Source organism: Antechinus flavipes, chromosome 1 (genome assembly GCF_016432865.1).
Source record: "Antechinus flavipes isolate AdamAnt ecotype Samford, QLD, Australia chromosome 1, AdamAnt_v2, whole genome shotgun sequence".
NCBI lineage: Eukaryota > Metazoa > Chordata > Mammalia > Dasyuromorphia > Dasyuridae > Antechinus > Antechinus flavipes.
In genome coordinates this window covers 176,337,745-176,914,460 of record NC_067398.1, presented here as the reverse complement: position 1 = coordinate 176,914,460, position 576,716 = coordinate 176,337,745, and the positions used below count along the sequence as shown (strand labels likewise).

Sequence of the window (576,716 nt, the reverse complement as noted above, 5' to 3'; positions counted from 1 at the left end):
AAGTCAGACACAGCTGGAATGAGTGAACAACAACATGTGAATGAAGAATAGAGCAATGCATGACCACCCACCCATCTCTTCAAATATTTTTAAAAATGCTTTTATAAAATCTGTCTCCTTCTGGCCCAGCTCTAAAGTCATTATCTAAGGCATTTTGTACAATTGGACATAGAAAATGACGTATTTTGAGAATGATGCCTTTGTAGTAGCCTCCAGGGAACTTTTATGAGGAAAAAAAGGAGGGATATATGTGAAGACTGGGATCACACCTGCCCTTGGTGCACCTCCCCTGCTGTGGGTTGCTCTTTGAACAGAATTGCTGCTTAGGCTTCAAACCACCACTGTGACCCAGAGAGGTGAGCGGAACAAGCAAGATTCTTTGGTTCAGAAAACATTATGTAGAAATAATATCATTTAATGATATAAAATTTGGAAGAGGTTATAACTTTTCTGGGGACAGGGGTAAATAGTTAATAGGCTTATATTTAAAATGGAATATTTAGACATGATCAAATATCTTATATTCCTCAATTCATTTGGATTAGCTTAGCAGAAAATAAATTTATTTTATATAAAATATCAGAATTTTTTCACAATTAGAAAACATGTTCTTTTTATCCCAACCATTTATAATTATTTCCCGTTGGTAGTTAGTTGTCTTTTTAGGATGAAATGACAGATTTTTCCAAGTGTCAGAAATAGAAAAAAAAAAGAGGGGGGAGTGGGGAGATATATCAGCTACATGAAATGTACTGAACCTTGTGAACATGAGTAACTGATATGAGAAAGGTCAAGTGGACTCAAGAGAGAAAAGCCAAGCCCCATTACAATGAACATAAACTGTATACCTAGCAGTTCACTTACCTGGTGGACAACAGCAAGAGGAGATCAATTAAAAGAAAACCACAAAGGGAAGAAAATAGTACAAAACAAAACCATCAGGTTTGAATTTTACAGATGTAAAATATTTAAAATGAATCTTCACATTCATATCTTCAGGAAATAATTTTCATAATATAATTTTCCATAATTCAGTAATATTCCCTCCCCTCCCAAAGTTGAGAAAACATCAAAATTTAAGAGAATATACCAAAATAGAACAAAAACTCTTACTTTAACTTTTCATCCTTTGCTATTGGAGGATTGTTCTCTGGATATAGCACGGGACCTCATTGTTTGGCTTGAAGGGAGGCAGAATAGCCATCTCAAGCATCTTGTTCTTCCACCCTTTTCCAAAGTAGATTGTAATTCCTATGAGGAGGAAAAGGAGGAAGAGCTAGTCTTTTCTTTTCAGAGAGAAAGAATTCTAGAATTATATCTATCTGCTCCCTTAAATATTATTAGTTTAGGAGATATGATTAGGTTCAAGCTAATTTCTGATTGCTATTTCATCATTGAAGATCGGGTGGCAAAGGAGACCCCAAACTCTGTTTCCAAGGCCTGATCCCTTTTCACAATGAACATCCACAGCACTTAGTCAAAAGAAATCCATTTACCCAATTTGATACTAATGCTTTGATAGAATAGGAGAAAGACTGAACCTAAGGTAATAGACACACCCACACTCACACCCATACACCCACACACACAATCTGTTATTTAATCTTTAATTTATGGAATAAGATAAGCATTTACATAACATAATTTAACAAAAAAAGATTATTACATTGCCAAGACAAAGCCAAGAATTAAATAAACAAAATTACAAAACATTTTCTACAGAAATAAGATCCAAACAATTAGAAGAATAGCAAGTGTTTATGAATAGGTTGAGCTAATATAATAAAAATGACAATTCTACCTAAATTAATCTACCTATTCAGTATCATGCCAATCAACCTGTCAAGAAATTAATTACAAGGCTATGCAAGGGTCAATGCTGAAAAATTATCCATGCATATATTTTGAAAATAAAAAGCTTTAAAAAGAAAAAAAAAAGAAATTACTTACAAAATTTATTTAGAAGAACAAAAGGTCAAAAATTTCAAGGTAATTAATGAAAAAAATGCAAATGAAGGTGGTTTAGCTATGCCAGATCCTTAAAACTACATTATAAAGCAGCAATCATTAAAACCATTTATTACTGGTTAAGCAATAGAATAGTTAATCAGTGGGATAGGTTAGGTTCACAAAACACAATAGTCGATGGCTATTGTAATTTATTGTTTGATAAACCCAAAGACTCTGTTTAAGAACTCACTATTTGATAAACATTGCTAGGAAAATTGAAAAATAGCATAGCAGAAATTAGGTGTTGACCAACACCTAACACTATACCAAGACAAGATCAAAATGGTTTATGATTTAGACATAAAGGGTGATACTATAAGCAAATTAGAAGAATAAGAGATAGTCTAACTCTCAGATCATGGCCCAAGAAGAACTAGAGAACATTGTGAAATGCCAAATGGATAATTTTGATTATATTAAATTTAAAAGATTTTTGAAAGGAAGCAGAAAACTAGGGGGGAGGGGGAACTTTTACATCCAAGGTTTCTGATAAAAGCCTCATTTCTAAAATATGTAGAGAATTGACTCAAATTCATAAGAATACAAACCATTCTCTAACTGATAAATGGTCAAAGGATATGAATAGATAATTTTCAGAAGAAATTAAAGCCAATTCTAGCAATACAGAAAAATGTTCTAAATCTCTCTTGGTTGCAAATTAAGACAACATTGAGGTACTGCTACACATCTTTCATATTGACTAATATGACAGGAAAAAATAATGATAAATGTTGGAGGGCATGTAGGAAAATTGGGATATTATTAATATATTGTTGATGTATTTGTGAACTGATCCAATCATTTTGGAGAGCAATTTGGAACTATGTCCAAAGGACTATCAAATCTGGCATAGCCTTTGACCCAGCAGTATCTCTACTGTGTCTGTATCCCAAAGAGGCCATCAAAAAAGAGGAAAGGATCTATATGGGTAAAAATGTTTGTGGCAGCCTTTTGCAATGGCAAGAAACTGGAAACTGAATCAATGTCCACCAATTGGAGAATGGCTGAATAAATTATGGTATATGAATGTTATGGAATGTTATGGAATATTATTGTTCTGTAAGAAACGACCAGCAGAGTGATTTAGAGAGGCTTGGAGAAACATATATGAACTGAAGCTAAAGTGAATAGAACCAAGAGAATATTGTACACAGCAAGAAGAAAATTATGTGATGATCAATTCTGATGGATGTGGCTCTTTTCAACAATGAGATGAGTGAGGCCAATTCCAGTAGACTGGGGGTGGAGAGAGCATCTGCATCAAGTAAGAGGACTATGGGGACTGAATGTGGATCACAACATAGTATTTTCACCTTTTTGTGGTTGTTGTTTTTTTGCTTTTTTTCCTCATTTTTTTCTCTTTCTGATCTGATTTTTCTTATGCATCATGACAAATGTGGAAATATGTTTAACAGAATTGTCCATGTTAAACCTATATTAGATAACTTGCTGTCTAGGAGAAGGAGATGGCAGGGTAAAGGAAGGAGGAAAAGTTGGAACACAAAGTTTTGCAATGGTGAATGCTGAAAACTATCTTTGCATGTATTTTGAAAATAAAAAGCTATTAAAAAAAAAAGACTCTTCCCACAAAAGATAATTGCACAAATCTATTAGGTACCACTTGCAATTCCTTTTAAATATATATGTATATTTTTTATATTATATATATATACATATATGTATATACTTATTATATATATGTATGTGTGTGTGTATCTATATATAATTTTTCCCTTTTCCCCTCCTCCAACCTGAGAGGGCTTTCATTAGACACAAATATACATAGATATGTTAAATCACATATGTATACATGCATGTGTATGTGTATCAGTTCTTTCTCTAGATGGAGATAGCATCTTCTTTCATATATCCTTTGTAGTTGCTTTGGGTATTTACAATATTCAAATTATGTATTCACTCAAAGTTGTTCTCAAAACAATATTGTTATTACTATATACAGTATTATTTTGTTTCTGCTCATTTCGCTCTCCATTATTTCTTGCATGTATATTTATGTTTTTTTCAAATATCATTTAACTCATCATTTCTTATAGCACAGTAGTATTCCATCACAATCATATACATATACATACACATACATACACACACATACAACACATATACAAACATATACACAATCATACACAAACATATATATATATATATACACACATCATAAGCATATACTTGCTTAATCATGCCTCAATTGACAACTAAATTATTAGTTAATTAATTGGATATGAAATTTTTAGAAACCAAAAAAAGACAAAGTAAAAATTCCCAATTAAACACTGAATTGGATTTAATATTTTACTGGTATTGGGAGTACACAATACATTAGCACATTACCTTCAATTTATAATCTAAGAAAGTTGCCTAGAGTACTGAGAGTTTGACTAGCCCAGGATCACGCAACCAGTATATATCAAATATTGGACTTAAACTTAAACCTTTCTAGTTCAAAGTTCAACTCTGTCTACTAAGGTTTACTTATTATCAACCCTCTTGTGATACCCTCCATGTGGCAGAGCTTCTGACCAGTAGATGACATTGCAGGATGTATATGAAGTACCCATAAGCTTTGCCTTCTGCCCCATAGCTAAACCTTCCTGTAGATATTTTCTTTAGTAGTTTTTGAGAACAGGAACTGCTTTGTTTTTATACTTGTGTTTCCAGTACTAAATATGTTGCATGACACATACTTAAGTGTTTAATAGCTGCTTTTATATTCATTGGTTCAAATAATATTAAAACAGCTCAGATATCATCTTACACTGTGGAAATTAACAAAAATGAAAAAAAAAAACTATGAGAATTATCAATAGTTTAGAGACATTTAGAAGCTAGGCACACTGTTACATTATCAGTATATACAATTGCTAGACTTTTCTGTAGAGCAATTTGTAAATAAAAAATATGAAATAAAAGTGACTAATCCCTCTATGTTGTATAACCCAGCCACATTCTAAGAAAATCTAATGTATAGCCATTTTATATAGACCAGATCAGCATTCTTTGTAACTATAAAGAACTGGAAGAAAAAGTGGGACCCAATAACTGGGAAATGATTTTTTTTAAAGATGTAAAATTTTAATGGAATATTATTATATACTAAGAGATGCAGTGTATGAGGAATTCAGAGAAACATGAGAAGATTTGAATTAAATAGTACAGAACAAAATAAGCAAAACCAAGAGAACAATATCTACTTGAACTACAGCATATATGAAATGAACACTAATGAGAGTTGAACTAATAATTGAAAAACTTATAAGGAACCCAGAAGATATGTACATTACTGGTTTATAATATTTCATCAGTTATTACATACAACCACTTCATTAAATTACTTTGCTTAATGGTTTCTATTTGCCATAAAGAAGAATTCAATCTGCATGAAAAAGAATTGAAATAGCTTGTGACAGGAGACAGAAGTCATCAATAAAACATGAGTATATAGACATATGTATTTTAATGATTATATATACATATATATATATAATATGGGTGTTTATATATTTTTGGAGAAAGAGAGAAAGAGGTAGAAAAAAGAGAGAGAGAGAGAAAGAGAGAGTAAGGGAAGGAAGAGGTGGAGGGGGGAGAGGGAGAAAGTTTGCTCAGCTAGGAGTTCTTAACCTGGAGTCCATGAACTTTAACGTGTATATATATATATATATATATATATATATACACACACACACATATATACATACATATATAATCTTTTTTCATTACAACTGTTTTCCTTTAGGAACGTATGCATTTTACTTTATACATTTAAAGAATTATTTTGAAAAAGGTTTATCATAGATTTCACCAAATTTTCAATGGGATCCTGCCACAAACAGAAATGGTTGACACCCTTATGTTAGAGAGACCAAAATTTAAGAAATTAAGTTTTTATTTTATTTTGGTTGTGCCCCTGATTTGCTATGAAATTTTGGATAAACATTTCATAAATTAAATTTTGTGGGGGTTTTGTGTTACTTATATTAATAAAGAACTTATCACATAATGATTAATTCTTTAAAATTATGATAAATAATTATTCAATCCAGCAAATATTCTGAATGTCATAGCACATAAGTGATTTTTGTTAAGAATAAGGAAAGTCAAATCAAATTTTGTTGATGGTTAAAATTTATTGTGAGATTTAAATGATGTTATTCACAGTATTAAAAGAATAATTTTTGTTATACAAAGCTGTTTAAGATAATCAGTCTCATAAAAGATTAATGACTTCTACTTTCTCACTCTGGATTTATTGTAAAGCTTCCTAATTCATTTACAAAGAGACAAGAAATTTTGAGATATTTACATTATTCAGTACATCCTGATATGGACATGGGATTGTCTCTGTTCCCAATCCCAAATGTGTCCAAATCAGCTGCACACTTACATTGCAAAATGCATGAAATGTAGAAAAGAGTAGCCAAATTTCACAGATTGAGTGAGAACTAAATGCTGAGTACATTTTCCAGCACATTTAAAATAAATTGAACCCCCCCAAAAAAAGCTGAAGCACCTTACATATACCACAAAACACCAAATTTAATTAACACTTCATACTCTATGGGGAATACTAAATATGTTTTTTTTTTTTTTTATTCTACATGCTGAGGAAATTATTGCATAATTTACCAGCAGTGAAGCCAAGAGTATGTAACAATAACAGAATATCTAGAACAAGCAGAATGAACAAATATATTTCCTATACACAGGTGGATAGTTGTATTGATGCCAAATAATATAGTATTTTCTATTTGGTATTTTAAACTTGCAGTTTGTTGTCAGGCTCCCTGCCAATAGGCTTTGCAGGTCATGCTAGCATTTCCATAGTATTTCCAAAGGTGAGTTAATTAAGGGTTGCAGTCTGGAATGTTATCAAGCTGTTGGTTAGAAATCTATCTACTTTCCATACAGGTGTGAAATATTGACAGCAAATTTTACAAGTGTGGTGACATTTTAAAATTGACTTTATTGAATATATTTTGGTGTGGCTCATACTTTAGAGGAAATCAAAACTATACCTTTGTTTAAGATGTTATTCGCCCACTGAAATGAATTGTGTGTTCTTTAAAAACATGGTATAATAAGAAATCAAGATTTTAATAGTGTTATTATAAATGTAGTTTCATAAGGCATATTTGAGATTTTTGAACAAGTCTTCCTTATATACAACATAGGAGGAGTTTAAAAGTATATGAGAAATCATTAGTCCAAAATAGGCATTTATATGATAACATCTTTTATTCCAGTATATTGAAACTGGTAGCTAGAGAGTTTGAGTAAATCCACATAAATAAAATATCACAGAATCTCAGAGTTGGAATGGTCCAATTATTTCATACCCTCTATAACACAATTGACAAATGGTCATTTGACCTCTATTAAAACTGCCAAGTGAGGAGCAATAGATGACTTCCCAAGGCAGAGCATTCAACATTAACACAGCTCCTAGTTTTTATTTGTTAAGTTTTTCCTTGACTTGGCTCTTTTTAACAGTGAGGTATTCAAGGCAATTCCAATAAACTTGTGATGCAAAATGCCATCCATATCCAGAGGGACAACTATAGAGACTGAATGTGGATTGAAACATATTTTCACCATTTTGTTGCTATTGTTTACTAAGGTTTTTTCTTGTGTTTTTCTTTCCTTTTGATCAAATTTTTTCTTGAGCAGCACTATGAATATGGAAATATGTTTAGAAGAACTGCATATTTTTAACCTATATATCAGATTGCTTGCTGTCTTGGGGAGCTGGGAGAGGGTAAGAGAGGAAGAAAAATTTGGAATATAATTTAGCAAAGGTGAATGTTTAAAGTTATCTTTGCATGTATTTGGAAAAATAAAGTACTATTTTAAAAATAAATAAATAAAGGTTTTTTTTTTCCTTGCATCAAATACAAATTCACCTTTTTGAAATTTCTACATATTTCTTCTATGTCAGCCTTCTGTGACTGAGCAAAACAAATATAATTCCTCATCTACTTGACAACCTTTCAAATACTTGAAAACAGCTATCATATTTCTGCTGTCTTCTTAAATTTATACCTACTTATTTTATTCAATAAATACTCAGAAAATGTGAACTCTAAGTCCTTAACCATCCTGTCTGCCCTCAGTTTCTCTTCAGTTCATTCATTCCCTTCTTAAAATGTAGTACCCAGAGCTGAATACAATATTCCACATATGTAGGTTCCTCTGAATGGTGTAAGATCTTTAAAAAAATTTTTTTTCTAGAATATGTAGCAAAATCCTTTAAATAAATTTTCTAGAATATGTAGCAATCCTTGGAAGGATGAGTATTTCATGTCATGAGGATAGTTCTGGTTTCATAATATGTTATCAATAAGATTTCAAATGGGTTCCAAATGTCTTTATATGTTATACCTAGGACTTTTTTTTTCTGTTTTGTAGAAGAAGCTGATTCTTACTAATTTATTGTTTGATCTTAGTCAGTCCACTTAATCATTCAATGTCAATCTGACTTAAAGTATTGGCCTCCATGAAATTAATGTGCCTTCTAACCTCAAAATCATTTTATTCTCCCGACTTCATGTTAATACTTTCAATTTCTCTCCCAAATGAGTATTTTACTGGAATATAACTGAGTTGAATGTCAATTCCCATGTTTTTTCCTCAAACCAGAGAACACTTCAGTTAGATTACCCACAGACAAAAATAATCTAAACTTTTTGTGCTCCTATAGGAAAATGCCAGGTGTAGTAGCACATGCCTGTAAATTCTGTTCCTAATAAGGTCAAGTCTGATGGGTCACATGAGTTCTATAGTTCTTTGAAGCAGAAGGGATAAAGCTGATTGAATGTATACAATAAGTCTGACACCCATGTGGAGAGCCTCTTCAGAGTGGAGGTAACCCAGGTTGCCTTAAGGAAGACCAAAATGACTCAGAAAGAATGCAGGGCAGAGCTTCAAACCAATCAAAACTTAAATCTTTAGGACTGGGCTTCTCAGCAGCCTCTGCTCTTCTAACACTGGGCAAGAACAGTCTCATAAAAAAAAGGATTTTTTTTTCTTAAAGGAGAAAGAAATTCTGGAAATTTGCCTGGGTTGCTTTGTGGAAGTAGGCAGATTTTGGCTTCATTTAAAGTACAAATTAACAGTAAAATGGCCCATGGAGAGATAAGATGAAGAAGGCTGACGAGAAACCAAAGTGCATATAATTTATCAATTGGATCATTTGGCTATACATAATTCAAATTATTATGAATTTAGCTATGGCGTGATTACGCTAACTACATATTTACAAATATATTTAAATATTTTCAAATATTTTTACATTTAAATCTAAAGTAATTAAACTAACTATAACACATAATATCTTTGATGGAAAATAGCAAAATTAACTGACTGGCCCAAATTTTGCTAAAATCTTAGTAATATTTTTGGAGGATTAAGATTCTGGTGAGGATCTTCATTATGCTTACCTGGACAGGTCATCACATGACAGAATACAACCCTTTATTTGTTTTATCCATATGGTAAACCTTTGTTTTTATGACTTCCTGGCATTGCTTTTATGAATCAAGAGCTGCCACTTCATTATGAAGAAGCATCAGAATAGTAATGTGGTATTTTGTTGAAGGAAATTATTCTTCTATAATAGTTTCTGTATCCCAGGAAATATTTACAACATTTCATCATCATAATCATATTATAAGATATATATGGAACATATATATTTATATGAGCATATAATAGTATGCTATATTATTCTAGAATTTGGAAAGCACTTTACATATGCCATTTCATTTGATTCTCACAAGAATCCTACAGAGTAGTATTATTTGTCCATTTTACAAATGAGAAAACAGACTCTCTACAAAAGATTTAGTGAATTATCCAGACTCATACAGCTCTATCTACTGCAGAATTTGAACTTAGGTCTCTTCTGACTCCAAATCTAGTGTTTTATTCACTATGTCACATAGTTATCTTATAAGTACTTGCTAAAAACAAAACAAAACAAAATCTTAGAACTATTCTTGCCCAAAATTTAAATTGTTTTTTTACAAGCAAAATTTGGTCTTGTATCTCAACTGTCCCATGAACCAAATTCAAGAGATTCAAGCTCTGTTACCTTCCTTTCAGTGTATTTTCTTGAATATATCAGTCTTTCATTCTCTTGGAATGTCTAAAATCCTTAGTGAAGTGAATCGCTATTGGAGGTGATGGAAATAATAATAATAAAAAGACAGTGGAGTTTCAAGATTTGTGTGGTTTTCCTCTATGGATCTGGATGGAGAATTCACTGATTTTTAAAATTAGCCCAGTCAAGTCCCATTATGAATCTAGTTGGACCAAACCTTTAGTCCAAACCATAGAGACACCTATTTTCATTTTTATTTTTCTTTGTGAACTGACAGGATTGGTAGTGGTTTGGCCTATCTATGGGATTTTGTTTAATGCTTTTGCTATAAGTTGTTGGTGTTCATTTAAAACAAATCTACAAATTAAGTCTAATTCTTGTCAGAATTTTGGAACAAGAGAAAACCATATTGCAGTGCTCCATGAGTAAGTACTATTTCTTTTTCATCATGTTTAAGCAAGATACAAATCTTCACTTGCCATTGAAATATTTCTGTAAACCATGCAACCTTTTGCACAAAAGATAATTATGAAATAGCTAACATTCATTTGACCACAACCAATAAATAATTTATGAACTGGGTGTTTGAAATTATGCAAATGTTCTAAATACTTTTTGTTGCCTGTACATCTGAGTAAGTATGATTCAGAAGAAAGTGTGCTATGGATTAATAGATTCAACATTTAAGTGATTTGCATTTCTACAGCATTCTTTTCTTTGCTAGCTCCTACTATCTTTAGTATCATAGCTCAGAAAACAAGTCTTGACAATACTGTCTCTAAATGTATTTGAATATCCTGGCATCCCTATTCATCAGTCTCTTTGATGCTTAAAATGTCTTTTGCTTTCTTTCCAGAACTCTTTATGAAGGCAGAGAGATATGCTTTTAGTAGAGTACCCACCAATCTCATAATACACACTAAATGGAGAAAAAAAGGACATCTTTAAATATTTTATAGATGTGAGATAGCCCACAGCACAGTTCATGCTTGTAGTAATTTCAAGAATAAGCATACTAGATATTGAGCACTTTAGGTGGTATACTAGCAATATTATTAACTAGTGTTGGATAAAAAAAGCATACATTGTTATTGATTTATATGAAATCCTTATGGACATATAGATATTGATGTGAAAATATTTCCTTTTTGCCAGTTAGAGGTAGATATTATACATATAAATTAGGAATGTTCCATATTTTGGATTACTATAATGTATAAAAGCAGATGATTTAGAATCCTCAATGTATTTCCAAAATCTTTTCTTTAGAAACCATGCAAGTCTAAATGTAAATTATGTTCATTTCTATCCTCTCAAAGAGGGAAAAAGGAAATGAAGATATTTTCTCTCAGTAAAGAGGTTCAGAAATCATGGGATCATGATTTCGTAGATGTAGAACTAGAAGGGACTTCAGAGGCCAAAGAGTCTGACTATTAGATTTTATAGGTGAAAGAACTAAAAAAAAAAAAAAAAAAAAAAAAAAGGTTGGAGTGATTTGCTCAGAGTTCACTGAAGTGAAGTCTGGGGTCAGATTTGAAACCAAATTTTCTTCAGTTCAAGTCTAATGCCCTATCCACTATATCATGCTGCCTCTCAATTAAATTTTCCATTTCATAGTAAAAATTAGTTCACTAGATAAATGTTAGGCTCTCCTATGTAGTAGTAATCATTGACTCCTGGGGGCAAACCCAGGATGGTAGAGAGAAACCAGGAAGCTACTTGAGTTTTCCCAATTTCCCTTGAAAACCACATGAAACCAATCTTCTGAAGAGTCCAAGAGAATGAAACTATTTTTCAGCTCAAAATAGATTAGAAGGACTTATTTTTCTTGAAATACTGGGGGGGCAGGAAGGAAAGAAGGGGTGTTCAAGCCAGCTTATATGGTGTCCAAGAAAGCCAGTAAGAGGGTCTTAATCATAGCAGAACAGCAACTGAGACCCAAAGTCCTGGTACAGCAGCATAGCAGATCAGTGGGATAGCTTCCAGTCCCAGTTAAAAAGGCAAATCACCAGCCCCAGGAAACCAAAGCTGTTGCCTGGAGAGAGTAGAGAGAGGTATCCCCTGTGGTAAGCAGGACACCAAATACAAGTGCCCCTGTCTCCAAAGTCCTTCTTCTAAGGAGAGAAGCTTAGGACAGTTCTCTCCTTACCTTAGGAACAGAGCTCAAACTTAAATGTCACAAAAGTGAAAGAAAGAAAGAAAGAAAGAAAGAGAGAGAGAGAGAAAATAATTTGAAGCATAGAAAGCTACTATGATGACAGGGAAGATTAAAATACCAACTCAGAGGAGAGGACAAAATGCCCACATGGGAAATTTCAAATGATATGAATTGGTCTCAAACCCAAAGAGGCTTCATGGAAGCACTCTTTTTTTTTTTTTTTTTTTTTTTTTTTTTAAGGCAAATAAGAGAGGTAGAAGAAAAATTCAAAAAAGACATGAGAGATATGCAAGAGAGAATTGATAGTTTGGAAAAGTAAGGACAAAAATTGAAGAAAATGATGCTTTTAAAAATACAATTGGCCAAATGCAAAAAAAAAAAAAAAAATCCACTGAATAAATCAATTCCTTAAATAACACAATTGACCAAATATTTTTTAAAAATCCACTGAAGAAAACACCCTGAAAAGTAATATTAATCAAATATAAGAAGAGATATAACCATTGACACCATACCATTCCTTTTCTCCCCATATGTCCCTTTTTTTTCTAGAAAGAACATTGGACAAAAAAAAAATGAAATTGTAAACCTTTTAAACACTGATATTACCCCATCTTCTCCCTAAATTCTTACCTACCTTTAGCTATTAAATGAGTATAGGCTCAAAAAAACTTAAGAGGTCTTCTCTTGGACCCTGAAAAATCTGAAGGAAAAAGTGAGACTGATGACCTTGTATAGCTCTGCTTCATTTGAATCCAATTCACTTGCAAATCAAGAAAACACCCACCTGATGTCATTGATCCTCTGAGACTGAAGAACAAAAAACATTCTTTAAGGAGTAGTAGCTTACCCCCAGGAAGATCTAACAGACTAATTTAAGTTGAGTAATGCTGCTATTTCCTCATCCATCTCTTCTTTCTCCTTCTCCATGCTCTGTCCAAAGGAATATAAATTTTGACCATTTATTTATACTTTGGAAGCTTTCTAGGACTTGGGGGCCTGATTTTTTTTTCCTTCCTGCTTATTATATCAGTGTTGTTATTGTTAAACTAAGATAATTAACTCTTATCTCATGTTAATTTCATTTATGATTTATTTGAAATATAGCTCTGAAAAAAACAATCTTTAATAAAAACTCAGTGGGATCCAAATAGAGCTATGTGATTATGCCTTTAAACCCAAATCACTATGGCTCTTACTGATTGGCCAATAATAGATCCCAACCCAAGTCTCACTTGCTCACATTGTTTGTGTTTTGATGATTCAGAGAGATTGTAAATACCAATTGTTTCTGTTATAGCCAAAAACTCTGAAGGTCAATCATTGTTGCTCTTTATATAAGGTCTTTTTATAGGTTTCCACAAATTTTCTGGCAGCAGCAAATAGCTCGTGGACATGACAATCTAACTAGAAGCAATTCCTTATTTCTCTCTCTCATTATGATATTTCATTTTTGTACCATTTTTATTACCAAAATTTTTATACCATTTTTATACCAAAAAGCCTTTTGAAAAAGACGAACCAGAAAAAATACTAATATTTCTTTTTGGGTTATGTCACAAGGATCATTAGACAAATAATCTTTTTTCCCTAATTTTTCTAATATCAGGTAAAACACATTTCTATTTTAGTGACAGTTATGAAAAAAGAAATAGATCAAAAGGGAAAATGTAAAAAAAGAATGAAATAAGTGAAAAATATGCTTTGATCTGTATCCCTAGTCCATCAGTTATGGATAACATTTTCTTTGATGAGTCCTTTGTACTCATATTGGATCTTCCCAGCATCACTGAAGAGCTGAGTTCATTATAGTTGGTCATTATAAAATGTTTCTAATACTGTGTACAGTGTTTTCCTGTTTGTGCTTATTTTACTTTGCATCAGTCTGTACAAGTCTTTCCAGATTTTTTTCTCAGATCTGTTTATTGATCATTTCTTATTGTACAGTAGTATTCCATTATATTCATATATCACAGCTTGTTCAGCATTCCCTAACTAATGAACATACCCTCAATTTCAAATACAGCCTCTGACAGGCTCCATGTGACTGGATAAGTGACAACCTCTCTGGGTCTCAGTTGGCTCATCAGTAAAATAAGAGTGGGGTGGAGGTGGTTAAACAAATAGCTTCTAACATCACTTTTAGCTCAAAATCTATATTTTGCTACCTGAAAAGAATTGCTATAAATATTTTTGCACATATAGGTTCTTTCCCCCTTTTTAATGATCTCTTTGAAATATAGATTTAATAGTGATATTGTTGGATCAAAGGATGTGCACAGTTTGGACATATTTTCAAATTGCTCCCCAGAATAGTTCTCCCCAGAATTTGTTCACAATTCCACCAAAAATGCATCAGTGTCCCAATTTTCCTATCTTCTCCCAAACAAATATCATCCCCCCCTTTTTTTTTGTCACATCAGCCAATCTAATAGGTGTGAGGTAGAACTTCATAAGTGTTTTATTTTGCATTTCTTTAATCAAAAGTGATATAGAGCACTTCTTCATTTGCTTATAGATAGCTTTGATTTCTTCATGTGAAAACTGTCTATTCATATCCTTAGACCATTTATCAGTTGAAGAATGGCCTATATTCTCATGAATTTGTTTCAGTTCTTTTTTTTCAGAAATGAGGCCTTTATCAAGTACACTTGCTATAAGGATTATTTCCTAGTTTTTTGCTTTCCTTCTACTCTTGATTACATTGGCTTTGTTTGTGCAAAAGCTTTTTTAATTTAATATAATCAAAATTACATATTTTACTTCAATTAATACTCTCTATCTCGGATTTGGTCATGTATCCATAACTCATTTAACTTCCTTTAAGAATTTGGATGATTCATATTTATCTTATATCAGATTGCTTTTTATATTGGGGAGAGAAAAAAGGGAGAGAGAAGGAGAAAAAAAATGTAACAAGATTTTGCAGAGGTGAATGTTGAAAAGCATCTTTGTATGTGTTTGGAAAAATAAACTACTATTAAAAAAGAATTTGGATGTTATATCACTTGCTTCATCCTAGTAAGTTTTAATATAGGTATCTAATTTACACTTAAGCAAAATCAGCCCCATGAATCCTTCTATCATTTGTTGGACACTTTATCCCCAAAACTATCCATTACAGATTGATTTTTTTTTCAGAAATGTTGATGATTTCATATCATACCTCTTAAAGGAATAACTTCTAGCTTCTTACAAGGAGATCCAAATTGTGTTTTTTAACTTGTTTCTTTTATTCTCAGATCTCACAAATCTAATATCACAGTATTCAAAAGGCCTTTGCCATTTAAACAGAATTTAGTCAAAGATTGGCTACTTCAGAATTTTAAATAAAGTTCAGTCAACAAAATTGACTTCCTCAAAGCTTTATATAAATCTGAAGATTAGAAGGGAAACAATAAACTGGGAAAACATTTTTACAGTCAAAGGTTCTGATAAAGGCCTCATTTCCAAAATATAGAGAGAATTGACTCTAATTTACAAGAAATCAAGCCATTCTCCAATTGATAAATGGTTAAAGGATATGAACAGACAATTCTCAAATGAAGAAATTAAAAATATTTATAGACATATGAAAATATGCTCCAAATCATTATTGATCAGAGAAATGCAAATTAAGACAATTCTGAGATACCACTACACACCTGTCAGATTGGCTAGAATGAGAGGGAAAGATAATGTGGGATGTTGGAGGGGATGTGGGAAAACAGGGACACTGATTACATTGTTGGTGGAATTCTGTATACATTCAGCCATTCTGGAGAGCAATTTGGAACTATGCTCAAAAAGTTATCAAACTGTGCATACCATTTGATTCAGCAGTGTTTCTACTGGGCTTATATCCCAAAGAGATACTAAAAAAGGGAAAGGGACCTGTATATGCCAAAATGTTTGTGACAGCTCTGTTTGTACTGGCTAGAAGCTGGAAAATGAATGGATGCCCATCAATCGGAGAATGGTTGAATAAATTGTGGTATATGAATATTATGGAATATTATTGTTCTGTAAGAAATGACCAGCAGGATGAACATAGAGAGGATTGGCAAGACTTACATGAACTGATGCTAAGTGAAATGAGCAGAACCAGGAGATCATTATACAGCTCAACAATGATATACTGTATACAGGATGTATTCTGATGGAAGTGGATTTCTTCGACAAAAAGATCTAACTCAGTTTCAATTGATCAAGGATAGACAGAAGCAGCTACACTCAAAGAAAGAACACTGGGAAATGAATATAAACTGCTTGCATTTTTGTTTTTCTTCCCTAGTTATTTATACCTTCTGAATCCAATTCTCCCTGTGTAACAAGAGAACTGTTCAGTTTTGCACACATATATTGTATCTAGGATATACTGTAACCTATTCAACATGTAAAGGACTGCTTGCCATCTGAGGGAGGGGGTGGAAGGAGGGAGGGAGGGGAAAAATCAGAACAGAAGTGAATGCAAGGGATAATGTTGTAAAAAATTACCTTGGCATGGGTTCTGTAAATAAAAAATTATTAAAAAAAAAAAAAAGAAAAAAAAAGCTTTATATAAGTCTGAAGCAAAGAACCAGTAATACCAAGGTACTTAAATGAAGGATCTCTCCAATTTCAAGACTTCTGAAACATGATAAAGAAGTTGGAGAGGGGAAGCAGCAATAGTCTTTACTTTTTCTCCTGGTCACTTGGTCATTGTTGCTAATAGTACTCAACTAATAACAATTTCTTGTTGTTGTTATTATTTTGAGTGTTTTGAGGCAATCTGAGTTAGTGATTTGCCCACAATTACAAACTAGCAAGGGTCAAGAGTCTAATGCTAGATTTTAACTCAGGTTCTCCTGATTTCAGATCCAGTGCTATATCTAATGGGCTACCTAGTTGCCCGTACTACAATTCTTAATCTTGAGAGCTTTTTTAATTTCAGAAGGAGACTAAATCTGAATTAAGTATTACAGTTTTCCAAAATTAAAGGTATAGAACATTGAATGGAAATAATGTGAAATGAGAATGGAACAAAAAATTATACTATAGTCTGGAGAGCCTTGAAGGCTAAACTAAGAATTTGTATTTTACTAAAAAGGAAATAGAAAACCACCTGTGGCTTTAAAAAAGGACTTACATGATGCATTAGAAAAAGCATTGTATTTGGATTAATAGATTCTTGGGGGTAATTAGCTCTGTAATTTATTGGCTGAGTTGTTTAATTTCCTTGAGATTCTGTTCCTTCATCTTCAAAATGAGACAGTTGAACTAAATGATCTCTAAGCTTCCCGTCAGACTTAAATCTATGATCCACTGATCCAGTGATCCCCATTAGACTAAGAATATTTAGGTCCCATGATGATAGTCAGACTTTTGTCTCCCTTATGTCAGTAAGAGAGGAAGTTGGCTGATGCCCACCTTACAGAATAGTAACATTTTAGTACTGGTCAACACACCACATGGGCAAGACAACAGAAGGCTGAAATGGGAAAAGCTGGTATAAATAGATTTGAATAGACGTTGTACAAGGATTTGGCAGGCCAAAAATAGTTATGTGTTGATGGGGTGGAGAAGCAGAACTGCCAATTCAAAGACCTAGTGGATGAGCTCTCTGACCTCTTTCCACCCTACAAGTTATTGTGTTCATCACTGGAATGGAAGTCTGTTGCTCTCATTAGGGAGGTTGCTGCTTTCACTAGCTTCTTCCTTCTGCATTTTAGTTGTATTTGGCATTAAACAGTGTGTTTGAAAAGGGTTTGGTCCCCACCAGTTTTAAACTGAGCCAGTCAGTGGAAAAAATGACAATGGCATTTGGCATGGAATTTAGGTGCTAAAATACCTTCTTTAAAATAAAGGAAATAACACCTATTAGGAAGTGACCCTGAACTAACAAATTTTACTGGCCTGGGAGAAGGCATTTTCCCCTTTCTGTATACTGTAAATGCTCTTGTGTCTTTTATAGCTTTTCACTGAAGAAATGGGTGCATTCAGGAATTTGAGATTCTGGTGCTATTTTTATTGCTCACCATTTTGTATAGAATCAGGGAGCACTGAGCTGTGACTTGGTGGGTTTCAATAAAAGTTTTTGTACACATTTAGCCAAAAAGAGAAAAAAAAGTAAAGGGGGAAGGGAAGGAAGCTCAAAACTCTTGGCAAGTTTCCATCAGCAGCGCAGGAGGTTGTTCATGTAAAAGTCAAAAATAAAGCTTGTGGGATAAATCTGAACATGGCATCCAACCCCAAGAGAAATGACATTTTTTTTATCCTGAAGAGGGAAGAGGGAATATGACAGAAGTGAACAAAACCTCCCTCACTAGTCTTCCTCTGAAGCTGATCCTGATATTGAATGTGTGCATGTTAAGCTGAGAATGCAGTGGGGCATATCCGCTATCCACAACTGTACAAAACCGCTTTAAAGGGAGCACATGGTGCCGATGAGCCCAGCTCTCAATGGAAAGCATACTTCTTGATTAAAAATGCATGTTTCTACTTCATGCCAAAACAAGAGAGTATTATTTTCAGACTGATCATAAACCCAAGTTAAATGTGTTCCTTATTTCAAAGGGTAAAAAAGCATCTTGAGTCCGTGAGGAAACGTTTAAATGCTGAATGCTGATTTAATGTAGCACTACTATGCACGTAATTTATTTTGAAGCCCAGTGATATATTAAAATTTTCAGCTTTTGTGACAGCCTGAGATTGCATTCTCTTCCTCCCACCACTTGACTAAAAAAGAGAATCCTGACAAGCCCTGGCCCTTACTATAGATAATATCCATCCTAGCTCACATTGCTACTAATACCACTGCCATTATTTCCACTTCCAGGGGTAATTCCTGGGGTGATAACTTTCAAACCCTTCCCTCAGGAGTTCAAAAAGAAATACTAAAATAAACAACTTCTTAGCTCAGCTCTTTTCTTGTTGATCAAAACTTAATGACATCTGTAGGAATCCTAGGCTGTCTTTCTCCTTCCCTCCCTTGATGTTTTCTCTCATTTCCAGACTTTCCTTTTTCCCTCTCTTCCTCCCTCCCTGTCTTCCTTCCTCCCTCCCTTCCTTCCTCCCTCCCTTCCTTCCTTCCTTCTTTCCTTCCTTTTTTCCTTCCTTCCTTCCTTCCTTCCTTCTTCCTTCCTTCCTTCCTTCCTTCCTTCCTTCCTTCCTTCCTTCCTTCCTTCCTTCCTTCCTTCCTTCCTTCTTTCCTTCCTTCCTTCCTTCCTGGAGTTATAGGCTCATATACAAAAGCTTGGCACTGAAATCCCAAGACTGATTTGACTTAACACTGAACTATTTCAGAGGAAGATTGTGTTTGTCCCATGGCATGAGCCACAACTTTTAAATTTTTTTAGAAAATAAAGGGAGAAAGGAAGTAGTTCACTTAGCTACATGAATTGGGCTCAGTAGGAATAATTTGACTTCTTCATTTCTTTAAGGAGGGTAGAGAGCAATTTGGCAAAAAAAAAAAAATGTGGCATTACAATTTATAATATGAGTGGTGATCTAGAATCTGTTGTTTTGTCTCCACAGAATAATATTCAAGATCACCAATAATTTTATTGCTCTCTGCCTTTTAAAATGTTCCTAGGTTATATATCCTCAAAAAATCAAATGAACCTATGATCTTATTGATTTAATTATCCAGTGATGTGGATAACATCAGTTTATCTTCTGTGTCTCTATCCTCCCATACTGCTCACCAAAAAAGTATTTATTCTATATCCTGGAGTTCTTTCTCATTTTCTCCTGGCATTGTGAGAATTTCATTGGATCACTCAGGATATCTACCTGCTAGTCTTTCATTTTATCAAATATTTTTGATCATTCATTTCTCAGATACCATCCAATATGCCTATTAAATCTTTCAAGTTCATTAATTATTGTGTGTAGCAGACTACTCATGTCAACCATAGGCTCAGTCTCTTTACTATCTTCTGAATGATGCTTATTTTTAATTCTTTGGAAAGTTGTCTCACAGTTGATAAAATATTGATGTTAAAAATGGAGAAACATAATCTAAAATGGTTTCCTTTGGTTTAATTCTGGCCCAATTTGTCATTCTTTTTTTTTTTCCCTGAGGCAATTGGAGTTAAGTGACTTGCCCAGAGTCACACAGCCAGGAAGTGTTATGTGTCTAAGGCCAGATTTGAACTCAGGTTCTCCTGACTTCAAGGTTGAAGTTTTATCCACTGCACCACCTAGATGCCCCTTGTCATTCATTTTAATGCTTGTTCTACATCTATATATTTATTTATCTACTGATCTATTTAAATTCTTAAGGAAAAACTCAGTTACATATATTTTCAATCTTATGCTACTTCATAATCTGGGCCATACATATTCTTCATCCATTTGATTTTTTCTACCTTCTTAAAGAAAATGTTTAGACTAGTTCCAATATATTTCCAGAAGGTACTACAATGTTCTTATGTTCTATACAACCAATATATCATCCAAAACCAGAATTTTGTAAAAACTTTTACTATCCATAGGGAATTCCTCTTCAGTCTAGCCTCTGTACTAGATTTCTTTTATATCAGAGGGGAAGACACCTCTGGTAAATACACAGAATATCTCCTTATTTAATGCTTCACCTGATGATAGTGATCAAAGGGTCATGGAAGAAGGGCATTATTTTGTTTAATATTTCTTGAAATATCCAATAATGTTGATTTATATTACTATTACAGTCTACTAGATAAGATGAAAGCATCTTCAAAATCAGGAAGACCTGGTTTGGGATGTATCACATCTGTGTTATATATTGCCTTGTTATCTTAAGTTATTTAATGTTCCAAGAAACTAGGATATAAAATGTTGAAAAGGTGCTGAGTTGCTGAATTGGTAGAAGTAGTTTTCTCACTGAGGAATTCCCTGAAAGAGTAAGTTCGCAAGTGGAGTGTAAATAGCAACTGTTTCTCTTCTGGCCAGAAACTGAGAGTCTTTCTCTCCTAGATTGCTTCTTTTGTGGAAGCAAACTAAGCCATCTTTTGCCTCAATTCTTACTTAGCCTTTAAGTTCTGAATGGATGTTGCATCAGTCAACCAGAACTTGGGAAAGACCTTAGCTTAAAAAGTCCCACTGCATCTGGAAATATCTCTAGTGTCCAGTACTGTCTTGCATCTTGCCCTAGAATCACCAGGACTGTATAGGAGAGAGTGAGGCTGATGACTTTGTACAACTCTACCTCACTTAAATCTAATTCTCTTGCAAGTCAAGACATCACCCTCCTGATGTCATTGGTCCTCTTTGATAATTGATGAACAGCAAACAAGTTGCCATGTGCAATCCTACCTACACTTTTCTCTTTCCTGAGAGGAAGAGGTATGGATGAGAGACATTTTTGGAGGACTGTTTTAAGGTATTGCTTTACTCTAGCAAAATAAAATTTAAAAACCAATAAATAATAAGCAAATTAGTGTCCTTTATTCTCTACAAATTTCACTAAAGTATGTGATGATAAAAATCATATAATGATAGATCTAAATCTGGAAAGAATCTCAATAATCATCCAGTTCAACCTTCTCATTTTATAGAGAAGAAAACTTAGATCCATTGAGGTCAAGTGATTTAAACAACATTACTGAAGTATGTATCAAAAAGAGAATATAAGCCAAAAGGCTCTGAATCCAAAGTGAAATGTTCCTTTTGCTTGTTGATGCCATACACTATGGATTATCACTTATTTAGAATTTTCAGTCAGTACTTCTTTCCTGCTAGTTAGTAGCTCTGATAGGTTTCAAATGATGGGTTTCTTTTCCCTGCCCTTGGTGCTGTCCGATAACTTTTCCCCCTTTCAGAATTCTTTTGTATATTGGCTTCCCACATTAAATTATAAGCTCCTTAAAGGCAAGAATTACCTTTTTCTTATTTGTATCTGCAACACTTAGCATAGTGCCTAGATCATAGCAGCTGCTTAATAAATGTTTATTGAAAATTGACTTGTGGGAATGCTTTCCTTTTTCCTATTAATATCTTTATTAAAGGTCCTCCAAATTTCTGTGTAGATGATCTTTACAAAATTTTTGACGTAATTGGAAAATAAGTAAATAGGTTGATTGTTAATTTCTTCTTGGACACATTTTTTTAAAGAGGGATATTAATAAACTCTGGGATTTTGGCATAATTTTGATATCTTCTAGAAAAATGATCCTTTAGTGCTCTCACAACTATATGTCCTCTAGTATAGCTATCTTCTGTGTACATTTAGGTTAGTTTGGATGCTTTTTTTCTTTTTTATTTTCTTCATGACATTTCTATCTCTAGGATAAGCACATCTAGAAATATGTCAGAGCTCAAGGTTGGTGGTGCTTCTATTTATGTCTTCCTTCTATTTTTTACTCTTAAATGCCCTCATTCCAAAGGTGGGGCCTGGAAAAGGGAATGATTTCTCCTATCTGGTTTTTTTTTCAATCTTGATCTCAAATCTCAGATAATACAAAGGTAGTAGTAAACTTTCACAAATTGGTCTATATTCTGAACAATGGTACTTTGGCTGCCATCCTGCTACAATTAGCAATAAGTCAAATAATTGCTGATAAAGCATATTTTTGGTTATTTTGGTTTCCTTTTGTGCCAGTTGATTTACATTAGTCAAAGTCTATATGTAATTATTATAACAAGTTCCAAAGTCTCTCTACTGATTTTGCATTATCAATAGCTTATTCAGATTAGGTCAGGGAGTTGTTTCATCCTTTGCCATGTCATATCTTTTTCTCATTATTATTCTATCCTCTAATAATTTTGAACTTTGAACAAGTCAGTGCTTAAACTGTTCACAGACAGTTGATTCAAGAATGACTTACACATCAATAATAAGGCTTTTCTTGTCCATTAAAATGGAATAAAATTAATCTATTTCATTGTTTGTGGTGTTATGTAGTATTTACCTTTTCTAGTGCCAATTGATTTTCTTCTTAAAGAAAATATTCATTGTATAAAGAAATGAGACTTTAATTCTAAAAGACTTTGGTCTTTAATGCCAAAATATACATCTTCCAAAAATAAAAACACAGTTTTTTTTGTTTGTTTATAGATACATCTGTGTCCTTTTGTGTATGTGGAGACAGAGACAAAGACACAAAGACAGAGACAAATAAATAAATGGATATACAGCTATATGACTTGTGTATGGATTATCTGTGACTAAAAACTCACTTGTTTTTAATTTCTCTTTAGTGATGAAGAAAAATCCTAGTTTTTCTGACTTTCAGAATCTTCTGAGATCCCTGAAGGAAGAGAAAGACTTTGGAAAGAAGCCTACCTTGACACATATACATATTAACACAAACATGTTCAGTGTGTGTGTGTCTTTGTATTAATTTTTATTTTCATCCCATAGTTATATTTGACTAGCCATCTCTAGAGCAAAAGTGATGTTATGCAATTTTCTACTAATCAAAAATCTGTATTAACTGGTATTTCAGCACTTAACCAGTCCAAAAATAAATGACTGAAGAAGAGATGGAGTTTTAGCAATTCCTCAAGTGACTTCTGAATCTTTTAAAAAATAGATTGGAATTATCTTCCATTTAGAATGTAAGTAGATTTTATTCTCTAATTAATATAAAAATTATAGATAATTACAACTTTTGAACTAAAAAGAACCTTGTATGTTATTTTTTCAAATCTCTCATTTTATAAATAAGGAAGCTAAAGCAGTGTTGACAAAGTCACTCCCCTATTCATTAAACTCCAAGATCTCCCCAATGCCTTTAGAATCAAATACAAAATCTGTTTGCAAATTAAACAGATTTGCAAAATGTTTAACAACCTTTCTTCCCTTAATAATCTTTTGTCATTTTACTCCACTCTGAATCCAGTGACATTAGTCCCTGTGCTCTGTTCTTTGGACAAAAGCCTCCATCTCCAAACTCTGAGTCCCACCCTGAACCATGCCTGAATTTTCCTCCCTCCTAAAATTATCCTTGTCCTATATTCTCTGACTTTCTCAAAGCCTCAGCTAAAAGCCCCATTCTGAAAAAAAAAAATCCTTTCTTAATTCCCTTTAAAATTAGTATCTTCGCTTTCAGCTCATCTCCAATTTGTCCTGTATATAACCTGTACATAATTACTTACATGTTGTCTTAACCATTAAACTGAGCTCCTGGACAGCAGGGCCAAAGTTTTTACCTTTCCGTGGCTCCCCAGTATTTAGCACAATACTTGGAACATAATAGGTAGTTTAAAATGCTTGATGACTTGTTGATTAGAGTTCCTTAGTGATAGGAAGAGAATTGCCTATGATCCCCAAACTAACACTTTGTAACTGAAAAGGCAAGTTTTGAATCTGGGTCATCTGAAACAGGCTACCAGATGGAGAGTAGTTACTAAATCTGTACCTTCAGATATATACCCTAATGCTAACTTGTATTTCTAGGATAAACAAATATTTGTAGTAGGAAAAAAATAACTGTTAATGTCCAGTTTAAAATTGTTTCATAAATCAAAGATTGAAAATGTATAAGTATGAGAGATAAACATCTTTATTAAGACTTCACATTTTACTTTTTAATTTATTGTTCCATATTAAAATGTTATAATCTCTCTCTCTCTCTCTCTCTCTCTCTCTCTCTCTCTCTCTCTCTCTCTCTTTCTCTCTCTCTCTCTCTCTCTCTCTCTCTCTCTCTCTCTCTCTTTCTCTCTCTCTCTCTCTTTCTCTCTCTCTCTCTCTTTTTGCTGAGGCAATTAGGGTTAAGTGACTTGCCCAGGATCATAATCTCCCCTTCTTAATAGAGCTGCCTACCTACATATATATATTTTTTTTTACCAATGCCTTGGGCTTGGAAAATTGTTAACTTCTTGGATTGGAATATTACTAGGACTGGCACTGTGCTTCCACCACTGCTGCTGGGGCATAATAGGCACTAGTGATTCTTTAGTTATTGTTATAACTGTAGAGGGTCTTTTAATAGGTTATTTGAGAGGGGGGAAGGAAAGAGGACAATTGACCCTAGGTGGTACTCCAATAGTGCTATTACCAGTTTTTTTGTTTTGTTTTGTTTTGTTTTGTTTTTGCAGATTAGCAGTAGCCAGCAAAAATTAGTATGTAGGAAATAAAATTACATTGACATTAACAGTGTCAAATCAGGGGTATTTTTAAATGAGTTTTAGTAGTGGAAATAGTAGGGATTTTAATTGAGTCGAAACTCTTTTTCAAACAGTTTAGATAAGGTGCTCCTTTTCTTATGATCAATGACAAAAATGAAGGGAGAGATAGGACAGAGGTTGCATCTAGCCTTTTTCTTTTTTGTGACTAAATCGATCCCTAAAGGCTCTATGGATTTATTGGGCAGTACCAGCTATCTGATAACATCGTGGCATGATTTTTTTTGGGGGGGATAAAAACTTAGGGTTTCATCTTTTGCAATAGAACACAATATGAAATTTACAAATGCTATAGTGGGAGGGGGGATGGAAGGGGAAGCAAGGTGAGGAGTGCTAGGAAGGAAAAAAAGAAAGGAAACTTTTCAGAAGCTGGATTGCCCCAGGTTCCTGCATAATAAAATGATCTCCTGAAAAGTTGACTAGCATATTTTGGCTGTGAGCACCAGAAAAATACCACAAACAAAATATTTGTATAGCTTATAAAACACTCAAACTGAATATTAAAAGCATCTGTTTTCAAGGAATATAATTATAAAGTACTTGAAGTGAATCAGGAGGCAGGATTCACAAAACATTAAACATGTCATAAACAAACCATTTGACTCTTCCAAACACCAAGGGTAAAAGATGGACTGTTGCATTACAAAGAAATATTTTCATTGATGGGTTTTGACATCATTAACCATGACAGGGAAGGTCAAGTCATTCTTGCTGTCACTCTGGGACAAATAAATTCTAGGCCACGCAAAGAAGCATTGTTTGATTTTTCCCCTTTAACATGGATTCATGCTCACTTTAAAATTTTACCTTTCTTTAATTCAACTCATGTGACCAGTAAGAAGATAAAAAAAAAAAAAAAAAAAAAACAATCCTCTTTGTGATATCCATTTGGAAGGATTTGTTGCCCACTTGGTTTTAGGGGTGGTCCTTTTTCTGAAGACTGATAAATTGTGATGTCAAAAGTAAAAATTTCTACTCCATGACATAAAAAAGCTTTTTTTTTTGTTTTCATTTTTGATTTATCAAACATAGCAAACTTTTCTGCATGCATTAGGAAGTCTGATGCAATTTCTAGCAGAATTGCTACCTTATTCCATGCAAATAGAGCAGGAGAAATTTACTTTCTAACATTAAATTGAAACTTCCTCCTCCAAATGTCAAACTAAAATTATGAGCAAAAATCTCTTCACAATTCCATCATGGGACTAAAGCTTGTTATTCTTTCCTCCTACAAGGCAGGCTCCTGAGACCCCTATGAATATATAGGGAGCTAGTGCTGGATTTGCCATATGAAAGGTATATGTTAGCTGAATTTTGTCCTAAATCATGAGAAAAGCCTGTTAATAAAAGAACTCCTAGAATCTGGAAATTGAGTCTATGGTTTTAGAACTATCCCAAATGATTTTACTTCTCTGAAAGATTATCTCTTAAAATGTTGCATTTGGGATGACAACATCTCACTGGAAGTCTCTTTAACACATGAACATATACAAACACTTTGTAGCATTAAAAATAAAATCTGAAGAGAGGTCATTGGGATACTCTTCAAGGCAATGGAATTCTGAAGTTCACCTAAAATAGACTTATCATAGTTCTTATAAGGAAAAGTTGCTGAGATTGGACTACACAAGGAACAGGATTTATGTTTTCTTTTAAACCTTTCTTGCTCCTATTTTGCTCATTTAGTGTGTTTTATTTGACTCCTGAGTGGAGTCTTCAACTTGGATCCCCCCCCATTGAAGACCAAATGCTAAGTCTGAAACCTTTAGCAGACCATACAAGGCAAGACCTGAGATTCATTGACTTGTCTGAACTCTTACTCCCTCCTTGAGCTTGTTTGGAGACTTCTATCTAACTGCCAAAGGGAATGGGGCCTTTAATTTAAAAAAAAAAAAAGGAGGGTGGTTTCTACAGGAGCCATTGATAAAAGGAAGAAACTGCACATATTAGAAGCTAGCTTAGCTGAAAAGCCATGGACCCAGATGTTATTTTAGAGACTGGCAAGATTATAAATTGCCAAATAATCAGGCATATGGTGTATGAAATATTAACACCATAAGAATAACACATATGGAAAATAATTTCAATATATATTGATAATATGATTGTAAAAGGCCAACATAAACATTTACTGTCTCATACTTTGTTTTGCTACTGGAGTGTGAATCAATGAAAACTCTGCCCCTAGAGAAGAGAAAAGGGAAAATAAATACACCATATATCATGTTATCTTTAGCTTTTCTTACTGAAGGAATACCTTGAGAGGCGGGAATATGTCATACTTCTGGGAAATGCATATGTTCATAGGGAATATTTTACTCTCACTATTACCCTGATATATATTAAGAAATGAGAGATTTTGTGATAGATTTTTTAAAAAATGAAAACTATGCTTTACCTAATACTTTGTTCCCTGAGTTCCATAAGTTGTACAGCTAAATGTAGATGCCAAGTCATAACTAGGAATTTTTGCACCTGGGGAAGAGTGTGAAAAACATTTTGGATGAGAGGACTTCATTATGCTTTAGTTAGTTCCTTGGAACAAAGTACCAATTGTTGTTGTTGTTGTTTTGTTTATTTGTTTGTTTCCTTCTCTCTTGAGAAAGAGAAGCTACACAACTTAAAATTTAATTTAGGTTTAGTAATCAGCAAACATCATGCTGTGTTGTGAATATGGCTTGTGACAAGAAGAAAAAGGAAGCTTCAATTCATAAAATACTCTGTTGTGGTGATAGTCCAGTCATTTCAATCATGTCCAGCTCTTCATGACTCCATGTGAAGTTTTTTTAGCAAAGATATTAGAGTGGTTTGCTCCTGCTCCAGGTCATTTTATGAATGAGGAAACAGAAAAATAGAGATCAAGTGACATTTCTAACATAACAGCCAAAAGTGAGACCAGATTTGAAGTAAGGTTTTATCTCCATTAATGGGACAGTTAAAGGGTACAGCAGGTAGAGTGTCAGTCCTGTAAATTCTTCTTTATGAGTTCAAATCTGGCCTTAGACACTTTCTAGCTGTGTGACCTTAGGCAAGTCACTTAACCCAGTTTGCCTCAGTTTTCCCATCTGCAAAATGAGCTGGAGAAGGAAATTACAAACCACTCCAGTATCTTAGTTAAGAAATCCCAAACAGGATCACAAAGTCAGACACAAATGAAAATTAATTAAACAGATTTCTTATAACCAAGCCCAGAGCTTTCTGCATCATACTCTCTCTTGTTCACCCTCATAATTTCCAAAGAGAACAATAGAACTGTTCCACAGTAAAAAAAAAAAAAAAAAAAAAAAATTCCCTATTTTATTTAAAAGGACAAAAACAGTAATATGAATGGAGAACTTTTTTTTCTTCAGGCATTGATGAATAAGGAAATATCTTTAGAATTGCACATTTAACCTATATCAGATTGCCTGCTCTTGAGAAGTAGGGAGGGGGAGGAGAGGGAGAAAAATTTGGAACGCAAGGTTTTGTGAAGGTGAATATCAAAATTTGAAAAAAATGAAATAAAAATAAAATGCCATTAAAATGTTTAAAATAGGGGCAACTAGATAGTGCAATGGGTAGAGCACCATTCCTAAAGTCATAAGAACCTGAGTACAAATCTGGTCTCAGACACTTAATACTTCTTGGCTGTGTCACTCTGGTCAAGTCACTTAACCCTAATTGCTTCAGAGAAGAAGAAGAAGAAGAAGAAGAAGAAGAAGAAGAAGAAGAAGAAGAAGAAGAAGAAGGAGGAGGAGGAGGAGGAGGAGGAGGAGGAGGAGGAGGAGGAGGAGGAGGAGGAGGAGGAGGAGGAGGAGGAGAAGAGAAAGATATTTGGACTAAATTGCTCCTTAAAATAAGTTAATAAAATAAATTTTTCATGCATGATAAAATACTGAACTTGAAATCAAGATGGCATGTATTTACATTCTACCTCAAACAATGAATCTGAGGAAATCATTTAGTTTCTCTTGGTCTCAGAACAACATATAATATGATAGATAGATAGATATATACACATACATATACACACATGTATAAAACATTCCATATTATATACTTATAGATGACAAATATATATATATATTTGTCATCTATAAGTATATAATATGGAATGTTTTATACATATTTTATGATATGGAGTACACATATAATATGTGATAGTAGATATGCATGTTTCTAGGCAAGCATATATGTATGGGGCTCTTCAGATAGTGGGATAGGCCCAAAATTGTACAACAGAATAGTGGTCTATATTGTATGTTGCAAATTATCAGGCTAGGCCTAATAGTGCATATCTATTGTTTCTGCTACTGGAAAAAGCCAAGGTTGGTAAATTGATTGAATCTAGAAATGCTGAGCCACCACAGGAAAGCTAAAACTGATCTGGTATCTGGTATCACCACCAAGATAGTAACTCCTGGGAGTAATTACTAGACCGCCTAAGAAGAAGCAAATTGGCCCAACTCAGAAACTGTGTGAGTCTGACTTTCTGTGTCAGAAATCTGCATTGAACCATGAGTGTAAATTGCACTCCCAGACCAAGAAAGATAGGAAGACCCAGTCTCAAAAACAAAATTAAAATAACATCCCAAAATACATTACCCAATGCTACTAAACTGCTACCTTACATAAATATTTAATTTAAATACTTTGATATGACAGAATACAGTCATGAATCATAAAATGCAATGACCCAGAGGTCAATAATAAAAAGTGTAGGTGATTCCTTAGAACAATGAAGAGATTCCTGGCAGGTTTAAGGAGACTGTATATTCTAACAACTATGATTTCTATGCAATAAATCATGTAGAAGATAGTTGAAGAATTATAAAATTGGAAAAATTGGGCTGGTCATGAAGTAAGAATAAAGGATGGACAATCTTAAGTACTACAGTGATATCCATAAAATGTTCAAAATCCTAGAAAAAGACTTTCAATGTGTTTGCAGTTCCTTTGTGGAGAATATATGGGAGGATACATTCAAGAATCACACAATATGATGCCATAATGAGATAAAATGTTCACCAACAGAGTGCCCACACAGATGAAATGATAAATTTAAGTATTAGATATGAGAAAATGAGATTCAAAGTGTTGAGACTTGCCCAGCTTTCACCAAATTAGTAAGCATTGTAACAAGAACTTGATGTACAACTTCTCATTTTTAAGTACGGTGTTCTTTCCCTTATACTATAGTCCAATTACATTGCTGACTTAGTTTCATTCTTGTATTTTTCTCTTATATCTTAATTATTTTTTCTAATGTTTGTTACAGATATTTTTTTCTGCCTTCTTCACATAGTCTTCATTGTTTCATAAAATACTAACAAGCTCTAGGAATACTTATCATATAATTGTATTTGCTCAATTTAAGACTTCAAAAGAACTATTATTTCATTAGCATAGCTAACTAACTCATCCACTAACATAGATGGCAACACCATGTGTTAGCAAATAAATTTGTAATTTTCTATAACCAAAATTATCATCCTCTGGTGGCCAACTTTCACTCATATTGAACTTCAAATGACAAGCACTCGATATATAGACAGGTCCATATCAGCTCATATTTGTAAGACATTCCAGAGTTTAACCTTTGCTGATAGTCTTTGAAAAGTAACAGTCCCTATCATATGATATTGAAGTATCAGGCTAGAACTTTGGAACTAAAAGCAAGATTTTTTTTTCTTTAGGATCTAATTTAATCTAATTCACTATACATTTATAAAGTATGTCCTCTGTGATCATCATTGTGCTAAGCACTGAAGACACTAAGAAAAATATGAGTTCCTGCCACCAAAGAACTTATATTGTATTATGAATAAAAGGTCAACTTTTTCAGATGCCTTCATTTTTTGTATAGCCACTTTCAATTTCAAGTAAATATGAATGTTTTAATATCAATCCATTGCCAATGAGATTAAGAAATTCAGATTCTGGCATTTAAAAGTAATTCCAAAGTGGTTCTATATGGGATTATCAATTGAATAAAATTTTTGATTCCAATCTTAATTAATCCTGCCTTGGCTTACTTACAATGAATTCATTTTAAATAAATATCAATACCATTGTGCTAGGTGATGTAGAGTACAACTTCTTAAACTATAGTGTGCATAACTGAATTTGAGGGTCACAAAATTATGATTTATTATCAATAAATGTTTGGTTTATATGCCTATTTTATATATTTACGTACATTACATTACATTAATTTTTTTTCAGATGGAGAGGATCAGGAATGGAAAAAGTTTAAAAAGACTTGTATTGAGGATATAGCACATGGTTCCTGGCTATTAAAAACTGATAACCTGATAGAAAATATCTCCCCTCCACCAAACACACACACACACACACACACACACACACACACACACACACAATGTAGAACAATGATGAAGTGAAAGTTCAATCTCCAAACCATGTACTTTAGCTAGATTGATTTGATCAATTTATCAGAAAGGATTTATTGTAGGTCTTATGTTAAGAACTTGGTATGCAAATTCAATGAATGAAAGAATTGCTAATTAAGGAATTGTAACATTTTAACAGTAAAAGCAGCAAGTCCAAATGTAAGAATACATAGAATAAATATAAAGAGAATAAATACAAATAAATACAAAATAGTTCAAAACATTAAATAAAAGGTAGTAGCTTCACAGAGAACATGGTGCTTCAGCTTTCACAGGAATGAAGAAAGAAATTATGAGACTACAGAGGGAGTGTATTCCAGCCCTGGGTGAGTGAAAATTCCTGTACTTAAGAGAAGTATTACCTGTGTAAGGAACAGAGATCAGATCAATATGGCTGGAGGGCAGAGTGCAAGAGGAATGATTACATGGGAGCTAGAAAGATTTATTAGAGCTAGGTTGCAAAAGGCTTTGAAAGTAAAACTTCCAAGTACTGGAAGAATTTAGAGAACATTTGGAGAATGATATCTGGGAAGATTTCATGTGGAAGGTGAGAATTTAGCGGAATCTTGGAATAGAGGAAAAAATCTGAACACATGTGAGAGAACTATCTTCAAAGAGCAGTGTAGAAATTGCCCTGACTAAAGCTAAGTATCTTTTACAGGTAGTAATAAGAGAAAATGCTGTTTATGTAGAATATAACCAGAAATTCCTTTCAGCTTTATAAGAGTGTTATAAGGATTATATTATAAGAATGTTATAAGGATCTAAGTAGTAAAAGGGGAAATGACCTTTCCCCTCCAATATATAACTACTACTACTAATGATGATAGAACCACTAGTGCTACTGCTGCTGCTGCTATTACTACTACTACTGTTGTTGCTATTGCTGCAGATAATGCTTTTGTTGCTGCTACTATTAATACTATTGTTGCTACTACTACTGCTGCTAGTGCAGATGTTACTACTACTACTGTTCCTACGACTACTGATGCTATTGCTCTTGCTGCTGCTGTTATTATTATTGCTGTTGCTATTGCTACTCCTGCTGATACTATTATTACTACTGTTGCTACTGCACATGCTACTATTACCGTTCCTACTATTGCTGCTGCTGATGATGATACTATTATTACTGATGTTGCTATTGCTGCTGATACTGTTGCTGCTGCTGCTGCTACTATTAATATTACTGTTACTACTGCTGCTGCTGCTACAGCAGATGTTTACTGTTCCTATTACTACTGATGCTATTGTTCTTGCTACTGCTACTATTACTACTGTTGTTGCTATTGCTACTGCTGCTGATACTATTATTACTGTTGTTGCTACTGCTGCTGATATTACTTCAACTATGATGACTATTACTACAATACTACTAGCATTGTTTTTTGTGGTATACAAAGCCCTTTTCATACATGATCTAATTTTAGCCTCACAATAACTTTATTAAATAGGTAATACAAGCATTATTAATTCTCTTTTAAAAGGAAGTAAATTGATCCTAATTGAGGTTAAGAAACCTACCCATAATCACACAGATACTAAGTAAGTGGAACTCTGGCTTCCCTGATTCCAAGTTGAATATTCTGCCCACTAGGCAATATTTCCTTTTTCATTTCTCTCTTTGTTGTTTAAAAAAATATTAATAGGTGTAGTGAGTGGTAAGAGGGAACATAAATGGTTGGCACAAGTGAGCAACATCACACTAACATTAGAACTACATAATATAAGCAGTGTAAGAGGAAGTGAAGAAACAAGTGATGGGAAAAGGAGCGGAGCACTGAATTATATGTTAAGGACTTGGTATGCACTCATATCTTGTTTGAGGAAAATCTGCTATCTATGAGTTCAGTTCTTTTTCAGTCTTGTCTGATTCTTTGTGACACCATTTGGGGTTTTCTTGGAAAACATACTTGAATGGTTTGCCATTTCTTTCTCCAGGTCGTTTTAAAGATAAGGAAACAGAGATAGAGTTAAGTGACTTGCCCAGACTCACACAACTAATTTAAGAGTCTGAGACCAGATTTGAACTTAGGAACAAGTTTTTCTAACTCCAAATCTAACACTTTATCCATAGCCCAGTACTTGTGATACTTTGCTCTATTGTTATCCTGGATTTTAACTAGGATAAAATCTCAATCCTCGAATTTTGCATAGCATTTTTAGTGATGAATTATAGGTCTCAGAAATTACCAGCATGGCACAATAGCCAATACTAATAGTAGCTAATATTTTATAGCACTTACTTTATGCCAGATTTGAACTCAGGTCCTCTCATCTAGAGACCCAGCATTCTAGTTCTTATGTCTCTATAATTGGAAGGGCTCTTAGCTAAGATCCAGGACATCTGGGTTCTCATTCCCTCCTCTACTGTCAGACTTGGCATGTCTCTTCATTATGTTTTCTATAACCTCTTCAATAAAATGAGGAAATTGGCCTAGATAATCTCTAATTATAAATCACATAATCTATATTTCTATGACAAACATGCTCAAACAAAGCAATTTGTTGTCCTTATGTACCTTCCTATAGACAATTAGAGTATTTACAGTATGATAAATGTCATAAATACAGGTTCACAGATCTACAGATGGAAAAGACTTCATCAATCAGCTAACCCCTTTATTTTATAGATGAAGAAATCTAGACTAAAGAGACAGAGGGGGCTGCATGAGATCACAGAGGTAGAAAGCATCCATTGAAAAAGTTGAAACTTATCCTCTGCCTCAACAGTCAGCAAAGTTTTGTGGAAAACCATATTGCCCCTGACACAGCTTAGCAAATCAACAATGTGTTGTGTAGAAGATACCTAGTTAAAAGTTACGCCATGTTGCCATGTGAATATACCAGCATATGTTTCTTATTAGCACTGAGGCCATCATTATTGGTTAAACAAAAAGGAAAAAAGTAGGGGAGAAGCAAGCTGATTTCGTTGAGATGCTTTATGTGGTTCTAGTTAAGTATAATCAAGGGGAGGGGGAGGGCAAGGAAAAAGTGCTGGAGTAGGATCAGAATGCTGTCCAATATTTAGACCCTGCACCTGCCAGATCAGGCCATAAACAGATGGGGTCTCTTTTGTTTTCTTTTTTGTTGTTGTTGTTGTTGCTGTTTAGCTTATATGTATTAATATATATGGTTAGTTAAATCACATACGGCAGATCAAGGGAGTTGTTATTAAGAGGAACTATTACTGTGTGTACAGCATCCTAGGCAGGGAGACAAAAAGATCCCCCTCATAATAATAACATTTAGTAAAATGCCCACCCACTCTCACCCTGTGTAACAAGTATTGCTTATAGAAAACCAAGATTTAGAGGCACTAATGTTCCCTCACAGGACCATATCTCTGGCAAAATTATGTGGTGCTAGGAGATTTTCAATGTTTTATTTTGTGACTTCCTAAGTCAGTTTGGCTTAGGAAAGTGGTTTTAAATGAATAAAATCATACAGATGGTAAGGAACAAAGGTGTGTTCTTCTCATTCAGGTTATTTTGAATGTCAGGAATAGGACAAAAGTCCTTGTCTAAAGACTATAATGTGCTCTTCAAATTATGAGTGAAAAAAGACTTTGGTTTCCTCTGGACACTGTGCCTAGCTCTTCAGGGTCATCACCCTGCCAATCAACCATACCCCTCCGCCCTTACCACACTTCTGAGGTTACCATGCTCTGTCTATAACACAGTGAATAGTATTCTCTTTAACTCGTCAGGCCCTCTAAGTGCATCATTCCACTAAGGGGAGGAAAATTTGCCAAGGATCGTTTTTAAAAGGCACATGCATTAATAAGAGACATCACTTCTCCCCCAGGATTCAAGAAAGAACACATCTCTTGTGTACTTTATGTATGAGGAAAATGCCCTTATAAAATAGACCAACCCCTTCTGAACTCAGCATCACACCACCAGGTAATGTTAAGATGTTCCTCCCACACATATCCACCTTGAGCCAAATATCAATTTTAGGGATGAATGAATAAAATAGCAAATTTATAAAAGAGCAGAATATCAGTCACATGCAGCCAGCCACATATTGTCAAATACCAAGCAAGCAGCATTTAGATTCCAAATGTTCAGACTGTCAGAAATGTGACCTATTTGATTTGAAACTCTTAGAACTAGTTTTTGTACACTATTCTATTTCTTTTCATTTTATTTGAGGAGGTAAATTAACCTAAAGACTCTAAATTCCTTCTTCCAACTTCTCAAGGAGAATATTGGGTCACTGTAATATAAAATCAAGAATATTTTAATGTTCATGGCTCCTTCTGTCCAATTCTGTAACCAAGAGATGTGATTTGAAAATCAGTGGGAGCTGGATGGAAAGAGTTTGGATGCTATAAGAATTATGATAGTAATAATAAATAATTGTGGTGTATAGCAAAGAGCCTCATCCTACCCCTCAATCTAGATAACAGCTATCAGTTCTTTTCCATGTCTGTGCCTGAAGACATATCAAGTTACTAGAGGATTTCCTGTTGTGTCAGGAGTTACACCATAAAATGTAACACTGTGCAACTGTCTACCTTATTAGCCTAGCCTATTCCTAACTATTTGGAAACTACTTGGGAATTTTGAAATTTGGCAATTATTAAATATGTGTTTTGTTGCTAAAGTATTCTCTGGTTGTTTTTTAGTCTTTGCTATTTTCATTACAATCATGAATCTTGAATCTTACATAGCCATATAACCTATGCTATATAGAGAACATAAACTATATCTCAATTTTCCACTGTCTTATATCTTGCCTATTGTCAATTCAATTCAAACAATAATTATTAGGTGTTGAGTATGCCTTAAGCAAGTTGGTATTTGACAATATGTGGCTGGCTGCATGTGACTGATATTCTGCTCTTTTATAAATTTGCTATTTTATTCATTCATCCCTAAAACTGATATTTGGCTCAAGATGGACATGTGTGGGAGGAACATCTTAACATTACCTGGTGGTGTGATGCTGAGTTCAGAAGGGGTTGGTCTATTTTATAAGGGCATTTTCCTCATGAAAACCCAATACTTACCCTCAAGGAGCTTAAATACAGTGTAAACTAATTAATACAATTCATAGTAGAGTATGATTGTAAAATTCGTTTCGACAATGATTTATTGGGTATCTGTTATGTCCTCTAATAATGGGAGATGCTTCAGAGAATATAAACTATAACAGGATGTGGGCTCTACTTCCCAAGGGACTGTGAGAGACTTACAGAAGTGGTATTGAAAAGCAATATGATGACATAAGGCACAATGGGATTAAGTACTAAGACAATGATATTGATAGTTACTTTTACAGTGATATAGAGACAGGGAAATTAGGCAAGGCTTTAGAGCAGAGGTAGGTAAGCTGAATTTTGTTCACTCCAGTATATAATATTGAAATAGGCAGAGAAAAAGAGAGGATGGTACAGTCCATTCAATCAGCAAAGATCCATTAAGTGCCTACAATGTGCCCTAATTTTATTCCAGCCATATATGATAGGCACGTGATAACTTTTAAATCACCTTCTACTGCTTTCCCTGTCTTCCCCTAGATCTGTGGAAAGGAGATTGCAGTATAAGTTGCATTTTCATATACTTCTCTTTTGTAGAGTTGAAATGCCCTGAAAGAACAACGTACTTTTTTGACCTTTGTTTAAATGTAACATCCTGTGAAACAATACTTACAACAAATAAAAAATTAAATTAAAAGAAAAACTAACAACTCTTTCTCCCTATTTTCACTCTCTTGTCTCTAAAAGTAATAATTTATAGTTTCATCTTTCCCTGCTGCTTCACCAGAATCTCAGCCTTAAACCAAGTCAAAAGATGCCAACATATTCCAAAGTGAGAGAATGTTTTGGATTCTGTTCCCCTCCTGTCTTCCACATCTTTAAAGGATTTCTAAAGTCTTTTCTCTCCCAAGCTGCCAGTTACACTGAATTGTTCTGAAATGTGAATGATTTCTGTGTAAATATGAGCTACCATCGACTGGAGTAACAATGAGAACTTCACACTTGTCATTTACTCAAAGCTGCCTTCTGAGCCCTGTCAGTCATGTGCTTCTACATGTGCATTTCTCCATGGCTGGAGCAGTGTGGGTTTATGGCAGCTTCTGTTTAGGAATTCATGTCGCTATTTGGCATTTATGCAGTTCAGCTGTTAGAGAGTCAGAGTAAGGGAAGAAAATGCATAGGAGCCAAGGTTTAAGGGGGATGGAGCAAAGAACCAGGGGCTTAAGGTTACAGATCACCACGCCAGCCATGTGGCAGCAGGAAACTACATAAACAGTCCCTCTGCTGAGGAAAGACACTCAGTGACATGAGAACAGATGTAGCTCATACACATCCTGCTGATCTGGGTGGCCAAGTGCTATCACAAAGGGCAAGTGTTGCCTGAAATATTAGCAGTTACGTTCACTTTTCAATGTTTTTCATTCCAGAGCACACCGCCACTGATTACGATGCTGGCCACTGGAGATATATATGCCTTAAGCAAATAGTGTAGGGCATGGCATCAGTCACAAAGATGAGAAAACAACACAATTTGATTTCAAGACAATACTGACTGTATCTCTCCTGGTTCATGGTGTGGGTAAGGAAGGTATCCATAAGTTTAGCCAATGTTTATCCGAGTAAGCCATGTTTCTTGGGACTGTGACATTTTTTGAGTGGGAAATTAATAAAAGCAGTCTTTCTCTGAAGTTTTCAGGCACTTTCAGCTTTCTATAGATTGCCAAACACTCTGAAAGCTAGAGTTGGGGAATTTCTGGTTCACGTTCCAAGCTCTATTTGGGATACACAGAGACATACTTATGCAAATTAAATTTCCTCCCAATTCCAAATGGCTCTGAGAAAAGGTGAAAGTGCGGCAGGTTCTCAGCATTTTCAAACTGAAAGATTCTGTTCGCACTTGCCACAGGAAGAAACTTGAGTTGGGGGCTATATTTGAGCCAACTGCTTGAGCTTCTATAACAATAGAAAGCGTTTTCCTCAGAACAGCCCTGGGAGATAGAGAGTGTTAGGATAATATGACAAATGAGGAAACTGGGTCTTCTAGACTTGGTAGAACTGGCAAGCATGCCCATGGCTTTCGACTCCAAGGCCAGCCAGAGATTTCTACTGTGCCAATTACCTCAACATGTATGCAGGTATCTCCTGAAGTGGAGACATTTCTACAGGGAAACCTCTGAGACTTAATTTTCTTCAAAAGATTTCTCCACATTCCGCAAAGTGTTCCAACTATAGTTAACAAAATAGCACAAAGGCTGCAAAGGAATACATTCTGGTACTTGCCATGAAATTTATCAAATAACAATTGCTTCTGTGTTCTTGTGATATAAAAGCCTTAAAAAATCAAGACATATCATTTTCCTATTACCTTCAGTAGAAAAAGCTTCTTTAAAATAATCAACAACTTAAGAATATAACCCAATAGGATAAATAAGATTTTCAAGGAAGAATTATGTATATTTATAGGAAATTTTCATTGAGTTTCCAATGTCTATTCATATCTATGTATGTATATATACACACATGTTTATATATAGTCAATATTTTGATGATTTAAATGATCAAACATACTACATACAAATGAGAAAACATATATAAAGTATTTTGCAAAACTTTAAAAGACATATAAATATTAATTGTTTTCATCATCATCATTATCATCACCATCATCATCACTATCATCATACCTGGAATGGTATATCAGTGAATCAATAATGTCCCATAGTAACAATGTTTTACACATAAGCTTTACAAATACTTTTTCAATTGAATTGCATAACAATGTTTTATATTTATGCAAATTAGCAATTGTCATGTTCTTCACATCTTTAATATTTTTTCCCAGATAAGCTGGGAAACATTCCAGCCAAAGGGACACACGGTAATTTCTCATGTAATTTTATTATTCAATTGCAGTAAATTTCATTCAAAGAGTCAATTCCATTGTCATATTTCTCTACCACATTTGAATATTTTCACATTTATATGTCTTTTTTTCATAAAGGCACAAGAAATTTCGTATAGCTAATAAGTCTTGATGTCAAGAATAAAATTGACTAATCAACAAGCATTTATTAAGCATGTATTAAACACTAAATTTTGGAGATATAAAAACACAAAGAATGAAATAGTCCCTGCCCTCAAGGTGTTTATATTTTCTTGGGAGAAATAACTAAATACACTGATCAGAGATTTAGGGCTGAAAATTCACAGATTTAGTAGACATTTTACAGATAGGGAAATTGTTATCTAGCATAATTCCCAGAACACAGTGTCTAATAAATGTCTGTTGATTGATTAAGGAGGAGACATTTGGTTTGTGCTTTGAAGGAAGTTCGGGATTCTATGAAGAAGAGGTGGTGAGGGAATATATTATAGGCATAGGGGGAGCGTGTACAAAAGCATGGAGATGGAAAGTGGAATGTCATGTATAAATAACAGTTAACAAGGCAATTTGGCTACAACTGACACAGAGTGCATTTAGGACAATGCAATATGTCTGAATAGGTCAGATGTATCCAGATTCTTCTTAGACGGAAGAAGATGTCATTGGAGCTTCTTAAACCATATCAACTGGCATACCACCTTGGCAGCTATTATAAGAGGATAGATTGGAGTGGGGGAAATCCAGAGGGATGAAGGTCAATTAAGAGGCTACTGTAATATTCCAGGTAAGAGGCAAGAAGAATAAAAATTAGCACCATTCATGTGAAGTAAGGGATTTAAGAATCAGATTATTGAGTCAGTTTGAATGGTGACCATAAGAGTAAAGAGAAGAGCAGGTTTGTGAGATATCTTTCAGAGCTGAAATCGACAGGACTTGGAAATTGATTAGATGTATGGAGTAAAAGAGATGGAAATGTCAATAGTGACTCCAAAGAAAACTTGGATCCTTCTCTAGTAGTACAATAGTTTTGTGATTAGGACAAATAATTTAATGTCCTAGTGACCCCAAGCAATTCATTGTGATTACAAATTAATATTGGAATTTTCACATTGAAAGTTGCCTATATGGAAATTACAGGTTACAAACATACACATGCATGCAAACATCCATATGCACATATCTTATTTCAGCATAGGTATTAGCATAACAATTTTATTTAGCTTTTTTTAACATTAAGAAATAAGGAACAAAGTAATTCCCTTTAGTAATTACAACTTAGGATAAAATTAAAATCCCCTACCTATTAAAATACCTCCTGTGTTATACATTGTTATTGATATTATTAAAATACTTCCTCTAAAAACCATTTTTTAAGAAATGTAAAAGTAGCAGGGGATTTCAAAACAACAACTGATATAAAGATCATTAAATAATGCTACAGAGAGGGGTATGATCTGGACATACAATTAAAGGATAGGATTTATAATATTAGGACAAACTAACTAATAGTAAATCCAACTAACTAACTTGCCGTGAACCCAATACTGTTATAATTAATGCCTATTCATTCTTTTAAAATGATAATAATGGGGCAATTAGGTGTGGCAATGGATAGAACACCAGCCCTGGAGATAAGAGGAGTGTCTCAGTTACCAGCTATGTGACCCTGGGCAAGTCATATAATCCAAATTGTGTTGAAAAAAAAAAAAGGAAAGGAAAGGAAAAAAAGAATAATAAGGTTTCATGATAGCTCATTTTCCAAATACTGATAAATTCTCAGATCCCTCTTCTCTCCTTCTGAACTCAGATAGGTCTCAGCCCCAGAAAAGATCATTGAAGAGAGCCTCCTCTCTACCATTCTTCTCCAAGGAATTTGAGAATTGTTGTTCTTGCTTAGTCATTTCCTACTCTTCAAGGATACTAGAGTGGCTTGCCATTTCCCTTTCCAAATCATTTTAGAGATGAGGAAACTGAGGCAAACAGGATTAAATGACTTGAATAATTATGCTCATTTTATTAACTATACCACCATCAACTAAATGTGTCACCACTACTATTATAATTGAAAAATGTTAAAACAATAATTTTATATTATATAGCTTTTCATCACCATCCTAAAGGTAATTGCTAAAGAAAACATTATTAAAATGATATAAGTAATGACTGCATATTGTTGTGTGTTTTTTGTTTCTAAAACAAACAAAAATAAAACCAACAAAATTTACTATATATAGATAGAAGTTTTAAAGTCAACAAATGTTTACTTGGAAAATATTTTCTTAGATAACATCAGATGATAAATGTTACAATTTGATTCTTCCTAAATTAATATCAAATTAAAATATTCTGGTGTACATTCTTATATTTATTCAGAACTTATAAATGCATTATATAAAAATTTACACACACACACACACACACACACACACACACACTATTGGTTCTGAATTCAGAGTGAAGTTTACTGTGTGAGAACAAGAATGTGGAGAAGACGAAACACTCTTATCTTCTTAAACCTTTCTCTGCAGTGCCAATCTGATGAGGAAAAAAAAAAAAAACAAGAAAACCTGAACCTTGCATAGAAAGCTGAATGGATGCTAAAGACAACAGAGAAGATTGATTAACCCCCATGCCGTTATCAAGTAAATGTCAATAACAAGAGGCTACTGGGATCCTGTCTTGTTTTCTTCTCAACTTCTAGCCTCACACCCCTGGAGCCTCAAGATCTCTATCCAGCATGGAGTCAAAGTGGCGAACAACTGTGTGGTCCTTGGATAAGGAACCGTGTCACAATTTGTCTCCTTCTCTTAATGCAGATTGTTGCTAATGGGCTGGAGCAGACAACAACAAAAAGAGCTGAGATGTGAATGACAGTCAGATCTGCCTAGAAAGTAAGCCCTGGGATAAAGGGGCAAAATTCCTTTGGTGCCAGAGATCTAAAATTGGAAGGAAGCTTAGTGGGCACCTAATTAAACCCCAACTATGATAAAGTTGGTTTTATAACTATCTAGTCAACAATCTAATTGATCACAGCAATCTAATCAAGATGAAGAAATGGTGGCCCATGGAGGTCACAGGGGTAAGAAGCATCAAAAGTAGAATTTGAATCCTTATCCTCTAATTTCAAAAAATTTTCTTTCTCTTATTGCATATGTATGACAAAAAATAATATAAATCCTTAAAATATTTCCTAAAGCTCAGAATTATATAGTTAAATGATTTGTGTTCATTTATTATTTGTTCTTTCCTAGCATGGCAATAGCCAAATCAATCTTTGAAGCATTATCAGATCACTTTTATATAATGAGAAAAATGATGCTGAAATATCAAGGTTCTTATGAATTCACCTTCTACTTACCTTTCTAAAAATATTTTTTATTACTTGCCTTCCCATATACTCTATTGCAGTCTAACTGTATCATTCACTACTTCTGGTACCTGTCTTGTCTCACAGCCTAGACAACCCCACTCCTGCCTCTTTGCATTTGCTCAATCATTAAATTGAATCTTCATTTTTCTCTTGATGAAATCCCTCCCTTTTTCAAGTTCTAATGTAAATACCTCCTCTTTAAAAGATTCCCCCAGTTAAAAAGATGCCTAGTTCCTTAGATTTCTTGGGGCACTTTATGTCTCTCCATTGCAATGACCACAATCTGGATTATATTATGACTGCATCCTCCTTATCAGGCTATAAATTTATAAACTCCTTAGGAACAGGGATTGTGTATTGTCTCCCCAAACCTTGGCACTATATCTTGAATAGACCTTCTGTTCATTAAGTAACAGATAAATTAAATGGTTGAAATATATTATTATATTTGCATGTCTGAATGAAATACAGAAGTAAGATACTGAATGTGATTGAACTGACTGAGGAAGATTTGTACAGGTCCCTCTCTTCTCAAATCAACATTTTAAAAATCATAATTCCATTAAAGACTTAAGGACCTCCTGTTATCCTGACACTAAAATACCACAGTTCTAAATTTCACCATTTGCTTTGGTGTGAATTAATTCTGCTAGTCCTTTATCCTTCTAATACCACAAGTAGAACATATTTCAGGGTAGCTGGGTAATGTAGTCATTAGAGTTCGGGGCCTGGAGTTATTAAAAAAAAAAAAAAAAACTAATTCCAAATTTGGCCTCAGTATGTCCCTGGACAAGTCACCTATTTGCCTCACTTTCTTCATCTATAAGATGAGCTGAAGAAGGAAATGACAAAACAGTCCAGTATCTTTGCCAAGAAAGTCCCAAACAGAGTCATGAAGAGTCAGGCAAGACTAAAATGACTGACCAACAAAGAGCATACTAGAAAAAGCTGTAAAAAAATTTCTCTATATCCTTGAACTCTTCAGCCTTGATTTACTAGGCATCTAACTATTTCCTAAGGATTCTAAACTCTTGCAATCCTCTCCACTGAAGACAATTCCTCCCCTAGAAGCAGCCAGGTAAGGCAGAGGATACACTAAACCTGGAGTCAGGAAGACTTCTGCCTTAGTTTCCTCAACTATAAAATAGAGATAATAATACCATTTCCCTTCCAAGGTTGTTAGGAAGGACAAATAAGATATTTGTAAAGCATTTAACACATTGCCAAATACAGTGTAGGCATTTATTTAATAGAGTTCTTTCTTCCCCTCATAGCTTTCAGATTATACTGTCATCATCTAATGATCTATCTTGTTCCTAAATCCATTCATGACTTGTTCCTGTAACTGTCATTTACACACATCAGTGTTCATCATCTGTCATCTTCAAAACTGGGAACTTGGAACCTTCACTCTTCCACACTATTCCCCTTCTTTCTCTTCCATTCTCTCAAGTTACTAACCATACATACCTTTCCCCTTTGTTATAATATGAATTCGTCTCCCTTATCCCATCCGTATTCTTTTAGTACATCTATCCAGATGGACCTCACATTATTCAGTTAGTTCATTAATTCATGATGAGTTTTTTAAATTTTATGCAATTTAGGGGGAAAGATATTTAAATTTTTGTCTGTTATATGATTGCAAAAAGATAAGTGAATTCTCTCATGCCTCAGTTTCTTCAAACTTAGATTTACCAGCTGCTTTAACTTTTAACTAACAACTACTTCTAGACTCATTTGCACACACTCCAAGATTCTGCCATTCCCAGAATGCCATTCCCAAATCTTCATGCCTAAAGAAACAACATTATTCAGTTTCCTTGCTTCTTCTCCAAGGCTACCAAATGTCACTGGGAAAAAAATCTAGTTGAATTAAAAAACTACCATTCTTGCTAAAGAACTTTAACTTCAATTTTGGCCTGAATATCCTTTTATTTTTTCCTTATGTACTACTTCATTCTATCCATTCTATTTCAGACTTTTTCATCATTCTTCTCCCTTCTGTTTCAAAATTCACTACTACTTCTCATCCTTAGCATAGAAACACTGGACTTACAATTTATCTGAGAATATAGAGGCTTTTTAGTTGTAACTCCTTGATTTTCCTTCTTCCCTATTTTAAAACATCTTCATCTCATTCAACACTTTCTTCTCCTATTCTCTGTTCATAAAAGACCACTTATAGGGGTTTATCTCTCTAATCCCATTCTTCTGGGACCTAACCCAACAGTCATGCCCTATATCACACATATCTTCCACCTCTCCTTTCCCAAAAACTCCTTTCTATCTATATAGAAAATGCTTTACTCTATTATTTCTAGTCTTTTTTAACCCCATCACCTAGTCCTTCCACTATCCAATCTTTTTCCTCCTCCCATTGTTAAAGTGTCTTTTATATAAAAGCTATTGACAACCCAAAGTCTCAATTTATTATCCACACTTCCCTTAATTCCCTGTAGTCTGGTTTCTATTACCACCATACTTTTCTGAAAGGTTACCTTATAACTAATCATTGAAATCGTTTTTTTTTTAGTTCTCATTTTCCAGTATTAGACACTGATGACCACCCCCTCTATGCAATAAACTCTCTTCCCTTGACTTTAGAGACACCACTTCTGATTCTCCTCCTATTTACCTAACAACTTTTTATCTCCTTTATTCATTCCTCTACTTGACACTCTTAATGTGAGTGTTCCTCACTCAAAGACTACTATTCACTCTCTCCTATTCTCTTTACACTCATCTTTAGCTGCCTTATTTGCTCTTATGACTAAAGCTGTTACCTTTAGGCAAATGATACACAATTTATATCATTAATCCTGACCTGACCTATGAGCTACACAGAGTGTAACTGCTTCTAGAATATCCTACCCTGGATGACCCATTGGCAAGCAAAATTCAAAAATGGCTAAAATCAAATTCATTTCCCCCCCCCCAAAATTTTTCTTCCTTGAGACTTAGTTATTTCTGTTTACTGAAAGCACCGTCATTCACTCCCTCTGCCATGTTTACAACTTTGGTTCTTTTCCTCATCTCTTCTCTTTGTCTAATCAGTGACTAAGTCCTTTTGGTATCACTTTAGCAATATCTTTCACATCCTGTGCTATTACAATCACTTCCTAAGAGGTTACCTTATCTCCACTATCCCCTGCTATCTATTCATATCTCTGCCAGAACACTTCTCTGTAAGCATTGATCTGGTCATGTTTCGGCTCTGCTCAAGAATATTCATGGGTTACCCTGTCTTACCACAGATAGTCACTTAGCCTTAGTCATCCTACTTCTCCCTGATCTGAAAAAGATATTCCATTCTCTCACCATTAAGCCTTTCCTCATATTGGTCTCTTGCTGGAGTTCCCTCCCTCCCATTCTTTACCCGATGATATCCTACACAACTTTTAAAGCTCATTTCAAATATTTCCTCCCATATGGTAACCTAATCAATAGGCCAGTATCTTGTCCATAGGAATATACACAGGAGTGTGCTAGCGTCAACTTGTTAAATCTCCAGAAGAGAGATTATTAAATGTTCAGTGTGAGCATTTATGCTTCAAAAACCAACAAACACTATAAATCAGGGACCTATTTATTGTTCTATTGATTGTCAAGACTTAAGAAGAGTTGGTGAAAATGTTAATAATACATACTAAACTTAAAAATGAGTCAAGTCTATACATCTGCCCCACCTCAAGAACTAGCTATTAAATGTTTATCGTTACACACCTGTCAGTCACACTTTGTTCTCTACCTCTTTAAATGATTTATCAGAGAATATTGTGTATTACAATGTGTCATGTTTATGTCTTACTCCTTTACTGAATTCTGTTATATTAGACTAAAGATTACATTATATAGTATTACACATGACATCACAAAGTTGTGTATATTTGTGTTTGTGGAAAGGAAATAGTCTAGACTTATGCTTTCATTGTTATGTGAATATTCCCTCTCCCATTAAAATTATCTATAACTATAGTCCTAGAGTTCCCTCTGGGGTCATTGACACAGTTAGCATGTGTCAGAAACAAGAATAGAATTCATGTCTTCTTTGACTTCAGAGCTAACCACCATGGAATCCTGTTTCAGGCCCCTCTCTCAGAATGGCAGGCATTTAATTCAACTGGTTTGAATTTGTAGTAAATTCTGAAATAAAGTACAATGAATCCAAGCCATTCAAAAGTGAAAAGAGGAAAATATTCCCCTCAAAAAAATGGCCTAAGTTAACAATGTGCAACCGGGTTTTCTTCTGGGTCTAACTCACTAAACACATCTTTCAAAGCAATTCATATGAAGCTCATCATTGCCTTTCTTTCTGAGGAAGAGTTTACAAAGCAATTGGTATCATGAAAAGCAACAGAAATGAACTGTCACAGAAGAAGCACTATAATTATTTGGGCCAGTTTCCTGAGTAGGAAGCTGTCTCCATGGTATAAATACCAAGCACGACTGCTCAATCCCATGTTTTGGGGAAAGCTCTTCCTGTCTTACTGGGATCCTATTGTTGGGTGGTGTCTCTAAGAGGTAACCCACAATGGTGGAACATGAAGGGAGTAGAGAAGGAAATAGTTTTACCAATTAGTCCAAAAAAAAAAGAAAAACACAAACAAATAAATAAAAAGTTTGAAGATCTCATACAAGCTGTTCCTGCTCAAGTGTATGCATTTAAACATTTATATTTCTATATATTTTACATATTCACAAATATATTTTATATATACATCTATATAATACCTTTATGTGCAGCAGTCAGTAAATGTTTATTTAATTTAATTGAATTGAAAGTAAATGACTGTCTATTCCTCCTCATGACACAGTAGCAGCATGCTACATGCTTTTCTAACTTTTTTTTTTCCACCTTTAAAGATCATTTTTAATTTTAAGGTCATTACAACCAGGATACGGAAAAATCAAGTTTCACTTTCCTTAAACATTATATCCCATCCTCTGTCCCAAATTTTGTCCATCTTTTTCCCCATGTTGGTTGGAAACATTAGAAATTCATTTGGGTTCTGAAAACCCTCCATTCAAAATGCAATTATTTCTCAGAGTGGTAGCTTTATGCCCTTCTCAGCTAATATCCCTATGAAGATTAGTTAAAAAGCTGAAAAAAGTTCATGTGGAAATGAAAAATAGTGCTTTCAGTGACTCCCAAATGCTTACGGATCAAAATTCTAACTTCTTTTTCCAGCATTCAAGGTTCTTGACAATCTGGAGTTGCCCTCCTTTGCCAGCATTATATGACAAGCTCCATTTCATCAAGTCCACACTTGAAACATAATTATTCATCTCCCCCCACATATTCCAATACCCTGATGAATTACTATTTCCCTGTCTTTGCTCCTGTTATTTTTTTATGCCTAGAATATCCATTCTCCCTTTTCTCTTCCTGTATTATACCTACCAATTAAAGTCCCACCAATTAAAGTCCAAATCAAATTCTGTCTCCTCTTCAGAGGCTTTTCTGATGATCTTTTTTGTTTCAAACCACACAATGGATTTTGTTCCTACTTCTGGAATATATTATATATTTGTACATTGTTGTGTATTAGTTATAATTTTTATCCTTCAAATAGATTATGAACTTCATAAGGGTTACTCAGCTTAACTTCATCTGTTCCAGTGTATCTCAATGCTACTCTGCATAAAATCTGTGTTTAATGAATATTTGTTGAATTGAATTGTATTGAATTAGATATAGAATAGGTGCAGCAACTATCAGGATAAGCAAGAAAAAGAGAAAAAAGGGTGATAATAAAAAACATGGCCTGTGTTTGAGTTTTGTTTAGGACCAGCTCTTGTCATTTTCCATGAGTCCTATAACACCTTACAGGTTTACTTCTGCTTTTAAGAATTTGAGAAAAGAAGAGTTACTCCCTAAGCAATCTTTGTAACAAACGTTAAAAGCCTATAGGGCAAGGTTATTATCAGAGCTAGCCTATGATTATTACTACCATAACTTCAAAAGTTATGTTGCCTTTTGGGCACTGTACTTTTCTTCCTTTGGGAAGCACAATATATTGGAAAGTGAGAATCCAGCTCTTCTTTTCTCTTTCCAACTTCTCAACAAAGAGGTTTGGAATCTTGAAAGTAGAATTTAGGCTCTTCCTGTTCCATCAGTGTCTATTAAATGTTGTAATGAGTTCCCCAGAGCTGACTTCTGCTCAAACGGAGCCACATGCAAAGACCGACAGAGAAATGACTAGCTCATTATGGACCACCCCAGATGAGACTTTACAAAGTTGAGAGGATACTAAAAAAGAGTAATGCAAGGAGGCTGGACATCTTGGAATCCAGTTACATAACTGAAAAGATTAAGGAATAAAAGAAATTGTACATATAAAATGATACCCTCAATCCTACTTTGAAAATTTCTACCCCATGTTATCCCAAATGTGGGTGGCCAGGACAATGTGGACAATGAAAAAAGAGGGATTAAGGTACAGGTAACAAGAGTACTCTAAAAGTCTCATTTCAATGGAACCAATTTCCTCATCCTGATAAAAGAAGTCTTGACTCTTAAATCAGGAACACATAACCTTTAAAGACTGACTGAGAAAGATGTTCTAATTGCAGTGCCTTCACTTTGTCACATCCAAATTGTTTGTAAGCCCCAAAATCCAAAGCATTGGGGGGGAGGGGGAGGAAGTTTCCCAGAATGTGTGGCAAGACATAATTAGAGTACATGCAAGTCTTTTTAAATTTCTTTTTTTTTTTTTAGCTCTATAGGTTAGAACAAAAATAGCTCTAAACAACAGCCTGTGGCATGCTAATTGCTTTGTACCTGATCCTCTCATTGAAGTCAGTGGGAGTTTGCCTGCTGAAGAACTGTCAGGAAGGGCCTTTGCAAAAACCAAAAAAATGTTTCCAATTATTCCTATTTGATGAAGAGTGAAAGTCCAGACAGTGTAAGTTTGCTACATCACTGATCTTATTTTTCAAAAAAGATTCTTGCTGATATTTTGAAATTAAAAAAAAAAAAACTCAATGGTACTATACTGTATTGTCTTTGTATGTGGATGAATATGTAGATATTCAGAGATTAAAAAGATAGAAATATTTGCATCCACAAAACACACGTGGTTATATATACATGTATGCATGTACATATATATACATGTACCCGTATACACAGCAATATGTCTATAGGTACATATGTGTATGTATCCATATGTGTATTAACATACGTATGTTTAATGTATATAAGTATGTTTGTATGTTGTGTTTGTACCAGAGTTTCAAATCAAGACAAAATCAGCAAATCTATGCTCTTAGTATCAAAATGAGTGCATTTTCTTGTTGTTGTTTTTTTAAACTTCTATATGTAGTACCTGAATACATAAAAATTCTTACTGATGTTTTATTATGCTCTAAGCATCATTCAAATTCCTTCTGGTTCTCTGTATTCCCAAGGGATGTGTACATCTAGACTTAAGGAACACATATACAGTAATGCAAGAATATCTACAGAGTTTTCACACATATGTTGTAAGCATGCAATATCCATGAACATAGCATTGATATACACAAAATTGGGGGTGTGAAAGAACTATGTGTGCCTTGCATTCAGTAGTGTGTTTAGGGTAGAATATGTTGAGAAGACTGCGTTACAAAATCAGATTCTATTTTTAGGCTATATTTTTCTAGACAGATGTTGAAAACCCATAAAGAGGTTTTTAAAAGTGTTATTACTGGTAAGTTATTGCACTGTTAATGTGGTCCGTACTGTAGCAATAGAAGCTCCAGGAAAGCATCTTTTCTTTCTCTCTCTTTCTCTCTTTAAACTTTATTTATAGCCTTGCAAAAGACTCGCATTCGCATAACCCGCCTTTGCAGACTTGCCAGAAGATTAATGATATCACAGTGTTCTTGAGAACAAAAATGTGTCTACCACTGTGTTGAATAATCTCTCCTTTCACACATTAAAAGTGAGATGAGGCCTACTTTAGAAAGCAAGGACAATGTGTCACAAAGAGTTAGTTGGCTAAAAGACATACCGGCATTGCTGTCCTGAATCACAAATTGTTTTCATGCATGTTATGCTGTGAATAAAAAAGCATTTATCACCATCAATTTGGAGGAACTTTCATAGAATTTCAAATTTAGACTTATTCCAGAAATTAGAATTAAAAAGTAAGAAATTTCATAGTTAATATTTTTAAGTTTTATTTTTCGATATAATTTACCTGAATGTATTCATGGTCATAACATTTCCATGATATCCTGGTTAGGATTCAGACTACTATGGGATTTTATTCCTTTCAACTAAACTTACCTATCTATAGCTCACATTTTCTTTTTAATATGATAATTTTTTCAATCAATTGAAGTCCATGAATCAAAGTTGATATTCCTCTAAAATGACTGGTTTAGTAGAAACACAGCATTAGGTGTTACAGTATTATAGGAGCAATTAATTTACTTGGAACAATGTTTATATGGAGATGACAAGATTGGTGCTCAGGGATGTAATGTTGTTTGGATTCAAGTGTTAATTCAGATAGATATTGGTCATTTGAGTAATATCTTGAGCAATCAGCAGAAAAGCATTACTGCAAAATTTGTCTGCATGATCATCATAGGTTCTTGTTGACTTGAAGGCTTAAGGGATGATGTCTAGGTAACAATTTTTCTGATCTTAAATTTATAATTATCACACTCAACATATTGTATTTTTTTAATATACCATGTTATTATTCACTAAGAATTTAAGGGAAATAGGAGCTCAATTATATGATAGATTGTTATAGTAAAAAGAATATTAGATCTGTAATCACATATGTTTTCTGTGCTCAAAATAGACTTTAAAGGTTCAAATGGATTCTTGCTCCTTTAAAAACTCTAGGTGTTTTTTTTTTAAAGAGAGAGATGAAAACTGGGGTAGATAGTAGGAGAGTCTTTAGTAGGAAACAGCTTATATGCTGTAAGTGAAAGCTTCAGTTGATTCACTATTGGTTAGGAAAAACACCAAACAGCACTTTTGGAAAAGTATGGATACCCCAAGTGAAAAACTAAATAATTCAGGGAACCAGCCATAGGTCTATGATTCTGCGAACATGAAACTCTATGAGCCTTAAACAGATTTGAAATTAAGAATTGTATCTTTCCCAGTGTTGTAACTAGTTATAAATATATGATAGTTAAATTAACAAGACAGAAAGCAGTTGGAGCTGTAAATGAAGGGACAGATGTCTGGAAGTCCATAACTATAGTTATTGTATTTTTGAGCTCCAAATCAGAGTAAATGGTCTGAACAAAATAATTCCTTTTACAAAGGCTCATTACAAATATTGCTTCCTTGAAATTGAAAAATAATAGAGATACATGCTAATTGTACCTAAAAGATATCAAGCTTTCTTCAAGTCTCAGTAATATGCTACTTCCTACAAAGCTTTCCCTGCCTAGGATTCAACAGGTCAATAATCAAAGCAATTATGGCTACTCTTGTGATCCTTCTATTTGCGTATTACTGTTCTTATTATTCTTTCATCAATGTGCCTTTTAAAGGAAGGAAGGAAGGAAGGAAGAAAGGAAGGAAGGAAGGAAGGAAGGAAGGAAGGAAGGAAGGAAGGAAGGAAGGAAGGAAGGAAGGAAGGAAGGAAGGAAATTTTCTATGAATCTACTCCAATGAATCATTCAGGACCTGTAGATAGGTACATAGAAGACAAATTTAAATAGATAGATAGTTAGATAGATAGATATATAGGAAGGAAGGATAAAATAGATGGATAAAAGCTAGATGATTTGTTGTGTTATGTAAATAAGCTATCCTTGTCCTCGAGGAACTTAGATTGTAATGGAGGGGCTAGTAAAAGGATAAATAATTGTTATACACATTGTATGTTTGGAGATATCCAGGAAGTATTGAATAAGTCTGGAATTTAGCAATATGAAGCCAAATTTCCTTTATCAAGATGTGGTTCTAAAGGTTTAGTCCAATTTCCCATGAAAAGATGGTAGAAGTGATGATGCAGTTGAAATATCATAGTTGAAGATGTCTGTAAAGTCTAAATGAGATAGTAGTAAATCCAGTTTCATTGTCATAAAATGATTGAATTATACTAGTATGTGTGTGGAAAAATTAAAAATGTCTTGGCATTGAGTAAGATTGAAATGTAATATTTTAGCCAGTTTAGCACCTACCAAATCATTAGTTCTATCATGTTAGGTTTTTTTTTTCACCATCAGATATTTTTGGAATATTGTGTAGACATATCCACAATCTGCACTGACTGCAAACCATTTTTGAATCTAATTAAGAAATCACATTAATGAGATCTTAAATATAAGTTTGCAATTCACATGATCTCCTTCTTCAGCATGTATGAGCTTTTAACATTTTATATGTATCAGAATAGCTATATTTAGAAAATATATTTTATAGGCCAGAATTAGAAACTTGGAGTGATATCTAGAATTAAAAGAAAGGGGGGGGAGAACTAAAATGAAATAGTTCAGATATGAATGTTGCCCCCTTCAGGTACAAGCTAAAACCTACTCTGTCACTAAGAAACTTCCTTCATCTTAGCCTTCTACCTCTCATTCTCCTTCGATTTTCTATATTCATGAATACATGTCCTCTCAGAAAATGCTACTTCCTTGTCTGTTCTTTCTAATCCTGAGTACAACTTTTCTTAGCTACTTAACACATGAGATAGAAGGGGAAAGAAGTATGTTCTATGCACCTCATTGCCACATAAGATTTGTCTTTTGTTACCATCACTCCTTTAAAACATATTTCACTTGTCTATATCACCCTATCCTGGATGCAGTTGTTCCTGGTTGAATATGTTCCTCTCTGTTACCTGTGGTTATATACAAAGACTCTCCTTTAGTTCCCATAATTTTTTTTCTTATTTTACCCTGCTTCTTCTTAAATGTTTGTCCTAATTCTTCTCTTTTTCACAGCCAAACTTGTAGAAAAAACTCCATCAAGTATCATCTCTGTTTCATATGATTCTAAGATCTCTATATAAAGTAATGATCTAGGTCCTGACTTCTACCTGTATTAACAACTACCTGCTGAAGATCTCCAACTGAATGTCCCATAGGTATCTCAAAGGCAATATATTCATAATAAGACTCATTTTCTCCCTAAGCCCAATCCTCCTTTTAGTGTCTTCATTCTGGTTGATGGCACTACCATTTTCCCAGTAACCTATATTCATAACATCTTTTTAAGCATTACCCTATGCTCATGGGTATATTAATATATACCTAATATATTAACAAATCAATTCTTGTCATCTATACCTTCAAAAAATGTCTCCCATTGTCAACTCTAGCTATGGCCCTCATCACCTCTTACTTAAATAGCTAAAACAGTCACTTAATTTGTCTCTCTGTTTTTAGATATCTTTCTTATCCTGCTATGCAAATAATCTTAAAGCAGAAGTCAAACCACATCATTTCAATACTCCTCAGCTTGAGATTTTGCCCTCATAGTCAAGTTTTAGCCTACTTTTCCAGACTGACTTCAAATTATCTTCTACTTCATTCACCCCACATTCCAAATAATGTGTCCACTTTTCTGTATGTTGAATTTGACTTTCTAATTTCTGCCTTCATGCTTTTGAAAGGGCTGTGTTTCATGTCTGTGATACACTTTCTTGTTCTCCCTCTCTTAGAATCTTCGGTTTGCTTTAAGGTTCAAGTATAGCACTACCTCTTCTGTGAAACCTTTTTTTTTTTTACTTCCCATACTTATTATTTTTTTTCCATTTCTCTTCTACTTATTCTAGAACTACTTAAATACATAAGTGTATATTCCCCATAGAACATAAACTTCTTGAAGGCATGGATTTTTAATCATTTTGCCTGTTTCCCTTATACCTCTGAACATTGCAGGTACCTAATCAGAACGAATACTATTTTATCCAAATACCATTGTTCATTTGGGTCCTTTGCTTTCTTGTTTTTCATAGAAAAGAACTTCACCCCTCAAAATGAAAACTAAAAGATGTTTTCATTGTCTTAAGCTTCCCAATTCACTTTAGCTATTACTTTCTACCTATTATATTTAAATTCTCCAAATAAAATATCATTAGCTTCCTTCTAAAGCTAATGAGTTGAATATGAACTATGGAGAGTAAAGAATGTAAAGGAAACTCATCACTAATTTGGAGGTCAGTTTCACAAACCTAAAACTGGGAAAGTCAATGAAAGTTCTATCATAGAAAACATAATAGAAGGACAAAATAGAAACTTAAGGATTTTGATTCTTTCATTTTGATATAGTAAGTGATCATGTCAAAATAAGGGTTCTTATCTTGGGAACACTCTCATACTAGTCTCTCTTGTCATAACCTCACCCTCTGAGGTAGTTTTTGTCTCCTTTCCCTTTGTGGTGTCATCCTTTATCTCTGTTACAGCTGTGTAAATAATTGGAATCACAATAAAATCAGGTCTAGAAAAAAGCTGAGGTTTCCCCACTATCTTTTCAGCAACCAAAGACGTTTAGGATATTTTTATTTTGAAAGTACCTTCAGTGTCTCATGATGCATGACCTCATTCTGATAGCTCTTAGGCAACTTCTGAATAACTTTATTTTGGGATGCTGCTAAATCTCCCTTTCTTTTGCCACCAGTCAGCACATGCAACCTGATTAGGTTTATGAGCATTCATAAGTGATTTGGGAGTATCTTCAGAGATTCAAAAAGGTAGTCTATAGTGATTTTTCTACCCATCATTAGAGATTGCAATCCAAACACACTCCTTTCTCTATAGGCTAAAGAAGGTAAAAGGTAAGTATATTGAGGAAGCACCTACCTAAACTGGCTTTGTGGCAGATTAAAAATTCCAAGTTATCCTATTGTCATGGTCTTATTTACTATAAAATTATTTCCCATGCCTTTTTTCCTTTATGATAAATAGGGGAATAACTCTCTGTCATCATCTTCATGTAAAGGACAGCTCATTTAAAATCTCTGATTTTATTTTATAAATGGGATAGGAAAGACTCTCTAAATAAAGAAAGAGTCAATTGTCATATTGGCTACTCATTCTTAATCCAGAAGTACAGAAGAAATGAATCAATAATGAACACATGCTTGTAATGATTTTGTGGGATTGTTTAAGAATCTTGGGAAAAGTCATTATTAACTTAAAACATGTATGTCTTTGAGTAGCCAAAAGACAAGTATAACACTACATTTGGAGTTCTTGATCTATGGTCTATAAACTTTTGAAGAAAAAATGATAAATATTTTTATATAATAATTTTATTTTATAATTCTGTATATTTTATGTTATCTATTTAAAAACATTATTCTGAGAAGGATTTTGTAAGTTTCATCAAACTGCAAAAAGTGTCCCATAAATAGTTGAGAATCTTTGCTCTGGGCACTATTTCAGTGTTCAAATACACCATTCTATAATGAAACAAATGTTCTCCTTTCCTTTTCTCCCAAAAGGTCATAAAATAATCACTAGTCCAGGCTCAAAAGGTTGAACTAAGTCACAGAATGTAGCATCAGTTAGTCAGTCAATGAGAATTTATTAAGCCCTTACTAGGTGAGAGCCCCTAGCTAATAGTTAAGTACTAGGGATACAAAGACAAAAACATGGTCCTTAATTCAAGAAACTCATTTATATTAATAAAATAATGGGGAAGAATTTTATGATTTCTACCTTTTGTATCTTCTTTTAGTAACTGAATATTTTACTAATTTTTTTCACTTCTGATAGGTACGTTGTCCCTCCTTTCTTGTTTGTCTTATGTGCTTCCTCTTAAATATGAAATACTTATTATAAATGTCACTCTTATTATGTGATTAAGTGATATATGTATGAAAATCTTTCAGTTTAAACAGTTAATACTGTATTCAAGAATAATGGCTCAGTGGAAGTCCTCATTATTTTGGAGTCCCAGACTTAGACCACACATATGATTCTTGTGGATTATACATAGACAAGAAGTCATTATTTAGCCAAGACAAAGCTGTCATGCTCTATAGTTTTTACTATGGAGTCAGAGATGACAGGTTCCTACTCATTTACCTCTTCCTTTTTTTGAATTGATTGAGAGAAAAATACCAAGCTCCATGCCAGAGTAAAGGTCATTCAAGGATTCCAAAGATCACAACCAACACGAATGGTATTACAAAATTTAAAAATTGATACTTATAAAGTCAGATCTTTGATATATAAGTGACTGTGTTTACCTTTCTGATTGTAATTATCTAGTCCTCACTCTAGTACTCACTGTCTGCCTCATATCATTGGAGACAAGTTTTTCTTTGTTTTATTTTGCTTCCACAATAATAATATTAATCTTATCTTTCTTCAGATCCCTAAATTGTCTGTTGTTCCTCCAGTCATCATTACTTTGAAGAATATATGTCAGTAATAATAAATACATCTAAAATTAACACTGCGTTACTCTTTAAAGAGAGGTAATAAATTTTTAATTACCCTGAGATATTTCATAATGGATTTTTTTTCATTTTTCTTAAGAAGGACTCCCCAAAATAGTTGGTGAGCATATTGACCAAGTGTCCAGTGTGATGCTTGAATGCTGATTTTTTTTTGTTGTTGTTTATAAGTATCCATTTTTGTTGATTCAACACCTATTTTTCCTATGGTTTTGATCTTATTCTCCTCCTAGATCCCACTCTACAGAATGATAAATGAACTGCTTTTAGTCCAATACTACACAGATTCTGTTCTTCATTAGCAGGCCTCCTCTAATTTTGGTGCAACATGAAAAATCTGGGTAGATGCATGTAGCAAGGTAGATATAGTCTCAGGTTCTAATATGATATTTTCATTTTCATTATCATCAGCATTAATATCTTTAGCTGACATAAATCAATGAGATTCTATGTCTTAAAACTAGAAGGGGAATATAATAGATAGGAATATATAGGTATATAAAATAAATACTTATTTTAGGGATGAAGCAGTTGAAGGTCCAGCCCAAGATCACATCTTATAAAACTCAGATTTTAAAACTGTGGTTCATGACCACATATGGAGTCTTGTAACTCAATGTAGGGATCATGATATTACAATTTATTATCAGTTAAATTTGAAAGTATACCATTTTATATGCCTATATACCCAGGATCACATAAAAATTTCTGATGCGAAAAGTGGTAATAAATGGGGAAAAGTTTGAGAAGTCCTGACATAAAGTCCTGGAGAGTCGTAGAATACAGTTCTTTGCCTCCCAGTATGGTATTCCATCCATTTACTGTGGAGCCAAATGTAAAGGGACCTAGAAATCTCCCCTGGAGCTTACTAACTAAAAAAAAAAAATCATAAAATATCAATCAGCTGCATTTATTAAGTGCTTACTGTGCTAATGCACTAAACATCGAATTTTCACAGAAAGACATGATAGTCTTCTCTCCAGAAGTTCACTATATATACACATACATACATACATACATACATAGATATGCATACATATATATGTATATATATATAATAAACTGAATCAATAGAATCAACATTAAGGGGAACCAGGAAAGTTTCTTTTAGGAATAAGAATTTTGCCTGAGATTTGAAGTAAGGCAAGGAAACTATGAGATGGAAATGAGGAGGGAGAGAATTTCAGGCTTCGGGGTAAGCAGTGGAATTGGCCAGTCTTGGGAGATGGAACATCTTAGTGTAAGAAACAATAGATTACAGATTATATGATAATGAGTAGGATAAAAGAAGACTGAAAAATGATAGGGCTAGATTAGGAAAGACTTTGGATGCCAAAAAGAAAATATAGATAGATCCAATGTGATTTACTGACTTCCTAAAAAGTTTCCAATAGTACCAGTGGTAAAAATATGGAGATCCTTCTTGATAGACTTAGAAGTTCTAACAGCCCACAAACATATTTTATGCATTTTCAAAATCTTTTCTTATTCATCGCCATGTTGACTGATATTATAACCATGAACTCCCTATCAGAACAGGCATCACAAAACTTGCAATACATTATAAAGCTTTGGATCTGTAATTCAGTCTTTTCTGAAATAATGGGTAAAGTATCTCTGCACTACATCAACTAACAAATCAATAAGCATGTATTAAGCATCTAGTTTATGTCTCAGAGCAGGTAGGTGGTACAAAGGATAGAATGCTGGAGCTAGAGTCAGGAAGACTCATCTTCCCAATTTTAAATCTGGTCTTATAATCAGATACTGTGTGACCTTTAAAAAGTCACTTGACCCTGTCTACCTCAGTTTCCTCATCTGTAAAATAAGATGGAGAAAGAAATAGCAAACCACTCCAGTATCTTTGCCAAGAAAACCCCACAAAGAGCTGGACATGAATGAAACAACTGAACAACAATAAAAGTATATCTCAGGCCTAATTTTATTTGCCAGTTTCTCACTCAGCAGTCCATCCATGAGTCTGTAGTTATGAGCATACAGGGTTAAACATTATGACAGAAGTCTCCAGAGACTGCTGGGGAATGAGACTTTGGCTGGTGAAGAAAGAGACTGGGGCAAGGAGAAATATAAGAAAACAAGGATCTGTGCCTAATTCATGACAGAGATGGCAACATGACTCATTCCTCTCCAGCTGTGCCTAGATGCTTTCCCAGGAGAAGAAGAAGCAGACTTGTTTGTAAATCAGCTCAGGTGATTCCAGCACTCATGGCAGAAGCAGTAGCCAAAGACATTTCCCTGTTCTGTGTTTACAGACAAAGGGCAACACTTTCTGTGATGCTTCACCAAGATAGGATCATAGATTTAGAACATAAAGGATTCTCAAGACTCCCCAGTCCAGCCCTACTATTTTTTTATGTAAGAAAACTGATATTGGTGAGGATTAAATTATTTTCCCAGAGTCACAGAGTTAATAAGTATCTATGGTAGGATTGGAGCACAAATATTCTTGACTCCAAAATTTAAAATCTATCCATGGCAACATCCAGCCACATCTAGTTGTCTGGCAAGATATAACACTTCTCAGGCATGAAGGAGCCTAAATTCCATTCATAACCCTATCCTAGAATGCTTTGTGATTCTAAAAAAGCAGTTCTTATGTGACCTAGGACAGAACCTAGAATTTTTCCACTTGTGACTCTTTTCTCTAGAGAAAATGTTATGCAACCCCAAGTACATAAAATTAGTATACAAATAAGTATATCTACATATAAAATAAATGTATAAATAAAAATTTTACTGATAATAATTCATAATTTCATAACTCCCACAGTTATATGACTTCACATTGGGTTGCAACCCATAGTTTAAGAAACTTTGACCTAGAAGACTTGACTATAGAGATCTTGTAGAGAAATGAATAATGTTAAATAGTGCCTGTTGCTTGATTTTTTTTTTTGTTGTTATTTATCCATTCATTTAGTTCAAACTAAATATCTGTAGTTTGACTCAATGTGTCCTTTGGCTTTGACTGAGAAGGAAAAAATACACATTATTGGGAGAGTCCTAAGCTTTAATTTTGAATCAACACTGGTCTCATGAATCAAGATGGACTTTTAAGAAGTCCTTGTTGTGAGATAGGGGTAGTGAGAATACCACCAAAGTATACACTGACTCTTCTGACTTCTGAATTTACAAGCCATGCTTGCTCTTTCTTTGAGTCATTCACTACTTTCTTTTTTATAAGTTTTCTTTAATTTTCAAAATGCATGCAAAGAGAATTTTCAACATTCACATTTGCAAAACCTTGTATTCCATTTTTCCCCCTCCCTTCCTTCCCCCCCTTTCCTAGACAGCAAGTAATCAAACAAATATAGGTTAAACATATGCAATTTTTCTAAACGCATTTGCACATTTATCATTCTGCACAAGAAAAATCAAAACAAAAAGGAAAAAAAATGAGAAATAAAGGGGGCAAGCAAACAACAACAAGGTAAAAGTACTATGTTGTGACCCACATCCAGTCCCCATAGTCCTCTCTCCATCACAATTCTATTGGAATTAGCCTGAATCACTTCATTGTTAAAAAGAGCTAAGCCCATCACAGTTGAGCATCACATAATCTTGTTGCTGCTGTGTATAATGTTTGCTTCACTTAGCATTAGTTCTTGTAAGTCTCTCCAGGCCTTTCTGGAATTATCCTACTAATCATTTCTTAATAATATTCCATTTCCGGGGCGGAGCCAAGATGGCAGAGCAGGCACACACGACTCTCTAAGCTCCTCTCATTCCCTTCATAACCAACTATTTAATCCAGCCTCAAAAATAACTCTTCACTGCTTAAATTCATGAAGATTAGAAGCACTACAATTTACCAGCTGATGTCAATTTGGAAGATCGTCAGGAAAGATTTGTCTAGTGTCCTGAGCAGACCAGGGGTGGGGGGTGATCTCTGTGGCTAGAGAAGTTATAGAGACAACTCTGCTGTAGGCTGACTGCTCTGCCTTGACTACAAAGCAGTAAACTGGCAGAGAAGTTAAAGCCTAGAACAGAGGGAACTCTAAAAAAATGCCAGAACCTAACAAAATCTGGCTGTAACCCCTCAAACCCGGAAGTGACTCAGGCAGAGTTTAACTCAGCCCTGCAGCCACATCCTGCAGTTTGGGGCTTTGGCGGGAGCAGTTACAAATCTGTACAGCAGGGAGGCACAGCCTGGGCAGCCTCTAATTGGCAGAGTGGGGGGGCTTATCCTGGGGCAATACAACCTCCCCAGCTGACTGTGCTTCCCCGGGCAGACACTTCCCATACCTGCAAATCCATTCACTGCTCTACTGATAACACCCACAGCCCCAGGGCAGGCTTTGGCTTAGGGTAGTGAAACTCTTACTGCTAAGTGCCACAGGGCAGTCCTTATCTCACACAGCTGGGGTTCTTTGCAGGGCACTTTCCCAGCTCGGCCCTGCAGGCCTGAGTTACTCCCAGGTGGGGAACTTTTTTCCAGAGCACTCCCGTACCTCACTACTTTTTGTAGCCGGCTGGCAGGAAGTCCATACACCTTTCACTGCTTTGCAGAGGAAGCTGGTAATCTCCTGGCTCTGAAGGCAGACCTTACAGGCTCTAACAAAATGAGTAAAAAAAATCAAAAGAACGATTGATAGTTTCTATACAGAAAGAGAACAGCTTTTCAACCCTGAGGAGACTAATAACAGTCTCCAGACAATTGTTGGTCCCCAATATAAAAGGCTCTCCTAGAAGAGGCTATTAAAAACCTTAAAAGAGAACTGGAAAAGAAATGGGGAAGGGAGGGAGAAGCTATGCAAGAGAGCAACAACTTCCTAAAATGTGAATTGGAAAAGATAAAAAACTCCCAAGAAATGCAGGGAAACAGAATTTGCAAATTGGAAAAGGAAAATAACTCACTAAAGGGAAAGATTGGTGAAATGGAAGGAAATTCCATAGAGAAAAACAATTCAATTGGACATATACAAAAAGAAGTTAAAAAAGCTAACTCACTAAAAATCAGAACTGAACAAATAGAAATGACTGATTCATGGAGACATCAAGAATCAGTTAAGCAAACCAAAAAAATGAAAGATTGGAAAAAATGTCAAATATTTACTTGGAAAAACAAAAGACCTGGAAAATAGATCTAGGAGAGATAATCTGAGGATCATTGGACTACCCGAAAATTATGATGAAAAAAAGAGCCTAGATACTATTTTACAGGAGATCATTAAAGAGAACTGCCCAGAAGTAATAGAACCGGAAGGGAAAATAGGTGTTGAAAGAATTCATCGAACACCTTTTGAAAAAAAAAAAAACTAAAATAAAGACTCCGAGGAATATTGTGACCAAACTTCAGAATTTTCAGACTAAAGAAAAAATTTTACAAGCAGCCAGGAAAAAACAGTTCAAATACCGAAATGCCACAATAAGGCTCATGCAAGATCTGGCTGCCTCAACATTAAAGGATCAAAGGGCCTGGAATCAGATATTCCAAAAGGCAAAAGAGCTTGGAATGCAGCCAAGAATAAACTACCCAGCTAAGCTGAGTATTTTTTTTTCCATGGACGAAGATGGTCATTTAATGAAATAGAGGAATTCCATCTGTTTCTAAAGAAAAAAACAGACTTAAACAAAAAATCTGATCTCCAACAACAGGAATCAAGAGAAATAGAAAAAGGTAAAAGGAACTCTTGAGCACTGTATTTCTGTTGTGGATATACATAAAAAACATATGTATAATTTGATTTTACTGATATAACATAAAAAAGGAAGTAGAAATGGAAAGGGGATAGTGTCAGAAAAAGGAAAGAGGGGAGATAAAAAGAGGGAAACTACATGCAACAATGAGGCAAAGGAAACCTATCATATATGAGGGAACTTAGAGAGGGGGAGGAACATTGTGTGAATCCTACTCTCATCAGAGTTGGCTCAAAGAGGAAACAATTGACATATTTGTTTTACAGAGATTCTTCTCTCACTTCATTAAAAAGTGGGAGAGGAAAAGGGAGAAGGAAAAAGAGTAATAAGGGAAGGGTACGAGAAAGGGGAAGGGATTCAAAGGGAGGAGGGAGGGATACTAAAGAGGGAGAGCTGCATGATGTTAGTGGGACCAATGTTTAATACTAGGGAAGAAGGGAAGGAGGGCAAGAAAAAAAAAGTATAATTTGGGGATATTAGGATGGCAGGAAATACAGAATTAGTAATTTTAACCGTAAATGTGAATGGGATGAACTCTCACATAAAGAGGATGTGGATAGCAGACTGGATCAAAAGTCAGAACCCTGCAATATGTTGTTTACAGGAAACACACTTAAAACAGGGAGATACATACAGAGTAAAGGTAAAAGGCTGCAGCAGAATCTATTATGGTTCAGGTAAAGTCAAAGCAGGTGTAGCCATCCTTATCTCAGATCAAGCAAAAGCAAAGATTGATCTAATTAAAAGAGATAAAAAAGGAAACTATATCTTGCTAAAGAGTACTATAGACAATGAAGCAATATCAGTATTAAACATATATGCACCAAGTGGTATAGCATCTAACTTCCTAAAGGAGAAGTTAAGAGAGTTGGGAGAAGAAATAGACAGCAAAACTATAATAGTGGGAGATCTCAATCTTGCACTCTCAGATTTAGATAAATCAAATCACAAAACAAATAAGAAAGAAATTAAAGAGGTAAATAGAATATTAGAAAAATGAGGTATGATAGATCTTTGGAGAAAACTGAATGATGACAGAAAGGAGTATACTTTCTTCTCAGCAGTTCATGGAACCTACACAAAAATTGACCATATATTAGGACATAAAGACCTCAAAATAAAATGCAGGAAGGCAGAAATAGTAAATGCTTTCTTTTCAGATCACAATGCAATAAAAACTACATTCTACAAAAAGTTAGGTATAAATAGACCAAAAAGTAATTGGAAACTAAATAATCTCATCTTAAAGAATGATTGGGTGAAACAGCAAATTATAGACACAATTAATAATTTCACTCAAGATAATGACAATGGTGAGACATCATATCAAAATTTATGGGATGCATCCAAAGCAGTAATAAGGAGAAATTTTATATCCTTAGAGGCTTATTTGAATAAAATAGAAAAAGAGAAGATCAATGAATTGGGCCTGCAACTTAAAAAGCTAGAAAAAGACCAAATTAAAAACCCCCAATAAATTACTAAACTTGAAATTCTAAAATTAAAAGGAGAAATTAATAATATAGAAAGTAAAAAAAAAAAAAACTATTGAACTAATAAATAAAACTAAGAGTTGGTTTTATGAAAAAACCAATAAAATTGATAAACCTTTAGTAAATCTGATTAGAAAAAGAAGAGAGGGAAATCAAATTGGCAGTCTTAAAAATGAAAAAGGAGAACTTTCCACTGATGAAGGGGAAATTAAAGAAATAATAAGGGATTACTTTGCCCAGCTTTATGCCAATAAATTTGATAACCTAAGCTAAATGAATGACTACCTCCAAAAATATAGGCTTCCCAGATTATCAGAGGAGGAAATAAATTGCTTAAATAGTCCCATTTCAGAAAAAGAAATAGAAAGCTATTAATCAACTCCCTAAAAAAAAATCCCCGGGACCAGATGGATTTACATATGAATTCTACCAAACATTCAAAGAACAATTAGCCCCAATGTTTTATAAATTATGTGAAAAAATAGGGAATGAAGGAGTCCTACCAAACTCCTTTTATGACACAAACATGGTACTGATACCTAAACCAGGTAGGTTGAAAACAGAGAAAGAAAATTATAGACCAATCTCCCTAATGAATATTGATGCTAAAATCTTAAATAAGATATTAGCAAAAAGACTACAGAAAATCATCCCCAGGATAATACACCATGATCAAGTAGGATTTATACCAAGAATGCAGGGCTGGTTCAATATTAGGAAAACGATCAATATAATTTGCTATATTAATAATCAAATTAACAAAAACCATATGATCATCCCAATAGATGCAGAAAAAACATTTGATAAAATCCAACATCCATTCCTATTAAAAACACTTGAGAGTATAGGAATAAATGGACTTTTCCTTAAAATAATCAGTAGCATCTATTTAAAACCAGCAGTAAGCATCATATGTAACGGGGACAAACTGCAACCATTTCCAATAAGATCAGGAGTGAAACAAGGTTGCCCACTGTCACCATTACTATTTAATATTGTATTAGAAATGCTAGCTTTGGCAATAAGAGTTGAGAAAGAGATTAAAGGAATAAGAATAGGCAATGAGGAAACCAAATTATCACTCTTTGTTGATGATATGATGGTATACTTAGAGAATCCCAGAGACTCTACTAAAAAGTTATTAGAAACAATCCACACCTTCATCAAAGTTTCAGGATACAAAATAAACCCACATAAGTCATCAGCATTCTTATATATCACTAACAAAACCCAACAGTTAGAGTTACAAAAAGAAATTCCATTTAAAGTAACTACTGATTGTATAAAATATTTAGGAATCTATCTGCTAAGGGAAAATCAGAAACTTTATGAGCAAAACTACAAAACACTTTCCACACAAATTAAGTCTGATCTAACCAACTGGAAAAATATTAAATGCTCTTGGATTGGGCGAGCAAATATAATAAAGATGACAATACTATCTAAATTAATCTATTTATTTAGCACTATACCAATCAGACTCCCAAAAAATTACTTTGATGAACTAGAAAAAATAACAACAAAGTTCATATGGAAAAACAAAAGGTCAAGAATTTCAAGGGAATTAATGAAAAAAAATCAAATGAAAGTGGCCTAGCTATACCAGATCTAAAATTATATTATAAAGCAGCAGTTACGAAAACCATCTGGTATTGGCTAAGAAATAGACTAGTTGATCACTGGAATAGGTTAGGTTCAAAGGACAAAACAGCCAATAACTTTAATAATATAGTGTTTGACAAACCCAAAGACACCAGTTTTTGGGATAAAAACACATTAATTGACAAATATTGCTGGGAAAATTGGAAATTAGTATGGCAGAAACTAGGCATTGACCCACACTTAACACCGGACTCCAAGATAAGGTCAAAATGGGTTCATGACCTAGGCATAACATATGAGATTATAAATAGATTAGAAAAGCATACGATCGTTTACCTCTCAGACCTGTGGAAGAGGGAAGAATTTATGACCAAAGAAGAACTAGAGATCACTATTGATCACAAAATAGAAAATTTTGATTATATCAAATTGAAATGTTTTTATACAAACAAAACAAATGCAGACAAGATTAGAAGGGAAACAATAAATTGGGAAAACATTTTTACAATCAAAGGTTCTGATAAAGGCCTCATTTCCAAAATATATAGAGAATTGATTCTTATTTATAAGAAATCAAACCATTCTTCAATTGATAAATGGCCAAAGGATATGAACAGACAATTCTCAAATGAAGAAATTAAAACTATTTATAGACATATGAAAATATGCTCCAAAGCATTATTAATCAGAGAAATGCAAATTAAGACAACTCTGAGATACCACTACACACCTGTCAGATTGGCTAGAATGACAGGGAAAGATAATGTAGAATGTTGGAGGGGATGTGAGAAAACAGTGACACTGATACATTGTTGGTGGAATTGTGAACACATCCAGCCATTCTGGAGAGCAATTTGGAACTATGCTCAAAAAGTTATCAAACTGTGCATAACACACAGTTTTTGATCCAGCAGTGTTTCTACTGGGCTTATACCCCAAAGAGATACTAAAGAAGGGAAACAAAATGTTTGTGGCAGCCCTGTTTGTAGTGGCTAGAAGCTGGAAAATGAATGGAGGCCCATCTATTGGAGAATGGTTGAGTAAATTGTGGTATATGAAGGTTATGGAATATTATTGTTCTGTAAGGAATGACCAGCAGGATGAATGCAGAGAGGACTGGCAAAACTTACATGAACTGATGCTAAGTGAAATGAGCAGAACCAGGAGATCATTATATACCTCAACAACGATACTGCTTGAGGATGTATTCTGATGGAAGTGGATCTCTTTGTTAAAGAGAGCTAATTTAGTTTCAATTGATCAAGGATGGTCAGAAGCAGGTACACCCAAAGAAAGAACACTGGGAAATGAATATAAACTGCTTTCATTTTTGTTTTTCTTCCCGGGTTATTTATACCTTCTGAATCCAATTCTCCCTGTGCAACAAGAAAAATGTTCGGTTCCACACACATATATTGTATCTAAGATATACTGTAACCTATTCAACATGTAAAGGACTGCTTGCCATCTGGGGAAGAGGGTGGAGGGAGGGAAGGGAAAATTGAAACAAAAGTGAGTGCAAGGAATAATATTGTAAAAAATTACCCTGGCATGGGTTCTATCAATAAAATGTTATTAAAAATAATAATAATAATAATATTCCATTTCCTTAATATAGCATAACTTATTCAGCCATTCCCTAACTGATGGACATCTACTCAATTTTCAGTTCTATACCACTACAAAAAGAGCTGCTACAAACATTTTTGCACATGCATTCACTAATTTCTTTACTATCGGCATTTACTAAAGAATCATATGGAGGGAAAGCACTGAATTTGGAATTTGACGTTTGAATCCCATCTCTTCCACTTTTTCTCTGTGTGACCTTGGCATATTTCTATTTTTTTAATTCAACTTTTATTTAATTAAAATCTATTTATTAGCAGCAACATTCTACTACATAAAGCATTATTTATGGAAAACTCACAATATACAAAACTTCAAAAAAAAAAAAAACTAAGCTCCAGTTTATTTTCATTGACATAAAAAGAAAAGTAGCACATAAAAGTATTCAAATTTTTGCTTTATTCTTTAGTAATGTAAATGTAGATATACAATTAAAAACAAAACATTTACTAAGAAAAGGTTAGTATTACCAACCACATGATCAGAAAAAGAAGTAGCAAGGGAAATGAAGCATAATAGAAACTATACATGAGAAAACAGTTTTAAGAAATAGAATCTTGACTCTGACTGATAAAATACTTCCTATTAACATATATGTACTCTTGGACTAACTGGTCCCATACTATTAAAAAAACTAATACTACATTTTTCATTTTTGGCCAGTGGTGTATGTAGTATTTATAGATATGTAGTCAGTATAAAATACAAAAGTGTTGCACAGTACAAAAAGACAAAATTTACTTTATAACTCTATTGGGGAATTTCAAGTACTTATAGCACTGATATGAATAATAGACATACTGAGCATAATTTTACTAAGGAAGTTTGGAAAGACAAAATCCATCCCAATCAGATGGCATCTTCCTTCTTCCCATAACTGGAAAGGTTTCATCATACATTTTTTATAAAATACAATCTTTAGTAAAAGTACCCAAGGGCCAAAAAATTATTTTCTCTTCAGAATCAAATGACCAAAAATCAAAACACCTATCTTCACATATGCTATGATTTTTAAGCTATAAAATAATACTGAGTAGTTGAAAAGTTACAAATTTTACAGACTAATGCTAATATCATATCTCGAAAAGTCTTACCCTTCCACAAAGTAGACCTTCAGGTCAACTTTTAAGCTTGAATATCAGACTGCATCACTTTCTCAATACTTAGTCATTTTAAGTCATCATAACTACAACATGCTGTCTACTCCAGATTAATATAATTGAATACAATGCTAATGTTTTTATTTTGTTTTTTCAAAGAATATATAATCCATTAAAATTGAGAATATATCTTAACTATTTTTGTTTAAACATATATTTTCTTTTACTTAAAACATTTCAAGTTAATATTTAAAAAATTTGTAATGTCTGGTGAATATTTCATAATTTAAAAGGATAAAAAAAAACACTGCTTTTCCAAAAATGACCTTTAATCAGGATTCCAAAGTGAGGAATCTCAAGAACTCTCCCATCTTAGCTTAAACTCCTCTTGATAGGAGGCCCCTATTTCCTTCTTCCCTGATTTCTGGGCTTTGTGGTAGATCCTGGTTTTTCCCAGCACCTCATAGAAACTGTATGATGTTCTCTTGAATCTCCCATTCAAAAGAAAACTTTATCTTCACACCCTCACCTTTATTTCTGCAATTATATCATTTTATGCTATAGGTAATGTCAAACAAATGTAATATATATAAATTTGTTTTAATTTTTTCCTGTTTTACTATCAAATAATTTTTCCATGATTTCCCATGGGAATAATAGGATGAAAATACTGAGAATTCTAAAGTAAAAGAACTGATTAGCCTAGTGATTGATTTGCACTTTTATCTCTAACACCAAATAAGGCTTCATGACAGTGTGAAAATGATGGCAGGCCCACAGTTTGCACCTCCTCAAAATGAGATGATGATTTCTGAAGAGCTTGTAGGCTGGGGAACCAACTATCAGAACTTCCTTAATATATGTGAACTTCCCTTATGAGACTCTTCTAAAGTAATAACATGGTATGAATTCATTAAGAATATGAATACTATGACAACTATCAGAAAAATCCTCCAATTCTTTATTTTCCTTATAGATTACAAATAGGGTGAGAATACCCCAGCGAGCTTGGCACTTATTCCTACTCTCTGAGGGATAGAAATCCCTCCTTTGCCCCAGGAGCTTTCTTGTCTATACACCTTCTTTTCATTAGCTTTTCTGCAGTCCAAAAGAGCTCACCAATATTAGGCAATTCAAATAACCTAGAGATACCTTAATTGAGGCACTAAGTTCCTGTTGAAGGTTACTTAATATAATAATTCATTGGAGTCTTCCTTTTAGTTTTATAAAACCAAGTTTAAGAAAGCTATGTTGTCTGCTTATGAGGAGTAATTTTCTCCTTCCTTAGGTCAGCTCTCTAAAATGAGTAAGATTTGAGAAAAATTTTAAATGGAAGTTGGTACATGGTAAGTAAAGAGGGGATGGGAAGATATTCTCCCCCAAGAAATAAATTGGAAACTGTAGAAAATGACAAAATCGCTAGCATGTAAAAGGAGTCTGAGTGAAGATTTACTTGTCAAAAATGATAGGGACTGAAGGAAAAAAAAATATGAGGGAGTAGGAGGGAAGTAAAGTAACTATTTGTAGTCCTGATATAAGGATCTAGAAACACTGATTAATATCACTAATAATAATTAAAATAATAACACTGAAAAATGCTGACTTTAATTGGGCACTTGCAACTAATTCAAGATGTGTCCAATACACCTGTAGATGTGAGACCCCAAAATGTTTGTGTATAAAAAAATGCAATAAGCATGTTGATAGGGTAGAAGACACAGGAGAATGTAATGACAAAAACAAATAATAATAACCACCACAAAAAAATAACAACCTGTGCTTGTCCATAAGGAACTTACATTTGATTCAGGGAAAGCAGTAAATATACTTTAAGTATACTCAAAATATTCATAGAAAGTAAGGAAATTCCCTCTACCAGCATAGGTCAGCACTTTCTAAGTCTTAAAGATTTGCCTAAGCCTCAAGAAGTGATGGAGTTTTCTGAGGAACACATGGCTAATATATGTACAAAAATGGATTTCAACTCAATGATTTTTTTTATTCCAAGGCCACCACAATATCATGCTACCTCTTGTACAAAACATATGTAGGGCAATACAAATTAACTTCATTGTTGTTAGAATAGTAACAACTAGGGACATTTTTAAAACTCCTCTTCTAGGAGATAGCTCCTGAGCTATGCTTTGAAGGAAGGGAAGGATTCTATGATATTAAATATAAGGATGAATTGTAGTACAAAAATAGGACACAGTCATTGAGAAGATGCAATATGAAGAGATATGGAATGTTCCATGTTAAGAAAAACAAGTAAACTAGTTTATCTGGATAGTAGAACATGTGAAGAGTAGTATTGTGGAATAAGGGTAGAAATGTAAATAAGATTAGGATGGACTTGAAATGGCATATAAAGAAGTTTGTGTTTTTGCTTGGGAGAAATGGAAAATTTCTTGAGCAAGTGAGTAACGTGGTCAGAACTATGTTTTAACAACATCACTTTGGCAGCAGTAGAGAATAAATTGGGGAGCAGAGAATATAGCAAAAGGGAGGCCCTGGTTGATTAAGGACTATTTTGTATTATTACATTTATTATATATTATATTAATAATAAATAATTGTATTAAATACACACACACATATATATATATAAAACACACTATTGTAATAATCCAAGGGAGAGGTGCTATTGTTCAATTGCTTCAGTTATGGATGACTCTTCATGAACCCATTTGGGGTTTTCTTGGCAGAAGTATTTCTGGGGTAGTTTGTCATTTCCTTCTCCAGCTCATTTTATAGATGAGGGAACTGAGGCAAACAAGGTTAGGTCAAACAGTTAGTAAGTATCTAAGGCTGAATTTTGAGTTCTTCCTGGCTCTAACTGGCCTAAGAAAATTAATGCCCAAACTAGGATAACTGTAGTATGAATGGATAGAAAAATGAATAGAAAAATCTAATACATATTAGATATGTTGTGGAAGTGGAATCAATACAAGTTGGCAACATTGGTTATGGGGGATGAAAAAGAGTGGAGGGTGCAAGATGATTATGAAGTTGCAAATCTGAATAACTAAAAGGGTAGTGGTTCCCTCACCACAAAAAGGGCAGCTGACAAAAAAAAAAGGTGTTGAGTATGTGTGTGTGTGTGTGTGTGTGTGTGCATGTGTGTGTGTGTGCATGTTTTAAGATAAAGATAATGATTCTCTATGGGATATATGGAAATTCAGATGCTCATCAATGGGAAATATCCAGAAGACACTGGAATTCAGGGGAGAGATAGGAGAATGTCTGAGAATCATCTGCATAGAGAATGCATCAATGGAAGTTGAGATCAAGAGAGCAGAGAAGAAGAAAGAAAGATTGGAAAAGGGGAGAAAAGGGAAGGGTAGAGAAAATGAGAAGAACAAAGCATTGAGATTTACTGATATAAAAGAGCCAGGACTTAGATAATAATCTAACAAAGGAGACTGAGGAGTAGCCAGGCAGTGAAGAGAAGGAGGAAAACTATGTTACAAGACAAAAGGAGGGAAAAGTCCTGGTTTTAAAAAGTTCAAAAGCTGTAGGAAAGTCAAAGATGAAAAAATATTATTGGATTTGGCAGCTAGGAAATTCTTAACTTGGAGAGAGCAATTCTGATTAAAGGGTGAGGTAAAAAGCCAATAGCAGAAGAGTGAGAAGTGGTGTGAGTGGTAAAGAGAAAAAATAGTGTATGTATTTTATATGAATCTATGAGAATTAATTTTATTAATTAAAATCATTCTAATCTAAAATTTTCTGCTCAGAGAAACATTCAGTCATGAGCAGAATGTCCCCATGGCTTTGAGAAACTGACATCTAACCCAAGCAATTCTGAAAATAGAATATACATATTACTAAACAATGCATTATAATTTAATACTTATCATGGGTAAAGGACCAAGGACAATACCAGATGTATGAAGAAAGTTCATTCCTTCAATGATCTTATACTTTAAGTGGTGAGTTAAGTTACATCCATGTGAAAAGATAATTAAAACATAAAATAGAAAATAAGTATCAGAAGAACTGGAATTTTGCCAAAAGAATGGGTATCTAACATAATGATTATTATTCCATGAAATTATTCAGATCCCAGGCAAAAAACACTTATGAGCTACTGAACAATGAAAACAGAAGTTACATACAGATGTGAATGAGTCTATTTCAGTTAATCCCTGAATTTCAAGTGTCAGTCAAAGAAGTATAACAATATCTGATTGACTCCATAGTCATACTCTGCTTGATTCCATAGCTACTCTTTTTTCTCTTTGAGTCACTTAAGTGATTCCCTTTGCTCTTCTCTCCAAAAGACCTCATCTCATACTTTATCAAGAAAATGGAGATCCCTCTGTAAATAGCTAATGTTTCTTTTTTGCACCTCAAAACCCTTTGACACTCTCCTATGTTCTCTCTTCCTTTGATCAAATCACAGAGAAAAAAGTAGACTTTTTTTCCTTAACAAGCTCAACTTCTGTTCCCTTTATGCTACCCCTCCTCTATTCTCTAGGAGTTATCTATTGGCTCCTTCCTCTTTAAATCTGCAATCTTTCTATATCCAGCATCTTTTTCCCAGAAGCAAAAATATCTTCACCTAAAAACAAAAAACAAACAAACAAACAAACAAAAAACCCTTCATTCAACCCTATTATATTGTCAAATTGTCTTGTTTCTTGCTTTTATTTTACAAGTCAGCTCCTTAAAGACAGGAACTTTTGAGTTCAAATACTGCTTCTGGAACTACCTATGCAACCATGGACTTCACTTGATTTCTCTCAAGATTAGCTTCCTCACCAGTAAAACGGGGATAAGAATAAATTATGGCATTGTGAAAATCAAATGAGAAAAAAAGTGATTTGTAAATATTTAAATGAAAAACTCATCTACATTACTTTGCTTTCATTTTCACACCTTTCTGGAAGCTGGCTAACCTCCCATCTCTTCCCCCCACATTTTTAGAAATATTAATAAAGTATTTAAAATTTATCCAAGTTTAAAATTTCATTGATGTCTTTTAGGAAATTGTGTCAAAGATTATAAATGAAAACTGAAATCCAGGAAAATGACTCAAGGATGTGAATTATATTTAGAACTGAAGTAAGAAACACTTCAATTCCTCTATACTTCAGTGGATTCAGAGAAATGATCAGACTAAAAAAAGGGGGAAAAGTCTTTATTTACATCAGTTAATCCAAGTGTCTTGAATTCAACTTTGACCAGCTCAAAAGGAAAATTCTTAAAAGGAAGTATCAACTGAGCAATACAAAGTACATTCACTATGATGTGAAATATTTAATATTTAGAAATCTTACTTAAATATTTCACCCCACAGTAAATTAAATGATAGTTAATAGTAATTCATATTATGTACTACCTCTAAAGTCAGCACTGAAAATGTTAAGACAAATGTTTAGCCTTAACAATAGAAATGTAAATGTACTTTGCAAATTTTAAAAATTTGCTTCTCTTCTCTGACTATTGCTGGGATGGTACCTAATATTCAGTGTTTAACCTTTTCATCACTAAGGAGAGTGATTAGAATAGCTCATAATTTTCATTACTCAGATACATTTGAAGAAGGTAAAAAGTAAGCTAGTTCTGGTACATGAATACCCAGAAATAGCAATTAGAGTAATAAGATAATAATCAAGTGAGATAATCTGCTTAGTACGTTTAGCCTACAAAAATATTCCATTAGCATTAAAAGCTGATTCTGAATCTAAGCCAATATTTGAACTCAGAACTTCCTGTCTCCAAGTCCAATACCTTATGAATCCAAAATTACCTCTCCAGAAGCAACTAGAATTGTTGCCAAAAGAGTTTTGAATAGAAATTAAGTAAAATAAATAATTTCTTTTTAAAAAAAAACATGGTTTCTTTAATGTGGAACAAAATATGACCACCCCATGTTTGTAAGTTTTCCCACACCTCTTTCCTCTCAAATTGTAAAAGATCAGTCTTTCTCCATTGCACTCTTATGAATGCTGTTCTTAGAAACACAAAACACTGTGAATACAGTCCTTTATTTTTTTAGGGATTTCCAAATTTTCACTTTCATCTGAAAAAAGAAAAGGAATGAAAATCTCCAAAGCAGGAATGGAATGACTATAATTGAGTAGGAAACTGACCTGACCACTTCTTTCCAAAATTTAATTTTTCCGTTACAACTCATTTCAACCTACTAACCATGAGGGAAGATTCAGATTGGTTTTTACTTTTCCTGAACTCATTCACCCATCTGCTAGCAAAGACTACTGGACAGATGGTGGTGAACTTGTGAGCTAGGAAGACTTCCCTTGCCAAGAGGATTAACAGCTCCAATGAACATTTCTGCCACAGCCCTTCATATCCAGAAGAACAATTCAGACTCTCTAGCTAATACTGGAGAAGAAAAGAAACTATAGTTACTGCTTTCCAATAATGTTATAATGTCCCATTAGCTCCTTGGCTGTTACACGTTTTACCACAGACTACTTCTCAAGGCTGCCTTTCCATATGTCCCCCTTTGATAAATTTTATCAGTGCTCAGAGGGACAGGATTACATAAGGCAAAAGGACAGTGGCTTTTTATCTTACTCCATTGCCCCTGCTTTTCCCCCTCTTCTCCTTCCCCTAACAAAAAGGTCAAACAAGCAAACAAAATGACAACAAACAAATATTTTGAGAATTTCTGTTTTATTTTTCCTCTCCCTAAATTGATTCCATGTCAGCAGTTTGTGTTCTCAAAAGAAGTTTAAGTGGAAATGAGACATAGCCACATAATAAAAATTAAGGATGGGAAGACACCAACAATTTGCTATTTTAAAAGTATATGTGACTACTCCTAAAAAGTATAGAAAATATGATGTATTTTTTTATTTGCCACCTTGCTTTTTCTAGCCTCACTTACTGATAAGTAAGTGTCTATATGTTGCCATTATTGACATTCCTAGAGTTAAAGATGTTAGTTCTTGCAGAAAAAACTCACTTATTTGCAAGTTTTGAAACAAACAGATGAAATATTTGATGGTGAAATTTCTATGCAAAGAGCTAGTGCCCATAAATATATTCAATTGTGTTGTAACATAAAATACATTTGTGATGTATATAACATTCAATCTACATCCATTTCTAAGCACCTACTATGCTCAAGTTATTAGGCATGCATATCCCTCCTCAATATAACAGCACAATGTAATTCTCTCCTGGATGATTCATATTACTGAATACCTTCTCTCTGTCTCAATAGAACCATAATACGATTTTCAGTTATTCCCATTATACTTTATTGAAATCATTTGGATTTGCTGCATTAGAAGTGAAATATGGAGCTAGTGACATCAGAGACAATTCCTAGCTTTGAAATTACTTAAATTTTCAACTTTCCTACATAAAAATCAGATATTTGTTCATGACAGCTCAGGCTTAAAACCTCCAATTCATTTTTTTTTTTTTTTTTTTTTTGCTGAGGCAATTGGGGTTAAGGGACTTGTCCAGGGTCACACAGCTAGGAAATTTTAAGTGTCTGAGTCCAATTCATTTTTGATTCTCCATTTTCTTTTACTCTTCTTGCATCAGTTAGTAGGGACCTACATTTATTCTTCAGCCATTCCTTCCTTTCTGTTCTCATTGCCAGAATTGAAATTTAGGCCCTCTTTATCTCTTACTTCTTTTTTCCTAACTGGTCTCCCTGCTCCAGTCTCTCTTCTTCCCATCTATTTTATACAAACCTGACAAACACAGCTTTCTAATGCATATAGAAATTACATCACTACCCTGCTCAAAAATGGTCATGATTCTCAATTAGCTATTGAATATTAAAGATTGACTAAAATATTATTATTTAGATTCAAATGATGATCTTGCCCCAGGCATAAAGCATCAATGGAGGCATTTTTTTTTACAGAGTGGAAGCCTAGGAACAAAGGAGTAGTAATGCATTATATTTGCCTCACAACTGATTATGGATGAAGACCATTTGAATGGAGTGGCCAGTCATCAGGCAGAACTCAGCTGAGGAGACATTACTCCAGCTTTGGGTTCAGGTGAAGAAGCAGGAACAACTAGTGACTCAGTAGGATAAGCTATGGCAAGCCAGGGAGCCAAGAAGCTAGTAAACTAGTATACAAGCACAGCAGCTGCTCAGCCATTTGCTGAGGTTCAGCTATTCCAAATTCTTCCTAGTGCCAGAGGGTAAAGGCAGCCAGGGAAGGCTGCATCAGAGATCTGCTGAGGCAATAATCTTAAAAAACAAATCAATAAAAACTTAACACTGGGAGATTATAATTACCAAGCTTGACCCCAAAAGAGGGAGGGGTATAGGAAGACCTCTCCCTACTTCTTTGTCAAGTTGGGGATTATGTGTATGAAAGACTGTATACAATATCAGAATTTCCCAAGATTTTAGCACAGTACCTGCATCATAGTAGGTGCTCAACTATTTATTGATTCATATGTTGGTTTGTTTTATTGTAATTTTGTTATACATTCTTTATTATAAGTGATAGTTTTCTGGAAAATTAAAGGAAAGAATATGAGTAAATAAAAATGACATAAAAACCACTATCAACAAAATTTATCTTTAAGGTTTTGTATTTTTTAAAGCACCAAGTAGAATTAAGAAGCCAAAACCAAACCCCAAAAGCCAAAGAAAATGATCAGACTTATTTTAAAGCTGTTAATGAAAGGGTCATTATTTATACACATACATGTATACACATACATACATGTATGTATGTATGCATTCCCATTTTACATAAGAGAAAACGAAAACTCTGGAAAATTACATGAGATAGAACTTGCGCCCAATTCTAAATTACTTTCATGTCTAGCATTCTTTCCATTACAATTCAAATCAATGCAATCCAACAAGTATTTATTAAACACCTACTATGTCAGATACTGCATTAAGCATTAAGGATTAAAAGAAAGTTGCCATGCAAGAGTTTAAACTGATATATTACAGCATTTAACCAACCCTTACCTTTCATTTCAAACAACCAAGTATATTTCTGTGTCCTGAGTGTTCTAGATGTTTACCCTAATTTTTCCCCATTAATTATGTTTAAATATGTGGTATGATTTTATTGCTTAGATAGAAAATATTACATCTGAGATCACAGACAAATTCCTAGAGTCATGAAGCCTTATCCAGTGGATCAGGCCAAAGACAGGAAGCCTGAAATTTTCAAGACAAATTCTGATGTGAAAATATGTGGCCCTGGGCAATTTAGTTAATCTGACTCAAGCTTTGTAATTTGTAAAATGGACTGTGACCTACTGAACAACTAATGAATGATGGGTCAAAGCTTGAAAATTTTAAGTGGATAAGTACAAAGTAGTAATGAAGCTATTAAAAACTGGGAAAATAAGACTTTCTATTATTTAAATTTAAAAGTTACCAAGCAAAGCAATACATATCATCTATTCACATTTAATTTATATACATATTATATGTGTATGTATATATATATTTATATGTATATAAGTATAAATAGATATGTATGTATAAGGGTGATTAAAGATTTTTTTTAATCATATGGAGCTTTCCTCACTCATTGCCTTCCTCCTTTTGTAGATAGAATCTTAGAAAGTGCCATTTGAGATCATCTCACATTTATTGAGTGTCCTCTGGCTTTCCCAAACCCCTCTGGGGCTACAAAAGAATGACTATGACTTAATTTGGAATCTTTAAAATCATAAGATTTGCCTAAAGGGATCACTCTGCTAATTAGCTTGCTCCCATCTATAGAAGAAATGGGCATGGATTCCCCTGAAGCTTCAATTTAGGAAATATTGAATATTTGCTTGCTGTCAGTGGTCACAGAGACCTACAAGAGAGCAACAGAAAAGGAAGAGGTTATTGAAATGAATACTGAAAGTACTTCACAAATTACAACTTTTCATTTAAATAAATCTTCCATTCTTCCTTTCTTCAATGCCTCTCAAATTCTTGTCAAGCATTTGTGCCCAGAATATATATATTTGACTGATGTCAACAAAGGTATTTGGGACAAATCTAGTTATGGTCATTTATAGGATTAAAGATATTGAGCTAGAAGGGACCTTAGAGGTTTAGAACGCTCATATTTTATATGTGAGAAAACTAAGACTCTGAGAATTTAAGTGGCATAATCGGGATTATACAACTGGTTAAGTATCTGAAGTGGGGTTGAAACCTAGATTTCCTTTTCTGAGTTCTAATTTTTGATTCTAGCACTCTATCTAAAATACCAGTTTATTCATCAAAATCTATAGACTTTTTTCCAGTTGGAGAAAATTGATAATTTTTTTTAATAGCCTCTATATTTGCACACTTTAAAACTTATAGAAATTTGTCAACAAAAAAGTTGTGATTTTTTCATATAAATTTTAATAAAATAATTTTGTCAGTTCAAATTGAGAGACCTTAAACATTAGTTGGCTTTATATGCTGCTTATTCTCAAAATGTGAAATGTTCTATTCTGTCTATTATTTTTTAAAATAGGCTTCAAATGGATCTTAACTAATATATGGGATTGCCACCCACTCCCTTGCCCCACCCACCTCCATATTTGTTGAATTAAATTGAATTCAACTGAACAGGAGAGAGAATAGACTTGGGAAAATGGGTCATATTTTCAATAAGCCCAAGCTGCTCTCTGACACAAAAAATCTTTCTTTTTAACACTAATATAATTCCCATGATGCTACATGATGTTAAATAATAAAGTACCATAATCTGGATAATCAAAATTGAATGATGAAAAGGGTAATGGATAAATGCATATCAGAAGGCTGCAGCTTGTTACCATTCAAGTAATAGCATAAAAGATAGTATCCAGAAAAAAAAATATCACCATAAAAGGACTTGTACTGATCATGAATATGATATGATACACAGAACAGAAAGAGTACTGGCTCTGGATGCAAAAGACCTGGATTCAAATTCCACCCTGACACTTATTAGCTCTGTGATCCTGGGGCATGAAAATTTACCTTTCTGGCCTTAAGTTTTCCTCGCTGGTAAAAAGTGAGGTGGGGGGGGGGGGTAGAATAGTTGACATCTGAGGTCCTTCATTGCTTTGGATGGGTGATCCTATGAGGATCCTATGACAGGGTAATGAAGTTAAAAGACAAAACCTGAACATTGTAACATTGTAAGACAAAATGTTCAAAGGTAAAAGAAAAGGTATCCAGCCCTTTAAAATATCTTTCATGGGAACACTGTGCAATGATATGGGATGAGATAAAGGATAGTAAAGCATCAATGATCCATGATCAGCATCTTTGGAAGGAGCATCTGCAGTGATAAGACTACAGATCTCTTAACATGAGTATTAAAAAAGTTTAACATATAAATTTTCTTGTATCTTTGTAGTTTTTTCAGACTAGAGATTGATAATTCCTAATTAATCTAGACTTTTGAGTAACCTGACTGATGAATGAAATATCTACAACAAATACATTATTCTGAATGTTCCTGAACAAATTATAAGTCCATTGTATTCATTTAAAAAAAATTCAATAAATATTTAACAGGAACAAATTATGTACGAGGCATTTTGCCGCATGTTGAAAGAGACAATGTTGAACAATGTATGGTTCCTGCTTTTGAGTTTATAATTTAATCTAAATGGGCCTGTCTCAATCTACTTAATTCAAGTCTCTTCCCTTTGTTGTTTACTTCCAGTTTATCCTGTACATATCATGTTAGCACATATTTGTCTATCTGTTGTTTCCCTTATTAGACTGTGAGCTCCTTGAGAGCAGAGACTGTTTTGTCTTTCTGTGTATCTCTAATCTCAACACGGGGCCTGACACATTATAGGCACTTAATAGAAGAAGATACTTTTTTTTTTAATTGACTAATGAACATCAGCAAAGTCAACACTGAATGCAAGTAGTCTACAATCTGATTATTCAATAAACATTTATTAACTACTATGTGCTAGTGTGCTAACTGATGTATCTCAAGAACCTCACAATATTATATGCACAACAGAAATGGCAACAATAACAATGAAAAACATGACTAGAAAAGCAGGTTGAGTAGGCTGTGTATCAACAATGATAGATAACAGATGGACAACCCAAGTTGATGATATTCCCAAAATATTAGAAGCAGACAAATGTTTTTTGTGTTTGTTGGCTCCCCCATGTACAATTTATGAAATTCCAAGGGGAAGAATCACTCTGGATAAGAAGATACTAAGGCTTGCAAGTTCTTTTACAATAATGATAACCACTGTTGTTGAGATTGAAGAATCACTGGTTTACTTATCAAGTATACCATCTCTGATGTTGATTTTAAATTGTTTTTGTCCATATAAACTATTAGTGGAGAATAGTAAAAGAGTGATGCAGAAAATTTATTTACTTTGGTCCTAGACTTCTTTATCCTGTCAAACATATAAAATAAAATTATTTTCTCTGTCTTGCCAAGTATTCCTGTATACAATTATCTTGGATTTTGGTTAGCAGTTCCTGAGTCATCTATTGGGTGAATAACCCTATCCTAAGGTAAGGAAAAGTAGAAGAAAAATTAATATACCCCCTGGCTTCAATGTCAAATATACATGTTTCAATTATCTGGTAACTGTGTTTATACAAGAAAAGCATTTCCAATAGTTCCATATAGCTTGACCCACCCACCTCTACTATTTTTTTTCTTCTTTAATGAGACATGTCAAAATAGACCTAAGATAAAGATAAAATTATGCCAATTATTAATGTGCTCACCTTGATAAATGTCTGTAAAACCTTTATTTTAGGAAAACGGTTTTATAAAAAAAAAACTTTAATTAAAAAACTTCAAAAGCTTAAGTCCAAAAATCATGAAATCAATAATAGCTGATATTTAAAAGGGACTTCAAATTCTGCAAAACATTCTCCAGTGTGTCTTCTTTTATCCTCACAACAATCTTATGGGATATGTAGTATAAGTATTAATATCTGCATTTTTAGGTAATGAAACATTCCCAGGAAATTTAACTGAAAACTATAGGTCTATAATTACTCAATTCTGAAGAATTAAAAGTGGGATTCAAACCAGGTCCAGCATGTTTTCTATAACAATAAAATGTCTTAATAATGCACTAGTGAAAATGAACTATGACAGAGTTATATATTTTAAAATAATGAGGTAACATATTTTAAGGAACAACTTATAAGATAAAACTGACTTTCATCAGAATATCTTTGGCATAATATAATCAAATGACTACATTTATGGAGTTTCAGTATTTCTTTAGGGCCAAAATAACACTAGCAAGGTCTTATGCTCCCTTCTTCTGCTTTCCCCACTGGATTAGTTTACATCTGCCTAGAGCAGGGACTAACTTCTTGACATAAGAAAACACAATTGTATATAATCAACAGAAAGCTGTTACCCTAAGGGAATGTGCAAGGGACAAAATCCTCTTGTCCTCTTGAACACTCTAACCTTTTCCCCCTCCAGACCATTGCCTATTTGATTACAACACCTCATCAATGATCATTTGACCCCATCTTGATACAGTGCTTGAATCCTTAGAGAATTGAGCTTGTTTTAGTGAGTTGATCTTTGTTTCTAAAAGAATTTTAAAGATCCTAAGAAAATAATCCTCAGAGGCTTAAGCAGCCATCAACTCTGTCATCAGGCATATATTTGTGGCAGACCTACATGGTGCATGTTGAAGTCTGTTTTGACAATTTCCAAACCTATTTAAGTTGATGTTTCATTGAATGCCCATTCTTACTGCCTGTATATCTCTATGAAGGGTGTTTTTCTGAAGCTTTCTGATCTCAGGATTACTTTACAATGGATTCGGGAATTTAGAAGTAACATTATCCCAGCTGTGCAGGATGAACCCTCCATCACTAGGCTTTTAGTGTAGGATAAATCTCAGATATATTATCAAGACAAGTGAGATAGATATACAGTACCATGATCACATGCTTCTGAGTATGAAACACTTATGAGTGGTTTATGAAGGCTATAAAGCAACTATCCTTGATTTCTGGAATATCACAATGCTACCTTGAATAAAATATGCAAGCCCCTGTGGCTCTTTGAAAAAGCAAAGAAAAACCATGCCTTTTATTGGAAATAGAATAACTGCAACAAATAATTAACAGATCCAAGTAGCATATTCAGCGATTATAGATTGGGGGTACTGTGAAAACTGGATAAAGAATCTGAGAGAGACAGAGAGAGACATAAAGAGAGAAACAGAGACAGGGAGAGACAGAGAGCTCGAGGGAGATTGAGAGAGAGAGTGTGTGTGTGTGTGTGTGTGTGTGTGTGTGTGCGTGTACATTCATGTGTATATGTGTGTGTCTTTTCCTTTCTGGCTTCTTTTCTTCCTTTGTTATTTGTTCCAAGCTTCTCTATGCCATTCAGTTCTTAAAAACTCCTGAATTTCTTCTGCAGCTCTTTAAGATAAGCAGATTGCTTCCAAATTATCTGTCAGTCATGACACATCCTGTATTTAAACTGATGAGAGATAGATGAGAAGTAATGCAGGTAAGACTCATGACATCTGGACAACATACTCTACATTCACTAGAAAGGAATCCTTGTCAAAGTCAGTCAAATAGGTTTGTCCTTATGGCCTTTGACCTGAAATATTTGCTTTTTTTTTCTATTTCAGAAGTACTTTTTTCACTGTGACAAGTTTGGCTGTTTGCTTTTTTGTTTTCATTTTGTTTTCAGATATTCAAATACTTAATAAAAGATTGCTATACAATGACTCTCTATTAAAATTCAATCTGGATTAGGGCTTTGCCTTTCTTTGTAACCCCTGTGCTTATCACAGTGCCAGGTCCATGGTAAGCACTTAAAAATAGTAATTAATTTGACTTAAGCAACAGTGAATAGTCAACATCAGAAACAATCTCCCTCTCTGGTCTACTCTAATTAATAGAAAAATACAAACATTTCAAGTTGACATAAACAGGTAGAAGAATCATTTTTATACTTTTTCTTCTTATCATTTAATGATAACAGCTAATATCTAGGAACAATATTCTGTTTCAATATTCTATGACTTTGTTCAAAAGATATGTGATTTCTTCAATGTAATTGATTCATCCTTATGCCTTAGAATATTACACAATCATAGCTACTTTTCATGAAAAAAAAAAAAAAAGCCAGCATATGGTGGCTAACTTTCCTGTGAAGAGCCACTCTCCATTTATTCATCCAGGGCCATCTCCAGTTGCCTTAATATATATCTTGCCACAGGACCCAGATAGCTCTAGAGGAAAAATGAGGCAGGTGTAGCTCTCCCTCACTTAAATACAACTCACTTGCATGTCATAGCATCACCTCCCTGAAGTCATACAACATTTCCATGAAATTATAGGGATTTTCTATATCCCTATATGTAGATGTGAATTTTTTTATTTTCTATTTTTATCTTAGTTTTTTTTTTCCATCACTCAGCATATTAATTACCCTCAAATATTTATAGGATTGGTCTTGCTTTATTCTTCACTGTTTCACATTCTCTTTATTCTCTTATCCCACCAAAGCTATCCTTACCCTGTGAAGTTTTGCATAAAATTCACCTTCTTTGTGAAGTCTTTCCAAACAATTATTCATTCCCTCCCTCCTACTTCCTTAGCCTCATATTTACACATGCATTTGCAAAACTAGGGGTGGAGGTAAAGTCACTCTGTGAATCCTGGATCCAGTAATATCTAAAGTGGGTGGGGGCCAAGCAAGGCTAGGACAGTGAAGAACAGTGCCAGGGAATTAATTGGGTGTCATAACCTCACACAGAGTATTTGTACATCTACAGCCTCTTTTCAGCCGTCTTGATGCATAAGCAGAAATCATCAGGCCACCACCTGTGGTCACGCTTGCAGCTGTGTAGTGACTGGGAGAGGGGCCCAGCTACACACACCTTAATCATGCACAGCTGTCCAGTCTAAGTAAGCCACAGCATGTGCTCTGAAAAAGAGGTGCAACTGGATTCACTGACTCCATCCTACTTCTAGGGCTTCTTTAGGGTTACCTAGCCCATGTAAAATGCAGTTAAACCTAGGAAAGCTAACTAGATCTACAATTCCCACTCCAGTAAGGACATAGTTCTGGGCTAGAAATGAAGAAAAACTAGATTCTGACCCCAAATCTTTGACTACCTATCAGAGTACCATTGGGGAAGTCATTTAATCTGTCATTTTAGTTTAAATCATTTTTAATCAAAAATCTTAATTTAAGTCATTTAATCTAAAAATATTAGTAAAGTGAAGAAAATTATTACATCTCTAAGATTCTTAAGCCACAAAGTGGGGTAGTAGATGTCATGAAAAGCATGTAATTTAAAGTCAAATCATATAAAGTAGATGTCATGGAGTCAGAAAGTCCTAAATTCAAATCTCACCTTAAAAACTTCCTAGTTCTGAGACCTTGGACAAATCATTTAGATTCTTTCTTGCCTCAATTTCCTCATCTACTTTATAGATGCTAATAATAGCACTAGTATAGTAATAGCAATAGCATAGTAATAAAATTACTATGAGGATCAAATGAGATAATATTTGTAAAGCATTTAGCACAGTACTTGGAAAATAGTCAACAATATATAAATGCTACTTATTGTTGCTGTGATTATTTACTTTGAAAATACTGAAGCTCCATATAATTACTAGCTATTGTTATCTCATGATTCTTCCTCAACTTTTACAAGGGAAAAAATGAAATTTCTCAGTCATACTAACCCTACCACTTGTACAAATGAGAGAATTCCTCAGCAAGGAAAGCTTCCTTTTCATAGTACTTTGTATTTTTCAAAGCACATTGAAATATATTGTTGATCTTCTCAAGAACCCTACAAGATGTAATGTGACATAATGCACAAGTAGCTGTGGAGCAAGTGCGCAACCAGAAATGTTTGGCTTCAATGTATTTACCACCTAAACACTGACTATGTGACCATGCGAGTTCCTTATCTAGGCAACTCACTAAGAATATAAATTGTAGAAAAGGTTCTGATCTGAAATTCTTCAGTCTTTCCCATCTGGGAATTTCCTCCTATTCCAATGAAACCATATATCCTTCCCTGGCCCCATTCCTAACAACCATACAAGACAGGATGAGTATTGTTGTATCCAGGAAACTGACAAGAGCTGACAATGTTTTAAGGTCATTTAATGAAACTAGGACTGGAGAACTACTGACCTTAAAAGGGACCTTAAATGAGGACAATGGAATTCAGAAAGAATTAGTAAAGTGCCTTAGGCTAACCAGAAAATAAGTAATAAAGTCAGGATTTCGAATTCAAATATTGTTACTACAAATCTAGGATTTTTTTTTTATTACAGCATATGTATTTATCTTGTAGTTTGTTTTGTTTTGAATATATCTCTAATGGTTAATCATTCGTGATACTTTGGGCTAATTAGGTAAACAACAGTTGCCCTTCCATTTGTTCACTTTGACAGAAAAGTTAACTCATTCCCCTTAAAATTCAAAGAGTCCAAATACATGCCATGCTTCCTATGATGCTTGTGATCTTGTTTCTAATCAGAATTTTCAAAATATTGTTTTAAGTGAAGATAAAGTAGTTATTATATCCTTAACTTTAATATTTCCAGGATTTGCAGTTCTATTAATATGGATACTCCCTCCATTGACATGAATTCTTAAAGATTGTCATGAAAAGTTGTAGTTACTTTTTTCTTTAATTGGAAAAGCAGCCACTCTGAACTTTACCAGAGTATTCTCGGGACAATTGACAAACTGCCCATCCTTAAGTTGGTTGCCACAGCCTTTCCAATTTGATAGAACCTGTCAGAATGTGATGGGTTCATACTCTACAAGCTTGACCTGTAAGAATCCAGGTGTCCTTAACTTTGACATGAAGAATCTGAGTAGAATTTTATGAGAGGAAATAGCAAGAATTATAATATAACCCAGGAAGCAACCTCCGGTGAATTTGCAGAGGACTTTTCTCATTGACAGAGAATGATTATTAACTGGTCCTCTTGGCCAATTTGAAAGCAGAGTTGTGGAAAGCCTGAAAAAAGGAGACCTTTGTCTTGTTTGAGCTTTAAGAGAAGACACATGAGTTTGGTTCCAGAGTTTCTTCAGAGAGAAATCACTATACAGAGAGAAAGACTTTGTGAAGGATTATGCTTCTACATACCTGGGATTTCCAACTTTTCTCCCTAGAAATTGAATAATTGGCTCTTTTTTTTATTAAAGCTTTTTTTCCACCAAAACATATGCATAGATAATTTGTCAACATTCACCCTTGTGTTCCAAATTTTTTCCCTCCCTTTCCCCCACCCCCTCCCTTAGATGGCAGTAATCCAATATATATTAAATATGTGCAATTCTTCTATACATATTTCCACAATTATCATCTGTACTAGAAAAATCAGATCAAAAAGGAAAAAAAAAAACAAAATGCAAACAAACAACAAAAAAGAAAAAATACTATGTTAGGATCTATACTTAGTTCCCACAGTCCTTTCTCTGGCCTCAGATGACTCTCTTCAATACAAGATCATTGGAGCTGGCTTGAATCAGCTGATTGTTGAAAAGACCCATGTCCATCAAAATTGATCATCTTGTTATTGCTATGTTCAATTATCTGTTTCTGCTCACTTCACTTAACATCAGTTCATATAAGTCTCTCCCAGCCTTCCTGAAATCATCCTGCCGATTGTTTCTCTTAGAACAATAATTGAATAATTGGCTCTTTAGGTAAACTGGGAACTTTTTCTATCTCTGTGTTTGTGGTTCTCAACTAACTCTCTCTCTCTCTCTCTCTCTCTCTCTCTCTCTCTCTCTCTCTCTCTCTCTCTCTGTGTGTGTGTGTGTGTGTCTTTTTCTCTCTTTCTCTCTCTCTCTCTCTCTCTCTCTCTTGCTTTTCATGTGCTATATTCTAATTTGCATAACTGGGTTTATTTACTCTTTGTGATGGTGTTTTATATAACTAACTCATGAAAGACGTCAAGTTTTCATATATAAGCTTGGTTCCTCTTTTAAGACATAGCAACAAGAAATAATAAATGCTTGAATGTATGCTAATGTGTCATATAAATAGAACCAGAATTTACAATTCTCATCTGATAACCCCTCACTTAAGAAACTAAGATACTAACTTCCTGGGTTAAACTTCTACTCTCTACCACTTAGGAATCAAAATCTCCCTTGGAAAAGAATGGGCAAGATTCCAGAATTATCTATTCATGCTTCTCTGTGAACCATTTTTAGAAAACCTATGTGGACACAAACATAACCTATATGAGTAACACATATGCATTTATACTCTTTTAATAGCAATAATTACAATATAATAATAATAATCTGCTTTACAATATGTTCAGAAAATTTGGGGGGATTGTTTGTTTTTTTCATCTGGGAGTACAGAGTGGGAGGCATTCATGGGCTAGAGGATGAATTCCAGGAATTTCAGGAAACTCGCAGTATATGGGCAGAAACTAGAAGTGCTGATCGCATTATAAGTATCATGCAACAGTTCCATCAACAAGTAGAAATGATGGTTAGAGAATCTAAAACATAGTCTAGGCTAAAGAATATGCCAGTTCTGAAGAGTCAGACCTCTTCCAGCACCAAGGAGTGACAAATTCTCTTCAATGACATGGTGACCTCCTTAAGATCAAGTATGAGCTCCAGGAAAGTCAAAAGGATCTGGGCACTCTAATGCTGACATATCACAGGTGCTCTCAGAACTCCTTACTTCTTGAATAGCTCTATTGATGTAGGAGAGATTATCAAATAATAATCCTCAGCACCTAGAACAGTGACCAACATGTCATGGCTGCTTACTTATATACTTGTTAATTAATAATGTCAAGCTTTCAAGTATATATATATATGTATGTGTGTGTATTCTCATGTTATCCTATAGCTGTTATGCTATTTACATTTATTTATTATGCAATTTATATTGATTTGCCTTAATAAATTTTAACCTAGGGGCAGCTATGTGGTACAGTAAATAGAGCAAGAGGACCTGAGTTCAAACCTCCTCTCAGACACTTAACACTTCCTGGCTGTGTGGCACTAGGCAAGTCACTTAACCCCGATTGCCTCAGGGGGGGAAATCCCCAAATAAAATAAAATAAATTTTAACCTTCAGTACTCCAATAGTTTAATGAATCTCTAGTTTCATTGGGGTGGGTTTTTTCCCACCAGTAGAGATTGTGACCAATCAACATCTTTATAAATGCTCCATAGAGGACTGAAATACTGGAAAACTTTCTCTAGACTTTTCTTTTAATATTGTGTGGATGTTGTTCTAGTATTAGGCCTATTCATTTCTTATCCCTCTCTCACTCAAACTCTTCATGATATCTTTTATACCTTGTTTTAGTACAAGTTATCATCACAAATAGTATATTCCAGTTTTGTTTCTTCTAAAATCATCGTGATGGATGATTCCCAAGTATATAGCACTACCAGGAAACTATTGGGACTCAAAATGATAGATTTTAGCAGCAAAGAGCAGTTTGGGATCATTGACAAGTGCTCTGTAATCACCCAAATGAGATTCAGCCTAATGTCTTCCTTCTAAAGTCAATTCCACCTCCAGTGCTTATGTAACATATACCTGTGAAAGGATTGCCTAAGTGTATATCATAATCTGGGGAATATTGTGTTCCTGATCTAATTCATCTTCCTGCTGAGGACATATAGGAAGACTTTTGAAGGGTGGATCTCATTTAAAAGACCTTACCACGATCCAAGACTCAGTGCAATCAGCAAAATGTCATCTGCAAACAAGAGCGTCTAAAGAATTTCTCCATTTACAGGAATCTGTTCTATTTGAACTTTGTACAGGATATTCTCTATAGATTGATGAACATCTTCCCTATTCATATGACTCCTTGTTTGATGTCTCAGCAGATGTTGATAATCAGCAGAGTTAAATTATTTCCATGATAGCATCTGTCATAAAATTTTATGTGGTGTTAATATGTGTTTGAGAAAAGGTAGTAAGGCTGAGTTTTGCTATATAAAATCAAATGTGATTTATTTGTTTGTAATCAACAATCAAAAAGACAGATTTCCCAACAGATAAGAAGTCAAAGAATATGAACTGTTTTTAAAAGAAGTATAAACTGTGATAAATGGATGTTGCAAAATTGCAAAGAATAAGCTTTGCCCCAAATTTAAAAAAAATTAACAGATACCTGCCCTCAGATTTCTTAAGAAGCAGGGGTTCCAGGGATTCCAAATTTGTTAGTTTTTTTCTATGCATTTGTCAGTTTTGATTATTTTTTCTCTTCTACTTTTTTTCTTTAAGAAAGGGGCAAATCATCAAAAGTGAAGGGGCAGAAATCAAAGTGATGTAAAACAGGATATATTTCAAAGTTTATTTTTTAAAATAACCTTATGGAATTATTCTCCAAATCACTCATAATAAGAGGAATACAAATCAAAACAATGCTGAGATTTTACCTCACACCTAGTAAATTTGTGAATATAGAAAAAAGAAGAATAATCAATATGGGAAAGAAGGAGACTAATGAAGTATTTGTAGGAGCTATCAATTAGTACAAGAAGTCAGGAAAACAATTTTGAATTATGCAAAATAAGTGGCTAAAATGTAGATGTCTTTTAATGGGGAAATGGCATGCTGTGGCACATGTTTGTAATGGAAGGTAATTGTGCCATAAGAAATAATGTAAATGAGAAATACACAGATACATGGAAAGATTTCTTTGAACAGTTGCAAAGCAGGGTAAGTAGAACCAATAAAACAATATACACAATAACTTCAATATCATAAATGAAAAGAATCACTCACAAAACAATAAAAAAAAAAGTTTTTAAATTGCAAAGAATAAATTTAGTCCAAAGAAAAGATTTGAAAATGTTTCTCCCCCCATCCCTTTGCAAAGATATATGGAGATGAGGTTCAATACAGCTGACGAAAACAGCACATATTGTCAAGGCTTTTTTGTAATAGTTTAATGCTTTTTTTTTTCCTTAAAAATTCTTATTGATATAGCATTTTTTCTGTACAAGTAGATGGAGGAACACATAAGATAGGAAAAGTGATACATTTAGATGAAATAAATAGAAAAGATAATAGAAATTATTTCAAAAAGCAAATAAGCAAGAAATCTTGTTCTTCAAACTTCTTAGATTACAGAAAATCATCTAGAAACCTTTTTCTTTCTCATATTTTTATAAAAAGTACACGACACATACATGGATCAGTCACCTAACAATTATATAGACTTAAGAAAGTAGGCATATATATTGGAAGTAATTGAAGTCTTCTCAAAAACCCTTATTTGGAAATAGTGTCATCAAGGATCTTTTCTATTTTTAAAAAAATCTTTTCTTTGAGAAATCTCAAAAGTTTACCTCTGAGTTCAATGACATAACTAGGACAGGGTAATCAGTGCTTTGCTCCATAGTGACAATGCTGGGAGTTCCTCATTGATCACCAGGAATGTGCTAGAGTCAGCTCTTACTAATTGGAGAAAGTTGATTATTAAATCAGCACATGTTACAAATCTAAGCTTGATTTATTTTTTTTTGTTGATTTATCAAATGGGAGTCCCACAGACCACAAGAGGCCTGCAATACTCCTGACTACAGCTCAAACCTGTATGTAATACAGAATTATATATAATATATAATAAATAATAAATATATAAATTTATATAATAAAATATAATTTAAAATTATTTAACAAAAAATTAAAATTACAAAAAACTGATAAAATACATTATATTTTAAAGCTAAATCATTATGAGGCTTGTAGAACTCTTCTTTTTAAATTAATAGCCCCTATTCCATTTTAGTTTGATATTGCTGGTTTAGATTTTAAAAACTAATGAAGAAAATATTAATAATGTAAATTTATCATGATAAATCTGTGATTAAGAGAAACTGAGGTATAAGGTCAAAGGAAAAAATTATTTATTGGCAAGGCTAGCAATGACCAGTAATAGAGTTCAGTGGCCCCTCAGTGACCAAAGAAACATCTTACAACCAGAACAGTCTCTTAATTTGGTAGTGTACATTCATTATTGACGCCAACTAAACTAAGACTATGATTAGTTCATAATTATGCTGACTTGAAAAAGAGGGATCCCCAGAATCCATAGTAACAAGGAAAACACAGAATTGAATACTCTTTGGATAGTCCCCAACCAAATACCCTCTTTCCCTTTTTACAAAAGAGACCCATAAATTCAAGTGCCCTCAGGAAAATCTATCAAGATCTCACAATCATAACTTCAGTGGTCTTGTTATTACCTTGATCACTTATCTGCTATGTTGTCAAGTAATCTGTTTCTTCCATCCCCTGCTCTGTCATGTTTTGCAAATGAGCTTATATTCTGAACTCATGTTGGCCTTGGCTGTTTTTGCAAGGATATAAACAGTTTGTTGTAGCAAGGTTAAGTTTGGTCTCTAACCTCCTTTTTTATGATAACCATTTTACATCAATTCATTCTAATTCAGTAAACCCAATCCATTCTAATCCAGTAAATCTAGTCCAGTTCCTACTATGCAAAAGGCATTGTACTATGCACTGAGAATGTAATAAAAAGATAGCCCCTGTGTTCAAGAAGCTTACAAGTCTGAGGGAAGACAACACACAAATGGACGTAGGAAAAAGGACATAGAGACACTAGAGGTATCTTGTTCCCCCACAATTGAAAGACACTAAAAAATGTGAAATGGATAGAATCCAGTTTTTCCCCTCTCTAAGGGAAGGCATTGGGAAAGTTTAGTATTCCATTTCTCAGGGAGGCTAAAGAAGGTGGAAGGAGGAGGTATCAAATAAAGGTTTGAATTAACTATAAAATGATGAGATTAGAGACAATTAATTTAACCTGGGAGGAGCTTCTTGTTCTGAGGAGTTAAAACCAGGCAAGAATCAAGAATGGAGTAGACATCTGCAAACATCTCTAAGAAAGGATGCTAAAATCAATATCTTTAATTTTATTCATTTCCTTTTTTTTAGGTAGACAGTTTATTTAAGTAAGTCAAATTAAGACTTTAATAATTATATATAACATCATCTTAATTTTATCCTTCCTTCTAATCTAGCATTGATTTTTTTGTTCAGACCTGTACTTAACCAGACAACACACATGCTGATAATTTTGAACTAATGCCGGTTTCAATTTCCATTAATATACAGCTAATTTCATTTTTTGTAATGTTATTTGCTCTTTGCTATCTATAGTGCTTTTCAACTTTCTTCTTGACAAAACTATTCATGAAGATTCTATAAGCCTTTGGCCTTTACTTTCTTAATTCTAAATCTAAAAATGAGGTTTGTCATGTATGTTGACTTTGGGGAAATTGTCAATTTCTCTACTTCATCTTCTGTGACAAATATTGGTGCAAGACTGCAAACTTCATTAAAGATGGTTTCTTTGTTTTTGCTCAATTTTAAAAACTTTAAGAATAAATGAACAAAAATCCATTTAAGTCTGTTTCCTTGTTGCCTTCTGCACATGGTAAAACCATGTCTACAAATATCTTTATTCCATTCACTAAGGGATATTATGACTATCCTTCCATTTATATTCAATTTCTTTTTTTTTTTCATTTTATTCATAGTTCCAATGACAGTCAAATGGTTCCAACTCATTGGTCATTGAACAAGGATAACAAATGCATTAACCAGCAACTCATTAAATATGTCTGTGCCCTTTTCTACCAGATTGGAAAATGCAGCATTAGAGACTATTTTGAATTTTGTATCTGTTTCATAGATAATAATGGCCAATACATTTTTTAAAAGTAAGGGTCCACTTAGCATTAAGCTAGAGAATGACTCTGACATTGAACTTGAGACCCTTTCAACTCTGTGGAAACTACCATATATCAGATTCTCCTGTCAGAGTCTTCAGGAGCTTAGGATCTTCTCTCTCCACATCATGATGTCAAAGCAAAGTAGGTATTTTTGCAAAGAGTAGGTTGGTATTATAATGTCCTCTTGCCTCTTTTTTCTTATTTCCTTTTGTGCATTGTCTTCCTCCATTAGATTGTAAACTCCTTGAGGGCAGGGACTATCTTTTTTTATTATATTCTTGGTATATGGCACAATTGGATTTTGTAGCCATAAACATGGTTTAGGCAACATAGCATCATACAAAACCATAGGATTGAAAATTGGAGAATAATTTTATTCTCCTTAAGATACTTAGAGACCAAAAGACCTTGGTTCCAAATCTCCTTCCAAAGCTTACTTTCTACCAGTATATCCTAGAACAAATCATTTAACTTTCTTGTACCTCAATTTCTTCATCTATCTAAATAAAGGTATCTATATAGTTCAGTACATAGAGCACTAGACTTGGAATCAGGAAAACTGAGTTTCAAATTCAGCCTCTGATAAGATGATAGTTGTGTGACTCTTGGCAAGGCATTTAACCACTATCTGCCCCAGCTTTCTCATTCTATACTGAGGATAATAATATCTACTATCTCTAAGAGTTATTGTGAGAATAAAATAATTTTACAAATTGCTTTGCAAACTTTAAAATGGTTATTGTTGTTATTACCATTCTTTAAATTGAAATTAAATGGTTTCTATTGTCTTTTCTACTGATTCTTTGATTCAATACTCATATTTGGAGGGCAGGGTTGATTGTGAAAGTTAATTGTTAATTCTGGATTAAAGGGAAAAGAGTCTGTTTTTCTGTTCAAAGAAAGGTCACTGGTAAAGGACAGAGGAAATGGGACATTTTTTAAAGTGGCATTTGTGCTGTCGAGAAATATGAGCCATGACTTCTTCAGGAGGTAGACATTTTTTCATCAGAAAGGAAATAATCAACTTTCATCAGCATTAATTTTAAAATATGGGACTTTAATGATTAATTGGGGATTTCAAACTGATTTGGAAGTAGTGCTCCTGAATAACATAGGGTTGTGTTTATTTTGGCTGAATTTTTCTGGCAATTGGTATAAGGTTGTCCATGCTGCTATCTGCCTATGTGACTCTACTTTTTTGATGACATTCTCCCAACCAAGGACCCCTTAGCATTTAGAACTCATTTATAGCATTTTCAACCATCAGCCTGAAATATCACATGGAATTCAATACTACCATTCTTTAGGAGGAGGAGAGGGTTCAGAATCCACTTCTGCTAAGTGCCTGAATCAAGACCAGTAAGCATTCTGTTTGGGGAGAAATTCAAATTATTTTTAAGGTTTTGTGTGCCTAGAGCTGACATCTTTTGAAGATAATCTTATGCCCACACAACTTCAAAAGAATTCAGATTATGGAACAGATAGATATTTTTGAAGCATACCCCTACACAAAATGCAGACAAGTGGCATTAGGAAGGCTTGCTTTTTAAGTGGGTTATTTCATTTCTCAAGAGAGGCCATGGTCAGGGGGGTTTGTTTGTACTGGTGGGCAGAACTGCTCCTTGGCCCGCATAAGCACAAAGACTCTATGCAGGGGCCCCTCTGCAAGACAGTCCAAGTCCACTGCCCAAGGGAACTGTGGTCAGAGGGACTGCTGCATGCCAGTAGCTACTTGAGGCTTAAGATTCTCTTGGCTAGCCTGTATTTGTGCTGGGATTCTCCTCCTGATTCTAGTTTTGAAACCATTAAAGTTTTTCAAGGGGCCATAAAAGTTCCTCTCACTCCCTGAGAGGAGGAAAGTGGGCATAGGAAATTAGGGGGCAATTCTATCTTGAAATGGTAACAGTTCTGCCAGGAGAGATACTACAGCTAGTTCCTATTTCTTGCAAAGAATCAAACTCCACAATCAGATTTGTACTTTAGAGAAACTGAATTATTATTGTGATAAAGAATTATTGTATTAAGTGTTATTAGCTAAATAGAATTAAGTTATCATTATAATAACAGCTACTAACAGTTATGTAGCATTTTGTAGTTTGCAGAATGTGTGTGTGTGTGTGTGTATGTGTGTGTCCTCCTTTGATCCTCATTATAGTCTAGGGAAGCAAGTACTATTATCATTTTATTATCACCATTTTATAGATGAAGAAACTAAGGTTGGGTCACATGTCTAGGGTCATATGGTTAGTAAATTTCCAGCAAAATTCAAGTCTTCCTGGATCCAAATCCAAAGGAATTGTTCACATGGGTTTATGTAAATATATATCTACATACACATCCATATAAAAGTATGTGTGTATACATATACACATATATATGTATATATACACATAGATAGATATACATATGTATGTGAAAAATTCATTTCTCCTCATCAGTTTGAAGTTTATTTTGTTTTTTTTTCAAGGCCAAATAGGAAGATCTGCCTTTTTTCTAATCCATTGATTTTACCATGAAAGCAAGAGAAGAACTATTAAATCACTTAAGTTCTCATATCTCCTCCTTAAAGCCTTTATTTAATGCTTTAAACCCAACTTTCCCATCCCTTTTCAGCAGAATGAGCTCTCTTAAAAATGTGTGACTTTGTTATTGGAAAGTCAAGTCCTTCCCCATTATGAAAATCTTCAGAGGATTTCCTCAGGAAGACTTTTGACATCCTGGCCACTTTTCTTCAAGACATTGAATCAGGATTATTATAGTTTACTGCCCCCAACCCTGACACCAGCCAAGTAAGAAAGAAAAAAAAAAACACTTCTGAAAGCTTGAAGCAAAAATAAACTAGATATGTTAAATAGACACAGTGTTTGGACTTGGATCCAGGAAGACTTGAGTGTGAATTCTGGCAGAAATTTGCCAAAAATGTGACCCTAGATATGTCACTTAAACCTTCTCAGAGACTCATATTAACAGGACTTGTCTCCCAAAGTTGCGATGAGGATCAAATGAGGTTAAATATATTTTGCAAGCTACAAAGTGCTATATAAATGCTAGTAGCTATTATTAAATTTATAACAGAAACTACTTAATATTGTAATTAATACCATTTAATTAAGAAAACTTAATACAACCATACTCTATTACAATAGGAATACAAAATAGACTTTCACTTGCACTTTTAAGATAAGAGATCTTAATCCTTTTGTGGGTTATACAACACTTTGGAAGTCTAGAGAAGGATGCTTTGAATTAATTCAAAGTAATGCTAAATCTCAGTAATTAGTGAAAATGAACATGTATTTTCCTTCCATCCAAGTTCATAGACGTCTTGGATTTTTGTGTACTCCAAGTTAAGAAACATTATTTTAGAGGGTCCATGCAGCCAGCCATTTTTGGGCACATAACACTTTGTTCATCAGCGGTGATTCCTTTTCACCTACCAGTGCCTCACTTGACAATGCTGATCCTCAAGACACTTTGACATTGCCTTCCTTCCTCATCTTTTCTCTTCACTAGGAGGTCCCAAATTCTGCATTTGTCAGAAAGGAAATTTGTCAGTATATTTCTTCTGGCTTTCTTTCCCTCCTCCCCTTCCTTTTCCACTCAGTCTTATTCTTCAGCACTATTTTATCTGGATATGGAGAGACACTCTGGTGTCAAGATCAATATCTGCAAAAGCTTTTAAGCCACAGTAGCTGTGATCTTCAGGGCTCAATATATTCAGACAGGACCTTCTCTGCATAAAGCTAAGTGGGAAAACTATTAGGTAGAATGTTTTTAGACCTAGTCCCCTCTGCTGAACTGTTTTGGGTAGCAAATCATTAAGCCACACACTGGAGACCAAGCATTTCCAATTATTATTTTTTAAATATACCCTTTAAGACCACTAGATAGAAATGTAATCAGTGCTTGTAAGAGTACTGCCTAATGAGTTGACTTTTGGCAGTCCCTTAATCTTAATTTTGTAAACATTGATTTTATTTTCCCTAGGTTTTGAATGGAGTTAAAATTAACATGTTGGGGTATTTTTTATTGTTGTTGTTTAGTTTAACCTTCACTTCAACTTCCTGCTACAGGGTGCTTTGTTCTAACAAATAACTCTACTCTTGCCAAGATCTGGTAAAAAATCAGTATAGTTCTGGGAATAACAGATCCACCTTTTGTCTTGTTCTATAGATTTTCCCCTTGCTTTCTAGGGAATGGAACTGCCATTGCTCTCCAAAGAAACTCACTCAATTAAGATTAAAAAGTACCAAATAGGTGGAAATCTTTTTATCTCTTATTCTCATTCTCTGCCTCCAGGACTCCTCTTTCTATACATATATGAGACTTGATCCAAATAATGTCATATTTACTGTCAGACAACAGCATGAGATGAAATAGACCCCAACCATGTCAATCTCAGTGAACCTTATCTTAGCTTCTACTGGAATCATATTAAATCTTAGATGCTACTAATCAGAGTATAATTGTATCCCTGGGTTCCCAGACTTTGCATCCATTTTCTCAGGCTTCTCTGGAAGCTACAGGCAGTTTAAATGATCAACTAAATTTGATTTCCATGTAAGAGATTTGGGGGGGGGGGATGGTACAAACATGATATTGTTGAAATGTCTCACAAAGTGGTTTCAGATTTCAGGTAGCTTAGCTCAGCACTCTATCATAACTGCTATTGCATGTTGGGTTTGGCTCAGCTTTAACAGGCTCACCCACTACATTTCAGGTGCCTTTATCTCTTTTTTTATTCATTAGACCTTCCTATGGTCTTATAGATTAATTAATTCTTCTGCCATCACTCCAACCCCTATCCTCTCAGACGTTCCTCATCACTGAAATGAATTGCCATCTTTAGCTCTGCTTCTTCTTGTCTCATGAAAAGTAAGATTCTGATTTCTGATTAACAGTAAGATCATCTTCACAAGAATGACTGACATCCTTGGTTCTGACTACGTAGATTCTTATTTTCTCACTATCTCCTCTACATGGACTATGACATAGGCTCTTTCTTATCTCTTAATAAACCTTTTTCATCTTAGGTTATTACAACTAGTCATAACTAATTTTTTATTTTGTACACACCATTCTTAATCATCCGTGCCATTATTCCTAGTATGTTTTTTGCTTCTTCATTTTTTTCTATTATACAGTTCTTTTATATTGGTATTTATTTCTGTTTGCTATCAACATCGTTGGTTAGATATCATAATATATAAGATCTCATAATAGAACAGAATATTATCTTACATTGATATAGAAATGTATAGAGATATTCTTTTTTATATCACCAGAGTTTCTCCCAATATCCTTTTCAACCCCACCCCATAGACCCATCTTATACAACAGTATTTTTATAAAAAGAAAGAAAAAAGAAGGAAAATCAGTAAAAAATAAATGTGTATAAAAAAGTTTGAAAAATATACTTATCCATGAATATCTGACCTCCATAAAGAGTTAGGATAAGGATAACTTCTATCTCTTCTTTGGGGTCAAGATTATTCTTTTTAATACTGCAACATTCACATTTTATGTAATATTTTATTTATTCCTCCATTACAAGTGAAACATTTTTAAAATATTTGTTTTTAAAACTTTGAGCTTTAGATTCTCTCCATTCCTCCATCCTCATCCCACCTCTCTGACTGAGAAAACACATGTGAAGTTATGCAAAACATTTCCATAAAAGTCATATTGAGAAGGAAAAAAAAAAAACATAGATTCCTCCTCCAAAAAAAAAAAAAACCTTCAAGAAAAATAGAGTAAAAAGAAGTATGCTTCAATTTTTATTCAGATACAGTTTTTCCTCTGGGTATAAAATAGCATTTTTAACATAAATCCTTCAGAGTAGTCTTGGATCATTGTCTAGATGAGAAGAGCAAAGTCATTCACAACAGATCATCCCACAGTGTTGGAATCCTTACAAAGTGCTAAGTCATTAGAATTGATAGAGACAATAATTATCTAATTTCGCATGGTTCAGTATGATTGATCTGATCCTACAAGATGTTATGGGCCAGAACTTGAAACAAGGTATTAAGTGGAATTGAGGAGACAATGGTTAAATCTAGTTTAGCATTGATTTAATCCTATAACAAATAATGGTTTCCCAGTGATATAATGATTGGTGTGTACTCAGTGTACAGCATATAAGCAAGAAGTTCTCAGGGCCAGAGAGTATTCTGGGAGATTGAGAGCCAGGAGTGAGTGGAGGAGACAGTTGTGAAGATTCAGAACCAAGATTCAGAGGGAGCTAGAGGCAACAAAGGACAAGCTGCAAGAACTCTTGGAACCAAAGAGGGAGATAGGCCTCTAAGAAAGCTAATCAGGCCCAAGGAAAGAGACAAGACTTGGAAGGAGAAAATAAATGTTTGGATTTTATCAGCTGGCTGCATTTGGGATGATTATTACATTGAACTGAAACTAAAGCTGCCTCCAGAAAACCTCCCCAAGAAATCTGCTCCCAGAGAGAACCATCATATATTATAGACAAAGAAGATGAACACTACACCACAGCCTTGCTATTACTTTGTACACAGTACATTTCACTTTGCATGAGATCATGGAAGACTTTCCATTTTTTTCTGAGAGCATCTTATTCATCATTTCTTATAGAAAAAAATAGTATTCCATCACAATGCATATCACACCTTATTCAGATATTCTCCAATTGATAGATATCAACTCAGTTTCCAATACTTTGCCTTGAGAAAAGGACTGCTTTTTTGTACATATGGGTTCTTTTTCTTTTTTGAAATCTCTTTTGGGATTCATGCCTAGTAGTGACAATTTTAGATCAAAAGGAATGCATGATTTTATAATACTTTGGACATAGTTCCAAGTTACTTTACAGAATAGTTGAATCAGATCACACAATTCAACCAAGAATGTATTAATGTCTCATTTTCCCCATATTTCCTACAACATTTGTCATTTTCCTTTCCAGATGTATTAGCCAATCTCTATTAGATTGGCTATAGAACATATGTATTACATGAGGTAGTACCTCAGAATTGTTTTAATTTGCATTTTTCCAATCAACAGAGAGTTAAGAAAAAAAAATTTATAAGGCTATAAACAGCTTGATTAGTTCATCAGGAAGCTGTTCATATCTTTTAATGATGTATCAGTTGGGAAATGGCTCTTATTTTTAATAAATTTTACTTAGTTCCTTATATATTTGAGAAATGAGGCCTTCATCAGAGAAACTTGCTTCAAAATTCTTTTCACAATTACAAATACTAGGATACAAAATAAACCCACATATGTCATCAGCATTCTTATATATCACTAACAAAACCCAATAGTTAGAGTTACAAAGAGAAATTCCATTTAAAGTAACTACTGATTGTATAAAATTTTTAGGAATCTATCTGCCAAGGGAAAATCAGAAGTTTTATGAGCACAATTACAAATACTATTTCCCTCTATTTATTCTATTCTCTCTCTCCTTTCACCCTGTTCCCCCTCAAAAGTGTGTGCTTATGCCCGCCCATTCCTATGCCCTCCTTTCTATTGCCCCTTCTCCTTCTCACATCCTCTTCCCCTTCTACTTTCCTGCAGAGTAAGATACATTTTTATAGCTATATTGAGTATGTTATTTTCTCTTTAAGACAATTCTGATAGGAGTAAGGTTCACTTCCTCATTCCTTTCCCCTTTTCCCTCTACTATAAAAGTTTTTCCTTGCCTCTTTTATGGCAGTTAATTTACACCATTCCACTTCTCCCTTTCTTTTTCTCCTAGTACATTCCTCTCTCATCCATTAATGGTATTTTTAAAAGATTTTATCCCTTCATATTCAACTGACATGTGTACTCTGTATCCTATCTGCCATGATAATGGGAAAGTTCTTATAAGTTACATGTATCATCCTCCCACAAAGAAATGTTTCTCCTGAGACTTGTATTTGAAAGTCAGATTTTTCATTGAGCTCTGGTCTTTTCATCATAAGTGTTTGAAAGTCCTCCATTTAATTAAATTTCCACTATTTCCCCTGAATGATTATACTCATTTGTGTTGGATAGATCATTCTTGATTGTAATCCTAGCTTCTTTGCTCCTCAGAATGTCATGTTCCAAGCCCTCCAATCTTTTAATATAGAAGTTGCTAAATCTTGTATTATCCTGACAGTGGGTCCACTATAATTGAATTGTTTCTGGATGTTTGCAATATTTTTTATCTTGATTTCGGAGTTCCAAAATTAGATTATATATTCCTGGGAGTTTTCATCTTATGATCTCTTTCAGGTGGGGATCTGTGAATTCTTCCAATGTCTACTTTATATTCTAGTTTTATAGTGTCAGGATAGTTTTCCTTAATAATTTCTTGAAAGATGATGTCTGGGCTCTTTTTTTAATCATGGCTTTCAGATAGACCAAAAAATGTTAGTTTTTTTCTCCTGGATCTATTTTCCGAGTCAGTTTTTTTTTTTTTTTTTTTTAAAGAGATCACAGTTTTCTTTTTTTTTTTTCATTCTTTTGGTTTTGTCTTGCTTCTTGATTTATCATAAAGTCATTACCTTATATTTGCTGAGTTTTAAGGAATTATTTTCCAAAGTGAGCTTTTCTACCTTATTTTCCATTTGGCTGATCTTGCTTTTAAAGATATTATTCCCTGTGCTGACTATGTATTTAAAATCAGGAATTCAGGTTAAGGGAAAAATCTTCAATCTTTATTCTCAGTAGAGGTGAAGAAGGATTGCGATAGCCATATGGGAAGCTGTGATAGGAAGCCAGCTAGCAGTCTCTCTTTTCACTTCTCTTTCCACTCCCTTGCCTCCACCTACCAAAATCGTCATTTCCTATACAACACATCAGGACTTGCACAAAGAGTAGGCGGGGGTCATTCTTTCTCCAAGCATATATATTAATAGAGTATGATCCAATTACTATTTATCCTCACGTGCTTGGGATCTCAGTGCATCAACTCAAGCCTCAGCCCATTAAAATTCTCCTCATTAGCTATTGCACCACTCTCATTCCTCTTTCCAATTTTTCCTCTAGTTTTCTTAGTTGAATTTCAAAATCCCTTTTTAGCTCTTCCATGGCTTGAAACCAATTCTTATTTTTCTTGGAGGCTTTGGATGTAGGAGCTTTGACTTCTTATCTTTTTCTCAATGTATTTTTGTTCTTCCTTGTCACCATAGTAACTTTCTGTGGTCATACTGCTATCCTGTTGTTTGCTCATTTTCCCCAGCCTATTACTTGACTTTTAATTCTTTGTTAAAGTAGATCTGTTTCTATGGTAGAAGGTTGTAATGTCCCCAAATTCAGGGATTTTGTATACCTGTTTTCAGAAATCCTTCTAGGGACCTGTGTTCTTCTAAGGTGGTATGATCCAAGAAGTGTGTTTGCTACACACCTGGGTTATGTTCTCATCAGTGAGTGACTGCAAGCACTATTTTCTGTCCTGAAACTGTGAGGAACTGAGGCTGTAAGTGTTAGTGTGCTAGTGCTCCTCCTTGCCTTGGGATCATGAGCCATGACTATATTCAATATTTGTGTATAGGAAAAACAACAGAGTCCTTTCTCAGTGCTATTAAAGAGACTTTCTTCTGGCCAGCTGTTCAATCCCCTATCTGTGGTCTTAGACCTCCAGAAGCTGACACCATTCCTGCTGCCACTGCTACTAATTCAGCAGCTTCCAAGGCCCATCCTGGTTTGCTGATTTCCCAAGGTCTTCTCACCCTAGTGAGACAAAACTTGCTGGCTGCCCTTCCAGGTCATTTTTGCTGTCTGTGTGCTGAGAGGCTTGGAAACAACTACCATTGCCACTGATTCAGAGGACCCAAGGTCGACTCCTTGTTTGCTGAGGACAGGACTGTTTTTGCTCTTCCATCCTGGTGCAACAGAATGCTTCCTGCTGACCTTCTAAATTATCTTTGGCTGGAAAATTCTTCTACTCTATGATTTTGTGGGCTCTGATCTTCTAAAATTTGTTTAGAGTCATTATTTAAATGTATTTAGAGGGGGCTAGGGGAAAGCTTAGGTGTGTTTCTGCCTTTATTCCACTGTTTTTGCTCTCTCTCTCTTGCCTTCTCATTTTGAAGATTTTTTTTTCTACATTGATATTTTCTTTTGGTTTCATTTTTCCTTTCCTTGCAATATTTATTTACTACATACTACAGAGGTTCCTAAAGTGGGGTCCATCAACCTGTTTTTAAAGTATTTTGATAACTGTATTTCGATATAATTGATTTCCTTTGCAATCCTATGTACTTAATTTTATGCATTTAAAAACTTAATTAGTAGAAGAGGTTCATTGCCTTCACAAAATGTTAAGAACCTATGAATTAGGTTCTAGAGGGGATACAAAAATATAGAAGGCATTCTATATTCAAGGATTTTAGAATTTAGAAAAACCTTATTATCTTGGGCAGTCTTTAAGCCAATCTGTTCATCAGTTTCATCTTCCATAAAATAAAAAGCTTGGACTAGATAAGCTCTGAGGCTTCTTCTAGCTCCAAATGTATGATCCTATAATCTATAGATTGTGAATATGTAATAAGAAACACGTTGCAGCTAGTGCTAATGGAGTTTAGAGGAATAAGATTGTTTCCAGATCAAAATATCAAATATCAAGTAATGTTTCTTGGAATTCAATAGCAAGAATCAATTAAACATTTACTATGTGTAAGGAACCACAATTCTTAGCACTAAAGATACAAAGATGAAAATTAAATAGTCCCTAATCTCAAGGAAGGAAAAAACATTTATGTATGTACCCAAATGATCACAAAAGATATTTACATAGCCATTTGTGATGGACTTTGAAATAAGAATAGAAATTAGACAGGTGGAGCTTAGGGGAAAGAACAGGAAATACTCTAGTCATAGGTTGGCAAGTGTAAGATATATTCAGAAATTAGCAAATAGCCTCTCTGGGCAGCAGCACAGTTGAAAAGACCTGGTGTTGCTGTGAAGCTGAAAGGGAAGGAAAGAGAATAGGCATTTATAGAACAGCTACTATGTGACAGGCACTGTGCTAGGCTTGTTTACGAATATATCTTATTTGATATCACATCAACTATATGAGGTAAGAACTATTATTATCTACATTTTGCAGTTGAAGAATCTGAGGCAAGGAGAGGTTAAATATTTTACCCAGGGACACACAGCTGATGCTGTATTTGAACTCCACTCTCCTTGATTCTAGGTCCAATGTTCTCCACTGCACCAGCACTGTCAGCAAAGGAAAAAGGCAAGTTCCTCATCTGAAGATGTGCTCTAATCTCTACTTGGAGGGAGCAGATATAAATTGAAGCAGTTATTTCTTAGTCAGGAAATCATCTTGGTTGATGATTTGATTGATGATTCAAGATAAGAGCCTATGAGTTATGTGTCAACATGAACTTGGAGTCTCCAAGAAGTCTCCAGGCATCTCTGAGTGACACCAGTGATCATGTATGGTTCCTATAAGTTCATTCTGCTTCCCTATACTAGTAACTATATATATAGTGTTTACCAGTATTAAGTGAGCAATGAGAAAAAAAGTGTAAGATCACATTCTCTTCAACAGAATGTATTTGAATCAACTGCTTTCTCTTTAAGAACAGGATTGTCTTGATGAGTTAGGGATGGAATGCTAGGGCTGGAACGGCTGGTTAGAAAAAAAATGACATCCTAATTCTCTGGGCAACATGACAACAGGGTGTGGACTTGATTGGTTGTTGATTCCAAATCTTCTTTGTCCCTTCCCTAAATATTGTGTTCCCCAGTGCTTCCAGAAGTCGTCTTAGGACCTCTTTTCTCTATATAGGTGAGGGATTCTTAACTTTCATGTTTCATTATCATGGACTTTCTTTGTTCAGGTGGTAAAGCCTGTGGACCACTTCTAAGATTAATGGTTTTAAATAATTGAAGGAAATACTAAATTTCAGCTAAAAGTTAATGAAGCAAATATAGATACTCTATTTTCCTATCCAAATTCAAAGGTCCCTTGAAATCTAGGACCCCAGGTGAGAAACTTTTGTTTTTTACTCAATGATTCCATCATCTCCTTGGATATGATACTCAAATATATGCCAGTAATTCCCAACTGTTTTATTTTCCTTCCTAATTTCACTCCACATTCTAGTCCTATATCACAAATTGCTTCTTGGACACCTAAAACAGCACTTCCCTAAAGAAAACTCAAATTCTAACTCCCTAATTTCTATAAAAAAAATTTATCCCTTATTAAGACTCCAATGACATATTGACTCACAGCTCATCTGGTTTGAAACATCAATCAAATCACCAAGCTCTGAGGTGATTTCCTAACTCAGAACTAACTGTTTCAGTTTATATCTGCCTCCTCCAAGTAGAGACTAGAGGATATCTTCTTTGGATGAGGAACTTGTTTTTTTTTTTTTTCCTTGTGTTGTCAGTTGCTGGTGCAGTGGAGAGCAATGGACCGAGAATCAAGGAGAGCTGAGTTCAAATACAGCATCAGCTATGTGTCCCTGGGCAAGATATTTAACCTCTCCTTGCCTCAGCTATTCAATTTCCAATTCCTTGCTACCACCAAAAAGAATTGCTAGACACAGTTTTTCACATGTAGATCCTTTTCCCTCTTTTATAAAATTTTTGGGATAGAAACCTAGTTAGTGCCACTGTTGGTATGTACAGTTTTATGACCCTTTGGGCATAGTTTAAATGTTTTCTCCAGAATGTCTGGATTAGTTCAGAACTCCATCAACAATGCATTAGTGTCCCCATTTTCCCATACCCTTGCAACATTTATCATTATCTTTTCCTGTCAATTTAGCCAGTCAAGCAGATATCAGGTAGTGTCACAAAGTGATTTTAAGTTTCATTTTTCTAATCAGTAATGACTTAGAGCATTTTTTGTTGATTACAGATGGTTTTAATTTCTTCATCTGAAAACTTCCTGTTCATATTTTTTGACAATTGTCAATTGAGAATTGATCAATTGAGGATTGACTTGCATTCTTATAATATTGACTCTGTTTCCTATATATTTTAGAAATTAGGCCTTTATCAGAAACACTGACTATAATAATTATTTTCCAACTTTCTGCTTCCCTTCTAATCTGTTTTGTTTGTGGAAATTTTTTTTTAATTTAATGTAACAAAAGTATCCATCTTGCATATAAAAATATTGTTTCTTTCTTATTTGGTCATAAATTCCTTCCTTCTCAAAATATCTAACAGGTAAACTAAAACTTCTAATTTCCTTATAGTTTCTCCCTTATGTATAAATCATGAAACCATTTTGATCTTATCGTGGTTTAGTGTAAATGTTAACTCAAGGTATTCACTACATTTACATATATCCTTGTTCCACTCTGCATTCATTATTTCCAGTCCCTCCTAATTCCTAGGCCCTCAGAGAAATATCCAGTCACTGTCTTTTGCAGTACTTAAACCAATTTTACCAAATTTATCTCTGTCTGAGGTCTTCAGAGATCTCTGGCCAGCATTTAATAGGAATGATGATTTAGATACATGGTAGAGTGCTTGAGATCAGTCATGTGCAAGCTCAAGGTCTTTTATTAACGTGTTCACATCCTGCCCCTAGCTGACCTCCTGCTGATTCCCAAATGAACACCAGGTCAAAGAGGACTTACTTCCTTGTGCCACAGTTTAAACAGAGGTCACAAGCACAGCCAATCAGAGAAGGAGATGCCTCCCATTAATGATGAGATCTCAATGTGGCCAGTTTTCATCCACAAGGCAGTCTCTGTTTACTCACAGAAATCACTTCCCGGAGTCTCAAGCTTAATTGCTTGTTTATTTCTTGTTTGCACCGTATGTGGCCCTACCCTTATAGTTTAGGGTGTGAGATGTTGATCTATGCCTAGTTTCTACCACACTATTTTTCAATTTTCCAAGCAGTTTTTGTTAAATACTGAGTTCTTATCCCAGAAGCTGGAATCATTGGGTTCAACAAATGCTAGATTACTATAGTCATTGACTATTGTGTTTTGTGTACCTAACATGTTCCACTGATCTACTACTCTATATTTTATTCAGTACCAAATGATTCTGAGGACTGCCACTTTTTTATATACGTTTAGATCTGGTAAAGCTAGGAAACTATCCTTTGCAATTTTTTTTTCATTTTTTTTCCCTTGATATTTTTGACCTTTTCTTTTTCAGATTAATTTTGATTTTTTTTTCTAGTTCTATAAAATAATTTCTTGGCAAGTTGATTGGTATGGCACTGAATAAGTAGAAAATTTTAAGCAAAATTGTCATTTTATTATAGTAGCTCAGCCTATCCATGAGTAATTAATATTTTTTCCAATTTTTTACCTCTGACTTAGATGTGGACCACTTCTAAAATTAATGGTCTTATATCACAAATTGCTTCTTGGACATCTAAAATAATTCATGTTCATGTTGTTACTGTATTTGTCTTGGCAGGTAGGCTCCCAGATACTTAATATTATTTATAGTTATTTTTTGTTTGTTTTAGCTTCTTATTTTCAAAATATATGCATAGTTTTCAGTATTCACCTTTGAAAAACCTTGTATTCCACATTTTTTCTCCCTCCCTTTTCCTACCCTCTTCCTTTGACAGCAAGTAATCTAATATATGTCAAATATGTGCAATACTTCTCTATATATTTCCACAATTATCATGCTGCACAAGAAAATCAGATCAAAAAGGGAAAAAATGAGAAAGAAAACAAAAAGCAAGCAAACAACCACAAAAAGGCAAACATACTATGCCGTGATCTATATTTAGTCCCTATAGTCCTCTTTCTGTATGCAAATGTTTCTCTCCATCACATTTATTGGAATTGGCCTGAATCACCTTATTGTTGAAAAGACCCATGTCCATCAGAATTGACTATCATATAATCTTGTTGCTTTTGTATACAATGTTTTCTCAGTTCTACTCACTTCACTTAGCATCAGTTCATGTAAGTCTCTCCAGGCCTCTCTGAAATCACCCTGCTGGTCATTTATTGAAGAAAAATAATATTCCATTACATTAATATACTATAATTTATTCAACTTTTCTCCAACTAATGGGCATCCATCTGAGGCTTGCCAGTTTCATGTTGTAATATAATCAGCATTATCCATTTTGCATTCCATCATGTATTCTAGTTCTTTTTCAGCCACAAATTCTTTCCTTCTCCACAAATAGATAGACTATCCTTTGTTCTTCTAATCTTTATGTCTAAATCATGAATCCATTTCGACCATATCTTGTCATGGGATATTAGGTGTTGGTCAATGCCTAGTTTCTGCCATTCTATTTTCTAATTTCCCCAGCAATTTTTTGTCAAATAGTGAGTTCTTATCCCAGAATGTGGGATCTTTGGGTTTATCGAACACTAGATTATTATAATCATTGACCATTGTATCTTAATACTCTAACTCATTCCACTGATCAACTACTCTGTTTCTTAGCCAGTATCAAATGGTTTTGATGACTGCTGCTTTATAATATAGTTTTAGATCTGGTAGAGCTAAGCCACCTTCATTTGCATTTTATTTCATTAAATCCCTTCTAATTCTTGACCTTTTGTTCTTTCAGATGAACTTTCTTATTATTTTTTTCTAGCTCTGAAAAGTAATTTCTTTGCAGTTTGATTAGCATGACATTGAATAAGTAGATTAATTTAGGTACAATTGTCATTTTTATTATATTAACTCAGCCTAAACATGAGTACTTGATATTCTTCCAATTGTTTAGATCTGACTTTATTTGTGTTTTGTAATTGTGATCATGTAGTTCCTAACTTTGTCTTGATAGGTAAATTCAATACATTTTCTATTATCTACAGTTATTTTAAATGGAATTTCTCTTTGTATCTCTTGTTGCTGCATTTCATTGGTAACAGAGAAATGCTGGTGATTTATATGGATTTATTTTGTATCCTGAAACTTTGCTGAATTTCTCAATTGTTTCCAGTAGTTTTTTAGTTGATTTTTGAGAGTTCTTTAAGTATACATCATATCTGCTGCAAAGAATAATAATTTTATTTCTTCATTACATGGTATAATTCCTTTAATTTTTTTTTCTATTTTGCTAAAGCTAACATTTCTAATATAATATTGAACAGTGATAGTGATAGTGATCGTGTACCCTTCTTTTACCTCTTATCTTATTGAGAATAGTTCTAGATTATCTCCATTATATATGATGCTTGCTGATGGTTTTAAATAGATGCTACTGATCATTTTAAGGAAAATTCCATTTATCCCTACACTCTAGTATTTTTAATAGGAATGGGTGTTAGATTCTGTCAAATACCTTTTCTGCATCTATTGAGATAATCATATGATTTCTGTTATTTTGTTTATTGGTATGGTTAATTATCCTAATAGTTTTTCTAATATCGAACCAACCCTATATTCTTAATATGCGTGTTTCTTTCTCTATTTTTCAAAAAAGTTTGTATAGTATTGGAATTAATTAAGTTTGGTAGAATTCACTTATAAATTCATTGGCCCTTGAGATTGTTCTTAGGGAGTTGATTAATAGCTAGTTCAAGTTCAATTTTTTAAAAAATGTGACTAAGTAACTTATTTCCTCCTCTTTAAACTGGACAGTCTATATTTTTATAAGTATTGATCCATTTCACTTATATAATTAGATTTACTGACATAAAGTTGGACAAAATAACTCCTAATTATTGCTCTAATCTCCTCTTCATTGGTGAAAAGTTCACTCTTTTCATTTTTGATACTAGCAATTTGATTTTATTTTTTCCTTTTTTAAATCAAATTAAAGGTTTATCAATTGTGTTGGGTTGTTTTTCATAAAACTAACTCAATTTTATTAATGCAATAGTTTTATTACTTTCAATTTTATTAATCTCCCCTTTTATTTTCAGAATTTCAAATTTTGTATTTAATTGGGGGTTCTTAACTTGTTCTTTTTCTAGCTTTTTTAGTTACATGCCAACTTCATGTCTTCTCTGTCTCTATTTTTCCTGTTATTGCTAAAGCTAACATTTAAAATAAATCATTGAATAATAGTAGTGATAATGGGCATCCTTGTTTCATCCCTGATCTTGTGGGGAATGCTTCTAGCTTATCCCTGCAGTATATAATGCTTACTGATAGCTTTAGATAGATACTACTTATCGTTTTAAGGAAAACTCCATTTATTCCTATGCTCTCTAGTATTTTTAATAGTATTGAGTCCTGTATTTTGTCAAAAGCTTTTTCTGCATCTATTGAGATAATCATATGATTTCTGTTAGTTTTGTTATTGATATAATCAGTATTGTTGATAGTTTTGAACCAACCCTGCCATGCTGGTATAAATCCCATTTAGTCATAGTGTATTTTCCTGGTGATAAATTGCTGTAATCTCTTTGCTAATGTTTTATCTAAATTTTTTGCATCAATATTACATAGGGAGATTGGTCTTAATCTTCTTTCTCTGTCCTGATTATTTTTGATTTGGATATCAGCACCATATTTGTGCCATAAAAGGAATTTGGTAGGAATCCATCTTTGCATATTGTTTTTCCAAATAGTTTGTACAGTATTGGAATTAATTGTTCTTTAAATGTTTGGTAGAATTCACTTGTAAATCCATCTAGCCCTGAAGATTTTTTTTTTCTTAGGGAGTCCATTCCTTTTCTAAAACTCATTTATTTAAGTATTTTATTTCCTCTTCTGTTAATCTAAGCAATTTATATTTTTATAAATATTCATCCATTTCAATTAGAATGTCAGATGTGTTGGCATAAGAGTTGTACAAAATAGTTCCTAATTATTGCTTTAATTTATTTTTCATTTGTGGTAAATTCACCCTTTTAATTTTTAATATTGGTAATTTGTTTTTCTTTTATTTTTTCTAATGAAATTAACCAAATGTTTACATATTTTTACATAAACACAATTCTAAGTTCTATTAATTATTTCAATATGTTTCTTCCAATTTTACTAATTTGTCCTTTAATTTACAGAATTCCTAATTTTGTATTTAATTGGGGGGGGGCATCTGTCCTTTTTCTAGTTTTTTTTTACTTTTATGCTCAATTTGTTGATCTCCTCTTTCTCTTTTTTATTCATATAAGCATTTTAAGATAAGAACTGTTTTGGCTGCATCTCATAAATTAAATATACTGTCTCATTATAATTCTCTTGAATGAAATTATTGATTGTTTTTATGATTTGTTGTTTGATCCACTCATTCTTCAGGATTAAAATGTTTAATTTTCAATGAGTTTTTAGTCTATTTTTCCATGGTCCTTTTATTACATGTAACTTTTATTACATCATTATCTGTCTTTTTGCCTTTGATTGTGAGGTTTTCATGTCCTAATATATGGTCAATTTTTATGTAGGTGCCATGTACCACTGAAAAGATATATTCCTTTCTATCACCATTCAATTTTCTCCAGAGATCTATCATATCTGTTTTCTAAGATTCTATTCATCTCCTTAAATTTCTTCTTGTTTACGTTATGGTTAGATTAACTCATTCTGAGGAAGGACATTAAGGTCCCCAATTAGTGTAGTTTTGCTACCTCTTTCTTCCTAAAATAGACTTAACTTCTTTCAAAATATGGATGTTGTATCCTTTGGTTCATGTATGTTAAGTATTGATATTACCTCATTACTTAGGTACTTTTTAGCCAAATGTATTTTTTCTTTGTTTTAATTAGATCTATTTTTGCCTTTGCATGGACTGAGATCAAGATTATTGCCCTCGCTTTTTATCAAACTTCAGCTGAAGCATATTATATTTGGCTTCAGCATTTTACCTTTATTTTGTGTGTGTCTCTCTGCTTCAGATGTGCTTCTTGTAAACAACATATTGTAGGGTTTTGATATTTTAATCGACTCTGTTATTTGCTTCCATTTTATGGAAGAGTTCATTTCATTCATATTCATAGTCATGTATTTCCCTCCATCCTATTTTCTCTCTTTTTCATACTTTGTTTCTCTTTCCACTCTATTCCTCCTTACCAGTGTTTTATTTCTGGCCATTCCCTCCCTCAATCTGCCCTCCCTTCTATCATTCCTCTCTCTTCCTCTTAACTTTTTTCTCCTACTATTTCTTCCCTTCCTTCAATCCAATTCCCCCCTTTTCTTTACCTTTTCCCTATAGTGTGTTTCTATACCCAGTTGAGTGTGTGTGTTATTCCCTCTTTGAGCCAAAGATAATGAGATTAAGCTTTAGATAATACCCACCTGCCTCTCTTCTTTCCCTCTACTATAATAGTCTTTTTATGCCTCTTTGTGTGATCTAATTTACCGCATTTTACCTCCTCTTTTTCTTCTTCTCCCAGTACAATTCTTTTCCCATGCCTTAATCACTTCAAAATTAACTTATATCCATACCCTCTTTCTATGTATATATCTTCTAACTATTCTAATAAAAATACAATTTTCAAAAATTACAAATAACATCTTTCCATGTAGGGATATAAACAGTTTGACCTTTAAATAATATGTTTTTTTTTTTTTTCTTTCCTGTTTACCTTTTTTTTGTTTCTGTTGAGACTTGTATTTGAAGATTAAATTGTTTACTTCTGCTCTTTTCATCAGAAATAATCAAAAGTTCTCTACTTCATTGAAGATCCACCTCTTCCCCTGAAAAATTCTGCTCAACTTTTCTGGGTAGTTGATTTTTTGTTGTAATTCAAACTTCTTTGCCCTCTGGAAAATGGTATTTCAACCTCCCAGTACTTTATTGTAGAAGCTGCTAAATTGTGGTTCCTAGTTAAATTGTTTCTTTCTGGCCACTTGTAGTATTTTCTTTTTGATCCTGAAGTTTTGGAATCTAGCTACAACATTTATTGGAGTTTTCTTTATGGGGTTTCCTTCAGTTTATGATTGATGAATTCTTTCGATGACAATTTTGTCCTCTGCTTCTAGTATATCAGGGCAATTTTCTTTGACTATTTTTTTGGAAAATACTAACTAAACTCTTTTTCTGATTATAATTCAGGTAGTCCATTGATTCTTAAATTACCTCTCCTGGATCTATTTTCCAGGTTGGTTGTATTTACAGTGATGTATTTTGCATTTTCTTCTATTTTTTTCATTCTTTTTTGTTTGACTGATTTTTGATGTCTCATAGAAACATTAGCTTACATATGCCATTTCTATTTTTAATATATGATTTCCATCAGTTAATTTTTGTACCTTCAATTCCATTTGGCTAATTCTACTTTTAAAGGTATTATTTTCTTCAATCCATTTTTGTCCTTTTCTCCCCAAACTATTGATTCTTGCTTTCTTTTCCAAATTTTTCTTCTATCTCTATTATTTGTCTTTTAAAATTCTTTATGAACTCTTCCAAGAAGCTATTTGGGTTTGAAACCAATTCATATCCCTCCTTAAAGTTTTTCCATTTAGGCACTTTGTCCTCTTCTGAATTGGTGTTTTGATCTTTCCTGTGACCATATTGTTTCTTTGCTAGGGATAATCCAATTTAGTCCTGCTATTGTTGCCTGGTTACCCAGGCTGGCAATTTGCTGTTAGTGTTGGGACTAGAGGCTCCATCATTGGTCTGCTATGCTACTTGTTCTAGTAAGCCAAGAAAAGGGGGTTTGGTTGCTGATTTCTGCTTTGGGTAAAACTCTCCAGCAGGTTTTCCCAAATATCATCTTCACTGGCTGCCCTGTCACCAAAGTGAGACTGATTTTTCCCAAAATCTTTACAAGCTAAATTGTTTCATTATCTCTTTTTGTAGATTCTGTCATTCCAGGATCTGTTCAAAAGCTTGATTTCATATTGTTTCCAAGGAAAATTATAGAGAGCTCCAGCAATTTCCTGGATTCACTCTGGCCACTTGACTCTGCCTCCATTCTTTACAATATATCCTTTATAACTATAAGTACTCAATTACATTTTAAATGAAATTTACATTTAAATTCCTTGTGATACTTTCAAAAAAACATCTCAGAGTGTATAATATTTAAAATTTTCAAAAATAACTATTTTTCTATCTTGGGATTAAACAAATAGAATTTTTGCCTCTATTTGTATCCCCAGTGTTGACTTGGAATAAAGCAAGCACTTAATAAATTCTTATTGAATACATGACTTATTCTTCAACATCCTTTTTAATGGTATATATTATTATAAGGTGTGATAAAAACAGAATGAATCACATTTACAAAACAATCTTCAATTGACCTACCACAAGCAGAGTATAGTAGAATTTAAGCATTGGATTTAAGCACATTACTAAAATTAAATCACTCACTAGCCAGTAGGGACAAAACCAAACCTTTGTTTTGACATGTACTGCTTCTATGATCATGAGCAAATTACCTAAATTCTCTGAACCCCAGGTTCATTATCTGTAAAATGGGAATACCTTTACACTCTTTATGTTAAAGAATTATTATATGGAACATACTTTTGTAACCCTTAAAACATTATAGAAATGTATTATTATGCATGATAATAAGCTAATATTAAAAATTCATTGATCAAAGCATCTTTAATATTTGCTATGCAGAGGGCCCTGAAATATTAGACCTTATAAAGAACAGAAATAACTGTAAAACCTGGCTCCAAATTTGTAATTGCTCACAATCTAGCTGAGAGACAAGATATACACGTGTGTGAAAAAACTTAATTAAGCATATTATAATGAATCAAGAGTTATATTATGTAGTGGATTCTAAGGAGTCAAAGATTTTGGTTTAAATCCCAGATCTACAATTTAACCCCCCTGAGACTCAGTTTCTTTACATGTGAATCAAGAAGGTTGAATTAGACAATATCTAAAATTGTTTCCTATTTTATATCTATGATATTATGACTGACAGAGAAGAGATAGGAAAATACAGTGGGAGATGACACTTCAATTCTTGTGGCTTCGTTATTGATTGATTTTGGGCAAGCCTTTTAATTTCTTTGGGCCTGTTTCTTCAGCTATAAAATGAGGAGGTTGAATGAAATGAATTCTAAGATCACATCCAACTTGAAAAGTATCCAGTTTCCCTTGTTAAAAGGAGTATATATCTTAAAAGAGCTGGACAAAGAGAGAGAGAGAGAGAGAGACAGAGACAGAGACAGAGACAGAGACAGAGACAGAGACAGAGACGGGGGTAGGGAGGCAGAAAAATGACAGACAGAGAGGGAAAGGTAAAAGGAGAGGGAGTGGAAAAGGGAGAGGGAGAGAAAGAGGGAGAAGCAGAAGGAGAGGGAGAGGGAGAGAGAATTTCCAGAATTAGTCAGGGAAGTATTTCCAGAAGAGATAAGGTTTGAGTAGAACTTTAAATGATGCTGACAAAGATTTGTATGAGATAGTAAAAGTGATGGCATTATAGAAATGCTAATGGCATGAAAGGAAACTTACAGGTGGAGAAATATAAGACTTGTTCAGTGGACAATGAGTAGACCAGTTTGACAAAAGCTGAACCAAAATCAATTTCTTCCCATTTCAAATATAGAGCAGCAGATAGAGAGGCAAAGGAAGCTGTGATTCAATTGTGATAGGCCTTAAGATCTAGTCTAAAAATCTCAGATTTTATCATGTAAGTGATAGAGAACCAATAAAGATTTTTGAACAGAGGAGTAGCAACACACACACACACACACACACACACACACACACACAAAGGTGCTTTTAGAAGACAAATCAGAGATTCACAAAGATTTGTCAGTATAGAGAGAGGAGATCAGGATATATATTTGTAAATTATTTATGAAGAGGTTATTGTTAAAGATTTGAAAATAAAAGTGATCAGCAAAGGAGATAGAATGTAGAAATAGAAGAGAGGTTCAGAGAAACACCTGGTGTAGAGTTAGGACAACAATTATAAACTAGCACAGGAATAGTCAGATAGGTAGTGGGAAAATTAAGAGGGAGACATTAATATCCAATATCAATTTATTGTGGATCTCATCATTCAACAAGCTTTGAATCTACCTATTTTCTAATCACTATTCCTTCATCAGGATCACAAAAGTATTTTGAAACACTTTATTAAATGTCATTCTTGAATCTGAGAATATTCTACCAACATCATTTCTTAAGATGTTATATACCCAGGTTATGTGAAAGAGAATTTATTAGAACTCTAAAAGAAAAAAAAATAAAGGTGTTTTGGCATTCTTTAAGAGTCTTTTAACTACCTTAAATTAACACATTAGAGGCATTTATTTATTTATTTGACTTCTCAGCATCACTGAAAAGCACCAGAGAGCATCATTATAATACAGAGATTTCAATAAGAGAAGAGATAGTTAAGAAAAAAGTTTTTTCCCTACTTTACTATCTTGTCTCCTAGACCAAATTTATTTGAATTCCACCTATTCTGCTTAGTTCTACTACAGCTGATCAAAGGCAACTCTATGACTTTTCTGTGTGCCAGCATGAGAGTACTACTCTTTGCATCGGTCCTATGGCTGACATAAATATCTGTCTTAGGGGTAGGCAATCCAAGCAGCTTCTTAGAGCAGGGGACACAAGAGCTTTGAATTGATGAATAGGCATACTGTTCCCCTGAATGCAAGATTAACTCCAAGTGTGTGTAAAAGTCAGGTGGTATCATGATATATAATAATTTTTTTTGGAATAAGAAAGAGCTATCCAAGCTCAAATACGTATTACCTGTTAGTTCCTAGGCAAGTTACTCAACCTCTCTTAGCCTTGGTTTCTTCTTTTGCAAAATAAAGATAACAATAGAGGTTACCTCACAAGATTGTTATGAGAATCAAATGAGTTAATATGTATAAAGTACTTTATAAACCTTATAACATTACAGAAAATTAGCTATTATTATTATATTTGATATAATTCAATTAAACAAATATTCATTAGGTACCTTCTATATACAAAGCCCTATGCTAGGCTCAAAAGATGATAGATAGATAGATAGATAGATAGATAGATAGATAGATAGATAGATAGATAGTCTCAATAGTCTCTCACAAACATTACCCTAAAGTACTTTATATTCTTGTAGGGAGATAAAACACATGAATCAAAATAATATAAATTATGAGCAAAAATATGGAAGAGAGATCAGAGAGGCATGAAATAAATAATTGTGAAGAAAGAGAGTACTTCTCTTTAGAGGGGAAAAGGAGCCTTCACATAAGAATTAAATGGGGCTTTGAAAAATTTCAATCAGCAGAGACAGGGGAAAAGGAAGTCCTCTCTAGGAAAAGATGCAATATTGGGGGGGTGGGGAAGGGGCAGGGGACGGGGAAGGTACAGACAAGAGAGAAGGCAAGACAAAACTAGAGGATGGCTGTTAGTCTTATTTGACTACCATGAAGAGTTTGTAAAGGAAAGTGCTGTAAAATTAAATTAGAAGTTTATATTTGAGTCATATTGTGGAAAGTCAAGGATGTCCAACTAAGAAACTTGTAATTATCTTATAAACAATCCTGTAAACCACTCAGTATTTTTAATGGCATGGTGACATGGCCAAAGCAGTGCATGAGGGAAAAGAAGAGAAGGAAAGGGAAATGAAGGGAGGGCAAAGGAAAGGAGGGGGAAAGAAGGGAAAGAGAATAGCATTTACATAATGCCTTTATGTGCCAAACACTATACTCTGTGCCTTCTAAATATTATCTCATGGTGGTTGTGCAGTTATTCAGTTGTGTCCAACACACTGTGACCCTATGCACCATAGCAAGCCAGGAGCTTTTTATCTTCCATGATCTCTCCAAGTCTTACCAAGTTGCTGTTCAATGAAGTTATCTATCCATCTCATCCTCTGCATAACCTTTCTTTCTTTTCAATCTTCCCCAACATCAGAAGTCTTTTTCAATGAATCCTGCCTTATCATTATTTGGCCAAAGTATTTAAGCTTTAATTTTGGCATCTAAACTTCCAGTGAATAGTATGGATTACTTTCTTTAAGAATTAATCAATTTGATCTTCTTGCTCTCTAGAGGTTTCTTAAAAGTCTTCTCTAATAACATAATTCGAAAGTGTTAATTCTGGGGTATTCAGCTTTCTTTATAATCCAACTCTTACACTACACATTGTTCCTGGAAAAACTATAGCTTTGATCATATGGATCTTTGTCAGCAAGATGATTTCTCTGCTTTTTAGTATGCTATCAAGATTTGCCATAGTTTTCCTTTCAAGGAAAAAGTGTCTTTTAACTTCACGGCTGCAATTACTGTCTGCACTGATCTTTGAACCCAAGAATGTAAAGTTTGACAATGCTTCCATTTCTTCTCCCTCCATTTGCCTGGAAGCATTGGGACTAGTTATCAAGCTCTTGTTTTTTTGTCAACCTTCAAGCCAGTTTTAACATTCTCCTCTTTCACCCTCATCAAGAAGCTTCTTAATTCCTCTTCACTTTCTGACATCAGAACTAATTGTAGAATGTAATTATAATTATCCTCATTTTACAGCTAAAGAAACTGAGGCAAACAGAGGTGAAGTGATTTGACTTAGGTCACACATTAAGAAACTTTCTGAAAAACTCACTTCAGGTCCAGCACTCAATCTACTATGCCACCAAGTGCATGAAGAAAACGACTTTGATAGAAATTAGCCTGGAGTCAGAAATACCAGAAACAAAAATGCTGTTAGATATTGAAATGAATTAACTCACAATGAGATACTGAGGGAAAAATAATTGTGCAGATAAATTATACTTCTAGGTATAGGCATTCCAAAGAGTATAAGAAGGAGGGGATGATGTAGATATTTCTTGCCTCACTTCTTACTTGCTTTAAGATGACCCCTGTCAATATCTTCTTTCTTGGGGCAGAGATGTGGTAAGAGCAAGAGATCCTTAACTAATGGCACATTTCAATAGTAGTTGTTTTCCTGCTACATATAGAAAATACAGTTAATCACCACATGGATAATTCCACATTCACCTATTGAGATTTCCAACTGTTTCACCCAATTTTATTTTTATTTCAAAAATTGTTATTTTAAAATCTAGTACTGAATAAATGCTTGCCCTCCTGCTAGAATAATCTGCCTCCACTTCAAAGTTCAGATAAAAATTAAAAATATTTGAATATCTAAATGTCATTTCAAATATAATGTATCCAGTCTTAATTTTTTTCACTTACTTCATAATGACTCTAAGATAGTTGACAGTGTTTTCCTATATTTTGTTGAATCTAAAAACTTAATCACCTAATAGACTGACATTTCTTTCTCCCAAAAGAGCAACATTTTCAACTTAACCCTGACCTGAATACAATCAAATCTGTAGAACTAAAAAGAAAAATGAAGCCTTCAGTGTTTTTGTTCTGACTTTTCCCCTGAACAAAATCCAAGTTTAGAATTATGTTGCCTATGATCACAAATGAATGCAATGAAGAAAGTGTGTGGCATCCTAGATGGAGTTTTGGGAACAACCCATATAAGGGAAAATGAAATATTTGATGCTGAATTCTTTGCTAATTTAAGACATTTTGAGTTCAGCTCTTAGTTTTTAAAAAAAATCCAGAGTAAAGTGCTCCTGGGATTTGTTGTATGAGCTGAGTTGAATATAGAGGCAAAAAACCCATGATTCCTCATTCTTTGAACCTCTGAATCCTCATTATTTTCATTTTAAATGGCCCCTCATTGGGCTTAGTCAACAAGCTTCTGGGGTCTCAACAGCAAAAAAGAGTTGATGTAACATAATGATAGAGAGCTGACCTTGAAGATAGAATAATGTGGGTTGAGGTTCCATTTCTGACATATTATGAGGATATGGCCCAAGACAAGTCACGTACTCTTTCTGTATGTTAAGTATATTTGTTTCCAGAGAACTCAACAAGCATCCCATCCAAATAGCAGCCCTGAATGAAACAAGTTTGGCAAATGAAGGTTAGCTTACTGAAGGTGGAGCTGCATATACCTTTTTTGGAATGGTCATAATGAAGTGGAGCACCATGAAGCTGGTGAACCTTTTGGAATCAAAATTAATCTAGAATACAAGTTTATGTGTCTTCCAAACCAAGAGAATGACAAACTTGTGACAATGTGATTGCTACTTGCAGGAAAACACCATGTAACTATCATTAATGTCTATGTTCCCACCATGATGAACCTTGATCAGAAAAAAACAGATCTTATGAAAATGTGGACATCCTTATCATTGACCAGACTACCAGACATGGTAGGGAGTCCAAGGGAAGAATGGAGTTGGAAACAGCAACAGCATTATTCACTTATTGTACTATAGACAATTCTTTTATTACTGTCACAAAGAAGGTAATAGTCTACATAAAAGTAAGTTTTCATGCCTCCAAATTTCCTAATCACAGAAATCACATGTCTAGTCTCTATCCCAATAATAAAACTGTAGTTCTCCAAACATGTGCTGCTAAACATATTTTAATATTACACTATGTATCCATATATTGCTTTGTACCTACCTTCATGTTAATTCATGAATATTTTGCATATTTTGGGGATGAAAGCTAAGACACCTGAGTTTTTGAATTATGATCAGACACTCTGTTTTATAAGTCTATAAAATGGAAAAAAACTACTATTAACAGAGTTGTGAAAATAAAATAAAATCGTGTACATGGAAATCTATAAAACATTATATTGATGAGATTATCATCCATAAGTATATGTTTATTCTCTAATTATATTAAAAAGAAAATTCTTTGAGTAGACTGACTCTTTGACATTACTCCTACACTCCCTACCATGAGATTCTGTTCACAGAAAGCACGCAATAAAATTTTATTAACTAACATGATCCTTTGATCTATGCTGCTTTAGGGCTTCTTTAGAATTTAAGGTTCATATTATTTGATCCCAGAGAATACCAAATATAAAGACATAACCTCATTTATTAGAGACATCAGTTCTACTAAAAATATCATATTTTCTCAGGATGTTCTGGAATAGATTAGGGTATAGACATTTACTAGGCACTGAATAAATATTTGCCCAGTTGATTTGACTTAAATAGATTCTACTTAAAATGAAATCCCATGTTAAAAAGTATAATCTGATCCCAAACGTCATTGGTATAGGACTTCCTCTTTATTGGTAGCAATGAATGCTTTGCCCTGCATTGGCAGGAGACCTCCAACTTTAACCATCCCTTTCAGAATTCTCAAGGGTTCCCTCTGAGAACTCATTTAAGACTTGTCAAAACCAATGTCCCTTCAAGATTCTTCAGAGCCTTCAAACATCAAGTAATAAGCATTAAAGATGGACCATCTTCACTTCAAGTTGCTAAAAGAACAGATTTTGGAAAGATATAAGAGGGACTGGCAATTTTTCCATGTCTCTACATTCTAATTTGTTATACTAGAGACTTTGAGGAGTTTCTCCTTGAGTAAGATCCAGATTTTTCTCACCTGGTTAATCTGAGTTACCTTACTTCCAGTGTGAGAGATCTTTTACTCTCTTTTGTTCTGGTTAATACTCTTATATTTATGTGTATCTTCATTTCTGTTTTGCTATGATTTGAACAAATGGGTTTCTTTGCTATTTTCTATGTGAATTTACTGTGGAACTAGTATTTGACAGGAAAAGAGTCAAGCCTTGGATATAGAATTTAGAGTCATTTCCCCCATCCCCCCCCAAAAAAATAACAAAACAATCAGAACTTAGATAGAATTTCACCATATCCCCTAGACCAACTATATTTAAAGGAACAGAAAGACATATGTCCATCCTGGTACCCTTTCTTCTTCTGCTTCTTGTCTTGGCAAGTATTAGTCTTCCTTGGAGAAAGGTAGAGGGATAAGAGGTTAGAGGATGTTTATTCTGTCTTAGTCACACATAGGGACAGTTTTCTTCCTTACAAAAGTATGAAATACTTTTTGTAAAACCTTCTTAATTTGTCTGTCCATGGACCACAGCTGGTGAGTTTCATTTTCCTATTCTATCTTATTTCTAGCAGACTCTTCAGGTTCATTCAGGTGAATAATAGAAAGAATGAAAACAATGTTTTAAAACACATAATCTATTACAGTTTAGCTGGAAAACATTTTGCCTAAAATGGAAATAATTTCTCATTTGGAGAATGAATCAAGGAGAGAATAATAATCCTTAGCTATAAAATATTCTCTATATGATTGGGTCTACCCAAAGACAAAACATTTAATTAATGTCTTAAATTTCATCAGAAATTCAGATAATATGGAAATTTTGTATCAAATATATTACATATTTAGATAATTGCCAGAAATTTTTTGTTGGATTAAAATGAATATGTAGATACAATATGAAGAAAGCCCCCAATATGTGTCTTTAAATTTACCAAATTAAATCATTACTTTGGAAAAGTGAACTCATCTCAGTTATCTCCCTTGATGTTGCTTCAAATCTAATTCTCCCTAGCTTATGTAGTCTAATAAAAAGCCAACAATCTTTTTGCCCAGACAAAACCAAGGACAGATTTAGCCACAAAAATATGTATATTTAAAACTTGCCCCTTACTTAGCATGTGTTAATATGATGGTACATACCAATGGAAGAAAATAAAATCATCACAAGTAATAACTACTAAACACAGTCACTGTGTATTTTCAAACATAAGCCATTTAGATGATTCAAACTTTTTAAAGTCATTCATGACCAAAATAAAACATTAAAAAGATATCTGTTTAAAGATACTATTTTTAATATGTACATTCATGTTTTCATCTGTATATAGGAAAAGACAAAAACACAAACACAAAAGGAAAATGGCATTTTTTCATTGCATTCATTTTTATGGGTTTGACAATTAAAATCAGATTTAAAAAAAACACAACAATCCCAACTCCTCCCCCCTCACACACACACACACACACACACACACACACACACACACATCTGTATGGGGCATTCATTTTCTAAAACTTAGCAGAATGTGGATTAAATTATTGGTTTTGAAACAACCCCTTAAAATGGTATTGCATGGGAATGGAAAAATCAGTAGATTCTAAATACAGCCATGTCACCAATGGTAAAACTAGAGTTTGAGCTGAAATGTTTGTATTGTATGAACTAGTTGAATATCCCACAATTAGTGAGAAACTTCTAAATACTATTATTCAATAAATATATTCAATAAATAAAATATTTTTAATTCAATAAATAAATAAATTATTCAAAAAATAATTCAATATATTCTAGAATTATTTCATTTTATTTGTGCCAGAGTGAAGGCTGCCTAGACTACCCTTATTGTCACAGTCTGGTCTGGTCTGGAACCTTCTACATGAAAGTGAATGTCAGCTCTATTTGGTCATGATTCTTTTGGCCCCAAGATTATCCTTTTCTGTGTCTCTGCCCAGAATGGAAAGAAAAATCTGGAGAGGAGATGGAGCCACCTGGGCTTTGTTAGCCAGCAGAAAAGTTGGCATGGGCTGAAAGGACCAAATGTTAAAAAATTTAAGGTTAGTTATAAATATGAGAGAGAGAGAGAGAGAGAGAGAGAGAGAGAGAGAGAAAGAAAGAGAGAGGGAGAGAGAGAGAGATACAGAGACAGAGACAGAGACAAAGACACCAAGATGCAGAGAGAGAAAGAGACAGAGAGACAGAGGCAGAGAAAGAGATAGAGAGACAGCAAAAAAGAGACAGCGAGAAAGAGAGAGAGAGAGAAGGAGATACAAAGAGAGACAAAGAAACAGAGACAGAGGCAGAGAGACACAGAGACACAGAGACACAGACAGAAGATTCATAGAGATGGGCCAAGAGAGAGAAAGAATCTTGTTGGGTATTTTGCCCATAAAAGAGAAAGATTTCAAAGAAACTTGACACATTAATATTACTTGATACCAATATGCAGTTTTATTTAATTTAACATTCAAAAGTGAAGGCTTGTGTCCAATATGATCCAGTAGTTTTTGGAAGGAAGATTTAGACAACTCAACTTGAATTGAACAGTTTCCTCTGTTACCCCAAAAAAGATGTTGCATTGTTTTTGAAACTATGTTGCCCACACAAACAAAACAAACAGAAACAAGATTAAAAAGGAAGTACAAAGCTGGGAAAAATATTCACAGCCAGTATTTCTGATAAAGGTCTCACTTCTAAAATATATAAAGAACTATGTCACATTTATAAGAATACAAGTCATTCCCCAATTGATGAATGGTGAAAAGATATAAACAGATAATTTTCAGATGGCAAAATGAAAATCATCTATAGTTATATGAAAAATGCTCTAAATCACTATTGATTAGAGAAATGCAAATAAAAACAACTCTAAGATATCACCTCACACCTCTTAGATTTCCTAAGATGACAGCAAAAGATAATGATAAATGTTGGAAGGAATGTGAAAAAAACTGGGCCACTAATACATTATTGGTAATGTTGTGAAATATTCTGGAGAGCACTCTGGAACTATGCCCAAAGAGCTATCAAACTATACATACCCTTTGACCCAGCAATGCCACTGACTTTACATCCCAAGGAAACCATAAAGAAGGGGAAAGGATCCATATGTACAAAAAATGTTTGTAGCAGCAGTTTTTGTTATAGCAAAGAATTGGAAAATCAGTAAATAAATGCTTATCAATTGGAGAATGACTGACTAAATTGTGGTACATGAAGATGATGGAATCTTATTGTTCTATAAAAAGTGATGAACAAGCTGATTTTCAAAAGGCCTGGAGATTTTCATGAATTGATGCTGAGCGAAACAAGCAGAACCAGAAATATATTGTTCATAATAACAGCAAGAACATGTGATGTTCAACTATGAAAGACTTGGTTTTTCTCTGTGGTTCAATGATCCAAAACATTTCCATAGACTTTGATAGAAAATGCCATCTGCATTCAGAAAAAGAACTATGGAGATTGAATGTAAATCAACACATGTTATGTTCACTTCTTTTTTCTGTATTTTTTCTTTCCTGTTTTTTTTTTTTCTTTTGCTCTAATTTTTCTTTCCCAACATGATTCCTAAAGCAGTGAGTATTAAAAATAAAGTGGAAGAAAAAAAAGAACTATGTTGTCCATAAGCACTAATAGTGTTATATAATTGTATATGTTATATATAATTGTATATATATAATTTACAAATATGTTATAATATATATTAGAGACCAGAAGTCAAAATGCAGGGTCATGTACAACAGAGTTAACAGCTGTTTACATAGTAGGCTGTATAACAGTGGAGGAAAGAGTCCAATCACCCTCAAATTTTTTACCATTTATCAAATAATCTATAAGAAAACTTTTATTTCTTGGCTTAAGTTATTGGTTCTTAACCTGGGGTCCACAATTTTATTTTTAATCATCTTATTTCAATATGATTGGCTTTCTTTACATTCCTATTTATTTTATTCTATGCATTTTAAACATTATTCTAAGAAAAGATCCATAGGTTTCACCAGATTACCAAAAAGATTCTTGACCAAATAAAAATAAAAAGATTAAGAATCCTTCTCTTAAAATAATGAGGCTTTGACTCTATGGAGTAACACATTAAGTTTTATCCAGTTTACTTATAGCACTTTGTGATTGGGTTTACAGATCTTTTGCTGAGAAGTTTAGATTGAAAAACTAATGGAGAAAGAAAGAACTGAAAGGAAGGGCTGGCAATGAGCTGGAAAAGAAGCACAGAAAGAAAAGGTGAAAACCAAGTCTGTCTAATTTATAATATTACTTAAGGTCACTGATGTTGCTAGATGTAGACTAAATGCTACATAAATATTAACCGTTAAAATCTGCTATTTTCCTCCTTGTCACTGAATTAACTGCAAATAAGTGTATCTGCAAACAGCATCTTTCTCTACAAAGCCCCTTCCATCTACATAGCAATTAGTTCTAACTTATAACTCACTCTCAATTTTAAATTCATAACTGAGAAGTAAGCAGAACCAAGAGAACATTGTACACAGTAACAAGATTATGTGATAATCTATTATAATAGACTTAGCTCTTTTCAACAATGAGATGATTCAAGACAATTCCAACAGTCTTGTGATGAAGAGAGCTATCCACATCCAGAGAGAGAAATATGAAGACTGCATACGGATCAAAGCATAGTATTTTCACCTTGGTTGTTTGCTGCTTGTCTTTTTTTTTTTTTTTCTTTCTCGTGTTTTTTTTTTTTTTTCCCTTTTGATTTTTTTTTTTTTTGCACAGCAGCACAAATATAGAAATATGTTTAGAAAAATTGCACATGTTTAACTTATATCAGATTGTCATTTTGGGAAGGGGAAAAGAGAGGAGAGAGAGAGAGAGAGAGGGAGAAAACTTGGAAATGCAAGGTTTTTCAAACATCAATGTTAAAAACTTTTGTTGCATGTACTTGGAAAAATAAAACACTATTAATAAAAATAAGTAAAATCACTAAATTATAAAAACAAATAAAATTGATAACTGAATGTGGAAACAAAGAAACCAGGCCTTTAGCAAAAGCATTTTTAATGGCTTTACAAGAACAGAAATTACAAATAACTCCCCATCCCTAAAACAATGGGGCACACTTTCTTCAAGAGTGTTGATATCTTTTCTTTCTTCAGAAGGCTTTCATCCCATGATTCCACTGAGATTGCTCTTCACTGGGCAAGTCTTTTTACATCTTCAGTCGCTGGCAGGGCTGAGAAGTTCTGATCTTGAGATTTCTTCAGTAGCAATATTATCATACTGTTTTCAGCTAGAGTACTTCAGAAGTTCTTTCATCTAGAATAACAATTTTTAATTTAAGGTTGTCAGATATTCTTTTCTTTTGCTCTATCAGAGCCTCAGTGCTAAGGTTATCTCTCACCTCTTATCTTTCACCTCTTATCAGGAGATGAGAAAAGTCTTGACTCTTTTCTTCCAGAAATTCTTCCTGCTCAACAGTTCTTCCCTTGCATGAACAAACTTGTATTACTAGTTACTCCATTACCTTATGTATTTGACTGATTATGGAATAATCTGTAAATTCAATTCATCACCTGGAGGCATGTTTATTACCTTGCTAATCTCTTCAAAAGCATTTAAGATACTCAAATCTTCCACCCTTCTGGAGTGTTGTTATGGGTTTGTCCTTTCCAGTCTAGCCCTACTCTATTTGGGATTTTCTTGGCAAAGATATTGAAGTGGTTTGCCATTTCTTTCTCTGGCTCATTTTACAAATGAGGAAACTGAGATAAATAAGATTAAGTGACTTGCTCAGGATCATAAAGCTAGTAAGTGTCTGAGACTAGATTTAAACTAGGGAAGATTAGTCCTCTTGACTACAGGCCCTGTGTAGTTTATCTCCTTTCTAGGATGAGGAATATCTATCTGGATCTGAAGGCTTTCCTCTCCTTTTCAATGTATCTTCTTTTAGTTTCTGAAAACTTTCATCTTTTAATAAAGTTTTCACTTTTAATGTTCTGTTTTATACTGATATTCATTGTCATTTTAAATCTTTCTTTATAAGTTTGTTTCCTTTTTTCCCCACCAAGGAATGACAAATTCATATTATAGTGAAAATTGTTTATCTGGCATTCTATCAATCAAGAATTTATATTAACTGGAATGTCCTTCATTAGTACAATGATTATTGATGTTCATACTGTGACCACTACAGTACTATAATTTTATGATGTTTCCTCTGAATCTTCAAAAAAGCATTATAATAATATTTTCAATGTTAAGTTTTCTTGTATTCCTGTTTTCCAGAAAATGTTCCAGATTTTGTAAAATTTAAAATTTCTACTCTATTTCATTCTTGAAATTGAATCATCTACTAAAGGAACAGCCAAGGTCACAGTGGTTATGTCTAAACTCTACCCCTACAACTCATGTTTTGACTGTATTGATTGGTCCTGTGAATCACACAATTTGATATCTGAGTCAATGAAGCAATTCAATTCAGTAAACAACTCAACTGATTCCCCAGACTTTCCCACTCTCTACCACCCCCACCCCCCCTCACTGAATTGGTCATTTGTTTTCTGAATTGACCAGCCAGAACAGTGGTTTGATCATTGTGTGGACAGCCTGAAGATCCAGTCCTTATTGACCAGCCAATATAAATCCTCTAATTGCAGCTCTGGTCAAACTCACACAAAGACACATTGTGTAAGTTGGCTCAGTCCCGATGACGATAGTCTGATCTTCTAAAATACTGAATAGAGCAAACGAAAAGTCGCTGTCTAGCTAAGCAAGATTCAACTTTCCTCCACTAAAGAAGTCATTTCTCCCTTTAATTAGTTCTCTAATAGCGATAAACTGAATGTCAGGCATTTAAAAGACTCAGAACCATTCTCCTCATTCAGGCAAAACTTGTCCTGCAGTTTCCACTGAGTACAGAAATGAGATTGGGTCCATGATGCACACTTTGCACTAAAACATTTTTTTGTTCTCCAAAACTTTTTAAGATTGTTTTGGCTTGTATACAATAGAAGTAGGGGATAGAAAAAGCCCAAAAGAACAATGAAAGAACAATTTTTAAGTGTTGTTTTGAAACATAACGAGTACTATCAGTTGGTGGTTCTTTCCATTTTGTGCATTACCATTTTCTGTCTACAATTTAAGAACATTTCACTGCATGTTACCATCAATCATCCTTAACCTAGAAGTGTGCTGTACATTAGTAACAGTTAATTGGCATATTTAAAGTAAATAACTACTTAGTTTTATTGTAAATCTTTTGCATACAAATCTAGGATGCCACATGGTTTGTTTGTTTCAATAACAAACATTCCTATCTGTAATATTGCACCTCTGACAAGAGTCAATTAGAGATGAGATGGTGTTAAAATAGCCCACACACTAGGGTATTGCCAAAATAACTGAAAAAGTATGATAGTTTTTCTTTGCCTACAAAATGACCACCAACTTAAAAAGAAATCAAGCCTTTCAGAAATATGTAAAAGAAAAAAAAAGTTAATGCTACAGTATCAAAAAGAAAACAGATATTCAATTTATTTCAATCCTAAGAAAATCTTTCTTCAGTACCTCGTAAGAGCAAAACACAGTGCTAGGCAAGGACAATTGAAATACAAACAGAAAATCACATAGGTTCTCAAGAAGCTTACTTTTTATTGAAAAGAAGGGTAAATATATTGTGTTTTTAAAAAAAAGTAAATGGAAAAAGAGAAACAAATAAATACAATATTAATTACATTTTTCTAATTTGTTATGTTATGAAGAAAAATCAATCTTCAAATGCACTGGATCACACACCTAACAAATATTTATATCTTCCAGGCATAATCCTATTTGCTGGGGATACAGACCTAAAATAAACAGTTCCTGGCATCAAGAAGCTTAATTCTATCTGAAGAAATAACATATGCACATTTAAAGTATATGCAAAACAAATATAAGATAATTTTTTTTTGGAGGGAGGTGCCAGTAGGAGGAGGGAAATAAGGAAAGATCCCATCTTTAAAATACTTTTTAAAAATGTGTAAAAATACATATTTTTAAAATACTTTGAAGGTCAGAAAGTTTGAGAAATTAATAGCATATGTTAGTTAAATCTGAGAATCAGACTTTATAGAAAATTAATTAGTCTATCCCAGTTTCCAATGCTAGTTATTTATTGCAGGTACTTTCCTAATTACAAGAGAAAACATTTCCTTTATGAATTTACCAGGATTCTTTTTTTTCCTAACCAGATCTGTGATTTCATTGGTACAGGAAACTATACTCCCTCTACAATCAATCTACAATTAACTATCAATAAAGTATTTATTAAAAGTCTACTATGTGGACTAGGCACTGTGCTAGGCCCCAGGAATATAAGCACAATCAAGCAATCAATCCCTACTCACAAAGAGTCAATCTTCTAATGGTTTAGACAAGTCTACATTTTTACAATCTAAAAACCATAAAAATAAAGCTAGCAAATACAGATAATCAAAGTAATTAAATATGCAAATCAACTTCTAATCTGTAACTTGAGTCTTAGAGAATTCCTTGAGCACTGAATAGTTAGTGATTAGTCCAGATGAACTCAATTATCAGGTGTTTTTGGAGAAGAAAGCCTTCCTAGCTCCAAAATTGACTATCTACTAGGCTATTCTGCTTTTCTGACTTATAAATATCCTGTAGAAATGGATAACCATTTTCTGTGATCTTAACATAGTGACCAGATCTGTCAGCACTATAAAGAACATTCAATGTATATATCTTTGCTTCTTGAAGTATCACATTATCTTACCTGGATATATTTACCATGTGGACTTGGTGGCTATAGCAGACAATATGATGTGAAACAGAGATGGAGTGGGGCTAAACATGTTTATCCCATCTTTGCTTTATGCAACAAGATTTCCTATAGGAACAATGTTATAAAAAGTTAATTTAATCCATAATGTAGATGAAATCACATTAATCAAATATTAAAACTTTTGGTATTATTAGCAATAAAAGTGTTATTTTAGCTTTATTGTAAACTTAAGAACCCTTCTATGAGTTGGACTGGGAACTAACTACATTTTGTAATGTTTTAATATAACAATATTTTCTGAATTCAGCTCACTTCACAGATCAACTTATGATATACAAACAGTTCTGGCTTTACTTAAAATTCATGTGTCACAAATTTTGATACTAGATAAAGATTTCTGGAAGAACCATCTCTGTTAACTTTACTGTAGATTACTGTTTTCTCTCTTTCTCTGCTCCTGTCCCTTAACTAGAGGCTACAAGCCTCCCCATCCTCTACCAAAAAAAAAAAAAAGAAAAAAGAAGAAAGAAAACCTCCAAGAGAAAGCAGAAAAATTAAGATGAAGAAAGAAAGCCATAGTCTCCACCAATGCTGGATCAGGAACTTAGGTTGAGATTTCTGAAACCAAAACAGGGAACTTATGCCCTACTAAGCCCACCTGCTAGTGTCTGACCAATGTGTCTGCCTTCCATCTGTGGGCTCAGCTACTGTCTGTCTATCTACGGTCCTGTGAGGTTGCTGGTCCTCTCCTATCTATGTTTGTGTTGGACCTTCACAGGTCATTGGTGTCCCCCCACATCCACATGTTCCTCCTCATGTTCTTTCTTCCTCTTGTTCTTTTTCCTCTTATTCTTGAACTATGTGCCAGCTCCCTCCCTCCATATAGGGATGCCTCCCTTCTGTCTCTTTCCCTCTGGTCCTCACTTTTGCTAGGCAAATTTGAATTATATAAAAATCATCCACTTACTCTAAATGATAACTATCTGTAATTGACTCTTGTAATATTAGATACTGCCTGTTTTATTAATTACTAAAACTAGATAGACAGTGTTGTTTTTATTTGTTGTTTCACAGGGTTATCTAATTTGGCATCTAGTCAGAGGAGCTGGCAGACAGGAATGATCCAGAAACAGGAAATTCATTCTCATTCTCAGAGAAATATGTTAATTAGTTGATAGTAAAGTTCCAGCCCCAAAGGTAAAGTTAAGCTCTCTTAGTACAATAAGGAAAAAATGAGGAATACAAATCAGTTGATTCCTATATTTTAATGTCTTCCCCTCCCCCCCCAGACTCTCTCAACCCTTTAATTATTGTCCACATATTTTAATGTCTCCTAGACATTTTCAAATTAATATCCTGACATTTTTTCACTCATCATGCAAAGATAAAACTTCTAATCTTCCCATCTAAATTATCTTATATTGTAAAGAACTTTTCTAAGAGATTTTTAGTAATAATGCTAACCTTCCTGTCTTTAGACCCCTTATCTTGGGCTGTCATTAAATCCCATTTTGCTACTGATTCATAACACATAAACATACTTCCTTCTTATCATGTCTTTATATGTACCACCTCATTTTTGTGTATTTTCCTTTTGAGTTATAATATCCTTATATATATTATATATATATAATATCCTTACCCTTACCCAAGTTACAGTTAATTCATGAATAGATTACTCCATGATCCACTTTACAAGAGTTAGTCCGTCAACCTTTCCTTACTTCACTGGCCTGTGGAACTAAGAGATGTATCAAGTACCCTTTTAAATCACTTGATGGCCTATACATGATCCAATTTTTAGGATAGTAAAATGCCTCAGCTTCTAAGAATTCAACAATTTCACTCCATTATGTGATTACAACTATTCACTTGCTCCTTGAAGCTACTACAGTCATATTTATTGAAGATTCAGAAAATAAAGTTCTTGTCACCAAAGTCTTTAACATTGTCAAATTGTTAAACAATAGAAACCAATATGCTATCAGTGGATATGAGATCTAAAAAGTACATTATCATCTGCTTTGCTACTTAACTCAAGGACTTTCCACATTATAGCTTTCTATATGGGTTATCTCCCCAGTCAGATTTTAGGATCCTTGAGAATAGGAACTATTTTACTTTTCTATTTATATTTTCATCATTTAGCACAGTTCTCTGCATAAAGTAAACACTTAATAAAGATTTTATTTAATCAGATATTTGTTACTGAAGTAGTCTTCTGACATCATTCTGTAGGTCAGTAAACATACTTGCCCTCCCACCCTGACAAACATCTTCTTATATTTAATCCTTTGATCAAATTTACATGAATGAATCACTAAGCATTATTAAGTGCCTACTATGTGCCAGATATTCTGAAATAAAATAAATTAAGCAATCCTACTTACAAAAAGCTTACAATTTAGTGCAGAAGACAATGTGCATGCAAAAAAATAATATGTTTATTAAATACAAAAAAAGAAAGACAAATGCACAAAGTATATACTTGCAAGGCAATTTGAGAAGGAACTCCCTGGCAATTGAGAAAATCAGAAAAGACTTCACATAAGAGACGATATTTAAATTGTTTCTTTAAAGTAAAGAAAGAGATGTTATTAGAAGATAAGGAAATACATTTCATCTATGATAGACTGCCTTTTCAAAGACATGGAAACAAGATGTAACGTATCCTTTGGAAAGAAAAATCAATAAATATTTATTAAGCACCTACTATGGCCAAAGCCAAGGTTTTCAATGCCAAATGGGATATTTTGTATTTGTTCCTAGAGATAATAGGAAGCCACTGAGTTTATTAAACAGAGTAGTGACAGGATCAGATCTTTGCTTTTGGAAAATCACTTTAGTGTATCATTAGCAAATTCAATAAAAATAAACTAAGGTACAGATTCTGAGCAAAATCAGCTTATTAATAGTGATGCATATAATTGTTAACAAAGTAGGTGTGAGACTGGCCACCTCAGTAGGGTCAGCGACCCCAGTGGAGGAGTGGGGGTAAGGTAAATCCTTTTTTAATGGCATGCAGGAAAGGAATGGGTCTGGATCATTGGTTGACATTATAATTGGCTATGCTAAGAAAAGCAGGTTAGCATTCAAATGTGACTTGCCACACCCCTCTAACAATTAAGGGATGCTAATTCTTTTACAAGACTCACCTGCTTTTTAGATTCTTTGTTAGGGCATAACTACCACCAGCCTCACTGTCTCCTTGGAGTAGACCAAATCTGCTCTCACTTCATAAAGACAGGCAAGGATGAAGACATATTTTGTGTAACAACACCAAATTAATCTAGTTGGGACTTACAGACAAAAAGTAGATGTGCCAGGGACCAATAGTGTGAATGATAACAACATTCCCTTTTAATAATCTGATAATTATATATATATATATATGTATATATATGTATATATATATGTATGTATGTATGTATATATATATATATAAAGAGGGAGAGAGAGAGAGACAATATGTGTATATATATATAATACCCTTTAAATTAACTCAGAGGAAAAACTATATTCCTGAACTTAATTTAGGGACAAAGAAATTTGGCTTGACCAATCCCACAAGATGGGACCATAATACAAAAAAAGGTCAATTATAGAATAGAATTAATTATTAAATGATACAGAATAATTATAATTTCCTCACATGACTGAATAGAGAATGGATTGGAATGGAAAGATACTTAAGGCTGGCAAACCCATCTGCAGGCTATTGCAAGAATCAAAGCCTGAGATGAGGAGGGACTACACTAAAGTAGTAAAAATGTCAGAGGAGAAAGAGGGGTGTACTTGATCAGAAGGAGAAGAGTTAGAGGAAAAGAGAATGAGTTCTATTTTTGACATTTTGAGTTTGAGATACCTACTGGCCATCCAGTTAAAGGGACCAGAAAGTTTGAAATGAGAGATTGGATGTCAACAGAGCCTGGGGCAGAAAAGGTTAGGTATGGGAATCATCAGCATAAAGACCGTAATTAGATCCATTGGAATTATTGAGATCACCAAGTGAAGCAATAAAGAGGAACAAGAGTAGCAGGCCCAGGACAGAAGGTTGAGGAACACCTACAGTGAGAAGGTACAAAATAGAAGAGTATCTAGCAAAGGAGACAGAGAAAATGAGGTCATATAGATAGAAGTAATACCAGGAGAAAGGGCTACTAAAACCCAAAAAAAGCATCAAGAAAGAGAGAGTGGAGGAGGCAAAGCCAAAATGTTGGAGTAAAGGCAGGAACTTACCCAACCTCTCCCCCAAACTGCTCCAAATTTCTTTAATGATTCTAAACAAAGTTTAGAGCATTGGAATATCCAAAAGTATAGAACAGAACATTTCCCAGCTGAAGGTAACTTAGAAGCTCAGTAGAAAAAGTCTGTTTCCCAGGATGGAAATCCAGCATTCAATCCCAGCACAGGCCATGCCAGTACAGCTCCACCCCATTCCCAGCCCCAGCCTGGCCCTGTCCCCAATCCCTGCCAGGACCCCAGTGTCAGGACACTAGGGAGGACTTGGAAGGTCACAGAAGAGAGTCTGTGACAACAGAGTGTGAGTCCAGGTGTAGTCCCAGTGCAATGCTTGTCCCTGGCCATGGCCCTAGCCCTGTCCTGGCCCAGAAAAGCAGCACTCTATTGCTTTAGCATGTAATGCCAAAGAAACTGAGCGAGACAGAGATTAGAGACCAATTCAGTAGTTTATTAAATAGAGAGAATACTGGGACCAATGGATCCATGTTTGATCCCAGGGCTGGACGAGACTATCATCAAAAAGAGTCCAGCCTCGAGTATTGGGTCAGCAAACTTTTTTATAGAATAACAAGAACAATGGCATAATGGAGGTACTTAGGTGGGAATAACCTAATGGTGGGGGAGGCCCCTAGGATAACACAATGGAGGGAGGTTAGTGATATTCTAATGACATCTAAAATGGATAAACCTTTATCCTGTCAAACATTAAGAAGGAATGTCTATAACCTAAAGACATAAAACCTTTATCTCATCAAACATTAAGAGGGAAAGGTTATAACCTGAGGCAGAATAACTAAATAGGACAATGGGGAAACTAGGTCAGGACATCAAATGGAACTTTGGCACAACAAGCACACTAGATCTTACAGCTCCAGTGAGGCAAGGATGCTCCTAACAACTCCAGGGCAGAAAAGAGTGTAATCAGATCCCTAGAAGGATCTTTGAAAACAGTTGCACAAAATCTCTGAAGCTTGGGACAATGCACCCTCCACCCTGGAAATGGAGCCCTATTTTAATAAAGAGTTAAAAGACTAGGAATAGGTTAGGGAAATGAGCAAATAACAGAAAAAGTTCCTGAACATTGAAAGTTATTCAGGTGAGAAGGAAGATCAAAACAAACTCAGAAGATAATAACAAACTCAAAGCTCCTACATCCAAAGCCTCCAAGAAAAATAAGAATTGGGCTCAGGCCATGGAAGATTTCAAAGGGGACTTTGAAAATCAAGTAAGAGAGATAGAAGAAGAATTAGGGAAATAATTGAGAGTGGTACAAAAGGAAATACCAAAAAGGCTAATGAGAAGAAGAATGCCTTAAAAGCTAAATTGGCCAATTGGGAAATGAACTACCAAAGCTCCCTGAGTCAAATAATTCCTTAAAAAATAGAATTGAGCAAATGAAAGCTAATAGCTGTATAAGAAATCAGAATGCAATAAAGCAAAATCCAAAAAATGAAAAAATAGAAAAAATTGAAATATCTCATTGGAAAAACAACTGACCTGAAAAATAAATACAGGAGAAGTAATTTTAAAATTGTGGGTCTATCTGAAAATCATGATAAAAAAGAGCCTGAACATTATTTTTCAAGAAATTATCAAGGAAAACTGTCCTGATATTCTAGAACCAAGGAGATAAAATAGAAATTGAAAGAACTGATCACCTCCTGAAAGGGATCCCAAAATGAAAACACCCAGCAATATTAAACCCAAATTTCAGAACTCCCCAGTCAAAGAGAAAATACTGCAAACATCTAGAAAAAAATAATTCAAATATAGTGGAGCCATAGTCAAGATAACACAAGATTTGGCAACTTCTACATTAAAAGACTAGGAGGCTTGGATTATGATATTCCAGAGAGCAATGGAGCTAAGATTATAACCAATAATGACTTACCCAGAAAAACAGTATAATCCTTCAGAGGAAAAAGTGGTCATTAAATTAATTTTCCACCATTCATGATGAAAGTACCAGAGCTGAATGTAAACTTTCATTTCCAAATACAGAACTCTGGAGATTCATAAAGAGGTAATCCAGGAAAGTGATATCATAAGGGACTTAATAAGTTTTATCTGTTTACATTCCTACATGGAAGGATGATACTTGTAACTCATTAGAACTTTCTCATAATTGTGGCAGTTAGAAAGCATATAGATAGAAGGCACGGGTATGAGTTGAATATAAAGAGCTAAATATTTTTTTTAATGATGAAATTAAGAGGTGAGAGAGGAATATACTGAGAGAAATGCGCAAGGAAAAGTAGAATGGTGCAAATTATCTGTCATTAAAAAAAAGAAGAAAAAGCTTTTACACTAGAGGGGAAGAGAGGGAAGAGAAGGAAAGTGAGTGAATCCTACTCTCACCAGAACTGGCTCAAAGAGGAAATAACATATAAACTTAAGATGGATATAGAATATAGAAATATATCCTACCCTGAAGGAAAATAGGAGAGGAATAGGTTATGGGAAGGGAGGAGAGTAATAAAAGAGAGAGCATATTGGGGAAGAAGTGTTTAGTACTAAAACTCTTTTGAGGAGGGGCATGGTAAAAGAAGAGAGAGAATAAATGGGAGGAAACAGCAATAGTAATTGTAAAAAGAACTTTGAAGCAAGTTTCTCTGATAAACCCTAATTTCTCAAACATAGAAAAAACTGAGTCAAATTTATAAAAAGTAAGAGCCATCCCCAATTGATAAATGATCAGAAGATATGACTTGTGCCCAAAGGGTTATAAGTTCATGCATATCCTTTGACCTAATAATACCACTACTAGCTATGAATACCAAGAGATTCAAAAATGTACCAAAAAATTCATAGAAGCGCTCTTCTCAAGGCATAAAAAAATTGGAAATTGAGGGGATGCCCATTAATTGGGGAATGGCTCAAACTGTACTGTGTATTTGTGATGGAATATTATTGTTCTCTGGGAAATGATGAGCAAAATGCTCTCGGGAAGGAAAAAAAAAAATTGGAAAGTCGTCCATGAATTCAACAAGCAAAGTGAAATGTACTGTGTACAAAGTAATAGCAATGTTCTGGGATGACTAGCTGTAAATGACTTTGCTATTATCAGTAGCACAATCATTCATGACTACTCTAAAGGGGTTAATGATGAAAAATCCTATCCATACTCAAAGAAGGAACTGATTGTATCTGATATATATATATATATACATATATATGCATGTATCTTTTTTTAAATTTCATTTTTCTTGAGGATTTTTATTTTCATTAGATGGAAGATCTATGTTTTCTTTTACAACTTGACTTTTAGGAAATGTTTTGCATAGCCTTACATGTAGTTTCCTATTTGTGTGTGGGGATAAGGGAGAGAAACTAGAACTCAAAAATTTTTAAAACAAATGTAATTTTTTTTTTGTTTTGAATGTAACTGGGGAAATATTAAATTTTTTTTTATCAACAGTATGAACAATATAGAAAAAGCTACTCAAATGGAAAAAATATTTTCTTAGCCCTATGTCTAAAGTTATTAAACATTCAGCCATACTAGTAATCTTATATTATAGAAAAATAAAGCATATTACCAATTGAATTTTTTACTAATAGACTAAATATTCTTGTGTTTTGTAGACACTCCCAAAGAGAGATCTCTGGTGGTATTTTATTAAATATTTATTTTTTTTCCCCTGAAGTATTATGCTCAGTTTTGCTGGGTAGATAATTCTTGTTTGTAACCCTAACTCCTCTGACTTCTGGAATATCACATTTCAAGCCCTCTGTTTCTTTAATGTGGAAATTGATAAATCTTGTAATACTGATTGTAGCTACATCACATCTAAATGCTTTTTTTCTGGATGCTTAAACTTTTTTCTCCTTGACCAGGGAGCTCTAAAATTTCGTGATAAAATTGCCAGTTTTCATTTTGGTATTTCTTTCATGACATGAATGGGGGATTCTTTCAATTTCTATTTTACCTCTAATTCTAAGAAATCGGTGTAGTTTTTCATAGAAATGTGATTTTTAGGCTCTTTTTTAAAATCGTGGCTTTCTGGTAGTTCAATAATTCTTTGGTTATCTCTCCTCAAAGTATTTCCCAAATCAATTGTTTTTCCAATGATATTTTTCACATTTTCTTCCATTTTTTATTCTTTTGATTTTATTGTTTCTTAATGTTTCTTAGAATTATTAACTTCTGCTTGCCCAAAGATAATTTTTAAGGAGTTATTTTCTTCAGTAAGCTTTTGTACCTCTTTTTCCATTTGACCGATTCTGTTTTAAGGTATTATTTCTTCAGTACTTTTTGTGCCTCTTTTGCCAAACTGTTGATTTTCTTTTCATATTTTTCTTGTATCACTCTCATTTTTTCTCAATTCTTCCTCTGTCTCTCTTATTCAATTTTTAAAGTCATTTGTTAGCTCTTACAAAAATTCTTGTTGGTTTACATTCAATTTACTTTAGTTTTCTATTGAAGCCTTGCTTGTAGCTATTCTGACATTGTTGTCTTTTGAGTTTGTGACTCTCCCTGTATCTTTTTATGGTCATCGTTGTTTTCTTCTCATTTTTCCAGAATATCTCTTAAGTTTTAAATTTATGTTAAAGTTGGGCTCTCTTCCTAAGGCAGAGAGAACACTGTCCCCAAGCTTTAGGCTTTTTTGTGCTACTATTTTAAGAGCTAGTTCTGATAGTCTATATAGTGGTATGATCTGAGAAGTGATGTAGTCAGCAGTTTCCTGGTCTCTACTCTGGTCTTTACCCAGGAAAGGTCCCCATTGCACTGAAGCATCAAGTGCTAAAGTTCCTTTGTTCCCTAGAACTGAAATGCCCAGCTGAATATAAGCAATGTGACAGGGTCCAGAAGTCAATGCTAGCAAATAGTCCCCTGTAGTCTATGTTGTGGTCACAGTCATTTCTAAGGCTTTGTATACTTTGGGCAAGTCCCCCGTCAGTGTGACAGATTTCTCCTACTGAACACCTAATTGTCCTGGGCTGGAAAAATGTCTCACTTTGACTTTTTGTTGCCTTTGCTACTCTAGAATTTGAGATATTTTAAATTGCATTTAGGGAAATGTTGAGAGAATTGAACTGGGATATGCTGTTTCAATTCCACCATTTGATTCTGGTGATACTATATCTCAACTCATACTCTGAACTCATGTACAAAACAGAACTTATTCTCTGCTCCCCCAAAAAACTTTCCCCTGTTCCAGACTTTTAAGGACCCACAATCATCCAGGCTTAAAACTTCAGATGATACTCTCTTCCTCATACTCCCTCACTCCGTATGCCTTATCAGTTTGTACCTCCACTATTTCTTTTACATCCTTCTCTTGTTCTCAATTCATACAGCTACCCCTCTACTTCAGACGCTCTCATTTTTCATTTGGACTACTAAAATAACCTCATAATTGATCTATTTGTTCATCCTACTCTGCCTCTTAGAATCCTTAGTTTTCTTTAAAGTTTGGCTCTAACACCACCTGCTACATGCTTCTCCTAATCTCCCTATCTGATAGTTCTGCCCAACCAGCTTACCTCTTATTTATTTTGCACTTATTGACTTTATGTATGTGTGTGTGCGTATCTGTGTATATATTTCTTTTCATATAAAATATAAGTTCTAGGAGGCTAAAAGCTGACTTTTTTTGTCTGTGTCCCCATTGTCCAGCATAAAATCTTACACATCCCTTAACCAATGGTTGTTGATTGATTGCTTGACTGATTGCTCTTGGGAGTTTCATTTGTATTAATCAGAGCACTTGTGATTGCCAACACTTTTTAGTAAAGATTCTGAAATAGCAATGCTCAGATCCATTGGCACAAATAATCCAACTTCATAAAGGCTTCCAGTACTTGAGGGAGGTGTGCTTTTTGTACTGTGGCTTCATTGACTTAGTGATATGAACAATTTGGATTTTTCTTCAAAACTCTGGCAGACTGTTTGGGCTGGAGCTAGGTGGAGAGGAGTGGCACCATCTGGTACAAGATCTTTATTCCTTGTTAGTGCTGCATATTCTGGTATTTTCCATAGTTCAGTCAGTAGCAAAGGTAAAAAAAAAAAAAAAACCAGCCCAATTTGGGAAGTTGTGAAAAGGCAAAATGGCTCTTGATGCTGTCTGATCCCATCATTGGTTTCATTAGTATAGGGATTCTTTTCAGCTCAAACAGTCGATGGCATATGGTTTCACTCTTCACAAAGATGGCTCTTGACTATAGATTTGTCAATCTCAACAGAACTTCTAGGCTTGCCAGACCTGATTTATTTCATAGGCACCAAATAACTCATGATATATCTCCTCTGATGAGTAAGCATCACAATCCTGGTTAACATTTATGATCTGGAACTAAAAGGGATAAAAGTCTCTCTCTCTCTCTCTCTCTCTCTCTCTCTCTCTCTCTCTCTCTCTCTCTACACACACACACACACACACACACACACACACACAAAATTCCCCACAATCCCTACCCAATCTTCATGCTTCTTTTTCCCCAGACAAGTATTTTCACTTCAACTTTAGTGACATGTGGCTTCAGGGAACACTAGAACACAAATCATGCCCAGACCAGTTCTGTATTTGTTTTTATGTTTAAACTAAACAAGACTTTTCCCCCTTTTCTTATAAATAAAATCTTATGCTGCTTCATAACTGCAGGTGTAACAATCTAATTGAGTGTTTAATGGAAAAAGTGATCATCCTTAACACATCAATGAAGATGGTGTAGCCCAAAGAAATGACCTAAGATCTGTGAGCCAAGAGAATTGAGTGATGATAGATCACAGTTACATTGTTAGGACACATGAAATATTAGATGTGAAAGTACTTATTTTTTTAAAGTATTTTCCAAATGCAGAGTTAAGTTTGATAAGAATTCAGCATTTTCTAAGCAAAATTAAGACAAAAGAAGGGATACATCCACAATTTCAACTTAAAAATATTCAGTCATTTTTGTAGATGATAGAGAAAAAGCATAGCTATATAATTCCTGTTTTGTCTCTATATTCTCTTTCAAGAAATATGCTCTTCAAACCATGAAGAGTAAGACAAATATAGTTAACAGGGAATTGAAGGCCCAAATAAGTATGTAGATAGAGAGTATTTAATTGGTTAAAATGAGTCCAAGTCCCTAGGTCCAGATGAGTAATATCCCAGGTGGCTCAAAACATTTGTAGATGTGATTTGCCACTGTCAATTACTCTGGACAATAATGAATCAACAGACATCATTATGCCATGGTACCCTGATGTGGCATTGCAGCTTCCCAACTAAACCTTGACCTCTTGCTCTGGGGCCATGGCTGTCGTAACTGGTTCACCACATTTATGCCAGTCAACCAATTAGGCTTCATATTTTTCTTTCATGCCACAGCATCTTTCCTTTTTTCTGTATCTTGTTCTGGTAATTGTCATCAAATCAATACTACCGTTGCTTAAGGAAAGGGTGCATTAATTGGGTGCTTTATGTTCCCCACTCACTATTATTGTGATTTTCCAGACAATAACATATTTCTTTGGTCATTACTCCCCTACATGTTTTGTTTCTTGCTATAAGAATGCAAACTCCTTTAAGGTAAGAACTATCTTTGCTTCATATTTGAATTATCGTTGTTTAATAGTACCTGACACAAAGTAAATACTAAGCATTTTTCATATCATTTGTTTGTGATGACCAGTAAAAGATATTCCATAAGACTGGGGACAAGAAAACATCTTGAATTTCAAAAATTTGCAAATATTAATTGTCAATTTACTACCCAGGGATCTTGCTTTTAATCACTAGTAAAACATTTTATTGTATTAAGTGATTATAAGCATTTGGAAAGGGATGCAGTGATCACTGGGAAATAGCATGGGTTTTCCAAGTACCCAGACCAGAAGGTTTTAATCCTTGAAGGGGTCCATGGAAAGATTTTAAGAAGTATGTGAACTTAAATGGGAAAAATATCTCTATTTAAAATAATTGACTTCCTTTGTGGTTCTATGCATTTTATTGTATACATTTAGAAACATTATTCTAAGAAAGGGTCTATAGGACTTCACTAGACCACAAATGGCACTGATATTTTACAAAATGTAAAAATCAAAAAGTTGATCTAAATAGAAGAAAAATTTAACTCACCTAATGGTGAGTTACTCTAGTGGTAAATTGAAAGACTAAGATTTGAAGCATATGATTTCAAATCTAGTATTCATTTCACTATACCACATTAATACTCATAAGAAAAGACTTCATATGATTATACTAAGTCCAACACAACCAATTTTAAAATATCTTGATTCCAAGTCACTCTTCATTCTATTCTACTTTCCACTTACCTGCTAAAGTGATTTTCTTAAAATGCAGATAAGACAATGTCACCTACCTCTTTCTCAACAAATTCCATTGGCTTCCTATTAACTCCATGATCAAATAAAATATCTTTTGTTTGACATTTAAGGCTCTTCACAATCTGGCTCCTTCTTGCTTTTCTGGATAGTCTTATATTTTCTTTACTCTTCTCCATGTACTCTATGATCCAATTATACTGGCTTACTTGTTCTTCTTCGCACACAATATTCCATCTCCCATTTCTGTGCCTCTGCATTGGCTGCTATGATTAAAATGTTTGCCCTACTTACTTCCACATCCTGGCTTTCTTCAAGATGCAGTCTTGTACAAGAAGCCTTTTCCAGTATTCTTTTTCCTCCTATCCCTGACTACTAGTGTTTTCCCTGTAAATTTAATTTACACTAAATCTATCTTGTATATACTGAGTTGTTTGCATATTTTCTCCCCCCATTAAAATGTGAAATTATCAACCATGCTTTTGTCTTTCTTTGTATCCCCAATACTTAGCAGTGTGCCTGGAACATAGCTAATGTTAACAAATGATCATTTACTGATTTATTACATCCATGTTTTAGAGAGTTTTAACTAACATATAACTACAATGAGAAGACAGAAAGAACTCAAATAGCATTAGACAGTACATGCACATTTACTCCATTTTTAAATTTCTGTTTTTATTCCATGTTTATTCCATTTTGCCAAATTGAGAGATGTGGAAGCCAAAGGCAAAATTTGTGAAGGAAACAAGCTTATGTAAAAAATATATGAAAAAGAAAAGACATTTCTAACAGAATATCAAAAAAGCAATTGAGGGGAAAATAAGCCTGGATGTGAACCATAGAACTAAGGCAAAAATCCTCAACAGTATTTGTAGCTAAAACTGGAACAAATTGATTTGAGTAAATAGCTTTGAAATTGACCAGATCTTTCTGTTGTTTCTATGATGATCTTTTATCATCAGTTATGATAGAGGAACTACTGAATTTAGACTCAACCACTGGTCTTTCAAAGACAGCAACCTCGCCTAGAAGAAAAACTGCACAGTAACAACCATTAAAAACAAAAGGATATGAATGGATTTAAAAAAAAAAAAAAGATGCTGGTCTGTACTACTGGGTCTACATCCCAAAGAGATCATAAAAGAGGAAAAAGTGTAAAAATGTTTGTAGCAGCTCCTTCTGTAGTGACAAGGAATTGAAAACTGAGTGTATGCTCATTAATTGAATAAGTTATGGCATATGAATGTAATGGAATATTATTGTTCTATAAGAAATGATAAGCAAGTTGATTTCCGAAAAGCCTGGAAAAACTTACATGAGCATTATAATGCTGAGTGAAACAAGCAGAACCAAGAGAACATTGTACACAGTAACAAGATTGTGTGATGATCAACTATAATGGAATTCATTCTTCTCAACACTACAGTAATTCAAGGTAGTTCCAATAGATTTGGGATGGAAAATGTCATGCAGAGAAATAACTATGGATTAAACTAATATGGAATAAAGTATAATATTTTCACTTTTTTGTTTGTTGTTTTCTTTCTCGTGGTTTTTTTTTTTTTTTTCCTTTTTGGTCTGATTTTCTTGTACAACATGACAAATATGGAAATATGTTTAAAAGAATTCCACATATTTAACCTATATCAGATAACTTCCTATCTTAGGGACAGGGAAAGATGAGAGGGAAGGAGAAAAATTTGGAACACAAAGACTTACAAAAATGAATGTAGAAAACTATCTTTATATTTATTGAAAAATAAAATGCTATTGAAAATTTTAAAAAATAGAATGCCATAATTTCAAAATATCTGGCTGCCCTTAGCAAGAAAAAAAAAGTTTTAATTTTTTTTTTAATAAAAAGGATGGTGATAGAGTTTTAAAAGACTGAAAGTTGTTGGGGTATCTTTTTTACATTTTTGTATTAAAATTCATTCGTATAAATGATTGGAAATATAATTTACTTTGTTGGATTACTATGCAATATTGTTTGTGTTCTGTGAGTTTTAAGAAAGAGGGAGTTTTATTATTATACAGAGAAACAAAGTAGACACAAAGCAGCTTGATAAAATGGAAAGAGTACTGGATCTCTTGTTGGGATCATAGGACGTGGTTCTGAATCTTGGTGGTATCATTTACTACCTGAGATACTTGGAGCAAATCACAAACCTCTCTAAACTACAGCTTAAATGAAAACATTAGAAAATTGGTCTCAATGGCCTCTAAATTCTGTTTCAGCTCTAAATCCATTGTCTATCTAATGATCTTTACTTTTATATTTTTTAAATTCATTATAAATGATCTTCAATATAAGAACAATATATCCCATTGTTGAATGGGGCCCAAAATTGAATGGAAGATTGGGCTAGTTCCCTTTTGATAAAATACTTAGCATTTTCATTCCCAAGCTGTGTGCTGCTCTAAAAACCTATCTTTTTAACACTGTATTTTCCAAATGATGTTATGTTGGCTGTGAATCATGGAATGCCATGATCTCAGAAAGAATCACAATTGTGACCCAAAGTGCAATGAGAAGATGTATGGTGGGTGGAAACAGGTTTCAGCATATTTCCAACAATAACTTGCACACAAGGAATGGCATAAAAGACATTGTCAAGGACACGCACAACCAGAAGAGGCGGTGGAGCAGTCATGTATCAGGAATGAAAGCTAACAGATGGACAAACCAAATGTTGTACTGATAAAAGGAGAAACCACACCAAGGCTATCATGATGCAGGAAGTACATATTGAAAATATAGCCTCTAGAGATAGACTTAGAACATTAAAAAAAAAAAAGCATAGAGATAAAATCAATTTTTCCCCTTTTGAAACTCTCTCTGTTAGATACTTATTCAATATAATTAATATTCCTTATAACAATCTAGTATCATGGGATATTTTTAAAGTAAGAATATTAGGTGCAGATTACCGGGTACTGACTAGGAGAAATAAGAAATAACAGGCAACAAAAACTGAAAAGATAATTAAACAAGAAATGTTTTATTGCTTTTCAGTTGACCACATTTTTTTCTAAAGGAATTAAAGTAGGTATGGGAATTTGGTAAAACAGATTAAGTCTAATTTGCTGTGAAGTTATAAATGGGAGTGTTATTGTCCAAGTATTCATTATTTTAGATCCCAAAGTTTGTGCGTGCGTGATGTATTGGTCTACATAGACTGTTGTATATTGATGTAGGGAGCTTTCAATGAGAAAAATTGTCTCTTACTATAACAGAATGGGTGACTTGATAGCATTTATCAGAAGTAATATTTGATCCCTTCCTGCCTCCAAAACTCTCTCTACTTACTTTTCCATACTGCTTACCTATCAGGTTATATAGTGAAATAAAAGTCATTAAAACATGAAAGGATTCACTAACAAATTAACTATTTAGAAAACTGGTTTCCACTCAAATAATCCTCTGCACCTAAAAATTAGGCTATATCACAGCCCATTCCTCCAGAACAAATCATTTGGGGGCAAGAATTAATCCTGCCTTCTGATTGGAGGACTGGAGGGTAGCATACTAGACTCCTCCCAATGCCTTCCTTTAGAGAGGGAAGCAACTGGACTTTCAGGCTCATTCCACTCTATCTCTATTGTTTTGCTCAACTCTAGGGAACAAGATGCCTGATGTGATTGGTCTATCACCCCATTTTCCTGCCTCCTTTTATGTGTTTTCTTCCTTAATTAGATTATAAACTCCTTGAGGAAAGAAACTATTTTTCTTTTTTTAATTAATTTTATCCCTAGCTCTTAGCACAATGCCTGGAACATGGTAGATGCTTCATAAATGTTTCTTGTACTGGATTTTAGTAGTAAAACATTAAAAGAGTCCCTTGAAATTGGTAAATTCTATTGGGTAGAAAAAGTATAGTCCATTTGACAATATTTCTGCCAGGATTGCTTCTACAGTCATTTATGGGTGTTTTTATTTGTTTGTTTGCTTAGCACCACCTTTATTATAGTTACTTGTTAGGCTCTCTGTGAATAGCTTCTGTAATTTTAATATCACACTATCACAGAACATAGAAGATGTATATCTCTAATTTTAGATATTAACAGAGATGATAACTATATATAATGTAGATTTGTAAGAAGTCTTATGTTTTGCAAAACACTTTGCAAGGCATATATATTACCTAATTTTATCTCTAAGGTCATTTGGTGTTATATATTATATCTTTTTAATGTTTAAATAGCCAGTCAATGTCTATCTCTGTCTCTTTCTGTTCTCTCTCTTTCTCTCTCTCTCTCTCTCTCTCTCTCTCTCTCTTTCTCTCTCTTTATCTCTCTCTCTCTCTCTCTTTTCTTTCTCTCTCTTTCTCTCTCTCTCTCTCTCTCTTTATCTCTCTCTCTCTCTTCTCTCTCTCTCTCTCTTTCTCTTTCTCTCTCTTTCATTCTCTCTCTCTCTCTCTTTCTCGCTCTCTCATTTTCTCTCTCTCTCTCTCTCTCTCTCTCTCTCTCTCATCATTCTGTCTCTCTCTCTCATCACTGTCTCTGTTTCTCTGTCTCTCTCTTTGTCTCTCTCTCTCTTTCTGTCTTTCTCTGTCTCTGTGGTTTCTCTCTGTGTCTCTCTTTCATCACTCTGTCTCTGTCTATCTGTTTCTGCCTGTCTCTCTCTTCCTGTCTCTTCCCTCTTTTATGTAGTGATTATATTCTGAATCACTCTACTTCCACACACTTGTCCATAATTATTAAAGAATTGTACTAGGAGGTTGATGCTAGAACACAGACCTAATCATAATTTATTTCCACCTGGAAATTCCAATGTTCTATCTACCTCTTTAAAACATAATTGGGATCAGAGTCCATCTACATATACATTAACTACTTGTTGTCATTAGGTGGTTGATGAGGGTAATATAGATGATTAAAAGTGAATGCGTAGAGGCTAACTTTATTATTTTTTAATTAAAATTTCATAAAATATACAACATATCTATAAGTTCTTTCTTGCTTTTTTAATTTTCTGGCATAAGAAAAATATTTTAGAGGTTAGCTGATAATTACTACTAGACACCTACAACTTAAATTATAGTTACTGATTAGATACAAAGAATTCTAGGGGCCTCTCTGTATTATCAGATACAACAACATAAACATATTGGGGGTGATGCTTTCTAAGCCTAAGGCACTTAAGGAGACAAAATATACCCTCTTCAGGCATTACTTCTGCTCATCATGCAAGAGAATGCATTTAAAGCCTCTTGTCAGAAATCATCAAATTGAGTCCCTGTAATACACTAAATATTACCCTATTTGCGTGAAGGAAGACATTGACTCCTTAACTTAAAATAGGTATAGCTGTACTGACCCAGTCATTCTGTGTGGGAAGTGTGACTTGGGTACAAGATAGGACATTCTAAATTCATCTATGTTAGAAAATATGGAAGGAGAGACAGAAGTAAAATTTGGGTCGAGAGTGCAATAGAAGAATCAAAACCCATATGTCGAAGATAGCTTTGAAATGAAACATTTTATTAAACTTTTAGCAACTATTAAAAGCTAGAAAAATAGTATAATTCATTCAATCCTAAATTCAACATTAAAAATACACAGAGTCACCAGCTGATTCTAGCCTTTGGCACATTATACGTGTATGACCCTGTTAAGTCACTTAACTTGTCTAGGCCTGAGTGTTCTCATCTATAAAATGAAAGAGTTGGAATTTGAGGTCCCTTCAGAGGTCCCTTCCACCTCTAAATCTATGGTAATATGACTTAGTGATTCTGGGAAAGTCACTTACTTTGCCTGTTAGTGCTTGGAAATGCTCACTGAAACTATAAATTGCAAAGAAGACCGCTTACTTGTATTAGTAAAGGAAGTTTTCTCATATAGAAATTCCATGTATTAGTGAAATCACAAGTGCAGTCCCTATTCCTATAAATATTGCTTGGTTGAATTGATCTTTTGTACCATGATAGTGACAGCTTCATTTTCTATAAATACTGAAAATATCTGAAGAATTCAGATTTCTTCATGAAAAACACAATTCAAATATGCTGTAGAAAGTTAAGCTGACTTTTTCTGATAGGCAATGATAACAAAAATAAACTAATAAGCTGTTAAACAATTGACAATATTTTGTAAATATTTGTTGATAATAGAAATATAAGTACATCTTAGAATCAGCCCTTATTTGTAAAGACAGCTATACATAAAGAAAAGTCTCATGTAAAAAAAAAAAAAATACACAGAGTCTAAGAAACAATCAGCAAGATGATTTCAGAAAGGCCTGAAGAGACTTACATGAACTGATGGTAAGTGAAGTGAGTAGGACCAAGAGCACGTTTGTACACAGCAACAAGATGATATGATGATCAATTATGATAGACATGGCTCTTTTTACTAGTGAGGTGATTCAGGGCAATTCTAATAACTTGTTTTGGAGAAAGCCATCTGAACGCAGAGAGAGGACTGTGGGGACTGAATGTGGATCATGATACAGTATTTTCATTTTTTTGTACTATTTGCTTGTATTTTGTTTTCTTTCTCATTTTTTTATCTTTTTGATCTGATTTTCAAGTGCAGCATGATGATTGTGAAAATATGTATAGAAGAATTGTATACATTTAACATATATTTGATAACTTGCCATCCAGGTTGGAGATAGAGGGAAAGAAGGGAGAAAAAAATTTGAAACACAAGCTTTTGTAAGGGTGAATGTTGAAAATCATCTACGCTTATGTTTTGAAAAAAAAATTATGAAAATATAAAAAAATAACAAAAAGAAAATACATCTTTATTTTCACTAAACTCTAAAAAAACAATACATGCTTATCAAAAGCAATGGACTTAAAGAAAATACATTAACATATACTTTGTGACTATATCCAGAGGACAATGATGTTCTGATATTCTAATGATGGGGTACAACTTCTAGGGGAAATATAGCACTGATCTTGAGGTCCCCTGACCTTTGAATACCATTGTTCTTACAATATGTCTATCAATGACAGTTATATATGTCTTCCCCTAGATGGTAGAGAAGATATAGCAGTAATTTTAAAGTCCTTTGATATTAGAGTGCTATTGTTTTAACAATCTATCAATCATTCTACAGTCTTTTGACCTTAGGACAGTCCTACAAACATTGCTGACTGTGAAATAGATAATCTGCTGGTCAGTGATAACCAAGTTCCTGAGACAATAATGAATAGACCACATCTCAGACCTACCTTACCATAAAATTAACAAATAAGTAACATGAAGCTTTAGTCTCTCTAACTTTGTTCTATAAATTTATCATCTTTCTCCTGGTTCTTTGCTAAACTTTTTTGGAACTTAGCCCACTTCAATTGGTGTTACAATTACAATAAATTTTGTCCCTTGGTTTGAAGATGGATTCAAGCCTACAAGACACCAATCTGTGACCCCAGACTTTGGGGTCTCCTTTTGAATCTCAACAATAAGACCTTTCCATATGATTTGTGGCTGAAATGAAATTTCTTATGTGTGTTTTCTGTCCTGTTACTTAAAATGTAAGCTTCTTGAGAGCAAGAACTATCTTGGTTTTTCTACTTGTATCCATATCACGAAGCTTTGCACACAATAAACAAATGCTTTTTCATTCCCTAGAATGTAATTTCTTAGAAGTATATCACTTAGAAGTATATAACTGGAGGCAATCGACTCCTAAGTATTTTCTCTGAGTATAATATCTTTCCTCTGCAATCCATTCTTCCCACAGGTCTGATTACATCTTCCTTCAAGCTTTCTTGGTGCTCCCCTTTACTCTAGGGGAAAAAAATGCAAACTCTTTAGCCTGTCAACTAAGGACCTCCACACTCTGACTTCATCCTACTTTTTCTTATCTTATATGCTCTGATTATTATACATTCTTTCTTTCATTAAAAAATAAGCTTGTTAGAATGGTGTAAATTATCTGCCATAAAAAGAGTCAAGAAAAGCTTTATAGTAGAGGTTAAGAAGAGGAGAAGGGGAGTGAATGAACCTTACTGTCATTCCAATTGGCTTGAAGAGGAAATAACATAAACACTCAATATGGGTATAGAAATCAGTCTTATCCTGTAGGAACACAGGAGATAAATGGGATACCAGATGGAGGAGGATAATAAAAAAGAGAGCATATTGAGAAAGGGAGTGGTCAGTAGCAAAACACTTTTGAGGGCAGACAGAATAAAGGGAGCAAAAGAAGAATAAATTGGGGATAATACAATTAGCAATAGTAATTGTAAAAAGAATTTTGAAGCAAGTTTCTCTGATAAGTTCCACTTCTCAAACATAGAAGAAAATGAGCCAAATTTATAAAAAATAAATCATGCCCCAATTGGTAATGATCAAAAGATATAACCTATGCCTAAAGGGCTATAAATTCATGCATATCCTTTGACATAACAATACCACCAGATATGAATGCCAAAAGAGTTTTAAGAAAACAAGCTTCTTGAGGACAGGAACTAATCTTGCTTTAATCTTGTTTCCCATTCTGTCCAGAGTTTAGTAAATTCTTAATTAATGCTTATTTTTTCTTGACTTGAACTATATTTCACATTATTTCCCTCTTATATGCCTTATATTCAACTCAAGTTACACTACTTCCCTATTCTTTGCCCTGCTTCTGCCTGCATACAGTTTTTTTTTTCTCTTCTCCCAGACCCAATCCATGCCCTTGTCCTCATTGGAAAATTCTTCTCTTCCTTCAAGATTAAGATGACTCACTCTACTAAGCCTTCTGTGACATTCTCAGTGAAAGTGATCTTTCCTTCCTTACCTTTTCTGGGAGCACTTTGGCTCTCTCCTTTAACTCTTTTCATATTCTAACTATTCTGCTTATTTGTATACATTTTTCCTTCTTCTCCTTTCCAAGACTGAGAAGGTCTTGAAGTTAGGGACTCTGTATTCCAATTACATAGCACAGTCTTGCACACCATAGATACTTCATAAATATTTGTTGAACTTAACTGGATATTTCCATGTGACAATATCACACAGTGGTTTTTACTATATTAGGACCCTTTTCTTCAAGTGGAATTACTATTCCCCCTTTTTCCCCACCCCAACTTCTATTATTTGAGGTTTCCAGATAAAACAGTATTACCGACCATTCTTAATTCCTCATTAAATGGATTTAAAATGTGAAGTGTGTGTGTGTGTGTGTGTGTGTGTGTGTGTGTGTGTGTGTATGAAAACATTTGGGTTCTGAAGTCTTTTCCGTATTTCTTGCCTCTGGCCTCTGTCAGGGAGGCTTCCTAACTACATCTCATGGGAACAATCACAAGGCTAGACTCAGCCCGTGGCACTGACTATTGGGATTTCCTGTAGTCACAACTGCTTTGGAGTCCAGAATTGGGACAGAATATGTCTTCTCTTCAGAAAATTCAGAGGAAACTAGGGAAGTATGAAACCTGATACCCGATTATGGATTCACTGTAAATAGTATCAAGAGAGTCAGTTAGCAATATTTTGCATTGCTAAATGCAATGTAAACATTTTGACCAGTTCATAGAAGCCACTGAAAGCTAGAGAATATTTTTCAGAAGTCAGCAATGAAGTCTGGGTACCTTCATATATCAATAGATTTGAAGGTGCCATTTCATAAAGCATGAACAAAAAAAAAAAATGCAGTCATGTTCAATGTCGGAAGAAAAAAAGCTGTGTTGATCTTTCCATCTTGAACTTGTATAGATTTAATTGCCTTTAATGAACATTTTCATTCGTGTGTGTGTGTGTGTGTGTGTGTGTGTGTGTGTGTGTGTGTATGTGTATCTGTATTTCCTTTTACTGGGTAATTCTTTTAAATTGAGAGATGTTGAAGTGGGAAGATATAGTTTGGCTGTATTTAGCCTTCTTCTCTGGCTTCAATTGAACCTAAACTATGACTGATAGCAAGTTTGTAAGAGAAAAAAAAGAAGAAGAAGAAAACAAGGTGACTAACAGCTGTTATAGAAGAAAGAGTGGCAATGGTTCCTTTTTTTTTTTCCTGGATATTCTGGTGTAACTATTCTCCTGACAGAGTTGGCTGTTACAGAAAGAAAGAAAAAAAATCTGTATAAAAGCCCTGGCCTAATTAACAAGAATGAACTAGATTTTATGATGAACAATTTATAGGCAGTTAATAGAGCTCATACATGGTAGCCAGGAGCTAGATAATTTATCATAAAAGAAATCTCAGTTACACTCTTAATCCTTATCCTCTTGTTTTTGCAACTAGCCACTTCATGATTACCATTTTTATAAGCTTGATTTACTAACAAATGGGGTTGTATTTTCCAATCACAGTGAAACTTATAGATGCAGTAAATATTTAAAACAGTACATCAATGTTTAAAATTTTTACCAATTTCTTCCCTGTTTTACATTGCAATTTCTATGGAATCATGACCTTAATTTCACTTATATTGGGGGAAGGGAGTAATTATCACAAACTTTTACAGAATTGCACTAAAATCTACATTTATAAAAGTTTCATGAGATTAGTACAGATCAATAAAAAAATGACAAACAAACATCAATATAATTTTGTTTGAGAAAAAAACACTCAAGTTTCAAGAATACAGAATATAAATGTAATTATGGGTTTCAAAAAAAATCTTATTTAAATTATTATAATTTCAATAACAATTTCAATTGTTACAAAAAACTCCCCACTGTCAAAACTTCAGTTTCAGGTGAATGAACAAATGAATAAATAATCTCATTGATAGTTTTCCCACCAATTAACATGCCTTTATAGAACTTAATTGTAACTTGGTGCTCTGTCTTGGGCTGCCATATTTTCTTATTCTCTCTCTCTCTCTCTCTCTCTCTCTCTCTCTCTCTCTCTCTCTCTCTCTTTCTCTTTCTCTATCTTCTCTCTGTCTCTGTCTCTCTCTGTGTGTCTCTCTCTTTTTCTGCATCTTCTCTCTCTGTCTCTGTCTTTCTCTCTTTCTCTGTCTCTGTCTTTCTATCAGTCTCTATGTCTCTCTGTCTCTCTCTCTCTCTCTTTTTCTCACACACACACACACATACACACACACACACACACACACACACACACAAGCTATGTTCATTTAGAGCAATTTAAATTGACATACTAATGAATTCATTTTTATTAATGTTTGATGAAATTGCATTTTAATTTTATTATTTTTAAGGCACCCAGAATTTATTACTGACGCCTAAAAAATTATCTTCTGCTCTGTGCCTAGTATCAACATTGTAGCTAATATCATAGTATAGTGTGTAAAGAGAAAATAATACAGAATTTTATTTTTTAAACTTTTAAGTATTTACTGTGTGCCAGACACTATATAAGACTTTTGGAATACAATATACAAACAAAAGCCATTTCTCTGAATAAATCAGGCACTATACCTTCACAAGAAAGAAAATTCTACATGTGAGATCCAGAAAACATTCAGGTATGTATTTATTTACCAAGTGTAAACCATATTGAAGATGCAACTGGCTGGCTGGGTACCTGTCCTTATGTCAACTAAATCTGTCCTTAAGGGTTAAGTTGATTACAAGATATTGGGCTTTTAGGTGCTTGCTTTCAGATAGATGATAATATGAACAAACAATAAATTCAGACTAGTTGTCTTGTTACTACTAGCTCAGCCACTCCTATATTCAGTAGACAAAGCTCTTATCTGGAGTCAAGAAGACCTGAATTCAAATTCAGGCTCAGATATTTACTTACTGTGTAACCCTAGGCAAATCACTTAATCTCAGTATGCCTTACTTTCCTCAATTGTAAAATAGAGATAATAAAAATATTTATCTCCTTTGGTTATCATGAGTTCCAAACAAGATTATAAACCACTTAGTACAGTCATTTATTTACTCATAATAGGTGCTATATAAATGTTTATGTTAATGTGACCTTGAAAGCCTGAGACTAGCATACTCTCTGGATGCTGTACCAATTTAAATCCACACACTTTCTTTCCCTATTCTCCATGCAATGCCCCACTCCTAGTAGGCACTCAATAAAGGTTGTTAAAGAGAGCCAGCACTGCATTTGTGTGCATTCATGTCACTTATGTCTAGGTAGGGTCAGCAATTCTCCCACCACACACCTAAACAGGTGCCAGAAATGTAATAATTTAAGAAAACTAAACAATGTCTAGAAATAGCAAAGTCAGTTTCGTTCAGGTCAGATTTTCACTCAGGAGAGTCTTTAAAAGACTCTAAGGATGAAAAACAGACTTTCCTAGTTCCATAATCTTTGAGTGAATTGTGTTTTTTACCACTTGTAGAAAAATAAAAAGCATGTCCATCATCAAATAAAAATTTGATTTTCCAATTTAATATCTCAGAATACATAGTCAGGTGATACTACATCTTTGTGGGGTCAAAGAGTGGTACCTATATTATTTAAAAGTTTGAGGTGTCTTTAACAAACTTGATACCATCCTTTTATTTCTTCAGAATAGCTTTTAATGTGCATTGTTTTTTTTTTGACCTTTTAAATTGTGTCTGTATGTTGAGATCCACGCATAACGAGCTTGACAGGTTCAAAAGATATCACCAAAATCCCTCCCTGAGAAGGGGTGAACAAGATAGGAAAACAGACAAATTCTATGTTCAGAGACCTCTTTTCGTGGCTATTCTTTATCCTTAATCCCCCCCCCCCCTTCTTGAAAGAATACATACCTTTTCCTGCACACTTTGCTATCCTTAGCAGTGAATGAGTCAGTCAGTTATATATCAAGATGGCATTTAGGCCAACATGTTATCTCCTTCAAGGGTATGTGCCATCTTGCTTTTTGTGGAAAGAAAAACCATATATCTGTGAATGGAATTGAAGCATCAACAAATTGTGAGAAAGGTATATGAGGGTTAAGTAGCTACCTTCTCCCTGGATCGGGGCCAGATTGGCCAGCAAATAGAAGACAAGACTGTGAGATGATCCTCTCTAAAGATAAAATGATGAAACTTTCAAAAGAATTTTGTTGCCCTTCTCATTAAGCCTGCCAGCAGGAAGGCAAGGTATAGTCTTCCAAACTAGGCTTTGTCACAGTCAGACAAAGGAAAGGAGACAAATGTCGCAGACTCTTAATTCCAAATATAGCCATCAAGGACCAAGGCGATGATCATCTCCAGAAACAAATATGCTGAGAAATGGCATTCCTCAACACAATGGGACACAGGAAACTGCTTTGGGTAACTTGTGCCAATATGTTTTCAATGAGTTGCTATTAATATTCTACATTTTTTATGATATTCTTTGTCTCTATCCTAAAATGAATTTCAGGTCTTTAACAATGGTTATGTTACAAGTGTCTGAGAATGTACCAGACAGGAGGTCCATTCTACCCAGTTACTGGGGCATTATTAAGGCTAATTTGGGATGCTGATGTGTGCCTTTGCACATATCCTTTGCCCAGTGCCAAGTTAAACAAAGCTTAAACATCAAAACTGATGTTCCAAACTAGACCCCAAATACTTCCACAAAGTCAAATTTATACTTTCATTTGTGCAGACCCAGATAGCCAAAGGAAGAATCAAGTCACTGTCCTCCATCCTTTAGCATAAGGTACATTCTTTCTGTACACAGGGTCACTGACCTCAGGTGACAGAGTGCCTGTACCATGAACAACTCCAGAAAAGCAAATACAAACTGTTTGTAATGTCCTTTCTTATAAAATTAACCTCTCACAAAATAGTTATTGGGTTCCTATTTAAGCTGGAGCTACTACATAGTATTAAAAAGTATTTCATGTCAATGTTAATATATACCTTAGCTTGGCAAGACACTTCTAGACCTGCAAATCCTCCACTCATTGTATATATAGTCACATACATTTACAAGCTGCTTTAGTTTCTGGCAATGAAGCCAGGTACTTTGGGGTGTTTGTTTTTCTTTTTCTTATCATAGCTCCCTCATCCAAGTATGTGTCTTTCTATTTATCCCTATAGCATCATTAAAACTTATTTGTTATCTTTGAAAGTATGGAGAATATAAACACTGAACCAAATACTATGCATTTGAAAGTAACAAATCACAGGTGAGATCAGCAGGTAGTAAAGGGGCAAAAATACACTTTAGGAATCTTAAAAGTGTTGTCTCCATATGTCAAGCTACCTTAGGTAAAAAGTAAGACTATTTTGAAAGCAATTCAACTCATTATGTGTTCCTAGAGAATTTGCCTCAAGATTGTTGTTGGTTTTGTTTGTTTGTTTATTTGTGTTTTTTTTGTCTGAGATGCTTTTGTACTATGGAAAAAAATGAACAAAAATGATATCAAACCAGACTCTCATCAGGGATGATGTAGATAGGCTTGTGAGTAGACTACATTTTTTTTTAAAAAATTATGCAACAGGAACTAAAGGTTTTTTTTTTTTTGAGGTTAAAATCTGCCCTCCTCTCCTTAAAAGATTTTTAATCTCACACTTCCACCCACAGTGTCTATACCAGATGGTATTTGGCAATTTCATGGGTACAACCACTTTCTTACTCTAGGTCTTCTGCACATTTCCGAAACTTCTAAGTTTCCTTCTAGAATGTTAGTTCTTTTCTGCTTTTCTGCTTTAGCAGATGGGTTAAACCTAATCTTCCTAAATATGACAGTCTCCTAAGTAGTGACTACATGTAGTGTCAGGAAAATGATCTGCATTTACTAAGGCTATTATCAAGGGTGTACTGGAGCTAGCTAGCTAGAAAAATTTTCAACATGAGCATTTAAATCTCAGAAATCAGCAAACCTACAAACTGGAGTTTATTTATTGTTTTGTTGCTTGTCTAGGCTTAAAAAAGTAACAGAGAACATATTAATAATCCAGATTTTAAAGTATATCTTTTCTTCTGGAGAACTAATTATTTAATAATTATGAGCATACCCCTGGCTGACAAGTTTAAGCTATCCTGTGTCTGAAAGGGAACCAACTATATTATAATGAACATTTGAAACTCTCCACCTTTGCTCAGATGTTCATACCCTCATCTGAAAGTACTTCTTTTTTTTTTTTAATCAGTGTCTCCAAATTCAATCCATACTTTTAAGCTTTCTTCTCACATCTTCTATGTTTGGAATTCTTAAAACACTTCTTATTTGATTGTTTCATATGCATTATATTACCTTACTAGATATTTTTTAGTTCATAGAGAGGCTATTATTCTTTGTATCACTTTTATAATCCCAGAATTCTTAGCACAAATTTGGGCACAGTAAAGAGTCTTACTCATTAAATTGAATTTAAATATAAATGGTCAGTTGGCATTTCTGGTTAGTTTAGGCTATATAGTCAGATATCTATATCTATATCTATATGTGTGTAGGTATGTATATATCTATATCTACATATCTCAAGCCATTAGATCATTGTATTGATCAAATCTTCTAGATTATTGTCAACTCTCTATTTGATTCTGTACATAGACAAAGCCTTCCTTGAGAGCATGGTGTAGATGAAATCCTTCTAGGTCTATTTACAATGTAATGGAGGATGACTACCCACCCTAAATACTGAGGCCCTTTAGATTGTTTCATAATAAGAACATAGCTGCGTCTAAGAATCAATATTAAAATAGAGATAGTGTTGCCCGACAGGGCAACCCCACAGGGAAGCAATGGATCACACCTCTAGCACTTCCAGGTCCCTCAGGTTGAGCTATCAGCTTTTGGATCTAGAAATGTCAACAAGTTGGAGCACAGTCATATTTTGTTCCACAAAACCTGAGGTAAAGCAGAGACATAAAATATAGAACAAAATAGGAATATGAACAAACCTTTACATTCTTGTACGTTTCAATAGGTTTTTATTTTTACTTTTATCCTTTTCAAAGCATCGTGATAATTTATAAAAAGTAGTTATATTGGATTTTAATGCAATAGAAGCATAGCTATGAACATGAAAAAATCTCTTATAACAAAGTGAAATTCTTCTTCAGATAAGGGATACTTCACAAAGTTATATTCCCTCTGCCTTCCTTTACCCTTTTTAGCCTACAGGCATTGTATAGGTCCCTTCTTTTCTTCCTTTCTTTACCCCTACCTGGATTATTGAAACAGCCTTACAGTCAGTCTCTGCCTCAATCTCTTTCTGCTGAAATCCATTCTTCACCAATTAAAGTGATCTTTGAACTATTACTCAAATTTTTGTGGCTCCCTATTTCCTCCAGAATAAACTATGAAGTCATCTGCTTAACAGTTAAAGCCCATCACAGCCTGACCTCTTCTTATCTTTACAATCTTCTTTTTGGTCTTTTTATACTTTATTCCCCTCTACCAAGTTCAAGAATATTGAATTTCTTGATAATCTTCCCTAAAGATATACCATTTGCTGACTCTGTGCCTGACTATTCCTCAGATCTGGAATGCCTGTCCTCTTTATGTACACCTTCTAATTTCCCTAGCTTCTTTCAAAATTCTACTCAATCCCACCTTGTGTAAAAGATGCACATACCACCTCCTGCTGCCTTCCTTCAGTATGTCTTCATGTACATGGCTGTTTGCCCATTGACTTCCATATTGGAAGGTAAGCATCTTGAGGGCAAGGTCAGAATTAGGGACTTCTTGCTTAGCATAGAGCTTGCCATATAGTAAGTAAGTCTTTAATCAATGCTTGATAATTAGCTGGTTGATAGCTCCTTAAAAGAAATAATAAATTCATTGATCCAGACAGCTAAGTTTTCATTGTGCTATGTTCTAGTGAAAGCAGAGTTCAAACAGGTGAAAGCTGTTTTTATTATCATTTTTGCTTTGAAAACATTATCATAAACTCTGAAAACTTGAACAGATGTTAAAGATCACCAATTCCACTGGACCAGAAAGAGTACCCAATGGTCACACAACTAATAAATAGAAAAACCAAAAGCCAAACCTGAGTCCTAAATTTTAACCTAATATTCTCTCCTCTTCAACATGACAAAAAAAGGGATTTCATTCCCCAATTGATAAATAGTCAAATAATATGAAGACACTTTTCAAATGAAAAAATTAAAGCCATTTCTAGTCATATGAAAAAATGCTGTAAATAATTATTGATTAGAGAGATGCAATTTAAGACAACTCTGAGGTACTACCTTATACTTCTCTCTGTCATTGGATAAATGACAGGAAAAGATGATAAATGTTGGAGGGGATGTGGGAAAACTGGGATACTAATGCAGTGTAGGAGTTATGAAATGATCCAGCCATTCTAGAGAGCAATTTGGAACTATGCTCAAAGAACTGTCAAACTATGCATACCCTTTGATCAAATAGTGCCTCTACTGGGTCTATATCCCAAAAAGACATAAAAGAGTGAAAAGGATGCACTTATATAAAAATGTTTGTAGCTTCCCTCTTTTGTAGTGATAAGGAACTAGAAACTGAATGGATGCCCATCAGTTGTGGAATGGCTGAATGAATTAGTGCGTACAAATGTAATGCAATTTTATTGTTATATTAAAAATGATGAGCAGTCTGATTTCAGAAAAGTTTGGGAAAATTTACATGAATTAATGCTGAGTGAAAAAGCAGAACCAAGAGAACATTGTATATGGTAACAAGATTATGTGATGATCAACTGTGATGGACTTGATTCTTCTCAACAATGCAGTAGTTCAAAGAAATCCCAATAGACTTGGCATGGAAAATGCCATCTACATCCAGAGAAAGAACTATGAAGATTGAATATGGATCAAAACAATAATATTTTCACCTTTTTTGTTTGGGTTTTTCCTTTCTTGTGTTTTTCCCCTTTTGGTCTGATTTTCTTACATAATATGACAAATATGGAAATATGTTTAAGAGAAATGAACATATTTAACCTATATCAGATAACTTCCTATCTTGGGGATGGGAGAGATAACAGAGAGTGGGAGAAAAATTTGGAACACAAGGCTGGCAAGCATGCATATTGAAATCTATATTTGCAAGTATTTGGGAAAATAAAATACTACTTTAAAAAAGAAATAAAGAGCTTTCAATCTGGTTTCCCTCCCTAAAGGATACCATTCTGATGCTCAGCAAAAGGACATCTCAACATGGCCAAAGCATTGGTTCTAACATTTCCTTTTAGGGATGTTAATAGTTTCATGAATGAATTATAGAGAAAAAAAAAAACAAAAACAAATAATCATTGTAAAAGCTGAAGGCCGACATTTACTTTAAATCTTTATGTTGAAATTTGGCCTCATCAAAGTGGAAATTTATTTTGCTGAACCATAAGGGATAAGGAAGAAAAGGCACAGAATACTTGGATTTAAATAGGCTTGTGTTTCTGTCTTGCTGTTCTTATATCCTACATGGACATTGGTAAGGGAGCTGGGATTTTTAAGATGTGGGAAGACTCTAAATTCTGAAAAATTATTCAACTGAAATGCCTGGTACCAATGTAATTAAAGCCTAACCAATATTGCTCATTGCCAGTCAACAATAAATCAACATACAATTAAAATTGCTAACTGCAGGCAGAGTACTTCAAATGACATGAAAGAAATGAATGAAATGGTTCCTGACCACAGAGAATATGCAACACAGATTCATGAAATGACTAAAGGAATATTCATGATAATAATAAAAATAATAATACCTTGTAGAATATTTTAAGTTTCGTTTTCTTTATTATTGTTTTTTACTATAATGTATTTTTTTTTGTTTTATTATCACTAATTTACAAATGACAAAACTGAATTTCAGGAAGGTTAAATGACTAACCCATGCTCACACACTTAATCAATGTCTACAACTGGATTTGAACCCAGGATTTCCTGGCTCCAAGTCCAGCATTGTCTTTACTTCCCACACTGCCTAGCCAAAAATCTTGTAAAATAAGTATGAATACAGCAGGAATCAAAAACATGAATTATATAATAGTTCACAAATATATGGCTCTCTTTAAAATGTTTTCCTCACAATGTAACTTTGAGGTAGTTAGGGAAAAAATGACATTTGTAGTTAATAGATAAGGAAATTAGATCTAAAGGAGTTTGAATGACCTGTATTCATTCACACATCTAATCAACATCAGAGCCAGGATTTAAAAGTAGGTCATTCCATTTCCAAGTCTAAGACCCCTATCACTACCAGCAATCCTATATAATATTGATCAAGTTTTTTCGTTTCATTAAGATGCTGGTAATCATAGTTTAAATAAGTAAATTATGTCTTTCCTTTAAGAGAGTTTGCAGGTGAGCCTGAAATCAAGAAGAGTTGAAAACATGAGTTTAAATTCAGCTTCAGACACTTTCTAGTTGTGAGAATAGATCACTTAACTGCTCTTTGCCTCAGTTTCCTTAACTGTAAAATGGGGATAACAATAATACCTACATTGCAGAGTTATGAGGATAAAATGAGGTAATATTTGTAAAACAATTTTAAGAAGAAACACTTAGCACAATGCCTGGCACATGGCATATGCTATATAAATGCATGCTCTCTTTCCTTCTCTCTTTCTCTCGCTCTCTCTCTCTCTCTCTCTCTCTCTCTCTCTGTGTGTGTGTGTGTGTGTGTGTGTCTTTCTCTCTCTGTCTCTCTGTCTCTATCTTTCTCTGTGTCTCTTTATGTCTCTTTCTCTCTCTCTCTCCACATATATATATAAATAAACATGTATGTCTTTTCCTCTCTTTTTCCATTTCAGAAAAGAACACATGGTCTTTTTGTTAGTCCCAAGTATATTCAATAAGATGAATGCTTGAGTGTCACCCATAGATCAAAAGGCAGATCCCAGAAAACCACTTTCATGCCACTGAACCAGAATACAGCAGTCAAACCTTGTCTTGGAATTCATTTGAGAAGACAGTAGAGTAAGTCCCTTTCCTCGCTGAGCATGGATAAGATGATAAATAATTTTATCTCCTTGGTAAAAAGCTTTGTATACATTCAATTTATTATTATTTTTCCTTGCTTATCAATTCCAAACCATGTATGCCATAGAAAAGAATTTAAAACAACACTGCAAAATTTTAAAATATAGTAATCATATAATTTTAAATGTTTGTCAACCAAATTAATATAAAATGTACTTTATATGTTTTCTTTTCTAATTCTTCTTTTAGATTATAGATTAAGAGAAGGGACTTTTATGCTGTAGTTAGTGACAAAATATATTTCTTATTAATGTATAATATTTGCTACATTAATAATTTTGTCTTTAATTATTGATGCAAACTTAATTGTGCCCTGTGTCCCTTTTTCTTGCAGCTCAATAAAAACTATATATTTCTTTAATTAGGCTTGGTTTGAAGATTGGAAGACAATGCAAAGATAGTAACTGGCGAATTCACTGATCTATGACAGGAAAAAAAAATGAAAGTAAATGCCTTGAATGCAACTTAGAAAGACCTACCTGAAGTGAAAGCATGACTTTTTTCTGCACTTAACTTCACCCTGAACCCCAAATATATTAGTTAAAAGATCTAGAGCTCCAACACAGAGAGATCATTTTAGAATGATCACAGTTCAAAGAAGAGAAATTGCTATTCCCTATCATGATGGAAAGCTTACTGCACTAAAAAGAATTGTAGGTGCACATTATTGCAAGTTCTCTTGTATGGCATCATTCTCTATAAATACTATTCAATTGAGTGAAAATTTATTGAGAATCTATTTACTTTGTGCCTAGCAATAAGAAGAGTTTATAGTTGAATATATTAGACAATAAACCAAATGGAGAAATAGAGATAAAATGTGGCCTTTGACCTCTAGGAGGTAAATGTGGAACACAACATGAGAAGGAAAACCAGGATGATGAAAGACCTTGAGTTCAATTTTCTGAAGAGCCCTTGAAGACATCTGGGATGTTTAATCTGGGAAAACAAATGCCTAGAGAAGACACAGTATTTGTCTTTCTTCAAGTATTTGAGATTTGTCAAGTGAATGAAGGAATAGGTTTACTCTGGTTGGACCAAGAGGACAGAACAAGAAGGAGGAAATGGATAGAAAGTTAAAAGAGGGAAACTTGGATTTTAGGAAAAAATTTCCCAACAATCATCATTGACATGGAAAGTCTCCAGATGCAGCCATTCACTAGAAATCTGTGCACCGAAGCTGCATGATAACTGTTCAAATATGTTGTAAGAAGATTTTTTGTTCAAATATGGATATGACTAGATAGCTCTCTCTCTGTATCTCTGTATCTCTGTCTCTGTCTGTGTCTTTCTCACACTGTCTCTGTCTTTGACTTTCTCTCTCTCTCTCTCTTTCTCTCTCTCTCTCTCTCTCTCTCTTCTCTCTCTCTCTCTCTCTCTCTCTCTCTCTCTCTCTCTCTCTCTCTCTCTCTCTCTCTCTCTCTGTCTCTCTGTCTCTTTCTCTCTATCCCCTTTATTTCTCTTTTGGCTTGAAGTCTTGGCTCTGATATTGTATGACCAAAGATTCTCCTTAAATCAAGCAATTCTCTAAGATGATAAGCTGTTACTCCAAATCAATGAAAAGAATTTCCATGGTGAGAGTGTTTTATATTTAATGAAATCAAATATATGTGTATTTGTATACACACACACACACACACACGCACACAATCACTCTAGAATTTGCCCAATTTACTGATGTATTGTATGAAGCATGATTCAAATCTCCAATGCCAACTTTATTAACAGATCAGACAAAAAACATCAAATACAAAGCATTTAAATGAGGAAATGAGGCAGTGTGACAAATAAAAAGGGAAAAGTCAATTAATATAGTTACTGTCCATCTCTAAACAAATCCCAGAAAATTTAGAGTTTAAGTTTGAGAGAGGCTTTTGTCTCCAATTGGTCTATGCAGTTAGAACTGAATGTCCTGCCTGGATCTTGCGGGCTCTCTCTCCCAGAATTGTGTCTCATCTTTTAGCTTTACCTCCCATATATAGTTCCGTGGCTTGACTAAATAACTTGCTTACTGCAGCTTTCCAGCCCCATATCTTTTCCCATTGAGGCTTGAAAACTGACAGCTTTGTTTTCTGTGTAGCCCCCCATTATTATAATTGCTGTCCACTTCTATGCCATTATTCTCATAGCTGCTATATACTAATGCTTTATTGAGACCATATTCTATCTTCATGGCTGTTATCTGCTGAAATTCTGCCCTGCCATGGACATAGCTATTGATGATGTCTTGGGAAAATATCATTCCACTCTTAGAATGAAATTAATATACCTCATGGAAGCACCAACACATCTTCACTTCTATTGTTAGTCATCTCAAATCTCAAGATTTTCATGATAATTTTGCTATATATTCAAAAGGAATAGTAAATTATACATAGATTTGGAGTTCATATGCAATTATCCTTTTTTTTTACTATTCTATGTAATGGACATGCTTGTTTTATTCCATAAATTAAGAATAAAATCAAATTTTAAAAATCATTCAGCACACAAAAAGACAACATGCATGTTTATACAATGTAATTCTTAGGAAATTCAAAAGTGAAAGAGAAGAGGAAGAAGAGAGATGTATGCTCTGGATAATGACTGATTACTCTAGTGCTATTTGTAAAGCTATTTATAGCCCCAAATTAAATCATCCATATGAAGACTTCCCACTTGCCACTTTTTCCACCATATGTATTACTAAGATTTTCTTTCTTTCCTCTTTTCTACGTTTTACTTCCATTTCCTACAACTTCTCTGAATTTTCAATATTCTCCAATCTCATCATCAGTAGTCTGTGATTCAATGACTTTCAGCATGTATTCTTCAGTATTAAAAGGATGCATTATTTCCCAGGGGTAAGTAGTCTTTTCGCTGATGCAGATCACAATTTATTTGTGCCTTCTTAGACAGTCTTCCCATACTACTATGGTCAAAGCAGTTTATTACCTATATCCCCCTTCTGGGGATGATCCTCTCCAAATTTAAGCAGGCTTGTCCTAAAATAATACACATAAAGTCAACTGGCAGTGGGCCATAACCAAAGTTACCTTGGCAAGACCCTGCTCAGGATTATGTAATCAATATTGATTTCCTACTACAAATGAGATAGAGTAGGATTTTCATGGAAACAGAACTATGATTGCTGTTGTTAATCTTTTGTTTTCTAAGAGAATGGATGACATCATGGAAGAGTGTTTTGTCTAACTTTATTCAAAGTCACCAGTCCCACTTTCTCTTCCAAAGTCATCAAAATCCAGTAGCAGCCCAAAAGTCAAGATGACTGGTGATGTTCAAGGATATGGTAAATAACCTTTTTGTCTTTGATGCCTGCCTAATCTCTAAGTGCTTCTCAGTACCTGCTTCAGCACCTTCATGGCTATTGAAGCAAACTATTCTCATCTGACACATCAGCTGTGTGAGACTCCAGACAAGTAATTTAACTCCTATTTGTCTCACTTTTCTCATCTGTAAAATGGGCATGATAATAGTACCAATATCTCCCAAAGGAAAACTACAAAAATCAATCTACATACATTTAAAAACTTCATTGCTTGAGTCTTTCTCCTGCATTTATTAAAGATAATAGCTAGTTGTCAGTGAAGAAAATTGTACAAAAGCTGAATGTTATGTCAGTAACAGGTATAGGTTTTATAGCTGCAAGGAAGGTTGATTCTTGAAATACTCTATTTAGAGGTATTGAATCTCATGATATACACAGGGAAAAAATCAGCCTTCAGAGCATTCTGGAAAATGACAGGCATCTAAAAGTCTCATTTTTGTTCCATTGCAAATACCCTTTAGTTTGATGCTAAAATTTCCCATGAAATATAAAGCAACTTAAAGAAATTAAGGGAAAGAAAGAATGCTATTATTCATAAGAGGAGTATTCTTAATGGCTTGTTGATTTGGAAAAACTTTTAAGCATTTATCCTGGCAATTGTAAGATAAATTCAGTTCCCACAATGAAATGAAAATGTTTTGAGATTATTTTTTGTTACCTATAAAAATCGTTGCAATATTTTTAAAGAACAAACTACAAAGAAATGTTTTTGCTTGGGGATTATGCTGAATTGTAGTAACATGGATTTTCTCCTCACCACAATCAAAAAGAAAAGACAAATACTCTCTTCAGATAATTCAACAATGTTATCATTCCACACAGTTGCAAAATTTTATTAACTCTATTCCAATGATAGTTCTTATATCTATCCCCAGTTTTCAACTAATATGGTTACCCTATTTCATGCATCCTCATTGATCTCTCTGAATTCAAGTTCTCCTCTCTTGAGTGTCTTCCATATAACACATAGGGTCTACCATGTCATTCCCCTCTTCAAGAAATTTCAATGGTTCCCTATTGTCTCAAAAATGAGCTAAAAACTCCTTTCTTTAGCATTTAAACCATTTACAATCTTGACCCAAATAATCTTTCCAGTCTGATTTCATATTATGCCTTTTTATACAGTCTATCTTCTAAATAAATTGGCTTATTTGCTGTTCTTTTACACAATATTCTATCTCTCTTCTATCTTCATGTCATTGAAGAGAATCCACCTTGTCTTAAATGACTCTGTCACTTGCTAAAAATGTATTTAAATCAATTGTTGGGTATTCTATTCAAATACAAAATTATCCAAAATAAATCAAATAGTGGGTCACGCCAAAGCTTATGTGGTACCACATAATACCACATAGTACCACAGATATGTGGTATCTATCCACCAATTTGTTGCTTAAAATGGAGAGGGTGAGGACAGAACTAAGTAGATACTTATTTCAATGCAAGATTCAGATGTACCATCTTTCAAGTTGAGTTGGAATCTTCAAAATCATTTAAATTCATGGTTTGGGGAAAGACTATTTGGTTATGTAAATATTTGTTTTTCCTAAAAGAAGCAATTGAAACAATGAACACTCTTAATGTATGGGAAAAAACTTTTCAGACCCATTTCACTTAAACAAATCTTTAGTCAGATTAATATCAAGTTTTAAAGAGAAGTTTTGAATTCCCTAAGATTTTTATTGACCCATCTCTCATTCACAATTTTTAAAAGTTCATTAACTCAAGTAAGCTGCTACAAATTGGCCAAATGGTTCCAATATATTTTTATATCACCTAAATTTGCCAGATGATTTCAATCAAACATCCTTGTTTTACCTCCACTAGACTTCCAAACACACCTCCAAGTGAATTGTAGATATAAATTTGTAGATTTGTGGATTAATAAGATGATACAAATGTAAGTCTAACTTACAAATTTAACATTATAAGCAATCATTTCAGCAATCCTTGTCCTAGTGAAAATGAAGCATGGAATAGTGGGTACAGTGTTGAAAGGAGATGAAAATGTTTAATAAGGCACTTGATACAAATACAAAAGTCAGACAGTCCCTATCTTTGGGAGTACTCTATATAAATCACAGATAAGTAAATACAAGATAATATATACAATGTGATTGAGGAGTGCTAAGGACTGAGAGCATCAGCAAAAAGTTTAATGAAGCATATGATTCTAAAACAACTTTGCAAGATGTTGGAGGTTCTCAGAGATGGAAGTGAGGAGAGAGGAAGTGAGCATTCAAACATGGGGTCAAAGGAATAGGAACAAGAGATAGTGGCTTCATGTGCACAAATGAATTCAAACTTGATTGAGAGACTTAGATTGAGACACTGTTGAGATTCCAAGAGTAAAGAAACTGGTAAATAGTGAAAATAATAAGAATGAGCATTATCTAATTTAAATAAATCCAACTTTTTCTTTTTTCCAGTTATTTTAAAATTATTTCCAAAAACAAAATTTATTATAAATTACTCAACCTCCTTATGAACAAAGCCAGACTTGGGATTAGAAGGTATAGGCAGCCTCTTACATATGTGGCTTAAGCGATGTGTAAGTGCTCCCAACACTTGCCTCCAACATATTTTCACCATTGACCTTGATGGGGTTGTGGTCCCTTTAAGAAACTAGTCCTTTCAGATTGATTTATTCCTTTCTGATTACCAACCCCTCTAAGCTGATGTATTATCAATTCAAGAAGCTAGGACTTTTGATTCACAAATCCTGGTCAAAAGCATCCCTTTGAATTCCAATAGGAGATTGGGCTCTCCCAGCCCCCATTGGATCTGAGCCAACTTGGGCTGTCCTAGCCCCCATTCTAATTATCTGCTCAGGTTTCCCAACCCCCATCAAGAAAATTCTAGCCCTCACTGAAACTCAGCGAGGAGCCAACTTGAGACTCCAACCACAGGCCCCTTTAGCTAAATATCTCATTATAAAAGAGCCACGCTAGAGTTCTCTCTTTGCAGAGGATCAAAACATGCCAGCACCATGCCTGGCACCAAGGACTCTCTGAATCCTATTTCTGGTGCCCTCTTATCTTTACCTTCACCTATTTCCTTAACTAGACTTTAACCTTACTATCAAACCCCATAATAAACCTCTTTTATCAATCTAGGTTTTCGGGTCTGTAAATTCCTTTACAGGGTACTCTTGTGATGCTACTAGACCTAATTTAACCCCGTATCCTTGTGCCAAATCCAAAGGGGTTGCAGGGGAGCTCTATTTGACTCCCTGTACCCGAACCTGCCATTAGACTTCCATTAAGCCCCAATTTCATTTAGGTACCCCAAATCTAGACCTCATCAACCTTACCTTGTTTCTGGGGTTTGTTAAATCATAAAATACCAGAAATTCAGCAGCCATCTATCCCAATCTCTAACAGAACAAAAGTCCTCTCTACAACAGAAAACTTCATCAACTTTTTGCCTGAAGTAAGGCCTCCGTTGAGAGAGAGCCCACTACTATCCAGAGCAGTCCACTTTTGAATAAAAAGAATAGTCTTTCTGGAAAAAAAGACTAAATTGTCTTTACATAGTCTTCTAATTACTCCTAATTCTGCCCTCCAGGTCAAACAAAGCCATTGTAATCTCTCTTCTGTACTAAAAGCCTTCATGTACATGAAGATAAAAACCTATTTTCTATCACCTTTCTCCCTCTACCTGCCTCTCCCCTCTTAAGTTTTTATTCTTTAGCTTAAATGTCTCCAGTGCCTTCAGCCAAGCCTGTCAAGACATAACCTCAAAGCCCTCTACCATATCAATTGGCCTTCTCAGAAAGGCCTCAACTGAAGAATGCTATTAAAATGCAAATGTTACCAGCTAACATATAAATTCATTATCAAATATTTATCTATCAGTTCAAAATAGTTGAGCTGGTTTAAAATTTACAAGAGGCCTTAGAAATCACTTATTCCAAAACACTAATTTTACTCATGAGGAAATGGTCAATCCCTATATTCTATGAAAAATGCTTCTTTTTACAGAAGGCAAATTATAATGCTTTGACTTGTAAATCAGGTAGCATCACTCTCCCCTCCCAAAATAGATTCCAGCTCAAGGCTCACCTGCTTATTTTTTGGGTTTTGATTACTTAGAGTAAGTCCAAACAGCAATTGTTTCTGTTATGGTAAAAAAAAAAAAATCTGAGGATCTTCCCCTACTAGATTAATTTTTTAATGAAGGCAAAGCAAGTCATCTTTTACCCCATTTCTTACCCAGCCTTACCTACTGAATGGGTATTTCTTAAGACAAACAGAAACCTAGGAAAGGCTTTAGCTTAAAAGGCCAAGATATCTCACTTCCTGTCTTTCTGACCTACATCTTGCCACTGGACTTAGATGACTAAAGAAGAGAGTGGAACTGATGACTATCTATGAGCTATGCAAATAGCTCTTGCTTTCTTAAATCTAATTTACTTCCAAGTCAAGATATCACCCTTCTGATGTCTTTTGTCCTCTTCAGGACAAAGTGCTAGAGGAACAAAAAGGCATCCCTCTTTCAATTTCTTACCAGGAAAGTTCAAATTAACGCTGCTTACCTGATAAGTAAATACTGGTCAAACAATTATCAGTAGTTCATTTGCAAAAGTCAGAATAATTTCCCATATGCATAGTTGATTCATTGGTGTATTTTCCTATAGTTTCCATGGATCAAGATAAGACCTTTCTATCAGAAAGAAAATAACCATTTATTAGCATAATTGTGTTCTTAGAGTAGTGATTGTGATGTTCTTAAAAGGCCACCAATTATTTTTAGAAGAAAATCTTTTTTCTTAATGTAGCAATAAAAACTCAATACAGGGTTGGAGTGTTACACACTCACTCTCCATACTAACAAACCCCTCTCATTTCTAGATTCACATGTAAGAGTATACCAGCTGCAATCCTAAATAAGATGTCAGCCTCCTTTTGTCACATACTCTCTGTGTTTTTCCATATCCACTCTGGCAACCAAAGAAAAATTATTTATAATTTAAAACACAGAGATATTTATGAATAGAATAAGTAAAGGACAACTATTTACTTCCTCTCTAAAAACAAAATGCTTGACAAATACAACCCCTCCAAAAAATTGACAAAACAATGAAATAACATGATTACTGTTAAAAACCACTCAGGTGTTTGATACTTAAAACATGTAATTTGCAGGACTGCTAAATGTATACTTTTGACCTTACCTGCAATGCCCAAACAATTCACTCCAGGTCCTTGTCTTCTGGGAAGCCAGGTCAACAACAGAACTCATCCTCTGGAGTTTTCTGAAGAAGCAATATAATGGTTATATATAACATCTCATTTATCAACTGAGAACTCACTATCATTGGACCTCTTGAATTCTTATGCTTTCCTTCAAGGCTGTAAATGTTGATTTCAGCTCATCATTTATTCTCCTGTGATCAATCAAGAAAAGAAATTTAATGCAGAAGAGGTAACTAAAGGACCACACTAAATATTCTCTTTCTCTAGCTGTCTCATGGGAATAACTGCAGTATCATTGAGGTGATTATCTTTTTAGAGTCTCTTAAGTTAGAGGCTCTTTCAGTTCAGTGATCAATGAGAGAACTGTTTCATCATTCTACGGTATCCAAATGTTTTAATGCTAACTTGTATCTATGAAATAAACAAGGATGAAATTTGATCCCTCATGGGTCTACATACAATTCAATTCTCACTATATTAATGGAATTCTAATCTTGAGATTAAATTGCCAAGGTACACTTGATCTGAGACTGCCCATTTCCACAACATATAAAGATTTTTTTTAAAAAATCATAAATAACATTTTGTGAAACTATCAATTTTTGCTGTAATAATCATGAAATTTTCCTTGCTGTTTACAACTTACATTTAATAATTAGCAAAACTAGCTTGAAACTATAACTATTGATGATCTACTCACCAATGGAAAAAAAAAAAAAAAGACATCACCAATTCTTCCAAAGTAGAATGGCACCTCCAAAACTGACTAATTTTGATTTGACATTTTAAATTATTTTCTTCATTTTCACATAACACTTTTTCATACCCATTATTATATAAATGACATTTTGATTTATAGCATTCATTTACTCATAAAGCACCTACTATGTTCAATGCATTATTTCATTTCCTATTTAAATTCCCAAAGGGCAAGGGTTAAGTTTTCTTCATCTTTGTAGCGTTTTAATGATTAGGAATAAGTAACTAACTAATGTTTGATAAGGAAATAGAGAAAAATTAAAATAAAGTTCTCTTGGGGGTTGTTTTATTTAAAAATAATTACCAAAGTCCACCTGGTATGTTATTGTTACCAAAATTTCACATTATACACATTAAATTGTTCATTATTTTCTTAGATCAATTTTTTAAATTAACCATACCCTATAGGATATCACTGTTATTGTTGGTTGTTGTTTGTCCTTCATTCTTGAAGGGGATCGTGACATCAAAGAGGTCATGCCATGACATACAAGTGAATTAGATTTTAGTGAAGGAGGGCTTTGCAAAGTCACCAGCTTACTTTCTCCTCCAGAGTCATCTGAGTCCAGTGGCAAAATATAAATTATAACAACTGGATATGATCCAGAATACATTGGTAGACCTGGGCTTTTGTAAGCTAAGGTCTTTAATGGGTCTCAGTTTGACTGAGGCAATGCCCAATCAGTGATTATGGCTAGGTAAGAAACGAGCCAATCAATGACCAAACAATGACCTTGTGGGACTTGACATAGGACCTATTTTCTTTCTCTGATTTTTCTTGCTCCTTCCCTTCCCAGCCCTTCCCTACCTTTCCTGTCCTTCCTTTCCCTTCCCTTCCCTTCCCTTCCTTTGTTGCTTTTTTCCAATAATGAAGAATTCTTTGCACAACCTCAATGATCCATAGAAGGACAACATGTAAGCCTGATTTCAACCCTGCCTATGATATGTACAGTTTTGCAACAACGAACAAAGTTTTGCAGGTTCAGACTTACTTCTTTAAAACATAGGTAACAGCTGTAATTCTCATCCCAAAAAGTAGCTATGAGACTAAAACATATAAAAGGCAGGCCCTTGCAAAATCTTTAGTTCCAAATTTTCTCTTCCTTCCCCCTACCCATTCCCCTAGCTGCCAGGTAGTCCAATACATGTTAAATATGCTAAAATATATGTTAAATCTGATAGATATATATACATATTTATACAGTTATCTTGCTGCACAAGAAAAATCAGATCAAGAAGGAAGAAAAAAATAAAATTGAGAAAGAAAACAAAATGCAAGCAAATAACAACAGAGAGAGTAAGAATGCTATGTTATGGTCTACACTCAGTTCCCACTGTCCTCTCTCTAAATGTGGATGGCTCTCTTTATCACTGAACAAATGGCACTGATTTGAATCATCTCATTATTGAAGAGAGCCACGTCTATCAGAATTTATCATTGTATAGTTTTGTTATTGCTGTGTATAATGATCTCTTGGCTCTGCTCATTTCACTTAGTAGTATTAGTTCATGTAAGTCTCTCCAGGCCTCTCTGAAATCATCCTGGTGGTCATTTCTTAACAGAACAATAATATTCCATAGCATTCATATACCATAATTTATTTAGCCATTCTTCAACTGATAGGCATCCACTCAGTTTTCAATTTCTTGCCACTACAAAGAGGGCTGCCACTAACATTTTTGCACATATGGGTCCCTTTTCCTCCTTTAAGATCTCTTTGGGTTATAATCCCAATAGAAACATTGTTGGATCAAAGGGTATGCACAGTTTGATAACTTTTTGAGCATAGTTCCAAATTGCTCTCCAAAATGGTTGGATCTATTCACAGTTCCACTGACAATGTATCAGTGTCCCAGTTTTCCCACATCCCTTTCAATATTAGTCATTATCATTTTCTATTATTTTAGCCAATCTGAGAGGTGTGTTGTCATATGTCAGAGTTATTTTGATTTGCATTTCTCTGATCAATAGTGATTTGGAGCACCTTTACACATGACTACAAATAGTTTCAATTTCTTCATCTGAAAATTGTCTGTTCACCCCTTTGGCCATTTATCAATTTGAGAATGGCTTGAACTATTATGAATTTGAGTCAATTTTCTGTATGTTTTAGAAATGAGACCTTTATCAGAACCTTTGAATGTAAAAATGTTTCCCTAGTTTATTGTTTCCCTTCTAATATTATCTGCATTAGTTTTGCTTGTACAAAAACTTTAAAATTTAATATATTCAAAATTATCTATTTTGTGATCAATAATGATCTTTAGTTCTTTGGTCATGAATTCCTTTCTTCTCCACAGATCTGAGAGGTAAACTATCCTCTGTTCTAATTTGCTTATAATACCATTCTTTATGTCTAGATCATGAACCCATTTTGACCTTATCTTGGTATATGGTATTGGGTGTGGGTCAATGCCTAGTTTCTGCCATACTAGTTTCCAATTTTCGCAGAAGTTTTTGTCAAATAATAAATTCTTATCTCAAAAGCAGGGTCTTTGGGTTTATCAAATACTAGATTGCTGTAGTCATTGACTATTTTGTTCTATGAACTTAACCTATTTCACTGATTAACTGCTCAATTTCTTAGTCAGTACCAAATAGTTTTGATGACCACTGCTTTATAATATAGTTTTAGATCTGGTACAACAAGGCTACCTACCTTCATGTGATTTCTTTTCACTAGTTCCCTTGAAAGTCTTGACCTTTTGTTCTTGCAGATTAATTTTGTTGTTAATTTTTTTCTAGGTCAGTAAAATAGTTTCTTGAGAGTTTGATTGGTATAGCACTAAATAAATAGATTAGTTTAGGTAATATTGTCATCTTTATTATAATAACTCAACCTATCCCAGAGCACTTGATATTTTTCCAGTTGCTTAGATCTGGCTTTATTTGTGTGGAAAGTGTTTTGTAATTTTGCTTATATAGTTCCTGACTTTCCCTTGGCAGATAGATTCCCAAATATTTTATCCTATTGACAGTTATTTTAAATAGAATTTCTCTTTGTATCTCTTGCTATTGGATTTTGTTGGTGATGTATAAAAATGCTGATGATTTATGTGGATTTATTTTGTGTCCTGCAACTTTGCTAAAGTTGTGGATTACTTCTAATAGTTTTTTGTTGATTCTCTAAGGAAAACTTGTTTTCAAAGAACAATAGTAAAGTTCATGGATTTGAAAAAAGAGAAACCTCTGGACATGGTATCCACAAGGCTGAATCCAGTGGACTGACTGAGCTCTGATTCTCTGAGATACAGTTGTCAAACCTATTGCCTGTCCATACTATGTCTGTTACCAAGATGGTAAACCCCAGAAGCAGGAAACTGCCAGGATACCTAAGAAGGAATGAATTAACCCAGATCAGAAAAGGGAAAGAAATGAAAGCTTCAGTACAATTAAGCATTGGGATCAGCAAGCAAATGGTTATTCTTTTTCTAGTTTGTCCTATAAGAAATAATGAGCAGGCTGATTTCAGAAAGTCTAGAAAGATTTATATAAACTGCTGCTGAGTGAAGTGAACAGGACCAGGAGAACATTATACAGAGTAACAACAAGATTATGCAATGATCAACTGTAACAAACTTAGCCCTTTTCAGTAATACAGTGATCGAAGACAATTCCAATAGACTTGGAATGGAAATTGCCATCTGCATCCTGAGAGAGAAATGTGAAGACAGAATATGTTTCAAAGATTATATTTTCTTCTTTGTTTGTCTGTTCTTTTGTTTCTCATGGTATTCCCCATTTATTCTGATTTTTCTTTGACAACATGACTGGTATGGAAATATGTTTAAATGATCATACATGTATAACTTATATCAAGTTACTTGCTGTCTTGGGAAGGGAGAGGGAAGGAGAAAAAATGGAACTCAAATCTTACAAAAATGAATGTTGAAAACTATCTTTGCATGTAATTGGAAAAATAAAATACTATTAAGTAAAACATAAATAAATAAAATTATTTTTTTTAAAAAAGCAGAAAAAAGAAACTGAGGGGAAAATAATAAACAATAACACACAAAAGAAGAAAATGGGAAAACTATATGGTCGTTTTACTATTTCCAACAACTAGCATAACTATAAATATCAGGGAATTATCAATGAAACTTAGAACACAGAAATTTAGATTCTACACATAACAAAATATTGTCCATTATGCCCCAAACTTCTAAAAAGAGATAGTGAAAATTCTGTACAGAAAATACTGAAAAAGTCAAATCTCCCTTAGATTCTATGCTTGTTTGTACCCTAAATTAATCTGTTAGGATTCTTACAAGGTGCTAAGTAAGTGGAATTGAAGAGACAGTGATTAAATCTAGTTTAGCATTAATTTAATCCTATAAAAATAATGGTTTCCTAGTGATATAATGATTGGTGTATACTCAGTGTACAGCATATAAGTAAGAAGCTCTCAGGGCCGGATACACAAGCCCACTCTTGGAGGAGACAGATTCATTCCAATGTCTACCTTTGTGCTGGCTGGAGATATTCTGAGGGAGTTAGAGGCTGAAGCTGGCAAAGGCAAAGGACTAGTAGCAAAAGCTCTCGGAACCAAGGAGAGAGATAGAGGTCTAAGAAAGCTAACTGGGCCCAAGGAAGGAGACAATACTTGAAGGAGAAAATAAAGGATTTGGACTTTAACTCCTGGCTGCATTTGGGGGGAACACTTTGAACTGAAATGAAGGCTGCTCCCAGAAGTCCCCCAAGAAATCTGCTTCCAGAGAACATTAAACTTTAGAGAAGAACATTACATTAATCATTACTTTAAGAAAAACTAATAAGTACAGTGAAAATGAGGGTTAAGGGTAGAGAAACATGTCAGAAGAGGACCACTTCTATCTCTGGTACTGGTCAATTCATAGGGGGAAAAAAAGACAAAAAGTTCCACACTGTACTTAAGAGGCAATGAGACAATATAGCTATATCTTTAAAAACATGTGGTATGTTCCACCAAGTTAAATTTGGGATCTTTGTGGGAGAGAGGATTATACTTGCTATTTTTAAAACTCCTATTTTTGTTTGTATATACATGTACAATTTCTTTCTTTGAATACAAAGCACATTACAGATATTAAGACCATATCTAGACTATGTAATTATAGTTTTGTATGCAATAACCCAGTGATAGCCAGAGGAAATGTTTCATAGAAAAGATTTAATTTAAATGGCACTGTGCTGCCATGTTGAAAAGCATCAAAGCTAATACTATCTGCCTAACTATCATATAGATCCCCAAAACAGTTATAACTGTAAATGTTATATGGCATTTTAGAGCTAAAAATAATCTTAGAGGTCATCTAATCCCACCCCCAACTCATCACTTTCCACCATTACCCACCTCATCTACCTTTGATCACCATCCCATTTTACAGATGATAAAGCTCAGCCACAGAGAGACAAAGATTACTTGCCAATGCCATTTAATTTAAAAGACATTTGCCAAGTATGTACTACTTTCAGGATATTATGGTAATCCTAAAGATGCAGACATTACTGAAACATTTCTTATCCTTAAGGAATTTATTTATTTAAAAGTATAAATTCACATTTATTCCAGAAAACACAGCTATATAAAAGCAGTTCCCTAAATTTTGACTGTCAATTCAATACCCTTTACAAGAGGAGAAGAAATAATTATTTTCCTGTCATAATATGGATACAGTGTTTCTGTGAAAATCTGACAAACAGAGTAGCCCTGAAGTGCAGTTTGAGTTACAGTGGGATAGAGGAAGTATAGGGGAGCCAGGAACTGGTACTAAAATAATTATTAATATTTTAGGACAAGTCTCTCTATATACACTCCCAGTGAAAAAAGGCAGCTATACAAAGTTAGAATATGTGTAGCTAGGCACTTGTAAAAATCCAGGACCCCTAACTGTGGTCCAGAACTCTAACCTTTAGAATCACTCTTTGAATTGTGCCCTTATAAGGTGCTCCTCTGGAAAACTTAAAATGTTACTCATATCTTCATCTCTAATATGTTTTAAAAGAATCCTTTGATTAAAGACAACCTTTAATTAACACCATAGAATTATGCAAAACATACGAAGAATTCACAAAACCACAAATTTAGTCAGCAACTCTCTTTGCCTTTCTTATTAAGTTCTACCAGACAGACACATTATTCAAGATTCATGGCATCACTCTGTCACTGAAATTCCTCTTGAAAAAAAATGGAGATCTAGAGAAAAGTGATCTTTTACTCTCCAGAAAGACTCTACTCTCTTTTAAAGACCCAAATGATCCGCTATAGTATTATATTAAATTTTGGACACTCCCTCATCAAAATAAAATTTTGCACTTGAGTCTCCTAGAAAATTGTCAGTAGCTCATATCAAATACATAAAGTGTGAAAAGCAAAGTATAATTTACTTAATTCCCTTGCTACTCTTCTAGCTCTAAAGCTATATATAAGTTTATCCACTCTCCAAAATTCTGAATAAAGTAGCTCACCTGATATTCCCTTTTTCTCATAAGTATTAGTCAAAACCTTTCATTATTCAGAAAATTCCTCCTCTTTCTCCACAAGACCAGATCAAGGAATTCACTATCATCTAATAAGCCCCTTTTCCTCCAGAATTCTACCCCAGTCCTTTTACTAAGAAACTAAGTTCAGCAGGGACACTGATACATTGTTGGTGGAATTGTGAACACATCCCGCCATTCTGGAGAGCAATTTGGAACTATGCTCAAAAAGTTATCAAACTATGCATACCCTTTGATCCAGCAGTGTTTCTACTGGGCTTATACTCCAAAGAGATACTAAAGAAGGGAAAGGGACCTGTATGTGCCAAAATGTTTGTGGCAGCCCTGTTTGTAGTGGTTAGAAACTGGAAAATGAATGGATGCCCATCAATTGGAGAATGGTTGAGTAAATTGTGGTATATGAATGTTAGGGAATATTATTGTTCTGTAAGGAATGATCAGCAGGATGAATACAGAGAGGACTGGCGAGACTTATATGAACTGATGCTAAGTGAAATGAACAGAACCAAGAGGTCATTATACTCAACAACGATACTGTTTGAGGATGTATTCTGATGGAAGTGGATCTCTTCGATAAAGAGAGCTAATTCAGTTTCAATTAATCAAGGATGGACAGAAGCAGCTACACCCAAAGAAAGAACACTGGGAAATGAATATAAACTGCTTACATTTTTGTTCTTCTTCCCGGGTTATTTATAGCTTCTGAATCCAATTCTCCCTGTGCAACAAGAAAACTGTTTGGTTCTGCACACATATATTGTATCTAGGATATACTGTAACCTATTCAACATGTAAAGGACTGCTTGCCATCTGGGGGAGGGGGTGGAGGGAGGGAGGGGAAAAATCAGAACAGAAGTGAGTGCAAGGGATAATGTTTTTAAAAATTACCCTGGCATGGGTTCTATCAATAAAAAGTTAAAAAAAAAAAAAGAAACTAAGTTCAGTAACTTTGGGCACAGTGGTCTATAAAAGTTATACAATATTTGTAATGGCATTATAGGGATTTTAGTATGTAAGGGGACCCAGTGCCAGACAAATCTGATAATTAATATACTGAAAAATTACAAAGGAAAAATTTGGTCCCAAAGGAAAAAATATGAGAATCTTCCCAATCCTTTTACAGAAGTTGGGGTGAGGATATTCTATGGGTATAAAACACTGAATATTGGATATATTGTCAGTTTTTAATGCTTATAATTTTTCCTTTTATTTTTTTCTTTTAAAAACATTTATTATATGGATGATTTTCTAAATGGGGCTGGGACATAAGAAAAAATTTAGGTTCTGAAAAAAGAAAATGCAAAAATTAAAAAGAAAAGAAAAGAAAAATCAAATAAACTAATTCATATCAATGCTTCAAAACGCTTTGAGTTTGAACCCCCTTTATGTAATGGAGATTTCACTTGTCTTTACCTTAGCCTTAGAGAGTTGCCTAAGACTCAGAAAGGGCAGGCAATTTGCCTCAAAACATATTAAGATATATAGTTATGCTTTTTAAGGATTTATTCAATTTAACAGGAATCAAGACAAATTTAAAAAAAAAAAAACAAAGTTCTAAATGGCAAAAACATAGCTATTTGTCTGAAGCTGGGAAGTATTTTTGTTCTAATTCTTCTTATACACTTCAGTTTTCCCAATATTTGTATTTTTTTTTTGCCTTTTTCCAGTTGTTTCTAACAATAGTGTTATCAGATGAATAGTAATGATCTCATTTTTATATATAAAGTATGTCCTATAGAAGCTGGTTCATTAATATGACACATTGCTTCATATGACTGCCCCTAAGTGAACACTTTTTTTGGGGGGAAGGATATTTAAGTAGACTTTCTTAGGCATGGATGAGGAAACCATACCCTACTAATAATGTATTTTTTCAACAATAATATAACTATCCTATTTTTTTCTATTTATTCTAAATCTCTAATTCTAAACAATGTATACTATAATTTAAAAATATTAAAAACAAAGATATAGTTGTTATTAATCTTCACAGTCAAAATTTCTCTGAGCAGAGGCCATATATTACCTAGTATTATAAATTCCCAAGTTCCGAGCTTATCCCCAAAGATAAAGAAATTGAAGGTATATCACATTTTTGTGTTTGAAGAATTCTTACATTGTGATGGTCTTTCTATAGATCACATGTCTATTTTATAGTCTGTCTCTGGCTAATCTAATATTTGACACTTAAGGAAGAAGGAATTAAATCCCTCCCCTCTGAGCATTTTAAAACAACTAGACAAAATAGTGGTTCCACTCATGGATTGTCATAGTTTAACTCTTCATCACTGAGTGTATTCACTCAGCCTGTTGATGAACTTACTCTCCATTTTCTTAATTAGACTGATCCTAAGACAGAAGACAGTCTATTGTTAGGAATATATGTGAAGCTTTCCCAGTCTGGAATAACTTGACAAAGCTTAAACTTTGCTAGTTAAAGCATTAAAGAACTTAAGGTCATCTTATGCCATAATGAGCCATCAGAATAGGATGTGTTTGGTGATATATAACTACAAGATGTATAACTATAGGGAATAAAATGTTGGCTTCCAAGCCAAAAAGACCTGGATTCAAATGCTGTCTCTGCCACATAATATCATTATGACTCTAGATATTTCACAACATCTAAGTGAGCCAATGAAACTCTTTAAGAAAATAATTTCTTTAAAATAAGAATCTATACTGACAGAAGGTCTTTCCTTATTGATTTCTCCCTTTATTGATAAAATCATAAGTCTAAACCAAAAAATGGAAAAACAAGTGGGTTGGTTATTTGTAAGAGCAATATATAGAATATGAATAGACAACAATTCAGTTGTATTTACATAATGTTAAAAATATCTTGAGAAAGTCTCTCATCATGTTGGGAAACTGCCCCAAGGAAAATTTATAGTTAAAATGGAAAAAATAACACAGTATAAGAAGGCAGAAGTTGTAATTAATCCTTTGTATGGAGTACCTATTGATGAGGTCACAGACCACTGACATTATGAAAAACTCTGCTCCTTAATATTTTAAGTGACATTCATTCCTAATGTTTGGAAGCAAACTAGTAGCTCATTTGGAACATAACCCATATTTTCAGCATTAGTCAAACTTGAAATAAATAAAATAAATAAAGAAAAGAAAATCAGTAAAGAAAAATAAAGAAAAAAAAAAAGAATTAAAGTCCAGTTTTTCTCATATAAATTGAAAGAGCTAAAGAGCTCTTCTCTTTTACCTCTTTAATTCTGAGTTTGCATATTCCCCCTGCTACTTCATGAACGATTTTGGTATTCATTTGCAACTGTTTAACAAAACTGAGAAGTAGATCAGTGGAAAAATAAAATTTATTAATGCAGAATTTATCAAATTCATGAGCTTAAATTTCTGGGAAAGACTCCCTATTTGATAAGAATAGACAGGCAAACTTTTAAAAGTTCTGGCAGAAATTAGGTTTAGACTTGCATTTTATATCATAAATTGCACTAATCTCAAAATGGATATATGCTTTGAACATACAATGGAGAGAGGAGAGAGAAGAAAAAGGAAAGGAAGGAGAGAGAGGAGAGAGAGAGAGAGAGAGAGAGAGAGAGAGAGAGAGAGAGAGAGAGAGAGACAGAGAGAGAGACAGAGACAGAGACAGACAGAGACAGAGAGACAGAGAGAGAGAGAGAGAAGTGAAATTTATAGCTATGATTAGGAAACTTCTTAGCCAAATAAGAATAGGGGTAATTACAAAATGTAAGAAAAATAATTTTATTCCATAAAATTGAAAAGCTTTTACATAAAAAACATCAATGCAGCTAAGACTAGAAAGGAAACAGTCACCTGGTGGGGGGAGAACATCAAATATATCTAAATAAAGTTGATATGTAGGAAGCTTATAAAGGCTAAAAGTTCTTTTTCAATGTATAAATGTCAAAATATATGAATAATTCATTGTCCAAAAGAAAATTGCAATTAAAGATCATATGAAAATTTTCTGTGAATAACAAATAATAAAGACATATCAATCAAAATAATTCTCAGCTTTTTTATTTAAAAAATTACAAATATAAAAAATATAGAAATATTAAATCTTGACAATGGGAGTCACACTAATTGTCAGTGTAACCATGAATTGTTGTAGTAATTCTGAAAAATTCTTTGGATTAAATCTGAGAAAGTGATTAAAATGTCCACACTCTTTGACCCAGATATCCCATTGCTAGGCAGATATGTAAAGGAGATGAAAGCTAGATATGTTCTATGTTCACCAAAATATTTATAGCAAGATTTTTTAAAATAATAATAGCTTTTTATTTTTCAAAATACATGCAAAGATAGTTTTCAGCATTCACCTTAGCAAAATCTTGTGCTCCAAATTTTTCTTTCTCCTTCCACACCTCTTCCCTCTCCTAAACATCAAGAAATCCAATATAAATTAAATATGTGCAATTTTTCTAAACATATTTTCACATTTATCATGTTACATAAGAAAAACCAGATCAAAAAGGAGGGAAATTAGAAAGAATAAAACAAGCAAATAAACAACCACAAAAATGCTAAAATGCTATCATAAGATTTTGTATGATAATAAATACTGGAAATACAAGAGGTGAACATCAATTGAAAAACAGTTAAACAAATCATAGTATAGAAATGTAAATTGAACATTATTGCACCCAAAGAAAGGATGAATATGAAGATTTTAAAGAACCATAGAAGAATCATATGGAGGGAAGAACCAGGAAAGACACATATATGATATTTATTTTAAAAAATAAACCAAAAAAAAAAAAAAAAGAAATGGAATTTTAAATGACCAAGATCTATACCAGGGAAGAATGGAGAAAATGCATTTGCTTTTTCTCTATGCAAAAGTTGAGAAGTTGGGTGTAAGGATAACAAGTTATATCATATAGTTTATATATTGGTTGCTTTGCTGAGCTTTCTATTCAAATGTTTGTTACAAGAAAGAGATAAGTAGAAAAAGGGACAGAAATATGTTCAGAAATAAAAGTTATAAAAATACAAAATTTCAAATCATTTTTCCCATATAAAAGTGTTCCTGACTAGAGATTTAGAGATATAATTGAATGGCAACAAATCTTGTTTTAAATTTGTTTCTCCAGGTCTTTTTGCTTTTCATTATCATGTGCAGAGAACATTATCTTTCTGATTATTGATTGCCAGATATATCATGTTCTATATAGTCTGATAAGGCAATTAATTGGTTCAGTGGACAATGTGCAGGAGCTGAAGTCAGGCATCTTTTTCAGTTCAAATCAGCTGCAGTCAATAATTATGTGAATCTGGGCAAGTCACTTAATTCTGTTTGCCTCAGTTTCCTCATCAATAAAATAAGATAAAGTAATCATAAGCCACTTCAGTGTCTCTGCCCAGAAGACCCCAAAGAGTCAGATGTGACTGAAATAACTGAAGAATAACAATAACAAATAGAGTCTAATAACCCATCTCTGGAATAATTCACCTGTGTCATCAAATATGACTGATATAGGATCTTTTTTACGTCCCAGGCACTTAAAATATGTTTACTTAAAAGTAATGAGATAGTCTCAAATTATTTTTGAATATTATATTACTACCAATTACATCATCCTCAATTAGGCACCTGATTATGCTCTCCTGAGCATGTGATATATGCTAGATGAATCAGGTTGCATCTCTGAACATATCTATGAAACCTTTGGCCTACTTCATTTGTGACAGTGTAACTAGTAATCTGCCTCACAACTCAACTCTCAGGAAAATATAAATTTTAAAAGTTCTGGCAGAAATTAGGTTTAGACTTGCATTTTATATCATAAATTGCACTAATCTCAAAATGGATATATGCTTTGAACATACAATGGAGAGAGGAGAGAGAAGAAAAAGGAAAGGAAGGAGAGAGAGGAGAGAGAGAGAGAGAGAGAGAGAGAGAGAGAGAGAGAGAGAGAGAGAGAGACAGAGAGAGAGACAGAGACAGAGACAGACAGAGACAGAGAGACAGAGAGAGAGAGAGAGAAGTGAAATTTATAGCTATGATTAGGAAACTTCTTAGCCAAATAAGAATAGGGGTAATTACAAAATGTAAGAAAAATAATTTTATTCCATAAAATTGAAAAGCTTTTACATAAAAAACATCAATGCAGCTAAGACTAGAAAGGAAACAGTCACCTGGTGGGGGGAGAACATCAAATATATCTAAATAAAGTTGATATGTAGGAAGCTTATAAAGGCTAAAAGTTCTTTTTCAATGTATAAATGTCAAAATATATGAATAATTCATTGTCCAAAAGAAAATTGCAATTAAAGATCATATGAAAATTTTCTGTGAATAACAAATAATAAAGACATATCAATCAAAATAATTCTCAGCTTTTTTATTTTAAAAAATTACAAATATAAAAAATATAGAAATATTAAATCTTGACAATGGGAGTCACACTAACTGTCAGTGTAACCATGAATTGTTGTAGTAATTCTGAAAAATTCTTTGGATTAAATCTGAGAAAGTGATTAAAATGTCCACACTCTTTGACCCAGATATCCCATTGCTAGGCAGATATGTAAAGGAGATGAAAGCTAGATATGTTCTATGTTCACCAAAATATTTATAGCAAGATTTTTTAAAATAATAATAGCTTTTTATTTTTCAAAATACATGCAAAGATAGTTTTCAGCATTCACCTTAGCAAAATCTTGTGCTCCAAATTTTTCTTTCTCCTTCCACACCTCTTCCCTCTCCTAAACATCAAGAAATCCAATATAAATTAAATATGTGCAATTTTTCTAAACATATTTTCACATTTATCATGTTACATAAGAAAAACCAGATCAAAAAGGAGGAAAATTAGAAAGAATAAAACAAGCAAATAAACAACCACAAAAAATGCTAAAATGCTATCATAAGATTTTGTATGATAATAAATACTGGAAATACAAGAGGTGAACATCAATTGAAAAACAGTTAAACAAATCATAGTATAGAAATGTAAATTGAACATTATTGCACCCAAAGAAAGGATGAATATGAAGATTTTAAAGAACCATAGAAGAATCATATGGAGGGAAGAACCAGGAAAGACACATATATGATATTTATTTTAAAAAATAAACCAAAAAAAAAAAAAAGAAATGGAATTTTAAATGACCAAGATCTATACCAGGGAAGAATGGAGAAAATGCATTTGCTTTTTCTCTATGCAAAAGTTGAGAAGTTGGGTGTAAGGATAACAAGTTATATCATATAGTTTATATATTGGTTGCTTTGCTGAGCTTTCTATTCAAATGTTTGTTACAAGAAAGAGATAAGTAGAAAAAGGGACAGAAATATGTTCAGAAATAAAAGTTATAAAAATACAAAATTTCAAATCATTTTTCCCATATAAAAGTATTCCTGACTAGAGATTTAGAGATATAATTGAATGGCAACAAATCTTGTTTTAAATTTGTTTCTCCAGGTCTTTTTGCTTTTCATTATCATGTGCAGAGAACATTATCTTTCTGATTATTGATTGCCAGATATATCATGTTCTATATAGTCTGATAAGGCAATTAATTGGTTCAGTGGACAATGTGCAGGAGCTGAAGTCAGGCATCTTTTTCAGTTCAAATCAGCTGCAGTCAATAATTATGTGAATCTGGGCAAGTCACTTAATTCTGTTTGCCTCAGTTTCCTCATCAATAAAATAAGATAAAGTAATCATAAGCCACTTCAGTGTCTCTGCCCAGAAGACCCCAAAGAGTCAGATGTGACTGAAATAACTGAAGAATAACAATAACAAATAGAGTCTAATAACCCATCTCTGGAATAATTCACCTGTGTCATCAAATATGACTGATATAGGATCTTTTTTACGTCCCAGGCACTTAAAATATGTTTACTTAAAAGTAATGAGATAGTCTCAAATTATTTTTGAATATCATATTACTACCAATTACATCATCCTCAATTAGGCACCTGATTATGCTCTCCTGAGCATGTGATATATGCTAGATGAATCAGGTTGCATCTCTGAACATATCTATGAAACCTTTGGCCTACTTCATTTGTGACAGTGTAACTAGTAAAATGCCTCACAACTCAACTCTCAGGAAAATATAAATTCTAAAAAATTTTCTGGAACATATTAGAATTTCCTGAAAACATCTTGATTTGTGGAATGAGTTGTGATAATTAATTAATTTTTCTATTAAAAACTGCATTGTCTAATTTTGACATCTTATTTTGAGGCAGCATGGTAGAAAGCAGACACCCAGTTTAAATACCTGGCTCAACTGCTATCTTTACCATTCATTCACAAGTTGCCTTAATTCTTCATCTGTATCTGAGAATACAGCAATACCTAGTTTATAAGTATCAATTAGGTAATGTAGATAGATAACTTGTTTTGTAACCCTAAGAACTATTAAATTTAAAATCTTGCACATCTCACAATTCTAATTAGAGCATTTTTTTTTCTTCTGCTAAAGTCACTAAGGCTGTTGTCATTAATAGTGAAACTGCATATGTGGTTAGCTTGTCCAACTATTAATATAGTCAAAGGAAAAACTAGTGACTCTAAGACAGTGTCATGTGACTATTTTATCCATCATTTTAATACTTGTGTAAAAAATAAAAAAGAATGGAAAGAGTTCTGTATTATTTTGTACCAAATCAAACTACTTAAAAAAAAATTGCAGTTGAGCCTGCTAACTGTTGGCTGTTGTACTGGTTCAAATCATCCATCCAAGTGTACAAGAAAAGCTAACTCCTACATTACAATCCACATCTGCTTATGCTAGAATGAAAACCCATCTGAGAATCAATGAAGCACATGGAGAGGGTCTAATTAAATCCCTATGCTATTTCCTTTAAAACTGTCAAATTGAAATTGTAATCTTGTATTCATTCACCCCCAGTGGTGTAGTGGTAATTTTAGAAGTGGGAATATTTAAGCAATAAGACACAACAGGGTGTGTGTTGTGTTGGGATATCACCAAGTCTGTATAGTTGCTAGGTAGATAGTTAATGTCCTGAAACCACAACCTTTCCTTTGTGATGACAGCATATCAAGAACCTCTGATCACTAGCATACAACTACATTTTGATCCATTCTTATCTCAAAATTCAAAGTAAAAACATGTATATTAAATTACATAACAAAATCAGTAAAGAATATTTAAGTGAACATAATCATCAGTCATAATACATTACAATTGAAGGGATGTTTTATGTTTTCAAAATAAGAAGCAAAACATATTGTTTTTGTTTTTTTATCTTCCCTTATTTAAATGTACTTCTTTCATCAAGCTTTTTTGACTTTTAGAGTAATCATGAAATTGCAACTGATACTTCCCTCTTCAATTATCTGCCATTTTTAACTATTAAGATTTGGGTTTAACATTTCCATCATCTTTGTAGACCTCAAAATCTGTGCCTCCTTGCAGTAATCAGAAAGAATACAGGTATTTGATAGGATTAGTAGGAGATCATATAAAGACTTAGTTACCTACCATTTCATTTAGTGATTAAGTCCAGACTCAGAATACATCTACCTAAATCAATTGAAATGAAATGAGACCATGAAATACTATTGTTTTACATTGTGAAGATCACATATACAAGCAGAGATATGGATAAAACAGCATTTAAAATTAGACTACACTAAAACTATGGTAAAATAATTTGTACTCATAAAATGCTCTGTCATTATTAGTAGAAGAATGTAGATTAAAATAACTTCAAGATATCAATTTCAACCTGCCAGATTGACTAAAATTACAGAAGGATAAAGTGACAAATGTAGGAGAGGATGTGGAAAAATTACTATGCTAATTCATTGTTGATAGAATTTTGAAATGACTTAATCCTTTTGGAATTATGCCCAAAGAATTATTAAACTACCTCTGCCCTTTGATCCAGCAATATCACTATTTGGCCTATTTCCAAAGATGTTTGTTTGGGAAAAAATGAAAAAAACCTATATGTCCTAGAATGTTTATAGAAGATCTCTTTGTGGAGGCAAAGAAATGGAACTTACAATGATGCCCATCAACTGGGGAATAGCTACACAAGTTGTGGAATATGATTGTGATGAAATATTACTATACTATAAGAAATGATGAGCTGAATGATTTTAGAAAAAAACTTGGAAAGACTTGAACAAAATAATGAAGAGTAAAATGAGTAAAATCAAAAGAACATTTTACACAGCAATAGCAATATTGCTTTTAAAAATGGCTTTGAGTGAATAAGTAATTTTTGTCTATTAAAACTCAAATTAAATATAAAGAACATGTGAAAAAAAGATGCAATCTGTATCCAGAGAAAAATAATAACAAATAGAAGTATGTATAGAATAAAATGTCTGTCTGTGTGTATGTGTTTAATGGTAGATATTTCTAGGGCAAGAGAGGAAGAAAGAAGAAAAAGAAAAAGGAAAAGAAATGTACATGATAATTTTGTTGTATATTTGAAAGAAATAGAAAGTTGTATATAGTAGATTTGAAGTTTTGTATAATCATCTTTTTATTTTACCTTATAGAAATGCTTGGAGTTTTTCCATAAAATAAAAAAAAAGAAAAAATAATTTAAAAAGGAAAAAGAAAATTAGACTCTTACTTTATCAAGATGAACAATGATAAATGGGAGAGCAATTTTTTTCTTTTGAATTGACTGACATATATTTATAATTCCAATTTAAGAAAGCTGAAATATACTTCCAGTACTCATAATAATTTACTGAATTAATTTGTTATTTATTTTCACATCTTTTCAATGTGTTTTTTTTTTTCAGTGATGGGGCAGGGAGACTGCAACACTGAACAGGTAAGCTAAGTTTAAAGTTCCTCCTAGATCCAGAAGACTACACTGCATGATTCCTACTTGGAAGGAAAGGAAAGCATAAACTCATTCTGACACAAGTTCTTCACTTGAGAGAATTATTTTTTCTTTTTTTTTTTAAATTTTTTATTTAATAATTACTTTATATTGACACTCGTTTCTGTTCCGATTTTTTTCCCCTCCCTCCCTCCACCCCCTCCCCTAGATGGCAAGCAGTCCTTTATATGTTGGATATGTTGCAGTATATCCTAGATACAATATATGTTTGCAGAACCGAACAGTTCTCTTGTTGCTTAGGGAGAATTGGATTCAGAAGGTATAAATAACCCGGGAAGAAAAACAAAAATGCAGATAGTTTACATTCGTTTCCCAGTGTTCTTTCTTTGGGTGTAGCTGCTTTTGTCCGTCATTTATCAATTGAAACTCAGGTCTCTTTGTCAAAGAAATCCACTTCCATCAAAATATGTCCTCATACAACATCGTTGTCGAAGTGTATAATGATCTCCTGGTTCTGCTCATTTCACTTAGCATCAGTTCATGTAAGTCTCGCCAGTCCTCTCTGTATTCATCCTGCTGGTCATTTCTTACAGAACAATAATATTCCATAACATTCATATACCACAATTTACCCAGACATTCTCCAATTGATGGGCATCCATTCATTTTCCAGTTTCTAGCCACTACAAACAGGGCTGCTACAAACATTTTGGCACATACAGGTCCCTTTCCCTTCTTTAGTATTTCTTTGGGATATAAGCCCAATAGAAACACTGCTGGATCAAAGGGTATGCACAATTTGATAATTTTTTGGGCATAATTCCAGATTGCTCTCCAGAATGGTTGGATTCATTCACAACTCCACCAACAATGCATTAGTGTCCCAGTTTTCCCGCATCCCCTCCAACATTCATCATTATTTTTCCTGTCATCTTAGCCAATCTGACAGGTGTGTAGTGGTATCTCAGAGTTGTCTTAATTTGCATTTCTCTGATCAATAATGATTTGGAACACTCTTTCATATGAGTGGTAATAGTTTCAATCTCATCCTCTGAAAATTGTCTGTTCATATCCTTTGACCATTTATCAATTGGAGAATGGCTTGATTTCTTATAAATTTGAGTCAGTTCTCTATATATTTTGGAAATGAGGCCTTTATCAGAACCTTTAACTGTGAAAATGTTTTCCCAGTTTGTTGCTTCCCTTCTAATCTTGTTTGCATTAGTTTTATTTGTACAGAGGCTTTTTAATTTGATGTAATCGAAATTTTCTATTCTGTGATCAGTAATGGTCTCTAGTTCATCTTTGGTCACAAATTTCTTTCTCCTCCACAAGTCTGAGAGATAAACTATTCTATGTTCCTCTAATTTATTTATAATCTCGTTCTTTATGCCTAGGTCATAGACCCATTTTGATCTTATCTTGGTATATGGTGTTAAGTGTGGGTCCATGCCTAATTTCTGCCATACTAATTTCCAATTATCCCAGCAGTTTTTATCAAATAATGAATTCTTTTCCAGAAGTTAGGGGCTTTGGGTTTGTCAAACACTAGATTGCTATAATTGACTATTCTGTCTTGTGAACCTAGCCTTTTCCACTGATCCACTAATCTATTTCTTAGCCAATACCAAATGGTTTTGGTGACTGCTGCTTTATAATATAATTTTAGATCAGGTACAGCTAGGCCACCTTCATTTGATTTTTTTTTCATTAATTCCTTGAGATTCTCGACTTTTTATTGTTCCATATGAATTTTGTTGTTATTTTTTCTAGATCAAGAGAATTATTTTTTCTAAAAATATCCTTTCTACCTTCCCACGAACATCCATTTCTATCCTTATGTATGAATGGATTTGAACCTAAATATGATAATTCTGTTAGAAATGCATCCTCAGACACAGATTTAGGTACAAGGCAACAAGGAAGAAGAATATAAAGCATAATTATTACAGATCAATAAGTTGGAACAAAGATGAAAATCAATAATTACAAAATTACAAAAAATATTAAAAATGCAAATACACAGTGAACTACTAAGACAACTACAATTTGATCTGTTTAAAAAGTTATTGACATCAAAAAGTCATGTTGGACAGAGTAGAGAGCAAATAAAAATGTAATAATGCCATTTTAATTTATTTTTTTTAATTATTGATATCTTTTTTGTTCTAATATCACTTACATTTTTCAGTGTATCTTTCTCCCCACTCCTTCCCAAAGAGGCATTCTTTATGATGAAAAATAAAAAAGTGTGTGTGGGAGGGAGTGTATTTCACAAAACTAAACAACATGAAGAAAAAAATCTTTATATATATATATAATGTTTTCCATTTTTCTTCCACTTCTGCAAAGAAGCAAAGCAGTGAGAAGTGCCTTCTCATAGCTTTTCTTTACGGTCAAGCTTGGTCTGTATAATTTCACAGAATAAAGTTTTGATTTTTGCTGGTGTTAATTTCATTGTTGAGGCCATTGTATCTGTTGTTTTCCTTATTTTACTTACTTCACCTAACATTAGTTCATCTATCTTCTCTTGCTTCTGTATATTTATAATAGCCATCATTTCTAATAGCATAATACTATTCTATTACATTCATGGGCTACAGCTTGTTTAGCCATGCCTAACCAATGGACATTATTTTGTTTCCAATTTAATCTTAATATTAAAGTACTGCCATAAATATGAATATAGAAGTATACACTGCCATAAAAGTGTATATGATGTTTTTTAACATCATTTAACTCCTTGTGATATACTCTAAGCTCTGATATATTAAGGTGAAATGATACAGACATTTCAAACAATTTTTAGCATAATTCTAAGTTTCCAAAATAATTAAATCAATTCACAATTATTTCTATAAATTAGTAGTCCAGCCAATTTTCCCCATCTCTACAATACTGATCATTTTTTTATCATCTCTATTAATTTTTTCATGTTATATTAAATCTAACAGTTATGTTGATATGCATTTCTCTTATTATTAGTATTTTAGGACATTTTTTCATATGACTTAATAATACAAAATTATTCTTTGCAGAATGATTTGTTCATATTCTTGGATCATTTATCTTTTGGTCTTACACATTTCTCTAAGTTACTCATGTATCTTGAATATCCAATGATTTAGAGATATTTTGTATAAAGATTTTTTTTTGTACTTAAATTTACTTATTCATTAATAGCATTCCACATTTTATCTAATTGTACCAAAATACATGGGATGCAGATCAGAGAAAAATTTATGTTAATAAGCACTTACATCAATAAAATAGAGAAAGGATATATCAATGCAATTTTTAAAAGTTAAAAATTTTCAATTAAATACCAAATTAGAAGTAGTGAAAATTTTAAAAATTAGATTGATAAAAATTGAATGCAAGAAAACTACTGATTAATAAATAAAACTAGGAGTTAATTTTATGAAAAAACACTGCAATGGAGACTGAAGAAAAGCAAATCATTGTTATCAAAAATAAAAAGAATGAATATGATACTAATGAAGATGAAATTAAAGCAATAATCAGGAATCATTTTACCCAATTATATGACAATAAATTTAATAATTTAAGTGAAATGGGAAAATGCATACAAAAAATGAACTGCCTAGCTTAACAGAAAAGAAAATAGAATATCTAAATAGTCCTGTTTTAGAAAAAAAAATGAATAGGCCATTCTTAAAAAAGAATGATTAGGATTCAAATGGATTTACAAGTGAATTCTACCAAGTATTTAATGATCAACTAATTCTAATATTAAATAAATTATTTTGAATAATAGGGACATAAGGAGTTCTACCAAATTCCCTTTACAAAACAAATGTGGTATCTAAGCCAAAAAGAGTAAAAACAGAGAAAGTTCTAAATATTGATATAAAATAATGGAAAACTATTTCAATATATCACAAAAATTTTACATTGTTACCAAATGAGACTTTCACCAAGAATGTAGATCTATTTTACTATAACTATTATTATTATAGTAACTATTAAACTATTAAAATAATTGATTATATAAAAAATCAACAAAAGCATATGATTTTATTAATGAATATAAAAAGGCTTTTGACAAAATATAATACTTATTCATATCAATAATATTTAAAGGCATAGGTATAAATAAATTTTTTCTTAAAATGATAAAATGAATCTACCTAAAAACATTAGTAATGATTTTCTATAAAAGGGATAAGTTAGAAGCCTTCCCAGTAAGATCAAAAGTGAAACAAGGATGCCCATTATGTTTTTTGACTCTTCTAAGTAGAAACGACTTTGATTTATTATATAAAATAAAGCATAAATATAGTAGGTGACATGCAAAAGGGAATTGGAAGAAATATGCCAAGTGTACTACATATGGATTGGTTTTGTCTTCTGGTATTTCCATCTGCCAGTACATTGCAAATGTAGTTTAATCCCATTGATTATTGACCTAGTAATGCTTGAGTACTAAAGAGAACTTAATATAGTTGCCTATTTATGCTTCATTACACTGTAATTCAAATTTCCCAACCAAATTGTGGATTTGTTGACCCAGGGTCCAATTCTTATTCAGACACAGGGAATTTACTGAAAACTTCACCTTCCTTTGCAATAAGTAAAACCAAATATACTAATGTAATAGAATATCATTGCTCTATAGAAAACAATGAGCAGCCAGACTTCAAAAAAACCTGGAAAGACTCACAGGGTCTAATGCCAAGTGAAGTGAGCAGAAGCAAGGGAATGCTGTACATGGAAACAAGATTATGTGGTAATCAACTGTGATGGACCTAGCTCTTCCCAACAATGCAGTGATTCAAGACAATAAGGATGCTCATTATTACTAATATTATTTAATATTATACCAGAAATATTAATGATAGCAATAAGAAAAGAAAAAGAAATTGAAGTCAGAATGAATAATGAGAGCAAAAAATATCTCTTTTGCAGATTTTACAATGAAGTTCCAGGATATAAAATAAATCCACATAAATCATCAGCATTTCTGTATATCAACAACCAAGCCCTACAAGAAAATAAAGTAAGAGATATTTCATCTAAAATAATTTTAGACAATATAAAATAACTGGGAATATAATTACCAAGATTAACACAGGAATAATATGCACATAATTATAAAACACTTTTTTATATAAAGTCTGGTTTAAATAATTGGAGAAATATTAATTGTTCATGGGTGAGCCAAGTCAATATAATGAAAATGCTAATTCTGCCTAAACTAATTTACTATTGAGTTTCATCCCAATTAAACTACAAAAATTTATTTTTATTGAGCTAGGAAAAATAACAAAATTCATTTAGAAGAATAAAAGATCAAAAATATCATAAGAATTAATGAAAGAATATAAACAAAGGTGGCCTAGCAGTATCATATCTTAAATTGTATTATAAGGCAATAATTATCAACACTATGTGCTACTACCTAAGAAATAAAATGATGGATCAGTGGAATATAGTAGGTGTATAGTAGTAAATGATTGTAATAAGCTTGTATTTGACCAACATAAAGATCTAAGCTTTGGGGATAAAAACTCACTGGTAAAAAATTATTGAGATGTTTTCAATATTTCAATTGAATTAAAATTTTATATTTTGTCTTTTGTATTATTCTATATTTTATTTGATTAATAACTCACCCATGAAATATAGGTATGGGTGGTACTTAATCTGATTCTCTTCTGATATTTTTATCCATTTTATTTATATTCACTATTCACATCACATATCCATTTTGAGTTTATGGTATAAGATGTTCTAGAATGAATTTCTACTACTCTGTTCTGCAGTTTTGTCAGTAATTCTTAATGGTTGTTTTCTAGAAAATTGTGTTGTCATCTGTGAATTCTAAGTTCTAGTAATTCTTTTTATTTTCTTACAGTTTGATTTTTCCTAGTTCATATTAATTTTGTTAATTTTATTTTTCTTCTTTTTCTTTTTAATCAAGTCAAAATTTCTAAATTTTGCTATTCTTTTCAAATAATCAGTTTTTAGATTTATCAATTCTATGACATTTTGTTTCTAATTTGTTTCTCCTCTGATTTTCAAGATTTTTCTCTATCATACTATTTTAAGTTTCTTTAATTATAGTTTTTTTATTTTAAAATGCACATTATTAATGAGAAAGACACTGTTAGGAACACATTTTCCTCTGATTTAGCTGTATTTCAGCTAAATCATTGTCATTGTTTTCAACATAGTTATTGTTTGTATGATTTATTTGTGACATTCATTGTTCATGATTTCATTATTCAATTTCTATTTGTGTCTTTGTCTTTTGCTTGTTTATTATACTGATTATTTTTTATAGCTTATAGTCAAAGGATATATTTCATAAGTATAATAAATTATATTTGTTAATTTCTATTTTCCCTGGTATATAACTTTTGCTTTTTTTTTTTTTAACAAATCCTGAATTTGTCATCCTGAAGAACATATATGGCTTCTAATATTCCATTTCAGAAGATGCTATAAATCTTTTAGCATTCAATTATCCTGTAATCACTTCCCTTTGCTTATCTTACTATTAGCTTTATCCAGTTCTGAAAGAGAAATATTAAAGACTCCTAATATATATATACACCATTCTGCAACTTTCTGTAACTTTTATGTATAGATGTTACATATTGGTTAAAAGGTCAAATCACAAAAATTAACACCAATATCACCAAAAATGGTGATAGGACTTAGAATAGAGGGGATAATCCTGAGTATATCACTGAAGATGGTCAGAAAGTTTAAAGAATGTGCCAAAAGTTAGCAGATGACAGCAAAAGAAATAAAGTTGTAGGAATATTGAAATGAGCCCTCTTAAGTGGAAAATTGGAAAAGTGTTCTCTAGTAGAAAGATTTTCAAGCAGTGTGTATCCCAAGGAGTAAGCAAGGTTTCCTTTCAAGTTTAAGATAGAATAAAATACCCAATGATATAGTGGAATGATATAGGAATTTATAATGTCCTTGTGGAACTTGTGTAGCTTATTAAAATACAAATGAGAGTTCGAAAGGAAATAATACAGACATGCATTATGAAACTAAATTATAGAGATAAGGGATCAGAATAATAGAAAGTAGAATTTTTCATTGAACATAAAGACTAAATTAAAATTAATCCTTCCCAAAGTTCAAAATTAAATTTGTCACACTTTCAGGATGGATGTTCTTACCACAGATGGCCTACTCACCTTGAAAATTTTTGGAGGCTTGCTGCGATCGGTCTTGGATAGAGGGAAGAGCTGCTATTAAGGAGACCTATTTTACAAAAAAAAAAAAAATGCTCCTTTAACATTTGGTAGCACTACAAAAGTATAATAAGGTATGAGTAATATGCTATGAGTCAGTAAACTTGGGTTTCATTACCAATTCTATAGCCAAGTGCTATAACTATGTGATCTTTATTATTGTTCAGTTGTTTTTCAGTCTTGTGAACTCTTTGTGATTCCATTTGGGGTTTTCTTGGCAAAGATACTGAAGTGGTTTGCCATTTCATTCTCCAACTCATTTTATAGTGAGGAACTGAGGCAAAAAGGGTTGTGACTTGCCTAGCATCACAAAACTTGTAAGTGTTTGCAGAAAAAGCTGAACTCAGTTAAGTTGAATCATCCTGACTCTAAATCTGACAGTCTATCCATTTTTCCACTTAGCTGCCCATATGATGTTTACAACTTAACTTTCTGAACCTTGATTGTTCATAGGACAAGCAAGGCAATTGAAATAGATAATCTTCAAGGCTCCTTTTAGTTCTAAAATTCTAGAGATTTTTGAAAGAATTATTTTTATTTATTATTTCAAATGACATGCTTGTTGATTTATGCTGACTTTTTCTGGTTTTAGGTTACTTAATATTTTATTTTTCCTGGTTATATGTGAAACAATATATTTTTCAAATTTTTAACATTTGTATTTTAAATTTTGAGTTCCAGATTCACTCCTTTCCTCCTTTCCCATTCATCCCTATTGAGAAGGCACATGCGAAGTTTATGCAAAATATTTCCATAAAAGTCATGTTGTAAAAGAAAGCATAACTCTATCCTGTGCCTCTCTCACAAACAAATGAAGTAAAAAAATTATGCTTCAATCTACATTCAGCCACAATCTCAAATGAATAGGATGTTTAATAATAAATCGTTCAGAATAGTCTTAGATCAGTGTATTGCTAAAAATAGCAAAATCATTCACAAATGATCATACAACAACATTGTATATTTCACTTTGTATGAGTTGATGGAGGACTTTCCAGGTTTTCCTGAGAGCATTCCACTCATCATTTCTTATAGAAAAAAATAGAATTCCATCAGAATCTCATGCCACAATTTATTCAGTCTTTCCCCAATTGATGATTATCCCCTCAGTTTCCAATTCTTTGCCCTGAGAAAAGAGCTGTTATAAATATTCTTTCACATATAGGTCCTTTTCCTTTTATTTTTAAATTTCTTTTGTGATACATTTCAAATAGTTGTATTGTTAAGTCAAAAGATATGCATGATTTTATATCCCTTTAACCTTAGTTCCAAATTGCTGTAGTGAATGGTTGAGTCAGTTCACAATTTCACCAATAATACATTAAAGTCTCACTTTCCCTACATTTCCTCAAACATCTATCGTTTTCCTTTTTTGGTTCATTAGTCAGTCCAGTAGATATGAGGTAGTACTTCAGAATAGTTTTAATTTGCATATCTCTGATCTATAACACGTCAGAATATTTTTAAATATAGCTATAAATAACTTGATTAATTCATCTAAACACTATTCACATCTTTTGATCATTTATCAATTGAGGACTCTTTTACACACACACACACACACACACATATCCCTTTTTCCTAATACTTTTCCATAAGGTAAGATAGATTTCTATACCTATATTGAATGTGTATATTATTCCCTCTTTAAGCCTATTCTAATGAGAATAAGGTTCTATCACTTCCCTTCCCATCTCCCTTTTCCCCTCCACTGTAAAAGTGTTTTCTTGTCTCTTTTATGAAGATAATTTATACCATTCCACTTCTCCCTTTTCCTTTCTCTCAGCAAATTCCTCTCTCACCCCTTAATTTTATTTTTTAGATATTATTCCTTCATATTCAATTCATACCTGTTCCCACTGTCTATATATACTCCTTTAAACTACCATAATAATGAAAAAGTTCTTATGAGTTATAAGAATCATCTTCCCTATACAGGGATAAACAGATTAACTTTATCAAGTCCCTTATGATTTCCCTTTTCTAATTACCCTCTTATGCTTCTCCTGAGACCTTTTTTTTGAAAACCGAATTTTCTATTCAGCTCTGGTCTTTTCATCATGAATGCTAGAAAGTCTTCTATTTAATTGAATATCCACTTTTTCCCTGAAGAATTATACTCATTTTTGCTGAGTCGGTGATTCTTATTGTAATCCTATTTCCTTTGCTCTCCAGAACAGCATATTCTAAGCCCTCCAATCCTCTAATGTAAAATATGCTAAATATTGTGTTATCCTAACTATAATATCACTATACTTGAACTGTTTCTTTCTGGGTACTTGCAACATTTTCTTCTTAACCTGGGATTGAACTATAATTCCTAGGAGTTTTCAACTTGTGATCTCTTTCAAGAAGTGATTGATGGACTTTTTCAACTTTGACTTTACCCTGAGTTCTAGGATATCAGGACAGTTTTCCTTGATGATTTCTTGAGAGATTGTATATTGGTTCTTTTTTTGATCATGGCTTTCAGGTAGATCAACAATTTTAAAATTATCTTTCCTGGATCTATTGTCTAAATAAGATGTTTTTCTAGTGAAATATTTCACAATGCTTTAATTTTTCTTTTTTTTTTGTTTCTTGATTTCCTATAAAGTCAATAGCTTCCATATGCTCAAATCTAATTTTTAAGGAATTATTTCCTCCAAGAGCTTTTTTACCTTCTTTTTCATTTGGCCAATTTTGTTTTTTAAGGCATTCTTCCAGTCATTAGCTGTTGTGTATCCTGTTGAATTATTCTTCATTCCTCCCAATCCCACCCCCCATCTCTCTTAGTTGATTTTCAAAATATCTTTTAAATCCTTCCATGGGCTGAAACCAATTTTTATTTTTCTTGGAGACTTTGAGTGTAGGAACTTTGACTTTATCTTCTTCTGAGTATGTGTTTTGATTTTCCTTGTCATCACAGCAATTTTCTATGTTCAGAATCTTTTTGTTTGCTCATTTTTTCCAGACTATTACTTGATTTTTAATATTGTTAAATTAGGGCTCTGTTTTCAGAGTAAAGAGTATAATGTCCCAATCTATAGGGATTTTCTGAAGCTATTTTTTCAGACATCCCTCTGAGGACCTGTAAATTTTCAATTTTTCCAAGTTGATATGATCCAAGGAGGAATGTGTTTACTATTCTCCTAGCTTATGCTCTGGTCTATGAGTGTCCACCAACATTCTTTTCAGCTCTGGAATGGTGAAGAGAATTTTCTCTCCCAACTCTGACTATAAGTTCTAATGTGGTAGTGCTCCTCCTTGCCTGGAATTGTGAGTCAGGACTTTGTCCCAGATCTGAGTTTGAACAAAGCAACAGTTCTGACTCAGTCCTAATGAAGAGATCTCCTTCTAAACAGCTATTCAACTCCCTTACCCTGTGGACTAACCATCTACAAGCCACAGCTGCTGCTTCTGCTGCTGTTGACAAATCAGTGAAGTTGACAAATCAAGGCTTTCTCCTCTTTTCATGGTTTTCCAAGCCCTTTCTACTCACCTTTTAAGTCATCTTTGATGTCTGTGGGCTGAGGGATCTAGAAACCACCAGTGCTGTCATTGATTTAGAGGCCCCAAGACCTGCTCCTGTCTAGCTGGGGCCTGGCGTGCCAGTACATTGTGCCAGAATGGCTACTCTCCAACCCTAGTGCAATAGACTTTTTTCTCTAACCCCCACAAGTTGTCCTCAGCTGGAAAATCATTACCTTCTGTCTTTTGGTGGGTTCTGACACTCTAAAATTCATTTAGAGTCATTTTTCAGAGGTATTTTGTTGGGTTTTGAGGGAAAGCTCAAGTGAGTCCTTGCCTTTACTTTGGCAGCTTGGCTCTGCCTTTGGCTTTCATTTTTATATACAATCTAAACAATCTTAACTGTCTACCATGAACAGGAATTGTTTACTCATTAAATAAATGTACTGATTACTAGCAACTCATATTAAGAGAGGAAACAATTTTACCACATTCAGTTGATTCATTCTTTCATATATTTCCCAAACAAAAAAGAATCATTTATAAGTACTAAGTATTTATAGCACCTTAAAAATAAAAGCTATTCGGCTACAGTGTAAGCATATTAATGATGAAAATAATTAGTTATGTAATTAGTCTTTGGCCAGATGAGACACAAGTAGAAGACATGCAGGTCTAGGCATTTTAGATTAGGTAGCACCTGACTTACCTAGAAAAAGAAAAAAACTTGTTAAGAACTCTGCTGATTTAATTAGAGATATGACATCTTGAAGTACTTACTATTTGCTTTTTTTCCTGCTTGTGAAAAACACCTGCTCCTCCCTACTTACCTGATCTCATCAATGCCTCCAAACTGGGAGAGCAAACAGTTGATATCAAGTCATTTTATGTCTGAATTGGAACTCAATTCAAATAAATTCATAAAAAGGAAAGGCTAAAAGAAAACTGATGGGTCAGAATCCACTAAGTTTTGTTTTGAGTATCAATGCTAATGGATAAAAAAGAAATCCTTTTCCCCTTGATTATCAACAGTAGTCCTAATAGTTGTCATTACAAGTTCTCTAACCACCAGTTGCAAAAGTCTCCATACAATTAAAAGGGAAGCCTATGATAATACAATGTAGGAAACTTTCAAAATCTAATTTGTAAATCTAAATTATTTTCTAAAGTCAAAAGGATTGCTGGTTGCCAGATCTTTTCAAAATATACCTTGTCTCTTCAAATAAGATTGACTTGGAAAAGAAAAAAATCAAGGTTTAAACTGTACTCATTCCCTGAATTATTCCCAGAATCCTGAATTTCTACACTTCTATGGAAAAGTCTATATAACCATAAAAGCCTAATTAACCATATTCTTCTATAGCTTCATAGTCTTTTAAAGAAGATGACGATGCTATATAAAATAACTTAGTATGTCCAGCTGGATTTATTTCAGAGACAGCTGAAGGTTTAATTCCTTCCCTTTTCTTGAGAGCCACAAAGTATTGCACACTAGACACCTTTTAATATCTAAAAAGAATTTTAAAAAGACTCTGAAGACAGTTTTGCTCACACTTTCTTTGTCAGAAAAGGGATGGCAATGTACTCAAAGCAAGAAAGTAAGAGTTGGCATTCCATCTATTCATTAAAGTGTGAGAAAGTGAAGTCCCCAAAAAAATGGATATGACAAACTCAACATCATCATAGATGAATAACAAAGCAATATCAATTCGTCTCCCACTCCCACCCCTTCTAAAAATCCTACAAATTTTGCATGAGCTTTTCTTGAATCTTACCAAATATCCCATTTTAAAAACCTCATTTCTTTGTGGTATGTTTATATTGAGTATATAGTATTGAGTATAAATTGTAGGAAAATTCAAAAAGTACCTCCATACATAAGCTGGGAGTTTCTTTGGGGTTTACCAAAAATAAGCAAATTCATGGAAGTTTCACCATCTTAGGTACCATGATAATATCTACAAAGCTATATACTTTAAATATGCTTTCTTCTAGGGGAAAAATCATTCAACTGAGCTTTATTTCAAACAAAAAGAACATATTATTTTCCCAGTAGATAACATTAGCCCTTCTATCCAAATAGACTTTTAACTACAATGGGTGCTACTACTTTACCTTATAAATTAAGTGTAATGTCTTGTTTTGAAATAGGATAAAAAGTTTTACCTGTGGAGAGATGTTGGGGATATCTAGTGAAAAACTTCATTTTACAGGTGCTCTGTGAATAACAACTCAGTCTTTTCTTCCATGTTAAGTTAAGCTATTTTTTTCCTAAAATATGTTGAAAACTTCATCAATTTTTGGTTGGCTGAGCAGACTCAGAATTCAGACTACTGATGTCCTTTCCTCAATGTTTGAGTACAAAGCAATCAAGAGATAACCCATTAGGCTCTGGAGCTTGGTCACAGTATCATCAAATTATACAGACCAAGGAACTTTACTAAGTTTAATCCAATTGAAGTGTCCTCAGGAGCTATCCTTGTTGAGTGTTGTCCAGTTATGGATAAATAAATCTCTTTTTGTTAACTTTCAAATGACCTGCGAATGTCTCATTCTATTTTAGTATCAAATCTACACTGCTGGGCCTAGACTCCTAGAGCAACAAGTAAGAAAAATGAGATCTAGAGAAGTAACACAGATAGTGGTAGAACTGTGGTGCACACATAATCAAAATTCCATCTTAGTTAAAAGTAAACAAACTTTTAGTCAAATACATAACTATACCTATATAAAAAGACATGGGACACGGATTCATTTATTCAACAACGTTTGTTGAATGGATGCTGAATAGCAGATATCTAATGTTTACTTTTGTTACTTCAATCATAGTAGAATCATTATATTATAGCCTTTTAGAGATGAAAGGGATTTTAAAGGCTGGCCAGCCCAACCTCCTACCTAATATTGGTACAGGATATTATTAGATCATTATTCAGACTCTTCTTAAATACCTCCACAGACTTTAAGCTTGCTACCTCATGAGATAATGCATTGCATTGTTGGATAACTGTAATAATTTAAAAGTTATTTTTATTGATTGAACCAAAATTACTCTCCCCATAACAAAAATATGGATGGGCATATGAAGAGATGGATAAACAGATATATGGATAGATAGATATAGACAGAAAGAGATAATGGCTGGCTGGCTGGCTGCATGGATGGATAAAAGGATGGTTGGAGGTATGAAAAGGCAGCCAGGTAATACAATAGGTAGAGTGCCAGGCCTGAAGTCAGGAAAACTTGAATTTAAATCCAACCTTAGACATTTACTAGCTATGTGACTTTAAACAAGTCACTTAACCCTGTTTGCTTCACTGTTCTTATTTGTGAAATGAGTTGGAAAAGAAAATGGCAAACTGTTATAGTACCTTTGCCAAGAAGAGCCCAAATAGGGTCACAAAGAATCTGACTTAAATAACAACAAAAGGGTGGATGGATTGAAAAAGAATATAAAGATATAGATAGATAGATAGAACATATATTAAATATTTACTATATATCTTCTATTGCACAAAGGTTTGGGAATACAAATACAAACAAAAAGAAAGCCAGTCCCTGACTCTAGAAACATAATCTAATGAAAGCAAAATGTTCTTGGAAGTCATGGGCTGATCCCAGTTTGAAGTAGATATAGATGTTCCCTCACATGAAAATTTCAGGGAAGAACTCTCTAAAAGGGTCCTCAAACTTTTTAAATAGGGGGCGAGTTCACTGTCCCTCAGACTTTTGGAGGGCCGGACTATAGTAAAAACAAAAACTTTGTTTCGTGGACCTTTAAATAAAGAAACTTCATAGCCCTGGGTGGGGGGATAAACATCCTCAGCTACTGTATATGGCCCGCAGGCCGTAGTTTGAGGACCCCTACTCTAAACCCACCAATCAGAAAAGGAAGACTTTAGAGAGATGGAGACATTGCCAAAGTGAGAAGGCGGCTGAAAATGAAGTGGAGAAGTTCTTTAGAGCTGGGCTGTGTTTGAAATAAAATCTACAGATTTGTGCTAGTTTCTCTCTTTCCCATAATGTAGATTGTTCCTAAAAGCTTCATGGAAACTATCCAAGTGGGGCAATAGAAAGAATACTTTCTCTACTTGCAGTCAGAGGACCTGAGGTCGAGTTCCATTTTTGCCATACCTGCCAGCTGTCTGACTTTGGACCTCTTACCTCACCTTTAGCTTCCAATTATCCCTTGTAAAATGAGAGGTTATGATGACTTAATGGCTTCTAAAATCTATTCAGCCCTAAATCTATAATCTTTGATATGTGCTTTCAACCTAGTATAGACTAAGAAATGCCATTATCATCATATATGGTATTGTCTGTGATTTTGTGTAAATGGGTGCAAAACAATATTTTTTTAAAGTTTTATTGAGTTTTTTTTAACATTGTAGAGATTATACATTTATTCAGATGCCTTCTTTTAAAAATAAGTTAGAACTCTAACAAATACATATATTTTGATTCAGAAAAAAGGTCTTTAAAATAGAAAACTTTAGACATTTTCTGGTTCATATGAAGAGATGAAACTTGGGTGTGGGGGGGGTCTCTTTATTAGTAAGCCCCTGATTCATCAAATAGAAAGTCTGCATCCCTCTTGGTTGACATACTTCTTAAATTCTAATGCAGAAGGATTTATATTCACTCCCCATTGTTTCACTCACTAGAAAACAGATTGAAAGAACAATGATGCTGGATTTCAGATGTCTGGAGGAAATATTGCATGCATGACATCTGTTTCCCCTGAGGATTTGACACACATTTGCTTTAATGTTACTGGTGTGTTCCTCATTACTTTAGAAACTATATGCTGAAAATAAGAACTCGTTCTAGTTTTCAAGAAAGCATAAATTCCAAAGTCCTTTTGCTAGCAAAATAATACCCATCTTACAGGTCAAATTTTAGAGGGAGAAACATGAAAATGACAATGTTTCTAAGTGGCTAACATTTTATGATCTCAGCAGAAGTTGAGAACAAATCAGTTTTGCATTGGAGAGTTCCCCACAGCCAACAGAGAAAGCACCTCTGGAAAACAACATCTGAAAGAAATCAGAGCATTAAGTAGCTCTGAATGGCCCAAATCACCCCCTTTAAAATGTTTGAGGTGTTTATCCCCTGGAAAATCATCTTTAGTCTGCAGGAGCAATGATTTGCTCCCCATCTTTAGTCAGAGCTTTGGAACTCAGTCACAAGCTGACACATCTTATTCCAGGCAGGAGACAAAAGGCCAGTGCTGGGCTCTGCACTGCACACAGCTGGGCCCTGACATCAACCCCGTGTTGTCCTCTCACTTCATTAAGAACCAGAAAATACTCAAGATATTTCTATGCTTCACATTCAGTATCTGCTGGCAGTATTAGGAAGTGAAATGTTCTCTGCAGCTTTTCTGAATTAAATGCCCAATAAGTAGAAAGTATGCAGGAGTCATTTGCAGAATAGGATTGCGATGGTTTAGGTGGTAACTCAGTTAAAGCTTCCCATCTGGATACATATGTAGAATTCATCTTTCGCCCCCCTCTCTTCATTAGTTCTTTGCCTGAGATGACTCTAATTGAGGACAAAGCACTTCTGGGTCTAGGGGGATGCATTCCAGAGATGCATAAGCCAAAGGATAGTGAATTTTGAGATAGAAGAGACCTCAGAAGTTATTTAATTCAAACCCTTCATTTTCACAGATAGGAAAACTGAGGCCCAGAGAAGTAGATGAATTGTCCATGGTCACCAGGATATGATATGGCAAAGTTGAGATTTGAACCTACGTTCTCCAAATCCATCATGCTTTCCACTATTTCCTACTCCCAGTCCTCTCCAAATCACCTCCCAAACCCAAGAGCTTCTATAATCCTTCCAAGTTAGTGACATTAGCCATCTCACACAAACCAGAAGGAAATTAAGCAACAACTGATAGCAACATTTCCCTTTTCTTTGATCTTTGTTGATCTGGGGCTAAGACTTGTTGTGTCCCTTTTATACTGCCCCATTTAAACAAGCTACAGTGCTCACATGAATGAATTTAAGTACACAAGTGAATTTATTTACCAAATAGCATTCAACCACTTAATTAAATACAATTCAAAATTTAATTTGGGGAACTATAATGCATTTTGCATTTATTAATGTTGTCCTCTATCAAAATGAATGGGGAATAGTATAGAGAGAGCCAAGGGATAGAGGGTGGAAGGCCCTGATAAAATGATTAAATAAAATGAGACTTTAACATCATTTTATTACTGCCAAAGAGTATAAATATTTTTTTCATTCTGAATCCAAGACTCAGTCCCTATTTGTTGGTGTTGAGCTCTGCACATAAACCCTGAGCAATTTTTTGAAGGAGTTGAGATGTGAGTACTTAACAGCTGAAATACTGACAGGCTTGGAAGCTGAAATCCTCTGTTTATCCAAAGACTAGGTACAGTGCAGACAGCCACAATATGAGCTTAGAGTACCTACATCAGCTTGCCAATGACAATCTTTAGGGCTGCACAGTAATTCAATGCCCACATTAGCTAGACATGCAAACAGAGAGAAAGATTGCTGACAGAGTCAAATTGACTGAGAAAGCAGATTACTGGGAGTGAAACTTCTTTTGAAAAAGCTAAATTTAGCGGAGGTTTGCATTGTTTCTGCCTCTGTTTATTTTGCATATTTTAGAAGGTGAATTTATGGACACTACCAAAACATAATTTCTATCAGTTTACAGAGGATATGAATTTTTACATTGTTTTACAATGAAATGCCTAAGTGAGTCTAAATAATTGTTTCAAATTCGATACAGTAACCAACAGACTGAAGATACCTAAAGAGGTCAATGAAAAAACATTGGCACTGAGACAATGAGATAACTAAAATGACTTCTCTGTAAAAAAAAAAAAAAAAAAAAAAAAAAAAAACAGGAATTCACAGGTATGAGAAATCGTACAACAGTTTGTCAGTTTCAAGTTTCTGAACAAGGAGAAAGATGTCAGGATTGCAGGAAGTTAATTTATCAGCAGGCAAACTCAGGCTCGCAAGATTTACACAATAACTAAATTTTAAACCAGGTCTTAGCAGAAAGATAAATACTTCATTTGCACAATCATCTAATCAATGTAGGTCATAATTTATGATAAGAATGATTATTTAATGCCTAACATGATTATCCAAGGCTATAAATTTGGTACCCTTAGACAAGAGCTTCTTAATCTGAATCTTTGGATAACTCCAGGACTTTGTAGGTAGGTTTCCGGAGGTCCATAAACTTGAATTGGAACATACATACATATAGATGTGTTTATGTGTATGCATGTTTATACACACATGTAAATACATGTGCATATATTCATGCATTTATTTTGTATACACAAGTGTATATGTACAGGTGTGTGTTTACATACACATGTGTACATGTCTATGTTATAAACTCCTAATTGAAATTTAGCATTTCCCCTTCCACTATTTCTTCTTCCATTAGGAATACAGACAAAAAACAACATTAGATTTTATCAGACAAACAAAGGAGTCCATTACATGCACAAAAGGTTAAGAACTCCTACACTACTCACTGTATTAACTCTTTCAAGTCACTAGGGTACAGTTTATATTGTGTTGCTGCTGAGCTAATGCAACTTCTAAATGTGGCCAACTTATATATAGATTGTTGCTTAAGTACTAGTAATTAGAAGAATCTGTCTCACCTTGTATTTTGGCTGCTCTGAAATCATAGACTAAGCAAACTTAAAGGAACACTATAAAATCCCACTTCATTTACCCACTAATTCATTAATTCATTCAACAAATAGTTGAATGTCTAGCATATGCAAAGTGATATGTTCACACTAATGGGAAATGCATGTATAAGTCTCATGGACAGTTAGAAGTGTGCAATTATGTCAGAAAGAGAGATATAGTCTCCCTGTGTAACCTAACATATGACATGACCCCATCTAATATGTTATGCCAATTGTGTGCTTTGTAGTCCAGTGGAAAAAAAAAACTACTAAAAATAGCCATGCAGTTTCTGGGCAAAAGCAGAAGTAATTGACATTTCCTAGAAAATGATCCCACCTGGCTTTGGCGGAAGAGCAGCAGGAACATTTTAGCGGCAAGAATATCTAGTATAGAGCTTTGTCTTCAATGTTATTCCACTTTTCTGAAACCTCAAAACAAGGTTCAGAGGGAATCTTTAAAAATAATACACGTAAAATCCATATTACACTATTTAATTTACCTCTCAAGCATTAAATGAATAGACTCTCTATGGTTCTAGCAATTTTCCATTGCAGCATAGTGCAGTTATGCCATCATGCTGAGCATTGATCATTTGGCTAATATGACACAAAGGGTTGTCAAAGGAGAATCTTCTAACTATATCAGTCAAAATAAACACTAATGTAGAAACAATTGCTTATTTCTTGAAGACATTTCTTAGATTATTAGCATAAAAACACTACTTGTGTCTTTCAGGTCCATCCATAACATTGTTGGTGAACATAAGAACATTAGATGAGTTACACATGCAAATGACTTTGGCAGAATGTTAACTTGTAAATGCATTTTTGCAAACTTTTAGTGCTCCACTTTGCCCTGACATATACCCTGCATAACTCAAAGGGTTTTACATAATTGAAAAACTGGGAGGAAAACTTATTATTCAGCTTTTTCATTTCAATTTACAGGAAACTGCTATTCAGCCACCTGGATGTTTGTCTTACTCTCACTTCCTTGTGCCCTGTAAAAAGTGTGAATGAGACAGTGCTTCTGGAGGGAAGTGAGGTACTGGTAACAAGGGGAAGGTTGTTGAGGAGGATTTTTCCTCAAAGCTGACATTAAAAAAAAGAAATATTTAAAAGACATGTTCAAGAATTCTTAGCCTCAGTTATCTTATGTAGTTTCTGTAGGAGCTAGCCAAATAGTAATAGCATCAAACCTGGCCAGGTGCAACAAGTGCCTTAAAGAGTCCTCTCTTTCCTGTGTCCTAGCTCAGTAGGCTAGAGGCTAAAACTGGTTGTGCTTTGCATTAACTACTAAGGATATCGGTATATAGTTTAAGAATTCCACCAATTTTCCCCTTTTTGCCTGGTCCTATGCATTAAGCACAGAGGAATATGGGAAAGAAATCATTTGTTTGAAATCAGGAAATTAATTGTTCCACACAAGTAAAATTTCCAGGTATTTAGTGAATCTTAAGTTAAGGTTCTATCTAAAATAATAATGACTAGATTCTGTAAGAGGACCAGAGGCAATCTCCAGTGTAAAAAATGCATTTTTAGGGTATCTTTGTTTTTGCTTATTTCCTGGTTCTCTGTTGTCTCCTAATTGACATAATCATATGCTTTTTATGAATTAGGTTTTACTACTTACAAAATATATTACCTACTGTCAAGGTACTTATACTATGAAATGAAAGATTGTATGCAGCAACACAAAATATGTGCCAAAATGTATGGTACAAATAGAAGTACTATGAGACCTGGCACATTGCACACATTATAAAAGTTTTAAAATATTTGTTCACTGTGGGTTGATTGATGGATAGTTTACAGGTTTGCATTCTCCCTCTTAATGTCTGAATTTATGTGTTTTCTAGAACAGAAGGGTACTAGTGATACATTTTCTACCATGTGGAAGATAAAAGAATCTGGTTACCCACCATCTAAAACACACAGAGATAGAATACACATACACACACGCGCACACACACACACACACACACACACACACATATGAATCTGTATATGTATACACATATATATGCATAAACACACATAATGACATATACATTATCCCAGATAATGTATGAATAATATGATGAAAACAGGTAAAAATAAAAAATAAAAACAAAAGAACAGAACAAGTCTCTTAAATTGAATTTAAAAAGAATTCTCCACTAAATTCTACTATATTTTTCATGAATTTGAAAAAAGGTGAAGAGGAGGAAGAGGAAGAGGAAGAAGAAAAAAAGGGGGAGAAGGAATTCAAGGATGAAGAGAAGGGAGAAGGAGGAGAAATAGAGGAGGAAGAGAAGGAAGAGGAGAAGGAAGAAAAAGAGGAGAGGAGAAAGAAGAGGAGGAAAAGGCAGAGAAGAAGGAGTAGTAGGTGGAGAAGGAGAAAGAAGAGAGGGGAGGAAGAGGAAGAGGAGAAGGAGAAGAAGAAGAAAAAGAAGACATATATACATATACATTAAAGACTATATAATTAAAATCACATACTTTAATGCAAAGACACAAATGACATAAGTAGACAAGAAAAAAATTTATAAAATCAAACTATCATATGTGTGTGTGTGTATGCTGAATTTTCTACTTTAAACAAAAGGATATTAAATTGGAAAGGTTCAGAATATTGTTTATATTTCTCCTAGTTTCAAATATGCATATATACATACACACACATGGACATAGAAAAAAAAATCAATTACCTTTTAGTATGAGTAAGAAATCATACTTTTTAAAATGCTTTCCTAAAAGTCTTTGACAAAAGACAAATATCATTTTGGCTAAAAAAAAAAACACTATACAGTTATTTTTAAAAGGATATAAAATTAAAAGCTAATATATTATGCAATCGGACACTTTCCCAATAAATATGGATGCAAAGCAAGGATTCCTTTCATCCCATTATTTGATGTAGTTCTGAAACACTAATAATAACAGTAACAAAAGAGAAAACAATTAAAGACATAAGCAAAGGAGAAGAAAAATATTCTTATATGCTGCTTGCATGGGTGATTTGCTTGAAAAAATACTGAAAGAATAATGAACAAAGAAAGATACAAAACAAACCCAATAGTATTTCGATATTACAGTAATAAAATCTGATAGAAATAATAAAAAGTTGCCTAAGTAAGTACAAAATATATGAAAATATATGGAAGTTAATCTACAAGGAAACACTCAAGACTTGCAAGATAATTACAAAAAAAAATCTTTAAAGAAATAAAGGATAACAAAAAATAAGAGAAATATTCAGTAGTCAGTGAATGGCCTATGCTTAATAAAAATCATACTACTACCTAAATTAGTCAATAGATTTAATATTAAACTAATCAAATCAACAAGAGGAATTTTTTTAAGCTAGACAACATAATAAAATATATTAGGAGAAACAAAAGGTATAGGATCTTGAAGGAAATGATTTTTAAAACAACAATGAAGGGGGGACATCATTTTCAGATTTTAAATTTTTCTATAAAACAAATCACACCTACTGGGGACTAGTTAAAAGAAATTATTTAAAGTCAATCAATGGAAACACTAGTTAAAACAAGTAGAGTCAATAATCAAATATTCATTAAATTTGAGAATAGAAATTAGTTTGAGAAATACTCCACTTAAGAAGAACTACTGGGAAACTGGAAATTTGGCTAGTAGAGATTATTTTTGGATGAATGTGTTATACCATAAAGCACAATAAGGTGCAAATGGACACATAACCTTAAAATTCACAACATTCAAAAATAATAAATACAAGAAACAGATCATGTACCTTTCAAAGGTATTGGGAGATAAGGAGATGTTAATAAAATAACATGAATAGAGGCAATCATCAAAGATACAATAAATAATTTTGATTTCAGGAAATTTAAAAGGATTTACTGGAAGAAAATCAAACTATAGGCTGGGGATAGAAGAAACTTTTCATCATGTGTTTCTAATAAATATATAGTACCTTATTTACCACATTCTGACCTAACAATAATATTTATTCAGCATCTATTATTTGCCAGACTGTGCCATCTGGGAATATAAATACAACCAAAAAAAAAAAAAAAAGAGGATCCCTGTCCTCAGGGAGATTAAACACTTTCCCTACTGAAAGAAAATGACAGAAAGAAAACTGGAGAGAGGAGGAAAGTAGTCAGGGAGTCAAGAGAGAACTGGGAGAGACATAAGCTTGGCAGATGTGAGTGTATAGGAAGAGAATTCACTATCAGAGAAGGAGCCTACAAATGAACTTAAGGAGTCAGGGACTAAGTCAAGTTAGAAGTGAATGTGACTGATGTAGCTATTAATTCAAACACAGGTTTCAGGAAGGAACTCAACAAAGTTACAGGAATGGAGCAGTTCACTGGAACAGAAATAGAAATAAAATAGAATAGGAATAGAATAGAAATAGAAAATTCCCTTGGGAATCAGGAATTAATCTGGATTAGAAGTATAAATACAAACAGTTTCTAAAAGAAGGAATTTGTTCCAAATCACTAATAATAATAAAAATAATAATAGAAATGCATATCAAAATACCCTGATACTTTAATCCACACACAACAAATTAAGGAAAAACTTTGGGAATAATCAATATCGGGGAGACTGGGGAAAAATCATACCAATGTATTGCAAATGGAGCTGTAAATTGGTCCAATTATTGGAGTTATACAAAAATACTATGAATAATAATCAATAATGATCCAATACAATTCTGTAGGAATTATGAAAGGTGTTGTCTATCTCTAGAGAAAGAACTGATAGAGCCTGCATGCACATCAAAGATACTTTTCCTTTTTTTTATTTTTATTAGTTTTTTTGTTGTCTGTGTTTTCTTTCACAAAATGACTTACATAAAAATGTATTTTGTATGACTACACATTTAATCTATGACAAATTGCTTATCTTCATGAGCAGGACAAGGTAAGGGGGGGGAGAATTTAGAAATCAAAATATGAAAAAAAAAGTTAAAATTATCTTTACATGTAATTGGGGAAAATAAAATAGTAAATATGTTTGTTAAAGAGAAAAAAAAAAGTCTTGACTAAATGTGTACTGTATGCCAGGCACTGTGCTCAGCACTGTATGGATACAGAGAGAACATTATATATAGCTGTTAGATTCAATTAATATAGTAGATTGTTTTACTAATTGTTTTCTATTTTTTGTTAAAGGAAATGTTTCTCTGGGTAGGGTAGACAAATATGAAGAAATTAAAATGAAGGGGTAAACAAAAGATGTCAATTTAAATAAAACAAGAAAATATTTTCTTTGAAACATTGCATTTGATGGAGAAAGATGATTGATCCTTTATAATACTATATTTGGATGGGAAGGAAAGAAATATGATTAATGATTTCCATTCCACACCTTCATGTGTACTCACCTATATTCTGCCTAGTAGTCTGGGATTTTTGAGTTATGTGTTTTTATGAAAATAAATTTAATCTGGTATACATATATGTGTAAAGGCATATGTATGTGTGTATATATGTATACTTTATTTGGCTTCCAATGTTATGGAAGTATACACAAGATGTTTAGGGGTAGAGAGTTCATATGTAACCAAGAAACAAAGAAAATATTATAATACTTAAGTAATCATAGAATTATTAAACAAATTGATCCACAAGGGATTAGAAAGCTATTAAATATGACTGCAACTGTTGTTAATTATCTTAATTCTATCATGTTTTTTATAAAATAAAGTAATATTAATTATTTGGCATTTCATCATGTTTAATTTTCATGGGCAAAAATTCTCTTTCTCTCTCTCTCTCTATCTATCCATTTTTTTTTCTTTCTCAGTGTGTGTAATTGTGTGTGTGTGTCTCTGTCTTTTTTCTCTCCTCCACATGTCTATACATATTTCTGTGTATGCGTATGTACTATACATGGATATATATATATATATATACATATACATATATATGTATACACACACACACACACACATATATACACACACATAGATGTGTTGCTAAGACCTATGGGCATTATATACCTATATAATATGTTTGTATACATATATATAACAATCTAAAAGTTTTAGCATAGTTTTAAGCTTTTAAAGATACACACACAAACATAAATGGAAGTAAAGTTTCCATTTTCTTCTTTAATCTTCAAAATATTTCAATAGTTAACTAAAATATTACATTAGTATATTTAAAGTTTCCAATAATATTCAAAAGATAAAATGCCTATTCTGAGATAGGTAACATACACCTTCTGAGTTTCAATTTCCAAATAATTTTCGTACTTCTTTGAAATGACTATGAAGTACAGTTAACCTAAAATCTTGTGGATTACAAGAAAAGAAATGCTTCATGAAAAAAATTATTTAACAGGCAATTTTTAATGGTAAGACTTTGGATAGCTATAATTTCTATTGAGAGCATAAGGAAGTAAGGTAATGAAACCATTATGAGCTAATTCATTAAAATTTTATGTGAATTTTTTTACTTTTATTTTTCAAAATTTAATATTATTCGTGTTCATTTCTATTGGTGTCTCAGTTAAACACTTCTTTTAGTTGTGTTTCATATTAACAAAGTGCCTATAGGTAGATACATTTTATATTTTTATAAAAGTTATTTTATGACACTGGATAAAGGTAGATGAAGTGACCCAAGAAAATCAACTCATTTTTCCTACCTCTGATGGTAATAAATGGAAAGAGAATTCTTAAGGAAAGAGAAAATGCCTTCTTGGTTGGTTAATAACTTTGGAGTTAGCTCTGGTCTGTTCTGTGGTTAAGCTGTTGATGGACTGTCTGGGCATAGTCTGGCCACCCATCTAGTTTTCAATCCATGTATCCAGTTTTGTGGGTGTCTTTTTTGCTCTTTAGTTTTTAAAATTATGTTTAATTTTCACTGATCTCTTGTTATGGTGACCTTTGAAGTCAAAACATTAACTTACCTTGCATGGACTGCATATGATATTATGCAAGTAAATTAAGTGTTGGGCAAAAAGAGAGAGTTCAACATTTTGTAGGCAGTCCAGTAAATTGAGGAGGAGGGGAGAGGATAGAGTTGTAAGCTTCTGAGACTTTCTTTAATTATTTCCTATAGTTTCATTATGATGTGAAAAATAAATTAGGGAGAAACTCTCACTGGTCTCAGACATTTATATGTCTCACATGAAAAATACATTGAAGCAGATTTCAAAAAAAAAAAGTAAAATAAAGTACTGATTAGAAAATGAAAAATATATACTCGATTGGATCAGAAATTGATATCTTTAGAAGAGTTCATTTTATCTCTAACTATATTGTTTTTAAAGTAATTATGGTAATAGTGGGTATTTTTAAGTGTCATGGTGATAAATTGTGCAACAATATCTTGTTGTAAAATTCCAGTAGTGAATATAAAAGCATCTGTAGGTGTCTGTAGGTGAGGAAGAGCTCCCTTTTATCCCCCTACTCAAATCCTTCTGAGCTAACAGCTCTGATACCATGATAGACTAGGGCCAAGTTATAATTGATAGCCCTTCCTACTTTAAGAAAAGAAAAGAACAGAAGCCACAATTTGATAAGGACACCTTAGAGTATAGAACTGGAGGATAAGATATCATAAGGGACTGAAGACTCTGGAGACCATGGTCAACAGCTCTGTTGGTTTTTGCTCTGAATATGAGAGTATACAGAGCTCTAGGCTGGGAAGTGGAGCTTCCAGTCTGAAGCACAAGAGCAAGAAATAGAAAAGATAGTTGAGGAGCAATGAAGAACTGCTACTATTGCTACAAATAGGGTAGCTCAAAGAGAAACAGTGACCTAGGAGTAAAAGCAACAAATACTAGGTCATTAAGACACGGACTGGGGAGCAGTTTAGATAGAAAAAAGCCAAAGGAAGCTGTTACAAAGTGACAAGAATCATTCATGTTTCCAGAGTAGTATTAGTAATGCTTCACTTTACCCTTCTTTGTTTCCTTTCTACTCTCTTAATTTCTGGAGAGACAGATGAGTCTGTTCTGCAGTCTTGGATTATTAAAAGTTTATTTTCTTTCTGTTACATGAACTTTTAAAAAATGTCAGTTTCTCCAAGATAAATCTGATTGGATTACTGATCAGCAAGTGCACAAGCAAATGAAACAGAAGTAAAGGCAGTAAATATAAAATAGCATAGAAGGAGAGGAAGGAAGGAAGGAGAGAAGGAAGGAAGGGAGGGAGGGAGAAAGAGACAGATAATTTACAATTGCAGCAAAAAAAAAATTAAATTGTCAAAAAAATTCTGGTTGGAATTTAGAGTAGAACAATAGACTTTTTAAATCATATTTTTATAATTTCCCAGATCAGGGATAAATAACAGATCTGGATCCTTTCTAGACAAATGAATAACTTTTGTAGAGTCAAACTACTATTACCCAAATAGTAGTAGCTAGAATTGATATAAGAGGGAGCCAGTTCAGATTTTTCCTCTTCCTCTTGTCTTCCACAGGTGGATTTGGAAGGAAAACTATTCCTCTTGAGAGAAAGAGCCAAGAAAATACCTTGAGAGAAAGGCATACTCAAGGAGTTTAGAAGGAATGACTAGGCAGTTGTAATTCAACCTACAAAAAGGTAGGAACCAGAAAGAGGCAATAACAAGCTCCCTACTCCGGTCCAACAGGCCCAATACTCTGACATTATTTCTTGAATGAAATGTACTGTAAGATTGCCTAGTAGATTTTTATGAAACAAAATTCACTATGGCAAAATTTCCATAATTGTATTTAATTTGGAGGAAAAAAATAGTGAAATATACAATACAACAACCATTTATTATTTATTAACATGCCTGTGTTCAAAGCCAAGTGCTAGACACCTATGAAACAAAAAGTTTAATTAAGATATAGTCCTCATATTCACAGATTTCATAATCTATTAGAATTACAAAGATATATAATTCAATTACTTTAATATTCATTTATAATAAACAACAGCCATTTTGCACAAAAACAATTAAAGGATTAAATACATTAAACAATCTTTTTTTCTTATATGAGTTAATATAATAGCATAGAGCTGCAAAGAAATTGAAATTATCTATATTAACTACAGATCATAAACCAAGGACAATGTCACAGATTCTGAAATTATATTTACATTATTAATTGACTTGACAAAACTTTTTTTTTGTAGAAATAGGGAATTTGGTAATAATTCATGAAAAAACATTTATTAGTATCCTACTATGTGCCAGGCACTGGGGACAGAAATAATTTGAAGTAATTTACATTCCAGCAGCAAATGTAAAAAAGGAAATTTCTTTACATATTTTGTCATATGTTTTGCTAATCCCACATCAAATTATCCCAGTTTCTGAATTAGAAGAATTTACAGCATAAATCTGACGTTTTTTTTCAAAGTGTCTCTACTTTTGAAAAAATTCAGTGAGATATAATAAAATGCTTTGGGATTTTAGAAAAAAATCTTTTAATGATGTGTTTAAAGAAATATTGTTAATGCACAATAAAATATTAAAAAAATAATCCTCAAAATAGGTCATAGAATATGAATGCACAGTCGATAAGATTAGTTTTGTTTAGCACAATAGCTCAAAGGCATAAACAGGAAATACTGACTGTTAAATAAATAGGAGATACAAGACTGAAATGTCAGCAACACAGCTCCTTGCTTGTTCAGAACTAGCATTCTGTGAAAGATACTGACTTTTAGAAATGAATAGGCTGATCTAGGCTTAAGGAAGTCACCTAGCAGAGGTATCAGCTCAGAATGCAGTGGGAAATTAACTAGCTGGTGAAACATAGAGATGAGAAGTCTTAGCAGTACTCTAAAAGTAAATCTTCAGGTAACATATGCTAAAACCTTTCCCTATTTTGGAAGATACTTACAACACACATTTTGATTGTTTTTTTTTTTCCTTTCATTTTTCAAGTGCTTTAGATCAAAGCTTAATGATAGTTTTTCAGGGGGAAAAAAGCAACTTTTCTCTTTTAAGACAGTAACATAGAACAATCTCATAATAATAAATTTCCCTCAACAGGGTGAGATATTGAAAAATAAATGTAACAAGCATTTGATAAAGTGATCTTCATTGTTGCAGTATTATCCATGATTTTTCCATATAGTGATCTAAATGCAGGTATATACTTGAGTATGGTTCTGTGACTATGGAAAATACATGCACTATTTGGAAGACAAAGCAGAAACATTGCAATCTTTGCTTCATATACACTGGATTGAAGTGTTTCCTTTAAAAATGGAATAAGCATAACTGCATTTGTGATTATACAAGCAATTCAGGCTACCCAAACCCATTTTCAGCACTTTTCCAAGCTATACAACTCTGTGTTAAATGGGAAAAATAAAGAAGAAAAAACATTTCTCCAAAGTATCAATGATGATAGACTACAAAATAGAAGGCAAAAGAATACCATTATATATATCTTGAAATAAACATGTTGCCAAATGTTTGGGTTTTCTTTCTTCCTTTTAGACTCAGGTAAGCTGCATTATCATTGGAAGCCTTCTACAAGCTTAAAATATATATATATCTTCATAATATAGATGTTTCTTTATATGTAGTGAGATTTTTTCACCAAGCTTCCAGACTGGGGAACCTTAGTAAAATAGTAATTTCAATGTGATCCTTGCCTACCAATTCAAAGCCAGAGTTACATTTTTTTTTTAAGTTTCTTTATCAACAGACTGGTTCCATGGTTTTTAAAGACAAATGCAAGATGTTAAGGAAAAAAATAATGACCATAAAACATTTTCAAAAACATACAGAAGAAAGCATAAAGATTCTTAGAAGTGCATAAAGAAAAGCAAGGCAATTTTATTATTACTGTGTCAAATTTAACATGCTTTACAAATGATATGGAATAGAAATTAACAGTTTCATATATGTTCATGTTTATTTATTTTGAGTTCCTAATAAGGGGGGAATGAAGGGGAAATTGCCTTCAGCACCCAAGTCTGCTTCTGCAACAAAGATGGTAGTGGATAAAGAAATATAGAATATGAAGATCCACTCACAATCATTGGCCTAATTTTAAACATTGTAAATATTAGGCCATTGCCCAAGTGAAAAAAATAAACCCATTATGGAAAGAGATGAAGTATACCAACATTAATATTGTCACTAAAAGTGAAAGCAGAAGACAAAAGCAAATTATAGCTAAATAAGAGGATGGTTTGTAGGTTTTCCTCCAAAAGACAAATAGAGGAATAAACAGTGTGGGTTTTGTTGTCTTTCCAAAGTTAGTAATAAGCATGATTTCTGGAATAGTTATTCAACTTATATTACAATGATTGTGATGTGTTTGCAAAAAGAGTAACTTCTAAATGATGCAGAAGCCTTACATCTATATATATATAAATTTTTTTTTCCAAGAAAAGGGATAGGAGACGACATGTTAAGTACCAAATAAGTTTCTCTCTCTCTCCTCTCCTCTCCTCTCCTCTCTTCTCCTCTCCTCTCCTCTCCTCTCCTCTCTTCTCCTCTCCTCTCCTCTCCTCTCTTCTCCTCTCCTTTCCTCTCCTCTCCTGTCCTCTCCTCTCCTCTCCTTCTCTCTCTCTCTCTGTCTCTCTGTCTCTCTCTCTCTCTCTCTCTCTCTCTCTCTCTCTCTCTCTCTCACACACATACACACACACACACACACACACACACACACACACACACAAACACACACTCCAAAATGATGAAATTGATTTTGTTTTAAAGAAAACCAAGAAACAACTGGTTACTGAAGTAGAAATAATTTCTTCATCACTGTGTAGTTAGACAAATATCTTCTTAGGGCATAAATGAGAAGAAAGAATAAGCACAAAAAATATGCACACAGTTGAGGGAAATATTTCATTATATCAACAACAACAAAAAAGATATTACAATCCATCTGTAATTACATAAAGAAATGAAAATTACACTAAAGAAAATAAAGGTGAAAATAATAACTAAACTAGATCAAGTATATACAGAGAAGGTTCCTCCTGGAAGTGATACAACTTTGAAGGCACAGAGTAATCAATGCTCAGTACTGAAAAAAAAATTAATATGACATTTTTCAAGAAATCTTTTGTGATTCTGCTATATGAATCAAGCATAATAAGAAATATATTTTCCATCTTTACAAAGCTGCATGAGAATAATCTAGACATTTAATAAGAACATCATTGATGAAAGCATGAAAAGAGACTATGTAGGCTTTCACCCAAAAAAAGAAAAAAGATATTCAGTTTATATAATCACATCATTGAATAAAAGTTATAAAAAATGCAAAATTCCTCTTTTCTTATATGTGTGGTTTATAAAAATGCATTTGATTCAATTTAGCCCTAAAAACCTTCACCAAAAAAGGTATCACTCATGCTTGTATCAAAATCATGTAATATTTCTTAAGAGATGTCATAGAGGAAACAACTTTGTTCAACAATACTGTATTAGTAACAGATAAAGCATAGATAGTGTAATAAATAAAGTGCTGCACCTGGAGTAAGGAAGATCTGAGTTCAAATCCAGCCTCAGACATTAGCTGTGTGACCCTAGGCAAGCCACTTACTGCTCTTTGCCCCAGTTTCTTCCTATGTAAAATGAGTTGGAGAAGGAAATAAACCAAATCCATAATCTTTGCCAAGAAAATCACAGGTGGGATCATAAAGAGTCAAACATAAAGAGTCAAATGACTGAACAAAGGAATTGTGCAAGAAAACACACGCTTATCCTTTTGTTATGGAAAATGTTCAGTATAGATTTTAAGTGAAATAGACCCCCTGATATTTTTTAATGTTTGTGGATGACATTGTGACATAAACCCCCAAATACTAAAAATTCTTCTAAATTTCACATTCACTCAAAAAACTTCAACCAAAATATTCATAAAGGAAAAGCCAAGTAGATGAAGAATGCCTACTGTTGAAACTATAACATGTTATGCCTGCATGACAAAATATAAATAATAGAATAGAATGTTTAATGTTAAAATCCTATTATGAAGTTTATGGAAAATCCATAGATAAACTGAGCCCAGAATTGACTAGGAGAATAGTGGTATTTCCTTAGGGAATTTGTGCAGCAGTTTTGATGACAAGTCCTTCCATGAAATAATGAATTATCTTTTAAGTATCAATATCTTTCCAAATATGTTATGTGGGTGGGAGTCCTAAAACTTAACAGTATCTAAAGAATTAAAAATATAGGTCACATAAAAGTCAATGAAGATACACATAATTGATGTGAGTAGGCTATAGTATATTCCCTTGAAAAATAATAATACAAATAAAGCACTATATAAGATATTATTTCATCTATTAATGACCCTCCAAAAAAGAAAGCAGGAAATGGGCCAGTCATATAATAAGGTTGAGAAATAGTCTATGGGCAATCTATGTGTTGCCTTGATACCTACTCAATGTCAAATTATCTAGAAAAGAGCATGCCATCCCTAAACTCCTTCTTGCCTTTACAAAGGATTTATTGAAAGACACAGTAGGATTTCTACAGAATGATATCTCATGGATAGACTTCCATCTTTCCCATTGAAGGGAGTATCCATCAGGAAGACTATGTAAATTGTTTGAAATTCTTAAGTATTTTTTATGCAACTTATTATATATATCATTACTGGTAATAGGCTACAAACTAATTATGCCCAGTATGTCTTTCTCTGTCTTAATGCAGGTATACAGTTGTATGTACCTGCATATATACAACTAGTTTCTAATTATTGCGAGTAGTGAATGCCATGAAGTAGCCATATTTTTTAAAGTCATATTGCCTATCTTCATTATATTGGAATATGCAATCAATCACTATGTTTTTACATAAATATAATTTGAATGTGCAAATTTTAATATATGCAACCACTTTTTCAAGATTGATTACTCAGTTTAATAGGGACCTAGCTGTACCAGCAATGTACATATGTATGTATGTATATCTAGCTATCTCACTAGAATTGGAAGATAGAGGAGATACACACACAAATACATATATAAACACACAGCCAAAATGCAACCATTTGGGTTCAGCATCTCACATGGAAAATTATTTCGATTGTATGAGTAATTGCTTACTTTTGGGGGTGTGGGTGAAACAAAATCATTTTAAAAGCATATCTAGATTACAACTATTTCATTCAGAATTTGATGTTTAAATCTAAGTCTAAAAATAACTCACATTTATACAACTATGTCTCGATTAGTACAAATAATGAAACCCCTGAAGCAGTTTCATGTATTTAGATATGCATTATTTGAAATTATAATTATGAAAGATATAGTAATTGGTTCTAGCCCAGAGGAAATATGCAATATGAATTCCAATCAGAACCCAGCCATATAGCACTGAAAAGTTTGCACTTTTTTATGATGGAAAAAAAAAACCCTCCAGGAAATGAGCTATTTTCAATGGAGAGTTTGTGGTGTGCTCAGAGTGCTAAAAAGTAGTCAAAAGAAGTTCTTCCCTTGGTTCTTTGCAGCTGACATGCATGATTTACCTGGGCTGTCGGCTACAACGATCATTGCTATGTCACCTGGTGCTCTTACTGACCTATTGCTGACAGTTAATCAAGAGAAAGGAGCAGAGCTCTCATGATACAAGGAGTTGCTTGTTCCCAACTTTAAAAGTTCATAATTCAGTCTCACTGTCATTTTTTCCCTCTTTCCTGTGCTTTTGTGAAAGGTAAAGCTAGCAAAAAGAATATCAGAGTCATTAACTGTTTGAAAGTTTAATGTGCTACAAAACCAGAATTAGGAGTGATAATGAAATCTCTACTGCTGAAAGCAGTCACTGGGAGCTGATGAATGTAGTGAGAAAGGTAGTCATATGACCAATAAAAATAAAAATAAAAAAACATGCTCATGTTTAATGCCACTCATTCATTTTTTTTTTTTTTTGCTTAAACTGGCAACCTGTCAAATTGGGCTTCTGTAAAAGTATCCTTTCATTTATTTAATAACATGCCACTCAGTTCTTTTAGAATGTATGGATTTTGATCAAATAACCTCAAATCCCTAGAGAAGCAACTAGGGATACAGATAAAGATTTATTTTTTAACCCTTTAAGTTATCACTTATGCTTCTAAAACTGGTTTAACTATTTGACTTAGACAGAATAGCTCTCCATGCAATGAGGAATTATTTAAGGGGAAGGAGAGTTTAGTTCTCTTGCCATACCCTATACCATACCACCTTGCATGTCTTCACAGGTTCAAAGCTGAAAGAATCTTAAAGAATCAACAGCTAAACTTGTTTAAGGTCACATCCCCTATCCTCAGAAACAGCATCACTGATATAGATTAATTGTTGCCCCTCAGAAATCATTTTATTTATGCCCCTATGTTGAGGAAGGGGTCATTTTTTTCCTCCGGATTAAAATATAAAAAACAAGGTCTTTACTGTTTGTGGTTTGAAAAAAGTTCTCTTGATTCCTTTCAGGTATAGGAATGTTTTTCATAAGGTTTTAACCTAAATTTCCTCTGACCTAATTTCTACATTGGAAAAGGTACTCTTCATATCCAGCCCCACAGTGGAATGGTGTTGCTCTATATCATTGTCACATTTCAGTGAAAAATGGAGTGATCTCTGTGAGTTCTATTGAGTTTCCAAATAGGTTAGAATCTCCCCCTTAATTCCTTGGAGGATGTTAGTGATACACTTTGCTAGCTAAAGAAAGTATCAGAACCTCCTTTTGTCACTTTCCTATATTCCCCTTGCAACCAAGCTTGGGCCCAGAGAATATACCAACTGCAATTTAAATATTCATTTAAATGTTCATAGATACTAGAATAAAACCAATTTAGAAACTGTACATCAGACACTACAAAACAATACTATCATACTCACAGATTTAAGCAAGTCAAGTTGAGTCAATTCAACAACATTTATTAAGTTTACTAGAGTTTACAATGTTCTAAGTTCTGGGGATGCAGAGAAAGGGGAAAAAACATGGCCTGTGGCCTCAAGGAACTCATATTCTAATAGGAAAGACAGCATGTAAACCACTAAGCACATACAAGATATATCTAGGGTAAATTGGAGAGAATCCAAGGTCACTGAACCAGTTAGTAGTAAAACAAAAGTTTGAAACCTGATCAAAGCATTGCATTTTCATCATTTTATTGTGATTGTTTTTTGTTTGCTTGAGGTTTTTTTTTTTTTCTTCTCATGTGCTTTTTCCCTTTCCATTTGATTTTTTCTTGAGCAGCAAGACAAATATGGAAATATATTTAGAAGAATTGTACATGTTTAGCCTATATCAGGTTGCTTGTCTTCTGAGGAAGAAGAGAAAGGGGGAAAGAGAGAGAAAAATTTGGAGCACAAAATTATCTTTGGAATACATTTGGAAAAATAAAATACTATTAAAAATTATCTACCAGATCTCTACAAGATCTGTCCATTCAATTTTGTATTCATCTCTGATGTCTTCAATATCCATGTTCATGACTCTTCAAATTCCTTGATCACTAGTGAATTACCCAACCACCAAACAATAAACAGTAATTAAGCACCTATGCAAAAGATTTGGAGTCATAGTATGGGTTTGAATGCCAGCAGTGAAACAACTTCTGTGATCTTGAACAATTCATTTAGACTTTGAGGGCCTTGGTTTTCTTATCAATAATATGAGGGGAGTTTATAAGAAATCTCTAAGTTATCTTCTACTAATAGTAAACCATAAACCTAAATGGCAGAAAAATACTAAGGGTGGTTTTAATCTGTTCCTGCTGATGGTGGGGAACAATAAACTACAAATATAAAATCCAAAAGCCTTTCCCGCCTGAGAATTCTGGAAGATAACGAAATTGGGGAAGATCTATTCCTTAATATCGTTTAAAAAAAGATAGACATCTAAAGTTACTTTATTTCATAGAGCCTCAGTTTCCTTAGATGGAAAATATTGAGGTTGGATTAGATCATATCTAAATCTTTTGGTTCTATTTTCTGACTAGAATGGTTAAGGTTCAGTTCTTCCTAGATATAGCTGAGTAGCCTCTGAAAAATTTTCTTCATAAATTATGAAAATATGGAGCTATGAAAGGAATTAAAGATCATTTAGTTCAATCCCCTCTGCAGATTTAAAAATCCTATGGGAAAGAAAAGGCTAAGCTCCAGATCTTGTAAAAATGATCTTTTGTACACAAATCTACTCAGATTATCATTATAATTATATGTCAGAATATATCCTAAATCTCAGAACTAACTAAAATAATTATGAAGAGACACATTACTAAGAGGGTGACCACCTGGGAATCTTTTTTTGGAGAAGGAGAGAGCATAATCATGCATGAAACAAAGAAGAATTTTTAAAATGGTCCTCAGACTTCTGTAACATTATTCTTCTTCAGTGATGGTGGGATTCTATTAGAAGATAGAACAGAATGCTAAGGATTGTTTGCTTTATTCTCATTTTTTTTGAAAGTTAGATTAGACAGTATAAACAGATTCCTACTAGTTGTTCATTCTTCAATCATGTTTGACTCTTCATGACCTTGCAAGTCATAATATACCTGACCCTTCCATATTTCCTCTATTATCTCCCTACGTCTGTTCAAGTTCATGATCTTCATTTTCATGACACTATCCAGCTTATTATCTGCCATCCTCCTTTTTTTGCTTTCAGTCTTTCCCAACATCTAGATCTTTTTCAGTGAATCCTATCTTCTCATTATGTGGTCAAAGCATTTAAGTTCAGCTTCACTATTTGAACTTCCAGTGAATGATATGAATTAAGGTTTTTTAAATATTATGTGATTTTATCTCCTTGCTGTCCAGAGGACTCTCAAAAGTTTGAAAATTTGAAAGTGTCAATTGTGCAATGCTCAATTTTCCTTATAATCCAACTCTCACAGCAGTACATAGTGGAAAAGTAAAAGCTTTGAACATATAGACCTTTGTTGACAAGATGATGTCTCTGCTCTTTAGTGTGCTGTCTATATTTGCCATAACTTTGCTTCTATGGAGCAACTGTGTTTTAATTTCATAGCTGCAGTTACAGTCTGCACTGATCTTTAAACACAAGAATATAAAATCTGACACTGCTTCAATTTTTCTCCCTCTATTTCCCAGGAAATCATGGGACCACTTGTCAAGATCTTGGTGTTTTGTGGGGTTTTTTAATTATTAAAGCTTTTCATTTACAAAACATATGCATGGGTAATTTTTTTCAACATTGACTCTTGCAAAAACTTTTGTTCCAAATTTTCCCCTTCTTCCCTCCACCCCCTCCCCTAGCTGGCAGGTAGTCCAATACATGTTGAATATGTTAAAATACATGTTAAATCCAATATATGTATACATATATATGTATATGTATATATATATATGTATATGTATATATATATATATATATATATATATATATATATATATATATATATATTATATATATATATATATATATATATACATACAGTTATCTGGCTGAACAAGAAAAATCAGATCAAGAAGGAAGAAAAAGTAAAACTAAGAAAGAAAACAAAATGTAAGGAAATAACAACAAAGAGAATGAGAATGATATATTGTGGTCCACATTCTGTTCCCACTGTCCTCTCACTGGATGTAGATGGCTCTCTTCATCCCTGAACAAGTGGAACTGATTTGAACCATCACATTGTTTAAAAGAGCTACATCCATTAGAATTGATCTTTGTATAGTTTTGTTGCCATGTATAATGATCTCCTGGTTCAGCTCATTTCATTTAGCTTCAGTTCATGTAGGTCTCTCCAAGCCACTCTGAAATCATCCTGCTGGTTGTTTCTTACAGAACAACAAAATTCCATAACATCCATATACCATAATTTATTTAGCCATTTTCCAATTGATAGACATCCACTCAGTTTCCAGTTTCTTGCCATTATAAAAAGGGCTATCACAAACATTTTTGCACATGTGGGTCCCTTTCCCTCCTTTAAGATCTCTTTGGCTTATAATTCTAGTAGAAACACTGCTGTATCAAAGGGTATGCATAGTTTGATAAAAAATTTGAGCATAGTTCCAAATTGCTCTCCTGAATGGTTGGATCTGTTCACAGCTCCACCAACAATGTATCAGTGTCCCAGTTCTCCCACATCCTCTCCAATATTGGTCACTCTTTTCCTGTCATCTTAACCAATCTGACAGGTATGTAGTGATATCTCAGAGTTGTCTTAATTTGCATTTCTCTGATCAATAGTGATTTGGAGCACGCTTTCATATGACTACAAATAGTTTCAATTTCTTCATCTGAAAATTGTCTGTTCTTATCTTTTGACCATTTATCAATTGTAGAATGGCTTGAACTATTATAAATTTGAGTCAGTTCTCTATATATTTTAGCAATGAGGCTTTTATCAGAACATTTGAATGTAAAAATGTTTTTCAAGTTTATTGCTTCCCTTCTAATCTTATCTGCTTTAGTTTTGTTTGTATAAAATCTTTTTAATTTAATATAATCAAAATTATCTATTTTGTGATCAATAATGATTTTTAGTTCTTCTTTGGTCACAAATTCCTTCCTCCTCCACAAATCTGAGAGGTAAACTATGCTATGTTCTTCTAATTTATTTATAATATCATCCTTTATGTCTAGATCATGAACCCATTTTGACCTTATCTTGGTATATGGTGTTAGGTGTGGGTCAATGCCTAGTTTCTGCCATACTAGTTTCCAATTTTCCCAGCAGTTTTTGTCAAATAATGAATTTTTATCCCAAAAGTTGGGATCTTTGGGTTTGTCAAACACTAGATTGCTATAGATATTGATCTTTTTGTCCTGTGAACCTAAACTATTCCACTGATCATTTCTTAGCCAATACCAAATGGTTTTGGTGACTGCTGCTTTATAATATAATTTTAGATCAGGTACAGCTAAGCCACCTTCATTTGATTTTTTTTTCATTAATTCCCTTGAAATTATTGACCTTTTGTTCTTTCATATGAATTTTGTTGTTATTTTTTCTAGGTTATTAAAATAGTTTCTTGGGAGCTTGATTAGTATAGCACTAAATAAATAGATTAGGTTAGGGAGTATTGTCATCTTTATTATATTTGCTCGGCCTATCCAAGAGCACTTAATAATAATTAATAATTAATTCTTAATTACCTTAATAATTTTTCCAATTATTTAAATCTGACTTTATTTGTGTGGAAAGTGTTTTGTAATTTTGCTTATATAATTCCTGACTTTCCTTTGGTAGACAGATTCCCAAATATTTTATGCTATCAACAGTTATTTTGAATGGAATTTCTCTTTGTATCTCTTGTTGTTGGATTTTGTTGGTGATGTATAAAAATGCTGAGGATTTAAATGGATTTATTTTGTATCCTGCAACTTCTAATAGTTTTTTTTAGTAGAATCTCTAGGGTTCTCTGAGTATACCATCATATCATATGTAGAGTGATAATTTGGTTTCCACATTACCGACTCTAATTCCTTTAATCTCTTTTTCATCTCTTATTGCAAAAGCTAGCATTTCTAAAACAATATTGAATAGTAATGGTGATAGTGGACAACCTTGTTCCACGCCTGATCTTATTGGGAATGGTTCCAGTTTATTCCCATTACATATGATGCTTGCTGATGATTTTAAATAGATGCTACTGACTCTTTTAAGGAAAAGTCCATTTATTCCTACACTCTCTAGGGGTCCTCAAACTATGGCCCTCAGGCTAAATGCAGCAGCTGAGGACAATTATCCTCCTCATCCAGGGCTATGAAGGTTCTTTATTTAAAGGCCCACAAAACAAAGTTTTTGTTTTTACTATAGTCTGGCCCTCCAACAGTCTGAGGGACAGTGAATTGGCCCCCTATTTAAAAAGTTTGAGGACCCCTGCCAGGTGTTTTTGATAGGAATGGGATTTTATCAACTGCTTTTTCTACATCTGTTAAGATAATCATGTGTTTTTTGTTAATATTGTTATTGATATAGTCAATTATGCTAATAGTTTTCCTAATATTGAACCAGCTCTGTATTCCTGGTATAAATCCTACCTGGTTGTGGTGTATTATCATGGGCATGATTTTCTGTAATCTCTTTGCTAATATTTTATTAAAGACTTTTGCATCAATATTCATTAGGAAGATTGGTATGTAATTTACTTTCTCTGTTTTTATCACACCTGGTTTTGGTATCAGTACCATGTCTATGTCATAAAAGGAATTTGGTAGGAATCCTTCATTTCCTTTTTTTTTTCAATAGTTTATATAGTATTGGAGTTAATTGTTCTTTAAATGCTTGGTAGAAATCACATGTAAATCCATCTGGTGCTGGGGCTTTTTCTTAGGGAGTTGATTAATAGCTTGTTCTATTTTTTTTTCCTAAAATAGGACAATTTAAGTAATTTATTTCCTCTTCTGTTAATCTGGGTAATTTATATTTTTGTAGGTGTTCCTCCATTTCAGTTTGGTTGGCAAATTTAATGGCATAAAGTTGGGCAAAATAAATCCTAATTATTGCTTTAATTTCCTCTTCATTGGTGAAAAGTTCTCCCTTTTCATTTCTGAGTCTAACAACTTGATTTTCCTCTTTCTTTTTACTAATCAAATCAACTAAAGGTTTATCTATTTTGTTTTTTTCATCATAAAATCAACTCTTAGTATTATTTATTAATTCAAGAGTTCTTTTTCTTTCAATTTTATTATCTCTCCTTTTATTTGTAGAATTTCAAGTTTGGTATTTGATTGGGGAGGGGGGGGTGTAATTTGTTCTTTTTCTAAATATTTTAGTTGCAAGTTCCATTAATTGACCTTCTATTTTATGCAAGTAAACATCTATAGACATAAACTTTCCCCTTATTATTACTTTGGCTGCATCCCACAAATTTTGGTATGTTATCTCATTATTGTCATTCTCTTGGAGGAAATTATTGATTGTGTCTATGATTTGCTGTTTCACCCATTCATTCTATAGGATGAGATTATTTAGTTTCTAATTATGGTCTATTTTTCCCTGGCCTTTTATTGAATGTAATTTTTAATGCATTGTGATCTGAAAAAAATGCTTTTACTATTTCTGCCTTTCTACATTTGATTTTGAGGTCTTTATGTCCTAATATATGGTGAATTTTTGTATAGGTTCCATGAACTGCTGAGAAGAAAGTGTACTCCTTTCTGTCTCCATTCAATTTTCTCCAAAGATCTATCATATCTAGCTTTTCTAGTATTCTAGTTACCTGTTTGGCTTCTTTCTTATTTATTTTGTGGTTTGATTTATCTAGTTCTGAGAGAACAAGATTGAGATCTCCCACTATTATACTTTTGCTGTCTATTTCTTCTGGCAGCTCTCTTAACTTCTCCTTTAGGAATTTAGATGCTACATCACTTGATGCATATATGTTTAATATTGTTATCACTTCATTATCTATGATACCCTTTAGTAAGATATAGTTCCTGATATGTCTCAGTGAATGGGATGAACTGGTTGTCTCCTATTGTAATGGGTTTGCACATCCCTCTTCATGCTGGACCAATTTTTTTTTTATATATCTAAGAAACATTGTGTTTCTAATAAAATAATTTCTCTTATTTTTTTAACCAATATTTAATCACTCTATCAGCTGCATTTTAATACCCGCTCCCAATTTCAGGATTTACTAGTCTGTCTCTATTAATAAAAATTCAATTATGTTGAAAAAAATATATAGTTACTTTCCTTACTCTTTTAATTAGATCAATTTTTGCTTTTGCTTGATCTGAGATCAGGATAGCTTTTTTTAACTTCACCTGAAGCATAATAGATTCTGCTCCAGCCTTTTTCCTTTACTCTTTATGTATTGTTCTGCTTTAAATGTGTTTCTTGTAAACAACATATTGTAGGATTCTGGCTTTTAATACAGTCTGCTATTCACTTTATGGGAGAGTTCACCCCATTCACATTTACAATTAAAACTACTAATTCTGTATTTCCTGCCATCTCATTAACCTCAAATTATACTTTTCTCTTTCCTTTTCCCCTTTCCCTCCTTCCTGGTATTTTACTTATGAGTACTACTTGCCTAAAGCAATCCTCTCCATCTAGAGACCCTCCTCCTTTCTTATACCTTTCCCCTACTATTTCTGTTTTTTCCTTCTATTTAGCCTACTCCTTCCCTTTTCCCCTTCTATTTTTCTTTAAGGCAAGAGAAGTTTCTAGGTGAAACTAAATAGATCTAATATTCTTTCTTTGAGCCAAATCTGATGAGAGTAAGAAGATATCCCTCAATTATAATAGGTTTTCTTTGCCTCTTCCTGAGATGTAATTTCCCTCATTTTGCCTCTTCTTTTCCATTTTTTCTGGTACAATCCCCTTTCCACCTCTATTTTCTTTTTTATAACAGTAAACTCATATTATAATGAGTTGTTTTGTTCTATGGAATTTTTTTTCCATTTTACAAATTCTTTTTTTTAAGGAGTTATTTTCTTTTTCTGTTTCACAAATTCTGTTTTTCTGGAAGTTTTTTTCTTTTCCCATTTTATCAAATCTATCTTTTAATGAGTTATATACTTTTTCCAAACCCTTTTGCAAAGTTTTCATTTCCTTTCCCCATTTTTCTTCTATCTCTCTTTTAAGATCCTTTTTAATTTCTTCTAGGAGAGCCTTATGTGATGGGGACCAGATTATATCACCTTTTGGGGCTTCATCTGGAGGCAATCTGCTTTTAGTCTCCTTGGGGTTTGATATCTGTTCTCTTTACCTTAAAAACTGTCAATGGTCAGAGTTTTCTTTACTTTTTTAATCATTTTTTTTTTTTAAAGTTAAGGTCTGCTTTTAGAGCAGGGGAGGTTTTTCAAGCTTCCTCTAGAAGCAGTGGCTTCCTCTATAAGCAGCCACTGGGTCAGTGCTGATTCATTCCCAGTGCTGGGTGGGCGTGGCCAGATCCTGTGAGATTCTGGCATTTCAGACTTTACCATTTACCTTTTGTGTTTGTGTTGGATGCTTTATAACTTTTCTGCTGATTTACTGGCTTTGCAACCAGGGAAGAGTAACCACACTGCTATTGATTCCTCCCCATAGATTCTCCACCATGAGGAATCTGCACTACCCAGCAAATCTGCACAACCAAGGGCCTCTGTGCTGTCTTCACTGGCATCTGTGCTCAGCCTGTTTGTGCTTGGTTACCTCCTTCCTATTTCCAATTGAAACAGACCTTTTCTGTCAATCTTTGAAATTATCTTCAGCTTAAATTTGTTGCATTCCCAATATTTGTGGATTCTGCTGGTCCAGAGATAATTCAGAGGCTGGATTTGCTAATTAGTCTGAGGGTTGTAGGAGATGGTCAGAAAGAAATGTGTGTCCTCTCTGCCCTCTTGGATCCACCCCCAGAAGTTTTCTGTTTTGTGTTTTTTTTTTTAATGTTAAATTTTATCATAATTTTTATATCCTCTTCTTTCACCCTCATCAAAAGGCTTCTTAATTCTCCTTAACTTTTTGCCATCAGAGTAGTATTATCTGTGTATTCAAAATTGTTGCTATTTTGCATAGCAATATTAATTCCAGTTTTTGATTTGCCCAACCTGGCATTTTGTATAATATACTTTGCATAAAAGTAATAAATAAGATCACAATATACAAACTTATATTGTACTCCTTTCCTAATCTTAAACCTATCAATTGTTCCATGTTCAGTTCTAATTATTGCTCTTAGCATACATAAAATTTCCTCCAAAGATAAATAAGATGATCTAGTATTCTTATCTCTTTGGACTTGCCACATCTAAATGCTTTTGCATAGTCATTAAGACAAAAGTAAATTTTACCCCTGGAATTCTTTTGATTTCTCCATAACCAAGTGAATGTTGATGATTTGGCTCTAGTTCCCTACCTCTTTGAAAACTAGCCTGCTCTTCTGTAATTCTTGGCTCACATATTGCTGAAGCCAGCTTGTGGAATCTTACACATAACCTTTCTGGCATGTGAAATGAGTGCAATTATTTAGTAATTTGAATGTTCTTAAGTATTGCCCCTCTTAAAGATTGAGACATAAACTGATCTTTTCTAATCCAGTAGTCATTGTTGAGTTTTCCAAATCTGCTGACATATTGAATGAGTGAAGTGCTATCAACATTATCTTTAGGATTTTAAATGGCTCATCTATAATTCCATGGCCTCCACTAGTGTTATTGTTAGCAATGCCCACTTAATTTCATTCTCCAGTATGTATGACTTTAGAGTAGTAACCATGCTATATTTGTTATCCATAATGTTAGGATCTTTCTTGTACATTCTTCTGTGTACTCTTGCCACCTATTCCTACTCTTTTCTAGTTTTGTTAAGTATCTATCATTTTCTATCTTTTATCATGTCTATTTTTTCATGAAACATTCTTTTTATAACTAATTTTCTCAAAAATATTTCTTTTTTCATATTGTCTTCCTCTCCTCCAGCTCCAGCTCCTGCTTTAGCTCCTTCTGCTCCAGCTCCTCTTCCTCCAGCTCCTCTTCCTCCTCCTCTTTCTTCTTTTTCTTCTTCTTCTTCTCCCATTAAAAAAACCTGATCAGAAGGTTTTTTCTTGCTTCCCTGGAAATCTGCATTTAGTTGAATATAACTTGCCCTTTACATTTCTTTTTTCCCTTTCCTTTTTTTCTTAGCTATTTATAAGCCTCATCAGACAGCCATTTTGCTTTCTCAGTATTCTTTTTCTTGTTGTTGTGTTGCTAGTTCCTGTAAAATATTGTGTAATTTTGTCCATAATTCTTCGAGCATTCTATCTATCAGATCTAATCCCTGAAATCTATTTTATCACTTTCACTTCATATTCATAAGGTATGTAATTTAGATTATAACTGCTTTCTTCAATTTGTCTTAATTTTGCAATAAGTGTGTGTATATGTAAATTTCGTATAAAATGCAAATAAAAAGCATATTAGATAGATATAGGTCAGCCACAACATATAATCACTGATAAACTATGAAAGCCAGATCTATATGATATCACCAAGGAAGAATACAATAGGAAATGAAGATAGATTGATTACATGATAAAAATTATGGGTAATTGTTACACAGTGATATATTAGCAAAGTCAGGGAAAGTGAGGAAGTTCTCTAGCACATTGGATGAACTTTTGAAAATCAGTGAAAAAATATAGACAAGAGTCGTGCATGTTGGAAAAGCATAATGTGTTGGAGTCTGAAACACTGTAAGATGTTTTCAATTTGATGAAAAGATAAATTCATTTAAATACTTTAAATTTATTATTTCAGACTTCATTCAATCTTCATAATCTTTATTTTTTAGATTTGAAAACTTTTAACAATAGACTTATATACAAGATGGGCAAAATGAAAACAGCATTGCTTTTTTAAAATTGATATAGCTCACATATATACATGCATGTAAATATAGATGTGTATGTATATATACAAGTATGTATATATAGCACTTTGCTTGTTTTATTCTATAAGGTATATAGTACAAATGTTGGTTTTAAAAATGATTTAATAAGTGAATAGGTAGTCTTCTGAATCCAATTCTCCCTGTGCAACAAGAGAACTGTTTGGTTCTGCAAACATATATTGTACCTAGGATATACTGCAACATATCTAACATATATAGGACTGCTTGCCATCTAGGAGAGAGGGTGGAGGGAGGGAGGGGAAAAATCGGAACAGAAATGAGTGCAAGGGATAATGTTGTAAAAAAAATTACCCTGGCATAGATTCTGTCAATATAAAGTTATTATTAAATAAAATTTTAAAAAAGTGAATAGGTAGTTAAGAAGGCATGTACCTAAAAATGGGATTTTAATTTCTGCATCATGGCTTGAAACCTAGGAATACAGAGTCCCAGCAAGTTACAGAGTTCATTTTACAAAGTCTAGACAGAATGCATTTTACTGCTGCCTTGTAAATCTAACCAAAATTAATTTAAATAGAAAATGATAAACAAAGGAAAAAAATGTCCATGATCATCCATCATTCCAAAGAGCACAGATAGTAGCAATACTATAGGAAAAATAATAGTCATTAAAACACCTAGAATTTCACTCTAGATAAAAACAAAAACCAAAAAAAGGAGGCAAGAATAGTCCATATGTATGCTTGTGCTCATGTTTATTAAACACTAGAATACTGTGGTCATTGACTACAATGTATTCCTATCTAATTTATTTCATTGGTCCACCACTATATTTCCTAGTATCAGATTACTTTTTATGATTACTGCTTTGTAATTCAGTTTCAGCTCTGATACAAAGAAGCTACCTTCTTTCATATTTTTTTCATTGATTCACTTGATGTTTTTGATTTTTTGTTCTTCTACATAAATTTTGTTATTATTCCTTTTACCTCTAATAGATTCTCCTTCAGTCTCTTATCTTTACTCTATGTGTCTCTCTGTTTCAAATATGCATCTTGTCAAATTCTGGCTTTTAATTCACTCTGCTATCACTAATGTATATTTTCTCTCATTCTATTTTCCTCCATTTATCCTTCTTTTTCTCTTTTTACTCATTAAAATTGTTTTGCTTTTATCCACCACACCCCAATTCAGCTCCTTTTTTCCCATAAAACTTTTTATTTCTCTGTAGTGTAAAATATTTTCTATACCCAATAGAGTGTATGTTATTCTCTCTTTGAGCCAATTTGGATGAGAGTAAGATTCAAACATTGCCCACAATCTTTCCTGCACTTCCCCCCACCATAGTAAAAATTCTTCCTCTAATATGTGATAATTTACAATTCTCCCATTCCCTTCCCCCCTTCCCATTATATTCTTTTTTCACCCCTTAAGTATTTTTTAACCATCCCATCCCAGTCAACTTGTATCTTTTTTCCTTTTCTAGGTATCCTCCTTCCACCTATCCTAATAATAATAAAGGTCTTAAGGTTACAAGTACAATCTTCCCATGTAGGAAAGTAAATAGTTTAATATTTTTAATCTCTCACGCCTTCTCTTTAATGCTTAACTTTTTATGCTTCTCTTGACACACACTTAAAAATCATCTTTTGAAAATTCACTTTTAGTCATTTCATCAGAAATACTTGAAAGTCCTCTATTACATGAAACATCCATTTTTCTTTGGAGAATTATACTAATTTTTTTTTTGGTTAGCTGATTCTTGGAATTCTGGCTTCTTTGCTTTTTGGAATATCACATTTCAAGTCCTCTGATCCTTAAGGTGGAAGCTGTTAAATACTGTATTATGTTGATTCAAGGTATTTAAATTGTTTCTTTCTGGCTATATATAATATTTTCTCTTTGATAAGGGTACTCTGGAATTTGACTATAGTAGTCCTGGAAGTTTTCATTTTGGGATTTCTTTCAGGGGGTAATTGATGGATTCTTTCAATTCCTATTTTACTCTCCAGTTCTAGGATATCAGAGAAGTTTTCCTTGATGATGTCTTGAAAGAAAATTTCTAGATCCTCCTCTTTTTTATCGTACTTTCATACCAATAATTGTTAGATTAGCTCTCCTTGATTTTTTTTTCCAGGTCAGTTGTTTTTCCAATGAAATAGTCACATTTTCTTCTAATTTTTCATTATTTTGGGTTTTTTATTGTTTCTTGATGTTTCATGTAGTCATTCACTTCTACTTGCCTGATTCTAATTTCTAAGGAATATGCTTCAACAAATTTTTGTACCTCTTTTTGCATTGGGCCAATTCTGCTTTTTAAGGAGTTTTCTTTAGTAGACTTTTGTGCTTTTTTTCCCAAGCTGACTCTCATTGACTCTCATTTCATTATTGTCTTGGATCACTTTCATTTGTTTTCCTAATTTTTCTCTACCTCTTTCATTTAATTTTAAAAATCATTTTTGAACTCTTCTAGAAATTCTTTTGGGGCCTGTGAGCAATTCACATTTTCTTTCTTCAAAACTTTGTATGTAGGTGCTTCGATTTTGTTGTTGTTAGAGTTTTTGCCTTGATCTTCCCTGTCGCCATGGTAACTTTCTATGGTCAGGTTCCCTTTCTTTGCTGCTATTTTTTAATATATCTAATATTTCTAATCAGACCTTCCCTTGAAATCACTCACCAAAATCCTTAGACAACTCTCCCAACAAGAAAATGAGTAACACTCATGTGGGCAGAAAAGAGTTGATTGCATTAGACAGTTCATGGGATTGAAGAAAGACTTGATTCAAATCAGAGGACAAAAAGGAATATTTAAATTTAAATTGTTGTTTATTCATTTTTCCAACCTAATTCTTTACTTTTAGTTTTATGCTATACTTGGGTTCTGCTCATGAAGTGGGAGAGCACTGTCACAAGTTTCAGATTTTTCATGCTGCCATTTTCAGGACTAGTTCTGAGGGTCTTCAAGTTATTGGTTTTTCCAAGGTGGTATGAACCAAGAAGACTAAGAAGGTACGAAGATAGAAGACTACTATCGTGATTGGTATTTTTGTCTGTGCGTGACCACAAGCACTCTTCTCTGCCTGGGGTCTCTGGAACCACTAGGGTTATTATTTTAGTGATCCATCTCACCTTGGGACTGAGACCCAGAACCAAATATAGGTAATGCAAAAGAATCCTATTCTTAGCAAAGGGTCCCCTATAATCCTCTTCTGGCCAATTTTCCTTCTCCCTTATCATCTGAGAGCCTCAGATGATTCAGTTCAATTGGATCAAATGCCATATTGATCAAGGATTATCTAGTTGCTCTGTTGAAATCTCCTCATTCATATTAATGAATAATGACAACTAACCCACTTAGTTATCATTATTACTCCATATTTTTCAGCCCCAAAGAATTAATCACCTCTACATTCCTCCTGTTGTCAATTATTATCATTCCATCTACCCTGAATAGTAGATAGTGTAGTCTAATTTTGATCATGCTTCTTTTTGCAATATAACTAAAAATATAACTTTTTGTTATCCAAGCATTTCCTTGCTCTTTCTGAGTTTTAGCATTCATGACACTAGCTTTATAGTTTCATGTCACATTCGCACTCTCATTCTGTTACCTATTTTTTGCCTTTATCTTTTTACATAGTTTTCAAATCTCAAGATGCCTCCACTTTGAAAATTAATAATTCAGACAGCAAAGACCAAAATATGACCAGGTAGGAAACACTATGAAAACAGTGGCATAAAACACAGTGGGAGGAAAAAAAATTGTGAAAAAAAAAAAGGGAAAGAGAAGACAGGTTGTTGGTGTGAGAAATGAGCAGCAGATACAACAAGCTTTAAAGCTAGGAGAAAGTCATGGAAACTTTGAAACAGAACACCTACTGATAAGGAAAGGGAAATCAACAGCTTCAAAAATAAGAAAAGAATTAGACATATAACTTCTCAAAGAGTCAAATTTTCAAAACAGAGGTAAGGAAATTCAAAGATACACCTGTTTATAAGCGAAGAAAACAAACTAAGCTAGAGAGAATCATCAAGGGATCCAGCCTTCAATTATTTATTTACCTAAGATTGTAGGGGTCTGTTATGTTTCCCACTAGTATAAAATAATCACACAATATTTGAAGGTATATTTATTCTACTGCAGTCTATTGTACACCACATCCAATGATATTCTTAACCTTTAAATAAAGAGCAAACAGGAAAAGAGAGGGGAGAAAGTTAGGAGCTACATTTAAAGATTCAGAATTTTTTATTTGAAGACTACTGGGGGACAGGTAATTTTATTTTAAGTATCTAACTAACCAGACTATCCCCTGAAATGATATTTCAAAATCCTTAGACAAATCTCCTAAGAAGAAAATGAGTAATTCCCATGTGTGGGGTGGGAGAAGAGGTGACTGCATTAGGCAATTGGGAGTGTTGAAGAAAGACTTGGTTCAATTCACAGGGCAGAAAGAAATATTTAAGCTTCTTTTCCTTTAAGATTTAAAATATTCTTTATAACAAAATTATATGTAACTTCAGACAAGTCACTTAACTCTGTTTCAGTTTCTTCTGTAAAATGAATTGAAGAGGGCAAAGGCAAACCATTCCAATGTCTTTGCCAAAAAACCCCAAATGGAGTCATAAAGAGTCTTGTATGACTGAAAAATGACAGAACAACAACATCAAAAAATTAAGACACTAGGGATACTGTCCATGCCTCTTATTCCTCTTTTAGGTTTTAAAGAATTAGGACAATTCTAAATTTTATATTTATCCTAAATTTGAAATGAAGACTGATCTCTTTAACAGCAATATTCTCTGGGTGATTCTCTATAGCTGAGTCATAGAATATCACGGATTGTCAAGGTCACTCAAACGAATGTCAATTTTTAGTTCTTCCTTCTGAAGCCAAACAGAACAAAACAAACAACTTTTCCATATTACAACCTTTATAATATTTAAGGAAAGATATAATATCCCTCTCTAAGTCTTCTCTACTCCAGACAGTAAATTCTGTCTACCAGTCTTTAGAGGGTGTCATCATAACAATAGAATTAACAATATTTTAATCAGAGGATCATAGGGTTAAGTTAAAAGCTAGAAAGTTATTGAATCCAAATCCCTTGTTTTTCAAATAAGAAAACTGAGGCCCAGAGAGGTCAAGTCACATAGAAGTAGTAAAGGATAAAGGCATTTGAATAGAAGTCATTTGATGCAAATCCAGATTCTTCTAGCTGTACCATTCTGCCTCTCAATAGAGCCTACAGAACTACTATCAGGGTTTTGGTATATCTTTCCTGCACACTCCAGTAATGAGTTTGCTAAAAATGCCCAGTGATGGGTTTATCTGTAGATCTTTTGGAGTAGGGAGATATTCTTGTGTGTAAGCCTTTTAAGTATTATTTCCATTTGAAATTTGTATACATAGGTTTTCATTCAAATGTAAAAGGATTTCCTTCTTCATTCCTGAACTCTAAAGGCCTGATGCAACAATGAAGAATTAAATTTATATAAACTTAATTTATTTTTTTTAATCAACAGAATTTGTGTCTATCTGAGGATAAGATATTGCAGAATGTCAGTATCCATCAAAGATAGGGGGAAGGGAGAATCTTTCTGGTGTTGTCACCATTCTACCATCCTCTCTAACAAAAAATCAAAAAGTCTTTTTTTTAATAAATCATAGGATTATCTCAACAGATGCAGTTAATAAAATCTAACACCCATTCCTATTTAAAAATACTATAGAGTATAGGAATAAATGGACTTTTCCTTAAAACAGTCAGTAGCATCTATTTAAAACCATCCATAAACATCCTATGTAATGGGGATAAACTTGAACTGTTCCCAATAAAATCAGGGGTGAATCAAGGTTGTTCACTATCACCATTACTATTAAATATTGTTTTTAAAATGCTAGTTTTTTTTGCAATAAGAGATGAAAAAGAGATTAAAGGAATTAGAGTAGGTAATGTGGAACCAAATTATCACTCTTTGCAGATGATATAATGGATTATTTAAAGAACCTCAGAGAATCCACTAAAAAACTATTATAAGTAATCCATAACTTTAGCAAAGTTTAGCAAAGTTGCAGGATACAAAATAGATCCTCATAAATTATCAGCATTTTTTATACATCACTAACAAAATCCAACAGCAAGAGATACAAAGAGAAATTCCATTTAAAATAATTGTTGATTATATAAAATATCTGAGAATATATCTGCTAAGGGAAGGTCAGGAACTATATGAGTAAAACTACAAAACACTTTCCATACAAATAAAGTCAGATCTAAACAATTGGAAAATATTAAGTGCTCTTGGATAGGTCGAGCAAATATAATAAATATGACAATACTATCTAAACTAATTTATTTATTTAGTGCTATACTAATCAAACTATTTGACTAACCTAGAAAAAATAACAACAAAATTCATCTGAAAGAATGAAAGATCAAGAATTTCAAGGGAACTAATGAAAAAAAAAAATCAAATGAAAGTGGCCTAGTTACAGCAGATCTAAAACTGTATTATAAAGCAGCAGTCATCAAAACCATTTGGTACTGGCTAAGAAATAGACTAATTGATCAGTAGAATAGGTTAAGTTTATAGGACAAAATAGTCAATAACTAAAGTCATAACTAAAGCAATCTCGTGTTAGACAAACCCAAAGACCCCAGCTTTTGGTACAAGAATGAACTACAAAAACTGCTGGGAAAATTGGAACATAGTATGGGAAAAAAACAGGCATTAGCCCAGACTTAATACCATAATACCAAGATAAGGTCTAAATGGGTTCATGATCTAGGAATAAAGGATGATATTTATAAATAAATTAGAAGAACATAGGATAGTTTACCTCTCAAATCTGTGGAGGAGGAAGGAATTAGTGACCAAAGAAGATCTGTTGAAGGCCTCATTTTAAAAATGTAGTATAGAGAGAATTGACTCAAATTAATAAGAAATCAAGCCATACATCAATTGATAAATGGTCAAAAGATAAGAACAATTTTCAGATGAAGAAGTTGAAACTATTTCTAGTCATATGAAAAGATGCTCCAAATCACTATTGATCAAAGAAATGCAAATTAAGACAACTCTGACATACTATTACACATCTCTCAGATTGGCTAAAATGACAAGAAAAGATAATGACAAATGTTGGAGGGGATGTGGGAAAACTGGGACACTGATACATTGTTGGTGGAACGGTGAACGAATCTAACCATTAAGGAGAGCAATTTGGAACTATGCTCAAAAAGTTATCAAACTATGCATACCCTTTGACCCAGCAGTGTTACTACTGGGTTTATATCCCAAAGAGATGTTAAAGGAGGGAAAGGGACCCACATGTGCAAAAATGTTTGTGGTAGCCCTCTTTGTAATGACAAGAAACTGGAAAATGAGTGGATGCCCATCAATTGGAGAATAGCTGAATAAATTATGGTATATGAATGTTATGAAATATTGTTGTTCTGCAAAAATTGACCAACAAGATGATTTCAGAGAGGCCTAGAGAGACTTACATGAACTTATGCTAAAAGAAATGAGCAGAACCAGGAGATCATTGTACATGGCAACAAGAAGACTATTCAATGATCAATTCTGATGGACATGGCTCTCTTCAATGATGAATTGATTCAGACCAGTTCCAATTGTTCGGTAATGAAAAGAGCCACATACACCCAGGGAGAGGACGCTGGAACTGAGTATGGACTACAACATAATATTTTTACTTTTTCTGTTGTTGTTGTTTGCTTGAATTTTTGTTTTCCTTCTTAGTTTTTTTCCTAGATCAGATTTTTTTTGTGCAGCAAGATAACTCTATGGATATATATACATGTATTGGATTTAACATATATTTTAACATGTATTGACATACCTACCATCTAGGGCAGGGGGTGAAGGAAAGGAGGGGAAAAATTGGAACAGAAGGTTTTGCAAGGGTCAGTGTTGAAAAATTACCCATGTATGTATTTTGTAAATAAAAATCTATAATAAAAACAAAAATAAAAATAAATTATAGAAAAAGTCACTTTATTTTCCAAGACTATCATTTCTTTATTTATAAAATTAAGGGGATCCAAGCTAGATGTTCTTTGAGGTCTCTCCCAGCTTTATATAATATATAAAATCCAAAAGCTACCTACAAGTTAGATGACAAAAAAGTATGTAGCATTGGACACTACTTTTTTCTTAATATAACCTAACACTTCAATACTTTATGGGCAGGGGGGGTGACTATGTACCATATATTGAGTTTGTGAACAATAAAATCCACAAATCTTTTTTAGACAAATGATTGCCTCCTCCATCTTATACCTGACAGGTTTGGTGAGCTTTTTCTTAACTCAAGTGATAAAATTTATAGTTATCTGAATTAAAGTTCAATTTCTTAGGCTCAATATTCTAGCCTATCAAAATCAGCCAATTTGCTATCACTCTCTCTTAGCTTTGTGGAATCTGAGAATTTTTATAAGAATGCTGGCTATGGTTTTATGGAAGGTATTGCCCAAAATGTTAAACAATATAGATCTTTGAAACACTCCATAAGACACCTCTTTCTATGTTGATATGACCCACTCATGACTAATAAGTAACCATCTCATTCAATCTGGTCAAAATCCACTTAATTATATCATCATCCAGCCTACAACTCTACAGTTTATCTTGAAAGATATTATGAGATTATCAAGTATTATATTTAACTATAAATAAACTATATCTATAATATTCCTTTTACATCCTACTGCCATCATTCTATACCTTTGTGGATTCTATGATCCTCCTTGCTATTCTTAGCACATGCATTCCTTCTCCTAATTCCAGTAATCTTCATCCCTGAATTTTGTCTCTTCTCATGTCTCCCTTTTAGGTTTTTTTAGAATACCAACTAAAATTGCACTTTCTACAGGCACCCTTTATCAATCTCTTTAATACTATTGTCTTCTCTCAGTTGATTATCTCCAAGTTATTGTGCAGATATTTTGTTTGTATACAGTCGTTTTCTTGTCACCTTCCCCAATAGACTGTTAGCACCTAAAGAACAAGGGGTGGTTTTTTTTTGTTGTTTCTATTTTGTTGTTGGCTTTTTTTTCTTTTGTCTTTCTTTATATCCTCCAGCACTTAACCAGTCTGACATATAACAGAGGCTTAACAAATGCTTTTTGTCTGACTGGCTAACCTAATAGCTTAATTATTTTATCAAAAAAAAGAAAGTGAGGGGGCAGCTAGATAGTATAGTGGATAGAGCACCAGTGCTGAAGTCAAAAGGATCTGAGTTCAAATCTGACCTCAGACACTTAACATTTCCTAGCTGTGTAACCCTGGGAAAGTCACTTAACTCCAATTATAGCAAAAATAAACAAACAAATAAAAAATTAATGAATGGATGGATAAATAAATAAATTGAAGTGAGATCAGTCTGACATGAGAGTTTTTTTTTTTTTTTTTAATGAAGCCAGGTTGTTTCTTCAATAAGGATTAAATATCCTTTTTTTTTTTTTTTTTTTTTTTTTTGGTGCTAAAGCAATGGGAGTTAAGTGACTTGCCCAGGGTCACACACCTAGGAAGTGTTACACAAATGAGGCCAGATTTGAATTCAGGTCCTCCTGACTTCAGACTGATGCTCTATCCACTGCATCACCTAGGTGCTCCTAAATATCCTTTTAATAATATATTCTATAATGTTGCCAGGAATCACAGTCAAAACTCCCTAGCTTAAAATTGGCAAACTAGACTTTCTCTTTGGTAGGGAAAGGGTGAGCAGGAGAGATTAAATCAGCATAATTGTGCTTCTCTGGTCCTATAGTTTTTATCACCTCTACCAGAGGCTCAGTCATCACATACCATTTGCTAGTTTACTTAGTACCCAGTGATATATTTCTTCTGGGATGATTAATTTGCAGTTCTCTTAGACAGCAAAGGTATATACCATTTGCATTATCTTGTGTTTTAGGTATCTAAGTCACTCTCCATTAATCAGTACAATGAATTTAGATAAGAACATTCATCTGATGCTTTGTGCAAATCAAATTAAAGTGACTACACTCCATGACTGTCTGTCTATCAAGATATCTGGTAAGGTATGAGAGAAACTTCTCATTATGACACATATTCTGGCATCATACACTATATTTTGTTACCATGTTGTTCCACCATTCTCACCTGTTACTCTATGTTCTTTTTTATTTCTCAAAGCTCAATCTTGGTAGATAGAAGAGATAAAGGTATGAGACTTGAAGTCAAGATTTTACATTATCAAAAATGAGGATTGCTTCTTATATCCAAACTAGATAGAAATTTAGCCTTAGGTAAATAAGTTACTATTGACTGATCCCAGTTATAGGGAAATCCTTCCCTAAAGGAAGAATTCAGCACTAACTATATTGAATCAGCAAAATTTGGGGGGTGGGGGAGGATAAACCAGCAGCAGCCATAAATTTATAAAGTTTTGAGCATTTAGCATGAGTACGTTCTTGAGGAAAGTTTAGTTGTTTCCTGTTGTTTTGGTTTTGTTTTTTGTTTTTTGTTTTTTTTTTTTTAGATCACAGGACTCATTATTTCAGACTGACTGAATTAATAGAGATTGCTCCCCATCCCCTTTTCTGGAAATAGAGTACCTATAAAATATCATTTGAGACATAGGAAAATTTTCGTCAAATGAGCAACGAGTACTTCACTGTCCAGAGAATCAATTTAATAATCACTTCACTATGAAAATCAAGATCGTTATTTTGATAGGGCAAATACACTTAAAAGGCACACAAGATTATATCAGTAAAAATTTTTATTTGCATAAAATATGGTTTCAGCACAAAGCCACTCAGGTGTAGCACTGTTCACTACCAGAAATGCAATTCAGTGTGAGCTGTTTCCTAAAGGAAAAGTACATGTGAGAATTTAGATTATTTTGTCTAGCACAGCTGCTGCTTGTACTGCAAAAAAGAGAGCTGCAGCTGATGACAAGGTAGTATGGAACTTGACACCTCAGTTGGCGTGCATCCAAGAATGCAGAATGTTTTAGCCAGTCTGTGGCATGTGATACATTTCTTAATTGTTGATAACATATAATTAGGACAATCTAAACCTAGTTTAATGAATGCAATAAGTTAAACTGAAGTACTTCACTATACTTGGATAGACTTTGTTAGTCTTGGAGCATGAAACTGCAGAATAACATTTTATAAACAGTACAAAATGGAATCTTCCCTTTACAAACTATCAGCCTAGAATTATGGCTGACACCCTAAGCCACAGTACAAATTCTGTGCACTGTATAAACGTCAACTGATATTCATGGCCAAAGGGCCTAAAATAAATTTTCCCCTTGAAGATTTTAAAGGTAAGTTTTACATGAAGAACTTGCGCACATAAAAAATGACTGTGTAATAGGGTTGTTAAATCAGCTATCAACCTCATTTATTTTGTCAAACTTCTTTCTAAAATGATCACAGTTCAAGCTGCTACAGCATAGTTCATGTTATTGTATCTATGTTTGTATGCATGTGTGTGTAAATGTCTCTTTATGTCTCTGTATCTGTGTGTCTGTCTCTCCTCATTCCTCTTTTTGAAAGAGTGATTTCCTTTAAAAAATGAATTGACAGGGATGGAGAAAAAAACACCTTTTGTTAATAGTTTAAATAAAAGTGATCTTTTCACACTCTGTGACCACTAACCTATAAGTTTTGGGAAAAAAGTCCCTGAAAATGTCTTTGAAAGGTGCCCCTTTCCCAAGAAAGAGTTGTTTGAATGACCCTATCTTATATACAATCAAATATTTTTCATAATAAAAATTCTCTTGATATAAATAACAGAGGAAATAAAGTCCTGCCAAAACCTTTCCAGCTTAGTACATAAAAATATAAAATAGATGTGTGGATATATAAGTATATCCATATATGTATATACATATATACACAAATATATATGTTATACATATGTATAAGTATACATAGGAATTATATGAATGTATATATAGGTGGATACATGTGTACACCTGTGCATGTTAACTTACAGATATTTTAAAAGAAGAAAGCTCTCTGTGTTTATTCATCATATGCTTTCTGGAGGGGTTTTTTTTTCCTTCTTTAAATTTGTTCTAATGTTATCAGAATTGATTTTTAGTCCCAGTGATCCCAGAGGAACTGTCTTGAGTGAAGCTCTTATCGGGGAACTGTAATGAAGCATCAGCTTGCAAAGCTGTTACTATGGTGCTCACATATCTGAAGAAAATTTTTAGTGGAAATAAAATTCCAAAGCACTAAATTTAGAGGTATTTCGTTTCCTAGTAAGAGGTATAAAAATAGTACTACTAGATACAGTTTAAATTCCAAAGGGGAGATATTTATTCTTGTACGATGCTCAACCAAGTACTGCTGGCAATGCCAGTTCCTTTCCGTGGACTTTTAAACAAATTAAGAATCATGTTAACTAACTCCCTGGTTAGGTCCCGGGAGGACAATACTTAACAAGTGATAAAAATAAAAGAAGAGTGCACTCATTTTTACATTAATGTCACTTTCACAGAAATAAGTCTGACAAGAAGAATTGTTTGAAAGTTAACTATTTTATTTAAGAAAGACCTTTGAACAAGGGGGGATAATCCTCCTGGGCAAAAATTCCTTAACTATTTTTAGATACCAAGTTGTGTACTATATCACAGAGGGCAACAGGAGCTAAAATGGCAAATTCTGCTTCCTATTATTTTTGAAAATGAGCCAATGATGCCCCAGTTTGCTTGAGAGCCTAGGTTTAAGCCATCCTTTCCAATAAAGAAAATATGATTTAGTGAAAACCAGAAGAAAATATGCTTTCTATCTTAAAATAATTTTTTACAGAAAACTGCAAAGTATAGCATTATCATATTATTTTTATAAACAAATGTCTACCAATCAACTCCTAAACCATTAGAGAGGTCCCACTTAAAAATTTGCCTGTTTAAAATAAAAATTCTTCTTATATATTTTGCTTCCCCAACCAATTGAGCTATAAGCAGAATATACTCCAAAAAAAGACTTTCTTAAATACTTTTGACTATTAAATTCATGGAAAGGTAACTGAACTAAAAATTTGCTTAATGGCATCATCACATGTGATATTACTTTTAACTTTTTGGTTTCACAAATAAAAGAAGGAATTAGACATTGTTTAAGAAGCTCATGATTAAAATACAGACCAATACCTCTGTATGATGAAAGGGGAGCATGTAATTCCTGAGTGATAGCAAAAAGAAATAGCACTGCCCTAAATATTACATTAATTATCTGTATTTTTATATCTGGATTTGAAAAAAAAAGTAGAGTTAAATAGTATTAGATTTGGGGAAATATGCATCTAAGAATGAGATTTCTGAGCTTGTACAACTAAGTATTTAAAGGAAAGGAGAGTTAATAATATGATAACTTACACCGATTTTATGCATTAGGTACTATTGTATATAATATGTTAAATATGCATTTTTCAGTCCCTCAAGGGGCATTTTGAGAAAATTCCTCCATGAGCCCCTCTTTTCTATTAACACAAGCAGAATTCTTTTTTTAAAAAAAATAATAGCTTTTTATTTTCAAAATACATACAAAGATAGTTTTCAATATACAACCTTGCAAAACCTTGTGCCAGAACTCATTTTTAAAAATAAATAAATGACAATCATATTTTCAGTGGCCTTTTCAAGAAATCTGAGCTTCTCACATGTTTCTGTTCAGAATACATCTCTAGGGAAGGTGTTGGTGCAATTATTAATCCCTAGGATCTCAAGACTCAAGGCACACCTCACAGCACAATATGAACACTTCTGGCTCCATACTCTTTTGCACATAAACCAAGGAGTAAATTCAAATGTATTCTAGCTGGTAGTCCCCACCCATTATCAAGGACTTATTTATTTCTACTTGTAAAGAGTACTGCCTTCCCCAGAGAATTCATAATGAATTTCTAGGTACTCTATATCTATTATTGTTACCATGTTGTGATTTTCACATCTACTTGACAAAGGTCACAATATATAACAAAATAAGCAATGAAAAAAAGGGCTAAAGGATGCAAATTTATTTTTGCTTTCACGTAGTCTAAAATTCAGTATTCATCAAATGTATTTTTAGGTGTACTTTTCTTTTCTGACAACACACTTGGAAAGCAACTTTACAAGTTTAAGATGACTTGGCAGCCTCCACAATCAAAATTGTCTCTATTTTATTTCTTTATTTGTTGATTTTTTTTTAAATGGGAAATATGTACCCATTTTTCTATCAATATAACAAATAATGATTACTTTTTAAAAATTTCTTTTTGTAATATACTGAATGAAATCTTTTTGTTTCCCTCCATGCATGTTCTTTGGCCAAAACCTTTTTCTTATGAAAAAGTAGAACAGCAAAACAAATAACAAGTAGAAAGAAAGAAAATTTACTTAAAAGAAAGAAGAATGTTCTCTCAAGTAAAGTAAATTTCAGAAATTTTATACTTTCTAATGTACATAAATGATATAGTGAGCTGCATTGATCTCTCAACATCAAATATTTCTAAATAAGCAAAATGAAATGAAAAATAAGATAAAAAACCAGGGAATTCCTGAATAGACAGAAGTTATTCTTCTCTTCTGTCTCTTACTAACCCCAAACATGCAAGTGCATGCGCGCGCGCGCACACACACACACACACACACACACACACACACACACAAATCTATCACCCCTTTATAAGTACCATCACTATTGGGCTTCTGGCTTTTTTGTCTTGTTTGTCCAGACTAGCTATTTATATTAATCATATACAATAGTTGATCACTAATAACACCACTTTTGTTTTCCTGGCCTACCTCATAAGCATGTATTTTTTAATCTAATCTTTTTTCTAGATTAAAGAATCACAAAAGACAAAAGCTGGAAAAGACCTACTATTTATTTTGTATTTAGAAAAATAAAATTGCAATCATTTTTAAAGCAAGGACTATGTCTCATTTGCCCTTATATTTATTACCCCATTATTGATTAGTTTCTTGAACATCAAGCAAAAATTCAACTGGTAAAGAATTACAGAAAATTAGAAGTCTGGTAAGGTTTTACCATTAGGTGCCTCATAGTAAGATATGGAAGAAATAATCAACCCAAAAAGAAAGTACTAAGGAAATATTTGAAAAAAGGAAGAAAATTAGATTATAGCTAACAATGTAGAATAGGGTTTTCAAATACTCTGCATACCATGTGTATTTTATTCATAATTTAGGACAATTTTTTAAAGCACAGGACTTTAAACTAGAAGGGATCCCCTCAATATAAGCCCTTCACTGTGATCTTGCCAAGGTTATAACACTAATGATTTAAAGAAGGAGGCTCATCTAATGGCAAACCAAGGGCTCATTCTACTCTCTCCATATAGTAATTTCACATATATTTAAGTGTCTTCCACAGCATTAAATACAAGCTACTCCCTCCACTGGACTGGATCCTCTATTTCACATAGGAAAATAAATGTTTTCTTGACACACAAGGAGAAGAAATGTCTTTGAATTCAATCCCAAAATCTGCTTTTGAGAAGAAAAGAGGGAGGGAGATATTTCCAAGAACTTCATTCCCCCTTAAACCATTATCAGTTCCAAAAGGACTTTACCTAAATGGATATTTATGTGAACAAAGAAATTACTACATACCAATTAAATAAATCCCAATGATGGACTTAGGATTCAGGAAGACTCATTCAAATTCTACCTCAGACTCTTACTAGGTCATTGCATAGTTATTTAGAAAAAATGCATATTATCAAAATTAATGTTTTATTAAAAATTGCATTGACAAAATATATTTTTAGCATTTTCTAGCAAAAAAAAATTACAAATTTTGGTGGTTTTAGGAACCTAAGCTTCTATTTCCCGTAAGTTCAATGTATCAACACTCATATATTTTTTTTTTATTTTTGCATCATTTTCTAGGAACAACCCATGCAAAAGTTGAAGACTGATTTGGGTCTAGAGCAAATGGATTTTATAATCACTGAGTTTGACTTCTTCATTTTACACATTTTATTTTATTGTTTTTTTTTAATTAATCTCAAATTCTTCTCTCTCCTCTATTCACTCCTTTAAAAAAAAAAGCTTTTTTATTTTCAAAATATATACATGGTTTTCAACATTCACCCTTGAAAAATCTTGTGTTTCTCATTTTTTCTCCCTCCCTTTCCCCACTCCTTCCCTAGATGCCATGCAATCCAATATATATTAAAAATGCAATTCTTCCATACATATTTCCACAATTATGATGGTACATAAGAAAAATCAAATCAAAAAGGTAAAAATGAGAAAGAAAACAAAATGCAAGCAAACAGCAACAAAAAAGAGTGAAAATACTATGTTGTGATGCACACTCAGTTCCCACAGTCCTCTCTTTGGGTACAGATGGTTCTCTTTGTCATAAGACTTTTGGAACTGGGCCTGAATAATTCCCCTATTGAAAAGAGCCACATCTATCAGAATTGGTCCTCATATAATCTTCTTGTTGTTATGACCAATGATCTCTTGGCTCTACTCACTTCACTCAGGATCAGTTTATGTAAATCTCCCTAGGCCTTTCTAAAATCATCCTACTGATGTATATTCTATAAGATTCTATAAGAACAATAATTCATATATCATAACTTATTCAGCCATTCTCTAACTGATGGGCATCCACTCAGTTTCCAATTTCTTGCCATTACAAAAAGAGCTGCCACAAATATTTTTGCACATGTGGGTCCCTTTCCCTCAAAGATTTCTTTGAGATATAGGCCCAATAGAAACACTGCTGGATCAAAGGGTATGCACAGTTTGATAGTCCTTTGGACATACTTCCAAATTGCTCTCCAGAATGGTTGGCTCATTTCACAACTCTAACAACAATGTGTTAGTGTCCCAGTTTTCCCACATCCCCTCCCATATTTATTATTATCTTTTCCTGTCATGATAGCTAATCTGAGAGGTATATAGTGATACCTCTGAGATATCTTAATTTAATTTCTCTGATGAATGAATTAGAGCCTTTTTCATATGACTAGAAATGGCTTTAATTTTTTCATCTGAAAATTGTCTGTTCATATTCTTTGACCATTTATCAATTGGAAAATGGTTTGTATTTTTATAAATCTGAGTCAGTTCTTTACATACTTTAGAAATGAGGCCTTATCAGAGCCTTTGGATGTAAAGCTCTTTCCCAGTTTACTACTTCACTTCTAATCTTGTGTGCATTGTTTTTTTTTTAATACAAAAACTTTTAAATTAATGTAATCAAAATTATCCATTTTGCATTTCATAATATTCCTTAATTCTTCTTTGGCCACAGATTCCTTCCTTCTCCACAGATCTGAGAGGTAGACTATTCTTTGTTCTTCTAATTTGTTTACAGGATCACTCTTTATGATTTTAGACATTTTAGTTGAAACTCTGACAAGTTAAATAATTTATCTGACAAAGTCATAGATATAATTAAGTGGCAGAGTCAGAGTGACAACACAGTTTTTCTGATCTCCAGTCCAGTTGATTTCCCCTTATTGATTGACTTATTAATTTTAGTCATCCAAAAACTATGTCCCAGAAAAAAAAAGGCTATTATGCTCTCTATATCATCTTTTCTCAGACTCATTTTGGTGTAATACCATATCTTACATTATTATTATCAAATGTTGATATGGTGGCGGGTGAAAATTATGGCAGCCATATATTATAGAAAGAAGGAGGACATTTAGTATTTCTTCAGAGATTTTTGTATTTCATTTATATTTTACTTATAGAGTTCAAGATAATGTCTAGACATGCAATATAATTGGCATTGGGTACTACTAGTGCAAAAAAATTGCCTCAACCAATGAAAGTTGGCACCTTCTCTGAAACTTAGAGTCTTAAGGAGCTACCTAGAGAATGCAAAGGTCATTGGCTTGCCGGGGGTCTCACAGATTATGCCCTTATTAAATAAGCCCTTAGGCCCAAGTCTCCTGTGTTCTAAGGTCAGCTGTATCTGGCTATGTTGCCATCTCATTTATAATTAAAAGATTTTCAAAATAGTATATACAAAAGTCTTCATAAAATCCCAATGCTGTTTTAAAAATTAAATTTATTAGTGACTTTTAAACTTTTATGACTTGGGATATAGGTCTGATTGATATAATCTATAAAAAATTTAAAAGCAAATTTATTTTTCTTATGATTAATAAGGACTTCAGTTCTGTTAGTCACAGGCTCCAAGGTTTCATTTGTCATAGGATCTATCAGAAAGGGGAAGGAAGTAGATCTATGATTTCACTGGAATAGGAAACTCCCAAATGAGGAGACTCTACCAATACAGAACTGCATCTTAATAATTACATAAAGTTGCTTAGAATATTGAGTTATGACTTGCCTAGAATCACATTTTAAAGAGCCAGCATGGGCCATAAGTAGAACAGGAACATCTCTCTCACTCTCTCTCTCTGTCTCTCTCTCTCTCTTTCATATATATATATATATATATATATATATATATATCATATAGGCTTTCTCCTAGGAATATCATCCATGGCATCCCCTCCATGATGATGTCATGATCCTCTTTAAGAATGAAAGACAAACAACAACAATAGCAATAGCAAAAATCATATATAGTTCTATAAATAGGATCTGAATTGTGAACGATTATAAAGAGTAGTTGTTCTAACTTTTTATACATTTATCACTAAATATCCTTTACAAATTCTATCATCTGTAAACTAAAGGTTATACTGTATTAAAATGATTTAAATTAAATTTAAATTAAAATGATTAAAAACACAGAGGAACATTTTGAAAGTTCTATGGCTAATGTAGTTGAAATAAGGAGTGATAAGTTAGAAATATGTGAAATGAAATATCTAATCCCCACTCAAGTTAGATTAGATTTTATTTAATAGCAATGAAACTGTCCTTGATGCTTCAGTTGGCTAAAACCATGACATTTAGGTAACTTTCCATTTACGTAAAAAGTAACTTAAGAGCCCACTGGCTTCTATTCTTGACACAACCCTTCTGACCAAAGCCAGTAGAGTAAATTCAGAGACAGAGAAGGTCTATTCAAATAAATCAATGCTGTATCCTCCCTGCATGAACTTGGGCAAGTCATTTGAACTTACTCAATTTCCCCTTTCCTAAAATAAAATAATAATAATAGTATCTACCTTCCTGAGCTTGTGAGGACTAAATGAGACAATGTTTGTAGGGTAGCATGCTTTTTGTACTTTAGATCTAAGACATCAAACCAGTCTGACCTCCAACAAGATGACTAGCTTTGATTAAAATTATCTATTAGTAAGGGATAATTTTTACTAAGATTTGGAGAAGAAAACATCCTTGAAGTATCTCTAATAGTTTACACATTTGATGGGAACTTAAAACATTTAAAAAATACTGTACTGTCATTAAGGCCATGAATGGAAGGGTCCTGTGTAAATGTATGTCAATCATGGTGGGGAAAGATTTCTTGCTGCCCACCACCAGCCCACCCTTGTCATTCAATATGGGTTTCAAAGCCTTGGCTTTGCCCTTCCGAGGGGGAGGGGGAAAAGGAGGGAACAGTCAATGGGTAACTGGCCTCTTTGAATCATAACAGAATCACCCACAATGAGTCCCTGGAATGTAGCCATTGCATCAACATCAGGGTAATGGAACATAACTCCTTCGAGGTAGACATAGGATAGCTAAGCGGTTCCTGTAAGAGGAACCAAAGTGAAATAAGTGACTGCAAGGAGGGTGGGCAGAAGAGATGCCTTTCAGAAAACCCTAAAAGCAAAACTTCTAGCAATGCAGTATTGTTTTGAAATGCCAGGAAACCACAGCAGCAAACAAACCAACTGGGCATGTAGCAGCCCAAAATAGGGTGGCTTCCATTCTCTACCCCCCAAGTCTGCATAAACCTGTCACAGGGGGGCTGTAAGAGGCTCCATGGGGATGTGGAAAATAACTGCTGTCACAGCAGAAATAGCTTGGCTCAGTCTTAGAGGCTGCTTTGCTCAGGTTCTTTCAAGAACTAAACGTAAGCAGAGCAAAGCTTGGGCACAGACTTTCATAGTGCATGCGAGATGCAGGGTTGTAAAGGCATATTCTCCAGCTAAGTGCACCCCTGCATTGGCTTTCTCTACATCCAGGAAAAAGGTGCATTGAAAGTCCCAGATCTGAGAACTGCTTGCAGAGCAAGGTGCTCCTTTAGATTTCATGCTTCCTTTTGCTCTTCTAGAAAATTGTAAAAAGGAAAGTTTCTAGATATGGTGATTTGAAATAAAGGGGATAAGGTTCATATGAGGGAGGCAGAAACATTCATCTGGGTGACACAGTGCAGGGCTTGGAGCCAGGAAGGCTCATCTTCCTGAGTTCTAATCTAATCTAATCAGTGTGAGCCTGAATAAGTCACTTATCCCCTTTGCTTGAGTCCTCAGCCTCAAAATGCATTGAAAAAAGATTCCAGTATTTATGCTAAGAAAACACCATAATGGCACAATAAAAACAACCACCACTATCAAAGGTTCGTTTTCTTGCTCAAATAGGAGGATCAGACATCTGGATTATAATCTTGCAATTTGTTCTCTATCCAACATATTTTTGAAATTAAGAAAAAAAACAAAAAACTAAAAGTCCAGGAATCCTAGAACAGCATTTTAAAGGAATACATACCCAAATAAGAAATCCAAAAAACATATAATTTGAAATATTTTTATCAGTCTGTGATATGACATTGTTTTTTAATAAAATCTTGCATTTAATAATATATTATAGTGAATAATTTGACAGCAAAGTTCAAGCATAGCAACTCACAGTCTATATCAAACCATGGTAGTGAATAAATATATCACATACCAATACTGACACGATTCTTTTGAAATTGCTATTCTATGGCACACTTTTCAAACTGATAATAGTCTTTGTTATTGCTTAACATTCAAAAAGTAAAATGAGAACAAACATTTTCAAACAAGCCCATTTTCAAAATGAATAGGAAAAATGCTTTTTTAGATTATTCTTTAAGCAAGTTGCTGGTAGTACTTTCTCATCCAAATGTGACTGTTAATATGATGCAAAATGGAAAAAGAAAAAATGTTTTCCAAATGAGAGCACCTACGAACAAGATAGAATAGATGACTGGATTAATTTTAAAACCTAAAACTTCAGAGTCATGGTAATATTCAGAACCATTATAGAAATAACAAGGGCTTGATATTAATTGATTTTTCACCATGATGAGGAAAACTGGTCATTTCTGTGGCATATTGCATAAGACTTCAATTGAAACATTTAAAATATTCTACTACATTTACTGTGAAAACTAACAATTGTATCATTTAAAACAACAACAACAACAACAACTTTTGGATGACCCACCTCCATTCACCCATCCATTGCTTACAAATTAAGAATTTTGTTTTCCTTTCTCTCTTTATAGAAAAATATCCATTGGACTAGAAGATCAGTGGTTATGGTTTGAAAGAAGATACTAAATCTAAGTTAGCATCTCTAGGAATATAAATAAGAAGTTATTGTATGAATGCTTGTTTTAGCATTAACAACTCTTTTCCTAGAAACACAAAGTGAGGAAATAACTCCAAGTAGCTTCATGACCCTTTTATCTATGGAAAATATGCTAATCACATTTGGAATTTATGTTGTATCTTCCATAGGCACAAGTTTAACTATACTAATGAGTATTACTTCGTGGTGCTTGTGTTTGAGAAGGGCCTCCCACGAGCAAGCATTTCTCTTTGAAACCTATGTTTTTGGTGTTTGTGAATCAAATATGCTCAATGACTCTGACAGTGAGTGCTACTGAGGTCTCAACTCCAAATAAATAGTTTAAAATAAAAGTTGGATAAATATCCATCTGTGCCAATGATGTGGTTGGAGAGGGAGTGCTGTAAACACAAAGTAAATTAAATGGGATCTACTTTTGTGGGGTAAATAGCTACTTAGGCCAGTTATTATAGAGAAAATTTTGTTGTGTGGTGCGACAGCACGTACCCATGTGGCTAACCTACAACTGGTAGAAGAAACAAATCCCACCCATACCTAGGAGCAGTGCCATGGCCAGACCACAATTCCTATGAGGGATGAACTTAATTTGCTGCAAATGAAGCCCAGGCACTGCTTCAGCTCATTAGCTGGTTACAGACATTCTGCAAGAGAAGAAAGTGGAATTTAGTAGATGTTCCAACTTCTACATGTGCTGTGAATAAAACAGACTATTGTTTTTTGATAAAGAAGTATTGTTTTGAATGTGCAGAGAAACCAAGTAAAGCCAGTGGAATTTTTTGGCCAAATATAGTCTCTTGCTCACTCCTAAAAATCCTAGCTTTTAAATTTGGAGCTGAAGTCACTGAAGGAAAAAAAATTCAAAGGGGTGTGTGTGCGGGGGGAGAGAGAGAGAGAGAGAGAGAGAGAGAGAGAGAGAGAGAGAGAGAGAGGGAGAGAGAGAGAGGAGGGGTGGGGGGGAGAGTTTACATTCCTGTAGCCTGCAGCAAAGCCAAACAAATGTTTGGCTTTAAATTCACTAACATGTAACTCTTTCATGAGCCTCGTTTTCTCCAAGATCTAAGTCAGAAAATACCATTTCCATTATCAAATCTTTTTGTTCCAAAATATGTCTGTATGTGTGTGTGTGTGTGTGTCTGTGTGTCTGTCTGTGTCTGTGTCTGTGTCTGCCTGCATGGATACTCAGAAACAGTACTGTAGGGGTACTGTAGTGGTTTTAGGTCTTGCAGGCCATTTTTAAATTTAAAGAAACCATGGTCTCTCAGTTTTCTGGCATATGAAATTCCAAGTCACAGTCACAAACTGTGATTTTTTTAAAGCATCGTCTAACCACTGAATGGACAAGGAGTATGTTATTTTCAAGCACAGTCTCCCTTGCCAGCTCAGGTAATAAAAACCTAAAGGACAGGGGTCAAGCTAGGAAGGAACACTTCAGTATGGAACAGCCCACTGGCCGTACTTATTGCCATAAAAACAACAATGTGCCTCATTCTTAAGACCAGAGCACAGACTGGACTCATACAATATTTGTGAATGAAATGTGACACAGCTGATTTGTCTTGCTTAGACATTAATAGCCAATTTTCACTCAGCCTATTGGCTCGACCTTGGGGCACCCGGAATTGACCATAGAGGCTCCTGAAACTATGAATGGATTATGTTTGGGATTTTTTTTTTTTGAGGCAAAATCACATTCTAATGAACTCCAAAGTTTTCTGTTAATGGAGTTTTGTTAGAATGAGCACATTGCCAAAAAAACCCATGTTCCCAGACTGTGGGAGCAGTCCAGGCTCTGAGTAGCCAATTAACAAATGAAAGAAAATTGCCCTAAGCCCAATACAGAAAAGAGGAACATATGACATATTCATATCCTCAACATTTTCCCCTTCCTACTTTTTTTGGATCTTTAAGTGTCATTTTTAAAAATTTTCCCATGTATTTGGGAATTTGGAATAGAGACTTAAGAGTCATGAGGTTTGATATGTTTAAGATGAAAAGGAAAGAAAAGATTTGATGAGAGTTTTGTTCTTCAGTCATGACCAACTCTTTCTGGCCTCATTTAGAGTTTTTTGGGCAAAGATTTGTCATTTCTTTCTCCAGTTCATTTTACAGTTGAGGAAACTGAGGCAAACAGGGTGAAGCTTATTTCTTAGAATCCTTATTTCATAGAATCATTAGCTAATTTGGGGCTAGTTGGGAACTTAGAAATAATCTAACTCAAAACCTCTCATTTTATAAATGTAGAAACTGTAGAAAGGTTAATTTGCCTAAATTCATGCAAGTTATACAGAGAAGAAATGGGATTTGAATCGGGGGCAGCTAGTTAGATCAATGGATAGAGTGCCAGGTCTGGAGTCAGAAAGAACTGAGTTCAAATGCAGCCTTAGACACTTACTATATGACCTTGGGCAAGTCACTTAATCCTGTTTGACTTAGCTTTCTCATCAACAAAAACAGAAGGAAATGGTGAACCCACTCCATTATCCCTGCCAAGAAAACCTCAAATGGGATCATCAAGAGTAAGACACAACTGAAAGAACTGAACAACAACAAAAAAACAACAATCTCTGACTCGAAAGCTAGCATTTTTCCTACTACATCTCCATTTTGTGTTATGAGAACTTTACCCCTTTAAATACAACTACAGTTTTATCTCAGAGTTAATTTTTAAAAAATTATCCAAGCAAAGGCAAAACTTTTCTAATTCTAATTTATTATTTTTTTTCTATAATTTTGTATGTGTACATGTGCATGCCTTTGATGAAATGATATCATCCACATATGGACATGTGACAGCAGAATATGTGGATATTGTTCCATGTATATAGAGTCTTCTTTTGTGGATTATTTAAAAAAATAATCACTACAACAGCAGAAGTGTCCAGGATTCACCCAGAGGAGAGGTACAGACTTGGCGTATGACTAAGCATGGTATCTAATTCCTTTGGCCCCAGGATGTCTTTCAGCTCAACTTTGCCAGTTAAAGGAGAATTAAGGATAGGCCCATCCAGGAGGAGAGTTTCAGAACTAAAGAATGGCTCTGGCCATTCATAGGAGAAGTTCCTATGATGGAAAAAGTGGAATCCCAGGATCTTGGAGAGGTCTGTGTGCCTCAGGCCACAGAGCTCGAGGCATACATGGCATAAGGGGCAGAGGACACTATGAAGGACTAAGCCAGACAGGAATGATCCCACTAATAGAATTTATTTTAAAGGAGGTCAGACTCCAAGAAGAAGGCTAAGAAAATAGTTTACAGGGGAGCCCAGGATAAGAAAGTTTCAGTTAAGGAGTAGGACTCAACACCAGGAAAAAATACATAAAAGAGAAAACTCTGAATCTCAGATATGAAAGAGGGATTTTCTTGCTAGAAATGAGAGCAATTGGAGGTCCCCTGACCATTACTAATCAATCACTCAGAATGAGGTACCCCAAAATCTGTGTAGATGGAAGACAGTCTAAAGAAAGGAGCAAACTGTATTCAAGCTTCCCACATTTCTGATTAAGGACTTGAGGAGCAGATTTTTGACTGTGGTTAGGCATTCATCAAATAAAAGGAACTAAAACCAAATCTATATCATAGCCAAGGCCAGTTATAAAGGAGGAAGCTTAGGAAAATTAGCTGAGTTATCCTGTATCTAGTGCCAAAGATCAAGGTCAAACTAAAAGAACCATTCATTGTCACCTGTCAAATTGTCATTGTCACCTTTTTATATTAATCAATTACATTTATTAATGTGTATTAATTTTATCAATAATACATTTATATATTAATATATAATACTAATATATAGGGTATATGTTAATAAACATATTGAGATTTTATAATATATAAATATGTTAATTGAATTTATTAATTGATTAATAAATGTATCTATTATGTGCCAGACACTGTGTTAAGAAATGAGGATACAAAGAAAGGCAAAAGTCAACTCTGTTTTCAAGGGACAATTATTTATTGAGACAACATGCAAACAACTACCAACAAAGAAAAGACATACAAGAAGCACTGGAAATAATCAACAAAGGGAAGCTCTAGGATTAAAATGAATCAGGAAAGGCTTCCTATAGAAGGTGAGATTTTAGTTGGGACTTTAGTTGTGATTGAAGTTGGGACTTCCCTTGAAGGAAATAGGGGGTAGAGGTCAAGAAGAAGAGAAGTCTAAGTAAATTGACAGTCTTCCTGCATCATGTGTTTGCCTTGGAACCCATTGTAAAAAACTCCTTTTTAAAATATCTAGGTGACTTGGGAGAGGGGAGTAAAACATATATATATATATGTATGTGTATATATACATACACATACATATATATACACATACATATATACACACATACATATATATACACACATATATATAGTATAATGTATAATATATAGGTACAAAAATAAAGTCAACTTAATGATAAAGTTAAATAAACAACAAATAAAATAAATGATAAAAATAAAATATCTAGGTAAGTCATTAGTGTGCTGAGACTCCCTCTCCATAACAATACATGGTTCTGGTTGTAGGGGGCTCAGAAAAGTGAAAACAAATGGTAAAAGTTAGAAACCCAAGAAATGGTGCTAGCTGGCTGGGTCTAAGAGTGGCTATTGTAAATGTAAAAGAATGTTGAGATACAGAGGATGCTGTGCAGGAACTGACTATGAACTCCCATTCTCTAGACTCAAAGTGATGACACTTTGCATAGTGCTTTCAATCAGGTAATAGGGCATAATGAGAAGAATTTGACTATAAGAGCCAAAGAACCTGGGTTTCAGTCCCATGTCTGCCACAGACTTGCTTCAAAATCTTCACAAAGTCATTTCTCCTTTGTGAACTTCCAATGAATTCTTCATAAAATGAGAGTATTTAATTAAGTTTCTATCCTTTTCTCTAACCCAAGTTTTAAGTGTTAGAGACAGAATATCAGAATATGAAAGTCCTATAATTTCAGAGTCATCTGCCCCCTCTTCTCCCACTGCCCCCATACTTTCTATGTTCCTTTATTTGTGGCCTTTGGAAATGCTTCCCCTAAGAAGTGATAAAGGCAGGTAATAATGATTTCACACCATGATTCCATATAAAGACACTACTACCCATTGCTGTCATTGTGGTTTATAGCTGAAGACACAATAATGAGAATTTCTCCTCTTCTTTATTTAATGAATACATGTGCCTCCTTCTAGGATTGTTTTTCCTCAGAGCAGAAGAGTAAGAAATAATAAATTGTTATCAAGGATGCTGTTAGATGAACATGTAAAATATGTACTGAAAACAGTTCTTTATTTGAAATCTTAGCATTTCCATCACATTCATATAAATCCTAAAATGGGAATAATTAACTTTGACCATGGGGGAAAAGACCAAGAGTATCAGAGATGATATTTAGATGAATAGATATAGACACTCCATCCACTGGAATAGAGCACATTCTACCCATACACATTCTTATCCCTCAAACATTATCTTTCAATTTTATCTAAACCTCAGAGAATTAACTCTAGAGGGATCATTAGTGAAAGTAAAGTTTTTAGATGTAATGATCAGACCATCTCTTGTTATGTTTGGAACTCTTAAATATGTCCCAAAATTATCAGAGAAGAGTCTCAGACATTACAAAAATGTAGCTTGTGCTGTCTCAGAAATGCCTTCTCATCATAGATTAATCCTCATCAGAAAATTGACCCCTAGCCATGCAGGAGGCACCAAACATAGCCTCAGTATACAAGGTGCCCAAGGGAAAGGAGAAATACAGAAATCACATGATCCCTTGACAACCTTCATAAGATATAAGAAGAGACATACAAAGAAAAAAATGACATAGAGAAAACTCCTGATGATCCTAATTCAAGTTATTTACCACAAAAATTGTCTTAGTTCCCATTTGCCTTTTGCAAGCCAACCAGCATATACACAAGATTCCATAATGATAACCACTTATTAAAATTCATTTTTCCTCCTCCTTAAATGTCCTTACTACATGTTTCTTCATATGTCCATAATGGTGAATTCAACACTAGTCAGCAGCGAGTAATCTAGCACATTCTCTTGTCCTGTGGCTGACCTGACTCACTGATGGTGTTACTCAATCTTAATAAATGCCAATAAGCATTAAGCACCTACACTGTGTCTCATAGTGTGCTAAGTCTGTAGACATGACAAAAAAGCAAAGGACACTTCCTGTCATTCAAAGAGTTCATAATCTAATGATACTGGAAGTTGGTCTCCTAGAGAAGGTACAAATAAAGGATACTGCAAGTTGAATTGTCATCAGTTTTAAATGCAACAGCACCTCTGTTATCTATCATCCTTAAAGAATGATATATGTATCTTCCTCCATGGCAATTATTTCATTTTTGTCTTTGTATTTTGAGTTCAGCAGCTTGCTCATGGTGTTCATTTAACAAATACGTGTTGAACTTAGTTCATTTGAATTTCACATTAAAGATATTTTTTCCAGATAAATCAAACTCTTTCAAAACTGCCAAAACATTTATTTTAACCAATTTGATAGAAAATCTTCCTAAAATATTTTGTGTCCCTGCTTTATCAAATAGAGAAGATCAAATATAACTCAACCTTTTCTTGATATCTCAGAGTAGCTATTATTAACATCTATTTCACTGAACTACAATACAGAACTTCCATAGCTGTTTGAATGTTTGTTGCCTTCCTTAAGGTCAGGTTGATAACTGTTTGGCTAACCATTTTTACTTTTGCAACATCTCTCAAATATGCCTCCTTCCTTTTTTGGACACTGGCACTGTTTTAGCATAGTCCATATCACCTCCTGTGTGGATTATTGCCATAGCCTGATGGTGAATTTGCCTTCCTCAGTGTCTCCTCACTCCAATATACTCTCTATTTGATCTCTAAAGTGATTTTCTTAAAGCTCAGGCCCAACTATCTCAACCCTCTATTCACTATACTTCACGGTTCCTTCTTGCCTCCAGGAGCAAATACAATTTTTTTGGCATTCAAAAACCTTCATAACTTAGATTTCTCCCTTTCCAGTCTTCTTATACCTTATTCCTCAGGACATACTCTTTTATCCAATGACACTGGTCTTCTGGTTGTTCAATGAACAAGATACTCCATCTCTCCACTCTGAGCATTCCTCTATGCCTGGAACATTCTCCTTTCATTCCCTCTACTGACCTCCCTGGCATCTAAGTCCCAAATAAGATCCCACCTGACCTAACCTCTCATTTTCTCTCTTTTAATTATTTCCTATTTTTTCTATATATAGATCAATTGATTTATTGATAGGTTGATTGCTTAAAGATTTATAGATAGATTTACTAATTTCTTACAGATTTATTAATGTATAGATTGATTGATTTGTATTCTTGCTCTCATTTTACCCATATCTAATAGTTCTTCTAGTTGGCTGCTTCTAACATTCTATGGCTATGAAAAATGTCAACTAGGCTTATTAAAATTTTGTTAAATAAGAGTCAGTTAAACTCTGAAGAAAAGTCTAAGGCATATATATGTGTGTGTATATATACATATATAAATATATATGTATATATACACACAAATTATATATATATATGTATATATACACAAAACATTAGTAAAGGAGGTTCTTTGCTAGTCATTTCCACTGTATTTTTGTTTTTCAGAATATTGTTCTCTACATTATCAAATTATGTTGTACAGGAATTGACCCTAAATAGACTGCTTTATAAAGCATAGATTAATCCCAGGAAAGACAAAACAATGGACCAAAAACTGAAGTTAAACAAGCGAAGCAGCAAAGTTTAACCTTAATCCTCAATTCTCCCTTCATATTGTGTTAATGTCTAGGAAATAGTCCAACTGCCTCTAATGACAGACTACCATTAAGTCTGCCTCATACCTTTCATTGGATAAGAAAGCCATATTCTAACTGTTGAGAGAGGGTATAATATAATAAAATGGGTAATGGAATTAGCATCAGAAAAACCACGGTTCAAATTCAATTTTTAATACTTATTAACAGTGTGATCTTAGGTCAATTATTTAACTGCTCACAGCCTCAATTTGTTTATCTTTAAAATAATACTTGTAATTACTACTTTATAGAGTTATTGTGAGGTTCTGGTTGGCAAGATTTAAAGTGCTCCATAAATGGCAGTTATTGTTATTGTCTTCATTCCTCTCTGCGTTACATTCCAGACATTTTGTGCCATGCCCAGCAGAGTAGGTTCCCCCAAACTTTTCAGTCTTTTTTTAATGTGTTATCTTCACCATTAGAATATAAACCACCTGGAGGCAGTGACTTTCTTCCTTGCATTTTGTATTTGCATTTTTCATGCTAAGCCACAATGCCTGAATATATAAATAGAAGAATTTAATAAATATTTGTTGACTGTCCTTTTGTGTACATTTTTACTGATTTACAATAAACCCCTCAAAACAGTCTAATATTTAAATCTGTTGTACCCTATTTATACAAGAGTTTTTACATGTACACAAGGAATAAAAAAAGTCAGTGTGGCAATTTTGCATGTAACACTAAGGATATCAAACAAGTAGCAAAGCTGAACTTTACCTATAGGAAGGTGTGTTTATGGTTCCCAAATCCAAAGCATAAAAAATTCACTATATTCTAGAAGTGAAATAAATGTTCCACTCTGTTTGAAATGAAATGATGGAGTGTGTGAGTGTTGGGGCCACCACTAAATAAAAAATAAGCATATTGGGTTGTATAGACCTTGACTGATTAAAGTACTTATGTTGAAAGAGTTCCTTGTTTAGCTAATGAAGGCACTACCTTAGGAAACCAAAAATCAAGAATTATTATAAGCTCAGCTTTCCTTTTTCTTAAGTCTATATTAAACTCAACCATAACTTCAGTACATTTCCTTTATTAGTCTTCAGAGTTGTCAGAAATATACTTCCATTGAAAAAAGTATGAGGGGAAAAAATTAACAGTACGCAAAAGTAAATTTTTTCCATTGACATGACATGGATTGATATGGAACAGGACTTAATAAATCATGAATAATTTACATTCCCATCCCCTCTACACACATAAATTAAACATTTTGAAATCCTAATATTTTATGGCTATTGTGCATCACTTTTGCTTGAGAATAAATAAAGGGAAAATCACACATACACACATACACATCACACACACACACACACACACACACACACACACACACACACACAAAGCATATAAAGAAAAATAGGAAGCAAATTGGCAAAAACTCATGTTGATTAATCAAGTGGCAATAAGAATATGGCATGAGCAGATTTATAGCCACTGTTTTGGCAGCCTAACTTTATTGATCATGTGGCCTTCAGAAAAGCACCATCACAGTTTCTTAGGAAAGTGTCAGATCAAAAGAAAGTATGGTAGAAATTTCCAAAATAGTTTTTGTGGGTAGCCATAGTAAGGACAGACTTCTATATTGAATTACTGGGCCTACGTTGTTAGTCTACAATTATCACTGATTGTCAGAAATGTAGTTTGGTGAGTTTATGATGCATTAATGTCTCTGATGAATGGAAGAATCCCTTCTCCCATAACATTTATCCATAACTTATCTATATGAAGAAGCAAGAATATTATTAGTAGTCCTAGAGGCTCACACTCAGTATATTGCTCAGAGTATGTTAATGTGTGATCCAGAAATACTCTATTACTACTGACTTGGAAAAACAATAGAATGGAGACTGGATGGGGAAATGGTATGGGAAGGGGCTGTAGGAATGGCTGGGGAAGAGAAGAAAAAAAAAAAGAACACAGATAAAAATCATGCTATTTACAATAAGACAGATATTGTTCTGTTTTTTTCTTCATATGTCATCAAGGTCACCTTAGACAATCTGGCTAAAAACATCCTATATTTAGTTAATGTTCACCTATAGGGAGATCTATAGGTTAAAAATGGTTTGAATGCAATCCTATGACTTAGATTTGAATTCATACTCTGTCATTCAGAACCCATATAGAACTGAACTGCTCTGGATCTCAATTTCCTCATCTAAAAATGAAGGGCTTAGAGTAGATGATTTCTAATTTTATTTCCAGCCCTAAATCTAGGATCCTAAAATACAATATCCTACAAATAAGGTTTGAATACTAGAGTACCACTTACTAATTAGGTGACAGTGATTGATTGTCTAATACATGGGAGCCTCAGTCTCCTAATCTAAACAATGAAGATAGTATTATTTACCCCATCTATTTCACAGGGGTGTTGTGAGGAAAGATTTTTGAAATTGAATTACTATGTATAAATGGATATGTTGTTATCATTAATATCCTCACCACCACCACCACTACTATCATCCTTACTATCATCACCAACCTTACTAAATAATCCTGAATAGCTTAGCAATTAGGTAAAAAAAAAAAATGGCTTTTACCTCAAATGCTATTTGTTCATGATAATTTAGGTAGTATACTGCTACTTAAAAAAACTATGCATGCAGATCCCAAATGCAAAAAAGTAGCTCTTAGTATCAGTGATCTATGTGATTTTGTTTTAATTTGCTTTCATTTATTTGTAGAAATTCACAGGCAATTGCTGTGGCTTAACTTTTACAATTATAAATGAAAATTGAAATTGTTGTAATTGAACTTGAAATCTGATAGTTTGAAGTTCAGTAATTTTTTATAACATATCTAGCAAAAAGCTGGGAAATACACTCACTAAGAATTAGGGTTGTCATCATTATATAGATGATATAGCTAGATATAAATGGATACATGAAGGAGATGGATAGACAGAGGTAGATATATATATATATATATATATATATATATATATATATATATATATATATATATATGGAGAGAGAGGAGAGAGAGAGAGAGAGAGAGAGAGAGAGAGAGTGAGTCTGAAAGAGAGGAGAGAAACAGAGAGAGACAAAGAGAGGCAGAGAAAGGGAAGAGAAAAGCAGAGATAGAGAAGGAGGGAGGGAGGGAAAGAGAGAGAGGGAGGAAGAGAGGGGGAGAGAGAGAGAGAGAGAGAGAGAGAGAGAGAGAGAGAGAGAGAGAGAGAGAGAGAGAGAGAGAGAGAGAGATTTAATTAAGGTCCTGCCCTTCTATAAAAAGATACCAACCTAGTGCTTCTGATCCTTCCTTGTCTATGTTGCTACCAGTCTATGGATGACTGAACCAGCTCTTGTTCAGAATGTTTTCAAGTCATGATTTCTGGAATTCATCTCACTTATCACCATGTCAGAATATTTCTTCTCAGTCTGTTAGAAGCAAGTTTTGCCTTTCCACTCCTTTCAAGCATTCCAGAGGTTCACTCACAATGTCAGACTACAATAAAATTCAGTGTGATGTGAGTCACTCTGTGATATTGCCTTTTCTTATTGCCTTTCAAGTTACATGGTCTAAATGCAATAAAAAGGAAAGTATGTTGAATGGGATACACAGGAAAAAAAAAAAAAGAGTATCACTCCCTGACTTGAAAAAAGTCGCATCCTGTGATAATGCTAAGGAGAGTATTGCTTTTATTGGGGGTTGGTTATGCATGTTTGAGTAGCTGAATGATTGAAAAAAGCAAACAAGATTTCCTATTTCAAATGATCACAGGAGCTATGATTGCTTTTATTTTATCTTGATAGAATACTTAGTACAATGGGTAATAAAGCAGAAGGCAGCCAAGTGCTAATGCGTCCTATCCATGAATTTTTTCTAAAGAGCCAACCCAAGCAGAGTTGCGGTCACGGGAGATTGGAACTAATGACCACTTGCTCTAGGGAGGAGCGTACCGTGAGTCTGAAGCTGGTCTTGTTTACATAGTGACTTGACTCTCTGCAACAGGTCAGAGACAGTGAAACAAGGGTTGCCTGAAGTGTCATTTAGGGGACTGTAAACCCAGAAATGCTCTCTGAGCCACCAGCCAATGATCTCAAATGATTTTAAACAGTCTGCTCACCTACCACCTTGGTAAATTACAGGCATTTCTCTCTAGATCGATTAGCCCAAGGCAAGTTTCCCCCAAGAGAGCCAGAACACATCAAACAGGACAAATCCTCTACTTCTTACTTCAGCTTGTAAGGGAAGGCATGCCTTGAAGACAGAAGTATTGGTTATTTAGGGGTGCTATTGAAAGTGTCTCAGTGTGAGCAAATTAACAAAAATAAAGTGAAATAACAGGCATTTTCTTTACATTTTTCTATATTTTGCTTCATAATGGAAAAAAAGAAAAAGAGGATTTTAAAAAGAAAACTGTAAACAGTCTTGCCTACAAATTCCCCTACCTTCCTGGTCATTATTTTAAGTGTTTTCTCCCTTAAATAAATGTAAATATAAAAGACATAAAGCATCATTTTGTGTGTTACTGTATTCATACTTTAAAGGAAATTGCCTTAAGAATAGGAAGGGATCCTGTTGCTAGGTCACATTTTAGGATAAATTTTCAGTGTTGTACAGGGGGAGTCTCATGCAGAATGCCCACTAATGACCCCTTTGCCTCATGCTTAAAATATATCCATCCATTCCTGCTTTCAGAAAAAAAAGCCAAGAAAAAATTCAATGACTGCAATAAAATTATCCCCTGTGACAAGAGTGAGTCATCCATGCTACTGTGGACTTCCTCAACTCCCTGCTTTCCTGCTAACATCACCTACATCTCTGGGTTGTAGCTGAAAAATATAAGCCTACGTATAATGTTTGACTCTGATCTGTATATTAGTTGCAACCAAGAAGTTGTGAAAGTCTTTTGTGAAAGTCTTCATATTGTCCTAATGCATTATTTTATTGCCTTTATTTCTACTTAACTGGTTTACACAAAAGTGTTAGTCAAATGTGTATGTGTGGGTATGGATGTGGGTGTGGGTGTGGGTGAATGGGTGTGTTTTGTAGCCTCAGTAAAAAAGTTTTGCAGAGTGATCTGACCTCAAAACAAGGCAGATCTGGGTTCAAGTCCTACCATACTGGCTATATGGCCTTGGGCAAGTAACAATGCCTCTCAGTGTTCTAGGCAACTCTCTTAGATTATACAGTAGCATAGCATTGACAGAGAGAGTTTTAACTGAGATTTCACAGTAACAACAAAATCTGGGTGCTATTCCTGTTCCTACCACCCTCCTTATTCCTATCCAATCCCTATCATTACCCCTATTTCTATCCCTCTACTCATCCCTGGCCCAGTCCTTATAGCTGTCTCCCTAACCATTTCCCCTGTCCTTCTCTATATACCTGTCTCTAACCTTACTCTATCTTTTTTCTTACCCCAATCCCTATACCTATCCCTATGCCCATACTTGTCCCTATTCATAGGAGAGGTGTGTGTGTATGTGTGTGTGTGTGTGTGTGTGTGTGTGTGTGTGTGTGTGTGTCTGTGTATGTACACAGGATGTCATAAAACTTTTATTGCTTACTGCAGGCTCTAAACTGAACTATGACTTTTAGGACTTCCTGCACAATCCTATGAGGCACACAACATAGGTATTTATATACCTCTGTATATATGTGTATATGTATATGAGTCCCAGTGTTGTGAGATAGATAAAAAGTTGATTTCTGAGTCAGGAAAAGCTGGGTTCTGGGTTTGAGTCTTACCTCCTTCATATGTTGGCTGAATGACATTGGGCAAGTCACTTCTCAAAAACACAGAGAATTCCCTAAGACTGTAAGTGGCAGAATAGTTCCAAGCTGCATTGGTAAGATGACTTTCCTCATCAGTAGTTCCCTATACCAATGAAATCACAGATTTACTTCAAAGATAAATGTCTATAAGTGAACTTGTATATATATATGTACATAATATATACACACATAAGTACAGTATTTATCCTTTCATTATAATACATTCATTTGGAAGATGTCTGACATTATATTTAATAATTATGTGCTACTTGGCCACACTCCCCAAGAATGTCTCAGCATGCTCTCAGAATCTCAGAATCTCAGAATCTAGTACAGATGCAGCACAGCCATTGCTATCCTGCTAGTGTTTCACAGCTGCCCCTGCAGTCTGTACAGGAAGCTCAGTAATATCATCAAGCCTCCCTCCAAAAAAAAAGCAAGCTGCATTTGTTTTGTGTGTGTGTGTGTGTGTTTGGTTTTTTTTTTTTTTTTTTTTTTTGCTAATTTGTCTTCTTTGATTCTTCTCTGACAAAATGAGCAAAAAATTTAAATGGACTCTAACAATTGATAGCTTCTATATGGATAGAGAGCAGACTTTAAACCCTGAGGAGTGTAAAAACAGACTGTCTCCAGATTAATCCCCAAAGGGGGATATGATCTGGTCCTCAACACACAACACTCTCATAAAAGAAATTTAAAAGGTCTCACAAGAGAGCTAGAAGAAAAGTGGGAAAAGGAAAGGGAAGCTTGGCGAGAGAGTCTGAACAAGTCATCCCACTCATTTAAAGATAGAGTGGATAAAGAAATCAAATCCTTGAAAAATAAAATTACTGAATTGGAAAAAGAAAAAAGCTCTCTAAAAAATAAAATTTGCAAAATGGAAAAAAATTCCATAGAACAAAATGACTCATTTAAAAACTCAATTGGACAATTAGAAAAAGATATAAAAAGTGAGTGAAGAAAATAATTCATTGAAAAACAGAATTGAACAAATGGAATTGAATGACTCAAGGAGACAGCAGGAATCAATCAAGCATAACCCCCCCCCAAAAAAAAAAAAAGAAGAAGAAGAAGAAGAAGAAAAAGAAACAATGGGAAAAAAATGTCAAATATCATCTTGGGAAAACAACAGACCTGGAAAATAGATTTAGGAGAGACAATCTAAGAATTATTGGACTCCCTGAAAAATGCCTGGACACTATTTTCCAGGAAATTATTAAGAGAATTTACCAGATGTTATAGAAACAGAGGGTAAAATAAACATTGAAATGATTCACCAATCACCTACTGAAAGGGACCCTAAAATCAAAACTCCAAGAAATATAGTGGCCAAATTTCAGAACTATCAGATGAAAGAAAAAATACTGCAAAATGCTAGGGAAAAAAAACAATGCAAATATATAGTAGCCACAATAAGCATAAATCAGGGTCTAACAGCATCCACATTAAAGGATCGAAGGGCCTGGAATCTAATACTCCAAAAGGCAAAAAGAACTTGGAATACAGCCAAAATAAGCATCTTTTTCCACAGAAGAAGATGGACATTCAATGAAATAAGTGAATTTCATCTATTTTTTGATGAAAAAAATGGAACTAAACAAAAAGTTTGATCTACAAATATAGAACTCAAGAGAAACCTAGAAAGGTAAAAAGAAATCTTGAGAACTATATTTCTGCTATAAAGATATAGCAGAACACATGTATAATTTGCTCTAGAAACTAGAGATGGAAAGGAAATTGTACCAGAAAAAGGGTAAGGTGGGGTTACTACATCTCACAAAGAGGCAATGGAAATCTATTATATCTGAGAAAAAGAATGGAGGGGGATGAACATAGTGTTCATCTTATTCTCATTAGAATTGGCTTAAAGAGAAAAATATTAGGCATATTCAATTTATGGTGAAATTTCTTCCACCTCATTGAAAAGTGGGAGGGGAAAAGTGAAAAGGGAAGGAGTAAGCTAAGCAGAAGGGAATACAGAAATTGTGAGGAAAGGGGGTAAGAAAAGGGGAGGAACTGTAAGGTGGGGGGAAGGATATTAAAAAGGCTGTAAGAAGCAAGTGGTACTCAATAGTTTAATACTGGGAAGAAAGGAAGGGGGAAGGAAAGGAGAAAAGCATAAGTAGGGATTAATAAGATGGCAAGTAATACAGAATTGATAATTTTAATCATAAAGGTGAATGGGGCAAACTCCCCCATAAAGAGGAAGGGATTAGCAGACTGGATTAAAAGTTAGAATGCTACAATATGTTGTTTACAGGAACCCACTTGAAGCAGGGAGCTACATACAGAGTAAAGATAAAAGGATGGAGCAGAATCTATTATGCTTCAGGTGAAGTCAAAAAAGCAGGGGTAGCTATCCTGATCTCAGATCAAGCAAAAGCAAAAATTGATCTAATTAAAAGAGATAAGGAAGGACACTATATCTTACTAAAGGCTAATATAGATAATGAAGCAATATCAATATTAAACATATATGCACCAAGTGGTGTAGCATCTAAATTCTTAAAAAAGAAATTAAGAGAGTCACAAGAAGAAATAGACAGCAAAACTATAATAATGGGAGATATTAACCTTGCACTCTCAGAATTAGATAAATCAAACCACAAAATAAATAAGAAAAAAGTCAAAGAGGTAAATAGAATACTAGAAAAGTTAGATATGATAGATCTTTGCAGAAAACTAAATGGAGACAGAAAGGAGTACACTTTCTTCTCAGCAATTCATGGACCCTATACAAAAAATGACCATATAGTAGGACATAAAAACCTCAAACTCAAATGCAGTAAGGCAGAAATAGTAAATGCATCCTTTTCAGACCACAATGCAATAAAAATTACCTTCAATAAAAAGCCAGGTGAAAATAGACCAAAAAAAAATTGGAAACTAAATGATCTCATACTAAAGAATGATGGGGTGAAAGAGCAAATCATAGACATAACTAATAACTTCACCCAAGAAAATGACAATAATGAGAGGTCATAAAAAAGTGTGTGGGATGCAGCCAAAGTGGTAATAAGGGGAAATTTTATATCTCTAAAGGCCTACTTGCATAAAATAGAGAAAGAGAAGGTCAATGAATCAGGCTTGCAACTAAAAATGCTAGGAAAGGAACAAATTAAAAAAAACTCCAAATACTAAACTTGAAATTCTAAAAATAAAAGGAGAGATTAATAAAATTGAAAGTAAAAAAACTATTGAATTAATTAATAAAACTAAGATTTGGTTCTATGAAAAAACCAACAAAATAGACAAACCCTTAGTAAATCTGATTTAAAAAGGAAAGGACAATCAAATTGTTAGTCTTAAAAGTGAAAAGTAAGAACTCACAGGGCTGGTTCAACATTAAAAAATTATGAGCATAATTGACTATATCAATAACCAAACTAACAAAAACCGTATGATCATCTCAATAGATGCAGAAAAAGCATTTGATAAAATCCAGCATCCATTCCTATTAAAAACACTTGAGAGTATAGGAATAAATGGACTTTTCCTTAATATAGTCAGGAGCATATATTTAAAACAGCCAGTAAGCATCATATGTAATGGGGAAAAACTGGAACTTTTCCCAATGAGATCAGGAATGAAACAAGATTGCCCACTATCACCATTATTATTCAATATTGTCTTAGAAAGGCTAGCCTCAGCAATAAGAGTTGAGAAAGAGATTAAAGGAATTAGAGTAGGTAATGAGGAAACCAAATTATCATTCTTTGCAGATAATATGATGGTATACTCAGAGAACCCTAGAAATTCTACTAAAAAAACTATTAGAAATAATTCACAACTTTAGCAAAGTTTCAGGATACAAAATAAATCCATTTAAATCCTCAGCATTTTTATACATCACCAATAAAATCCAACAGCAAGAGATACAAAGAGAAATTCCATTCATAATAACTGTCAATAGTATAAAATATTTGGGAATCTATCTACCAAAGGAAAGTCAGGAATTATATGAGCAAAATTACAAACACTTTCTACACAAATAAAGTCAAATTTAAATAATTGGAAAAATATTAAGTGCTCTTGAATAGGCCAAGTGAATATAATAAAGATGACAATACTCCCTAAACTAATCTATTTATTTAATGTTATACCAATCAAACTCCCAAGAAACTATTTTGATGACCTAGAAAAAATAATAACAAAATTCATACGAAAGAACAAAATGTCAAGAATTTCAAGGGAATTAATGAAAAAAAATCAAATAAAGGTGGCCTAGCTGTACCTGATCTAAAACTATATTATAAAGCAGCCGTCACCAAAACCATTTGGTATTGGCTAAGAAATAGATTAGTTGATCAGCAGTATAGGTTAGGTTCACAGGACAAAAAGGTTAATATCTATAGCAATCTAGTGTTTGACACTAGATTTCATTATTTGACAAAAACTTCTGGGAAAACTGGAAATTAGTATGGCAGAAATTAGGTATGGACCCGCATTTGATACCATATAACAAGATAAGACCAAAATGGGTCCATGACTTAGGCATAAAGAACAAGATCATAAATAAAATAGAGAGACATAGGATAGTTTACCTCTCAGACCTGTGGAGGAGGAAGGAATTTGTGACCAAAGAAGAGCTAACGATCATTATTTATCACAAAATAGAAAATTTTGATTACATCAAATTAAAAAGCCTTTGTACAGACAAAACTAATGCAAACAAGATTATAAGGAAGCAACAAACTGGGAAAACATTTTTTCAGTTAGAGGTTCTCATAAAGACCTCATTTCCAAAATATATAGAAAATTAACTCTAATTTATAAGAAACCAAGCCATTCTCCAATTGATAAATGGTCAAAGGATATGAACAGACAATTTTCAGATGATGAAACTGAAACTATTTCCACTCATATGAAAGTGTTCCAAATCACTATTGATCAGAGAAATACAAATTAAGACAACTCTGAGATACCACCACACACTTTCAGATTGGCTGGCTAAAATGACCGGGAAAAATAATGATGGATGTTGGAGCGGGGTGCAGGAAAATTGGGACATTGATGCATTGTTGGTGGAGTCGTGAATGAATCCAACCATTCTGGAGAGCAATTTGGAATTATGCCCCAAAAGTTATCAAACTGTGCATACCCTTTGATCCAGCAGTGTTACTATTGGGCTTATATCCCAAAGAGAAACTGAAAAAGGGAAATGGGCATGTGCCAAAATGTTTGTGGCAGCCCTTTTTGTGGTTGCTAGAAACTGGAAAATGAATGGATGCCCATCAATTGGAAAATGGCTGGGTAAATTGTGGTATGTGAATGTTATGGAATATTATTGTTCTGTAAGAAATGACCAGCAGGATGAATACAGAGAGGCTTGGAAAGACTTACATGAACTGATGCTGAATGAAATGAGCAGAACCAGGATATCATTATATACTTCAACAACAATACTGCATGAGGATGTATTCTGATGGAAGGAGATATCTTCAACAAAGAGAAGATCTAATTCAGGTCCAATTGATCAATGATGAACAGAATCAACTACACCCAGATAAGGAACATTGGAAAAGAGTGTAAACTGTTTGCATTTTTGTTTTTCTTCCCAGGTTATTTTTACCTTCTGAATCCAATTCTTTCTATGCAACAAGAGAACTATTCAGTTCTGCACATATATATTGTATCTGGGATATATTATAACATATTTAACATGTATAAGACTTCCTGCCATCTAAGGGAGAGGGTGCAGGGAGGGAAGGGAAAAATCAGAACAGAAGTGAGTGCAAGGGATAATGTTAGAAAAAAGTACCCATGCACATGTACTGTCAATAAAAAGAAGTTATAATAGAAAAAAATAATTATGTGCTAAACAATAAGAAAGTTTAGAGTTGAGATAATCAATGGATACTGCAGAATGGAATGAAAGATATCTATTATTGATTCTTCTACAGCTATTTTTCCTGTCTTTTCCCATTATAATGGATAATTTGCTAAGAATTTCAAATTTTATATGAATCAATACCTCAAAGTACCTCAAAGATCATAGCTGATTTCCTAAACTAGCTGATTTATTAATGGAAGAAGCATTTATTGAGAATCTATTGACTTCAAAGAACTGTTCTATTTCTTTAGAACTAAGATCAAGTGAAAATTTGCTGATTTTTGAACTTATAAAACTCATTTTTCTAATCATTTCAATTTAAGAAGTATTTCTTAAGTGCCAATTATGTATATACAAAGTCCTAAGGTAGGGTTGAGGAATATAATAACAAAAAATACAACTTCCACCTTCAAGGAGCCTGCATTCTATTGAGGGGTTCAACTTTAACATAGAGAAGCAAATGCAGTATAATTTGAAGATGGAGAGAGTTTTAATAATTGACTTGATCATGAGTGACTTCCTATAATAACTGGCATTTGAGTTGAACTTGTAAAGAAGTTTATGATTCTATTAGGCAAAGGTGAGGAGAAATTATATTACAACTCTGTGGGATGAGCAATATGGAAGCAAAAAAGCTGGTGATGGAATGCTAAGTCCAAGATACAATTAGTAGTTTACAGAATGAAAGGAAGAGGGTAATGGGAAATGAGGTTAGAAAGGTGAGCAAAAGACAGACTTGAAGGACTCTATTTTATTGAGTTCTTTATTGGAACTAGAGGACTACATGAAAAGATAAAAATATGGAGCTTTTTCTGATAAAGAATATCCAGACGATCTGAAAATAGAATTCTTGGTCATATAGTCTTAAGAAATACAATAGTCAGAATTAGTTAATAGAATGCAGAGTACTCTTAAAATGTTCATTGCTTTCAGAAGGGTGAGAAGGAGGAGGGTAAGGTTGTTACCATTCATAAACACAAAATAAAGGCAGAAATTTGGAACAAAGAATTGAGATAGAAAGTACCTCTACCAAGAGGTTTTTGTCCCTTTCCTCTTACTCCCTTTTGTGGAGTAGTTAGAATAGTGAGTAGAGTGTTGGGGTTAGAATGAAAAAGACATGAGTTTAAATACAGCCTCAGACTGTATTTGTAACCCTGGGCAAGTTAATTAACCTCTGTTTACCTGAGTTACTTTATTTATAAAATGGGAATAATTATAGTACCTACCACCTAGTATTGTTGTCAGGCAAGTATCATAACTGACTTAGTAAGTACTATATAAACATTATATAAATATTACTAACTTTTACATGAAAGATCAGAGGATCTTAGGGTTAAGAAACACTATGGAACTTGAGATGCACTTAAAAGACACCCCATCTCCCCAAAAAAAAGTCTTTGTAAGTACAGATTTACAAATAGGAATTAAGTAGGATTGTCAGATAGCATTCAGGCCAAGGATGTGTAGCTTCAAAAGCAGAAGGAAGTTATTTGTTTTGAGGTTTGTTTGTTTGTTTGTTTGTTTTTAATAGACAATCTTACTTTGGGGAGCAATTGCTTTTTGGCTTTAGTTGCAAAGTGGCTATGGTTAAAAAAAACTGAGTCTACTCTTTTCAGAGAGACTCCTTCTAGACACTATAATTTCACAGCAGTGGCCAGCAGGCACCCTGAAGAGTGGAACCCAGAGGTGTGAGTTACCCTTCAATACACAAGTACCGTATGCATATGTTCCTCTAGTTATATTCCCCATTGCTTGTTTCATTTATGTCCACTCTTCCTATTAATGATCCTTATTTGTAGGAGAATGGAGCCTAAACAGAGTTATCTCCCTGCTACGAGTCCAGAATAGGACTTCAATGAAGATTTTTGTGTATTTTACTTAAAATAATTTCATCTTTTTTATATAACTCACGGTCATCATTATAAATCTTAATTGTTGTACTGTGCAACGCACCCAAAATATTGGTAGTCTCAGGACCTAAGTAGTTGCAGACTCCTATATATATTTAATTCTTATATCTTGAATTCTTGCATTTAATACTTATATAGCTTTGTTCAGCTCCCCTCTTACTGTCAGATTGTCAGCTGTCACTATGCCTGTCTTTAGTAATTTCCCCTCCTCCCCTCTCCCTTTTACTTGCACTGCTTTGAAAGCATAAAAATCAGCAGCAAAATGGGAAACCAGAGAACTAAGCTTGTTCAAGTTCTTAAGTAATTACTGTGAGCAAAGTTCTGAAAGGCTTGCCTATGATGCCAGAATATAGTCTTTCCAATATGTGTTTTGGATGCCCTAAAAGCTTCCTTCTTTTTCAGTTTGTAGAAATTTAAATAACTGAATTTGTAAAGTAAGAGTCCTCTGAATTAGTGAGGAGCACCTACATATCAAATTTTTAGAGACCTTATTGCTAATCAAATTTAGATCTAGAACATAATAACATCATTTTAAACATTGGAAATATGTATGCTATTATTTTTCTTTTGTTTTTTGCATGACTGCATTTAATTTGTTATATGAAATATGGCTCAAAAGGAATTAGAATGGTTTAATACAAAAACCTCTACTTAATTGGCATTTTCTACTTTTTATGAATTAAATTTTTATGAAATGAAAATCTTATATGAACTTTTATATCTATAAAACACTGAAAGAATATTTCTGATGGAGATAGGTATGATAGGGCATATAACAAAATATCAGAAAAAGAATCTTCAGATATTGCTAACCTCATTAAGAAGAAAAATTATGTTTATGGATGTCAGAGCTTTCTCAAGACTATGTATACAATCTCTCTCCTTTCAAATGCTTTCTCTCATCCATCAGTAAGAGTCAATAATCTGAAACAATGAAATTATATGGCCTCTAGGAATAATATTACAACAAAACTTTTGGCCAATTGCTTTAATAAGTCTCATGAGATACTTACTTTAAATCATACATAAGATTGTGAGGAACACTGATGATATTTATCATCCCATATAGTGGGAGGCAGACTTTCAGTGCTTATTGGGAAGGATTATGCAGATAGGGCAAAAAGAGAGGTAATAATAAAAATTGTGTTCTGTTAAAGAAATATTAAAGAAATTTGTAAAGATACACTATAGATCTAGAACACTCTGTTCCTCTCCCTCTCCTTCTTCCTCCCTCACTCTGGGTGTGAATGTATGTATGTCTCTCTTTCTCTCTTTCTGTCTATATTTTCTCCATTCTTTCTCATCTATCTATAATATATCCTTTGAAGAAATTGCCCAAAAGTCTTATGGAATCCTTAAGTTTAAGATACAGTAGTTAGAGAACATTCATTTTGTGAGAGGGGGAGGAAAATCAAAGCAAGAACCCATTACTAGGACTGGGTAATTCCCAAAACTGATGCAATATTTCTTTCTCTTTGAAATTTTTTTCTCAAGTAAAAAGATTATTATTAATATATATGTATATATGGATAATTAAGAAAATATATGAGAGAGAATGCTTCATTATATTATCATTTCAATATGTGTCCCTTTTATACACTTTCCTCTTTTGATGCATACCTTACCTTTTTGTATAAACTACTCTTACTCAACATTAAAATTCCTTCTCTCTTTCAAAGTATTTTAATCAGACAATCTGGGCAATTGACAAGAAAAATTTCCTTCCTATCCATCCTCTTCCCCAACTCCTCAACTTTGAAGAAATAAAAATGCTGACTCTGTGAAGCATTTTGTAAAGAATTTGGGTTCCTAAAATATGTATATGTATATATTTATGTGTGTGTGTGTGTGTGTGTGTGTGTGTGTGTGTGTGTAATTGACAATGCTAAAGAGATAGGCGTTAAAGGTTATTGCAATTACTCTGACTTTTGGTTTATTTCCATTGGCAACATTTTGTTAACTTTTCAAATTATGTACTGTTGCTTTGACCCATTTTTTAGATGACTCAAATGATCTGAAAAGCAGTAATTTTGGACTTAAAATCTGAACTTTGAATGCCTGTATTTTTAGTACAACCTAAAGATGCTTATAGAGAAAAATGTAGATCTAGGTTAGAAAATAAAAAAGTGCTTTCAGGGAAAGCAGCCATCCCTTTCAGTTTGAGTCATTATTCATCCTTAATTATTTCTAAGGGAGTTTTTCTTTATAAGCTAAGTATGTGATAATGACTTATCACAGGACCAGAGGATTCATCTTCTAGCCTGAATGGGATTTTCAGATTATGTGTACATGCTAGCAACAATTCAGAAAAATAAAAAGATGACTAAAGTAAGAATAAAATAAAATATCATAATTTTCACATCCATTTTCCCCTTCTGACTTACAGCAATAAACTGTCAAACATTATCTGTATATGCCTTTTCTACTCCTGTAGGAAATAGTTGGAATTCAGGGACCACAAAACATGCTTAAGTTCTTGGAAACTATGTGTCTGCTCTGGTGGCTGTCGGCTCCGGTGAATGGAAAAAGGGGGCCACAGAGAATTTCAGCCAACATGAAGCAACTGTTCTTAAGAATGTGGCTTAAGATTTTCAAAGTGAAGTCAGACAGTTAATGCACACAGCTGTACTAGAAGATGATGGAAAGTAAGAATAGACAAACCAAGTAACACATGCATCCTTACAAGATAGGTTTAAAGTAATTAATTTTTTTTTTCTTTTAACTCACCTTTAAAACAAAATATCATAAAAAGACTCACTGACTTAAAAATGGGAGCCTTTAGTTTATACTGAAAACAAAGTAGAACTTGAATTTCTAAGAATTCATGGTATGAGAGATTGTTAAATGTTTGCTCCATCATTTGTTTAAACCTTGAAAGTTCTGAGGTAGCATAAACTCATGGAAAGGAGACTGGAGGGAGAATCAGAAGACTTGGCTTCATACCCCTGTTCTGCTATTCACTATCTCTTTTCCAGTTCTAAATCTATGACCTTATATCTAAGTAAAATAAATTTATGATATTTCAGTCAATAATCTGTTCATATGAATATGTGAATTTAACTGGAAAATTTTTCAGTATTATTTAAGTTCAATCATCTAAAGCCTTCTAGAAAGCCCTTGAAAAATACAAGTTTTAAGAGAATGCCTTTTGTGGATTACCAAAACAATTTGCTGTTTAAATCTTTTGTCCAAAAAGCTACTGTGATTTTATATATGTGTATATACACATACACATATAGATAGATAGATAGATAGATAGATAGATAGATAGATAGATAGATAGAGATAGAGATACATACATATAATTCTGAGAAAAACAGATGATATATTCAACAAGTAGAATAAAAAAAAACATAGACCTAGAGGTCTAATGACAGAGAATATAATATACATGAGTAGTAAATTGTCCTTCATGCTAACTTGCCGAAGATAACTTATTATTTCAAGAGTAAAGAAATCTTGACCAATACTGTTATCAATTACTATGTAAGAAAATAAAACTCTCCAAAAGCCTCTTTTATCCAGAACTTTAGGTCAGCAGCAGATGTTGACAAATTCTGACAGAATGCATATCCGGAGAAGTTTTATTTTTTTTTCCTTTTTTAAAAAAATGACAGAAATCTGCTAGCTATTCTTGCCTTATCTGCAACAGCTGAGCAATCTTTCAGTGCCACACGGAGACTGAAAACTTGGCTCAGATCACCCATGGACAAGCTTGCCTTAATCACATTGCTCTTTTACATGTGCACCAGGACATCAACATTGACAGTACGAGAGTAAAGCAGCCATTTGCTGAAAACAACTGTCAGCGTCGTCAAGTTTTTGGAACCTCTTCTAATGTGATTTGTATGACAAATCTCATGGCATTTTGTTTGTCAGCAAAAGTAGTGAATTTCCATGTATCTGGTAGAGATAGAAGACTGTTCAGAAAAGTATTAGAATTTTCCTGTGAGGAAGCAATATAAAAAGAAAAAGACCACTCATTTTTACATGATAGATCACTAACATTTTTCTGAATGCTTCAAAAATATAATTTCATTAATAAATACCATAGTCATGGACTTTTTCTGAAGAAAATCTTTAAAATTTGAAAAGTTGCATTGAAGGAGAATGCACAGTAGGGTATGAAAGCTGTACCTGTTTTAAAAGAAAAGAAAGAAAAACAAGAGCATCTTCTAGGATTCAAATCTCTGTAGTGATAATTAATGGGTTGTTTCTAAGTGACAATGCTAAGGACTCAATCTTGCCTTCAAGTACATGGTGTACATTGCCATATATCTCAAAAATCAGTTATAGCAAGTCTACCAAAATAGTAAGTATATACTTTATCACTACATTTTTCTTGCTGGATTCTGCTCATTGCAGCATCACTATAAAAACAATCTATAAGTATGCCATCTAGATTGGGAATTCTTAGTTTTTTTGGTGTGTCATGGACCCTTTTGGCAATCTGGTGAAGCCTATGGACCCCCATCTCATGATAATACTTTTAAATGCATAAAATAAAATACATGGTTTTACAAAGGAAACCAATTATATTTCATTTAAGTGATAACATATTAAAAGCACACTTGAAATATAGTAATATGTCTGGCATATTACTCTGATTACAATAATAATTTCAAAGTAAAGATGAACTTAAATGATATTTCAATATATCTGCAACAACTGTAATGTGATATGAAATAATTGGTGACAAAGTTGTGGGTACTAATAATGCCACTGTAGTTTGTTGCCAACATTCATAACTTAAGAAAGTGTTAAATTTCAGTTAGATATTGATGGAAATATTTTTTCCTCTATCAAATGATGACCCTCCCAAAAATCTGTTCATGGAAGGGATCCATGGATACAATGTAGAGGCACCTAGATGGTACAATAGATAGAGAACTAGCTCTAAAGTCAGAAGGACTTGAGTTCAAATCCAGCTTCGGGCATTTGATACTTATTAGCTGTGTAACACTGAACAAGACACTTAACCCCAGTTGTCTCACACATACTCACACACACTCACACACACACACACACACACACACACACACACACACACACAGAACTCTAATTTGTACTCATTTTGTATCCATATGGAGTAAAAATATCCCAATTTATTGTGTTATTGAAAACTAAATATACCATACCAATCCAAATTTTTATCAATGATCTATTCAAAACAAAATAAAATGTCAGTGGTGGCACAAAATACAATGATATATTAACCAACATCCATAGATCACCATCTTTATGTATGTCTGCTATGGTAATGACAACACATCTCCCTAATCTACAAAAGCGCAGGTCCTTGCTTTCTGAAATTGCTGATTTTTTAAAAAACCTGGTGGTAGGCTTAATAAAAATTTCAAAAGGGAATTTGATACACTCCACATATCCAAATCTGGCCTCATCAGAGGCATTTTCATGTTTTCTCTCCCCAGATATCAACGGATATAATAATAAACAAAATATATACATCAAGACATATTATTCACATAAATGAGAAAGCTCAACATTTTTCATAGTCTTACTTTCTATTGTCATTTGCTTTTTACTTCTATTTTTAAGGGGGAAAAACAATATTAATTCCTTTCATTCATTAGCTATCTTTGTGACCTTAAGAAAATAACAATCTCAGAGGGCTCCCTATTTTCTCATCTGCAAAGTGGCAATAATTTTATTTGCCCTTTCTACTTCAAAACATTTTTAAAAGAATCAAAGGAGTTGCTACATTTGAAAGCATTTTTAAATTATATCATATATTTATATTTGAAAGTGTTCTGTATAAAAATATAAAGTCACATAATTTCTTTAACTTCCCCAATTAAAATGATGGTTCCTTTAGGGCATGAAATGTGTTCTTGTCTTTGCAAGTCTAGCACTAAGCACAGTTCCTGATGCTTAACAAAAGTTGATTATAGACTTTGAGCTGTAAAGCATCTTAGAGGTCATTACATCCAACTCTCTCAATTTACAGATGAGGAGCACTAAGCAAATAAAGATGGAAATGATTTTCCTGGAGTCATACAGCTACTAAATGTCTGAGGAAGAATTTAAATCTATGTCTTTCTGACTCAGGTCTAGTGCTCTACCTATTAAACCACCCTACTTTAGATAGATGATAGATAGATAGATAGATAGATAGATAGATAAGTGGGTGGAGGGAGGGAGGGAGAAAAGAAGGGAGGGATGGATGGATGGAAGGGTAGGTGTTCAGGCCACAGTTTTAGGATGTCTATCACCCTCACCATTAAAATACCAGAAGACATTTCTCAAGCAGCTCTCTACATACAGTATGTTGTAATGCCTGCCCAAAACAACAAATTATACATAAATAATTCTTGCCCTTTACAAATCCACATACATCCAAAAAAATAGTTAAACAACTGAATAAACATTCAGACCCACAACCTTCTTAGTTGACCTTATAGCAAGAGCCATTGAGATAGCAGATGACGAAGACTCTGCTTTCTGTTACAAACCCAAGCAAAAGGAGCATGGCTCAGTCCTGTTGACCAGCATCCAGCCTTCATCAAACATCAAGGTAATTCTGACTTGTAATGGCAAAGTGATAACTACAAGAGTATTTAGTCAGCTGCTCCTCAGGTGACTTACTATAGCCCCTTGACAATTAGAGTCTTAGCCCAGGCAGTGTTGGGGGTTGCATAACAGCCCAGAGATGGGAAGAGACTCAGCTACTGATAAAGGGAAGTCAGCTGAGAATAATGGGAGGCTCAGCTGTTACTGGTGTAACCAGTAGCTGGTGGCCCAGTGGGAACCCTAGAAGAACAGTTGATATAATTTTTTTTTGTTTTATCTGGCCCACTACATGGCAGTGACAACTGTAATTCAGCCCCAACTCCTTGTTATTTAATTCATTGTTCACGTCCTTGGGACATTCAAAAATAAATCAATACTTCATTCTCTTTACTCCACACCAGATCAGGGATAATCCACAGAGAAGCAGATAAAATACTAGTTAGAACATTCTGAAAGTTTTAGGAAGAGTTCAGAAGTGGCAAAGCTTAGATGCCATGCAGTGAATGCCCTGATCCCTCTGTCTTAGAGTCTTATAAGTGATTTTTGGTTGATAGAAGCACTTATATACAATATGTGTATTATATCATTATTATATATTATATGTAATACAACATATGTATTATGTATAATAGATTGAATGAAAGGAAAGGCTATATATCAAATGAATTGTCTGGCTTTTTTTAGCCTTAACAGTGAAATAGAATAGTTTTTATTAGTCAAGCAAATTATGATTATATCACTTACTCATCAAAGAACAAATACAAATACCATCACATGGACAGAGCTGTGCTGATCAGACATTGAGGAACCACTTTAGCTTGAAAACTCCTCCAATGTGGCAGAATCCACTTACTCAAACATTATTTTCATGGATGTTAAATCACATCTTACATAGCCTGCCTAATTTGATTGTTGTTATACTTCCTAATGCCTTCATGCACTCATTTTTCCCTTCTTTGAACAGTTGCTTGACCTCCTATTATGAAATCAAAGAGCAATATCTGTTTCCTTCCTTTCTCCCTTTCCTCTCTTTCCTGAATATCAGTCCTCAGAGACAATTTCCCCAATTTTTCTCTGTCTTCTCCATGAATTTCTCTCTTCAGCATGTGTTTTGAACCCTTTTAAAGTTTAGCTGGGTGTCATAGATATGCAGTGATAAAAATTGGGTCCTCTGTACCTAGATCTATTTTGATTATTCTGCTGATCTCCAGTTCTATATTTACTGTTTATGTGAACCAACTGCTTAAAACTGTCAGCTAGCTATCTATGGGATGGTGCATTTATACAGGCCCTTGTCTCATATTTGCAAAGCAGTCTTCCTTTCACTTCTCAAAACATCCCTTGAAATGTGGATTCTTCCTTCCTATTTCTCTCTTCATTGTTGTTTCTGAATTACATCATTCTGCTTCAGAATAAAACCATTTTCAGACAAAGTTAAACTTTAACTACACCCCTTCCTTTTCTTATCCTTGCTAAAGAGCAGCCAAAGTTTTATATGAGGTATGTTACAAGAATTAATGTGGTCAGGGTGGCACAGAAGAAATACCAGTATCAGTCCAAAGCTCCAGAGTTCAAATTATAAACTATTTATATTATTTAGCTTTTGAGACCTCAGTTTCCCCATCTGTAAAATGAAGCAGTTAGCTTAGATGATGCACAATCCCATGAATAGTGGTTACTATATTAAATAAACTATGAATGAAATTTGTAAGCCTTCCACGGGTCAATGGGCATCTAACCCATCTCATCTTCTATGGAATAGTAATTGGTTTTAAATACAGTCCTAAGTACTGTGTTTAAGAAAACCCTTTCTCAATATCATCTTCTGCTCAGTTTCAAAAGATTTGTCTTTGTATCAGTTGCAGCCCTGCTGACTAGCCTATCTATACTGATTGATTTTTTTTTTTAACACATACTTGCAATGACTGTGGTATCTCATCATGTGCTGTGCAATTATTGGTATTTATCTAAAGCTTGGGGGAGACTTTATGTACAGAGCACATCTGGCCCAGAGAGTTTCCTAATTCCCAGGAGAACATGAGACTCTGGTGCTTGCTGTCATACTGAATGGTGTCTTACACATAATGTGTTTGGTGGCCAGGGGCTACAAATAATTCTCTTGTCCGAAGCCAGGGTTACTCAGCTGTATAATAACCTCTAAAGTCTCTACTTCAAAAAAGACTCAGGATTCATGAGTTTAATTTTGCCACTGATAATATAAAAACTGTGCTCCATAACAAGCATCCACTCTTTGCTTCCAGTATAATGAAATTCTAATTGTTTCTAAAGTTTGGGGAGGATAAAATGGTTAATCTCCATGATGACAAAAGGAAGCAGGGAAAATAAAATGACACACTTGAATGAACTGTGAGGAAATAAAGTGCACAACATGTGATAATGCCATGACTCTGTGTTATTGCGCATTTCTGGGCTGAAAAGATATGGCTTGATGGGTAATTTGTCAAGCTGTGCAACAGAGAACAACAGTAAAGAGACTTCAGACAGAAGAAAATTACACAAATAGTAGGGTGGAAAGGTATAATTGAAGATGGCAAAAGATTGAAAGAAAGACATTTAAAATTACTGTACTGACCTACTAAATGCACTTGGGCGTGGAATCCCGGCCTCACATGAAGAGGCATTAAACGTCTGAGGGCTGTGACACTGGCTCAGGAGAATGCCAATCTCCCTGTTCTCAGGAAAGAGAAATACAATACACAGGCTCCCTGTGAACCCCGACCTGCAGGAGGAGCCTCACTTCTCAGGAGTGGCCCTGGAGAGAAAAAAGTGACCTAAATTAGGTTTTTAAACTACACAAACAATTTATTTCAGCAACCCAGTGGGATCTGAGCTTCTCCTTCTAAGTCCTTTCCCTCATTGTAAAAACTCAATATATCCTCTCCCTAGAGGAGTCAGAAAATAAAGGGGGATGAACAGCTAGGTAACTCAGTGGATAAACAACCAGTCCTGGAATCAGGGGATCCTGAGTTCAAATCCAGTCTTAGATACTTTCTCCCTGAAAAGTCTATTTGCCTCAATTGTAAAAAAGGGGATAATGATAATATCTGCTTTCCCAGTGGTTGTGAAAACGAAATGAGACAATAATTATAAATTGCTTAGCATAGCGCCTGGCATTTGTAATAATATTTGCATGAAAAAATAATAATATATGCCTTATATATATATACATATATAAATAAATATTTAACTTTTTCTCATTAAAGTGCTTAAGATAGTGGCTGCCATTATTATTATTATAGTGCTTAGCATAAAACCTGAAAGCTTAGTGTTATAGAAATGTTAGCTATTGTTATTATTATTACCTCCCAGAGTTGTTGTAAAGATAAAAAATAATAATAATTATAAAGTGTCTAAACTAGTACCTGCATATGTAATAATATATGTCTGACATATGCATAGATATATTTAATATATATGTATGTATATACACATACAAATATATAACATGTATACACACTAGCTATTATTATAGTGTTTAGTATAGCATCTGAGACAAAGTGCTACATAATCATATTTAATATAATTATAATATGTAATAACAATAATAATTATTATTATTGTTCAGCATGATACCATTATATATGTTAGCTATTATTATTGGTGTGATGTTGATTGTTGTTGTTAGGTTGCCTGTTTTTGTAGTTGTAATTGATATTGTCCAGTTTTTAAATGAGAGGAATAAATGTTACTTGCCCCCACAACGGGTCTTTGCTTTTTCAAGTAACCCAGAGGCAGCAATAGTGTTGAGTTGATCGATTACTTAACAAGTATTTATTAACTGTCTACTTTGGTCCAGGCTCTGTGCTATGCATTACATGTGAGGATCAGAAAGAATGGGGGCATGGGATATAATACCAGATTTGTCACTGACCTAGAGTAAATTGTTCAATCTCCCTGAATCTCAGTTTTCTCTTCTGTAAAATAACTCAATAATGACTAAATTTTCTTCTAAGTCTAAGAATTTTATAATTATACTCAGAATTGTATAATTGATCAATTTTCTTATCCATAGAAGGAAAGTCACTTTATTTATTCCTTAGTTATTTTTATTCACAGAATCAAGGAAAGTGTATGTTTCTTATTTATCATAACAGATTGCAAGAGAATTATATTGGGAAATGAGCCTTGCAACTGGCTTTGTACATGTCATTTAAAAAACAGTCATGAAGTTCTGAGCACCAGGTCATATTGGGAAATATTGAGATTTTGACAAGGATTTTGGAAGCCTAGATTTAGAGCAGAAAAGGAATTTAGAAGTCATCAATGCCAAATCCAAATTTTGCAAATGAAGGAATTGCAAACCTGAGAAGTTTAGTAATTTCCCCAGCATTTTACAGATACAAGAAGTAACATTGTTGAGATTCGAATCCAGGTCCTCTAACTTCACTTTTCTAAAGTTCTTTCTGCCTCTAAAATTTAGGACTTAAAAAATGTTCCCATCCTTAATATCTCAAGATATCCTTGTAGCATTAACATTCCATTATCACATGCAAATAGACATACAAGAGTCATGTACCTATAATAATTTCCAATTTGTTATAAATTCCAATAATTCAATAATTTCCAAGGAGGGAATGCTTTTTTTCCATGTAGAAATAGCATAGCCTATGAATTTAAAATGAAAAAAAAATACTATGAGATTCAATAGAGGAGCTAATGATAACTAAGAAATGATTATAAGGAGGGTTATAGGGGAATTTAGATTAAAAAATTAAAACAATTAAACAGAACTTGGAAGTCAGGGAGGAGAAATTCATCTCTAATCTCTGAAGGTAACTAATAAAGATAATTAGTGAACTGAGGGTTCAGGTAAAATTGAACTCTGACAAATGAATCTAAATAAACAAAAGACCAATTATAATAGAAATACTGATTATAATATTAACATTGGGACAAAAGCCTTCCCTCAGTCAAATTTCTAAAAATTCAGTGATTTAACTTTTTGTACAAGTTTTCTTTTATCTATTCTGATTTTACAGTATTTTCTTTAGAAATAATTATGAATATTAAGTAGAATAATATAAAATTAAGAAGAATAATACTGTCTTCTCAAATGCACTTTCTTTAAGTTTCAAACCAGGCAGGAATAGATTTACCACATTTCAGGATGAACATTAATAAGTTGGACAGAGACCAAGAGAATAATAAGAGCTTACATTTGTGTAACAATAACTAACATTTATAGAACACTTTAAGGTTTGCAAAGAGTTTTGTACCTGTGGTCTCACTTGATATTCAGAAGAACTTGGGAGGTAAGTGCTATTATTATCCCTATTTTACTGTTAAGGAAACTGGGGCAAACAGAGATGACATAACTTGTCCAGTTCACACAATTAGTAAGAGTGGGAGACAGGATTTTAATTCAGGTCCAGCATTCCACCCATCATATGAAGAAATGGTGAAGGAACTAGTGTTTCTGAATCTAGAGAAAACTTCAAAGAAACCTGGTAGCTATGTTCAAGTATATAAAGGGCTTACCATAAGGAAGGAGGATTAGATTTGTTCTGCTTGGACCTAAGGGCAGAACTGGAAATGATGAGAAGAAGAAACAAGATAGGAATTTAGGATTCCATACAAGGATGTAGTGTGTTTGGTCTTGCTGCAGGCGACTTAGCAAATGATAATGATGATTTGTCAGAGATAATGTAAAGAGCATTCTCCTTCCCACATTCAATTTTTTTCAGCTTCCTTCTGTATGCTGCCTTCCTCTTATTCAAATACAAAGTCTTGGGAGGAAGACAGGGGAAATCCTTTTTTTTGCTTGTATTTGTATTTCAGTGTTTAGCACACTGTCTACAATGTTTTTCTCCTTTCTCTCCTTCTTCCTATTCTCCTTCCTACTTTTTCTCTCCCTTTTTTTTCCTTTCCTCCTGCTTTTCTTTCTTCCTTCATCCCTCCCTCTCTTCCGTCCCCTCCTAACCTGAAATTCTATTGGTATATGAAATTTCTTTTCAGAAAGTTCCTCAAGATAACATCAAGTGTTTTGTTTTGCTTTGAAAAATAGGTTAATTTTCTGTCTAGCATTAGGAAAAAAAATTATTTAGTGGGTAAAATTTGTTTTTTATCGACAGCTTCTCTTTAACCTCTCTTCCATTGCAATTTCCTCTTCTCCCTAAAAGTACTTTATGCTTATGTTCTTTCCACCCTTACCCACTGCCTAAATCTATTCTCCAGAAAGGATACCTCTCAGTAATATTTTCATTTACTCAGGTATTTGCATTTAAGTTTAATGTTAAAAATCCTAAACGAACAAAAAAAAAACCTGAAATTGCATTTGAGTATCAAAAATCTGCAAGGAGGTTGAGAAACTGTCTTTGGGGCAAGAAAACGTTCTCTGTGCCCCTGAAACCAGGACTAATCTAGGTATCTATAAGATCGACTTGAGTAATTTCCCTTTGGTTGCCAAGGCCAATATTGGAGCCATCCCCTAGAATAGTTATGATTTCTCCAAAAGGAATCATTTTAAGTATACAAAACTTTCCAAGTGGCCTCTCAAACTTAGGTCTCTCCCCACCCCTATCCATTCAAATGCAAGTATGATCATGTCATCTTCTACTTCTTGCGCCCCTTCAATAAATTCCAGTATATTGCCTCCTAGATCATATATAAACTCATTTGTTTGAACTTTAGAATCCTTCATATGTTGGCCTTGTCTTACCTTTTCAGTTTTTACTCTTCTACCTAGCTCCATTGGCCTCTTCACAGTTTCTCCCATAGGGCACTCCATATCTCGCCTTTCATTCACTGTCCCTAATCCTGGAATGCTTTCCTTCCTTGTCTCTCCTACTGGCTTTCCTAACCTCTTTCAAGATTTAGCTCAAGTTCTACTTTTTTTGCAAGAAACCTCCAATATTCTTTCTCCTGCCTTCATTTAATGCCTTGGTTTTTCACATATAGTTATTTGTTTGCAAATTGTCTCCTTCATTAGCATCTCAGCTCCTTGAGAGAAGGGATTATGTGTTGGCCATTTTTGGTATCCCCAACACTTAGCTCAATGTTTGCCACATTGTAACTGCTTGATAAATTTCTGTTGATTGAATGATGAATGATCAATGTGCAAGGTCCCTCACACACCATGTTTTCTCTTCCTAGGAGTTCTATCAGTGGGCTTACTAGAAGAGAATTCAATACCAACTCTTTCCGTTACTTTGCACAATTGTAAACTGTATTTATACAGAAATTCCAGTAAAAATCAGCTAAATAAATGGAACTTTCTACCATCTTAAACTGAGGTGATTTGGGAGTTAAGGGAGAGAGACAGGGTGTTATGGTGGTCCTCAAACTTTTTAAATAGGGGACCAGTTCACTGTCCCTCGACTGTTGGAGGGCCAGACTATAGTAAAAACAAAAACTTTGTTTTGTAGGCCTTTAAATAAAAATAACTTCATAGCCCTGGGTGAGGGAAATAAATGTCCTTAGCTGCTGCATCTGTCCCGCAGGCCGTAGTTTGAGGACCCCTGGAGCCTAGACAAAGTAATGATTTGACTGTGTGACTAGAAAAATCACTTAACTTCATGGTACATTTGTAAAATTCAGTTCAAAAACATGATTTGTAAAATGAGGGAGTTGGGTTGGATGACTTCTAAAATTTCTTCTAGGTCTAAATCTATGATCCTAAGATCTTTGAATAGGCCTGTGATTTTATTAGTAGAGAAAACTCCCTCCACCAATGCAATTTGGCATTTTGTCTGGAAAGTATTGTCTTAGAGAGTTGCCTAGAGAACTGAGAAATTAAGTGACTTGCACAGGAATACACAGCTAGCATGGGTCAGAGGCACTGAACCCATATCCACCTACTATCTACCACCCCTCACTTCCTCTAAATAATTGGGCATTTTGCTATAAATTTCAATCACTAAAGATAATGTAAGATATTCATTGAACCAGTGGCTCAAATCTCTTGAAAGAGCAAATTGCCTTAGTGGTATCTGGATGCATTGCTGTCTGGATTAGCAATTGAAAACTATTGTTAGTCCCCTTCTTCCATGAGTTGTTCCAAGGCCACCTTTCTTCTCCAACATAAAAGTATTGCACTGCACACCTCAACAGAAATGCCTGTATATCCTTAATGTATCTTCAAGCCATTTTTCTATAGTCAGCACCCTATACATTAGGGAAGGAATGGATGTGTGCTCTATGAGTTTCCTATAATAGCCATGAACCTTCATAATCAGACTCATTCCTTAATTTTGCTTACTTTTTTATGCAGCAGCATTCATACTACATCGCCAGACAAAGACAATGATGAACATGACCTGAGTAAAAAACAATGCAGTCATCCAAGTAACAAGTGCTGAGTTTGTGGAAAAAACAGCTCTCGTTTTATTAAATAATATTGTTCATGCTGGGATGTCTGAGGTACTCTGCCAGGCTAATTAGAACAGATCAATGTACACTTACCTCTGCAGAAGGCTGAAAGGTGTGTAGTGACTGGATGTCATTAAAAATTTACTTGACCATGGGCATCAAATGTCTATGAGAGGATGACCCTGGTAAGCACTCAACTTTCCATTTTGCACATGTCACAGTCAATGTATCGAAAATGCCATGTGCTCCATTACTATCACCCTAGCTTCCTAGCAGCTGATGTGCTATATATGTTGGAGAGGGTGGTATCAATTAACTATGTTATCTATAAAACCATCCTTGCAATTACGACCACTTCACAATTTATCATTAACACATTTGACAGATTTTTTCCAAAGTAACATTTATTTAAAGGTTAATCAAAATTCTTTGAATTGCATTTATTATAATGTGATTTTTGATAATTGGCTAAATCAGTGGCTCTTAAGGAAAACACCCTTGTCTCTGTCCTATTGCGTATACACCACAGTGCCAAAAAAGCAGCAGAAAAAAGGAAATACATATTATAAATGTTCATTTCAAAACTCGTCATGAAAGATCATATATTAATGCAATCAGGTGGTACATTTACATGCTCATTAGTAATCCATCATTAGTCCAAACTATTAGGAAACAAATGAACAACTAGTTATTCAAAGTACCCAGAATAGTATTTCAGATTTAAGCACTCAGAAGAAGAAAATTGGAGAAGTTCATAGCTTGTCTTTGGTCTTTTAAAGTCTATCAATAAATCATTAATTGGACAGAAACTATAATCTTTTCTAACTATTGATTTCCCATGCCAGCCTACTTACCCTGAGGGAGGGAGATCCAATCTCTTAATTCTACAAAGATAGCACAAAAGACATTTCTAAAGAATCCCTGATGAGCCATGTGTTTAAAGTTCATATTTTAATATACTACATGCTGCTTTAACTGAAATAGTCACTTTATTCTATTTAATTGTATTTTAAATACTATCCTTGCATGCTGATGTGATTTGATTGCAATTTTATTAATCAGACAATTAATAAAAAAAGAATAAATACTGTAACATTAATTTCTTAAAAATAAGCCATTATCCATACATTTACTCCAAAAAAAATGTTTATTAACTAAATCAACACTAGAAATAACATTGAAAGAAAGCTATGTAAGTGAATAACTGACTTTTAAATATCCTGTTTTCTTATTAACATTGTGGATCTGTATTTCAAAACTCATAACATGGAAAATTGGAAATTGTAGCATAGTCCTAGTTTATTGACTCAAAGTTTATATACTCAAAGTATATATTCTCTATATACTTTATAGACTTATATAATATACATTTTTATTATATGACAAAATCTTCTTCAGTAATTGTAGTGCTTTTTCCACAAATTTAGTGGGAAATTCTTTTGCAGCAGCAATTGAGGTATCAGAAGTACTCTACCAGGCTAATAAAAATAGATCAAAGTACGCACAAGATAGGATCATAGGATGTATAGTTAGAAAGAGCATATAAGACCATTGTCTCAAAACCCAACTTTTTACAGAAAAGGAAATTGAAGCTAAGATATTAAGGAAGTATATAGGTTGGTAGACTGTCCAGAAACAAAAATGCTTGGGAAATTATTAGTCTAAATGAAAGAATTTTGAAACAAAATTCAGACCAAGAGAAATCTTAAACCAATTCAAGCAAGAATTTATTTGTGGAATTCAATAATATTTCACAAAGAGAAATATAAAAAGGAATCAACACAAAGGGGGTATTTCACAACCCAATTAATGCCATTGCAGAAGGCCTAGATATCTCTATTGCATTCATCAAAAGTGTAAATTATATGTGAGATTTCTTAGTCAATTTGGGAAGAACTAAACATTTTGACTGGATGAATCCTAATAATAACAAACAGAAAATGTATTGAAATTGATTGAAATTAATAGGCTCTAGATTCATGTATATAAAGCAAATAAATCCTAAATCAAGTATTGCAGCAAAAAGATTCCAGCAACAGACCAGTTCCCTAAGCATCACAGAACAGAGAATGACTTTGTGAAATTTGGACTTCCCATCATCAGTGGTACTGTCCCTGCAGTAGTAGTGGCTGACACTAATGTCAGCCTCAGGGACTAAGAGACTCAGCATAGCCTGATTCTACAAGAGCACTAATCCTCGGAAAATTACAATGAAAGGGAATTGCATGAAGAATGCACAAAGAGAATAAGAATGTCTGGCAACTTAAAGCCACGAGTTTGCCCTTTGACCACATGAGTTCTATAAATTTGAGTATACTTTTTCCAGGGAACTAGTATATTTGAGAAGATTTTTTAAGGGACATCTGCTTTAGGGGACAAATATAACAATTGTCTTTGCAAATAAGTTAATAAATACCTCTTTTCAAAAGCTAACAAAGTTCGACTCACTAATGATCCATAGAGAACACACCAAATGTGGGTATTAGAAAACAGAATACTGGGAAGGAGGGTATAGTCAACCATTGTTTAGGGCAGGATCCCATCTTACCACTGTAAATAAGAATTGGGAAAGTAGCCCTAGAATAGATGCTGCAAGTTTTTTTTTTTTTTTTAAGTCACTGCCTTCAAGGTAGACAGAGGAACAAAATATAGAACAGTAAGGTATAAGAACAATCCTGTGGAAGATCCTAGGAAGGGGGAATTATTTCTATCTGAAAGAGAAAATCAGGGCATTTTCTGGGCAAGTCTTTTAACCTCTTTATCAATTGGAAAAATGGAGGGTGTGGAATTAATGATCACAAGTTTTAAATTCATGAATCTATGGAGAGTCATTAGAACTATGCCTTGGAGGATGAGCAGGGTAATGATGTGAATTTTAGAAAGGTAATGATATAATGAAAACTATAAATGAATAAATGTGTGAGAATTTATTAATCTTTCACTACATCTTAGCACTATGCTAAATATGAGAGATATGAATATAAAAAAGAGTCCTGTTCTCAAGGATCTTACATTCTGTTAGAGAAAGACAAGCACTTATCTGTAGATTAATCTGTAGAGTAGAGGCCATGAAGGGAGTGTTGGTCTGGGAAGTCTCAGGGGTGAATATAGGGCAATGGATTGGCAAGTCATTTCTAGAAGCAAGGTCCATAGAAATGGAAGGAAAGCTTAAGTAAGTGTTCCCAAGGTCAACAACAATAACATGGCAGGAAAATGTTGATGAAACATGATCAGGTTGCTGAGACCAGCTAGAAATGATAAGTTCTTTCCAATCAGAACAGTATGGCACAATGGAAAGAACAGAGATAGGGTTGGGAGGGTGACATCATTAAAGTCATATACATAACTTCATTAGCAAGCTTACTCTGACATCTATGCATAGAATATATTGGAATAGTGAGAGATAGAGATAAGGATGATAATGAGGGATCTATGGTGGTTTGAACTTAGTGGCAGTGGTAATGGAAAGAAGGGAACAAATATGAGGGGAAAAAACACTGATAATAGAGTGTAACGTATATATGACAATTACTGTTACCAATTGGAGAAATCCAAAGACAAACTAAATGACACTTACACCATTGTCTGCAAACACATCAGAGATTTAGGCTTATTACTTTATTCAGACCACAGTCCACAACTGATTTTGAGTTCAATATCAAATGCAGCAAATATAAATCATTTCAATATCATCCAAGTAAAAGATTGGATTCAGCATCTGCTACATCCTTCATCAAAGAAGTGAAGCAAGAAGATAGAATTTGGTGGAGACTTTCATAATGTAGATTTAGCCAGTTACAAATGTGCATTTATTGACCAGGGTCAAAACCACAAATAGGATGTGAGGATGAGTGTCAAAATATGTTGTACACCCATTTCATTCCTGTTTCAAGAAGATTCACATTAGATTAAAAATTTTATGAAGATTTCTGTCCAGTGCTTTTTTTCTAATAACTTATTTAGTCATCTAGGTTCTAGGCCAGTTTGGAAAAATCTACTGAATTGTGCAGACATGAGTGAGGGGAAAGTGAATCTCTCTAGGAGGCAGGATATCTTAGTGCCATCCTATGTGGTATGTATACAAGCATTCATGGATTCATAGAACAGAATACAAGATTGAAATAGAAGCTGAGGAACCAGATTACTACAATCTCTTGGAGAAATGACTTCACAGTCAATATGACAAGGGAACAAATTCACACTGAGCAGCTTTTCTACTACTTTTTATTAAATACAAATAAAAACATGATATATAGATTTTCTCCAACCCATCAGCAATAATGAAACATTTTATATTTAGTTCTGAAGAAGAAAAATATCTGTATCACTTAAGAAAACTCAAAATATATGTCAATCTGTCACTGAATTGAAATGAGCAGCAATAACAAGTGGTTGCTATAAAACCTACTCCTGCTGTGCATACTCCATATACAAAGACTAATTCTAAACTGGCTAAAGTATTTTCCAGTTAATTATTTCTTATTTTTCTAATGGCCAAAAGCTGTTCCAAAATAGGATATGATAGGAAACATGCATTTATGAGATACTTATTGTGATTCCCATATTCTACTAAATTCTCTCTTGCTTCCATTTCAAAGGAGTGATCTGGCAATCTTCATAAATCCCAAGTAAATAAAAAAACGGATGAAGCATGCCAGCGATCCAATATATAGGGACAAATAAAAGTTTTTCAACTTTCATTATGTTCCTCCTCCCGTTTATACTTACTCTGATTGGAGGCCTGGAGGGTAGAATACTGAATTCTAGTAGGTCATTCACTAAATTTCCAAGGTCATTCTTTATCTGGGATCTGAACTTTTCAGCTAACTCTCTACTTTTTCAGTAGCAGCTCTTAGTTTAAACTCCATGGAACATCATGTGCCCATGCCTGGTATCATTGGTTTCTCCTCCTTACCTTTTCAGCTTCTTTTTTTATGTTTTCTTCCCCCCCCCCTTAAATTGTAAGCTCTGTGGGAATATGAATTGTCTTTCTTTTCTCATTTGTATCCCCAAAACTTAGTACTATATGCCTGGCACACATTAGGTGCTTAATATTTATTGTATTGTATACTTTGAATACAGGTATGGCTATTCTCCTAGAAATGCACTTTATTTCAAACAAAATATTAAAGTCACATTATTAAGAGCCAAGTAATGATAAACCAGTGTTCATTAAACATCAACAGAAAGCTGTTCATTCATTTATTAATCATGTATTTATTAAATACTATGTGCCTAATAATCTATTCAAATGTTTCAGTTTTATATTTGTGATCAATTCTTCTAATAATCTTAAGTACAAGCTCGATATGAGCAATACTTTTTCTCTAGACTTGCTTGCTGTCTAGCACATGCCTTCCCAAGTAGGGAGGAGTTACTGCAATGTTTCCATTTTTAAAGGAGGCAACCTCAAATGCCCTCTTCTAGCTTATCTGGCTTCAGGATATAATTCAGAGTAAGTAAAAAAAAAAAAAAAAACTTGATGGTAAAAATAAAGGCGTTACCTTTACAGAAGAGATGACACTGTTACATATTGATTGAAGACACATCATCATAATGCAGTTTTATCCATGTTACTACCATTCTTTTCCTGTCATTCAAGTTCAAAAACACAGTCATCTTTGACCCTTCTCCCACCTCCACTATACCTAGTCCCCATATATGTCATTTCTTTTTAAAATTTTTGTCATATTACTCACATCTGTCCCAGGGTCCTGTCACAAACTTGGTTCTTATTATCTCATGCTTGAATTTCTGTGAAAGATGTCTAACTGATTTCCTTAATTCCATTATTTCCCCCCTTCATCCCTAATCCTTACCCTTCACACCACCACAAATGAATCTTCTTAAAACACTTAATTTTGTTGATTTAATTATGTTAATCTATGCTTGAGAATCTACATAGTTTTTTCTTTTGCCTGCAAGCTATATTCTAAATGCTTCAGCCAACTGTTTAAAGTAATCTATTTCCAATTTACCTATCGCACTTCATCTTCCAGCTAATTCTAAATCCATGACAGTGACAACCTAGGCACATCTCAGCTGATGTCACTGGAGCTGGTGACTTGGACCAATCCATGATCATTATTTACTATCTTGGTTTGTTCTGGGTTCATTGCTCTGAATTTTCCTGACTTTTTAAAAAAGAACCAACATTTAATGGCTCTTCATTCCCTTCACCCTCACAACCTCAGCTACTCTAGGGAAAGGTGCTACTTATAGGGTTGCTAATTATAGACACTGTTATGGGTTTAAAGTACGGATTTTTCCCAGGAAGAGGGTAGGAAAGGCATCCAATGCACAAGCATGAAGTATGAATGAAAAAGGTAATTTAATTTCACAAACACCAAAAAAAAAAAAAAAAAAAAGTAGTGCAAAAAAGAATCATTGAATGATTCAAAAGAAATCAAAGAGTGACTTTAAAAGAATACAATAAAGTATCACTATTTATTAATCAGCTGGAAAGTTAATATTTAAACCTAAGAAATAAAGATTTTTTAAATTTTCAGATTATATTATTGTTATTATTGTGTTGCATTGTTTTGTTTTGGTAAGACTTCCAAATAACTATAACACATTTCATTTTTACTGAGCATTGTCTCATCAAACACTAAGAGTGATCAAAGCATATTTTTTTCCAATAGCTCCTCTCTTATTTGATTTCTTTTGCACTTGACCTTGTCTGCCACTGGTACAGCTACTGCTGAACTGCTTTTGTTCATCCTTCATTTTGAAGAAGACCAGTGCCATCACAGGGTGGTGTATTGATGAGCATGGATTGGATTTAAGTGAGGCAGAGTTGCACAAAATTATCAGCCTCACTTTTTTCTTCCAGAGTCAACAAAATCCAGTAGCAAGACAAAATCCAAAAATATGGAGATGGTTCAGGACACAGTGGATAACCTTAATGTTTCCAATGTCTGACCACGCATTAAGCACTTCACATCACAGCCACTTTTCTGATCAGTTAAGTGTCTGAAAGATCCATGGTTGGCCCTATGTTATTTCCTACTGTTAATCAACCAATAAAGACATAGAAGGCATCTTTTTCATATTTTCAAATAATACAAAACTATGAGGAATAGCTAACACATGGAAGACAGACTGACAGGCCATGACAAGACAGAGAATTTGGCTAAATCTAATAAGATAAAATGCAATAGAAATAAATGTAAAGTCTTATATTTGGGTTCAAAAGATCAATTTCACAATTACAAAAAAGGAGTAATATTTCAATAGCAGGTATGGGTTGGACTTGATGGCCTCTGAGGACCTTTAAATTGTGAAATTCTATGACTCTGATTCTACTTAAAACATGAGAGTTGGCTGTATTGGTTTAAAAGGTGTCAAACAAAATAATATATAGATATATAATATTTTTATTTTAAAAATTGAAGGTTAATGGGCAGCTGGGTGATGCAATGGATAGAGCACCAGCCCTGAAGTCAGGAAGACTTGAGTTCAAATCTGACCTCAAACACTTAACATATACTGGCTGTGTGACCCTGGGCAAGTCACTTAACCCCAATTGCTACAGAGTGAAAAAAAAAAATGAAGGTTAAGATGAAATACTTTCCCAGAGTCACACAACTAATAAATGTTAGCAGTAGGATTTGAGACTACATTTTCATGATCCAAAGCCAAGTCTGCATCCACTATGCTGTACAGATCCTAGATGGCAAAAACTTCAAAAAATAGTTCAGGTTTGTAAAATAAAAGAGGACAGGTATTAATGCAGTAATTATAAGTAAGCCAGAATATCATGAATACTTTTTAAAAAGAGTCAAAAAGATATTCAATATGGTCAGATCACTGATCAAAATCATAAAATAAAATTCTAATATCTTAAGAGTCAGAGAATCCTTGCTAATTTATGTAGCAACCATTTCAGAGTGAGTTGATAAGGTCAGATCACCTACTCTTTAAGGCAAAGGTCAAATTCAATACCAAAAATAGGAGAAAGAATAGAGATAAGATGAAATTGCACGTGTTTCCAATTCATAATTTGAAAGCCAATATTGTCCCCAGTGCTCTCAACAGCTGCAAATAATGGAACACCATTCTCTCAAAAGAATCAAAGTTGCAACTGACCCAAAGATGACAAAAGAATAGCAAGTAAGTGTAAAAAAATGAAAACTGTAGCTTATTGCCAGTTACTTTGCAGGCAATAATTAACAAAAATACATTAAAAAGGACATATATATGACTGAAAAAAGAGATTGCCCAGGCATGCATTAAGAATAAAGAAATTTTAAAAATTGTAAAAGGAAGATTCCATCTCAATATTAGGATCTTCAATAGAGGATATACTGAGAGATACAAGGAAGTATCACAACAAATAAAAAGGTTTGGAAGAGTTGTAGTCTGAATTGGTCAAAAGAATATCAACATTACAGATTGTAAAATTGTTCAGCATATTTCTTTTAATATTATACTTAACATAGGACAGTGCCAAATTAATGATTTGATACCTGCTTAGGTTGGACAAAAGTGAATGGGAGTGACATTCCTGTTCTTTGGACTGCTTTAATTTGGCTCACTTAATTCTAAAGAAATCTATCTTCTTCCAGTCTTCCTGGTTAACATCTTCCCTCTAGAATCTGGTTGTTGTTTTTGTTTTCAGATTCTCATCTTAATACATTTTTATGACATGCTTGGATTGTTAATAATAATAAATAAACACTGTGAATAATGAACCAATGATCATTTTATTAAATACCTACTATGTGATTGAATGAAAAACATTATTTATTAAGTACCATGTTAAGGGGTAATTTAAAAAAACAGAAAAAAAAGGCAGTCAAGTTATAAGAAGCTCAACATTCAAATTGGGGAAGACAATACAAAAAAAAAAAAATGCTTAGTCACAAGGCAGGTGGAAACGCCCAAAAGTTTTGCTATACCAAAAGGTATAGCAATAGGTCAGATGGCAAAGCACAGATGTCCCTAGGTTGAATTATTTAGTTGGATGAACCTTCCAAAGGAATATAAAGCAAAGAGAGAGAGCAGACAATTTGTTGATAATAGCAAGGTAGATATTGATGGTGATGCATTTCATCTCTTCAGAAAGTTTAGAGTTGCTATTATTTTTAGTTCAATTGTATCTAGTTCTTTATGACACAATAGACCACCATAAGCCAAGTCTTTCTATCATCTACTATCTCCCCAAGTCTGTCCAAGTTCATATTCATTGCTTCCATGACATTATCTAACCATTTTATCCTCAGCTAACCTCTTCCCTTTTTACTTTCAAACTTTCCCAGCATTCATGTCTTTTCAATGGTAAATCTTTTGGTCGTCTGTCTTTTATCCATGTTGTGGTAGACATCTTTTCAGGATTCACTTTTGCCATACCAGCAGCAAAAGAGACAGCCCGAGTGGTCACTGAATTCCTCATTCAAGCATTCGCAATTATGGGTGTGCCACAAGAAATAAAAACAGATAATGGACCGGCATATACCTCCAAACATTTTGAACACTTTTGTGCACAGTATAAGATTTTACACACCACTGGCATACCCTTTAATCCTCAAGGTCAAGCAATAGTAGAAAGAAAAAACAGGGACATTAAGACACTCCTCCAAAAACAAAAGAAAGGGGGAGCCACGGGGTAACCCTAGAGAACTTCTAAATTTAGTTCTCTATACCATTAATTTTTTAATCTTTGATAAAGATGCACTGGCTCCAGCAGACAGGTTTTATAACCCACCAGAAGAGCAGTGCCCATTGCGAGCAGCTCCACTATCTTTAGATAATCGCCAGGTGATGTGGAGAGACCCAGAAAGTGGTGAATGGAAGGGACCAGATAGGCTAACTGCTTGGGGGAGAGGATTTGCTTGTATCTCTACAGGTGGAGAAGGAATCAGATGGGTGCCTACGAGCCGCATTCACCTTGTCCATCGCAGAAAAATGGAGCAGACCCTTGAAACAAAGGAGAAGACCCAAGAAACATCGGGTGGTTCTGTTGCTGATTGTGCTCACCATTGAAAGAGCATAGCTGACAAGGAGACTGTTAAAAAGACAACAGTATACAGTCCAGACTTTTCATAGTTTTCCATCCAAGAAGCAAGCATCTTTTAATTCTATGGTTGCAATCACCCTCTGCAGTAACCTTTGAGCCCAAGAATAAAAAATCCCCCACTGCTTCCATTTTTTTCTCCCTCTATTTGCCAGAAAGTGATAGGACTACTTAGGGATCTTAGTTTTTGTTAATATTAAGCTCCAAGCCAGCTTTCACACCCTTCTCTTTTTCATATACATGCTTCCTTAATTCCTCTTCACTTTTTGCCACTAAATGGTGTCATATGTTTATATGTATAGATATATAATTGTTCATACTTCTCCCAGCAATCTTAGTTCCAACTTTTGATTCATCTATCCTAGAATTTCACATATGCTCTATATATAAGTTAAATAAATAATGTGACAATGTATTATATTCCTTTTCCAATCTTAAATCAATCAGTTGTTTCACGTTCAGTTCTAATTGTTATCCATATTCAGATTCCTCCAAAAAAGATATGCTACTGCCATATCTTTAAAGACTTACCACATAGCATAGTGAACCACATAGTAAAAGACTTTTTTTTTAAATAACTTTTTATTGACCCCATGCCAGGGTAACTTTTTACAGCATTATCCCTTGCACTCACTTCTGTTCCGATTTTTCTTCTCCCTCCCTCCACCCCCTCCCCCAGATGGCAAGCAGTCCTTTACATGTTAAACAGGTTACAGCATATCCTAGATACAATATATGTGTGCAGAATCAAACAGTTTTCTTGTTGCACAGGGAGAATTGGATTCAGAAGGTAGAAATAACCCGGGAAGAAAAACAAAAATGCAAGCAGTTTATATTCATTTCCCAGTATTCTTTCTTTAGGTGTAGCTGCTTCTGTCCATCCTAATCAAAGACTTTAGTGTAACCAATGAAGCAGAAGGAGATAGCTTTCTCCTTTGTTTTCTCCATGATCCAGTGGAGATTAGTAGTGTGGTGTCTAGTTCTTCTGTCTTTAAAACCTAATCTGCCTTTTGTTAATTCTTAATTCACATATTGCTGAAGTCAACTTACAAAATTTATACATAACCTTGCTGAAATGTGAGATGATCCCAATTGTTCAATAATTTAAACATTCCTTGGCACTGCCTTTTTTTTAGGATTGGGACATAAGCATATTTTTTTCCAATCTGACAGTTATGATCAAGTTTTCTAAATTTGATGGCATATTTACTACAATACTAACAACATTATCTTTTAAGATTTTAAATAACTCAATTAGAATTTCATACCTCCATTAACCTTATTGTTGATAATACTTCTTCTGGTCTGTTTGACTTCATTCTCTAAAATGTCTGGCTGTAGATCAGTAATCACACCATCACAGTTATTGATGGTTTTAGGATCTTTTTAATGTAGTTCTTCTGTGAATTCTTGCCACCTCTCAATATATTTTACCATATTTGTCTTTTATTGTGCCTGTTTTTGAATGAAATATTCCTTTGATATCTCTTATTTTCTTATTTTACCAATTCTGTTGTTTTCTTTTATTTTTTCTATTGCTTGTTTTGGAAAACCCTCTCTCTCCTTGCCATTCTCTGAAATTCTGCATTCAGTTGGGTAAATCTTTGCTCTTCTCCATTCCCTTTCCTTTTACTTCTTTCTTTAGCTGTTTGTAAAGTTTCATCAAACAGCCATTTTTCTTGCTTTTCTTTTTCTTTGGAATTTTTTTTTGTTGCTTATTCCTGTTCAATATTGCTATAGTTCTTCAAGAATTCTATGTACCAGATGTAATCCCTTAAATTTTTGTCACTGCCACTTCATATTTATAAAGGATGATATTTAAGTCATGCCTATATAGTATGATGACTTTTTCTACTTTCTTCAATTTGTCTAAATTTTATAATAAGAAGCTCATGATCTGAGCTACAGTCAATTCCCAATATTGTTTTAACTGATAGTAGAGAACTTCTCCACTTTTGATTGCAAAGTATGTAATAATCTGATTTCAATATTGACCATTTTTGATATTCATGTATAAAGTTGCCTTTTTGGTTGTTGAAAAAAAGTGTTTGGTATGACCAACAAGTTGTCTTCATAAAACTCTATTAGTCTCTGCTTTGCCTAATTTTGTACTCCAAGGCCTGTTATTTCAATTATCTTTTTATTTCTTACTTTAATATTCCAATACTCTATGTTATTTCTAAAATACGCTGTAGAATTTCATGGAACTGATCAATCTTGCCTTCTTCAGCTTCAATGCTTGGAACATGGCCTTCTATTACTGTGATACTGAATATTTTGCCTTGGATTTGAATAGATATAATTTTATCATTTTTTAGATTATATCCCAGTACTACTTTTCTCACTCTTTTATTGACATGAAAACTATTCCATTTCTTCTAAATTATTCTTTCTCACTGTAGTAGTACATGTAATGATCACCTGAATTAAATCCACTTATTCCTGTTCATTTAAGTTCACTGACACCCAAGATTTTAATGTTTAATCTTTCTATCTCCTGTTTGACCACATGAAGTTTACCTTGGTTCATAGTTTTTATATTCATTTTAATACTAATCTTTACAACATCTAACTTTTCTTTGGTAACCAGACATTTCCTTTCAGCTTTGGCCCAATCATTTCATTCTTTTTGGAGCTATTTGTAATTGTTCTTCACTCTTCTTAGCAACATGTTGGACACTTTCCAGCTTGAAGGGTTAATCTTCTAGTGTCATATCTTGCATCATTTAATTACTGTTCATGGTGTTTTCTTGGCAAACAGATTGGAGTGGTTTGCCATTTCCTTCTCCAGTGATTTGCCTTTTGTAAGAGCTCTCCACTATGACAACTCCACCAAGAGTCTTGGGTAACTCTATATGGCATAGCTCATAATTTCATTGAGTGACACAAGTCCTTCTACCATGACAAGACTGTGAGCCAGAAATGGAGTAAAATGTTAGTGATTTCTATTTCTCCCAAAATATGTAGCTACAAACAACCTTGAGGAGGGAGCAAAGGGGAAAATGCCCCCTGGTTGTAGTGGGCCTTCTGTAACTGGACTGTGAAAAATGTCACTGTCAGTTCTTCAAAGAAATTACATGCCAGTGGAGGAGTCAACACACATAAGGGAATGGTGAGGAAAAAAAAATTGATCTGGAAAGTCAGAGGGATGGTAAGCTGAACCATAAGGGAGCCAGTTCTTAATACTCTTTGTAGGAGATGATATAATATTGATGTGATTGCTGTTCACGGTAGAGCAGATGGAATGCTGGTCTCAAAGCCAAGAAGACCTAAGTTGAAATTTATTTTTCCCAAGTCAAACTATCAGTATTCTAGGCAATTCTTAAAGACTCTAATTTGAAAAGAAAGCACCCACTTTCATTGATTAAGGGAGTTTCTACATTGAGAAATCCCCGACATATATAAGGGAAATTACTAACACATTTGTAAGCAAGCATAAAAAATTTTGATGGTTAGCTGAATCTTAGGGAATCAGTTATTACACTCTTTGTGGCAGCAACACAAAATCAAAATCCCAAGGCTAATCCTTTTTTAAAAAAACTATTCTCAAAGTGTGAGTAAGAACTACAAAGGGGAGTAAAGTATGCACATGACAGCAAGGCAGATACAAGATGCCTGTACTGGATAAGGTCTAGTTTCCTGGTTTATGGATGAATGCAATGTGAAGTATGGTTTGGGACCAGCTTGATACAATAGGATAGGTGATTTGTATTCTCTCATCCCACCAATCAAAGCAGCTCAATGATAGGGAAAGCATCAAAGCTTAGTGGATTAACTTCTTTGGAAAAGGGAATGATTGGTATTCTAATTGATGAGAAATGGAACAAAAGCAAGATAGATAACTAGAAAGTCACAGTCACTAGACTCTGATTTTCTGGGGAGTGGAATGTGTGTCGAGCATTGTCAAAAATCAAATTAATCAAATTTTACTAAGAATGGAGTATGAGCACGGTACTCTATTAGATTATTTTAATGAAACAAAATTCATGAGTTTTATCTTTATATGAACCAGTTAATATTGCGGCTCCATAGACAAATACAGTCCTGCTAACCTCACAAGTATCTTACAATTAGAAATGCATGTCAGTTATGAAGAAATTGAGAAAATGTAGATTTGTTAGATAAATATATCTTCACTATTAAAATAAGAAAAAACAATTTAACAGTTTATGTCATCTTTGTGTAGGAAAATTTCATCATTTTAACATATAAATACTCACTGGAAAAAAATAAAATACTTTTAAAGAATGAAAGAATAAGTGACCACAGTAGAAGACCTTCTAAGGATTGGAGGGAATGCCTCCTTGCTTTGGAAAGAGTAAGCTTTGAACAGAGTTTTGAAGACAGAAAGTTAGTTATATTATCTGGTGGAAAGGTTTTGAAGATGATGTTCAATAGTCAGTGGACAATTAGGTGGAACAGAGTTTGGAGTCAGAAAAAAACAAGTTCAAATCCAGTCTCAAACATTTACTAGCTATGTAACTCTGGACAGGTCACTTAACTTTGTTTGCCTTAGTTTTCTCATCTGTAAAATGAGCTGGAGAAAGAAATGGCAAACTACTTCAGTATTTTTGCTAAGAAATCCCAAAATGGGATCACAACTAAAAATAATTGAAAAACAACAACATATTCATAAGTTAATAGTAAAGAAAGCTTAGGGTTTCTTCTTTGGGTGTAGCTGTTTCTGTCCATCATTTATCCATTGAAATTCAGTTAGGTCTCTTTGTCATAGAAATCCACTTCCATCAGAATACATCCTCATACAATATAGTTGTCAAAGTATATAATGATCTCCTGGTTCTGCTCATCTCACTTAGCATCAGTCCATGTAGGTCTCTCCAAGCCTCTCTGTATTCATCCTGCTGGTCATTCCTTACAGAGCAATAATATTCCATAACATTCATATACCACAATTTACCCAGCCATTCTCCAATTGATGGGCATCCATTCAATTTCCAGTTTCTAGCCACTACAAACAGAGCTGCTACAAACATTTTGGCACATACAGGTCCCTTTCCCTTTTTTAGTATCTCTTTGGGGTATAATTCCAATAGAAACGCTGCTGGATCAAAGGGTATGCTCAGTTTGATAACTTTTTGGGCATAATTCCAGATTGCCCTCCAGAATGGCTGGATTCGTTCACAACTCCACCAACAATGCATCAGTGTCCCCGTTTTCCCGCATCCCCTCCAACATTCATGATTATTTTTTCCTGTCATCTTAGCCAATCTGACAGGTGTGTAGTGATATCTCAGAGTTGTCTTAATTTGCATTTCTCTGATCAATAGTGATTTGGAACGCTCTTTCACGTGAGTGGTAATAGTTTCAATTTCTTCATCTGAAAATTGTCTGTTCATATCCTTTGACCATTTATCAATTGGAGAATGGCTTGATTTTTTATAAATTTGAGTCAGTTCTCTATATATTTTGGAAATGAGGCCTTTATCAGAACCTTTAATTGTAATGTTTTCCCAGTTTGTTGCTTCCCTACTAATCTTGTTTGCATTCGTTCTGTTTGTACAAAGGCTTTTTAATTTGATATAATCAAAATTTTCTATTTTGTGATCGGTAATGGTCTCTAGTTCATCTTTGGTCACAAATTTCTTTCTCCTCCACAAGTCTGAGAGATAAACTATCCTATGTTCCTCTAATTTATTTATAATCTCGTTCTTTATGCCTAGGTCATGGACCCATTTTGATCTTATCTTGGTATATGGTGTTAAGTGTGGGTCCTTGCCTAATTTCTGCCATACTAATTTCCAGTTATCCCAGCAGTTTTTATCAAATAATGAAATCTTATCCCAAAAGTTAGAATCTTTGGGTTTGTCAAACACTAGATTGCCATAGTTGACTATTCTGTCTTGTGAACCTAACCTTTTCCACTGATCCACTAATCTATTTCTTAGCCAATACCAAATGGTTTTGGTGACTGCTGCTTTATAATATAATTTTAGATCAGGTACAGCTAGACCACCTTCATTTGATTTTTTTTCATTAATTCCCTTGAGATTCTCAACTTTTTATTGTTCCATATGAATTTTGTTGTTATTTTTTCTAAATCATTAAAATATTTTCTTGGAAGTCTGATTGGTATAGCACTAAATAAATAGATTAGTTTAGGGAGTATTGTCATCTTTATTATATTCGCTTGGCCTATCCAAGAGCACTTAATATTTTTCCAATTATTAAATCTGACTTTATTTGTGTGGAAACTTTTTTGTAATTTTGCTCAAATAATTCCTGACTTTCCTTTGGTAGGTAGATTCCCAAATATTTTATGCTATCAACAGTTATTTTGAATGGAATTTCTCTTTGTATCTCTTGCTCTTGGATTTTGTTGGTGGTGTATAAAAATGCTGAGGATTTATGGGGATTTATTTTGTATCCTGCTACTTTGCTAAAATTATGAATTATTTCTAATAGCTTTTTAGTAGAATCTCTGGGGTTTTCTAGGTATACCATCATATCATCTGCAAAGAGTGATAGTTTGGTTTCCTCATTGCCTACTCTAATTCCTTTAATCTCTTTCTCGACTCTTATTGCAGAGGCTAGTGTTTCTAATACAATATTGAATAATAATGGTGATAGTGGGCAACCTTGCTTCACTCCAGATCTTACTGGGAAAGGTTCCAGTTTTTCCCCATTGCATATGATGCTTACTGAAGGTTTTAAATATATGCTCCTAACTATTTTAAGGAAAAATCCTTTTATTCCTATGCTCTCAAGTGTTTTTATTAGGAATGGCTGTTGGATTTTATCAAATGCTTTTTCTGCATCTATTGAGATGATCATATGGTTTTTGTTTGGTTGGTTGTTGATATAGTCAATTATGTTAATAGTTTTCCTAATATTGAACCAGCCCTGAAGCAAGGCCATCTTCTAAAAGTTTAGATTAAAAGTTACCTGTATTTTGGCATTCTATTTGGTATCTGTGCATTATCCCATAAATCCAAAAGCCTCTAAAGAGAATTTATTCAAGGCTCTAGATATTTTTCTCTAGGTCCTTTTCTCTACAGTACCAATTAGTGACCAATAGAACCAATTGGATATTCAGATTGTACTTCTTTTATTATTTGCTATGGCTACATGATTGACAATATCCTCTTGTGATCAAACTTTTCCCAAAGCTTTGTCTTTTATACTATCTATGACATTCAGACCACTGTATGGAATATGTGAAGCCTTTCAGACTATTAAATCTCACTTCAATGAATAAAATTAAATGTTGCCTAGCTATTTTTCTCATTATTAAAATGAATAATAGTTGAGGGTACAAATGATCCACATATACCCATACCATCAGAACTGAATGCAGATTTTGGGAGGAAATGTATTAAAGTAACTGAATGAAGAATAGATTGGAATGGGGAGAGACTTGAGGTAGACAGATGAACCAACAGCCTACTGGAATAATCAAGACATGAGCTGGTGAGAGTCTGCACTAAAAGAGTGGCAGTATCAAAAAAAAAAAAAAGATGAGAAATGTTGCAAAGGCAAAAACATTTGCCTTGTATGTATAGAAGAACAGCACATCTTTAATATATATATCAGATTATTGCCATCTATAGGAAGGGGTGGGGGGAAATTATGAACTTTAAATAAAGAGAATATAGCTCTTGACAACAGCTCAGAGGAGGGGGGAGGAGTAAAAGATAGTAAGGAATTTCTGATGAATCCTAGTTTGTAAGCCTGAGTGACTGGGAGGATGAAGTTCCCTTCTACAACAATAGGGAAGATAGGAAACAGGGAAGTAAGGGTTAGAGAGAAAGATAAGGAGTTCTGTTTTGGTTATATTGAGTTTAGGATGCCTACTGGACATCCAGTCCAGTCTAAAGTCCAGTCTTAAGATGTCTGAAATGCAATTGGAAATGTGAGATTAGAGGTCAGCAGATTTGAGAAATCTCAAGAAAGTGATTTGAGAATCATCAGCCTAGAGATGATAATTAAATCTATGGGAGCTGATGAAATAACTCAGTGAAGTAGTATACAGGGAAGAGAAAAGAGGGACCAGAATATAACCCCGAGGGATGTTTACCTTTAGAAGGTATGATCTGAATGAGGATCCACCAAAGCAAACTAGGAGTGGTCGGGGTGGGGGATGAGGGGATGAGAAGGTCAAAGAGTGTAGTATCCCCAAAATCTAGAGAGAATAGAATACTAAGGAGGAAAGAATGTCCAATAATATCAAAGGCTATAATGATGTCAAATAGAATCAGGATTGAGGAACAAAAACATTGAATTTGGCAATTAAAAGAGCATTAGTAACTTTGGAAAGAGCAGTATTTCAATGGAATAAAGTTGGAAACTAGAATATAAAAGTTGAAAAAGAAAGTGAAGAAGAGAGGAGAGAAAGTGGAGGCAATTACTGTAAAAAAAAACATTCTGGGGGATTTTAGCAACAAAGAGAAGAAAAGATATAGCATGATGATTTGATACTTAGCAAGGGTGGAAGGATCAAGTGAGAGGTTTTTACAGGATAGAAAAGACATATGCATGTTGGTAGGTAGTAGGAATCAATGTCATTAAAAAGGGAGAGATTGAAAATCAGCAAAAGAATGAGAAAAACAGAGTTGGGGGAGAAGGGGGGCAAACTGTTGGATATGGAATGACAGATCAGTTGAACCAGTACACAGTTAGTCTTGGTTAGAAATAAGGCTACTCAGCCCTTTTTGTGGTGGTAAGAAATTGGAAACTGAGCAGATGTCCATCAGTTATAGAATGGCTGAATAAATTATGTTATATAAATGTTATAGAATATTATGGTTCTACAAGAAATGACCAGCAGTATGATTTCAGAGAGACCTGGAGAGACTTACATGAACTGATGCTAAGTGAAGTGAATAGAACCAGGACATCATTATATGGCGATGGCAAGATTATATGATGATCAGTTCTGATGGACATGGCTCTCTTCAGCAATGAGATGATTCAGGCCAGTTCCAATGATCTTGTGATGAAGAGAGCCTTCTACACCCAGAGAGAGGAATGTGGGAACTGAACGTGGTTCACAACATAGCATTTTCACTCTTTTTGTTGTGGTTTGTTTGCATTTTGTTTTCTTTCTTGTTTTTTTTTTCCTTTTTGACCTGATTTTTCTTGTGTAGCATGATAATTGTAGAAGTATGTATAGAAGAACTGCACATCTTTAATATATATCAGATTATTGCCATCTACAGGAAGGGGTGGGGGGAAAGAGGGAAAAAATGGAACACAAGGTTTTGAAAATTGTTATTTTTATTATTGAAATTTCTTATTGTTGAAAATTACCCATGCATATATTTTTAAGATTAAAAAGCTTTAATAATAAAAATAGAAAGAAGACCACTTGCTCATGTAAAACAGTGGTGAATAAAGGAAAAGTGGCAAAAGGCACCCAAATGATGGGAGATGAAAAAGAGAGAATAAGAGTAAGTTCATGGAGAACAGCATTCCATTTTTTTTCTGGAAAAACTGAGACATTTCTCAACTGAGAAAGTAGGGGGAGGAGGAGCCATTAAAGGTTTGAGGTAGCATGAAAAGATTTGAAAAAGCCACGGTGGAAAGGGAAATGATAAGCTAGAAAAGGAGGTATAGTAGGATTGGTTCCCAGCAATGAGGGACCACTTGAGATTTTGTAATATAAATTTGTAGTTGACTCAGAACAGTTGTCTATAAGCATGAAGGTGACAAATTGAGGCAATGATCCAAGGCTAAGGTTTGATTGAGCATAATTGGTGATATGATGAGGAAGTAATAGATTCAAGACAGGAGAAAAATGTAGAGTTGAATTGGTTTACTAGGGAGTCAAGATGAGGGGAAAGGAGAGAATATAACTGTAAAAAGAATCTTTTGTTAAATTGACTTTTTACTATTATTTCTTCCTCTGAACTTTTCCAGTGTTTCCCCCTTACTTAGAAAACATTCCATTCTTTGCTCCATTGTTTCCTGCTCCATTTTACTTGTCTCAATCCTTCATATGCTTCTTGATCAGTCTCTTTTCCATGAAGCCTGCCTAATTACTTATCCTTCCTTTGAATTTATTTTATTGTCACTCACTAAAATTTAATCAACTCATATTATTTATATTAATCTTAATCATATGGTTATCTATATCTATATCTATATACATAGATATAGATATAGATATAGATATAGATATAGATATAGATATAGATATAGATATAGATATAGATATACAGCATTTATCCAGGTAGATTCTAAGTCCCTTGAGGACAGGGACTGTTGTATGTCTTACCCTTTGAGGTATATCCTTCTATTGTACCCAGCACAATGACTTGCAGAGAATAAGCTTGCCATATATATTTGCTGAATGATTGGTTTAGAAAATGAAGTTCATTTTAATATTCTTCAACATGATTCTGTGGGGGCTTATATGGTCTCTGTAATTTTGTATTATTAATACATAATAATATTATTGTGCACCACAACACAACCATTGAATGGACAATGAGGGACAAGAAGTCAACAAGAAGACATGACTGCTTTAGAAGCAAAATCAGCTATGAGGCCTCAGAGTGAAAGAAAAAAAATGGCCTGGTAATTTTTTGAAATTATTTGCAAGCCTTTAGTGAAGAAAATATAAATGAGCCCTTCAAAATATTTCTCTCCACAGTTAGAAACTTCATTACAGTACCTCTTGACTTGACAATCTTGTTTATAATAGCCATTTTAAAAGTTGCAACTTAAGACTCATAAAGCAGTGTTATCACATAATATCTTCCCATCAACAATATTAAAAACATTCATCTCCTAGAAAATGTTATAATAAAGAAATTTCACTGAGCTGATAATTCAAACATTAAAGTAAATGTAAACAATAATTCCATATGAAAACACACCCTATTTAGAATGCTGAGCAAAGGAAATTTTATTTTGAGAAAAAGTAAAATATTTATTTTGAAATTTTGTCTATTGATGACAGTTTTACCTTTTAAAAAAATCTTCCATTACAAAAAAAGGTAAATATATGCTAAAGGCTAAGATGTATTTAATAATTTTGTAATAATAATTTTCCCCTCCTAATGTGGAGGGGAAAGGAATCTACTTATGTGATTCCCCCAAGCAGATAGTGACTGGCTTCACAAATCACCATTTACTTTGTATTTGTTTTATAAATGTTTATATTTGTATATGTTATTTTCCCCAACAGAATAAGCCTCCCTTGGGGCATAGACTTTCATTTTTATGTTTGTATCCACAGCCTAGCATAGTGTCTAGAACATAGAAAGTGCTTAATAAATGTTTGTTGATTGTGATTAAAAAGGAAATAGCTGATTTGTAAATATTTTAGCTGCCTATAAAATCAAATATCAATACACTATGTAGAAGAATTTACATGTGCACATATCCCATTTTATTTCAATGCATTTCTACCTATCATTTATAATCTAAAATTGGGCACATTTTGAATATATTTTGTGGAAATTTATATTTCAATGTAAATAGGTCAAATTAGGTCACAGACTTTTCAATGTAGACTTCCTTTTCCTCTCAGCTACAAGCAGGATGTATTTCAAAGGATGTCTCCATTTCCTCAAGGCACTGAATTCTAACATTAGAAAGCCTTTCCCTTCATCTGGTGTTTTCTTTCTTTTTTAAGATATATATAACCCCACCCAGTTTCCCAGTTCCCTCAACAATAGCCCAGAATTCATTTTGAAGCAAGGAATTCAGACTTTAGCCTAAGAGGCTGAGGTTGAAGGCAGGAACAAAGCTTCTTTCTTTAAAACCTGAGATAACATGCTTTTTTAAGTTTTTAACTAATGTAAAGAATATAATCTATAAAGCAATCGCCAATCTAGAGTAGAGTTCCAAAGTGATTTGTGGTAGTTTCAAACTATTCCTATTCCTAATTAATGTTTCTTAGTCAAAGAAAATGTTACTTCCTAACTTGGAGCTATGCTGTTTCACAAATTGTAAAGATACATTTTTAATTTGTAAATTATAAAAAAGTGAAGATAGATATACACATATGTAATCAGGATATAAACAAATATAATTTTACATAGATATGAGAAAAAGCAAATTATTAAAATTAGTGAGTTTTATTGCATAGAGTCTACAGATGGCAATCTGATTTGCTTCAAGAAAAATAAGAGTTGGAATGCTTTTCCCATCAACAACCCACAAACACTACCTGGTGAGGAAAGATAAAAAATACAATAGTAACTAAAGCAAATGGAATCATCCATAGCAAATAGCATCTCCACACCAGGAATTCCAACCAGGTGCTTTTAAATAAAACAAGGAATACTTTCTGATTCAGTTCTAATCTTTTCTTGATAGAGCAGAACATTTAATTCATGAGCCTGGTTTAGATGGACAAGAAAGATTTATGCTTACATGATTAGGTCGATATTTAAAATCACTGCATGAAAAGATATACACGATAGAAACAAATCACACCTGAGTAAAATTAAATTGTAGTTAAATTGTTTTTGATTTTGAAAGAGAGCAGAAATGAAAAACTAATAGAAATCTCTTTATCAAATTATCAAAGTAAAGTATGCGAAGTATCTTGGATGTGAATTTTCTGATGGAAATCTCGATGACCTTTGCTAATTTTCAAAATACATTTTTATAATAATGTGGATAGAAAGGTATAGTCCATATTGAAATTATTTTTCTTAATGTTCACAGTGCTCTGAAATATATGTACATGTAATACATATACATATAGAAAGAAAAAAATTAAATCATATTGAAAGAACCCCAAACTCTTGTTCCAGATTAATTTTTGCATCTTGATTAGATTTAATTTTTAATGTCCTTATTAATTTTTAGACTTTAGTTATGTACTTATCTATTTGTTCACTTATATGAATATATTCAAAGTCAAATAAGAAGTTGCAAATATTTATCAATAAAAACCAAATATTTTTAACTACTTATTTTTTAACATTTTGGATAGAAAAATAATTTATTTTTATATTAATTAGAGCTTTGCTTGTAGAACAAGATCTTTGAGGCTTTGTTTTTCAGACACTAAAGGACCTTGAAAAAGTTCAGAACTCCCATTCATTAGCACTTTAAGAAAGCTGTTTTCTACCTAAGAATGAGAATTGATGGAGAGATTGGGACTGAACACATAATTTTATGAAATATGATGAAAACATAAGGGTTTTGTTGTGACGCACATAACAATCAGGAACCTGTTTCTTTTTAGCAAGCTCCTAAAAAGTACCTCCTGTATAATTATTAAATAAAAACACTCACTTATTCAGTACTCAGCTAGCTTTTAAACCCTGAATAAGAGAAGTACACAGTGAGAGAGGTACTTACATGGTTTCCTTGGATACTGGATGATGCCAATCAGGTCTATGTTTTTATCTGAAAGTGGTGCCCCTGCAGAGAAATAAGGCTTGGTGAGTGGCTGTTTATACATGGTAGGTAAATAGGAACTTTGTTTATTTTACAAAGCATTTTTTATTTTGACCCAGATTTTTTTTTCCCTCATCACACCCCACCCTTTTAAGCAGCAGCAGTGTGGTACAACAGGTATATTGCCAACTCTCTTTCACATCACTTGAGAATACACACTTAGTGAAGCTAGAGCTCAGTACATATGCTTTTGCTAAGTCCCTTACTCTTAATGTTGCTTTATATATCATGATTATTTATGTCAGGCATATCAATGAAAAGTCCCTACCTCAACTTCATTCTTTGAAAGGAAAATTTTCTACCCCATCAATAAAGAAATTAATCTAAAGAATCCACATACACAATAAATATCCTTACCTTAATCCAACAGGATAAGAAAGCTAACTTTAGCCAGCTTTGAAAAATCCAGGGCTTCCACATACATTAGTTGCCATATTTAATGTGGTTGGGTCCTAGATTCTCAACAGCATCAGTGCTATGAACATACAAATTTGACATCCAGTCTTTCAACACTACATGCATTCTAATTTTGGTAGCATGATTAATAACTCCTATTTGAGAAGTTTTAACCTTCTAATATTACTCTGGATCAAAAAGAACAAATGACTTAGAGCAAAGAAAGGCAACCAACTTATAATACTTAACACAATTTAATAACCTAAAATGAAATAAGTATATGCTGCTTCCATTAAAAAGTTTCCAGCCACAATTAATAGAACAAAAACTTGTCTTGTTCTGAGATTATTCTTAGAAATGTAATTTTAAAATCTATGTGAAAGAAGGAAACTTCTTTTTGTCATATGAAAGTAATTTCTTTTTTTTGGAAGTGATTTTTGGATAGGAGAACTGATTTGATATTTTCCATTTGATCTTGAAACATAGTTTTGAGGGACAGTAATTCTGTGTTCTTTTGCCAGCGCTGACAAAGGTCTAGTTGTCAGTGATACCATTTACAGCTAAATTTACTCCAGAGTGGCAATAACAGGTGCACTGAGTCCTGCCAGACACTTGTGCACAGGGATCACGCATCTTACGGCTCAACAACCAAAGGGGGAAAAGCCTCTGTCTTCATAGAAAAGGAGACCGGAGCAAACACAACCCAAACTGGGGGGTTTCTCTTCAAAGCCAGCTGGTCTGGCTTTATTCTGCAGGAATTTTTTTACCTGTCAGAGTTTCATCAACAAAACCCTCAGCAGGTGCTGACGGGTACGACTTCCTGGAGAAGCATAAAGGCACTGGTGAGTTTTTATGAAGAAAATTTATTTTTTAAATCTTTAAAAGTTGATTTTTATATCTAGAAGCAGCCATTCCCTGGGCATTCATCTTCATGGAAGTGGTGAGACTATAGGAGATGAGTCCTATTCCATTTCATAATCAACTTACATCCTGTTTCAAGTAGACCTATCCTGTAATTTTACTTATCTGTAAACTTTTTAAAGCTTTACTTTGCAAAGTAAATAATTAATTCTTGAATATGTAGGTGATTTAAACAAATAAATAGATTTTCACTCTATCTTTCTATCTAATTCCAAACAATTTTAATGTAAAGTGCTGTTTCAATTAATATGAACTTAAATATCTATATGCATATTTATTTATTTCAAACTATTTTATGTTTCAATACTATCAATATGCGTGTGATAAAAACACTGTCTAGAAGTACATAAGTATAAAATTTTTAAGGATTTTGAAAACATCTTCCAAGAATATGAAATATTTAACAATTAAAAGGAAAATGTATTCTTGACCAGTTATTTAAAATGTCTTAATAGTAAAAAAAAAAAAAAAAGTAAATATCTTTTCAGTAAAATGTATCACTAGAATATATGTCCATATCATTTATCTTCAAAGTAAATTTATATAGCTTGTTTTAATCTCTTGAATTCAAAAGTTTAGAAAAATAATTTCAAATTTTAATAAATAAAAAAATATGAAAATTAGCCCTACAGTACTTTTTTTAAAAAGTAATTCTGTATATAATACTATTCAAGAACTTCTTTTATCTATGCTTCATATTACTTCTTAGAAATTTACAAATGCCATAAATCAAAAACATTTATTTAAACAAGAAAATTAAAAGCTTAGAGTAGAAATTTTACATGATAAATTTAAGGAATAATTTCAGTTGCCAAATGTCATGTTTACCAACAACATATTCTAATGAATATAGAAGACTCAAAAAGCTATATATTGACAAACAAAAATAAAATTTACTATACAATCAATTTGGGGGATTGTAGGGGCTGAGATTAGCACTAAAAATGGAGCTATCCCTATCAGTACAAGTTATTTCTTCAACTGCTATTTTAATTTGATATTACCATACATAATTTTGGGTTATTATAATTTATCTGAGTGATATGAAGTATAAACTTATTAACTGAAACTTGCTTTTGGGGAGGTCCAAAATAGGAAGAAAAAAATTTTAATAAAAAAAACTTGATATTTCTTGTCAAACTGCTCCCCAAAAGTCATATTCTTCTAGTTTTGCTTAATAATTATTTAAAATAATGTTAAAAGCTTTGGATTGGGGTTTTCATTTAACTATAAATTATTAAATAAACTTAAATTATTAAATAAACTCATGCTCAAGGGAAAAAAAATCTAACATTTTAATATATGTCATATCAACATTGATATACATTTTATAAATAAATGATTATTATTTAATAACTAAATCTGAACATATTATTTAGTTGGGGAATAGTAAAAACCATTTATGTATTTCAGATAACATGTATATATTTACTCAAGAAAGAAACACAATGTTTCTAAAAACCATTATTTTGGTGTATTATTATCTCCAATATATCTAATTATGTTCTTGTTAGACCCTGGGTTAGAAGAATTAAAAAGAATGTCTTACATTAACTTATTATATTGTAGAAAGGCAAACCTATATTTCAATGCATGTGAATATTATTTTAAAATTTCCTTTAAATATTAAAGTAATAATTGGTAGAACCATTCAATTTGCAAAATGATGATTAAATCATAAAAACATGGATCAGATCACTTTCAAATAAAAACCAACTTTACAATTAGCTCTTGATTTTTATGAGTATTACAATTCACTGAAATTATCAATTTTTCTATTATCAATAAAAATAAATACCAAAAAAAAAGTCTGAACTATCAGTACCTACTGTGAATTCTATGTTACAGGACATATGCTTTAGTCTTCCAAATATATAAAATATTTAAACATTATAAAAATCTTCCACCTTTTCATATGTTTTTATAATTCTACTTCCAATATTTTTCTTTATAATTATGACAAATTTTAAATTCTAATTCCATTCATAGTCATTTTTGTTTTAGAAAAACTTCTAGAATTACTATCATAAATATTTTAACTATATTTTTAACTTCAATTTTGGCAGAAATAATAATAAAAGTGACCAATAATAGCAAGACAAATAATGCCCACCAGAAATAATTTTAAAATTTAAGAATCTTAACACTAAAATTTATTTGCAATGGATAGTTTTTATAAAATAAGTATTTATACTAGAAAAATGAACTCATTCATATCTTATCTTAAAACTATGTAAATCGAAAAGACTTTTGAAAAGCTTCTTTTTTTTTTAAGTCTCAAAGACATAAGTTCCCCCCACATCTCAATAAGGCAATTTCTCATATCTACAAGTAACTGACCAGTATATATGAATTTATTTGAAAAACTTTCCTGAAAGTAATCCAACAAAATGTGTACTAGATAAAGCTGCTTAGCTATAGCAAAATTAATGTTCTAGAAAAATACATATCACCTGGTATGTTATGAAGAGAACAAAATAATTTGGTCTTTTACATGCAATGTACATGCACTCTAATATATGTAGTCCCATCAACAATCCATCTGATTGACAGTTATCAGCTGTCAGTGGACAATATGTAAATGAGTGTAGTTAAAAATTACATATTACTCAGCAGTCCTGACCAAACCTTAATCCAGTAGGATTTTAAATAGATATACATGGAAGGGGGTAAACTTTCTACAACCTATCTTTCCCATTATCTCTCACTCATTTTTCCCTAATTTAATTTATTTTTCCCTTCCTAATTCACGTATTTAGCTCACATATTAAACAATGTTTTGCAATTTGGGAGTACTTTATTCTTATTTTTAAATTCAATTTTCACCATAACCCTATGAAACAAATATCATCATTCAATTTTACAGACTATTCTCAAATTCTGAAGATTTAGAGTTTCAAGGGACCTTAGTAATCATGAGCAAATGAGGTTCAAATATTTTAAAATGATTTGTCCAAGGTAAACATGGTCAGTAATTGGCAGAGTTGGACTTGATTGCAAATACTTTAACTCTGACTCAAAAATACTTTCTCACATTAATTAATTAATTAATTAATGCAATCATTACTCACATAGTCTTTGAAAATATTTTCCATACTCCATATCTCTTCTATAGTATAACAAATGTAGACATCAGTTAAGCTCAACTCAAGTCAAGCCAAACTCAAGATTATAATCCTTAATCAAAACTTTTGATAGGGAACTTTAGTTTTCCTTCTCCCCATCCATCCCAAATTGGGTCCAGTGAGTAAAGGCAATGAGCTTTTTTGCTTTTTTTCTTTATTATATATCTTAATTTAAATGAAAAGCAGTTGATTTTTGTAGTCACTCGCTAGATCTTCTTGAGTTTTCTTATAGTCTACAAAGGGAGGTAAAGGGGAAATAGTATGCCACCATTGGGCTATATCAGCTCCTGTCAGCTTTGGCAAAACCCCCTCCTGCAACTGTAAATATATTAATTCTTAGATAATTCAAGTGACAAATGATTTCGCATATCAACATATACCTAGTAAAATATGTGGATAACACAAAATAACTTTCCATACATTCCTGATCCAATAGCCAGGCTTTCCCAGCTTCTAGTACAATGGACAGAGCACTAGCCTTAGATTAAGAAAATGGAGTTTATGACCCAGCTATGTACTTTACTAATTGTATGATCATGCTTAAATATCAACGTCTCTGAATCTCAATCCTTTCATACATAAACTGATTTATAAATGTGAACCACTCTTTGATAATTCTATAAACTGTCTGCAGAACATATTCACAAGTCTCTGTGTATTTGATATGGGATACTCACTCTACTGGGAGATAGAGGGCTTGACCCTTACCAAAACAAACCAAAACAAAATCCAAACTCCAAGAAAATACAAGGAAAGGCAACAGATGGAAGAAGAATTAGAAGGTAAGAGTAAATAGCATTTACCAAGATATAGACATGGATGAAGTTAAGGAGTAGGAAGTAGCAAGACAAAGGATTTTGCAATTCATAAAAATAGATTTTTAACTTTAGAACAAGTCACAAAGAAAGAGTTAAGAGGGTTAATCTTGTAGTCTAGAAGAATTGGGTTCAAGCCCTGCTTCTGACCCTTACTAGCAGTATAACCATGTGCAAATTAATTCTCACTACTCCACATCACTCCACAAGCTTAAAAGTCGAAGGTATAAGTCTAAGAAAAGAGTCAGGAAGACATAAAGATTAGAATGCTAAACTTGGAGTTTGGAATACCTGGATTTAATTCCAACTTTGACACTCTGTGTCTGACAAGTAAGACCTCTAAGATAGTGTCATAATCTGGAAAATGGTCCCTTTTAGGTCTAAGTGTATACTTATGTTAAATGTTAGACAAGTTAGTGATCGACAATACCTGAAACATAGTAGATGCTTAATAAACGTTTCTTGATTGATTAAATTTCAAAACTAGAATTTTATACATTGATGAAGGTGCCCATCATCCCTACCACCAATAATTATGAAATTTCAGAATAAGGACTTAATAGGATTTAATCATCTAAATACTACCCCTAAGGAAGATGATTTAGTTGTGACAATTTTTTGAAGGAATCAGAAATATAGAAGCCTAACTTGATTCCAGAACTATCCTATTATATATAATTTCAAATAATTAAGAGTTAAGCATAGAAAAATGGGGAGATCTTGTGACCATATTGTATATTTAGCTCTAAAAATTTAGGGGGCAGTTCTGGAATGTTTAAAAATATATATTTACCATTTCCCATGCCATAAGCCAACTTGAAAATGTTTGCCCAGAACACAAAACTGTCATTTATTGAATAGCAATTAAAGTAATAAGCAGGACTACTTGAGAAAGTTTTTCCTTCCCTAGTTCTAAGCTTTAACAAAGTGTCTGGCATTACATGAAGGATTTCAAGTTCATTTTGGCTACTGGGTGCCAGCATGAGAGCAGCTGGATGCCCAGGAATATTTATTCCCATGGTACCTGTTATAGTGAGGTGGAGAGGCCAATTGTCCGTTGACTGCTTTGAGGATGATGGTAATTACTGGAACCCTAAGCAGAATTGCTAATCAATAAAAGCTTGTTACCACAGAAACCACAGTACTTTAGTGACCAACTATAGTAAAGGATGACTTCAGGGCCAAGATGTTCAAGACATTGTAATCCATGCTACTGGTAGTTGTGATCCATGGGAGTAAATGAAATGGGATTGTAAATATCACTTTATATACATCACTTTACTCACTCTTATTATCACAAATATTTCTTGTTATATAAGTAATGTTTTTTCAATATTATTATTCTTTCTAGACTACAAAAATCGAGAATAATATTTCCTTATGTATAGAAATGGCCAATGCCATTTAGAATGGCTATATCTGATTCTAAACATTTTGCATCATCTCTGAAACTCAGAGACTATGGCCACCACAAGACAGTGGAAAATCAATTTTTCCAGTCCTTGAAGTTGTCACAAATTTTTAAAATGACTACTTTGTCATATATGAAGCACCCCAGATTCAATTAGAGTATATAATTGAGAGGAGATGGTAAAATTGCTCTAATAAATTATCAGTCCACATGCATTTGCTGTTTGCCTCTTACATATTAAATATCATTATAGAAACTAAAGATAAAACAAGTAAATGATAAGAAATGGCATCCATATGTCCAAATGTGATTGAACCAGGAAAACAATTTGATTTTGTGAAATGAGCCCTTAACCTGGAACTCAGAACACAAGAATTCTTGATACTGGAACTCCTAAATTGCAATGTTGAGCAAGTCATTTGACATTACCAAGGCTCAAATTTCCTCTTCTATAGAATGGAAACAATATCATCACCACTACTTTCATAGGATTGGAAAACAGAGGATGAAATAATGTAAACTTGTAACTTAGGAAACATTGTAGAAATGTAAGCTATCATTAATTAAGAAGCAATTAGAGGTTAAGAGTATTAGGAAATTACAAGATGAAAATCTGAATCATATAAATATGTGCTAACTTTCAAACCTTAGAAAGTTATTATTACATTGATGTTGTCTTTTCTTAAAACAAACTGGAAATTCTATTTGCAAATGTTTTCAAATTTTGTGAGAAAATGTCTCATAATTTATAGACATCTCTTTTAAATTAAAAAAAAATCTATTTCCTGATTTAGTCAATCAATAAACATTTATTAAGTACTTACTATGATAGATACTGTGCTAAGCACTGGAGATGTAAAAAGAGCAAAAAGACAGTCCCTGCCTACAAGGACCTTACAGTCTTATGAGGAAAACAACATGCAAGCAAATATCTACATATCCACATATAAATATATAGATACATATGTGTGTATACAGATACATAAACATATATATGTATAATGAACAAGCTTTATATAAAATAATTAATGGAGAGAAGACACTAGAATTAAAAGGCTTTGGGTACATCTTGTTGTAAAAGATGGATTTTTAATTGGTGCTTTAAAAAAGCCAGATAAGGTAGTAGGTACAGTTGAAGAGGGAGAAGATTATAGACATTGGGAACTCAGAAAGTACCTGGAGCACAGTGTCATGGAGTATCTTGTTCATAGAATAACTATGATCATAGTGCCTGGATCATAGGACACGTGTTAAAGAGTAAGATGTAAGCAAACTGGAAAAGTAGGAAGAGTCTGAATTATGAAGGACTTTTAATACCAAACAGAACATTTTGTATTTGTTCCTGGAAGCAAAAGAGAGCCACTGGAATTTATTGAGTATGTATGGAGGGAAGGAAGAGAGGAAAAGGTTTCACATGGTCAAAACTGGGATTTAGGAAAAATACTTTAGTGGCTGAAGGGAAGATTAATTGGAGTGGGGAAAGACTTGAGGCAGGCAAATCCACCAACAGGCTATTATAATAATCCAGATATGAGTTGATGAAGACCTATACCAGAATGCTGTCAATGTCAGAGGCATGAAGGGAATACATTTGAAAGATTTTGAAAAGATGAAATGGACAGGATTAGATATAGGGAAGTAAAAGACAGTGAGGAATCATAGCTAATTCTTAGGTTTTTGAGTTTGAGGTACTGTGAGGATGATGTTACTCTATCTAGTTAGAGGGAACGTAGGATAGAGGGTAGTTAAGGGGACAGATAATGGGTTCTGTTTCAACTCTTTCCCAAAATCAAATTCATTCTCAAATGAAGGAAAATTTCCACTACTAAGAATTTTTCAGAGCAATCAAATCTAAATTTGAAAGTAATTCTAAAGAAGAGTTCCAGAAATGTTTGAGACAATGCATGGCAAGATCATTAAATTTATTGAATCCTGTTCAATGTTGGGAGGAATTTTAGATGTCAACAAGAGTCCAAACTTCATATTCAACTCAAGAAACTCTTACAAACATTGGGGAGTCAAGTCATTGAAATACAGCATTATGTGTTTGAAAGAGCTTGGGTTTCGGGCTGAGGTCAAGCCCTATATCTAATATTTATTATCTGGGTGACTCATTTAACTTTTCTTTGACTCAACTTCCAAATTTCCAAAATAAGGGTTGTTGTTTTGTGTGAATGTGTGTATATGTGTGTGTGTTCCCTTCTCAAATTTTGGACCCCCAGAAGTTCACCCAGTGTCATTCCACTGGTCTAATATTTTCTGCTTATCTTGTGGTTGCTGTAGGACACTCTACTTGTTAGACCTACAATAAATCAGTTAATTCTCCCTAGCCCCTATTTACTTATCTATAAATAGAAGGATCTCTTTCAGAATGATATCTTTAATTCTATCATCTTAATATTTCTCTTAGACATCTTCATTATTCAATTCTGAGCATTTCCACAGAGTATACATGACCACTAAGCTTCCCTCTACTGTTGGGTTTCATTGCTTTAGGACTATCTACAAGCTGTCTCAGATCCCAACTGCTAAGGTATAGTGACCAAAAAATTATTAATCTCTAATCATATACAAAGGCTATGAGCCACCAAATTCAGCTAAGAAAGATGTCAGGTGAATGTCCTTTGCTAAGATCACATCATTTTCACTTTCCCTATCTGGAATTGATGTCCTCTATCCCAGACAAATATCAGACTTTAAGGTTAAAAACTCGGTTTTTAACAGAGTTCTTTACATTTAACATGCAAATGAATATAAATCAAAAGAAAAGCTCAGTGAACTCATGATCTTCACCTATCTGACCTGAATGCCTGACTTTAAGCTTGGTCACCCTATACTTATATTTAACTACCTACAATATTGTAAGAAAACATTACAGTATGTAAAGTCTTAATGACTGAATATTATATATAGATATAGTTAATGTTTAAAAATCTATCAAATTACTTCATATTCATTCCTCATATAATTAAGCTCTAAATTTTGGAAATTAAACAGGAATCACACTTTTCTTTAATCTAGGAACTATACCAATATGTATCTTTTCTGTTTTGAGGTGCTAAAGATTCTGTCACAACTTTACCCTTCTCCTGCTTCATAGTAATTAAAAAAAAAAAACTCCAAGACCATGATCAAGTTCTCCAGAACCAAATGTAGCAGCATATGAATACTAATAAAAGAGCTTCGTCCAGTCTTGCTACCCAAAATGTCAATAAGGTTTATACTGGATAACAGTGAGCTTGAGTTTTGTGATGAACTCTTTGTAACATACATGGCTATTACATATCATTTGTTTTTAGATAGCACTAGCACAACACACCTTGGGTAATACTTACAGGTCAATTATTATTCATGTGGGTTTTAAAATTATGAGGTACAGGGAATTGTAAATTTCTCCAGCTCAAAGATCAAACCAGTGTGAATTAATAAAGGTAATATTTAGAGTCCTATCTACATCTTCTGTTTATTTCATCATAGAATCATGAATCTAGAGCTGAAAGGCACTAGAGCCTAACCTAACCCTTTTATTTTGCACATGAGGTGACAAAGTTTAAGGAGGTTTTTGTGACTTCTCTGCATAGATAGTAAATGTGAGGGGGCATCAGGTTTATAGAGAGCTGAGTTTAAATTATACTAACTATATTACCCTGGACAAGTAATTTGTCTTCTCATTGGTCCTCACTTAGTGTCTTCAGGCAAATGAGTATAGAGCAGTTGCTGATCCATCATGGTAGAGGGAGATTTTTCATCAGGAATTCCCTTCACCAAAGAAATCACAGGTCAATGCCAAAAATATAAAAGGAAAGTCAGTAAACAATCAATGCCTGATGAGCGATGAATCTTAACGAAACTTATTAATAATGATATGGATGGTGTTTAAAATAAGAAAGAGTAAGAGATTCCCTCAGAGAACTCATCTCTCATCTGACAAATTACTTATAATGGCGATTTCAATTGGCTAGCAGATGTTGACAATGTGGAAAGGTTGGTTAAAACTGAAAGTTAGAAAGTGCCTGGTAATTAGTTGGATATTTTTATCTCACAAATGAGCAAAACATGTATTGCTGAAGGGAAATGAGGTCCAAGACTACTAAACTAATGCCCAGAAGAGGGGAAGATTGAACCCAGTTCTTTTGACTATTACTCTTCCTCTACAATATACTGTCATTCATGTCCTGGATTTTGTCCTTATGGAGGTCATATGAGGCAGCTTTCATGAGAAGAACTTAGTTAAAAAGTGTGGAGAGAACTATTTCAACCATATTGTTATACTGATGAGGAGTTAACTTTTGCCTCTTTTCCAATTTGTCTATAAATGACAAAAACATTACCAATAATAATATGTAGAATGAAAAAGAAAATTTGAATCATTTTTTCTAGGATATATTCTATTCCTGCAAGTTTGGCATATGTGGAAAGAATATTAATTTTTTCAGATAATTCAGAGACCAATTAGGGAATTGAAATAAGAATTTATTAGAAACATTCTAGTATCCTGAAATAAAAAATGAACCTTCCTTCCAACACCCCAAAATTGGAAAATGCAACTCAATAAGTCAGTATACATAGTGACAGCCACTGTGTGCAAATAGAAGGTTACAATCTATGGGCAAAAAGAAACTTCCAACTTAATAAGCCATCTTGTTCCCAACCTCACTGAAAATATTCTTTTTAATTTATTTTACCCCACTCTATTTTTGTAAAATTAAATGAAGCTGGCAAGACTGGAATAAGGAGAAAGGGGAGTAAGTTTAATAATGAAAAATGTAGGGGTCAAAAAAAATTAGATCAGATATATTTCTACATAATTTTCTCAGAAGACAAAATTATCCATTTATAATTACATTTAGTTCTGATTTTATCTAAAGGGATACATTTATTACATAAAATAACCATACTTACACATTTTTGATATTTCACATTTGCTTGTCAACTGAAACATATGATAGACTCAGTTTTTTCATTTATTTTTTAAAAGTACTATGTCTGTCATTTCCTGGAAATGATCCCACCTTTCATAATACTCACCCATAGATGGGAGATAGCCTGTAATGACACTAAATAGCTCTTATTTTTCCCTCATAGGGACTTCAATGAACATAATTTTTGGAAGTAGAAATATGGTTTCTACTTGTGTCACACTTTACTGCCACACTAATCAAGTATAATGCAATTTCATTTAACTCAACAAATATGTAAAAGTATACTATATGTAAGGCACTGAGGAGGAAAAAAAGATGAAAAATTGCTAAGTCTCTACCCTCAGGGAGATTACATCTGATATATGACCCTGTGACTCAAATATAAAGATGGAAGAGGAAAACTTCTACTCTATCAATAGAGGTTTCTGGAGAAAAGTGATTGTTATAAATACTTCATACTATCTTTAATCCCCTGAAATCTGCCTTCTACCTTTACTATACTCTACTGAAATTGGTTTCATGAAAGTAAGGCATAATCTCCACCAAATCTAGTACTCTTTTCTTAGACTCTTTTCAATATATTCTTTTGTTTTGTCAGTATCTAATTTGCTTCTTTGGGTTCCATTATAATTTATTCTCTTGGTTTGACACCTTCTTTGCTGACCACTCATTCTTTGTCTTCCCTCTTCTTTATCATTTTGCTGCTTCTTAAGATTAGACTATCATAAAAACTCTTGTCTTTTTCTCTCCAGATAAAGTTATTTAGTCCTGTGACCATATAGCTACCAACTCATGAAGTTGACTCCCAAATCTAGTTTCAGCCCCTGTGCTTATATCTAATCCTGCATTTCCACTAAACTGCTAGAAATCTCTGCATATGAACTGTGTACTATTCAAATTCAAAATATCCCAAACTTTCCCAAAAAATTCTTCCTCCTAACTTCCTTATTTCTGTTAACAGCACCATCATTTCCTCAAAAACTCAGGTAAGAAACTGCTGTCATCTTGATACATCCTTTTTTCCTTGTCTCCATATTCAATCCATCATCTGGCAATTCTGTTTCCATTATGCTTCTCTAAGTTGTCATCATATTCCATTGCTACTATCCTAGATCTAATCCCATTGCCTCTCACCTACATTCATGCAATAGCCTCCTATTTTAAATTTCTGCCTCTGATCTTTCAACCATAATATATCCTCTATACTCTATCCAGAATAATTTTCCTACAGCAATTTCATCACACACACACACACACACACACACACACACACACACACACACACACACTTTTAAAAATCTTAATAATTGGGGCAGCTAAATGATGCAATGGATAGAGCACTAGTCCTGAAGTCAGGAGGACCTGAGTTCAAATGTGACCTCAGACACTTCACACTTCTTAGCTGTGTGACCCTGGGCAAGTCATTCAACCCCAATTGCCTCAGGAAAAAAAAAATCTTAATCACTGTCTCTATTGCCTACAAAATAAAAGGCATAAATTTGTTAGCATGACAATCACTATCTAGCTCTAAACTGTCTTTATATCTTCATTTCTTTCCTTCACATCTTTCACATATCCTATGTTCCAGTTAAACTATACTATTCTACTTGCCGCTCCTGAACATAACTCATACTTTCCTAACTCTGTGCCTTTGTTTATACTATTCCTGCTACTGGGAATGCCTTTCCTCTATTTTCTGCCTATCAAAATTCATTCATCTTTCCAGGCTATTTCCCCATTTGCTATACCAGTCCTATCCCCATCTCTTTAAGTGAAAATAATCTCCTCTTTCTTTTTGCTTCCATTACCCTTTGTTTGACCTCTTTTGCAGCATTCCTATAACAAATTTTGGGTTTTATTATGGCAATTTATGTACTTGTGATATTTTCCTTTCAGACTCTATGTTCCATGAGGAAAGTCACTCATTCTTCCGTGTTTCTCTTGTAGAACCTGGCATGGAATCTTATACATAATAGATTCCTTTTTTTAAAAAATCTTTGAAATTAAATTAGAAAATCGAAAAGAATACTTATACTATTTGTAACTTTGGAGTTATTCTTTTGGGTGAGGCTATAGTTTCCATTAAGTACCTTTAAGAAAGGATCTTTATGAAGAAGAATTAAGCATCAATACACCTACAGGTATCTTCCTTGCCACATCATCACTTATACACATACTTACATTAAAGAAATTTCAAAATAAGTCTAGGTAGATACTAGAAACATAATATAAGGAAATTGTACATATATTTTATATTTCAGGAAAAAATACATTTATACATTCCTGAAATTTATACAATGCTTTGTAAATCCATAAAATTCCTTATAAATATGAGTCAGTAATAGTTGTGGTTATTTATCAGATTAGTCAGCTACAATCCAAAAAAGTAGAAATTTAAAAATAAAGGTAAGATTCTAAAGAATAAATGACAGTTTTAAAATGGAATCTAGAAAAATGTGTATTAGGGTGATAATTAGGAAGGACAAAATCTTGCAGACCACAATATTGCTGGATCATAAAGCATTTTATATACAGTATCTTATCTGACTCACAATAACTCTATGAGGTAATTATAATATTAAAGATGAGAAAAATAAAATTCAAAAAGGGAAACTGAATTGCCCACATACAGCTAATAAGTACCTGAGGTGAGATGTGAGCACAGTTCCAGCTATAGATCCACCATACCACAATATTTCTGTTCTTTCAGAAGCAAAGGTTATGTGTCAAATCAGGATGGAAAGTAGAGAATCAACAAAGATCATCATGTAAAATATCAGTTTGAGAGGAGTCAATAGATATTTTTCAACAAAAAATATTGAAATAATTATGTTGCCTCCAAACATGACTAAGAAGGGGAATGCTCCCTTGAATGTGTAAGTTCTTAGCATTGTTGTTAAATAAATATAGACAAACTCCCAGTTACTGCCATTATTTGTTCTGGAGAAAATAGGATTTCAGATAAAATTGTGTTTCATGGAGTACTCAATTCCAAAGTAAAAATATAAATAGAAGGGGCATTCCTGAACAGTCAAAATTGGTACTACAAAAGCTTAAAAAACAGTCTTTATAGGAATTGGAGAATATAATAAGAATATAATTGGAATGGGTGGGACCACCAATAATAGAACTCAGATAGGTAAAATCAACTTTATGGACAGATATATGTAAAACACAATGTTTATATCTCTTGTAGGCTTCTTCAGCTTTACTGAGAGACTATTTTAATACACCTTTCGGTCACAGTAGTATTTGCAAAGATAGTTTTAAAATAACAAGTCAAGTCAATAAGTCAAGTATATAAACATTTATTAGTGCCTACTATGTTCCAGCCAATATGCTAAGAGCTGAAGATACAAAGAAAGGCAAGAAAATACTTGCTCTCAAGGATCTCACAATCTAATGTGAGAAACAGTATGCAAACAACTGTATCAAAACAAAACACACATATGATACATTGGAAATAATAGCAGAGGGAAGGTATTGCATCTTTTTTTTCTCAAAAATATTTTATTTTTTTCCAAATACATGCAAAGATAGTTTTAAACATTCATTTTTGTGATTTGTATTTCAAAATTTTTTCTTCCCTCATTCCTTTACCTCCTTCTTCCCCAAGACAGCAAGCAAACTGATATAGGGAGAAGGTACTAGGCTTCTTGTAGAAAGTGGGATTTTAGCCGAGACTTGAAAGACAATGAAGAAAATATGTGAAAAAACACACATAGAAAAGTATGACAAGAGGTCCCTGAGATCATGCATTGAGAGCTGCAAGCACTTGGGTACTCACTTTCAAGAACCATGATACCTACTTCACATAAATCAGTTGTATATAAATAAAAATATATGCTTACAGAAAAGGATGGAATTTTCCTTTAAAAAATATCATTCTGTTTAAATCATAATATTATTAGAAGGTCTAAATAAAAGTTCTATGAAATCCTAATACATTTTCATAATTTCTTCATTATGTAATTGTATGTAGATGAAACAGCTTATTAAAAAGAAAAAAACTACCTGTAGATAGAAGGGGAGAAGAGAGAGAGAGGAAGCCCTTTGAACCAAGATTCTTTAAAGATAAATGTCATTTTTAAATTCTTTTACTAAACTTTCTGAGTCAATATGTTTCCCATGATACTTATTTATAACAATCATGAAATCAATAGGAATTATCCCCAAAGAAGCTTTATTAAAATCATTAGCATAAAATGGTTATAGCCACCATTTTAAAAAAAATTTTTGAGAAGTGGTGATTCTACTGTTCCTCACAGCTGTGGATGTAGTTGATCATGAGCCCGACAGGGAACTACTCCTGGGTTGCAGCAGTCACAGAATGCCACATTAGGCATTCCACAGGCACTGATTTCCCAGCATGCTTCTGCTCAGCCCAGTTGCCATAGATGGCCATCAGGCATTTGGAATGACATCAGGAGACACTCTGAGCAGGTTCTGCCCTTAAAGAATTTAAGCTGGCAGGGGGCTGAAGATATCAAGCGTCTTCCTGGCTGACAGCAGCATTCCAAAGGTCAGCCAGGGAGAAAAGGGGTGAGGCTTTGGGTTTCCTGTGTCTCTTCAAAAACAAAATAACTCTCAAGTGAAAAGAGACACTCCTACAAAATGACAATAAGGACAGGGAATAACCTACAGGCATTTTGTATCTGTGTGTGAAAGGGACACTGAAATCATTTCAAAAAAGAAACCTTCATTCATACTCCTAGTCCTTCTGCTATGCTAACCCCAATTCATAATGTTGAGAGCACCAGCATGTGGGGTAAGAAATTAAAAATCCAAGATAATTCATTTGCAGGAGGATAATTCACATTTGGTCACATGGGCTGTTCTGAAACAAGAAAATTTGTCCCAATATTGTCCATGAAAGTCTGAAAGACAACTTTTAGAGTATCTTTATCCAGAAAATGTGTGTATGTATAGGTACATATATGTGTACATATATATACATATATATGTAAACACACTTTATACATATATGTGTATATGTGTAAACACATTTTATACATCTATATCTATCTATATAAATAAATTCATAGAGAGTCACCATAATAAACACTGTAAGCTTGTGGAAGGGAAGAAAACAATTCTTCCTCCACCCCATCTTCACCTTCACATACACAAAATTATATAAAGTTAAAAACAATTCATAGGTTTAGAGAACAGTAAAAATACTTGAAAAAAAATAGTGTTTAGTTATATACCTTCTCCCTACTCCATCTAGATATAGATGAATGAAAAGCATTTCATATTTATTATGACCTATAGAGTTTTCTTTTTCTCACAGACTGTGAATTGATTTACTGTAAAGTTCTAGTCAAAATGTATATACTTAATTTTTTCATAAAACAAGAATAATTATGTGGCTAGAAATTATGTAATGTTTGCTTAAACATTAGAAAAGTTCAAACACAAATAATAAGGATAATTAGGATAAATGATAAGTTCCCATGAATGTCTAGAAACAATACAAAAAGCCAACTCACATTAAAAATAATGATGATGATGTTTAGTATTCAAACAACAAGCATTTAGCAAAGCAAGGATATATAGTGCTTGGATTTAAATCAGCTGATCAACCAACATTTCTTAAGCACATATTATGTGCCAGGAATTGTGCTAGATGCAAAATATTTTTAATTGCTTCTCTCAAGGAACTTATATTTTTTTAAAGACAATATATTCATATAACTTACTGTAGAGCACCTTCAAAATATGGGCACTAGTATTTGTGGGTAAAAGGAAAGATTTCATATAGAGTTCTCTTGAAGAAAGAAAGAGATATTATATGAAATGGAGATTAGGGGGAGTTGATTTCAGGCATGGAAAGCATCAGTACAAAGGCAGACTAGAGAGGGAAGCCAATTTGATTGGATTGAATAATTAAGAGGAAAGGGATAATTTTTGAGAAGCAAAGGAGATAATATATAGAAAGAGAGATATAGTGTTTTGCAAACCTAAAAATCTGAGTTGCATGGGGTATATATACATACATATGTACATATATATTATATATGATAATGTGAACTATTATTTTTACTACTGTTGTTACATTGGAAATTAAGAAACGTGGAATATCTTGTAGATATTTATTTACAAATGTTTGAGTTCAAATGATTGGTGTTGCATTTATACTATTGCAATTTTCTTTCCAAATCTCTTTCTAATAAAGGTGAAACACAAATGTGTGCAAGTAATATTTTATACATATATGTAGCATAGCTATAGATATGATATATACATAAACATTTTTAACTTTAAGAAATCCAACCTGAATTTATTTTTTCCCCAAATAAGATAGGTGCTTTAGGCCCTTGTGATTGTTATCTTAAAAGGAAAATCTCATTTCAGAAGAAATGTCTAAAAATGATGGCAATATTTTGTATGAGTAATTCTTTTTAGGAAAGTTATTATAAAAGGTTGTTTTATGGTCAAATATAATTTGTTAATATGACTGTGTCCTTGAAACTTATTCCTTTCTTGATTCTATTTGATTGAATCTAATTCTATTCTGTACTACCATTTTAAAATAAATAATTTAAATGTTTTTAAGCTTGAAGGAAAAAAAATGCTCCTGTTCTGAGAACATAAATCATGACAAATTTCTGTAAAGTGAAGTCATATAACCCAGCTCTAAACCACCACAACTAGTGGTTTATAGTGGAAATGCTATAAATAAATAAATAAATAAAATAAACAAAACAAAACACACACCAAAAAAACTCTAAAATAAAGTTTTTGAATTATAAATTGAACGATAATTTACTCCTGTTGCCTCCAGAGGACAGTTTAAAAAGCACATATAACTATATCCAAATATATTTTAATATGATTTTTAATCACATCATTGGTGAATTCAGTTTTAACCCAGCCGGAAAACTTTGTAAAGCATTCTGATTGCAAAGTAGGCTTTTTAACCTATGAAATGGTTTTTAGTGGAACTCATGATGATTCTCAGAGCAAACCAAACTAGTTTTTTTTTTTTTTTTGCTCTTACCAGCAAGAATATTTTTGTTTTAGTCATGACATTTGTGCAATAATTATGATACCACGCTCGTCCTGTATGTTAGAGAAAAGGGGGCAGAAGAAAAGAGGGGAGAAGGGACAGACTATTCATTCTAGCCCATCAACTGTATCTTTCTGTTCTCCTGTTCTGAGAAAATCTTTCTCATTGGCGCATCACTAGCAACTGCTGCTTCTGCAGCCGCTGCTGCCGCTGCCGCTATCGTCGACGCCAGCTGTTTGATGTTAGTCGTCCCAGAGGTGGACGACCTGAAATAGTGAATCAATGCCCTGAGCTGACAACAAAGTCAAGGTCTCAGCGTCCTCAGGTCCATCTCCCTATCCATCTCTTCCAGACTCATACTTTAGAGACTTGCGTGGGAGAGAGGTCAGGAGAAAGGAAATATGGCGGGGGTGGGATTAGGGAGGGAACTGGTGTCTGCCCTAACGGCTCCCACACTCCTGAGGTTCCTACACAGTCCTGAGATGCCTTCGGATAGGCAAGGAATCCAGACCAGACCGCCTACAGCTGGTGAAGGAAACGTCAGCGGCTGTGGAGCTTGGCTGTTTCTTTCAGTGTAGTCCTTAGTCGCCTCCGTTTCTCCGTCCGCTCTTTTCCTCTGCTGTCTTAGAGAGCACACAAGCAAGAGAGCACTCTGGAGAAGTTATTCTAATTCGAAAGCACACAAACTAGCCCGGCAAATTCCGCTGCTTTTCTCCCCGCCACCTTCCAAACCTTCCTCTACGCCCACCTAGGGTTTTTCACTCTCCGCATCCCCAATTTGCTCTTAGTACCCTCTCCTCAAGCTTGGAATACAGAATCTTCTCTTCTCAGCTCTCACTTTCGCCAAACGCAACATTTTCTACTTCCCCCAGCCCCAAAACTCTCTCTCTCACACACACACACACACACACACACACACACACACACACACACACACACACACACACACACACACCTTGACACATCCTTTCCAAGCCCAGAAAGAGTCCTAACTGGACCCCTTTCACTCCGCCCCTCCCGACTAGCAAGGGAGTGCCCTTAGCATACTCAGACACTAAAGCCCTCCTTCACGCCGAGGTCCCACGTGGCACTCATCCCCCACTAGTTTCAGCCTCAGAGCTTTGGAAGTGATACGGCTTTGGGACCGTTCACCAGAGCCTTCACCCTAAGCCCCGAGGGCATCAAAGAATTAAGGCCGACGCTGAGGGGAAGCAGGGGGAAGGGAGGGAAGGTATGGATAGGAAGGTAGATAGTAGTGAAGGGGGACTGGAGGGGGGAAATGGAGGCGGGCAGAAGGAGGAGTATGTTGCTGGTAGGAGTTAAGGGGGGGAAGAGGAGGGAGAAAAATTGGATGTTTCACAGCCAGAGCGCTTCTGCTGAACACAGAGGCAGCACGGGTGAAGTGGCCAGAGGAATTATTGTGATGGGACTAGAGCTGCCTGCAATCGATGATTCGGTGGAGAAAGACTTATGCAGCCAAAGGCTGCTCTTGTATCTAAGTCTTTAAGTGGAACATGTCCACGTTCCTACTTCTTTCTGGCTTTTTTCTTTATTAACCGCCCCACCCCCTCAAAGGGAAAGGATGTTTAAAAATTAAAAACACATATACTCACATATACTCCACACACACGGACAACTTGATACAACTTATATAGGGGAAGAAAATATCTGACAAAACTCTCTAAGGGAAGTGTGAAAATGCATTCCTGGAATTGGGTGCCTGTAACATCTCAAGAGATGAGATAAAATCGGTTTTCTTGTGAACAATTAAAAGTCTTCTAAGGAAATGAAGTTAAATGAATAACTTTCCTGATTCTACTCAGTCTTTTCTCCCTTCTTAAAATACCTTGTATACAATTATCTTAGTGAGTGCTTTATTCCTCTGAGATAGAAGATAAACTCCTCGTGGGCAGGAACTTTTTATAACTCCAATGCCTGGTACTATGCAAGTGATCAGTAAATAAATCTCTGTTGAAGAGAACTGTTGCTGGATTAAATTTTAGTTAAATGTATATGTATAAAAATATATATATATCCAATATGCATACAAACTACTGGTCATGTCATCTCATTGGATCCAGAAGAAATGCCTTATTGGTAAAGACATTTTTAAATGACATAATACCATTCTTTATTTACTCTGTTTCATAAAATCAACATTTCTCTGAGATAAATGGTTGCTTAACTATCATTCCCACTTTCCATACTATAAAATTTATACCCCACATCCCCCATGGCAAAGTTATCTCAAACAGCTCAACTAATATGAAACAATCACGTTATTAAAGGACTCATGGCAAACTATGCATACTTCAGACTTATTTATTCTGGTCCTGCTGCGAATTTCTGCTGCCCATATCTTCCACCTAAAAAGAAGGCCATCTACCCTAATATAAAGAAGGATGATTGATGCCCCTGGAAATTTAAACTTCTAATATGCTTGAAAAATATGAATGAAATTTTAGATTAAAATATTATTTGCAGAATGGAAAGGTTTATCTAGATGGAGTCATTATTGATTGGCAGACCCCTGGATAGTTCTTTCTGTCTGAAAACAATCCATTTTTGAAGCCAGGGAAGACTAAAAGAGGTGAAGTTACTTGTCAAAGGCCATGAATTCAGGCTTAACATGGTGAAATTAGCTGCTATTTCTGTTCAGAGCCATTAAATAATCTCTGTAAGTAATAGGTCATTGTAGAAAGTAGAAGTCTAAGGGTGTGTTCTATTGAACCTACATCTATTTCAAAGTATTTAACAGATTATTAAATTACCATCAGCAATTGCTACTGGGTGCAAATTCTCCCTAACCTAATATGATAAATTTATTAGCTTTTGATAAGATCAACCAAATTTTTCCCTTTTAATCAATGTGGTCATCTCAAGCACAAAAGCAAAGGCAAACATTCATGCTTTAGATACATGCAAAATGATATTCTTAAAGAAGAAATGTTTATAATTATACATTACCTTTGTCACGGATTTCACAATCATAAATGTTTCTTATAGATCAGATTTACTGTTTGTCTTCTTAGGCACTGCCTAGTGCATTATAAACTGCAAATGCTTGACAACATTTCTGCTCTAGAAAATTGTGCTTAAGAGAATCCTTAATAATAATTGTGCATTTTCCCACAAAGTTTGGCTAATTGACAGAAATTAAAATACAAATATATATTTATATATACATATATAATATAAATATCAGTTCAAGTTAGTCATTTAAAAATAAATTTACCTAAATAAACTTTCTCAGTAATAAAGCCCTACATTTTAATAGGATCTTTCTCATATATGTCGTTTTCAAGGTGCCTAAGAAGTGTTGAAAACTGTGAAGTAACTTCCATGTAAGAAATAAAGTAAAGAATTGAAGGCCGATGGTTTTGACAGTAAAGACGTGGATGTGGTGAGTGCCTGCTTTTTATTGTATTAACTATAATACAGAGTTATTTATTCAAAGTTGAACTAATAAACTATTACATTATATTCTTATAGGTACTATAATAACAAAGGTTTTATATCATCATTACTTGCTCTATATTATACCATTTTCTTAATGGCATGCCATTTTATTTAAAGTTCATGTGTCAGCTTTCAGTGCCTACCTTTGCTAGTATCTTTTACAATTAATTCATTTCACAAAAAGTTAAATGTATCCTTTTCCTTGCAAGAATCAGAGATTATAAAATATATTTAAATTAATGCTTTTGGAATCAATATCTTGTTATTTTTAAACATCCTCAACTTTTGCACTCAATTATAAAGTATATGTATTGAAAAAGTATTCGGACTGAAGAGCAAATACTGCACCATTGAATAATCTTGAGGGGTAGATTAATCTATAGCCTTTCTTCATCTCAGGGTGGGTTGCTGTGGCAACCACCCCAGCTCACTTTAAAATAATTTTTTAAAGCTCACTTCAAGAGCTACACCCAGCGTGGGCCAGGCTTAAAAGCAGACAGGCAGTGCACTGCTGTTTTAATATAGAGAGGTAGGAGGAGGAGAGAAAGGGTGGAGTAAGATAGGCCAGACCTCTAACCAGAAAATGGAAATCAACCTACCATAGTGTGAAAATCTAGAAAATCATTTCCCCAGTCACGGCTGTAACTCTTCTATTTAAATACTTTATTCATAACTGGAGGGGGCAGAGAGGGTAGGAAAGGTACAGACAGGATGCTGGACCCATGTGTACCAGAAAGAATTATGAGAACTATTAAAATTATGAAACAAGGAATACTTTTTGACTTCACACAAAATCACCTTTCCATGAGAAGCTATACCAATGATGACCTTGAAGCAAATTTTTTTCTCAGTGGAATTATCGTATTGCATTTAATTGGAGAACCACTGGAGATCACTTGGGTTAAAAGAAATATCAGAACTTTTGGTTTTCAAAAATTCATAAAGTTGAAGTACAACCAGTCCATTTTTTACCTATTATGAAGTTAAGTCCAAGTGAAATTATACCACTTCTGCAATATAACTGAAATTAGAACCCAGAATTATAGAAGACCCATCTATAAGAGCTGTACCCAATTATAAGTGCAGCATTGATCTGTGGTAATTCTTAGTAAATTATAGGAATATATATAGATATAGATATTCAATTCACATTCAATTTTTGGTTGTATTTCATGGATACATTGTGTATTCTCTCTGAATAATTTAAAATCCCAGACTAGATTCTCTATCATAAACTTCTGTCACACCCCTCCACATTTATTCTCATTAGACTCATTATACTCAAAAAGAAAGAAAAACTAAATAATTTTAATGTTAGCTGAAGCTAAACATATTTGAGATATAAGTTTTTGGAGGAGAAAAATAATGTAATCCAAACTCAAAAAGAAAGTGATCTCTGAAGGATCTATTGACTTAGAAAACTGAAAATTAACATTCTTATTATATTTCTATTTATTTTGTTAAATATTTCCCAATTACCACATATAGCTGCCAGTTATAGGAATCTTCTAATTCCACTCCACTATCAAAGTTGATATAGTGGGAATCCATTGTTTAATTGTTTTAATTACCATGATCTATTTCTTTGGGATATCTGCCCAGTAGGCATCTTCATTATTGTGAATAATTGAATAATTGTTAAATATGTTCTAAAATGTATCCAGAATAAGATTATTCATAAAAAGTTTCTTTTTTGATGGAAAAATCCATATTTGATATCAATCCATATTTGATATCAACTATAACGAATGGGATACCATTAATGAAGTATCACAAATGATGATCTTTTAACCAGTGATATAATTCACCAGATAGTTATTTGGAAGCTTGGTTTTCTTTGGCATGAACTACAACTATATTGTGTAGTAAGATCAAAAGAAAGGCTAGGAAAAATTGTCCATTCATTTTATTGCCAGTGGGGCTATATTATATATATTTATAGCCACATAATTGATTTCTCTCTAGTAATCAGCACTATCATCTACAATGGTCAAAATGAATGGTTTGTTTAAATGCAAACACTAAATATTGACCAGGCCTTAGTGTTAAAAATGCCCACATTTTTAAAAAACTCCTTTAAGTAATTGTCCTCAGTGAAAATTTTCCATATTTTGCTACTTCCCTGATGAGTGAAGATGGTTAATTTCAGTCATAGACCTTTACAAAAAGGAAGGAAGGAAGGAAGGAAGGAAGGTAGGAAGGAAGGAAGGAAGGAAGGAAGGAAGGAAGGAAGGAAGGAAGGAAGGAAGGAAGGAAGGAAGGAAGGAATTGTAAATGTTATTCTGCAAAGGAAAGGGGGGTATAGCAATGCCAAATTACCGTGACAGTTTGTGTTGCTTTCTTGTAATAAAAATAAGTAATCTATCTTGACTATACTAAGAGAAATATGAAAGCTGCAAAGAAACTAATTGGATTATATCTATAGAAGCCACCCTCTCCTTTCAGCTAAAGTCCTGGAAAGAGTTCTGGTATTTGTTCCCAGCTTGATTTTAAAAATGGCTCTTTAAATCAAGATAGCCATTATGTACTGAAATTACTGAAACTGGGGAGTCCTTCTGTGTCTTAATGACTTCAAATCTAAGAATGGTGACTGAAAGCCATCTAAGAGAACTTAAAGGGATAATGTTAATTATTAAATAGTGAGGAAAAAAAGTTGTTTGGAAAACTTGTCTTGATATATGTGAATCCATTGTGCATTTTGCCCTTAAACTATTCTTTTTTTTTTTTTTTAAGTTGCCTTGTTAGTACAGTATTAGAGGTTGACTATTTTATAGAGCTTAGGCAAATGTTGCCCATGGTATTGCAAATAATTTATGTTTCTATGGGCACTGAATATCCTTTCATTTCAGTTTTAGTTAGTAAATGAATGAAAAAAAATTATCTTTTTTACCTGCTATATTGAAAAAAATTGAGTATTTGAAATGTCATTGACTTAAATGCCAAATGCTACTCATTTTTAAATCCTATGTATGATAATCCTTAAAGGGGGTGGGGGGGGGGAGAGTTGTAGCTTGGGATATCTTCACCTTTGTTTCTGTCCTTATTCTGAGTTCAATAGAACTGAAACAGTCCTGGAACATGAAGTTGTCAGCAATTGGATAGAAGAAGTTTAATCATTTGAGGAAGTTGTTTTAGTTTACGGGTTTGGAAAATGATCAGCAAAGGAGAAAGACTAATAAAGCTGTGAAAGATTAAGAAAAATACTTCTTTTTTTTTTTTAAAAGTTCTGAAGAAATTGCTGGACCTTGTAATTATTTTCCCCAACTAATTACAAAGTTTATGCCCCCAAGCTGATTCGGTTTAGAGATTTAGATTTTTGTTATTATTCTTATTTTGCACATCTTTTGCACCCTGTGACACATTTCAGCACCCTTTTTAAGTCACTCAATCCTCCAAATGCTGGAAATTTTCAAGTCTTGGTGCAGAGCTGTTTTCTGGAATCCAGTTCTACAGTGATGCTGAACCGTTGCTTTTACACGATAGAGAAAGTAACTATAATACTGTACAGAGAGACGCATGTATTGTAGAGGAAATGAAGTGGTTAAACGTCACAATCACGAACAAGACACTTGTGTAACTATTTGTATTCCGATTATGTTGGTTAGTGGCGAAAGTCATGACTTTCGGGGGACTTCAGCGGTCGTTTCCCAGTCATTTTCCTGGCGTGCGTGAATACTGGGACTTCAATTCTTTATCTTCGAATTTCTGCAGTGATCTAGGCGTCCTCCTGCTACTGTACTTCAGAAGAAATATGGAGTTGCTCGCCGTGTTGTCTTAATTTCGCGTAAAAAAGAATTGTCATTAGGTTTGCGTATGGCATGTGCCATCACCCCACCGTAAAACTAAAATTAGCAAAATGTCAGGAATGGAAAGATTGATTCACCAAGATGCAATTATCATTTAAAAGTGCTTGATTGAGGTGCTGATGTTCAGTGATTTATTCTGCATACCATATACATAATTAAAGTAGTGTAGTGGAGTAATTTATCAATCTAAGTTGAGACTGGATGGGGGTAAGGAAGGAGCTGCTGTATGTTTGTTTTATTAAAATGTTTCGGGATGTAGTCCCGCCCCCTTTTGCAAGAGCGAAACTGATTATTTCTCTAGCTCTGTAGGAGTGGAAAGAGACAGTGAGTGCTTCGTTTGGGATTGTGGGAAAAGGGAAAGAGAAGGGTAGAGAGAAAAGAGAGAGGAGGAAGAAGAGAGAGGGGAAGAGAAAAAGAGAGGGAGTGCAAAGGAGAGAGAGAGAGAGAGAAGAGAGAGAGAGAGAGAGAGAAGAGAGAGAGAGAGAGAGAGAGAGAGAGAATCAGACGTGTGCAGTTTTGAATCTCAGCCTTGCTTGTTCTCTTCTCTCTCTCTCTCTCTCTCTCTCTCTCTCTCTCTCTCTCTCTCTCTCTCTCTCTCTCTCTCTCTGTGTGTGTGTGTGTGTGTGTGTGTGTGTCTCTTTTACGCGATGTTTCAAAGGCTGTGAGTTGCTCTCTTATTCTCATTCGTCTTCTTTCACTTCCTTCCTGGACGCTATTTTCTGGACTAGTCCGGTTACTTTTAATCTGGCCAGCGGCAGAGAGCTACTTTCTCCTCCTCCACGCTGCACACACGCGCGCGGACGCGCGCGTGCCCGTGCGCGTGCCCACCCAGACAGACACACACAGGCACAGACACACACACACACACACACACACACACACACACACACACACACACACAGACAGACATACACTCTTTTCTCTCTCTCTCTCTCTCTCTCTCTCTCTCTCTCTCTCTCTCTCCTCTCTCTCTCTCTCTCTCTCTCTCTCTCTTCTCTCTCTCTCTCTGTGTGTGTGTGTGTGTGTGTGTGTGTGTGTCTTTTACGCGATGTTTCAAAGGCTGTGAGTTGCTCTCTTATTCTCATTCGTCTTCTTTCACTTCCTTCCTGGACGCTATTTTCTGGACTAGTCCGGTTACTTTTAATCTGGCCAGCGGCAGAGAGCTACTTTCTCCTCCTCCACGCTGCACACACGCGCGCGGACGCGCGCGTGCCCGTGCGCGTGCCCACCCAGACAGACACACACAGGCACAGACACACACACACACACACACACACAGACATACACTCTTCTCTCTCTCTCTCTCTCTCTCTCTCTCTCTCTCTCTCTCTCTCTCTCTCTCTCTCTCTCTCTCTCTCTCTCTCTCTCTCTCTCTCTCTCTCTCTCTCTCTCCTCTCTCTCTCTCTTCTCTCTCTCTCTCTCTCCTCCTCCTCCTCCTCCTTCTCCTCCTCCTCCTTCCTTCCCTCCCTCCCTCCTTCCTTCAGTCACTCATAGACACTCGAACACACGCACACACACACGCATACACCCAGACATCTTCTGGCTGCTATTGGATTGACTTTGAAGGTTGTGTGTGGTTCGCCGAGGCTGCACGTTGAATCAGGTGGAGAAAAAATTTAAAGGCTGGACGAAGCAAAAGATTATTATTATTACTATTTTTTTCTTCAAGAAAGGAAATTATTCCAAGGATTGTTCTGATCGTGTCTTCCCTCATGTAAGTACCCTCTTGACATTTCTAGAGGAAATATAAGTAGATTGGTTATTGTCTCTGAGCTCCGCATCAATGTATCCGATTGTAACATATCAGTATCCAATTGCATTTCTTGAAGGTTGAAGTTGGGATAGGTAATACACTTTTATCTTTCAATTACACGATTTTTCTGTCATTTGCTAAAAGTAACTTTTAAGATAGTCTGAATATAACTGGCTATATCACCGGTAATTCAAATCACTACTTTTCTCTGTTCTCACCAGTGTGTTTAAAGTTTCATGAAGTTAGTTCATATCATTAGCATGGTTGAAATGGAGTTTGTGAAGCTTACTGGATTTTAATAAATGGGAAAAGGATATGTGACCTTGTAGTTCATGCTTTCAGCTTTATCACATAGTTCAATGAAGAAAGATGCTACCATTTTGCAGCTAAACACTTTAAGGATGGATGCATGCTTACATTCTTTTTAATTCTTAGGATTACTCTGAGATAAAGCAAGTCTGTCCACATACCCTTGTGCATCTCATTTACTCACTGAAGTGTTAGATTGAGAACAGGCTTCTTAATTGGCAATGGGATAAGAAGTCATTCACTGTTAACTGCAGTCTACATGTTTTAGAACCCAAGTTCTAGTTATGATACAAGCATACACATTGTGTTTTATGTCAAATCAAATGGATAGTTATATAAAATGGTGAAATCACTCCGTTTACTCTTTGCACTTTAGTTGAAAGTTGCCAAAAGTTGTCTTTGAGATATGGTTTTAGAAAGATCCCATATAGATATCCACATATTATTTACCCTGGAGGGGGTGGAGGGGGAATCTTTCAAAAAAGCAAGAATTTTAAATTTTGCCCAATAACAGGGTTTTTCTGCCACTGAAAAGGTGGCATCTGAGACAGAGCTAAATGAAACTTTATATCTGAATCATTTTTGACAACTCTGGAGCCAGTAATTATTTTCCTTTTATCCTCATCCTTTTGGGGCAATATTATTAAATGCATGCCTTTTGTACAAAATACCTTTATATGTAAACGCTTGCAGCATAATTAAAAAGAATCAGGCTCTCTGCCAATACTTTACTGGTCTTCAGTGGAGGATTGCTTTGACACAATGTGTATTTTGCTATCATGGATTTGATACTAATTCCAAGAGTTACTCTTTTTTTAAAAAATGAACAGTGATGAATAGTTTTGTTTTATTTTGTTTTTGAGGTGTAAAAAAGGAAACTCCTACAGTTTCATTATACTAGTCATAAAAGTGACCAGCCTTCTTTTCAGTGGCACCTTGCATGGAATTGTGGTTGCAGAGTAAAGATGTTTATGTGGAGTAGAATAACTCTAATCCCTAGAGACTTGGCAGGACATGGAAATATGACCACCTGTGAACCCATTTTAACCTTTGTATTGCAAACTAATTTTAGTTTTAAATGTACATACAAATGACAACTATGAAATTGTAGCATTTAATTTAATTTAATTTTTTAAAATTACGATACTCTTGGTTAGTCTTTGAAAAGGCTAAGTACAGTACTAAGTCATAAAGTGTCTATTTCTTAGTCTTTTTAAATTTAGAACTTGTAATTCAAATATTATAGTATTGTCTTCCTATATTGACATATTTTGATAAGTATACATGAAATTCTTTATTAAGTACAAAAGGTAATTCCAAAATACTTTACTTTGGAAACTTGACAGGTGATATATGATGTTCCTGAATAATATACTGTCTCAGAAATAAAATCATTAAATGTCCTCTCCAATAAAAAGGAAGCATGTTACTCTAAGTGAATTAATATTGATTATTAATTCAGTTTTAATATTGTTTCCAGAAAAAAAGTTTTAAACAAAAATGTTGCTTAAAATATGTAAGCTAGTCAAGTTTATCTACTCCCATGTTTATTATTTACATAAATATAGTTTTGCTACAATTTATGGATATTTGTGCCTTTGGGTGAGATTTTATGTAGAATCATTTATTCAAGATTCTAGTTTTCAGTATGTATTATTAAAACAACACATATCTTTAATTTCTATAAATTAAAAAATAGATTTAAGTTTGTACTTAAGTTTAAACATGAAAATTTTACCTTATGAAAAAGAATCAGCTTTTCCAAATCCTTTGTGATGGGTTCATCGTTAAATAGTGTAAAATTAAAGATTTTATTTTTTATTTGGAAAACATTGATAATAAATTTAAATTAGTAGTAATTAGTAGAATTAGGAAATTACCTTATTAATTCCCTCCTCCTTTCTTCTCATTGTAATAGGTCTGTTTCCCTGATGTTTGGCAAATATTTTGAAAATAATTCTTGAAAACAATTCATTCTAATATAGAAAAATCAGTCCACCATTACCTACTGTCACAGAAGCTCAAGAATCTAATATTGAATCCTCTTGGGGGTGGGGTGAAGTAATCTATATCACAGTCTTCAGCTTGTGTGTTTGTGTGTTTTTTCCCCAGTTTGGCCTTCATCAGGTTATCAACTTACATAATATTATGGCTATACCTTTCCAGAAATGAATTTACCTTATTTCTGGCGTTTAAAAAAAATAAACTGAGCAATATATTCAGCTTCCATAAATTTACAAATTATAGGTAAACTTAAAGGGTATTTTGAAGAACTTTTTTATTTATTGTATTATTTATTTGAAATTTCCCAAACTTAACTTCAGTGTATAACAAAATAGGGAAGCATCTCTACAGTAATATTTAGTCTGCACCACAACTTAAATATGCCTATTTCAACTGAGAATTCTAGATACATAATTCACAGTAATGAGTCTAGCAGATAACATAAGGATAACAAACAGACTTTAAGGGGTTAGGATTAAAATTTTGTACTTTGTCTTAATAATACTCATTTATAACATAAATGAAAAACAAAAAAAATTACAGGAATTTATTTGCAATAAAAGTACAATACTTTATCTTAGACTCACAGTAAAGATTTAAATGAATCTTCTGAGAATTGATAGTTAATGTGAATTTGTAGACAGGTGATTAAAATCTTCCATCTTTCAAACTGTACCTTAATCTTACAATCTCACTAACTGTAGTACAGTAAGCAAAGCTTGGTTGTTCACTGAGATCTGTCATCTTTAGGGAATTAGACCAGATTAAGAGGTCATATATAAAACAAGAGTGACAAGGAAGTCTTATGTACCTTACAAAAGAAGAATTAGTCAGTTCATGTGTTATTTTGATAGGTCATAGATTACGTTGATTGCTGCAGAATGGCTCCGCACATTCCAATTTCAATTGATTATTAGATAAGGATTCCCTTCTCTAATTCCCTTTGCTTCATCACTTTTAAGAGCAATTCAAATAGTGAAAAACTCAGTCTTCAAATAATTGCCTTTCATAAAGTAATGAAAAATTATTTTTATGTAAAAAACATTTACATTGTCACTTAAGAATTATATATTCTACTGTTACTTTATTAATGGCAATAAAGTTGCTTATTATGATACCTTATAAGGCCCTAACAGAGTAGACATTTTCAAAAATGCTACATTCAGCTCTATGTCTCTATTTCGATAAAAACATGAAATATGTGTAACATACATTCATAGTATTAAGTGCCTCCATTCTCTAATTGAGCAGAAAATCTATAACAGTGAATATCCATTATGTTATCTTGTTACCAAACATTATTCCCACATGCAAAAATATACAATTATTTAGTTGAATGAACGTCCAGACATCATAAGTGTACCTTGATAGTTACTTGGCAAATTCATGTACTTTTGACAAGTGTTAGAAGATAATCACACTTCACAATAGAACATAAAGTTCTGACAGTTGATTTAGTGAATAAATTTATGGTTTATATAATAACATTTTGAAATATCCAACTTCTTAGACATTCAGTTCTACGATAATTTCTTACTTCTTCTAAAATTGAACTCCTTTTTTACCCAACTGATGCCTCCTAGTGTTTCACACAATAAAACACTAATGAGTCACCCATAAATGTAAACATTGCATTTTCATTGCCTACATCTTGTATGATACATAAAATTAATATTTATGTGTTTAATTTTGTGTGCATTGTTATAATCAGATAGGAAATTTCAGTGAATGAAGAGTTTCATCCAGTGAATATTGTGCATACATTTACAGGTTTTCTTTGACCATAATCACATTCTACTGAGTTTTAGTAAGTTTATTACCTTCATGTTACAATTTACGTTTTAGGTTTAAATTTTTTTCTCTCTTTTATTTCAAGTGAAAAACATAGGCGGTAAAGCTAAACTTCTATTTTGTAGGCCTGATAAAGAAAAAGCAGAGAGTCCAGGAAAATTCAGGAAAATGTCATAGATAAATTTCAGAGATGGCATGATGACAAAAAAACATAATTTTTTAAAACTAAATATCATGAGACAAAAGTCTTGCTTTTTTTTTTTTTTCAAGTCATCGGGTTCCTATCTATATGCGGAATATAAGATATGAGAAGTCAGAAGAAATATAGAGAGGCACAATATTTCTACAAATTCAGACAATCTTTCATCATTAGTGCAGGGTAGAAAGGTTTGTTGTGACAATGCGTTATTTTGTTAAAGAACGAAGAAATATATATTAAGTTATAGATTACATGTTCTTATTCCCTTAGCAAGTTGCTATAATAAATTATAATCTATTGGAATCCAATTTTCTGAGTATTTTCAGGCTTAAGACTGAGGAATTATGATAAAATAATAGGATTTTTAGTACTTTTTTGAATAGTATGCCATGTAAGATAAAAACATAATTCTTGAGGGGGTTTAGCCAAAAATTTTCAAAGCTAAGAATTATTCCATTTTCACTGGCATTATAGATCTGATAAAGATCCTATGTTATTTTTATAGTACTAGAACATTTATGTAAATCAGTATTCATCCTGATAAGGTTTCTGGGAGACTTTAGTATGTGTGTGCATATATATATAATGTATAACCTAGTCACATGTGGTTCATGTTTTAAAGTGACTCTAACTTTCCAATATAGATTGTCATTTAAGGCATTCTGAACTGATCAAAACAGTACTTTTAAAACTCTGAGCATGTTGGACACATTTCAAAGAATGTAAGGGGGTGGGTTCCTTTCATCTAAGGAAACAAACATGTAGAAAGGGGTGGATCTTTCCCACAAAAGCCACATTTCTTTCCTTGGAAATATAAAGCAAAATTTTAATATTTACATGAAATTGCAAAAGCCAAGAGGAAGAAAACTTTGCAGAGAAATTTAATGTAATCTATAAATTGAAAAAATACAAAGGAAACTGAAAGCTGAATTTATAAAGATTTTTTAAAAGACTGTACCTAAGAAAGTTCTATTGTTTTATAATTATTTAGAATATATATATATATGAAAAACTAATGTAGGTTTCATAATCAATTTGCTATTCTTCTGCACAAATCAATAAAAGAAGTTAATACTCCCATTTTACAGATAATAAAACCAAGGCATAGTGAGAAAAGGAAACCTAGGATCACCACTTCCCCACTCCCCATTGTTTATACTAATAAATAATATTACTGCTTCAATTTGCTTTATTTTACTCTATATTAGACACATAATTCAGCATTGCTGGAGGGATGGATAGATGGATGGATGGATGAATTATAGTGAAAAGCAAAATGATTGTGATCTAGTGGATCTCTGCAAATTCTCATTTCATTATTTCCTCAAAATTCATATTGAGCATAGAATTTATGAATTAATTTTGTGTAATAGACATATAATTCAATAGTTATGACTACAATGGTAGCTCTTTGTATTTATCACTAATGTATCTCTAACATAAAGTATATTAGTCTCCCATTTCAAGTGATCTCTGTATTTACTTTTAAGTAAAACCAATGGGAATAAACATTCAAACACACAAAAAAGGATGTCTGGGGCATTATAAAGGAATTTCATAATGCTATAAGCAACAATATAAATGAAACCTGTCACAGACAGATTTCTGCAGGAATAATTACTTTTTAATAATGCAGAAAGGCAAAGATTATAAAGGTATTGTTAATTCTTAACATCATAAACTTGTAATGAAAACAATGTTTTGTGCTGTAATGTGTTAAGATTTTTGTCAAATGGTAGTGCATCTTTTTCAACAATGATGTAAATAAAATGAACTAAACTTATTTTTATAGACATGAGAAACTAATCTTTGGAGTGGTCCCTGGGGAGATCCCACTTTGCTCACATAGAATCCTAAAAGTGGTCTGCTTATCCTCTGCTCTCTTTTCCTTATGTATAAAATGAGGATGGATAATTCATATAAATTATGTTCAAGGATTGTGGGTCTCTGAGATATTGACTTTAAAAGTAGGTAGGTGTTGTCCAGTTTTGATAAATTAAGTCAATATTTAAGTGAAGAAAGCGAAACTACTTTGTGATTATGTTACAGTCAGAATAAATGACAGAAATGTATCTTTCCAATAAAATCTATGTATATGTCTCTGTCTTTCTCTCTGTGTGTATACATATACATAGATGTGGGTACATATGCTTTATATTTTAGAAAATATAACCATAAATACACCTAAGTAACTATAGGGCAGAAGATTCACTGAAAGTTAGAAGAATTAAGATAAATTTGTGTATTTCCTTAATAGTAAAGTTTTGTATGAAGTCTAAAACCTACACTTTTATGTGGAGGGCTACAATTATTGCTTAAAGTAGCATTAGTAATTGATATTTCTTTAAATTAATTTTAAAGATTTTTATTTATTGTTAGATTATTTAACAGAAATATTCACTGGAACATTTTAGTTTTAGAAATTGTGATCAAACAAGGAATCCTTTATATGACTGACTACCTAATTGTAGTCAAAGATCCCTTTAATGAATATACAGATTCATTTTGAGAATGTAATGGTTCTATATTTTAAAACTTTTTTTGATACTTTCTTTAGGTTTGTACAGAACTTGCATGTCTTAGCAGATGTTTTAAGTTATATCTTTCATGTAGGTGAGTCTGTAAATGGACCGTATAACTTACATGGCTTTGTGGGGAGATAGATTTTGGTGTATTTTTTTAAATATATAAAAATATATGTATTTTTAAAATATATAATTTTCAGCTCTTTCATTTTAAAAACAGTAATTATACCCAGTATAAAGAAAGAAAAATAAACTTATTCAATTCTTTGTAACATTCAGAGTTTCTGAGGTGGAGTTCTATATGTAGTTTTCTGTCTGCATATGAAGGATAGGCACTGGCTATGTGACTACAAAGAAGAAACTTCCTGGCTATAGACCAGATATAGTACTTGGTACCACATCATAAAATTCTCTTCTTATATCTCTAAGTCATTTCATTCCTAAGCAATGCCCTTTTTTACGCAATGCTAAATAGCCTGATCCTTTAGCTTATGATACTTCCTGGAAACACAATCCATGAATTCTGAATTTTTAAAAATCATGCCAGCTATTGTCTTTATGCACGGTCTTCAAGAGTTAAAATTTCAATCTCTTAAATCTCTAAGTCATTGAGATAGGAACTTGGGGTAGTTCCTCTTCATTACTATATGTGTTTTTAACACATTAATTATGGGATGTCCATCTCCCTCTCCCTCAGTGACCATCTTCTAGGACCTTCTCTTCTATCTTTTTTTTTTCCTTCTCTGTCCTCCCTCCAGATCTATCATCTTCTGTCCTCTGCATTTTCTTTTCAGTACAGTAAGTCATCTTTGTAATGAAAATAAATGTTAAAATATTGTTGTTTTTACCTTTGAGGGGGAAAAACATTGTTCTATCACAGTGCATCTCACTTTATAAAGTAGTATTGAAACTTCTTTTTCATTATTATGAGAGTTTAAATATATAGTAAAAACAGGTGCAAAGGTGAACTTCCAGTTTCAGATTTTGCTTATGTTCTGAGTTTCAAAATGCAGTGCAAGTGATTCTGCACAATACACATTCATTTCCATGTAAAATAGAAAGGGTTGGTTCCGGGGGAAGGGGGAAGGTTTAGGGGAGAGGAGGTGTATAATAATCCATGTTGGATATAATATTAAAAATATTTACCACTGAAAATAAAAGTAAAATTAATTCAATTTTAGATCCATAGTTACATTTTTAAAAGATTTTACTAAAGGGGAAAAAAGAATTATAGGATATAATCCTTCATGGAAAAAATAATCTCTATAAACTTTAATATCATCATCTTAATCAGTAGCAGAATTTGTATACATATAAGTGAGGTGAGCATATTATTGTCAGCATAGCTTTCTAAAATATTTCTCTTTTGCAAATTCATTGAGAACCTTTAATTAAAAGCATTAATATGTAATAAACCTCTTTTATAAATATATCTTCAAATTAAGTATTCAGATGCAAGTAGTTTAGTTAGCATATCCAAAAGTGGTATTTTAAAGTACCTTTATAAAATTGACCAGCCTAGACTAATTTTTAAACATAAGTATATTAAAATTATCAGAAAACATCACATATTCTGCCCAGATATTATAATCTAATTTTCACTTGCTTTTTGTAGGTATTTAATAAATGTGTATTGACTGACTAGAATTTAATAAGGAAGATTATTATCATTAGTTTAACTGTCTTATCTTTCAAACTTTGAAAGTAGGCATAGACACTTAAATGCTAATTTTTCAAACATATTTGATGCAGCTCAGACTTTAAAATGTCAGGTTATCATTTCTTCTTTGAGAGAAAGCATGTGGTCAAAATGATTTATATAAGTTTTTCAAGAAGTTTTAGGGACAAACCCAGTCATAAAACACTTAAACATTTAAAAATTATAATTGAAGCCAATAGTTGAAACTTTTTCAATATATGCATATTAAAATAATTTGATATCAAAATCCAGATTCCACATTTCATATTTTACCTTTATTTTATGTATTCAGTAAGATTCTTTATTTTCTAAAAAATTCTACTAAATAATGGGAAAATTTGAATTAACCTAAATTGGGAATATTTTAGAAGAAAAATTTTGTTGTTTTATTTGTAAACATAAATGTACTAAACAACAGTTTAAAGTTTAAAGTCTATCATTTGGCTGTTTGAATATTACCAAGCATAATTAAATAAGAAATGATACTTTTAGTATATTTTAATGCTTTCTTTTGCGAATAATAATTTTAAAAAACAACATTATTTAAAAACTGGTGATTTTGAAAATCAGTAGTAATTCTTTAGGTACCATATTTTCCTTTATTTTTTTGGAAGAGAGTTGTTGAGTCATTGGGTGGTCTTTTAGGAGAAGTTCTATGGGTTGGCGAGCATACCTTCTTAACCAGTTTCTGGAACCGTTAATATTAATATGCTGAATATATCAGTATAAATCCAAACCTTACTTCCCTTCTGGATTATTATGCTTAACTAAATGAGTAAGAATAACAAATTTGGTTTTTAAAAAATGCACTGCTGTTTATTCTTGACCATTATTTATCTAAGAACTATTTAAACTGCATATAAGATATTAGTAGAGAATTGGTTTTCACTTTGAGCTTCTCCCTTTCTCTTAAGTGCAAAATATTCTCTCATTACATAAACCAAGAGGAAATTCACACAGAGACATTAATAGATCTACTAAAGAGAGCTGTATAAGATCCACTGCAAACATTTCTTGTTTTTTTTGTGAAGGGTAAGATAGGCTGTTAATCTCTCTGTGTAGGTCTATTTTGGTCTTTAGTTAGAATAATTGCTTGATATCCCTTTTTATTCCCTTTTCTTTCAGACTAAAGCTTAAGAAAACGAATAGAGAATTCTTCACTTAATTTTTTTCTTATTTTTTATTGGGGGAGTATTTTTTTTTCTTAACAGGGCATCAGAACTCTTTCACCGTATTGCATGGACTAATATGTGGCTCAAGCATTACAAAGAGATGTATTTTGTGACCAATTCCTCATTTTCCAACACTTGATAAATGTGCATCATTCACATAACTGTAACAATCCCTGTCCTAAATGAATCAGTGCGAGCTATGATAAGTCTCTTTGCAGGTGTGCCAAACAGAGCTTTAGGAAACTGAACAGTCAGGGTATAGCATAATAGTATGGAATTCATTAAACATTACTAAACTGGGCTATTTAATAAATCCATTGTTCTTAATACAATAAAATAATATTTTAATTTTATAATGTTTTAGTCAACAAATCTTTAAGGGGATATATACAAATGAATATAAAAATAAGGAGTACTTAGGCCCATTTGCTTTTGATACATGAATATCATATTTATTGAGTTGAAAAATATCTTTCTCTTTCCACCTATGTGTATTGTCTTACTTGTTGCCTCATCAGTATATGTCTATGGCTTTCATTAGGTATTGTATTGATATAGGATGTTCAATACCCCCCACATACACATACTCTGCAGTCTAGGCCACTGGCCTTCATTCCATCTCTTCACTGTGCATTTTCACTGCTGCCCCCAAGACTGGAAATATTTTCCCCTCCTCATCTCCATTTCCTGCATTCCCTGGTTTTCATAAACTTCTAGCTAATGCCCGAATTGTTGTAGGAAGCCTTTTCTGATCCTTCTTAACTGTAGTGCCTTCTCTCTGTTAATTATCTCCCATTTATTCCATATATAACTTATATATGGAATAGCTTATTTATTTGTTTACATGTTACCTTCCCCATTAGATTGCGAACTCCTTGAGAGGCATGACTGGCTTTTTACTATTTTTTGTATCCCCAGAATTTAACATAGTTTCTGGCACATAGTAGGAACTTAATAAATGTGAAGTCATACAATGGATAGACTGCTGAACCTAGAATCAGGAAGAACTGAATTCAAATCCAGCCTTAGATATTGACTAGCTGTATGACCCTGGACAAGTAATTGAAGCTCTGTTTGGCTCAGTTTTCTCAACTATTAAATGGAGATAATCACTATATAAATGCTAGCTATTATTAATAATAATTTAAAACATTCTCATTGTTAATTTCTTTCAAACATTAGTTTTTCTTTTTTTTTTTTTTTACCTGCCTGTATCTATATCTAAAGACAGGAGAATCACAAGAATTAGACGTGAAAAGCACCTCAGAGATTATCTCACTTAACCCCTTGATTTTTATAGATGAAGAACCTTAAGGATGAAGAATGTGAGGTGACTTGCTTGAAGATACAAAGATGCTAAGTCAAGATTCAGACCAATATCAAATGACTTCAAAGCCAGCGCATCTTTCTATTATTCCATAGTACTCTCTAGCTTTTTCTTAGTATATCTTTTTTTCCAAGGGTGAACATTCAGAGAAGACCAGTATAGATATTGTTTTTAGTCTTTGATACAAAAAAATTCTAGTAACGGTCACTCTTTAAGAAGTATTTTCATTACATTCCTAGAACTGGCCCAGTTACTTAATTTTATGCTGTTAGGTTATTTGTAATTATAAACATTCTTCAAGAAAATAAAATTTCTTCATTATTTAAGTAAACATTATTTCCTCTCATTGAGTAAGAAGAAATGATTCTGTAAAAGGATAGTTTTGTTAAGAATGTACAATACTTTAGTTAAAGGGGTCCTCAAAGGGGTCCAGTTCACTGTCCCTCAGACTGTTGGAGGGCCGGACTATAGTAAAAACAAAAACTTTGTTTTGTGGGCCTTTAAATAAAGAAACTTCATAGCCCTGGGTGAGGGGGATTAACATCCTCAGCTTTTGCATCTGGCCTGCGGGCCGTAGTTTGAGGACCCCTGCTTTTAGTAGAATCCAACTTAGAAGGAAAAGAACCCCCAAATGTGATTCAATATTGTAAAAAACATATTTGTTGTTAGATACATTTTCATGGTAGATTCTTTTGTATTTGGGGTTGCTTTGGACCTACTTTCAGTCTACTATGTAATTGCTTTGGTATTTTAAGAAGGAAAAGTTTATTTAACATCACAATTCACTTTGCTATAGTATTTTAGTTACAATATGAGTATGTTTCTGGTTTCTGTAATTTTTTTTCTTTTGGAAACATACTAATTAAATTGCAGTATTAGCAAAGATGATGTCTAATTCATTATTGTATGTCCAAAAATGCTTATCCTTAACACCTTCAACATAATAGGTACTCCATAAATATTTATTAAATGAAGTATATTTACGCATAGGGAAAGGATGTGTATATTTTAAAAGTTTTAAGATCATACAAGTCAAACTTTCTGCCTTCTTTAAAGATAATTTTTAGAATTGGTAGCTTTTTATATTTAGAGTTAAAACTCCCATTACGAATTATTGCGTCATCAATCTTTTTTGTTTTACTATTATTATTATTAAACATTAATAAAAAAATTTTACTGAAAAGATAATTCACAAAAGTCAGAATGTGAATGCACTTCTAAAGATGGAAATGACTGATATTATTATAGATGAAAAATAAGTACTCCGGATTCAAAGAATTTTTCAACTATTTGCCAGTTGGTTGCTTTTTGGTGTTTTTTAATCACTCTTCTCTTAGTTTTTATTCATTCTTTGCTCAATTCACTTAACTTTTCATAGAAATTGACATTTCAGATGATCAAGCAACAATGATTTTTACTGTTCTTCCCATCTGTATTTATTTCAACCTAGTGTTGAAAGCATTTGAAAACTATTCTCATGTTCCTGAATTGATTTGCTCTCCTATGTTCAAACTCTTTTTCCTGCAATGTATAATCTGCAAAGTGTTCATCATCAGAAACACTTTCAAAGTGGACTTGGCTATAGTTTAAACAAAAAAAGATGGACAGCTCCCAATATTTCATTCCAAGATTAAAAACATTAATTTGCCAAAAATTAATAGTAAAAATAATATTAATAATAAATTTACATGATGAAAAAGCCTACTAAGGCACAAGAGCTTAGGGAATTATTGCCATCTGCACTCTTCTCCCTCTTACTAACCCCCTCTCCAAGGTTATGATTAGTAGAAAATGGCTGTTAATCACCAGGATTTTTTCTTTTTGCTGCAGCTGCTTTGAGCATACTACTAATGTATTAAACAACTTTGTCTTCAGTTTTAAATTTGCATTGTATGCTATATAGAATAAATTGTTGTTGTAATCATAATATCCAAAGGAATTTCTAGATATAATTTATTGAAACATATTTGATTTGTATAAAATGTTCTCTGATGATATTGAGTCAATTTTTAAAACAGTGCTGGAGATGATCACCACATAATAAAATATTGTCTTTGTAAGTATGAGTAGGTAACATTGACAATAGTTACATATGGGGAGTATTCTAATTATTCTGTCTCCATACATTAGAATATCAATATGTACCTCCATATGCAGTGTTGTAGGACTTAGGATATTTCCAAAGTTAACTTGGAAAAATACTAACTAGAAATTTTGTATTTAATACTCTTTTATCAAACTAGTAATAGTTATGTTGGTTAGTTATATTTATCTTCTATCAGATCATGGAATTGTTGTCTCGACATTTTAGATATGACTTATAGAAACATTCCTGAATGAAACTGTGTCAAACTTTTAAAGCTTAGATGAGATAAAGCAACTCTCATTTTTCAGGATCCTTTAAAAATACATTTGTATATGTAAAATAGGCCATGAAAGGTGCTTGGATGGTTTTCATCTTATTGGAAAGCATTCAATTAAAGTTGAGAACTTTCTATTCCAGGTCTTTTTTTTCCCTACATTTTTTATTTGTTGTGCCAAGGTATCCATGTGCGTTTTTTTTCTACTGTCATCTGGCTCATTCCCAGCAGATGCACACAATCTGTTCTGCTGTCACTAACAGGGTTCAGTTTATGAAAAGAATGTGTCAGAACATGCCACTATAGTCACTTTTACAGATTTTTTAAAAAGAGTAACTGAGAATATATGCATTGCCCTAGTTTTATTGTACTCAGTCCTAATGAGATTTCTAAGAAACTTTTGTAATATTCATAAACTAAAAGCTTTATTCCAAGCAAACTTTTTATCCAATTATTTACTTTCTTTTGAAAATAGTAACATTAAAAATATTCAAACATATATAGGAATAAATATTAAAGTGAATGTTTTTAAAAGATTATTTATAATGTCTCAAAATAAAAGTCTTGTTTCTTGTTTAAAAGATAAATATAATTCTATCCAACACAAAAAGATTGTATATATTAATATAAAATAGCATTTATATCCATCAATTTGCTAGAAATTATTTGAAAAAAAATTGAGGGATAAAGCTTAAATAGTTCTATTGTTGGTTTATTGATTCTGTACATAATATTGGCTAATTTCAATTTTTGCCATGATTAAGATAAAAATAATTTAAATGTAGTCTAAATGTCAGTTTGAAGGAAATTTTCAGGAAACTTTAAATTTAAAATTATTATTATTTTTAAACTTTGTAAAATATCATATAATTAGATTATGGGAGGAGAAATAGTATATTCTTAAAGTTTTTCCAATTACTATTACTTACCTCCTTATTAGAAAAATATAACTTTTGCTGATTTCTTCAAAGACTGATTTTTCTGGTCTTTTTTACATAATGACAAAAATGTTAAGTAACAATGGGAATTGTCATTCATTTCTTTAATCAAAAATTGATTTAATGATTTTAATATATTGGCTTCTTAAACACACACACACTCTTTAGATGTTTTATATAATTTGTTAGATAAACATAGATTCTCAAATAAAAATTATAGATTAAATATAGAGACTGGCTACAGATTCAAAAACAACTTAAGGAATAGCCATACCAGATACAATCAGAATGTTTCCACTGACTTAGTAAATGTATATGGTAAAATGCAATCCATTCAAATCCAACAACATGTTTAAGGCATTATATTAAGAACTAGAAATATAAAAATAAAAAAATAAAAATTATACCTGCTTTCACAGAGCAATCTGATGGTGGAAGCAACATGTGTGTAGATAAGTAAATAAATAATTTGGAGAAGAAAAAAATCAACAATTGGGAAATGAGGGAAGGTTTCATGTAGAAGATAGCACCTGAGGTGTATCTTGAAAGAAGTTAATGATTGTAAAAGTTGAGAATAAAGAGGCAGTGAATTCCAGATGTGAGAGACAACTCGTGTCAAATCACAGACATGGATAACAATGCCAATTTCAGGGAACAATAAATATGCCAGTTTGTCTAGAATGTAGAGTTCAGGAAAAGGAGTAAGGTAAGATCAAATTAGTTTTCATATGTTGGTGCAGTGAAAATGTATAGAACATATAAGGTTTATATATCTCAAGACTTTCTCAGTTCCACTTTTGTATAATTCACTAGTGTAAAAATAATCTATAGCCTGGAAATCTTCAGGCAAGGGATCATGATGGCTACAACTGCCAGATAATTTGGGTGTAGCCTCATTAGTCAAAGTTTATAAGATCCCTTTCTGCCCTAAATTATTATGATTTCAAATAATCCCTGAGAAGTTAGTCTAATATACTTCATATAAGTTGAACTAGACACAGAGATACAGACAAATCTAAATTATAATTGTCCCAAAAGTACATGAACATCTTCTGTTTAATTACCCAAATAGTGTCAGTCCTAACACTAAATTGAGTTTAAGAAATTCTTACTGCCTAAATAAAACTCACAGAGCTTAAGGATTATTTAGAAGTAAGAACATTTTGCTGAAGAATTTTTGAATAGTAGATTCTAAGGAATGCTGTTCTCTCTCACACTTACATTTATTTATTACTTATTTTAAAAAATCAAAAGATAATTTCATTGTGATTGAACTTCCAAAAATGAAAGGGAAAGCTGCTCTGAAAACTGAAATTTTCCTGATGTCCACAGGATATGAACAGTGTGGGCATTTTCTTTTAAAAATATATTTCAGCTCTTTGCCAGTGGCCTCAATTTCCTATGTGGAGGGACCACCCTCCTCAGTGGTTGAGAGGTAATTCTTTCTCCATGTTAGCTTAGTCATAGATCTTTCTTGAGCAGAGAGTCTATTTTTGTAAATATGTCCCCAAAATATGTATTATTTATAGAATATGTGATCCAGCAAAGAGACTCACTGCACATGTAATGATAGGTTGGACTGTAAGTACCAATATATCCTTGGATAAACTTTCTTAGAGGATTTTAAAGCTACTTATGTGAATTTGCAAGATATTTGCTTCTTCTTTCTCACTTGTTGAATAATTGCTTTCAAGATATGATAAAATGATATTGGGAAATATGGATGATATATAAGATGTGAATGAATTCCATATGTGAATATTGACAGTACTATGACTTATATTAAGTGCTGTGATACATTTTCTGTGATAATTATAGTAATTTCTATGTTTTTAATTTTTTCTAATAATGATAAATGTTATAGTTTAAAAGTAGATTAAGATATTAATTTTAATCAGGTATTGCAAAGGTCAAGGGAAGAACAGATATTAGTAAACAAAACATATATATATATATCTTTACTACATGTAATTATTCATTTTTAATTGAATATAAGAAGAAAAATAAATGATTATTTCATATGCATGGGATTTTTCAAGAGTTATTTAACTTTCAGTAATTAAGCATGAATTTTCAAAACTTTGTTATGTCAGATTATCAAAATTTTTCTTACAACTATGAAGTTAAACATTCTTTCTGAGGTACATCATACACAGGATCACATGATTATAGACTTAAAGCTGGATGGTACCTAGAAATTGTCAAATCCACCTGTTCATTTTCCAGATTTGATAACTCAGAGCAATTAAGTAACTTTCCCAGGGTTACCTTACTAATTAAGTGTCTGCAGCAAGATTCAGACCTAGTGCTTCCAAGTCCATTATTACATGCTGATTTTTAAATGTTATATTATATTTAAAATTAAAAATAGACCATTTTTCAAATTATAATTCTAGAAACTCCAAATTGTCCTAATATTTTATACTTAACTTTCACTAGCTAAAAATACAACTTCATTTCAATGTATGTGTAACATTTTTGACAGTGACTACCAGTGAAATTTGGTAAAATCATCTTCCTGAAATCCAATCTGCCTCAGATACATACTAGTTATGTGACCCTGAACAAATCGCTTAGCACTTTCTGCCTCAGTTTCTTCATTTGTAAAAGGAGCTGGAGAAGGAAATGGCAAGCTATTCTAGTATTTTTACCAAGAAAATCCCAATTGGAGTCACAAAAAATCAGATATGACTGGAAAAAAATGAATGAATCAATGAATCAATCAGTCAATCAATAAAATTGAACTTGAGTTGAGCAATTATATAATGAATTTGATAAATCTATAAGGAACTATGCAAAACAACTTCAGCCAAAACTTTTTGCTCATTAGAAGATTTTCCTCTCTCAAGATTTTTAGGAAATTGCCTATGCTATTCCCTTTGATTTTGTAGACACAACTTTAGAAAGCACATAAATCTAATAAATATATAAAATTTTTCAAATTTCTTATATTAGAAGTAAAAAAAGAGAACACTATATTCAGTAATTCAATAATGCAGTTTTTTGTTTGTTTTTATTTTCAACTAGAAATTTCTGTATATGTCTTTTTTAAAAGAATTTGAAAGAAAAAAAGATTAAGCTATTTAAAAAACAAATTTAATAATATGGATTTTCTTTTGTTTCTCCAAAAATAATAATGTTATGTTTTAGACTACAAATGAAGATAGACCAGTTATTTAGAACTCAAGTTGGTCTCAGATAGTAAAAAAATAATAATAATAATAACCAAATGAATTGATATTCTTTGGATTATGAACTTAATGGCTTTAATTACTTTCCAAACTTGAATAATATATTCTGGTAAATAAAATGGGTTCCAGTTTATAGGATCATTGCCTAAAAGAATTCCTTCTTCATTCTACTCTCTTTCTTTTTTTCTTTCCTTTCTTCCTTTCTTTTTTCCCTCTTTCCTATCTTCCTTCCTTTGTTTTTTTCTTACTAATTAAGTATAAAGTATTATTCTAGATACTAGGGGAAGAGCCAAACATAGATAACAAACAGTCACCAATCAACTTAAATTAACATAAAGTCAAAATAATTTATATATGTATACAATACATGAAAATTTTATCATATTAGAATCATGACATGAGTTTGAGAAATGATGTGCTTTTCAAAATACATCACAATAACTGATTAATTATCATAATTATTTTGTCCTTTACTCAGGGAAATTACATGGAAACTCTATGTTTTACGAAATCTTCTAGTTGCCTGCTGGTTTACTTCAACTAATTTTTTGTTAGTTTGTTTGTTTACAAAGATAATGCAACCATTCTTTAGAAACAGATTATAACTACTACAAGTTATGCTTTACTCCTTGTTCTACCCTCTTATGTTTTGAAATAATTACTGCAAAGCTTTAGACAGACCTTTAAAGATCCATCAAAATTTTTATTTAGGAATTGTAATTTCCAATTCAAATCTAAATTCTCAGACACAAAGTACCTTTAGAATAATAGAAACTCAAAATAGGAGGAACTTTGGAGGGTCTTTGATGCAATACGCTTTCTTATTCATTAATTCCCTGCATGATATTCTTTAGTGATCGTCCTTACTTTACTTTAATGATAGTTCCATTTTGTCATCATTGCTTTCAAAATTCTATGCATAGAATTAAACACCATATTCCATATGATAAAAGTAAATTAAACTAACTCTTAATTGATTAGTGAAGTTCATCAAAATTAATAAACATATTATCTAGCCTATGTTTCTAGTTATTATTGATAATTTTGGAGTAAGACTGAACAAAGAATAGAGTCTTGTGTGCTACTTTCACATTAACATCAAGCCTTTGATCAATATTTATTAAATATATGTTGTATGCAGAATACCATGTTCAATACTGAGCTATGAGATATGATATATGAACTTATAATCAAAGAAGGACCTAAAATGTGATTACAGATTATTACTTTTACTGTATACTAAGATGTACATCATAAGTAGATTTAAAGCTTTCAGAACAAATTGTAATGTGAGTGCTCAAAGAAAAAGTTGTTACCAATCAGGGAGAATTGAAGATTCATGGAGAAAGTAATTTTTGAGTTGGACTTTTAAAAGATGAGTAGGATTTCAGTATATGATGGAAAGAAACAAGTAGGAACAAAGGAAGGGAGGCAGTACATATTCTTGGGGCCTAACAATAATAGAATTCACCCAAAGTATAGAATACATGGAAGGAGAACTGTGTTAAAGAACATTGTAATAGTGGTGAATGGTAAGGAGAAGCTTTAATGATGCCACCTCCTACATGAATCTTTTTCTGATCCCTCCAAATGCAGCCTCCTTATTTTCCTTACTGAAATTACCTAATATTTGCTTTGATTAATATTTTGTATTTTTTGTATTTCCATGTATACTTATTCTTTCCTCCAAAAGAATAAAAAGTCCTCGAGATTCTGTACAGTTACATTTTTGTTTTTTGTGCTTTCTGTCCTGAGTGCCTAGTACAGTGTTTGCCATATGATAAATCTTTAGTAAATTCTAATTGATAAATTGAGTGAGGTTTAAAAGGAAGCTATAGCTATGAGCTGTGAGACATATTGTGAAAGTGATGCCAACAGTATTTGATTATTGATTATATAGGAAAGAGGAAATATAAAGGAAGATTAAAGGTAATTCTCTCTGAGCTTGGAACATTTGGTGAATGGTAGTGTCAGAGAAAAGAAAAAAAAATAGCAAACTTCAATTGTGATTCAACAAATTTTTACAATAAATTCTGTGTGGGGAATCACATCTCTGCTAAAATACCCACTGCCCTCAAAGAGCTTATGTTTTCCAGGGACATGACAAGATATTCAGATATACAGTTTGGAGAAGAAGAGAATTTAAGACTGTGTGATCATGTAGAGAAATTGAAAAGAAATTCATATATCAAATAATAGATTAGACTATCAGTTCTTAAAGATATTTTTCATCTATGTATTTATATGATCATAATGTATTTATCCTTTAATTTAATTTAGAGTAGTTAGCAAAAGACTATATGAAGAAGGTCAGCTAGCCTATACTGAAGCTGTCAGTATACCCGAAGACTTGGGGGTGAGATAAAGAGAGTAGGCAAATAGGAAGATAATCAAAGAAACTCAAAATACCTAGTCATTAGATGCAGAGACAATCTTATTGAACAACACTTTTGTCTACCGTGAGAAGTTTCCTTTTAAACGGAACAATGTTGATTCCTGCCTGTGAAATTTTAAAAGCCACAGACATAAAGAGAGTTTTGCTAGGAACTAGTCCTTCAGTCAACAAACATTTATTATATTTACTAGATATCAGGTACTATGCTAAGTGCTGGGGATACAAAAAGAGAAAAAAAAAAACTACTGCTGCTCTCAAAGAGTTAGCATTTTAATAGAGGAGAGCATACATATAAATATGTACATACAGGAAAAGGAGCTAATATAAGAGAAAAAGGAAATCAAGTCTCTTGTATACAAAGCAGCTTTCTGAAAATTTGAGTTTGGCTGTTCAGCTTTACAGTATAGTGTCACACTCTGGAATTTCTAAGATTCTCTGAGGGAATAGAAAGCAAGTTCCCCAAGTTTTCTTCCCTGCATTGAAAAAAATGTCCCCAGACTTGTCAAGAATGTTAAGTTTTACAGGAAAACTACATTATTGGTGAGGTTAGGAAGATGCTTCAAAAGATAATTGTAGATGGACTCCTTTATGTCCTAGAGTGTACCCCCAAACTCTGTTGGATGAACCCCAAATTAAAGCCTCTCACTCCCTATTTCCTAGACATAGCCTAAGGGAATGATCTTTCTGATCCAATTATTCCCTGGCAGTCTGCTATTTTGGCAAAGTTCACCGAACAAATTATGAATGGAATAAAGGAGAATATTAGACAGACATAATCAGAGGAATAACATGTGTAGTTTGGGAAGATATAGTATCCTGAGAAGAGCATTGAATTTAGATTTTAAAGACCTATTTCTGATACAGTCAAGTCTGAGCCAATTTATAATGCTATGATATTGGACAAGTCTTGACCTCTGCATATTTTAGTTTATTTATAAAATTGCAATGAAATTTTTCCCATTATTTACTTCTCAGGGTTGTTGTAAGGAAAAATATATATATTTCTAAGCTATATATTAGTAAACTATTATTGGTAGAAATATGATTCAATATAAAAAAGTGATTATGAAAAAATGTCAGTGAAATTCATTTCTTCCTCTTCCTATTGCACATTATATATTGATCACTTTGGATAAACCAGATCATTGGATAATTTTTGGAAGAGAAAAAAATTTTATAATGCCTTATAATGTCTATCATAAGCATTTAACAAAATGTTTGTTTACTTGATATATTATCAGTTTAAAGCACAGACATAAGACAAGGCAGACATTGTGAAATGGAAAGGGCAATGGTTTTGAAATCAGATAGTTAGGATTTGAATTCTAGCTGTGACACGAAATAGCTTTGTAACCGTGTATATTTCTCTGAGCCCCAGTTTCTGCATATATAAAATAGGAATAATAATTCTTTTAATACCTATCCTATATTATTTTTGAGACGTGCATGTTTTATAAAACTTACAGTATTAAAGTGCTAACATCCTACTAATAATTATTAAAGTAATACAAAAACAAGAATTTCATAAGTTTTTTTTTTATTATTGTTGTTATTATAGAGCACACAAAGTCAAAGCTCCCGAACTCATTTCTTCTAATCTGGCATCTGTATCAACTTGTGTGTGTGTGTGTGTGTGTGTATACATATAAAATATGTAAAATGTAGAAGTTGTGACAATAAATCAACAGATTGTACAAAATTTACATGTAAACCATCTTTTTATTTTATATTATCATGCCTTCCATTTAAAACCAAAACAATATAAATGAGAAATGTTTATAGAAAACTAAAATGTTATCTATGTTTAGTTTGGGACTCTAAAATTTAAGCATCACTTTCCCATAAAACACTAGAATCCTGAATCTTAAAGTACCTTAATCTCAACTGTTATGCCACTTTTGTCTAAAAGTCAATTACCCTTGTATAAGATGGAAACAATGTTTTATTGGAAAGAAATGGACAACATCAAAATCTGCCTTTTCAAGAATATCTCTAGTTACTAGAAACATAAATTAAATGGTTTGTAACAGGTTGGTAAGTTTAATTTCACTTTTGTTGGGTTTTTCCAGAAGTCAGGCAATTTATTCAATTTGCTACTGACATAATAACAATAGCATTACAAGTGTGATTACAAAATTATTATCTTTTTTCCTCAATAGTATTCTATTTTTCCAAATATATGTAAAAATAGTTTTCAACATTCATTTTTGTAAGATTTTGTGTTCCATATTTTTCTCCCTCCTTCCCTTACTTCTCCCCTCCTCAAGATAGCAAGCAATCTATTATAGATTAGGAAATTAAACATTTCCATATTTCTCATGTTGTATAAGAAAAATCAGATCAAAAGAGAAAAAATCACAAGGAAGAAAAATCAAACTAAGTGACCAAAAAAGATGAAAATACTACGCTTTGATCCACATTCAGGCTCCACAGTTCTATCTCTGGATGCAAATGGCAACAAAACTATTATCTTGAATCAACTAAATGTACAGTATTGAGTTCATTACCATACCATTGGGCTTTTACAAGTTAGCAAACATTAGGATTTGAGATATGTATCTTTTTGAAAAAAATACTAAGAAAGACCTCCTTTAAATTCAATATAATTTAATTAAAAACTTGTGACCTTCAAAAATTTAAAATAGTTCCCCAGAAGATTCAGTGTGCTATCTGTTCATAAAGGGGACATGTTCATAGAATTGCTAGCTTACTAATGAAAATGATATAATTTATAATCCTGCTTGTATAGGCATTGTGTAGTTAGAAAAACACTAGATTTGGCATCAAAGGACCTGGATTTGTATTCTGGACTGAAAACTAAGTAACTAATCACAGCTAACAATTTGCATGTGCCATTGTTTCCTTATCAACAAAAAGAAGGAACTGTGAAAGACCATCTTCTAAGACTGCCTACCAATATACATTCTAAGAATGAGGGAAGCCATAAAGATGAATTATTTTTCTTGCTCTGTGAAGTAGCCACATAATATTTCAGAGAGAATTTACTTTTATCAAAATGGGCAAATTGGTAAATTTCAAGCATAAGTTTCTTTAAAGTAAATAATGCTACTTTGTATTTATGTACTTGTGTGGAACACACAATTCTGCAATATCAACACTTTTCTCATCCACAATAAGTCATTAGTGAACTATAAAAATTATAACTAAATTTTGCCAAGATGTTCTTTGGCTACTTTTAAAAATAATTTTGTTTCTATGAAATAACATTCTTTCATGAGGTACCTAATATATTTTATCAGAAGTAACTAATGAAATTTAGATAACATATGCCAATAATGCTTTATATTTTTAAGCTAGTTGGACAGTTTTCAAAGTGATTAGTAAGTTAATATTGTCATCATCATAGTGAATTAAAATAAGATCATTATTATTATTTCCCTTTTGAACATGAGGAAATGAAATGAAGAGGATGGTAAATTATTTTTTATTTGTTAGAAAATCTATAATAATAGAGCAGTAGGAAAAGATTCTCTTACAGAAGATTTTTTTCTATAAAATCAATTACAAAATTCAAGTTTCTAAATTATTAGAGCATCTAAATATGAAGTAACAAGGAGAATGAAGAACTTTATAAATAAACTCTGCCTGAGATAGTTGGCATGAGAGATCAAGATGTAGGCGGTACTGGAAAAGGACTTTAGCTTGGGCAGCAGCCCAGGACAACAGTTGCTAAATTCCTGAGATATATTGATAGAAAACTGTCTCTAAGAAAAGAAAGGGTAAAATCCCCTTTAAGAATGTAATATCTTTTTTTTTTTTTTTTACAAAGTGCAGTCATTTAAATTCAAAGGGAGTAGGAAAAAAATTCTAATCTTTAAAGATAATTTCAAAACTTATCACAGTAAATTAGAAGTAGGACTGGAAACATAATTGTTCTGGGTTTGCTGTGGATCATCTGAATGTTTCGCATGGGATGAAACCAATGCTTCCAGATTATAGTTGCCTGGCACTGCTATAGAGATCAGCTGCAGCAGACTGAATTTGACAGTCCCAATGGTTTGTTGTAGATGCACAGATATGACATAAGGCAATGCCTTGTAAGATTTTTTTTCAGTGTGGCATCTTTACATGGAAAAAATTACCATTTCTTAAATTAAAAAACAAACCTCAATTTTATCTCATGATTCCTTTGGAATGTCTATATGTCATGTAGCATGATATAAAAGAGAAAGACAGAAACAGAGAGAGACAGAGACAGAAAGACAGGAGCAGGGAGAATCTACAAAGGATTAAAATCTGGTATGAATTAACCTCTAGGCATAGGTCCCTAATAATTTGAAGACGTTACCAAAAGGACTTATCTTTCAGTGTAAAAAGATCTACATAATAGAATTTGATTTCTTGGAAAAGAATGCTCCCATTCACATTTGAAGTACCGCCTTCCATGAGATCATTGGCTTTCTCTCCTGACTTTCTCTTGTTTGATATTCAAAAAAGGTATATGTATATATAAATATATGTATTAAATATAAGCTGTTTTATTAAATTGTTATTTCTGATCAGTATTAGAATGTTTAGTCTTACTCTGTAGAATTTTCCCATAAAATAAGCCTAAGTGGAGAAAATATTATTTAACAGAATGTTAGACTTTTAAAGTTTAGAACCACAGTCATTAACTGTAACAGAAAAAAAAATGTATCTTTCTGTGCGTGTGTGTGTAATGGTGATATATAACAGACTGTTCCAGTAGTGGATATATCGTTTCAAAAATAAATAGAAAGTTGAAGTACATGCTTTTGGAAGCTAAAGAGTATACCCCCACTACCTGTTCAATTGTAATAAATTGAATATATACTTTTGACATTTCTAAATAATTAAAATATTTTGCCAAAAGAGTTTTTGTAATTTAGTACTTTGCAACCCCTCAGGAATATCTCTTCCTCATATAAAAATTTTAGAGATTTTGTTTGTTTATTTGTTTTTTCACTCAGGAAAAAATATACAGTTTATAAAATTAGTTTTATCAGCAATGTTTTTAAAACTATGGGGATCTCTAAGTATGGCTTAACAAATGGCAGTTACTTTATGTATTTTGTAAAAATTGTTTAAAAAATATTTCATTAAGCTACAGAGATTTTTTTTTTAAAAATAAGCAATTGTTTTCTTCTCTTATGAAATGCCTGGTTTAAAAATATTCTAAATATAAATAAAAAATATTTAGAGTGATTTGTTCCCTAAGTTATCCCTTCGCACTGGAACCATGTTCTCTAGAAGAAAAGCAGTTAAATTTCATAAGTTCCTATTATCGATATAAGAACAAAATTCATGAATTCAACGTAATAAACGTGTGTTACAAATGGCCATTGATTTCTGTGTAAGCCAATAAAAATTTTCTCACACAAAAGTTTCTGAAGAAAGTATTTATTAAATAAGTAGAATTTTTTGCATTTATCCTAGGTGATCTATAACATCGTAAACTTATCAAAATAACATCATAGATATTTCTGGTTAGAAGTGAGAATAGAATTTAAGGGATTGCTTGAGATCACACACTAATCAATAGATGAACCAGTAAAGGAAACCAAGTCTTCTGCCTTCCTAATATGCCACTTTTCTTTCCCTTATACCACCCTACCTGCTATATAACTGATTATGAACAATATTGCTATCATCATGCAGTAATGATTAATTATTTCAGTTATGTTTAATAATGAGAAATGGCAACTTAGTACATGGAGAGCTAGCTTGGGAGTCACAAAGAACTGCAAATATGTCATGCTTCTAACACAGAATGATTGTGTAACCGTGACCAAGTCACCTAGCCTCTTAAGATATTTAGGCAAGGCTCTATAAACAAACAGATAGATAAGACAGATAAAACCGCTCTAACTCAAAAGTTAGGTAATAGATTTTATGCCTTACAATAGCACAGGTATAATGGAGGCATTTAAATGGCCAGATCTGAAATCAGAAAGATCTGAATTCAAATTTGATCTCAAATACTTAATGGCAAGTCACTTCATCTTAATTCCTCTAGTGTAAGATGGGAATTATAATAATGGCACCTACTTTCTAGGGTTGTTGTGAGGATTGATGAGATCATAATATAAATAAAGTTCTTAATAGTGACTGGCACATAGTAAGTACTATATAAATGTAAGGTACTATTATTATTGCTGTTATTGTTATTATTATATTGTAGAATAGATGCCAATTTGTATAAGTAAAAAGTTTATCACCAAGTTTCCTATATTGATGACACCATGTCAAGTTTTTTAAAATACTCAATAATATACATGATACATATAAAAAGATTTTAGAAATAAATTTAGTCCTTTAGGTCAGCTCTTCCACTGGTATGGATCAAAAACCATTAGTTTTTCATTTTCTGTGTTACTTGTTCATTTTTTCTATGAATCCTTCATGTAGGATCTATTTGGCATGTCAGAGGCCTTCCTAGATTTGCATACATATAAAAGTCAATGTTGTTAAAGAGAAAGGAAAAATAATTGTGGATTTTAAAAGATTAATATAAAAAGTGAACACTGATTGTGAGCTTCTTTTTGAAGTTGCTCCATGTTTCATAAAAGTCTTTAAAGAGAAATTCACTTGTGCTCTATTGAAGGAGAATAGTCAAGTAAGTAGCTCCATGTGAACTTCAGGAGAATAAGAAAAGGATATCTTTTTTTTTTTTAAAGAAAAACACAGCAAAATTACTACCTCCAAAATATATTGTATTTGTGCTGTCTTATGATAGGAAATATGTTGCCAAATTTCTAAGTCAAAGTATTTTTTTTTCTTTCTAGGTTTCTATTTATGTATCTATCTATTTTATCCTGAACTTAAGAAATAAAATAAGAATTTCCATAACATAGTAGAATAAGAAAAAAAAAGATGATTGTACACAAAATTGCAAATCTATTATGTATAACTTGTTATTCTTTTTCAATATATAATAAAATTTGCCTTATAACTTTTTTCTTCCCTCTCCCCGCCCTATATATAGTTACCTTTAGACATAAGTATACATATACATGTGTATGTTTGTGTTTGTAAAACCATTTTATATATGTGTCTATCAGTTCTTTCTGTGCATTCAAATAGGCCTTTTAGATGATATTTAAGACTCAATTCTTTCATAAGGAATTCCCAAAACTAGGCTTACTTTGCTTTATCTCTTTTATTCCTCCTCCATGTACTTCTCTGGGGCTACATAGTACTACTTAATAATAGTCTTATATTGCCCTCTAATTGTTTCTTAAATATAAGCCTTTGTCTAGCTAACCAGCAATAAGCTTATTAGAATCACAGGGTTTAGAAGTAGAAGGGAAATCACAGAGCCCAAATTGTTCCTTTTTTAGACAAAGAAACCAAGGCTTCTACCTTGCCTAAGGTCTTGCAGATAGGAAGTAAAAGAGTCTAAAAGGCCTCTAACTCCAAATCTATGATGCTTTTTGCTATACCATATCTTATAAGTAGTAATACCTTTATTATACAAATAAGGAAACAGGTTAAGGAAGTTAAATAACTTACTCATGTTCATAAAACTACTGAATAACCAAACTGTGATTTGAACTCAGGTCTTCTGGTTTCATTCAAGTTGAGTGTTTTTTGTCATATATTAGATCACTTTGCTATTGCTGTAGGGACACTTTTGTACCTCGCCTGGCATCTAGCATTTTTATTTTCTATACCTGGGATTGTGTAGGAAACTCTCAGTGAGAAAATTCACTTTTATGGAAATAACAGATTGATTGGGATGCTTATTGAGAGGTTAAGTGACTTGAACAAATATATCATAGCCACTATGTAGCAGAGGCAGCTTGAGACCAGGCCTTTCCAACTCTGAGCTTTGTAGCCAGCTCTGCATTCTATCTGGCATAACACCAGATATATAGCAGGTCTTCAATAAAGTCATTTTTCCCCCTACTACATAAAAATTGATTGTGTCCTATAAGTTTGTTTATAAGGTAATTGAGTGACAGTCAGAATATGTATTCCCATGGAAATAATGTTGTAGGCAGTATTTGGCTCCCCAAGTTGGCCAAATTCTGCTTAGTTCACGATATAACCGGAATATCATTCCTATATATACATATATATTTTTTTTTCTTTAAAGTTCTAGGATACTTTTGCCAAACTAAGGCTTCTTACATAACCAATGTGACTATGGGCAATTCACTAATCTTCTCTAAGGCTGATGTAAAATTGGAAATCAATTTTTGTAGGACCTACCTCACAGAATAATTGTGGGGGTCAAATGCATGTAAAGCACTTCTCAAATCTTAAAGCACCATAAGAATGTCATTTCCAATTATTATTATATAGATAGCCTAGCAACTTTTGGCTCCTGTTGTAAGGCAAGTGGTTTTTAAATCATAAAGTGTTACATGAATGTAAAACATGATAAATACTGTCAATTAAGCAAAATGGAAATATTTAAAGAAAAAAATTCATTTGTTTTAAATACTGATGGTTGATTTAAAAAAAAGTTTATTTAAAGAAGAATGAATAGGTAGTTGAAAATAAGGAGATTCCAAAGCGGAACTTCTGGCATTTCAAGAGTACCAGTGGCTTTTGATATTATCCTTTTAATTTAATCATGGGATTCTAGATCTAAAGCTATGAAGACTTGTAAAAATTATCTAATCCATTATTCTAATTTTATAGATTAGTAAACTGATGTCCAAGGAGATTAAGCAACTTGCCCACGAAGGGTAGCTAACAACCTATGGCTTTCCTTTTCTTTGGAACAAATGTATAAAAATAATACCATGTGTTGGCTGAGATAAGCACTGCTTTTTAAACTAATAAATGTAATAGAAAAATTTTTGAGATAACTACACCAGAGAAGAAGAAGGAAGGGGACTGAAGAATATTGTGTATGTGTGCCAAAGAGATTGACAGAAATATATTTAATCGGGGTGTAAAAAAATGGAAAAGGGAAAAAAGGGAAGAATTTTAACTGGCACATAATCCCATTGCTGAAGGAGAAAAGAAAGGGTAGGAAAGAGATATAAAATGAAGTCTGATGTTTCCCTTGTGGGCCACTACGTGGCATCATTATACCAATGTCTTGGTTGTGGAGTGGGTTGATGAGTACGGTGACTTCAGTATGGGTAGGGGGAAGAAATGTGTAAAAGCATGGAAAGAATATTGGCTCTGAAATCAAGAATACTGAGTTCAAATAGCACCTCTAATAATTATTACCTATGTGGGTTTTGGACAAGTCACAAAATCCCTGGACCTCAGTTTACTCATCTGTGTAATAAGGGCATCAGATAGGGTGGCCTTTTTTATTTAGTTAAATAATGATTTAAACTCATTTAAATTTAATGACATTTTTTAATTTCATGAACTTGATTGTTAAGTCCTGATTTTAGATATCTAGCTACACCTGAGCAAAATAATAATAATAATAATCGACAAATATGTGACTTTCAGAACAATGAAGCTCTTTAAATGAATGAATAAACAAAATTCTAAAATAAATAAATGAAGCTCAACTGAGAAAAAACATTTACGAGTAATTGTACCTCCATGGACACTATGGTATAGTAGATAAATGGTGAGCCTTAGAATCAGAAACAGCTGGCTTCAAGAACTGCCTATTATTGGCTATACACAATTACTCCTAGGACACAATTACTGGTCAATTACTAACTAGAATACAATTTTTATGCTGTGGACAAAATTACTTTATTGAAGACCTATCATATGCCTGGTGTTATGTGAGATTGAAGCACAGAGCTGGATTGAAAACTGAGGTTGGGAAGATCAAGCTCAAGCTCTGACTCTGACTTATACTGGTTGCAATATATTTGGTCAAGACACTTGAACTCTATGTAACTCAGACTGTGCAAACCACATTATTTTTCAGTGCCTCCAAACAACTGTCAATGGTGATGGGTTCTGGAGGAATTACTCATCTATATCAGTGGAAAGCATTTCCCTACTGAGTTCCCACACTAATAAGTTCACCAAAAAGTACAATCCATATTGATAGGAAAATATACATAAAAGAAATGTTAATAGGAAAATAAATAAGTCTTTTATCTTCAATAAATATTTTCCTGATGCATAAATGTTAAATCTCATGAAAACATGGATTTAATTAATAATCCCTCATGATTGTTTACAAGAAATTTAACCAAAGTTTCATTTCTTTATCAATTAAAGAAGAGAGCAAGTCTAGATAAATCAATTACAGTACAATTCATAGAGTTAATTTCCACAGGATATTGGAAGGTAAACTACCAAGGAGAAAAAAAAAAATCTCTTTGCCTTTTCTATTATCACTTATTCAGCCAAATTTATCTGTTGAAGGTGCCATTTTGGAACTGTGGCAATTCAACTAAAATACTTCCTAAGTGTGTATTATGTGTGTGTGTGTGTGTGTGTGTGTGTGTGTGTGTGTAGTTAATCAAGGCAAATCTTAGCCAAGAATAACAACAGTACCCATTTCTGTGGAGCATTTTTTTCTGCATTCTATTTATTCTGCAGTTCTATTGATGAAGCGTGCTTGGTATGATAAAGTAGTCACATAATAACTGCCTCAATGCCCTTGGCATGTTCCATTACTTTCTGTGATATGGAACTCCATTGTTGATGCTTACTCTATAAAGATATCCACCTTGATTTTAGAATGTTTATGCCCTTGGGCTCTGCCACAGTAAAATGGTATCATATAAATATATATATATATATAAAATTGCTCACAGTCTGTAGAAATGGACAACAACTGACTCAATGATGCCTAATATAGTCAGCATATAAAACACAGACTTGTTAATAGTATCTTTATTACATTAGAATTTTATATATTTTTTAAATTGTGATTTTTCAGTAAATGCAATAGACTATTATGTACAGTTTTGTTTTTATTATATGCTGAGTCACAAGGAATATTCTTATAATTGAAAAAATAAAGAGAAAGAGAATAGTTATAATTGGTTGGGAGGCATATCTTTTAAAACATTTGTTACACAAACTTTGCTTTGATCCAATCTAATAATCATATTTAATAATCACACTCTATGTGTCTGTGTGTGTTAGAGAAACAGAGACAGGGAAAAAGAAAGAGACAAAGGAGTGAGGGGAGAGGAGGGGGAGTGGAGAGAGGGAGTGTGTTTGTGTGTGTGTGAAAGCACTTCTCCAATTTGGGTTTTTATTTATTTTAAAGACATGGAATGATTGAGCACATTATACTTAAAAAGGCAATTTTATTATTTTAAAATAGCTCTAAGGTAATATTCTTTTTCATGTTGTACTGTTTAGCAGTATTGCCACTATAATCTCTTCTAGATTATTTAGGAATTGACTACCACATACAAATGTTTTTCCACCTGTCTTTTAAGTCAAATGACCTTTTAGCCATTCTTTTGCATATCGTAACTTCAGTATACAGTAGGAAGAGTCAAAGGAAGGTGAATTTAAATCAACCACTTTTATTACTTGTATAGACTTTGTAAAGGGAGTGGTGGAGATAGAGACTGAAATGAGTGGCATTTGATTATTCATGGATTTTATTCATACATTCAATTTCCCATTGGCAAGGCAATTAAGTGGTCATTATTACTACATTATTAATGGTCAGTATTTTTTTGAATGTCAACATTAGTCTAGGGAAAAGCTATAATTACCCCTTACTTCATCAGTATTCATCAAGAAGATATTAACTCATATCTAAGATATTTTATATGCATATAGAATCGTATAATTTTAAAGTTATAAGGGCCCCCAGATCATCTAATAACAATAAATCACATTTTATGCTCTAATAATAATGGTGAAATGCATTTCTAGTTAGATATATAGAGATAGATGGTAGATACATAGATACATAGAGATTTATACACAGATAGAATATTTATTAAACATTCACTGTGTGCCAGATACTCTTCAAAGAATTAGAGATGCAAATTCCGGAAAGAGAAACGGTTCCTGCCCTCAAGAAAATTATATTCTACTAGGGCAACATCACACATAAAGGGAAATAGATAGGAAAAGAACTTGTGTTGGGAAGTGACTAGAAGTGAGACTAGCAGGAAATGGTAAAGACCCCAGAAAAATAAGGCAAACTTTCACCTAGCAAAGCCAAGACAAAGCAATTTTTCATTCTAATAGCATTTTCTTCAAGTGGTACTGGACCTTTATATTAAGAAAGATAAGAATGCTAAACTCAGGAATAGCAAACTAGAGTAGTGGATATAATGCAAGTCCAAGCTTTATGGATAGAATGGAATCATTTGTAAATGGCTTTTAATTCAGGAAGCGATTGGTATTTTTACCAATAGAGAGAATTTGGTGGTGATTGGTATATGGAAGGAAAATAGGAACTACTTGGTGCCAGATAATACGCTAAGAAATTTACAAATATTTACTTTTTATCCTTACAACAATCCTGGGAGGTTTGTGCTATTATTTCCCCCCATTTTACAGATGAGGAAGGAAATTAAATGATTTAAGTCACACAGCTCATAAGTGTCAAAGGCTAAATATGAATTGAGGCCTTCCTAGGTGTGCTACCAAGCCAATTTTATTTAAGAACAACTTAAGAAAACTTCTCCTTAAAATCAATTTTTTTTTGTCTTAGCATGCCCCAAAGCAAGCATGTTCTTTCTCTTTTCCCATTCTACTTAGTAAGTTTCCTGAATCATAATTTGTTCAGCTTTCCCTTAATTGAGCATCCCCTGAATTTTCAGCTCTTTGCCCCTACCAAAAAACATCTTCTATAAATATTTTTGAACCTATAGATCCTTTTCCTGTTTCTTAATCTCTTTGAAGAATAGGTCTAGTAGTGGTTTCACTAGGTCATAGGGTACTAATAGTTTCACAATTTTTTTAGTATAGTTCCAAATTTCTTTTCAAAAGGGCTAGATCATGTCACAGCTAAATTAACATGAGTCATAGAATTCACAGGGCATAGGAAGTTTTAATAATACCTAGTCCAATCCCTCAGATAAGTAAAAGGAGATTTAGATATTAGTGACTTGGCATAGGTTAGCCAACTTAGGATAGAATTCAAGTCCTCTGATTTCTAACTTAACACTATTACCACTATATCACATTATCAAATAGTTTCAGAATACCAAAGTTAAAGATAAGTTTTAAAAACTGCAAAAAATCATGTCAAATAAGTTCTGACTATATACCATGTTAAGATTCTTTGTTACTTTGATTGAATCTGTGATGTAAGCCATAGATAGATAGATAGACAGCTATAGATATAGGTATACATTTAAATGATATATATCATATCATATCACAGTCATACGTTCTCATCCTGTGCAAATCTTGTCCATCTTCTCCACAGATGATCTTCTTCAAATCACTTAACATTTCATTGATATCAATGGACATATGACACTTAGGAATGTTAATATTGCATATTTATTTTTTAAATTGTGTAAGAATATTGGAGAATTGAGCAAAAGAGAATCCTCCATCTCAAGGGGCCTGCATTCTACAAGAGGAAATAATATGTCTACATAGAATCATACACAGAATATGTATAAAATAAGTACAAGATAATGTGGGGAAGGGAAAGTATTTAAATAGGAGGAAAGATCAGGAAAGACTTCATGTAGCTAAGCTCTGAAGGAAACTAAAGATTCTGAGCAACAGCAATAGAGTTCAAGAATGGAAGAAATAATCTGTAGAAAGACACACAGAAGAGAGGTGGAATGTCATGTCAAAGTAGAAAAATCAATCAATCCACAGATTAATGGATGGAATATGAACCTGAAAAACAAAAGAGTTTATATTTGGTCCTAGATGACATGGTGAGTATTGGATTTTATTGATCAGGAGAAAGCTATGACCAGTTGTGTGCTTTTGTTACATTATTTTGGCAGCTATAGGAAAAATGGACCAGAGAGAGAAGAGACTCTGAGCCACTTTGGCAGTATCAGTGGAGAGAAGGGAATAGATTAATTTATTATTTTAAGAAACAAGTATATTACTCCCTCTGTTGCAAACAAGATAGCCTTTTCTGTCTAACTTCTGTGCTCCTGGCTCTTGTCCACATAAATCTAGAAATTTGTATTCAATTCTAAAATTGTTCTGAATTCTAAAAGGTGTTTGAACCTTTGGAATTTATTGGCAATGCTCTTTCTCTCCAAAGTGAAATGATTTGGTTACAAGCAAATTTCTAAAAACTGTTGAGAAAGTTTTCAACATCAGAATCCCCTTTCCAAATAATTCCTCTTAATTTATTTCTATATTTCTATCATAGCCACACCTGCTAATGGAATAGCCATTTCAATGTTTCTTTGACTGTTTGGTATGTTCCACTAAAATAAGAAAATATAAGGCATTAATTTGTAATAATAATGATTATCAATCAATTACTTTTAGATAGAATATGAAAGTGTTTTTTTAGGGTTATTCAATCTTTTGGCTGAGATCTAAACTTTTTAAAAAATAAAATTGATTGTAAATGAGAAAGAATTTTTGTATTTTTCCCCTTGAATTACAATTAACTGAAGTAGTTCCCTGTACCAATTGACTGCTTAGAAGTGAAAACTCATTTTTAATGGTTTTAATAGATTACAATAAAAGAAAAAGAAAATTAGAGGATATTATCTTTAATTGTAAATAAATATTTTTACCATGTTATTCTCTAGATAATTGTCTAATGTAATCATTAGACCTTAAACTGAAATCCAGGCAGAATGTGATAAATTTTTAATATTGATCTCCATAATGAACAAGTTTTATTGTACTCTAGAACATCATTTATTCTTCTAATTTATGATTTATTCTATTTAAATATATTATTGGAAAGGAGCTATGTTAATCTTTTTTTTACTCAAAGTACATAAACATGTCTGCTAAATTTTAGGGATTAGATGTATTCAGAAGCCAACATTCATATACAACTCACATTTGTTCTGTGGAAGATGAATAATATTGATAAATGACAGCAACAGATCTGCAATAGAGCTTAACTATTGAATGTTAAATCATTCTGTTACTAACTGTGTTCCAAAGAAAATTTCTAAATAAAAAATGTCATTCATACATTTTATAAATATTTATATGAGTTTTCAATCATTTAAGTAAATGTGCATTTGTAAGAAAATTCATAATACAGTTACTAATAATTCTAAGATTCTTAGTATTGCCTTCAATTGATAATTTTATGGGTGGAGTAAATTATTTAGGACCTCTTTTTTGCCAGGATTTATGTGCTATTTCATTTGGAAGAATTAAAACTGAAGAGTGGAAGACTAAAACTCTCCTCTCTGTGTTTTGGAAAACTTATTCACTCACCTCAATTTGTCAGTATGCATTAAGAGGTTGGCCATTATGCAGCAGAGAAGGAGGAAGAAGGCAGCTTTAACTCGAGTCTGACATACACTTCACATGGCTGTTAACACAAAGTGACAGTGACCTTGGCAACATTACAGGATAATCGTCTTGTAAGGATGAACTCTTTTTGAATGATTTCTCTAATGTGTTAAGCACAAAGCAGCTTCTCCTTTAATATCACACTTAAATAGTTTTTTAATTTTCTTTTATCCTAAATAAATGTTTTGAAAGTTATTATCACAAATTTCCCATTTTCCTATTTCTCCCTGTATCCATTACAGATTATTTTGAGATATTCACTCATTGGAATTTAGTATCATAATCTACTATCATTTTTTTTCTTGCAACAGACAATATTTACATGAGACTAGAATAATTTTTTTCACATATGCAGTTGAATTTTACTTATTTGTCCTTGAACTTTTTGGTAGCACATAGTTTAAAATATGGAGAAGTATAGGTAGAAGAGGAAAGACATATATCAGGTAGCTTTCATGAGTAGATTATTCTAAGAGGGTTTATTCATTAAATGCTTATAGATAAAAGTCATTTTCACACAAAATATTTTCTATAGTCAGAAAAACAAAAGAGAGAATCTGGTAATGGTGGTTTTTCATGTACTTTTTTACTCAAGTAATGAATAATGTAATTTACAAGTAATAAGCTTGTCAAGTAATAAGCTTGTCACACATAATTGATTATCTACAAAACATATAGATATCTGAAGAAAAAATAATAATGTATAATAAAAACCACAGTCTCCATGAGAGTTATGGCTTTTGTCATTTCAGATTGAATAATGGATTTTTTTTCTCAAATCTAAAGAAAAAAACAAACTACCTTTGGTGCTTGTTTATTGATTGACCCATTTGCTCTCTTTCATTGTAGTTAGATTCAAACCTGGTTGGACAACCACATGCAAAGAATACTTATTAATGGTATTGATGTCAACAAAGAGAAAGGTCTCATATGTAATGTCCCAGAAGTCTGTCCTTAATATTGTGCTTTTTGACCCTTTTATCAATGACTTGTGTAAAGATATGTTATGCCTTTCAAATTTGTAGATAGGATAGAACTCAGAGAAATAATTAGCATTTTGGTTAGCAGAGATGAGATTCAAAAGTATCAATTGGCTTGAAAAATGGGCTGAATTGATGAAATTCAATCTGAGTAAATGTAAAGCCTTACGTTTGGATGTAAAAACCCATCCACACTAGGGTAAGATGGAGGAGGCTAATTCAGTCTTAGGGTATGCTATGAGATGTGTCTAGAATAAATAATAGTTTTATTCTGTTCATTGGTCCTCATTAAGAATTTAATATAAATTCTGATTGCCACATTTTAGGAAGGACATTGACAAGTTGATTTGTTACTAAGAAAGCAACAATGGTAGTAAAGAAACCAGAGACTATATCATATGGTTAAAGGGATTAGAACTTTTGAACATGAAGGACAGACAATCTGTACATAATAGCTATCTCTAAATAGTTCAAGAATATCACGTGAAAAGGCTTAGACTTATGTTTCTTGGTTCCAAAATACAAACTTAGGAGCTATGGTTAGAAGTGCAAGAAAGGAGATTTTGGAAGAGTAAAAGCAAAAACAATCAAGAAGCAATGAATTGCCCCATCAGTGGAGGTCTGCAAGTAAAGATTGAATGTCCACCTGTTATGAGGCTTATATTAGGGATCTTATTCAGATAGCTTCTTCTAGAAGATATTTTAAGTCCCATTTAACTCTATGATTTTGTGATTCATTGTCATATAATTAAAGAGTACATAGTTATTATTTCTGACACCTCAACACTCATCATTGCATTTTTGTGACTACCCTCTGTCTTCAATTCCTTACCCCAAAATTCCAAATACCTCTAAGATGTCTCTCTTTTGGAAGTTCTGCTATTTATTCCAGCTCTTTATGTCCAAAACTGCTAAATTCACCATCTTTTCACAATGATATCCCTGTTTATAAAAGAAAAAAAATCATTTTCTAGACACTGAATCATCCAGTTTCAGTGAAACATTTCCCCTTCCCCCTCTCCAAATTCCATGAGTTACTGAGTTCAATTAGTTCTACCCCACAGCTTCATCTTCAATTCAATATTCTTTTTAAATATTTTGACTTTACCACTTAATCATAAGCTTCCTATATAAGAGATGCCATGTCTTTTTTATATTTTTAATCTCCCTCAATTTAACTATATGTTTCTAAAGCTATACCTTATCTGATCTTGGAAGCTAAGTAGGGTCAGGTCTGGTTAACACTTGAATGGGAGAACACTTAGGAATACCTAACACTTTGGCATTTACAAACAACTTGGTGTATTAATTAGATAAGGAGGCAGTCTCAAAATCAAGTAGACTTGCCTTCAATACTCCCTCTTACATTATTGGTTGTGTGACTTGAGAAATTACTTAACGTCTTGATGGTTTGTTTAACTCTCTAAGACTGAAGTTGGAGGGAAGCTATAAACTTGTTTTGGTACTATGTGTGTTGTAATATATTAGCAGTTGCCTATACTAATGAAGTCACAGGTCCAGCACTATCCTTGCTACTCTCATTATGCCTGATATGATTCTTTTCATATACTGCGATAGGTACTTGATAGATTTGTGTTGAATTGATTAAATAAGCTGATTAAATTGACTTTTAAAACTCAGAATAATTGAGAAAGGAATTGCTCATCTGATCCTTTTGATCAGAGTGTTGTTTTATTTTTGTATTTATGTCATTCTCTACTACCAAGTAAAGTTGGGAGTACTACATCATAGTTGATTAATAAATATATGTTGGTTTAAACAAATGTTAGTAAATGGATCCAAAAGCAAATCTTATGCTATTATTCCCAAAAAAAAATCTTTCATATCTCCAAAGAGTTTTGTGGTTTTCAAAAGTATTTTCATCTATATTGACTTCATGAATCTTGAGGTTACCCATTATGGTTGCTGTTGCCTTACCACCCTCCTCCCAAAAAATCATTAGGCTGGGAACATATTCTAATGTCATCACAATTTAAAATTCAAAATATATCCTTAAGACCAAAGCTTTTACTAAATTGTTTCTTACAGTTTCAAATATTCTTAACTTCTGTTATTTTAATATTAAATTACAGAAAGCAATTTGAGTTTGCTGTGATCATATTTGTGGGTACATTTACACTAGTGAAATTAGTTTTTAAGGGTCTTCTAAAGCAGTCATAAAGAGGATGTGGGTATCCCTTTGCTTTTTAAGCAATGTGTCATGGAAAACTATGATTTTTTTCCACAATAAATCTTATATTCAGCACTTTATGGTGTATATTTTCATATAATTTTAAAATTTTAAGTCCCTTAGAGAAGTGCTTCCTAAATTTTATCCAATAAAAAACTTTTTAATCTGAGAAAATTTTACATAGCCCTGAGTATATTGACATATAAAATATTTATATAAAATATGCAAATCATCTTTATTGATAAAAAATCATCATTTCACAATCCCCACATTCAGTTATGAGACTTCATGTGGGGTTACAAGTCACAATTTAAGAATCTAGGCACTTTACAGAACATCTAGTTTACAATATCCACACTAAGTCAAGGGTCCAGTCTCTCTTCCAAAACTTCCAGGGATTGAGAATTCAGAATCTACATAGCTCCTACCACCTTGGAACAGCTTTACTTGATAGGAGGTTAGTCACATGTTTAGTCAGTGCCCTCTGATTTATAGTTTACAAAAAATTTATGATACTTATCCTGAATACAGATGAATACAGAAATTTTTGAATTCTGAATACAGAATTTATGAATACAGAAAAATCAGCAACAGTGTTGAGTATCAAGAAAGGGAAAGAATTTTGAGGTCTTCATATATATAGAAAGGTCAGTTCAAATGAGCAAAGTAAACTTATAAATTTACACTGTGTACATAAATAAAAATTTATCAAAACTGTAATAAAATACAATGTACCAATTTACTATTTAAGTAAATATATGAAAAGAACTGTCACTTTTTTCCATTTTTATTTGCTAATATTTCTAAATATAATAACTCTTTGATATTATGAATTTCTGCTATATTATAAAATCCATCTGTATGCATTTAGTATAAAGATAGAAATAAATACTTTTGAACATTCAACAGATATTAGCATATTTCAAAAAGAAATATACAGATAGTTTATTAATGACTATAAATTTCAAACAAGTCAAATTTTGGCAACCAACAATAATGTCTTGAAGCTCAGCCTTGGAAAAGAATTTGTCCTAATTATTTTAACTAAAATATTTCTAAATGTAAAGTCAAATCAGAGACCATTTTTACCTTGCTTTGCTCTTGAATTTTAAATGTTTTAGCAACTTTGGCCTGTTTTCAAAAGATGAAGTGAAAAATGCAAAAAGTAATTCTTTCACTATAGTATTCTATGAATTAAATTTGGAATTATGTAAAAATAGAAATATGAATGCAAGATATAAATCTATTCAACCTAAGTCAATCCCAACTTAAATGAGTATGAAACTTGACATTTAAAAAACTCTTCTGTTAAACTTGTCATTGATTCAGTGAAATTATAATCACACATTTAAAAAATGAAACAAGCATTTTGTTTTAAAGAATTGAGATTTCCAAAATATGGTATTTTTTTCTTTTTTTTTGCAAGTCTTTTCTTGCACATACTTATTAATGCTTTGTTGCCAAAAGTTGATTTTCCAAATTTTCCTTCTTGAAATATGCCGCCTTCTCTGACTTCTGACTAAGAGAGACTAGTCTACAGTGGCAATTTGGGGGAAGGGGAGGAATTATTGAATTCATTTTTGTAGGTTATCGATCAATGCTGAATCATAAACTTTAAAAAGGAAGATGAGTTTTCAAGATAATTTTCCTGATCTCTTCATCAGTCCAACAATTTCTTGTTACATATGATTGAATGAAATTCAGAGAAGGAGTTTCAGAAAATAAAAAATGCTTTGCAAATATACAGATATACAAATCTTTATATATATTTATATAGTATACAATATCTTCATAAAAACTGGCTCTTTTGTTTTGCTTTGTTTTTGCTGTGACTCTCAAAGTACAATTAAGAATAACCTAATTTTTTTAATGTTTCAATAATACTTAATTGGTATGCATTTGGATATATGACATTCTAGTGGCACCTCAAAATCATTTCCAAAGTAAATTAATTATTTTCCCTTTTAAAACCTTCCCTTTATCATAGCTTTCTTTTGATGATTCTAACGTACTTTTTCAGTCACCCATCCTGATTTTGGAGTTTGGTAGAGGGAAGAAGCAATCTAATAGTATTGAATACTATGCTTCAAAGAATAAAATGTTGATTCAGATTAGGGACAATTGGCAGAAATTAAGAATATAGGAAAACAAGTAGTACTAGGGGAAAAGCCTGGGGAAAACTAAACTATATAAATTTATTCAAACTTGTAAACTCCAATGATTGAGGCCTGGGCTTTATCTGCTTGTGAGATTAATTGCTACTATTTTTGAGAAACTTTGGAAATGAAGAAAGATTGGAAGAAAGCAAGTGGGAAAAAGTTAATTCTAGAAACTACAGTTAGATAAACTTGAACACTTGGGAAAATCTTGCACAATAGCAGGTAAAGAGAAAGCATGGAAAATGTATACATTATATACATATATACTGTATTTGTATTTGTAAACACTGAAAAACAGCTATTAACTAAATTTGTAATAGAAACATAGGAGTATTTCAATCTTTGATGGCAAAACAAATCTGGAAAATCAAGGAGGAAATGACAGTTATGATGTTGACAGTGCAAGATCTGTGATTTTGTCTTTCATAATACTAATCAACAAACTGGGGAAAATCTTATGTAACCTATATATACAAGTATTTTGTATCAGTAGAGGGAAAATGTAGAATTATAGTGAATAACAAGTTGGTCCAGAGTTTATAAGATAGTACTGTTGATATTGTTCAGTTGTGTCCAACTCTTTGTACCCCATTTGAGTTTTTCTTGGGAAAGATATTGGAGGGATTTGCCATTTCCTTTAGCAGCTCATTTACAAATGACGAAACTGAGGGAAATAGCATTAAGTGATTTGCCCAGGGTCACACAACTAATATCTAAGACTAGATTTGAATTCAGAAAGAAGAGTGTTCCCAACTCCATCCCAACACTCTATATACTGCGCCACCTAGCTGTCTTATAGGTGGCACAATACTCTAAAGAGTAAGCAATAGAGTTAGATTAATTAATAACAGTACAAATGGAAATATTAAGCAACTATTCTTGATAATAATCTTGCCTCCCTGGAATGTTCTGACCAATTCATCATTGAAGAGGGTTATGGCAAAGTGAATAAAAGTCGATGGAAATCCCCCTAAAAAAAGTAATTTAAAAAATAAGGAAAAAACATTAATGTCAATATTTTAGAAACTTATAAAATTTAATTTGGACCAGAGAAAACTAAAGGATAAATTATGCATACAAAGATTCTCCTGTGGACCATGGTGTCACCAGTTGTTATTCTTGTTTCTTACTAAGGACAAAATAATAATAATAATAATAATCTTATGTTATTATAGGATAGAGTAGATATAAGAAAGAGTTCTCCCAAAGTGAGAGTTGTGACATGTCATCATAGGTTTCTAAGGGAGTCTGTAATTTCCTTGGCTAGAGATCCTTAAAAACAAAGACTAGTTAAATTCAGGGTGGGAACAATTTGAGTGCATAATATCTGAAAGAAGGCACAAATTCTGTGACCTTTTTCCAACCCTTTCACATAAGTGTCTGCCAAAACAATTTCTGACTCTTTTTTGAGGTGACAGAAAATATCTTTCACTAAAAGATTTGTTTTAAGGTAACTCTTCCCTTAATCTTTCCAATCTTACCAATCTTTCCTGAATGTCTGTCTGTCTGTCTGCCTGTCTCTCTCTCTCTCTCTCTCTCTCTCTCTCTCTCTCTCTCTCTCTCTCTCTCTCTCTCTCTCTCTCTCTCTCTCTCTCTCTCTCTCTCTCTTTCTCTCTCGCTCTCTCTCTCTCACACACATACACACACACAGCTGAAAGCTTTTATGTGATACTTAACATTTGTCTTTTATGTTAACTTTCTCCAGAAAAGCTTTGTGGCATTGTTTTTCTACACTTATTTATCATGCATAGATGAGGGAAATCGGCTTTAAAATAGAGTTATATCTTCAATACAGAGTATGTACAGTTCTTATTTCACCCTGATTTACTACTTGCTACATACATATAAATAATTTATGTCAAGAAAAATCAGAAGATACTAGATGAGGAAAAAATACCCTATTACATTGAAGAAATCAGAACTTCATACTTTCTGCTTGACATTTCATTTTTGAAGTTCTCCTTTGTAAGTGACTTAATAGTACTTAGGATGATTTCATTGCTAAGTGTCTGACCATGTTAATTAAGCACATACAAGTTGCATGATGTAATATCTATTCAGTGCATGGATTTCTTAGTTTTGTGGAAAATTCATAATGCATACTATGATTTGACAATCGAATTAAACAACTTTTGTTTGGGAAACAATATTTTTGTGCAATTGAAGGGGATTTTCAGCTAATTTTTTATTGGGGTTTTCATAAGATCGTTGAACTTTTTAAATAACCACATTTAGCCTTTCATTGAATTTAGTTAATGAATGAAGTTAGAGCTAGAAAGGAATTTAATGATTATGGAGCTTAACCCCTTCAGTTTACAAAGGTACACATAAGAAAAATGACATACAGAAAATAGTCCAAGGACACAGAGCTAGTTGGTGGCAAAGAAGAAACAAGATTTCTGGTCCTCTGATTCTCAGCTCATTGTCTTTTGTTATCACATAGTTCTTATTCATATGGCTTTGAAGATGAAAACAAGTGGGTTCTTAATCTTTTAACCTCATGTCCAACAATTTATGTGTATATGCATTGCCCTTTGTTATACATACATATATACAATGATTTATGTAAATTTATATATTGTATTTGATATAGTTGATTTCCTTTGTAATCTCATGAACTTTATTTTATACATTTAGAAACATTATTCTGAGAATAGGTTCATAGCCTTCACCAGACTTCCAAGGTCTGGTTATAATCCCTGATCCAAGAGCTAATTGTAAATATATATGTTTATATGTATGCATCTATATATACATATACATACATACATACACACATCTATTTTTGAATGTTCACTTGTCACATTTACATTACTTTGTGAAATCAAAAGTCTATAGATATTCATAATGTTTCATAGCTTCCTGCTACTATATCTTGATTTAGGTATTGTTAGCAAGCTACCCTATTCATCAAAAAAGTCAATCAGCCAGCAAAAGCCATTTCCTTTTGTTATGCACACTGAGGCCATGAAGGCCTGCAAAGAGTATAATGATTGAGCTTCCCTCTCACCTGTGTTTCTTAGCATTCCCTTCTGTAGAAGCTTCAGAAATGGTAAGCACCCAATCAAGATAAACATTGATACACTTTAAAAACTCCTGATATTTCATTCTTTGGGTCTTAATAGTATGGCCTGGCTGTGGAGATGATTATTATGGTAATTCTTTCTTTCCAGAAAAAAGGAGTCCTTATCCTAGAATCTGTGAATTTGTTTTTTGAAATATCTTAAAATATACTTGATTTCCTTCATGATCCTATGTATTTTATATACTTAAGAACAATATTATGAAAATAATTACATAACATTCTCCAGAGTGCCAGAAATGTGTGACACAAAATTGTAAACAGTCCCTGGTATAGAGAACTTTAGACTCAACTATATGTCCCTATGTCAGGTTTCTGCAACTTTTCTTCCTTAAAGAGTCCCAATACTACTGGCAAAAATACATTCTTAGTGGACTAAAATGGCTAAAGTGAGTGATTTCGGGAATACAGATAATGTATCTCAATTGACATTGATCTCAGTTTTGTTTTGTTTTGTTTTTTTATGACAGCTAATTACCTAAAAGCACACATATATTTGTGCAGAAAAAAAAAAATGTTATACCAATGACACTGATTGCAAATCAGCCGAGTACACGAATGCAAAATAATTAACAAAAAGTTATTAAGTGCTAGGAATTACAGAGAATAGAAATTGGACCTATAATTTCATTGATGTATGAAATGGTTAAATAATGAAATTCTGTTAATCAATACAGACTGACAACTTGTTGCAACTTTTTGTCTTAGGCAATTTACTAATATTGAGCCCAAGGATTTGCTCAAGATTATATTCGAGGCTAGGGATACAAAATAAAAATGAAATAAACCCTTCCTTTAAACAGTTTAGTTTTTATTGGGCAGACAATATATACAACATAAGGATACACAAAACATATGCCAAATAAATGCAAGGTAAATTTGGAGATGAGCTGGCAACTAGGAGATGCAGAAGAAGCTTCACATAGGAGGTGATGTTTCGGCTGTAATTTGGAAGAATTCTAAAAGGCAGATGTGAAGAAGAAAACAGATGGTCTGTCATATATATAAGAAGCAGCAAGTTTAATTTCCATAGAGTTTTCAATGGTTAATAATATATAACAATCAACAGTTTAGTGCCTCTAGCATCAGGTTTGGAGTTAGGAAGACCTGAGTTCAAATCCAGCTTCAGACACTTACTAGTTGTGTGACTTTGAACACAAACTATTTACTTCGGTTTCCTCAGCGGTAAATGAGCTGGAGAAAGAAATGATACACCACTTTCACTATCTTTGCCAAGAAAATCCTAAATGGGGTCATGAAGAGTTGGACATAATCGAAACAAATGAACAATAACAACAATGCGTAATAAGCCTTGAAAGTAGGTTGGCAATAGATTGTAAATGGTTTTAAATGCCAAACAGAAGCTTACATTTAATCCTAGAAGTAATAGGAAGCCGCAGTAGCTTACTGAGTAATGACATAGTCAGGTTTGTGCTTTAAGAATATCACTTTGGCAGCTGTGTGGATAATGGATTGGAGAGGGGAGAAACTTGAAGCATGGAGTTCAATTATAAAGCAATTGCAATAATCCAGACAAGAAATAATGAGAGCCTGACTTGAATGGTGGTCTTGTGAGTGGAGAAAAAGGGAAGGTTATATAAACTGCATTGCAAATAGGAGAAATCCAGCCATTAGTTAGTATTGTTTAAATCTTCCCAATAACCTCACCTGACTCCTCCATCATTCCATCAATTTTCCTACAGGACCTTTCAATAATCCATAAAAGATATTAGGAGCCTCTCATTCCATCCTAATCACACACTATCCTCCTTTTACTCACTCTAGTCAAATTTGCCAACTTGCTATTTCCCCATACCCAACATTCCGATTCCCTGCCACAGACAGACTGTTCCCCCATACCGACAATACTCTTCTTCCTCATCTCTGCCTTGAAGAATTCTTTCCCTGAAAGTATAATTGAGGTCCTATTTTCTCTTGGAGGCCTTTTGGGATGCCTGCCAGTTGTCAGTGCTACTTTTAAAGTTATTTTTTTCTTGACTTTGGGATATGGATTATACATTTATCAGTGTAAGGTTGTTTATGCTCCTTGCAATGTAAACATAAGAGCAGACTTTCTGACTGTATTTTTGTTTGTCCAGCATCTAATGGCAGTAATTGGCATAGAGTAAGTGCTAAATGAATTCTGGTGGAATTAAGTTGAATTGAATTGTATTGAATTGGTATTTGAACAGATATGGCCTAGGGAAAAAAGTTTTGGATCTAGAATTACACGGTTATGCTACTTACTATGTGTATGATCTGTACCGGTTACTCCCTCCTAATAGCTTCCTCTGAGCTCTAAATTCTCTGATATTATGATACTGTTAACGCTGCTACTTCCATTTACTATTTTGGCTGCAGCAGCTCTGATAAGAACTTCTCATATAATCAGTCTACCTTGTTCCAGTGGTGTATTTAGTTAGAACCTAGAAGTAATCTTCTGAAACAGCTAGATGATACAGTGGATAGAACACTGGGCTTGGGTTCAAATGTGACCTCAGACAATTACTAGCTATGTGACTAGAGGCTAATCACTTAACCCTGTTTGTTTCAGTTTTCTCATCTGTAAAATGAACTGAAGAAAAAAATAGAAAACCACTCCAGTATCTTTGCCAAAAAAAAAAAAAAAAAAGTCACGAAGAGTCAGATGTGACAAACAACAACAAAGCGGTAACCTCTTAGGGCAAGTCTTCAGAAAGCTTACACATTTTTTTTGCATGACCTTTCTTACTACCCTTCTTTTCTCTTCTGTGATCACACATCAATGATTTGAGGCAACTTGATAATCCAAAGTGTCCTTATATAGCTGGTGCAAATGGTTATAAATTCTGAAAACAGAGGCAATGTGAAGTGGTTGAAAAGAAAGAAGGGAAGTATTTATTAGACATCTATGATGTGCCAGGAACTACATAAATATTTTATAAATATTTTCTCATTTGATCTACACATCAATCCTGTCAGGTAAGTATCATTAATATTCCCATTTTACAGTTGAGGTAAACTGAGGGATACAAAGGTTAAGTATCTTGTTCAGGGTCATATATAGTCCCATCTGCTCAGAATCAGTGAATTATGATTTTAGTTCTACCACTTACTACATGTGTGACTTAGGCTAGCTATTTCCCCTCTTTGGGCTTGATTTTCCTTATCTGCAAAATGAATATACTGAAGGAAATCCAAGTTGTATTCTTTCTCTTAATCCTAGATTGCTTATGGGGTTATATCTTCTAGAAATTATTTCTGCACAACTTAAGGTCAATGGTTCTGCTCACCTAACTTTCTAATTTAATTACCTATTTCTCCTTCCTAGCACTGATATATGGAAAAAATACAAACCCAAGTAAACATGTGATTTAAAAATGTATTACTTTTCCTCTTTACCTCACTAGTAAATATATTCTTTACTCTCAACCTTTCAATTCCAGAATCCATGACCTCATACATTCAATTCACCAGTAATGAAGCTAAAAAATTAATTTTAAAAAATGTGGAGTGAGGTTGAGCAATAAACATGTTTTTACATTCTGAGTACAGTTATCCTTGGGATTAAGAGGATGAAACGGATGACCTCTAAGAGTCACATTACTGTGATAAGGAAGAAGAAGGGTGTAATATGTAATAGTGGCTATTGCTGATCAGATAAATGAAAAGAACTGTATAGTGGGGACTTTTATATAAGAAAGCTCTTTGGAAATACATGGAGGAAAAATATTTAATGCTAAAGATTTTAAAATTGTATTTTTATAAGATCTTTGTTTAGTTCTTCCTGTCAATTGTAGATTAAAACAGATTAATATTAAATCAGACTAGTTGCATTGCAAATTATTTCCCCTCTTCTGTTTTATTTTTAAGGGCATAATTATGTTCACTGTGTTAAAATGACTTAAACATAAGGATACTTTGTTTTCTCACTTCACTAGAAAGAATTAAATATATACTACCAACACTTTTTTTTTAATTTTTCTTTTCCTCCTACTCCTTCTCCTCCTCTTCTTCCTCATCCTCCTACCCCCCCCCTTGAAAATGTGAAGGGAAAATGTAGAATCTACCAATCTACAAATCTACCAATAATGGTTTTTCATTGACTATATTTTATGTATTTATAAAATTCATTTTATAGTGCTTTGATTCTCATTGGATTTTAAAGTATTCCTTAAAATTATTTTTCTCCTAAAATGCATTGGTATTAAAGGCCTTGTATTACTAGTCTAATTCTTTTGACTATTCAGTCCAAACTGGAAATTAATCTATTTGGCTTGAGGCTTAAGAGTTTACTCTCATTAGTTGGAGATGTCCAAAGATATGTGAATATTTCAGCTATAGTGAAGCCCTGGGATTTTCAACTATATGCTGAGATCTTAATCAAAAATGTTGCTGATTGCTTGGACTTAAGACCCTTGAGAGAAGGGGAAAAAATCAACATAACCTGAAGACTATTTAAGTTACATTAATAATTGTCATAAGACTTCCATTTGCTAGTAGTAAAAAAAAAAAAATAGATGGTTTTGCTTTAGAATCAGTTTTCTCTTTTTATAGAAAAGGGGCTTGGAAAAATTTCATTTTAAGGAGATTTTTCATCATATTTACATAGTGATATTAGTAATGTGAAGTTAAGAAATTTTTATGATTTAAAAGCATATTTCCTTACTTTACTGCTATTGCCATCAGTTGTCATTTCCTGTTTAAAATTCCTCACATTTAAGGGGAGATGTAGCTGAGATTGGACTGACATCATTATAGCAATTTCTTATGCTTATTACCTCTAGGATCAAAAACAAAATCCTCTCTTTAGCATTCAAAGTTCTCCTTGACTTTCACCTCCCTCAAACTTTCCAGTCTTTTTATGTCTTATTCCCTGCCACACACTATTTGACCCAATGACACGGGCCTCCTTCCTGTTCTGAGAACAAGGAACTCTATTTCTCCCTAGCAGGCATTTTCTCAGACTGTCTCTCATCTTTGGAATGTTCTTTCTCCTCTCTACCTCCTGTCTACCCTCACTTCCTTCAAGTCCTAACTAAAATCCCATCTTCTACAGGAAGCTTCTTTCAATGCCCCTTAATTCCAACACCATCTCTCTTTAATTACTTCCTATTTATAAGATATATAGCTTCTTTGCATACATTTGTTTTCTTGTTATCTCCCTCATTAGATGGCGAACTATTTGATGACAAGGACAGTCTTTTGCCTCTCTTTGTGTCCCCATGCTTAGTACAGTACTTGGTACATAGTTTTGTTGTTCAGTCATTTTTCAGTTGAGTTCAATTCTTTGTGACCCCATTTGGGATTTTCTTGGCAAAGATAATGAATAATTTTCCATTTTTTTATCTATCTCATTTTATGAGGCAAAGGGTTAAGTAACTTGTCCAGGGTCAAATAGCTAGTAAGTGTCTAAGACCAGATTTGAACTCAAAAAGATAAGTCTCCCTGACATCAAGCCCACATTCTATCCTCTGGGCCAACTGATTGCCTCTGGTACATAGTAGGTATTCAATAAATATTTATTAACTAACTGACTGATAATTGCTTATAGCAGTGCAAAACATTACTAAGTTTTCTACTTTTACACAACAGTAAAAGACAAGAAAACAAGTTTAAAAAGTGAATTCATAAAACATCTCAATCTACTAAATTTCTTATTGTTTTATTCATTTTATATTCTAATGTCTATTTAAGGGGCCAAGTAAATACAATATATGGCAGGCATAGTGAGGGACTAGAGCTATGATTTCATAAATGAGAAAACTCTTGCTATCAGTTCAGCTAAACAGCTTATAAGGAATATTTAAGAGAATTACAGAAACATACAGCCTATTGGGAGGTAGTATTAGACCCCAATCATCTTAGTTTTGAGGCTGACTGTCCACTAAACTATATTGCCTCATTCAGTAGCATAAACTTCCAAAATTTGAAGCAAAATGCATTTAAATGAAGATAATATAAATAATTGCATTTGCATGTGCTCAACAATTTGTTTTCAGAGCATTTTCATTTATCTTGTTTGATCCTCAGATCTTCATTATCTTATTTGATTCTCAGAATGGGTATTTTTTGATAGGCAGGATACATATTCTTATCCCTGTTTTCAAACTGAAGAAACTGAAACTTAAAGAGACTCGCTAATTTTTCCATGGTAACATGATTTAAAATGAAGGAGCCAGGATTAAAACTAATTTCTGATGCTTCATCCAGTGTACTTCTCACTATCAGTCATTTTTTGTTATATGGGGAGGAGGCAATTATTTTCATTTCAACTGTACTCCCAGGATGAAATTTCTTTTCAAAAATGTATACTTTGGGCTTAGGAGAGCAGAAGAAGGAAGGTATTGTTGTTCAGTCATTTTTCAGTCACGTACAATTTTTCATGATCCTTTTTGGAGTGTTTTTGGCCAAGATACTGAAGTGTCTTGCCATATCTTGCTCCAGTTTATTTTTAAAATGAGAAAACTGAGGTAAACAGGTTAAGGTACTTGATAAGGATCACACATTTACTAAGTTTCTAAGGTCAGATTAAAACTCAAAATAAGTTATTCTCACTCCAAGGTTGGTGCTCTATCTACTGTTCCATTAAAAATATGGTTTTAAATTAAGAATAACTATTATTGAAACTCCTTATGTGGCATATTTGTCTTTTTAAAATCTCATTACCATGTATAGTAGAACCATTAAAAATGTTATACTGACCTCCCCACTCCTAAAAATGCACCCTGCAAGATACAGGAAGGAATCTACCGCATTTGAGTGTTTCTTTGTATTGTACTAGCCATGTGTTTAGAATCATGGTGACTGGGACAAGACCCTTAGGTGGACTTTTTGCATAGAAAAAATTAGAGAGTGGCTATAGATTTTAGAGGAATGCCTTGACAGCAGAGTGTATCTTGAAGGCCATTGAGCTCACAATGAAGGTCTGTATTTTAAAATAGATCTATAACAAAGTAACTACAGAATTTTGGCAAGGATTTCAGCTATTTATAGCACTCAAGTAAGGCATAGTAAAATGTGCTACAGTACCCAAGTTCTCCTTTGCAGTAACCCCAAACCAAAAAGAAATACTATAATTATCTTTTTTTTCAGCTGTTTTTAAAGAAAAATCATAGTAGCCATTATCAGTTTAACCGTACTAAAGCCCAGGCTGAGATTTCTTTTTAAAATGCATAGTTTTGATTTTTCAACAGCTGCATTGGGTCTTTAATCATATATTATCTTTATGGAGCCTTTTCCTAACATATGTTAATTGGCTGTTTTCTGTGACAAATTATGAGCTCTTACTTTGATGAGGTTCAATTGCAATCATGTTGGAGTCGAGTATGTAGAGTTTCCAGCCCCCGCTGGCTCCTCAAACCACTACAAACATCTGCACGTCACTGCAGTGCTGAGTAATGGCAGGATTTGGGTTGGTCTGATTTCTCTACAGTTTTTTTTTTTCCACAGGATATTTTCAGCTCTTTGTACTAAATCTGTTGCAGGGTTTGCCCTTTTTTAGCAGAAGTGTGCTCTAAAATTAACATCAAATCTTATTTAAGATTACCAGAATACAGTGAGAAATATCTTATAACACAATACCCTCAGCATCTGTTTTGCTTTACCAAAATTTCATTGCATTTCTTAGACATAAAAAAGTCAGTCAGTTGTATAGTTAGTTACCCTTTTCTAGATCAGCAGTATTTTAAGGGGACATTTTCAACCAGAGTTTCCTATTCTCTTCACAATATGTATGTTTTATGATTTGAATTGTTTTCTCATTATATTTGATGAGAATTCTATTTAATAAGCAAATATGTAACCAGAAAAGTGTACTGCTCTAACTTAAAGAAAGACTACACTTAATTATTTATATTTTAGAAGTTTGTACAGTAGATTAAAGATGTTCCTTTACATTGCAAGGTGCTTTTATATTTGCATTAATTTTCTAGCAAGGTCAATGAGCTATGTGATACATAGCATAGATTCCTCTAATCATCCTAGTATCTATTTTTTTTTACTATGTCATTAAGAAATATAGTAACGTCTTTGGAAAACTCTAACAGAGGATGGTTTTCACACTGAAATTATTATTGAGTCATTTCAGTCATTTCTAACTCTTCAGGACATCAGGGTTTTCTTGGTAAAGATGCTGGAGTGGTTAGCTATTTCCTTCTCCAACTCATTTTACAGATGAGGAAACAGAGGCAAAAAAGGGTTAAGTGACTTTCATAGGGTCATACAGCTTATAAGTATCTGATGCTAGATTTGAATTCAGCTTCTCCTGATTGAAGCGACAAAGCTCTATCTCCATCATAATGTAAGCTGCCTTTACATATTATCGGTATGTTCAGTAATTGTGATCATTAAAATAAATAAGCTTGTTGTTGTTGTTGTTGTTTTTTAATTGAAGAGTATATACATTTGAAAAGACCACTAGATTTGGAACCATCCCTGGAGCTCAAATCCCACTTCTGATAAATAAATGTGTGAGTGGTCTCATCCCTTAATATCCCTGGCCCACTGTTATTTCACCTGAAAAAATGAGGGAGGTGGATTTTGTGTCTTTTCAGATTTCTTCGGGCTCTAGATCTATTCCATGAAAATCAGGAGAAGGTAATCTGGCTATTCAACTAAGTTGAACAAGACCTTTAGAAACTGTGTCAAATTTCAATTATATTGCAATTAACTTAGCTGAACACTTAATGATTAAATCCTGACCTGAAAGGATGGTTATAGATAAATTTGTTTGTTCTTCAGAGCAATAGATAGGGGTTAAATTTCCAGGCAGGTGTGAGAGTTTAGAATAAGAAGGGCCAGATGTGAATAGGAACTTCTTCAGCCTCGTAGGGCTGTTTTTAATTCAGCCATTTCCCTAGAGTAGCATACAATCAATGAGCTCTAAATCCTGAGGCTACCTGCATTTATGTGAAGTCCTGAGAACACTGTTTCACAGCTCACCACTGAACATATGTGAAAAAATTAGAGCAGAAATTAAGGGTAAAACAGGTGAACTTCAGGAGTCATATTTGGATACAACATTTTTTTTCAAAGAAGATTGTAAAGAAACCACTTTAAATTATAAAAACAAAAAGCAAACCAAAATTAAAATATGAATTATGTCCTAAGAGATCATTATAAACAATCCAAATAAAGTATTATTATTAACTTAAAATTAGTTGATTCTCTTTGAAACTCTGAATTGATTTAAAAATGGCTAGTTAGATTTAGTACAACATAAGCTGTTAACTCTTACATTTTCTTTTCCTTTCATAGCATCAAGGTGAATTAACTCAGATAGTTAGAAGTGATGACTTTCAAAGGGCTGTCCAATATTTCATTGTCTCTGTAAATTGATGTTATGTCGAGTATAAAGAAATTCAGTTCCACTTGATGACATATATTTAATTGGCCTTAAGAAAATAAACTAAGGTAAAAAATAAAAAATAATGTATAAATAAAGTAGAGGATCTTGTACTTTACTGGCTATTAAGGCCTGAAAGCCATGTGTCTTAATTGGGGCCAGTTGGGATCATTTAATGATTGCTGTCAGAAGATCAAATTTAATTCTCCTTATATAAAGACCACAGTGGGATAGAGTTAAACAAATTGTCATCTGAGGTTTCAGATGAACAAAGCCTTAATTAGGTTGATTAGGATGCTGTAAAAAAGATGAAGAAATAGAAAAATTAATGAATCACTCCTAACCATGTTGAGTTACATAGAGTAGCCATATCAAATATCTTTATTCTGAGATTTTGGAAGCTATTTTATAATAATCTGTACTATCATATAGGGTTTTGATATAAACTTTGTACATTCCCAATATAGAGACCTCCAAAGTAAGGTATACTATAGTTAAATTCTACTGATTTCAATTTAAGCATTTTTCCCCTTAAAAAAAAATTCTAAATTGTGGTTTACGGGTGAAAAAGAGGCCCTCTAGTGTTTCTTCACATGTCAAGGTCATCTTCAAATACTCAAATTAATTAGGAAAGATATATACTGACAAAAGCAAAGCTTTTTCAAAGAGAGAGTTGTACACTGTTCATCCTTTCATTAGAATTAAACAAAACCACTTATTTAGAATTTCCTTTTGACTACTAGGATCACACTATTAACATTCCTGTAAATAGTCTGCTCTTAATACATTCAGGTCGCACCAAGTATCTTCATGGTGAACTTTAATTGTTATTATATCCAGACATAGAAAGAGGCTGAAACATTGAACTATATCCCAACTGCTGGCTGTAGTTCTATAGAGAGATGTGTCATGTAGCAAGACTCTAATATGCCTTTGTTATATCCAAAGTTGTGACAACTGTCCCTGATTTGTTATTATTATTTCTATTATTAATGAATTCTGAATGTTCCAAATTATTTCCAATGAAAAAAGAATTTTCAAATCAAGAACACCTTTTTTTCTTAACTTGCATATATTGATTTCAAGACTTTTTACCTTGTCAAAATAGACAATATAAACAATAGCGAAATTCCTCTATTTAAATATGATCTGTGTTTACAGTAAGCCATTTCAGCTCATACTGATCTGTGTATCACATACCACTTATTTTGCTTTGTTTTCTACCATAATCACTCCCCCCCAAAAAAAATCCAGCTGCATGTCTTTTTGGATTGGTTACAGCTGAAGAGCTGTAAGTATTATATGATGCTAAACCGTGTCTTCAGTTTTTTCATGAAGTGTTGGATTTACCTTCTGATGAGCACTCTTCCCCAGGAAAGGACCTCTTAAAGAAAACAGCAAGTGAAAAATTAGGAGAACAGAGTTGTGATAAACCCCCAGGTTAATTATTTAATACAATGTGGAAAGGCTGAAAACCTAGTAGTCTGGTGACATTATGGAGACTTTTGACATATTTAGCCTATTTGAGATTACTTTGGCAAAGAAAATGCTGGCCAAAATGCAATAAGAAAAAATAAAAAGTCCAAGATCAGATAAGCTAGGGTTAGCTCTGACACAGTAGTTATGCTTAAGAGTTCACTAAATTGTCTATAATACAATGTAGTTATTTAAAGGTATGCTTCTTTCCTAATTTTTGGAGCTGTGTAAACAAAATTACTTGTGTCAGAGATAAACACAGGTTATTCCTACCTGTTAAAACTAATTGCAGGGGTTTTCAAAGAGGCTTCTTTTTTAGCCTTATTACATCTCTGACATACATTTTATCTCCTTTTGTCCTTGGGGAAAGATGTTAAAGTAGGAATCGAAACATTAATGTAGAGTTTTCAGCTGTCGTGGTCACTGGGAAGATTGATATATTTCCCTTGCCATTTCTGTATTTTGAGCCTAAAGCAGTCTCTTGGCAGACAGTGGAGACAGGAGAGCCCCCTTCGTTTTTATAACCCTGTTAAGTTTTTTCCTACTACACTAATTCCTATAAGGACTAAATGGAGTATAATCCAATAAGGGCTCTTAATTCTTTGCTTTTTAGAGTGGCTACTTGCCTTACATGAAAGTCACAATTTAATTCATGACCTTACCATATGGGCTCGGAGTTATAGCTCAAAATGTAAATAGGCTTATAAATAATACTACATATTATTAGTATCATTAATTAGCATCATACATTTATCTTTAATACAAGATGCTACACAAAGATAGCAAACTATTAAGTGAAGAGTGTATGTAACAATTCTACTTCCATATAAGTTACCAGTATGAAAATTATGCTTCTGTGTACTAGTAACTAGTAACTACTATGAAAATTGTTTAAAATGTCATTAATAGTCATCAGAGAATAGAGTGAAAGAAATACATCCTTTAGTATCAAAAAGTTTTAAAATGCTTTCAGCACTTATTTTATAGTCAGCTACATATTAGCATGGCATGCGGTAATAAAATTTCAATATGACACTAAAATTTCATCATGTATACTTTAAAAATATTTGGAAATTAATTGGATGGTTCTTCTAGGGTGATGAAAAAGTCAGGTTTTTTTGTTATTAGAAATATAGAAAGGTAACTCCTGTAATCATATCTATCAAACTGAGCTGGAAGAGTAGTCATATTAAGAGAATGATAATATTTTGTGTCTTCACAGTGCTAATACCAGATAGCAGATAATATCAGAAATAGTGATCTTATCCTGAAGTGGAGTAAATTTTAGGATTATGGCTATAGTCACAAATATATTCAAAATTTTGTAGGCAAATGCCAAAAAGCATGATCATTTATTTATATCTAAGTTGTAATACAAAGTAATCAATACAAATCAGTACAAATCTTTGAGTAATCAATAGAAATTCTGCTTTCTCTTTGTACCTTCAATTCAACTGCACATATATTGTGTATTTTAAACTTATAGTAAAGTAGCCAAATTAATGCATTGAGGCTCCACTAACATGAGTAAAGTTTTCTACTTGAAATGACAATGAGTCATTTAAGTGTGTGAATCAGTCATACAAATAGTGCTGCAGCTGGTGAGCTCATGACCATTTTTTTTCACTTCGCAAATGTTTAGTTTGCCTTTCTTTGTATTTGTTAGTCTTGTTATGATGGTTTGTTGATAGCAGAGAGTTTTTGTAGTGTTTGTTGAGAATGTATGTCAATGAAAGCATTATTAGCTAACATGAGAAAAAGCAATTCAAATTTCTCATTTGCATATAGACATCATACATTTGAATGTCTTATCTTTATACATATGCTCTGTTTTAGTTAAAGTGCCTACATGATTTTGCAGCAAAATCTATGCTTTGCTAAGATAAATTTGGTAGAATTGAATTAATGTCTTCCCACATTTTTGATGTGACAGTCATAGTTTAATAGCAAAACATATACATGAAGGGTTTGTTTAATTTCTAAATCAAAGTTCTGTGGGCAGATGATTGAAATCTGAAGATGACTCAGATTCACTTGATATGTGGATTTCTTCCTACAGAAATGTTATAGTAGGCTGTACCATTTTCATGTTAGAAATATCATGGCAGAAATAAGAAAAATAAATGTAGTTTTTATATGCACCCAAATACTATCAATTACCTTTTTTTTTTACATCAAATTAATTCACAGATTTTGAGGGAGCTTTAATCTTATCTTTTAAAATATGTATTTTAAAACATACATATTATCAGTGAATATCATTAACCTTGGGAGGTTATGAAAGATTTTGTGGTTCTCCCATTTTTTACAAAAGAAAGTAGTTTAAAGTATTTGTAATAAATATTTCATGTTGTAGACATGATATGAACATATAAAATATGGTTTTTTTGGTGAAAATCTTGTTTGACAATGGCTAATTGTTATAATAAAAAGGAAATATATAACCATCCCAAAGTAAAAATACTTTTATTTCCCTGTATTTTCCATGTTATAATAGAGTCATTAAAGTTTCATTCAAGTGATACAGAATTGGATTTTTATTACAATTAAGTAACAGTTAAAACCTTCTTGGCTATTCCTTAATATCTTTTATCTGAAATGTTCAAAAGCCTTTCTTTGTGGGGGGTGTTGCAGCACAGCAGAATCGGACAGTTCTGTTCAGAGAAGGAAGTGGAGAGTTTTGGTTCCCATTTTACACTTCTGGAACAGTTTAGGGAAGGAAGCACCTTTACACCTTTTATTGTTCGTGGTTGCTGACATCATATCCTTCCCTGACCACTCTGTGCGTGTTTCCTGCTATTCTATCAAGATTCTTCTGTGTTGCAGGGAGGGATAAGGAGGGAGGGAGGGAGGGAAAGAGGAGGGGGGAAGGAGAAAGAGAGAGAAAGGAGAGAAAGAAAAAGAAAGCAGAGGAAGAGAATATAGGAAGGAGAGAAGAAGGAAAGACAGAGAGAAAAGGAGAGACAGAGAAAGAAGGAAGGCAGGAAGGAGAAAAACAGAAAGAGACAGAAACAGAGATCATGTGCTTGGGTATATACAAAAGAAAGGAGGTGGGTAAATAATCTGCAGTATCTGTCCACAACTTTTCTCTACTTGAGTTTCAAATCACTCTTCCTTCATCTATCTGCCTATGACAAATCATATAGTGAACAGAAGTCTGCAATAATGAAGTTCCTCTTTTTAGTAAGAAGTCTGATTTTATTTTTCTTATTTTGGGATATGAAAAAATAAATATGCTGCAGACTAGGAGTAATGATGGCAGAATTTTGTTATTTATTTATTGCTATTATTTCTAATTATATATAGCTATCTTATTATCCAAGAATGTCTTTTATATGAAAAATTATTTCGGCAAAGCTTCTCAAATTATTTTAAGCTTTTAACAAATTATTCAGTTTCTGAACTAATAGGAAATTCAATTGGAATTGGCTATTCTGATAGCCTTTATTTTCATTTTTTTTAATTTTGCAAATTGAAGGGACACTGTAGTCATCTGTCCTGTCCCTGTCCAATTTAATATGCTTGAAATAAGATCTTTACATTAATTTAAACATAAGACTTAGACTCAGAGAAGTAGTTGTGTAACTAAAACAGGTGGTAGGCAATTGTTGACCTTTTTAATTCATCACATTCTCACTGACAACCTTGGAATGTGGTGACCCATGAATCAGATGTTCTAAACCACACACTTCAAAACGGACACACATTGCTGGATCCAGAGAGCTATTCCTTATATCCTTTTTGCCACATTATCACTTATATACATGATTGCATTAAAGAAATTTCAAAATAAGTTTAAAGTAGATACTAGAAAGATAATACATGAGGAAACTATACTTACATTTTATGTTTCAGGAAACACACATTTTTATGGGGGAAAGATGAGTTTCATTTCTTGAAAGTTAAACTTATTTCTCCTAGAGCTACCTACAAATAATGTACAACATATCTTTGATGAGGAAAATATCTCAAATAATATTTTCATCTAGAAAAATATTTTGAAATATATATTTTAATAATAATGGTCCAATTTAAAAAAAAAAAGATCTCTTCTTCTGGGCTGTTTGGAAAATGTCTCCTGTTTAAAATATTGGTGTGAAACATATGGTCGATATGGGAGGGGCTCTTCATAACTTGAGTTCATCAAGAGCTGCCTGTGCTAGTCTTGGAAGACTTTCAGAGCCCTGATGCTTCTCTCCTCATTCAGTTTCAAAATCTTGATCTGTAAAGGAGCTCTCATTCTCACTAACCCTGTCACCACCACTCTAATCTGTCCACCCTGACCTTCCACCTTGAAGTGAAAAAGAGCTTAGACATGCGTAGGGCTGTAAGCCGATAGTGCCACTGGCTTCAGTTGAATGAAAGGAAGGGAAATTGTTTTATGTGCATTTGTTGTGGATTCGTGTGTTGGAAATCCTGTTAGTTTCTTTTGGTTCTTGCATGTGTTTGGGAAATACTATTCTAACTTGCTGTTTGTACTTAAGGTAAGACTATAGGAAACATAGGAAAGCAATGCAGTTGACTGATATTTAAGACTTTCTAAAAATAGATGGATATCAAATGTGTGATACAATTATGTTTTGCAGGTTTTTTATATTATAATGTATAGTTTAATATTTTTAACAGCAAATGTTGGAAGACATTGCTAACAATAACTATGTCAATATATGTAATTTGTATGTCACAAAAAGTTTTGAACTATTTCCAATTCCTAAAGAAACAGTTGTAGCAATAGTTTTTGCTTATCACATCATGGTCTTGATGTTACTCAACCTATATGTACTCTGAGCCAAAATCGGGCATGAATTTTCTACAAAGGCATTTAGCAAAAGGGAATAGATATTCTTAGTGTCTGAGCACTGTTTAATCCACTAGAACTAATTATATCATAATAGCTATTGCAATTAGCTGATCATAAAAAAAATTTTAGACGTTCATTCAAGGTGATAAAGTATTTAACAGTTAATGCAAAGAAATCAAAAGGTAACTGAATATCAGAATAAGTGTGTAACAGCTTTTCTGCTCCAATAATTTTGAATTGGAGCCAAATAATAGATTAAATAGCCAGGACATTGGCTTAATGTTACATAACATATTGTAGGAATTTATCAGCTTGGTTGTCAGAACAGCAAGTAAAAGTAAACAGGGAAATTCCAAGCCATGTGTAAAATAATTAAATATTCCATATGAAAATACATAGAATTAGGAAATGTATTGCTTCTACATAGAGAGTCTAGTATGAAAGGTTTCTTTTCTTTGTTTGCTTTTATATTTTGTGAAGCCTCGGTTTCTCAAATAAAAAACAAGAAAAAAAGCATTAAAATATAAAGGAACATGCAGACTCATAAGGTTCTATATTTCTTGAGTTTATTAAATTATTGATTATCTTTTCTTTAACTTCATTTTTTCTAAAGATTTAGTAAGTTTCTAAAAGTAATTTTTTATAAAGTTGTTGTTGACATGCACTTTTTTGGCCTCTTCAACCAGTAGGTTCATGATTTTGTTAACATGTGAATTAAATAAATGTGTCAGCATTTTTATTTATATCACTTTTATTATTGACTATTGTTTCCTTTTTTCAATTGATTTCATAAGTGATAGAAGATTTCTTCAATGTAAAACAAACATTGGTACTCAGGGAGGATTTTTTAAAAACATGTACAATAAATAATTGATACACATAAATATGTATTGCTGTAACATATTTTGGAAAGTCAAAGTATCATCATTGATATAACCCATGTTGTGTTTTCTGGATTTGCATAGAAATGTTATATGGGAGTTTTTGTTTGTATATGTGATTTTTTAAAAAATGAGATTAAAGTATTTAGATTTAAACTAGTTGACATTTCCATATATCAAATGCCACTTTAATAATGGTCCATCTTATTTGCATAACTAGGGACGTTATCACCTCTGCTGTCAAAACACAAGATTGTTTTCTCTTCAGAAATGAATTAGCTGGCCTACTTAGCATACTCAGGTATAGAAAGGTTCATTAACTCTCTGATTTAGGTACTTTGTCATGTTATAATAGTGAATAATAAAAAAGAGACACCTAATTCCATAAAAAAACATTAAGAAACACTTTGGAAGAGATATTATTGAAATATCAGGTTTTAAAGCATAGTTTTCATAATTTTAATAACTTATTAAATTAATTATGAGATAATTTTAATTATAAAAACAAACGGTTCATAGTTAATATGCCTTTACATATGATATACGATACAACTTTAATACTTGTTTTAATTTATTTGTACAATTCCAAAATTATCTCATTGATAAAAATAAGACACAACTTTATGAAGCTAGTTTGCTTTTTATTTTATTTTATGGTAATGGTTTTTTGTGTGTGTGTGTGTTTTATATTTAGCAGGAACGAATGCAGGGATCTGTGAACTGAGTAGTGCAAGTGCTGAAGAAGGAGGTTTGTTTGGAGGAAACGGGAAAGAGAAAGAAAAGAGAAGGAAAAAATACATAATTTTAGGAACGAGAGAGAGAAGAAAAACGGGGACTATGGGGAGAAAAAAGATTCAGATCACGAGGATTATGGATGAACGTAACAGACAGGTAAGTAATTTGAAATTTTATTTGCATTATTGCTTCTATTGGATTATTTGCTTTTTCCTCAAGAGTTTTCAAAGTGTTGAGAATATTTTGAACTTAAATTGCTGGGTCCATAAACATAACATAAGAAAAATGCTCACATATTAAGTGGAGTCATATTTACAATGTGTTATATTTTTTGTTATAAAGCTATATTCATTCTATTCACTAGAAAGTTGACTCGAGACTAGATTCAAGAATAACATCTTAGGATTTCACTTCTTAATAAAAATGTATGTTTTGGTAACTTAAACTATACAGAGAAAAAATATGCACATACACACCAGTTAAATTAATTAAGAATGTATAAAAAGAAGAAAGTTCTAAGTACTCAGTAATTGTATCTATATGACTAAGGATAACCTATTCTGACTGCTCTCTGCATCCAAACAGAGTACTTAAAGACTTCAGTGATGATGTTTTTGTAATATGAAATCTAAATGTGCTTCAATTTTCAAGTCAATAATATGTTTAGTAAGTCAGGAATGTGAGGGATATAAAATTGTGTTGTGTATAATCCCAGACTTCAGTGAGTTAACAAAATAAGAAGGGAGATAAGATTTAACTGTATAGCAGTTAAATTTTCTAAGAATGGGTAAGGATAAATGTAGTACTCTCTTAAACTTTCCAGTACTAAATAGGAGAGAATCATTCTTGAGAATGAGGCCCATGCGGGTACTATGCCATAGAGTCAGCTTTGTGTAGTGTCAAGAATACTGGATCTAGACTTAGTAGGTCTATCTATGTTTAGGCCCTGTTGCTTCCTGTGGGACATTGACCAAGTCACCTAAGTTTTCTGGACCTCAGTTTCCTCATTTGCAAAATAATTTTGATGGATGATAATTCCTTATGTTTCTTCTGGTTCTAAATCCATTCTCCTATTATCTCAATTTTGTCTAAGCACTGGAACTCTCAGAGGAATCATGGATTGTGGATGGAGTAGGGTAGATCTGCTGTAGCAAAGCTATAATTTCAATAAGGAAAGCTGATAGTATATTGTTTACTTTTTAATGTCTCTGCATTCTCCAATTCTCCCTTTTCCTCAGGCAAAAACAATATATCTCCCTTGTAGATATGGGATGCACAAGGAAAGACATGGTATAGAGTACTTTTCTCAGGCCTAGAACTAAATATGTCTATAATAACTACTTTATGTGATAGATAAAGCACCACTCCTAGAGAGAGGAAAACCTGAGTTCAAATCCAGCATTAGACACTTGACACAAGCTATGTGACTCTGGACAAGTTACTTAACCTCAATTGCCTTGCAAAAAATTAATTAAAATTAAAGAAAACTCAACGGGGCAGCTAGACAGTATAGTGGATAGAGCATCAGCCCTGAAGTCCAGAGAACCTGAATTTAAAACTGTACTGAGATACTTGACATTTCTTAACTGTGGAATCCTGGACAAGTCATTTAACCCTGACAACCATGACCAAAAAAATTATAATGATAATTAAAAATATATTTATCTTTGTCATTTTTTAAAATTTTTCAGTTTTCAAACTTGTTTCACTACATTGTTCATGCTTTAGTATATGTACAACTTAAGCTATTTGTGGCACAAAATTAAGTTTAAAAGATAAATGTTGTTATGGTTTATGATAGATATATTCTATCTATAATATATCTATTTAGCTAAAATATATAGAATATATTTTCCCTACAAGTTGTTATTGCTATTGATTATTCCAGAAAATAACAATTCCATCTATCATGTTTGTTTTAATTAATTATTTGGAATCAAAATTGAAACTGAAATATTGATCAGCATTTATCAGTAACCCTTTGGACTCTGCACATTTCACTGAGATCTTATACTTTGTTTAAATTGTTCTGAATTAATTTTATAAAAATAGGAACTGTCCCTTTGATTTTACTGGCATAAGGAATTCCCAGATGAAGAAACCTTATCCAGCAATACAGATTGGGAACCTCTGTGACACTTAAAGTCTAACAGAGTCTCTAGGGTCACAGAGTCATTGTATGTCAGAGGCAAGATTTGAATCCATGCCTGATTGACTTTCTATCCACTATGCCAAGCAATCACTAATAATGAGAGGTAATTTTTAGAATAATAAAATTAACTTTAAAAATTCCATTTAATAGAGAAGACAAATCTCATGGATAGTTAAACCTCTGACATTCATGACCTTTAAATAGGTCTTATAAAGAAAGCACTATAATATTCAAACAGGGATGCAAAAATTTCAGTACTATTATTTGGATGATCTAGTCACTGAAACATCTTTCCTGGATTAAATATAGTTGCAACCATAGATGCTTATGTCATTTTTAGCCATAATATTGAAAATTAGTAATGTAAAAATGCACTTAAATTCTGTGTCAGGCTTTTGTGGGGAAAATGATATGTGTTTTGTATTGTTTTTAGAAGCTAACTAATACCTATAGAACATATTCTTAAGAACATTTTTCCTGCTTGCTTTTCAGGTAAGGACAATAGACTTAAATTTGATATTAATAAATTAAATCAGTAAGAGAACAGAATAATATCAGCCCTCCTATAATGTGTGTTCTAGTGAAGAGGCTAATCTTTTCTTTAATAGAGAAACTTTCTTATACATTGATATCTTATATATCTTATACCTAATATTTGGTTGTCAACTTTTCTTCCATGGAAATGATCATGAGCTACTTGAAAAAGGCTAAAAGGATAAGACTCATAAGATCTCATTAAAATACAAGGCAACTACTGCTATGCATAATGTCATGTCATGAAGTATTCTTAACCTTTGTCTCCTTTAAACTATGTGTTAATACATTGTAAGGTAAAGGAAGGTATTATTAATATTGTCATTTCTTTCAAATCTTCCTCTTCCCAATGAGCTCTACAATGGATTGTCCCAATGGAAGCTTAACTGCCATGTTTTCTTAAAAGCGATATTAGGAATACTCAGAAAATGAAGGAGTTTCTCTGGATATAGATGTATAAAAGTGTTTTCTTAACCAGTATTAAGAAATATAGACATAAAAGGACACAAAATTTTGAGGCAAAATTTGAAGTTACATAAAAAAATAGCTGTTTTAGAATGCAGTACAATTAAATATTTTAAAATATACATTACCAGATACAGTTTAACAGTAGAGATACTATATAGCTAAAAGTCGAAAACATTTCATAAATCTCCTTTAGTAAAATAAATATTTTATGTACTATAAATAACATAGGAAATTTAGCTAAAAGTGTCCGTTATTAACTATTTTTATTAATTTCTAATCTGAATAAAATTATTTTCTTCAGCTTATACTTTAACAGGTATACTTTAAAATATCTAACATAACTTGGTACATAAAGCAGGTAGTGGTCTAATAGAAAGGCTGAGGCTGCTATCAGGAAGATTCAACTTCCCCAGTTCCAATCTGAATTCAGATACTTACAGCTATGTGACCCTGGGCAAGTCACTTTATTCTGTTTGTTCAGTTTCCTCATTTATAAAATGAGCTGGAACAGGAAATGGCAAATAACTCCAGAATCTTTGCCAAGAAAATCCCAAATAGTGTTATAAAGAATCAGAGGCAGCTAGTTGGTGTAGTGAATAGAACACCAGCCCTGAAGTCAGGAGGACCTGAGTTCAAATCAAGACACAACACTTCCTGGCTATGTGATCCTGGGCAGGTCACTTACTCCCAATTGCCTCAGCAAAAACACACGCACATACACACACACAAAAAGAATCAGTCACAACTTAAAAATAACTGGACAACAAAGTATGGTACAGTGGAAAGAATATAACCCTATAGTTAGAAGAACAGAGTTCAAATCCTTCCTTTATTTTGGATTTCCTGTGTGACAAGTCATTTGAGCCCTCTGGGGCATCAGTTTTCTGAGCCCTGTACTTCATTAGCCTTAATAGGCTAAAGCCTATTGAGTTCAAGAGAGTGAATGGACTAATGGAAGGAAGAGCTCTAAGGACTTATTAGGAAATTTAGGAATAGGCAGAAGGGTAGAGAAATGATAATAGAATCAAAGAATGTTGGTTGCACTGGAAGTTTGTGGATAATGGTGGAAAGATTATGTAGAATTATTATAGGGAAGCAGATGGGGAAGCAGATGGTCTGTTGGATGAGTGGGAAGGGGTATCTTTCCACAAGACTTTTGGGCCCTGACTTTAAACTTACTGTAATGAATAGAACATTTTGCACACACGTACAAACTTATCAAAAGCTTACCAACTATGTACTCAAAAGGATTCCAATTCAGAGATGTAACTGGGAATTTTTATACTTGGGGCAAGCAGAACTAAAAGTACCCTCAGTTTCTGGAATCTGGGGAAGAAGATGTTGATAACATTGTTCCCCACTCCCACCTTATGGAACAGATACAGATTCCAAGATGCTATGAGGCTATTGATGTGAAGGGAAACTGACCATCCTGCCTCCCAAGAAATGCTAAATTAATTATTTCTTTAAAACGAGGTGCTAAATTCAGTTATTTCTTCACACTTGTCATTCAAATAACCCAGATGGGTTGGAAGAGTTAGTGAGGTTTAAGAGAAGAAATGATTACTCTTTTTTTGTTTGTTTGTTTGTTTGTTTTTTAATACTTTTTATTGATAGAACTCATGCCAGGGTAATTTTTTACAACATTATCCCTTGCATTCACTTCTCTTCCGATTTTTCCCCTCCCTTCCTCCACCCCCTCCCCGTGATTACTCTTATTGCAGAGAGACAGAAGCTTTTGAAGAGAGACAGGACTGAAATAGGATTTGAGATGTTTTACACACACACACACACACACACACACACACACACACACTCATACACACCTATAATAATGTACTATATCAGAATTGGAAGGAACCTTAAGAATCAATTATTGATTTTACAGAAGAGGAAAAGGAAGCTCAAGGGAAAGGAAGTCATTTTCAAATTTTTGGAGAAAGGCATCTTTAACTCAGTCAGTTTGTAGCTAGGCTGAAAGAGAATGAAATGAAGCACAGATTTCATAGTTTGAGACTAGTAGAGCTGAACTTTGTCCAACACTTTTATTTGATATGGAAGGAAACAGAGACCCATAGTTAATTTCAGAACAGTGACTAGGGGCAGCCCGGTGATGCAGTGGATAGAGCACCAGCCCTGAAGTCAGGAGGATCTGAGTCCAAATCTAACCTCAAACACTTAACTCTTCCTAGCTGTGTGACCCTGGACAAGTCACTTAACTTCAATAGCCTCAGGGAGGAAAAAAGTATATTGATTAGGATGCAGTTCTCTTGACACCCAATTCATCATTTTCAACCAATTCACTGAAATTTTTTGTTTCCTTTGAAGATATGGTCTTTGATTTAGATTTGATTTGTGAGTGAGTCTTCATGATCCCATTTGGGATCTTGGCAAAGACACTGGAATGGTTTGTCATTTTACAGATGAGGAAACTGAGGCAAGCAGGATAAAATGACTTGTCCAGGGTCACACAATTAATACATATCTGAGGCCAGATTTGAAGATAAATCTTCCTAACTCCAAGCTCAACCCCCCCAAGCTTTACCTACTATTCCACGTTAGCTGTTGGTCTAGATCTATTTATTGCCATAACAGAACCAGTAACGAAGACAGTGATTGCTTTTAGATTCGTCAAGGTATACTTTGCTTTCAAGCGGCATCAAACTCTTCTTCTCTCCCCTCTCCATTAATATTTAAGGAATTTGAAAGATAAAAACTTGGAAAGGAAAAAGAGTCTTGGAGATGGGGAATTTAAGGGATGACTCCCCCGCATAATTGTCCAGCCTTAATTTTCTACAGCTAACTATCTCCTCTATTCTGGCAGGCTATGCTGAGAAGGGGAAGAGAACTGAAATTTTTTGTTTCCTTTGAAGATATGGTCTTTGATTTAGATTTGATTTGTGAGTGAGTCTTCATGATCCCATTTGGGATCTTGGCAAAGACACTGGAATGGTTTGTCATTTTACAGATGAGGAAACTGAGGCAAGCAGGATAAATATTCATCATATTCCCAGGGAACCCTCCACCTAACAGAGTATAGGATCCCTGTAGTGCCACTTTTTACCTCCTTACAGGGCAATCTATGCTTGAAACCTAGGTTTCCTCCCAGATCCTTTGGGTTTTATAAAAGTTTGAGATGCCAGAGAAGGGGAAAATATAGGTCAAATTCATAGCCTTTCTTTATGCCATAAACTCTTATTATGATGAATGAACTCCTTGGAAAAACTGTTCTTAAATAAAATGTAGAATTTTACAAAAAAAAAAATGTTGAAAGTTATCAAAATACTTTCCCAAAAAGTTCACAAACATTAGGTCAACACCCTTCCAAAGAAAAGTCAAAAGACCCTGAAACAGAGAGATGCAGGGAAAACATCAGAAGTATCCTCTTCCTTTTTTCTGCCTTGTATCGGAGCTGTGGAGGCCCCTTTTCCATTATCTGAGAACAGATGGATGGCTAGTCCTTCAGTGTTTAGGTGAGAGGGTATACTATAAGACCAGCTGCTGTTTGAGTTACTAAAGGGACTGGCTTTCTGGAGAAGGGAAGAGGAAATGGTCAATCAGAGAGGGGCTCCTTATCCTAGCCCCAACCCTACGTACAAGTTGGATTTTACCAGGTCCAGTTTTAGGTGGATGAAAGAATCTATCCAATCCTTAATCTCTCAGTGAAATCCTATTCTCTATCTCTATTTAAATCCCTCTTTTGCGTATTCTACCAAGCCAAAACTGCATTTTACTACTAGGTTCTGCCTCTTCCTCCTCCTTAGAGGAGCACAATTGCTATCACCTCTCCTTTAAATCTCCTGTCCCAAGGTAGATTTCATCCCTCCTTGGATAATTTCCAGCCCTGGGTTAAAACCCCTATCAATCTGCCCTAGTTACCACTAACATTTCAATAACAAATAGCAAAAATCATCTTTTTTCAATCTTTAACTAAAAAAAAAAAAAGTTAAGTCAAGGCAGCCTCAGTCTTTCTGGCTGGCTTTATGATTTTATTGTTCAAATTATATGGAATACCTGACTTTTAAATTAATTTCTTTCTGAGAAAGCATGCATTTCACTTAGTTGTCACATCTGTCATTGTTTTAAATTTTTTGTTTTTTTTTTTAAATAAGAGATTGTTTTGAAACAACTGATAGCTTTTTCCCTTAAATTTAAACTAGTTTATATGACTAGTTTGAAAAATTAATTTGATCACATGTACATGAGAAATATTTGATGAAATGGAAAGTTAATGACCAGAAAGAAAAGTCAAGAAAGGCATTTTTATGGATAGTTATTATTTTTTTAAACTTAATTCTTAGAAGCGGGTTAACTAATTGTATATCTTTGGTTAAGTCTTTTTGTGATTCAGGCTAACTCTCTTAGATTTATCTATCAACTGACAAGTTGTGGTCTACTTAAGTACATGAAAAAGCATTGGCAAAAATATACAGATTTTACAGTTATTAAAAGGCAACTTTCCATTTCAGAGAGGAACATGTGAGTCAATGAGGCCTGGACATTGGTTTCTTCACAGTGAAATCAGAAGAGTCTAGATAGACCAAAACTGTTTGAACTGGTTTGAACTGTATAGCAACAAGCAGATAGGCTTCTAAATCTATCACTGTTATCTAGTGAAGAAAATTAAAATGATGTCTCGGTGAATTTAGCCTTGCTTTTATGGAAAGAGTCCATTGGGGTTAACTGTTATCAAGAAGGGAAAAAAATAATAAGACATTTGCAGACTGTTAAGACGTGGGCAAAACCTTTAGCCTAATAATAGAATTGCTGTTAAGTCCATCGAATAGAATATTTAAGAATAGTTTTTTTTTCTTCTTTCTCTATTTTTTCTCCTTTACACTCTTCATTGAAGACTCAGTATATAATTGAAAAGCAATAGGAAGAAATTGCAAAGTCCAGACAGATAAGTATGGATATAGCCCCTTAGCATTTTTATGTACTGATAATAATTAAATTAATTTTCAAACTAATAATTTCAATGGTTTCCTAAATAAGTAAAAATATGTTTAAACATCTTTTTTAAATTCAAATAAAATGCATATTTCAGGATGAAGAGGTAAACATTACTATTTGAAATAGCATAAATTACTAATTTTTTTTAAGTTGTCTTCTATATTTATAGTCAAAGGTCAAATCATGGTCAACAAAAATTAGCTGAATGTTTCATATTTCCATGTTTCCTGATTCTAGTTTTTACATTTTTAGCTTTTTCTTATCACACTGAACATTTTTAAATATTTCATATTTTAAATGAAATGTAATCTTCATTAAAAATAAAATATTAAATTGTTATGCATGAAAAGGATAGCTATGGTATTAGGTTATAAATTCACATCTTAATCAGATTTCATAAAAAACTGATACTAATATTTCAACTTTTCAGTAGATTAAGTACTTTTATGATATGAATTACTGAAAGATTTTACGTGTTTTTATAGAATCATAATAAGCTCATATTTCACAAAGCAATATATAAAAATATATTCCAATTGCCAAAGTCCAAATTGAATGCTCATTCTACAAACTTCCATACTTCTCAGTAAATTATTGAAGGTCCTGGCATGCAGTAGTCCATGGGGCAATGAAGAATCAAACACAACTGAATAAGTGAATGATAATAATGAAAAGAATGCTGAATTTGGAACCATAGGGCCTGATTTCAAATTGTGCCTTCACCATTTACTTCCTGTCTGACCCCTGATTAGTCACTAAATCTCTCAACCTCAATTTCCTCATCTATTAAATGGGAGAATTGGGTTAAATATTCTTTAAAGTCTCTTCTGAGTCTAGACCTGTGATTCTAAATTGAACCACCCTATGTTCATCTATACAGTAGTAGCCTTAGAACCTTACTTAGCTACGTGGCTTGAGGAACATTTTTAAACCCTTTCAATTCTTCTTATTCTCCTTATAGATTTTGATCAAAAAATTTCTTTTCAATTGTAATATTCTTTAAGTACTTAAAAATGGCAAGGAGAGGTTTCATGGCATAGTAAATCTCTCTTCTCTGAAAATCTTCAAGCAGAGACTAGATTGCAACTCATCAGAAGCATTGTAAATGGAATTCATCCTTGTCATGGAGGTTCAATTTAATTCAGTTTGACAAGAATTTTGTTAACCAAATATCATGCTCAAGGCACTGTATTAGATGCTGAGGCTACAAGATAAAAAAAAAAAAATTCTCTTGCCCTCAAGGAGTCTCCAATAGCTCCCTATATAAACTCTCCTATTTAGATTATAAAACCCTACACAACTTTTTCCTAATTTCTCTTTCCAACTTTATTGTTCAGTGCTACCCACACCCCTACCCTGTTATTGTTCGATCATTTCAATTGTGTCCAACTCTCTGACTCATTTGGGGTTCTTCACAAAGATACTGAAGTGGTTGACATTTTCTTCTCCAACTCATTTTACAGTTGATGAAACTGAAGTCTAAGATTAGGGAGGAAACACCATATGTTGTTTTTCAACAGTGACTTGTCCAAGGTCATACATTTAGTAAGTATCTGAGGTCAAATTTGAATTCATAAAGATGAGTCTTTCTAATTTCAATCCAGTGTTCTACTCTATACTGTCTAACTGCCCTGCCCCTCTACCATTCTGCAAAACTAGACTTCTTTCTTTCTCACACACAGTATCTCATCTCATGTATTTCTGTCTTTGCACTGGCTTACCTCTACCTCCCTGAATCTCTCACTTTCTTTAAGACTAAACTTTGATATTGCCTTCTATATTAAACTTTTCTTAATGCCTCTTTTGAGTGCCTTCCCTTCCAAACTGTATAACTACTGTCTAACTACTTTAGATTTATTTGCATTTATGGTTATATTCTCTTTACATGCAATTATTACCTTCCCCAGTAGATATAATTTTTTTGTGAGTGGGGATTACTTCATTCATTTGTATACCTGGAGCAAGGCTTAAAAAGACTTGTTGGTGGCTTCTGAGGTTTCTTCCAACATTCTAATTCTATGATTGGATGATCCAGAGTTCAAAATAAAAATAGGTGTTGAACTATTTCATCCTTGAGAATAGTTTTGTTTTTTCCTTCAAGACTTAAAATAATAAATTTAAAACAAGAAAAATCCACAAAATTTATAAAAATCAATCATCTTATTTTATAAATGCAGAAACCAAGACCCACAGAGGTTAATAATTTGCTCAATTACACAGATAGTAAATAGCCACCAACACAAAGATAGTGAGTAGCAGAACAAGAATTTAAATGCAGGTTCCTTGACTAAATCTATTTCTATTTTCCACTACAGCAAGCTGTCTACTTTAGTATATAATTTACCAGCTTCCAAGAAAGCTCTTTTCTATTTTTTTCATTAAGCACCAATGTTTTAAAAGTAATTTATAATAGTGTAATATGATTTGCCATTGAAATTCATCTCATACTATTATAAAAGGTACCTTATATTCTTTGGAAAAATCTATTTTTCCAACTACCATAGCTACAGTTCAAGAATAAATATGGATCTTTTTAAATGTGCATTTATATCATATTGAATTTTATTTGCATGCTATATTGCAGTCTGTATTTCTGTATTACTTTTGCCCCTTAATAATAATAATAATAATAATCATATTGACTATATATTTGCAAGGGATGGCTCTTAATTTGAAATAACAATCTGACTCAAGAAATCAGAGTAGTAGACATTTCAACAAATACCACTGTGTTTGGAAACTAGAGCCAGAGACAGCTCTCTCTGCCTTCTGCTTGCAAGGATTGATTTGGAAGGCCCTGAGGGAGAAAAAAAAAAAAAAGCTGTAGTTAGGAGGTAGAGCTTAAGCTATTGTGGAAAGGAAGAAGTTACATTCTTCCTGTTATGACAGGAAATGCAGACAAATGTGCTTCCTGACCATTTGCTCAGCAGGGAATGAAGCATTCTCTGACCTTTACCTTAGGTACATTTTGACTTGGTTGAGCTAGTAAACATGTTTTTTATGCTCCTCCTCCCCCAAAAAATATTAATCCACTCTCTTTTAATATTCTTAAGTAATTCTTTCTATATGCAGTTATATATTTGACTCATTGAGTGATATGTATTTACATTTTGTCCTTTATCAAGAACAAAGAAACTAATATTTTAAAGATTTTTATAAAGGTTATGTGACATAATCTGCTTTTTTTTAAAGCACTAAGCATAGTAAGTAACATTTTTTAGAATGCACAGTGCTCAGGATGAGTGGGAATAGGATAATGTGGATACTAATAAATTTAATAATTTGTAGGTTATTTCACCCATTAACCAGAACATCTGTAAAATATTCCAATTCTCTTATAAAGACAAATGTCATACCAAAGATCAGTAGAAACATTAAAAAAATTCAGAACTTGGGTCAACTTGAATAAAAATTCAATTTATTCGTTGCACAATTTCATTTATTCACCACCTACTCTATAATTAATATGGTAACATATTTAAAATATGATAAAAAAAACAAACTTTTTTCCACTATAAATCTAAATAAGTTTTTTAAGCCTTTAGTTTTATACTGTTTATCATGTTCATGGTTTTAAAATATCCTATTTGAAAGTGCTGCTCTTTAGAGTTACTATGACATTCTAGCAAATCATGGCTCAATATGCTTGAGGCTATGAAGGACAATAGTCCTATTGGTAACATAACACACTGCTGTCTCATCCTTGTAAATTATGCTGGAGGGTTACAAGCACATGGTAGCAGTCTGCTTAAAGAGTCCCTTAATGCTCTTTAATGAGCCTTTCATTTAACATGGCAGGCCTAGGCGTTGCATAAAGGAGGGCTTGTCTGAAATACCAGTCTGCAAGGGTACTACTTCCTTACACCATGTGTAATCATGAAGGCTTGAGTTAGCAAGCCTTTTAATGGCACACTGAATTAAACAAAATAAAAGCAAAGAGGTGCTTGAAAATAGCTGCACCAAAAAACCACATTATGTTCTACCAAAATATGAGAGGGAAAAAATTCACATTTAACCTAGGACTTCCTATTTGACAATTAGAGATTATCATGCCAAATGTCAAATTCTATCCCTTTATACCTATGTAGTATATTTTAAAAGATGAAGAAAAATCATCTTTATTATTACATCAAATTCTTGGTTTTCTTAATGTGACAATGGGCTGTTTCTTAGGGGGTGGACGTACACACATACATGTGTACACACACGTACACACACAACATACACACACACACACATTTTCTGAGGCTGTCTTTTCATCTATCACATGAAGGACTGATCTAGATATATCTTATGACCCTTTTCTCTCTAGAGTTTATAGATTAATGATTGCAACTGATTTCAAAATATTTTCAAATGTATTTGAGATGTCATCTGAAATTAGGACTAGATTATTCTTGATTAAAATGAGGTAGCTATTATTTCCAAAAGATTATTCTCTTACATCTGCATTTATTCAGTCTATGAACCTCTCCCAACACTCACATGGATGGCAATAGAGTTCTCCTAAGGTGAACTTGCTAATTGGGCAAAGTGGGAATGACTTGAAGTGCCCTCTCATTACCCTTTAGGAAATGATAAAGAACTTATCTTTGTTTATACAACAGAATTTATTTTGCATTTATTTGCATTGCTTGTGTTTAATTCACATACTTACTTTTTATTCATTCAAGGTTATGAGCAATCTTGTATTTTCTACCAACTAAAATATTTTTTATTTTGTTCAATTTAAACAAACATCCATAAATATAGGACTAATGTGTGCCCACTGGTACATGCATGTGGTTCCCATTGGCTTCTTTGGGAACCTTCTGAGCATCTGAGGGCAATGTCTGCTGTTGAATCCACATAAAATTGGCTTTGGTTTGTGGTTGGAACCTAGAAACCATCTTGCTCCCAATTTTAATATTTTTTCTTAGCATAAAAAGCAAGTCTTGCATTCATTGATGAATATTTTATTTAATTCTATTTCAGCAGTCATAAGCATCCCTAAATATTAGTGTCTATAAAAATATAGTACAGATTAATATATTGATTGTGTAAATATATATAACAGATGTTCAGTAAAATAAATGAAGAATGTATTATGTTACTATGTTTTCAACCACAATACACTTAATAGAGAGAGACAACATAAATAGAAAGACTAGTGAATTTTGAAAAATATATTCTATTCCTAGCTGTCTAGTGACTCATTATGTGACCTTGGAAAAAGAATTTCACATCTTTATTTCCAGCTCATCATCTGTGAAGTGGGAATGATAAACTGTGCCTATCAATTACCTCAAGGTGATAGTGTCAAGTTTTGTGAGATAATATATTGGAAAGACTTTGAAATTCCTAGAATAATATCCCTGTGCAAAGTCAAAGTTATCAACAAAAAAGTAATGTTGTGATAATTATTATATGCTCCATTTCTAATACCAAAACCATACAAAAATGGACAATTTCAATTTTTCTTACGTTCCCCATTGCAGCTGATGAACAGTTATGTTAAAAATTACAGTTAAAAAAATGAACACGTTGCTTTTCCCTCTCATTGGGAAAAAAGCTTTCAAATTATACAACCTAAACATGCTGTGTAAGAAATTTCTATTTATTGCTTCATTCTTGAGTCCAGAGAATGTATAATTAATCAGGCATATTTACTCTAGATAGCTCAAATTTGCCTATTTGCTATTTTAATGTCCTTTTCCTGCCATGCTTTGTCACAACTGTGTAGTCTTGATCACATTATACTTCAAAAGATCTGCAATTTCACTGAGTGCTTACTTCCTTCATTGACACAAATCACAACTGCACTCTACTTTATTAGTTCTTCTGCATGAGTTGTTATAGGACAGCTAGGTGGCACAGTAAATATAGTGTCAGGCTTTGAAGCAGGAAGACTTATCTCAGCATATGTAGTCCCTGGGCAAGTCACTTAACCCTGTTTGCTTCAGTTTCCTCATCTGTGAAGTTGGTTAGAGAAGGAAATGGCAAATCACTGTTGTACCTTTATCAAGAAAATCCTAAATAGGGCCGTGAAATGTCAAATACAACTAAAATGATTGAATAATAAGTTGTTATATTTTTTAAGTCATCACCTGATAGATAACCTTTAAATGATGAGTCTTTCTGGATTTAGGTGGACTAGTTCTCCAATGATAGACATATAGTCTTAGTCTTTTACGAGCCTCATTTTTGAAATGTTTTCATATTGCTAGGATCTGCATGACTAAGTTGAATACAACCTTTGAGAACAGAGTCATCTCCAGTTCACGATAAGGAATTAGAATAGGATTTTAATGAGCTTTATTATACAAAGCAAAAAATATAGAACTTCCCAAATCTCTATATTCCCAAATCTTTATTTTTCCAACTATTCTCTGGCAAATGAGTTTGTGATAGAGAGTCATCCTTAGAATTCTAGAGGAAGTGATTACATTTGGAAAAGTCCAGGATTTTGAGGTGATTTTGATGATATATTTTACAAGGCCAATCAATACACAGTTGGAATAAAACTTACAAAAGGGGTCAAAAAAGTTGATGTTGATTTGATTCATACTTTCACACTTCATCCCATATTAAAATAACTAGAAATTTTAAATTTCAGTGTCATGTAATCCTAGAATCCTAGAAATCACAACGATGTAATTTTTTTTTACCTATTATAAGAATCTTTTCTATAACCATTGACATCCTGCACTGAAATAAACCTCAATCTAAGAAATGTTTGAATACTTTAACTTTGATAAATATATATTAACTTCACTGGAAAGAAATTGAGAAGGCAGCTAGGTGGTACAATGGATAGAATGCTGGCCCTGGAGTCAGGAGGATCTAAATTCAAATAGGCCTCAGATACTTACTGCTTTGTGGCACTCGGCAAGTACCCTGATTATCTCAGTTTCCTCAGTTGTAAAGTGAGTTGCAGAAGGATGTGGAAAACCACTGCAAACCAAGAAAACTAAATGCTGAATGCTGAAAATGGCTTGATCATGAGAGATTACAGTGATTTAAATCTTTCTGTGATTGCATTACCATGCCATTAATGAAATTTAAGGCTGTGTTTTCTTTTTTACATGACTATCATATTTTGACTTCATATAAAACTTGTGTTCAGATCTTTCATCATCATCATCATTATTTATAGTTCCTACTATGTGCCAGGCATTGTACAAAGTGCTTTACAAATATTATCACATTTGATTTTTACAATAATCCTGGGAGGTGGGTACTATTATTATTCTCACTTTATAGATGATGAAATTGAGACAGACAGATATTTAATGGCTTGTTCAACATCACAAGCTAGTAAATGTCTGAGGCTGAATTTGAACTCTGGACTTCCTAAATCCAGGCCCAGAACTCTGCACTAAAATCTTGCTACTTTAGGTGTCTCCTAACATTTTTTTCGGGGGGGGAGACAGGTAAGAGAAGGTTGTTAAAGTGAAACTATTATAATCCATCATATTTTTAATCCACAAGCACATTGTAAGAGGGTTTTGAACTACCTGGCACTTTAAAACCCAAACTTATCAAAGAAATTTTTGAAATTCGTAACTTCATTTTCCCCCTTGATTGTGATTGTTTGAGAACAGAATTTTTTTTTCCTGATCTGTCTCTCTTTTTTTGTTGTTTTTGCTGAGGCAATTGGGGTTAAGTGACTTGCCCAGAGTCACACAGCTAGAAGTGGTAAGTGTTAAGAAAAGTAAACTTTTCTAAATTCTAGGATTCATATCAGACTTTGCCCAACATTACCATTATAAGTTTCAGGATGACATGGAATTATTTTTCCTAAGATTTCTATTGATTGTACAACCTCTGTAAAGCAGTTCTTTGTTGATCAGAGTTAAAATTGGTTTGATATCAGAACTGTACATTATTCTAATTTTTGAAAACTGAAATTTTCAAAAGTAATAGATCAAAAACTTTACTTTTAGCAGATTATCTTCTTGAAACATCCAAATCTCAAAAAGGGATCAGTTCTATTTCAATTTCATACTAGAATGAGGAAACCTGAAATCTCAATAAATGACAAAATTTCACCACCTTTAAAATACTAAACTTTAAAATTCTAGTTACCAGATATAGCATTCTATCCCTCTGTAATACTTTCTCTGAGCTTACTCTTATAATCAACATTCATTGGGCAGAGTAAATCACCAAGGGAAACTGATACTATACCCAAAAATGTAAAGGTAACCATAAGGTTGACTATCTTCCCAACCCTAACTTATGAGCACCTATTGGTGATGTTCTCTTTATCATTCATCGGATAGACATGGATCTTTAGCCAAAAATATTTATTCAAATGAAATAGCAAAAAAAAAGTACTGATAAATCGTGTCGAAACTAGGAATCTAATCTCCTCCAAATACAAAAAAGTGGGCATGAACTTAAAGTACAATATAGGGAACATATGTGAACAAGGATATTAACAACTCCAGAAGTGCAGGTCTTCAGTGTCTTTTCTTCTGAAATAAAATTGTCACAAAGTTCTCGGCATTATAATTGATTATAGCACCGGTGAAGGTGAGTTGCTCTGTTGCTTATATGAGCTGGTCTCAAAGGATTTAGGATCTCTGTGAGTTAGCAACTTAGCTTGGGCTTTCCTTATAGAGAATGATGTGTTAGATTGGTCAATCTGTTAATAAGCTAAATAAGACCTCTGGACTGCTGTAGGACTGGTCCTAGCAGATCACTCAGTTGCTATGCAGCTACCATAATGGACCGGGTAGGTTTTTTCGAAGCTAGGGTTTTCTCAGGACAGAGTCTCTGCTGGACAGGTAAATCCACTATATTTGCTTAACTTATTCTTCATTGCCCAACCACAATCTTTTACCACATTTAGCCACTGACCGTTCTAAGTGGTACTGTACTGTCTTCAGCTTAAATCTGACAATGCCCTTTTCAGCTATTTTTCTGTGTTCTTTTAGCTAGGGCAATAACCCATAGCCTCAGATGAGCAGAAGCCTCTACTCTTTAAATACCTCAAAGCCTCTGCTCTAAAATTTAGAACCACCAAGAAGGAAGTAGAAGTCAGCAAGGTATTCTGCCAAAGACTTAAGGTGATCCATCCTAATGTGCCACTTATACTTCACAGAATTCTTGTGGAGTTTTATGCAGATGTTCAACTTGATGTAAAGTTAAAAAATACAATTTATGCCACTGAGGCAAGTTCATTGGTCTTCCTTAGTTTCTGCATATCCTATTGAGCTGTCCAAGCCACAGACCTTTTCTAGGATGTAAAATGTTTATTTTGTATCTGAACCACTTCCCCTTAATATTTAAATGTCTCTGTCTTTTTATTTCTTATGACTTTTTTTTGCTGACGTCTCACTTACATTACATTTATAGTTATTGTACTTTCTCACACACTTTATATTTCAAGGAACCTTCATTTGACCCATCCCTATATCTTCATTTCACTATGACTTAATTTACCTTCATAGGCACCCTGTGCCCTGTGTTCTACCACTTTAATGTTTCACTATCCAATGCCCTGGAATGCTTTGCTTCCCTAACATTTCATGATTCCAACCTATCAATCTTCATTTATAAAGGTTCAATAAAAACAATTCACATAAGCTTCTGTGTACATGATTACAATATATTCCTTCTCATTTTCATCTCTTAGAATCCTAATGGCGCTTCAAGGTTTAGCTAAAGTTCCTACCACTCTGTGAAGCATTCCATGACACCCCTAGTCATGTATTCTTTCTCTACCCTCAAATTACCGTGTGTTTATGCCTCTTTATACATATACCATCACTTTAGTAAAATAAAATTCTTACCATATGAATTTCCCGCTCTTGCTTTGAGGATGAAAGAATCACGGGAATTCACAGTCTAACTGTTGATTTCACCACTACACATTTATGGAACATGAACTTAGATGAGATTTCACTATTTCTTTTTAAAATTCTCCTTTTTAATTATTTAATAATGTTTTATTTCATTCATTTAATCATTTTAATTAATTAGCTTAAGCATTAAATACAAACATACAAAATGTACAAAGACTTGTGTAACTATGAATTTCATTTATATAATTTGCTTTAAAAATGTATATTAAATTTCAAAAGGTAGTAGCAAAATTGCCTCTTTTCTGTTTCCTTCTGACCTTTTTTTTGTTTTCTTAAGCACTCATTGCATTTTGACAATAGTTTTGATCTCTTTTTATTGAATTTCTATCTCATTGCCTCATGTGGAACATGTGTTCCAGATCTTTTTTCCTCTTTCCCCAAGTCCCTATGAATACCCAAGTTTTCTGTAGTTGGCATCTCCTACTTTACTGATTCACTAATCTTCTTAGGCTAATTGATAGAAGCTCCCTCAACCTCTTTGCTTCATTCCTCAAAAACTTCTCTGTAATATCACCTACTCTCTTCTTTTTTTTCTGGTCACAGAAAATAAATATCACGACTCTTTATTCATTCTGGCCTCCTACAGAACTGGCTCCTGCAGTCATTTAGTAAATTTAATAAGATGAAACTTAATAAAGATTTTTTTAAATCTTTTCTGTGTGATATAGTTCAATGGCATATATTGCCAAAGGTAGATTGCGTGTATGTGTATAATATGTAAAACACACAAACACACATATACACATACATATATACATAAACACACACACACATATATACATGTTTTAGTTGACTGCAAACTGAACAAGAGTCAACAATCTAACACAAGAAGAAAAAAGTTAATGAGTTCTTAGACTATATAAAGAGATAAAGAATATCTACACATGGAAAGTATCAGTTCCAATGTGGTCAGAGTGAATCTGCAATGTTACGTACAGCCTTGGGCATGCTATTTTGTAGCACTTTTAGAGAAGGACAAGCAGGATAGTGAGAAGGTTTAAACCATGCCATCTGAAGACTAATTGAAGAAACAGGTTGTCTGGGGGAGAGATTTGACATCAGTAAAGCAGAGCAAGGAGAAATATATCCTCCTCCTCCAAATCCTTAAAGTTATCAGGAATAGGGATCTTATTAGTTCTGCTTAGCTCCAGAGGGTAGAGCTAGAAGTCATTAATGGCAGATGCATAGAGATAGATTTAAACCCAGCGTTAGGGAAAGTTTACAACTTTAGTGTAATAAAACAAAAGTTTAATAGACTGTCTCAGTCAGTAGTGGATTTCTGCTCAGTGGAACAAAAGCTCTTAATCTTTTGGGGTTTTATCAGCCCCATCTGGTGAGAACTGTTTACCACTTCTTAGTTCTGTCTCTAAATATATAAAATTAAATATGTATGTGTGTGTACCCAAGAAAATAAATTATATGAAATACAATTATCAGAATTTTTATTTAAATTCACAGAACTCAGATTAAGATACACATCCTCCCTCCAGTGACTAGAGAGCTTGAAGTAAAAGTTGGCTTTCTACTTGGTGAAGATATTATAGAGGAAAAATTTTATAGATACAGGTAGGACTAAATGGTCCTTTATAATGGTAAGATTTTGTGATTCTACTCAAAAACAGCTTAATCTCATTCTTTATCAGTCACAAATGGCTGTCAAACCAGTATATTCAGCCTTCATCTTCATGAATTCTAGTTTCATTTCACCAATTACCTATTGGACACTTCTTTCCAGATTCAACATCAGAATTCCAAGTTCAATATGTCCATCATCTTCTCTCGATCTCCATCATCTCCTACAACTTTTCTTCCTCCAAACTAATAGAATTCTGTTAAGGATTCTGAGGTTTATCAATTATTGACTCTTCTCTCTTTCATCATGATAAATGCATCCAGTGCCCATATATTGTAGTTAGTTCAACTGTTTCAATTTCTCTCATATTCATCCCTTCTCCAATGACATAACCACTAGCCTCCCCACTGACCTCCTTGTCCCTATTTACTTCCCTGCCCCTCTATTCTTATCATCATGAAGACCTTTAGAGGTTTACCTTCTGATACTTGTCTTCTGGTAGTCTAATTCAAATATTCAGCCCTAGATGGCTCTTAAATTCTCTGGATCACATTCTCAAGCGACCTGATTCTCAGTTCTTTGAGAAGCACAGATCCAAATCTTTTCTCTATTCAATAAACTCCAGTAGAATAAAATATAAATTTCCCAAAAAAGCATCTAAAGTGCTCTATAATCTGGATCTATTCTACCTTTCCAATCATTTCATATTATATATATTCATGAACCTAAAATTCCATTATTTAGCAAACAAGTCCAATTTGTGAATTCCTGTTTCCTAAACTCAACATTCCATCTTCTCTCTCATTTTTTTTCTTACATTTACTTTGGCCTCCCCATGCTTAAAATGTTTCCTTCTCATTTCCATCTGTTAGAATAATTCTCTTGCTTCAAGGGTTAACTGAGATTGCACCTCCTCCATGACGCCTTCCCTGTTTATATCCAGTTTTTAGTGCTTTCTCTTAACTATGTATATGATGAATTACTGCACATTAGAATGTTACCTCCTTGAGAATATAAACAGTGTCCTTAGATCTTTGTATCCGCAGAACCGAGCATAGTTACTTGCATGTGGCATACATTAAATATATGTTGAAAAGAATGAATAGTCTGAACTTTATATTTTTCCCACTGACTAAACTAGTACTCTTCATACAAGTAATATGCAATCCGTATTGTAGAAATGAACTTTAAATTATTTCTAAAAATCCTAGCACATGAAATATAGTGAAGACAGAGGTAGAAAGTACAAGAAATTCTCTTTCAGTAATTAATTCCCAACTTTCTCCAAAAAAAAAATACATTTAATATCTTAACTCTCTCCTTGCCTGAGTCTGACTTAAAAAGTATATGTCACTTTATAAGTCAAAAGTTCTATTAAACAAATAAAAAAGGCAATTAAAATCATCAGTATCTACTAAAATTATGAATATATCTATACTGCTTAAAGAAAATTTTATTTTAAATAACTAATATTTACTTAAAGGTTAAATAAAGAAACTCCTCATTTTAAGCACTGGGATTTTCAATACTATTTATCAGGAAATATACCATTTGGAAATTATCTTTATTTTCTACATTATCATTTTATTTGCTTCTTTATAATTGTGGATGCATTCCAGCAATTACCTAAGGAATGTGGCTTATGCTTTCAACCTCAAAAGTGCATAAGTCTGATTTATATCCAATTTTCCTCTTGAAAAGCCTTATTTTAGGACTTGGTATAGGCATAAACTAAATGCTGAATTTATTACTTAGGAAGATTTAAATTTCATACTCCAAATATTTACTACTGGGTCACCTTTACATCTGAAGCTTTTCAAATTCAAGATATAAGGGAACTTTATGGTGGTCAATATCTGTAGACTAATTTTATTTTTAGTACATATCTAACTTTTTCAAGCTATCAGAATTGAAAAATAAAATTTGTTGAATTATACTACTCACTTATACATTATTGGATTTACTCCTTGTCACTATGCAGGCTTATTGATGTGCACATTGGAAACATTTTTCTTCTTAACTACCTTAAACAGTTTCTTTGCTCACCTAAAGTTGAAAATACTATTTTTGAAACAGAAATATGGACTTCTCCCCATTGCAAACTGTTGTAAAAGTATGAAAAATGTAATCATTATAGTACATTATCATGTTTAAATGTAAAAGCTCTGAATTGCAATCTTTGTCATTGAGTGGCATATTTTAAAAGAAGAGTAATATCCTAGTTCTCTTTAAGAACATTAATGCTTAAAAACAATTTTATCTAGCTATGAACAATGGGGAAAAGCATTATGAAATACATTTGGAGAGATGCTATGAAGAACATGAACATAATACTGAATTAAATTTAGAGCAATTAAGAGCAAAATTTGAAGATTTTTCTTAAATGGTTTAATATATTTGTCACTCAATCTGCAGTTTTAATAAAAAAAAAAACTACATGCATTGCATTTTGTGATAAGTGTTATTAAGTATGCACCATCCTGAAGTCTATTTGGTTAAGTTAAATGTATAGAAGTACCAAAAGGTAAAATACACTCTGGTTTTAAAGTTATTTTAGTACTTAGGTGAACTTTGATGGCCAGAAGCTCTAACGAGCTAAATTTTGAGGTTTCTATTCTACAGAAACCATACAGTATGGAGATAGTCCATCTACAATTTCGTGGTCACCAAGCCTGATTTAAAGTGGTTTTAGATACATTAAAGTATTTTGAGTCAATACAGTCTATATTTTGCATGTGATATGTTGCCTATTTCACTTATTAAAATAATACTGATGTACAGATATTCTCAAGTAAATGCCTCCTCTCTTCCTGAGTGGTTGCTTCTTAATGGCTTAAAGATGAAAACAGTTGAAGAGCATTAGTATTTCAAAGAGCAGCAGATAAACAGAACAGTAAAATCTGGCCTCCAATTAACACTGCCCTCTTCGGTTTTAGTCTTTTTATCTAAAAAATTTTTTTTTCTTCTTCAGATCAACAAGTATTTTTAAACTCACGCTATGTTTCAGGAACTGTATGAAGTGCCAGAGATAAAAAACAGCAAAAACAAACAACAAATAATGAAAACAACAACAAAACAATCCTTATCCTCAAGAAGCTCATAGTCTAATGGGGGAGGCAATTTGCAAGCAACTATGTATGGGCAAGAAATAAATATAAAAGTTAAAGTAAAGATAATGACAGAAAGAAGACATTAGAAGTAAGGATGAATAGAAAGACTCTATGGTAAAATTGTATCTGGGACTTGCATATAAGGAGTGCTTAATAGATGCTTTTAACTGAAGGAAATTGGATAAACCTCTACTCTTAAGACCTTGGTACCAATGACATTTATAATGAATCTATTATTTTTTGCTCATTCTAAGAAGAAAATAAACTCTACTGCATTTAACTTTTTGAAATTAGTAATAATTGAGCTTAAAGATATACAAGATTAGGCCCAGATAAACTGGTTTTTGAAGTAGCTTATGTAATCAGATGTGAAATTATCAAATCTATATTTTGTCATAAGCATCTTGTTAAGAGCTACAAATATAGTGTTACAGAAGGAATGTGTGCTATTAGTATGCAGTACAAAGAAAAATACAGAAAATAGACACATAAAAGACATTTTTGAACTGAGAAACTAGCTGGTAGGAATTAGTAACACAGAAATGTCAGATTCTCTGTGGTATGACCAGCAGGGATTCCAAGGTAGAAAGAGGTTACCTCTAGTATTAGCTTGCATTAGGAATTCTAAAAGATTAAAACACTTTATAAATTACATGTATTAGAACCCTTCTACCACTGCACTAAGTCCAATTCCCATGTAATTGGAGACAAATAGTATTTTGTTAATCTTCCCTTCACTTAAATCAAATATCTTATATGCATATTTAATAAATACAAATCTTTTATTAGTGAAGCTTGTACTTTTATTTACCTTAAAAGGAAAAAAAAGATCTGTCTCTAATTTACTTAAAAAATTATATCATGGGGGAAAAAATCTAAACCCCTGATTATTTATAGCATTTATAACTGATGCTCTTAAATATTTTTCATGCCAGTGCCCACCAAATTTTTAGGATATTATAGATTAGCTCTAAGAAATCACCACTTTTTCCTCCTTTTAGTGTATTCATTGTCCCAAACTGGCAGCCAAATAGGGCTCATTATCTTAATATCTTACAATAGATTTTAAATAGATGTATACTATATCTCTTTGAATTCTCCTTTTTTAAACTCCATTTCAATCCAAATGTTTTCCCTTCACCCTCCCTTCATCTTCTTATAATTACTGAAACTAATTTTTCCTGGAGACACCATATCTCTTTTAGCATTGTCTTTGAGAATGGCTGCTTCATTTCTCAAACTCTTTGACACATAAGGCTAGCAAATTCCTCTTTCATATATTCCCTCTGCTTTTCTTATTCAGCAACTATTTCTTATCTTTTAAAGTTCACTGCATACTACCTAAGTCTTTGGTGTTAAATTATATAATATCACTCCAGGACACACACACACACACACACACACACCTTAATTAATTGTTCACAATGTTTTTCTCTACCCTTGTTCCCTTTGATCATTCCAATTCCCATAACCCCTGTTTCTAATGTGCTTTAGCACATTAGATCATACACCAGATCTCTAGTATATCATACCGTTGGAATTCCTAGTTATAGTTTTGCTTAAAAACATGACAAATCTGGGGCAGTTAGGTGGTAGAATGGATACAGCAATAGCCCTGGAGTCAGGAGGACGTGAATTAAAATCTAGCTTCAAATACTTAACACTTACTAGATATGTGATCCTGAGCAAGTCACTTATCCCCAATTGACTTAAAAAACAGAAACAAAAGATGACAAATCTTAAGCAACAATAAGGTGGAACACTAGAACTGGGAGACTAGCTACATAGCAAAAGTCTATTAGTTCTCAATTTCATGGACCAGTTATCAAGCCTGAGAGATCAAGTAAAGAAAAGAAGAAGCAGGTAAATACTATAAATTCAGGCAAATAAAGGGTAAAGTATAGAAAGATTTGCCAAGTTAGACAAATGGGTAAGGATTGTGGGTTCAAGTAATACAGGGTATTCAACTATGGCAGGGAGGGAGAAAGAGGAAGGGTAGGATTCTCCACAGTAACATAGATTTAGAGCTGGAAGAAACCTTAAAAATGTTATAGTCCAATACTTTCATTTTTCAGATAAAGAAACTGAAAGTCAGTTAAGGCTAATTCTTTCTACTGCCCTCGACTGTCAAAGAATATGAGAAATGGGACAGTTATTCTAAGAGATAATGCTAAAAGAGTTGTGGTGACGTTAGGAAAAAAACAAGAGAGAAAGAGAAAGGAAGAGAATTTTGAACTGGGATCTAATAGAAGATAGTTCCAAAGGATACCATGAAAAGAGAGGGCAAAAAAGGTTATGGACTGGGGAGAAGGAGTTTATTATGAAGTATAGAGGTGATGGTCTTTCTGATAACTCCAGATAACTGACTTTCCCAAAGTCATACAATTAGTAAGTGGAAAAGCCAGTTTTTGAACTCAGGTCCTCTGACGCCAACTCCAGGACTTCTACAATGAGACTGAGCAAGAAACAGATGCAGAGTCTAGGAAATGTAGCTCAGGCTGGTGGAAATAAATAGATTGTATAAGAGAGGGCTTCTTAAACTTTCTCCACATATGACCATTTTCTACCTGAGAAATTTTCACCCAATCCCATCTCAAATCAGAGTGGATATTCTGGCAGCATTCATGCAGGCATAGTGTAAAATATGCATGTTGTATGTGCAGAACCCGTGAAATTGTATGATGAAACATGGACAAGCACTGCTAGAAACACCTTGTAATGTGTTAGATTTTGAATTAATTTTTGGTCATCCATAGCTCTCTTCAACAATGAGATGATTCAAACCAGTTCCACTTGTTCAATGATAAGAGAGTCATCTACACCCAGAGAGAGAACAGTGGAAACCAAGTGTGGACCACAACATAGCACTCTGTTGTTATTTGCTTGCATTTGTTTTCTTTCTTAGTTTTTCTTTTTCTTCCTTCTTGATCTGATTTTTCTTGTTCAGCAAGATAGTTGTATAAATATATATACATATATTGAATTTAACATGTATTTTAACATATTTAACATGTATTGGACTACCTGTCAGCTAGGGGAGTGGGTGGGGGGAAGGAGGGTTAAAATTTGGAACAAAAGGTTTTGCAAGGGTCAATGTTGAAAAAAATTACCCATGCATGGTTTGTAAATAAAAACCTTTAATAAAAAAATTTTTTTGGTCATTGTGTTCAGAAATCCTTTATTGTTGAAAGTTTTTTCAGTTTCCCACATTAAGTTACATGACCCCATATGGACTAATGAACCACAGCTTAAGAAACTTTAGTATTATGCTGCAGTCAACCTAATTTCAGAAAGACCAAGCAAATAGGGGTAAGAAACCCTGATCAAAGTAATGGAGAATAAATTTCCAGGAACAGCAGCAAAGGCTCTGAAAAACAGTAGATAAAAGCAGACTAAACAAAGCATCCAGACATTAATAAATCAAGATCAACAGTTAGTGGAAAGAGTACTAGCTTGGGAGCTGGAAAGTCTAGGTTTGAGATTGAGCTCCAACATTTACTCAACTCTCTCACCTTGGTTTTTTCTCACTATGCCTCAGTTTCATCATCTATAAAGTGGGAATAAAAATACACATACTTCTTAATCATATTTTTGTTATGAAGAAACCATTTAAAGCCCTCTGGGAGTTTTGGAGTATCATTTTCCTTATTATCTAAGTGAAGGTAGTGGCAGCAAAATTTGAGCTTAATAGATCATCAAGGGCTTCAAGAGCTTCTCTATTTCTTCTACCATGATGAAGACTGATTTCAGAGTGACATTGGACTCAAGACTCCAGTTAGAAGTAAATTAATAGTTTCAACAAGTAGGAAGCAAGAAAATACTGATACTTCTCAAAGTCAGTGAAAAGGGGAGCATATCCAGAAATTCAACTTAATTAAATGTAATAAGAATTTGTCCAGTTCAAAACATTGTTTTATGTATGTTTATGAGTGTTTAATACAAGAGATGATATACATAAATAAAAATGAAAAAGTTAAAAGATGACAAGGATAAAAGACATGCAAACAAAAGGTGTTCAGAAAGTTTAAGGAAGAAGATATTATTAGAAGATTGGGTTCTGGGGTAGGGTTGGGAAGGGTGATGATGTGACTAAGAAAGTTTTCCTAAAGGAGGTATCACCTGAATTGAGCATTGAAAGATGTGAAGATTTCAAAGATGAGTTAAGGAAGGACATATGTATTCCAAATACTGAACATTTATTAAACAAATACACAGGCAGGGGAGTATGGGGTGGTCCATGAAGGAGGAAGCAGTTTAATTTAACTGGAAGATAAAGAGAAAGAAGAGAGTAATAGGAAATAAAGCTGAAAAGATAGGTCAGTATGGATATAGAGGGCTTTAAATATCAGCCTACTTTGTTGTTATTGTTGCTTTTAACTTTAAATTATTGTTTCTGAAAAGATAAGCAACACAGGTTATCAGATCTATGCAAAAGAACAGTTATTTTGGCAGATGTAGAAAGGATAAATTAGAAAAAAAGCAATGAAAAAAGGCAAAGTGACACAATTAGGGGGTGACATAGAGCTGAATTGTAAAGGTTAATATAGGAATAAAGAGTGAATAGAGAGATGTGGAAGTAGAATAAGAGAACTTGATATTAATTGAGGAAGAGAAAGGAATAAAGCCCTAAGCTTGAAGTGCAGAAGATCTCTATGTTCAAATCCAACTTTAGACACTTACTACCTATGTGACCATAGGCAAGTCACTAAACCACTTGTGCCTTAGTTTTCCCATTTTTAAAAATGATAGGGTTAAATAGAGGAGAACAGAGTTAGGGAAGGTTTTTTATTTGCTAAGGTGATCAGATAAAAAGTAAAAAGGACATTAGAAATGAAAGAGGGAATGACTAACAGAACAAATGTTTCAGGGAGTCATTAAAACATAAATAAAAAGAATTAGAAGGCAACAAGCAGATCAGAAAACATAAATTTATAGTATATATCATCAGCATAGCACGGTTTAGTGTCTTCCTTCAATCATGCTATAAAATGGGAGCAGAGAAGCAGATAGTATAAGGGAACCAAATTCCAACTTTCAAAAGAACAATAAATGTGAGGGCAAAAGACAATGCATTACTGAGGCAGCTAACCATAAAGTCAAGATTTTCAAAGTGATAAAGTAAAGCAATAATAGAGATGATGGGCTAGAATAATAAGGAGGAATCAAGGCACAGGAGGCAGAGGAAGTCACAAGAAGAGTAAAGAACAGACTTAGAATGAGTAAAGCAAAGATGAGAGTAAAAAAAATGATAAGTTTATTGTATTAGAATAGGTTTTTAGAGTTCTGGATCTGAGTGGAAGGGCAATTATAGGTGATGGCATAGTCTAAAGTCTGACCACTTCAGTTGTGATTGATTAGAGATAGAGTTCTGGATATGAAGAAGTTAATGAACCAGACTGAGGGGTCATGAGGTCAACAAGAGGAAGAATAAAAGCAACCTAGATAATGGAGGAATTGGTATAAAAAGTAAAATTAAGAAAAAATGAAAACAATGGGATATAGGAAATAAAACATGTGAGGTTGTGGTCAGAAAAGGGTTCCTATAAGGCATGAAACTTGACCTAAGCCCTGATGATAGGTGGAATTTGAATAGTCCTAGAGGAAAAGGAAGGGTCTTCCAGAAAAGAGAAAGAATTATGATGATAATGAAGACAGGGCAGAAGAATTTGAACTAGAAATGGCAAATAAAACGGAGTTTGAAGAGTTTAATAAGGTGGGAAGGGTAATGTGATAAAAAGCAAAATTTAGATTACTTTTGGTAACTTTTTTTTTATTAATTGAAGGAAAGAGAAAGTAGGGGTAAGGATCAGTTAGAAAGTTGATCATCATTGAAGTTGAAAGCTTTAGTCATCTTAAAATGAGATTATGGAGATCTGACTGAAGAACTGACAGTACAAATGGAAGAAAAAAAGGTAAATCATAGATATTTTGAAAGAAGAAATAATAGAAATTGCTGAAACATTGAATAAAGGAGTGAGTGATGAAAAAGAGTCAAAGATACTGCCACAGTTATGTATCTGATTAGGCCAGAAGTGCTGAGGAGAACAGAACTGTTGCTTCTTTTTTTTTTTTTAATTTTGTCTAAAGATCTTTCCTAAATCCTGATTTTGTGACTATCAGAAGACATCACTGATGTAGAGCTAAAGAGATCTTAGAGATAATTCAAGACTACTCTATCACTTTCCTGAGAAGAAAAATGAGTCTCAGGAATTTAAATAACTTGCCAAACACATTACTAAGAAGAAAGTGTTTGTGGCAGAATTTGTACCCACAACCTCTAATTCCAAAGTCAGAGTTGTTCCCATTGTACAATGCACAATTAATTATTTCTGAGGTCAGGCTTCAATTTTATCATAGAACTAAATAAATAAGAAATTGAATTTTAACTTTCAAATTAGCTAATTTGATGCTTACCAAAAAAGCCTGAGGGAAAAAAAAAAAAACAATAGTTTCTGCCAGAGTTAGAAATTGAGATTTTTGGAATGCAAGCCTTTTAAAATATGAAACTTTTAGAAAGGAAGGGAAGGCAAAACAAGGGTAGACAAAAGAAGGGAAGAGAGATTAAATGAAATGATATATTTGGGCAAAATATTTGATACTCTGAAATGAAATTTTGTAAATGGATGGTTCCAAAGGTAGGACATTAGATTGTGAAATAACAAAAATTTCCTTGCTTGCCTTCATAAAAACATGTGACTTTCAAATGATGCATTAAGTTATATATATATATATGTTTATGTTTAGGACCCACAGATTTTTTATATTCTTAGCTAAAATACAGTTTGGAATGTGTTTGCTTCCTTTCTGAATATAAAAGTGTTTGGGAGAGTATGGCAGCTATGTCATTGTTTTAAGAAAGAAAAGAATACTTTAAAAAACACATGATTTTTGACAAACTTTTTTCCTCCTTTTTTTTCAGGTGACATTTACGAAGAGGAAATTTGGGTTAATGAAGAAGGCTTATGAGCTGAGTGTTCTATGTGACTGTGAGATTGCGCTAATCATCTTTAACAGCACCAACAAACTGTTTCAGTATGCCAGCACGGACATGGACAAAGTGTTGCTGAAATACACGGAGTACAATGAGCCACACGAGAGCCGAACAAATTCAGACATTGTTGAGGTAAGAATTAAAGCTTTATGAGAGTAAAGCTTTGACAGAACTGTAGGACAACTCACCAAATGTTTATATTGCTTCTGAACTGCAGTACTTAATTCTCTTTTCAGAATGTAGTTATGTCAAGAATAGTGGGGGGGAGAGAGGAGAGTTACTTAAAACTAATGCTGTTATGATTGATCTGTTTATCTCTTTTTTTTTCTTATTCCTATAGTTGGAATGCTAGAGAAAATTATTCATTTTAAATTCTATTATTTGATCCACTTCTGTGAAACCTGAACACACATTCAAGATCTGATAGTTCATGAAGAAATAATTCTAAATGATTGTTGTAGCAAAGAATTTTTTTACAGAAATTAATTCCGATTTAATATATTGCATTAAGAATAATGTGGCAGATTTTCAGCACAAGGATTTTCGTTTTCTGGCATGTTTAGGATTTCTTAGTCCTTTTTTTATAGGATCTTATAATCTAAAAGGAGGATGATATATCATTAATAACTATAATATGCAAGTTAGTATATGATTCAATTCAGAGGGGAGGTTAAAAAAAGAATAGTATGAGAAATTTTAAAAGAGAGGCATACATTGGGGAAAACTTTGTAGAAGAGATGATGATGCCTAAGCTGGCCCTGAAAGTGATATTCATTTTCTGAATGTTTAATGGGAAACAGAAGAGTCTGTTCAAGGTCAGAAGTGAAAAGGAGAGAGGAGCAGATAACATGAGGAAATGTACATGACTGTGAAAGGGTTAAAGCAAATATTACTAAACTTTAAGACACAACAGCAAGTATAACAAAATTTTATTATAACTTGTTTACAGTTGTTCAGCGCACCCTGTGTTTGAGATTCAAAATGGTTTTGAATCACCTACCATTAAATAATCCTAAGAGTTTGCCTTCATGAGCAAAAAATATTAAGGGAAGAAAGTAAAAGACGAGAGTTTTTCTTCTTACCCATCTTCTACTGGATCTTGTTATTTTCCTGTTTTCCTAGAATATTTTGAAAAATTTATTTACAAATATCATTTTGATCAAAGTAAATGTCATTCCTACCATAATTAGTCTCGGTCATTACTAAAGAAATAATAGTATTTGTTCAAATAAAATTAATCAAAACAAACTAAGACATCAAGGTTTACATCAGTGACATAATAGGCCCATGCTAATGAAATTACAAATACTAGAAGTATTAAAGGTTTTTAATAGCTCTCCTTCTCACATTCTTCCTCCCTTCAACAGTTAAAAATGTTTTTTAACTTTATTATTAATAATGGTTATTATTAAAAGTTAGTTTGAAGTTTGCAATGAATGACATGCTTTTAAATATTCTTCATTCCAAGACTAAACAAAAAAAAATTAACTTTAGGGAAGCAAAAATAAATTATGAATAGATCTCATACAATTATGTGCTTAAGAGTTCTTAGGGATCATTCAAGTGGTCACTACAAATATAAAATTTAAAGTTGATACTTAACTGAAAAATGCTTTGTGTTTGAGGAAATTGATATATTTAATGCTTCTCTTAGAAATAGAAAATAGAAATTTTATTTATATGTGTTGTGAGTTCAAATGTATATCTATACATATAGGTATACATGAAATATATGTGTGTAGATAAATAGATAAATAAATAAAAGGATGGATAGATAGGTAGATAGATAGCTGTATAATGTAAATGGATACATTTATGTATAGAGTACTTTTATCGTTGTTGTAGACTTGTAAATTCATTGGTGTCTGAGAGAACTCCCAGTATGGAAATGCCTTCTAATAGTGCATACAGCAATTCTTCTACAACTTAGAAAAATGCCTGGGCAATTGATAGGTTAAGTGACTCACCCAGTGGCAAGCTGCCAACATGTAACAGGTCTCCTGAATTCCAAAGCTGATTCTATCCACATTGTGCCACACTACTCCGATATGTAAATATATAAATTTGTGACTATGTGGAAATCATCAGTTTTTGGTATATTATCCATGCTTATGATATTCTTATTTTTCCTGTCTACATATACAAGTCAAAAGTATAATGTCAATCAATCATCAATATGAATTTATTAAGTACCTACTATGTTCTGTGCAATGAGCTAAGTGTTGTGGTATTAAAAAAAAAAAAAAGGCAAAAGACTATCGCTGTCCATGAGGAGCTTATAATAGGGGAAAGATTAAGCAAACAATGTATAAACAAACTATATAAAGGATAATAGGAAATAGCAGAAAGAAGGCACTAGAATTTAGACAGATTGAGAATGGGTTCCTATAAAAGATGGGATTTTAGCTCAGACTTGAAAAAAGCCAGGGAATACTTATAAGACAAAGTCTTCCATTTTTCAAAATCATAGCTCATTTTTATCTGTAATATTTAATGCTTTGATATTTCATCTTGGTGTGAAGATAGCATTAAGTTCTCAATGGCCATATATTTGGAATTTGACCTTCAACATTTCTTACTAAGCTGGAAAGGCTTAGTGTACAAACCTGAGAATGTCCTTCATCTCCTAAATTCAAAAAAAAATCATCACTAGAAGTTTGACCAAAATGCTTTTGGCCATAGAATTCATGAAAACAAATTAAGACATGAAGGTTTACATCAGTGAGCTAATAGGCCCATGCTAATGAAATTACAAATCCTAGAAGTATTAAAGGTTTTTAAGCTTAGAAATACTAAATAAAATTCAACAACAAAACTTCAGGAAATACAGGAAACTGTTTGGTTCCTTGAAAATTTTTGTAATGAGATTTAATTTTTGTTGTTTGGTCATGTTAGACTCTTCATTACCCGGTTTGGGGTTTTATTGGCAAAGATTCTAGAATGATTTACCATTTCTTTCTCCGACTCATTTTACAAATGAAGAAACTGAGGTAAACAGATTTAACTGACTTGCTCAGGATCACACAGAAAGTAAGCATTTAAAGTCAAATTTGAACTCAGGTCCTCCTAACTCCACTAAACTAGCTGTTTTAACACTGAATTCTTTAAATTTTACCATTCCTCAAAGATTAAATTAAATAGAAGACAATCATTTTGCTTCAAATATAGGGAGATACTTCAGTTTCATGTGTGTTCTATGGTCGATTTAAAGAGTTTAACATGTAAGTGAGGTCTCTTTTTGAGGATACAGTTAATGGACTGTACAATCCTCCTAGACAGCTTAGAAGCACTTAAACACTGCTTATTTTCCATTTCCTTTTACAAATGGAGATTTGGAAGTCTTTAGGATATTAAAGAGGCAGTTATTTTTTCTTCAATGTAACATCATCAAAGTATTTTGAACCCAGAAAAGGTACAATTTTGAAGCTTTTAGGTCACACTTTCAGAATGACGTGGACTAAGCATTGTAAGATATTTATCTGAAAATATGCCAGTCACTTTCATCAATTATTAAAGCAAAATTAACCAAAAAAAAAATTTTAAGAGTTATACTGAGTTAAACACACTTAGCCTTCTCAGCCCAATTAATTTCTGATTTCCCTGACTATTTTCAAGCCTCAGATAAAATTTTTCCTGCTAGAAGTCTTTCCCAATTCTCCCTAATACTGATGTCTTTTCTCTGAGTATTTGTAATTTATCCTCCATATGCCTTGTTTGTCCACAGTTGTTTCCATATTGTTTCTGCCATTAGATTGTAAGCTCTTTGAAGGCAGGGATTTTTTAATATCCTCTGAACTTCATGCATTGCTTGGCACATTATTTGTTCACTCATTCAGATGTGTCCAATGCTTTATGACTCGGTTGACTATACAGCACATCAGAATCTCTGAGAGGTTTTTCTTCCAATGTCATACATTCCAATACAGATCATGGGATTTTCTTGATAAAGTTACTGGAGTGTTTTGCCGTTTCCTTCACAAGTGAGTCAGTTTTTGTCAGATGTCTCCAACATGACATGTCCATTTTGGGTAGTCTAGTGTGTCATAACTGATAGTTTCAGTGAGCTGCACAATCCTCTCCACCACAACAAGGCAGTGATCCAGGAGGGCAGAGAATAAGCATATAAAGTATATAAATGTTTGTTGACTTCATTAAACTCCAACATGACAAAGGTTTACTTTATCCAGTCTTTAAAAGTAGCTAGACAGGAGAATATGGAGATCATTCAGGAAAGGAGAGGGAAAGGGATGGAGGTGGGAGAATCAGTCACATTGGCTGAATTTGTGCACTTGAATAGAAATTGATGATATTGTATAGAAGATATAGAGAGTCTTGCTTATGGGGAAGGAGAGCCCTGAGAAATCAGTTTTCATGTAGATTTAACAAAACCTTGAAATTTCAGTAATCTTGATGCTACTAAGTAAAATTCTAAATTGTGTTTATTTGCAATAAAAGAATTATAACTGAATGGAGTTAAATAGCAGAAGAGTTCTAGCATGAAGGGTCATTTGTTATGCCTCTTCCCATTTGGATTATTACCTTTACTCCCAACCCCCCAAATTAGTTTATTCACAAGGAAAAAGAGAAAAACCACACGGTTTCAAACATTCAGACTGAAATATAAGATTCCTGGGCCATGTTACAGACAGTGTTGCAGGGTCAGAGGAAATTGTGCAGTGCGTGGGTGTTGAAAAAGATTCTTCTCTTAACAAAAAAGCTCTGCGTAATTATCATGTCTTTGCTTGATAATTAGCACTACTGTTACAATGGCACAAAGACTCACAAAAGCTTAACGAGAAGACTGCAATCGGGTTTTTTTGTTTTTTTTTTCCCTCCATTCTGAATGCAGTTTGAATATATGTTTAGATACAATATATAAATGTGTTGGATTTAGTAAATGTGCTAAATTTTTAATCCATTGGTTTAAAAAACAAAAACAGTTGTTGTATTTAAAGCATTTCCTTTGAAGGAAGTCCATTTCATTTAACTTTACTGACATTAAGAGAGAATATTTACCTTTGTGTATAAGGCTATTAAAATGCTATAAGAATTCTGAAGATATTAATGGGCCATGCCTTTCCCCTCTCCATTGTGCTCAACGGTCCAAATTTACTTAACCACCCCCCACCTTACATACAGAAAATGGTTTCCTTTACATAGAGCACCATTCGGAACATTCTTCAGTATTGTGAAGAATACTGCTCATTCCTTTGGTATACATTATTGAATGCCAACTGTGTACATAGCTTATAATGCATACAGTAACGGAAACAAAAGAAGCAGATGTAGAGAAATTTACAACCCATTTATGGAGACAAAACACAACCTAGGTTAGACAAAATTAATGATACCAGAGTGGTACAGCTATAGAAACGAATGCTAAAAAATCCAAGTAAATTCAAAAAACATCCTTTGTTTCTATGGTCCTGGGGAGAGAATCCTTTCTATGATTCAAGAGCTATAAATGTCTATGTGGTTTTATAAGCTCACTCTAGTAGACTCAGCGGGCAGCTGGATGGCACAGTGAATAGAGAGCTGGACCTGGAGTCAGTAAGATCTGATTTCAAATCCAGCCTTATATGCTTATTAACTGTGTGACCCTGGACAAGTCATCAGATGTTTGATGGCCTCAGTTTCCTCATCTGTAAAATGGAAATAATAATAGCACCTCCCTCAGAGTTGTAATAAAGTTCAAATTACATAATAATTATAAAGGGCTTTAGCATTTAGTGCTCATCTATAAAATGGGAATAATAATAGTACCTTCCTCAGGGTTGTAATAAGGTTCAAATTATATAATGATTATAAAGTGTTTTAGCATTTGATGCCTGGCATTGAGGAAATGCTATATTTTGTTAACTCTTGTTATTATTCATTATAAATAATAGTGGTCCAAAAGGCTTCAAAATAGTAAATTGCTTTTCTGCTGCTTAGGAGATGATACATTTATATTTTAAAAAGCAGAACAAAATAGTGGCTTTCTAAGGATATGATTGCCCTATTTAACATATCCTTTACCCAACCATCAGCTTAAGCTTAAAAATGTTCATTTCTAACCATGCAGTTTAGTGGTGCAATAGATAGTGTATTGGACTTAGAGTTAAAGAGAATCATCATCCTGAGTTCAAACACTGATCTTTTGACAAGTACTCTCTGTGTGACCCTGTTTACCTCAGTTTATTCATCAGTAAAAAGAGCTAGAGAAGGAAATGACAAACCTTTTTTAGCATCTTAGCCAAGAAAATGTCAAAATGGGATCATGAAGAGCTGGAGGTACCTGAACAACAATAATAAAAACATGTCATTCCCTTGCTCACAGACCTTCAGTGACTCTGTGGAACAGAGAAGTTTTTTGGATTTAAAAAAAAAAAACAACTCATCACCCTTGCCTCACCAAAATCTATTTCCATCTTCTCTTTACAGATTGTTCTTATTTGTGCAGTCTCCTTGCCAGTAAGGAGCACTGATCCCCAATCTTAACCAGACTCTCCTGACCATTCATAAAAGCTATCATCCTCCATCCCTGAAATGTATTCTTTCCCTGCTTCTCTCTCTACCATATTCATGTCTTCCATCATTGCCCAGTCTCAGGTGCCACCAATTTTCTGAAGTCTTCTATAACCCCAAAGCTAAATATAATTTAGGAACTTCAGTCTGTTTCTCTCCTTTTGCCTTTATTTCCTATCCGGGTATACCAGAAATCTTAGTGCAACCTTAAGCTTAAGTACCTTAAATTTGAACTGAGACTTTTGGGACACACTATACAATCTTTTATTTGTATACATAGTGGAATCCTCTTATATTGCAAGCTTTTTGAAAATAGGGCTCAAGAGTAGGGATTTTCATCTTGGTACGATGACTTGTACATATTAAAGGATCATAGACTTAGAATTGGAAGAGGTTATCTAATCCAACCCCTCCCCCCCTTTTTTTTTAAACCAATAACAGAATTAATCCTCCAGGTCACACAGATATTAAATGGCAGAGTCAAGATTTATATCCAGGTCCTTTTTCTTAAAACCAAAGCCCTTTCCACCAATACCACAATTCATGTCAGTAGACTAGGATAGGGAATAGATCTGATATTTCATTGTTATTGGGAACTCCAATGTACCTTCTTTCTAACTCATTTTAGCTATCTGGCTTGGAACTCTATGAAGTTTAGGGACTTGCCCGGAGATCTGTAGCCAGTATTTGACCAAGGCAATGTTTGAATCCTGGTATTCCCAGATTCAAGGCTCTCTATCCAGGCATCAAAAAATTTGATTTCTGCCTTCAAGAAGTTTATAATCTGATGAAGATAACATGCAAACAATTATGTATATTCAAAATATATATCAAGAAAACATAATCTTAGGAGTGTCCTAGGTGTGACTCTACTTGGAAGGGGTAGAGCCTCAAAGGAGACTAGAAAAGGCAAAAGTAACGCCATTGCAAAAATGAAGAACAGCAGATTAAAAGGCAATGAGTTGAGAGGAATGGCTCGTCAAAACCAGTGTCAAAACAGAGGATTTAGAGGTGGAAAGGGGCGAGGTTGCAAAGGGATTTAAATGTCAAAAGATATGATTCTACACCATCTGTTCTAGAGGTAATAGGGACTCAGTGGAGTTAATTGGCTAGGGTAATGACATGATCAAACATATACCCTAAGAAAATCACCTTATTCTCGAATAGTGTATAAGTTTGAAGTGGGAGAGGCTTGAAACATGGAGATTAGTCAGAAGACTAATTGCAATAGTCCTGTTAAGAGAGGTCAGAATTGTATTGGTGGTTGTGAATGGAAAGAAAGGGACATATACAAGATATTGGTATGGCAAAAATATCTATAATGTTAATGTAAGTGAGAAGTCAAGGATGGCATCAAGATGTGAGAGTCTGGGTACCTAGGAAAATGGTGATGTCTTAGACAGTAATAGAAAACTTGGAAAGAGAATGAATTATGATTTGTACATGATGACTTTGAGATGCCTTCAAGACATCTATATTAAGATGTCCCCAAAACATTTGCTTATACAAGACTAGAACTCAGGAAAAAGATTATAGTTGGATATACAGGTCTGAGAATCATTTGCATTGTTCTTGCTGCTCAGTTCTTCATGTTCAATTCTTCATTTCTTTTCTTGACAAGGAAACTGGAGTGTTTTACTATTTCTTTCTTCAGCTCATTTTACAGATGAGGAAGCTAAGGCAAATAGACTTAAGTGCTTTAAGCAGGGTCACACAGTTAGTGTCTGAGGCCAGTATTCTATGCAGCATGTGTACATAAAGATAATAATGAATCCATGAGACAAGAAGAGATCACTAAGGAAAACAATCTAGAAGAAGAAGAGAAAAGGACAAATAATGAGAGTTCATGGGTTCATATGACATGAATGAAGATCCAGCAAAGGAGACTGTAAGAAGTCAAACAAGTAAAAGAAGAAACGGGAGAGGATAGTGCCATGGATACTTAAAGTGGAGAGACTACCCAGGAAGACAGGATGATTGACAGTGTCAAAGGCTGCAAATAATTACAAAGGGTGAAGATTGAAGAAAGACCATCAGATTTGACAATTAAAGAATCACTGGTAATGTTGGAGAGAGCATTTTCAATTGAACAATGGCATCAGAAGCCAAATTGTGGAGAATTTAAAAGTAAGAGGAGATGGGGAGATACCCTATATAGATGACTTTCTCAAATTCAAATCTGGCCTTAGAAGTAAGATTTGGAGTCAGAAAAACATAATTTGAACTGGTTTCATACACTTAGTCTTAGGCAAGCCACCTCCCCATTATCTGTTCAGTTTCTTCTGCCAAATGGAGCTATTGATAGCACTTATTCCCCAGATTTTTGTGAGAATCATTTAGGTTATAACATATGTAAAGTGCTTTGTAAAACTTAAAGAGCTTTATAAATGCTAGCTGTTTATGATTATTAAGAGAAAAGATCTGACTAATTATGGTTTATTGGAATCTAGTGGAGGAAAAGTAGTCAGAGAATTACAGAAAATCAATTTAAGGGACTTTAGGGGTCAACTCATAAGTAAAGCATGTAACTTCTATAATGCATCCCCACCAAATAATCAACTAAGCTCTGCCTAAGTATTTCCAGTGAAAGAGAATTCACTAACTGAAAAGTGATTCTTACTATGATTCTTACTTAGATAGCTGTGAAACAATGAGCAAATCACTTACCTTCTTCACTTGTTTCCTTGTATTTGTGTGTATATATGTATGTATGTGAATAAATACTTTATATATATATATATATATATATATATAATGTGTGTGTGTATATATATATATATATATATATATATATATATATATATATAGTACATTATATCAGGGCTGCTTGGAGAATCAAAGAAGATTATGTGTATAAAACGTTTTATATCATTTTTAACATTATCATCTCCCAAGATAGCTACTTTTAGTTCTGACACCTGTCATTGTTGGGTACTGCTTTTAATATAGTTCAAATTTGGCTGATCATAACTTTTACTCTTCAAATCTAGGTATTATCTTCAGCCAGGCAAAATAAATATAACCTCTTTCACATTGAAAAATCCCTAAAATATTTGAAGACAATAATAATAATAACAGCAACAGTTAACACTTACCAAGTGTGTTAAGATTTACAAAGTGTTTTTTACCCTGTGCTATTATAATCAATTGCATAATATCATTATTATATATTTGTATACCATATTACATAATTATATGATACAATTTTAATATATTAATATACTATATGACATATAGCATTGTATAATTTTATTATAATCCCCATTTTAACACATGAAAAAACAGATGCCTTAACTGCAGTCACACAGGGAATGTGCTGCAAGATTGAAGCTAAAACCTTCATGATTCCAAGTATTGCAATCTATCTATCATGTCACCCAGAAGCCTCAAAAGAGTTTTATGACTTCAGTTTAAAATTAGATGTCCTTAAAAGTTAAAACACATTTCTCCATCAAATCAATAACTCTACTGATTAGTTTTAAACATTATTTCATTTTATAAAGCAATTATGAATTATATGTATATAATATGTATATATGTATATACATTGTGTATATAGAACTATGAATATATAAATATTTACAGACAAATATGTGTATACATGAAGTATAAAAGATCTGATGTATTCCATTTCTGACTCATGATGGCTTGCCTCTCCTTGGACAACCCTGGTGTCTTTCCTCTCCCAGTCCTGGATATTCAACATATTAGGAGAGACTTAGTACATGCACCTAATAAAATTGAGCCATGCTGAAACTCAGAACTTCACCAGCTCTAGCCTCCCAAATAGTGAAGATTATACAGATGATAAGTTTTATGTTTACATAACTCAAAACTAATGCACACCTATAGGCTAATTGTTAGATGAAATGCAGAAATATGTTCTTATTTTTGAATAATACCATTTGTTTAACTTGTACATATTTTAAAAATATGTGATACTCAATCTCATTTAAGAAAATAATCAATACTGAACATCCACATCATTAAGAATATTAAAACACTGAAATTGAAAATTGAGAACAAATTAACAAGCTCATTTCTTGTGAAGTTCAGTTGAATGTGTTAAAAGGAAATATTTCCTTTTCCATGAACTCGTTTTAAAATACGAGTTGTTCACGAAGATCATAGTATATTCATGAGAATAAAGAATTTGACAAAGTCTCATATTATATTTCCATTCTGAGACTCAATTTCCTCATCTTTGAAATGATTAGGTTAGAATCTATGATCCTTAGCATTTCCAGCTCAAATGGTCTGTCTTGACATATTCATAAGAAAATCAGATTCCTTATAATTCTTACTGTCCACTTCTAATGTATTATTAGAGTTAATCAATGAATAATCATATAATGATGGCAAAGGCAACCACAACAGGGAGTTTCAGGATAATGTAATAAGCTTCTATGCAACTTTGTTTTAAGTGGTCTAACTCTAATATGGAATTGGAAGGTACTTTGGTGACAATCTAACTAGTCCTTTCATATTATGATTAGGAAACTTATGTCCAGAATAATGAAGTGACTTGTCTTGGAGAAGGTTATATATGTTGTAAATGTCAGGGGAAAGATTTGGATTTAAGCTTTCTGACTTTAGAGTCAGTTATTTTTTTTCTCTCAGTTTTTATTACCACTGCTATTGTAACAAGTTCTTTACTGAATCAAGAAAAATAGCAGTAAGAAGTGAATTTCCTTTGACTGAAGATGAGACAGGAAATAGTATTCACTTTAAAATAGGATTTCTTAATATCAAATCCGTGAATTTTTTTTATTTTTTTTTTAAATTTAATTTTATTTAATAATAACTTTGTATTGACAGAATCCACGCCAGGATAATTTTTACACAGCATTATCCCTTGCAATCACTTATGTTTCGTTTTTTCCCCTCCCTCCCTCCTCCCCCCCCCAAGATGGCAAGCAGTCCTATATATGTTAAATATGTTGCAGTATATCCTAGATACAATACACATTTGCAGAACCGAACAGTTCTCCCGCTGCACAGGGAGAATTGGATTCAGAAAGTAAAAATAACTCAGGAAGAAAATCAAAAATCAAATAGTTCACATTCATTTCCCAGTATTCCTTCTTTGGGTGTAACTGTTTCTGTCCATCATTTATCCAATGAAACTCAATTAAGTCTCTTTGTCAGAGAAATCCACTTCCATCAGAATACATCCTCATACAATATCGATGTCGAAGTGTATAATGATCTCCTGGTTCTGCTCATCTCACTTAGCATCAGTCCATGTAGGTCTCTCCAAGCCTCTCTGTATTCATCCTGCTGGTCATTCCTTACAGAGCAATAATATTCCATAACATTCATATACCACAATTTACCCAGCCATTCTCCAATTGATGGGCATCCATTCATTTTCCAGTTTCTAGCCACTACAAACAGGGCTGCTACAAACATTTTGGCACATACAGGTCCCTTTCCCTTTTTTAGTATCTCTTTGGGGTATAAGCCCAATAGAAACACTGCTGGATCAAAGGGTATGCACAGTTTGATAACTTTTGGGGCATAATTCCAGATTGCTCTCCAGAATGGCTGAATTCGTTCACAACTCCACCAACAATGCATCAGTGTCCCCGTTTTTCCGCATCCCCTCCAACACTCATCATTTTTTCCTGTCATCTTAGCCAATCTGACAGGTGTGTAGTGATATCTCAGAGTTGTCTTAATTTGCATTTCTCTGATCAATAGTGATTTGGAACACTCTTTCATGTGAGTGGTAATAGTTTCAATTTCTTCATCTGAAAATTGTCTGTTCATATCCTTTGACCATTTATCAATTGGAGAATGGCTTGATTTTTTATAAATTTGAGTCAGTTCTCTATATATTTTGGAAATGAGGCCTTTATCAGAACCTTTAATTGTAAAGATGTTTTCCCAGTTTGTTGCTTCCCTACTAATCTTGTTTGCATTCGTTCTGTTTGTACAAAGGCTTTTTAATTTGATATAATCAAAATTTTCTATTTTGTGATCGGTAATGGTCTCTAGTTCATCTTTGGTCACAAATTTCTTTCTCCTCCACAAGTCTGAGAGATAAACTATCCTATGTTCCTCTAATTTATTTATAATCTCGTTCTTTATGCCTAGGTCATGGACCCATTTTGATCTTATCTTGGTATGTGGTGTTAAGTGTGGGTCCTTGCCTAATTTCTGCCATACTAATTTCCAGTTATCCCAGCAGTTTTTATCAAATAATGAAATCTTATCCCAAAATTTAGAATCTTTGGGTTTGTCAAACACTAGATTGCTATAGTTGACTATTCTGTCTTGTGAACCTAACCTTTTCCACTGATCAACTAATCTATTTCTAAGCCAATACCAAATGGTTTTGGTGACTGCTGCTTTATAATATAATTTTAGATCAGGTACAGCTAGACCACCTTCATTTGATTTTTTTTTCATTAATTCCCTTGAGATTCTCGACTTTTTATTGTTCCATATGAATTTTGTTGTTATTTTTTCTAAATCATTAAAATATTTTCTTGGAAGTCTGATTGGTATAGCACTAAATAAATAGATTAGTTTAGGGAGTATTGTCATCTTTATTATATTCGCTCAGCCTATCCAAGAGCACTTAATATTTTTCCAATTATTTAAGTCTGACTTTATTTGTGTGAAAACTTTTTTGTAATTTTGCTCATATAATTCCTGACTTTCCTTTGGTAGGTAGATTCCCAAATATTTTATGCTATCAACAGTTATTTTGAATGGAATTTCTCTTTGTATCTCTTGCTCTTGGATCATGAATTTTTTTTAAAAGTTCTTCCGTGACTATATTTCTGAATAATTGGTTTCCTTTGTAATACAACACACTTGATTTTATGTATTTAAAAATTTTATTGAGAGAAGGACTTCTTCAGGCTGCCAAAGAAAGGAAACAAGTATTTATTAAGTACTTACTATGTACTAGACACTGTGCTAAGCAATTTACAAATATCAGTCACACAATGACTCTGGAAGGTAAATGTTATCATTATCTACAGATTAGGAAACTGAGTTAAGTGACTTGCCCAGGGTCACAACAAGTAAGTCTATGAAGCCATATTTTAACTCAGGAAGACTTCTTGACTCCAGACTCAGCAATATCAATAGCACCACTAATTTGCTCTAAATGACTAATAAGTATCTCTTTTGGGGTGGGGAGAATAGAGTTAAATATAATAAATAATGTTCATAACCTTGGTGATTTTTTTTAAGACTTTGGACTTTATAGCCCATTTAAAATGATATTCCAATCCATAATAACGTTCAAAACAATCAAAAAAGATTCCAAAAGACATTATCCCTTTCTTTGTTTAAGAGTGGTCATTGAAAATTTAAGTTTTTAAAACTTCATATATGAAAAGTTCCTTTCACACAAATGGAAATCATAGATTCCCTACTCTTCTGTCCCACGCATACACACGTGTGCACACACACACATATACACACAAACACACACATACCCCTATCCACTGCTACCACCCCAAAAAAGGTGAGAAGAATTACCATTGCAAGCATTTATAGACAGTTAATTTTTAAGAAGAATTTCAAAGACCTTGCCTAAGGCAAATGAGAAAATGAAGGGTTTTTATGTGGAAGGGAAAATACAGAAAAATATAATCCTTCACTGTGCCCATATAAGAGTATATGTAGAGGTAGACAGCCTAGATTTCTTTCTTAAGAACCATGTCTTAAAACCGAATTACTCTGATTCTCATTGATTGGTCAACAATGGACCTCAGTCCAAAACTCATTTGGTCATTATTTCAACCTTGATGATTTAGAATTTGTGTAAATAGTAATTTATTCTGTTTTGGCCGGAAACCCTGAGGGTCTTCCCCATCAGATTTTTTTAAAAACATACTAGGTAAAAGAGGCCATGCTTTGCCTCATTTCTTACCTAGCCTTGAGTCAAACTGAGACCTGGGAACTTTAAAAAGCCAAGGTCTCCCATTGCATCCAGAGCCATTCCAAGTTATCCTGATATATATCTGGCCACTGTATCCAGATGGCTCTGGAAGAAAGAGTAAGGCTGAAAAAAATACACAGCCTCCCTCACTTAAATCCAATTCACTTGCAAATCATGGCATCACCTTCCAGATGTCCTGGTCCTCTTGGAGCACAAGAAGAGCGTATGAAAAACTATGGCTCAGTGGTTATATAGTTTTCTTTGTTGATATTATATTTTTTCTAGTAATTAAATTGAAGCAAGTTAAATAAGTAGGGATTAAAGAAGAAAAAAGGAAGGAAGGAAGGAAGGAAGGAAGGAAGGAAGGAAGGAAGGAAGGAAGGAAGGAAGGAAGGAAGGAAGGTAGGAAAGAAGGGAAAGAAAAGAAAGGTAGAATAAAGCAAAGTTAGGTAGGCAAACCCTATATTACTAGATCAGAAAATTTCACAAACCCAATTATAAAAAGTGGTTCTCAGAACCATCAAAATATAGTAGAATATCACTTGTAATAAATAAATATGTTTATATATTAGCCTAATGTTTTTGCAATTCACTAAAAATATATGAAACACTTATTATCTGCTAGATATTATGCTAAGCATCAGAGATATAGAGGCAAAAATTAATCTTTCCTTCAAGAAGATTGCCTTCTACTCTAGGTTCACAAAAGGTACTTAGATAAGTAAATATTAAGTATATCCAAAGTAATTTCAGAAAGAAGAGAACATTGAACTGGGGGTATCTGAGTGATGATGGAAAGTAGGGATTCTAAGAGATAGAGATACAAATGATATGTATTATAGTAATGCCTTTATAAAGGCATAGAAACAGGAGGTAGATATATATATATATAGAAAACCACTAACAGACAGTTTGCCTAAAGTTCAATTTGGTATCATTTAACTAACATTTATTAAGTGTCTGCTATGTACAAGTCACCAGGGATACAGAGACAAAATGAAATAATCCCTGTTCTTGAGGAATTTGCATTCTATTCAAGAAAAAATATGTTGATACAAAATATACAAAGTAATTTCAGTGGAAAGAGTGGAGGTCAAATATGAAGGACATTTTGTTAGCTGTATAACAGAGTTATCCATAGATACAATGGAAGTTTGGGACTGAGATAAAGGCAATTAGGGTTTGGGGCCCACATGCATAGGTTTGTGGGAGGAGGGAGTGGTGAAGAGAAAGTACAAGAATTTAATTCAATTTAACAAACATTTATTAAAGAACTCCCACTTGCCAAGCATTAGGCATGGGGGGGGGGGTGGAGGAGGGGGGGAAAGGGAGGAGAGGGAGAGAGTACCAAAATGAAAAATGCCCTGCTTTTAAGTAGCCAATGAAATAATTCTAGAAGAGGTGAAAGCTATGGTATAGCAGAAATTAAATGCTAGTTGAAGGATTTTGCATTTTATCTTAGAGACAGCAGAGAGCTATTGATGATGTTTGAGCAAAGATTTTCTTCTTAAAATTCTTACTGCATTCCAGGGAAATGATAATATATCTTTGTAAAAATAAATCTTTATTTTCTATAAGGTTTTTTTTAAATGGGCTGTTTGTGTATATATGTTGAAAGTATATTATGAATAGAACTTCTTACCATTACATAAAACTCATAAATTCTCTGTCTACTGCCTGGTGGCCCTTGCAGATAGCTCTGATCTGTGCTTACCTCATTCTCCTTGGACTCAAATAATGTCATGGAAAAATTTGATATCAGTGGTAATTACCACTGAAAAAGACCTTGATCACAAAAAATAAAATAAAATAAAATAAAATAAAATAAAATAAAAAAGGTTAAGAATTAGACAATGAATTGTATTCAAATTACAAAGACATATAGGCATGTAAAAAGCTACATGGATATAACATTTTGAGGGAAATAAATGCTATACTCCTGTTTTACTGATTCATTATACAGTATGCTGTTAAGACAGCTATGTATGTAATATATACTTTGTCATGCTTAAGTTTAGTCACCTGGTTGAAGTTCTGAATGAGGAAAAAAAAAATCCCCTGTCAATTATTTGTAAAGGTCACAGAGTTAATGACTAGCTGGGAGGTTAATTAGATTCTGAAAGCCTCTTCATAGCAATTAATCTCTTATCTTTATGTTTTTAGTAAATAATCTCTCTTACTGTTTAGATATACTGTTTAAGGTAAGAAACACTATAAATAGGAAATCACAATCTTCTATTTATTCAATGTGGGGTTTTTCCCCTTAACCTAATCTCAAATATCATTGTATAAGAATTATGGCTTAAGAATTCATACTGAACTATTAGATAGTAATATATAGAAATTCTTATACTAGAATTTCTGTATTTTATTATGTTCTTTCCAGAATTTCTTAATTAGAATCTCTCAGTTCTAAAAACATTTATTTAAATGCATACTGTGTGAAAAGGACTGTATTTTATTCATCAGATCCATTTTCTGGATAAAAAAATTGGTGAAGTCAGTTCAGGATTAAATTACAAAGGAAGGAAATAAGCATTTCCTAAGTATCTACTATGCGCCACCCTCTCTACAAATACTATATTTGATCCTCACAACAACCCTGGGAGATAGGTGCTGTTATTATCCCCATTTTACCATTGAACATGTATGAAATGATTTGCCCAAAATCATATAGTTAATAAATACCTGAGGTTATATTTGACTATTGGTCTTCTACTACACCATCTGGCTGTATCTATTTAGCAATTAATCTAGAAATGCTTTGGTTTTTCTGTCTTTTTAAAATCTAAATAACTATATTATTTTCACATTTGTACTGAACACTTCCTTTTCTGAAAAGAAAAAAAGTCCTACACTTGAGTTCTATATGATATCTACTATAAAAATGTGGTTTTAAACACAAAACTTTTTATCAGATGTTTGTGTGGAACGAATCCTACAAGAGATACAATGACTGGATATTAAATACAGAATTTCAGAGTAAAGCTGGAGAATCCAAGTTTTCATCATTAGAGTTGTTAAGATTAAGGGCTGAGAGGAAAAGTGTCTAAAGCCTCAGAGGAGATGACCATCATCAGAAAAGCATTTATTAACTAATTGCTCATAAAAAGATAGATGAAGTACAAAAAAGCCCTTAAAAAGTAAAACACAAAATTAAAATTTATCAAAAACAGTGAAAAAAGAATAAAAAAATAGTGAAAAGAAATAAAGAATTGTATAATTGTCAATGACAGGGAAGTTAAAATCTGCAACAATCCTTCCTGATACATACATACATATGTAAAAATACTGATCATTTTGCCAGTAAAGGGAAAGAATTTTATGTTCATATAGGATTTATGTTTAAAATCTCTTTCTTGCACATTTTGAGTTTACTCCAAATTAATTTCATGTGAAGAAAAGAAAGCTCAATAGTGAGCTGATTTTCTTGAGTGGTGGAGGCATTGTTGTGGAGAATTGAGTTTCTTCAGCATTAAAGCATTTGGTTTTCATCAAATGACTCATAAAGTATGACCTGGAAAGCAATGTGGTATATGATAGCAGACTGAGAGGAATCGGAAGCCTTAGCTCTGCTCTTAGTTCAGCTCTGCAGGTTACTAGCTGTGTGATACTGGGTGAGTCATTTAACCCTCTTCCTTGTTCTTTCATTTATAAAATTGGGATAATAATTCCTGCCCTGTTGTGAGCATACAATGAAACAATGGATATAAAGATGTTTTGGAAACTTTGAAGTATCGTTAAGATATAAGATGCTTTTATTTTTAATGCCAGGGGAAAATTTTAACTACTAAACATTTGCTATAGGAAAAGAATGGTTGAACTAAATGCCCAGTATTTGAAAATGTTAATTTTAAAAGTGTTTTCCATATTAAGTCCTTTTACTGTCATACCAAGCAAAAGAGAGATAATGAGTAAAAACAACAAAAACAATACATTGTCAAGTTAGATGATAGATAGATAGATAGATAGATAGATAGATAGATAGATAAGAAGGTAAGTAGATAGGTAGGTAGGTAAGTAAGTAGATAGGTAGGTAAGTAGATAGATAGATAGGTAGGTAGGTAGGTAGGTAGGTAGGTAAGTAGGTAAATGAATAGATGGTTAGATAGACAGATGGAAAGATATTTAGATGATAGATAGATACAAAGATAGTTAGACGGATTGATACCTATGGCGATGCCATTATACTTTTCAAGGTTTTTTCCTTTTTTTTAATGTATGAGTCATTTGTAAATGTCTTGTTATAATTTCTACAGAAGAGCCATGAGATTTTGCTTCTGAAAAATATAAAGGGATCTTTATTGTCTTTAAGTCCGATAGAAGATCTCTTGCTGAAAACTAAAACCTGTATCCTGATTATACCTCACAACTGAATGTTTTTTTTTCCTCCAAGACATGATATATCTAGCTTCAAGGCTGGAAAAATTGTACATGTCTGTGTAACATTCTTATAACCTAATAGCTCTACGGGTTTTCTCCCAATCTAGTCATTGGAGAATGTTCTTTGTTTTTGTAGTCACTGTTTCACATAGTAACAGCTTGTTGTATTTTGGTCTGTTTGCCAGAGGGTAGGTTTATTTTTAAAACCCTGAACTCTGAATTTTCTTTATTTTTCCAAGATTGAAAGCAGCTGAAATGCCTGGAGTTACAGGTTGAAGGCTGCTTTACAATATGTGAAGGGAAGCTTCATTCCCTCCCCCCTTTGTGTTTTTTTTTTAATTTTTCCTAACAAATGTCTTCTAACTGGTAGTTGTCTAAAAATAGAAAGCCGCCTAACTAAAAATAGCTTGGCTCTCAGGCTTGCCAAGGAAAATGGAGAGGAATAGGCGTGGAATAGAAGGCTGAGTAATCCAGTTCTATTCATTCAGAGATCCCTTTGAGAATGCAGGCGATGATAAAGTGCCCTCAAAAAACCACAGGCCTGACTTGCTCTCTTCAGACTTCTAGGTGCCAATAAACATTTTAGCCCAAGGATATATTTTTTTCTCATAGGTCGTAAACACTTTCTGAAAGACAAGGCTTTGTTTCACAAGGCCTGACATTCTGTCAAAAATAGCTACCTTTCCTAAGGTCTTTTTTTTTTCTTTTAAAGAAATCTCTCTTAAATTTTTACTTGCATTTTCAAATGACTATCTTAAGTTTGAAATAATGTAACTACAATGACAGTTTTTTTTAGTTATTATAAAAATTGTAAACTACTTATGACCTCAAAACTTTAAAGATTTTTATAGAAAGAGAAAATTATTTCAGAACTTCCTTTAAAATAGTGAGTAAATTGTTGATTTATTACTTCATAGCTTCACACACCCTAGATTACACAGCAGCTCACAACATAGCATCATTTAACCATTCTTCTTACAGTTTTCCAACCTAAGCTAGACAGCAAAATCTCTCTCCCTCCTTTCTCTCTCGATTATCTCTCTCTGTCTCCATCTCTGCCTCTATTTTTTTTTTTTGTTTCTTTGTCTTTGTCTCTTTGTCTTTCTGTTTCTGTCTCTCTCTCTGTCTCTGTTTCTATTTTTTTCCATCATTCTTTGTCTGTCTCTATCTGTCTTTATCTCTGTCTGCCTCTGTCTCTCTGTATATATATATATAATCTTTCCCTCCCTTTCTTTCCAATTTTCTGTCTGTCTCTATCTTTTTCTGTCTCTCTGCCTTTGCCTTTCTTTCTCTGCCCTTGTCTCTGCAACTCTCTTTTTTCTTCTCTTCATTCTTTCCTTCCCTTCTCCTCTCTGTACCTCTGTCTCTGTGTCTCTCAATGTGTTGTTCTACTCTCTTCCTTTCTCTCTCTCTCTCTCTCTCTCTCTCTCTCTCTCTCTCTCTCTCTCTCTCTCTCTCTCTCTGTTTTGTCTCTCCTCCCTTTCAAATATTAACTCTCTCTTTAAAGGACTAGAATTCTGAGACAACTATAAAAACATGACACAGACCTATTTTGCGATCGTAAGGCTTTTTTTGTTTTCATTTTGTTTTGCTTGAGTAATCTGAATAACCAGGTCAAACATAGCAACAGGGTGTGGAAATGTCAGCACAGTTCATAGGGTTATTTGGGCCTGAGTATTGTTCTGTTCAGTTCCTGTAATGTTGCTGGTGATAAGGCTCCTGAGACAAAGGATGATAATTGATGGAAGGAGACTTAAATCATTGCAAGAAGAATCAAGGTCCTTGTATCTGTGTACATTGACTCTTCTGGTCTCCTTCCGTCTTGTACAGCATTTTGTCTTCTTGCATGTTGGCCCCCTACTGCTCTTTGTAATGGATGCAGACCACAAGTGATTCCTTTATGCAGTACACAGGGTGTAATTGTGTCTGTGTGGTGTATTAGTAATTACCAAGCTGAATTCCCATATTGTATCTTTACTGCAGGCATGGAAAAATAGGACACACAACCCTGCACGACCATTTTCAACCTAGATAGTGAGCCACTAATAGCTATGTTCCAGGGACAAAGACTTTTTTAGGTACATACATGTTTCATTTTCTTTGTCACACATTATCTGTTACATAGAATAATTTCAAATTTGGAATTACTTCTTTTTCTTTTACTATTAATTGAAAATTTTTCAAATGTTATAAATCCCTAAATTATATAAAATGTTTATTACTTTTAGTTGCTGAACAAAAAGTCACATCAATTTAGCATTATTAAATAAGCATTAATTATTGCATTATGAATGGAATATTCAATTATAGCATATACAATATGCATTTAAGTAAAAAGTAATATAGTTATATATTTCAATAATTTTCAGTATTTTTGATTTTCTAAAAAATTAGTATTACTCTCTAAAGATAATTTAATGATCCTAGCACAGACTGTTAAACTTCAAAAACAGCTGACATTTATTTTTTGTTACAGTAAACAGATATAAATTAATTATTAATTTCCTTGCTATAAAATTTACATCCATCCCTTATGTATTATGTAACATATTGATTTGTCTACCATTTACCTCCTATTCATGGAGGTTTTTAAATGTCTAGATTATGATTTATATATTAGAAAAATTAAAATAATAAAGACTATTCGATTTAATATGCCAGAAACTTTAATGTCTATATATTATACTTAAACAAAGCAATATGGTAACTAGTTACAAACTGGTAAATATGTCACTATAGTTCTTATACTCCACTCAATTTTATTTAACCCACTAATGTTTGTTCTGTATTATGACATGAATTTCTTTAAAACATAATTTTCATATATTTTCACATTTAGATTGAAAATTTGTCTTCTTTAAATATTCAATATTATTTTCCCAGATTCATTTCACTCATTGTCTGTAAAGTACTTTCTAAACACAAAATACTGTGATAAGACTAGGAAGGATTAAAAAAAGGTTTTAAAAACACTGTCCTCATGGAACTCATAGCTTCACTCAGGGAAAAAAAAAAAAAGAATGGATTAGATGTCCTGTTATATCATAGAGCTATATAACAGGAAGAAGGGGAATACTTGTGCGGCTTGACCCCCAGAAGACAAAACCAGGAAGATTGGGTGGATGTTTTAAGGAAGTAGATTTAGGTTTGATGTCAAGAAAACCTTCCTAAAAATTGGAACTTTCCAAAAGTAGAAGGGGCTGCACTATGAGGAAGCATTGTGTTCCCTTTATTCAAACAAAGGTTGAGTGATCACATTTCATAATATAGAGGGGATTCTTCTGACACAGTGAGAGCTAAATGACCTCTAAAATCCCTTCCAAATCTTAAATTCTTTGATTCTGCAAAGAATAATCAATCATTAAGTTCACTTATGAAAAATATGTGCCTTTGACTTTGAATTCTTAATATAAAAAGAGGAATAGATATTCCATTGCTACTTTATAGATAAGGTATTCCTTTGTACCCATTCCAATTTAACATCTTGTTCATTGTCTATAATTCACAATACAACTTTCACCAAGATATCCACTGCCTCCATTTTTATTTTGTCTCACAAATTTAAGCTTCCTACCTTTTGAGAGCAAAGAAGATAGTCATGTATAACCATATTTGAAAACAATAGTGATGGTGTGGAAGGCAGTGAGAAAAAATATAGATTTCATTCAGGTACCCATAAAGAAGCTCAAAATATATGGAAAAATATAGAAATATTACTTATCAAATAGAAAAGTACTGTCACACATTTGTGAACTTTAGGATTGGAAATTCTGACATTTTCTTCTCTGGTATCACTCTGAAACTATTATGTCTTTGGGAAGAGCAAACCTTATTAAGTATCAGCTGTTTTATTAAAAGGAAGACACTTTCATAATGTCAAAATGATTCACACGGCCAAGGCAAGGTAGTTAATGCATTTCCATTGCTTTGTTTAACATTAAAAAAAAGTTTGTTAAAATATTTCCAGTATTTCTTGTTGTAAAAGAACTTCCATTGAGGATATTTCTTTGCCTAGATAGATCTGTAGCTGTACAGCAAGCTAGAGGATTTTCTGGTATCTGGAAGTTCTGGCTTATTGACAATCACTGAATGTGAGAGTCAAAACTTGAACCTACCTTCCTGACTTGGAAGCCAGCTCTCTTCCCACTGCAGTCCTCTGTCTCTCTGATACGTGCAGATACATCAATATTGGAAAGTGGTTTGCTATTCCCAAGTTATCATTTACAATTATAATGTACAAACAAACACACATGGACACTCCACAAAATTGCTTGCAATTTTAGAAAAATTTTTAAGACTTTATTCCTGTCTTCTCAATCCTTTGATATAATTACAGAGCTATGTCTATATCCCCCTGGACATGATTTCAATGTATTATCTAAGTGATGCATCTTGGCTTTGCTCCTTTCTAGCAGGTACTTTGATGGGTCCTTAGAAACAGAGTTCAGAAACTATGTAAACCAATACTACATTTTGATTATTTCTAAGTTGCTGTTTATTCATTCAGTCATGTCAGACTCTTCATGACACTGTATGGGTTTTCTTGGTAAGGATACTGAAGTGGTTTGCCGTTTCCTTCTCTAGTAGATTAGGTAAATAGAGGTCAAATGACTTGCTCAGAGTGATACAGCTAGTAAGTGCTTGAGGTTACATTTGAACTCGGATGTTTCTGACTCCAGGCCCAGAGCTCCATTCAATGAGTCATATAATCTCACCTAGCTGCTTTTGGGTAAAACCTACAATATCTGAACCATGACAGATAACAGTTGAACAGTATAGATTCTTTAAAAATGGAAGGAACTTCACAGGACAACTGGACCAATTTATAAATGAACAATAATTTCCTTAATAACATAGCCACAAATAACCCAATGGTTCTGCTATTTAGGAGCAAGTACTACAAATTTAATCTCCCTTCCACATTTTAAAATATTTATTAATAGTCCTTAATATTAATAATAACAAATACTCATTGTCATGTAGTTCCAAATCTTCCTTTCTCAAAGATAATGTATTTTGGAATTTAATAGACTGTGGACAATTTTAAAGTTATATTAAGAATGAAAACTACCATATTCCAATTTTTATTAGCAGTAAATTCACTGTGCCTCTATCCATACATAAAATATAAATCCACATATATTCAAATGTCAGTTAATCCATAAACACTTTTAGGTGTGGTAGCAAATGAAGGAGAGAAAAAAGTCAAAGATTACGCTTAGATATGGATGTTTCTCTGTCACTTAAATTAGAAGTAAGACAGTGGCCCAATGAGATAAAAGATAAAGATGGATAAGGAATAAGAATGAGCCTTTCAAAACTCTTAGCTCATTCTTCATTTAAGCTTATACACATACATATATGTGTATATATATATATATGTTCTTTTATTTATTTATACATATATACCCATATACAAGCAGTTACTAGGCATTTATAATACGCTAAATATATTTTCACACAGAAGAACTGAAGCCTAGAACTAACTCTCTCACTGGATACAATCTTCTAAGTCAGGGCAGTATTACTTGCCATCATACTTCTGTCATTGGCTACTTTACTCATGAAACAGATTGGAATGATGAATTTTATTTTTGGTGGCCCTTATCCACCTGTCCACACCTTCATTTCAGACATATATTATTTTGGGAGAGGGAGAAATAAACTAATAGGAGCAAAATTTCAGAAGTAATATATATTCTCTTTGAACATTATTTTCCTTCATCTCTTAATATACATTTTTAATAAAAAGAAAGATTTGTATCCAAGGTGGTGGTTTGATATGATTATTAAAAGTTTAAAAATTATATGGTTCATTTTTTATGTCTAAACAAAACATATGTTTTAATCCATTTGAAAAAGCATGTCCCAGTACTCAACATCTCCCAACTGTTATACAACTTGGTGTAGTTTTTTTTTTTTTTAAACTTCACTTTCTACCTAATGGAACCATTTATTTGCGGGGATATGGAAAGACTCCAAGGAAAACTGGAGAACTAGGCTACTAATGCAGGCAGTGGTGTCAGGAGCTCTGTGGGTGGCATTTTCTCTGCTGAGTCAGGACCACAACTCGTTTTCCAGCATGCTTTTTGCTAGTCGTGCTAACTTTCTGACAAGATGCAAAACTGAAGGTTCTTGAAGATTTCCTGCAGTTTTTTCTTCCCCCCATTCCCTAGGGAAAATGCCATTGAAGATGGCATCTCCCTATCTAGGTTATCCTTGTCATTTAAATTGGTAAAAAATTGCAAAATATTCTTTCATACTTATTTTGTTCTTTCATTAACACTATAAAATATCTTGGTATTGTCAGAACCATTTTATTAAGAAGAAAAACTGAGGTTTTTAAGAAAAAGTTTTAAGTGTTTCAAGATTAAAGGATGATTTAATAGCACATGATTAATGTTTTAATTATTAAATAATTAATTATTAATTTAATAGCAGTATGATTAATAATACGATTAATCCTTTCTTCTATTACATAGGCTACTGTGGAATGGTGCCTTTTCCTTTAAAATGTATATTTTCCATTTTGAAAATGAAATTTTAAAAGTAATCTTCTTATTAAAAATCAGTTCAGCCAGCCAAAGTTGAGTTGAAAGTCACACAGTTACCAGGTGAACCTGATTAAGATGGGAAGCCAAAAATAACCCCAAGATATAAAACTTTCCTTTAATAAGTATTGAGCCATTTCATCTAATATCTGGATAATTTCATCAGCCCTGAACATTACTTTTGTTGGTCATATTCAGCTTATTGTTTAAAGGTGCATCATTCCATCATGGTGTAAATTGAAAGAAAATGATAAATTATTATTTTCAAGCACAAAAGATTATTCATTAAAATACTATAGTAGTTAGCCTACATTAGAGAGAAGGAAACAGAGGCAGGCAGAGGATAAGTGACTTGTCCTGGTAAATAAATATCAGGACTTCCTGACTCTAAGTCCAAGATTCAATCTACTGTGCCAAGTACATAAAATTTTTTACCTCTAACATGGAAAAAAATAACCCATCAAAATAGAGGCGTTAAAAGCTGTATGTGTCTGTAGGTAAACAAGCTAGAAAACTGAGATAAAATTCTTCTCAGGCCTACTTCAGTTAAATGTGCAAAGGTGAATAGTGCATCTAATATCTTTTGAATATCTTTAGGTTCTAGAAAAACCTGAATGTATTTCTTTGTGCTTCTTAATTGGTCTTAGTTCATATGAGTCTGTATTTGTAGATCCAAAGTGCTTTGTTTCATTTGTAAGACTTCTATCAATCTATGATTTCATTCGGTTTTAGATCTCCCTCCACAAAAGCAACCTAAATTCTCATAGTCTTTATGACTTCCTATGGTCAAAAAACTCCACCGCTCAATAACCAACTTTCTGGTATTGCGGTTCCCCATTTGGAAAAAAAAAAAAATGGCTATTGGGTGGTGAATTTTTAGGCTGGTTTCTGGATAATAGGGACACGTTACATTGCCAGACCCATACTCAAAGCCTTTCCAGGTTGGTGGGACATGCCAGAGTTTGAACAGTACCTTTGGTATTACCTTTAAGAATCTAGAGTCATCCCCATGGAGAATTTTATTTTATAGCAAATATAAAATCAAGAACACTTTAATTTTCTTTTAGGGCTGAATGAAAATATTTGCAGTTGGTGTGCTAGGTATGAAAGAGAAAGACAGAGCCAATATGGTATTGAGAGAAAAAGAGGAGCAAAAAGCACCTTGTTGAGTTATAAAATTTATTTTCTTAAGTAGCTCCATATTTCATAATGAATTCAACTGAATCCAGTTCAACTCAATAAATATTTATTACATTCATGCAAGGCTTTGTGCTAGGCTCTGTAAATAAAAAAGACAAAAACTAAAGTAGCCCTGCCTTCAGTGATCTTACATTTTATTGAGTGAAGGGCTAGGATATAATACAAACACAAATAAGTAAATGCAAGGCATTTTTAAGAGGGAGAAAGTATTAATATTTGGGATAGAAGAAGGATCAGTATAAAAAGTTTACACATATCTAAAGTGATTATGAAGACATGTCAGTTGCAATATATTGTTTCTTATTGTCTTTTTTGTACCTTTAAAAAATTTTCAATGAATACAACTATGATTTATACATATATATATATATTCAGTCATTATTTATTCCTCTAATGGATTTATATTCCTTTAGAAAGAAAAGGGAAAAACATAAACATCACTGTGAGTTACAAAGCTAATTTTAGTTTGTTCTCTCTGTTTTCAACAAAGACTTGAACTATGTCTATATATATATATATATATATATATATATATATGCAATAGAGAGAGAAATCACCAAATATATGTTTTAATAAAATATTTACAACTTTGAAAATATTCAAAAGTTTTTATTATATAATGATGTTTTAAAAATCATTGTTTACAAACAATAATATAAATTAATTACAACTTTTCAATTATATTGGTTCCATCAAATTGAAATCATTCTTTTTATTATCATTTAAGATATTTGGTAAGCCCCTATGGTATGATAGATGTAGTTTAATTTTTAATTCAGAATAATGAAATATTATTAAAATAAAGAAAAACTTTTTTTATAATGGTGGTCACAATTGAACAAAGATTAGAGTACTGGAGTTAGGTTTGCCCTACAGATAGATCATTTCAGGTGTCTTTGAATTAGGGAATGCTCACTTTAAATCTTATGGATCTTCTATAAACTCCCTATATGAAATTCATATAGCTAGACTCCAAATTCAATTAATTTACCACCCTGGGACTTTCTGGGTGACCTAGAGAAATCCCCACTGGAGCTATTCAGAGTCTAGCATCATGGACTAAGTCTATCAGCCTGCCCACTGATATGCTAATATATACAGGAAGTTCTAACAACCCCCTGCCAAGTTTGAATTCTGTTACAATATTATTTTGCAACTCTACAAAGAAATCTCAGTTTAATGTGTACATTTAGTTATTATAAAAATGTTTTGCAATAGAGGAAATTCATATTGTTCTCTGTGTACTTCAATAGGATAAAATATTAGTCATAAAAGTAAGTAGTATAGAACAGAAGAGGTTGTTGCAGGAAAAGAAAAGCTAAAAATGTGCAAGATAACAAATTTTAAAGCACACTGAACTGCAAAGAAGTAAGAGAATTGATATGTGAAAATGAGATTTACAATATAAAGGTCTTTTTTCCCTGTTGAGAGCTAAAATTATTGAGAATATGACAACCAAAAATAGCAGACAACAAGCCACAACTCAAGTCTATGGAGATGTAACAGAAAAGCCCATCTATGGCCATGCTACAGAATTCTCAATTTAGATTGGCTCCTCTCTTTTGGCCTTGCCAATTTAGACAACAGGTGCAGATACTGACAGGTGTGGATATCTAGGATGAGTAAAATTGCTGAAGCTAATGATATGGCTTTATGTTAGATCTTCAACTGCTGAGCTCTGACAAAATGGGAATCCAGCTCACATAGTTTGAGGTCATTTGATACCTTCCCTTGCTTATTTTCCCCCTCTCTTTCACAACTCTCCATGTTTCTCATCCAAGTTACTGTCTGTCTCTTTCTCTGATACGTATTCAGTTCATGTTCTTTTTCTTCTTTTCTCCATCCTCTTACTTTCTCATTCTTCTTTTGACATATCACATGAAGTCCCATGTGGCTAAATTCAGATCCTACAAGAATTTAAGAATATATTATTTAATATGAACTTATTAACTGAGAGTTTAGGTGAGATCTTGGAGTCAAAGGCAGCCAGATAGTGCAGTGGACTGAGAATCAGGAAAATTTGAGTTTGAATCTGACTTCAAACTTATTAGCTATGTGATCTTGGGCAAGCTACTTAATTTCAATTTGCCTCTTTTCCCACCTGTAAAATGAAAAAAAAATAATAATAGCATCCATCTTGCAGGGTTGTTATGAATATCAAATAAGATAATACTTGTAAAGCCCTTAGCACAGTACCTGCCATATAGTATTATATAAATATTGATGGTTGATGAGTATTATTATATCAGCAAGATTTTTAAAGCCTTTTGACTGAAATGCTGATTGCAAATTCTGACTGAAACTCACAACTTGAGATGTAATATAAATGAATTGGAGAAAATTTCAAAAACTACTAGAAAAAAAATAAAAATAAACAAATGGAATGAACTATGCATGGCATTACAAATGTTAAATATTGCAGGAAATTCTAATTTTAAAAAATTACTAGTAATTAACCTAAAAGAAAAGATTAAGCCTCTTTTCTGAGGTGACATGAGAATAAGGCTTTTCTGACTCTATTGAGTAGATTTCCCATATCCTATTTAATTTTCAGTGCCTAATAATCCTGTAAACAGACAAATCATATAGCAAGTAATGCAGGGAACTCAGGATTCAGCTCTATGAAGGAAGAATAAGGGTGATAATATTTTTTCCTTGATTCTTTAAATGCCCACCCCTCTAAATAACGGAAAAGAACTGAAAATTTCTGTACCTTGCACCAGCTAAAAGAATGAGATTATTGAAATAGCAAATACAATATTTTTGATTGGCAAACCCAATTTTTTGCATAAAAAAGAAAATTAATGAGATAAATGTCTTCCCCTTTGTAAATAGTCTACTCTCCGTGTCCATAAATCAACATTCTGAGTATCAGATATTTCAACAGACTTTGTGACTTGACAGAAGACAGTATACTGATAATTACCACTAAGGGAATGGGCTAGATAGGAAAGGTAGCTTCAAAGTGATGAGCAAGAAGAGAGAAGGCTACACTTGGCTCTCATGATTATTGAAGATGATCTATTTATCTTCTTTTGTTAAAGTCACAGTCACTGGTAATTTAGACAAGATGCTACAAAATGTTCTCATATGAGAAAAATTGCTGTGAATCTGTTTTTGTTCTTGAATCCTATTTGCAAGTAAAATTCTATAATCTTTTAAAAGGTTAATATGTAGAGTTACAATTATGCTTTATTCCTCCAAAGATATTGCTCCCTGATGGTTGTTAATTTGCTCTATTCCTCTAATCTGTTTCCTCAGTCTTTGTTTCATTTTAAACTTTGTCCTAGCTTTTTCTCTTATATCTGAGGAGTCACCAATAAATTAAATTCTTCAGGAGTTCCAATTAAATTGATTTTTATCTTTACCAATTCAATTCACCAAACAATTATGAAGTACTTATGGTGTGCTCAAGATGATTGGGATAGAAAAGGTAGCACACATACCCCGTTTTGATCAAGAGAGAATCCATGGGGAGGGGACAGTGGAACCAACATGACTCATTGACCTGCCTTGAGGAAACCTGAATCACTTAATTGATTCTGCTATTACCTTGCTTCTTCGGAGTTTTCCATTCTAGGATAAATCCAGAATGTGATCAGAGTGACCCAGAGAGAGATAGATGAGATGGAATTTGTAGGACTTTTATCTTAAAATTAGTTTTTTTTTTAAATTCAAGGTTGTGGATTCTCATTTAAATAATGCTTAACACAGTGTGTGTAACATAGTAAGCATTTACCAAACATCTGTTGACTGATTGACTAATTGATTTAATACTGTATCTCTCTACTCCTGACTATATTAATTCTTGAATTTCTTCTTCCACCCTTCTTTTCAATCTGCCTGAAACCTTCTCTATTTTCTTCCTTCCACTATCCTCTCTACCCTTCATGTTACTATAATGATTTTCTACAATTTTCTGGCTATTAAACACTTTCTGAAGACTCATATCTCTTCTGATATTTTATCTTTGAAAAACTGAGACCTCAATTTCTAAAAGCTTTGTGACATTACATCCATCTGGTTTAATTAGTTCCAAATTAAATGCATCACACAGTATCTTTAACAAAAATTTAGGAAGATATTACCTACATTATACTTGATTGAACTCTTCAGTATTCCAAGGATCTTTGACCCCCTCTCGGGGAATTCCAATTTATGAGGATTATACCCTTCCCTCTCACACACATCTTAGCAGATGATCATAGAGAGTTACTACAGTTACTCTCCAAATTTAGCTAGAATAATCCTCTGGGCAACAAACAGAAAGTCGTTCCATCCTGATAAAGCCTGCCCTTACATATGCTCCATTACTACAGATCCCAAGAACTCCCATGCTAAGATGAGATTTTAGAGTAGGATTTCAGTGAAAGGCTGAAGGCCTTCTAAAATAGTAGAATTCATAATGCCATTCTCCTCAAAAGAATTTATAAGACTTTCTTCTAAGGAATCATTGCTTTTAAAAAAAAGTATTTCGAAAGATGCTAACCTGACTTAGCATAGAAACAACAAGCTCCAGCATTAGAAAGAGCTGGATATGCATTGGCTGCTTGATGCTTGATGTGCCACTGCACCCAAGCAACTATCCAAATTGCAAGAGAATTTCAAATCTACATTAATATAGGAAATTTCTTCACTGGAAGTCCACTACACTGGAAGTATATACCAAGTCTAGTTAAATGCATGCACACATACAGATGCATTTGTGTATAGGAATGTATTCACCTTTAAAAAAAAACTGACAAACATGGGGATCAGGACACTGGTACCCCCTTCAATCTTCAAGATATCATACTCTCTTAATTGATTAGGACACCCCAATCCTAATATCAAATAATTCAGACATTGAACTAAAAACATATTCTCACCCCTTCCAACAAATGGACAGGGTCATCTCAACTAAGTTAATAATTGGCTATGGAATTTTCAGCAGCTTTAACCTTATTAAGAAACCATAAAGAAAAACATTATACACTGAATTTTAAATCTGAAATGAACTTTAGTGATCATCTAATGCAAAACTTTTATTTTACAAGAGTGAAACTGATATTCAAAAATGATTAAGAATAATAGGATGTTACCTTCTCCAAAATATGATGGAATAGTCTGAAATCTGAAGAGCTACAAAAATATTTCTGTTTGAAGGTGTTTTAACCAAAAGTTAGCCATTAGGTGGCATTAGTTCTATAACTGCATTTGAACTTTAGGAACCTATAATTAACCTCTTTTATCTTCACTTTTCTACTGAAGTCCTACTCTGATGTCTTATCATGATCTGAAGGTGACTCTGGGCTCTCAAAAACCCTGATAGAAGATACTAAGCTCTATTGAATCCTCCCAAGCTAAAAAGGCTTTGAGTACAGATCTAAAAATGAATTGTGTTAGTAGACCAAGGACTGGCTTGGTCAAGTTCAAAAATTTCACCAAAAATTTTGCCACATAATGATGAATTTCTTTTGCCATCATAATTCATAAATAGTAATAAAAAACTAGTAGTGGTAATAATATCAATAATTATAGCACATAGTACCTCTAAGTTTGATTCCCAGAAATGAGGATCTTCACAAATCTTAGTAACTATAAATTATTATGACTTCCATTTTACAAATGGGAACACTGAGGCCTATAGAGGGTAAATGGCTTTTCCAGCTAATGTGTTTGAAAGTGATAAGCCAATCTTCTTAACTCTAAGTTTAGTGCACTGTCCACTACAACACACTACTTCTTAAATTAAGAGCTAAGTCTTTGAATGGCAATAGTAAGCATTGATGTAAAGAGTAGCCAAACTAATGAATTTTGATTCATTTAAATATTTTAATAAATCTTTTTTATTATTTGAAGATTTTTTAAACATATAATGTGAAAAGAATACTAGTTCAATATCAAGACTAATTTTTGAAAAGATTTTTTAAAAAGCCAACAGCTTATAACCATCATTAACTTTTTACATATTACTGATGGTAATCATGATTTTTTTGGGAGGCAATGATCAACTATAGTGTGAAAAAATATAGTGATTTTGGAAGCATTGGTATTTTCAGTTACTTTAAAAATTCCTCCTGATTCCTTTCAAAATAAGATCTACTTTTTTCAGATCTTGAATTGAGATGTTTAGGATGATTTTCATAGCTAAAGTTTAATTAATGCTCAATTAGTACTTCAATATTCAAGAAGTGCTCTTTAAGTACCATATATGCTATATTTGAATGGACCCTTGCCATTGTACTATTAATAAAAAAGAGAAAGGACCAAATCAGGAGGAAGTAATAAATAGCCTAGATCTATAACTCTTATGATTAAGCCTTATAAAGAAGTGTCTTGTCACTGATCTTTCCTTAGCCTGATAGGGTATCAGTGGGACTGTCCAAAATGTAAACCATAAGAGAAAAACAGTGAGACCTTGTGAGACTGTGGCTTTGTGTGGTTTGGGACAGCTAGGTGGCACAGTGAATAAAGTACTGATTCTGAAAGCAGGAAGATTCATCTTCTGAATTCAAATCTAGCCTCAAGATGAGTCTCAAATGTAAAATGAGCCAGAGAAGGAAATGGCAAACCACTCTAGTATCTTTGCAAAGAAAACTCCCAAAATGGGATTACAAAGAGTCAGACACAATTGAAATCAATTGAAAAACAATAACCAAATAACATATGGTAACTCAGTAGTACAGGACAAAAAGTGCAGGACTTTGATTCAGGAAAACTTGGATTCAGATCTTTCCTTGGGTACTAACTAGCTGTATGATAGTAACTCTCAGCCTCAATTTCTTCATCTATAAAATGGGGATAATAATAGCACCCACCTTCCAGGATTGAGAGGATCCACTAAGGCAGCATATGTAAATTTACATGTAAATATAAAAAAAGCATATGCAAACTTTAAAGCATTATATAAATGCTGGCCATTATCATTATTATATTGTTTATTAAAATTTTCCATTACCCACATTTTCTGAATGGCATGTCACTAACTAAAGAAAGATGGTTATTGTCCAATAGTAAGTAGAATCCTAAATTTTGAAGGGGCATTGTAAAGGGTCGGAACTCTGGAGAAGTATACTTTAAACAAGGATACTTACAATAAGGTGTTAATTCAGTGAAATTGATGAGATGATGGTTCTTTAGTATACATATTCTTAGTACTTAGTGTGGTGATGTAATGGTTCTCTAGTTCACACATACATAGTGTGCTGTAATGATGTAATATATCAAGGTATTTAAGGGCTGAGAAGGACTGGAAGAAAAGACATTCTATATTTGACCATCTTCCTGGTGCTTCTTCTGCCTCCTGCACTCCACCACTAATAGCAAGACTGAGACAGAATAAAGACTCTAGACTCTATGGCTGACCATTCTTGTGGTATCTATCCTGCTGAGTTCAAGGCCTGTCCAAAGGACCTCCAGAAAGCTAGCCTGAATATGACAGGGCACCAAGACTCCAATCCAAAAGTAAATAATGAAAAATAAAAAATAAAAAAAGTAAATAATGTTTGTAGCAAGAGTATTTGAATATTTTTGTTGATTCAACAATGAATATTTACAAAATGTCACCCAAAACTCCTAAAATGCCATAAAATATTTCATTTCCATGCAATATGCATTTCAACTAAACCTCTCAACTTATAGAAATTTGCTAATTATTAAAGATTATTTACTCACTTATGAGTTAGCTCTGATTTCATGGGTAAAGTGCTAAAGGCAATAGAAAGCAATCTATAATCAGATCAAGAGGGACAGACCTTGTTATTTAATCCAGTTTTTTATTTATCTTCCCTTATATGACTCCTACAATGCACTTCAGAATGGATATGGAGATGTCAATGGGGTAAAAAGGGAAATCAGTTTATTTTATATTTAACAATTTTATTTTTATCTTAATTTTATATTTATTATATATGATATAATAACATATAAACACATTATATTTAATTTTAATTTAATAATAATTTTACACTTAATCACGAGGGTCTTTCTGAAATTTTCACGTAAGGATCCATTTCTACCTATACCATGAATTAGTCAGAAAAAAGCCTAGCTCTTTTAGTTAAAGAACATGGATTCAAGTCTCAACTCTCAATACTTACTCTCACACTTATTTTCCTGATCTGTAAAATGAGAGAATTGAATTAGATTGCCTCTAAATTCCTCCTTTCCATTTGTAAATCCACGCTCTCAAGAAAGTGAAAGGAAGGATGCCCAAATTTTGCCTCCTTGAGGACAAAATGATATCAGAAAGAGGGGAGGAAAAAATCAAGTTAGTAGCAATTTTATGTGATGGTAATAGTGCTCTGAAAGCATCTAGCTTTTATAGAGATAGCACTATAGAAAGATACATTGCTTTATGTAATTAGCAAGTGCCAGTGACTTATAGTTATTTCTTTAGCTAAGTAGGCAGTAATTAAGGGGGAGGGACCAGTCTGGGTGATTATATATAGGAATGGTTTTTCTCCATGATAATGCTTAACACAGGAACTGATACTTCTATCTTATTTTTCTCTATTTCTATTCCTTTTATACAGCATCTGTTTTCTACATCTATATATTAGAATTCTCAGAGCATTTATCAACTGTCATTATACTGACTTGCGAAGATTTTTTTTTAAATGCTTTAGATGAATACATGTAATAAAATAGAGTTTTTGTATCCATGCATCTGTAAAGAGAGTTTGCACATAGCTTATGAAGTAAAGGTTCAACCCTTTTCCCCATTTTATTATTTGGAATATGTCATCTTCAGTCAACCTAATTACCTCTGTAAGAAATGGCTCTTCCCAACTCAAAGTATGACATTTGCTGTCTTATGAGAAAATCTCAGAAATCTTTTTCGTTCAATTGATCTACTCCAAAAATGTCAGTCATCTATGGGACGACTTAAATATTGATTTAAATATAGAGATTTACTTAAGATTTATAGAACTCTCCAAGGGAAGAGTTTCTTTGGACACAAGAGCTAGATCACTTTCAACAGATCATTTTATTTGCTTTGACATACAGAAACAAATCTTTTCCAAATATGAAATCAGTCAGCTAAGAGGCATTGAAAATGCACTTCTGGGCCTCTTTGCCCCTAGGAAAAAATAATGATAAGTACCTGCATGACCCTACAAATGAGAATCTGGAGATGTTTCTAAAAACCAGCAGCCACAGAAGTTGATTTTGCCTGAAAGGAACCTGGAGCAATTGTGCTTGTTTACTATTTGGCAATACTCTTAGTTTCTATTGACTGTGTACTACTGTGATAAAGATAGACATGGCAAACTCTAGCATTATTTTCTTTGTCATTACCAAAACAGTTGTAGATTTTCAAAGTAATGAAGATAAAACTGTTATGGTATTGCACTCGCTTATTGCATTCAAGACTTTGTCCGCACTTCCTTGTGTTCAGAAGTTTATAATTTACAGAATCACAGAGACAAAAGAAAGAACCTCAGTGGTCAATTAGCCCAAACCATACTTTAAAAAAAACATTTCCTCTACTATGTACCCAAGAAGGGGTCAAACAGTTTTTGCTAGAATGCCTCCAATAAAGGCAAACTCACCATCTTCAAAAGTAACTCCTCACATCCAACCTAGATTTCATTTTCTTTGGACAGAAATGTCATTCAAATCATCAGGTTGAAGATAATATTTTAAATCTTTTTTAGTGCTCTGATTATGTGGCTTTGAGCACTTAGAATACAGTGCTAATTTCTCTTCAGTTTTTTATTTGTATATTTCAACATTTTCTTTTTAAAAAACATTCAAAATTTATTTTGAAAAATATAATCACATAAAAAATATGAGTTTGACAGTTGTTTGTTTTTTAAACTAGTGAGATTATAACAATGTTTAAATAATAGTGTTAAATGTAGTGAAAGAAAATAAAGTCTTATATAAAAAAATTTAGATTCTGAAAGAATTTTCTGTCTACTATGTTGTTTCCATTTTAGTCTAATGATACCTCTTTTACTTTCCTATTGGCCAGCCTTCTGGTGCTATAGCTCATAATGATTAGAGGCTAGCAATGAATGCTACAGACAAAAGAAAAAGAAAATCGTTTTGAAGCTGTATTTGTTTTACAAAGGGGGGAAGAGAGGGTAGAAATATGTATAGAGGAATTGCACATGTTCAACATATATTGGATCACTTGCAGGCTGGGGGAGGGGATGAAGGAAGGGAGGGAAACAAATTAGAACACAAGTTTTTGTAGGGGTGAATGTCGAAAATTATTCATGGATATATTGAAAATAAAAGGCTTTAATTAAAAAGGGAGAGGAATATAAAAGAAAAGATAGAACTGTTGCTCAGGTAGATGGGGCAATGCTAATGGATGACAGAGAACAAAATGACTCAACTTTGAGTTTAAAACTATTTTCTCTACTGTTATCCACTAAAGTCTAATTCTAATGTCTCATAACATGGAAATGATTCTAGATCACACAAATTCTAGAAAGTCTGGCCAACCTGGAACTCTTTCAAGTGTGGGCCTAGTAATGTACTGGACTTCTAGTGGCTTTAAGATTGTTTTACCTAAATTTGGATAGGTTTGCAACAATGTAATGAAATCTCTGGCTACAGCAACTCTTGAAGATTTTATGTTGCTATAGAAGGGTTGCTATCTGCTTCAAGAGATGAAATTATATATTCTTGAAGTAATGAGGTATTTATCTGACAAAGAGAAGCATCATTAACTGGAAATGGAACAAAAATGGTTAACAAAGGATTGTCACCCACAATAAATAAGAAGATAATGAGAGCATTCAGCTGCTCTTGATGAGTTTACATTATCAGACTCAGAGAAAATACATTCCAGAGTCCTGAAAAAGCTGGCATATGTAATTACTAAACTATTGTCAGTGATCTTTGAAAAATCATAGAGAATGGAAGAGGTGTGATGGGACTAGAGAAGGGAAAATGTTTTTCAAAATATTTCTTCAAATTCAGATTTCAAAACAGGAAAGACAGGAGAGTCAGCAAATTTTAACCCAGGGAGCTTGATATTAATTAATTGCTGATGATATTCTAGAATATGTTCTTAAAGATGGGTTGGTAAGCATTTAAAAGCAGGTTAAACTAGACTAATTTCATATCCTTTTTTGACAGTGTCTCTATATAGACAGAGCAAAGAAATGTTATGAGATTTGTTTTATTTAATAAAACATTTGATAAAGTCACTTAAAGCCTTGTGCACAATATAGACATGAGAATAAATAATAATATCAAGTTGAATTCAGAACTGGTTGAATAATTGAGTTTGAGACATATGTTATTATTATCGACCTTAGTAGAGTGTACCAGTAACTCATCCTTGACCAATATTACCTTGTTGTTGAACAATTTTATTAATGACTTATTTGAAAAAATAGAGTGCATGTGTATGAGGGATAGACAACATTTTAGATGACACAATAAAGGTTCCAAGAAACTTTTCAAAGGCTGGGGTATTGGATAAGCTAATCAAATGAAATTTAGGATTAACATAAAACTGTATTGTTAGACTCAAAAAACTCAACTTTACAAATACAAAATATGGATACTAAGGAGCAATGAGTTCAAGAAAAGATGATACTCTTAAGTTCAAAATGAATTCATGAGATTATAGCACAAATTCCAGATTGTTCATAACACAGAGGGAAATAGTATCTCTCTATCCTCTATCCTGGTGGTATATTAAGAGACCACATTTTAGGAAAAATATTCACAAATTATACTGTTCCTAAAAAATGTCATTTGAAGATCAATTGAAGGAATTTACATATGTTCTTTGAGGGAGGAGAAAAGAATAATGATAGCTAACATATAATACCTACTATGTTTCAGACACTATGCTAAGTACCTTACCAATATTATTTCATTCAAATCAACAATCCCATGAGATATACTATGGGTATTATCTCATTTTAATATACTCATGTAGTGGGGTATTATCTGATAGTAATCATTAATATTTATATATTTTTAATGTTTGTAAAGTACTTTACATACATTATATCATTCTAATCAACACCCTATGGTGTAGATATTAGGAATATCATTATCTTCTTTCACAGATGAAGAAATTGAGGTTGAAATGAGTTAAATCCCTTACTTATAATCACCAGCTAGTATTATGACAAATGAAATCTTCCTGACTTCAAGTCTATTACTCATCCCCTATATTGCTGCCTAAATGTGGTGACCTATAAATATTTACAGAGAAGTTATGCTTGTTCTTCCTGGTTTGAGAGAAAAAAACTAAGAATAATGTGGGGAATTAAAGAGATATTGATTTTGGCTCAATGTAAAGAAAACATCCTACTAATTAGAGCTATTGAAATTTGTAATAAGTTGCTTTGGTAAACCAAGGGTCCCTTTTTATTTGAATTCTTTAAGCAAACTCTGGATGATCTGTCATTGAGGATATTGTGAAAGATTATTGTTCATTGGATTGGACAATCTCTGAGGTTTCTTCTAACTCTATTATTCTATGACATTATCTGTATAAAATGGACCTAAAGACTTAAAGAATAGTTCGAGGTTTTTTTAATCTATTGATTCATAAAAGTTTTTAACTCCCCCATGGAATTTTCACCAATCTTTTCCATACTGACCAGCATTAAGCAGGAAGTATACAAATAATATTGCTAGCATAGGCCATAATTTCATTTTTCCTCCATTAAAATTTTCTTCTTGTATTTCTGTTTTATGTAGAAGTGTCCCTGTATGGGTTCCCTAAAAATAAATCACTGAAGCACAATTTTTAGGAAGTCCTAGCAAACTATAAAGATGACTTTGGACCTAGAAACAAATTGTTATTCTAGGAGCAAGAAGCTAAAAAATTAGGCACTAAGTCCTGAAGAACACCAACAGAAAAAAAAAAATCTACTAAAGTCTAGAGAAAATGGAGTCTATGCTGTGAAAGGATTTTTTTCCCCATTCTTTTAGTGTCTTGAACCTATGGAGAGATAGGGAGGAGAGATTAGGAGAGAATAGAGAAGAGATCATATTTGTGATTGTCTCCATCAAGGGCACAACATAATTTTTTTTTATTTGCTCTGCAATATACAATCATAGAGAGTTGCCTGGACCACTCAACTAGTCTTGTGTCAAAAGAAGGAATTGAATGCACATTTTCCTTACTCTGAGGTCAGCTTTCTATTCAGCATGTCATTGCTACCTCTAATAGATCTTTATAGACCATAAAAGATTGGAACCAGTACCTATCTTCTAGCTCAATTACTTTGCTTTATAGAGGAGGAAACCCAGGCCCAGTGAACTTAAAGATTTGCCCAAATCAAAATACTAGTGAATGGCAGAACCAGGTCTAGATGCCACATTTCCTATCCTTGATGCATCATTCTTCCCACTAGATACTTCAGTTTGACCCTTTTAGATTAAATGGAATATTTGGACTAAAGATCCTTATAAACTCAGGAGAGAATTGTGAGAGATAATGAGTTAATAGTTATGATGATCTATGAAATAAAAATGCTACATAAATACTAAGTGTTACTGAGATTTACATTTTTGTGATCCAAACATACTATTTCCCTGCCCAAAAGATTCATAAGAATATTTAACACCCATGTATGTACCAGATGGATTGTAATGACAGATGATGGGTCCTTCTTAACCCTTACGTTCTGTTTTCAGAAACCACATTTCAAAACAATTCTAGTTCTTTGTTAAGAATTATTTTGTAAAAGCTTAGTATACTGAAATTTTATCAGGACTTTAAAGACCCTAAGTAAATAAGTCATTTATTCATGAATATACTTGCTACACCTACAAATATGTAAGCAGATTAATGATAACACTATGAGAAAGCTATGCATGTTAATAAGTGTTCAATATATTTCTATATAATTGTAATCTAATTGTTGTGGTATATAGGTCCAGGTCATGATATATGGGATATAGTTCAATATCTGTAAGTATTTGCAAAAGGCCCAATATGTAAAGAGATTAAAAAATATGTTTATAGTGCATAGTCATAAAATGAGAATCAAAATTAAACAAATTACTAGTTCTTGAGAAAAAGATTTTGGTGGAGAGAGGACCAAAGAAAAAGAAGATTGAAGGAAAAGAAATTTGTTCTGAAAGCATTATAACCTCACTTTAAAAAAAAAAAAAAAAGGTGGAATCCCCTAGAAAGACATAACTACTTCTCTTTTCTAGTGAAAGTAATAGCAACAGACTCATGGTAGGGGTCCAGGTGTCCCCACCAATTATGAAATCCCCAGAATTGTAAAATGTATATTTATCATCTCATGTCAAAATATTCATTTTAATATTCAAACATTTATACCACATAATAAACTGTAACCATATGTTTATTTGTTATTTTATACCACTATAACATAAATAAATATTTATAGTGAAGCAATTCAGTCATAGCAGTATTAGAAAAGGTTCTTTTTCATAGTTTTCTTTTTAAAGAGAAGACATCAGACACATAGAAACTCATTTTAAATAATGTTAAGTATGTTACATGCTGAAAAGAACCTAGGAGTTCAATATTTTAAGGCTGACACTCCCCCTTTTAACTAATGTTGTTTTATTTATTTTTTTCCCCAATAGTGTGCATTAAAGATGGAGTGTTATCTCAGCTTTGAATTTCCTGGCTTTATGTCACAGCTTTAGCTTTATTTGAATGTACTATTCAGTATTTAATAAAGATGAGTTATACTGTTGAGCTTTCTTTTAAGCAGACATTTTGGTAGATAGCTCTCTTTTTTTCCTCCAAAATTGATTGGATTTTTTTTAACACTGGGAAATTTTAGATTTTTAAAATATTTATCAATATTGTTGACTTAAATATCATAGTTAAAATGGCAAGAATAATTAAATTGAAATACAACATTGAAATATCTGGAATATATTATTATTATTTCTTTTTAAAATATCCTATATAACTAAACAACAACCATCATTAAAATAAATGAAAATAAATTCAAGCACTCTGGCTTATAAGCACTACTTTGGTTTAGAATTTCACAGTTGAGATTAGCCCTAGACATACATTCAGGAGACATAAAATTCAGAATAAGGCATTGACTTTTCCCTTTAATATGTTAGGAGTTTGAATCAAGGAACTTTTTATCCAAATGGATAAGCTAGCAAAATTTTATGCCTGAAATGAGAAAGAATCTTTTCTTGATTATTAATTGTTGACTCATTTTCCTAATTTTTGACATTTTTTGTCTCTAGTAAGCTTGTTGATAATGTAATATCAAACTCAACTGTTTTAAATTTTCTTTTAGGACCTATTTTAGCAACAAACTCCTCTCTATGTTAAGTTTCGGCATAGTAATGAAACTATGCTATAATTAGATTTTTTTAAGTTATAAAAATGAACATAGAACATGAAAGCTCATAATCAGTTTTTCCATAACAATACTAGATATGTTCTCTTTACCCCACTTTTTTTCCTCTCAAGAATATGTAATTGGGAGTGATGGAATAACATTACTATCATGAAATGTATTTTGTTCAATACAAATCAGAGATTTGTATTAAATAATTGTTTCAAGATCACAGGTTCTGAAATCATTGGCAGTGTCCTGATTTCTTGTTTTATTCTACTGATACAAAAGAGGATATTACAATTAGTTGCTTTCATTTTATTCAGTTAGCATTGTCTCTGATTTGAGTAGCGAAGTACCTTTGACCTAGATATCAAATGACTTAAACCTTTTTTATTTCTATTATTTATTGACTGAATCTCATTTTGAACAGTTTCCTTTTGTCATTATTAACAAAAACCTTCTATTGTTAACTCACTGTATCTATATATAATTAATTTTTTCTAATATAATATATGATGTGTCAGCTTTGAATTGCTGGACCTCTCTCTCATACAAGTGAATCTCTTTTACATCCTGTGTCAAGATTTGAACTTTCCAAATTATGTATTTCAGACGTTGAGAAAGAAGGGACTTAATGGTTGTGACAGTCCAGACCCTGATGCAGACGATTCAGTAGGTCACAGCCCTGAGTCTGAGGACAAGTACAGGAAAATTAATGAAGATATTGATCTAATGATCAGCAGGCAAAGATTGTGTGTAAGTACCGAGAACACCCTTCGTTTTTTTTTTACTTCTGATATTTCTCTGAACCTGGCAGGCATTGAACAAGAAAGAAAACAAAGGTTGTGAAAGCCCCGATCCCGACTCCTCTTATGCACTCACCCCACGCACTGAAGAAAAATACAAAAAAATTAATGAAGAGTTTGATAATATGATCAAGAGTCATAAAATTCCTGTAAGTACCAAAGGGAGATGAGATGACTGGTCTGCTGACAACTGCTGCAGTAACAAACCTTAACCCCTTCAGTTCTGGCTTACTTTAGTCAGTATCTGAGAGAAAAACAAAAAAACAAAAAATGGGCCAGATAAAAATAAAAATAAACTCAGCACCTTAAGGCTTGCAAAGTGTTATATATCTATATCTATATTATCTCATTGCCAAAGATAGCTCATTTTCAAAGTATCTCCTGAAGATGAGCATCCTTTGATGTGAAGTTATTTTATTCTATATAGTAGGGGTTTAAAAAGCACATTTTAGGGCTGAAAACTCACAAGGAAGAAATAGGGACATGACCTATGATTACATTGATATGGGAAACTCCCACATGCAGAAGTACCCCCTACCATGACAGATTAGCATCTGCCTTATAACTTTTAGTCTTAGAAAGCTGCATAGAACTCTGTCACACAATCAGCATAAATCAGAGTAGGGACTTATGCCCAGGTCTTTCCTGACTCTGAACATGGCTGTTGATGCCCTATACAATGTTGACTCTCTTAGAAGGAAGTTAAAAGCTAAATATGATATCCCCCAGAATTACATGACTCTTTTACCATAAAATGGACTCCATTAATAATACACTGATGAAAAATACTGGAAATCTTCCTGGAAACAAATAGAAAATATTTTCACTGTTCTCATGTAACCAAGACACATACAGAATTTACAGTTCTCTCAAATCACTTAACAAAGACATCACACAAAGATTGTTTTCTTGATGAGACCAGGTCCTAGGATTCTACACTAAGTTCAGTAACAGCACTGAAGGGTTAAAGCTATTTGCTCGCTGCAGAGAAACAGACTGCATGAAAACCTCATGGTAAAATTTGCACCTGTCTGTGTGCTGGGGTGACGTTACAGCTTGATCAGGAAATTTGCTTCGCCAACATCACCATTTTCCATGCTTTAACATTTGGCTAAATTTTGTCTTAACTAAGTCAAAATCTCTAACAGTCAGTCATATGCCTTGCCAGATACTTGAGAAATAACTGCATGTGCTATTTTGTTTACATACAAAGGTAGAAGAAAATACATACTCCCATTAAACATTGTCACTATCCAAATAATGTTAAGTTTGTGATATAAACTGATGAAATTCAAAGCTGCCGTGCTTTTTTTGAATGTCTTTTGTTAATGTCACAACCTTAATTTTATTTAAACTTTATAGGTGGTAATTACTTTCTCCTAAAAAATACCTTTTCACTTAATAATAAGTCTTAACCTGAAGAAAAAGATTGGTATCTATAGTGAGAATGTTAGTCAATTAATATCAATAAATGCCTATTTTAGAAGAAAAACTCCAAAGCAAATAAGTTCTTAATTAGTAACTATTTTAATCATATTTATCATATAGATACCAATTAAGTTCATAATTTTTAATTAAATGGATTTGCATTAACAACAGGGTTTTTACCTAGTTGGACTTCCACTGTATATTAAAAGAATATAAAGTAACCTAAGCTTTGAGATGTTCTAAAAATAAATAAATAAATGAAAACTACTTATAGCAGCTTTGTGATAGGAACTTTACCAAGTATAATTCTCTGTATCAAAGGAAGATAGGGAAAATGGCACACTTCAAAAATGATGAATTTGGTTAGCTGCTTATAAAATCAATCCTGTTATAGGGAAAGAGCACTAGAGATCCAGAGTTTGTTATTCTTCATCTGGGAGTCCCTCCTACCCACTACTGTACCAGTTTTATGCTGAACTCATAGAGGTTTTGAAATGTCCAATACTAATGTCAAGGAACTTGTCATAGATTTACTGGTCATAGAAGCAATTATCCCACTGTAGAAAAGGATAATGTGCTAATCCCTGTTTGTGTATATCTTTTCCTTTGTCCTCTATTTCCTGTATACATTTTCTTTTTAGAAAACTTCTAGACACAGCCTGTTTAGTGATTGTGTAAACCCTCATAAGGAGAATTATTTAGACCATTTTCTTGCTTTGTATATAAGTAAAGGTATGTGCACTTCATCTCTAAAGATGCAAATAGTGGTTAAAATATCTCTGTATTCCCTCACTACACATCTTCCTTTCATGCTTAGAATAAAAAAAAAAATCATACTTCATAGTTTTTCAGAAGCTCCAATAATGGATAGCACAAGACTCAAAATCAAATTTTATTAATTCAGAAATATTCATCAAACATTTGATATGTTCAGAGTACTACTGTGCTAAGCACTAAGTAATTTTATTGTTTATTTATATGTATATGTGTTGTTTCCTGATAGAAAGTAAATTCTTTATTTTTATCTTTGTATCATCAGTGTTTAACAAGATGCCTGGCAAACAGTAGGTGCTAAATAAAAGGTGCTTTATAAAAGTGTGTTGATTGTTTGATTAAAAAAAAATGAATGAGATATAGCCATGACCACTATCTAGTTTGTAAAAGCTTTCTCAATCTGTCCTCTTCTCTCTATTCATACTTACATTATAACTCCTAGTTAGCATTCATCTGTATTAATGAACAGGGTTTTATATGTTGATTCTTTCCAACTTCCAGTCCAATCTTCACACTGCTGTCAGATTTTTCTTCCCTCAGTACAGATGTGATCATGTCATTACTTTATTGAAACTTTTCCAATAACTTTGCAATACTTTCCAAATACTTTAGTCAGGTATTTGGGGTTTTCTACAGTGTTCAGTCATATCTGACTATCTATGATCCCATTTTGGGTTTTTTTGGCAAAGAAACTAGAATGGCTAATCACTTCCTTTTCCAACTCATTTTACAGATGAGGAAACTGAGTCAAACAGGTTACTCAGCTAGTAAGTGTCTGAGATCAGATTTGAACTCAGGAAGATGAATGTTCCTGACTTCAGATCTGGTATTCTATCCATTATGCCACCTAGCTGCCCGTTCTATTGTTCTAACCTTACTTTACATTACTACTACTGCTACTACTACTATTACTACTACTACTACTACTACTACTACTACTACTACTATGACTACAACTCTACACACTCACACACGTACATATATACCACACAAACCAAATTGGACTACTTGTCCTCAAAATACATTTCACTCTCCTTTGTGTGTTTTTATTCTCACTTCCTTCTATTCCAAGAACTATTCTTCCCCTCCCTCTGTTCTTTACTTGTTGAAATTTTGTTCCTCTTTTAAGGATACTAAAGCTCAAATTTCTCTTTCTTCATAAAGCATTCCCTCATTTCCCTATCAGTACTCATTAGTAATGATCTCTAATTCCTTGGAATCAAAGAGCAACTCTGTTGGGCTGGATATATTGTTTGAATATCAGGTGTACACTTGCCAAAAAGACTATTTTATGGAGAACTCATGCAGGGCAAGTGCTTACAAGTTGGTCAGAAAAAGCAATACAAAGATGCTCTCAAAATCTCTCTTAAGAACTTTAAAATTAATTATATGACATGGGAAACACTGGCACAAAGACCAACCTGCATGGTGTGCCCTCATCAGAGAAGGTGCTGTGCCCCATGAGCAAAACATAAGTTCAGAAGAAATAGGTGCACAAAAAAAAAAAAAAAAAATCCATTCCAAATGTTCATTGGGACTATTTGTGTCTGATCTGTGCCAGAGCATTGTGATGTTGTATTGACCTGATCAGCCACAGTTTTGACTCTAACATAGTGATGTTACTTTAGTCCTCTTTAAGAATATGAATGACAACAATCAACCAACTATGATAGGTACTGAAGGCACAAGAAAGATAAAAGACCATCCCTTATCTGTGAACTTTCAGTTTAATGGGGGAAAACCAATATGCAAATAATTACATAAAGATAAGATACATACAGGATAAGGTGAAGATAATCATCTGAGAGAGACACTAGCATTAAAGAAGATCAAGAAAGTCTTCTTAGAGAATGTAAGGTTTTAGTTGGGACTTAATGGAACCCATATATAGCTTCATCTTTTGCTTTCCTTTTGTACTTATCATTTATCATGTTAGATGGTAGTTCTTTATGTAGATTGTGAACTTCATGAAAGAGGACACAATTAAAATTAATTAAATAAGACCATAACTCATCTGACCTAAGTTTGTATTCTAGGACCTAATGCAGTCCTCTGCATATTAAGCATTCAATAAATATATGTGGAAGTTTTTAGATAACACTGGTCTATAAAATTATTACAATCTTTCAGAAAATGATAAACATATTAAAGAAATGAACAACAAAAACACTGTGAAAGAATCCAAAAACTAAGAGAAAAATTTCATCTAGGGTTTTAAGGGAATTCTTCATGGAGATGATAGCATTGACAAAACTATGGAATGAAATAACATCACTGTTGTATTACTTTAATGTTTTCCATAGTACAAAGGGCCATGTTTTTGTCTAATGCTTTCAGTTGCTATAGATTCCTTCTTCATATACATTTTGGGAAGTTCCCACAGTTACTAAAATGTTTAAAGCAGTGGCTAGTATGATCTTCTCTATGTAAATTAACCCAACTTTTTTTTTTAAATGACTCAAAATGACTAATTTATTTTTCAATTTCAAAGATCCAACCTGAACAACTTCCCCTTTAAAAGGAAAAAATTTAACATTTCATTTTCTCATTTGTGTGATAGAATTTATGTGTATTACACCTAGGATTTAGCACCCTGCCAACATTTTTCAATTATATGAAAATGCACCATTTACAAAGGATTTCTCATTTCTTAAAAATGCACAAATTATATTGAAATTTATTGAGCTGATTTGAGGATTACAACTATTTCTGAAAAAAAAAAAAGGATTTGCTGGGGTTTATGCAGAAATCATTACACACAGTTAAAGGGAAAAAAATTCAAGATAGAGATAAGGAGGTACTATTCACGTGCACATATAAGTAGAGTACTAGTTGTATACTTTTGATTTTGTTATTGAGTTATTTGAGATTCTTTGTAACCCTATTTGGAGTTCTCTTGGCAAAGATACCAGAGGAATTTACCATTTCCTTCTCCAGCTCACTTTTACAGTTAAGAAATTGAAACAAGCAGAGTTAAATGACTTTCCCATAGTAACAGAGCTAATAAGTGTCTGAGACTAAATTTAAACTCATGAAGATGAGTTTTCCTAATTCCAGGCAGTATCTATCCATTGTGTCACCTAGCTGCCCTGAGTAGCATACTATATGTTAATGTGCCACTCACAAATTTTTTAGTGATAACATCATATACCCAAATATGCTATGAGCTCCAGATTACTTCCTTTTGAGCTCTTAAAGGACAAGGATTCTATTACTGAATGAAGAGTAATTTCTAAATACTTTTTAATTATATAGAATCCCTACCCAAAGTACATAAATGAAGGGAAAACAGTGTCTGAAAAAATGAAATGTAAACAGATATTAGAAGGTAATTTTGAAATTTAAAAAAATGCCACTCAGTCATCCAAATTATTTTTAAGATTCTGAAAGAACATCATATATTTAAAAATATATTGACTTTCTTAATTTTTTTCAAAGAGAATTTTTTGCTTACTTAAAATATAAGTTGTGGCAAAATTGGAAAAATAGTGGACTTTATCAGTGTATATTAATAACCTTTTAATCACTATTACTTTTGAATATTTTTATAGTGAAGAGAATAAAAACACATAAATACTATGCATTCATCAGCCCAGATTTCCCTTTTCTATGAAATCTATCCCTTGTGTTTAGTGTTCAGTATATTTCAGCTTGGCTAACTTTTCTTATAAATTTGCAGAATTTTTTCAGTCTTATTATTTAATTACTTTGTGTATTTTTATGTTTTTAATATATTCCAGTATCCTTTATTTAAAAGAAAAAACAGTAGGAAAAGAACTGAATTGCTAAGTAAATGATCATGAACTAGTATTCACTCCTCATTATTAAAAAAAAAAAAAAAATCACGATCATACAATTGTAAGACTAGAGGGAATCTTTGAGATGATCTCAATTGAGTTCTCCCCCCACCATCTGACAAAATGAACTAGAAAGATGAAGTTAATTCTAAAATTATACAACAATTTTACTGGGAGACCTAGAACTAGCTAAAACTGAGGTTTCCTAATTCTTTTCTTCATTTTCATTCCAAGACACCATACTTTTCAGGCAAATCATTTTTACCTTGTAATTTTACTTCTTACTTTAACATGTTTAATTCATGATACAGATATGAAAATGAAAGAAATTATAGAGAAGGTATGAAAGAAGTCAACTCAAACATTCGTTACATAGCTTGTCAATTCTTGAATTCAAAATTCCCAGAGTTTGTTCTCATACCCAAGTGATACCTATTTCTGATCTGCGAAGTGCTATCCAGATACTCAAATCAAAACTGTTTCATAGTGATTCATTTCAAAACAATCCTAAATAACTAATTCTAAATAATTAACTGGGGGAAGGTACAAAGGAATTGACCAAACTACTTAGGCAATCTTGCATTTTTTAGTTACTTGTGAAATGTACATCTCTTTGGAATGTGTAGTTGTAACCAACTACTCTTTACCCTGATAAGATCTAATCAGCTTTCAGAAAATCAGTATTTTTATAGTCTTTGGGCCATCATGAGATAGTAATTGCATATTTATTGGTAGTTAATAATAATCCATTATTAGCACTCTGCTAAAAGTATTTTTAATGAACATAACCACAGGAAATCAGCTCTTAGTAAATATGAGAGTGAGAAAAAAGAAGTGGGAGACGGAGGGAAAGAAGAAAGGAAAGGTTCATGGATATTCATCTTTGGGCTTTATTCTTTCCAGGGCAAAAGTATCTCCCAGATAATAAGATAGACATGATAGAAGATAGATGAATAAGATTTCACTTAATACATTACTTCTGCACTGCAGAAATAATCCTGAAAAAGTTTATGTACATCCCAAAGGGATTCTTTCACTGTCAGACAATTCCATGGGCATGGAGGAGAATGACTATGTGTGCCGGTGAATACATCCAGCATGTTTTCACTGACAATGATAAATGACCTTGGTAAATATTCTTACTCAGAAAGATTGCAGAATTATCCCTATACTTGTGCCATATGAAGGACAGTTCTATCCCGATGCTTTTCTTTTAAAATCAAGTCTATCTACTACAAATTAAAGCAGAATCCTGTTATACCCACATCATAAATTTTCTGAGTTAGAGTGGAAAAAATATATCTTTGTGAATTTGAACATTATCTGACCCCTCAATATAAGTGATTCCCTGATATATAGAAATGAGTTGTAGAGTGAATTGTTTTATTATATATATGCCTTCCATTAAGATATGGGGCTCTAAAAGGGAAAAGTTCTTTAAATTTTAATATTTTTATAGAATCATAGATTTCAATGAGAGAGGGATCATTGATGGTCATGAGTCCAACCTGCTCATTTTACAGATGAGAAAACTAAGGCTGACAGGCTATTTTGTGCAAGATCAGTTCTCTAATAAGTACCTGAAATATTATTCAATCCCAGGTTTTCTTGACCAGCACTGTATCCACCATACCAAAGTTTCTTAAAACTGAGGATCATGACTCCCTCCTGGGTCACATAACTAAATTCGGAGGTCATAAAATTATGATTTATTATTTGTAAATGTTTTATTTGTATATTTAGTGTGTGTGTGTGTGTGTGTGTGTGTGTGTGTGTGTGTGTGCGCATACCTGAAGAGTCACATAAAAATTTCTTGGGTGAAAAGGGGTCAGGAATGACAAAAATTTAAGAAGCCCTGCATTATGTCACCCTGACTCTCCAAAGATAAATGTTACATTTTGTTAGTAAATATAGAACTGTAAAACTGATATTTGGGAAATAAATTGAAAGACTGAGTGTTATGATATATAGTGTTGAACTTGGAACCAGAAAGACTGACATTTAAATCACAATTCTGACGCTGACTAGCTATGTAATCATGGGCACACAACTTAACTTTCCTGGGTCCCAAGGGACTATCTAAGCCTACAAATGTCTAAATGAATTGTAGGCTACGTGGTGGATGAAATTCTCACACCTGTGAAACCACAAAGCTTTTTTATAGTGACATAAAGTTATCATTTAAAAGTAAATGGAGAAAATATTTTCAATTTTAATATCTACATGTAACAGTAGAGGACAAGAATGATTTGGTATCATGTTTAAATTTCTCTGTCCCTTTCATAACTAGTAGACTTTGAAAAGGTACCAACAAAAAAAAAATATATCCTACCTATTCCATCCTGATTTATACTGGTCTCAACTGATGATTCTTCTTAACAAGAAAATAGAATAAATACCATTTAGTACCTTATCCAGTGAAAAGGAAATTTTATTCATCCTGCCCATTTCTTTCTATGATATAGTGCTTTGTTTTGTTTTGGTTTGTTTGTAAAAATCAGTTTGCTTTCTCAATGACTACTAAGATTTGGTATAGTTTCAACTAATAAAGCTTCTTATTTCAAGGTAAAAACAACGATAGTATCTTTCTAAAGTAATGCTTCATCTTCCCAACTTACCACAAGATAAGGTCTATTAAGAGAAACTTTAATAATCTTGCTGCTATAACCTTTCATCCTCTTCTGAGTGATGTGGAATCAAAGAAATATGAAAAAAAGGAGTTACAATACCATTACCAGGACCTAAGAGAAAGGAAGAAGAAAACATTTTAAAGACTATGAGACATGAAAGGCATTATAAGACAAAATGATAAGAATTGGACAGCAGTGCTGTCATAGGACAGTCATTAGATTTAGGAATTGTCTTAGACTGACAAAATTAAATATAGGATTTAAAGAAAGAAAAAAAAGTTTCAGCTTTTTTCCCCATTTATATTTCTATGGACATGTGGTTTTTTCCTATTATATAGTGCTTACTTGAGATTATTTGAAACAAAAACTTCTTATATAAAAATTATTTATGGAATATTATATATTTTTTCCATTTTAAAACTTTATTGTATATGTGTATAGATATGTATTTAGATATGTATATATAGTATATGTATATATATATATATATATACATATGATTTATAAAAGATATATACAATACATGAAAGATTACCGGCACCTATATGTGTGTGTGTGTGTGTGTGTATACATATACACATACATACACACATACAAATACATGTGTGTATACATATATGTGTGTATAAAACAATAACATTAAAAGATGTATATGTTTATAACTCTTTATACAAAAATTATTTATGGACTATTATATATATTTTCCATTTTAAAACTATATTGTATGAATGTATATATATATAGAGAGAGAGAGAGAGACAGATATAGATATATGTGTGTGTGTGTGTATGTGTGTGTTTGTAGATATCTATCTACACACACACATACACACAATACACTTGCATATACATCTTTTAGTAAAGTTATTGCTCAGTCATTTTAGTTCTGGTTGACACTTTTTGATCTCATTTATGGCATTCTTGTCAAAGTTACTAAACTGGTTTGCCATTTACTCCTCTAGCTTATTTTACAGATAAGACACTGGGGCAAATAGGGTTAAGTGACTTGCCCAGGGTCACACAGCTAGTAAATGTCCAAGGTCAAATTTGAGCTCAGGAAGTCTTTCTGTCTTGTGGCCTAGCCCTTGCGTCATCTAACTGCCTTTGGCAATGTACACAACTCAAATTTTCATTTCAAAAGTAAAAGAATGGTGTAAACAATTCAAAAGGCATAAATATGTGCTTCTTAAGTATATTATTTAAAACTGGTAGAATCTGGATAATTCAAAACAGAAATGTACCATCACACAAAATTATGTTTGTTTTTTTTATGACATCTCCCCCCCCAAAAAAAAGAGAGAGAACGAATAATCAGGATTTGGGGTTTTATCCTAATTAACCACCTACTTACATGGTATTTTTACTAGATAATTATGTAATTTCAAACTCTCTTTAATTAAAATAGAATTATAGATATTGCAATTCTGTTCATAGTAAGGTAATTCAAAATATGAGTAAAGTATGCTTTAAAGTTATTATAAGGCACCATTGCCCCAAATTTATATGTATGCTTTTAACTTCCTAAAAGGTAACCTTTGTATTATTAAAATTTCTGAATAAAGATATTTTTTAAGTAATTACACTAAAATTTCCCTTGTGTGTGTCATAGTCCTCACTTTTCTATGGACAATGAAGTCATCACCATCATGTACCTTCCATCTTACAGTCATTTGCAATTCCAGATTAAGATATCACAAATGAATAATTATGACTTATGGCTTCATTGAATGGAATATAAAGAAGATGAAGTCTAATGAAGTAGGGTTTTTTGTTTTAGACAAAAGTGAAACAATTTATAATAACATTCACAAAGAAAATGTATTAACTATTAAAAATCAATTTATGATTTTACCATCTTAAAAGCCTTTTTAATGGTCTAACTTATAACTACATAGTAATTTATCCTCAAACCAAAAATAATAATAATAATAATAATAAATTTTTTAAGGAGCTTTAACCACAAGCTACAAAATATTTTAATTAGAACAGAAAAATAATCTTTTATGACTATTGAGCATCAGTACTATTCTCGTCTCTTCTCCTTCTTATGTTCATACAGGCTGTTCCACCACCCAACTTTGAGATGCCAGTTTCTATCCCAGTGTCCAATCACAACAGTTTGGTATATAGTAATCCAGTCAGCTCACTGGGCAACCCCAATCTTTTGCCACTGGCTCACCCTTCTTTGCAGAGAAATAGTATGTCTCCTGGAGTAACACATCGGCCTCCAAGTGCAGGTAACACAGGTATGTTACTGTCAAATATTGAATGTCAACAAATAATTTTTAAGAGGCTACTTTTAGCAAAAGAGTTATGGTATTTTATTTACTTTGTACTAAGGCAAGGTGCCATCTCATCAATTCCAACATTATCCAAGTTATTAAGAGAAAAAAATCAGAAGCCAAACCATTTCTAAATTCTATGCAGCATAAATCTGTGCTATATTTATATTGGAATCTTTTGAAAAGATGCTTTGTAGAAAGCAGTTTTGAATCTTCTTGAACCTATGGATATGCATTATGAAAATTAAGTATTTTATTCACATTTTTAAAAGTTTTCTTCAAAATGTCTAAGTGCCCATAAAGCCTAAGGAAACATTTGTTACTCATTAATTGCTTCTCCTCTTTTAATTTTAAAAAATGCACTAACATGCATCCATATATACCTCTTCCCAGTTTATAGAAATTTAACTAAATTGAAATTAAACCAATCTTAAAGTGCAAACATTTTAAAAGTACCTTATTTTTATGTGATTGTCTTAAAATGTAAATGTTTCAAATTTAAAAATAGAATAAATAAGAAGCAGCTGGTGAGCTATATATCATCTGAGAAAGAAAAGCAAACATACCTTTTTTTTTTTAAGTATTCTCTTTTTGGAAAGAGAAGGGATAAAAGTGGAATTTTAGAAAGAGACCTGTATTGAGTCCTTACTCTATTTCTTACTGCTTGTGCACTTTGAACATCTCTTTTCTTCCCAATCCTTTTTATGTATAGAATGAAAAAAATAGACTATCTGGTTCCAAAGTTCCCTTCTTGTCCTAAAAACGATAACACTGCCAATCTTGCTACTTAGTCTAGGCAATAATCCCAAGAGCAGTAATGCAGTATTACATGAGAAGCACAGGCATCAGAAAATTGGTATTCAGACATGACTTTCACCATACATCATAGCTATGACATGTTATATGACCAATGTGAGTCTTAATGTATTCATTTGCAAAATAAGCACAATAATCCTCATTCTCTCTCTCTCTCTCTCTTTCTCTTTCTGTATGTATATATATATATCACAGAGTCTTAAGGAAAGTATGATGCAAACATACTGAAGGGTTATTATCTTTTTCTTTATAATTTAAAGCAAATATGATAGAGATTGGACGGGGGTGATTTCATTGCTGTAGAAGAAACTCCCTCTCTTGATACCATTTAGTGCTTTCTTAGCACTCTCTAGTCTTTGAGAGTTGCCTGAAGCACTGACAGTTTAAGTGACTGCCCAGGATTATACAACCAGGATGGAGATTTAGGTCTTCCTAGACTTGAAGACAGAATGCTTTTTAAGGCCTTCTTAATTCTTATTAGTCAAACTTTACTATGAAAATAAATTTCACCTTTATTTTTTTAAAACAGCCAAGAACAGAGGAAATACTTAACATTAGTAATCATGTATTTGAATAATTGATAAATAATAGACAAAGACTTTTTTAGAAAACTTTTTTACATTTTTTTAACATACTTTATTTAGAAGAAATGGAGTTACATGATTTGGGCATAACACTCACTTTCCATAAATAGTCTTTCCCATAGTATCTGTCTGAAGGGGAAAAAAATTAGCAAAAACTTAATAAAGAGAATTCACTTTCTTGTTGCTGCTGCCAAAGAGATATCTGTGAAAAGGACAAATAGTAAATAGTCAATCAATTCACACGGGCAGTTGATAGATGAAGATAGTATCAGTTTTAGGAGGTAAGAACATTAATTGTGTAAGAGATCCAACATCAAATATATAGAAATAAGTACTTATTGTGCTCAACTCACCAAATTATTTTATTGTCTTTGGGTTTTAGGGGTGATTACTTTTAGCCTTTATACCCTTGGGGAAAAAAATAATTATCTTGGCAAAAATAATAAAAACACACCACCCAGATGAGACTTTTTTTAAAACTGTAAATTTTTTTTGGACAATGTCAATGGTAAGAAAAAGAAATGATCTTGGCACAGTGTCAGTGTAGAATGCATTTTTAATGTTTGAGCACAACTTGTCATGATGAAACAGATGTCAGTTGTTGTATGACTTAGGGATGCTTTGTAATTTCATGATTTGGGAGGGCAAGGTATTAATGATGATGAGGTTAAAGCTTTGTGATTTTTTTTTTAGAAGTTATTCCTGTTCTATTTCCTCTTACTTCATAGGTGGTCTGATGGGCGGGGACCTCACAACCGGTGCAGGCACCAGTGCAGGTAATTGAGACAATATTGTACATTCCAATCTATTGGGGGGGGGGGGGAGGAGGAGCATTCTTATAATGAATGATAAAAAGTGAAATAATTCAGAAGGTAAAATGATTTTATAACAATAAGATAAAACTTGCTCTTCTAAGGATCATTCAAATAGTGTTTTGAAATAAATAAATTAAGTGATACCTTAATAGTCATTTTTATTGAATAGTACTTTAGTTAATAAAACTTCCAAAAGTATGCAATATATCAGGAACCTGAGTATCCAAAATATCTGATTAAATTCTAGGTACCATTATAAGGAATAATAAGAGTACCATTATAAGGGCATATCATTTATAGTATTGAATACCCAAGTCACAGAAATGTGAACTTTCTGCTCTCAAAGATGAATTAACTTCCCCAGGCCTAAATTAAGAGAGAACATCATCACAAGTATTTGAATTATACATAATCATTTAATTTATAAAATAAAACCATAGTTGGTATTAAAATGAGCATAGCTATTAAATAAGAAACATGAAGAGGGGAAAAAAATCTTTAGTTTTGTTTCTACATATCTGAGTCCTTTATATTGTGGCCTCCATGGCACATTCCATCAAGGTTTAGTATTAATTCATAATAATATGATTATTAAGATATTGATGTCATTTTTGATGCAAAGGTAAGAAGATACAATACTTTCAAATGCCAACTGCAGTTCACTGTTGGTATAGGAAGTAACCATGGCAATTTTTCTGCAGCTGAGGCTATGCTGTAGATTTTAAATTGCAGAGAGTGTGCAAGAATGACATGAGGTTATGTTTGAAATGTCAGAAAAGGATTCAAGTTTATTAAAATATTCATGGATGATCTAGTTAAAATATTCTGCCAGGGTCAAATGTAATAAACAGCTGATCATAAGAAAAAAGGAATGAATTTGGGGCTTTAGCTTTTACACCCCTGGAAAAAAAATGCACACAAAACATTTGTTTAACTCTATCCATTCAAAGTTAATATTTCTTTTCTCTGATTTGAGTTTTTTCACTGTCTTGCATTTGTTGACCAATGCATTGACATCATGAAACCCAAATAAGGAATTTCACTAATTTGTTGAACTCCGCTCCAAAAAAGGCCAGCTAGGATGTTTCATCTTTGAAATAAATGAAAAGATTTTTGTTTAACTTTAATCCAGTAAACAAATTTGCCTCAGAATCAAAATTATCTATCTTCTTAAATTATCTAATCCCATAGAATAGTGGTACTTAATGTGCACAATAATTTTTTGTTAAATAAATACTGTACCAATGATCAAACAAAGCTAGAAAATCTAAATCTAACCATTCTACAAATTCATGCTTTTAGTTCAAATTATGCCAAAACCTGAAGTTAGAGATAAGTGGAAAGAGTCTCAGAGATCTAGGAAATCAAGCTCAGAGGACAAGATAATTTGTTCTATTGGCACGATGCTTAAGACCTTAAGAATTATTTCTATTGACAGCTTCAATTCAATACTAGTCCAATAAATAGACTAGTCCTGCACTAACAGAAAATGAACTCAATTTTATGGTAACTTGTATAAAGTCATAGTATCATTAAAAAGTCCTTAAGATATATATTGTTCCTCTCCCCTGCAATACCATGTTCCTAGATTGATAAATTTTATTCAGTTTTAAAGATTTCTAGGGAAGGATATGCTATTCTTTATTAATGTTATATTATATTCCATAATAATGACATAATCAATATATTTTTATTAATAAATTTCCCAATTACATATAAAGATAGTTTTCAACACTGATCTTTGTAAGATTGTGAGCTCCAAATTTTTCTCCTTCCATTCCTTCCCCTTTATCCAAGACAGCAAGCAGTCTGATGTAGGTTATACATGTACAATCATGTTAAACATCTTTCCACATTAATCCTATCATGAAAGAAGACTTAGAACAAAAGGGAAAAACTATAAGAAAAAAAAACAAACAAACAAACAAACAAGTGAAAATAGCATGCTTTGATCTGCATTCAGACTCCATAGTTCTTTCATCTGGATATGGATAGAATTTTCCATCATGATTCCCTTGGAACTATTTTGGATCATTACATTGCCAAGAAGAGCTAATTTGATCATCAACTTATTGTTAAATTGATAACACATTTTGATGAACAGAAGCAATTCTATTCTGTACAAGGTACTAATTTCCGAGTTTCCACTGGACTGTGAATCCTTTGGAATTTTTTTCAATTAGGACATGGAGGAATTGTGGTTGCTAGGAACACCTGTTGTAGATGCCACTTAGTCTTCAGCTTAGCTCTCACGTCCTGCCCATAAACGGAGCCTTCTTTCCTTCTTTCTTTTACGAGACAGTATCATATGTCTAGGCTGAATATATCTCTGCTGATGTCAGAGTGTCACATAGCACCAAGGGGAAAAGAGGCCAGCCAGGATGTCTCTTGGTTTGCAGAAAGGGAAAACTCCAGCAAAATAATGAGATCTTCTGAATTCTAAACAGTGCCAACGAAAAAAATTGGTCAGATAAAGATATGAACTCTAAGATCATGGCACAAGCATAGCTATGATTATTTTGAAAAGTGTTTTATCTTGGTGGTTATTTTAAAATTTTATGTGTACATTATAAATTGTCTCAGTATGTTTTTAAGTCATAACAGTGGAGAGTGAGGTTTCAATTAATCAAATAAGGCATCATTGCTTAAATTCTCTCTTAATACATCCCCACTGAATACTGAAATTGTTGGAAAGTAAACTATAAAGGTGCTTCACTCCCAATTAAATGCTACCCTCTTGTATCAAAACAAAAGGCCTCCTGGCAGAAAAGCAACACATAGAACATCAGAAGTGGAGGAAACCATGAAGGTCATCTAACCCAATCTTCTCCTTTTACAAATTAGGAAATTTAATCCCAGAGAGAAGGGAAGTCACTTGCCTGAGGTCACAGAGTGGCAGAATAAGGATAATAAATCAATATTCCTAGCTCTTAAGCTGGAGGTCTCATCCCTATATCACACTGCTTCCCTGGTATAAAATATTTGACTGAAAAAAAAAAAAGACCAAAAGACACAAAAAGGAAGAAACTGCTTTTATAGCGAACCCTGGTTATATGCCAACAGAAAGTCACACATGTTAATTTTGATCAGTAATAATATGAAGAATAAAGATGGTGCCTTATTAATTAAGCCCATATAAAATAGACTTATTTTTCCAGCTAAGATTTCCCCCTAAGAAGAGATTACTTTTTGGTGCCACTTGATTCAAGAACTCGCTCATTCTTTGTTCTCTTGGTGGGATCATTGCATTCTAATTCTAAATCTGACCCTCTGAAAACAACATATTTTTTATTATCTTTGTAGCATGGCTTTTGCTTTCTTTAATCACTGAATTTCAAAGACAAATGAATACTCAAAACCCTTTTCCTTATTCACCCCAAACTTCTCATTCACACTTTCCAGACTAGCACTATAACTCTTCAGGTTGGAAGGAACCTTAATAGCCATCTATTCAATATCTATACCAAAGGAGTTCCCACTTTAAATAAATTTTTATCCTTTGCTCTGGAGGTTATAAAGAGTGTAGTGTTCCAAATATTTTATCCAATACTATCTGAAGTAGAGGAGATAAAATCCTAGGAAAGCATCTAATTAGAAACCTTCAGTTCACCAGTATGTATTTCTCTACATCTGATATTCATTTTTTAACCTCTCTGAAATTGATCCATCAATTCCTTTGGGTAATCTTTAGTCATATAGACTTGTGTGACTGTTGGTTAGGCTCTTCAAGAAGAGTTATCTTGCACACTGATCAAGGAAGGTCCTGATCCATATATGAAGATCTAACATAATTGATATAGATGTGGATGTAGATTAGACCTTTGATTTCAGGAATATAGGAAATTTTTAGATAATGACACTCCCTTTCTTGAAACAGACACACCAGGGGATTATCTACAACTTTTAAGAGCTCAAGCAACTTGCCTCAGATCACAAAGCCCAGTGTGTGTGTGTGTGTGTGAGTGTGTGTGTGTGAGAGAGAGAGAGAGAGAGAGAGAGAGAGAGAGAGAGAGAAAGAGAGAGAGAGAGAAAGAGAGAGAGAGAGAGAGAGAGAGAAAAAGAGAGACAGAGAGATAGAGAAAGAAAGAGAGACTATGAGAGAGAGAGAGAGAATAAGAGAGAGAGAAAAAGAGAGAAAGGGGGTGGAGGGGGTGAGGAGAGGGGAAAAGAATAGTAAGCCCTATACCAAGTATTTCCATTCTCTAAGGATAAGTTTCCATTCACTAGGCCCCACTGATTCTCAATGTAGAATATTTTACATAATGGGGAAAATAAATTAGAATAACACAAAATTTTCTATATTATATTGGAAAAAAGATTCCCTTATTTAAGTTTCTAACAGAATATACAAATACTATTTGATTTCTTGAAAATGAAAAAAAAAAAAAGAATGAGTACATAATAGCGTATCAGTGTAGTAACAACAAAAAACATTTACTTAAGTAATCAATTGATAAATATTTATTGAGTATCTATTATGTGCCAGGTCTTGTATGTTCATATATTGGTTTTAAGTTTAGAAAGTACTATACATTCATAATCTTATTTGAACCTCACAGTAATCCTGTGAGGAAGATATAAGTGTATTATGCCCATTTTTCAGATGAGGAAATCAAGTCTCAGAGAAGTCAAATGACTTGCCCATGGTCGGGTGAGAAGTTCATGGACCATTAGTCAGTCATTCAAAGTTGCACACATTTTTCTAACACTGCTAATGTTCTTAGTTGAAGACCTCAACGTTTTATTCAAAGTTATCCAAATTTGGTTGCCACTTTCTTTTTTAAATTATGCTATTAATTATTGAATCATTTTCATGATAAAATGATTTAAAAAGTGACAATAAAACTATGTACTTGATGTAAGTGAAAATGTGTTGGGAATTTAAGTAGAGTTAGTCATTTTATTAATGAACTTCAGTTGGCAATTATTCATATGAAGTATTGGTCTGAGACTTAGGAGGTACAGGCTCAAATCCCAGCTCCTGTATTTAACTTTCTACATACATGGAGAAGCATGGAGAATGCTCTAGGCTTGAGATTCCTCATCTATAAAATGATGAGATTGGATTAAATCTCTTCTGAGCTCTAGATAAATGATGCTCAGATCCTATATATGATCGAATCCTGCTTTCTCAATAACCACACAAAAAAGTTGCAGATTCTTTAATTAGTTTTTTTAATAGTTTGTCTGCAAAATTAAATTTATAAAGTGCTAATTTTGGGGAGTACATGATAATTGAGAGATCTGACTCAGGACATCTCTCTTAATGACTTGATTCTATAGAAACAATTGCTATTACCAGAGTGAAGTGACAAATTAAGGAGGAATACCTACTGATTTTTTTAATGTAGCTCTGTTTGCTTGCACTTTAACAAAGTTGCATAGCAGTTGGTAGAAATAAGAAAGGTACATTTTATTATTAAATTAAAGATTAAAATAAAGTGTTCTAAGTGATTTCCTGATTCGTGTTTATAACAAAAACAAACTAATAATTTTATAGAGAATTTATGAGCATTTTACAATGAAAAATAATTTAACACTAAGGCAAAATGTAATATTCAATAGATAATAGCATATATTATATCTATGTGTTAATTGCTTATGTGACATTTATTGTGAATCAGATATAATTTTATAGAAAAGAAAATAATTCATTTTTTTGTTTGACGTTTACTAACCTGGTTATGCATTTGGGTACCAGTCTTGCCATTTTTTAAATGTTCAATCAGCATCACATTAAATAGTCACTTAAAAGCAAGAAGTGTGATGAAATAGGAAGAAAACTGAACACAAAATTAGGAGACCAGGGTTATAGTTCTAGACATGCCTCTTCAACTGCTGATTGATGACAGAATACTTCCACCTAATCCAATAAACATTTATTTAGCAGCTACTATGTACCAGGCATGGTGCTAAGCTCTGATATACAAATACAAAAAGGAAACAAAAGAAAGATAGACCCTGCCTTTAAGGAGCTTAAGAAGTAATTTTGGAGTTGTTCAGTCATTTACAATTCTTCATCAACCCACTTGGGGTTTTCTTGGTAGGATATTGAGCAGTTTGCCATTTCTTCTTCTAACTCATTTTACAGAAGAAGAAAGTGACTTAAAGAGGATTAAGTGACTTGCTTAGGGTCATACATCCAGGAAATGTCTAAGGCCAAATTTGAGATCAAGAAGATGAGCCTTCCTGACTCCAGAAATCTTATTCTATGCCCATTTTCTACCTAACCTTAGTCACTGAATGAGTGTAGCCTTAGTTAGACCTGTTGAAGATTTTGGCTTAAAAAGGCCAAGGTGTCCCCCTGTATCCAGGACTATCTCCAGTTGTCCTGATCTATATCTTGTCACTGGGCCCAGATGGCTCTGGAGGGGAAAGTGAGGCAAGTGACCTTGCCCAGCCCTCTCGCAGTGAAATCTAATTCATTTATATGTCATAGCATCCCCTCCCTGATGTGATGGTCCTTTTCCAGAAGGAAAGACAAACAATGCCCATTTAAAAAGCAATAGGAGAAGATCATACACAAAAGGAAACTTGAAGGAGGATGGACCCTGCACTTGAAGGAAGCTACCTATGGAAAGTAGAGTTAATTGGAAAGTCCAAACTCAAATCCTATACAAAGGAAAGCATTGCAGAGTTTAATGTCCATCCTCCAACTCAGAGAAGAAAAGAAGCCAAAGGAGCTGGGCAGGTATTGATGATAAGATTTCAGGTGATAAGCTTATATTAGGTGGGGCATGACATACCCTAGAATTGAAAATAAGCAAAGTTGTATTCTAATTTTGTGACCTTGGACAAGTTAACTTCAATGGGGTTCAATTTGTATAAAATTGGCAGGGAAAGGAGGAAGATAAATGATCTATAAAGTTCCTCTCAGCCTTAAAACTCTGTAGCTACATAAATCTTATTTTTTTGAATGAGTAAGTTTTTTATTAATGTGATATAATGGTTTAAAAAGGCACATACATTTTTTTCATGTTTATATTACAAGGAATTGAATAAATGTGTTATGCAATAGACCTGAGAAGGAAAATGACATTTTATTCAATCATAGAATGTTAGCGCTTTAAGGGATTTTAGTACTCATCAAATCCCAGGGAATTAGCAATTATAATTCAAATTCATTAAATGATGAAGATAGTTGATTTCTTAGCAAAACATTTAAGTTTTCAGAATCTTAATTTTCTCATCTGTAAAATAGGACTAAATAGTTTTACAACTTACTTTACAGGGTAGCTGTGTAGTAGGTACTTTGTTAAAAAAAAATGTATGTGTGTGTGTTTGTGTGTGTAAAGATAGATAGATAGATAGATATAGACATAGATATAAGTGGAAATTAGAGAAGCTAGGTGGCTCAATTCATAGAAGCTGAGCCTCAAGTAAAGAAGAGTCCTCTTCCTGAATTCAAATCTGTCCTCTGACAATTTCTAGCTGGGTTAACCTTGGGCAAGTCTCTTAACTCTGTCTCAGTTTTTTATCTGTAAAATGAGAAGGAAACAGCAAACCAGTTCAGTATCTTTGTCAAGCAAACTTCAAATGAGAACACAAAGAGTCAGACTAAATAGAAATAACTCAACAACAAATGTATTATTATTTTTAGGATTTCATATATTATTATAGGAAACACCAAATGAAGAAACTCTCAAATAATACAAGCTGGCATGTCCTCTGCAACACTTAAAGAGTTGTCTTAGTCACTGAGAAATTAAGTGACTTGCCCATAATCATATTGTCAAGTTGCAAAAAATAATAAAAATACTTCAAAGTATGATTATATTTTTATTATTACTTGATCATAGAACACAGTAAAGCTGAGTACAAAACATAGATTTCTTGATGTTTAGTTTCCTTGAAAAAGTGCCATTGTTTTAGGAAACCTTTGTGTTTTAGGATAAATATAAATATTGCCTGTTTTTATCTCCCTTTTAAATAATGCACAGAAGCACCTATAGAGTTCTCATTAGGCAATCATAAGGGTTGATTACATGTTCATGAGATTAGCCTCCTATACTTTTAACCACATGTAAGGATAATAAATTTACATGTTTATATCCTAAAACAACACAAATTCAGGTTAAAATGGTCAAAAAATGAAAATTAGTATAACAGCCACTTTTAATGAGAAAACTACTTCTGATTGCTAATACACGGGCATAATATGTGTGTATGTTGCTTCTCCAAAGGATATAAGTGAGAAATAAAAAGTGAAAGAAGAAATAACTTAGATGAGTAGTTAAGGTTCATGTTTTGAAATTATTATTTTGTTGGTCTAGATTTTCGTAAGCAATAATTCTGAAGTCATCTACAATTTTATCTTGAGAGCCAACCCAAGACATAAATAAAGTCTAAGAAAACTGCTTGCTTTTTATTATTATTATTATCCTGTGCAATTAAATATGAGTGATATTTTTAACTGAAACCAAAATAATCTCATATTTGTTAGAAGAAAAAAAGTTTTTTTGTAGATCTCACTGGATCCTGGATACCCCAGTGGATATATGGCTATTACCAGTAAAATTATTATATACTTCCCATTTATAATAGTTGATAAGTATCAATGGAACTATTCTCTAAAGACTTCTATTTAGGGGATTGGTGAATAGAAACTGGAAAGACCAGCAACCCAAAAAGCCAGGTTATTCTACTGTGAAGTCCACTTTACTGTCTTACTTTTCTTCTGCCTTTGAAGCTAAAGTAAAAATTGAGCAATATGCTACTTGTTGACTTAGAGATGTAAGAAGTTTTCATTTTTAAGGAAAGAACATGCATTTAAAAGATTAATGAGTATAGCAAATTGTCACTTGCTGGAAAGATATTTTTGGACTTTTTAATATTAGAGAGGTTTATAGTCATTTATCTAATGAATATCCTTTTTTTCACTTTAATCAATGACCTAAATTCTTTCACTTTTTCTTAAGATGCTTGACCAAATAATTTAAAGAATGTGACTCTTAAAATAAGGCCCATTTACTTAATATGAATATATTAGCAGAATTGAGGCCAAATTTGGCCTCAATTTTCTTAATTGGTTGGTGGCTTTTTTTTTATTGTTCCAGAATTCAAACAAACAACATATCTCCACCAACTAGTAGTACACCTCTTTTTCAGTTTTTCTTTATTTCCAAATTTTTCATATTATCATTATATAATTTAACTTAGGGCAATTATTAGAAGAAAGGCATTTTAAAAATTATATTCAGCAGAAGTTTGTGAACTATAGCAAATACTCCTCTTCTGGAAATCAGATTCTCTATACTAGGGACTTTCCTACATAGGCTTTTCAGTTCTTAGCCAGCATTATAACTCTGATGTAATGCAGTTCTTCTTGTTCTTTCCAATTGCTTACTTTCCACTAATAGACTTATAGCCTATTAAGTTTGAATTTCAAACCCAAGAATACCTAAAAGGATAGTATATTTTATATTCAGAAATGCAAGCCAAAAGATCATTAGACACTTCAAATTAAAGGAAATGAAAGCTATGTCTATAGAGTGCCAAAAGCTTAGGAGAGCAGAGGAGAAAGCGTAACAGCAAAAAATTAATCATCTGGATGTTTTGTCTAGAAGATGCTAAACATCCAGATATCTATCCTTGCATAGAAAAAGATATCCAGATGACTGATTTTTTTTTTCATTTTTCATCCAGATGTTTTGGTAGAAGCCTATTAATAGTTAAGGAATTGGATTCACTTGATACTGCCACTAATTAGTTATGTTAATTGAACAAACTCAATTTTCCTCCCTTTTTTTCTCAACCTAATATTACTACTTAAAAAAAAATGGGTATAAATATTTAACACCAACTCCAGCTGAAAAAAGAAAACTAGTGAAATGATATTTGTTGAATTGAATAAAAACCAGTATATTTCTTCATGCAACAATTTAAAAAAATTGGAGTATGATCACTTTTAAAAAGGAAAAAAATTTTGGTCAGCGTACAATTTTGAAAATGTTTAAATAATTTCTTTTAAATTTTCATACGTGTCAAGTATATTTGCAGCTCATAAGTTAACTGTATAATGCCATTAACATTGTACATACAGTATATATACAGTATATTGTGACCGTACTTAACAGAAACTTGACTACTAATAGGCTCTAAGTCCCTGAGAAAAGGAATTAAGGAGGGAAGGGAAGAAGATTGAGAAAAGATATTTTGTAACAAGGTCAAGGGAAGGAGAATGGATGTCTGAACTATTGATATATGCCTTCTTCATCATTTCTTGGAGGGTTTTAGCCTCAGGGTCAGAACATACAATGCACAGTCAGATATGCAAATCTTGACAAGTTTGCCAGTGTTCATCATTTGCCTGGGCGAATGCCAGCACACAGTGGCTGAATTAAAGAGGTACTTACAATAATGATAGCAAATCCTCACATATAGTGAAGATAGGTACATATTCAAATGTTGCCATTGTAAAGGAATTTTTCTTAATCATTTGTATTAATTCAACAACACAGAAAAATCACAGAATTTGAATCATTGTCTAGAAAGATGTCATAGATTTCTTAACAAAATATTTCTCAAGCACTATTTTGAAATGTATTGGAATGAGAAACATTTTACAAAATTATTCTGTTTTCAATATATAGATAATTAAGTAGGGAATGGCATTATTGCTCTTGATATGATTATAAATTCAGAAGCTTTACAAGTCTATTTATGTCCTTATTTCTTCTACTTGCCACTCAAAACAATTTATAACAAATATTGTTTTGATTTCTCTAGAATTCTCATGCATCTGTAACAGTTATATAAATTATAAAAAGACAAGTAATTATTATTTCTAAATTCTGTGCCATGTCCTCTCTCCAATTTACACTGTCTCAATATTTTTATTTATAAAAATGATTTAGAAAATTAGTGGTCATGTCAATAATAAAAAATGTCCCCTGACTTGCTAGTAAGGTGAAAGGCCCAAAATCATATATAAAAAGCTTAAATTTAAAAGGGGGCTTATATTACTCATTGTTAAGTATAGTTTTGCAAGATGGAAATATTCAATTTCATTTTCGTGGGGTAATTAAAATATCTCTTTAGCAAGACATTATCAAAACAATAGTTCTGAGTTATATTTTGTGTACATTTATTTTCTGGTAGCATCACATTGTCAATTTCAGCTTTATGATGCAAGCTACGTATTTATTCAAAGATAGAGAATATATGGACACATTACAAATCAGAAAACATCTGGACTTCATGCTTACTTTTGAATATTGAAGAAAATAGTTTGGGTTTCCTTGATCTTGGAATGCAGCATTATATATCTGCTCCAGGGTAGAAAAAGAAAAGAAAGAAATCAGGGCACACATTTAAATTCTTGATGCCAAAAAAAAAATCCAAAATTTGTTCATAGGAGTATTCACAAATCAAAGTTCTGAACCTCTACCAAGTGGAATATGTGATTTATCTCTTTAACAGGGCTTCTCAGTTACTATTTCATAGGCTTGACTAGCTGGCTCCAATTCCTACGAATTAATATATTCCACTAGTGATAGTTGTGCCTATTGCCTAAAATACTAAACAAAATTGGATACAAACTAGTTTGCACAATTTCACATTTTCTACCCAAAGTTCCCATTTAGGTTAAAAACACAGCAACATAAAAAGAAAAAAAATTGTAATGGTTTTCCTAGGTTTTATGGCAGGTACATGTCAATATTTTGAAAAAGCCATGTACTGCCAGAAAATGAAGCAAAGAAAGGCATGTATATTCTGAATCCAGTATGTTTAGGGAAGAGCGCCTTTTCTGTAAGCTGTTCATTTCATGAAAGACCACTAAACAAAACAAGACTGGGAAATATTCAGAAACAAGCATCCCAGACAGAATTCATGTGACACCAGCATAGCTTCCAGCATGACATGGTCAAGCAGTCCCAGAAATATTTTTTTAGATTGTCTGCTGCCCTCTAACTGGTATGTCTAAGAATAGTCTGTTGGCTTTGGTATATTCTTGTTTTTCACCCCTGAGAATAGACCACAGCAGTCACTAAGGGTTTTCTTTGTAGGCAAACCTTATACATTATCATTTCCATAGGGAAAACAAAGAAAGGGTGGAGACCTTCTTTTATGTTAAGAATCTATAATCAGAAGACTTTAGCTGGTTAAGAATTTTAAGTTATTTTTTTTGCCCCTTTTGCACTGGGAGTCCAATAAGTCTGTTAACATCTAAAAATAAAATGGTTTTTTTTTTTCATTTTTTGACCCTGTTTTGTCTTTTTTCCCAATGCTCTTTCATGAAAAAGAACTAATTTTTTTTTCAAAAAATATTAGTGATTCAGAATAGCTGAAGAAATGGATATATTGCCTGAAGCTTTAAAAGGGTTTTTAGGCAGTCAGGATGGTTGGTATGAATATAAGAACATAAACTTATTTTCATAATATTTTCTCTTGATAAATTCAAAAGAAGATTGTCTTTTCCAAAATTGCAGTATGTTATAAAAGCATGTTTACTTCATACTATGTAATATTTGAGGAACAATGATAAAAAATAATTTTAATCCTAGATATAAGCCTGACCTTGGGCTTTTGCCCATTTCCTGGTAAGTGATATCTACTTTAAAAATTAAAAATCCGCAAAAATGTATTGCAAATTGTAGTACTATTATTTATGATTAACTCTCAAGATGAATAAGTCATTAGATGTAAATGTTTTTAAACTATTCTAATAATTTAAAAAAAAACTAATAGAGCAAAACATTTTGCTGAAGTGAAAACAAACAAATCAATATCATTAAAAATTCAGCTATAAGAAACATAATGCTTTCCTGCATTAAAGCAATTTGTTCCCAAATTTCCCCAAATCAGATGCATTAACAAATTACTACACAGAGAAAATTATGTACACCTATATATTAGAAATTGCTATTGCTCACTAATAGCGGATACTATAAAACTCCTCAATGCTCAGCTATACTGACTGCAGAGTGGTTCTGGTAAAAGCGGATACTTGAAATTGACAATAAATAGGTAATCATCTTTACCCTTTGAGTCTATTACAGAGAATAAAGTTATTGACAAAATTGTTTTGAAATCTAACTTTAGAAACATATTTGAATATTCAACTTAACTTCAAAAATATTAAACTATGTCCAACTTTTCAAAGTCCTGCCATTTGTATGTGTATATATGGGCAACGAGCTGGTACAGTGGAAAGAGTGCCATGTCTGGAGTCAGGAACACCTGAGTTCAAATCTGGCCTTGGATACTTACTACATGTATGACCCTGGGTGAATTACTTAATCCCATTTGCCTTAGTTTCCTTATCTGTAAAATGAGCTGGATAAGAAAATGATACACCACTCCAGTATCTTTGTCAAGAAAATGCCAAATGGGGTCATGAAGAGCTGGACACAATTGAATAATAAATGAAGGGGTACATACTATTCAATAAGGGGCAATAGAGAAACCATCACAAATAATCTAATTTATTATATTAACATCAGAATTTCTATGGCTTCCAGTCAATCAAATGATCAAATCTTCCATCGCAGTTTTCCTTTCTGTCTACTAAGATATCCACATCAAGCCAGGTTTTCTTATTCAGATGAAAACAAAGTAATTTATTTAAATCATGAAGGTACTCAAATATTCAAATAATCTGTCATCTCATCCATGTGGATGTTTCCTCCAATCAGATTATAACCCATAAAACAAAATAAATTAAAGAAAATGCTAAATCTGAGGTCCCTAAATATCCAGATTACCTCAATTTAGTAATATTATTTGGGACCGATTTTCCCATTATTCCCTTTCTGTGTTCTAAGTTCCAACCAGACCTACCTCTTTGTTACTCCTCATATGCAACATTCCATTTCCCATCTCTGTAGCTTTGAATAAATTGTCCTCTATACTTTGCCCTATTTCACTCCACTTGCCAATATCTTTAACTTTCCGGAGGACTCAACCCAAGGGCAATGTGAAGCCATTCTTGATTCCCTTATGTAACCAAGCCTGTTCCTGATCCCAAAATTACTTTGCATTTAGTTTATATGTTTGCATTAACTTAATTGTTTATATTTTGTTCCTTCCTCTCTTTCTTTTTGTAATATATAAAAGAATGAGGGATTATTTTGGTTTTCAATTTGTATTTCTAGAGTCTTAGAAGAGTATCTACTACACAGTAGATGCTTAGTAATCAAGTCATTATTTATTAAGCCTAATAGAACATTTAATGAGTCCAACTAGTTCAACTTTCTAAAAATCACTTTTTTAGTCTGCCTGTATGTCATATTCTATCATTTGCCTATTAGCTAAGTAATGTTTCTAGAATGAGACCAGACTGATAATGGAAAGTAAGCATTCTTCAAATCTAGATTATACTGGTAAAGCTATGGCTTTGAAAATGGGAGGCAGGGGGGGAATCATTACAAATTTAGCCTCTCTGTAATTCTGAAAGCTATTACTATGTGGTCTCACTAATGGAGTCCCAATCATGAATGGCCACTTATTAATACTGCCCAAACCCATTTCCTCTATTAATAAACAGATGAAGCCCATGGTAACTTATAGAATTTTAGATCTGGAAAAAAAACATCACATCTCTGCCCATTTTTTTAGATGAAGGAACTAGAGCTTTAGGAAGATGAATGATTTTATATGTGGGCCCATAGTGGTAGTTCTGTAGATACAAAATCCAAATTTCTCAGCCCAGTGTTCTCTCCATCAAATCATGCAGCTTACTTTCCACTTGTTGGGAACTACTGAAAGTCATTATTAAATATATCTTGAGGTGGATATTGTATAAATTAGCAAACAATTCTGTTAATATGAAATGAAAAGATAATATCTCACTTTTTACTTAATGCTTCTTTTCCATTGGTGAACATCCCCCTCTCTTTGGCTTTAGTTGTAACACTTGCAGTTAGCCAAATAATATACTATGAAATGATGAACAAATGCAACTTGCGAAAAAGAATTTTCAATTAATTCTATATAAACAAATATAGTAGGTGGGTATGCACACGATTTCCAATTTCATATATTAGAAGACTAATACCCACTTTTTTTGTCTCAGTGGTAAACTATGGGGCTTATTTTGCCATTCATCTGTAATCATCACCTGAAATAGAAATTCTGCCCAAGTCTCACTAAGAGTAGAGATAATTAATCTTCAAAATTATCATATCTTGTGGGGTGTTTTTAACCGTATAAAATTCACATTTACCCAAAGTTTGGTTTTAATATAATTTTAAATAGTATCTGATTGCCACTTTAAATTCTGTCCTGGGAAAAAGAAGCTTATGTGAAGCACAGTCACTTATACAGGAAAGTAATTTCCAACTATTTTTTCTCAAGAGTATTTGCAAAACTCAAGTCTATTAATAATAACCTAAAGACTAAGGCCAGATTGTGCTATCATGGGATGATATAGTAAGAAAGAGCATAACCTCTGGAGGACCTGGCTTCACATCTTTTCTCTGATGTTTTCTACCTTTGTGACCTTGAACTTGGTCTTCCTAGGCCTTAGTTTATTAATTCCTAAAATGAAGGGAGTGAGCAATATCATCTCTAGAATTATGAACCTATGTTCCCACAAAACACAGATATGCTAAAAGTTAATCAGAATCCTTCATGCCAAGAAATATTTTTGACACTTAATCAGTGAGAGAAATCTCAAAAAATTTGTTAAGTAAACAAACAAAAAAAAGTCAGATGGAAAAGAAACACATGCCCAAAGAATTCAGTAAGTATTTATTAAGTATGTGTTTTGTTCTGTGCTAGGCACTGGAAGAGATGCAAAAGAAATTTTAGAATTGGCCCCTGTACTCAAGGAATTTACTTCTGAATTAAAGAGATAAAAGCAATTTTCCAAACACAACTGGTTTTTTTTTTTTTTTTGGTTGCTCTGACTAGGAATTCAATAGAAATTCCAAAAAAAAAGGAGAGAGATTCATAGAATCAAGGATCTGGAATAGGAAAAGTATTCTGAGGCCCCCTAGTCCAGTTTTTTCATTTTGCAAATGAGGAGATTAAGGCCTAGGAAGGTTAAGTTATTTGCCCAAAATGTATAAGTAGTAAGCATCAGAGATGAGATTTTATCCAATTTCCTCTCCACTGTACTAAAAATTTAATGAAGGTGAGACTTGAAGAATAAGTAAGATTAGATAGAAAAAAGTCATCCCAAGCAAGAAACCAGGTTGAACAACTAAGTCAACACATCAACAAGCATTTATTAACCAGTTATTTATGTTAGGTACTGTGCTAAAATATGGGAATACAAATACAATCTGAAAAAAAAAAAAAAAAACAGTTCCTACCCTCAGGAAGCTTATATTCTAATTGGGGAAGAGCGGACATCAAAAGGAATTGTGAGGAGAAAAAGGACTTATTTGGAAAATGAAAGAAAAAGTCGGAAGAGTTGAGAATGGAGCCTGGAAAGAATAAATATATGGCTGTCCTGACCAGTCAGGAAAGGTCTAAAGGGATGGCATGTATTTCTATTGTGACAAATCCAGAGGTGGAGTGAACTATCGTGGTAAAGAGATTTCTTCGGCATGGTAGAGAAAGTCTAGACAGTCAAGAGTAGAGCCTGGAAAGAGACAGGTGTGATAGGGGCAGATTCTGGTTGGCCTTGGGAACCAGACAGAAAGGTTCAAATTTCTCTGGTACATGATCAATAGTAGAGAGTAAATGTTCAAACATGGTAGATGAACCACTGCAAATTCTTCAGCATGAGTAAAAGCTTGACTTAGGAGTATTTGTCTGAGGGAAGGAAGGAAGAGAGGGAGGGAGGGAGGGAGGGAAGAAGAAAAAGAGGGTGGAAGGGAGGGGGACGGAAGAAAAGAAGGCAGGGAGGGAGGTGGGGGAGGAAAGGAAGGAGGAGGAAGAAAAGAAAGAGGGAAGAAAGGAAGGAGGAAGGGAAGGAAGGAAGAGAAAGAAGGAAGGATGGAGGGAAGGAAGGAAGGAGAGAAGGAAGGAAGAAGGGAAGGAAGGAAGGAGGGTGGAGGGAGGAAGAAAAGAAGAAAAAGAACCAAAAGGCTGAATAATATTCAAGAAATTAATTTTAAAACATAATAAAGAAAGAAAAAAGAAAATATCTCCTGGATTGATCTTTAAGCTTGGTGATTATTGGTTATGAAGAATTATGCCAAAAATAAAGTAAGAATAAGTAATTTTTGGAAAATTAGAAGAACATTGATAACACTGACAAGAACTCTCCAAATTCCAGTAAGACCCAAGTAACTTCCAATTTTTTGAGGCCCCCATTTCATTTTTAGTAAAAATACATGTAACAAAGTAAGGCATCCAAAAACTGAGAATTTGAAATTTTTATTTACCAAATGATTTTCTAGCCTTTCCCCTCCTAAGGAAATATGCTGATTATAGGGAAAATGCCTAGCTTTCCTGCATTGCCATTGCTGATATTAAGCATTCATTCTTTTTCTAAACTTGAAAGATGGTTGTTTAGCTATTAAATTGGAAGCCTTCTTATAGAGTGAGGCCCAGGGCAAAGGGCCCTATTGGCCTCTGATTGGCCTCAATTATGAACAGAAATATTTTTTGTTGGTTGGTTTTATGTCCTTGTATTTGTAACCAAGGCCTGAGTAACATTCAAGAAGCTAATTAAAAATCATAATAATAATAATAATGCCAAGTATTTCAAGTAAGTCTAAATTTCAGTTTCAGAACTTTAAGTTGGAAAGAATCTCCCTGCTCAATTGAGCTCTGTGAGACAAGGAGCAAATATGCCCCTCATAACCTTAGCCAGGAATATGTTCTTTGAATTTACAGCTTCTTAAAATAGGAAACAACCTTTTTTTTTTTTAAGGGAAAAAAGAAACAAGTATTTGCAAGTTAACTTTGTAGAAAAAAAATATTTTTTCTCCTGAGCTGTACATTTCAAGTTCCATAAATTTGCACAAATTTTATTATGACTATTTTAGAAACTTGAACACCTAAATTTCTTTTTTTTTATTCTGAATAAATTATGTTGCCATTCCCCAAGTTATTTTATTTGGAGGAATAATTTTTAATCAAAAAATTCTAAAATGAACTGGTTCTAAAATTCATCTGTTCTTAATTTTCTTATAATCTATAATCAGGAAATCCATTCATTCATGCTATATAATTTTTGTCCTTTCAAGTGGTTAGTAGAATGTGACATTCTGAATGCAGTCACATCTAAATTGATAATGGTCTAGGCAGAGGGTAATTTTAAAGTATAGGGTAAAGTAAAGGTTTAATCTGTATATTAGAAGGTTTATGAGGATAGCTTTTTTGCTCTTTGCTGTGTATGTATGCGCTCTGTGAGTATGTGTGTGTGTGCCCGCGCACGCCACTCTCACATACACACATGTGGACACCCCTTTGTATATGATGGTTTTCTGGGTTTGGGGTCTTGGAATGTAAATGGCTCCATTTTCTTTGGTAAATTTACCTTAAGGTGGGACAGCTGCTTCAAAGCTGGCCGCAGCTTTCTGAGTAAGGAGGAGGATGCGGTTTTTGAGCTGGCTTAAATGCAGGCTCTCCTTAGCTATAAACCACATGCATGTATTCATCATTGATTTTCAAATGATAGGTTTCTATATCACTGGTTTAGGATCCACAGCCTTGCATTCCTGAATCTATATTATGCCAAAAGAATAACAATTTGGTGGCTGGAAACAGAAATGGTTATTATATGGCTCCAAAATGCTAGCTGGCATAAGATGCCAAAAACAGCAGGAATCAACTAGTAAAAAGCAGATTGTAATAGTTCTTAAAAATAACACTATGCTCTAAAAATACAAATCAAAAAAGTGTCATCATTGCTCCAAATATTTTACATCAGCATGTAAATGTATCAGAATAGGTGACCAGTGTTTTAGAATGGCATGGTTTCTAAATAATGGAAAATAACATATCAGTTTTATATGTTATCCAGACAGAACTAAAATATCAGTTTATTTTTCAATTTTTTTTTAACTGGGCAAAGAAGATGTGAGTTTTGCTGGAATTTCTCAAGAAGTTTACTATATAAAAGGGGTGGGGGTGGGGGCAACAATTGACTGCACAGCCACTGTGAAGCATTTCCATTTTCTCACATTGGGCCAGTACTTGTCATATCGTAGGACAACACATTTCACAAGGCGGTTTTACTTCCTTTTAGCAAAATAGCTCCTGTATGCAAACCAAAGCAGTATCAGCATAGAACAAGCCTAGACTTCCATTTCTTCTGATCTATTCAAGCTTCACTGCACTACTTAACTGACTTTTTTTCCTTTCTTTTGAAATTACCCAGCTAATTTTCCATTTGATTGTTTACTTAAACCAAATCTCACAAGGGGTTTAATAGCTGAGTGACACATGTTCAGTGTATCAGTATGAATTTCAATTGACAAGAATGTACAATGCAAAATTTCTCTTAGATTTCATTTTATATCTTCCTAAGTAAATCCAATTAATGAAAATTAAACTAATAGATGCATAATATTCACTAAGAATTAAATATAAAATTATTCTAGATTTATTAAAGCATAACTTTATGTCCCCACATTTGTAGATGAACACATACTTTGTTTTATATTGATCTCAGGGAGACAGTATTAATAACATACACAGCTATTTTTTCTCAATAGAAAATCATTTGTATTAACTGTAATGAAAATTAAGATAATGGATGTTTTTGTTATTTCTCAACTACATTTAAAGACCTTAAATAATTGTCCTGACATTTTAATATGGGAGGGTTGTTTAGGGGCTGTTTGATACATTTTTCCCCCTAGTATCTAAAAGAGAGGAATGGGGGAACAAGGAAGATGGGAGGAAGAAAAACAAATGCTTGTTAATTGAAAACAAAATTTTATTTTAAAAAATAATTAAATTCAGATTCCTGACACTTAGAACAAAGCCCGACATTTAAAATACCATAGAATTGGAAGTTATGTCAGCAGCCTTCAAGTCCATCCCATAGCCATTCAAGATCTTTTATATTCTGGGCATAAATATAACATATCATAATGGAAAAAGCAAGGTATGGTCTAGATCAAGTCAGTTTGGGCCTCTCTCTGGTTCTACTTTATCACATGTCAAATAAGAAATGAAAAACATGATACCTAAGGTCCCTTTGATCTTTAAATCTAGAATCTTATAATTATGTCTTTCCCACATTATTTCTCCTCCAACAAACAAACCATTGCACATAGACCAATCTGTAATGTAAGTAACTCTGAGAATCACTTGTAACACGTCTTTGCTCATATCTTTCTCCTATCTGAAATAGTATCTTCTTCCTCTTTTCATCTTTCAAGTATAAATTTCAAGTCCCATCTCTTTTATGATTGGGGGGGAGAGGTATTATTTCAGTTCATAGTGACTTTTCCTTCCTATTCATAACCAATAATCACCACATATATATATAAAATATTCATATCTCTTTCTACTCTACTTTTATGTTCTTATTTTTCTTTTAATGCTTTGAACTCCTGGAAAGCAGAAATCATAACTTCCTAACTTTTCATATTTCACACAATTCCATGCATATAGAAATCAGTCATTCAATAAACATTTGCTGCTATTGAGATGATGGTGATAGAAATGCTTTCTTCAGGCTCCCCTAGAAGAGCCTTCTAGTTTTCTTATTGATTTATTATAGTTTTAGCTAATGATAACTGGTTCTAGTTTCAAATCTACAAAAGCAATAAGCCGACATAAATTCTTCAAGAAGTCATGTCTAGCCTCATTTCCTTTCTTGACAGTGTTACTAAACTGATACATTAGGAGAAAGCTACAGACATAGAGTGTGCCAAGATTTCAGAAAAACACTTGACAGATTTCATTTTCTTCAGGATACCTTGCTATATCCTTTTGAACACATAGGGAGATATAGATGAAAATCTAGTACAATTAGGTGAATCCAGAACCATTTAAGTAATCACACCCAGAAAGCAGTGACTAGCTGATCACTGCCAAAATGGAGAGAGGTCCCTGGTGATAGAATACCTTATTCTAGCCTTAACTCTGCCCTCTTCTGTTTTTATCAATAATGTACATGGAGGCATTCATTGGTGGAGTACTTATTGGATTTGCAGGTGCCAAAAAGGTGGAAGGGAAAGATAGTACAATGTAGTTTTAAAACCTTGCAATTAAACTCATGCCATCTTATACTACATTAAAAGAAGCTTATTTTACACAACACATGAGGTGATAGTCTTTCTGTACTCTGTCCCTATTAGTCCATATCTGGAATATAGAACTTGGTTCTGAGTACTACAATTTTAGAATGTTGAAAAACCATATTGTTTTCAGAAGAGAATGACCAGAATAGAGAGGGGACTAAACTCTGTGCAATATAAGTATTTTTTTGTAGAAAGTACATATGTTTATCCTGAATAACATGGAGTTTTTTGGCAGGGAATGGGAAGGGAAAGAGAGAAAGAAAATGTGATACTTATCATTAAGTAAATGAACCATTATTATATGGAAGACAGACTAAACTTCTACTTATACCTCACATAGCAAAATTAGAAAGAATTGATTAAAAGAAAAAAGTCAAGTCAAATCAATAAACATTTACTTATTTATTAAGTATTACTATATTCCAGGAACTCTGCTAAATTCTTTGGATGCAAAGAAATGAAAAAGTAATCTTTACACTCAAGGAGACACATTCTAATAATTCTTAAAATATGAAAATAGATCTACAAAGGATACATACAGGGTAATTTGTTTCTAGAACCAAGGAGAAGCCTCTTGCAAAAGATTAGATTAGAAATAATATGTGAAGGAAGAAAGTCAAGCCAGGAAGTGAACCTGACAAGGGAGAAATTTCTAGGTCTTGGAATTTGAAGTCAGTGAAAATGCCTGGAATCTAGAGATGAAGTTTGTGGGTCAGTATGTGGAAAGGTGTTTTTAAAAAATTAGTTTTTTTTAAAAACTGGATAGGAAATTACTTAGCTATGAAGGACTTTCAAAGCCAAAGGATTTCATATTTGATCCTAGAAGTAATAGGGAGCCAGTAAAGTTAAATTTCAGTTCTGTATTAGGAAATTAGAAGATTTTTAAAAAGGCTATCTAAAAGTATAGTGTTTTGTCTGAGGTGGATAGTGAGCTATACCTAACTGGAGGCTGGATAATCACTTTCAATAATGTTGTAATAAGGATTCCTGCTCACATACTCACTGTACTTGATGGCCTTCTGAGATCTCTCCTAACTCTGAGATTATATAATAGCATGGTTTCTTCTATCCTGCATTAATCACAGTAGAGAATCTGATTTCAGAATTTCCTCTCATCCTGGCTTAGATTACTTCCCAGATGGTTTTCTCTGTAGCCCTACATGTCACTGAATAGAAAGTCAAGGTGCAATTTTTTTTCATGTATTTTGAAAAACAGGATAGCAGAAACCTTCAAATATCCATTTTTCTACCCTGTTCAACTCAGGCTAAACATCTGAGATTTCAGAACTCCCCTACTGCCTTGTGAGGTGGCTGCTCCCTTACTGTGATGAATCAGCATTTTATGGCAGCCTCAGCTCATTGCAGCTACTGGGCAGAAGTGCTGCCCTCTGAAGTTCTATGGGAACCCAGTCAAAAGAACCAGCCCATCAGAGTTATTATTAGAACATACCAAAAAGGGCAAGAAGGATTGAAGAACAACTGTTGGGAGAATTTGCTCCAATAAAAGGGGAACTGAATGACAAAAAGATTTAAGAATCTTCCTGAAGCTTCTTTTCCTCCTTCACATCCTAGAAATTACAGTCTTGCTCTCATACCCTCGCTTCATTTAAGGGAAAAAACAACAACAACAGTGAAATAAAAGGGAGTGAATCAGGAAGGAAAGTCAGATCCCTATGTTGTGCCAGTCGATTAAAGCAGCACAATTGTATGCTTTTCTTAGACCATAAGACTGTCTGACTTTCTTCCTGGCTTTTCTAAATAGTAAAAAAAAAAAAAAAAAAAGTTTTAAGGACACGAGTTCATCTTAGCAATCTGCTTAGAAAAACTATTCCTAGTAAAATTCTGCTTTGAATATATCCAAATATTGTATGAATTCATTTTTTAAAACTATTTTTAATATTGTTCACAGTAAATTCAGTAATACCATTGCCTTTTTACTGTTGTACTTTACACCTTTAAAGCTGTATTAAATTGTTTTTCTCTTCTTTTTGACAGACATTATATCTTAAAATATGTTTGAATATGGATTTCCTTTTTAAAAAAAAAAAACTTTTTTTTTAAACAGGGAATGGGTATGGTAACCCCCGAAACTCACCAGGTTTGCTGGTCTCACCTGGAAACTTGAATAAGAATATGCAAGCAAAATCTCCACCACCGATGAATCTGGGAATGAACAACCGTAAACCAGATCTCCGAGTCCTTATTCCACCAGGCAGCAAGAATGCAATGCCATCAGTGGTAATACTAGACTACATTTTAATGTATTTTCTGTTACCTTCTTAATATATTGTTTCTCATAGTAAATTCTTAAAACATATCTGATCATTTTTAACAATTCCTCAACGTCAAATATAAAAACAAAATTGTATCTCTGTTAGGACACTTGGTGTCTAGATATTGTTTCTGTTATTTAGTTTCCTTTTTCTTTTCCTTTTTAAATAGGGAAAAAAAAAAAAAACAAGACTGTTCAGGAAAGGCCCATTGATAATGCTGGTGTCAGGGCACATGGACAATATCCTCATTGTGGTGTCTCTAGTTTCTATTTAGAAAGAATCATTCATTCTACATCACTATGTTATATAAGATATTCACTCAGTGAGAGAATATAATTTGTAGGAAATTAAGGTGTTAATAATCTTTTTAACTGCATTCATTGGTAGACATTTTCAAGATGTTGAAAATGCAAAACATTCTCTATAATTTCTAAAAAATGATTTTTTTTCCTATTGACTCCTTTCTTAGATTCATTTCAGTAGTGATGGTTAGTGTATCTTATACATCTCTGCTTAAACTCAATTTAAGCTTCACTGCTACTAATAAATACAATGGCCAAAGACAAACTATTTTTAATCCCATTCACTCTAAGAACAAGGGTCATATTTTACAATGATAAAGAGTAATAGCCATTTCTGAGAAGGAACAAAATAATACATAAAGAATCCCTGGGCCTATATACTTATCTGATTTCTTCCTATACATGACAGCCTTCGGTATATTATAATGGGACTCAATTTGACAATAAAAGGCTTCACATCAGTGTTTTGCAAATTAGCTTATCATAAGAGTGAGAACATAGAAACACACCTGATTTTTTAAAGGATTCTGTAGACAGATTTAGTTTATGCTGTAAACACATTTCTTCTGTTGAGGGATATATCAAGGCAAAAATTGTACTGTAAGCTGATTAATATATTACGACACAGTACAGATTAATTTTGAAAATTGTTCTCCCTTCCAAATCACATAAAATGGAGAGACCCTTTTTGAAAAGACTGGAATTAATAAATATGGTCTCCTACAGGGCTACACTCCAGCAGACTGAAGCAGTGACAAGCTTTCTCTATCAATGATTTATTCTAGAGCTCTTAAAGCTGATACACTTTCCTGGGGATTCTATCTATGAATGGCCAGGACTCTGGCAACCAGGTGCCACTCTCCAGCCTCACCCACCAGTGAAGTTTGGTAGTGTCATCTTTTCTCTGGTGGTGAAACAATGAATGCTGAAACAATGACCTGGGCTGAAAGCAGGATAGATTGTCTTCACATTTGAGACAAACATCTCATTAGAGGAAACAAAGAATGCCTTTGTAAGGAGTTATTTTTATAGACTGGGTTTAAAAACTGTTTAAATTGTTGTGCCTATCAGAGGATGCTTTTCATTATGTTGAAAGGAATTTGCCCAATGATATATATTTACTCACACTAATTATTAATACTCCTTTCCTACGCTTTCAGTCTGAGGATGTCGATCTGCTTTTGGTAAGTGGTAGTAGTGCTCCCTTAAATTTAATCATGCAAAGAAACTGATTGTTATTTTTAGATGGACTTGGTGCCTGTGGTGAAATTGAGAAACGTTAGAGATTACCACAAAGGGTCGATATTGCTAAATTTTTAAATATTTATAATTTCCAGTATGCATCAGAGGTGAAAAGAACATTGGGTCATTATATTTTCCAGCTTAACCTCTCTCTATATAGTGCCAAGTTTTAAACAGTTTGTCTGTTTTGTAGCATACAAAAAGGACTTAAAACTCTCTGGTTAGGTATTTTATATCCTTATTATGATGTATTTTTCTAGTAATTAGGTTTCTTGTAGTCATTAGGTTTATGTGGACCTTAAACCTTCTTGAAGTAAAGAACTTACAGATAAATGTTAACTGCTTTGCTTCCTAGTTTGAGAGAAGTTTTTTTAACCTCGGGGTTGGAAAGAATGAAGTGGTCAGAGCACCATCTGCTGGTCAAAGTTTGACATACAGCATTACTATGGTACTGCTTATAGAATTTCACATAAAAACCATTATTGTTGACTTTAATGAAAAAAAATTTTGCATTTGAATAAGGAAAGAAACAATGGAAGTACAGTATACATATTTCATCAGTTTTCCACATGGTCTGTTTTTACCCACAATAAAGCTATCCTGCTTGTTACTAGTTCAGTTGCCTAGGAGATACTGATGTAATGGGTTACTATGGTAACAGTTGGTCTCTTGAAGGATTGTAAATGATAGGGTTGGCAGAGTTCATAGAGGCACATGTTAAATGATTAATTTCATGAAATTTGTACCAAGATATGTTTTTATGTGAAAATTAATACTGAAATATAATATGTTTAATTTATTTGAAATCAATCAATAATGTCCTTTTTATTTACTTCAATAGAATCAAAGGATAAATAACTCCCAGTCTGCTCAGTCATTGGCCACTCCAGTGGTTTCCGTAGCAACTCCTACTTTACCAGGGCAAGGAATGGGAGGGTATCCATCAGCCATTTCAACAACATATGGTACTGGTGAGTATCTTCATAAAGTGTAAATAGTACATTTAACAACAAGAAAGACCAAAAAAAATTATATTAGTCAGTCAAGAACATTTATGGTGATTCCTTATGTGTACACAATATTTCTATGAAGACTAGTTGAACTTAGAGATCTTTTCTTTCTTAAATAGTTGAAAGTCTCAATCACTATATCTGATAAATGAGAAAAGCCAAGAGATCCAAGAGATTACTTCATTGATTTACATGGAAAAAACACTTTATAAACTGTCTCTTAAAAATGTTATTTAAGAAACCTTTCTAGCTGAAGAAATTTAATATAATGCATATAGTCCAGCCTTGTAAAAATGATGCATTCTAGAAATTTATACTTTTAATATTTAGATGGTTTTATCTGGAGTGTTACTCTTCCCCCACATTTAGCATTTTCCTTTTTTTTTTAATTTAAAAATGACTCCCTTGTCTTTTTGAAGTGAAATAATTGCAGTTATGAAAATGTTAGGAAATATAAATATTGATTCTGGTCACTACTTAATCATTTTTAAATTAATTATTTGTCTGTGATTATCTTTTCCCTCCCTAATCTAGAGTACTCACTGAGTAGTGCAGATTTATCATCTCTCTCTGGGTTTAATACAGCCAGTGCTCTTCATCTTGGTTCAGTAACTGGCTGGCAACAGCAACACCTACATAACATGCCACCATCTGCCCTCAGTCAATTGGGGTAAGCAATATTACTTTTGCATTATAGTCTTATAAGAGATAAAGCCGCTTCATAAAATTTATTAGAGTGTTAGGGTCCAGTAACCTAAAGTTTGCCATTATTTTATTGCCTTCATTGAAACTGAAAACATGTTAATCAACACCTTTTTAAAGTATATAGATTAATTGATATCATATATTCCTCAACAAAAAAGATAGTTTTTCATTTATATTAGCAAAATGCATTGGTATATCTTTCAGAGTGGTAAAAAATAAAATAGAAAATATCTGTTTTATGTTTTTCTCCAAGGAAAATATAAAGTTCATTTGAAATAGGGTGGTTGGTAGTTCTAAAAAGTTTCTAATATAATTGAGTCAAACTTATTAAAAATAAATGAAAATAAAATTTTGCATGGTAAAAATCTGATCATAGAATTGTCATATTTCCATCTGTTCAACTGACATGCAGACTTCATATATTTGTAACTGCCTTGTAAAAATATAACCTAATTACCTAAATCTGAATAGAATATTAATTTTTGTTTTCTGAAACCAGAAAATGTATATTCCTGCCCTCTTGTGGTGGTTTGAGGGTATTTCTTTAGTACAGGAGTACCTGTATTGTTATATCATAAATGGAGAGATTAATATCCAAAACAGGCTCCTATTTCTAACTAAACAAAGAACCACCAGGAAATGCTTTATTCTAGAAAATTATTTTAAGCATTTCTAATATCTCCATATTTGCAGTTTTAATATGCAAAAAAGTCCTATTTAAGCAAAAGGAATATAGTGGTTTGCTTTTGATATTGTAGATCCTTAAAATTTTATATTGTTATAATGAGCTTTTTCATAAAGTTATTTCATTTATAAGATAAAAGGTTACCTAAATCTCTTACTACCACAATGGTGAAAAATTCCAAAGAAATTGGAAATATCAAATACCCTGTCAGTATTTAGTTCCAATTGTTTCCACTGATTTCCTGTTTTAAAATAATCAAACATTAACCAAAAAGAATACAAATCAGATCTCAAGCCATCCTTGTTCACTTTTCATTTACTGCATTGTCATTTCCAAATTCACATCTTTAAAAAGATAAATGGCAAAACAAGTAAAGAACTTCCATAACTCAAAGGCTACATGATTTCATTCATACGACTATTCCTTCCAGCAATATAAATCACAACTCTTTTGTGATTTTGACCATGATTTTTGTGAATCACTGTAGTTAGAAAAAAAAAATCATCCATTTTCCTAGAGACAAGCCTCTCTGAATAGAGCTGTACAAGAAGCCTAGTTCATCCCAAACCTTTAGAAGCCTTTGTACTTTAATAAGGTTGGTCATAGTTTCCATTTCAGTTGTATAAATTTTTAGAACCCAAAATAAGTTCCATGACACCTGGAGATTTAGAGTAGTGTTTTAGTAAAGAAGAATTTTGAAGAAAGAAATGATCAATTAAGCAATTTTTTTACATATATGTAGTAGTACCTGTGAAGTACTATTAAGGATAACATCAGGAATCAATATCCTTAAATTTTGTGTACAGTAAAGAGTACAACCCTAAGCCATGAAGGACTTCCCTCAATATTTCCAGACTATTTTTCCCTTTAAAGCTAAAGAATCCTTTTATGCTATTTCAATACACCTTCAGATTTCTTCTGAATCCAGTCAAGATGACTGAATCAATGTGTGTGTGTGTGTGTGTGTGTGTGTGTGTGTGCATGCATGCGTGTATCTGTGTGTATATCTATGTGTGTCTTTCCAGATAAATTTCCAGAAAAAATAAAGATGTTAAATTCAAACAAAAGAACACAACAGTTCTAACTATCCTAATAGGCCACCAATTCCTTTTTCACTTTTCACTGATTGATTTAGAACCAGAAATCAAAAGTGGGAGAATATATCACCTCACAGTATATTTTTTCATGTGTTTTCTAATTTTTTATCATTATCATTAAAGATCCAATATGATTTTACAATCACTGTGTACATATCTTAAAATTCTGATAATATAACAACTCCAACTGTTGTAGTTACTTCTGATAATCTTTAAACATAGAGATATATATGTTAGTATATTTCTAAATACTTGATGACTTTCTCATTTAATCCAGGAATATTAATTTCCCAAATGACTGTTAATTAATCACATTTCCAGTTTCCTAAAGAACAATAAATTACAAAGTAGAAACTAGACCTAAATAAATGTTTTTCTTTTCCTAAATGTGATATTGATAAGTGAATAGCACAACAGTAATCCATTCTAGCCAATATTGTCAGTATAGGTTTTTTTTTTAATTTTCTATCAAAAGATTTTCTTAGAAATTCCCAGTAATAAATCAAAAACCTCATTATTAGGTTCAAGCAAGGCTTTTTTAGGAACATAAATGAAGATATTTTGACATGTCAGGCTATTTTAAAGTTTAAATTCATATTCACTTATGTTTTTGACATTCTTTGTAACTTTTAGAAATTGATACACATTTGTGATCAGATTCTATGCTAGCCAATTAAGGGACTTCAATAAGTGAGCAAAGGTTTCAGTGGACTAAAATAAATAAGGAATACAGATCCAGGCTGAAGGGGAATTGAGTATTGAACATAAAGTCAAAGAAAAAAAATATGACTTGATTTTGTACCAATTTCCTTTCTATTCTTTTTCTCCTCATATATGTCTTGCCCAAGAATTTAAATCATGCAAGTTTTCAATGACTTTTAAATAGTAGACAAATAAATGTTTGTTAAATTGAAGTCCATGGATAATATGGTAAATATAATCCTTCTTTATCTTATATGGCTATGTACACACTCACAGACCTGAGTGCACATACACACACACACACACACACACACACAGACCTGTCACCATTTTTTCTATCTTTTTTTAATAATAAGGTATGTTTTTAAAAATACATTTTCCTAGAAAGCAAAGTAGCTTCAATAAGGGAGTTACTTCAGCTATACTAGTCTAATGTGACATAAATTTTATCAAAAATTATTTTAAATGGCAAAACCTCTCCCTTTCTATATAATATTTCTATAAAACGAATCATTTCAGTCACTCAGATTCATTTCACAAAAATCAATTGAAAGATTCACAACGGTTTTTGCAAATCTTATTAGGCCATTGGGTCAAATCCAGGATGACAGGTCTGACGTTTCAAAGGGAAGTTGTTTAATATGGAAAAAGTACGATATTTTGGAATGTCAGCTAATCCAAAACGGACATCAGCAGTCCAGTATAATTATCAAAGTGTAACTGAATCCATCAATACTCTACCAAAAATAAAGATAACAACATAAGTATCCTTTTAAGTGGAAATATTTTTTAGGCCTTCGTAATTATGCTTTTAAAAAATACCTAGCATCCGATTTTAACCATCCAATATAAAGAATGATTCACTTTGGGTGGTAATCTCCTACACAAGTTCCTGATGTTAGTGGGAGTTTTATGTAGGGCGTAGAGCTGTGGCAGAAGAACCTGGCCCTATGAGATCAGTGGGAGTGAATTGTGTGACTAAGAGTGAGCTTTTTTTAAAAAGTGGTCATTTTCCATAAAAGTTACTTTTCTTCTTTAAATCTCAACAATGCCTATGGGTTTTCCATAGGAAATGCCCCTCTTTGTTTTAGGTGGTTTTCCCATTATCTAAAAAGGCTTTCCTCCTAATTCAGATATTCAGATATCTATTCTTGTGATATGGGTATGCAATGCATAATGTAGAAGACTATTTGTGGGTACAGGCAACTTTGAAAAGGTTAGGTAAAAATAGGTCAGATACTCTAATATATTTTACAGGCGGAGGCAGTAAGAATTTGAATAAAACTATCCAGTCATATTTGATCTCTGATCGAATACGGGGAAAGGTAGGTGTTTTCCCAGTTCTAAATCTGGCATCAGTAGTAAATGATAACTTTCAGTATGGACTTTAATGTGAGCAGCTTGCAGATCATTCTCCCACATGTTCCATTCAATCACAGCACATATTCCTCATAACTATGTATATCCAAAATCATGTTCTAAACAAACACCAAACCACAATTTCTGAATTTGGCATGACTAGTGCTAAAAATTTTTTAATTGACTGTTCTTCATTTTCCAGAATTCTTTAAAATTAAGAAAACTGACCACTTAATTCTTGTGTTATAACAATCATGCTGTTATATTTCATAGCAAAGTTCTAACATAATCTTCTGCTGGCTAAGCTAAAAGTGTCATGTTTGTGGATTTATTCCCTCAAGCTTTTAAAGAGGTTTCACTATCAAAGTATTTGAAATGTGTTTTCAGGGTATCATAAAATATCACCAAAAGTCATATTGAAGTATTTGTATTGTACACTTAAAACATTAATAATTCACAAAGTTCATTCTTTACAACAGTCCTGTGGGGCAGATGGCAAGAGTATTCTCACCCCATTCTAGTGGGAAGAACATAGAAAGTCTATGTGACTGCACAGTCACATGACTAGTAACAGGCAAAATCAATATTTCTTGTTAGGAAGGGATAATTAGTGTTCCACTCTTTCTCAGGGGAAAAAAACTATTACTTGTATCAAAAGAATCTAATTACTTAGTTAAAGGTTAAAGACATTATACAGATAATGTAAGCTCCTCCCCCCCAAAAAAAGATTCTTTTATGACTGAGTAAAAAAATCATTGGGGTTTTTTGAGGTTATGAAGGTTGGTTTGAGAGTCTGATTTGTCCAGATTAGCAACAGTTTTCATTGATCCAGAATAATTTTTAGTTGTCTATTTCCTTTTGCCAATGAAGACATTTTAAATTACAGAGTTGGAAATGGCATTTATTGATATGCCACTTTATTTTTAGTTTCCTTATAAATGTATATTAAATATTTTTATTCATCCTGAAAATATTTGATTAAATTTTAGTCATGTAGTCTAGTAAATATTCTTTCCCAAAATTCAAAAAATGGTTTTCCTTTTAATACAAGGCAATAAGCATTTATTAAGTGTTTACTGTGTGCCAGCATCTGTGCAATGTGCTACATAAAATAATCACCACGTAAAGCTTAAGCCAAGAGCAAATCTCCTACCCTCAAAATGTAAATAGCATTTTATTGTTGTTGTTGTTGTATTTTAACTTCTCCCTGACTTATTATACAATCTATAATTCACATCTGAGAATACAATAAGACTAAGATGGAATTTAACATAATAAACAGTTTTTAAATTGTTCAAAGAATATAAATCTACCTGAAACATCATATGAAGTCATTTTAGTGTCTAGATAGATGTTGACTTATTTGCTTCTATAGAATCATAGAGGTTAAAGAAAGAAAGTGTTTATTAAAGAACAAATCATTCTCCTTTCAGATTATTTCCTACATTAGATGATGCATTAATAAGAGAGGGAAAGTAATTTTTTGCCAGTAGGTGGTGCTTTTGTACAAAACATCACTCATAAACTCTCATTTCTGTCTAATTTCATATTCCTATACATTTTTAGCACTTATTGTATCTTCCACAAAGCTGACTCCCTCCATCATATGCTTTCTCCCAAATTTACATGCACATACTCACATGTTCATAGCAAAGTTTAAAATAGCACTTGAGGTCTCTTTTTAAATTAAAAAATGAAATACAAGCTTATACTGGCAGATTTTGGATCCCTTTGTTTGAGATGGGTGGGTCTTCGTGTACAAGTCATTATTTTTGCTCTTCCTTGATATAAAGTGGGGGGGGGGGGAAGGTACTTTTGAAATTTCCTAGAAAGGCATGTTGTGCTGGTGCACACATTTTTCAACATTCTCTGCCATGGTATCCTACTGGTATATAGACCAGCAATCCTGTTTTTGCCTTAGAATGCTCACAAATTCTGCATGCAACCTTCTATTTGGGTGATCCTGGCCAATGACAGTTTGTCTATAAATCTCCTTTGAAAGGTTGGTTTAATTCTTATCTCCTAAGACCTGTAGTTTCACCATTTCTCCCATATTTTGAAGGAAGTGCAAGCTCTTGAGGAATGCAAGGAGGAACAAATGTTCTAAGCACAACTGAATCACCACCAGGTCTTTCTTTGTAATATGTTTCTCCCATATAGTTTCACATAACTGACCATATATGCCTTTAGAATAATAAGGGAGACATAAGTTTAGAATTTCTTTATTCTTGTAGTTTCGCATACTTGGCAATGCTTGACTAACATTAAGAAAAGCAATATAGTTTGGGGAAATGAATTCTGTTTTTATCCTGCATATTTAAGTAGGAATAAAGAATTTTCATTTATTTACAAGTATTGTCAAGGGGGAAAAAACCTACATTCATTTATAACAAACTGTAAAATATCAATAGACATATTCACCTTTCAACTCCTAGCTTCCTTTTCTCTCTCAGCTGCCTAGCCCTATACAAAAGAAAGAGTTTTTTTTTCCTGTATGGAGAGCTTTGTGGGCCTTATTCATCTAAAACTTAAAATCTCTTTGCTTTCCATTAAAAGGATATAACTATTATTCATATGCTTATTTAGTAAATGTGTAAAGCCTCCATCATAAAATTTTAGGTGCATACATATAAAAAAATGCTGAAACACAGTCTTACTGATTAGGGAGGTCTGATTCAAGAACTAGATACTAAACTCTCTAGTCCTACAAAATAGAAAACAAAATTTCAAGAACATAGAAAAATCTCTTACCACCATCTCTTGGACCACAATTCTGGGCATTGCCGCCCAGAGCTCTTTGAAAGCTCTTAAATAGACTGTCAGAGCCTAAAGAGAAATGGTACCTAACACCTGAACCAGTTAAATGTTAAAATTGCAACAGGGTTTAAAAAAAAAAAAGTAGCATCACCTTGCATTATTGAATAAGTGATGCTTCAACTTTCCACTTATTCTAAATATGTCCCTAGGTACTCTTTACAACTCTTGACATACACAAGAATCGGTATGAGTCTTTAAACTGATGTTTTATGTGGATGAGAGTGATTGTGCGTTCCTGGGGGCTCCAGGCCTCCTCAATCTGTAACTGGGTTTCCTTTCCTCCTACAGAGCTTGCACTAGCACTCACTTATCTCAGAGTACAAATCTCTCCCTGCCTTCTACTCAAAGCCTCAACATCAAGTCAGAACCTGTTTCTCCTCCTAGAGACCGTACCACCACCCCCTCGAGATACCCACAGCATACGCGCCACGAGGCGGGGAGATCTCCTGTTGACAGCTTGAGCAGCTGTAGCAGCTCGTATGATGGGAGCGACAGAGAGGATCATCGGAATGAATTCCACTCCCCCATTGGACTCACCAGACCTTCGCCGGACGAAAGGGAAAGTCCCTCAGTCAAGCGCATGCGGCTCTCTGAAGGATGGGCAACATGATCAAATTATTACCTACTAGTTTTTTTTTTTTTTTCTTGCAGTGTGTGTGTGCTATACCTTAATGGGGAATGGGGGGTCGATATGCATTATATGTGCCGTGTGTGGACAAAAAAGTCAGGTACTCTGTTTTGTAAAAGTACTTTTAAATTGCCTCAGTGATACAGTATAAAGGTAAACAGAAATGCTGAGATAGGCTTAGCACTTGAGTTGTACAACAGAACACTTGTACAAAATAGATTTTAAGGCTAACTTCTTTTCACTGTTGTGCTCCTTTGCAAAATGTATGTTACAATAGATAGTGTCATGTTGCAGGTTCAACGTTATTTACATGTAAATAGACAAAAGGAAACATTTGCCAGAAGTGGCAGATCTTTACTGAGAGAGAAAGCAGCTGTTATGCAACATATAGAAAATGTATAGATGTTTTGACAGACCCAGCAATGGGTGGCCACTGGTAAATGTTAGAAACAGATGAGGTCACCTAACATAGCAATGATGCTCACAAACATTCAGGCATATCATTGGAGTATGGCACTCAGTTAAAAGGATCAAAGACATTTAAAAGAGGACCATACTTATAAAATGTGGAGTTTGAGGGCTAAACGTATTTAATTTTTAAAAATTCTGGGTCTGCATCACTTATTAAATAAAAATATAAAAATATGTACATTACATTTTGCTTATTTTCATATAAAAAGTAAGACAGAGTTTGCAAAGCATTTGTGGCTTTTTGTAGTTTACTTAAGCCAAAATGTGTTTTTTTTTTTCTTGATAGCTTCGCTAATATTTTAAACAGTCCTGAAAAAAGCAAAAGGGACTTTTTGTATAGAAAGCACTACCCTAAGCCATGAAGAACTCCATGCTTTGCTAACCAAGATAACTGTTTTCTCTTTGTAGAAGTTTTGTTTTTGAAATGTGTATTTCTAATTATATAAAATATTAAGAATCTTTTAAAAATCTGTGAAATTAACATGCTTGTGTATAGCTTTCTAATATATAATAATTATGGTAATAGCAGAAGTTTTTTGTTATCTTAATAGTGGGAGGGGGGTATATTTGTGCAGTTGCACATTTAAGTAACTATTTTCTTTCAGTTTTCTTTTACTCTGCATACATTTTACAAAATCAAAATCAGTTGTCAAAAGGATAACCTGTGGGATTAGATTTACCACATTACAACAATCTAATTTTAAAAACTACATTTGCAATCTATTGGGTAAACGGACATCCATTGTATATATTGATTAGTTCTTTCAGTTTTGAAATTTTTTTTTTGCATTTTATCAAATGCAGGGCCCCTTTCTGATCTTAGGTATACCCTTGTGCATCTTGGAATTCAATAAGTACATATCAAAATTTGACCTTTATCCTAAATCACCCAGTTGGTATTCAACCCACTATAATTTGATATATAATATTTGGTTTTTAAAATCTGCCTGGAATGGGCTATGAGTGGTGGTACGTTACATCCTGAAGATAAGTCAGAAAAAAAAAAAATGTGATCAATGTGGAGGTAACCCAGTGACTAAGTTATATTTGCCCACACTTAGAGAAAATGTGAAGAAACTTGATGCTATGGGGAAAAAAAGAAGCAGGTACCCAGTATTGTATTATTTTAACTTGTACTCAACAACCCTGTTAGTATCATAAGGCTGTTGAGCTAGCCCCGTGTATCAGGTAACCCTAAAATGTCACTTCTGCATAAGGCATGTATATCATATTTTTCCTTCAATAAAGAGAGTTAATAGCCATTACAAGAAAACCCATATAAGATTCTTTATGTCCCTTTTCCTTAAAAGAAACAATGACTTATTGAACATATGTCTCTGGGGATTATTTTCTGGGTCATTCTCCTTTTAAAGTTAGTGCCATAAAAAAAGCTTATATTTCTTCTCCAAGAGTAGTTTCAGTTTTTGAAAGAATATAGAAACAATTTCTTTCTCATAGTATGTGGAGATCCAGTTTCATCTCCCAATCAAATGCATTGACATGTAGCAAAAAAATAAAATAAAATACAAAAGTGATAGTCAGCACAAACAAATCCAATTTATTTAGGCCATGCTAAGACCCATTCCCCATCAACTTGCATAGTTTCTGTGTATTTCTCATCATAAGAGGCTGCCGCTGGGTGGCAGAAGCTAAGAGATTTTACTCACTGGACTCTATTTTCCTAATTTTATCAAAAATTTTCCAATTAGTTCTCTGGTTTGTGCCTGACTAGGATGCCAGTCTGCCTTGTGCTCGTATTTTGTATACTCTAAGCGGAATACAATTCAACTAATTCATACATCCTATTTGATAAAATGACCATGGAACATGGAAAGAAAGATATTTATGCAGAGGAAAAGCAGAACTGGATCCCTGACCTATTAAATGCAAACACACATAGACACACACGATATTCAAAGCCACTCTCCTAACCTTAAGCATGATCCCATTTTAGAGTCTCTTGCTGAGATTTTTAACTTGACGTGTATAAAATATGCAAATATGTCACAAATGTGCTTTGTCATTTCAAAACTCTTTGGGTTTATCAGAATTGTTAGTAGAAACTTGTCAGCGGGTGGGGCGGGGGTCAGTCTATGAAAATACGAAGAATAGCCATATTATTAGTTTACCTTGCAATTTGCCTCAGCAACACAGGAAAAAAAGGAAAAGTGAGTTTCTAAGGGGGTGGTTGTTTAAAGTAAGCTAAAGAACCAGCAGAAGCCAGGGTGAAGATGAAGCCTTGGCTATTTATAGCAGTTCTGACAATGGTTTTATAAGAACATTTAAAAGAATAGAATCACTTGAAAATGGATGCCAGTCACCTCTTGTTCCCACCACTGAATTCATCTAAGTGGTGGCAAGATAGTGAAGGGATAATCTGAGAATTTTTAAAAGATGATTTAATGAGAAGAAGCACAACTTTGAATATGATGAGTCACTTTCTGTCAACAATAACTGTCTATCTTTTTTACCCTTGTACCTTTCTCTGTAATTTACCATTTATTGTATTTGCAAAGCTAATTTTGTTTTTTTTTTCACAGAGATTCCTTTGTATGTAAGGAGTTTGGGGCAGAGCCCTGAGGGAGTATTACTTTACAGAACCCAAGCTGCAGAAACTTTTTTTTTAGGCAACACTCTTCATTGCAAGTTAAAATACCCCAAAGTGGCATTTTGTTCACTCGCAAGGATTGTAATCGCTAATCCTTACTTTAAGAAATTTTCAGCAACACCTTTAAACTGAATTATTGGTGACAATGATATGATATACATAAGCTGCACAACCTGTATATTGTATGCATTGGTGCCTTTCATTTTGAAGCTGTTCATTTCAACATTTTTGAAAGTTCAGTTTTATAGCAAAAAGGCATATTTTTCCCAAAGGCAGAATCTTAACTGTTTTGTAATGATGAATATGAAAATTCCTGTCATCCTCAGATCATTTTCTGGTTAGCTAAAGTGAGAATTTTTTAAAATAACAATGCCAATTTTCTCTTAACAAGAATGTCAGCCCTCTTGTACCTGGACATGTTTGTTTTATTTTTTCCTACCCAAGTCTTTAACTTAGGCATAGAGATTTTTTTTTGCCCCTTTCTTCTTGTGTTTCCTTCAGAAAATAAATGCTTTGTATTTCTTTTTTTTAAGCCACTTGAAACCTCAATAAAGGCTGTTGCCTAAACATGGAATACTTCATCTGTTCCTGTTTGTGCCATCTGCTGTGATGTCGTCACTTATATGGCGTTAATTTCCTGCCACTACAGATCTTTTGAAGGACTGATGGGATATTGGTATATGTTAGAATGCTTCAGATTGTAGATGTAATAAGAGGCTTTTGTTAATATGTTTTAACCAAAGATGTGGAGCAATCCAAGCTTTTAGCCACATACCGTCTGCATCAAATTTGTCCATTTGGGTTATTTTTATAATCGGGTGTTACATTTTGCCTTCCCTGTGCATACCTCAAATTGATCCATACCTCACTTTGAATTCAGAGAGGTCAATTAAATGACAGATTTTTTTTCACTCTAAATGCTAGTACCTGTGTTTTCTTAGAGTAGAGCAGAAATGGGTCACTGTAGGCATAGTACTTGGATTGCTTCAGATGGTTTGCTGTATCCTTTTTTCTTCTTTTTTTTCTTTTTTCTGGGGACTTGGTTCCATTAAATGACAGTAATTCAAAAGTAGCTTGTAAATGAGGGCATACAAGCATTTGCAACAAATATTAAAATAGAGGCTCACAGCGGCATAAGCTGGACTTTGTCGCCACTAGATGACAAGATGTTATAACTAAGTTAAACCACATCTGTGTATCTCAAGGGACTTAATTCAGCTGTCTGTAGTGAACAAAAGTGGGAAATTTTCAAAAGTTTCTCCTGCTGGAAATAAGGTATAATTTGTATTTTGCAGACAATTCAGTAAAGTTACTGGCTTTCTTAGTGATGCAGTGTCTGTGGTGCATTTCTTTAACTAGTGTTTCATTGTTTAAATTTGTCCCATTTTGCCACATTTTAAAAAGTAACTTCTACCACAAGGACATCTCTTTCTTGGCCTTGACAAATTCATATACAGATAGTATACATAAAACTAGAGATGTGTATAAATAAATATATTTATCTATCTATTCATATATATATAGAGAGAGAGAGAGACAGAGAGAGAGAGAGAGATGTGTCTGACAAATATTTGACAGACAAATATATGTCTGCATAGATTGTGAATTAGATCTATATTCAGGGAGACTTCTGCAAATTTAGGAATTAAAAGGTCCTGTCATTGATTAAATACTGCTATCCCTGTAATTATATGACAGGTCTTTGATAACTTGATTTCTTCATATGGATTCTCTTTCTGAAGTTAGTGAGAGGGCCATATACAAACTGATGGAAAATAGTATTGGTTGTTTTTTTGGTCAGTTTTTTTTTTTCATATGTGAAGTTCTAAAAGAAAATATGTACCATAAATGGTTTTTAGGGGCTTTTTTTGAATGACACTTAATTTAACAGCAATGTTACAAACATACAATGTAAGCTATTTAATAGTTAACATAGTCTGTATGTTTTTATTATTATGAAAATGACACATTAATTGTTAAAATTGAAATTAAATTTTTCAAATGAAATGCACCTAAGGAGGTCCGCATCCCTTCCTTATGGAAGGAAGGAAGGAAGGAAGGAAGGAAGGAAGGAAGGAAGGAAGGAAAGAAGGAAGGAAGGAAGAAAAGAAGGAAGGAAGAAAAGAAAGAAGGAAGGAAGGAAGGAAGGAAGGAAGGAAGGAAGGAAGGAAGGAAGGAAGGAAGGAAAAAAGGAAGGAAGAAAGAAAGAAGGAAGGAAGGAAGGAAGAAAAAAGGAAGGAAGGAAGGAAGAAAGAAGGAAGGAAGGAAGGAAGGAAGGAAGGAAGGAAGGAAGGAAGGAAAGAAGGAAGGAAGGAAGGAAGGAAGGAAGGAAGGAAGGAAGGAAGGAAGGAAAAAAGGAAGGAAGGAAGGAAGAAGGAAGGAAGGAAGGAAGGAAGGAAGGAAGAAGGAAGGAAGGAAGGAAGGAAGGAAGGAAGGAAGGAAGGAAGGAAGAAGGAAGGAAGGAAGGAAGGAAGGAAGGAAGGAAGGAAAAGGGAAGGAAGGGAGGAAAGGAGGAAGGGAGGGAGGAAGGAAGGAGAGACAAGGGAAGAAAGGAAAAAGGGAAAAGAAGGATTTGTTATGCGTCAAGCATTGTGCTAAGTATTTTATAAATATTATTGAACTTATTCCTCACTACAACCCTGGGGTGTAAGTGTTATTACTTATCTCCATTTTACAAGTGAGGAAATAAGGCAGACATAGGTTGTCACTTATTCTGGATCACATAGCAAGTGAGTCTGGATTAGAATTCAGGTCTCCCTGACTTCAAGTCTGACACTCTATCCTCTATACCACCACCTGCCTGCCTATAGCAAAAATTATAAACCACTGATGAATCAGAAGCATAAGAGCGTTGGATTACACAATGTCTAAGTTTCCTTACCACTCTAAATCTTAAGAGCTAATAATCCTAAATATAAAATGATCCCAATTCTAGAAATTCATTGGGAAAAATTTTGCCAATAACTTCATGCTCCAAGTTCAAGAAACCATTAATAATACAGCTAAAACAATAATGACTCCTACAGAGCTTGCATTCTGCAGGGGGGAAGGGAGAAGCTGTATGTACAAATAAACATAATGTAAGGCAATATGTGATTAAGGTCATACGAGTTACAAATCATGTGGGAGTTCAGAGAAGAAAGAAGCCATTTCTAATATAAGTTATGACATTTAAGAAGGTGTTATTTGAACTAAGTACAGTTTTCATGAGCAGAAACAGAAGAGAAGACATTAGCAGAGGACAGAGACAAGCTACAGCAATGGGAGAGCTTGGAGCATTTTTAAGGAATCTAATATAAAAGACAAGATTGAGAAATAAAAGCCAGAAAGTGAGTTCAAATAAGGGAGTGTGTGTGTGTGTGTGTGTGTGTGTGTGTGTGTGTATGAGAGAGAGAGAGAGAGAGAGAGAGAGAGAGAGAGAGAGAGAGAGAGAGAGAGATTGACTATCAGACTAATACTTTGCACTTTATCCTACTAAGAATTGGAGAGTCTTGAAGGTCTGGAGCAAAGGAACAAGATAATCATAGCTGTGCTTTAGGAAAAAATCTTTCTGGCGGTAGTGTATAAGATGAATTGTATCAGCAAATTAGGCAACAGGAAATAAAGAGTGAGGGGCCTTTGGATAAAAAGGAAAGACTGGATATAAACAATCAATAATTATGCAATTGATGGAGTTTGAGTGGTTATGAAAATGATGTCTCATTAGATAATTAGAAAGAGGAATACTGAGTTTCATGCCTAGATGACTTAGACTTCTGGTACCATTAGGAGAAATAAGGGAGTTTAACAGAGGAATGTTTCCTGGGGGAGATATATTCAGTTTGGAGTAAGTGAATGTTAAGTTTGTAGTACCAGTGGCACAGCTAGGCAGACTTATGCAGCAAGCAATTGAAAATATAGAACTTTAATCCAGGAAAAAATCATATATAATACACCATAGTTGAAGAGCTAAGAGTAGAGAGCACAGACAAGAAAAGGGTAGAGAGGGAGAAAGAATGGAGAAGGAAAAAAAAAGAAGAAAAGTCACTGAATTCACATAGATAAAAAGACAAGTAGAAAAATAGCAAGAGAATCAGGATAGGACAGTGACATGGATATCAGGGAAAGAAATAATTTTGAGAAGGAAAGGGTGCTCAACATCATCAAATTACAGAAAAGTCAAGGATAAGAGTGGAGAAAAGACTATTGAGTTTGGTGATTTGGCTCCATTGCTCATTTTTGAAAGAGCAGTGGAAGCAGGTCACACAATGGAAAAAGCATCAACCCTAAAATCAAATATCCCTCTGACACTAGCTCTGTGATCCTGGGCAAGTCACTTAACCCCAATTACTTCAAAAAATAACCAAACTAAAAAAGATCATTGACATTTCAGTGAGAAGGGGGCATTAAGGTTAATAGGCTAATTTGTGATAAGGGAGTTGTAACTGTAAATTTCTTGGAGGAGAGAGAATGTAGGAATGTATTTAAGGAAACTGTCTAGATATATTTGTAAACAGGGAAAGTAATTAACTTTTAAGAGGCAGAATGAAGGTAAAAGAGAGATGAGTTCAGAATCACTGCATCTCAAGTAGAAAAAAAAAATAGATACAGGTTGATATAAGCCAGTCAGCTTAGGCCTCTTACTTCAGAGGAAGAGAGTGAATGCACAATTACTGATGAAATCTCTTAATTGCAAAGAATTCCAACATGCCTGTGTTTATCCTTATATGACCTACTTGTGATTGGTATAATCAAAGGTTTGCTTCCTCAAACTGATTTATTTAAAGAGACTCTAGGTCTCTTTAAACAAAACCACATAGCCCCTAATATCTTGAGGACATCCAGAACTGGTTAACTACTTGAATAGTTCTGGTTAGCTATGTTAGAGTTATACATGAAGATTCATTTCTCTAATCCAAACTAAAATAGGGACCTGAAATAACAGTGATATACACACCTTGTGCCTTTCTTATATGTCTATGTTCCTGGAATTCCGAATTGGCTTAAGTTAACAAACAGGTATCAAACTATTGGGTCTAGTGGTAAAAATCAGTTAGATTACAATTATTTAGGCTATCTTTAATGGCCTAGCTGAAACTAAATAAAATGTGTGGAAAGAGCTGTAAACCAAGCTCTACTTCCCTCTCTGTAATGTTAAAAAAAAAAAAAAAAAAGAAGAAGAAACATCTGAGTCTGAATTTTGAGACAGACTAAAATCTGTCTTCTCCATCTGTTTCTCTTCATTTCTATGTTAAAAGGTAGGCTTTCATACCAGAAGATGACCTTCTTTTGTAAGTATTAACTTTGCAATAAGTTCTAAACAAAAGTTAGTGAAGAAAATTGAAACTGTATTTGCTATGATAGTAGTAACAATAATAATCACAATAACAGCTTTTATAGTGCTTACTGTAGGCTTATCTGGTTAATTATTCTAATAGTAATAACTGAACAGACTAATATATCACAAAATAATTATCAAAATAGTTGGAAGATCATTCTTTAAGGGCTGTGATTTCATTAGGATGGATGCTTCCATTTCTAATAAAGGCTCACAAGCTCACAACTTCTTAACAGCTTGATAGATTGTATCTGAGACTTGCTATAACTAAAAAACCTGGCAGTAGACCTAATAATGAGTCTTTACAAACTTAGTTAGGTTTCTCTTTAGATGTGTGGTCTGCCACTGATATTATATGTAGAAATCTTTCCATCTTAATAAAACCTGCTTATGCAGAACCTTAGTAAAATCTATCCATCTTAGTAGAACCTATGTATTAGATGGCAATACACAAGGATAGTTTTCAAGAAGACAGGGTCATATACATAAAACATTTCAGTAATTTTTATGTAGTGTAACAAAGGAAAAAATATAGCCTCTGAGTATTGCAAGCATAGCAATGTTTAAGGTTGAGGATTGTAATATTGGTTCTGCCACTGCCCCACTCAGTAGCTTTGGGATAGCATTAATTTCCCAAGTTCCTTATTTTCTTGAATGTACATTAATCTCTATTATGAGGGTTGTTCAGACATTCAGTAATGTCCAACTCCTCATGACCCAGTGGACCATACTTGTACATGGGATTTTCTTGGCAAGGATGTTGGAGTGGTTTGTTATTTATTTTTCTACTAGATTAAGGCAAACAGAAGTTAAGTGCCCAGAGTCACATAGCTAATAAGTATCTAAGTCTAGATCTGGATTCAGGTCTTCTGACTCCAAGCTCCAAACTCCATTCATTGAGCCATCTGGAAGCCTCTTACAATCTCTATTACCAAGAAGGAATTCATTTGTATTACTTCTATTCTCCCACCTGTATCCTTTCTTGTTATCCTTCTCATTCCCACTTTGCATAAATAATACAATGAATGAGAAAGTTTCTGTTCCTTCTTGGTCACAAATGGATAACTTTTGCAACAACAACCAAATAAAAATCTTGCATATTGCATTATTTAGACTTGAAAACTTTCAGAAACATAAGGAATCAATGTATCTAGTTCATAGTTATGCACAAGTGGCAGAAGTCATGCCAACAACCAGATTTAAGGTAGCAACAACTCAGTGAATTTGTTAACTCCAAAGAGAATTGATAAAAGGAATATTTCTTCACAGTAGAGGAATTGGAAAACGAAGTACTTTTTCCAGTCATCCAAAAGCCAGAATTATTGGGCCACGCCTACCTAATCCCTTGTCCCTGTCTTTTCCATCACTAGAAAATCACAGATGTTCAATAAAGTAACAATATCAGAGAAGATGACTGAGAAAGGAAAAGAGAGGTCATTTGATAGCATGCTATCACGTAATATCCCCTGAGATTGGAGATTGTCAAGAATTCTAATTTAATAATTCAAGATAGCCATCAAGTGTAATTTAAAATTTCACTGTGTCTTATGATTCAATCCTAACTCCCCTTCAAGCTTCTCAAGTCATATGAGGTCCTGCAAATTCCTGCAGCTGTTTTAAGTCATTGCTTTCTTGGAGTTTTATGACTTGAAATGTTTCCATTCTACTTTAAATTACACATCTATTCCCTTGAATTAGGCAGTGATGTAAGCATCTTCACTTATTCATAGGACCTATTGGTCTGGATCTGGGTAAAGTTAATAGTGGGCCATGATGGATCAGAAAGCAGATTTAAGAAGTCTGGGACCAGTGCAATACTGACCCCTGTCAAATAGAGCAGTTGAAAACAAAGACTTCATATGGTATTCCTTTATTTTACCCTCATCAATTTTATCCCTGTGATAGTTCTTTGAAGTAACAATTCACATGTGGTTCCAGCTAACATTTATTTATTTTTGGACATGCCTAAAAGTATCTTGAGGGTGATGTGGGAATTCTGATTTTGCAGAAACGTTCAAACTCATTGAAGAGGATATTGAAAGACACTGCAACTTCTGATCAGGATTGCATCTATCTCAGTGACTGGGTGCTCTCCTTACAAGAGGGTATACAAGTGAAGAAGAGTTGTCAACTTTTCCTAATTAGAAAATTGGCAAAATGTCTATCATTTTGAGATTACCAACTTCCATCTTTCTTGACTCAATTGGCCTGCAAAAGCACTGTTAACAAAAATCATTTTCTACAAAATGCATTTTCTCTCCTATCAACCATTTATCAATTAATTCTCCTTAATAATTCATAATTCATGCTATAAACTTGAATTTCTTCTTTCTAATAAAAAGATTTTGGTTTTCCCTATCAAACTATCTTATAGTGATGCCTATCTTATAGTGATTCCCTAGTCAAACTATCTTATAGTCAATATCCAGGACACAATTAACTTGTTACTAAACTTGCAGTTGTCCCATGTACTATGGTCATTATGATCTGATGTAGAATTCAGCTTTTGTGTCCATGAGATCATCTAGTTAGAATATCACTGATCTGACAATATTTTTCTTACATTCAGCATGGTGGTATTATCTTAGGAGAATACCAAGAATAAAATTGATCTAGTTTGCCTGTTGACAAATCCTGGCTTATATGGATTGGATTCAACAAAATATATTTTAAGTATATATCAATAACAAGGCACTGACTAATAACTGTAAATTCATGGAGAAGAAACAAAATAGCCCATGCCCCCAAGGCATTTTCCATTTTGTAAGAAGGGAAGATACAACTATATAAATATTACAAAAGTTTGAATATGGTTCAGTGCATAGAGTTTAAGCAGTAGAATGATATATTTGAAAGTCATAAGATTTAGAACTCTCAGGGACTTTTGAGATCATCCAATCTAATATTTTCATTTTGCAGATGAAACAACTGTCCCAGACAAGTGAACAATTTGCCCATTGTTTGCAAATAATCAAACCAGGATGGAACTGAGACTCTCTAAATTCAAATCTAGAGATATTTTCCCTGTGCATTTGTAAGAAATATGTTGTTGATAGTCATTTAATATGATTGCCTGGGTTCTGGATTTCTAAGACGCATGGCAATTTCTTCGATTTTGGAGATCAAGAGATGTTTGTGACAGCATGATGAACAGCCTATTTAGAAAGGGGCAGATTGAACTATCTTTCTTAGGAAATCTGTCCTTCTCACTTCTATCCCTAATGGGGCTAGAAATCTATATATCTTACTTCAAATATCTGTAGTCTAAAGATGAGTTCAGAATAAAAGCCATCTGATTGGTTTCAATGACAATTTAATCTCAAAAATTTACCTCCCACCAAATGCTGTTTGCATAAAAGACCATCATGAAAAGCTAGTACACATTATCAACATGAACATCACATAGAAATTAAAGTTTACATATTAGAATAAGTGAATGAATATACAGTATTCTGAGTTCTTTCACTGGAAGAGAAACTTTCATGTTGGTCAAGAAGAAACATCTCACTAACAGAAGATCCACTCTTAGTAATCTCTAGAGTTGCAGGAACCAGAAGACAAGGGTCATATTGGAATCCATATTCTGCTCATAGAAGATTCTCATTCAAAGGTTTTCACTTGACTTTCTAACTTTTCCTCCACATCTGTTCCAGAAGTCACCCCAATCTGAAGAAAACCCATTCTCCACTTACACAGGTCCCAGCCTCAGAAGTCTTTCATCCAAAAGTCACATTTCAGTTGCACAATATGCATTAATTAGAGGGCTCTCCCCCAGGAGATTTGGGCAAGAATTGGGTAATATAGTAAAGGAGTTGTTTCAAATTGAGACAATCAGGGAAGATGGAGACAGAGTTATACCTATTAATAATTATAATCACAACTAATATGTATATAGCACTTTGAACTTTGCAAATTGTTTTCTATACTTTATCACTTTATCTCATGTTAGCATAACTATCTGAGGTAATCACTAGAGGAATCATTTTTAAATTTTAGAAACTGACGTCAAAAAATGCTAATGAATTTTCTGATGGTCAGATAGACAAAAGGGATTTGAATCCAGTTCCAAAAGGACCAAATTATAAAATGCTGAATAATTAAATCTAGTTAGATTCTAAGGCATGTTGAGAAGAAAGTGGGAAGAAAAAAAGAGAAGTTAAAAGTTTGTAAAAGTTCTTAAATATCATGCTACAGATTTTATATTTTATTCAAAAGCTGGTACTGAACAACTAAATGTTTTAGGGCTTTTTTTTTTTAAGTTGAAAAGTGATGTAGTCAAATCTATATATTAGGATGGTTACTTTGAAAGCAATATAAAGCATGTACTAGAGAAGGAAAGAACTAGAAGGTGAAGAGACTAATTGGAGGTGATATTTTCATTCCAGGAGGAGACCAATCAAGTGACTTTTATTCTAAACTACCTCTAAACTAAAGCTATCTGATGTGAGATATGTAAACCCCATTAACAAGAGAGAGAAGGAAAGATGGTCCAAGGTATGATCATTCTGTATTAAGCCTGCCCTTCTCTTACTAGGTTTTCTGGTAGTATCACTGACTTCCTCCTACTCTCCAGTGATCGCTATTGCTATTTTATATTCACTCTTTCCCAGATTTATTTAGATTTTTTTTTTCCCAACTAGGTGAAAAAAGGTCATTTTTTTTTTTTTGCCTCAATTGCTACCTAGCCTTAATCACTGAATGGGTATGGCTTCAGTCAAACTGAGACCTATTAAAAAACCTTTCATTTAAAAAAAGTTAAAATCTCTCACTGCATCTAGGGCCATCTCCAGTTGTCCTGGTCCATATCTGACTATTGGATTCAGATAGCTCTGGAGGAGAAAATGAAGCAGATGATCTTTCAAAGGACTCTCTTAAATCCAAATTGCTTGCATGTCATGGCATTACCTCACTGACGTCATGGTCGTCCTTGAGAATGAAGGACAAACAATGACTTACTCTCCAAAATGGTGAAATCTCCCTTAGAGATCCAGAAAAGACCAGTTAATGGAATTGAAAGGTAATGAAGATCAGAACTAGAGCAATGATGGTTAGAGGGAAAGGAAGAATAAACACAACATATTTCAAGAGTAAAACTGACTTGTGGCATAGTGGAAAGGTGCTAAATTTGAAGGATACAGAGAGCCCAAATTCAAATGCTGGCTCTGTCACTGGTTACCTGTAAAATGTAAAATGTAAAACATTTTATCTCTGTGGGCCTCAGTTTCCTTATCTCTAAAATGAGTGAGTTGAACAAATTACCCCCAAAGATTCACAAAGCTTTAAATCTATTATCCTGTGACTGGAGAATGTGAAAGAGAGAAGAGAAAGAGAGAGTCAAAGAGAAAAACAAAGAAACAGAGATAGAGACACAGAGAAAGAAGATTAAAAGATGCCTCTAAGGTTTGAAAATAAGTGGAAAATATACGTACCATCCTCAGAAATAGGGGAAGTCAGAGGAGGGTTACTTTGGGGGGAAAAAAGATGAGATCAGTTCTGAATATGTTGAATCCAAAGTGCTGGCTTAGCATCCAGATAGAAATGTGAAATAGGAAATTGAAAATATGGACCTAGAATTTAAGAGAGCCTAAGACTATAGGGATAATGGTGGCTTTCATCTGTTTAGAGTTGCAGCCATAGGAGTAGATAAAATTGCTAAAGATGGTGTAAAAATTGAGAAGAAAGTCTTGAGAAGAAAGGTTATACCTTGGAGAACTTTATCCTTAAGGGAGGGAAGAGACCAGCAAAGATGAAATACCTGCTTGGGAGACTCCCTTCACTGGTACAGAAAGGCAACTTATCCATAACTTATCTCATGGTTGGCAATAGCAAGCAGGAAAGTGATTCACCTGTGGTCATATAGTAGACACCATCCAGGACTCCATGAAAAAAAAATTGGTATCAAAAAGAAAAAGGTGGCCAACCATGTTAAATGTTATGGTCAGATTCAAAAGGATAAGGTTTGGAAAGAAATTATTGGTTTTGTTCATTAGATGGTCATTAGTGACCTTAAAGAAAGTCATTTCTGTTGAATACCTCTGAATAGCACTTCCCAGAGAAAGAACAAATTAACATTCTCTAAACAGAAAAATTCTTAAATTGTGAGATGGGATCAGACTAATACTTACAGATTCCTGGCAAACAATTGTGTGCTAATTTATAGTTAATAACAATATAACAAATAATTTTTTTAAAAAATAACAAATCCAAAAAATTTTTGGATTATGAAAATAAAACTTGCTTTGATTTTTTTTTTAATGACACCAGGGAAGAACAGATTGCGGTGAAGGTTTAGGAATGGTGGAAGGATAGTAAATTGTGTTCAGAAAAGGGAATTTCTTCCAGTTTCTTAGAGTTTGAGAAGAATGTAGTTGAAAAACATTAAAAATGGTTATGCAAATTGAGATTAAGAAAGTAAGAGGCCAGTCACTAGGATAACAAATAACAGGAAAGAGAAAGATTAAACCAAATGCCAAAATCATCAAAGAATATAGGAAAAACCAGCAAAGCAGAAAACATTCTCTTTCTGATATCACTGATAAGTTGAAGGATAATGATTCCACCATTTCCTACCTGTGGAAATACTTTTCTATGGATGTATTCAGTCAATCATTCAAGAAGCATTTTTCAAGCATCTTACCATGTACCAACCATCTGGTTAAGCTCTGAGGATACAAAGAAAAGTGAAAGCACAGTCCCTATCTCAAGATGCTCACATTCTGATGCCGTCCAAGCATGCAAATAATTATGCACATGCAATTTATCTACAAATTTAATCAAAAGTAATCTCAGAGGGACCACACTGACTTTGGGGGCCACTGGGAAAGTCCTCAGAAGGGAGGAATTGAGCTGATTCTGTGAACTTGGAAAGCTAGGAGGAAGAGGTGAAGGGGTAGAACATTCTAGGTACAGTTAGTGAAAGAGGGATGCAATGCCATGTTTGAGGAATAGTAAGAAGACAAATGTTGCTAGATCATAATGTGTAGAGGGAAGTAAAATGTAAGAAGATAGGAAAAGACCAGGTTGTAAAGGGCTCTAAATGCCAAACAGAAAATTTCATATTTAAGCCTGAATATATTACAGCAAGCCATTGGAATTTATTGGACAAAGGGTACTTCCCCTCTCTCTACATTATACCACTCCTTGATCTTACCAGCTTTCATGGGATCGTGCTCCCATAACCTTTGTGCAGATGATTTCTAGATCTGTATATCCAATAATAATCTCTCTTCTGAGCTCAGTCCTGCATTAGCATTTACATGCTAATTTTGGACATATTAAATTGAATATCCCATATACATCTCAAACTCAACATAGTCAAAAAAGAACTCATTTGTGTTTTTACCAAAACCTTCTCTCTTTTTCAAAACCTGCAGAGAAGACAAAAAGAATAGGACTTAGAAAAGGATCGTTAGATTCAAAAATTGAGAAATCCTTCCTAAGATTGGAGAGAGAAGTTTTAGTTGAATGATGAGTTCAAAAGTCGTATTGCAGAAAGTTTGAAAATGAATTAGAAGAAAGAATGTGGAGGTACCAATTGTTGCTGACTCAATCTAACAAATTCATGTCACTGATATTATGGAACTCCTTTCTCAAACCCTCATTTATAATGGCAGGCTGGAGCCCCAGAGTAATGTTGGCTCTGGTCCTTCATAGCTCTAGGGACTGAAGTTGGGGATTGAATGGGGAGAGAGATTCTAATGCTACAGATCCCAAACTTTCACAGCTATGCTTCCCTAATTATAATCAGTTAAATCAATTAGTTGGCCAGATTTAATTAACTTTAGAGGAGAAAGAATTTACTAAATTGGCATATTAAATATTCCCTCAATAGTGTGTGAGGAGGGAAAAATAGGTTTAACTTGGAGAATACATGTGACAAAGAGGTAATTTACAGTTAGTTGATGAAAGTTTGGGATACTCAGAAAATTCTCCTTTAGTATGGCAGAAAGCCACTTTTTCTCAAATGTGTCAAATTCATCCTCAGCTCTAAATGTAGATACTGCCATTAGCTGTTCTTGGAGTGCTGCTTTGGTGAACATGAGAAGACCAAAATCTTCTTGACCTTTTGAAGCATAGGTGGTCATTTTCTAATCAAAGGGATGTGGTAGGAGAGCAGGCAGAATGAGAGGTTCCACTCTTATCTTCCCTTTAATGAGTCCTTCTCTGGGACTTGTCTAGAATATCCCTTTCTTTTCTACTTCCAGTCACTGTAATGTTCTGAAGTAGCTTGCTATTTTATAGAATATCTACAAGGCATAATAGACTGAACATTATTTGGACATCTTGGATTAATTAATTCAACAAAACTGTTCTTATCAGAAAAAAAATTATAAGTTACCTTAAAAGGAGGGAAGTGATTGATTTATTGACTAAAAATGTACCTCCACTTTTACTTAAACACTTATTTATTAAATGCTTACTATGTAGCAGGCACTGTGCTAAGAGACACAAAGAGACACAAAGATAAAAACAAAAAAATCACCACCCACAAGGAGTTTGCATTCTAAAGGAGAAACAATATGCAAATGAAAAGTAACTGAAGAATAATTACACTATGAAAACATTGAGTATTCATGCTCTCTTCCAAGGTTATCTTAATTACTTCATTCAGTCCATTTAACAATCCTAAAGATACTAGCTACCAAAAAAAAAAAAAAAAATGCACACAAATACAGACATGGACTGCATATGGAAGCATTTTTGCTCCTAAAATTCCTTCTGTGGTTCATTGTTTTAGTTGTGGATCTGCTAAGCATTTTGTAAGTTGCTACTATTTATGATGGATCTATAAGATAAATCACTTGATCTCTCTGGTCTTCTCTTTCTTTTGGATAGTTGGAATAATAATTGTAATACCTAACAAATAGGGTTGTTGTGAGGCAAAGAATTTTATCAAAAGTTACTACATAAATATGAGTAACTTTAGTAGTAATGAAGGAATATATAAAATAAACTCAGTAGGGGGAAAAAATGACCCATACACAAGCAGGTAATGGCATATGGAAAAAAAAAAATGTTCCCAAAGATATGAAGCACATAAATGCTGAATCTAAACATAGTTCAACACTAACTCTGAACACAAGACTAGCTATTACATGTGACAGAATATAATCCCTTGTTCTTGCTAATAGTGTCATAAGTAAAATGTCACTAGTTCAGACTAATTGGGTGGGAAGTCTGAACTGCAGAAGAGCTTAAAGCAAATACAGGTATACAGCTTTCCACCACAAGAGTAGAGCCATTTCTACCAAATGTATTTTTCTTCATGTATCCATTAAAAAGTTAACAGTTACGAAAAAAGAAAAAGTACAATATATGGAATGCATCTGTAAACCACCAGAAGTGGTGGAGATAGGAAAGTCTGAGTATGATTTTCAATTCAGACACATATATATTATCTGTGTGACTCTGATCAAGTTATTCAGCCTCTCTCTCCATCTCAGTTTCCTTATAGCACCTACATCACAGGGCTGTTGTAAGGATAAAATGAGATAATCTACATTCAAGACTTTACAAACCTTCCAGTATTACATATATATTTGCTATTATAATTACATGTATATGACAGTGTGATATGGTTTTAGAAAGTACCGACTTGGAATACTCCCTTCACTGATGCAGAAGGACAACTTAGTCATAACTTATCTTAGAAAGATGCCTGAGAAGACTAAGAAGGCCAGTGATTCACTTATGATCACAGAGTAGGTATCAGATATACAACCTGTACTCATGTTCCTGAAAATAATACCATTCCTCATCACTAGATTGTGCTGTCACTCTGCTATTTGTCCTCAAGTGTTTCAATAATCATAAGAATCCATTCTGGGCTTTTCCTAAATATCATCCACTTATTTTTCCAAGGTAAATCTTTGAATCCAGTGGTATCTATAGTATCAAAAGTTATTTTTCCAAGCAGCTAATAAATAAAGCAAGCATCTCTGTTGCAACACATGTCTGTCTTCCAACCAAAAACTATTCAACAATTAACAAAGAGAATAAATGAAAATAAACATCTTTTGCATTTTTGAGGTACATTAAATGCAAAATCTCTCTGCTTAAGCATCCTGAAGCTCTGATCAAAGTTCATTACTGGCTGAATTCCAAACAGGTGACTTCATATTATAATAAATAATGGATAAGAAACATACATAGGTGTCCTCTTTCTATCATCATTTAAAGGTTTTCAAAATAGGAAATGTAAATCTTTTTTCTAAAGTGTTAGGTGACATTTTTCTGTAATAATTAACAAGTTTTCCCCAAAATATTTATTCCAATAACTTATCACAAAATGGAGAATATACTGGAATCTCAAAAGTTACTCCCCTTAACCACACACACTGATGAGTCTTGCTGAGCTGGAAAAAGACTTCAAGTATGAGCTTACAATGGTCTCTATGTCTATTCTTTGAACACCAGCTTAGCAAAATAGGGCGGGGTTTATCATAAGGTTAGCTACCAGGCAATGAATTCTTCAACATTAGCAGTTCATGAAATGTGATGATATTGGGAACTAGGCATTGCTGGAGGAAATAATAGTTTTAATAATGCAAAAGTATTTAAAAGTATTCAAATAGTTAACAAAAATACTACATTTATGAGAATCTGTTTAATAGAACAACTTCAACGAGATACTGATGGCCCAATCAATATGCCTGTCAAAATATAAACTTTTTATGAGCAGGGAACTTCCTTTTCTTACTATACACTACCAAGTAATCATAAAAATTAAGCATTTGTTGACAAGTAGGAGAGTGGAGTAAAAAAAAGTATCCTTTTCCCAATTGATTCAACTCTCTGTAATGGAGGTATTGCTACTATACTGCTTACTGCATGCCACTTAATATACTGCTTATTGCTTACTACATTGCTCTTGCTAGTGATTAATCTATGCAAAGAAAGAAAATAAACTAGGGATAGACCATGCACTTGATTCTTCAGAGGGAAAATTGTAAATATTTGAATTAAAGACTAACTAATCTCAAATTTGGGCAAAAGTTAATGAATGATATATATGTACCACCAAGTCTGTCACTACAGTCTTATTATATTTGTGATGTTATGTAATTGTGTTAATCATATGCTAACACACATTAAAAACACCATTCTTGTGAATCATGAAGTCATTTGAGAGGGAGTAACAAATATTAAAATTTGTTTTTAAACATTTATGTTTCAATATGTTTATATAATCACATAATCATAGACTTAGAGATTTAGGGGCCCCTTTCATCTAAACCCTCTCATTTGTAAAAGGAAAAAGTTGTGTTGTTCAGCCATGTTTGACTCTTCATGACCCTATTTGGAGTTTTCTTGGCAAAGATACCAGAATTGTTTGCCATTTCCTTCTCCAATGTTTTTTTTAACAAATGAGAAAACTGAGGTAAAAAAGGTTTAAATGACTTGTCTAGGGTCATACAGCCAACAAATAAGATTTAAATTCAAAATTAGTCTTCTTAACTCTTAAGCCCAACTCTTTACTGTGTCCCTTAGTTGCTCTTCCAAAAAGAAGCTAAGTTCATAATAGGTTAAATGATTTGCTCATATAAATTTTTCAGTTTTACATAATTTAGAACCTAGAGACAAACATGCAATAGATTTGCAATACAATCTTTATGCTATAGACTTTCTTATTTTATAGGGCTTCAGCTGAAAAGCAAATAAAGCTGTGAATATGTACAGAATTATCATCTTTTATGAAGGTAATTACACCCTCCCTGCCTACTTTTACAGAGTCACAAAGAAGATCTAATGAAATGGTATATGTGAAAACATTTTGCAAACTGTAAGGTGCTACATGAATGTAAGATATGATGATGATAATTATTATTTATAAACTTAGGTCAAAATAACAGAATTAAAAGACTTCTCTAAAGATAAATCCTTGATTTTTTTTAAGTTTTAAGACATGAGATAGTTGCTAATTATGAAGGTGATAGTTTCTCATAGTTTAGGATAGTAATGATAACAGATAATATATGTATAGTACTTTACAGTTTATAAGGTACTTTACTGAATTATCTCATTTGATCTTCACTCCTATCTTGTGATCAAAATGATTTTAGACTGTGAACTTGGACAATTCCTCAAATATCTCCTAGCCCCATTTTGCTCTTTTGTAGAATGGATCTAATAATAGCCATCTATTACACATGATTATTGAAGGACTCATTTAAATAAAGTTTATTTTTCCAAAAAAAACCACTTTGAAGGACTTGGATGAAAGGTTATTGGTAAAGCAATAATTATTATGATTTCCTGATTATAGTATAAGTAAAATGAAAGTTCTCCACATTTTCTGAGTTCTTAGAATTGGATGAAAACATATTAACATATCTGACACTGAATTAGATTCCTTAGTAACAGTTGAAAACATGTGGACCAAAATTCAATCAAGTATCTAAAACTGACATGCTATTTTTATTAATGCCTATAACCAAGGAAGCCTTATTCTGTGTCATGAAATTTGATCACTATTTATATACATGGAAATAGATATGCATGTGTATGAAGTTTGCTTTTTTATAAAGGGAAAAATATCATTTTACTTTTTTCTGATCTTTGGCACCTATACATTGAATAGATATGAGATATTTGTCTTGACAAGGAAAAAAGAGGGAAGATAGTTATAAATAATGTTTCATTCTTAAGTAGTTTATCCAGCATATCCAATCAACTTTTAATCATTCACAAATTAATTCCTTTTTATGAAGGATAGTCTTTTACTTCAGTAGAATTAAAGTCCTTTGAGGTTAGGAACGGCTTCATTTTTGTCATTATATGCCCAGTGCTTACTACAATGCTTTGCTTTGGTCTGGAGCTTTGATTTAGTTGATAAAGGGAGTTCCCTAAGAAAGTTGTCTCAATCCAGGCCTGGGGCAGTAAGAAGTTAAATGTGATTTACTCAGGGTCTTGTAACCATTAAGTATAAGAGGGGCCACTTGAATCTGGGTCTTCCTGTCCAGAAGTATGCTTCCTTATCCATTATGCCAGTGGTCTCAAAAATAGGCATTTGGTTCCTCTGAAGGACCACTAACCAAAACCAAAGGCACATGATCATGTGAAGATGAATGACCCTTCTGGGTAGTTATACCACAACCAAACCTGCCCTTATCCACTTTGAGCTCCCTAACTTTACATTTTATTTTGCCCTCATGCAAACTCTTAATTTCTGTGCTTCTGGGACAGACATTAACCCTTCAGGGAAGTTGGGAAAATTTTATCCTACCCCTTATTATACCAATCTACTGACATTGAATCCCCTGATCCCATGATCACTTCATGACTTCATAACACTACAAAGGAGGCTCAAGGATTAGGAAAGTGACCAGTAAAAGCCCCACTACCCTCATTTTCATTTTGAGTGAGATAGAGTTAGCAGCATACGATAAACAGGTTTGCATGGGTCTCACTAGATCTCACTACATTCTCTCTCCCCTAAAACCCATATTTTCCCCAAAATTTCCTATCACTGTGGAGAATACCACCATGTTCCAGTCAGTCAAGTTTACTGTCATCTCACATTTCATCCAATCAAATGCCAAATGTATTTCCTTCTTTCTACTCACTCAATTATCATCCTAATTTAGTTCCTCATCACCCATCACCTGGATTACAATTTTGACATTCAGTTATGTCTGACTGCTCCTTAGCTATTTGGGAGATTTTCTTGATAAAAATCCTGGAGTGTTTGCTATTTCCTTCTCCAGGCAAATAGAGTTAAATGATTTGCCTGGGGTTACACAGCTGAGAAATATCTGAGGTCAGATTTAAACTCAGGAAGAAGAGTTTTCCACACTACAACCTGGACACTCTATCCATTGTGCCACCTAATTACCTTAGACTACAATAGCTCCTCTTTCTAATCCATTCTCCTTGCAAATGTCAAGATGCTTTTTGTAAAAAGTAGATCGAATCATCTCACTTTTCTACTCATAAGGAATCAAGTAGCTCCCTGTTGCTTCTCTGATCAAATACGATTTCATCTTTATCTCATACTTTTAAAAATTCCCTCCAGGAAAAAACCCTCATGGTTTGAGACCCAATGAAATTTGGCAAATGGATGTGACTGATTATAAATCTTTTGGTTGTCTGTCTTTTATCCATGTTATTGGAGACACCTTTTCAGGATTTATTTTTGCAATACCAGCAGCAAAAGAGACAGCCCAAGTGGTCCCTGAATTCCTTATACAAGCTTTAAAAACATATATGGACCTATATATACTTCTAAACATTTTGCACACTTTTGTGCACAGTATCAGATTTTACACACTACTGGCATACCCTTTAATCCTGAAGGACAGGCAATAGTAGAGAGGAGAAACAGAGACATCAAGACACTCCTCCAAAAACAAAAGAAAGGGGGAACCACAGGTAACTCTAGAGAACTTTTAAATTTAACTCTTTACACTATTATTTTTTTGATTTTTGATTAAGATGCATTGGCTCCGACAGAGAGGTTTTTTAACCCACCGGAAGGACAGTATCCAGTGCGAGCAGCTCCACTATCTTTAGATAATCTCCAGGTGATGTGGAGAGACATAGAAAGTGGTGAATGGAAGGGACCAGATAGGTTAACTGCTTGGGGAAGAGGGTTTGTTTGTATCTCTACAGATGGAGAAGGAAACAAATGGGTGCCAATGAGCCATATTTGCCTTGTCCATTGGAGAGAAACTGAGAAGAACCAAGAAACATCAGATGGTTCCATCGTTGACTGTGCTCACCACTGAAAGAGCATGGCAGTTAAGGCAATTGACTCATAAACATTAAAAAGTGTTAATAAGACTGCTACAGAACTTTAAAAATCAGCAGGAATCATTGGATTTCGTGAGACATGATGAGACTATTGCAGGACTTCAAAATCTCCAGAAATCATTGGATTCCTTGACACATGAAGTAATGGACAATAGATTGGTTTTGACCTATCTCTAGGACTTATGGACATCTATAATTCCTCATGTTAATTCATGTTGCTTGTTACATCACTATTAGCCTGTGTTATATTACTATGTGCTTGTATAGCATCTCCCATGCTGATGGATTTATGTATACCTATTTCTTTTTTTTTTTAATAACTTTTTATTGACAGAACCCATGCCAGGGTAATTTTTTACAGCATTATCCCTTGCACTCACTTCCGTTCCGATTTTTCCCCTCTCTCCCTCCATTCCTTCTCCCAGATGGCAAGCAGTCCTTTACATGTTAAATAGGTTACAGTATAACCTAGATACAATACATGTGTGCAGAACCGCACAATTTTCTCGTTGGACAGGGAGAATTGGATTCAGAAGGTATAAATAACCCGGGAAGAAAAACAAAAATGCAAGCAGTTTATATTCATTTCCCAGTGTTCTTTCTTTGGGTGTAGCTGTTTCTGTCCATCCTTGATCAATTGAAACTGAATTAGATCTCTTTATCGAAGAGATCTACTTCCATCAGAATACATCCTCAAACAGTATCATTGTTGAGATATATAATGATCTCCTGGTTCTGCTCATTTCACTTAGCATCAGTTCATGTAAGTCTCGCAGTCCTCTCTGTATTCATCCTGCTGGTCATTTCTTACAGAACAATATTCCATAACATTCATATACCACAATTTACCCAACCATTCTCCAATTGATGGGCATCCATTCATTTTCCAGCTTCTAGCCACTACAAACAGGGCTACTACAAACATTTTGGCACATACAGGTCCCTTTCCCTTCTTTAGTATCTCTTTGGGGTATAAGCCCAGTAGAAACACTGCTGGATCAAAGGGTATTCAAAGGGTATGCACAGTTTGATAATTTTTTGAGCATAGTTCCAAATTGCTCTCCAGAATGGCTGTATGTGTTCACAATTCCACCAACAATGTATCAGTGTCCCTGTTTTCCCACATCCCCTCCAACATTCTGCATTATCTTTCCCTAGCATTCTAGACAATCTGACAGGTATGTAGTGGTATCTCAGAGTTGTCTTAATTTGCATTTCTCTGATTAATAATAATTTGGAGCATATTTTCATATGTCTATAAATAGTTCCAATTTCTTCATCTGAGAATTGTCTGTTCATATCTTTTGACCATTTATCAATTGGAGAGTGGCTTGATTTCTTATAAATTAGAGTCAATTCTCTATATATTTTGGAAATGAGGCCTTTATCAGAAACTTTGACTGTAAAAATGTTTTCCCAGTTATTGGTTCCCTTTTAATCTTGTCTGCATTTGTTTTGTTTGTACAGAAACTTTTCAATTTGATATAATCAAAATTTTCTATTTTGTGGTCAATAGTGATCTCTAGTTCTTCTTTGGTCATAAATTCTTCCCTCTTCCACAGGTCTTAGAGGTAAACTATTCTATTCTCTTCCAATTTATTTATAATTTCATTCTTTATGCCTAGGTCATAAACCCATTTTGACCTTATCTTGGTGTACGGTGTTAAGTGTGGATCAATGCCTAGTTTCTGCCATTATGTATACCTATTTCAAGTAAGACCCTTCAGTCCAGACCTGCTAACAATATCTGATTTGGTGTTCTTACCTCCCTTGGAAGTCAGGGAGGGGATGATCACCTCCTTTTTGGTGTTTTCACCTTTCTTCCTGAGAAGTCAGGGAGGGTTTGACCACTTGTGTTCTAAACAAAAGAAAGCAGGAGATGTAGAGGCCAGAACTCTGGAGAAGTATACCTGAAAGAAGTATACTTGAAACAACGTGTTAACTCAAAGGAATTGATGAGAAAATGGCTATCTAGTTTACATATACTTAGTTACTTAGCATGGTGATATAATAGTTCTCTAGTTCACACATATTCAGTATGCTGCAATGATGTAATTATAATAGGCTGTATAAGAACTGGGGACAGGAAGTCAGACAGAAGTCAGACTGGAAGAATGCTGAAGGAGACTGGTCAGACTATGACAGACACAGACTGTTTAAGAGATAATAAAGACTTTGGACTCTATTCTTGTCCATCCTTGTGGTGTTTATCCTGCTGAGACCAAGGTCCTTTCGGAGTACCTCCAGAAAGGTAGCCCGAACATTACATTTCTGTAAGCAAAAAAAAAAAAAAAAATGGTGCTCTTTTTGGTGATCCAACACAATTAACACAAGGTAAAATCTTTAACTTTAACAACTACAAGGAAGAGCCAGCACAGCCAAGTGGAAAGAAACTCATTAAACTTTGTTCTCTGTGAAGTATAATACTTGTTGAAGTATTACACTGAATTGATGGGGTTCGTGTGTATGAAGTATTACATTGTGTGATGACCGCACTAGCACTCAGGATACCTTACAAGCAGCTGGAGTCAAGATAAGCAAAAGTCCTTAGTCTTTATACTTGGTCTTTAGGGGTAGAAGTGAAGGGGATTTTCCACAACTTCCTTCTTCCTCATCTACCACAAAAGTGACTCTGGCTAGTTTTACTCCACCCCCTAGTCCCTCCTACAATTCTCTGTATACACCAATTATCAAGCCAGCACAGGATAGTGGGAAGGGCCATTTTCCAAGCATATGCCCATAGAGTATTGTCCAATCAGTAATTAGCCTCAAGTGCTCGGCTGTCCTGACCTCAGTGCATCAACTCAAGAGTTTCAGCCCTCTACAACATTGAACTGATGGAGTTGATTAAATCAGAATCTCTGAGCTAGGAGAGTATTTTAGGGAGGCTCTAGGTTCTTTATTGGAAATATGAGGAAATATTGGAATATGTGGAAACAGAGACATTGGATAGCCTATCCAAGGTCATGAAATTATTGGCAGAGCCAGTACTTATGCTCCAGTCTCCTGACTTGCAGCCATTATTTTCATAATCAAAAATGTAGGGTTTTAAGGCTTTCAATATGACTTCATATCTATTTACCTATTTAAGCTTCATAATAAACTTGTGATGGAGATGGCATTGGTATTATCGTTGATTATTAAGCATTGATTAATCTCTTTAGACTTCTTTTTCCACCATGCCCCAAATGGATACCTTGTCCCATTCCTTTCAACTTTGTCTTTTTGCTTTTCTTTATTTTTTCAATGATTAGCACAGTGCCTAGCATATAGTGCAACAAATGCTTGTTGACTTGACTTGAATACTGAATGTACATTACTCTTCTTTATTGAGCCCTTTAAAACAAAGAAAACATCATGCTTTTCTTTGGAGAATTTATAAGTAGAAAATTCTTAGAAGTAAAATAAAATGATACAAAACTAGGATGCGGTATATCCCTTGTCCAAAAGTTTACAAGAGATCCTTCAGCATCATAGAAAACAATTGAATATAACACCACGACAGCAAAAATAATTATTTAAAATAGAAAGATACCAGATACTAATCCTTGCCTCCAATCCTTGCCCTAGCAGAGACCTTGTGGAGATCTTCACCACTCTCTCTGAAACATAATTAAGATGCTATTTTGTACCTTGTTCTAGGTACAAAAAGTCCTGGTTATGGCTCTGGTGAGGCCCACAGGCTGAAATTATAAAGGAAAGTCAGGCTAACCCACTGACTTTTATAGTACTCCAAACCATGTCCTTGGCTCATTAACAACTAAATCTACCAACTAGTATAAATGTCCTGATAATAGTTGTAACACTAGTTATATCATTAATAGTACCATATGCTCAAAGTTGTATTTTGGACAAAAGTAAAATGCATACAACAAAAATAAACCAGGAATGTAATCATGTAAAATATACCATGTTTGGCACATAATAAGTACTTAACAATGCTTTTTTCATTCATACATTTATTCAACAATGAAGAATTTTTATGTGTAATCACTTTTAAAATCCTAAAATTTCTTCTATTTCATTTGGAGGAAATTAATATTACTTTTATGCCAACAATTACTTATTATACAGATATACATACATGCACACAAGTCACAAACATCATTTGCAAGTGGTTGTTAGTACTGTTAACATCAAGATTTGTTCTTGGAGAGTAATTCAAATGACCACATCCAATTTTTTTATTCGTATTCTGGAAATAATAATCAAAATTTCAAAATACTGGTAGTAACTATTTGAAATTCTGAAAAAATATGTATTCTATTTCTATGAAAGGTCATGATTTTTCTATAGTGTCAATTTTGCATAGAAAAAAAACTAAATTCCCATTTGGACAATGAAAAATGATTATTTTAGCCCAGCTCCTAGTAAAGATCCCTGCAATTACTTCTTGTTACCTCTTTCTCATATATAACAGTTAATACTGATGCTTGTATCAACAGCAGGGACTCCTTTTCTTCCTCAGAAATGTCAAAAGTAGGAGGGTCAGGATGTGTATTTTGACACTATCCTATTGTTGATGTGATCTAGAGTCCCCAGGTTTAGCAATTCCAGAAGCACTGTAGCAATTTAGAATTCAATCCTATATTTTTCTCTGCCTGAGCCTTAAAGTGTGTGTGTGTGTGTGTGTGTGTGTGTGTGTGTGTGTGTGTACACAGATAACTGTTTGGATAGGTTTTGAAGTTAAAACCCTTATTTTATAATGTTGGTAAGACTCTTATCAAAGAGAAGGCTTCTGCTTTGGAAGAAAACCAGCATTTTTCTGGGAAATTAGAAGGAAAGTAGGCTTATAGGCATTGGTGAAGACAATGCTAGCACTGAATTTGAGATCTTCCTGAAGAGAGAGCATACAGGAGGGTCCCACCTCTAATTCACTGAACACCTATGAGTTTTCTTCATTGAAAGAACTCAACCCTGAGATAAAACGAGAAATATTTAACAAACCAATTGTAGACCGCTTAACTGAATCATTAAAAATAACTGTCCACAGCTACACTAGAACCATAAAACTGAACCTAGAGACAAGGAATGAAAAGTATTGTTTTTCCTCCCTCTATACCTCCTACAAGTCACAGTGGATACAGCTAAAATGTTGATACAATGCAGATTTCACAATGCTATTTCCATCTAACAAATTTACTAGAGGTAAAAGCCCCAAAACAAGTAACCTTTGAATCTGCCTATGATTACCACCTTCTATATAGAAAGTGTCATCCCATTGTACCCTCACTTTGGCCTGTAAATTTGCTTTTACCTTAAGAAAATGTATCCATCTCTATATGTGCTCTTCTCTCTGTACATCTCTGTCTCTGTCTCTCCCATCTCACTCCCTTCTCTCTTTCTCTGTTACATTTTTGCTTCTTTCCTCTTACATACCAAGATGCTAATATGTCCCCAAACTTAAAAAACCTTTCATTAAATCTGACAGCTCCTCAAGCTATGGACTTCTGGTCTTTCTTTCACTGCAAACACCTAGAGTTAACTAAACTACTTCTATTTCCTTTTACTCACTCACTTGTCAACACTTTGGCCTTTTCTCCTTGAGAAAGAGCTTTTGACATCATAGCCCACCAGTTCCTTTTGGAACTCTTTCCTCCTTTGGTTTTTAAGGTCTGCCAGTGGATAAAGTGCTGAACTTGAAGTCAGAAAAGTCCTAAATTCAAATCCAGACTCAGATATATATGTGTGACCCTAGGCAAGTAACTTAATCAATTGCTTCATATGTAAAATGAGGATAATAATAGTATCTCCCAGGGATAGTAATAGTATCTCCCAGGATTGTTGTGAGGATCAAATACACCATGGTAAGTGCTTTATAAATTGTAGCCACAGTTATTAAACAGGCAGGTAGGTGGTGAAGTAGACAGAGCACAGAGCCTAAAGTCAGAAACACCTAAATTCAATTCCAGCTTCAGACACTGACTTGCTGTGTGACCCTGGTCTTAACCCTGTTTGCCTCAATTTTCTCATTTGAAAAATGGGCTGAAGAAGGAAATGGCAAACCACATCAATATTTTTGCTCCTTCTTCCAAAAAAAAGGAGGTCAAGAAGAGTTAGACCCAATTGAAATAATGACAGGGACAACCAAGATGTTAGCTACAGAATCACCCTGACTTTTCCCACTTTTTGCTTCTCATGTTCAATAGAATCCTTCATTCTTCCACTGTCAAACTTAAAGGTTCAGATCTAGCCTATCTGTAAAAGGATTTTCTTTGACCTGGAGCTGTTAATGCTTTCTCTACTCCCACACCCTAATACCTTAATTTCTTTTGTGTACCTTTTGTATTTACTTATCCATCCAAAAGTAAGTACCTTATCCTTTTCCCTAAAGGAATTCAAACACTCCTTAAGGTTCTCAACTATTTCATTTTTTGCATTTGTATCCTTAGCAACACATGCAGTTGCTGATATATACATAGTACATTTGTAATAAGTGCTCCTTTAATTGAATTGAATTATATTCTTGAAATAGTCTCCCTGCTCTAGTTATTTCTCTTCAATTCATCTCTGCCAAAATCATCTTCTATAGGTACAGGCCTGACCATAATTGCTCTATTCAAAAAGCTGTAGTAATGAACTGATGCTGAGTGAAGTAGGCAGAACTGGGAGAACATGGTACACGGTAACAGCAAAATAATGTGATGATTAACTGTGTTGGACTTAGTTCTTCTCAGAAATGTGGTGATCCAAGACAATTCCAATAGAATTGTGATGGAAAATGCCATCTGCCTCCCGAGAGAGAACTATGGAGACTGAATGTGGATTGAAGCATACTATTTTCACATTTGTTTGTTTGCCTTTTCTTCCTGATGGTTTACTCTCTCTTGTCTTTCTTGCACATCATGGCATATATGAAAGTATATGTAGAAAGAAAAAAAGCTTGTAGTAATTCCTTCTTGATTCTATCATAAAATACAAATTCCTCACTGTGACCTTGAAAGCCCTTGACAATCTGTCCTGTCTTGTTTCACATTATTCCTTTTCACACACTTTCCCATTCTAAGTTCTAGCCAGGCTGAAGGCCTAGCTACACCTCAACAGCAACTTTCTGTCTCTTTTGTCCATGTATTCATGCAAGCTCTCCTCTAGGTCTATTCTCTCTTCATCTCTGCCTTTTATAAAGATATATAGATCATGGACCAATCAGATGCAACCCAATGTTGTTTTTAGTATTTTTTTCTTCCTTTAAGTTGTAGTTCTAGTGTAACCTCTGTCAAACCTTTCCCAGGTTCATGTGTTGATAATGTTCCCTGCTCTGCTGACATTACCTTGTAATCATCCGTGCCTGTTCTGTCCTTCCAGTAGAACGAAAGCTCCTTAAGAACTGGAACCATTCTGCAAATATGTATTGTATCTAGGCTATACTGCAACATATTTAACATTTATAGGACTGCTTGCCATCTTCGGGGAGGGGGGGGTGGAGGGAGGGAGGGGAAAAAAAATCGAAACATAAGCGAGTGCAAGGGATAATGTTGTAAAAAATTACCCTGGCATGGATTCTATCAATACAAAGTTATTATTAAATTTAAAAAAAAAAAAAAAAAGAACTGGAACCATTCCATATCTCCATTCCTTATTATGCCTTGAATGTACCTTCATTGCTTTTGTTTTTCAATCATGTCAGACTTTTCATGATCCCACTTGTGTTTTTCTATGTAAAAATACTAGTTTGACATTTCCCTCTCCTGCTCATTTTATAAATGAGGAAACTGGGGCAAACAGAGTTAAATGACTGGTCTAGGATCACACAGCTAGGAAGTGTCTGAAGTCAAAGGCTTCCCAATTTCAGATCCAGCACTCTAACCACTGCATTACCTAGATGCATGTATACCATAGGAGGTGCTTAATAAATTTTAATAGTTATTCCCTTCTAATTCTAAGGCTTAAGAGCCAATGACCTGACTATATGTGATTGGAAGACATAGTATAGGTTACAAAAAGAGAAAAGAAATTAGCTATGTATGCAACAAGAGAACTGTTCGGTTCTGCAAACATATATTGTATCTAGGATATACTGCAACATATCCAACATATAAAGGACTGCTTGCCATCTAGGGGAGGGGGTGGAGGGAGGGAGGGGAAAAAAATCAGAACAGAAACGAGTGCAAGGGATAATGTTGTAAAAAAAATTACCCTAACATGGATTCTGTCAATATAAAGTAATTATTAAATAAAAATTAAAAAAGAAAAAAGAAAAAGAAAAAGAAATTAGCTATGCCCTCCAATTACTTATAAGTTCTCTTGGGGAGAGATATATAAATTTTTTAAAAAGTTAATTAATTTAATAATGTTATTGGGTTTTTTGGCTGTTTTCATAGTACTCTTACATCAATCAAACTGGGAAATATGAGGTATGGCTATCATTTGGGGAATAGCTGAACAAATAGTTGTATATGAACATAATGGCATATTATAATCTATAAGAAATGATGAGCAGGCAGATTTCAGATGTTGAGTGAAGTGAGCAGAACTAGGAAAACCTTGTACACAGTAATAGTAACATTGTATGATGATCAACTATGATGGACTTAACTCTTCTCAGCAATACAGTGATCCAAGATAATTCCACAAGACTTGTAATGCCATCTACTTTAAAAGCATTTTTTTCTTTCTCATGTTTTTCCCTTTTTTTCTTTTTTTTTCTTTTACAAGATGACTACGATGGAAATATGTTAACATGATTGTGCATGTATAACCTATGTCAGATTACTTTCTATAGAGAGGAGGAAAAGGAGAGAGGAGAAAAAATTGGAACTCAAAATCTTACAAAAATGAATGTTGAAAACTATTTTTACATGTAATTAGAAGAAATAAAAACTATTGGGGGGGGGGAGGGCAGTTAAGCTCAAGTGCTACTTCTTGTTTGAGATCTTCCCTCAAATTCTTCAAGTTACCAGTATTCCCTCTCCCTCTTGAAATTAGAATATCTTATGTATATATAAGTTGAATCATCTCAGTAGCATGGAAGTTTAGGGACTCTTAAGGTCCGGAATTGTTTTCATTTTGTCTTTAAACTGCTCCATTCTTCTCCAGAGCACAACAGAGTGATTTGATCATACTAGGTACTTTAAGTTTTTCTGAAAGCTTGTTGAATTGTTGAAATAAAAGTTACAGACAATAAATATTCTAAGAGCACAGAGAACCATAAAGATTCATAAACATTCATACTGTCCCCTTGATTCCCAGAATCTATTACTACAGATTAACTTGAGTCAGCTTTCCTCAGACAGCACTCATGAGATTCCAGGTTCTTCTTAATCTGCTCTTTCCCCAACTCTAACTTTCTTTTGTCTCCCCATTGCTCAAGACCTCATCTGCTAAATAACAGCTGGCCAATCTGATAAGTGAATCCTTGACAAAATATTCATTAGGTCTTATTAGGTTTTTGTGTTACCCATCTTACATATCTTATTAGCATTTTAACAAAAATCTTAACCCAAAGAAATGAGTCTGATGATCAGAATTATAGACTATTAGGGTAGTCTTTGGAGGATGGGTAGGACCCTCAGCATCCATATAATCATTCTCCATGGACAACTATGTGATCATCTTTCCAGCATTTTTCCCCTTTCCAGATTCTACAATCCATTCCATCCCTTGTTTATGCCTTCACATTTACCATCTCCCCAAAGAGGTATGCACTCCTTTTTAACCTCAGCTTCACAGAGATTCTTCCTTCCTTTAAGACAAAAATCTTCTATGTGAAGACATGATCTTCTATATGAAGTCTTTCCTGATATCTGCAACTGTGGGTACCTTAGCTCTCAAAGTAATTTTCATTTAACTGTACTCTATTGTTTTGTTCTAACTAGGTCTACATTCATGCCTTCTACATATATCATGCAATATATAATATACAGCATAACATACAGTATGTAATATAATGTAACATAAGGTGATATAAAATATAACATAATACAATATAGATAAGTTAATTACATGCTTATTAGTATATATTAGATGTACTTTGTGTCTCCTCTCCTCCTCAATGTAAACTCATTGAAAGGATTTTTCTTATTTTGAATTTATGTCCCCAGCACTTAGTACAATAGATGATTCATAAATACTTTTTCATTGTTTGATTAAGGATGGTCCTGTACTCTTACTTCAGACCAACACTGGAACTGGTCCAAAAAATTAACCCATAATCCCAGCTAAAACTCCAAAAAAGTGTGAAATAAAACAAATGAGGGCACTGAATTTCACATGTATGATTTTTCTTAGAATAGAGAATATAAAGAAAAAGTTTATCTACTATATTTTCACTTTATCCCCTTTTACAAAGAACCATGAAATAAATCATTGACCTGATCCAATATTGAAATATAAACAAAACAAAAAAATTGCAAGGTGACTATGCAGATTTTGTAGGGAATTTTATAAGGAATCTAAATGGCCAATATAGTTGTTCAGAGAGTACTACTTGGGCAAAGTTTGTGTAAGTTTCTGTCTTTATGACAAGCCATGGACAATCAGTAAAAGTAGCAAGAGTGTCAAATATGGTACATGATGAAAATCAAAAAGGGGTGAATGCGAGATTCAATGTTTGGACAATTGACGTAAAAAAATATGGGTACAATATGGCAGAAGGTGGTACAAGGTGGCCTTCTTTACAAATGCAATATGCTCATTGAAAGAATGTTTTATACAGGAATGTCAACAGTTAGTCCTAATCTGAGAACCCAACCATCAAGTACCAGATGAGAAGTGCAAAAATGCCAAGAAACATATCAAGAGGGGACAAGAGCCAATAAATAAAACTTCCATCTTCTGGCAGTTTTATGAAAAAGATTTACATAGAAATCAAGAGCTAATAACGGGAGCATATAAATTACTGTGGAAAATGATGATTAGTGATAATAATTGTTCAAGAAAACATGTGTGTCACCTGCCTCTAAATGGTAATTTATTTTTAACTAATGAATAATTCAAGCTCCTAATACTTAGGACAGTCATATACAGTTGTTACTAACTAGTTCCCTAGTCAGATTCAGAGAGGAAATCAGCAGTTGTGTACAACTAGAGAGTGATATCACATTCTCTCATATATTATTCCTTTATATCATTTACTGACCACATTTTCTCTTACCATAGATTATATTCTCTGTATTCAATTTGCCCATCTTCAAATCCAAGCAGAATTTAATAATCAATGGCTCTCAGGTTTTCCAATTCTTCTGTTTGCAGTGTAAAAAGCTTTGAGATCAATCATGTAAAACAGTGATAGATTTGACATTCTAGAATAAAGAAAACCCATATGAATATGGGTTATGGTGGGATTTTTAAAAATAAGCTTTTTTATATATATGAAACACATCTTGGGCTGTTTCTGTGCTACTTACTCAGTGTTCTGAAAACTAAATACATCACGAAGGCTGTTACATATGCTATTTTAAGTACCAGTATCCCACTAAAAACCCAACTCATCCTGATGTGCTACAGACAAAGGCATTAACAGAACAAAGAAGTTACTATATTGCCAGTCTTCCTAGCTGAGAGAGATGTCTTTCTGGATATCACATTTGAGTAGATGCATTATCATTTAAAGATTCCTACGCCATGAAATTCAAATGGAATCTTCCACTAATTATTCTGCTAAATACATCTGAGTGGTTAATTTTTAACCCCCTGATTATTAACCATTAGATGATTTAAACAGGTTAAAAAAAAACTTGAAGTGTTTTATCAACTAAAAATCAACTACCAGTTACCTCCAATAACCTTTTTTATGCAGACAATCCACAGACATATTTGTGGTTATATGTGGTATCTTATGGTGGGGTTTGGAGGGGAACTGGGGGAGAATGGAAATAACGAGAAAAGACATTTTTATTAGTTTTTCTGCCTTCCTTAGTACAAAACTTGGCCCAAAATAATGCTTACTTTTTTTTTCAATCACTTCTGCCTTCTTCCTTGACAGAAAAAAAAAAAAAGTTGACTAAAAGGATCTCATTTTCCCTCACTACATTTTAAAACTATACATAGATCAAAAGAAGAACATCATATGTAGATGCGAGAAGTACTATTGTCAATAGCTAGCATGGCATCTCCTGTAGCAGAACTTAGTATAAAGCTTGCTGCTCTATAGTATTGGTGAATCCTGGAATGAAAATAATTTTGTAAAGCCTTATATGTTATAACTTCAGAGATATCTAGAATTCAGTCCCAAATATAGTCTCCCTTATCTGCTCCCTTATCAATCTAAAATTCTTCAATTAGATACTCATTACTTTGATATAGGCCTTATTAAAATATATTTATAAGAGGCAGCATCGTATAGAGGGTAGAGAGCAGCATCAGAGTCAAGGAAAACATGAGCTTGCATTCTGTTTCTTACACATATTGCTGTATAAGCCAATTCACCTAATAACTCAGTGTCAAAGACAACTCTAAGACCATAAATTATAGGGAAGTTGCTAATATGCATTGATAGATGGAGTTTTTAAATTTAAATTCCCTTCTATGAATGAAACCACAGGCCAAGTATTATCCCAGGCCTTGAGAATATAAAATAGTCAAGTTTATTCTTCGTATCCAGTCATTCCTTGGGATATGGATCTGCCCTATATTCATCTTTTTTCTCCACCCTCTCTTTTTTTGCTCAGAAAGGAAAGAGGCTTACTGTGTTTATGGAGGGGAAGGAAATATTTTTCCTGTCTGCCCCACATCAAACAAAGAAAAAATAGGTGCATGACCAATCAGATTGTAGAAGTGAGTCAATATGAAGATATTCCAGAAAGGCTGCTTACCTTAATAGCACCTGAAATAAAACTGGCTGAGTCATGTCCCAAGAACGTTTGACTAGGACTCACATGGAAAGGGCTGGTTTATTCCCTGACTGCATGTGAACAATCAACACATAGCATGTAGTAGTAGAAACAGTTTTCTAGCATCAATGCTGAGGCTGTACACATGAGATTTTCTACTCCCATTCTGGTTATAGAGGCACCTTGCCCATCCCTTTTCAAGCATAAATGCCAAAACTGCTCTGTTAGCAGGGGAAGTGGTTGGAAAAAAGGGGTGCCAATGCGAAGAGTGGGAAGGATTCTCATTCAGGATTGTGCTATTTTCTTTTTCATTTTATTTGGAACAGAGTTAACTTCAGAAATTCCAGGCTTTTTAACTGGATGGGAGCAAAGATGCTAAAGATCAGCAAATTAATGAAAGAAATTCCCAAAACTTTACTCTAAACTAATGAGAGTAAATAGGTGTTAAGATCCATGGGCTGTAGAGTTATTCTTGGTGAATGAGTTTAATTAGTTCCTTTCCTGAGAACAGGAAATTTGTGTGTGTGTGTGTGTGTGTATTTTGTTTTTTTGTTCTGAAGATCTTGAGTGCCTAAATAGGAGAAGGATAAAGAAAGGATAGGCTGGAGATACTGCAGGCAGAGCTTTTCTACTTTGCAATTTTCTTTCTGCTTGGCAATCAAAATCCCTTTATAATCTGATTAGGCTGGTTATAAATTCACTCTCCATTGAGAGGATACTCTATATCCTAGCCAAACTAGCCTTTTAGCTCTTAGCTATATGGAAATATCCAGCTCCCATCTCTGTGTCTATGAACAGGCAACTTCAAACTCTACCCTATCTATACCCACCCCTCCCCTGCTCCCTGTCTGGAATGCTCTCCCTCCTCCTCATCACAGTTTTGTAAACTCTAATCCCCTTCAAAGCTTAGTTCAAGTAGTACCTCCTTCAAAAGACCTTTCCTAATCCTCCCAGTTCCTAATGTTCCCCACCACCACCATCACTGTGCATTTATTTTGGTTTTGTCCTTAATTTACTTACATATGAATATTTTGGATCCTCTGAATAGAACATAAACTCCTAATGACATCCAAGAATGAAGTCTTCAAGAATGAAGGACAAACAACATGGGCTGGATTTCTTTCTTAAGGACCATATCTTAAACACAAATCACTCTGGTTCTCATTGGTTACACAACAAAGTCCTGAACCAAGCCTTGATTGACTCAAAGTTAATACAAGTAGCAATTTTGTTTTGGTTAGAAACCTTGGGGAGGAAATCTCCTCCCAAATTGATTGATTACTTTTTTTAACTAGGTAGAAAAGACCAGTCTTTGTCTCATTGTTTTCTTATCTAGCCTTAATCATTAAATGGGCAGTAGGCTCAATCAAACTGAGACCTCTTAACTTAAAAAGGTCAACCCACTGCATAAAGCCTTCTCTAATTGTTCTGATCTATATCTGGTCACTGGATCCAGATGGCTACAAAAAAGAAAGTGAGGTCAGTGATCTTGCAAAGACCTCCCCACTCAAATCCAATTTATTTGTCATGGCATCATCTCTTTGATGTTATGGTCATTTTTGAAAAAGAAGAGGGCAGGAACTATCTCACTTTCATATTTTTGCATCCCCAGCACCTAGAAAAGTAATTGTTAATTGAGTAAGTAAGTGACTGACTGGTTGACTGATATTTTCACTTGGTCCTTCACAGAGCAAAATCAATATCCTTTTATGAGATTGCACGCTACCCGTGTTTCCCCAATAATAAGACACTGTCTTATTAATTTTTTTTGGACAGAAAAACACCAGAGGGCTTATTTTCAGGGGAGGCCTTATTTTAATGAACATTGACAGCAATTTTAATAAACAGGTAAATGTGAACAAAAAAAGTACCTTTATTCAATAATGATCATGTCATCTTCTTCAACGACATTGTCATAAGTGTCCATACCCTGAATTCTGTCCTGGATGTCTTACACCTCTATTTCCTTCAGAAGAAGTGGACCCAATCTGTCATGTCCAGCAATATAGCTCTCTTTAAATGAACGTGTCTTGTCCAGGTAACCTGCTCGTAGTGCCTTGGTGACACAGCTGTCAGTAATTTTATCCCATGACTTCTTCACCCAAGTCACGACTTCTTGCAGACAGGGCTTCACAAAGTTTCCATGCTGATTTCTTTCCATTCTATTTTCAATGTAGTCATTGACTTCCATGCACAAATGGTCCTTGAATGGCTTGTTTATTGCAATATCAAGGGTGTGGAGATAGGCAGTCATTCCTGCAGGAATCGTTACTTGATCTATTCTTCTCTCTGCAAGGAAGTTCTTCATTTCTTTAGCATGGTGAGTGCTGGCTGAATCCCAGATTATCAGACCTCTTTGGTTACCTCGCATAACAAGTGGCAGCATTAAATCAACCCACTTTCTTATAACAGCTTGTGTACACCAGGCTTTTTTGGTTTCAAGAACGTAAATGCCTGATACATGTTCAATCTTATCTTTCTTGCCCTTACTGATGATTAGAGGTGTGGCTTTCTTTCCATCCAAATGAATTGCCAAAACACAGGTGACCCGTGCAGACAGAATAATGAAATTATGACCATCAGTCCTTCTTTTCACTCCATCATGCCCCTCAATAATGTTTTAACCCCATCATACTCCCTGAGTGCTCCTTCTATCCTCCATGATGCCCCCTGAGTTCTTCTTTTATCCTCCATGATGCTCCCTGAGTTCTTTTATCCTCCATCATGCCCCTTTTATCCTCCATCATGCCCCCTCACTCCCGCTTACATACCGGGTTTTTATGTTGTCCTGCCTCAGCTCTCCTCCGCGGCACTGCTTTCAATGGCACCAGCAAGCAAATCACTGGGGAAGAACAGGATGACGCGCTCACTGCTGCAGCTCTGATTGGATGCAGCTCAGAGCACGTGTTCACGGGGGGGGGGGGGGGGGGAAAAGAGGTGGGAGGGAGAACGGTGCATACAGAGGGTACCATAATGTAGCGTGTGGCGCAGGGGATCACCTTCACTACAGTAGCAATCTCAATAGGGCTTATTTTGGGGGGAGGGCTTATTTTAGAGAATCTTACACAGTACGGGGAGGGCTTATTTTCGGGATAGGTCTTATTATTGGGGAAACACGGTATATGATGTGGCATGTGAACCAAAGATTCCAGCTGTACAAATGGCACTGTTCAGATCAATCTTTTTTTTAAGAGCTATTTTAAGATTTTTTCCCCCTTCTTATTTTATGCTTTTCCATTTTAGTTTGCCTTTCCTTTTCTGAGTAACCTGCCACAACTATTGGAAAAACTATTGAAAACATAACAATTTAAGTTGTTTTTTTCCCCCAATAGTGTTTTTCTTCCAGTAAGTCAAGCATTAGAGTTGCCTTCAGTACAAAAAAGGAGATTTATAAATTGAAGAACAATCCAAGGCCAAAAGAATTTCCTTGAACTTGTTACAATGCTTTTACCTTCTTTTTAGGTTTAATTCCCTGTATTTGTCTCTAATGGTTTCAATTAAAAAAAAGAAAGCTCTAAAAAGCTGCTATTAAAATACTCGTATTGGACAGGTTGAGAAAAATTCAAATTTAACCTATCCCAACAACATTTTAATATCTGTGTAGGCATCATAGACCAATGGAGTTCTACAATTGGAGCCAGAAAGTCACAAGTTTTACTACTTAACTCTCTGTGTTACCTAAAGCAAAACTTTCCTATAAAATGAAAGAATTGAATGAGATGCTCTCCAAAGTTCTTTTCCCAATTGAATGTTATAAGCCTATCAATCATTTCCCCTCTTCAAACCTCAGTTTTCTCCTCTGTAAAATCAAGGGGTTGTACTCCATAATCTCTGTTGTTTCTTCTGATTCTAAATCCTATGATCCTGAAACATTAGCAAGTATTAATTTATCTGAACAGCTAATTATCACTTCTTGGAAAAGAGTTGGAGCCCAAAGAAATTGGAACAAAAGAAAGGAAACTTTTAATGGGTCATATATGATGTCAGGAAAGGGATAGCTCATGGGAAGTGGTAAAGAGTAGATGTTCACTTGTGTCCAAACAGTAGTTATTTGTCCTGCATATGACAAACAGCAGTTTGTGCAAGAATTCCAAGTTTCTTTTTATTACACAGAAAATATTGCCCATGGTAATAATTCATAGGTTTCAAGTGAACTTTTTAAAATGTGAAAGCTTAATCCTTTCCTTACCATATGAATATATATGAAACCAATAATTGATCATAGTAATAATGACATTTCATATTTATATAGTTTTCTATACTTTTAAAGCATTTCAAATCCATAATTCACTTTGATTTTCACAAAAATCCTTTGAAGTAGATAACACAAATATCATCCCCATTCGACAGATGAGTAAACCAGTTTGGACAGAAACAAAGCATGAATACCAAAGCTGGAAAGGATCTTAGACATTATCTAATCCAACATTTTCATTTTATAAATGAAGAAACTGAGGCACAGAAAAGTTAAGTGACTTGCTCAAGATTACAGAAGGAGTCAGCAGCAGAGACTAAATGGTAACTCAGTTCTTCCAGCCAAAGTTCATACTGTGAGAAGGTGACAGAATCAGAACTCAAACCAAGGATTTGTAGGGTCAAGTCCATTATTTTTCCAAAGCCTGGTCAGACACCAACACAGAATTTTAAGAGACCTTAGAGATCATTTAACTCATTCATAAATCTTGCCAATGAGAAAACAGAGATAATATATGTACAACAAACAATAAAAAAACATTTAACTGAGTATAGCAGATTATAGGCACTTAAGAGGAAATGTCTCTTCCTCTTTCTCCTACTTTGTATTTTTTTTCACTTCAATTCTCCTTTTCTTTATCAGATAATGGGATTTATCATGTTAATTTGCCAGCATGATTTCCCTCCCTGGATTGTCAAAGAAATGTTTTTGTTCTTTTTATTTTAAAAAATAAAGTACTTTTTTTTTATTTACAAGATCTATGCATGCGTAATTTTTCAACATTGATCCTTGCAAAACCTTCTGTTCCAATTTTTCCCCTTTCCCCCCGCCCCCTCCCCTAGATGGCAGGTAGACCAATACATGTTAAATATGTTAAAGTATATGTCACATATTATATCTATACAGTTATTTTGCTGTATCAGACTTAGAAATAAAGTAAAAATAACCTGAGAAGGAAATCAAAAATGCAAGTGGACAAAACAGAGGGAGTGGAAATTCTATGTTGTGGTTCACACTCATTTCCCATAGTTCTTTTGCTGGGTGTAGCTGATTCTCTTCATTATTGAACAAATGGAACTTATTTAGTTCATCTCATTGTTGAAGAGAGCCGTATCCATCAGAATTGATCATCATATAGTATTGTTATTGAAGTGCATAATGATCTCCTGGTCCTGCTCATTTCACTCAGCATCAATTCATGTAAGTCTCTCCAGGCCTTTCTGAAATCATCCTACTGGTCATTTCTTACAGAACAATATTATTCCATAACATTCATATACTACAACTTATTCAGCCATTGTCCAATTGATGGGCATTCATTCAATCTCTAGTTTCTAGCCACTACAAAAAGGGTGGCCACAAACATTTTTGCACATACAGGTCCCTTTCATTTCTTTAAGATCTCTTTGGGATATAGATCCAGTAGTAGCACTGCTGGATCAAAGGGTATATACAGTTTTATAACTTTTTGAGCATAGTTCCAAATTGCTCTCCAGAATAGTTGGATGCATTTACTATTCCACCAACAATGTATCAGTGTCCCAATTTTCCTATATCCCCTCCCATATTCAGCATTGTCTTTTCTTGTCATCCTAGCCAATCTGAGAGGTATGTAGTGGTATCTCAGTATGTAGTGGTATCTCAGAGTTGTCTTAATTTGCATTTCTCTGATTAATAATGATTTGGAGCATATTTTCATATGGCTAGAAATAGTTTCTATTTCTTCATCCAAAAATTGTCTGTTCATATCCTTTGACCATTTATCAATTGGAGAATGGCTTGATTTCTTATAAATTAGAGTCAATTCTCTATATATTTTGGAAATGAGGCCTTTATCAGAATCTTTGACTGTAAAACTGTTTTCCCAGTTTGTTGCCTCCCTTTTAATCTTGTCTGCATTAGTTTTGTTTGTACAAAAGATTTTTAATTTGATATAATCAAAATTTCCTATTTTGTGATCAATAATGATCTCTAGTTCTTTGGTCACAAATTCCTTCCTCCTCCACAGGTCTGAGAGATAAATTATCCTATGTTCTCCTAATTTATTTATAATCTCATTCTTTAAGCCTAGCTCATGAACCCATTTTGACCTTATCTCGGTGTACGGTATTAAATGTAGGTCAATGCCTAGTTTCTGCCATATAAAGTACTTATTTTTAAACAACCAAAATAACCTTTAGCAATGAGTACATATAACAACTTTTTGATTTGTATTCTATTTTTTATAATTCAATTACAATCTATGACACAGGTTTTTCACACTTGTCCCCATATGTAGATTTTTTTTTTTTTTTTTATCAAGAACCACTTTAGCAGTGTAAGCAAATGTATGGCCTCCTTCTTCGAATATTTTTTAAAGCATAAAATAAAATACATAGGATTAAAAAGGAAACCAATTATATCAAAATACTGAAGAAAAAAACAAATTCATGGACCACATAATCTACAATTAATATATGTCAATCTAATGATGAATCTGACTATTAATATAGTTTAGTAATGACATTGTGTAAGAAGTGGTTGAAATATCTCCTTCCCTTTTTGCCAGATGACCAATTCAGATCAAAAGAAGAAGGATAACAAGAAAGTCATTAGCTCTTTACATTAGACCTTTCACTGGAAAATAAAGATTGAAAACCAAAAATGTGGACCAGAAAGGCTTAATTGTTTGAAAAACCCAGCTGGTTCAAAAACTAAAAGGGCTTTTTTATCCCTGAAAATAATAATAATAATAGCATTTATATAAAACTTTAAGGTTTACAAAGTCTTCTACATATTATCTCCTTTGATTCTCATAATAAACTTGGGTAAGTGAAATTATAAGACCCATTTTACATGTGAGGAAGCTGAGACAGACAGTGATTTGCCTTGGTCACACAGTTAGTAAATGTTAGAGGCAGGATTTGAATTCAAGTCTTTCTAAACTCTGTCATGCACCTGCCCCTTAGAATCACCATCTAAGAAAGAAATTCTTACTGTTTGTTATGAACTATACTTTGGGGAAAATAATGCAGAAATCAAGAATTCATCCTGGGAAATGCATTGCATCATCCCTACAATATGATGTACTTTTGACTTAACAAAGTCTTTAAAATAGTCACATGGCAGATTTGGTTTAAGCTTTCAGTTATCTACCATTGAATTCAGAATACAATGTGCTTCTGGTGCTATTTAGGAAATTCAATTCCCACTTCATGTCCAATGACATGAAGCAATGTCAGACATTAAATGTGTGATTCTGAGCAAGTTACTTAACCCTGTTTGCTTCAGTTTCCTCCTCTGTAAAGTGAACTGGAGAAGGAAATGCCAGATCACTCCAATGTGTGTACAAAAACTCTAAATGGTGTCACAGAGTTGGACACCACTTAACAATAGTGTATTTAAGTATCTTTTTATCTATCTGTTTCGGTCTATCTATGCATTCATTTATCTGTCTGTCTGCCTGTAACCTATCCACCATCCATCTATCTATAGAAATATATAATTCTATAATGATCATCCCCTTTAAAGCAGTTGTGTGGGTAAAGGCTGTAAGTTTTTCCTCATGATACCAATGTTGGTCAAAATATATTCAGAACTATGTTCAAAGTATTTGAATATCATATTCTTTTTTTTTCTTTTTTTTCTTATAGCTTTTTATTTACAAAATATATGCATGGGTAATTTTTCAGCATTGACAGTTGCAAAAACCTTTTGTTCCAATTTTTCCCTCCTTTCCCCACCCCCTCTCCCAGATGGCAGGTAGACCAATACATGTTAAATATGTTAAATTATATGTTAAATACAATACATGTATACATGTCCATATAGTTATTTTGCTGCACAAGAAGAATCGGATTTTGAAATAGTGTACAATTAACCTGTGAAGGAAATCAAAAATGCAGGTGGACAAAAATAGAGGGATTGGGTATTCTATGTAGTGGTTCACATTCATTTCCCTTAATCCTTTCGCTGGGTGTAGCTTGTTCAATTCATTACTATTCTATTGGAACTGATTTGTTTCATTTCAATATTGAGGAGGACCACATCCATCAGAATTGATCATCATATAGTATTGTTGTTGAAGTATATAATGATCTCCTGGTCCTACTCATTTTACTCAGCATCAGTTCATGTAAGTCTCTCCAGGCCCTTCTGAAATCATCCTGCTGGTCATTTCTTACAGAACAATAATGAATATCATATTTTTTGGAAACTTTTTGTCTTCTGTAGTGGCAAGTTTGTCTGTCCATCCATTCATTTATCTGCCTATCTATCTATCTATCTATCTATCTAAGTATCTGTCTGTCTATCTATCAACCTGTCCACCCATGTATCTATTATCCATCTATCTATGCAAATCTATAATTCTGTGATTATTCCCTTTAAAGTAGTTGTATGAATGAAGGCTATAAGCTTATCCTAATAGTATCACTGTTGGTCAAAATACGAACTATGTTCAAGGTATTTGAATATCACATTCTTTTGGAACATTTTGTCTTCTGTAGAGGCAAGTTTCATTTCTGAGAGCCAGAAATTATTAATATCACATTTGACTTTTTTTAAGTGTATAATCAAGCTGGTTACACCAAAGAACACAATGTGACTCTAAAATAACTAGACAGGTATTCTCACATAACTTGGAAATTATTATGGAAGTCAATTCCCAAAATGTAACCTCACAAATGTCCCATATAGCATGTAATCATTCAGTTCCATTCCATTTTGATCATTGTGTTAAGTATAAAGGGTACAAGGACAGAAAAAAAAAAGTTCTCTAACTTCAAGGAGATTATATTCTCTTGGGGGAGCAAACTACAAAGTGTACTCAATACAAAGTAAGACAAAACTTTCAAGGGAGCACTAACATTCAAAAATGGCTCTTTGGTACATTTGACACAGATGATAACTCTCTTTTCCTGCATATGCTCTTTTTCCTGGTTCTCCTCCTACTTCTCCTTGTCATTTGACTTTGTTGATTCACCATCTCTGTCTCTACCACTAAATGTGGGAGCATTGCAAAAACTTTGTCCGTACCTTCCCTTTTCTCTCTAGACAATATTTAGAAATAGGCAGCTAGGTGAGGTGACCCAATGGTAGAATGTTGGGTGTGGAGTTAGGAAGAGTTCAAATCTGATCTCAGACATTTAGTTGTTTGCCTGTGAGCAAATTAGTTACTCAACCTCTGTTTGTCTTAATCTATTGCAGAAGGAAATGCCAAACTACTATTATCTTTGCCAAGAAAATCCCATTGTATGCTATGGGCCAAAGAGTTATGAAGAGTCAGACAGGACTGAATGACTGAATAATAATAAGCCTCTCTAGAAAACCTCCCCAACTCCCAAGGATCCAGCTATCACCCATATGCAGATCACTCCCAGAAATCTTTATCTGCAAGCAAAATCTCTCTCCTAATATTGAAAGATATATCACCAATTGCCTTTTAAATATCTAAAAATGGTGTCCTTAAGAGATCTAAGTCAACATAGCCAAAAAATAGCTCAATAGCTCTTCTCCCTCCTACCCTAACTCCCCTGCCCCACAAATCACCTCATTTCTATTATTGTTACTACCTTCAATTATTGTTAAGGCACTACTATCCTTCCAGTAAATGAGGTAATAAGCCTAGAGTTCTCTTGATTCTTTACTTTTCTTCAGTTCACATGTCAATCAGCTGCCCAAACTTGGCATTTCTATCTCCATAACATCTCTTGCCCTTGGCCCTTCCTCTTCCGTCCTACAGCTACCACCCTATATCAGGTCCTTGACTATGGTGATAACCTTCTTTGAGAGTCTTCCTCCTTTCCCCCACTACAATATGCTCTCCACACAACAGCAAAAGTGATATTCCTATGGTGTAAGTCTCATGTTATATCATGACCACCAGTAAATTCCACTGGCGCCCTATTGATCATAGGATTGAATATTAACTTTTCTATTTGACATTTAAAGATTTCTACAGCCTAATCTCTCATTAATTTTCCAGGTGTGTCTGTATGTGTGTGTGCAAATTCCTGAGTATGTATATATACATACTTATGCACATATGTATATGTACACATGTGCATATATACGGATGCCTTTGTGTACATGTGTATATGTGGTGGGCTGTCTGTATATTGTCTATGCAATGTGCATGCACTTGTATATGTATATTACATATATGTGTCTATAAAGAGTTCTCTATGTGTTCATACATACATGTGTGCATGCATACATGTGTTTACTTTCCTTAAACTTAGCATTCTAATCATACTGGCCTATTTGATATTCTATACTATGCATTTCCCACCTCTATGTCTTTGTACTAATCATCCTCCTTGCATAGAATTCATTCCCTTCCCTTTTTTTTCCCCCCGAGGCAATTGGGTTAAGTGACTTGCCCAGAGTCACACAGCTAGGAAGTGTTAAGTGTCTTGAGGACAAATTTGAACTCAGGTCCTCCTGACTTCAGGGCGGGTGCTCTACCCACTGCCCCACCTAACTGCCCCTTCCTTTCCATCTCTACCAGCTAACATCCTTGGTTTCCTTCAAGATTCAGTTGAAGTACCACATTCTTCAGAATGTCTTTCCTGGTCCTCCCAGGAACTAGGATACCTCCTTCCCAAAAATATTTTACATTAATTCTGTGTAATTCTTCTGTTTAACATTTAAAGATCTCCATAGCCTCATTTCTCAATACCTTTTTATTACATATATGCTTGTGTGTGTACATACAAGGCACAAGATTATATATGTACACCCATGGGGCATATATGTGCATTGGTATATTGTCCATCTGTATGCATTTATGAATGTGAATATATATGTGTGTAGGTTGTAGAATCTATATAATGTAGGTACATGCATGTATGTATGTGTATTCATATATACATTATGTGTGTTTATGCATTTGTATGTGTATTTGTGTATATGTTTACTTTCCTCCTCAAACTCTGCATTCTAATCATACTGGTTTACTTGATATGCATCTCCCACCTGTGTGCCTTTACACTAAATATCTCCCATGCATGGAATTTGTTCTCTCCTTATTTCTACCAGCTGAAATCCCCAGTTTCCTTCAAGATTTAGTTGAAGTGCCAATTTCTATAGGATCCCTTTCCTACTCCTCCTAGGAATTAGGATATACCTTCATTAAACTATCTTACATTAATTCTGTTTATATGGTGTATGCCATTTCACCAACTGAAACCTAAGTTCCATGGAGGTAGACTGATTCATTTTCATCTTTGAAGCTCTAGCATTTTAACATAGTATAATATTTGATTAATTGATAAAAGGTGGTATCTGAACATCACTGCTAAAGCTATTGCATCCCTCTCCTCCAAAGAAATAACCTTAACGAATGGCAGCTCCTTAAAAGTACCAGTACACTTTTTTCAAATCTGTTTCATTACCTATTTCCCCCAAAAGTTGGAACAACAGTTTTCAGACTTTAGGTCTCTGAACTTCTTTGTATTCTTAAAAATTAGTGAAGACCTTGAAACGCATTTTGTTTACATGCGTTATATATCTACTGATATCTACCATATTTGAAATTAAAACTGATAGATTTTAAATGTTTATTTATTCTAAAATGACAAAAACAACCCTATCCCATTTTAACATAAACAACACATTTTAATGAAAAAAACTACATTTTTAAAACAAAAATATTCATAAGAAGTGGCATTGCATTATTTTTATATATTTTTGCAAACCTATTTAATGTCTGGCTTAATAAAAGACAGCTGAATTCTAGTTATGTTTCTGCATTCAAGCTGTCGCAATGTGTTGTTTTTTGATTGAAGTACGTGAAGAAAATCCAGCCTCAGACACATGTGTATTTGGAAAGGGGAGAAGTATTTTAATAGACAAATAACATCTTAGTCATATTATAAAAATAATTTTAACCTTCAACCCCTGAAAGGATATTGGAGAGCTCTCAAAAAGGTCTCTCCAGGAGTCCTTGGACTACATATTGAGAACCACTTAGTTAATTTCATTAATTTCAAAGAATTTTTTTTTTGGTGGGGGCAAGTTTTAACCTGGACTTGTTGAATGTAAAGACCCACAATCTCAAAAAGAATTTCATTCAATTCACATAACATACTTTGGTTTTGGTCACGTGATAAGGGTGGGTTATCATTGTTGGGCTATTGTCAATTGCTGTCAGGTTCAAGTTAAAATAGGTCTTCTTTATGATAATTTTTTCCTGGCATCAATTGCTCCTATTGCTCTGAGGGCTCTGGCAGACCTAATCTATGGTGTATCCATTCAACAAGTCAAATTAAGTATATCTGATTGTCTCTCTATAATAGGAGGTAGATCTAAATCAGGAAGATGTAAGAGTCAACAGGATTAGCATTGCTCCAAATCTTCCTCATTGATCTTCTTCAGAATAGTGGGGTGAGGGGGACCATTTTAAACTTCCTTTAATTCATGTTAGTTCCATCCCAACTATCACCAACCAGCATTTATTTCTAAATAATAACTGCCTTTGAAAGTGAGTAAGACTAATGTATTGTGGATGGAGTTATGAGCTGATCTAACCATTCTGGAGGGAAATTTGGAAGTATACCCAAAAGGCAATAAAATTGTGCCTCTCCTTTGATCCAGCAGTGTTTCTATTGAGTCTGTATCCCAAAGAGATCATAAAAGAGGGAAAAGAACCCACATATGCAAAGATGTTTGTAGTAGCCTTTTTTATAGTGGAAAGGAACTGGAAATTGAGTGATTGCCTATCCAATGGGGAATGGATGAATAAGTTATGATATATGAATGTAATGGATTATTGTTCTATTTTTTAAAATGATGAGCAGGCTCATTTCAGAAAAGCCTGGAAAGATTTACATGAACTGATGCTGAGTGAAGTGAGCAGAATCAAGAGAACATTTTACACAGTAACAAGAAGATTAAGTGATGATCAACTGTCATTTGGCTCTTTTCAAGAATGAGGTGATTCAAGGTAATCCCAGTGGACTTGTGATGGAAAGTGCCATCTGTACCCAGAGAGAGAACTATGCAGAATGAGTATGGATCAAGCATAGCATTTTCACCTTTTTTTTTTTTTTTTTTTTAGCTATTGTTTGTTTGCCTGATTTTTTTTCTCCTTTTGATCTGATGTTTCTTGTGCTGCAGGACAAATAAGGAAATTTGTTTATAACTGTACGTGTTTGGCCTATATCAAATTGCTTAGTGTCTAGAAGAGAAGGAAAGGAGGGTGAGAGGGAGAAAATTTTGGAACACAAAATTTTGCAAAGGTGAATGTTGAAAACTATCTTTGTATGTATTTGGAAAAATGAAATACTATTAAATTTTTTGAAAAGAAAAAAAGTGAGTCAGGACTGGATGTGACCTCAAGTAATTGAGGGGAAAGAGGAATGCCAGCACCCGATGTACTCAAAACTGGAGGAGGTTGCCTCATGCTTGCGTCAGTATGAATGTAGTGCCTGTCTGTACAATAGGTATGATATATGCATATATGTATGAAAATACAGGTGTACACATACATGACAGGCCAAATAATTTCCATATTCTGGTGGAAAAAAATCATTTGTAGTAGACTGACAGTAACAGATTTACAGGTTCTACCTATGATTTCACTCATTTTTTAACTAGTTAAAATTACATGTGTGTGTTTATAAACACATACAACACACATCTACATACATACATGCTAAATGCCTGCCACCTGGAATTTAACCAGTGGGATTTATGTTTAATTTTTCTCCGCAAAACTCTCTAAGCAGCCGCAGCTTCCACCTAAGCAAGTGGAAAAATTGAGCCAGAGAGAAATTCAATGATTTGCTCCAAATTACTTCTGGCCCTTGAATTTTGCTTTAAATAGCCATTCACTAAACAACTCTGAATTTCCTAAAAAGCTTTTGTAATTTGACTGCTCTCCATGTGTGTGTCAGTGTATGTGTTCTAAAGGTAAAACCAAGAAAGATCTTACTGCTAACAATTCTCCAAGGATAATTTAATAAAAGATTTAGGCAGAGAAAAAGAAACACTATTCCACTACTTCCAATACAATGACACAATGATAAAGACTCCATTGTGATCATAAGAAGCTCTTTAGCAAAATTGGAGACTTGGGGAAGGCAAGGGATAGGTTTTCTGTACTTATCACACCTGCCAATCAATTCTCTTGTATTCCCAAGACTTTCCAAAAGAAGGGAAACCATTTGTTTGATGACCAAATAAGAGTTAATTTATTACTTGTATTATCATAATTCTTGTCAATTAAGAAGGGATGACAAATGAAAACATGAACTTTGTTTTAAATCTGGTTTGAGTTGAAAAAAAGAAGAGAATGACCAAGTCCCTGTACCGAGTGTGCCCCCTCCCCCATCCCCTTAAATCCTCCATCCACACATCACCTGGCCATTTAAAACTTAAGAAAGGTGGGTACGTGGAGAGAGAGGAGTCAAGGAGGGGGGAAAAGTCTTTTTTTGTATAAAAAATTTAAAATTTGTTCAAAACACACAAAAAAAATCTGTCATTAGTTAAAAGTGTAATTCTAATTCAGGTAGAAATCTAGCCGAAGTGGGCAACGGAAATAGCATAAAAGAGCTCAGACCCCTTAGCACTCTAAATGCCACGGACCGCAAAGGAGGCATTCTCAATCTTCGAGAAGAATCTGTTGCCCCCAAACACTGACTGCAAGGTTATCAGGTTCAGGTCTGACGAATTCTTCAGGCAGCCCTCGGTGTCCCAAGTCAATTGTTTCTAAGGATTACCCAAATTAAACTGGTTTGGTGATTCGCTAGTTAATAATTTTTTTAAATGAATTCTTTTAAAAGAATCGTTCTGTAGTTTAACATAGGCTGAACTGGTCACATCTAGATCCCAAATCGTTACCGGTTTGGGGAGCTGATTTTCCTTTAATTTAGCAGTTTCACCTTAAAAGATAACTTCATAACCTATCCTACTTGACTAAATGGCATCCACCTTTTTGCAGCCTTGTTCTTCTCAAACATCGATAAAGGACAATCAAACTCAAATTTTGTCCAGTGGGAAAATTAAAAAAAAAAAAATTCAACCTTGAGTCACTAACTACTCCCGTATGCCTGTATGCAAAACGCCTAAATCTATCCCCAGGTCGCTCTATCTTTGGAACTGCGGCTAAATATGTCTCATTGCCTTACCCCACCCCTTATCGAAATTCCTGGACGGATACGCACTCCCAGCCCCACCCCCACCCCCACCCCCAGGTTACCGTGAAGCAGGTAGAAAAAAAATTAAAAAAAAAAAAAAAAAAAGACACACCTTCCCAGGAGTGGAAGGCACGCCTTCCACATGCAACAATTTCTCCCCAGTCTGCATCTACATTGCCTCTATTTTTTGACTCTCGGGTTTTATGGAGGAATTGGCAACTAGGTATGTCGCAGACTCGGATTGAAGAGCAGGAAAACTGCACACTTGTTTTTAAGGGTTCGGAGGTTGATAAGCCCTAGCCACAATTGGAAGCCTAGCCCTAAATTAGCGCCGGACTCCAGGCACATCAGCCCAGGTGTTCCTATCTGGCCTAAGGCAGGAAGTGGATCCCAATCTTTCGGAACGACTTAAATTTTTTTTTTAAACCAAATTCAGACACATACTGATTGCCTTAAATTTAAGAGGTAAATATACTGGTACAGGTCATATATATTTGGTCTTTATTTTGAAAACATCGAGGTGACGTGAAGTCTAACTCGGAAACTACTCTGCGGAGGAAGCCCACCCCGGCCAAAGGACTAGTGGGAAAAACTGTCACGTGCCGGCCAAGGCGACGCAGCTGTCCGGTTCACTTCTGGGCTCTTTTTAAAGATGAAAAATAATTGCTTTTCCTGAGAGCATCCGTTCCTTTTTTACTTTTAAAGCTCATTCTAATTTATTGAAATTTCATTTTGTTATAATGTATATTTTATGTTTTGAGTTTTGAACACTCGAACTCCCTCCCCCTTTTTACTTTATTGAGGCTTCAAGCAATTTTTCTTTACTGTGCTGTAGCATACATAATATCCACACGTTTATGTATGTACTAGTGAATCTACAGCCGAGTAACGCTGTTAGTCCCAATTGCATTTCCTCTCCCTTTGGAAGACCTTTTCAAATACTTGGAATCTCTAACCCCTTGGCACAACTTTCACTGACCTGAATTTTGTTCCGGAGTTCTCTAGACAGGTAGGACTCCACATTTCTTTCCCTGCTCACTGAATACTATCCAATGAGGGGCAGAGGACACGGTTATTTTTGTTTGTTTGTTTGGGGGGGTTGTTTATTTTTTGGAGGGGCATTTCCGTTTCCTCAGAAGCCGCTACCAAAAGTCCCGAGCTCGGCCACCAGAACCCGGTGTTTGGAAGTCTAAGAGTGTAGGTGCGCGACTGCCTTTCTGTGGCAGTTCTTCCCAAGGCAGCAGCCCATCTCCGGGACCCCTGCTTCTTAAATATAGCAGGCTAGTTCTAGTCGCCAAAAGGGTTAACGTGTGGGGAGGAAGTCGTTTAGAAAGATCAAACAATCCCCCTTTTCACTTGCATTTTATATTCTCTCAGTGCTTCTTTCATCCCAAGTAACTTCTCTTATGCCTTGTTTTGGCACGAGTTTTCCCTCCAGAGGATTGGAATCCTTGGGTCTTGCTTATCTATGTTGGAAAGTGGATGAAGGAAAGAGCTAAACTCGGGCCTTAAGCAACTTTCTCTTATATTGCCCCATTCTCTAGATACCAGAAGTCTTGAGATTAGACTGGTTAAACCTGGCCTTTTCTGAATTATCACTTTTTTGCCTTCTCCACTTTGGCCAATCCTAAACCTGGGAACCAAGAAGCAGAGAATCTCTGGGACATCCCACATAAGGAGCCCAAGAAAGTTGGTCTCACCTGTCCCAACAGCAACTTTACTTTTCTCTTGAGTTTATGTTTGAGAGTTTGTCTCTCGCCAAGAAAGAGATTGTGGATAAGTATAAAAAAAGTAGAGACGCTAAATGTCCCATTTAGGTGCCCAACCTTTGGATTGAGAGGACCGGAGAAAAATGGCTCCAGTCCTCTTCTTCAAGTCAGTATTTCACAATATATTCTTAAAATCTAGCTTCTGTCTTTAATGGGTTAGTAAGACCTGGGTTGCTTTTAACCCTACGGGAGATGAACTTTGTCAGAATTTGTTGTGATTTTTGGACTGAGGATGAGGATGATCTATAGAGCACACAATGTGTATTTGGCATAAGAGACTTTAAAGGCATTGTGGTTGCATTTTCCTTCGCTAAAGGCAAAGATTTATTTAAAAAAAAAAAAAAGTAAATCTCTCCCTAACTACGTGATGACTTAGGAAAATTAACAAATTTTGGTGTTGTTTTTTTTTTTTTTTTAATTCCTCCGTTTAAAATGGAGGTAAGTAACTTTTATTTGTATGTATGAGAGAGATAACGGTCATTATTCATAAGCATTGTTTCCACAACTCATTCCTTCTCGAACCTTTTTCTGCCTGAATCGTATTTCTTAAACAAAACAACCACAAAATAGATCTTGCAACTTCGGATTAGCTTTGCTGACTGAGCTGTATTTCTGTCCTACTCTACCCCACGCCACTCTTTGCCTCTCTCAATTCATTGGGCAGTGAAAACAGTAGTTTCCTCCAGAATGGAGAACCCCTGAGAATTAAAGTTCATGCACATTTCCCAAGCCCTTTTTTTTCAGTGTTGCTCCTATTCCCCCCCAAAAGTTAACAAATCAATTAGAATTGAGTCAAATGGACAGTTCAACCAAGCTGAGAACTTGGCCTAAATTTATAATCCTAACTGGGGATTTGTACTAAGCTTAATATTTTGGGAATGGTCTCTACATTGTTTTTCTATTATGCCAAGGAAAAATAACAGCGAAGGTAGCTAAGTAGTTTTCTGTGGAGTTTTCAGTCAGACGTGGTGCATGTCCTCCAATGTCCACTAGAGGTCACTGGCCCCTCGCGGTCTTACTGCACTGAATTCCACCTCCATTTCCTCTTACTCAAATTAGCACTGCGTTAATTAACACTGTAGTCCATCAACGGGCGTTTCTTTCTGTACAGTACACCAGCAGG

At 33.5% G+C, this 576,716-nt stretch overlaps 2 protein-coding genes and 1 long non-coding RNA gene across 21 annotated transcripts in view; 2 read left to right on the top strand and 1 right to left on the bottom strand.

Moving 5' to 3' along the window:
* Positions 1 to 124,098: 124,098 nt before the first annotated feature.
* LOC127559576 (uncharacterized) lies at positions 124,099 to 315,298 on the bottom strand. 2 transcript variants are annotated; one of them, XR_007953167.1, is made up of 8 exons: positions 315,187 to 315,298; positions 314,731 to 314,793; positions 285,697 to 285,876; positions 196,437 to 196,503; positions 171,205 to 171,285; positions 170,566 to 170,693; positions 130,425 to 130,538; positions 124,099 to 126,964 (listed from the first exon to the last, which is right to left on the bottom strand). It is a non-coding gene; the product is annotated as an uncharacterized LOC127559576 (long non-coding RNA). The 2 variants fall into 2 exon arrangements; XR_007953168.1 differs by lacking the exon at positions 285,697 to 285,876.
* A 597-nt stretch (positions 315,299 to 315,895) lies between these two features.
* Positions 315,896 to 526,999, top strand: MEF2C (myocyte enhancer factor 2C). 16 transcript variants are annotated; one of them, XM_051993351.1, is made up of 13 exons: positions 315,896 to 316,067; positions 336,737 to 336,834; positions 403,267 to 403,460; positions 432,865 to 433,068; positions 475,356 to 475,415; positions 475,561 to 475,698; positions 486,237 to 486,423; positions 488,588 to 488,635; positions 511,838 to 512,010; positions 513,508 to 513,531; positions 514,431 to 514,560; positions 515,134 to 515,269; positions 522,253 to 526,999. In XM_051993351.1, exons 3-13 carry the CDS (start codon positions 403,407 to 403,409, stop codon positions 522,572 to 522,574), a joined length of 1,476 nt encoding a protein of 491 aa, XP_051849311.1. In that variant the 5' UTR covers positions 315,896 to 316,067; positions 336,737 to 336,834; positions 403,267 to 403,406; the 3' UTR covers positions 522,575 to 526,999. The 16 variants fall into 16 exon arrangements, with proteins under 16 accessions (XP_051849311.1, XP_051849383.1, XP_051849294.1 ...); XM_051993423.1 differs by having other exon boundaries at positions 403,264 to 403,460; positions 522,349 to 526,999; XM_051993334.1 differs by having other exon boundaries at positions 403,264 to 403,460.
* A 48,775-nt stretch (positions 527,000 to 575,774) lies between these two features.
* Positions 575,775 to 576,716, top strand: part of LOC127559433 (uncharacterized) — a 164,396-nt gene continuing 163,454 nt past the window's right edge. For all 3 annotated transcript variants that reach the window (XM_051993288.1, XM_051993257.1, XM_051993213.1), the window contains exon 1: positions 575,775 to 576,716. This exon is cut by the window's right edge and continues 105 nt beyond it. The gene's annotated coding sequence lies outside the window, so the exon portion shown is untranslated.

Excerpts from the sequence above, each read along its gene's own strand:
- MEF2C (XM_051993351.1), top strand. The coding sequence starts at position 403,407 with ATGGGGAGAAAAAAGATTCAGATCACGAGGATTATGGATGAACGTAAC. Across the intron at positions 486,424-488,587 it reads TCCAAGTGCAGGTAACACAG|GTGGTCTGATGGGCGGGGAC; the intron begins GTATGTTACTGT and ends CTTACTTCATAG. Across the intron at positions 515,270-522,252 it reads TCTGCCCTCAGTCAATTGGG|AGCTTGCACTAGCACTCACT; the intron begins GTAAGCAATATT and ends TTCCTCCTACAG.